Source organism: Choloepus didactylus, chromosome 6 (genome assembly GCF_015220235.1).
Source record: "Choloepus didactylus isolate mChoDid1 chromosome 6, mChoDid1.pri, whole genome shotgun sequence".
NCBI lineage: Eukaryota > Metazoa > Chordata > Mammalia > Pilosa > Megalonychidae > Choloepus > Choloepus didactylus.
This window is the reverse complement of record NC_051312.1, coordinates 121,260,224-121,773,184: the sequence shown is the minus strand read 5'-3', so window position 1 is coordinate 121,773,184 and position 512,961 is coordinate 121,260,224. Positions and strand designations below refer to the sequence as shown.

Sequence of the window (512,961 nt, the reverse complement as noted above, 5' to 3'; positions counted from 1 at the left end):
CTTTAATTATGTTAGAAATGTAAATCAAAGAAGAAACATATTATGCCTAAGCTAGGTCTGCATAGTCATAAAATACTCTCAAGTCAAGCTTAGCCACAGATCTGGCCCCTTACTGGATGTGGTGGGCAACTTCAGTGCCAGAGATCAGCAGCTGCTGTAAGAAGGACTGCAATATAGAAATTCATCTAGAAGCAATCTTGGATCTTTAGCTCAGACATCCCAAAAGGCTTTAAGATAGAAACTGGCACCCCCTGGAAAGTCTGGCATTGTGGTAGCTTGGAACTGTGTACCCCAGAAAAACTGTTCTTCAGCTTAATCCATTCCTATAGGCATGAACCCATTCTAAAAAGGGCCTTTCAATAAGGTGACTTTATGTAGGTTGTGGCCCAACTGAATCAGAAGGTCTTAATCCTATTACTGAAGGCCTTTTAGGGAAGACCACAGAGAGAGAAGCCAGAGGGAGCAGCCAGAAGCTGGAAGTCAATGTAACCCAGAAGAGAAGGGAAAATACAGGAGAGGCCACCATGTCCATTGCCATGAGACAGAAAAGCCAAGGACCAAAGATCATGAGCAGCTAGTCTCACAATACAGTCTTCTGGGAGAAAGCATTGCCTTGATCTTGGACTTCCAGCCTGAAAACCACAAGCCAATAATTTCTTCTTGCTTAAGCCAACCCATTACGTGGTATTTGTTTTAGCAGCCAGGAAATTAAAATGGGCAATGAAGAGGGGAGGTGGCTAGGAGTCCTGTTGACATTCCCCTACAGATTTTGAAACTGTCAAACAAGAGACACTAGAATTAAGAGACTCAAAGAAGTGTGTTGTTTGTTGAGGAGGATGGAGGAAACCAGCAACAGTTGCCCTAACCTCTGGGATCTCTCCTGGCACTTTGAATGAGGACAGGTCGGGGGATGGTTTGGGGTAAGACTCAAGTTTACACTAATCAAGCTTAAAGAAAGCTTGTCTAGAGTAAGAGGGTTATAAGGAAATTTAAAATATGAGGTTATTCCTTCAAGATTCTCTGGTGAAAAGAGAGGCTGCCCTTGACCCAGCAGGAGCAATGACAGTTGTGGGAGAAAGGCTGCTAATAGTAGTTACAGGAGTGACAAGACTGGTTATTAGCACACACAGGTAATAAAAAGGCCAGTCCTACCTCCAAGATAGATGTTGAAGCAACAAATTCCAAGTAAAGCTCTCAGAGGTAAAACATAACTATAGGTACTTTATGTACATTGTTTTATCTAACCATCATAATGCTAATCAAGTAGATATCATAATCTCCATTTTATGAATTAATGGATAAACTGAGGCTTAGATGGTTGTATTATACCTTGCCCAACGGCACCGATCTAGAAAGATGAGCTCAGAATAGAAATTAGAACTATTTTGGTGAAACCATACATTCTCTATGAAAACGTTTGATTAATCAAATTTTTAAATGGACTAGAACACTCTATTCCAAGAAACCATAGTTCTAAGTATCACAGTTTTGAAACTTTATTTGATAAATGTTTTCTATTACTAGAAGAAATACATATTTAGTTAGCCTTTGCTCAACATTATAAGGTTATTCTCCATGGGAATTATGATTGAAAAGCAAGCCCTTCCTTCATTATCTAGAATGCCTCAAAGTTCTGTGAGTGACTGAACTACAGTCTCGAAAATGCTGCAGATTGTCTCAACTGATTGTAATTTTAAAATATGCTTACCCTACAGAAATGCAAACGAATAGCCAATACAATTTTACTGCTTTTAAAAAAAGTCTCCTTTGCTTTTTTATTACTTATAGACAGCACAATTGATTTTTATTTCCTCTTCAAATTACCTTAGTCAAGAAACAATGAGCCATAGAGTTCCCGTAAGGCTTTGTGATTTGTTCAAATGATTGGAAAATCATTTTGATAATTTGAAAAGGGTAGGGATGCTTTCTAATCATATTGGACTGAAATGCAAAATCCATCTGGATGGGAAAATGCTAGCAATTGCTTAAAATACTATTATTAAAATAGCATAATAGGATAATTTCTAGGTTTAATAAAAGACATTCCACCTAAATTGAAGGCCACTTCAATGGCTGCAAAGGGAATACAATAGCCTAAGTTCAGATATCTTCAGTTTGTAATTGAAAAGAATGATCATAAGGTAAGGAAAACATATATACATGGGAACACACAAATCAGTATCAGACACAGACATTTTTCAAGAAGCAATAATAATGATATCTTACCTCCACAACATATTTACAGTTTGCAAAGTACTTTCACATATTTTATCTCATTTGAACACCACAGTAAGCACATGAAGTATATAGGCAAGGATCAGTGTCCTCATTGAAGAGAGGTGGATAAAGAACTTCTTGAACCACAGGATTATTAGGTGGCAGAAATGGAACAAAAGTGTTATTTTGGTTATCTATTACTGTGTAACAAACCACACCAAAATTTGGTGGTTTAGAACCACCATTGCATCCCAACTCCCCCCATTTTGTGGATCAGGAATTCTGGAAGGGTTTGACTAGGTGGTGTTTCTGATCCACAAAGCCTCAGCTGAGGCAGATGGTAAGAATCCAGCTTCCAAGATGGTTTCTTCCTTCACAAGCCTACCACCTCAATGCTTCCTGGCTGCTTCTCCACATTGTGTTTTCTCCTCCAGGACCTAGCCATGCCATGTGGGCTTCTCAGAGTATTAGTTTCAGGACGGTCACCCTTCTATTATAGTGGCTGCCTTCTAGGAGGCAGAAGTGGAAACCAAGAAGCCAGTTAAGGGCTATGGCTGGAACTAGCTTATCATCACTTCTTCTGGCTTTTATTACTTATTTTTTTTCAAAGTACTCACTCAGATTCAAGGAGAATAAATCAACTCTCTTAATGGGGAGCTGCAAGGTTACATTGCAGAAGGGGGTAGGGGATGAGAGATATCATTGTGGCTATCTTTGGGAAACATGTATTTTAGTTTCTTCGCTGCTAAAACGAATATCATACAATGGATTGGCTTGAAAACAGGAATTTATTGAAGCATCAGAGGCTAGAAGGCTTGCTTCATCCCAGGGTCACCGTCTTCTGGCTGGCCAGCAATCTTTGGGGTTCCTTGGCTTTTCTGTTACATGGTGGTGTCTTCTCCTTTCTCTTCCAGGTTCTGTTAATTTCCAGTTTCTGGCTGCTTCCTTTGACTTTGTCTTCCATGTTCAATTTCCTCTGCTTATTAAGAGGCCAGCCATACTGGATTAAGGCCCACCCTCATTCAGTTTGAGCACCTAACTAATAACATCTTCAAAGGTCCTATTTACAAATGGGTACACACCCACAGGACCGGGGGTTGGGACCTAAACAAGCCTTTTGTAGGAGACATAATTCAATCTCCAACAATAAGCTTCCACACATTCAGATCTTTTAAAGTCTACATCCAGTGCCAGTGATATTACTACTATACCACACTGCTCCACAGGAACAAGAACAACAACAAATCAATCAGCACACATGATTTTAAATTTCCATATGACCAGCTAGCATATATGTATCTGATTACATTTCTAATTCAACCATAGATTGTAGAATAGCTTGTACTGCTTTTCCTAAGCAAGTTGATTTAACTATGGTTAGAGAAATGGCCAAAACCCATTTTTTACACAGCCTCTGCTATAAATCCTTGTGCTCCTATGATCCTGACATCTATTTGCCTAACCAGTTCCAGTTTACCACCCACCAGATCTCCAACTCTGCCTTCTCTTCCCTCACTGTTTCTCACTTAAACCCCTCCTCCTGTAATGCCCTTGAGTCCTTTTACTTGGCAGGTGGCCTCCACTGTCCCATTCATTTATAAGCACTCTTCTCACCAACTTCCAAGGTTTGTCGAAAAATACTATAACCCTCCTGCCTGCCAAGGAGATAGGAACTCAGCCATTCATTAGAATGTAGCCCAACCTGAAACATGTAGACCCCTACCTTTTTTCTCCACCCTTTCTCTCCCAAGCAAACAGTAAGATGATGTAAGAATCCCCACATGACTGAAAAAAACAAGTAAAAGTTCTAAACAGCTAAGTTGCTAAGTTGGTGGTAAGAAAGCAAAATGGAAATTATCATGGAAAGACCCAGAAGTTGTAAATGAGCTGGGGTATGGGAAAGAATAATAGGAAGCAGGAACAGAGGTTCTTGAAGAAGAGAATCTTGGCAGCAGTGAGCAGGATGGCTCAGGGCACGGCAAGAAAGAAGGCAGATTATTTAAGGGGTCATTTCTTTCTACAGGCAAAAGATAATGAAAACCTGCTAGGGCCCAGAAGAGATGGAACAGAAAGAATTTTTTTAAAACATTGAAGAAGAAAAATCAAAACGACTGATTAGATTTGGGTGTGAGGAAGAAATACAATCAGTTTTATCAGAATACTGACCATGGCCCTTACTTTTTGTTAGCTGTGAGAAACTCCCTACGGATTAGTTTATGTTTAACAAACGACCTTAGGTGTCCTCACTTCCCAGCAACAGTAGTGCCTCAGGCTTTTGAAAAGTGCCCTGAAATAAGTTATTACTTTAGTCAGTGACGCTGCAAAGCCATTTTGTTCTCTTCATAAAGCAAAACTCTTGCTTGGCTTTCTTTATGACATATTTTAAAATAAAGTCCAAAGTTCACACATACAAATGGAAAGAAGTATAACCAAATGGCCAACATAGAAAATGCCAAGTGATGCCTTCTTAATAATTGTCCTCAGTATTAAGCTGTTGTCATTTTGGCAATTACTACAAAGCCATGTTTGGGTTCCTGCACTGGTGCATAACTTCCTCTTCTTTTCTCTAAATGATGAAGTTGTGTCTCTCAGTACTTTTTTTTTATTTTTTTATTATTGTTGTTATGAGTCCTAAGATATCACTGTTGTCCTAATGATTTTCATTTGGTATTATAGTTTTCAGGAAGGAAAGAAAATAAAGCAAATAATTTTGACTTAAATGACAGGTATATAAAGAGGATAAAAATGTTTTCATTCAAAGATCTATTTATTGTGAAATAATAATTGGCAAGCTCATACATGGTAAGCTGTTAAGTCTTTAAAAATGCTTTCAGAACTGAGTGGAAGCAGAACATGGACAAGCAATAGCTCGTAGGGATGTGGAGTTGGCAGGAAACAATTAGAAGATTTCCAAAATAAATTCAGGACTTACATATGTTTAAGTCAATGATATAGGTCAATGATGCGTAAAGCCCATGAAAGCAGGGATTTTTATCTGTTTAGTTCACGTAATAGGCCCTTGATAAATTTTTGGTGAAAGAATAAATTGGCCATCAAAATACATAAACAACACATCAAAGTAATCTTCTACTACATTAATAGAAATATAGCTCTAGAATAAGGAAAATGATGTTTTGATTATTCCACCCTGGGAAATCCCATTTAGAATACTGCATTCATACCTAGAATACTGCATCTCACATTTTAAAAGAGAGAGAACACTAGACTACCAGAAGCATTCTAAAGAGCAAAGGTGTGAATGGGCTTGAAATCCTGTTATTAGAATTAATCAAAGGAATTGGGGAAATTTAGCTAGAAAATTCTTAGGTGGTTCAGGGGAGATGACATGTAATAGCTGTCATCTCAGAGCCTGAGGGCTAATTATTTGAAAGAAAGATTAGGTTGGTTGTCTGAAGCTTCAAGAGCGTGGGGCTTGCATGAAATCAAGTAACTTGAGGAAGAACTTTTTATAGGCATGGCAGTGACCGTACATCAAGGTCACTAGTAAGTTGTGGGGCAGAATCAGGAACCCAGCTTAGCTAAGTCACCTAACTAGGACCGGCTACATAATTAGTGGGAAGAAAGCATTGCCTTGATGACTCCTTGATTTGGACATTTTTCTCAGCCTCAAAATTATAAGCTTAGAAGGTAATAAATTCCCATTGGTAAAGCCAACATATTTCATAGTATCTGCTTTGAGCAGCCTAGGAAACGAAAAAACATCTTTGCCTATCACACAAGTAGGGTACCTAGGAATATTTCCTATTGCCAGGAAAACCACCAATATTGGTGGCAGAAATGAGCTCCTGACATCCTAAACTGGAAATGGAAGTTAATTTTTAACAATTGAAACAATTTTATGAAGGGGATTGGAAATTGTGGAAGCCATACTATTATTTTTACAGCATAGGTTCAGTTTGTATTACATATATTTTCCTAGTCAACCCAGAATCTTAACTACCATTTAGCACATTGCTTCCATAGAATAAGTACATCTTGACTTCTGAACAACCACCTCTCAAATAAACCAATGAAATATCAGTCATTTCTAAAGTAGACTGTACCCATTTATTATTTTAGAAAAATGACCCATTAGGTCATTGCTGCCTATTTACATATTACCTTGAATTTAGTGTTTCAGTCATCTAGTAGAATCTCAGAAACTAAAATAAAGAATATGGTTTGATATATTATGTCGCCTTATGAGCCATGCACAGTGGAAGGAACTATATTTTCAATGGTGAAAGTGAGCATGGCCTCCATCCTCCCTGGGTTTACAGACTAGCGGAAATAATTAGGAAGAATAGAACCGTACATCAACATCACTAGTAAGTTATGGGGCAGGAAGGGCCTTGATGAGTTACGGTAATGAGAATCTTCTTGCAGCAAGGGGAGGATGCAGAAAGAAAAAGGAAAACAAAGGGACAAGAATCAACTACTGCCTGCTTTAATGATTTTGTCTAGGGCCAGCACAGTAGTCTGGCAGGCATGTGCCCTCAAGCTCTATTACTTAAAAAGAAAAAGTTTTCCATTTCAGTATGGCAGGCTCCCCTATCTTCAAAAACTCAGAGAAAATGGTTTGAAATAGCATGAAATGATAAAACAGGCATGCCTTAAACTCCATGTTTCAATTTGCCAGACTGCAAATAGGAAGAATACTTATTTGAACAGAAATGAGAATTTCTATTCCCCTTATAGCGTCTCTGTGGACTCTGTGGATTTCTTATTAAATAATGGAGAGTGAAACAAATTACTTTCATCTTTTGAAGGGCTTCTTTCTTTTTAAAATAGCCTTGAACTTTTCCTCCCCTTTTTGAGAATTCGTATAAAGGAGAATATTTTTTAAAACTGACCAGAGTGAAATCGTAGACATGCTTGGTAAAACAACTGATTGTCACTATGGCAACATTAGTTGTGTTTTACATTTAGTCTATCCGTTATTCTCTGTTGCTATAGTAATGAAACCTTGGATTCTGACACCATTTCCAAATTCTATTAAAATAAAGCCCTTCTCACCCCCCAAAAAGGAGGGAGGGCCAGTATTCTTAATGCGCAAGATGTATTAGAATATTTTCTAGCACTAGGACACAAATGACATGAGACACACTTTGCTGCACTTCAACTGAATGGAAAAACATGCCCCAAAACGTAGAAAAAGCAGGAGGAAAATATTCAGAGAGGAGAACGAAAGGAAGATTTTTTTTTTTGGTTACAAAAGAAGTCAGCCTTCTATTTTAAAGATAATATGTATACGATATTATCCAATATTATTCAATATCAAACATTAATCAATTAAGAAGATAATCTTTTTAATTTCTATTTAGGGCAAAAAAAAATAGTAGACTAAAGGCATTATGGGCCACAGAAATGAGTAAAAAAATTATTTGGGGTTTTGAGGAGTTGTTACCATTTATTTGAGAAAATATTACATGATCCAGTCATCCACTTTTAAATTTATGATCAGGAACTAGAATATTATTACATTACTATTACATTATTATATGCAATACAGAAATGTACTTTAGCTACATATTTTGATTAATGGAGAAAAAATGAAGAGAGATTAGAAAGTAAAGTGGGGAGAGTAGTTAGAACGTCATACAGAAATAAAGAAGAGATACAAGAAAGGAAAGTTAATGATAATGCAACAGAGATGGGGTAATATAACAAAAAAGAACCAAAAAAATATGAAAAAGTAGGCAAAGGGATCTGAAAGGAGACAGTCAAAATTTCTGAGACTGATGTTTCCTATAACTTTTAGCTCATGCAGTCACATTTGGGCTATCAACACTACATAAATTGCCACTGACTTCTGAAAATGCATCTCTCTATTAATTTGGAATAATTGTCTAGTGCTCAAAGAAAAAGTACTCATAATGGTTAAGTGAAGCATAAAGGCTAGAATCAAAGAGACCTATCTTAGTTCCACCACTTCTATGCTGTGCGATCTTACGTAAGCCCCATAACTTCTCTGAGCCTCAGCTTCTTTTTTCATAAAATGGTGATTTGTCCTTCTCCACACCTCAGTTTGCCTAACTCTAAACCCCTTAAAAGAAAAATAATGTGCAAAGTACTTATCATAGTGTCTACTATTTAGTAAGCTTCTAAAGGTATTGTATTTTCTAGCTAGGAACTATGGGAACGGGAAGACTTAGGAAAAGACAAAACAAGGAATATCTTATCTTATGAAATAGTTTGTTTCTGAAGTCATGAAATTATCCAGAAAACACAAAATCTGAAATAGAACAACACCCTGTTTGTAGCGGCAGAACATGACTCTGAAGTAGAACATGATGTAGTGGAGGGAACACGTGGTATAAGCTAAGCAGACGCATGATCCGATCTCTGGTTGGCCGCTAATCAGTGACCTCAGATAAGCCCAAATTTCTCTGGACCTGCTTTTTCTTTTGTAAAATGGAGATAATAACATATTCGGAGAACAGAAATTAAAGGATATAGTTTATAAATAAAAGTGTGATCATTAATAATCTACTGATTAATTTTTTCATGAAGTTAGAAATAATTTTGAAAAATGATTAGTCACCAGGATCCCCTATATCCAACTTCTGTTAACTATGGCTTAAATACTGATTTTCATTTATTCAACTTGCATATATAAATGGCATAAAGTGTTAGATGGCACAATGGTGTGATGATAGTGTTTGTGTGTTTAGGCATGGGGAGGATAGGTAAAATTTCAGGTAACTTCCATTCATTTCCAGATCTTGTAAAATGCTTTTCTCCTCACTCCTGAATCCCCTCTGCCTTTTCTCTTCAGAACATCATTTATACATATTGCTTCTATATTTGAACAACTCAAAGAGCTTGGGCTGGAATCATAGCTCCAGCCTTTATAAAATTTAAAAATGAGTTTAGTAACAAAGGCAAGTTTTCTAGACAAACTCAGGATTCCATTTACATTTGTGTTATTATTATTGTATATTGTTCACAGCCTGTTTTATTCCTCACAGAAAAAATTCCTAATCTGGATAGGAAAAAAATTAAAACAAACCTTGTTTATAGAGAATACAGGCTGTGGTGTTTAAGGTAAGGTATTTCATGGAAATTGGTAAAGAAATGAAATAAAAGCAATGGACACGAGGGATTAAAAAGAAAGCTGTCAGTCAGCTACTAACCAATGATGGATTTACTGACTAAGGCTACCATTCAAAGGAATATACATGACTGGCAGGAAAGAGAATTATGTGACTACTGTCCTTTCCACATTCTGAAATCTAAATGTTTGCTAATGAACCACAAAGGTCAAGGTCTGTGTAGGTGCTGAGGATAAAAGAAAGACAAGCGACACAATCCCAGTCTTCGAGGAGCTTATAATTCAGACCAACAAATGTTAGGGAAAAGATGGCGGGTTGTGGAGGGAGTTTTGTTGTCCCCCTACTCCACTAAAACCTTTTCAAACCTTTTGGCAATCTCCTTGCAGGTAGAGATCACATCCATTTTGAGTGAGGTCCAGTGTGCAGTTTAAGTGCACAGAGTATCTGGGTTTAAATGTTGGCTCTGCCACTTACCAACTGTGCAACCTTGGAAAATCTACTTAACTCTTTGCCTCAGTTTCCTCATCTAAAATATGTGACTTCCTGCATAGGGTCATTGTAATGATTGTAATAGATTAATGTATATTAAAACCCTTAGAACAGTTCTGGGCACATAAGTATTCAAAATATTTGTTAAATGAGTTGAGGAAAAAGAGAACTGGCCAATGAATCAAAATCTTCCAACTCCAAAAATGTGTGAAATGCTTACAAAAGGAAATCAAGAATGCAATGTAACCAAGAAGTTATAAAAAGTCACAGTAATTTCTCAAACCAAGAAAATAGTATGTTTAATCTTTACAATTAAAATGAAATTCATGCATCTGGTTTTTTTTGTTGATACATCATACAAAAACAGCCAGATCAATTTTCACTAAAATGTAGTGTATTTGAAATAGGTTGATTTAAAATATAGGCTATTTTGCATTAATAAAATTCATTCTGTGAGGGAGTCAAAGAAAACAGTGGTCATCCTACAGAACTGCTGAAACTGTTGTTCACTAAGAGGCCTTTTAGAGGCCTACCAGAAGAGATATATCAATGTACAGATACCAAAAGTGATTTTTAAAAATGAGCTCCAAATAGAAAGTTACCAATTACCAAATACCTAGTATAGATTTGCAATTGATCTGTTTCCTCCATTGGCAACTAACTCCATATAGATACATTAGAATGAAGATCAGCAAGATTTTTTTAAAGGGTTAATGGTTCTCCTAGTCACCAACGACCCATCTTATTGCATCGACTGTTTGACTAGAAACAAAAGTTTGGCTGACCTCTCACCATAATCAAAATGGCAACCTAACCACAGATTATGATGTTTGTACTGTCAGTACACATTTGACTTCTCAAGAGGAAACAGCATGCAAAAAAGGCAAAAATGGAGCTTGAAGACAGAATGATACAGAAATATGGTTATTGTTGTATAACATGTGTACAACGGGTTCACTGGGTTATTTTTTACCTAATTAAACTATGTTTGGAGGCAAGAGGAGAAAATTATTTTTCCCTTTCCCTTTTGCTAAATAATAAGTGATGACACAAATATTTTAGTTAACTATTATATTCCCATTCTGAGATTTTTAATAAGCTGTGGCCACATACATTCTAGAACAGCTTTGTCTAATAAAAATATATTGAAGCCACATAAGTAATTTAAAATTTTATTTTAGCCACAAGTTAAAAAATAAAAACAGGTCAAATTAATTTTCTTAATACATTTTCTTTAACCCAATTATGAAAAATATAATTTTGACATGTAATCAATCTAAAACTGAAGATATAGTACATTTTTTCACACTAAATCTTCAAAATCCTGTAAATATCTTACTTCCTTAATAGAACATCTCAATTCTGATGTTAAATGTTTATCAGACATACTTGATCTGTATTTAGATTTCATAAAATTTACAGTTGAAAAAGTAGACTCACATGACCTAATTTTTCTAAACATTCTTAGAAGTTATTCAGTAACTAAATTGAACATCAGTTTTCAAATTAGAATTAATTAAACTTAAATACAATTAATTTCAGTTATTCAAGGGCACATTTCAAGGGCCCAATAGCCTCATTTGCCTGGTGGCCACCATAATGGACAACACAGTTCTAGAAAAGGCATGCAAGTACTCTGGGGTCAAATCTCTAGCCTGAAATCGATATTAACAAAATCAAATCAGTGAATAGAATATCAGGTTGGCAGTAGGTACTAATATTGGGCATTTTGGGTTACCTTCAATCTCTCCCTTGATCCAAATCCACTCAGGCAAGATATAGCAGAGAAGTAATAGTGAGGGTATCTGGAAAGATCCTGTAACCAGTAAGGAGACTGAGGTTAATTGAGGGAAGCTTAAAGAGTTCATGATAGAAAAGCAGAAGGTTCTTAATACTTAATAATCATTTTTCCCTGATCCCTGTTATTGAAGTATATAAACAGGCTTGACTGCTTGATAATCTCTGGAAGGGGACATAAAGTGTTTGGTCAAAATAGGGAGGAGTAGTTCAATTTTCCCTTCTCACATCACTTATCCAAAAAAACATCCACCACAAACAAAACCCAAAAATATAAAGTTATCATATTTTCCCCAAAAATGTTTACTTTTTTTTTGCTAATTCAAAAATCTATACTTCTTTTAAAAAGTCATAAGCAAAACCTGTGAATCTATCATTACATTTCAAAGAGCTTATTTTATAAATACTTCCCATTTTATGGAAGAGAATTCCTTCAGGAATATCAGGCAAGGATTCACCATTCATCCAGAATAGTCAATTATTTATATACCAGATCTTTCTTTTTTTTTTTTTTTTTTTTTTTTTTGAGTGTCTATTATGTTCTAGACACTGTGCTAGGCAAAGATATTTCAACAATGAATGAGAAAGACTCACCCACATGGAACATGTGATAAGTGCTGTCAAGTACAGGCTGTGATGAATACACATTGGAGTAGGGTTGCCAGATTTAGCAAATAGCAATAACAAGAGGTCAAATATTGCATGCGACATATTTATACTAAAAACTGTTTGGTGTTTATCTGAAATTCAAATTTAATTGTCTTTTATCTAACAAGCCGACAACTTGGAAAACTTGGAAATTGGGGTAGGGGTCAATGGAGAGCAGGGAAGGCTTCTTTCAAAAAGCGAATTCTAAAATGAATCCTGGGCATAGCAGGGAAGAGGCAGGGAGAAATGTTTCCAGGTAGGAAAAAACAGCCATGCAAACAAACTCCCAAGAGCGCTTTCAAATCTAGGAACGGAAAGAAGTTAAAGAATTGGGGTAAGAGAAAGAGAAGAGAGGGATATTGGTAAGAGATGAAGCTTGAAGGAAAAGCAAGGGCCCAACTTGTCTTTCAGAATTTTGTTCAACATTGTAAGGAGTTTGCACTTAATCATGTGATTCCACTAAACAACTTTAAGCAGCTGATCTTGGCTACAGTGTGAAGTATGAGCAGACAGGACACGATGGGAGATTAGTTAAGACTTTTGATGTAATTCGGATGACAGTCAAGAGTCCTGAATCGAGGCAATGGGAAGACAGATCCATTTACACCTGAACTTGAGATGGCAGAGAAAGAAAAAATTGGAAAGGAAGATGGAAGAGAGGACTGAGAGGGAGATTGAACACCAGGAGGGCAACATAAGAATGGTTAACAAATCAAATGTTTTTTGAGGCCGTGGGTAAATTAAGGGGACCAAGAAGTTATTCCTTGTTTTAGCCAAAAGGAAGTCACTGGTGACCTTTGGCAAGGGCGGTCTCAGTGGAGTGGTGTGAGGCCAAACTTGTCGCAGTTGGTTGAGTGGAAGGTGACGTTAGGCTAGGGACCCGGCTGGGGCAAAATAAGTTTCCCAATTCCTCCTTGCCATTTTCACAAGTCACTGGTGAGGGTCAAGGACAGCACTAGACTTCAGACATGGAGCGGCCACTACTCCAATCAGGCAAAACAGTGCAGCAAGCCGCTCGCTAGGGGCCAATCCTTTCCCAGAGCCCACTTGACAGACAGAGCAGCGCGCCAAAGACTGAGCGCAGAGCGGGAGACCACGAATCACCAGAGGGCGGAATTCCAGGGCACTAACCCGGAACCGGTTTGGGACTCGATTCCCATTGTGAGCCCAGGCCTGGGGCGGGCTCTCAGCCAGAATGGCAATACTCTCCGGGCCAATGGAGCAGCCGCGTCAGCCGAACAGCAGCAGCGCCAGCCAGTGGGTGGCGGGAGGGGGGCGGGCGAAATTGGTGGGAGGGGAATCAATGGAGCACCGTTCCCCGCAAACCCCCCAGGGGTGATCGGACAGAGTTGCAGCCCGGGTCGCAGGTGAGTGAGTCCCTCCGGGAAGAAGCAGCGAGTGAGGCCGAGGCAGAGGTGCCGGCTTCGTGGACTGTGGGTACCTTCGCAGCGGAGAGGGTCCTGGCGGGGTCAGCGGCAGGTGACAGTCCGGCCGCCACCGGCTTTGGCTCGAGCTCTGCAGCGTAGGCTACCGCGATGCGCGAAGCACCATGCGCGGCTGCCGCCTGCCTGGGGAGGGAAGGAGAGTCCAAGCCGCTTAAATAAGGCTGTGAAAGTTTCTGAGTGCTCAGACGCGACTCCAATTTCCTATCTCGAGAGGGCAGTTTCCTTCCAGGTTGCCCCGACTACCCAGGTGCAGCCGCATCGCTGTGACAGAGTGAGGGGCGCGCCTCTTGGTCCTGTGTGGCCTCCCTGGGAATCCAGTCTCATGCGATTCTTCCCAGTGGCTGGTGCTGGTCGGTCCTCAGGAGGCGGCGGGGAAAGGGGTGAGAGTACGTTGTTCTTTATTAACCTTTATTTACGGGCGACCCGTGAGTAAACTTTAGTTATTTACCTACCCCAAGTTTCAGGGAAGAGTATCTGCATCGTATTCGGCAGGGAAATGAATTGCCTATAAAAATATAAAGGGGAAAATCACAAATTAAAGGGGATTACGCGGGGTGTGGAGATTTGTAGGTTTGTGATGCTTTTTTTCCCGAACGGCTTAATTAATTTATCTAATTTGGGTTTTTTTTTTTTTTGCCCCAGAATTTACTGCTTATTTTTTCTCAGCACTCATAATTCTGTCTTATCACACAGTATCTAGGAACTTCATTCACAAATGTTAGTCCTTGAAAAAAGTTGCTCATTCATAACATGACATTCATTGGTGGCACATCGTCTTCGCAAGGATTCCGTAAGTGAACTACGTTATCATTCCTATTTCCAGCCATAAAGAATGTATGTGAGATGAGATTTCAGGAAAATGGCTGTTCTCTCTGATGTGCTTGGAAGGTCTATGCATTTTTAGAGGTCGCAGTTACTGAATTCCCTTTGTAAAGATAGGGAGACTACCAACATAGAGAGTATTTGGCATTTAAAATAGCATCTTTTTACATTTTGTAAGGTGCCATATCCCCAGAACCAAAGATATTTGTTGAATGACGTACTGGGAAATGCATGGAAGAAAACACAAGCTTTTGTTACATGGATATCAAGACACGAAGGAGAGAACAGAAAGAAAAACATTCATGGAAAGGTAGATTCTATCCATGCAAGCTTAGCTACCTGATTTCAACTACTCTTAAGATAAATTGATGCTGGCACTTTCTTGAACTTAATCAGAAGATGCCCAGATTTCAGTGGAAAGTTTTCATTCAGTTAATTCATGACTGACTGGGAATCTAAGATGCATCCCAATTTCAATTTATGAAAGGTTATGAATACATGTTTTTTTGAAAAAAAAAGTGCATTTTGTCAGTGAAATTGTACTTCAGTTTACCATAGGGACAAAGGGATACCACTTGTAAACTAGAGTTACTATAGCCAATCCTAACTGGTTTTTCATACCCTCCTCCTACCACCAGCACTTTCTGAAGCAGCTCCCTCCCCTACTAAGTTGTAAAAGTTTCCATTTCTCTTCTGTAATCTCGGAAACCCCCACCTATATACCTCATAGATAAATTCTTGTTTTTAACAGCTCCAGCTAGACTACCCTTAACTGGATTTAACTGCCAAGTATGCACAATTAAAAAGAAAGTTAACCTAAAAGAAAACTTTGCCTAATTATAACAGAAATCACACTGAACTGTAACCCAGATGCTTTGTTTTGCTGATGCTGTGCTTTGAAACTGCACCCTGTAATCAAAACAACTCCTGACTGACCTCCCTTGTATCCCCTTGTTTTGCAACACTTGAAGTCCTGTGCCCTTGCACATAGCCGCTGAAGTTGGATGCCCTTGTACTTAGCCCCTTATTGATTAATATAAATCAGCGCAGAATTAAACACCCCAAATTCCTATGCTATCTTGCCTGAAGTTCACTATGGTATGTAATCACTCTATGCATACTCAGCAATTAGACTATCTCCGACTTTATCTAAAACAGCTTTGCTTATATCCTAAGGCTGCCTACCTTTGTTTGAATGCTATAAAATACTGCAAGTTTCTCCTGTTTGGGGAGACAGATTTGAGGAAATTGACCTCCTGCCTTCACGAGGCTAGCTTTTGCCAAATAAACTTTTTCTCTTCCTAAAATCCCGGTGTCTACTGATTGATTCTACACATCCGGGGAGGATTCATTTTTGAGCTCTGCCAGTATCTTGGAAATTGTTAGAAAAAGGAATAGGCCATGCAAATAGCAACAACGACTGGGAAAAATTTTTAAATGTATCAACTCACTACTTTATGAGGGACTGCTATTTCTGCCATGTACCCATAAATACAGCAACCCAATCAGGAAATCAGTCTCTAAGAGCAGCAAAATCTGATGGTGGATACCTGGATAATTTAGAATTCTCTTGACAACTGCGGTCATTTATTTTGTTACATACTTATATTTTGTTATGTATAGTATATGTATTAGTATAATAATATTTCCATATGAAAGATAATCTACTTTCAAAAATATTTGCACTTTCACAGATAAATTTGTTTCTTTCAATTTTTTTTACCAAGTGTAGGATCTTATTAAGCCAACATTAAATATTTATTGATGCTTTGCCCCAAAATAGTTTGCTAGTTTTAATTCCTGGTACTTCTTCCCTTTATTTTTGCCCCTCATTAGTCTTAATCTAACAGATCCAAATAAATGCTAATTCCAACTCAGAACCTTCGATGGTCCCACCAAGGATTGCCCCTTCTTCTGAGCACCAAGGGTGTTTTGTTAGTACTTTTATTGCACTTTTCATATATTAACATTATTTGTCCAGTCAAGAAATATTTGCTTACTGTGCCCAGACATTGTCCTAGGAAATGAATAATAGCTGACAGTTTGTTGAGGGCTACTTATATCTCCAACATTGTTGTAAGTATCTTGATTGGCTTATCTCATTTAATCCTCAGAAACCCCACCCAGAGCATTACTTCATTATTAATCCCATTTATAGATGAAGAAACATATTTTAAAGGTTAAGTAATTTGCTTGAGATCACAGTGCTAGTAACTGGTGGAATTGGCACCAAGTCTAAGCAGTCTGCATTCACTAACCTTCAGTTCACAGTCTTCATAATTTTTAGTACATATATATTTTATAGGTTTTACTAGATTGTAAATTATTTGATAGTAGGGGTAATATATTCATCTTTGGTTCTTTATTGTAAGTGATTATAATTTACAGCACAGTCAGTACAATGCTAGTGGAAATGTGTAGCAAAGCATCAAACTTAGATGAATGGGAACAGTGAAGGATTCCTGGAAGAAGAGATTCTTAAGCTTAGTGCTGAAGGATAAATAAGCATTGGCCAGGCAAAAGGGGGAAATACGGGAGTTGGGGAGATGGGCCAGAGGAATACTTATGTGATGGCCCTAAGGGAGGGACCATAGCAGCTAGACTTGTGCTGTCCAGTGCAGTAGGCTATAGCCATATATTGCTATTGAGCACTTGGAATGTGGCTAGTTTGAATTAAGATGTGTTGTAAATGTAAAATTCTCACCTGATTTCAAAAACTTAGTTCAAAAAAAAATGTAAAATATCTCAATTTTTATATTAGTTACATATTGAAGTGATACTATTTTGGATATATTGGATTAAATAAAGTATGTTGTTATAATTAATTTTGCCTATTTCTCATTTTTCTAATGTGGCTCCTAGAAATTTTTAAATTATACATGTAGCTCTTATGTGCATGTATGTGTTGGAGAGGGTGGGTTGGGAAATGCAGGTAGGGGATAGGGATTGGGAGGTGACGGATAAGACTGTAAAAGGTAGGTAGAAAGGTATATATGTAGATGGAGCTCAAACAGGATTTATGAATAAGGAGAGAGGAAGAGTAAAGTACAATGAAAAAGACTTTGAAAGGTTTTAAGCACTCAATACTGTTTGCTGAATGAAAGAATGTGTCTTAATTACTCAATCTAATAATGGGTGTTCCTAATTTATACTTCTCATTCATTCCTGTCTAAAGACATTCTTCTACTTACAAGCGAGTTTGGTTCTCAAGGTAGTCCATTTCTTAAGTCTACATTGACTCAGTTTGTATTCTTTTGATGTGTTTCCAACAAATAGGATCATGTGTTGGTCCTTAAAACTTGGCATATTTATCCTGTCTCCTACAGCCTTCTACTGGATATATTTTTCCAAAAATAGACCAGCTTTGTCTATATTTTAAGTCTTTTATGACAGATGAGGACTCTGAAACAGATTTTGATTTTTGTAGTTGAGTGCTAAAGTTATTCTTGTAAATAAACCTCTAAATTGATAAGTTTATTACAAACCAAGTCATATAACTATGCAGATAAACTATGTAACCAACCAACAAAATCCTGCTGCTATATTGTCTAGCCAACCTAACATAGTAAATAATGTATTTTTTTAATTGAGTGGTATTTATAGTAAAGTATTCTTATCCCTTGCCTGAATGTAATAGTTTTGAAAAACCTATCATTTTAATAATAAAACTCTTGACATTTATTATAGACTTTTTATGAGCCAGGCATTTTGCTAGATTTTGTGGGGTTTTCTATAGTTTTGAAATCAAAGTTACATGTGCACATAATTTAAAGAGTTGAATAGATGTGCAAGTTCATGTTTTGTTTTCCTAAATGAAAAATACCACTACTTTGACCACTCTCGCCATGTTATTTCACTTCATATATTCAACGTATTATTTTAATATGTAATCATTATTAAAATTATTAATAAAGGATTTACCATTCAGTTTTTTTCCACTGAGTCTTTGAAATCCAGTGTGTATTTTACATTTACAGCACATCTCAATTTCTACTAGCCACATTTCAAGTACTCATAGCACATGTAGCTAGTGGCTACCATTTTGGACAGTGCAGGGCTACAGCACATAAAATCACCTAGGGAGCTTTTTAAAAATACCTATAGCCAGGCCCCATCTTGGCCTATTACAATAATCCTTGGAATAGGGTCAGGCACTGAGAGTTTAAAAAGCCCCCTGGTTATTCTAATTTGCAGCCAGCCTTGAGAACCACCTTGCTAGAGAATCAATGTTAAAGACTACTTAATCAGATATGTATGGAGAGACAAGGTGAATTACACATGCTGTAGCTACTAAAGAATTACTTTTTGGAGGTTTTCATGTCATTTTGTACCTTCATTTAGATTTTCTAAGCACATGTGTTTTGGTTTGGTGTTTTTTTTTGTTGTTATTTTTAAGCCAGAGGTTTGTAGGTAGGGGATTATGGAACTTTTAAAAAATATATTTTCTGTAATTAAAACCCCTCATAAGTAGATTTTTAAAAAGTGTTTGTTACCTCAAAGTAAAATAAACCATGTGTGGTGGGCTCACAAATAGCCACATGGTTGAGACAGAAATGACTGCACATGATCCCTAGATATAGTGATTGTGGATGGACAGAACTAATGAACCTGTTAATAGAGCATAGCATTTTCATGTCTATAAATGTGCCTAATTTGAAAGTTCATAGAGAAGGAACTTTTGTGTATATGTACACACATATAGTCATACACATTCCCCTAACCAGGTTTGATGGCCTGAATTAGCTAGAAACCACACAGGCCCCAAGTTGTATTAAGCCATATTCATAGTTTAATATGGCACTTATGGCATCTCAGACTCTGACTTCTTTGCTTCTGTTACAAATTGTATTATACATTTATTTACTGTGTATAATGTATATAATTTATTTAGATATAAGAATTATTTATAATATTTTTGATATTTATAGAAGCAAACAGTTACATTTACAGGTCTGTCCATTATAGGGTCACTCACTAAAGATAACATACTCTATATTGGGTTGGAGCTGAAGTTGTAATTTTGGAAACTGTTAAATGTGATTTTGCCTCTGTCTTCACAGACTGCCTTTATAAAAAAGAATTACCCCCTTAATTTATAAATTGCATGATAACTTCCGTTTTGCAGCCATCTGCACTTACATAATTTTTTTTGCCTGTGACATCTTGAGAACTGACCTCTGTTCTCTAACCAGCCAGTGTTTTGCAAGGACATTAGTTGTTGGTAGGTTGGTTGAATTTTCATGATCTCTGAGTGACTCTGGTTTTACCGATTTATTTTAAAACTTTTTATTATGGAGTTTTTCAAATATACATAAATAGTACAGAAAATAGTACATTAATCTCCCATGAGTCTATCACATACCTTAAAAGACAGTCAACATTTTATTGGTCTTTACCTTCCTTCCTCCCTCCCCACTTCCTCTTCTGTTTTATTAGATAGCAAATTAAATCATTTAACCTCAGTCATATGGAAATGATATATAACTTAGTATGCATCTAACAGATAAGTACCTTTAAAAAACCATAACCATAATACCATTATCACACCTGTTGGGGACTGAACCATGTCTCCCATAAAAGGCATGTTCAGAACCTAACCCCTGGTCCTGTGGGTGTGAACCCATTTGTAAATTGGGCCTTTGAAAACCTTTTTTTAGTTAAGGTGTGCCCAAACTGAATGAGGGTGGGCCTTAATCCAATATGGCTGAAGTCCTAAGCAAAGGAAACTGGACGTGGAGGAAGAAACTACAGAGAGCAACCAGATGATGGAAGTCAGTTGAACCTGGAAGAGAAAGGAGTAGATGGCACCATGTGCACTGCCATGGAACAGAAAAGCCAAGGAACCCAAAGATTGCCAGCCAGCCGGAAGATAAAGACTCTGGGCTGAAGAAAGTCTTCTAGCCTCCGAAACTGAGCCAATAAATTCCTGTTTTTAAGCCTACTCATTGTATAGTATTTGTTTTAGCAGCTAGCAAACTAAACACAAAAATAAATCCTCCATATTATCTAATAAACCAATTCATAATCATATTTTCCCAACTCTCTCAAGATGCTTTTTTACAGTTGATTTGTTCAAATTAGAATCTAAACAAAGTCTGTTTCTTGCATTTGGTTGCTATGTCTGTTAAGCTTCTTTAAATCTATTAATATGTCATCACACTCGCTCTATTCCCTCCCCCCAACATGTATACACATTTTTAAAATGTCATTTAATGGAGAAACTGGATCATTTGTCCTATAAAATTTTCCTCATAATGTTTTTGGCACTTTTTGTTTTGATGGTGTCACATATCTTTCTCCTCTTCCCCACCGTTTCCTGTGAATTGATAGTTAGATCTATAGGTTTGCTTAGATTTGAATTCAGTTTTCTTTTTTTTTTTTTTTTTACATATGATTACTTCATAGGGGATGCCATGTATTTCTATCCTATTGGGACACCTATAAAAAAATTTTTAACTGATGTTAAGATTGATCAGTAGGTTCAGATACAGATAACTTTTGATCAATTCATTATAAAGTTCCATTTGATGATGGAACCTTTTTTTTTTTCCTGATAGTTTTGAAAACCATTGATATTTGTTGCTGGATCCATCATTTCACTAGAGTACCAGTTTTCTGTCATTCCTTCTAGATATAATTTCTCTATAAAGAAATTCTCCTCATATGCTCTTTGGTCACCCTGAATATAGTTCATATAGACAAAGCAGGACAAATTCTAGATTGTTTCCTTTTAGTTTCCAATTTTTGGAATACCAGTTGGTGCAGCAACCTCTAAGAATGATGAAAGAGGCTTTTTTTTTTTTAATTTTAAGGTTTATTATGAGTTACTGGATTATTATCTATTTGTGTTTCATTCCATTACAATCTTTTTTTTTTTTTTTTGACACTCAAATTGTACAGCGTGGGCCAGTTGAAGTTCCTTCAAGTTGAGTCCTAAGTTCTTTCGATGTAACCCCTTTAATCTGATAGCTTCCTTGTTTTCTGACACAACTATATGGTTTAGGCTTATATTATATATATCCTTCTCCAGACATGGAATTTGCCATTTTTCAAGGAGCTCAGTTCCTTTTAGGGGGGGCATGATCTTTATAGTTTAGGCTCTAGGGTGCTTGGGTTATCATTACTATCAGGTTATCATTTCTTCCAGGCCTTTTCAGAAGAGAGTTAGGAAATACAAATGTTTAAACAAAAAGAAAGTGAACTGTGTTCATACCAATGTTTACAATTCAAATTTAAAATTAAAGTACAAAGTGGTTTGAAAAATCTATTTCTTTCCTCTTAACACCTAAAATCTTGTTTCCTGATGATATTTGCATAATTACTTATTTACCTTATCCTGCAATGTTTTTATATGTTTGTTTGAGAATAGCTACTAATAGACTACTTAATAGAGTTTACGATTTCTCTGCAGTTCTTTTTGTTCTTAGGGTAGATCCTACTAAGGATAGGATAGTCAAAATACTGGCTGTTTTAAAGTCACTTCAATACTTCCCATAGAGGTTACGCTACTAACTTGATATAGCTAGATTCATTTACTTTAGTTTGTTGATTTGGGGGGATTATTTTCTTTCTTTATATTGACTTTAAATTATGTAAACATTTTACATGGCTCCGAACACAAATTTTAATACAGGGTACATTCACAGAAGTCTTTTCTTCTATCCTAATGCCCTCCACTCTGTCGTTTCCCTCCCCCATCAGTAATCCGTTTTGATTACTTTTGGTTTATCGCCCCCTACTTCACAAAAGTGTAGTGGAAACATTCTGTATCTTGCCTTTTTTTTTTTTTAACTTAACAATATATATTGAGATTATTCCATAGCAGTACGTTGAGCTCTTCCCCAATCCTTACAGCTTTATTTATCCCATTACCCATTCCCCTATTGGTGAATTTTTTTTGTCAAGCTTTTATTTTAAAAAGATGATGATCCTTTAAAATTGTAAACTTTCTAGAAAGTTCACTAGACTGACTTGGGATTAGATGTTAAAACATTCCATTTCCTTAATTTATTACATAATATTTAATATCTGCAAAAATAATGTACCCAAAAGTATGCTGATAAACCAGTTTCCTGTCCCCTCCAAAAAAAATCCTTAATTGTAGTACCTGTTGATTTCCATGGTGTAAATACTGCCATCTTGACTGATCTCTAGTTCCCTCCATGATGTCGTTGAATGCAAAGCTGTGAAGAGATGTGCACTGTTAACTCTTGTGAGCTTGTACAAGCAGGCTACAGCATGCCCCTGAATGTAGTACATATGTTATAAAGCATAATAGTAAAGACCCATGGACCTACCACTTAACAACTAGAGCAATGTTGATACTATTTTGACCTGTTTCCTTTTGCGAAAATTATTTAAAAATTTTGTCTTTTGATGCAAAATCAAAATTCTATGAAATCCTTTAATCCTTATAGCTTCTATGTGCAATAATGTTATTATCTTCATTTTACAAATGAAAATCCTCATAGAGAGGTTACGTAAATTGCCTAAGGCCACACAACTAGGAAGTGGCAGAGCCAGGATTGCAACCCTGCTCATCTGCTTCCAGAATCTGTGGTCATAGCCACTACATTACAAAGTCTCTTGATACCTTAATTTATATATAATTTTGCTTATATTCTAATGACAAGAGACTGACCTTTACCTGTAAAGGCAATATATGACTAGAAAAAAAGACCCAAATTGCTGCAGCTGATTACATATTCTGATCTAGTGAATTTCAATTTTGTCATTAAATGTCTTGAGAAATTTTGAAGGTCAATGTTAGAAATAGTTTGCTTGCAATCTTTTTTGTTTTTTGCATACTTCGCACTTTTTCTGTGTGGATGTGTGAAATTGAGAACAGTTTCTTGAGAGTTCATATGCTGCTGTTTTGAATTTTCAGTTCTCTTTGACCTTCACTTCAATAGCTGGTCACAGTTCCGGAAACGGTTATTCCACATGAGTGATTAGAAACAAAAGGATGTGGTAATGGGAATATTTTTAGTGATGTTATTAGCTATATACAAAGTTGAACAAAGATTACTGAGAACTTGCTCTGTGTTATTGCTTCAGTAGACAATACTATTTGTGCTGTGAATTACTAGAAAATATTTTTTCTTACTAATAGCAATTTTAAATTGTCAAAGAGAAACATATTTAAGAAAGAAGAAACCATGGCTGAGTGAGATGAACTGGTTGAAACTTTGGGGAGTATTTCTGTCTATATACAGAGGTTTATCTAAACCTTCCATATGACAGTCTGCCCCTTTTGAAAATCTAAAACCTACCTTAGCAACATTTTTGAGATTTAGCTATCACAGGCTGCTAAGAGAGTGAAGAAAGCACGTGACATAAGGGAACCTGGGTTTAACTCCTGTTATTTAACTAGCTAGGTAATGTTGGGCAAATTATATAGCCTCTTATTTAACTAGCTAGGTAATATTAGGCAAATTATTTAACCTCTCTGAATCTTATTTGTAAACAGAAATATTGGTGCCTCCCATTGGTGGAGATTACCTGACAGGGCCTAGAACTTTATTTCTAAAAAATGGAAATGTTCATGGTCATACAGTGATAGAGCTGGAAGGAACTGTAGCAAGCTCATCCCACCCTCTTACTTTGTAGGGGAAGAAAAGTCAGCTCTATAACAACAATCAGTGAGTGAATTTGGAGTTAGAAAACATGGTTTGTGTATGTTTTCCTTACTCTTTCTGAGAGCCTTAGTTTTCCATTACATTCTTATAAAATCTTTTTTTCCAAGGAAAAGAAATTTTCCAACCTCTGTCCCACTCTTCTCCTTCATTGAACCAACATTTATAAAGCACCCTGTGCTACACTATGCTGGGCACTATGACCTTTTCACTAGATGACCTTCTCTCTGCCTCTGGGAGATGTTGGCTCACTCCACATCTATTCCAACCTTCTAGTGTACCTTCCCATAATGCAAACGCAAGATACATTTCCCATCTCTGTCATAGCAAAGATTTTTGATGCTTTAGATTCCACCGCTCAGGTACACGAGTGTAAGACTAGAATTCAAGGTAGGAAGTGAGGTGTCTGAAGCATCTGTTTTACTGGTATGGGTCTAGCCCAATGGTTCTTAAACTTTACTGCCCATTGTATAATAGGATTTGTTGAATCACAGATTGCTGGGCACCACCCCCAAGTTCCTAATTAAGTTGGTCTGGGGTAGGACATGAAAAGTTTGCCTTTTCTAAGAAGTTCCAGGTTTCTTTGATGATTTAATAGCATGGGAGTCTACTTTCTCACATCTAAAGGGAATGCTTACAAGATTTTTCCCGTTCAGAAATTTACATTAAAATTTTGCCACAGGAGTATTTTAAAATTCATTTCGGGGAAACTCCAAGGATGGTTACTTGCCTATATCATGATCTCTAATTCTACAATTAAAATGACTCACAATATTATCAAGTACTGCTGAGAAATTCTCAAAAGAAAGGCAGCTAATTAAAAGTATTAATTAGAAATAAATACACCATCTAATGTTTTGTTTTGTGTTTGGGCTTTTGTTTACTTGGTTTATTTGAGGGAGGGAGAGGTTATGGTGAGCATTGAGGGACAGAATTACAAAAGCAAACCAGGAAATGTACACTAATCCCCAAAAGTTTTGGAATCTCTTATTTTTTTTTGTCTGTTTTTTTCTGTTTTAAATGGTGTTCTTAACCAATTAGGTGGCCTGGCTGAGAAAAATCCTTTAATTTTGTCATATCTTTACAGTATTTTCACTATTTGATGAAATTTCATTCCAAACTTAGAGTTTCTATGTAGGTTTAACCTAAAACTGAGTTTTAATTTGTGAAGTAGTAAAACATAGGTGGTTACCATTTCTTTGATCAGATTACATTGTCTCATTTGCTTCTGAATTTTATGGATTTTGCTGCCTAGTTTTTCAGTTTTGCTGTAAAATTAGGCTTCAGAGTACAGAGTTAATTTTTTTTTCCTTTTTGCTATCTCAAATTAATGGTTGATTTGGAAAATTGATGTATTCAGTTCATTCAACAAATATTTATGGTGCGCCTGCCATGTGCCAGCAACTCTGCTAGGGGAGATGATGGTGAGCAGAAACGTTCCTGCCCTCATAAAACTGGTAGTGAGGTGGGGAAGAGACAGACTCTTAGCCATATGTTGTTAGCATAGTATAAGATTTAGACTAGGAAAAGTATTGCAGACCTTCCAGTAAAGTAATGTGATTTATCGGGAATGGCTTTATAAAGAAAGAGATGCTTAAGTTTCAAGCTGAAGAAGAGGAAGAATTAAGATGGTCAAGAAGGGAGCCATCCACTTTCTAGGCAGAGGGAACGGACTGTACAAAGGCTTTGAATAGGGGGAGCCTTGACAAGAGTGGTGACCGCAGGAAGGAGTAGGGAGGGTGAATTGGAGAGGATAGTGGGAGAAGAAGCTAGAGAGTATGGATGGACCAGACTATGCCAGGCCTTCTAGGGCCAAATTAAGGAGCTCTGTCTTTATCTTAAGAGGAAAGTTTTAAGTCAGAGTGGAAAGGGAAAGAGACAGGTGCCAGCATATATTCTTTTCAAGCAAAATGGAGAAAAGGTTAGAGTGAGTCAGGAATGAACACTGGCTACCAGATAGGAGCCAGTCCAGTCACCCGGGTTAGAGAAGATGATCACTTGATTATTGTGGTGCTGGCAGAGGTGGAGAATAGAAAGGTTTGAGCCATATTTAGAGGGTTTTTTTTTTTTTTAATTTTAATTTTGTTCATAGCTTACTGGGTTGAACAATGTAACAGAAGTCACAGGTTGATTGACTGATTTTATTTTCCCCCCCTTTAGGAATTTTCCAGCTTGCCTGTGCTACTAGATGAACAGAAAACAGTGAATTAAAGTGCCAACAAGGATTGTCTTTGGGTTTTTTATACTTTGTAGCATTCATCACATTCCTTTCACATCTTCTCTTACTTTAAAAACCACATTTAAGTTGGAAAAATGAAGCAGTTGAAAAGGAAAAGGAAAAGCAATTTTAGTGTTCAAGAAACTCAGACTCTTTTGAAAGAAATTACAAAAAGGAAAGAAGTCATTTTTTCCAAGCAGCTCAATACAACAATTAATGTGATGAAGCGAATGGCTTGGGAGGAGATTGCACAGTGTGTGAATGCTGTAGGAGAAGGAGAGCAGAGGACAGGGACCGAAGTGAAAAGAAGATACCTGGACTGGCGAGCACTCATGAAGAGAAAGAGGATGAAGGCGAACATTAAGCTAGTTGGTTCGGGGTTTCCCCTTCCCACGTCCGATTTAGATGATTCTCTCACTGAAGAGATAGATGAAAAGATTGGATTCCGAAATGATGCAAATTTTGATTGGCAAAATGTGGCAGATTTCAGGGATGCAGGTGGATCCTTAACAGAGGTCAAAGTGGAAGAGGAAGAAAGGGATCCCCAGAGTCCTGAAGTAAGTATTAGTCTGTGAACCCTCTTTTTTATTTTTCAACTCTCCCGTGGGAATTTTAGTCCAGGAACAGTAGACATTCCCAGATTTCCAAGTAACTTAAAGATAGTACAGAGCAAGGGAATTCCAGTTTTCTTTTTCTTTACATCATGAATCTCTTTCCCCTCACCTAAATATACTTATCTCGATTGTGTGCATTAGTGACCTCAGAAAGAATTATTTCCTAAAATTCAGGTAAATGGTTTGTGTGCTCAAACAATCCACAAAGGTTTTAAGAAACATTTAGAAACATTGACAACCATGAAGTAGAAAATCACTTTTTTCTTTTTCTTTTAGTTTGAGATTGAGGAGGAAGAAGAAATGTTGTCATCAGTCATACCAGATACCAGGAGGGAAAATGAACTTCCTGATTTCCCCCACATTGATGAGTTTTTTACGCTTAACTCAACACCATCTAGATCTGCATATGACGAGTCTCATTTGCTTGTAAACATAGAGAAACAGAAGCTGGAGTTGGAAAAACGACGACTGGATATTGAGGCTGAGAGACTGCAGGTAGAAAAGGAGCGGCTGCAGATTGAGAAAGAGAGGCTGCGGCACTTAGACATGGAGCATGAGCGTCTGCAGCTGGAGAAGGAGCGGCTGCAGATTGAAAGAGAAAAATTGAGGTTACAGATAGTCAATGCAGAGAAACCATGTCTGGAGAATGAACTTGGTCAAGGAGAAAAGTCCATACTTCAACCACAGGACATAGAAACAGAGAAGTTAAAACTTGAGAGGGAACGCTTGCAACTGGAAAAAGATAGGCTACAGTTTTTAAAGTTTGAATCGGAGAAGCTGCAGATTGAAAAGGAACGCTTACAAGTAGAGAAAGAGAGACTGAGAATTCAGAAGGAAGGACACCTCCAGTAAATTTTCTAGGTCTCCATTTAGCGAATGTTTGTAAATCATAAGGTTTTCTCTATATCAGGTAATATCAAAATGGTTGCAGGATTAGCTGTGTGTGTGTGTGTGTTTCCCCCTGTGTAATGTCAGTGTTTTCAATAGAAAAAGATGATTGTGGGTAACTGTATGCCTAAGTAGTTTATAGAGAAACTTTATGTGCCCTGGCATAAATAGTATAGCAGAAACTATTGTGCTGTACTCTTTCACTTAGTAATATTATTTAGAGTCTTGTATAATGTGTGTTGAAAGTTTATAGTTATGTCTACATAAAATTCTAGCACAGTGGTTCTCAACCAGAGATGTGCCCACCCCCACCCCGAGACATTTGACAGTGTCTGGAGGCATTTTTGGGTGTCATGACTCAGTGGCTGCCACTGGCATCTAGTGGGGTAGAGGCCAGGGATGCTGTTAAACATCCTACAATGTACAGGATATCCCCCCACAATAAAGAATTGCCTAGCCCTAAATGTCAGCAGGGTCAAGGTTGAGAAACCCTTTCCTACCCTAACCATGTACCTCTATGGCTTTGTTTTATAGTTCCAGAATATTAAAACCTCAGATATTTATGTGGGTAGATACTTAAATGGCCAAAAACTTTTAACTATGAAACATTACTGTGTAGTATATAGAATATAGGAAGTGATTATAGATATTTTATTCCCATGTTTCCATCTATAAATAGCCTGAGATTCAGAAAACAATATAGGGAACATTAATTGCCCTAAAATGAGTCACTTTGTAAAGCAATTTATTTATCTAATCTTGATGGTTTAGAAGCAAAACAGTTTTGAAGCCTTAGTTCTTTCGTCTTTGAATCCATTGACTTAGCCTGATGCAAAAATGGCCATTTCAACCATGTACTAAAATCTTGTGTAAGTGAATGGTTAAAGATAGTAAAAAAAAAAAAAAAAAAAAAAGATACCAGTATTCCATAAAGTTAAACCCAACGACTGATTGATTTTTAAAATGAATTATAGCAGCAAATTGGGAGTGGATCAAGGGAAGACTATCCCCTGTATCAAATAATAATGGTGGTGATGAAATAATGTTAGTATCTATGTTTTATGGATTAAAGAGAGCACTTATCCCACATTATCTGACCTAATCAGTAGAACAATTCTTGAGAGTAGTACGTTATTATTCCTGAATCTGAGGCTCAGAGAAGTCACAGAGTAAATGGCTGTTTTAAATCATATGGTAGTATATTTTGTCTTTGTTTTTTTGGAAGAACAAAGTTTGTACCATCTGTCTTTTGGTATTTATTTTGAGAGACCAATGGCTTCCTTAGCCTTGTGAATCCACAAACATTGTGATTTAGTGGTCTGGACATGGTGGATTAGCTGCCCTAGAAGTAACACATTCTCATCCTAAATCTGCGAGTGAAGTCCTCCATTTATTTCTTGAACTTTTGTGACCACTAAATTCACTTTTAAAAATTGGGGGGTGGGGGAAGGGAGAAAGAATAGAGGTTAGAAACATTCCTATTACGTAGTTGGTTTTCAAAGTGTGGTTCCGGACCAGCAGCGTTAGCTTTACCTGGACACTTGGTAAAAATGCAAATTCTCAGGTCCTTCCCCAGACCTACTGAAACAAACCTGGGTGATTCTGATGTGCCCTAAGTTTGAGAATTATTGCACTAGATCACTCTGGGTTTTCTGATTTCTAGGGCTGATAAGTAGCTTTAATGCATCTCATATTGACAGATGCTTCCTTGATTCTGCATTTGTTCCTTGTTAATTTAAGAATGGCTTGAAACTATGTGTGATATTTGGTATGGGTATACAAGGAAAACTGTACTTCTGCTTAGTTACCCTAACTTTGAAATAGTGTTATTTTTCTATAACTGAACTATTGTAGAAATAAATTTGTCTACACTAACTAGCTGCAAATTTGTCATTTCAAGTAATTCTCAGTGCAATAAGGGTGGAGGTGATCAAGGCTGGGAAAGAGAGCTTTCTCCTAGTGAGTAGGGACAGGGGGCCTAACATTTTACCAGGCATTGCATTCCATGTTTTACATGCATTATTAGAGTTGTTCCTCAAAACAACCCTTGAGTTGTCATGTTTTCTCTACTTAAATAAAAAAAAAAAACAAAACTGCTTCATAGATTTAATTATTAACTAAATACCTGGAAGGTTATATACCAGTACTGACCCAAGATTTTAGCGTAAGTGCTATAAAGGAAAGGAATGCAAGTCTGTAGGTGTAGTTCTAAGTATTGTAGCTTTGTCACTTACGACTAGTGAAAGTCATTTAACTTGCCCTGCCTTGATTTCCTCATTTGTAAATCGGTTTAATGATACTTGTCCTGCCTGTGCTCCATAGTTTTCATTTGTTGTTTATTTTTGTTTTTCTTTTTTGTAAAATGGTATATGTAAAATATTTAAACTGCAAAATGCTACTTAAATGCAAGATTATATTAGTGTTAGATTTAAGATCATAGATATTACTTTCCTAGGAGTAAGCTTGAAGATAATTATTTTTGGATGGAGCCCTGTTAAGTTCCCAGAAGAAAGGAACTAAAAAAAGAAGCCTAATATCTTCCAGAGTTGGGGCTGAAGAGCCTTGGGTTTCAGCACTCAAGTTGAGTCTATCTGTTAGCTATTGCCATGTAATAAACTATTCCAAAACTTGGTGGCTCAAAATCACAGGCATTTAATTTTGTGCACAATTTTGGAGGAAATTAGGCTGGGATCATTGCATGGTTCTGATCTTGGCTGTTGATCAGGTCAGTTGCAAGTTGACTAGGTGGTTCAGCTTCCAAGGGTTAGCCGTATATTAGTTGGGCTGCCTCAGCTCTTCTCGTGGTCTTTGATCCTCTAGCAGACTACCTCAGGCGTGTTCTAATGAGGGTGGCAGGGATCCAAGAAAGAAAGCAGAAGTGCTCAAGATGTCTTGAGGCCTAGGTTCACAGCTAGCACACCATTGTGTCTACTGCATCCTATTGGCCAAAACAAATCACAAGCCAAGACCAGAGTCAAGGGGTGGGGAATAGAGTCCACCTCTTGATGGGGGGAGCTATGAATTGTTTTGTAAAGGATGGGTGTATAGGGAGGTGGAGGAATTGTAGCCGTGTTTGCAATCTACCACACCTACATTTGGGTTTGCCTGGGATACTCCTGATTATACAAGTGATTTTGATATCCTGTTTATCGTTTGTCTTAGACAAAAGTGCCCTGAGAATGGACATTACATTATATGGTCACCCTGGTCTTTGGGAACACTTCCTCTTCTCTTTTGTATAGGTGCTAAATTAGAAGAAGGAAGGGGCCATAAATTTGCAGAAAAAGAAATAAAGCATTGTCTCAGTTTTTTTTTTTTTTTAATTAAACACAGTTTAGTTTTTGCAATTGAAGAGAATTCTTCACTTTCATTTTCTACTTGATCTGTCCATTTTATATACCGTTGCTTCTTCTCTTCTCTCTCCTTTTTTTTCTACCTCTTCATGATTTGCCACCTCAATCCAAATATAATATCAGATCACAGTGCTTCCAGATATTTTAAATTAAAAGCCATTTTTTCTTAACCTCTTTGTTTTAAACTTTTGTTGTTTTGAACTCAAAATTATTTTCTTTGTATTGTTCTACATTTGCTTTAACATTATATTTCCCCAAAAGTAAATTTAATTTTTTTTAATATTTAATTTTTAATTTGTCAGGTACTTTCTAGTCACTGTCACCAGACCTGTCATTTTAACTTCTAAAGCTCCAAAGGTAATAAAAGCTTACTGCCTTTTTTGATCTCTAATTTCTTTTTGACACATGCTGAACCTTTCCATATATACCAGGCAGTATTTTCAGTGTCTTAGTTGAAATACACATGAGGAGCATATCAAATCAAATGTATCACTTTCAGAGTTTCCCTTGTTGCATCATCAGAAGCCTATGTATAGCTGAAAGATATGGAGAAGAAAATTAGCTCCTTGAAAAACAAATAACAGACAAGACAGATGATGCTAATTACTTCTCAGAAGATTATTTCACCACTGTATAGGTGCTGAGCCCATGCTGTCTGAATTGAGATTAGGAAGAAACATGATATGACAATGATTATACTTTTCAGTTTAGATAACTATATTTTGAGAAGCTTAGGATTTCAGTGAATTTCATCAGGGATTACTCTTCATGATTTACCTTTTATTTCTCTGATGTAACCTATTCATCTTTAAAACATTAATAGTTGAAATATAAAGTCTATCCTAATATCAGTTCCTTCCAAATCTAGAGCTGCAGTTCCAATATTTTAACTGAAATATAAACATGTATTTCCAATTGTTTTAAGGCATCTCACCCCGTATATTTTGCTATTTCTTTAAAGACACAGTGCATACCAGAACGAAATGCATTAGCTCTCTTCTCTCACCTGTACATTATCTTCTCTATACAGTGGCACCATTTGTACCAAGTCGTTTGGTTGGAAACTTCAGAGTTATCTTTGAATGCTTTGTCTTCATTGCTGTCCAAGTTGATGATCAAGTCCTGGCTTTTCTGTTGATGCCTCAGATCAACCTTGTCTAATCTCATGGGTAGTCCTTAGCTTGGTGGCATTTGCAGCCTGCATGCCCACAGCCTTCTATCACTTAGTCTGATTAGACTTCCCAAAGCTTTCGTTATGTCCTGAGAATTAACAGGACAGAAGTGGTAGAGGAGCAGTGCTCTGGATGTCAGGAGACCATAAATCCACTCCCAGCTCCACTTAACACCTGGGGGATTTGGGGCAGTGGATCTCTCTGAACCTCACTTTTTTTGTCTGTATTACCTCTAATATGTGTGTCCTGCCTGATTCAACATATGAGAAAGCAGTTTAAAACTAGAAAGCAGCTTAAAGGTATTGCAAATCTGTCTTCCCTGTAATGAGTCTCCCGTTCCTTCTGTATCAAGTACACAGTCCTTAAATGTTCTTTGCCTACCCTATTTAAGATTTCCCATACCAACACAATGAAATATGTTTGTCAAGTTGCTCTCCAAATACCCCATGCATTACTCTTTCACTTTTGATCATGTTGCCTTCTTGACCTATGTTTTTTATCCTAGAGTGACAATACATAGAGCAAAACCTTTGCAGATCTAGGAATTTTGTCATTCCTACCACTCTCTACCATGATGTGAAAGCATCAAAATAAATTTCATTGAGTCAAATTGGAACAATTTGTCATTTAATAGTGGTGTCATTATGTCTTCCAAAATCTCCCTAGGGACTTTCTGAATAAAAATGTTAAATAAAATGAACACCAGACTGCAGGGTATATGACTCATTCCCCACTTCTCTGAGAACTGCTCCTAAACCACAGGAGTGGGCCCTGGCAGCCATGTGCTGCTCCTTTGTACCTAATTGGACCAGGAGTGGACATAGGACTCAAGTCAGGTCCATCTGAGTCTTTCCCCAAGGAAATGGGCCCAAGAGACAGTTGACAGATGGAAATGAAATTGTGGGATCAGTCTACTTACATCTCCTATTGGGGGGTGGGGGTGGCTCAATTAATATGTGGATGAAGTAGCAAAAAAAAAAAAAAAAAAAAACTGGTTTACAAAACCGAGAAGCATAGAGCTAGCATGCAGAAAGAAGTTGAGAGATGGAATGGATAGAGAATGGTTCCTGAGTTTCTGGGGCCCTCCATTTAGTGGTTCCAGTCCTTTCCTGCACTTTGGCCAAAAGCCTGGCCCCCCGTTCCCTGAGATAACTCTATAATTGAGGATTCCTCTCCCCATTAAAGATGATCTGCATCCTGACCCAGATGTAATGTTGCTTTTGTTGATTCTGCAAATAAACAGGATAACAAAGATTGTATTGATTAAGTGCTCACTGGGCACTCTGGTGCCCTCTTATGAGACTCTGGGTCACTTGTTGGATTTAGAGTCCTCTTTGCTCCCCATGCTGCTGCTGGATCATTGCTCCTCCATTCTTTTATTTATAAAAAACCTGCTTTTGAAGCTGATACAGCATGGTTAAACCACCCTCTTGGTCTCTTCGTTGCTCTTCTTGGTCACTCATTCACTGACAACTTTGCTACTTGACTCATAATCTTCCTCTGTATCATTAGTCAGACTACGAACTTACCAGGTATCCATATGGAGAATCCATGAAAGCTTTGGCTACTTAGTTTTGTATCTTCCTCACTAGTTCTTTTTTTTTTTTTTTTTTTTTTATTTTATTTTTTTATCATCATTTTATTGAGATATATTCACATACCACGCAGTCATACAAAACAAATCGTACTTTCGATTGTTCACAGTACCATTACATAGTTGTACATTCATCACCTAAATCAATCCCTGACACCTTCATTAGCACACACACAAAAATAACAAGAATAATAATTAGAGTGAAAAAGAGCAATTGAAGTAAAAAAGAACACTGGTACCTTTGTATGTTTGTTTGTTTGTTTCCTTCCCCTATTTTTCTACTCATCCATCCATAAACTAGACAAAGTGGAGTGTGGTCCTTATGGCTTTCCCAATCCCATTGTCACCCCTCATAAGCTACATTTTTATTCAATTGTCTTCGAGATTCATGGGTTCTGGGTTGTAGTTTGATAGTTTCAGGTATCCACCACCAGCTACCCCAATTCTTTAGAACCTAAAAAGGGTTGTCTAAAGTGTGCATAAGAGTGCCCACCAGAGTGACCTCTCGGCTCCTTTTGCATTCTCTCTGCCACTGAAGCTTATTTCATTTCCTTTCACATCCCCCTTTTGGTCAAGAAGATGTTCTCCGTCCCACGATGCCGGGTCTACATTCCTCCCCGGGAGTCATATTCCACGTTGCCAGGGAGATTCACTCCCCTGGGTGTCTGATCCCACGTAGGGGGGAGGGCAGTGATTTCACCTTTCAAGTTGGCTTAGCCAGAGAGAGAGGGCCACATCTGAGCAACAAAGAGGCATTCAGGAGGAGACTCTTAGGCACAAATATAGGGAGGCCTAGCCTCTCCTTTGCAGCAACCGTCTTCCCAAGTCCTCACCAGTTCTTATACTCCACCTCAGTCACCTGCTCGTACCACAGTGTTCTGGGCCAGGTCATCACTACTCAGAAATCATGAATTCAAACACCAACTAGGTGACTACAATCTCCAGTCCTCCCAGCTTGCTGCATGTGTTTTCTTTATCCTCAGGACTTTCAGTCCAAGACCACCTCCATTTTCTCCCATCACAACTAGCTTCCCAGCTCAGATTCCATGACCACCATTTTCCTCACACATCCTGGCAGACTGGTGCTACTCTAAATTTGTAGCCCCACTCAGGCTCTCAACACTGCCTACCAATCTTACTCTGGTTCTTTGGCCCATCACTTCTTCCACTTTTCAAAACCATGATTTCAAAGTTTTTCCACTTGAAAGCTCTGATAGTCCTTTGCCTCTCCCGCTATGTCCGGATGATAACCTTGCCTTTGAGAAAGTAGAAGCCATCAGACAATAACTTCCTCAATTTACTGACACTATACTTACAAATTTATATCCATCCTCTCTTGAGAAAAAAGGCGCTATAGTAATATATATAAAAATGGTTATGGGTGCAGGTTCTGTGCTCAGATGTTTTATTTCATATCTGGACTCATCAACTGCCAACTGTGTAATTTTGGGTAAAATATCTAATGTTTCAATGACTCATTTTCCTCATCTGTAGAATGAATAATACTTTCTCAGATTGTTGCAAGGACTAAACATTATAAGTAAAGGAATTACCTGTCATATAGAAAGTGGCCAGTAAAGGCCAGTTATTACATTATTTTCATTAGGTTGAACCTATGAAATTGTCATAGGTGAAAAGTAAAGAACACTTAAATATCAACAATTTCAATAGTTCAATGTTATTATTATTAATAATGTAGTCTGGGGGTAGTCCTTACCCTTATTCAAAAACAACCACTTCATGTATTCTCTCTGACTCACTTCTGCCTTTTCAGACTCATTATCAATTATCTCCTTTCTCTCCTGTATATTTGTCTTAAGCATTTATATCTGATTTTTTTTTGCATCATCAATTAAATGTGCTCTACTCTTCCAGTTAAAAATAAATTAATACATAAAAATGAATGAATAAATGAATAATTCTTAGATATCTATCTCCAAGACCTTTCCTAGCCAAAACTCTCTGACTTCTTCCTCCAATTCTGCCCAATTCTATCTCACGTGAGCTTTCAGTGTTATCCAAATCAGATGACTACTCTTCTTCTTAAAACAAATTCTCTCCATTTGGCTTCTTTCATCACACTCTTGATTTACTGTTTATATTTGACCATTCCTTCTCAATTTCCTTTGCCAGCTCCTACTAGTTCCTCCTGTACTTTAAGTGTCAGATTTCCTTATGGCTCAGTCCTCTGGTGTTATTTCATTCAACATTACTAGTTCTCAAAGTGTGGTCCTCGGACCAGCAGCATCAGCATTACCTGGGAAGTTGCTAGAAATGCAAGTTCTCAGGCTCTGCCTCATACTTACTGAACCAAAAACTCTAGGGTGGAGTCCAGTAGCTAGCTATGTTTTAACCAGCCCTCCAGGTGATTCCCATACATGCTAAAGTTTGAGAACTACAGCTCTATACTTTCTACCTAGATGCTCAGCCACTCCAATGACTTCAATTATTATGTATATACTGACTCTCAAAATTACATCTCTAGCCCAGATTTCTCCTCTGTTCTATTTGGATGTTTTCACAGACACCTCAAACTCAAAGCATGTAACATTGAACTCATGATCTGCTGCAAACCTGGTCCCACTACTCATCATGGAAAAGAAGCCTAAGTCACTACTGGAGGAGTCATTATCCATGGTCTTGCCATGATGTATATCGGGTGGGCAGTGGGGAAAGGAAAGATGGCTCCATGAGGCATAACTCCCAGCTGCAGCAGCAAAGAATTTCTGTCCTTATGTATGTAAATCACATTCTTTCATCCCCTGGTGGTACATGTTCCCTTTTAATGGCATGCGAGTCAGCTTCAGGGCGACTGCTCAAATAAAACATGCACTTTCTGCAATATAGTGCATCATCAGTATTTTTAAAAACTTTTAAAAGTCTGATTGGATTCAACTCCATTCACATTTTGGCAAGACCCTTCAACATTACATTTGTCAATGAAAGAAAAGGAAGTTCTGTTATATCCTTTAAATATAATTTTAGCTGTTTTAAATTTTTGAATGGTTGTAAAACAGTTTAAACCATTTTATTGAGAGGTGTAAGGAACAGAAGTCCTAGCAGCAGTGTCTCTCGTTTGGTGTCCTTGCTGATGTCCAACTGGTCACTGTACTTGGCCTGTGGACAGATCAGTGACATAATTTAGGCATAGTAATCGGGTATTGTTTTTGGCTGCTTTGCCTTTAGGCCTGCTTCTCTGGCTTTCCTAGAGATTCTGTAAACTAATATCCATTAATCAATTTTTTTTTTTTAACAGGGTTAGAATGGGTTCTGTTGATTGTAAGAACTCTGTCTGAAACAGGAGCACTCCAATTAGAGGGAGTGCTTCTGTTTGCAAAACTTAGAAGGCAAAGAACATGAAGCATCTTGAGAATTGGAGCTGTTGAGTATTTGAGTGTTACTGGACTGGAAGGCAGGTGAGATCAGATACAGGAGATGGTAGCAGGGCTTATAAAATGGGCATTGAGTCATTTTAATCAGGAAGGCAACAAGATCATATTTGCACTCTGGCAGCCATATAGGGATATAAGCGAGACAAGAAGCAAAGAGAACTATTAGGAGACACTTGGAGTAATAACAGTGAGAAATGATGAGTCCCTGAAAAAGTCAGTGATGGTAAGGATAAAGAGGATGGGACAGAGTAAGGAGATATTTAGGAGATAGAAGAAATTAAAATGTTGATGGATTGAATGTAAGCTAAATGCCAAAGTCCTTAATGAATGTAGGGCAATGACAGGGAAGTCAGAAGACAAATGGACAAGTAGACAGTCCAGTTAGACAGCGTGTTTAGGTGGTATATAGTGCAAAGAGGAGGGATTTTTTTTTTTTAATGTTTGGAGGCAGAGGTATAATTATGAAGATTGCCATTCCTTTTTCTTTCAGGGTTTGCAGTACATGAAGTGATATTATCAGGAAGTAGGCCAATCCTCTGGGAAAAAGTTGAGGTGTTAGAAGTTTCCTTACTTTGGATTGAGAGCACTAGGGAGAATGATGGCTTGGTCAGGGGAGAGGAAAGTCATGGAAAGATGAATGGGGAGGGAGATTACAAGTGCAGAAGAATATTAGGAGGAGAATGTGGAGCAAGACGGAAGAGAGGTTATTGGATGATATGATGTGAGCTTATAAGCAAGGATGACATGGATATAGCCCTAGTGGGCTAAGCCTCAGGGTTTCAAGTGAAACTCAGGTTAAAGCATCACCAGTTGCTGTGCAGGTCTGAGGCCCAATGAACCTGAGGCTGCGTGATCTAACAGTACTCTCAGCAGCTTAATGACACTGGCAGACTTTGCCTGTGCTTATATTTCCAAACAAATATTGGTGGGAAGTATGGCTCTGAGAAAATCTTAGGCAGAGAGATTAATCAATTCCCATGCCTTAGAAGTTTGAAACAGCACAAGTTACAGGTGACCAAAGAATTTAGTAAATCTCTGGATGGAGCCAGCTGTAGCCTAAAGTGTTCCAAATCCCTCCTTCATTTAAAAATGTTGAAAGCATTCAAATTTATGTTGGGAAATTAACTCTGAAAGCTGGCAGAAGTTTCTATATGTGCAATGATCCCTAATTTCTTTGGAGAGTCTTCATTCATTGATTCCTTTTTCATTTAGTTAGTTCATTCAAACATATACTGAAACATTGATTGCCAATTAGCAAAGGCCTGAACCCCAACTTCACAAATAACTTTTTTTTTTAATCATCATTTTATTGAGATATATTCACATACCACGCAGTCATACAAAACAAATTGTACTTTCGATTGTTTACAGTACCATTACATAGTTGTACATTCATCACCTAAATCAATCCCTGACACCTTCATTAGCACACACACAAAAATAACAAGAATAATAATTAAAGTGAAAAAGAGCAATTGAAGTAAAAAAGAACACTGGGTACCTTTGTCTGTTTGTTTCCTTCCCCTATTTTTCTACTCATCCATCCATAAACTAGACAAAGTGGAGTTTGGTCCTTATGGCATTCCCAATCCCACTGTCACCCCTCATAAGCTACATTTTTATACAACTGTCTTCGAGATTCATGGGTTCTGGGTTGTAGTTTAATAGTTTCAGGTATCCACCACCAGCTACCCCAATTCTTTAGAACCTAAAAAAGGTTGTCTAAAGTGTGCGTAAGAGTGCCCACCAGAGTGATCTCTCGGCTCCTTTTGGAATCTCTCTGCCACTGAAGCTTATTTCATTTCCTTTCACATCCCCCTTTTGGTCAAGAAGATGTTCTCCATCCCACGATGCCGGGTCTACATTCCTCCCCGGGAGTCATATTCCACGTTGCCAGGGAGATTCATTTCCCTGGGTGTCTGATCCCATGTAGGGGGGAGGGCAGTGATTTCACCTTTCAAGTTGGCTTAGCCAGAGAGAGAGGGCCACATCTGAGCAACAAAGAGGCATTCAGGAGGAGACTCTTAGGCACAAATACAGGGAGGCCTAGCCTCTCCTTTGCAGCAACCGTCTTCCCAAGGGTAAAACTTATGGTAGAGGGCTCAACCCATCAAACCACCAGTCCCCTATGTCTGTGGTCATGTTAGCAACCATGGAGGTGGGGTAGGCGAATACCCCTGCATTCTCCACAGGCTCCTCAAGGGGGCACTACATCTTTTTTTTTTTTTTCCTTGTTTGTCTTTTATCTTTTTTTTTTTTTAACTTTCCCTTCTTTTTTAAATCAACTGTATGAAAAAAAAAGTTAAAAAGAAAACAAACATACAATAAAAGAACATTTCAAAGAGACCATAACAAGGGAGTAAGAAAAAGACAACTAACCTAAGATAACTGCTTAACTTCCAACATGTTCCTACTTTACCCCAAGAAAGTTACATAATATAGCAACATTTCAGTGAACTTGTTCCTACTACATCCATCATAAATTAACAGACCATAGTCATTTCTGGGCATCCCCAGAACGTTAAATAGCTTATCTGTTCTTCTTGGATTATTGTACCCCCTTCCTTAATTGCTCTCTACTGCTAGTTCCCCTACATTCTACATTATAAACCATTTGTTTTACATTTTTCAAAGTTCACATTAGTGGTAGCATATAATATTTCTCTTTTTGTCCCTGGCTTATTTCGCTCAGCATTATGTCTTCAAGGTTCATCCATGTTGTCATATGTTTCACCAGATCGTTCCTTCTTACTGCCGCGTAGTATTCCATCGTATGTATATACCACATTTTATTTATCCACTCATCTGTTGAAGGACATTTGGGTTGTTTCCATCTCTTGGCAATTGTGAATAATGCTGCTATGAACATTGGCGTGCAGATATCTGTTCGTGTCACTGCTTTCCGATCTTCCGGGTATATACCGAGAAGTGCAATCGCTGGATCGAATGGTAGCTCTATATCTAGTTTTCTAAGGAACTGCCAGACTGACTTCCAGAGTGGCTGAACCATTATACAGTCCCACCAACAATGAATAAGAGTTCCAATTTCTCCACATCCCCTCCAGCATTTGTAGTTTCTTGTTTGTTTAATGGCAGCCATTCTAACCGGTGTTAGATGGTATCTCATTGTGGTCTTAATTTGCATCTCTCTAATAGCTAGTGAAGCTGAACATTTTTTCATGTGTTTCTTGGCCATTTGTATTTCCTCTTCAGAGAACTGTCTTTTCATATCTTTTGCCCATTTTATAATTGGGCTGTCTGTACTATTGTCATTGAGTTGTAGGATTTCTTTGTATATGCAAGATATCAGTCTTTTGTCAGATACATGGTTTCCAAAAATTTTTTCCCATTGAGTTGGCTGCCTCTTTACCTTTTTGAGAAATTCCTTTGAGGTGCAGAAACTTCTAAGCTTGAGGAGTTCCCATTTATCTATTTTCTCTTTTGTTGCTTGTGCTTTGGGTGTAAAGTCTAGGAAGTGGCCTCCTAATACAAGGTCTTGAAGATGTTTTCCTACATTATCTTCTAGGAGTTTTATGGTACTTTCTTTTATATTGAGATCTTTGGTCCATTTTGAGTTAATTTTTGTGTAGGGGGTGAGGTAGGGGTCCTCTTTCATTCTTTTGGATATGGATATCCAACTCTCCCAGCCCCATTTGTTGAAAAGACCATTATGGCTCAGTTCGGTGACTTTGGGGGCCTTATCAAAGATCAGTCGGCCATAGATCTGAGGGTCTATCTCTGAATTCTCAATTCGATTCCATTGATATATATGTCTATCTTTGTGCCAGTACCATGCTGTTTTGGCAACTGTGGCTTTATAATAAGCTTCAAAGTCAGGGAGTGTAAGTCCTCCCACTTCGTTTTTCTTTTTTAGAGTGTCTTTAGCAATTCGAGGCATCTTCCCTTTCCAAATAAATTTGATAACTAGCTTTTCCAAGTCTGCAAAGTAGGTTGTTGGAATTTTGATTGGGATTGCATTGAATCTGTAGATGAGTTTGGGTAGAATTGACATCTTAATGACATTTACCCTTCCTATCCATGAACATGGAATATTTTTCCATCTTTTAAGGTCCCCTTCTATTTCTTTTAGTAGAGTTATGTAGTTTTCTTTGTATAGGTCTTTTACATCTTTGGTTAAGTTTATTCCTAGGTACTTGATTTTTTTAGTTGCTATTGAAAATGGTATCTTTTTCTTGAGTGTCTCTTCAGTTTGTTCATTTCTAGCATATAGAAACATTACTGACTTATGTGCATTAATCTTGTATCCCGCTACTTTGCTAAATTTGTTTATTAGCTCTAGTAGGTGTATCGTTGATTTCTCAGGGTTTTCTAGATATAAGATCATATCATCTGCAAGCAATGACAGTTTTACTTCTTCTTTTCCAATTTGGATGCCTTTTATTTCTTTGTCTTGCCAGATTGCCCTGGCTAGCACTTCCAGCACAATGTTGAATAACAGTGGTGACAGCGGGCATCCTTGTCTTGTTCCTGATCTTAGAGGGAAGGCTTTCAGTCTCTCACCATTGAGTACTATGCTGGCTGTGGGTTTTTCATATATGCTCTTTATCATGTTGAGGAAGTTTCCTTCAATTCCTACCTTTTGAAGTGTTTTTATCAAAAAGGGATGTTGGATTTTGTCAAATGCTTTTTCAGCATCTATTGAGATGATCAATTGATTTTTCCCTTTCGAGTTTTTAATGTGTTGTAATACATTGATTGTTTTTCTTATGTTGAACCATCCTTGCATGCCTGGAATGAACCCCACTTGGTCATGGTGTATGATTTTTTTAATGTGTCTTTGGATTCGATTTGCAAGTATTTTGTTGAGGATTTTTGCATCTATATTCATTAGGGAGATTGGCCGGTAGTTTTCCTTTTTTGTAGCATCTTTGCCTGGTTTTGGTATTAGATTGATGTTAGCTTCATAAAATGAGTTAGGTAGTGTTCCATTTTTTTCAATGTTTTGAAAGAGTTTGAGTAAGATTGGTGTCAGTTCTTTCTGGAAAGTTTGGTAGAATTCCCCTGTGAAGCCCTGGGCATTTATTTGTGGGAAGATTTTTGATGACTGATTGGATCTCTTTGCTTGTGATGGGTTAGTTGAGGTCTTCTGTTTCTTCTCTGGTCAGTCTAGGTTGTTCATATGTTTCCAGGAAATTGTCCATTTCTTCTACATTATCCAGTTTGTTGCCATACAGTTGTTCATAATATCCTCTTATAATTTTTTTAATTTCTTCAGGATCTGCAGTTATGTCACCTTTTTCATTCATTATTTTGTTTATATGGGTCTTGTCTCTTTTTGATTTTGTCAGTCTAGCTAGGGGCTTGTCAATCTTGTTGATATTCTCAAAGAACCAACTTTTGGTGATATTTATCCTCTCTATTGTTTTTTTGTTCTCTATGTCATTTATTTCTGCTTTAATCCTTGTTATTTCTTTTCTTCTACTTGGTTTAGGATTGGTTTGCTGTTCGTTTTCTAGCTTCTTCAGTTGATCCATTAGTTCTTTGATTTTGGCTCTTTCTTCCTTTTTAATATATGCGTTTAGTGCTATAAATTTCCCCCTTAGCACTGCTTTTGCTGCATCCCATAGGTATTGGTATGTTGTGTTCTCATTTTCATTCGTCTCTATATATTTAGCAATTTCTCTTGCTATTTCTTTGTTAACCCACTGATTGTTTAGGAGTGTGTTGTTTAACCTCCAGGTATTTGTGAATTTTCTAAGTCTGATGGTTATTGACTTCTAATTGTATTCCATTGTGGTCAGAGAATGGGCTTTGAATAATTTCAATCTTTTTAAATTTATTGAGGCTTGTTTTATGTCCCAGCATATGATCTATTCTGGAGAAAGTTCCGTGAGCACTAGAAAAGTATGTGTATCCTGGTGATTTGGGATGTAATGTCCTGTAGATGTCTGTTAAATCTAATTCATTTATCAGATTGTTTAGGTTTTCAATTTCCTTATTGGTCTTCTGTCTGGTTGATCTATCTATAGGAGAGAGTGATGTGTTGAAGTCTCCCACAATTATTGTGGAAACATCAATTGCTTCCTTTAGTTTTGCCAGTGTTTCTCTCATGTATTTTGTGGCACCTTGATTGGGTGCATAGACATTTACGATTGTTATTTCTTCTTGCTGAATTGACCCTTTTATTAGTATGTAGTGGCCTTCTTTGTCTCTCAAAACATCCCTGCATTTGAAGTCTATTTTATCTGAGATTAATATTGCTACACCTGCTTTCTTTTGGCTGTAGCTTGCATGAAATATTTTTTTCCATCCTTTCACTTTCAGTTTCTTTGTGTCCCTGTGTCTAAGATGAGTCTCTTGTATGCAACATATTGATGGTTCATTTTTTTTGATCCATTCTGCGAATCTATATCTTTTAATTGGGGAGTTTAATCCATTTACATTCAACGTTAAAACCGTGGAGGCATTTCTTGAATCGGCCATCTTATCCTTTGGTTTATGTTTGCCATATTTTTCCCTCTCTCTATTAATATCCTTTATTGTACCCATACCGAATCTCTTTAGTACTGAACCTTTCTCCAAGTCTTTCTGTCCTGTCTTTGTTTCTCTGTCTGTAGGGCTCCCTTTAGTATCTCCAGTAGGGCAGGTCTCTTGTTAGCAAATTCTCTCAGCATTTGTTTGTCTGTGAAAAATTTAAGCTCTCCCTCAAATTTGAAGGAGAGCTTTGTTGGATAAAGTATTCTTGGCTGGAAATTCCTCTCACTCAGAATTTTAAATATATCGTGCCACTGCCTTCTCGTCTCCATGGTGGCTGCTGAGTAGTCACTACTTAGTCTTATGCTGTTTCCTTTGTATGTGGTGAATTGCTTTTCTCTTGCTGCTTTCAGAACTTGCTCCTTCTCTTCTATGTTTGACAGTGTGATCAGTATATGTCTCGGAGTGGGTTTTTTTGGATTTATTCTATTTGGAGTTCGCTGAGCATTTATGATTTGTGTATTTATGTTGTTTAGAAGATTTGGGAAGTTTTCCCCAACAATTTCTTTGAATACTCTTCCTAGACCTTTACCCTTTTCTTCCCCTTCTGGGACACCAATGAGTCTTATATTTGGACGTTTCATATTATCTATCATATCCCTGAGGTCCATTTCGAGTTTTTCAATTTTTTTCCCCATTCTTTCTTTTATGCTTTCATTTTCCATTCTGTCATCTTCCAGGTCACTGATTCGTTGTTCAACTTCCTCTAGTCTTGTACTATGAGTGTCCAGAATCTTTTTAATTTGGTCAACAGTTTCTTTAATTTCCATAAGATCATCCATTTTTTTATTTAGTCTTGCTATGTCTTCTTTATGCTCTTCTAGGGTCTTCTTGATTTCCTTCATATCCCGTACTATGGTCTCATTGTTCATCTTTAGTTCTTTGAGTAACTGCTCTAGGTGCTGTGTCTCTTCTGGTATTTTGATTTGGGTGCTTGGGCTTGGGTTATCCATATCGTCTGGTTTTTTCATATGCTTTATAATTTTCTGTTGTTTTTGGCCTCGTGGCATTTGCTGAACTTGATAGGGTTCTTTTAGGGTTTGTAGACCTATTGAAGTCCTTATCTCTAATTTATCAAATCTACAGCTTCGTGGAGTACACTTTCTCTAACTAACCAGCAGGTGGCATCCACGAGCCACCTGTTCTCCACAAGCCAGTTCTCCCCTGCTTAGCCTTTTTGGTGAGTGGGGGAGTGAGTCTTGTGGGGCCCAATTGGTGTACCAAGCTTGCGTGTGTAGTTGGTGTTGCCTGCCCTGTATGTGGGGCGTGTTTCTGGGCAGTCGGGGAGGGGGGGTGGCCCTAACAATCAAATCTCCCTGATGATCCTAGAGTTTTAAAGCTGCTGCAATAGTCTAATCCTTCAGTTCAGTCCTGCCACAGTTTGTCTCTGCCACTGACCCACAAGTCTTTGGTATTGGCGTATGGCTCCTGAGACTTGCAAGTGGGCCCCTCTTCCAGGCTGTGCACCCCGGGTCCTCTGTTGAGGGATGACTGTGCTATGTCACAGGTGAGTGCCGTCCCCCCAGGGCAGTTCTGGGCTGCTGGGCTGTGTAGGGAGGCTCCCAGTCTGCTCAAATGATGGCTGAATGGGGCTTTGTTAATTCACACTGCTCCACCTTCCCAGCTCTGGGACATTCAGCTGAGGTTGCAGGGAAGGCTAATGTCCACGCCCATTTTTGTGGTGTGTGCCTGTTATTTGAAGCACTTCCGTCACACTGGGTTGTCTGGGGCAGCTCTGGGCTATGGGGCTGGCGATGGGCAGGAGTGTTTCCTGTCCACCAGGATGGTGGCTGTGAGCGGACACCCCCCTTTTCTTGGGAAGTTGTGTTGTTTAGTGAATTTTCTCATCCACTGGATTATTGCCTTTTGTCTCAGAGCTCTCTTAGTTCTGCTCTTGACTTGACGTGCCCAAATTGCAATTCTTTGAAGCTTTCTGTATTGGGCTTCTTAGAGTAATTGTTTTAGAAAAAGAAAAAAGGATTAAAAAAAAAAAAAAAAAAAAAACGGCCCTCCTCAGAGATCTAATGGGTTATTGAAATGCTAATAGACAAAGCAACCAGGGCCATTAAGGAAAGGTCCACAGGGCAGAGAGATCAGCTTTGCTTCGGGATTTGCATATGCGCCTCAAGGCCTGAGCTCCGCCCTTCCCCTTTCTGTGTTCACCAGAACTCCAAAAATCCTCTGCTTTTATTTTGGAGTTTTTCGTATTGTTTTTTTTCTATGCCTGTCTCCTCTCTGCTGGGCTGGCTGCTCTCAGAGTCTCTGGTGTCTGGTCTCAGTCTATCTATGGTTGGAGTTTGAATCAGTAGAATGAGTTTCCGATAAGAGCAGCCACTGCAGTTCTCCCTTCTCCTTCCCGGAGCTGACAGCCCCTCCTCCCCCGGGACTGAGACTGGCAGGGAGGGGCGCGGGTCCCCTGGCCGCAAAAACTTACAGATTTCGCTGATCTCAGCAGTTCCACGTTTTCATGAGTGTTGTATGAAGTATGCCCAAAGACAGATTGCTCTGTGGTGTCCAGTCCACGCAGTTCCTGGCTTTTTACCTACTTTCCTGGAGGAGTAACTAAAACTTACAGCTCACCAGTCTGCCATCTTGCCCGGCCTCCCAACTTTTTTTTTAAATCTTCATTTTATTGAGATATATTCACATACCACACACACCACAAAACAAATTGTACATTCGATTGTTCACAGTACCATTACATAGTTGTACATTCATTACCTAAATCAATCCCTGACACCTTCATTAGCACACACACAAAAATAACAAGAATAATAATTAAAGTGAAAAAGAGCAATTAAAGTAAAAAAGAACACTGGGTACCTTTGTCTGTTTGTTTGTTTGTTTCCTTCCCCTATTTTTCTACTCATCCATCCATAAACTAGACAAAGGGGAGTGTGGTCCCTATGGCTTTCCCAATCCCATTGTCACCCCTCATAAGCTACATTTTTATACAATTGTCTTCGAGATTCATGGGTTCTGGGTTGTAGTTTGATAGTTTCAGGTATCTACCACCAGCTACCCCAATTCTTTAGAACCTAAAAAGGGTTGTCTAAACTGTGTGTAAGAGTGCCCACCAGAGTGACCTCTCGGCTCCTTTTGGAATCTCTCTGCCACTGAAGCTTATTTCATTTCCTTTCACATCCCCCTTTTGGTCAAGAAGATGTTCTCCATCCCACGATGCCGGGTCTACATTCCTCCCCGGGAGTCATATTCCACGTTGCTAGGGAGATTCACTCCCCTGGGTGTCTGATCCCACGTAGTGGGGAGGGCAGTGATTTCACCTGCCAAATTGGCTTAGCTAGAGAGAGAGGGCCACATCTGAGCAACAAAGAGGCATTCGGGAGGAGGCTCTTAGGCACAATTATAGGGAGGCCTAGCCTCTCCTTTGCAGCAACAGTCTTCCCAAGGGTAAATCCTGTGGTAGAGGGCTCAACCCATCAAACCACCAGTCCCCTATGTCTGTGGTCATGTTAGCAACCATTGAGGTGGGGTAGGCCAATACCCCTGCATTCTCCACAGGCTCCTCAAGGGGGCTCTACATATTTTTTTTCTTGTTTTTTTTTTTTAACTTTTTTTTTTTTAAATCAACTGTATGAAAAATAAAAAAATAAAAAAAAAATTAAGAAAAACAAACATACCATAAAAGAACATTTCAAAGAGACCATAACAAGGGAGTAAGAAAAAGACAACCTAACCTAAGGTAACTACTTTACTTCCAACATGTTCCTACTCTACCTCAAGAAAGTTACCTAATATAGCAGCATTTCTGTGAACTTGTTCCTACTATATCCATCAGAAATTAACAGACCATAGTCATTCCTGGGCATTCCCAGAACGTTAAATTTACCCATGACAGCTTATCTGTTCTTCTTGGATTATTGTTCCCCCTTCCTTAATTGCTCTCTATTGCTAGTTCCCCTACATTCTACATTACAAACCATTTGTTTTACATTTTTCAAAGTTCACATTAGTGGTAGCATATAATATTTCTCTTTTTGTGCCTGGCTTACTTCGCTCAGCATTATGTCTTCAAGGTTCATCCATGTTGTCATATGTTTCACGAGATTGTTCTTCTTACTGCCGTGTAGTATTCCATCGTGTGTATATACCACATTTTATTTATCCACTCATCTGTTGAAGGACATTTGGGTTGTTTCCATCTCTTGGCAATTGTGAATAATGCTGCTATGAACATTGGCGTGCAGATATCTGTTCGTGTCACTGCTTTCCGATCTTCCGGGTATATACCGAGAAGTGCAATGGCCGGATCGAAGGGTAACTCTATATCTAGTTTTCTAAGGAACTGCCAGACTGACTTCCAGAGTGGCTGAACCATTATACAGTCCCACCAACAATGAATAAGAGTTCCAATTTCCCCACATTCCCTCCAGCATTTGTAGTTTCCTGTTTGTTTAATGGCAGCCATTCTAACCGGTGTTAGATGGTATCTCATTGTGGTCTTAATTTGCATCTCTCTAATAGCTAGTGAAGCTGAACATTTTTTCATATGTTTCTTGGCCATTTGTATTTCCTCTTCAGAGAACTGTCTTTTCATATCTTTTGCCCATTTTATAATTGGGCTGCCTGTACTATTGTCATTGAGTTGTAGGATTTCTTTTTTTTTTTTTTTTTTTTAAACCAGAATGTTTTAATTTTTATAAAGCAGCCTTAAAACTTTGAAATACTAGGTGATCTAAAACATTAAAAAACATATAATAACCTTAAACTATACAGTTTATTCAATTTAAACAATGCCTATTTTCAAATTTTACAGAAATTAGAAAAACAAACTTTGTGTAGTAATTCAAGACATATACAATTGCAAATAAGTGAAAAATTTCAAGTTTTATTCCAATTCTTCAGCATCTCAGATGACATCTTGCCTGCTATGTACAAACACATGAATAAATAATATGGTACAAATGTTTTCAAAGTTCACATGATTTGGGCTACAAAGAAAAAATAGGGAATTTAACTCTCAGCCCATTTTATATTTCTCTTCTGTATTTTTTTCTTAAGTTTCATCTCTTCTTAAGTAGACATACTGATTCTATTCACTGTTTTTCTCAGGAAGAATATGTGTAATCCAGTAATTAAAGAAAGTTGAGATTACTCTGGCCTGGTCAGGAGGCATCATGCAATGTTCTGGGAACATTTCCAGAGCACTTTTCAATCTTTCAATATCTTGCAAGAGTAACAGTGTTTTCATGTGATCCAGAATGAACACATCTGAGGGAGACATGCTGTGAGATTCAAGATGTTTAAATAGCTCTTCGGTAGTTTCCACAAAGGCAGTTGAATCGGAATCTTTGGAGACACCATCATAAAAGTAAATTTCTTGTGTTGACTTCAGGAAGTTTAGGATAGCATCTGCCTTTTCATTAGCACTGCCACCGTCTTCCTCGTTGGTGTCTTTAACATCTTCTCCATCAGTGTCCCTTACGTCTTCCTGTTCACTGTTGCTCTCCTCAGGCTGGTACATGAAATTGATGCCAGAGGCTTTTGTTAGTAAGCCAGCTGCTTTCTTCTTTTTAATTTGCTGTTTCTTTTTCAGTTTCCTTTTTTTATTTTTGCTTATTGTGGTGCCATCTGTGTGCTGCGGCTGTAATTTTTCTTGTAAAAGACTCTTCTGTTTTTCTAACTCTGATTGTTCTGCATGGACATTACTGTGATTTTTAAAATTTTTCTTTGATTTATGCTTTCTAGTTCTTTTTCTTTTTGGTTGTTCATGAAGATCCAGATCTTCTGTGTCATCATCACTGGAGGACTTTTCAGATTCTGTGCAACTGTTCAACTCTGGCAAACATGGAATGTATCCCTCAGGAGGCAGACTTACTGTGTACAGCCGTCTTTCAGACTGCATCTCAGTGTCACCACCTGTAGAAGGTTGAATGCTCTCGGATTTTGCTTTCTTAGGCGTCACTTTCTCGGGTGGTTTCTCCGAGGTGAGAGTCACTGGTGCTTTCTTTTCTTGGCCATTTGGAACATTAGGAAAAAGCTTCTTCAGCACTTTTTCCACAAACACTTGCTTCCTGATGTTGGACATCGCTCTCAACCCAGGGCGACGCAGTGGGGAGCCCCAGCCAGGTCCCAGACACACCATCCCGGGAACAACCAGGATTTCTTTATATAAGCAAGATATCAGTCTTTTGTCAGATACATGGTTTCCAAAAATTTTTTCCCATTGAGTTGGCTGCCTCTTTACCTTTCTGAGAAATTCCTTTGAGGTGCAGAAACTTCTAAGCTTGAGGAGTTCCCATTTATCTATTTTTTCTTTTGTTGCTTGTGCTTTGGGTTTAAAGTCTAGAAAGTGGCCGCCTAATACAAGGTCTTGAAGATGTTTTCCTACATTATCTTCTAGGAGTTTTATGGTACTTTCTTTTACATTGAGATCTTTGGTCATTTTGAGTTAATTTTTGTGTAGGGTGTGAGGTAGGGGTCCTCTTTCATTCTTTTGGATATGGATATCCAACTCTCCCAGCCCCATTTGTTGAAAAGACCAACAAATAACTTTTTACATACCCAGTTTTAAGCTATTACTAAATGTTCAGGAACTTTAGAAATGTTTGTCAAAAGTACAAACTTTGAGGAGGAAATAATAATAACCTGCTAACTAAGCAGGTTCTCATTGTACTTAGGATTATAGATTACAAAATGTCTAAATAACCCCTTCATTCAAGCCATGAACAAGATATTATAACTTAATAGAATATTTCTTAATGATATTATAGTTCTCTCTATATTACACTTATTTTGCTGTTTGTGACACTCTCTCGTCAGCACAAGTGGTTAAAAAACAGTGATCATGATCTTCCAGCTCGACCTTCCAGCTTCTTCAGAACTAGAAAAAACGGAATTAACCTTTGTTTTTTGCCATATGGAAAAATTAATCTGAACCTGGATTTCTGCACATTTCTCTGGGAGGGAGACATATGATTAGGGTTATTTTCTGGGCTGGCATCAACGGAAACATGGGAGTTAGAATTTTCTCCTTTATTGCCTCCTTCAATACAACCATGAATTCCATGTAGGAAAACTTAAGGTATGTATGTAGGCCTTGGAAAGGGAAATATATCAAACATTACACATCTAACAACATAAAAATGATATGTCAAACATTCCTATTCTTCTCAGTCCTTTTGGCCACCCAAAGGAAACTTATTAGCCTTTCACCCAGTATTCAACTTTGTTATTGGCTTCCTACCCCATAGTTTTTATTTTTCCTCACTGCTCTGCCCATCTTGTTGCACAAAGAAAATAAACCCAAAGCAAGACAAACAAGGATTTCTTATTTCCTGGGAAGCAATTTAGCCCTCTGTTTTTTGAGATGCAGTTACCAAGTCTCATCACTTGCCCTTCATAACTTATTAAAATATATTCTTATAGAAGTACAGTTCTCTTTTGAAAATGACTACTAGTACTAGCTATTTAGAAAATACATAAATATATCACCTATCATATTTGCATTTGGTTTTACAAATGCCAAATATTCTAGCCTACTGAAATTAAAATTCTTTTATGAATGCACAAGAAAAGGCACGCTTTTCATGAAACATTGTATTAATAAATACAGAGCAAATGAATCTGCATAATTTCAGTTTATCTTTTCATAAACTCTACCTGTCACTTTTCATTCAGTTGTTATTCCTCATTAGTGTTGCAAATTGTGATATCTGTACACTGGAAAAATTATCTGACTGTTTTTCCCTGATATAGATTTAATATAGAAAGTTGTGGGTTTTTTTTTTTTTTTTTTTTTTTTTGATTCAAGAAATACATATTGAACACTGAATGTGTTCATTTGTAGTTGACAGTCTGCCTGGGAAGACCAGAGAGCACATAGCACATAGCTAACAATGATGCAGCAGCCTGAAGCAGGTGCAGTAAAGGTGAGACTGGCATTTTCAATTAGTAATTATTGAATTGAATGTAGCGAAGTGGTTCTCCTGAGGGTTCTTTATGTCTTTCAAATGTGGTCATTGTATAAGTTTTAACCAGCCAATGGAACCTCAAAGTTGGCTTTGTTTGATATGTTCAGGGAATTCTGTACTAGATAGTAATCTTGTTTGTTTGGCAACTGCAGTTCTTCACTTCTTGGAAACATGAAAGAGACTTAAATGTTTTCAAAGCACATTTCCTAGTTTTATAGTATGTTTTCAAACTGGAATCCAAAGAGATATCCCTTTTTACTGGTGTCATCTTAAAAATTTTTGTTTAGCAAAATTATTCTTTACCATAAAAAATATAACTTCCAAACTTTGCATCACTAATCCACCCTGAGGTTTAAATGAAAGACAACTTTGGAAATATGGCTAAAAAACAACAACAAAAACTTGTTCTGGGTTATTTAGTTAAAATGACAATTTTTCCAGCTAAAAAAACATTCATTCCACAGCTTGGTACAATTACATGGAATACCTTTTCATTTGATAAGAAAATTCATCTGATCATCTTTTTTTTTCTCTTTAACCACCCTTTCCAGTGAGGTGGATGCCATGAAATCATACCAACTTTAGTCTTCATTTTGACTCACTGTATACTTAACACACACTCGATGGACTGTTAAGAGGAAAGATGTCTTAGTGCTTCCACTTAATTAAAGTAATTCCATTCCATTCATTCATTCATTCAACAAATATTTATTAAGCACCTAAATATGCCAGGCACTGTGCTGGGTGCTGGGGACACAACTGTGAACAAGATAGACACAGTCCCTGCCCTCAAGGAGCTTACAGTCTAATAGTTATACAGACAAGTACACAGGCAATTACAATGCAGTATGCTAAGTGCCATGATGGGAGAAGACATTAAGAAGGGCACCCTACTTAGTCTCATACGTAGGGGGTGGTAGATAGTCATGAGAATCATCCCACAGCAAGTAAAATTTGATTTGTGTACTGAAGGATAAGTACAAGTTAGGTAAAAAGGAAACAAGAAAGAGTGTTATAGACTGAGGAAATAGTTTATGCAGTGTCCCATGAGCTGCAGTTGAGTTTCATTTGTGGGCAGGATAATTTGGGGAGGAGGAGAGATAAGCAAGGGCCAGGTCATGGACTCCTGTGCTCTGTTAAAGAGCTTGGAATTTTTCCTGAGGAAACAATGTGTCTGTGTGTGTGTCTGTGTGTGTGTGACTTACGAGATTTGCACTTTTTAAGATTATTCTTACTGCAGCACAGAGACTGGATGGAGGGGATAGATTTCAAGCATTGAGGCAGAGAGATCAATTGTTCACTTTTTCCAAATATATCTCCCATGGTATCACACCCTGGGCTCTCACTAGCCCATCCAGTTGAATGGATTCATTAAACAAGCCATGGACAAGCACGGCTTTGGGCTACTGCTCACCCAGAAGACTCTTAGCACCTTCATTTATTGAAACTCAACCCATCTTTTCAAGGCCAGACTTCTAAAATTTTCGAACTTGTGCTTTCTGCCAAGATCCCTAAGTACTGTGACTTTTTCCCTACTATGATGCTTATTTATTATGTCAAAGGAACCAAACCTTCTCTTGAACTGTGTTAATTTAGTCCATACATAATATAAAGTATTTTAAATAAATAAACATGGGTATAATTTTCTTACATTTTCCATCGAGGACTAATTCTTTATTTGTTGTCTACTATTATTAGTGCCTTCAAATGATTTAAAAAGAGCAATGGAGATGGGGGTGAAGTCCAAGAGACACATAATTTTATGCAGCAAAATACAGTCAAGCAAAATTTCAATACACAATAACAGGATATGTTGCTATTATGACAATGATTTGTTCCCCAACTCAAAAACTCCATCTTTGACAATTTAACTTACTAACAAGTCAAAGATCTGTAAAAGAAGGGTAACTTAGGATGCAAAAATAATAAAGACTAGCTACATTTTCCATTATGGCCCATCACTTGACTTCAACAATCCTTCCTATAGTCTTGTAATTTCTCAAATAACTATTATAATGTTAAGAAAACAAATTGAAGCTCTGTCGATATTGTAAGAACTTCTCATTTTATTCTTTTTTGGTGGGTACAAAAACCACAATTTTGTACACAGAACAAGTTTATAAATAATATCGATAACATGAGTGACCCGTAGTCTTTTTTGAATCTACATTGCAGACTGATGATTTTACGGTAACATTTTCTTCTTTTTGTTTTTGTTCCTGGTAGTGAGACAAATGCAATCTGTGGACACCGACTCATGTAACAAAGTGAAGGTTATAGCAAACAAGAAGATGACCAACAACTCTTATAAAAAAAGTCTCTAAAGTTTATTACAGTGATGGTATTTATATCAATTATTGCAATGTATTGTTCCCTAAGATGGTTAGAAAAAAGAATCGTGTTTTCCTCTACTGAATTTACGCAGTTAAAAAGCAAGCATGTTTCAGTATTTGTTTTCTCCAAAGTAAGTACAAATACTTTCTTTAAATTTTTTCACAGGATTTACATGTTTGTTTATTATTTTCTTCTCACAGTTTAGTGATTTGTTTTCTCAGCTGGATACTCTTCCATTGAATACATGGGTGTTCTGGAGACACTGGTTAGCAGGTTGACTTCTATAACTATTTTATCCCTTGTGGTGAAGACAACAGCTTTCTGAGCAAGAACGTCACAGTTTAATGCGCTAACTCGCAAGTCTGATTAGTCTTTAAGTCCATTCGAGTGAAATTTGTTGCTGTTAATACACCCATCCCAACTCCCCCCACCCACTCCCCGAAAAATCTAAATTGTGAGTTTTCCTGATATAAAATCTGAGTTTGGGTTTCCGAGCTGAGCTCATGCACACGTTGCAGCTGCTGATGCCCGGCGCGTTCGGACGTACCTCCCTCTCTCAGCGGAACGGTTGGTTTAGCAAAGACGCGCGCGCGGCGTGTCCCTCAGGGCTGCGTCTCCATCAGTCACCGACACAGTTTTATTAAGGCACTCAATTATTTTTTTGGTTTTTATGGTAGGTCCGATGCAATGACAGCCAATCCTGAACTTTGTCTAATTGCAGTTCCAGCGTGTACAGCCTTTGGGCAGTCCGGCGTCAAGACGCGGCCGTTTTCTCCGACACTCCCAGTGATGGATAATCTGGCTTTGTTTCTTATGGCTTCAGAAAAGGTCAACTGGGTTGCGTGGAAAGGAAACAGAGAGAATGTCGAGTGTTACAATATTTGTTTCTTCAACAACATTGGACACAACAAACACCAAAATATCAATATTTAGACATCTGCATTTTTTCATATTCTTTTGTTCATATGAAAACTGCTTGTAAAGAGAAAGAAAAGCCCAGATGCACCTTCGAAAGAATCAGTCTAGAGTTTGTGGTCCTACCTGTTTGATAACTAATTCTAAAAAAGCAAAAAACAAAAACACAAAGTTAGGTTTTGTTTAGCAAATCTGGGCCAGGTCACATCTATTAATCTGCTGCATTGTACACCCTAGTACTTCTAGTCCACTTTAAGAGCTCCTTTATGTTTGGCCAGCATTCTTCAAATATTCTTTTCTTATTAAAAAATGTCTTTACAAAGTGAGGATTATATTCTTAAAAATGTCATGAATTGTCTAAACAAACTATATAGACTATTTATGACAGATCTTCCTGTTTTCATAACACAGACCTATCCACAGACACTTTCATTCATTCACACCAGTTAGTTATAGACATGACCCAAAACAGCACAATTAGTTACATATAGTTCCCTCTATGCCTACTATGGAAGCCACAGGTCATATTTTAAGAAATGTGCTTAAAGGGGAGTGTACTGAAAATGGGCATCTTTCAGTGCCTCCTGAAAAGTCATCACTGGGGAACTTCCTAGTAAAATTATGGGTTCTGTTGTCTAAAATCCTCATTAAATTCCAATTCTCTGCCATAGTAAGTAGCAGATAATATTACAGAGAGGAGAAACATGAAGCAATATTATGTAAATCTAATTATTATTCATTGGTTACCTTTAATTCTTTCCAGTAGCTGAATTCTAATAACTCAATAGAAAAATAAGGTAAATGAGATATTTCCAGTTTGTTATGGCTCAGGTGATAACTTGACCATATCTCAATTTCCTATTGTGAATTTAAGTGTATCCCATTCTTTAGGAAATTCCATCCCTGTATTTTTTTCTGTCTTGAAACTTAAACATTAGAATCATTACGTATTATGTAGTTAAATTAATAATTGAATAAAAGAATGTTAGAATGAAAAGGTGTAGAGATCAGCTACCCTGATAACTTCAGAAAGTTAGAGTCAGATTACTAGTTAATTACATATCTATGATAGAAACCAAGGTCAATCTCATACTTCTGCCTTATTAAATGGTCTCAAAAATTAATACATCTTCATAATCAGAAGTTAGGATACAGTCTCTATAGAAATATGACTGCTTTTATATTTGGCAATAGTAGTAAATATAATGATAATTTTAGGGAAAAATTATATTCCTATTTGGTTATCTTCTAGTCCCTTGATATCAAGGTTCTTCTGCCATTTTTTTGACACATAATAGGCACTCTAAATATTTGTTGAATGGATAAATGTCTATATATGGAAAGTTTCATTTTCTTACTTGTAAATGGAACTGATGGGATAAAATTCTAAATGAAGTATTTGTCAAAACTTGCAGAGCTGTATACTTAAAAGGGTGAATTTCACTGCATGTAAGGTTTATCTTAAAAAATTTCTAAATGAATACAAATTGAACTGAAGCACAATTTCAGTAAATCAATATGTGATTTAGAAATGCAACAATTCGATGTGATTAAGTTTAGCAAACATTTGAAAGGATCCCTTATTTAAAGACCTCACTTATACGGCAGAATCTCACCATGAAACAGTGGACATGGCTCCTTAAAGTGACTCTTGGGAGGTTATGTTACTAGAAAAATGAGTATATTCTGCTTAATATTAGACTGGATATGTTTTTGAGTGTGTGTATAAAAAGAATCATTAGCTAAGCAGCAAATTTATGTCAAGAAAATCTAGCAATAAAATGTTATATTTAAGAAACATAGATCAGAACTCGGTATCAAAGTTGCTGGATAATTTTCTAGTATAATCCCATTTTTCAATGTTATATGTTATGGATGGGCGTGTTTTGGATCAGAACCCTTTAATGGACACCCAGTTGCTTGGAACATACCAGTTGTAGCATTGGCATTTCACCTGAGCTTCTAGAGAAAACAATCTCTGGGCCATTTAGCTTAGATTCATTACATTTGTCAGTCACATGTTGAGAAAAAACGTGAAAAATGAATATCCATGAGTCTAACCCAACCAATGTATTAGCCGTCTTGAACATTGTACTTTGGGAAGCTTCAGATAACCAAGATTACTCAGGAGCAGCAGACTTAAGTAAGGTAGTTCCAGAAAATCCACAGTTACCTACTCACCACAAAATTAAAACAAAATCAAGACCACAGAGTGCTTCTTCAGATTCCCTTTCAACATTTATATTAAGTAAAATAGATAATTAATTTTTTAAAATATACTAATTTAGCTTTTTAAAAATTTTTGAAGAGGCAATACAATTAGTAAAAACACTGTAATTTTTTCAGAGAATTTTTTCAGAAGGCTTTTGCCATAAAAATCTATTTTTGTGTTTTCTTTTTTCTTGAAATCTATTGTGAGGAAAGGAAAACTCCCCAAATGTGAAAAATTCCATGTCTCTCTCAAATAACATTTTCTTCCTTATAGATTAATACAACAGAGTGTCATGTAAGTTCATGAATTTTTTGATACCCCCTATTTTCTCTTTCAGTCTGTGTTTAGCATTCTTATTCTCTGTCCTTCCATCTCTTGATTCTTCCACAAAATGCCATTTCTATTCATCTTGATGTGAACCTATGGAGGCTGATCAAATGAGGAAACTTTCTTATAAGTTTACATATGGTGTGGGTTTGGTTGGATTTTTAAGGCTAATGGCTGTGATAATTGTATGTGTTCCTTTGAGGGGTGATCACTTTTAAGTTCATAGTCTGCCATATATTGAAGGTTTCAAGTTTTGATTTTTAGATTCTGGGTAAAATATTATCTAAATTATCAGTTATTTGCCTAATTATGGCCAATAGCATTTTTGAAAGGGAACACCCATTGAATGTGGGAATATGGTAAAAAATGCTTCTGTTCAGTTCTTCTCCACAGATGCAGATCATTTTGTTTACCCTGAAAGCCATGAAGCCTTTTAAAAAGTCATGTGGACATGAATGTTTTATTTTTATTTGAAATGTTTGTCTTAAAAGTTGAACCATAGTTCTAAAGGCAGTTAGAGTTGCTATTAGTTGCATGTGATGATCTGGAATGTCAGATTCTGATGCCCCCCTCCCCCACCCCATCCCCCAAAATTATTCGCACCTTAATGATATGTACCTAACCTGGGAATGTATATCCCTTTTTAACAACTTCCCATAACTTTGTAATAAACTGGCATCCCTAAGTATTTCTTTCTAAAACTCTCTAATATTCCTTTTCTTTGCTTTACTTCCCCACCCTGGGACTTTACTGATGGCTGGGATGCCTTTGCTATGCCAAAGAAAAGTCAATTTTAATAAACTTTTAGAAAACCTTTTTTGGGACATCTTATAAAACTCATCTCAGAATGATGTCAGAATTAGCTCCAAAATCTGGTATTGTTTTTTCTCTTGGGAAAATCTCTCCTTGACTTTGTAAATATTAAGATGAAACAATTCCCATAATAGAGAAAACACCTTGACATTGCCGCAGCTTGTTGTTTTGCTATTAGAAGGCATTACCAAAATGTTTTTATCTGAGTGAATGGAGGGTTTAGTTCTTAATTCTTCTTCATGAAATTGAGGAAGTGCCTATCTAGGATTATCTATGTGCAGTTGTACTCAGTTATTGATTTCTAGACTGTGGATAACAGCAATTATATCTTGGTAAAAAGAGATGGCTTTTGGTTTTGTTTTTAAAAAAAACTAATAAGCATTTCAATAGCTTTTTTTGGCTTTTATAAAAGGGGTTTATTAAGTTACAAATTTTCTCAATAGCTTTTATATGAATAAATATCAAAGGTCAATGCAGGTCTACCTGGCACAACCTCAGATGCATATATTATTCTTATTAACAATTATATTGTGTTTCTGACTTTTTGGGTTTTGATCTAACCCTGAATGTCTCTTGTGGGTTCAAAGGCTTGTTTTTATATCTGTAATCAGAATGAGCAGCACATTCAGTTAGCTATTATATATAATTTTAAAAAATGGGTTTTAGAGACCTGATTTCAGGAAGAACAATAACGAATGCTTTTATATCTTATTTTAAAAGCACTATCATTACGAAAAAAATCAGTGGACACTTAGAGTCTTAAAAAATGATCTCTAGCTCCTATATTTTTACTGAATTTTTACAGTTTTTTTATAGTGACATGACAAGAAGATGTGAGTGAGGAGGGCTGAACTTGCCTTGCTTAAAAGCAATTGAAATGGGCCATAAAAACTCACTGCAATTTTTATCTTTTACTGCATCCCTCCTGTAGAACACATTTATGGGTAACATTTTTGAATGGAGAATATATTGCCTAAAATACCTATTCACCTTAGTGATACTTTGAATATTAGAGTGGAATTTCATTCTAATAATTGTGAAGTGTAGTCAGTATTCTAACATCACTCCTGCCTAATATCTGGCTGAAGGACTACTGTCCACTTGATAAACAGCAGGGTTTCACTCGTTAAAAATATAGAATAATGGCTAATGTAAAACAAATTATAGTAGGAGCTAAAATCCATTGAGCACTTATTATGTGCCTGACACTTCTTTGGAATTTTTACATATATTGTTCCTCAGAAAACAATATGACATTTATCAAAAATAGGCAATATGTCTAGATTTTGATCATTTTTCTTAAAATTGGATTGTTACAGAGAAGATTAGCCTAGCTTATGTGCAAGGAAATCCAGGTCTAATTTCCAATTTCTCCCAAATTTCAGACTATTACAGTTAAAATCATTTCACAATGCAATTCTGAGATTTGTGTTTGTCATTCGGACCCCTGCAATGCAGATATCTATAGGCAACATAGAGTTTCAAACAGTACATCTGCAGCCAAAGAAAACCGAACCATTTTGCACTGAAGTTTTCAAAATATAAAGCTCTAACTAGAAGCAAGCAATACCACCACTGGACAGACAGGTCACAACACTGCATTTACAAGATGCATCACCCACTCACTGTAGTAGGCCCTAAGTCCTACCCCTAAATTTTAATACTTTCGGTTCCATATACGTTGTAACCTTCTCTATAGGTTGCTAAATTCTGGGTATTCTGCGAGGAAGTTGGGTTAAAAGTCTGTGCACTCTTTGCCACCTTCATTCTCTTCGCCTCTGCCCTGGACTTGTAACAGAACTCTATCAAAGCCACCAGCATTGCCAAGCCCAAGCCGCCAACCAGAATGTAGAAGACGCCTGCTACGTTGCTCAGGCTCAAGGCACTCGTCTTGTCCTGTGGGGGGGATAAAGACACTTTTGTTAACTGTGGAAATGCCACTTCTAAAAGGTAAAAGTACACATGAAACCCAAACAGCCATTCAAGTAAATGCGTAATTTAACTTTAAATTATTTACAAGTATAAGTCACCGTTGTCGGTTTAGGAATTTAAACATAAAGCTTATAGGTCTTGGGAGAAGCGGAATTATGATGACTACCCATAAATAGCATGTGATTGCATTCAATAAAATCTGGAACATTTTATCATTAGTAACTATGCAATGAAAAGCACTATGCTTAGCCATATATAGACATTTAAAATATAGGGCAGTAGAAGAGGACTTATTATTGTTAAGTTTGAAAATGTTTAAAATCCATTTACATGGGATGGGGACCTCATTTGGCTTTTTTTTCCATTAAAACATTCTTTTTAATTTGTGGAATTTCTTTTGAATGAATCTAATTTCACATTTATTACTTAAGGAACTAGTGGACTTTAAGTTAGATATTTCACATTTTCTTCATCATACTTTATAAAATATATGCATATAATCTGTTAGGGTACACACTGGTTTTTCAGTTCCATCAGCATGGGAAAGCTAATGAAAAAATGTCCTTTTACATGTTATATATTATATAATATAATCCTATTTAGAAATTATATATCACATATGCTATTTAGAAATAATTATATATATAGCACACAGATACCTTTTTGAAAGATAACCAGAAAATACACAAATTACCATGGACAATTGAGAAATAAATTATTTATGTATGGCCAAAATTATAGCTGTTTTTATTGATTTAAAAATAGAATTCCAATTCCACTTAAAAATGCTTAATCAATTAATATTTTAGACATTTTATTCTTCAGAGCTTTAGCACACATTTTATATCATAATTGGTTCAGAAATAGCCAAGCATATGATTGGGAGATATTAAAATTATAACAAGAATTTGGAACCTTTTTCACAAATTGTAAACATGTTTATTATATAACATTATTTAAAAAAAAAAAGTATTTTGGGTAAAATACCTGAAGGATGCCCTGTGGCCATTATCTTCTCAGCCATATGTTTTGTGGAAAAGGTGATTCAGACACTTAAGTCGTTTTATTGGAGAGTGTTTAATTTATAAATGCACTATATATTCTGTTCACTTAGCTATGACATCACTGTCTGGGCCAAAAACTCAGGGCAGCATCATCTAAAAAAAGAGTCAATAAGTATATGTGCTTCTTCTACTTTAAGCATTTGAGATGACTATTTCATTATCTGGGCCAGGTTCATTTCATTCCATTCTAGAATGAGTGGTTCAATGGAAGACAGAAATGATTAAAATATAGGGATAAACCCTGAAAAAGGTTGATTAACCTGTCTCTTCTTAAACTAATTGAAACTTTCCTATTTAAAACAGTCACATATTGGTCTTAAATAACCAATAATTATTTTTTCTTCCTTCCAAAAGATACAGATAAAATAAGAGAGGATACCAAGAATCCTCAGTTATGGTTTTCAGGCATTGTTATTATTGCCTAATGTGTGCGAATATTTAGATTCACTGATAATCTTGTTATATACATATTTTTCTTTAGAATAAAAATATAACTGATTTCAACACTACTTTCATTGTACTTAACAGACTCAGGCCTGTAGGTTCTTCAAATGTTCTGAAAAGAATTCATCAATCAGAGATTTTAGAACTTGAGGATATTATTCATAAACATTGATTTATTAAATAATTTTGATAGGGAGAAAGTTTTACTCTGTTTATCTGCTAGCACAGAAATATAATAGGGCCTCTTTAATTTGGAAATATGGTGACAAAAAACTGAACCTTTGCATGAACGTTTATTTAATATTTAAAATCTTTTTTCTAATTGGCTACTGATCAATTTCCCATTTCCTGTTTCCTGAATATTTCAGTTCTTTGAAATAACAGATTTCATGGTCTCTACCCCCAAACGAACAAAACCCAACCAAAAAACACAAAACTTTAATTAGTGGTACGTAAGTTTGAGAATCATATGAGGAATTTTAGTTTTCCTTTTTTTTTTTTTTTTCCATTTAAGTTTATTTAAAAGCATTACTACTGGTTGAGCAGGTGGTTGCAATTTCCTGAAAAGATAGTCCCTTTGGCTGAAATGTATGACATTAGCTTTTAATTTAGGCAGTGGCTGAGTGTATAGGGAAATTTCAGTTTTTACTGTTTCCATATACTTTTGACAATTGCTCCCGTTTACTGCTTTGTGAACACAAGAGGAGGCCCGAACTGCAGAGACTGACCTTGCTTCCAGAGTCCTTGGGTCCACATTCACCTTTATCGTACCACCATTTGTTTTTCAGCTTGTCTAAGACGCCTGCCTCACTGAGTTTCAAAACGGCAAGGTTTACAGGAGTTCTTCACGTGGAAAATAACATAAATAACATTATATATGTTATTTTATGTTATTCAAGTAAAACTACATTAGAATCGCATGGCAAAGTGACAGAGCAGAGGCCACAGTAGGTGCTATGTCTTGTACTGTAGGCCCAGGTTTAGAAACAGACATAAAACTGGGGCCTGCTCCATCGCTTTAGGTAACAGGCACATACTGCTAGGGAGGATTTTTAAATAAAATGTATGCAATTACTGTGAATCCAAAACTATTGGCCTGGGTTGGGTTTCTCTAACATTTACAGTTTTCCAACATAAATCGAGTCATTCAAAATCCAGGAGTTCTTTCTCCTTTCAAAATTAACGGAAGTGGCTGCAAGTGGACAGACAGACATACAGAGGCTGGATAGGACTGATTTCATTTCTTGCATGCATCACTGTCAGCTAGTGGAATTTTACTTTATGCTTCAAAAATATGCCTACTGTATCCATTATTAAATCGACTCCTTAACCACTCTCATCACAGTCCTGAATGAAAGGGGAGGATGATACAGGTGTTGTAGATGAAGGGACTCCTCATGCAAAGGAAGATCACTATAAGACAAATATGTAAATTCTTATTTTAAAATATAAGCCCATGATGCTATTTTTCTTCTGGGTGGCAGTATTTAACAGAAATAATATCACCCTCTGCAGATTTTCACGGCTGCCACAATCATTTTGTCTTGGCCATATCTCCTAATGCCTCATTTCCCCTAGGAAATGTTAAGTGCATTTGAAGGAACACAGCATGCATTTATTTATTACCCAAGGGATTAATTCTATAAACCTATTCCATAAACATATCTATACAACTAGGTAATGCATTAATACGATGATGATGATAGCTAACACTGAGCACTTACTATGTGCCAGGCACTGTTATAATTACTATTTTTTTTTTTTCGTTTAATTACTGTTATCATCCACATTTTATAGAAAAGGAAAACAAGGCAAAGAGAACATAGTTAGCTTATCTAGAGTCACAGCCAGGAAGTAGCGAGTCAGGATTTATAATAATCTGACTTCATAGCTCATGCTGTTTAAAACATAAACAACAGAAACTCAGGAAATGGGGTTTTTGACTGAGTTTTCTAGTTAACAGTTAAACCAAAATCCATTTTTCTTCTTGTACCCATGGTTCTGAAAAAAATTCTAATGTATGTTTTCCTTTTTGTCTTTCTGGTTTCTGAAAACAATTTAATTTATTCATCCATGTCATAAAATCTTACTACAGCTTAGCTTCATTGTTCCATTTAAAAGATGGTATGTGTTTGCATGATTCTAGAGTATTTTGTTTAAATTGCTTTTTGAATTACAATTTGACCAAAAAAAAGGCTGAATTCAGGGGTGGAGGGGGATGAGGATTCTGGTTAATTAAGGTACTTGGTTAATTTTGCTCCAATTAATCTAGGTTCTACTATACTATCTATCTACTATACTATCTATACAGCAATCCCATCCCATCCTGTCCCATCCCCAAACATTTATCAATGGATTGTTACAAAATCATACCTGCGGATTGGTTGTAAACTATGAGCTCCCTGGGAGCAGGAGCCACATCTTTATAAAGCAGTTATTTACCAGAGTATCTGACTTGAAGTAGGTATTCTCTAAAATTTCTAAATTTAAATGATTTTGAATGCAGAACAAGATTTTTCATTTAACTGATATAGAAAAGGTTTAGGTCTCCAGGCTAGCTCACCAAGGCCTTTTGAACACATTCTGGTAAGTTAGGTAGCCAATACTGTACTTCTTGAATGGGATTTGGGTGATAGAAGGAGGACTTGGTGCTGAAAAGAGGAGGACAATGAAAGAGGAGAGTTAGGTTCCTTCCAAAAGGCAAAACTGTGGAATAGATGAAGACTGCCTTTGGTTTATCTCCCTTCCTTTTTAAGGTACACCATTCCTCTTCGCCCCACCTTCCCCTTGCTTCTTTGTACCTTCTGCTAGTAACTCCTGTAGCCTGGTTTGGGGGTTAAGATTAGACAGGCTTTTTACGTATAAGATATAGATTATTAACCAAACTAAACGTTCAACTGGTGGAGCAGGGAACTCATTACTGTGAGAGTCCTTCTACGAGGGTCAGATTCCCTTAGTGGTTTCTGTTAACCACATTTTTTGTCCTCATTTTTTCCTACATATGAAGGCACATTCTGTATAATAATTCCAGGCTTTATTCTTGCATTGGTTTTCATGGCTGTGGTGAAGGGGAGTAGGACACTTGTAAGTATAACATATTTTAAAATCATGAATGGACTGTATTCTTCAAAGTGCCAAATTAAAAACCATGAATTGTGTGATCAACATAATTCCTAGAAAACACATCATTTGATAAACACACAAAATGATTAAATATCCACATCCATGAGTGTACATACTTCTACATACATAGGAAGAGAATGATGTATAAAATAAACAGAAAAAAATCAATGATTTTTTAGATATTATTAGCATAATGGTGTTACAGGTATTGCCCAAAATTTCCAGCTAGAGTCAGGATTAAATTCATTTAAAAATTGGTATAAAATTCTGGGTATGCTTTGCGCTCAAACTAAACAGTATTAATCAAAGGGGAAAACATTGCAGACAATATTTTTAAACTGGTTCCTTGCTAATTAGTAAGTTTCTGCTATTTTATTGTTCACAATGAGTATGAATTTCTTATGACTTAAAAAAAGATCACCTCTCCATAGTATTAAACCCATGGAAGGTGCAAATTTTCAAATAAAGATGAATTTGTACACTCAAATCATGCCTTTCCAGTTTCATTTACTTCATTTAAGATGCAGGACACTTTTTCTTTTATCTTTGGTTAAATGTTGATGTCTCACTGTAAGTGTCTTGGCTGCGGGCTGCTATATTCAGGAGAACTTCCTAGCACTGAGAGTCAACGGCCCTCAGGTGGTGAGACGGGAATGCTAATTATCGCACAGCCGAGGGGCCTGATTGGGCAGCTGCCAGCTATGCTGAAGAGGTCGATAGATTAAATCATAGGCTCCTTGAAGGAAAGGGCAGTGGATAGTTGTGCCGTCGTCCCTGTCCGCGCTCCACCCCTCCCCCCCGCACAGGTATACTGGCACATTGCCCAGTTAAAGCATTAGTTTAATAATTTGCTGAATGAAGGGCTGGGGGTGTCCTCCCCTGGTTACAATACTGCAAATGATGGGGAAATTGTCTTGTAACAAGCCGTTTCATGTATAGGACAGGTTTCCTTCTTTTTTTTCCCCCTTTCCTTCATCAACTGAATCACTACCAGGACAGTTAGTTTTCTCCTACCAAAATTCAGTATTTGAAAATCAGATAACACAGGATTTCAGCTTGCTTGTGCTGAGATCTCTAAATGTACTTAAAAAAAAAATCTCTCTACTGAAGTTGCAGCATTTTATTTGTCTCTTCTGCTCTTGGCTTTCTACTCAGCCTTAGAGCAAGAGGAATTCTTCAAGTTGGTACTTTTTCTCCTTATTTTACCTCTTTTGAGGACGATCAGGCCAAATGGGAGGGGAGAGGTAAATTTAAAAAGAAAATCAGTTACCTGTACAGTTGAGAACAATGTTGTTAGGAGGTGCAAAACAAAACAATGAAAAAGCAGCAGCAGCCTCCTGGTAATTTACTTTGTTAGGTCAGGCCATTTAAAATATCAGCTTTTATTACAAATTCAAAGTAGGACACTTATTAACATTTAGATTGTATAGTAACAATCTATTCTTTTGGTGATAAACATTACATCAATATAAAACCTACTAGGAATTTTTTTAGCATGAAACTAAAATTCCTGAGGGAAAATAGAACATATTGTAATTTCATTTGAAGGGGAACGTTCAATGTTAATTTTGATAACATCTTAGAAATTACTTTTCAAGATTTGAAATAGCATTTTAGAATATCATTTTGTAGTTCATGTTTTGTGAAAGTAATGTATCTTTTGCCTGTAAGAATAAGAAGTTTCATTTTTTGAAAATCACAAGGTTACACTGACCTTTTCTTTTGGGCAACAGATAATTACTGAGTGTCCATGATATATCAATTGCTATGTTGGATGGATGTAAGAAGGTTAAAATCTGAGATGGCCAGTCCTTCATTTAAATAAATTAAAATGATTTTTGAGTTACAAAGATTTTTCCAATATGTGCACCTTTTTTTCTTATGTTTGCTTTAATGTATTAATGCATTAATGAGTCATTAATGTAAACTAAAATAGGACTTAATTATTAGTTTTTATGGAAAATTTTATCTAGAACGTAGTGTTATACTTCTTTTATAGTTATGAAAATAATATTTTACAACCCCAAATTTTCTAATGGAATAGAATATCTTTGTTTTCATTTTCCCAGGTGCTGTTACAGCATAATTTCTTACATTTTTAACTTGCATGGAGGAAATGCTAGATTATTAGTGTAAACTTGAATAATTTTCTTTGCATTACTACACATTTATTTATATTTTTATGGAAATGATCAGAAAATTTTAGGAAAGCTGGGGCTTCAAAATATGAAAAGAGTTAATATTCCTTAAGAAAACATATGGATGGTGCCCAGAATGGAGGTGCCTAAGGGGTCAACTGAGGGGGCAAGGCAGGAGGAACCCACAGGTTCTTCTCTCTAGGCTCGCTGTGCCCTTTCTCTCAGGACTCAGGTTCTTTTCAGGATATGGCGATGGATGGTCAGGATGGAGGAAACAAAGGATTGTGTCTCACCCTCTCTCATGCCTCTCTTTGTGGGCATAAAAATTCACTTGGCAATGTTTGTTCTTCCTCCTGGAGCAGGGCTGGGTAGCGGATGGGAGTACACAGGTGAGCTGAGTTTGAAAGGCTTTAGTTACAAAGGTGGGATGGGCGAGGTTAGATGTCATCCTCAGGGCACTCCCTAAAAAAAGAGCATTGCTCTGTGTGTGGGTTGGAATGCCTAGTGAGAGAATTTATAGCCCAACCCAGAATCTGAAGATAAGCAGGATTTCTTGTTTGGGGCAATTCTCTAGATTTAAAAACAAAAACAGGAGTGTACAATTTTGAATTTTCATTATCGTTATATATCAATCGAAAGTGATTAGTCAGAAGATTTCCATCAGTGGATTGTTTTCTTTGAGTCTGTAAACACTGGTATGTAGTAAAGAAGGGTTCCTGGGACTTTGTTTAATATTTTTTGATAGTTATGAACTTACTTTTCATTCTTATTTAGCCACTGCTTAGAAATTAAAAAAAAACTATTATTTTATGAACCTGGAAATAAGACACGGATGAAACAAAGACAAAGCTGTTTTTGTAACCTGGTTCATTTAAGGATAGCAAAAAATGTTTAGTTCATGTGACTGTCTCTGATTTGTTATTTAACTATAATGGAAGCCTGGCATCTTACATGGAAACATGACCTTCTGGTAGGTACTCTAGACAGGTCTAGGTGGGGTAAGGTTATTGCTGTATATAACATTTGGGGGAAGCTCTGGCCCCACAATGGCAAAGAAAAGAAAATAGACTTACCCCCTCTCTTTTCCCTTCTCTTTTCACTAAATTGCTGTTTCAAAATTTGTGTCCTCTCTGTTTTCCAAGACCAAGACTCACAAGACTATATAATGTCTGCTCCACAGCCTCTTCAAAGCCAGGGATTTTCAATGAACATTTCAATTAGGTTTGTCAGGATGTCCCCCAATTTATAACAGTTGCAAATATTTTTGCTTTGACAGTAATTGCATACTTAAGTTTGTGAAGGAATTGACTAGCAATTCTGGTGATATTACAAGGTGCAAACCAGAAGTCTCCCAGCAGATGCACCTATTACTTTACATACTGTTTACCCGCTTTTGGTGACATTGAGGCTAACCTTGGAGTCACCTCCCCCGCTGCCACATTCTCCTTTGTCGTACCACCATTTGTTTTTCAATTTGTCCAAGAGGCCTTGTTCATTCAGTTTTAAAACTGCGAGGTTAACAGCATTTCTTGAAACGATAAAACATATTTTGTAAGAAACTGCACAGCTGTTAAGATGTTAGAAGGAATGAGGACTTAAGCTCTTTTATAAGCTTCTCCCAGACGCTAAATAAACCTCTCATTTTGCCATCCTACAGCCCCTTCCACCACAGTCCAAACCAAAGGCAACTGCAACTAATTTCAAATGTATTAAACATGCAATAGTTGGTGCCATTCACTTTCACAGTTCGTTTATTGTCTAATAACTAATCCCATCAACCAATTACATGGACTTTTTTTTTTTTAAACACTTGAATTTACTAGAAATTGAGAAAGAATCGTCTGAAATTCCTTTGCCTCTAAGAATGTCAACAATTCAAAAAGGCTGGCATGAAAATTTATTTGCAGAAAAAATAAAAATGACATGCACAAACCAACAAACCAGCCACTAATTTTTGTGTCCTGATTTCCTGACAACAAAGAGTATGGCTAATTATTATATTTATGCAGGTTTACTTTGCTGCTTATTTGTTTTCTGAATCTAGGATTTTTAGGTTTGGCACAGTTTCACGGGGTGGAACTCATGGGATACTCAAGAGACAAGCAGCAACATCTCTTAGGGATAAAGTTTTTTATATATGAATTTTGTGTTGCTTCTTCAAGGCATTCTATGTTATTTAGAAACGAGGATCACTTTATAAATTAAGTAATGAAACCCCAGGAAATCATGCTGCATGTGAATAGAGACTTTGCAGACAAACACTCTAGATTATTAGATTTTCTCCACGTTTATCTCTGTTGGGTGTTGGGAGTAGCATGTTCTAGGTATTCTCTAAGAGGATTAAAAAAAAAAAAAGGGTCATGGGCTTTTATTTCCCATACATTTGGTTTCTTTCCTGCTTTCAAGTTACAGTTTTTGAGTGAGTTATTATTTCAAGTGGTTTTTCCAGTATTTAATAAAATTTCTGTTAATTCTAGGGAGTAGCTTTTTATACTGAGAGAACTTGGGCACAGTTTGTGCTCTGATATTTGATAAATACTGAATTTGTGATTACTTACTGTCAAGTATAGTCTAGATAAAATAAAACAAAACAGCCATGTTAATTAATAGCATTTGAACTTGGGTTTGCAAGTGAAATGTTATTTGACTAACTAATAAAAGGAGGTGTATGTTTTACCACTAATCAGCCTATTCAAGTATTCTCTTAAAATGTGTTGGACTATTTCAGGTAAGAGATGTGTATTTCCCAGTGTTTTGATAGTCTGCTCTATCTGAAGAGTAAACACATCCCATGAATAAACAAAACACTTTGAGAGTATTAACTCTTTTTAAGAGTTAGACTGCTATTTACTAAATGCTAATTAAATAATTAGCTGTTCTTACATTGACAAGCAAGTGCTGCATTAGTGACGTGAAAAAATTTATACACTCACTAAAGCCAACATCACCATGTTGTCAGTTTAATCACCAAAAGGACCAGATGAAACATAGGAATAAATGTAAACCTAGTGGAGAGATATCTACTGAAAAATTCTTTGGGGAGGAAAGGAATTACTTTACCACGTGTACCCAAGAAACACGGTAAATTTGTCTTTCAATGAATTAAAAATAGCTATGAAAATTTTATATTTGGAGAAATTACTTTTAAAATTCACTTTATTTTAGCCTTGAACATACGTATCAGGCTTTAAAAATGAAGTGGTATCCCAATTATTTTATATATTGGTTTAGAACATTCCTTTCATTAAAAAACTGAAGTCATTCCATGAGAGGGTTATTTAACAGGGTTATTAGCCATCTCCAAAGACAGTTTCACAGCACAATAGAAAACAAAAAAAGCAAAATAAAGGAATGGATAAGGAAAAAAAAAAGCTTTATGTTGAGAAAATTGCTTGGAATAAAGCTTTCTAAAAACCATTCTAAGACACTGTCTTTCTAATACCATCTAATAGGCCATGTAAAACCAGTTTAGTTTCACACTGCTATACGTATATGCATATATATTTGGTTAACATTATTCACTAGGTCAACAAATAAGTCACTGCCCAATATGCAATTAATCCACACAAAGCCCTTCCAGAAATATATGGTCCTTCAATAAAGTCCACTTAATACTGTCATATATGAAATTTACATTTCTTTAATGATGAATAATGGAAGGCACTTTGTAGTATTTGTAAATAGTCTGCAGTATTTCAGGATTTCTTTGCATGTTAAAATGTCTGCTACTTTCTACAATGGTCTGACTAAAGGTGGAATTTCCTTATAGAATAAGTGTAGGTCTAAAGATCTTCTTGGATTGCTATTTAAACTGTGACATAACCACAGTATGCAATGTCCAATAGGGCATCTGTTATATTTATATGGAATGCATTAGTTTTACATGTTGTTAAGGATAAGAATTAATCAAATGGTTTTGAATATATATAATTATTTTACTCAGTTTGCTAGAATAGGTTAAAAAGTACGTTTTCTCCAGGCAAAAGAAAAAGGAATCATGAAGGGGTAATTTGTAAACAAGACATAGGAAACCAAAGTAGTCGGTAAAGGAGGGACAGAAAAAGCGGGCCCACCCTGCGGCACTCTCGACTGTTGCTTGGAATCCCCTTCATGTATTTCAGACATAGATTTTGAGATCAATGTCAGAAATTTGTATTGATATATTTTTTAAAATTCTTGCCCAGATTAAGTACGAGAGAAACTATAATAGTGATCCACCAAAAAGAAAAGAGATTAAAAAAAAAAGAATAATATTTTGGGCTATTTCTTACATAAATTATTTGTTTTATTGTATTAAATGCAGCTTTCTCAGAATAAATGCAATTGAAATGGATTGTTTTTCATTTAAAAATGGAAGGAGAGGAAGGAACAACAATAAGTGACCACATTCTCTCTGGATATGCAAACCACATTTGAGAATGCAGGTGTGTTGACAAAGACCTTGTATAACTTGAAATAGGATATATACAATTTACTTACTTGTCTTTGCCTTTAGGCCTTAGGGGGAGTCTAGGTAAGAAAAACCCTTCTCCAAATAACTTTTTTTCATAGTGTTGAGATGGTAGGGAACTTGACTCAGGGATGAAAAGAAAATTCTCACCTGGTTGAATTCTAGGATCCCTGGAAAACTTCCAAGGGTTTTTATCCCTGGAATTTCCCTCCCTGGAATTTGAGATTATGAAAATTTATACCTCATTGCCCTAGAACTTGGGACCCACTTTTGTTAATGAGATTCTTGTTAGAATGTCATATAAAACAGCTATTAAAAGGGAACAAAAAGACCTGAACTTCTTCTGTTCATTAATTTTGGGTAAATTAATCTAATGCAAAGTAAGATTTCTTATAAAAAGGAGGCTTAATTCAGGGTAATACATTTACCTCTTATCCTCTATCATTCCCTAAATAACATCATTAAATTCTATAGATTTGGACATGCTTTTATGCTCACTCCATGCCTTACTGACTATATTTACTTCTGAACCATATTTCTTATAGTGTAATTTCTGCCAGTGAGGTATTTAAGTTTACATCTGATAAAAGGCCTACCTAGGTAAATAGGGCATACTTAAATGGTTGAATTTAGTACAGTATTTTAATAATTCCCTGGATTTGTGAATATTATTATAAAGAACTGATGATACAAACCCACAGATTTAGCTAATGTCTTCTACACATAGGACATTCAGGGTACATATAGTTTGTAGAATAAATAATTTGTAATTTTATATTTAGTCTGGTTAAAACAAATTCAATTTCTGTTCACTTAATAGGATGAACATTTTATTGTTGGCTATGATGTCTACAGTGTATGAGCCTAATGCAGTTTGTCTATCTAAACTGGGATTCTATGTGTGATGGTGCTAATGGTTTATATCCTTATAAGAAAAGATTCATTAGTTGGACACACATGAGAAAAGTCTGTTTTAGGCCTGACCTCCCTTCACTAGAATTCTCTCCTCATTAAACCATAATATGCTCCTTAAAAAAATTTAAATACCAGATGTTAAAATGTCCAGAATATTTATCTAAATGATGCTAGGGATTTTCTTCATAGTCCCCAATAAAATTTAATATATATTTAAAACTTTAAAATTGTATGAGTCAACAAGTAATTTTGTAAAGAAATTTAAAAATCCCCTTTAAGATGGGCAAAGCACACAGCCTGGTAGTTTATGCAAGAAATATAAATCTATAAATCATATAAAATCATATAGTATATTCAATCTTACTTGGAATTAAACTAATGTGAATTAAAGTAATATAAATTCACATTTCACTGTTCATATTGGCAAAGTTAAAGATAATGCTCAATATAATCAAGGATTTAGTAAGATAAGCATCCTCATACATTGTTGGAAAAGTTTAAACATTGTAAAGAAAATAATTTAGCTTTGTACAGTACAAATTTTAAAGCAATTTTTATACCTTGATCCAATGATTCTACTTTAAAAAAATCAATCCTAAGGAATTAATCAAAGATGTTGGCAAAATAACTTATGTAAATTTCATAGCATATTCATATAGCAAAATATTGAAAGCAATATATATGTCCAAAAGAAGAGGGGAGACTTAGATTTTGGTCTACACCAGTGGTTCTCAAGCCTGATTGTATATCACAACCTGTATTACAAATCAGAGGCTCAGGCCTAATCCTGCTGTGTAAGGTTCTTCTGGATTGGAGGCATCATATCTGCATATTTTTCAATTCTCCAGAGATGAAAGTATTGATAAGCACCCATAATCCATATAACTGAATGGTTTAAAACTATTAAATGTTTTTAATGATAAGAAAAAATAGTTATAGTATAATGGCAAATTAAAAAAAGGAATTCATATATTATTGTGATTTCAGTTAAACTATAAACTATATTACACAGTCAATATTAATGGGAAAATAGTGGAAGAGAATACAATATGGGTGGATGGATCATGACTGATTTGGATTGCATTTTGTTTTTTATGCTTCCCCATCTACTCAAAGTTTTCCACAAGTAGCAACAGTACTTTAAAAATGAGTTTAAAAAACCTCTGAATTATTTCAGATTATCATGCCTGACAGAATTGGTTTATGCAAACCAAAATATATATTCTATTTTGGATCAAATCAAAGCTGGGAAAGAGGTATAATCTAGGAGTCATTCTTGAGGATTGCAGAAAAAACATCCACTGTTCCTGATTATGTGGTTTGCTTTGGTTCCCTTGGTTTTCTGCCTCTGGTCACAGACTGGAGGAATTGTGTGATACTTGACTTCTACAAAGGTTCTAACTTACTGGAGGGGAACAGGTCAGGCAGAAAAGTATGAATAATGCTTCAATTAGCAGCCCTACCCCAACAGCTAGGATCTGCAGGAGATTAACAGAACTTCTCCTGGTCTAGGAAGAAGATGACTTGCTGTTTCACACATATTTACATACACAGGAGGTGAGTCTTCTCCCTCAGGCTGAATTAAATGAAAGAGACTGTGAATAGGCTTGAATCCTGTTAAGTGGGCCATTAAAAAAATAATATTTATATACCTCTGTTTTTAGAAAAAGAATATCATGGCAATATCCTAAGTATTAGAGATCCTAGGAAAAAAAGAGTCTTTCATTTTTTTACAGGAATTAAAAAAAAAGAAATTTGTTTTTTCTTCCATCATCCACATACATGCTGTGTATATATATATTATACATTAGTTTGTCCTGAACAAGTATAATAAGAAAATAGTAATTTCCTGAAAAATGAATAATAACCAACTCTGAATAGACTGTTCATTCTAAGTTATTTAAATGATGGCTGTATTGTCAGTATTGTCACAGGTTGCAAATTATTCATATGACATATACAAAAGCCTATTCCTCATAACAAGGGTGACACAGGTAGGAAGGAGCAAATATCACACAGGATTTTACTTTTGTGTTCTTATTAATGTCCTCCAAATAAGAGTGGGTAAAGAAAGTTAGTAGAAGAACTGAGAATTAATAACAAACCCCATAACTTCATATAAAGTCATTTAACTCACCGAAGAAAATAGCTATTAAATCAATCAGGAAAATATGAAAAGTAAATAAAAATCAATAGGCTGTCAAATGATAAAGAGTTTAGAGCCAAATGTGTCTGATCTTAAGGAAAGTCACTTGAGTTCACAGTTCTCCTTATCAGCGATTAAGGCCTGGAAAAGTAACCAGTGCTCAGCATTATCAATGCTCCACTAAGTTTCCAATTTAACTTGTAGCTGTTCTATTACTTTTCTTCCTAAATTACTCCGAAATTACAAGGCTCTTTTTGCTTCAGTGGATTTGTGCACTCATTTCCAAAGACAGAATTTGGTCTAAATTGTTCTCTACATATATATGTGATAGTTTTTAGAAAATATTAATTGCTTCTACTCTATTTGCTTATGCAATAACAAGTAAAATATGCATAAAATGGCACTATTGATCATAAGGTAACATCAAAATTAGGAGGGAAAAATTTTGAGTGGAAAGACAATTCAGACTTGCATGAGCAATTGAACACCACTTTAATAAGTATTTATTGTCTTTGTTTTAGACTTTGGATGAGACATATGCAATTAAGTTACTGTGGCGATTTTTGTATTTCATACTCCAAGTAAGTCTAGAAGAACTGAACAAGTTAAATGGATACTAGACTAGATTCCAGGAATTGTCTCTGAATTGTATATGCTTTGGTATTTGTGTGGCTAATTCCTATGTGAGAACTCTGTCTGAGGGAAGTGACTCCTTATGGGAGCGCTGTGAATTTTGTGAGGATTTGTGCCAGTAATTTAGTCAGGAGCATTAGCTAGGTACTGTAATTAATGCAAAATTTATACTTTTAGTTTTGAGTGCTTTCATAGTAATCAAGTATTTTATGAGTTTAGTTTCATGACTTTTGTCAATTTTAGGTCTCAGAGCAGACTTCTCTAACCTTTTTTGGATTATGGACCCCCTTATAGAATCTGATGAAAGCTATGGATAGTTTCTCCAGAAAACTGCCAAAACATACAAACTACAGGCTGGCATATAACTTTAGGACACACAGCCCTTGGAAGGGTGATCATGAACAGACTTAAAATGTCTGTTCTATATTCTAACACTTATTTAAAAATTAATTAATGACTACTTTTGGGGGTATCTATTAAAGATCAGAGAACTAAAAGCATTTCTGTGATTAAGATGGCTCCAGGATTTTGATATAGAAAGAGGATTTAAGGCTGTTGTTTGGCTGGCAGGGATTTCCAAAGAACTAGTCTCATTCTGTGCTCACTCCTGAAGCACATAGTGTGTGGTGTTTTTTTTTGTTTTGTCTTTTTTTATAGAGACTGATTATTAAATAAATAAAAAACAAACAAAAAAAACTGTTTAAAGATACTTTTAGTTATTCTTACATAATATTGAGAAAATATCAGTTATTCATATTAAATATTATAATTTTTATTTTGTTTGGGGTGGCCTGTTTGAGATTATACAGAGATAATGCCTTCCCAAGCTATTCCCTATGTTGTTATTACCATCTGTGATCAAATCATACAAAAAGGAGCTTTGTTTCAAGTTTAGGCTGTAGCTATCTAGAGTGTGAAGTGCTTCAACTATCTCTGAATATCATTCACTTTTTTAAAGTTGTGATCATTATTATTTGAATGTAAATTTCCAAAAATACAAGAACTGATCACTGTCATATTCACCATAAGTGAGCTGTTCAGCAGGACTGTGTCTTTCACACAGATGTCTTATTTCTCGCTGTCCTTGTCCCTGACATTGGGTTCCATTATCTCCTAGACATCTTCTGTTCTTCTTATATGATTTCCAGAATTCTAAACCATACCACAACCATGGATCCTATTACCTCTTCCAGCCTTTGTTGACTTCTAAAAATTGTCATCAGTTGCTTTAAAGACCTAGAATCCTAGAATGTTAAAGCGAAATTTAGTTCAGTGGTTATCTCCAACCTTCTCAGTTTACAGATGTGGTCACTGGGGCCTGATCAAAGTTAGGTGACTTGCCCACCGAAGCCCAGCTGGGAAGCAGGTCTGCCTTCTGGTCCAGTGCTCTTTCCCACAATAGAATATACCCTTTGCTTCCTGTCAGTGTCTCTTCATGTGCAGTTAACTTTCCTATAGCAGTTCCTCTAAAGGGAACTTTTCTGAAGAAGTTTGTTACGCTTAGTAGGGGCTAACCCTGATTAAGCTTTGGAGGTTTTTAATGCATATAGATTCATAAATATTCCTTGCACTAGTAAATTAGCAACTTCTGCTCTTTGTGGCCAAGTACTCCTTGAGTCAAGATATAACTTTAAAGACAGGCAGTCTTGTCAACCAAATTATTTCCTAAATACCCAAGAAGGGCAGTAGGTAATTTTCTTTGAAAAGCAACACCAAAAACTTGTATGATGATTTGATTTGACTAGATGGTAACATTTTTTTTCCTCCCAAGTTTAAAATAAGGTACGTCTATGTTCGTATATACAAGGCTTTTAGTTACTTAAGTATAATGTCATCTTTTGGGACACATAATCTTAGATCCCCAAGAACAGCATTATAAGGAAGTTCTAATAATGGATTAAAAAATATTACACAGAAGAAATTGAACTGTAAAAGCAAATTAAAAAAAATGGTCCAACCACAAAAACTCAATCTTGTCTTTGAATTTTCATTTTCCCTCCTTTCCTATACAAAATTATCTACTAAGAATTATTTTTCTTGAAAGTATCTCTCAAATTCATCTTTTCATTTTCACTGGCATCACCTTAGTTGAAGGCTTTATCACCTGATACGTGATCCGTTGGCTTCCTAATCCATTCTCGTGACCCAGTGTCAGAATAACCTGCCTTCTCTGCTTTTTATAGTGCTATGTCCTTTGAAAACCTTCAGTGAATCATATACACTATTGAGTATACTATTTTCTTTGTGACATTCAAGGATTCTCAATAACTCAGTTTACACATACCTTTAAAGTTTACTTTCAGACTCTGGCTATAGCCAGGCTAGTTTCCTTATAATCCCCAAAAAGCTTTATTAAGAATTCACTCATGATGGGCTGTTACCAAGAATTCCTTTCTTTTTCTCTTAGCCTTCACAAATTCCTTATCATTTTCCAAGGATAATCAGTCACTCCCTTATTTATCCAACTAATACTTGTATATTAACAAGTATATTTGAACCCTCTTTGTAAGGTTCTTTCCAGGATAGTCTGCATTTTATTCATCGCCTTTAAATTATAACACCTATTATCTGGACCATCTACATTTGCTTTGAGGCATACGTTATTTTGTAATGCTATCTGTGTACATCTTTTCTCCCTCTTAGAGGGCAACAAATGCGTCTTATGGTATTTTTATAACATTTTTAGTGCCAAAAGCAAGGCAAGAAGTAAAATAGGAATGCAATAACTACATGTAAAATTGCTATCTGAGTGAATTAACCTGAGGTGCTATGTTGCAAGTAACCCATCAAAAATGAAAGAATAATTTACTGTACAATAAAAAGAAATACTTTGATCATAGAACCTAATGGATTTTGGAATGACGTGCCTGGTGTGAAGAGTGCTTCAAAACAGAACAAAACAAAAGAAAAGTCTTCAAAACTGTCTATTAAATGCTGGCAACAGAGAGATGCAAATATTATTGGCATTAGCTATCTTTATCAATAATGCCAAAAAATTTGTCCAACTTATAAACAAAATAAGTTAGGAAGATATTTCTCTGAGATTATAGATAGTTAAAGGGGTCACTAATTCACTTTGTGTAGATGGAAAAAAGAAGAACAAATACAAGTTTGTTGTGACTATCAAGAGGAATCTGATATTCCTATCTAAATTCCAAGATGAAAATCCCAAATAGTGGTATTTTTATAGCTCAGGTCTAATCTAGTTTAGCAAATAAAACACATCACCTTTGGAGAATTTCTTCTGTTACTAAATTTACTACTTAACGTGTACAATTCAACAACTTTTCAGAAATTAAGTTTATTATGAATAGATGGTAAAAGCCAGCTAGCTGTATGTTTGGTTTATCTCTATTAAGATTTATTTTACTATATGTTAAATATGACTTTACTAAATATGGTTAGTTAACTTTCATATACAAATGCTTTAAGCTTCCCATCATGTTCTTGAGAGTAAAAATCACACTGTCAATTTTTCTCTGCCATTTAAAGTTTCTGTTTCCTTAGCACTAGGCAAGTATTTGATTACTACTCTCAATAACTTAAAATGTGCAATATTGTTTCACCTACCCCAACTTTTCACTTGGATTTTAGTTCAGCTGGGAAAATATCACAAATATAAGAAGGAAGTTGGGATATGAAAATAAGGCTTCTTATAGAAATAGGGATTATATACATCTGAGTTAATAGGATCTTGAGAGGAAGCTATTTCAACTAGCTATTCAAGGTTCAGGACAATATAGGAAACTCAAACCTAGGACAGCATGTGGGTTTTATGCTACTTTCAAAATGGCTTGAGCTTATGAATTCTAAGTTGATGGGTCCTTAAAGATTTTAAGTTTATGCCCTTCTAAGTGAAGACACTAAACTGCCTTTTTTTTTTTTTTGAGAGCAATAGGATTTGTAATCATATTTCAAAACTGAAATATATTCTAATGCTCAGTTATTTTTATTAAAAAATTCAAATAGAATAAAATTCCAAAAACTTTAAATTCTCATAGAGTCTCACATTTGCTTATATTTGTGTTCATGCTAGAACACATTACAGTCTTTCAATTATTTGCTCTTTGTCAGAAAGAGAGTACTTCATAAGCTTCCATTTTGGGGGCTTCCAACAAATCTTTTAAAATATACCTAGTAAATTGAATGCAATTAATATAAGATCAGTAGTTTTCATTCTGAGCAACAAAACCAAAAATGGTGGTTTCATTCCAATTTTAGTTTAAGGTTACACCAATGAACCAAGTCCCTGCAAAGCCATCAGCAACTCATTCCCTGAATACTACTATGAACTATTTAACAGGAATTCAAACTATATACCAAGTCTGCTTGAAAAAATTAATGTCTATAGACACCAAAATCTAACACAGACAGAGCTCACATACACATAAAATCTTGTGACAATATCTGGCATATTAAAAATAAGGAATGAATAAGGTGACTCAACTTCATCCTGTATTTTCCACTAAAGGAGTCAGTGAGTAAGAAAATCAAAATTAGATTCTCCCCGACTAACACAGTAACAAAATGCACGGTCTGCCAAAAATTCCATGCTTAGGTTCTGGATTTGGTGACCACTGCAATACAATTATCTACCTAAATAGCATGCGTTGTTTTAAAATCAAATTCCTCTTCTGTTACATGTCCCTAATTACATGACTATGGCTCCTACTCACAGCACAGTAGCTCCTAACAGAACTATATCCTGCTGAAATTATTTTGCCTTTTTAATTAAACCCCCCAAGAGTCAACCTATAAGGTTACTTTGAACAACACATCTGTAACAACATGGTAGAACTCAGCCAACTATATTTCTGAAACATGATGACTTTACTTCCTGGCACCAAGTTGCCTGAATTCTCATTCTTCCTGTACATTTATTCTCCTTTTCTAAAATTTCCATCTTGTTGAACCCTGTGTGTCTCAGTTACCTGATCCTAATTCTTTCTTAAAACCCGGCTGGGTCACTCAGAATCTAGCTTCCACGGAGGGCAAGGAAAACAAAGAAATATTGTTGGATAGGATCAGGAAGCTCAGCCCTTCACACTCTACATGGCACATCTCTCTTCTAATACCTCAAAGTCTGGGTGATTTTTAAATCTTTTCATCCTTTTCTCCCCTTGGGCTTCTGCCCTATGGAAGAACCAATTTGAAACAGAGTTCCAAGGGCAGGGATACTGAAGACTTCCATGGACAACAACATAAAAGGTGAGAGCTTACAGTAGGAAACCATAAAATACAATATAAGAGGTCTGAGAAGAGTCTATAAGCTTGGAGAAATAATGCCCATGACAATATTTCCTCTCTTCTTATTTACTAACTGTAGTTTGCATATAGTACCTTAATCTCATTAAGTCTATACTACTTCATACCAAAAGTCCATCCTAACCTTATTTAAAAATACAAATTATTAAAATTAAATCAAATGCTTCTTTTAATAAGCTTAAAAAAAAATCTTAGTAATGATTCATTTCATATAGTAATACTTCAGATTTCAGTATTAATATTTTTGCAAACTCTTACTCATTATGGTTTGACAGAAACTATCCATATACTGTGTACATAGAAACTGACAGATGGTAACAATTTTCCAAGGCTATTTAAGAGTCTAATTCTTAATGGAAGGCTGGTACTAATATTTAATGGTGATGGAAACATAAATGCATCAGCATATGACTAATCTGAGTTGTGGGAAGGTTTTTTTCCCCCTGCTATAAGATTTGTAAGTGGATGGTCAAATAACTATTCTGTACAGGTGGCAAGCTGGTTTCCTAATGCTGGTGGGTTAAAAAATATAAAAGTATAAATCAAAAGGGAATAAAATAGGTGGGGGAGGGGTTTCCTTCAAATGGATGGAACCCATTCTTTTGAAAGAAAACTCCCCTCTTACCTTGGTCCTGGAGCTGGTTAGATCTCCTCTGTCCTCCTCCTAGGGGAGAAATACCCAAAGTTAAACAATAATAGAACATGGTCTTGTATTAAAGTCAAGTTCAGTTCTGGCCAACCCCTTTCTCAGGTCTCACAAGACACTACCAACTGTCTGATATACTGGGGCTTTCACTGAATTTAAAGTTCATTTCAAGGCTTAAGCCAAAGGGCAATGAACATTAGCTACATAAGGGAAAGAAAAATTCAGTCTGCTCTTCAGTCTATTTCGTCAGAGAGCTTTAATAAGTTGAAGACTGGCTTAGAATAGGGGAATTTGTGGAAGGGTATTGTTTGGGTAATTTTAGTCAGCTGAAGTGAATAATGGAGGGTGATCTGGGAAGAACCTAGAATTCCTTAGGGAAAAGGAGGCATACCGTGATGTTCTAAGCCCATTTCATGTCTTTTGAGAGTATAATGGTAGTACTACAAGCAACACCATGTTTGGAAGCAGTGCTGAGTCTGATATAACATTAATATTGTAAAAATGAAATTATCTTAGGTCATTAGCTGGGTGAATTATGGAAAACTCTGGGAGATAGATAGCAGAAACTATGTGCTTGTTTTATTTTTTCCAAACAGGGAATCACAGGTCGGATAAAGGAGATTTTTTTTCTTAATGTGTCTGTCTAATGAGGAATCCCAGTGTCTTTGGAGAAAAACAAGGCAGCACAGTGAAGGGGCATGGGTTTGGGAATTAGACAGGAATGGGCTCAATTCCAGCTCTCTCACTTATCAGATATTTGAACTTTAGCTTCAGCAGCATCATTTGTCCAGATAAAGATATCACCGACCTCAAGGAGCTGCAGGGGTCATGTCAGAAAATATATTCACATACATGTGCTTGACACATACTAGGTAGTTATTAAATTTTTATTTCCTTTTTATTTATAACATCTCTGATGTGGCTTTTTCTGTGAATTGCTTTGTCCCTTTTGAGGCTACTCTCTAAATAACTGAGCATAGCATCAGTTTCTAGTTACCCTTTGGCATAATTTTAGGATTATGATTGGCTCCCATAAAAATATCAAATACCAGACAATTGATTGAATTCTGTGAGACATGAAGGAGAGTGGAGACCAAGAATGAGCCTGAACCCATACAAGATCATGTGCTATTGTTATTTAACTTTGGGTAACTTATTAAAATTCTTTATCAAGGAAAATGACATCAGATGAGAAAATGGATGTACTTTGGAATCTCAGGTTGTCACATGGTATTCCAGAAACATCAAAATGAGAGATGCTGTAATCATTACTGTGATGGTCATAATGAAAATGTGCAGGGAAAAAACACTAAATGGCAGATTCTATAATACACAATTCAATCTTGTCTTTATCTCTGACTGTCACCATTTGTTTAGCATTAGATTCATCCTATTAATCCCAATCACCTTAAAGTTACATGATATAAATATGGTACAGTAAAACTCCTCCAGCTAAAGACATCCATATTTTCCCTAGTGTTCTTTCTTGGGAACTTTAACTTCATTTATTTTCTTTAATGAGTATTCTAAAAATGACTATTTTGAAAAACCAGCATTTTATTCACTAAACATTATAAATTCCAAATAATATATGCAGAAATAGAGCACTTGCTTTATACTGAAACAAATTCATTCTGAAATTGTAAAGCTGGGCTTAAAATGGGAAAAGAATAAATTGTATTTTATGAAACACATAATCCATCCATGGAAGTCATTTATATGACTGAATTTTGAAGGAAATATCTATATTTGGAAGTGATCTGGGCATCTATGAATAAGAACAATTGTGGTTATGCTGCCTGGACTGGATGAAATTGCAGTGGCTGTGTGCAGTCTTCATGCTTCAGGGCGTAAAGTGATTGCTATTTGTGATGAAGGGAAAAATGAAAAAGAAATTAAGTAGTACTGAAGTTGTCAGGGTTATTACAGTGCCCTTAAAAATCACCTTCTCAAGTATTTCATATTGAAACACCACAGGTTGCCACATTACATGGATTGATTGTTATCATATCTGGATATGAAGTATACATTTTGTTCTAAAAAATTCAAAGCAAGTCCTTCTATATGCATGTCCTTCACTTTTGCTGTTTTATTTCCCCTGATATAATCCAATGGATTTTATCATATTTGTACCTTGTCAAAAGTTTCATGTCAACACACAATGTTAAATGTCTGTATACATGGGCATACAAGACCTGTGTCTAGCTCTATGTCTGTTAGTTTGTGTAGAGGAATGCTTTCCTTAAATACCTTTCCATTTTACAATGTACACAGACTACGATAAAAGCAGCTCTTTACTTAAAAAGTGACTTATTTAATTCCCAAACCAGACAAGCATCTATCGAGGTTTTGGGAATGAATGGATTTCTCTGCAATTGCATTAAGTGTCTGCAACTTCAAAGAGGTATAAAAGAATTCTTTGGTTGTTTTGCTGAAGATAGTTTAGGGTATGACTCAGAATCTCAGACTCTCAAAGTGGGAATGGGATTTAGAGGTCACCCATCACATTCTCTTCTTTAAGAGATGTGAGAATACCTTCTACTTCTACTTGAACAACTCTGATGCTGGGCTTCAAAGGGCAGTTTTCCCCCAATTTTTGACCAGTTTTAATTGTTGGAAAAATCCTTCTCTGTGCTGACCCGAAATCTATCTCTGTGATTTCTTCAACCTGACAAGAGTTTATCTAGTTTTAAGTATAAATTAACATTATAGTTTCTTGAGCTCTACCTGGGTATTTTTAAAATGCCTTAAAATTATCAACATTGCCCAAACTACAGCATGGAAGAATCACAGAAACTGTTTAGTGAGTTTTCAGGGGTAAATGCATTTATACTAAAAAAAATCCTTTTCTGTTCTTTTTTTATAAGAGCACTGGAGAGAGTCAGAAGATAATTCTAATGTCAGCCATGTGACTGTGGGCAAGTCACTTAACATCGCTAATATAGTTTGTTCCTCTATAATAAAATTGTAAGGTTGATTGTTAAAAGCATCAAGTGAAAAAAATACATATGGAAATGGCTTGAAAACTATGATGCTATGGCATACCATTATAATTGTTTTGCCCAGGAAATACACAACTCAGTAACTTAACTTTTAGTTTTCTACATTACGCCATATTTTAAAATCTTCTTTTAAAAGTGAATAAATAAAAAAAAACTTAAATGAAATGATATATTAAGACTCCAGATAGCTGAGTTTCATTTTAAGTTTTCTCTTTTCCATGTTTTTTTTGGGGTGGGGGGGGTGGGGGGAGAGATTCCCCTTTTCATGATAAAGATTCTGGCAGCATAGGCTTTTCTTGCTGATTGATACTTTTCTCATTTTTTTTTGTGGTTCTAGTTGCAGATGTCTGAAGAGAGGAGAGAATAGGTGTTGGGAAGTTAATGGTGACTTCTCTTAGTTAATAATAGAATTCTGGACTGTCACCACTGCAAAAAAGGGATATTCCGAAGTTGCTTATCTGTTAGCCCCAAATAGGAAACAACTAGAATTATGCACCAGCAGATGCCCTATAGGTAGCTCTTGACAGCTTTTATTCAATCTTCAGGTAGTGAAGCAACAGGGGAAGTGGGTCCACCCAGTGAATATTTTCTTGGAAAGTGAGAAGCTGTTTGTGTCAGATCTGTTTGACTGATTCCAATTTAACTCTTATTTTTACTTACTCTCAAATATTTAGCATTTAGAATGAACAGATTGAATTTTAAAAATTTCTGTAAAGATTTATCTGAGTACCTCAGAATAAACAAAAAAGGAGAGCTAAATAAACTCTAGTTTATTTTGACATGATGTGATGTGACTTTGTGTGGTCAGTGGTATTAAAATGATATGCTCAATAGATTTTTCCCACATATCAGTGCTGGACACTTCAAAAAGCAGAATTGATGCTGGGAATATGTTTGTGCCTTTAATTTTTCTATACTGTTGAGTTGTGTGATAATTAAAGGGGCATATTGAAATGAATTCACCAACTTTTGAAAGGGTATTTGATTCTGTGGTTGACTCCTAACAATGATTTTTAGATTGTCAGCAAGTGTGGAACCTGTACATTTAAGGTAAACTATTTTTAATCATGAAAAAAGACTTTCCTGTTATTAAGGAGGTTACACAACATGTTCACAGTATTTCTAACTCTTGTTAATATAATAATTATTTACAAAATATTCTCTATCATACAGTGTTTGTTTCTGAGAAGGCTCAGGGCTAGAGCTTAAGGGTTTTGCAGAGCAGAATGGTGATTTTCCATTTGGGTGTTGCCAGGAACACATAATACATATGATTGTGGCAAAGTGATTTCAAATGTATATTGTCTCATTCTGGAAACAGGAGTTATGGAAATGATTTTTTTTTTTTTTTGGAAGGGAATAAAATGTTTATAATAAATGAGATACAAATTATTATTCTTAGCTAAATTAGAATAGAATATAATGCTAAACCAGGGTGTTTACTATTTTCAAGTTCATTTCAAAGGACTGCCAAACTACTGCTTCTTCATTTTCTTAAACATGAATCATAAACCAACCCCCACCTTGGTTATATTACCTTTAGAGACAAAAGGAAGCTAAAAATATCTGAAGTTGTGGTTGAGTGGTTTTCCATATGCTAACTGAAACAAATGGGCATATTTTCATTTTTATGGAAAACTATTATTTACTATGATGTACCAACTGGATGTTCCTCATTAGTATAAAACTACATTAAAACAGTATCATATAAAATTCTATATTTAGGAGTAGATTACATCATCCACAATAAAGTAAGCTTTACAGAATATAATTACAGGCATTTTGGAATTTTATGGTTAACCTGATTACCATCATTTCCTCCAAATTACTCTCTAAGTGTGAATATCTATAATACCCTTTACATGTCTTAATTACTCCAAGTTTAAGAAGCCCAACATTCTTGCCTTCTGCGCCTCTATCTACCCATACCTCCATACTCTTAGCTAAAGAGGGCCTGCGACACTAAAGGGTAGAAATATAGTACAGCATTGTTATATGTCTCTTCTTGCACCTACAGAACTATTTGGTATGTAATAGTTATGACCTCCCCAAGAACTTTTAATGGTTCCTCTCTTCCACAGCCTATTTAAGGCAGCCCAGGTTGTAATCTTCCCAGTATTTTCTCCTTCAGGAAGGTATGTTTGGAGAATCAAACTCAATACCAAAGATGTACAAAATACAAATGAACTGTCACTTGGCCTTTGCTGCTTATTCTGAAGATAAATTAACAGCCACTCCTAAACTGAATACATGTAACTTTATAATTGTAAACTTCAAGGGCATTTACTATCTATAGAAATCAAGGTTCTATAACTTCAGGTCCTACAGGAAAGAGAATTATGTCACAGATTTTTTAATAATTGAGTATAGATAGGACCAAAGGACAGCTCTGTAGCTATGGCCAGAAGTTGCTATGTATGGCAGGAACAAAAACCTCTTTTCTGTGGAAGAATCATCAATGCCATTTAACATTCATCTAGAGAAAGCTAAAAAGGAAGAGTATGAGGAAATAGAGGCAATTTCAATAGAAAGAGAGTAATAGTGATGTTTGATAACGGTCAAATCTACTTTGGTAACTTTTAAGGGCAAGCAAGCACTGTCCCCTACACACCAACTTCATACGTACATGAATCTTGGCTTTTGATCTGGACACACCGGCATGGTGACATTATGGAATAGCCTTAGTGCCCCTTTCTGTGATGGAGTGCAGGCCTCATACCTGCATACTCTCCACTCATGACTGCCACTCAGTGTGGGGCATATTAAAAGCCTCACATGGATAATTTCCCTGGTACAGTGTGTTTGTCCTGCTGCTGGGACTTTAAGTGTAGCCAACACACTCATACATCAGGCCACAACCAACATACCTGGTTCAAAATAAAAGAAGAAATGGCAGCTCCAGACATGCGGACACCTGATGCTCTTGTATGTTCCTAGCTGTAAGTTTCCTGGCTCCATAAATTTCCTACTACCACCCACGTGCACATCCTGCCTTGGAGAGCCTTTCAGATGCTTACTTTGAATACCTGGACTTCATCGTCTCACCAAGGTATCTTAGTTGTGCCTCTTGTTAGATCTGAATATTGCCAGGCCCCTCAGGAGGAGAGCCTTCCCTCTAGTCCTGGAGCTTTAGAGCTTCGGTTCCAGAGCACCCACACCTGGGCTACCACCCTTCTGCATGGAGATGGGGATCCAGACAAACAGAAACCTTCACGCACTTGTCTCTTGTTCCTATGCCCCTTCTTAACGTGAGCAATAGAGCTGCAATTGCTTCTGGAGACCATTCCTTACAGTGAGATGATCTGTAAAGATGACTAACATAACACGGAACTCGTATGGCAGCCAGACATCTACCAGGAGGAAAAACTTAAATTCATTACTAATGCACGGGTAAACATATCTACAGATTTTCAGCACATTTATTAAATATCAGATTATGAGCTTTGATCTTAGAAACAACTTTGTTTTCAAAATGCACTTCTGAAAAGCCATATATAGGTCAAGGCTGCCTGACATGGTAGCTATAGGTTCTCCTCTCACATTAGTTGTGTGTTGCCACTGAATTAATTTGAATTGTATGGAATAGAGACATTTTCTTTGGAGATTCTTTATTTTTATAGGATTTATCTATGAGGCAATTTTGAGGGACTAAACAGTAGTTTGGAATTTTGGCTTCTCTTAGTTCTGTCAGAATTGAGATTTGTCTTAGATCTGTTATCACATCAGGTTATGAGGCCGTAAATTAACTGTTAAACTTCTTTTGTAGCAGTTTTATCTTGCTAAATTTAATCCTCTTTGAAGTGGTAGAAACTAAAATGGTCACAAATTACCCTCTTTTTTTTCCAAGCAAATTACTAAATTATGACTTCAAGTGTAATGGTGAGGAGAATAAAGGGCTAAACACTGAATTTAGAAACTTTTGAAGACTGTGTTACCTACTACACCCTGAAAGCATCTCCAGAATGAACAACTTGAAAACTACAAGGTAAATTCTCAACAACCATTGCGAATGGGGGAAATTAGGGTAAATCATTTTAGTGTTCTGTTTTTGTTTGGTTTTGTTAGTGGGAAGAATGGCAAAAATGTGTAATGTCTTATGAGTCTTAGAAAAATGGAGAAAAAAGTAACATTATTTTCCTCTCCATGAGAAGCTATGATTTTTAGTACTTTTTTAGTTGTAGGAGAGGCTGAAGTGAAAAATCTAGAATTTTGAATGGCAGTGGAAAGTTGTATGCTTTTTATAGTATTCAACATGCAGAAAGGGAAGGAGGGAATATAAGGACTCTAAAGTGCAATTATTTTTTCACTGGGACACATGTAGCATTGATACCTTTATCACAGGATATCTCAGTTGTGAATGCAAAATGCTTGGTAACAGCAATAAACATCAGCATCTCTAATAGCAAACTGGGTATTTTTAGGCATTTCATGACAAGGGAAATTTATGTGTGTTTGTCTGTATATATGTTGACAGGTGCAATAGATTTGTGTGTGTGTGTTTTTCGAATCCCTAATCTGACAGAATAGATTCTGAAAGACAGTCATATCACAAAAAATAAGCTATTTGTAGCATCTTTTAATATGGCAGCAAGAAAACTTAATATTCATAACCAACAATATGTCTCTTTCCATAATGGTTAGAAAGTACACCCATATTTATATACCAATAGACTGCAACTCATTCCCAGAAGACAAGTTAAAAGTTTATTCGAGGCCAAGTGCTGTTCAGTAATATTATGTACTCAGCCTAAAATTTCTATACTTTTAAGTTGTAGCCTTTACATTATGCATTAACAGTTGACTTGTTACTAATGCCAAAAATAGACTGCAACATTGTTCTCATGCACGATGTCCAGAACACTCCTTTCTAAACTTTCCAAGTTCTCCTGAACTGATGACTAAATATGTCTCACAAATTTCAAATGGGAAAGTAGTTCCTTAGGATAAAACATTGTTTCACATATGAATTTAAATACTAAGTTCAATATATCTGCTCTAATAAAGCCTCCAAACTGGAAGAAACATAATTTGGCTTATAGGAGAACTCTGTCCACCTTGATACAGATCTAGAACTGGACAGAGAGTTCTATGAGGTCAGTGTTCTTGTTAAATACTGAAAGAAAAAGTTCAGTGAAAGAGGCAGTAGGCTAATTCCCATTCTTAGCACTTCCTCCCCCTGCCACGCTATTGCAGTGAGGCTCTGACTCGCCTGTTGTAAACTGAGCTTGCTGTGCCTGGTTTCCAAGGATCAGTTCCCGTTGCCGTGGGTTCCTGGACCGGGCATCAGCAAGTCCAACTGGGCCTCATTTTTCCCAGGTCTCACCCACTGATTCAAGTTCTTTGGTATCTGCTTTCTTCTGAAACATCTTTTTCTTTTTCATAACAGAACATTTGTCTTGTTTCAGATAAAACAAACTAAACATCTTTAGAGAAGGCAGAGTTGAATGAAAATTGTCACTGTTGAATAATAAAAGTAGAGGAGATGATAGTTTTTTTTTAACCTGACCTTAAACATTAGATAGCGTCAAGTATGTGACTCCTTATTAGGATCAGGAGAAGTCCTCAGATATGCTGTGTTCCTTTGAGGCATTTACAGATGTCAGCTACTATGAATTTCTTTAAAAGGTATACTCTCATCTAATAACCACTCACTGGTGAATAAATATGTATTAACCAAAATTAGTTTTACTGTAACCAATCCTTAAAAGTTTTATTTAAGAATAGTAAAGTTGATAGTATAGTAAATAGTAAAGTATAGTTGCTAAAACAAGATTGATAGTATTGCTGATAGTATAATATAAAACTTTACTATAAACACTATACTATGCTGTACTATACTATATTGTACTGTATTGTACTCTATCTATAACAGAGTAAGGTTGTTTAGTAAAGTTGATAATATTGATTGTAAAGTCAAAATAAATACAGGTACTTTCTCTTTCATCTAAGTGTATATTTAAAACAACCTTTAAAAATTTCTCATCTAGAGAAAGGCATTAACAATTGTTTTGGATTGCCAGGGCTAATGGAGAATGGGTGAGAGGTAAGGCCATGGCATGGACAGTAGCATAAGTAGCATTGCACATGCGTAGAGAAAGTTTCAGGAGAAATATCAAGGTATTGAGATATTCGAGAGAGAATATGAAAGAAGAGATTTTACCCTTCCGTCTCACAATAAGACATGAATGTTTTCTGAATATTTTCCTTAGAGGGTAACTTTGAAAGAACAATGCCAGTAAGATTTAAGTTCTTTCACTCACTGATAGTTCAGATTTGGGGTACATGTACCTGATTATTATTTCCCTTTTTTTACATTAGAATCTGTGGATAGTAAATTTAACAGCATCAATACACCTGCCATCATTCTGTTACCTAAATATTGGAGAATCTATATTAAAACTGTAGACCAGTAATTTCTGGGCATTGCTACTGACTTTCTGTAATGGAGAACTGTTATTAGTGATAGCTCGATAGTTTTAGTATTTTAATTTGTATGCCTAGTTAAAACTAGTCAGAAATAAAGTCTCTTTGAACAGTAAACAACTCTGTTTACCATAAAGATGGGTGCTGGTCATCACTGCTATATTATTTTTAAGTCTAGGCACCGATACACTCTCCCTGATGATCCTGATTACATTTGTTTTAAATGCTACATTAAAGACCCAAGTTCTGAATTTCCATCCTGGTTATATATCACATTCTTACCCTTTTCTATGACATTTATTTTGAGGCATTTTGATCGAACAACAAGACCTGGAGATTTAAAACTCTCTTGACCAAAAGAAGATTGCTAGTCATCTCCCTGCATTTTCTGGGTGAGCTAACATAGGACAAATCACTGTTTTTTTTTGTTTGTTTTGTTTTGTTTTGTTTTTAAGAATCTCATTTTGCCTAATAAATCAAAGCAGCAGAGTTTGTGAGAAAGCCCTAGTTAAGGCCTAGACAATGACAATACAACACACAAATCTTACTATATCCAGAGCTATTAACCTAAAGATTGGATTTAAAAAGATAGATTCTATAGGAAAACAGACTTAGTCTCTACTGAACAAACAAGGCAGGGAGGTTTTAAAGATACTTTTGTTGCAGGAATGGCCTCTGGATCTTGCTCTGATGAAGGCAGTTATTTTGAATTTACTTCTACAAGCTAGATCATTTATACAGAAAATGGCTATTAGTTCATCTCTATCTTAGTTTGCTTTCTTTGACACATAAGAATCTTAGTAGGATAAGAATGAGAATTTAAGCCTAATGAGGCTCCAGCTTCTGATTGATGGGGGGTAGGGGAGTGAGGGGGTGGAGGTAAGGTGGATACTCGTTAGCCTGCAGTGCCCTCCCAGTGTTCTGAAAGACAGGACAAAATGACTGTGCTTTTGGCATGCAGAGGCCAGCTTGCTCAGGAAATTGTGGCATGTATAAAACAAAGCATTTAAACAAAAATCTCTAACCAGGAAGCTGAGTTTAACAACTGCCTCATTTACAAGATCTAGGGAGGGACAGGAAAAGAGGGGGAAGCCAATAGCTGATTATTATACAGCTCTAGACAGATGAAGCCCTTCAGCTTCTCCCCAAACAAGCCCTGTAGTGTGGATTTGACAAAGTGGCACAGTTAAGAGGGAACTCTCTTGCTATCAATGGGAGTCAGACGCACCAGTATCTGAGGCCAAATTCAGTCCCTGGAGCTTGACTTTTTCAGAAGACACAAGACAGAGGACAAGGCAGCTATATCCATAAAGAATTAATTAGAGCAAAAGCAACAGTCAGTGAATTTAATCAATAGTCTGAGAACTGATCTACATGTCAACCACCATTGCTCTCTCCCCTCCTATTTCTTCTAAATTGATTACACTAAGATGCTCTTACAACTACTCCCTCGATAAGATTTATTTGGTACTTGGCCTCATTAAAATGACATATTTCTCATATTAGATCATACAAAATATACCCTCAAAGACCAAAAACCTTGATGGCAGTTTAAGTTTCTGAATTGTTCAGATATTTTCAGGTAGAATTTTATCATGGATAATTTATTAGTTTGGCTTTCTCTAGTTTCTTATGTTTTAGATGTTAAAATAAACCTGATTTCAGAATTGCCAGTCCACACCCAAATCTGTTCTTACTAAATTGTTTTTGTCTTCCTCCTCCTAAAATTTCCCTTTTTTATCATGTCATAAAACCCATAGCTAATTATTACAGTGTTGCTTGCAAACACAAAATATTAGCTTAATATAACTCTTTCAGGTACTGGTATTTGTTTCTTTTATTTTTCCCAACTCCTCCCCTGCTCAACACACACCCCTAAGGCACATTGCAGTTTCCTTTTTGAAACCAATGAAAACAATCATATAATTTTTATATTGCTTTTCATTTGTGCTGGGCAATAGAACAGTTTTCATTACCTTCATTTTTCAGTGGCTTACCAGAGACATCATTTTTCAAGACCAGGTTCTTGGTCAAGTCCTTTGGCAAAAATTCTGATTTCCTCTCGAATCTGTGCTTTGTATAGCTCTTTCCTAAGCAGCACTGAGACCAGAGTGATTTGTCAGTCTTCACTTTTGTCTCAGCTTTGCTCTAGCCCCTGCAATTCAAGAGTAGCTTTTATTGCTTAAGGAGAATAGGAAATTCTGCCTCCTGGACATAAACATGTGAATTTTCTATGTCCAGGACCAAAAGGGTGAAAAAGGGCAGATTTTGCCAACATTTCCTTAAGAATGAAAGTCACATGAGTTCTTAACTACATGCATAATGCTATGCTCATGAATCATATTTCAGGAGTCTACCTTAGTTTTTGGATTGCCATTGGCTCTAATTTTACAGATCTTACTTACACCATACTCCCTTAAAAGTAGTCGGAAGTGTGACTTGAGTAAGCACCATAAAACCAGAGCCCATTTTTCCCTCTAATAATCACTGCTTTCATAAATGGATGTGATTTCAAAGTTAGCACCAATACAACTTCAGGATAGTCTAAAATAGAAAGATGCCATAATAAATGAAACATTGAAATGGGAAAAAAAGTGGTTTGCTAGGAAGAGTCTTCTCAGAAACTAGCAGGCAGGCATAACTCTAAAAAATAATGATAAAATGTAGAATTACTATTGACACAATGATAGTGTAGATTTTTCGTGGCTAAAAAAAAGTTGATGAGATACAGAAGCATATACTACCCATATTTAGGCCCACTGGAAACAGCTAGTGTTCAACCAGTTTGGTTTTTATATGGCCTTAAAAGATACATGTCAACTAGTCATTCTAAGACAAAAAATAAAAATTACCTGATTGGTGACCAAAAATTATGAAATGTAGAAAAAGAAAACAAACAAACAAACAAACATACCATGTTCAAACACAAAACAAAATAATTGTCTCAGGGACATCAGGGAAGGTGGAATACTATAACAACACATGTTATATTGTTATACTATTCCACCCACCTTAATGAAGAACCCTTGGGTGTTGCTACTCCATAGCCTTTTGAATCCAGATTTCCTCCCACTTTCATCGTATCACAGGGCTTTCGCTGCTCAATGTATTCATTCATAGTGGACTCCAGCAGGAAGGCAAATTTGCCCTTGGATTTGCGGACACGAGCTACTCCCTCAGCTGTAGTCCTTGTGAACACCGATGGCTCCGCTGATCGCATGTAGGTCCACATCTTTTCATACACTGCTATTTTTGATCTCTGGAGGAAATTAAAATAAAATTAAATACAGGGAAGAAGAGAACAACATGTTAACAACAGAATCAAGAAAAGGAAAAATCCTCTAACTTGAATTTGCCACAAAATAACATGACTATTTTCGAATGAGAAAAGTGCCCTTTAAAACGAAGGAAATCACTGAAAGGCTAGACATTTAAAAGTGGTATTTGAAGAAGACCTTATTCATAGCTAGTACCTCTTGCCATATTAATCACCATACTCGACTTTTTAAAATAGCAACTTATTTTTTTCTAATGCGGAATGTTACGAATAGAGTTGAACATTTAAAATTGTGTTTATAGCACATTCATAGTAAACTTGAAAAAGACCATAAACAATTCGATTTGAGCTTTGTGAAACTCCTTTCAGTACTATAATTGAGTTACAACAAAAAGGAGAGTCTTTTTACTATATCTTTTTATGCCTCAAAGTTTTAGTGAAATCAATTCTAATAAGATGAATACAAAAGTACAGCCCGTTTTAAGCCAGTAATTGAGCACTAAAGGAAGACAAATACGAACAAACCAAATATCTGTAACATTTGTACCATAAAAAAATCTATAATTTTTATCCAATTTGGTTTACAAACTAAATATCCATAACACAAGAATCAAACTCTAGGTCAACCAAAACATTAAGACTTTTCTGACTGACAAGATCTCCAAAGAGAAGATTTATTGAACTTTCAGAAGAAATGATGCCTGTTTTTCCGTATTTTTATTGTAGGAGAAGTGAGCATTTTAATCCCCTGGTTCTAGCCAAGAAACTTATTTATTTTGTTAAATTACTCCTGTCTGCTTAGATTGTATCTACATTACTTCCCCTAATTAATTTACTCACGTCCTGTTGCTGGCACCTGCTTCCACGTTGTCTTTTTTCATTCATACGTACATTTTTGTTGTGGAAATACAGCCAAAGGAACTCAAATGTCCCCCAAAGGACATATTTAATAAGATAGAAAGGCTGAATTGTTTGACTTTTGACAATACTATGGTACACACAGACTTTAATCTGGTGTGACTGCATTTGTTCAATAATAAGGTGCTGAAATTTTGGATCTGGATCCAAATAGAAAGTAATGGAGATGACTTCCTTCAGATTGTAATCTATGTGTGAGGCTAAATCCTGAGTATCATGCACATTGTTTACACTGATTTTCCTTTGCTGATTGAAATACAGAATCCAACAAGAAGCAGTTCTTTAATAATTAACAAATATCCTGAATAACAAACTTTGCAAAAGCAAACTATTCAGGTGCTCAAAGAAAGAAAACACTGAAAACTTAAGCCTTCATAAGAAGGGAAATTAGTAAGCAATAAACCTAAATAATAAAGCATGCAACAAATGATATGCATACTTGAACACTAAAGAAAAAGATAATTCCTGTTCATGTATATGCAAATGTTGATAAATATCAAAATGGGAAATAGACATTCTGTAGTGTTCTATGAAGTGTTTTTTTATCATTAACACAAAGAAATGCCTCATGGTATAGAGATTGCGATGTTTGTGCATGTGCATGTATGTGACTATGTCTTTAGGTAATGACAGGTCACTTCTGGCTACAGAAATCCTCATACTAGGAAATTCCATGCCAACACTACTATTCCACTGCCAAGACCCTATGTGCTTCCAGGACAGGGGAGTACCTGTATCCAGACCCTTCAGCCATGGGGTCTACTAGGGAGGCCACATTGCCTGACCTCATCCATTCCAGCTTTAAAAAGCGTTCTCTTCCAGAGATGTAATCCTTTTGTTTTACTAGTTCCAATCTCTGAAAAACACAAACTCTCTGGATCACTTGATATGGTGTCCCTAAACATCTATTCTGATAGTTTCAAATTTAGGGAAGTATTGGTAAACAATATCTTATATATAATCACCTTTCCATATATTTATACCTTGACTTGACGTTTCACCCATGAAAGGTATAGATTTCCACATATATCGTATACTCCACTATGCATATTACATTTAAAATGGAAGAAATAAATTCTATCCAAATCATATTTTAATTTTAACACTGTTTGAGATTTTTTAAGAATGTGAGAATCTAGATATAGATCTAGTCTAGTTACTTAGAAATATTCCAGTTACTATTCAGTAACTTATTAAAGGGATAGGGAATATCTAAACAAAACTAACAGCAGAATGGATAAAGAGTACCTTTAGGGTTTGGCAATTATTAAGATCATTTAAATGTGGAATACAACATAATATTAAAGAAAATGATTCATTTTTTAAAGGAATAAAGGAACTTTAGGACCTTGATAATTTTTATAAGCCAATTCCTAAAATATTAATGTGAAAAAAATTGCTGCTGCATTTGTTTAAATATATTGAATTACGTTTATCTTAAGTGCAAAAGATTGCTAAAGAAATTGAATTAATTCCTATAAAATCCAGAAGAAAGTGGAGTACTTATTGTAGATATGCTAAACTTAGCAGTACTTAGGTGAATTGTAAGCTACTGTAGCTACAGGCTCCCAGTGGGAAACAGAGGTAAGATGAAAGCAACTTTTTTATGGGGAAAAGTATGAACACAGTTTGTCACCAAGTTAATGCTTAGAATTTATGATTCTGACTTAAAGCGACCTGATTTAGGTAAGATCACACACACGATGGAGGGGAAAATAAATAAGAGAAGCACTGGAAATGATATCCCTGTGCCTTATCTGGGACTGCAAGAGGGTGTTTGCTAAGGAGTGTGAGCAAGCCAATATTTAAAATTTGATGAGACAGACTAAAATGAAGAAATATCTGCAGACTCAGCAAGTTCATAAGTACAGTGACAATGGAATTTTTAAGTCCCTGAAAACCTCAGCTGTGATTTCTCCTTAAAAGTCAGGTATGGGGAGTAAATATGCCAAGGTAATAAGCAAAGATAACATAAAAATCATTATTGTTTTTGAAATTAGAAAACAACTCTCAGATTTATTTATTTCATCTCTGTGAAAATCAATGCATGGGAAACTATCTGATTTAAAGTACTGTTTTATTACTTAAAACAATTCTTTTAAGAGTATAAAAAAATCTGCTGGCCTTTTAATTTCTCAAAAATTATGTATGTTGCCATTTCTGCTTTCAATAGAAAATATGTATAAATGTTATGCATTATAGTTAATATTTACATTTTCTATCAGGTGAATTATTATTTCCCTCTTCAGTAGGTTGTGCAGCAAGACAGATGTTCTGAGAGCTCATAAACGCATTATTTGATATTATAAACCCCAAGATAGTAATCCACCTCATTTATGCATTCATGATTTCACTGATGACTGAAGGAGGTAAAGGATATATTCTGCACTGAAATGTAAATCAGTGTGTTCAAATGAATTGTGCACATTATATTATTAAAATATATATTATTACAATAATGTAAGAGTACCTAAACAGTTAGAGTGTAATTAAATGACAAATACAAACTTACTTTAATGCTTCTATTTTTTTTGCTTAACAAGGTGCACAGAACATGGAACATATCAAGTTTCATAATGCGGCAACACCAAGGCAACAGCTGAATTCAGACGGAATTTTCCCCCATGGTCTAATTCTTTTTCCAGTTGGTTATAACAGTGACATTTTTTGAAGCATTGAGTATATGTCACTGCCTGGGGCAGCTCAGTGGAGCTGATAGATGCACTGTTACTGTGTTCCTATGAGAAAACATTTTTGACAAGTACAAAATACCCTTCGTGTTCCATTTCCTCAACTCGTCAGCTAAATAGTTTATTTAAACCAGGTCGTCATCTATGGGAGAGGGGAGAGAACAAAGGGCAGGAAATGAATGGAATTTTTACCAGAGAATCTGAAATTATGCATTCCTGAAAGTGTGTTACCAGGGAAAATTATTTTCTTGTACCATTAGGGTTCAGATAGCGGTTTCAAAATAAATATCTATACTTACAAAAATCTTCCAATTTAAAAACTGAAGTTGGGCTGGACAGAAAGGAAACAGGGCCCGGGGATCGAACAAGCTTGCGTGGGAGGGTTTTATAAATCTAGGAAACAATTTTCCCCATTCCTGTATTTCTTATCAATATATTTTATATTCTACACCAGTTTTTAGAATTTGAGCAGGGATTTTTTTTTTCTTTAACTCTATGAAGATTATAAATAAATATTTTCAGTGTGCTTGATGCTAACGAGCTTTACAGTGAGTTATTTTTGGAATTTTCCAGGGAATCAATGTGAAATTACTTTTTCTTTTTATCACTCCAGGAAGAATGAACTGCCAGCAAATATTTTCTTTATTTAAATGAAAATCAGTCATCATCTTCAGTGAAATACAAGCAATAGCACAAATATATTTTATTTTGATGCATATGCAGAATGGCTTCTAGGCAAAAATTAATAAATTTTACCTACTTACTCTTGGATGGAAGTAGTTTACAAAGTTAATAGATTTCCACATGTTACTAAAATCATGCTAAAATGCATTAGTGTCATGTGTTTCTGTTATTAAGTTTAAGAGGCTGGGATGTGCTCAGTAAGTTAAAAAAAAGTCTGGTTGTTAAATTTAGTCATAGTATATTGTTAATAAAATCTTTTGTCATGACCGTTACTGACAGTTTCGGAAAAATCTACAAATACTTTTTAATTAATTTACAAATTTTAAGTTACATCTGCTAATATCACTCCAAATTGTTGACAAATACTTGGTCCATTGTCTTCTTTTTAAAACAATGCCTAGGGATGGGATTGACTGAGTTTTTCAATGATTTTTTTCTTGATTTAGCATTATGTAAATATTTGTAGTATATTAGGATACCGTAATCAAACTTTTTGAAAAGACAGATATCATACTGAATTTCAGGTACATCAAAGTTAAGACTGGCTTAAGGTTAGCATATTTTGTTGTTTATAATTTCCAAGCTGAGCAAGAAAATTATAAGTATAAACATTTAAAATTAAAATTTCATTTCTCAAGTATTAGTTATAGGCATGAACTTACTTTAAAGTACCATTACTTCAACATAAAAGCTTAAGAAATAGTGAAATATATCCTGTCTTCTAAAATATTATATATTCCAAACTTTAAACAATTAAAATTAGATATAAAATGTCTACATTATTACCTAAATATTTGTGAAAATGTCACTCTGACCATTTGTTTATTACTTGGTTCTGAAGTCACAAAATGAACCTTTATCTCTGATCGGACATTACTAAGTATTTATCCCTGGATTTAAGTAGAACCACAGGAGAAAGAGTATTTACTTGTCAAGAAATTCATTCTCTTAATGGAACAAATAACTGAGCAAAAAGTACTGCCATTCTGATGGCAAATCAAAGGGATTATATCCATACATGAAATGCATTTATATCAACTTGAATGATTTTACCTGCAAAAGCAGAGAAAGCGCTAACTAAAAACTATAAATGTCTTACAGAGGCACCCAGAATGTAATAGCTCTTGCTGCCATTATCTTGTGAGAAGGAGAGTACGTTGCTTTAAAATCCATAGTTATGGAATAGATTATAGAATAGTATAGCTCACATAGGTAATATAATCTGCAATTAAAGTTTTGGGTTTCAAATTCTGCCAGCTAAATATCTATCTATCTATCTATCTATCTGTCTGTCTGTCTGTCTGTCTATATTTTTTTAAATAAAGCCTTGCTTTCATTTGTATGCTCTTATCTCCAAAGCATATATAAATACACTCTTACCAGTACCAGTGTCAACCAGCATTACCAACATTGGAATAGTTTGGCTAAATTATGTTATAAAGTTGTTCCATTTACCTTTTCCTTGTTACCATTCCTTTGGGTGGGTTCCTTTTGCAATGTGAATAAGTCAATTAACTTTTGCAGATTAAGGTGATTACAAAATCCAAGTAAAAGTATATGCATTAAACATAACAGTTAACATTTTGTTTGCAAAACCTACAATAGCCAAAGCCCATAATACACCTTGTAAAATTGCCTGAATTTCAAAATTATGAACATTTCATTTTTAGTTAATCCCTTAACTTACTCTGAAGAATTCTTTTGTTGACCCTGAATCCAACGTTCCATAGGCAATTTCTGTTTGTTTAGCCAGGTCTTCTGCACTTTCTATGGGCGAGACCATTCTCTCCACCGTCAGGAAAGCAGCGAGGTTAGCAGTATAAGATGATATAATGATGAGTGTAAAGAACCACCAAACACCGCCAACAATTCGACCTGAGAGGGATCTAAACATGGATAAGATAATGCGCATTTTCCTGTCTCTAACCAACATAGAGAAAGAAAAGGAAAACCGTCAATTCTCCATGTATATTTAAAAATAACAGTTCTAAGTGTCATTGTATTTCCATACAATCTGATGTATTTTCTGCTATGTTTAATATATAGATACCACTGAAAATAAGGACATTTTCCTTTTTATTGTTTAATCGATAGAAATGTGGAAATTTAAGACCTTTCCATCAGGTACGGTAGAGGAATACTTAAATTCACTATGACACCTTCCCTTCTCATATATCAGCATTTCTAAAATTAGGATGCAGCCTCCGGTTGATGAGATAGGAAAACCCGGTATCATGATTTAATTAGCAGTATTGTCTCTTTCTTAGTGGTACATAAAATAAAAGTGCATTTTAACAAAGGGTGGGGTCTTAGATTGGCTACAAGTTGGTGGATGCCTTTCTGAGACTAAGGAGAGAACTTGTTTTTACTTCCAGGTAGAGCCTTGCCAGCATAGACGAGCATATGCCAAGCTGAGAGTCAAACAGAAGAGGTCTAGGATTGGTCTCAAAGTGACCCTAGTTCAGGACTTGTTGTATGATATCCCATTTATGATCTGAGTAGAGGATGAGCTATATCACAAAGCATTGTTACATACTGGTATACAATTTTACTCTTTTCACCATTTCTCTATCAAGGATGTGTGTGGGAGTATGAGTTCAGGGGAAAAGTTAAAATGGACTGAATAGAAAATCCAGGGCATTTTCATAACTGATCTCCCTCACTGGAACCATCAAACTACTTAAAATTCCTTGTTATATTATTTTTAAACATTATTTTGAAATTTGAAGAATCATTTCACAAAGTCCATGGCATTGCCAACTTTACAAAGCTCCCTTCTTAACTTTAATTATATGATACAAGTGGCACTTATTGGTTTTAACTTAATATTTGCTTAATCTTGGCTTTTAAAAACCATTATTTGATTTGCTTTGATTTTCTCATTTTGTTGATTAGAAGTTATTGATTTATGTTCCTAAGTTATTGGAATTTAAGCACATTTATAGTTTCACTGGGTCTTAAACACAAACTTCATTGTAGCCTAAATATCTCTTTTTGAGAAGCACAACTTTCTCAAAAACAAATCCATATATTTGTGACATTAAAGATAGTATCACTAATTAAATTCAATATTTTCCTTCTATGTTCAGCCACTTTGTCTACAGGGGAAATTTGGTATTTTTTCTTGTAACAGGGGATTGGCTGCCTTTTTAATAATGTAACTGAGTAATGTCTTGGTTACATTCAAATGGAGGGAGCCATGACTCCATGAATATTGAAAAATACATCTAAAATTAATAGTATTTACATTGTTGATCCCTTACCATTGCTTAGCTTGTTCATGGGTTGTTATATAAAAGGAAGTTTATCTAGTAGCTACTAAAGTGATTCAGGTTTTAGGTAACTCCATGGCAGAAATCTTATGAAAATCAAGTTCAACATTAGTTTCTGAAAATGAACAACAGTAACAATAAGAATGTTTGTTTCTGAAAAGGAGGTGAAATGCAAATTAATTCTTGTTCTTAAAATTTAGATTTTAATTTCCATCTGTCAGACCGCTGGATGAAATATTAATACTAAATGATTTTGAGAGTTCTGATGGTTTGCATAAATTACTTATCTTTCGGGAAAGTTAATCTTTATAGCGTATTCATGTTTGGGCTAACTTGGAAGAAACTGGCTATGCATATTTTTAGGTTAACTTTGGAGTTGCAATTTTCTCTTTGTTTCAAATAATGCTGTTAAGAAAAAGAATACACAGGGATACGTTCTGGACAATGCTTAGAATCACAGGGGAACTGTGTGAAAAACTTAAGAGTTTTGAAACTAACCTGGGTGAAATGTCACATCCTTGCTGCATAAAAGCACCCAGGGAAAACCAGAGGCTGTTAAAGATGCCAAACTCATTGGGTGGCTGGTCGCTCGGTCCTTCCTTTCCGTCCTCTGGCTCTTCTGTGTGCCATTCATAGGGACTAAACCTACTAACTAGGAACAAGACCACGCTGACACCAATGTAGGCAAACACTATGCACATCCAGATCTCATAGGCCAGAGGATCCAAGAAGGAAAACACTCCTGGTTTAGATTTCTGAGGCTTTTTGATCATGATAGATATGCCCAAACTCATGAAGGGCTTAGAAAAGTCAATGACCTCCTCTCGAACCAAAGTGATTGTCAGAGGAGCAATAGCAATCTCTGCTTTCTATAAGAGAAAAGACACATGAAAGCACATAGGTTAATGGATTTCATGAAGCAATTTGCACTTTTTTTATCCATTCAGAACTAGCCAGCTATGCATTTATTCTGTTTTTTTTTTTTTGAGTGCCAACAATGAACAAGGCCTGTGATAAATACAAAGATAAACAGATTTGTTTTCATGATAAAATGTACCATTTATATTGTATGAAACATTTTTATTGGTGCTAGTCGTTAGATAAGAGGAAGAGAAACAAAGAAAGACTAGACATAACCAAAAATAACTTGAATGAGAATAACTGTGTGAGTCTTTAAGGATCTGGGAGAATTCAGAGGAGGAGACAACAATCTTTCCATATTGCTAAATTTGTGAATTTCTTGGCCAGGAATGCTGCTGGGTTGCAGCCTTTTCTGTTTCATTTGGAATTTTGCCACTAATTCATTACTTGGTCATCCCTTAACATTATGAATTGCAAATTTCAAACAGTTCTCTCTTTTTTTTTCCCTTTCCAATGATGAGAAAACCCATCATAATGCCTGTGCTTGTATGATAAAAGAAAACCCGTTGTTGGACAACATTTTCCAATTCAGTGCACACACAAAAATCTGGAAATTGGCATTTATTTCTGGCTATTCACACACTGTGATTTTTCTACTTGCAGTTTAAAAAATATTTTGGAAAATAAGATTCAATTCTCAGATATTGTGATCATAAGCCACCAGCTTCCATTTTCTTATTTCTGGGATTTATGAGTTGTTGTGTAAAATGAAGCTTATCTGATACCTACTAAATTGACTTGGGTTTTAGGTAACTCCATGGCAGAAATCTCTACAAGACTACAAGTTATGAAAATCAAGTTCAAAATTAGTTTCTGAAAATGAACAACAGTAACAATAAGAAGAACGTTTCAATAAGGGGCAATTTTTCTGAGCCTGTTTTCATGTCTCTATAATGATTTTCTTTCCTGTTTATCTCAGGGTGTTACTGTGATTATCTACAAAAACATTAATAAAATAATAGTGAGGCTTTATTTAGAGATTATGAGCCTGATGTGGATCTAGATATTTTAAATTGCCTGTCGCTTAAGCCACATGACAATCTTATGTTATCATTGTTTATAGATGATGAAACTGAGGTTCAGAGAGGAGAGTTTTACACACTATGGGAGCTCTGAGATTTAAGCCTGTGCTTTTTCCATTAAATCATGCCACTTCTAAAATCAAATGTAATAAAGTTGGGTGAAACAGCTCTGTAGACTGTCACATGATCTACAAATCAAGTGGTTTTAAAATTATTTATTTAAAAAGCAAACTGTTTGGCATCAAAGTGGAATTGGAAACATATTCAGACATACATGTTCTCACATAGCGGCCAAGCACTCACATTCACTCCTATAAATCCTTAGGTTCCTGGTTTGATACAATGACCAACAACTTGATACAATGGCAGTGGAGGGTTTTGATGGGGAGGGTATTCTGATTGTCATGCTATATCCATTGGGAGAGTAAGAATTGGCCGTGTGTGACATCAGGTGGGAGTAAACTTCGTTCACCTCAAAAATGCCCATGCATTACAAGCCGGAATCATTGTAGGGAGAATGTTATTTTCCCCATACTTATTATTTGTAAAATTGTTATCACACAAGTGATATATGAAGTACCTAGAGAAAAATTAGTACCAGCCAGAATGGAAAAATTATCCATATTCCCACAACCTAGAGTAAGTACTCTTGTGTTTTCTTTCTACATGCCATTCTAGAATTTTGTTCTATGAATACTACTTTTTCTTTTTTTTTAAATGAGTAATTTCTATAATTCTCCTTATTTTCTTAAAAGAATCTGATCAAAATTTTTCCATTTCAACAAATACTTATTAAAAATTATTTTTAATGGTTGAAAATATTTCATTAGGTAAAAATGCCAACATTTACTCAACTGATTTCTTATTTTGGGGGATGTTTAGATTGTTTCCAGTTTTACACAATTTAAAACAATGTTACTAAAAATATCTTTGAAGATAAATTCTTGTGTGCATCTTAATTATTTAAGATAAATTTCTAGAAATGGTGTTGCTGCATTAAAAAGTAACAACTCTTTAAATGCTCAAATATGTTTCACCTAACTTTTCTCCAGAAAGAAGACTCCACTTTCTACTCTCTCAAGTACTATGTGAAAGTACCTGCAGCTGTGAACTCTGTACATACCATGTTAGTTTTTATTCTTCTTTATCTTCAGCAATTTACTAAATGGAAAATTGGATCTTGTATTAATTTGAGTTATGTTTTATAAATAACTTTTTTATTTTAGTAGTCATTTTTGTTTCTTTTATATACTACCTACCATAATCTGCCCCCATTTTTTCCAGTCAGGATATAATTCTTTTACTTCCTAATTTGTAAGTATTTTAAGACATATTAAACATATTAACTTTCCTCCCATATATGTTACAAATATATTCACTATTCATCAACTGTTTTGTTTTTATAATTTAGTTCACAGTATTTTATTGCAATATGTAAGTTTTAAATTTTTATGTAATCATATAAAATTATCTTTCTGAGTTTCAGCCTTTGATTTCATGCTTAGAAAAATCCTACTCAAATCAAGATTATATATTTGATTCTAGTGCTTCTAATCCATCTATAATTTTTTTGGTATATTGTGTAGTACAGTATTTAAAAGTTATTACTTTTCCAAGTAGTTGTCCAGCTGTCCCAAACAGGAGTCAGTGAATAAGGCATCCTTTCACTGATTTGAGATGCCATTTTGCACATATTAAATTGTTCTGTCTCCTGTAAAATTTCATTTATGCAAATTACCACTAAGGAGGAAAAAAGTCTTAAAAGGAAAGAAAAATGAAGAGAAATGAAGACGTCCCCAGCACATAAAAACTAGCTGCTGAAGAAGGCAAGCACTGGATGATGAGAGTCACAACAGTGCCATGAGGGGCAGTTTTGAATTCTGAGACTGTGAGAGCTTTGAAAGAAAGAGACCAGGGCACAGAAATGATGCCTGTGTACACTCTACGCTAAAACCAGAGATGCTGTGTGTGCCTTATTCAATTGAGGATATGTTGTATCTGCCTTATTCAATCGAGTCTCAAAATTTAGTGTGTAAAATATCTCCTGTGGGAGCTTGAAAAGATTTGGATTCTTGAGCACCACTGAAGTGAGGTCTGGGAATGAGCATTTTAACATGCACCACAGGTAACTCTGGTGCTGATGGTATATTGTTCATGCTTTGAGAAATATTCCCCTGGATTAAAAAAATAAAAGCTATAGCAGGGCCCAAGAGAAGCCCTGGAGCACCCCATCACAGCCATCAGAGAACAGACTTGTTGCTGAAGTATGACATGCCAAAAAAGACGGGAGAGGATGCAAGAGGGGTTCTGAGCTTCTGAGTCACCACATGGTTACAAAAAGTACAAAAATAAAAAAAAAAAGTTTATACAAAGTAAAATAAAAAAATAATGGAGTCAGAATTATTGTCCATAGTAGACTTTCTTGAGGAGAATAGAAAGGATGAAGTTTTACCTAGGATTTTAGGAACTGAACATTAATGCATGTGTTATCAGTAAAAATGAAAAAAAAAAAAAGTTGATGAGCAAGTACAGATTTTATAGATACCGGAATGGAAAGTACTAAATCTGTGGAAAGTTTAAGAGACATGGGATAAGATTCCCCTGGGGCAAAGGTGGATAACTCAAGTGGCAGAGATTGGGTTTTGAAACCCTCACTGGCTGGCTGAAGACCAAGCATTAACCACTGGGTTATCTTCTTTCTCTCTGAGAACTGTGGGACATTGGAACTTTCTGTTATTGTGACATGTGTATTACTGCTTTGATTTATTGTTAATTATGCTTCTCTTTCCAAATCTTTTTATTTTATGTAAACAGTTTCTCCCAATAAAACGTTGGCAGAATGCTTGCAAAGGGGTGAGCATGGGCACCCAGTGGGTAGGGAATCTAGAGGAGAGATGCTTAACCCTAAAAGGTTACTCAGATTAGTTATTTTTTCCATAACTAATTAGTAATCCAAATGTTATTTTTTAAGATGAAATATTCAGTAGTGTTTTATGAAGGTAATGGATAACTGTAACTCCAACAACTTGAAGGTTGTTCATCTCTAAAAATTTGCTTACTAAATCAAAAGTTTAAAATATCACCAAGGAACAAATGCTTAGGAATCATTTCTCTTGGAAATCATTTCTCTTAGACAGCAATGTGCAATATGAAACTGTCCATGAACCCTGTGGTAAAATACTTTTTGCTTTTTAAAAACTGCATTTTTCTTTTCATATTGGGTCCTAACCAGTCAGCAATCCTTTCCCAAGGATATAAAACTACCAATTGCTTTATAAGGGCAAACAATTTCCTCTTTCTGCTGAGGTTTTAGCTACTGTTATACACTGTGCAGAGAATGTTTGTTGCATCCTGTTGAAAAGCAGGATGCAGAATCACAGAACTATTGAATTTCAGTTCTGGCTCAGAAAGTGAGTCCCTCTGTGGACTTCAGTTATGTTTTAAATCTTTCTACCTATATTCTTTTCTGACAAAGGAAGACTTTCCATTTAATTCTTCATTTCAAAGGGGGTGTTGTGAGGCTTAATTAGACAGCATATGCTTCAAAGGTGAAGTTTGTGAAATATGAATTCAACATGCTTGGCTTATAGGAAATTTCAGAATACATTTCAAGTTCATGTTACTTTCATTGGTTAATCAATGAATAGAGCTAACTGTGAACCGTCCATCTGGTTTCTGGACTTTAAAAATACCACACAGGATGTGATATTTACCTGCTTACCATCACTAAACATTTGACAACTGCCAGCTTGGTTTTGACACTTCGTGTTGGTAGCTGAAGAGACTGACCTTGTTCTGATTCAGGTGAGTGCCTATGTTCTATAGTATTTGTCCTCTTCTATGAACATGTACACTCAATATCTAGTGCACTCAAGAAAAGGGCATTTCATGTGAGGCCTGCTCTGAAATAAACTGTAAGTTTTAAGTTTTGTTCTCATGTAGGATAAAAGGATGGCATTGTATAGAGTTTAAATTTACTGCATTCTGAAGGACTGTAAGAACCTCACATTACAGATGACTTGTTTTATAGATGCTAAAGTATTCTCTGTGTAGTGATTGCTTCATCAATGACTTACAAGATATTTATAAGAAATTACAGATAATGAGACTATAAATTAGCTAAAATAATGTCTACCTTTAAACTTTAGAAGGAAATCTGTGTCTACAATGATCAAACAACAGCTTCCTAAGAAATTTGTTTTATAGTTCTGGAAATAACATATCTATGACATAATAGCATCAAGCTAAAGAGAACAGTCACCATGGAGATTCTGAAGTTAGTGAACTCTTAATTTTTATCTCTTTACTGATTTTGAAGTTATCAAGTGTCAGTTTCTCTCATTACTTGAGGATTGTAATACTAATAAAACAGAGAAACATTGGGACACTTTATATGTCTTTTTGAACTTAGCTGCCAATTAAAAAACACATAATAGTTCAAAACAATAATTTTTAGTATTGATATGTGCCCAAGTGATAAGAAGTTTCAGGTTTATGTAAGTAAATTCTTCAATAAATTGATTTGCTTACCCCATAAACAAGTTCTCCTACCATCCCATTCCAGATTTTTGTGTCTGCATCCCTTGCTCCATATTTTCCATCAGGGACAATGGCAATTTTATACTTGATACCAATATGTTTTGCAATTTCAGATGCCAAATCTACACAGTATCCTTCATACTTGTCATTTCCTTCAAACATTTCATGATTTTTCTTGTACATAACATATGGGGATTCCTATAATGAGAGAAGTAGAACTGTAAAGGAGAAATTATAAAACATACAATATGAAAACCTTTATGTAACTTTTTAGTTTCAGCATTTGACAAAAAATATATATTTAGTATTAATATACATACTGATCTGGGATAGCTAGAAATCAATAATAAAACACATGAATGCATAAATATGATTAGAAGTATATTAAATTGTTTTATCTTGGATACTAAAAGTGAAATCATTACAATAAATTTCTATTACATTATTATATATGTAAATATGAATATGATAGGAAAAATATCCACTAATAGTAGTCTAGAGAAGTATAAGTTATCTCTGGCAGTAAAATTCTTATTTTTAAAATACCTCAGGAAGTAAAAGACTATTAGTTTCAACTTCACGGTCTACATATTTTGCATCTTGTTTAGCCACATTAGGTGGTGACCTCTTTTAGGAAAAGGACTAGCTCATTTTCTTTGATCACTAGTGTTTTTCAAGCTGCCTTTCTCAGAGCAGGCACTTGCTACCCAATTGTTCAGAGAAGAAATGAATTAATACTTTAAAAATCTTATATAGTTATAATTTGCTTTCCTAATGTTGTCTGATATTTTGGCTTAAATAGGGGTTGTAGTCCATGAATTTTAATTCTCTTATAAAATACATCCCTAATGGAAGTAATAATATTCCCCTTGTTGTGTTGAGCACATACTTTTAGTGATGTTCCCATTTAGTTTTCTAAGTAATGGAGACAGAAAATATGTTGAATTCTTGTGAAAGTCCTTAGAAAATGAATGTTTACTGGTGGCTAATAATAACTGAATGTTTTTCAGTTAATGCGCACACACACACACACACAAAACAAAAAACTCAAACCACTTATAGAGACAAGTTAGCAAAAAAACACTTGCTTTGACAAATGGCACTGACAGCCACCAATCATAAGACAGGCCTGGTGAATATGCAATACAAAGAGAACTCCTGGTCATGCCTCAGTTTTTCTAGGCATTTGTAGATCAAGAGTGACTACCATTAGCCACAGTGACATTGAAATCAATGTCATTTATTTATATTTTATGTTATTGTACTGTAACACATTTAGCAGGATCTCAGAAGCATTTTTTTTTCTTTTTCTGAAGCAAATTTCTAATTGGGGAAGTTGAACTTGTTCTCAGAACTCTAGATTACAAGATAACTTACTTTGCATTACATGATAGTCTACACTAAATCTGACTTTGTTTTGAAGTACTTTGTAAATGCAGAAACATCTTCTAAAAACTTGATAAGCACAGTAAATTACATTACATATAATTTTCTCCTAGAAATGTCCTAACTAAATAATTATACAGTGGACAATTGTCTAGGATTGGTCTCTATGTTATTTTCTTAAATCCTGCCTTAGATTGAAATGGCCAATTGATGAAGAAGTCTCCTACCTCTTTGAATTTGATGATTATTTGCTTCATCAAAAGCTTAATTTTTATTATTTTATCAACCAACATTTATTAAGCATCCACTGTGTGCCAGTAAAGTAAGTCTCTCAACCTATAAAATTAAGGCAACTAATTGTCTCTTCTTTAGAAAGATAAAATTCATTTATTAGCTTATTTAACACATTCTGCAAATATGAAAGGTCTTACAAATCATAAGTTTTGCTCATAAAAATTCATGGTTTGTTGCAAAGCATTGTTAATTTCTAAAATATGGTATAAAATATTAGTAGCTATTATGAACTAGTCGTTTCATTTTCTCTCCTTTTTTTACAGTAGCCTAATTAAAATTTGGAAGAATATGTAGAAAAAAGCAAGTCATGTACTTGTAAAATGTTTAATGTTCACATTGAAATGGCTGTATAGTATCATCTATAATTGTTACTATTACTATAACAAGATTAAATTTTTTTTCAAAAGGGGTATATATAAGGCTCCCATTTGGTACTAAGGTTGAAGGTCAATTCTAAAGTGTCTGAAATATTTGAACATGTGAACTTTAGCCCTGTATTTGGTATTGCATAAGCTTGTGTGCAGAATTTTATCTAGCTGCTAATGCCATCTAATTTGCTAAATTCTCTCTACATTATATAGTGAACAATTTGCTTCATCAAAAGCTTAATTTTTATTATTTAATCAACAAACATTTATTAAGCATCCACTGTATGCCAGGCACTTTGCTAGGAGCTGATGATACAAAAATAAATAAAATACATCCCTTGTCCTTTTGTGAGTAAAATTACTGAAATTCTTTTTAATAAGGGAAAAGAGGGGAGGGGAAAATAATAAAATATAATAGTGAAAAGTAAGAATAGCTCATATTTAGTGCTTACTCTTTGCCAGGTACAATGTTAAGTTTTTTACTTGTATCCTTTCATTTACTTCTAATGATGACATCTGGAGGTAAGGATTTCCCATTTTGCAGAAAGAAAAAAATTAAGGCTAAGAGAGATTAAAAAAATTGTTCAGTTTTACAGGGCTAGCAAGTGACAGTGCTGGGATTTGAACTTATATTTTGAAATATCTGGAAGTTTTTAAAAATACATCTTTCAAAACGTGCAACCATTTGAGTTTTCATATGATTTGAAAAAACAGGGACACGATTAAAGAAATGTATTTCTGTATTTTTAGTGACTGAAATTCTTTATATGAAGCCTTGAGTGAACAATATAGATAAAAACTTTCCATTTTTCTTCATAGTATCTGAAACAGAGAAGGAATTCAGTAATACAAAGATTTCCTTGTCTATCAGTTCTTCAAAAAGAAAGTAAATATAAAGTGTTGGATCATCTGCTCTGAACCAGACATATGTATATGTGAGTAAAAATTTTATTTAGGGTCTCCTCATTTTTTTCAATTTCCTTTTTGACCAGCAGGGACCCATCAGATTTTTGTTTTCCTGTCGCCTCCCCCCAACCCCTTCAGTTCCATCCAGGCTCCCCCCAAAAAGGTTAGAAAAACCTTGAGATTGAAGGTATTGATTAGAAATTTGGCTAGAATTTTTGCACAACTAGAAGTATAAACAATTTTTAAGATTCAGGATGAGCGGTGCATGGAGTATAAGAGAAACAAGATGATCACATCCGGGGCAGGGGTAGCAAGAATGAAGGGAGAGAAAGGCAAGGCTTTCCTTGAACAGGAGCTCTCATGGTTGCTCATTTCTACCCAATTTCTTTGAGTATCATTTTGCTTTTCTTTCATGTCAAATCCAAATCAGTAGCAAAATCCTCACCACTCTCCCAATCTCACTCCTTGCCCCACCTCCGATCTGACGATTTGTCCACAAGTAGCTCTTCAAACACTGTCAACTTGGTGAGATTTAATACAAAGTTTTGGAGCTTCTATGGGTAAAGAAACTATAAATTTTACTTCAATATAATAAAAAATGAATTCTAGCCAATCAGCAAGGGAGATTTGTGGAGCATCTTTGCAAAGCCTTATGGGAATTCTGTGTTCAATTGACAGTATAAACTGAAGGCTCAGAGGAGTGAAATATAATAACCTCTTATTACTGTGTTAAGAGTATGACTTTCCACCTTTAGTATCAATCGTTGTGTTCTCTGGGACAATAATTCCTTAGAAGTTATTTTGAAATGCATTACTTCTTAGTACTTATGATTTTATTTATTGAGACAATTTCCGTAATGGGAAAGTCTCCATCTGGTCTTCTATTTTAGGAAAGAAAACACACTCTCTAAAGCTGCTATATTTGGATTTCTTATAAAAATGTTTGTGTAAATGAATTAAGATGATTTCAATTGATAAGGTATAAATATCCTACCAAGGAATAATTTGAGATTATTTGTATTTAGCAAAAGTAAAATTGTTGAAACAAGATCAGTGTTAGAAAGGTTTCAAAATTTTGTAAACATCACTAATATAATCGTTACAATTGCTATTGAAAACAGTTAAAATAATAAAATCAGTAGTATCCACCAAAGTTATTTGATATGCAGATATTTGCCTTTCTCCAAAGAGTCCCAATCAATGTGGAAAGAATTATCCCATAATTCTTAAAACTGGAATTAAAGTGTTATTAGCCAATTTAAAAAATGAGGAAATTTAATGGCTGCACAATTTTAAGTTTCTTCAAAATAATTTATTTAAAAACTGAGTTATAAGCCCCTGGGATAGGGTATGAATATGTATATACACATGTGTGAATTCATATTTAGTACAAGGAAGAAAATAATTCCATATGTATTTTTTCATATATATGTATGTATATAAAACACACACATTCACATTTATACATAGATGTGCATACAAATATATGTGTATATATATATATGAACATATATATAAATAGTAAATCTACAAAATTCTATATGGAGAAGATAAAACATCAAAACATCTCATCAAAAGCACAAAGAGTAACTTCTGGAAATGTCAAGTGTAAAAAGTAAAATTACTTTTAGATTTGTGACAATTCTGAGGTTGTAGTGAATAAATTTGATTTTATGTACATTTTTCTAAAAGATTCTTATATTCATAAGATGGGAAGAAATGTTTTCTTAGTGAATAATATAAGCATCATTTAACTTCAATAATAAAGGTTTTGGGAGAGAAAGGGCTTAGCTAAAATATCATTGCATTATCTCTGCTTTTGTAGAGAGTCCAGCAGTCACCCAAGGAAAGTGGTAAGATTATAGAGGAAAACAATTCCCTCTCTGTACACAAGGTCTTCTGTGAACTGCCTTTTCCTAAAATGCTACATTCATCCAAACCACATGGCCCAAATGTGGCTTTCTTTGGTTGTTTACAGAAATTATCATTTTGAATGCAATAAGTCAAACCAATATGGTCAGTGTCTTGTGAATTTTACAGACTTCACAAAGTTTTTAGCCACTAAGACTTAAACATAAAAAAATGATGAGCATGTGAATACAAAACTTTAGATCTTTCACCTTTGTAATTATGATTCTCATGTGATGACACTGTTGATTTTATTTTTTTATTTAGGTTTAGGTAAGTCTTGTTCAGTATGATTATATTCAGGTAGAATAAATTCATACTTAAAATGAAGACCACATAATAGATAAACATTACATTATAAAAAATAATAAATATGCAACAGCATAAAAGGCTAAAGCCATATTTTAAGAATGATAGTTAATATACTTATTTATTATGGACTTTGCTTTCTCTTAATAGCTATAAAGTTCCATTGAGTGCAGGGATTTTTGTTTCTTTTGCTCACTAATATATCCCCAGGGCTTACAATTGTCCCTAGCACATAGCAGACGCTCAATAAATATTTATGAATGAATAAATGAATTTCTCAATCAATTTTATTTAATAATAGCATATATCATTACAGTGTATCAACATATAAATAACAATACCACGAAGGAAAGACAAACAGAAGAACAGCAACACCATATTAATTTTGACCAAAATGAATGCTTTCCAGTGCTGGAACACTCTCAGCCTTCTTCTGTGTCTACATATCTGTCTTGCACATATTACAATGTCTAACCAACTCTACATGTGTTGGGAGCTTTTTAGTTGATTTCAGGGGATTATGGCAAACAGGTACCAATATCTCATTCATATACAAGGAATCATATTTCTTTCAGAATGAATGAGGTGGTGGAGATGTCACAGATCCTTGGCTTTTCAACAAAACCGAGTGGAAGGGACACTTTTAGGGAAAAGGTGCTGATATGTTTTTGAATGAATGATTATGCAGTTGCAAATCCAGAGGTATTATTTATATGACGATTACATTTCTATATAAAAAGACAGATAGTAGTATTGCACTATTTCTATAGCAGATGCAATCACTGTTAAACAGCAGATTCTTTACAGAATACTCTACATATACAAGAAACAGTTGGAGTTTTTCAATCATTTTTACTTGTTTTTAGATAGCATGCTTCCTGAAAACTAGTCATGCTTGCAAAATTAATTCAGTATTTTGGATTTAAGAATTTTATTTCCAGTCCCTTTTATAACAGGGATGGAAATGAGATTCTCTACATTACACCTATAATGCATATTAAAACACTTCATTTCACATAGAACAGGCAGAATTGCAAAAAAAATCTTTAGAGAAAACAACTGTATATGTTCAGAAAATAAGCACACAGATTAATAGATAAACACTTAGAAAAAAAAACTACTCCTGGAATTAGGAGTGATTTAATTCCATCATTTATGCACAAAGACCTATTTCAAAATATGGGAATAATTGATATCAGAATCACTAAGTGATTCTTTCTCAACATCTATTTATTTTCTTGAGAAAGATGAGGATTAATTCTTCTTTTGTTTTAGTATCTCAGAAAAGTCACAGAACTTTCTTAAAAATATGTATTTTTTTCTGGTAGTCCAGAGTTGGTCATCCAAGCAGAATTCCACATGAAAAACAAGCTTAAATTTACTACATTTGGAGAACAAAAGTTGAGCCTTAGTTAGGAATGGTCGAACAGCGTGGAACTCTTTTCTTTCTTGATCAATTTCTTAAAATAGGATTCTTCATCAGAGGCTGAAAAGAGGAGGACTGTACTGAAGTATGGCTTTCCATTACTGTCTTTTTTTAGGAAAAGAAATATATATATATATTGCTTTTCAAGTCCCATGCAAATATTACACAAATAAGTTAGAAGTTATACATTTTGCACTCTTACACATTAACTGCTGTTGGTGGGTTTGCATCCTAAAATCATAATCTTCCAATCAAAAGTTTTGACAGATTACATTAATTGCTAACTGGTAATGAAACACAGATAAACTAGTTGCAACATATAAACGCTTCTCTCTGGCATTTCCATATTTTGATCTCAATGTTGTTTTGGAAATAACTAGACATTACTGAAAACCGAAAACTAAAATTAATTAAGCTAAAAACAAAATTACATAAAGTACTTCCATTTCATTTGGAGTAAGTGCTTCCATAAATAATTAAAAATATATTCTGTCTAACGAGACAGTGAGCTGAGGATATATACCTTTAAATTAAATAGAAAAGGTCACCGATTGTTGATCTCCTTTAACTAGCACTGACTCTAAAGGGCATGTTTGACTTTAAAAAGAAAAATATATAAAATATTCTATTATTTAAAAGGTAATTTCATGAGAATCGCTTTGAAAAAGCAACCTTAATATTTAATAAATTTTATAGCTTATATGATGTGCTGAATGAAGCAATTATATTTTTCTTAATTCCCAGGAGAATTCTAATAAATTAGATTGTGTATTTGTCATTTGTTAATGAGAAAAATAATCGGTGCAAAAGCCCTTTTCATATTAAAAATAAATATAAACAAAATTAATTTTGAAAGCATTCAGTTATATAAAACATGCCCATTAAAATCTTCACATTCATATTTCCACTGGAATAAACAGACAATACAAATCATTATCCAATGATTAAACTACCTGAAAATTATAATTTTAAGCACTACTATTATTACACTGATGTTTTAATAAACATAACAGTAATAATATGGTGTTTGTTACTGAATATTTTTATGTGATTGGTTGTTGATCTTTTTCATTTTTATGCTTTCTTTTTTTTTTGGTCTTAGCATTTCATACATTTCCAATTAGAGTTTAACAGTCTCAGTTTTTAACATCTGTGCAATTTTCCAAGAACAACAAAGCAACAAGAGATAATGCAAATAAAAGTACTGTATGTATTCAAAGTTCAGGACAAAGCTATTCAGAGCCTCAAAAGACTTGTGAATCAGAATCCCCAAGGCACAGATACTAAGATGCAGGTTTACCCTTCCTGTTTTCCATAGCTGGGGAGTTAAAATTGCCTGTGGACAAAATGGAAGAGCATAAAGCAGAGACAAAAACTTACCATAATTGTGGTTACAACCACTGTTCTATTCTCAATAGCTGCCGTGTCATTGCCAAGAGTGGGTACATCTTGAATCAAGACTAATTTATCCATATCATTCCAGTAGCCAACCTGAAACATAGAGAAAAATACTTGAAAACGTATGTTTGAAGAGTTTTCTCTAGTTCCTTCTTGGAACAATGAGGGGTATAAGTCAGTAAGCATAAAAAGTAAAATTAAAAAGCAAATGAAAAAAAGTGTTTGGAAGTTTACTTGATGATAAATCAAATTTCCTGGTTTTAATGATACTGCCTCATTAAAATTTACAATCATGGAATAGCCAAGTCATTGAATGGGTGGTTCAAAAAGAAATATGGATACAGTTGGAACATTAGTTTATACTGATTCTCTCTTCTAGTAAGATGATCTCTCAGCCCCTACACATTAATTTGCATGATTTTATCAATAAAGTTATTGGCTGTATGATAAGGGGAATAGCCAGATTAACAAAGGGAACATGTAGGGGATATTTGCAAGAAGACAAAAATGATCTGTGAGTTTTTAAAAGCAATTGAGAAACGGTTCTTGGTTTGATATGATCTAGCCACTAGGTAACTTAATTTTAGGCATTTCTGAAATGCTGAATGCATCAGAGATGCATATTAAAGAGATTTTCACTTAGAGATTACATTTCAATTAGTATTTTTTCATTTTTAAATCCTTATATTATTTTCTCATTTAGAAGTGAAACAAACACCTATCCATAGAATATGTTAACTAATTAGGTAAATACTTTAAAAAGTAGTAAATTCAAATAGGGTCTTAATGGAAATTTAGGGTTCTTTGTATCATGCAGACTATTAAGTAATAGTAACAGCCATCATTTATTGAGTGCTTGCTCTGTGACAGACACAGTACTTAAAGCTTTTTAAAATATGAATCTTAATGCTATATACACACCAAACCTACAGGCAGGCACTATTATTATCCCCACTTTAGAGATGAAGGCCCATTTTAGAAAATTAAATACATTGCATGAGATAACCCTATAGTGGGGCCATAATTCAAAGCTCAGGACTGTATGACACCAAGTCCACATAATTTGACATTATGCTATACAGTTTCCAAAAATGGTTGTTTGGAATTTCTTGATGCAGTTGATTAAACCTCACTTCTCCAAAAAAATATATGTATTTGATCACTGATTTGGTTTCATTATTTGTTCTAATGTATTTTGGAAGACTCTCTTTCCTCCTTTAAGTTTTTTAGCTGTCATGTTAGTATAAAGCAGGCATTAACCTGTCAGAAACAGTTACCATTTTATTCATAAATGTCGTCTATATAATACAATAGCAGAATAGATGGGACAAAAGAATTTCTCTCAATATGACTTGTTGCTTCTTGGCTTGATCTAAGGTGATGAGTATATGTGGATTCAGTAATGGGTTGATTTTCATTTGTCCATGTGAATCCACTCCTAACATATTTATTTAATTAGTATGTGAAAATTTTAATTTAAAAAGAAGTATGCCTTAAGACCCATCCTTTCCTCAATTCCTACTTGTACTTAAAACATGTCAGTTGCTTCTCAATTCTTCTTTCCACATGACAATATGACATGAAAATCAGTTTCACTGTTCAGCACTCTATTAACATGAAGCCACCCTGCAGATCCCAGCAGCCCTTTCTCCAGGAAAGACAATTTTTATTTATTAATGAGTTCCCCCGACAGAAAAATCATAGTTCTGTACACATTCTGGAAAGTCCCCAGATGCTGGCAAGACCTAGACATTTTGCATTTAAAAACTGACCTGTGGGTTCATGACTTTCCCCACAAGAGATAAATGACTCAGATAGGCTGACAAATTAAAATGATAAGCAAAATTTTACCTAACTGTATCTACTTGCTATAAATATGCATATATTTTGGTGATATGGGACCAATTAATGTTAGATTTCATGCAGACCTCAGACTTAATGGGAATTAAGACCACACAGCAGTCACTCCCTAAAGAAAGTATGGTTACCCTAAAACTTGGATCTAGAACCCCACATGAGATGGAGGTTCTCTCCCTAGTTCTTTACAATGTTTTACAATTTACTAAGAGCTTTTCCCATCCTGACCTCACTGAATCACACAAAGAACTGGGCATTTTTATCTCAAATCCTAGAGAAAGAAATTGGGTGAAAAGTGATTTTGTAAATTTGGAGCAAAAATATGGAAACATTTAAATCATAAACTGACAAGGGATGTCAGGAAAAAATCAATCTCCTGAAGAAATTGGGTGAAAAGTGATTTTGTAAATCTGGAGCAAAAATATGGAAACATTTAAATCATAAACTGACAAGGGATGTCAGGAAAAAATCAATCTCCTTTAATCCCCTAAAGGTGAACTGTGTGCAAATATATCCATAATATACATATGAGTAAATGTATCTGTATTTACTGTGGACTTGGCCTACAACATAGGGAATGGATAAGGAGTGAGCAGCTGTGACAAGTCCCTGTTCTAGTAAAAACTCATCGCTTTGAGAACTGCTTTGAACAGACCAGTCCTTAAAAATCTAGCTTGATCCCCATGCCACTCGTGAATGGAAACCCTATGGGCCCTGGGAGCAATAGTACTTAGAAGTCAAGAGAATGAGCTCTGGAGCTATATGGATTTTGGCTTCCATCCCAAGTCCACCTCTTTCCATCTGAACATTCCTGGCAAGTTACTTGATTTTTTTGAGCCTCATTTTTCTCTTCTATAAAATGAGAAAAAAATATATCTTAATTACAGGTTGTGTGAGGGTTAAATACAAATATGCATGTCATTTTCTATTACAGTGTCTGCATGAAACCTGCTCCCAATAATTATAATTTTTACTAAAAAAATTCTTGGAAACCAAGGAATTCTGGACCTAGAACACTTCTCCTGGAGCCTTGGGGGTCACCAGTATGATAAGCAGATTCTATCGTACTTAGGTGCTAGGACTTCAGAAAGAGCTTTTTGACTTCTGCTTAATGAGACTCCCAATCAGTTTTCCTGTTACGCAAGTCAGACAAACTGATGGGTTGACTCTTTCATCTATTTTCAGAGATAGCTTCCTAGCTGGCAAGCTTTCAATTTACAAGAACGATTGCTCACTTTTCAGACATATGGCTTAGTCTCACCAGCATAGCGTTTCTCATGGTAGCTCATTTTTAAGTTTAATATTCCTGACAGAATGCCCATGTTGATCGTTGCCAGGGAAAAATGAAGAGAGATGAGTCTACACCATTTCACACTTCATATTTCTTTTAAGAGTCTGAGATGAATATTAGCTGACTGTGAAGATGTCTTGTTCATCAGTCTCCCAACTTGCTCTTTAACATTCTCCTCAAAAAAATGTTAATTTTTGTTATAATCATGGTTCAATATGCCATAAAGAGATTCAGTGCTATAAATAGTCCATTTGCTATCACTGCTAGCTACCACCAGCCTCCTTTTCCATTATTCTTTCTTTTTATAGAAAGTCATTTTACTTTCTGTACTGTGTTATACAATATGGAATTGTCTTTTGCATTTTAAAAAGCTTTTGGTTAGAGAGCTAGTTTTGCAAGTCCTGTGTGCCCAGAAGGTGGGCCTGTTTTATCTCTGCCCACTAGTTAGCCAACGTGTTTAGGGGCTGCCTAGTATTCTGTGTCCTCCACAGTTAACAGAAGGGACTTTGCTTAAAATGGGCCCCTTTCTTTCTTGTTGCTGGTTCTCTGTGTATTGACGGAGTGTGTAACGGCAGTTTACATGGAACCCCCTGAATTTCTTCCTTAAAGCCAGCCCTTGGGAGCATGTCCTTTTCTCTTGATGAGGGCATCCTCTTTAGGGGAGCTTAACATGGAGGTGCACTTAGCTTCTCCGATGTCATCCATCTTCCTCCAACTCAACCTGGATCCGGCAGACTCCAGCCTACTGAGTATTAATTGTCAGCCTGCACTCAAGGAGATGCTAAAATAGCTGGAGATAGTTTTCATGGCAGCTCCAAATCTCTCCCTCTTACACATACATGGAAGCACACCCCCACAAAAGTCCAGAGCAAAACACAACTTTGGAAAGTCTTTGCCATTTTCCACGAATGTCCTTAACTGTCTCCACTGCCTTTCTTCAGGTTATTGCCTCTTCTATTTCTACATATCCAAACTCTAACTTCATGGCTAACTGCATCCCGCTTCCTCGATGCCGCCTTCCTTGATTTATTTTCCTCTGGCTGGAAGTGACCTCTTCCCCTTTAGAATTTCCACATGACTTCTCTTTAACTGTCACATGCAACTTACATTCTTTCCCATTACATTCTTTCCCACTAGAAAACAAACTCCTAGAGCTGGGTATATTCAGGCAGCAAAATGACGTGTAAAGGTTATGGAGTCAGAAATAACATATTTCTTTGTTTTTACTTCCCAAATGTAATGCCTTAGTCAAGTAGCCATAACCTATATCTGAATTAAAATCTTTGTTTTCTCATTTCCCAAATGTATGGCCTTAGTCAAGTAACCATAACCTATTGGGCCTTAATTTTCTTATTTGTAAAAGGGAGATGACAGAACTCAGAGTATAGGTTTTATAATTATTCAAAGGATTAGATTATACAAAACAACAAGTACAGTGCCTGGGATATAGTAGGCATTTCATAAATTGTACCTATCATTATTACAGTAAAGCAGGAAAGTATATTTTGGAAAGGTTTTTTTTTTAACAGCCAAGTGTTGAAACAGTGTTTTCAGATAAAGTAACAAACATGCCTTTCCCTGAGCATCCTGGCTAATAGAGAAAAGGAATTTAAAAAACTGTATGTGTTAGCTATAAAACTTTCATAGGTAATTACTGTGGCAGGAATATGATATCTTCCATTATATAAAGTATTTTCTGAGTGTTGGGAAGACGGCCGACGTGCCTAGTCACATCACAGGGTCATCAGAGTCACCTTCCCACATCCAAGAATCTGGCACCAACAGCTTCTTGAACACGACTCCTTAGTTATCTTGTCTTCCACCTGCTCTCTCCATTGCTCAGTTGAATTTGTCTACTTGTCTACTTCAAGAACATCCAGCCTTTTCTAAATACTCCTTCTATTAGAAGTAGTTTAACTTTGTACTCGTTCTAATGATTTCCTAAATGCCTACATGGACACGAGATGCTTATGTTTCTTTACCTCCATTGTGTGCTCCCTGCAGAGTAAATTTTGCTTTGTGGAATTTTTTTTTAGCTAAGACTTATTTTCAAAATGTTGCTTCCATTTTGGGTAGAGGATATAAACAGTGAATAAATTAAGTTTGTTTCAGCTTTAGAACATCATTAAATATAATTTATATGACACAGGAATTTATTTCAGTACAGATTATCGGGAAAGTACTCTCTGTAAGTATTCATTCACAAATTAAAAGAAGAATTAGAACTTTCAGCTGTCTGTCATCTGCAAGCCTTTACACGTCAAAGGCAAGCTAAGAAAAGCTCATCACCGGCTCACCTTTCTAGGCCCTGTGCTCTTCAGTTCGAACACATCCATTGTGTAATTGACTCTACGTCCATAGTGGTCAAACTGAACATTCCCTGTCAGCCCTTGAATGCGGACCTATGAGTGAAAAAGAAAACCCACACATGTATTCATCTGCCATTTCACTTATAAACATCCTGACTTTGTCTGCTGGCTTATTATTCCAAGTGTGGAAAACTACAAACTAGCACCGTATCACTACAATGCCCATGGCATATTTGAGCTATTGGGAAAGAATCTGAAATAATAATGTTAAATGAATATACAGACAATTCTGTGATATACCTGGAAGATTAATGTTTTATTTTTTATATTATAGAGATTCCATTTTAATGAACAGAATTTTTCCTCAATATTGAAATACTGTTCATAGGCATGGAACAATGCTTTGTTTATAGTTACTTTTCAGTTTTATCCATATATCCATGTAATGGATTGAATAGCCCTGATACCCACACCAGATCATAATTTCTCCCTTGCTAATATCAAAATTAATATTTGAGGAGTTCAAAATATATAAATACATTTTTAAAAATATTCAAGAACATTTTATTCCAAATCTTTTTTATTCACTTTTACTTAACTTATATTCTTTATCTATGGCATTTCAGAACATTTAAAGTGAAATATTAAAAATAATATACATAAAATTATATATATATGCATGCACATATACAACTCATTAATCATTTGAAAAACAGTGTTTGTACAACTATAAGAGATTAAAATAATTAAATCATTTATCCAAGTCATAAGGCAATTCAAGGTCTACTGAAGTTGTCATTAGTAGTATTTTCAAATGTCTCTGGTTCTTCTGGGCTCAAGGTAGGATTGTACTTCTTGGACTCCTTGTAGTTAGCTAGGGCTATGTGACTCTTTCTGATAAATGAGTTTTAAACAGATGTGACGTGTGTCACTAGTGGGACACACCATGTAACCACCAATTTGAGACCTCCCATCGCCCTCTGGTTCCCTTCACAGCATTCACCGTGGTGGCCTCTCTGCGGGCCCTCAGCCTGGGTCCCTGAGTGACAGCAATGAGCAACGTGCTCCTGTTAGTCTGGTGTGAGAATGAGAAATACTCTTTGTGACGTAAGCTACTGAGATTTGGGCTTGCTTATTATTGCAACATAACCTTGGTTATCCTGACTATGCACCTACATAGTATTCTATTTAGAAAATATCTCAAAAATAAAAAATCCCTTGATATATCAAATTGGCAATTGATAATAAACCTAAGCTCAGATAAATTGTTCTGTTTTCTTGAACATTCTACTTCAACAAGACCATCAAGTAAACTGAATTTCAATAAAATTGTGAGTTACCTGCTTGAGTGTCCTCTCCATGTCAATTCCCTGGCCCCATGGAGCAGCAGGATTTGCCAGACAATCCCCAGCATTTCCTCTCCTGGAGATATCAATTTTCTGCCTTCTCAGATTTCGGAAAGTTTCAGCCATCACAAGGACTCCATCATAAGTTAGAGCAGAGGTGTACTAACCAAATAAAAGTGATTACAACAGTAAATGTTCAAATCTAATCACGCACCAGGCATAGTCTTGGAGCAATGTGGGTTTATAACATAAAGCCTGTCTGAAGGGCAGTTAAATTACTGATAGTTAACTGACTCTGGTTTCAGAAATTTCTATTATCACTTAATTACAGACTGAATACTAAACCTTACCATTCCTATTTAAAAAGAAGAAACTCTGAAAAATAGAAATTCTAATAAACATTTTTCCATCACTTAGGATTTCAAGGAGCAGCACAACCCATAAGCCTATTTTTATACATGGAAATGCATGCAGTATAACAGAAGAGAGACTTCTAGATGGGGTCTTTCTATTGTGGTCAAGTATAAACAGCTAAAGAAAAATATGAATGAGTGATTCACAACCTTATTCATTTTATCCAAATAATTTCCTCCCTTATTTGAAATTTTGTACTCATGTAAGAAAAAGAACTCATTAATTAAATAAGAATTTAACTTCATATGAATAAAATCTAAAGTAGAATTGGGCAGCTAGGTCACTTGTAGTACCTTAAACATGTGCAGAATTTTTGCGATCTGAGTTGAATTCTGTCCCTGTGTATGAGCCCCAGGAGGGCTGGGATGTCTTTCTCTTTTCCTCCTCCAAAAAGACTAGCGGGGTTCCCTGAGGTTTAATGTATGCTTGTTAACATGAGGTATATATCTTTGGTCAATCCACCAGAAGAATGATTGAGACTGTTTATTGTCATTCAGAAATAGAAAGTCAAATTCAGAAATAACAATGACTTATTCAACAAATATGTATGTGCCTGTCACTAAAGTAAATAGGAAGGAGCATTGTTAAACCATTGGTTGTGTTCAGGAAGGTTAAGTTCTGTCCCTAAGTTTCCATGATAACTTAGGAAAATAGAGAAATAAAATATAGAGTATCTGCTTTCTGTTGATCACCTGCATGCTTTTCTCTGAGAAAAGACCAAGCCCTTTTCTTCCTCGGGTGAAAGTTATTAAGGACAGGAGAAGACGCAAGGACAGACTGAGAGGGAAAATGTAATTTGTTTAAGCTGAAAATAAAAATAACAGAGAAGAACTTTTGGTAAAATTTGATTAGAGACATTCTAAACACATGGAAAATATGGTACAATTTTCTTGAAGCATGGCAGAGTATCAACTACTAATCACGACAGCCTATCTTATCTCTTTAAAGAGTTCCCTATTGTCAATTCCCTATGCCTCATATTTTCTAAGTCTGTGCTAGAAGAGAGTGGAGAGTGGAGGATGCTATGTTCTCCTTGATTTGCTGCTTGCAAATCAAGAAAGAAAAGGCATTTTAAATTTCAACTATAGAAAGCAAACTAAGGCAACATAACTATTAGGCATAGCAGCCAGTATTTCAGGGAAGAGAAAGACTAAAATAAGGATAAAATAAAGAATATAAGATCTAATAAAGAACCTCTCAATGGCAGAGAACCTAATTTAAAAATTTTTATTAGAAAGATTTGTGAGGCATGAGCTTCGTTGTATAATCCTCAAGGGCTTGATCCAGCAGGCTTTAGGATAGGCAAGCCCCCCTCACAACTGGGATAGGGTGGCTGAAGGAAACTTGGTGGTCAAGCTAGCTGCTAAATCCACAATGAATATGCCTCCTTCCCTGCCTGAACGGACACATCTTTGAGTCTAGAGAGCTATCAAAGTGTCTTCTTGTAGGGCAAGAAAATAAAAGCAAGAAATAAAATGAAACTTGTTAAAGACATAGGGGGAAAGAGAAAATTGCCTTGCCAGTATGTTGGGATCAAGAAAGCAACCAAAACAATATTGTTGGCTTCTCAAAAAGGAGAAAAAACACAGAAAGAGATGGCACCAAAAAGCAAATTCACCTGCTGTGTTTTACACCATCCATTTTTATGAAACAACTGAACTAGAAAAAAAGAACAGGTTTCACAAAGAGTGGAGGAGAGCAAAGCAGACATTAATTCACAGTGGTAAAGGCCTGGAATTTGAAAGGTCATAGCGCTGATAGATGGAAAGAAATAGTTGGTTAAACTAGTTTTACCTTTTCAAAGCATTTAATTTTTTCCCACGTTATTTTATTTTATTTTATTATTTTATTTTATTTTATTATGAAAAAAATTCACAGTTATAGGAACAGTTGCAAAAACAATACTAACTCCATACAAAGAATTCCATCATACCCTGAGCCCCCTCCCCCGATAGCTCAATCCACCAACCTTAACATACTGTCATCCCACATGTTTTGTATGTCCAGGAAACCATATTCACGGGCATACAACTTCTGGATGGTATCTAGAAAATTCTTATTAAATAAGCTTTTCATTTTAGGCAGAGTAAAACTAGATCTTGTCCTAGAGTTTGACCATGGTGGAATGAGTTCTATCTGCTAAGGTTTGTAGGTAAGACAGAGTTGGGGCAGAACCTTAGCAATAGGAAGCACCTTCCTAAGCTATGTAACACAAGATAGAACAAAGTCAAAAAACAAGATAATAATGATTGTCTCCTATGGTTGTTCAGAGGGTGAAATTTCATGTCATATCTGAGAACTCTCTGAAAAATGTACTAGACATTGGCTAGAAATCATGAAGACTACAAAGTTAAGTGATGGAGACTGTCCCAAAGGAGTTCACAGGTGTGAAACAGTAAGTACACACTTAATTATGTTAAGTCCTTGAGTTAAAAAATAAAATATTATGGCGATTACCAAGGAGAAAGCGATCATATTTACATGGAGGAATTAAAAAAAATCTTCAAAAATAAAGTGGAATTTGAGATAAAGTTTTGGAAGATGGTTGTATGTGGGCAGGTGGAAATGAACGTGTGGGGCAGCTGAGGTGCAGGCAGAAGCACAGGGACTCATAGAGTGGGAAAGTTCAGGGCAGTTGAAATTGGCTGGAGCATCAGAAACAGAGTAGAGGGACACACAAGTGGAAGCACTTTTTTGGCCTATACTGGGGAAGACCTTTGTCTTTGTTTTCTGGGGCTGCTGCAACAAAGTACCACAAACTAGATGAATTAAAATAGTGGTAATGTATCATCTCAGGGTTTCGGAGGCTAGAAGTCAAAAACCAAGGTATGGGCAGGCCCGCGCTCTCTTTGAAACCTGCGGGGGAGAGTCCTTTCTTGCATCTTCCTAGCCTCGGTGGTTTTCTGGCAATCTTTGGTGTTCTTGGGCTTATAGTGCCTCCATTTCTGCCTCAGTTATCACACGGCCTTTTCCCCATGACTGTCTTCTTCTTACAGGGGCACCAGTGATATAGGATGAGGGGCCCACCCTACTCCGGTATGATCCCATTTGAGTGCAACTAATTCATCTGGAAATGACCCTCTTTCCAAATAAGGTCACTTTATGAGGTACTAAGGATTAGGACTTCAACATATCTCTTTTGAGAGACACAATTCAACCCATAACAATCTTTATTCCAGAATTTCTTTTTAAAGTAGGGAAATGACAAGATCAGAAGTTGTTCTTTTAATCTTTCCTGGAGTACTAAACAATCCAAGTAGAATTTAATTAAGCATATATTTATTAAAGGACAACTGAATGCCTAGTGTCATGCTGAGAGTTATGAAAGGTATGGGAGAATTATACATACTGATGTAGTTTTTCATTCAGGATATTTACTTTTGCTTGAGAGATGACATTTACATACACAATTCAATGGAAGAATATTAGAGACAGTATAATGAAGTGCCTAAAGCTGTGGCATAGACTAGTCTAGTTGGAGGTAAACAGAAGACACTGGGATGGGCGAAAAGCAAGATAGGGGAGGGAAGAATTGAGCACATGGGTGTGTCTGGATGGAGGACAACCGTGGAACATGCTCTGACCACATGCTAACATTATCACTAAAATGAAAAAAATGACCGTATGGAGCTATGAAGCACAGCTAAGAAGGTTGAAGCCCATTCTAGATTCTAAAGCCAAAAGATTAACAAGATGTTAAAGAGATGGTTCCTGGAAGAAATACTAAGCTAAAAACTGATACGATAAACAGAGTTGTGGTGAAAGAAGAGATACGGTTTTCTATTGTGGGAGAGAGAAAGGGGAAGGGAGTCTCTGCCTACCCTGATGACAGCATGAAGGGAGCATGCCACATAGCAGACTGTCCAGATTAGAAATGGGTTCAAAAGGGGGACTTATGATCTTCTCTTTGAGTACTAACACTTGGGAGAATTCCGCTTTGGGGATGATTTATCTTTGGACCTGCTTGAAGGCAAAAGGCAGACTGAAAGACTTTTCAAGGTTCTTTTATTCCTAAGGATGATTTGCATTTTGAAAAGTTTTTGGCTTTTTAGTCTGCTTTCATCTATATTGCCTAGGGATGTGCTGTAATATAGGGGATAGTGCAATTGTCTAACACTCAGGGAGGTCAAGGTTCTCTTCTGGACATTCCATGACCCTGGTCCCTGACTTAGGGCTAATTAATATACCCATTCAACATCTTTCATTTATTAATATATAAAATCAGAGTGTTGGATTACAGTGCTCAGTATAGTGGACACTCAATAAATGTTCTGTTCTGAAATTCCATGATTCTATAGTGTAGTGAAGATGGTATGGCCAGTCAAATTCCTGTATTACAGAGGAGAAATTGCCATATAGAGAAAACAGAAGAGCTCAGACTCTCCAACTCTAGGTATTAGTTTTTTTAGGCTTGTATTTCCAAATTATCCTTTGAAAACTGTTTGCTGTAATACACTGCCACTGAGAGATTAGCAAAAGTATGTTAATGATGATGATTCCTTATTATGTAGGATATCAAAATCACTAAGCTGGGGTTTAAGAAACACTATGACATTATTTACATGATGTCTAGGAAAGTATCTGCTTTTTCAGGTGAGAAAAATATAGGATTATTATAAGGAATTTACCAGCTTTCTTTGTAGCTATTAATAGCATACTTCTGCAGTATCTGTCCAAACAATTAAATATTCTGACCTTGTATTGTTAACTTGAAAGATAAATTTTGCAGAAGCTTGTATGTTTTACCTTTCTACCAATTTCCTAATTTATTTACTTGTTTGATAAATTGTTTTGCAAGTACAGTTATTTTCTGGATAGAGAAGTTACTGATGGTCATTCACATTTGAAAAATTTAGTTAACAAAACTAAAAATACATGCAATTTTCTCAAGGAAAGTCATGCATAAATTAATAATATTAAATTATTTGAGCTAATTCCAACAACTCTACTCTTAAATATAGAAGTTTAAAAATTATTAAGTGCTTGTGCTGTCATCAATAATGACAAAATTATTGTTTCTCATGCCATACTATTGTCTGACAAAATGTTACTGGAAGAATTGCATAATGCACTTTCTACCTTAAATAGAAAAAAATGCTAACCATACATATGATAAAAACAAACAAATACCTTTGGAGGGGTCTCAGATCCTGGATACTCTCTCTGATCAAGTTTCTTCCAGCGATCCATTAGTTTGGTTACCATAGGTGTATTAAAATCTACCAATTGGAATCCTGTAACATTGGCTCCACCATGTATAAACCTCTCAAGAGAAATGTCCTTAAATCCCTATAAAAATCAATATGACAGTTTGTTAAATTTAGTTCATTATTATACACTTCAGCTCTTCAATGGTAACAGAAATTAATAACCAATATGGTCATCCAAATAGATTTCCAATAAAACAATTATTAGAAAGATGTGGAAAATCCAATTATGTGAACTTAGCTGTTAAATTCTGTCATTCAAAATTCAATACATGAGAAAAGTACGTTTTCAGTTCAGTTCAATTAAACTTAACAAGTATTTCCTAAATGCCTTTTATGAAGTACAGATGAATATGATGGCACCAGAAGTCTCTTGTTGAGGACATAATTGCTCTCTGACATAGATATGTAGAAAATATATTATATGAAAGTAATATCAGGGTATTATTGTACTCTGAGTATATGATGGGTAAGACCATGTAGGGGAGTTCATTTTAACTACAAAGTGGTCTAAAGGTAGACAGAGCTGGTAATTTGAGTCAAAGAGGGTAAAAGCTTTCATTTTATGTCAGCTACCACAACCCTCATAAGTCCTGGGAAATGGTAGTGGAAGAGAAGAGGGCAAGATCAGCCACTCACAGACTCCTGAGTGGTAGGAAAGAGGATGGAGAAGGGTATCATCTATTTTGGCCTCGAGATAGTTATCTGGGTTTCAAAAATTCTGGAAACATACATATTTTCTTCCAGCCTCCCTCTTGCCTTCCCTCCTCTCCACTCTTCTCTCTTGTTCTCCTTCCCTCTCTCTCTTTCATCTATCTATCTATCTATCTATCTATCTATCATCTATCTATCATCTATCTATCCAGCTATCTATCTGTGTTTTATACCTGGCCTATTATTTCCCCAATAAATATTTAAGATGCCTTACAAAAATACACACTCAATGAAAAATATGAAATAAACAGTTGCAAGAAGAGGGCAAAAAACATATTAAGAAAATGAACCAATATGTCTCAAGGTATTAGCCTTAAGAAAAATAAACCACACACACACACACACACACACACACACACACACACACATGAGTCAGTACCATCTGTAATTGCTTTCTTTTTTTTTCTCTTAGTTTTTAGACATAAAGTTTCTTCTGAAAATTTAAATATGCTTCAGTTGTGCACTGAAAGTGTTTTGACCACTTTTTGTGGAAGTAAAATGTGCAGAAATCAGTGAAGAAATCAGAGAGAAGAGGGAGAGTTGGGGCTGCCATCTGAATGAATCCATCTCTGCCATGATTTTGGAGCCTTCAGTGTTTTGTTATAATAAAGGAGATTGTCTTCTTACACATATTGCTGTACTAGAAGACACAGACCAATCTATTGGCAATTACACAAAATTGCTGTCAAGAGCCCCAGGAGGACAGAATAATAGCTATTATTGATGCTAGGCTTATTATGTGCCAGTCACTGTGCTAAGCACATTATATAGATTATTTACCTAGTTTAGTCCTCACAGCAATGTTATGAGATAGATCCTATTATAAGCCTTATCTTACATAATGCTGTTATAGAACGTTCTATAAGGAAACTGAGGCTCAGTGAGGTGAAGCAAAACTATTCAAAGTTACCTAGTAAATACACAGTAGAACCAAGATTCCAACTAGACAAACTGACTCTTGAGTTCAACCTTTTTACCCCAATGCACCTATGGATTCCTTCATAAAGGTCTTTTAAATTTTGTTAATTACGATAGTCTCCCTGGGAGAGGCAAAGTGATACCATAAAAAAGAGCCCTGGCTTTGAATTCCTCTTCTGTACCTTTCTAGACCCAGGTTGCTCACATGCAAAATCAGAATGATAATCCTAAAGTTTCTAGCACATCTGGTTTGAATTCAGTAAATGACAGTTATTATTAACTAATGCACTCAAATATTTATTTCATACTTCTTATGTGCCAGCTAATTTGACAGCTCATCAGTAACGTTGTCATTTCCTAGGAAAAAACTAGATACCAGAAAGCAAATCTGTGTTTTGAAATGGGAAAAATACTGTCCATCAATCTCTACCTAGCAAAATGTCAGTTGGACATTTGCTTGCTTCTACCAGAGCACAGGCACACTCATAGGCAGGCTAACAATTTCAACATTTTCTAAAAGCCACAGTGATCCAACTATTGCATTAGTTGCTAATTGATGACAATACTCTTTCCTTTCATCAGTAGTTGGAATAGAGGGTCTGCCAGACCATCTTTCACAGTGTTATCCCATAGCTGCAGGATGCACGGGCAAAGGTTGCAGCCTTCCAAACAACTATCTCATGTGAATTCTGGTAAATTACAGTCCATATTTCTCTGACTCCATCCTGTCGCTATGCTGAAGGGAAAAGGAACAAATGATCACATCTGATTAAAACATCTTTTCAGTTATAGTTTGAATGAATGGCAGGTGGCATAGTTAATTTCAGCTAGATTTGTTTGAATACAGACAATGTTTTTCCGTTCATGCATCTTCTTATAATTTTATATAGAAAGTTGATAGGCTCTGGACTGTGAAGCACTTTCCTTGGGAACAGTTGCTTCCATGGTCAATTTCGGTTTTTACCAGAGAATATTGTGGAACTTGGAGACCATGTTGCTTGCATTGTACAACAGTTAATGATCTCCTAAGTAAGATGAACTTCCAACTTGGTTCTCCTTTCAATTTTCATTTGCAGTTCATACATCCTCTAAGGGAAAAGGAAATGTTTAAATAAAGTGTGGTGACTCGGATATTGTGATGACTTTAGGTAAACCTATAGACCCATCACATCACAGTTTTTTAATAAGTGTTTGTTCATCCTTTAAGTATTTTCTAATTCAGATAACATTTCTGTTGTGTTTTGCATTTCAGTTCACAAGCCAACTAAATCATACTGAGACAAGTCTGATGCAGTTAACAGAAGGCACATCAAGTAGAATAGGGCAAATTCACACTTAACATTTTAAAAAAATGAGGTTGTTAAGAAATTACAGTGTGCGCTTTTGATGTGCAAGTAGATAGGTGGTGGAGTCAGATATGCCCCATGTAGAAAAGTTAAAAAACATAGGAAGCACAAAGTAAAAAATAAAACAGTGTTGCCAAGTTGGTGGAATCTTACATGAGATGGAGTCATTGTACTTTTGTAATAATGTATGAGTGCCAATTTTGAGAACTAGGTTCTAGTTTCCATTCTGTCACTAACCAGGTGCCTAAATGTAGGCAAGTCACTTTACTCTCTATCTTAATTTCCTTACCTTCTAGATGGGGTGTGGATGAGTGTGTGTATGTGTGTGTGTGTGGATGAGGTGGTGGTGGCAGGGGACAGGGAATAGATTCTGTTAATGTTCACTGATGCACCTCGAACATTTTATAATTTTATACTTCTTTATGGCAGAACTAGATATTTTCCTAGCTGTAAAATAAATATATCTTTTAGGGAAAGAAAAAACAAAAAACCAAAAAACCAACCCTCAGAAAGGTCAAGGCCCCATCCTCCTGTTGTCGGTGATTTGTTTGTCTTTCTGATAGGTTGAATATTGTGTAATAAACTTGATGATGCTGTAATACACACAAACACGCACATACACACACACATCTTTTAAAAATTAAAAATCTTAATGAGAGCTAGAGTTCTACGTATTTGTTTGGCAGATGAGGAATGCTTAATTGAATGGTCACTTTGTATGGTATTAGTCCCTATATAATCTATTAAGTTATTTTTGAATTTATTATTTTTTTTGTAATGACACAGGCCAGAGTTTTAAATTTGCTTTGACACTTAGGATCTGTGTGATCTTGGATACATTACACTGAACCTCATTTTTCAATCTATAAAACAAACATATCTATTTTAAGGATTAATTAAAACAGTTATAATGACATTTAGGCTGGATGTTAGAGGGAAGGCAGAGTTCACCAACAGAGAAAAAGATAAGGTAAAAAAGAAACATGGTCCCTGTCCATTATCAGCCTGCTGTGTATTAATGCATAACTTGCAGCTGTGCTACAGGATTTCGGACAGTACCTGGCACAGATGAGGTATAAAATAATCATTTGATGAATGAAAGAATGAATGGATTCTGTTCTATCAGTACTCAGAGTTATTTGTGAACCCAGAAGAGGGACTATCTGATAGGGTAATTAAGGGCATCTTTAAGTGACCATTAGTAACTATTGGGTGGGGTAAGTATCTCCTGGTGGAGACAATAGCATCAGCTAAAGCTGTGAGGAGTAAAACAGCATTAGGTGTCTGGCAATTTCAGGTAGGGACATATGTAGGGACATGTGGAGTGGGAAAGAGGCTATGGGGTTAGTTTAAACTTTATTCTAAAGGATTTAAGTAAGGCACTGCTTATATTTAGTATGAGTACCCTTGTAGAATATGCTAATAATTTGTGCAACGACTCAGAGTTGGCCTAGTATGCCACGTTGAAGGAACAACAAGTTCTGCGGAGGAGAGACCACAGGTATCAGTTGGCAGGTGGGACTGGAAGAACCAGGGGGGATCAGGTCAAGAAGGGTCTCATGTCTTCTACTGTACTTGCAACCAAGAGTCAACGAAAAAATTTTAGTAGTGAAATTATATGCTCAGGCCTGTCTTTATTTAATAACTAGTAGCAGAGTGAAAGAAGAATCAGAAAGGAGAATGTTTAGAGGCAAAGTAGGAAGGCAATTTTCTAACTTAAATTTCTGAAAAGCAGACTACAATGAATCAATGTACAGCTAAGGTTTCTCCTGCCTCTAGGTTTCTTGGAAATTTCTAGAATGGAGGTAAATCTGTTGAGATACTAGATACTTTCACCAGTACCTCCAGATGATGGTTTCCTTATCAGATATATGATTTGTAAATATTTTATCCCATTCTATGGGTTGTCATTTCACCTTTTTGACAGTATCCTTTAAAGCAGAAAAAAAATTAATTTGGATGGAGTCCAATTTATCTATTTTTTTCTTTGGTTGCTTGTAGTTGCTTTTGGTGTCATATCTAAGAAATCATTGCCTAGTCCAATGTCACAAATATTTACATGTATGTTTTCTTCAAGAGTTTTATTGTTTTAGTTCTTACATTTAGGGCTTTGATCCATTTTAAGTTAACTTTTGCGTATACTATGAGATGGGGATTCCAACTTTATTCGTTTACATGTGGATATCCAGTTGTACCATCACCACTTGTTGAAAAGATTTCTCTTCTCCCGTTAAATTCCCCTGGCATCTTAATGAAAATCAAATGTATGGCTTTATATCAGGACTCTCAATTCTATTCCATTGATCTATATGCCTATCCTTATGCCAGTACTATAAAGTCTTGATAACTGCAGATTTGAAATAAATTTTGAAATCAGGAAAATGTGAGCCCCCAAATTTGTTCTTTAGTTTCAAGATTATTTTGGCTACTTTGGGTCCCTTGAATTTCCATATAATTTTAGGATCACCTTGTCAGTTTCTACAATTAAGGCAGCTGGGATTTTGACAGGGATTTTTTTGAATCAGTAGATAAATTTAGGGAGTATTGATATCTTAATATTATTGTCTTCTAATCTATGAACACAGGGCATCTTTCTACTGAATTAAATGTTCTTTAATTACTTTCAATAGTGTTTTGTAATTTTCAGTATAAATGTATTTAGTATCATACTTCTTTTACTAAGTTTATATCTGAATATTTCATTCTTTTTGATGCTATTGTAAATGGAAAATTTAAAAAAATTCATTTTTAGAATGTTGACAGTAAATACAAATATAGTACATTTTTGTATATTGATCTTAAATCCTGTAACTCTGCTGAACTCATTTATTAGTTCTAATAGGTTTGTTTGGGACTCATTTGAATTTTCTATATACAAGAGCTTGTCATCTATAATTAGAGATAGTTTTACTTCTTCCTTCTCAATCTGGGTGGCTTTTATTAATTTTTCTTGCCTAATTGCCCTTGCTAGAAACTTCATTACAAAGTTCAGTAGAAGTGGTGAGAGATACATCTTTGCCTTGTTCCTGACCTTAGGGGAAAATCTTTCAGTCTTTTGCCTTAGTATAATTTTTTTTTTTTTTTTTTTTTTTTTTTTTTTTTGTGATTTTGGACTAACTTCACATTTGGGAATCCTAAGCTCAAAGCTCTCAAGAATTAGTTGGTGATTGGCTCAATAAAACAGAATCCACTTTGATTTTGGAAGTCACAGTTCTTTAGGGATCAATGAATAAGTCAATAGAATCTTATATTAATACACTATATTATAATGTAGATATGCACAAGTCACTGCCTAACCATGTGTTACAGAGATATTAATTATGTATGGTGAAATCTTTCTTATTTCTAGTGAGAATGCTGGTTATTTTCCCTAACACAAGCTAAAAAGTTTCTCTACTTCAAATATTGGTACTTAGCCATTATAAATACTTAGGTAACTTAAATAGCATATTTAAGTTACAGCATCCTAATAATAGGATGCTATAACTATTAATTCTTTCAGTTTTGTACTGATTTGTTTATTTTGGTTGTCAATGTCAGCAATTCATATCTGGCATGACAGTGTACAGCATATTGACTTTTCCCCCTGAATTCTATTGTTTGGAAAGAATAGACATCAAAACTTTCTAACTGCTATAAAAGCAATTAATTAGAATGTCATACAATATCATTGTGAATACAGACATCCCATAGACATAAGGTCTTTTCTTTTTTAGTGATTAAAACCAGAATATGTTAACTTTGTGTTTTATATTTTATAAAATATATTACAACACTTAGACTATAGGTCTACTAAAAACATCAGAAAAGACAAGTCAAATTTTCCCAGCATTTTCACAGTAATTCATTAAGTAACAAAATTACACTTTATTCAAGAAAAACAATAAATACAACAACATTTCAAAATCTATCGCTGCATTTTAATATCTCAGCTCCACAGTGAAACCCAATTCACTAAAGACTGAGAGTTCCTGATTTAAAGCCTATTGGTCCTCTTACCATATGAAAAGAGTATGCATAGATCTGAATTTCTTTTGCATCCTATATCTCTTTAGCTGCTTCAAGTGCAAGATATTTACCAAAGAAATGTTTAGTGGGAAAAGATAGAAAAAGGAGAAAACATTCTTAACTCCTCTCAGATAAAACATTTTAGAGATCAAGCCCTTGGGGAAGAAGGTTATCTAATAAAGCAAGAAAGGGATAACCCTTTCCATTGCCAGCTTTTCCCTTGATGCAAGGTTAACAAGAAATATTTAGTGAGCCTTGCCAAGAAAGCTATAAGGGCTTGCCTCAGGCCTGGAAGGATGTCATAATAATGCATATATCTTGTTCAGTCAATGTCTGTATATAATCTATGAAAAGTTGACATATTTAAACAAATTTTTGGATTACTGCTATTCAAAAGACTTGTTTAAATAGCCACGTCAATCTTGTTTTTGTTAAAATTGAAGAACATGGGATATCAGTTTAGATTATTCTTGTAATATCCATAAGTATTGGCAATCTTTAGTCATAGAGTAGTAGTATTATTTTGACAGAGAAAGAAGCCACTGTTTAATTTGATGAGTGACACCATAGTAAAGTAAATGTTATAATTGGTTTTAAATATCACTTTGGCAAATATCAAGCTGATCTGCATATCAAAATGTCGAATTCTACATTAGAAATACAATGATCATTGGAAATAAAAATACTATTATCCGATGTGTTATGTAAAGCTTAGTAAATAATATATTCTAATCATGTATGAGGGCATTATTTTTAAAGCACAGTTAAAATAATCTTGAGTGTTTTAGCAATTCTTATGAAAAGTGGAAAATAAAGAATTCTTACCAAGTTTGCAATGATATAATGGTAACCTTTCACATGCTTTCCAACACTCACAATCTGTGAAGATATAAGGAAATAAGAGAAAATTAATTTAACTTTACTGTATTATTATTTCTCAAGAAATAGAATATTATGTATTCTAGCATAATACCATGTGGAACAATAAAGAGAAAGTGACATAGTTTTCTTTATAAAAGGAATTTATTCTAATTAGAATTTTATGAGCCCCATTAAAAGTAAGTGGTAAAAGTAAAAAATATCACTTTTTATTTTAATCACACTGTCGAATGACTAATCATTTCACTATACTTTGTTCAGAAAATCAGTGTGTTATAACCCCCTTGAAGAGAATGACAATGCTATGAAACAAAGCAAGAGTTTCTATATATTTTTTAAAAGAATAAATTAATGTAAGAATCAGAGTTATTTTTGTCCAAAGAATTTAGATAACCTAATAAAAATGCAAGGTAGACTGTTAGGTATCTTCAATTGATAAGAATTATTGTCAATGAGTAGATTGGATTGTTTTCTTATGTAGCAAGCAAGATTTTTTTTAAATTCAATTTTATTGAGATATATTCACATATTATACAATTATCCATGGTGTACAATCAATTGTTCATAGTATCATTATATAGTTGTGCATTCATCACTACAATCAATTTTTGAATATTTTCATTACCACACACACACAAAGAATAAGAATAAAAGTTAAAGCAAAAAAGAATACCAAAAAATCCCATATCCCCCATCCCTCCCTATTATTCATTTACTTTTTGTCCCCATTTTTCTATTCATCTTGCATACCACTGTATAAAGGGAGTGGTAGCCACAAAGTTTTCACAATCACATGTTCACACAGTGTAAGCTATATAGTTATACAATCTTCTTCAAGAATCAAGGCTACTGGGTTGCAGTTCAACAATTTCAGGTATTTCCTTCTAGCTGTTCCAATATACTAAAAACTAAAAAGGGATATTTATATAATCCATAATAATAACCTCCAGAATGACCTCTTGACTCTATTTGAGATCTCTCAGCCATTAAAACTTTATTTTGTTTCAGTTCTCTTCCCCCTTTTGGTCCAAGAAGGCTTTCTCAATCCCACAATGCCAGGGCCAAGCTCATCCCTGCAAGTCATGTCCCACATTGCCAGGGAGATTTACACCCCTGGGAATCATGTCCCAAGTAGTGGGGAAGGCAATGAGTTTACATGCAGAGATGGCTTAGAGAGAGAGGCCACATCTGAGCAACAAAAGAGGTTCTCTGGGGTGACTCTTAGGCACAATTATAAGTAGACTTAGCTTCTCCTTTGCAGTAACAAACTTCATGAGTGCAAGCCCGAAGATCAAGGGCTTGGCCTTCCAAATTGGTAGCCCCCAATGCTTGTGAGAATATCAGTAATTCCCCAGGTGGGGAAATTTAATGTAAGCAAGATTTTTTTTAAGTTGACATCTCTATTCCTAGACACTTCTGATACCAGAGAACATTGTTTTTCTCATCTGCATATGGATAAAACAGTATTTTATTATTATAACAAGAGAAAGGATGAAACATCATCAAGAGGCTTTTTCTCTTGTCTAGATTAATTTTTTTCTGAGAATGTTTTTAGAAAAGATTAAGAAATCAGAAACTCAAAAATTTTAAGAGAAGGAAATAATACAGATTTTAAAAAATTACAACTTTATTTCTGCATTAGAGATTAAAACTCTTATTCTCTGTAAATCTGAAAATTCCTCCAATGAGAGAAAATATAACTGTAATTACTAATGAACTTTGTAACCTCATTGGTCTCTGTTCAAAGGTAATAATGCAATACAAGATTTTTCATGTGCTTTCACCATTAAAGAAAAATTAAGTTGTTTCTAGTATTTTAATAATCTCTGAAAAAAATTCTTTGAAAACTACTGACTTGTGCATGAAATATAGGAAAACTCTTTTAAATCAGAATGTATGAATCATGCTGGAAATCAGTTTCATATACATGGCCACTGGTAGTATGAAATCTCTGCTCATCTCATCTTTTATTTTTGATTACTTCTAAGATCTTCTCTTTGTCTTTAATGCTTTGCAATTTCACTAAAATGCCTCTAAATTTTACTTACTATTTTTAATTTGTGTAGCTCAGGATTTGTCATGTTTCCTGACCATAAGGATTTCTATTTTGTAGCAATTCTGGAAAATTCTCAGTCAATAACCCCTCAAAAATTCCTTCAAAGATGTTTGGTGTTTACTTTTAACAGATACAGAAATGTTGGTGTCTGTTGGAGATTGGATCATGTGCCCCTAAAAAGGCATGATCCAGTCCCAATCTCAGGTCCTATGGATGTGAACTCATTTGTAAACCTTTGAAGATGTTATTGCTTAAGGTGCGCCTTCACTGAATGAGGGTGGGCCTTAATCCACTATGGCTGAAGTCCTTACAAGCAAAGGAAAGTGGACACAGAAGAAGCAGCCATAGGGAGCAGCCAGAAAGCTGGAAGTTCAGATGGAACCTGGAAGAAAAAGGTGAAGACATGGCTGCCATGTGCATTGCCATGTGCATTGCCATGAGACAGAAAAATTGAGGAACCCAAAAGATAGCAGGGCAGCCATAAGATATTGACCCCAGGAGGAAGCAAGACTTCTAGCCGCTGAAACTATGAGCCAATACATTCCTGTTGTTAAGCCAACTCATTGTATGGTAGTTGTTTTAGTAGCTGGAAACTAACATAGTATCACTGACCTGGGGCCACTTTTGTGTTTATTTTTCAGTGTCAGGATTCCTAGACTAGTATATGATGCAAATCCAAACACAATTTTCAATTTGCATAAAGAACAAGGCTGTGATGACAAATTTTCAGGGGAGAACTTTCCTTCACAGCAAAGACCTGTAATAAATTAATGCTTATGCAATACATTTTCAAAGGGCAAGAACTTCTAAAAACCATAAAGAACTGAAAGTGATGGAAATCCTGGCAGAAAAGGTCTTGCAGAACTCAGTACACCTCAACTTTCTGGGGACTGATGGCCTCAGAGAGAAGGGATTTATTTACCCGTGATGGATTTGTTAGAGAGAGCATTAGCCGAGCCAGATCCTGGTGGGGCGGTAAGGGTCTAGGGTGGGTGAGGGTGGGTATCCAACAACTGTGCTGCAGAAAGCACTGTGAAGGCCTTCTTGCCTCTGAACAGTAGAGAATTCACGAATTCACCAACCATCCAATTTTGTGTTGCTGTGGTTTAACTCAGATCTTGATCCCCTGGCTACGTATCCAACACTAGATGGAAATTTGAGGAAAAAAGTCCAATTGACATTCTATAGTTACGTGCCCTGTAAAACAGAATTTTGTTTGATGGTTTATGTTTCTTTTAACGATTCTATAAAACTGACAATGCCATGGTTGTGGCTTTATATGGCTTTCATCATCTGAACCATAGTGAAGAGTATCTCATATGGAAAAAAAAAAATGAATGACTTGACTTTGGATGCAAAACAAGCCTTGTGTGTCTGTATATTTGATGTTATTCTTTTGTAAAGAGGTAAAAGAAACAGCTTGAGATGAAAGAAATGTATTAAAAACAGCACTGCCTTCCCACAAGTGTGGTTGTCCTAGTTGTCAAGGGAAAACCATGCTTGGGTGAGGATTTGGTTGCAAAAGTTAATTATGACTTTCCATAATTAAAACTGATGGAAAAATCTAGGAGTAGAAAATTTGCATCTCATTCTTTTATCTTCTTAAAAGAAACAGCGGATGCAACTAGACAAAGAATAATGATCTAGTGTTTATTCGGAATAGAGGTCAGTAGAACAGGTTAGGAAGGACACACATGTTACAATGATCACACACTTACAAAGCAGCCTGTCTTTAAAAGAATAAAACACTTAAGAGAAGTGACTAGTTGACTGCTTTAATTACTTTTCCTGGTTTTCTTTTTTAGGAAGCAAATACTTGTTTAGAAATATCCATGGTGCTGTTTAAATAATTCCATTCTAAAACCAGGGCTATGTGTATCGATAAACTAAACACCAGATGCTAATGCTACAATTATTTTATCAACAAAGTATATGATGTAATCAATCTTTATGAACATGACTTCTAAATCTTTATTTACTAACATTGGGGAAAAATGAATCTAGGACACATTCCTTTCCCATCTTGACCCTACCTATCTTTCAATACAAGTTAGTTCAACTAATGTCAATGGATTGTCTTCATGACATAGTTTAGTACTAGGAGATTCAAGAGTTATAAAGACAAGTGAGTCAGTGTTGCTGTTATAAGGGCACTTATTATCTCATAAGGGAATAAGACTCAAACAGAAATGACTGAAAATACTGAGCAGAGTAAAGGGAGTGCTATGGATTTCAAGGAGAAGTGATATTTGGTTGGGAGAACAAGATAAATTTTAAGAGAAAATAGATGCTTATTAAATATTGATTGAATTGAATAAAGAAGGTAATGAGGATATAAATTTCACAAACATTAGTATATTAAGGTCAATTTGAGACTCGCAAATGAATGAGTTTAGCCTTCAATCCACAAACAGATTCTATGTTAATCCTTTATTTAAATGGTTTATAAAGCACTCTGGACCCAGGGGTCCTTCTAGATAACAGCTAGTGTATATTATCTCACACTATTATTACTAACCTGTGATTGTTATACTGAGCACTGTCTTCTAGCTGATGCATGTGATGGTCCACTTGGGAATGAATGATTTCGGTTTCCCATTTAATTTGATATTATAATTCAGTTGGAAATTCTTCTCTCAGTTGTTAATCATGTTCTAGAGAATTCAGTGACATGGAAAAAATGGCTCAACACATTTGGTGGCCTCAGGGACAGGATTAACAACTGAAGCCTGGCAAATGCTGGAAACTTATTGTCATGAGGGCAGTCACTGTCACTAAGCCTTTTTTCCAAAGAAATTCCAAACTCCCAAATATCCCCCTGTCCTAGTTTGCTAATGCTGCAGAATGCAAAACACCAGAGATGGATAGGCTTTTCTAAAACGGGGGTTTATTTCACTACACAATTACAGTCTTAAGGCCACAAAGCATCCAAGGTAACACATCAGCAATCGGGTACCCTCACCGGAGGATGGCCAATGGCCTCCAGAAAACCTCTGTTATCTAGGAAGGCAGCTGGCATCTGCTCCAAAGCTCCGGCCTCAAAACGGCTTTCTCCCAGGACGTTCCTCTCTAGCAAGCTTGCTCCTCTTCAAAACATCACTCCCAGCTGCACTCCCTTTCCTCTCTTTGAGTCAGCTCATTTATATAGCTCCACCGATCAAGGCCCACCCCGAATGGGCCGGGCCATGCCTCCATGGGAACATCTCATCAAAGTTATCTCCCACAGCTGGGTGGGGCACACTCCAAGCAAATCTAACCAACACCAAAACTTCTGCCCCACACAAGACTACAAAGATAATGGCATTTGGGGGACACAATACACTCAAACTGGCACACCCCCAAATGTTGACTTTCAAAATGTTTCAAAGCATTCTAAAACAAAAACTCCAGCTTTGCTTTATTCCATTAAAAGAAAAACATAAGGCAAAGTGCTTTTGCAAACAAGCCATAAGGTAACAGCAGGACTTTTGGTTTCAGAGGCATGATGTAGGGATGGGGAGAGAAAAATGAAGCTCCCCAGACCAAAAGTTTACTGTTTACTGTGAGAAGAGATTTATGAATCAACTGATCACACTCATATCTTTGTCTTAGAAAGTCTGTTTCTGGCAGAACCCAAACTAAGACAGTTCAAAATCTTAAGAGAGAGGTATATGAACACATTTGTGTGAGGGTATTTTTCAAAAATACTCTTCCATACTTGGAGATGTTAGAAATTCCAAGTATTTCTAATTAGAAAGAACTTCCTTTGGGCAGGAGAGAAGGGAAAGAGAGTTGCCTAAAAATGGAATAACTACTTCTCAAAGTAGGGATAGCTCTCTCACTGGAAGTTCCTAGCCGTGTGACAACCTCCAGTCAGAGATGTTGGAACAAGAGCCCTTATTTGAGCTCTAGAATCTTGTACATAGTTAAAGTTCTATGTCTCCATGGTCAGTTATTGTAGTAGACACCGTTGATTCCCCACCTATGCTTCTGCCCTTATCATTTCAGTACATACTGGCTCAACTTCCAACTGTCAGCATCTGAGCTGCTTTGCCTGAGGGCCTTCTCTGGTTCTGAGAGTCCATTTTGTCCTTGGAGGGGAGAAGGGGGCAGGAGAGAAATGCCAGAGAATAGTGTTCTCCTCCCCAGGGACCCTCAAATATAAGTATTTCAACTCCTTTGACCCAGGGTGCGATGATTGTGAGGTATGTGCTCTGTACTAGCTTCCAGGGTTTCCAAATGGAATTAAGTCACTGTCACCTACATGGTAATTTGCTGATAAATGTACCATTTATTGGTTGCACTTCTCCACTCCCCTTCCCACGTTCACCTCCCAAAGAAACTGACCACCTCATATCCTTGCCTTAGAGTCTGTTTCTGGTGGAACACAAACTAAGACAATGATCAAATAAAAATTTACCAATGTGATAGTTGAATCGATAATATAAAAATCACCTACTTTTGTTGGCTAACTACCCCAAGCTTTCAGTCTGTGTAGTGTAATGCGTCTATGCATCTATGTTACAAATGAGTCTCTAATCTCTATGTATAATCAAGGACTCAAGTTGCACCATACTTTAATTTGGATAACTAAAATTGTTGAAAAAGGTTTATTTTCTTATAAGGAAAAATAGGAATGGATCAGTGTCTTTAATTAATAAATTCCTTATATTCCTAGCACATGATTTTGCCCCTCATACTTGCTTATATGGTTTAAGAGCACTTGCCCTTAGTAGTTTGTCATTGTTTTTTTCACTTTATTTGAAATGTTTTTTCAAAAATCCTTCAGTTTCATTCTTTCAGGTCACAGATTTTAGATGATATTATATATACCTCTACCCCAATTTTATCAATTAACAAATTGAGGACACCAACTCCTAGTTCTACTCTTGTGTTCTTCATGTGACTCAATTCATCCTATCATGGTTACTGCCTGTGGCTATGCAAAAACTCACTGTAGAGTATATGCTTCTCTCCACCTATGATGATGGTTCTAAAATTCTATATCCACAAAGCTTGAATAATATTATGATTCTTATCATGTTAACAATGAACATCCTTTAGCAGAGATCCACTGTGATTTAATAGCATTTTAATTTAGTGATTTAAAATATTTGCAAAGAGGAGAAAAAGATTCTATGGAATATAAGATTATAAATTAGAAACATATAGAATAGTTTGAAGGAACCAGTTATTGGCATGTTCTTATTTAATTAAAAGACATTTTGCAAGAAATAATATCAAAATAAATTTAATGCAGTGTAGGTGGATGGGGATAGTCCTTTGCTTTTATAAACAAGCACATTAAATACGCATTGTCATTAAGTGATGAAGCTGGGACTCCAGCCTGGGTCTTTTGACTACAATATCCATATTTTTTTCCAGTACACTCTGTTCCCTTAATTCAGCCACAGCATTCTGAAGAATGATTTATTTTTGGCCAATTTTAATATATCTTTCATAAGAGGAAAATGAACAAAACAGAGACTTGTGAGACTGACAACCTCCATCACATTAGATATTTGATGAAGACCAAATGTGTTTACGAGAAAAAACAGCTTTCTCATAATGAAACAGACACAGCTCCATTTCTTGCATATAAACTCCTGTCTGAACACATTGCTTATTTGAATAACAGCACCTCTGATGCACATAAGCAAGGCATTCCTAATTCCATTTTGCACCAGACAGGGGTAGGGGCACACAGATGAAGAACTATCAGGTAAAATTTAACCCCTCAAAGTCAGGCTTTTCAAATTCTTCATGTATCCATAATAAAGCAGAAAAACTTAAATAACTTGGTTTAGTTTTGTATAGTTTGTACTTTACCTTGTGCTTTACTTTGTACTTTACCATGAACTGTAAATAGGCGGCTACAAAAAAAGAAAAGGGGGAAAAAAAAGAAAATAAAAGAAGAGGAAAGAAGAAAGTAAGAAAGAAAAAGTGTTCAGTGGCCAGTTTTGCAAGGAACACTAGGTTAAATAAGGTTTAAGGATCTTTTTTTTTGGCTGTAGGAATTTTTAGAGACTTTAATATGCTAATGTACACTGAAATTTCAAGAGCCAGATACAGTATGCAGTTCTGTAGAACACAGTTTTAAAAGGTTGTTTAAGGACATCCTTCATATAGCATCTCCCTTCATTCATCATTTTCTTTAACTTTCACATAATTTCAGGCTTCAGCTGTTTTACCAGCATTTTCTTTTTCCCTTCAGTATTGATCATCTTTACCCACAATAATTCAACTAAACGATGTGAAGCATTTAAGATAAGTTTGGCCTACAATTTTTTTTTGATAACACTTCAGCTAATAACTTTTTGGTCACTCGTTTTTATATTTGCATGTTTCTAATTATATTCAATAAATGAGACTTCCATTAATATAAAAAATATGACCCCAGAGCTATTCCCTTTACTTTTCTGCAGAAGATTTTCCTTACATTTGAGCTTATTTGGGCTTTGTTAAGCTATATACTCCAAACAATTAGGTACTAGGGATCTAGGTTCCTATGACTGGATTCATAGAGAGGACATAAATGTAAGCAGATATCCTGTCTTATTAAAAAAGTAAAAACTTTTCTGAGTAAACTCATAACATTTGTTCCAATGATTAACTCCAGTAATATCCCTAAAAACAAATGAAAAGTTAGAACTATTGAAAGAAAAAGCTGGAAAAAATGCCTGTGCTTAGTAAAATAGATCTTCCTATTACGTGTCTTTATGTAATATTTACACAGTAAGCTCACTGGTAAGTATTTTGTCCATGTTTTGTACAGGGCAGTAGAAATTTAGAAGGCTATTCATCCATAACAACTGATTATGCTGTTAAAAATTGCCAAAATAAATTTCTTTTTTTAAAATTTCAGTCAGATCAGTTAAATTTATCAAAATCTTAACAAAAATAATGGAAATTATAAATCCCTTAAGTAAGTATATATCCTGGTATATCATAGTGCTTGGCAAAGCAGACATCTAATAAATGAACAATAAGGCATCAGTACTTGGCATTATATATTCACTTTTTTTATTGTGTGCCACCCCCACTCCCCATCCCGATTCCCGGCCACTAAAATATAAACTCTATTAGGCAGGGACTTTTCCTGAACCTAGGATATTGCTTGGCCCATAGTAGGCACTCAATAAATATTTGTTAAGTAGATATCGAATGAATGAATTTATACACTGGTATACAAGTAGGAGCATGAAGCAAACACCACTGCTCATTTGGTACACTACTTAATCACCTGGCTGTCCACCTTCCAGTCCCTTCTCTATGTTATCATCAGAATTATTATTCTAAAACACAAAGTCCATCATTTTTAAGACACCCAATAACTTTTTAGTGTTTATATGATGAATTTAAAACTACTTAGTAAAGCCTATGTGGCCCTTTGTAATCTGTCCTTAATGTGCCTTGACAGTCTCCTCACTTCCCCTTTACTCATTGTTCCAACCACATCATATGCTTTCCTTGGACACGCGGCTCCTCCCCACTGCTTTGCTCTCGCACGTGCTGCCGGCCTTGAATGCCCTTTCCCCAGCTTTTCTCCTTGGGAAACTCCTACCCATCTCACAACATTTTTCTCTCATCTTTTTATTACAACTTTCCATAATGTGCTGTATATTTGCTTGTGTTCCTCTCTCTTCCTTTACATTTGGAACTCCTTCCAAGGATGAATTGCATTTGATGTACCTTTATACACAGTGCTTGGAAATTAGGTATTGGAAAAGTGTTTGTCAAAGAAATGACCAAATGGATAGCTGTGTATGTGCATAGATAGGGGAACAATGGAGTGGTGTGGGAAGAGTCAAGAAAAATATGTTTTGTTGAGCTGCCTGCAAGTTGTTTATATTATTATATCATTATATTCCATTAGAATATTTGACTTTTAAGTTTACATTATACTAACAATCCGTAAAAAAGACTAATTTTAAAAATAGAATTTTATATATATATATATATATATATTCTATTTCCAATATGGGTTTCATGGTTTTAAAGGGAAAGACATTAGATAAGTATAGAGGCAATTTAAGGTCTGGATTTTGGAAGAATATGACAATTGTTTGGTGTATGTGGCCTTGACAAAAGCATCAAAGAGAAATAGGAAGTAAATTGCCTATTTCCAATCATGATCTTTCTTCCATTTCCAAGTGATCAGGTTATGTGAGTCTTACTCTTTCTGTGGTAAAAACCACACCACTTTAATTTTCTTCCACGATCTGACCTTACATTTATACCAGTTGTATGTGAGTTTAGAGAAAACCTAGAAAGTGGTATCTGATTATGTAGTTAATTTTAAAGGAAGAATTAGGAGTGAATTTGTTCCAGTTCCTTTTTTTTTTTCCAGTTCCTTTTTGACTCAATCAAAGTGGTTAAAAAGATGCATCACTTAATTTTCTGGCAGGTAGTACACTTTATTAATAAACTCTTTAATATAAATACTCTATGATTAATAAAAGTATAAATCACAAGGGATCTCTGCTAAGAGATGTGCTTCGTTAACATGATGGGAATCATAATATTATTAAAGCTTTGTTATATTTATGGTGTTTACAAGACTCAGAAAAGTGTCCTTAAAAGTACTGTTGAATGCTTTGCCTCCTCATTGTTAATCTCACGGCTTTTTAAACATTTGAAGAGTAAATGCAAAATCCTACAGAAGTAAATTAAGAAGTCATCCACTGTTTTATACTTCATGAGGAATGTTACTTACCTTTTCTGTTAACCATAGTAGGCAGCTGCTTTTGATTGAAGGCTAAGGCTAGAAAAACGAATTTATCTTACATGTCTAAAATTATCAAGCAGCTTTTCCTTTATCATGTTTAGAGAAGCTGACCTTTCGAATGTTTGTGTCAAAAAACAATGATTGAAATTATTCTAATAAGTGTGCTTGCAGCACCAATTACAACAATTTCAGGTGAACCCAACTAACTCTACAACTCACAATTATTCCAAGACATAAAAGCCAACTGCATGCTGACAATCATATGTTTCTTCATCCTTGATAAAACTTACATCCTTTGCTTTCTCTACTTTTCATTTTATTTTACGTTTCTTTTTTATTTTATAAGAAAATGAGGAATAGCTGCAATCATGGTAACAGTTGCTAAGAGACCATTAGATGCCCCTTTCATACCCCCACCAATTTCATTTGCACTAGTCTGTCTGAAATCTGAAGTGTTTCTGTTTTCTATGAAAACAACTAAGCTAGTGCATTATAATAGCACTTCCACATTCAAATCAATTCAACTAAAAAAAGATTAAAAAAGTAAAATTCACCTTCTTAGCGTATCCTCATAATAGTTGAGTTTCTTCTTACTTTGCTGTAGATCCTGACTGAGCAAAGCTTAATATGCTAAAGCAATTCATAATGAAGCAAAAAACAGTTTTATAATAGTGAAGCAGAAGCAGTGAGCTCTGCCAGTACTGCAGTGCAGGAAATTGCTGATATGATTTCTTTGCTCTAGTAATTTATTTTGATGCTTGATTTGTTCCTGTTGAATCTCATCGACTGTTACTTTAAGATATGGAAATAAAACTCTTGTGCTTTTATTAGCCTATACAACAAAATACTAGAAAATTTAGGTTTACCATCATTTTTTTGCAGAAACGATTTTTTGGATAAGAAAGCTTTCCAGGTAATTGATGGTTTACCTTCAGGAATTTCAAACGCAATTAGGGGTTCTCCCCTTAAACATATAGAATGCAAATGAAATCTGCCTGTGTCTCCAAAGGGAAACTCATTCAGACACATTCATTTATTCAACGATTATTTTTTTTTTTACTCCCTACCTTGACATTGGGGATATATTTGCAAATGACAAACACAGACCCTGCTGTGGTGGAGAAGAGATTTTGATAGGAAGCTAGATAACTAAACTGATGGATTACAAGGTCTACCACAATCCTGCCACCTCCAATCTTTATAGCTTTCATCTTTGACTGCTTTCCTATTCCAATCTCCTCCTTTGCCCTGTACTTACTCTTTATCAGATAGAACTAGTCTTCACCTCCCAAGTTTTTCAGATCACCTTGCCTTTGTACAGTTTTCTGTCTGGAATATCCTTACCCCTTTTCTGTGCCTTGCAAAATATAGTGTATCTTTTATTTAAGTGTCTTTTTTCTCCATGAAGTATTTCTGACTTTCCTGATTGTAGCTAATCACCTCATCTTCTGTTTCTGAACCCATCAAATTGTCTTGTGATTATATATTCAAGCTTTTGAGTTCCCAGCTTGGCTGTATGCAGCCCTAGTGTAGGGACCATGTTTTGCTCATCTTGGTACAACTCTGCAGTGCTGGGACAATGTCTGGCACACAGATATTGAATGGATGTATGAGGAGTGAGGTGCAGAATTGTTCAGTCTTTTGATGCTGGTTCATCCCTACTGTCAGGGTGTATGTTGCTCACTCCCTCCGTAGATAAAGCTATTATCTCCAATTTTCTAATCTCTCCTGTAATGATCTTCCTCTTCATAACCTCTTCTTTTTGTGCTTCTTTTGTCTCTTCGATTTCTTATGTATTTGTTTCTGAGATTTTTTTGTCTTTAGAGTGAAAACATTGACCTTCTGGACATTGGCCAGTAACTACAAAGTTTCCTTCTGTCTCAGGAATGAATGATTCAATCAGTTACAGCATACAGAAGAAAGTTCTTAAAACCCTTGGCTCTTTTTGATGCCTCATTTTTTGGGGGTGGGGGTGGGACTGGGGGTGGGTAGAAGTCCAGATTTAGTAGTATTCCTGATGCTTGAGAGCTATAAAAATACGGAAATGCAGACTTGAGAAAAACAGGCTTTACCTGTTAATCTGTGTTGCCACATATTTATCAAGTAGCCCCAAATCCTGTCTGGGACCTGACATTTCACTTAAGGGTTCATAGATATGATAGGCACCATAGTCAAGCACTGGGCTTAGAATTTAAGTTAACTGGGAACATGTTCATATATATCACCACATATTTATGTGTGAATGGTCACATTTATATTTGTGAGGAATATTCCTCTCTTTCTAATTGACTTTGCCCAGGGGAAGGATTATTGGTTTACTCTGGTGAGGCAATAAGCCCCTGAGAGATTAATCATGGCTTTTAGGCTTTTTGATTAATTTGCAAACAGTATTGGAAGGTCACTGGTTTTGCCAATTATCTGAAATTCTCATTGTGTCTGATGGGATGCTGAATTTCCCTTTTATGTAGTGAAAGGGAATATTGTGGAAAGGGGTGCCAATTAAATTTAAGGTGTGTGATAAAACAGTTTGAGATACCTGTGAGGCAATTGTAGGGCCATTTTTCACCTTCCTTTTCTTAAACAGCAATTTCAGACTGGAATGTCACTCCTAACATCTCTCCCAATGAAGTTGGTAGACTACTTAAACAGATCCATGGTGTACCCGAGGGTCAGCATAGTTCCAGTTCTCTATTTAATGCCTTTGACATCATCATGTATTTAGTAAGAAATGGGCTTCATGGCAAAAGCCTCGAGGCAACATGAGATTCTTGATCACTTTCTCTGTGTTGTATGTCTAAAGGAAAGAATATATTTTCAAATATTTTAGCAAAAGTTTCTGGTTAATGTTTGGGTAACTGGATAAGAGTTACTAACTAGAAAAAATGGACCTGTGTTTGCTCATTACTACATCTTCAGCAGAGCATAGTGCCTGATACAAAGTGGGAATTCAACAAACGTCCGTGGAATGAATGACTAGCCAGAATGGGCCACCTGACTGAGGCTTTACTCTATGTTTCTTTTCAAGGTATATCCCACATGTAAAACTATATATTGCTTCAGGGTCAAACACAACATAAGAAAAGCTTCATTGGAAATAGTCCTATTGACTTTTACCTCGAACAGGGGCTTTCAAGATCATCTCATTCAACCCTCCTTATTTAAAGTGAGGAGGAGAAGAACCATAAGTTTTAGGTGATTCTGTTTACTTTTTTAAAATAAGGAATTAAGATTTCCCTTCCATTCCTCAGCAAGTGAAAACACTTCTCTCTTTTTGGGCCTGTCAGAGTTTTGGGGATTTAAGTCAAATGACCAAAGGAGATAGAAGAGTTTGCAAGCCATCCCATTGTCCATTGTGAAAACTCTATTCTCGGGGATCAGAGTTGGGTGTCTGTGAGAGGTGGGTTTCAATGACAAGAGGAACATATAAATCTAGCTGTTGGATCCTTGAGTTTTTATTCATGGTATGATAAAATGTGTGAGTAGCCACTGGCCTTAAATGCTATTTTGATAAAATAATTTTAGATGCCAAAAAGATAGTTAGAATTAAATTTGTTGTTGCTCTTTTGCTACTAGGTTAAAACACATGAATGAAAGTCTGGTACTTCAGTGCAGACTGACAATGTATTAGGTAGAGTCTCTAAGGCCTTTTTGCAAGTAATTGAGTTCAAGATTTAAAATTACTGGCTATGTAAGAAAATAAGATAATACATATAAAGACTCCCACTATAAACCACTTATTCTTAAATGAAAACAGTTAATTTGATTCCAGCTATAATAAGAGCAAGGTATTCCACAAAATAATTGATGTACTGTCCCAGAAAGAAAATTAGTTAGATGCTAGTGTCCAAAATGGCATTTATAATATCTTTCCATTAAATTCATAACAATTAAAAATTGATATATCAATATCATATTTCAATTTCACATATCAAAAACTGATATATGAAGTATCAAGTAAAAATTGAGATTTCAATGATCAATAATTGATCACAAGTTCAACAAATACTTAAAGAACACTTTCATCTTTAAATTTCTTATCAAAGTCTTTTTCTCCAGATGAGTGGACCAAACTGCTTGGTTTTAGAGAGCCAAAAATAAAAACAAACAGACAAAAAACACTCCGAAAGATTAGTTTTATTGGATCCTGATACAAATAAAATGAAAATAAGCTAACTTTGAGATTTTGTTAGATTCTATTGCCTTAAAAAATGTAGTGGGTAATGTTTATATAAATTGCTTCATTTTTTTTCTAATTCAGGGTGGAAAAGGCAAGAAATCTTAAACCATATTTTCAAATACTTCTTTTGAAGCACACATTTTTAGATGCTTGGATGAGTACATAGCTAACTGCTCTTTTAAATAGCAATACATTTGTAAGAACTAATTTGTTCACGGCACAAAAATAATTGGGAAAACATGGACAAAAGATGGAATGCTTTGCTATCCATAGTTGTTCATTTGCATATTTTGAGAGAAAATTGTTGAGCTATTTCCCATTCTGTTTTCACAAATTGATACAAATTAAAATGTCAACGAAGTAATTATTGACAGCATACCACCATAATATGAAGTGTACCCATCTTTGCAGGAATTTACTAACTCATCCCCTTATCTGCACTATATTAATTTCACCATCTTATGAGAGAAGGCTATTTTTCAAAGGCATTTTCTGATCATGCTTATTTAGCTTTTTTTTTTTTACTTTTAAAAACACACTCTGGTTGATTCTCTGAAATTATATTCTATTATCTGAATTTATGAAAGAGGTTGTTGAAACAAAGGGAAATCAAGGTACATATACTAGTTCCTGACAAAATTTGGTTTAGTTCCTGGATTTGGATGAATCAAGAGTAAAACCAAGAAACACTAAAATGATTTTGCTTTGAGCTACAGGTAATTAAAATATAGTGAAAAAAAAATCATGTTCAAAATCAGGAATATGGCAGGTGGGAGAGGATCTTATACGACAATTATGAATACATTATTTTTTCACATTATACTAGACTGTTACAATCTATGATTCATACCTGAGAGGCATTTTAAAGTGACAAAGGTCTATTACTACTCTCATTACTACTATGCAGTCATGATAAAAGATAAACCTTTTAGAATTCAACACGAGTAGAAAAGGTAGACAATCAAGTTTCCTAATTTCTTTGAAATTCACCTCCCATCCCCCAAAGGATGTCCAGTCCCCTAGCAAGAGATTATTTAAGGCTTAGTAAAAGGGTTTATCTAAAGCTCCTGGGTACACCAATTTTCTTCGTAGAAACCAGCTAAGCCTCTGAAATGGGTCATGGCGCTTTAGGCGCTCAGTTGCCTTCTCCAAAGTCAGCTTTTGAAGCACAGGTGCTAAATGGCGGGTCCCTCTGAGCCTTACTCAAGCTCTGACAAGAACTTGGCAATCTAGGCAGCTCTTAAAATTGGCTGCTCTGTGGGATTCTTCGGGAGTTATTTACAAAGCTTCAGTTGTTCAGGTCAAACAACTCAAACTCTCAACACAGGGGTGGTGGGGGAGGCAAGGAGAGGAGAATGGGAGTTAGAACTAAAGCCACTGTCTTGTTTAATATAGTAAAATAAGTTTTTTTATTGGAATCCATAAATCCAATATTTTGTATAGCTACAACCTAAATGACTTTTGAACTCCATCAAGAATAATCCTGAGTGGTTTATAGGCTTACAGTTAATATTTCCAAATAGAATATATATATATATTTCTTCAGTCATTTCTTTTTTTCTCATCTTCGATAGGGAAAACAGGAAATGAATATGTCATTTCTTCTTACATTATAGTCTGGTTTCACTAGACTTTCAAAAGAAACACGTGCTTTTTTATTTTTAACTTTTATAAATGCTAATATAATTGAGAAAGGAAACCTAAGACATCTAGTTCAGGCCCTTAGATATTAAGGACGAATCTCTGCAACAGATTTTGGTTTTGGTTTTTATAGCTGAGTATTAAAGTTACTCTTATAAGTAGACATCTAAATTGATGTTTACAATTACAAATCAAACCATATAACTATGCAGATAAACTGTAACAAACTAACCAACGAAAATCATGCTACTGTATTGTCTAGCCAGCCTAACATGTTGGAGGTAAAGATGAGCAAGCATTACTAGAACCACTAGGTGGCATTCATTCACTGCAATCTGGCCCGATACAGACTCCTCAAGATAAGCAGGGTTAGGGGGAAGGCAAATGTTATCTACTATTTGATATTTTCCTATCATTTAATACAACGATAAAGCTCAGTTTTATCTTTTCTTGCCTGCTTAATCAAATCAAAACAACCAATATTTACAGAAGGCTTTATTCAAGGTTCTTCATTTATGATGAGAGTTGAAAATCTTCATTATGTAGTAATATATTTACTTACAACATCTAACAGACAATATGTTATATACAATATTCCACTTAACTTTTCACTTTATTTCATTGCTTTACTTATCCATGTTGCTATTTCTCAGATAGCTACGTCTCTGAAAGTTAAAAAAAGGCATACACACAAAATTTAAACATTTTAAAATACCATTTTAGATGACATTAATTTTCAAAATTAGTGTTTTTGAAAACAAGAGGCCAAGGGACTTTCAATGATTCACTAAGGAACTTCTATTGTACATGTTCTTAAAAATGTGTAAGAAATAGTGCTTCTAACTACATTGAGACCTTAGAATCAAATGGCCTTTGGTGATAAATGATCATGATTTGGTCCTGGAGTTGAATCATAGAATAAAAACTCTGAACCCTAACTCCAAACTGAAAGGTTGGGAAAAGAAATTTAAAGGGCAAGTAAATCAAATGCTAATTTTTCTGCAGAAGGTCTAGATTAATAATGATATAAAATCTAGGACTTACCTGTTCTAATATGTTTTGAAGTCTCTCTATCTCACAGTCTATTACAAATTTCTTCTCTTGTCTTCTGTCAAGTTCTTCTAGGAGTTGCCTATAGCTGACATCATTAAAGTTTTCCACACATATAGCACTGACATGCCAACCATTTTGGCCTGCTTTTTCCATAATAGCTTGAAGTATCGAATATCCTATCGAAGGAAAAAAGACAAAACAAAATGATTATTAAAAGCAGGCATTTACATCCTTTAATCACTTATTTGGGCACTGAGTCTGTATCAACTTTTTATGCTCTAATGTTTGTACAGAATGTTTAGAAAGTTAAAAATCCACATGGTTGTTTCTGAAGCATTTGTTCTTGCTTTTTTTCACTCAGAACAACAAAATCCCTTAAAATATTGATTGCATGTAGCAGCAAACCACATCTTGTGTAAACTCAAAATGTCTGTAATGGAGAATATTGCATTGCTCTCGACACATTTTTGATGGAATAAACCAAAAACCAAATCCAGCACCACCTGTGGTCAATAACAATTTCATAAACCCCTTTTGTTATTTTACTCACTAGACAGAATTCATTTTGAGCAACTGTTTGACTCTCCCCTTAAGCAAGGTAGCAACAAGAACTATGAGTCCAACTATGAAAGGGAAGACATAAAAGAAACAGTAAAACAATAATACAGTATTTATTGAGGCCCTGTTATTGTCAGAGTCTCATTTGGTGATGTGGACAGATTATAAGGAAAAGACATTATTTAATTCTTCTTCTCTTAGGAGGGTAAAGTGGGAGGCAGTTGAATGACCACTAGGTTCAGGAATTGTGTTTTAACATTTGCTTCCCTAGATAGCACAGGCACTGAGATCTGGAGGGCACGAAACATCCAAATCTAGAAAGTAAAACTGAGATTCAAACACTGGAAGCATTTCAGGTAGGACATGGAGGTATAAACATGAATACAACATGGTTTCCTCAAGGAATCTGTTATCACAACATGTGTGAAAGCAACTTCTGAACATTTATGAAGCATAATACAATAGCAGTTTGCAATTTTAAAATTTATGTTTACAACCTTGTTAAAAAGAAAAGCATGAAATTTCTAGGGCAAATACCATCTAATTTCAGAGCTCTTTCAATATTAGGAATAGGTGAAATACATTGTCTTGTAACTTCAAATTTAATTTAAATTATTATTCTCTTGTGTTTATTGTTAAAGATGAGAAAGATAGTCATAGATCTAAAGGATATCAATCCAATCTCTAATAAACATTATGAATATATTTCTGAATGGGAATCTTATAATAATAAACATAATAGTATACGATTAAAATATTAATTAATTAAAAATTGTTTGCTGGGCTGGTATTGGTTTAGATGATGGGGACAAAATGCTGGATAAGGGGAGACTTTTGCCCTCTCACAAGTTAGAAGCAGGATGGAACAAAAAGACAAGTGCTATGACAGAGGCAATCACAGATGCTATGGAAACACATATGGGGAGAATGTTAGGGAATATTCTGTGCTGGTTTGGATGAATTATGGCCCCCCAAAAGCCATTATCTTTGATGCAATCTTGTGGAGGCAGATGTATTAGTGTTGATTAAGTTGGATCCTTTGGATTAGGCTGCTTCCACAGAAATGCGACCCACCCAACTGTAGGAGATAACTCTGATTAGATAATTTCAATGCAGGCGTGGCCCTGCCCATTCAGCATGGGCCTTGATTAGTTCATTGGAGCCCTATAAAATCTCAGACAGGGAGCTCAGGGCTAGCTGCAGCTGAGAGACACATTTTGAAGACGGCTGTTGGAAGCTGATGCTGACATTTTGGAGAATACCATTTTGAAACACAACCTGGGAGCAAGCAGATGCCAGCCGTGTGCCTTCTGAGCTAACAGAGATTTTCCAGATGCCAATGGCCATCTTTCAGTAAAGGTTCCCTATTGTTGATGCCTTACCTTGAACACTTTATGGCCTAAAGACTGTAACTTTGTAACCAAATAAACCCCCTTTATAAAAGCACCCCATTTCTGGTATTTTGCACCCCAGCAGCATTAGCAAACTGGAGCACATTCCTCGGAAAAAGTTACATCTGAACTGAACCTTCAAGAGAAGCCTGGATTGGCTTGTGAAGGAAGTATAAAAGCACATTTAAAACAGAGAGTTAGACATGCCTGAAAGCAGAGAAGTGGGAGCATGATTCTCCGAATCCTTCTCTTGCACCAAAAGAACCTAGAATCAAGGGAGGTGAACAGACATTTGCTCTGAGGTTCCTTCCTTGGCTACCCACAGGATCTTTGCACCCTTTAATTAACACCTTGCATTAATGTGGTACCCTTTTTACAATTCATGAAAGAACATTTTTATAACTGTACCATTTAACTATAGTCTATCATTTACAATAGGGTTCACTGTGTTGTACAATCCTATGTTGTTTTTTAAAAATTTTTATGCTATTAACACATATACTACCTAAAATGTCCCCTTTAACCACATTCAAATACCCACATGGGTCTTTAACTCATCTCTTTCTCCTATTGGCTCCCAGTCTAAGCCCCCCACCCCTACTCTGGGATCAGGGATCAGGGATCAGGGATCAGGGCAATCCCTGGGTGAACACTTCTCAGATTCAGCCAATTTATAGATAAAAAAGCTATTAAAGTTGTCAAGTGCAAGGTAAGGCACTAAAGCCTCAATCTTATAATCTGGTAGAGAAGAAAGGATTTCAAATCAATAAATGCAATTTAGGTTTTAAAAGTGTACTAAGTAACTAAGTAACTAAGTAACTAAGGTTAAATCTGTTTGGATGAGTCAAGAAAAAATACCACAAAGGTGAAACAACTGATTTGTGTCTTAAAGGGTCAGAAGGAGTGTGCAAGATTGCTGAAGGAGGAGGGGGTGCTTATTAGCAGGAGAGAGCCTTCGATTATAGGATGGTGTGTTCCCCACCTATCCTTGGTCCAGATCTCTTTGCATGTGGAAGGGAAGTCAGGTAAGTGCTTGGACTAAGGAAGGAGGAGAAAACTCTTACTTCCAGCATTTGGAATATGTTTTCTAGCCAATACTATCTTGAAATCTCCTTGCTTTCTCCAGTTCTCAGTTTTTAATTGGATTGTAAGAAACAAGGGGATAAAGATTCTTTGCATCTATAAATAGCCTTAAGACAGGGATCAGTTAGGATCAGAGCCAATTACCTAGTTATTTTTTCACCTTGTGGCTTATCATAAACAAAATATTCTAGTCCTTTTTAAAGGTTCATTCCATAGCAGCTATGTATACCTCCTCCTCCCTTGGTCGTTGGATTTAGGGTGGGGAGTTGGGTGGATTAGAAGTGAAGACTTTAAAATTAAAACAAATACACAGTCGTTAAAGATAAGATTCCATTTATTCAGTTTTTTTTTTTTTTTTAAGTGGTTTGTGAGTCTCTCAAATTCAGGGATTTTGACTTTTAGGTATGTCTTCTACATGTCTGGGTTTCAAAAATAGTGATGCTCAGTTAATATCAACAGCGGGAACTGATGATGAGATCATGTTTGAAATATAAATTACTTGGTATACTGCCAAATGAAATACTGTGGCAGTAAGGATTCATTTTTATCTAAACCAAAATGGAAAAAGAAAAGAAAAATTCTTCAAAGTGGAAGAAAGAGCATGTTAATTACTATATAATTATTCTGGTATACCTAGTGCTCCATTTAGTCTTTCCTTTTGTAATGCATGCCTGTAATTATCTTTTCAAATCTTACCTAGATTTTCTTCCCCCCAGACCTGGAACCCTTTCCCTTGTTTCCTATTCAAAGCACACACAATATGACGGTATGAGACCTATCTCAACATCCATGTTCATACCCCATAGATTCTTTTACTGGGACTTGCTCTCTGGATAGTAACTGAGGCAAGGTTCCTTTCATTCATTTTTTGACACTTGCAAATATTTTCTTTGATTTGAAATGAATGTTTTAAAAAATATGAATTGACATTTGACTTTTCCTATTTCTTTCTTTTTTTGTTTTTAATTTATAGTCATACCAAAACAATTTAAAGGCTTTTTGTTTGGTAGAGCATTGTAAAAATGATAAATATTGGCCACACACATTGAAGTCTTCCTGCTCCCCAAGATCATTTCACATCTCCGCATAGTTCTTTAGAAATTACTTTTTTTTTTCTTTCTTTCTCCAGGAGCATGTGGTCATAAGGCCTCAGGTCAGCATTAGGCGTTGATGTTGCTCTTTTCCTGCTGGTAAGACTTTCACAGAATGCAGGGCCACAAACCTGATGAAATTTATATATGTTCCCAACTGTATTGCAGACATTGGAAGATTCACACTAATGAAACAAAATTATAATTCTAATCCCACAGTTCATTATCTGATTTTTCAGATTTACAAATGACAACAGAATTGAAATAGGATGAAACCCTAGGACACAATCATTGTTAAATGGCAAACAAAGTTGACTGCTTAAAAAGACCACAAATTGTAGTCAGAAATAAAGATATCTTTTCAAAGCAGTGCAAAGGACATGCAGTTACAGTTTCAGAATTTGGCTGAAAACTTGAATTCTTTTATAAACTGCTAGATTATAATATGCTCTCTTATTATTCAAGGCTACTCAGATGTGTGTGACTTATTTACTTGCCAAGATACTAAGGAATATATTGTAACAAGGAAAGCATAATCCTTTTGAAGCTATGATTACATAACCTAGCTGTTATATAAACTAGAGAACCCCATGTCAAGTCATACTATTTCTATATCAGGCTGTGATTTGTATCTTATAGTTATTAGAATATCTGTAATACAATGTTGACCAAAAAGTTAATGCAGTTTTAGGTGAATCTCACATGACTAATAGGAAATTCACTGCTTTAAAGGCTCTTTTAAGTTTTGCTTCTACCAAAATTGTAGTTTGATTAAAATCATCTGCCACTGTGAGCACAGTATTTATTTATGCCATAGTTCATAGGTTGTGGTGAAAATAGCAAAAGTTTTCCAACTCATTCTAAAAAGCTAACATTTAAATTAATATAATTTATTGAAAGCCTACTACATCAAGATTCTTCAAAGTATATACTTATATGTTTTGTCATTAGTAGGAATTTACTATCCAGCAAAAATGATAGCTACATACAAATCATACAAACAACTTCAAAGGAATCAAAATAATTTTTAGAATAGTAGTGAGAGCATACAGTGAACACAATCACATTACTGAATTACATTAAGTAATTAGTGACTTTTTATAATTATTAAAGAATAATCAATTACACAAAATACTTTTTAAAATGTTATATCATATAATATATTATTAACTATGCTAAATAGAGTCATGTGAGGTAAGACATCTTGAAATAATGCATTTTTATTCATCAACTTTTTTTACATCATTCGTGGAAAATGACCTATTTTGGATAAGAAAGACTGCAGAGATGTGGCTGCTAACAACATAAGCTGGGCTTATTTGTTTGGTGGTGGTCTCTTTTGCAAGAGTTATTTGATTCAACTATCTGTACACAGAGGGAGAGGAAGAGAAGCAGGAGAAATTTTATTCTAGCTAGAGATAATTTCATTAAGGAAGGAGTTATAAATATGCCAAAAAATTTTACCTGGCTGAGGACTGAAATATTTCACCGTACTTTTCAATTAGAAGGTCATTGGTATAGTCAATACAAGCAGGGGCAATGGAATGCTAGATGTAGAAACCATATTTCAGAGGAGGGGGTATGAGAAATTGAGAAGAAAATGGGAAGAGGTGAGAATGCAGAAATTATCAGGGAATATAATGAGGGCAAAGAAGTATTGGGATGCAAGGCATGCCATTTTGGTGAACATGGGCTAGAGAAACATCTAGGACCTGAGAAATGGTTTTGGGAGGAGAGGACTGGGTGGGTTGCATTGAGTAAGCGGGCGAGGTTTTGGAGCCTATGAAGGAGAAGTGACAAAGGGGAGCAGAAGTATCTTACATTTACTCAAATTAAAGCCTTCTTCATTAGGTTTGTAAATTGCTATGCAGGTACCAGCTTCTACACTACCAATTTCTACACCACCAATTTGGATACAGTTGCCAGTATCCAAAACAAGCAGATATGAAGAGAATGGTATGAGTGCCTGGAAATCTATTTCATACTGCATATTAACCTCAGTGGAGATTCTGTAATCCTCACTGCATTTAATGCCACCATGCTAGAACTGTATTGCAGATTTAGTAACCATTTAGTTTGGACTCTTTCCAAAGGAGTTTAGTTACTGAAATAATGTGTTCAAAAGCCACAGTCTGTACCCCAATTTTTCAGCACACAGAAGGAGTAACCAAGATGGTAGCATGGTTAAAATTATCTGCAGCTGTGACTATAGCATTCCTATATGCCAAGGTTTAAGGAGGGCATGACAAAAACAAGCAAAGATTTTCCAGCTTACCACAGCTTGATATGCATGTGATTGTACATGTGATTGTTAATCTGTGATAAGATGGAAAGTCTTGAGTTGACCCTTTTCTACTAACATTCAAGAGTCAAGAAAAGAAAATCCTTCTAGCATGGGTCCTGGATTTCCCTACTTTCAACAATCACATTTATTGTATCCTGACCCCTACATTCCATTGTTCATAATTAATTCAGATAACACCTTGCAAGGAAATTTGATCCTTAAATCTTATAAAGTTAAGACACTGTAGCAGAGTCTGTAAGTTATTCTCTATTATCAAGTCTTTCCTTCATCCAAATCAATAGAATTTTTATTTGGGAATATGGACAAGCAAAGTAAATACATTTTCTTGCTTCTTTTTCAGTGAGATGTGGTCCTGTGAATAAGTTCTGGCCACTAGGTAGTAAGTGGAAAGGTTGAATAGAGGCTTCAGTCACCCTTCCTCGAAAGACATAGTTTGCTTTTTGCCTTGCCTGCTCTGTCCCTCATCTTGATACCTAAATGTGAATGCCAGCCCTTGGACATAACGTCAAGGCTATGCATGACTAAATGCCATACCACTCCTGGATCCCCAACCCGATTTTTTGTTTGTATGTGACAGAGAAATGAATCTATTATCTTGTTTAAACCATCAGTTGCAGTCAAGTGTAATCCTGATTAATATGGGCATATGAAAAGTATTCCCAATTATTTGTCACAGGTTCAAGGCACCAAACACCTTCTTTCAGCCATGCCATAACACTGTTTTCTCTTATTTCTCTTGGATTTTTTTCTAAAGTATTAGAAAATTTTATTTCAGTTATAGGAATATTGGGTCCTTTAATACGTATATTTGCATGTCTACATAGCAACTAGATTGATCTTTGTAAATAGAAAATAATTGATTTACTTCCTTGCATAAAGCCTTCAATGATTTCCTGTTCTTTTTATGAAGCATACCAGATCTGATGATACTTGTCCCCTGCCTCTCTCTCCAGCCTATTTTGTGGCAGCATCCTCCTTGTGATCTGCGCTCCAGCCACACGGGCCTTCAAAGATTTTCTGGAATGCACCATGCCCCACTCCCCTCCCAGTGCCTTTGCACAAGCCACTGCTCCCTCTAAAAGATGCTTTCCTCATCTGCTTTCTATTTGTCCTTATTATCTCTGCTCAAACATCACTTTCTCAAAAAAACCATGCCTTACCTTCTGACTAGATCACTTCCCCATGAAATAAGCTCCCATAGCTTTCTGTTCATTTTTTTCAAGGCTTTTTATTACAGCTTCAAAGTATGTATTTGAATGGTGTTCTGATTAGTGTCTTTCTCCTCCACTATTCTGTAGCCTTCATGAAGGTATGAACAAGTTCTGTGCACAGTGCCTAGACTAGTACTTGAATCTTAGAAGAGACTTAGTAAATACTTGTTTTGAGCACTTGAATGAATTAATGAGCAATTTAAAGAGAGGAATCAGTATTTACAAAGTCTCAGAGGTAAGAAGAAGCATGGCAGATCATTTCAAAGACTTCCGTTTATTGTGTGTTTGGAAGGACAAGGTGGTGGGTATGGAGAATTGGGCTGGCTTGTGGAAAAAGCTCCTGAGGTTGGAGTGGAGTGGTAAGCAGGCAAGGGGCTATGGCAAGACCATCTCTGCCTATCAAGGAGTTTGGTCTTTACTCCTTGGGAGTTTTAGAAGAGAGTGACAAGAACGGATGTGGAAAGAGGATGGGAATGCATAACAGCCAATTGGGTGGTTGGGACAACTGTTCTACTTCTGTTTTCAGATGAAATTCGTAGATCTTTTTTGGTCTCCGGAAGATGCATATACTTCTCTATTGGTATTCCGGGTGTCAAATGACATCTGATGTAAAGAGCCCTTCCAGCCATCTCCTGTGACACACAAAGCAGTATGCTAAATTCTGAAAGGTCTGAGAAACCTTTGTTCCCTCTTGTTATAGACATCAATTTTCCTAGAGACCATATCTGTAGATTCAGAATATTCCCAAAGAGCTCACTGGATCCTCTTTCAAGTTTCTCTCCAGCATTTATCTCTTCAGCACATCCTTCTATAATATAAGGCAATTCTTTTGATGGAAGTGAGGCATTCTTGAAAGAATTTGCATAATTTAAAACTCAAATAAGTAAAGACTAATTTCCTAACCAGAATAAATGTCTAGCACAATTCCTATACATTTATTATTTTGCTCATAAAGTGAGATTTTTATCTGTTTTTATAGCACACTGTATAAAATTCACAATTCAGATTTTATCTATTTTTATATCACGCTATAAAATTCACAATTCAAGCTTGCATAAAATGCAACTATTGTATCCTCTTAAGGTGGTGCCAATATACATTTGTGAATTAACAGATACCTAAAGAATGTCTTTGTCTTATTTCAAGCATTTTAGATACTCAAGACTTAAATTTTGCATGTTAACTGTATCCAATAGGCTAACATTTTGGAGAAGAAAAGAGTCGAGCTAAGAGGAGGGATGGATCCCTTCAGGGAGGTGACCTGGACTGTAGAGTGGGCCTTAGAGGATGGGAAGGATTTGATTAGTGGAGATGGTGAGAAGGAAGGAGCTACTCCAGCCAGAGGCAAAGGCACAGAGGCAGGAAGCTTAAGGGACAGTTAATAGAGTATTAATAGTTAATAGACTGGTTTGCTAGAGTAGAGGCTTCATAAAATACATTATGCTTTATTAGCATTTTACAGTATAATTGAGCCTCACAATCGGCCTGTGAAGTAGGTATTATTATCCCTACTTTACAGGGGAGAAACAGAGATTAAGACAGTTTATGTAATTTATATCAAATCATAATCCCAACAAGGAGCAGAGTTACTGTTTAAACTCTGGTCTTCCACTCTCAAGTCAGAACTTTTCTACTACATTTTAGCATACAGGGAGATTAGGAGACGGAATTGGAGAAGAAGATTGAGGCAGTGCTGTAAAAGGCCTTTAAATAAGTCATCATCAACTTCTCTCTCTCACAAACACATCTCATCTTTAGCAAATCTTGCCAGCACTACCTTCAAAAGATATCAAGAATCAGATCATTTTTCACTATCTCCACTGTTACCAGGTCTGTCAAAACCACTACCATCTCTCGTCTGGATTATTGCAGTAGGCATCCTCCAGGTTTCCTTGCTCTATCTTTCCCCACTTCAGATTATTCATGACTCAATGGCAAGAGTGACACTCTTCAAGCAAGCCACATCATTTTACTCATAGCTCAAAACCCTCCAATGGCTTCTTTACACTGGTGTGCAAGGCCCCACACCTCTGACCTCATCTATTGCTCTGTCACTCTCCAACCATCTCCAGTGAACTGTCCTCTTGGCTGTTGCGCAGCCTGCCAGGTGTGCTCTGCCCCAGGCTTGTGCACCAGAGAACACTCTCCCAGGTGTTCTGTGTGGTTCACTCCTTCACTTCTTTTAGCTCTTTCTCAAATGTTACTCTTCAGTGAGGCCAGCCTTGGCTGTTTTATCTAAAATATCAACTCCCCCATCCTGAGGCATCCTATTCCTCCTCTCTGATATGTTTTATCCTTAACACTACCATGTAATGTACTGTATATTTTACTCATTTATCTTGTGTATTGTCTATTTCCCTTACTAGAATATAAGCTCATGAAGGCAAGGACTTTGTTTTGTTCACATGCCTTGAAGGATGCCTGGCACCCAAAAGGCACTAAATAAATACTTTAAATACTAAAGAATTAAGGTTTGATTCCATTGGTAATAGGAAACCACTGGAGGGCATAAGCAAGAAAGAGACAGATTTATAAAACTGCTATACTAATATTAGCTTGATACAGAGAAATAAAGCATTAGAGTGGAAACAGAAAGGAGAATGGGAATCCAGAGGGGAGGCTACTAAAAGTAATACAAGCAAAAGCAATATCTTCTCTAAACTGGATGAATTCTTAAAAAAAAGAAAGAAAAAAGAAAAAGGAAGGAGAATGCCAATTGTTTGCTTTTCTCTGAGTTTTTTTTTTTTACCAGTTTCCTCATTCCATACTTATCTGTATCAAAGCCAGGAGATTTTTCATTATATCAGGTGAAATTCTCATTTCTCATTCATTATAGCATATGAAATTCTCTTTTCTATTGGTCAAAAAATAACCAATTGTCAGCAGTGTCTTATGGCTCAACCTGGAGGTAGCTTCTGAATTAAAGATAAATAATATTCAATTGTATTAGAGGGACTGAAAATGTTGATGTACGTGCTGCTCGAAGCTACTTAATTCATAACTGATGCATTTAAGCACTAGAAGGATGTGGATGGTAAGTGTAAAAACTCCCAGACCAGGGCAAAAGGAGGTCAAAAGTTGTAGGAGCCAAGAGTCCTGCCTGTCCCAGCAAGTCCCTAATGTTTCCCTGGATATTACTGTCCAATTTTCATTATCAACATTCATAGTGACCATCCTGAGTCATTAAAAAAGTCTAAAATAAGCTTCAAAAACCAAGAATTAAGGGAAGTGTGAAATCCATTTTAGAAAAAAATTCCATTCCAAATGATAAAATCAGAAAGACTTTATGTTCATAAAATCACAAACCCTCAGCTAACGCTGAGAGGCTGGCTCACTTGCTGAAGATGAAAGATAACCAAGACTTAACATAGAATTTTGGTTCTTAAAAGCCCAATTAATTTATTCTGCCCTATGTTGAAGTTGGAGTCCAGTAGATCTCATTAATTAATCATGAAAGCAATCACTAGCAACAAAACACAGAGAAGTGTTACACAACATATTAAATATCAGTTTGTTATATTCACATGCCAAACTGTGTACTGTAAATAATGTTAATTTGTATCTCGCTTTTATATACAGAGCCAAAACCATTCATTTTACTTGATTTGAAAGTGATATTTTAAAATGTTACTTTTGTCTTTTCTTTACAAAAGGAGTAGCAGTACATAATTTTCTTGTGATGATTCTGGTGAAAGGATTTGCATACAATTACCAAGACAATTTTTGTTCCTAGCAGGAACAAACACAGGGTGAAGTAAGTCTTCACCATACGAGTAGTCTAATTTCTATATCCCACTGGGGCTAGCTCAATTCCAAGAAGTAATTGTAAACTCATGTCAGTAACTGTGGAGAGAATACATTTGATTACTCATTATTAAAATTTATTTAGTGGGAAAATGACACTGAGGTGATCATCTAAATAAAGAATGAGTTCTTGAACAGCATGTCAGGTGACAAATGATGGGCCAAATGGTACTTAGTTACTTTCAACTGCAGAAGTTGTGCTTCTCATCTCAACTATACAATTCTGAGGAAGGTTATTTGAATTCCCTAATCGTCTACTTTTGATTTTTATGTAATTAAGATGATTAATGTAGGATTTCATTAGTCATAATAATTTGTTCTATAACAGTTACTAAACATCAGCTTCATTTCCCATGATCCAGCAAACTTAAAATTCTTTCTGTTGTCCATTTGAAGAAAGTCCTTCATGGATTCTTGAAAAGTGAGAGTTTACTCTTACAACTCTACTAGAATCATAAAAGTGTAACTCAATATTCTAAAACCCCCTAATAAACAAATAGGGAATCCTGACTATTCTTGAATTCTGTATTTGGGTATTAGACATTTACAGTGATAATTTTTCCTAAATATTCCACTAAGGATCCTTCATGAGTGAACTCCTACATATTCATTCTTTCATGTTTCATTCAATGAATATACTTTAGTGTCTATATGCCAGACCACTGCTCTAGAAGCTGCAGATACAGAAATAAACAGAACAGTAAAATGTGCCTGCCTTCATGAAACTTACACTCCAGAGGCTGAGGCAGACAATAAACAAATACACAAATACGTTTATAATATGATGACAAGAGATGGTGCAGGCTCTGAAGAAGAATAAAGAAACAGAAAGAAAAGATCAGAGGTGATGGTGGGAGGGGGCTTATCTATACAAACCAATGTCTCTTTTGTCTCTAAAGGCACACATCACTAAAGTCATGCTAAATGACTGATAGTTCTCTGAATTATAATGTTCCATTCTTTTTCTAAGCTTAGCTTCAGCTTCACACCATTTTAGAATCCTCTGACGTTCTCATTTAAAAAAATATTTTTCTTTATATTTCCCTAGCAAATGGTTTGCACAATAATTACATCTCAGATCATCCTGTTAATTAATTTATTGTCAAGTAAGCATTGTATGGCACTTTTGAAAGTACAAATATACAATGAGCCACAATTCTAGATCTCAAGGATGTCACTTTATAATAATTGTGATTGTTAGTTTGTCTAGTTTTCTTTAATATGAAACTAGTCCTTATTCATTTCTTTCCCCTAGTTCCCACCCCCCCCCCCCGCCTCCCTGCCCACCCTCACACACAGGGGAAAGAATAAGCTTAATAAAGGTTAGATTGAATTGAATGACACGGGTAAAAATCTTGCCCTATTTATATATTCCTCCCCAGTTTGATCAAGCCTAATAATAATAATAAAGATAGTAATAAAAATAGCTAACAAGTATTAAAGGCATGTATAATCCATAGTAGGTATTGTATTAAGTGCTTTATGGGCATTGTGTTAGTTTTATTATCTTCATTTTATTAAAAAGAAACTGATGATAGAAAAATTAAGTACTTGGCTAAGATTACCTGGCTGTTAATTAGTAGAGTCTCATTCAGTCTGAATTAGAGTCTGTTTTTTATTCTCCTCTATGATATGGTGTATAATACAACGGAAACTTAATTCCATACTGTTTGGATTAATTTTATTCCCCTATTATGGATTCATTTTGACCCAGAAATATCTCTGACTGAGACACACTCCTGGATACTTGGTTATTACTGACTGTTATGGCTTCTGCCATTCATGATGAGGCTATGCTTGCTGCTTTCACTCCAAGTTCACAGGGAAGAGAAGCTGCCTCCCCTCATCCCTCCTGCTCCCACAGTCTCTGGCAGATCTGGAATGTCGCAAGCATTGCAAAGGTTGTAATAATGAGCAAAGTTTCTTTCTACAGAGTAGCCTGTGAAGGCTGCCCTGTGGTCAAGTATGGTTAATGACACCACCCCAGCATTGCCCAGGACTTATCATCAGCTGCCATCTTTCTGTAAAGGCATCAAAGATTAAAAAGCAGATTTAGGTCAACTTTGGTCAAAAGCTTTTGAATTACCATTTAGATCTATCTCTGTGCTTGCCCAAGTTTTTTCCTCTAGGAAGAGTCACAAAAAACCCATAGGACTCTTTCATAAATTAAACTCAAATCACAGGATGGATTTTTGCTGATCCAGAAGTTAATGCAGAAGAGTTTTCTGAATAGGTATTAACATATTAAATCCTCAAAGTCCTTGTATTTTTAGTTAGAAAATTTTGCCTGAAACTAATAATGAAAATTTTGTCTGAAAATTATAAGATATATGCGAAACCTGTATTTTATGCACGATTGTTCTGTAAAACCCACAATTTCTCTAAGAAAAACACATTATAATGAATATAGAAACCTCTGACTATAATTTTCTAATTGAAAGAAATTTGAGCCAATTGTGTATTGTAGAGATAATAAAGTGAGAGCAAGCTATTTCTTTTTCTTTTCTTTTCTTTTCTTTTCCTTTTCTTTTCTCTTTCCCTTTCTTTCTTTCTTTTCTTTCTTTTAACCAAATATTCACAATTTGTTAATGTTAATGTCTATTTGCTTTCTGAATCAACAATATATACCAGCTATGTACCTTTGACACTTTGGGTTAAAATTCAATAAAGTTATCAAGTTTCATTTAATGAAACCCTTAAGTTACTACCAAACTAATTGTGGTAATGAATTTAATTATTATTCTCTTAGTTATTATCTTATAAAACATTCAATATATTATTTCATAAAGTTACTGCAAATTGCTTCCTCCTGTGATTTTTAAAATGCAAAGTTTGAATTATGTTCTCTATTTTAATCCCCAAATACTTCCTTAAGGTTTATAATGCTATTAATGTCATAATACTTGAATTCAGCTATTTTTGTCTTTGTTCTAAAAAGCTTTAAGTGCTAGGTGTTTGTGAAAACGTCATAGTTCATTTATGAAAATATGTCCATTTGCAGGCAGACACTTAGAGTGATAAGTATTCACTTGTGATGCTTCCTAAAACACTGCTGTCTTCCAATGATTCATCAGTCATTTTTTTCCAATTCCTCTTTCATGTTTGATAATTCTAGCAAGTTCTGTAGATCATCTCTCTTTAAGAGCTATTTCAGTGCAATTTAAAAAGAAAAAAAGTTTTTGTAAAATTGAAGAATTCTAGAATTCAAAAGGATTTAAATCTTTTCCTGGGATTCACCTCATTGCAGATGTGGGATGGCTTTATATCCAGATGAGGATATAAATTGTGTTCCTGAGTTTTTGTAACAGAATATTAGCTTTGCCAATTGTACATCTTTTTCTTAAAGCAATTAGATTCTCTCTTTCCAATTGGGATTGTGGGGCTTATGCATTCCTACAACCCTAGCAAATATAACAGCTCATTTGTTGGTAACTCAAAGAGATTTTTAGGGATAATCTAGGCCAGACTCTTCAAATTTGAGGAAATGAATCCCTAGGACAAAATGATTTACCCAAAATGTAAGTGCTAGGTAAGGTAGAGACTCAAAAAGAAGTTTCCTGATTCCTAAATCAGTTTTTTTTCCCTGCGTATCACGTCTCTGGTTTCTGTCAAAATTCCAGCTCAATAACTGTTATTTAAAGAAGGTGGTCTAAGGAACATACTTTTCACCAAGTATCTAATTTTCAGATAGAAATATCTAACTTGTTTTCATTTATTTAATTCAAGCTCAGAAGCAGATATTTTACAAATTAATAATATATTTTTAATGTCCCTTGTAAAAGAAAGAAACTCATACTAAATTCCTTTTATAATATTAGCAGAATGAGGAAAAAGTTTGCTCTTCTAATTAATTGATGTGGATCCTTTTGTCGGACAGTATGAATTCAAATCTAGCTAATTATGCTTCCTTTTTTGCTTTGGATCCAAGAAAGATAAGAGCTAGGGCTAACGTCATCGTATGAAAGAATTATTTAATGTTATACTACCAAATGTAAGTTGCTTATCACTTAAAGAATAGGAAGGTATATTTTTAAATGTACCAGCTTTTTTGGAAAATAATTTAAAATTATGGAATGTGACTGAGTGCTTACTGATGTGGTTGAGTCTCAATATTCATATTTAACAATCCTAATATTTTAAAGTTAGAAGAACCAGACTCTCATTTTACAGATAAGGGAATTCAATCTTAGGGAGAGGAAGTGATGGGCACTTCTAAAGAAGTTGGTGGCAGTATCTGAAGAATAGAACCTATTAAAAAAACCCCATAAAATATGAAGACCCAGAAGTAACATGCTCCTTCACTCATCCTTGCCTCCTCCTGTTCTCTCTCAAATTCCCTTTTTCTTATCCATCATATGGCTATACTAAGATTATTAACATATATTTTCTTTTGCAAAATGAGATTTAATATACACATAGGGATGATACTAAAAATATTTATCAGCAGGTGTGGCATTCGCCAATCAAAATGAACACCACTACAGCAGGGTCCTGGGGGGTCCTTAGTTACTGTGGAGATCCCGGATGGGAAGAGAGTCCCACAGAAGAGGCCTCGGCAGCTGGAGTGTTAAGAGCATCTTTAGAAGATTCAAATCAAAGGCTATTTACCAATTTGAGAACCGAAGTATTTGAATGATCAGCAACCAGCAAGACCACATGGATACGTACGTCCAGGCTGAATATCACTCCTATGCACATGCTTTTTTGTAAACCCATTTTCATTTAATAATAGATCATGTATATCTTTTCTGGTCAAGAAACACAGAACTACGTCATCATTGTTAATGGAAACAGAATGTGCCATTACATGGGATACCATAATTTAGTTTATTTCCATTTTTTTCCTTACAACACCATAACTTTTTCATTTTAAAATATCATTAAATTAAAACTCATGTTCTTTTGTAACTTGAGGAGAAATCAAAGAAACCAGGTTTAAATGTTATAAACCTCCTTGTTTTAAATGGATAACATTTATCATTACTAAATTGCAATATAAAACTTCAGTTTTTATAAGTAGAAACCAAATAGTATTGGAATGTTCTCTTTGCAGTAAGATTCCTTTCAAAAACATTTAAAATTGTTCTTAAAATGGAACTTCTTTCTCCTTTCTTTACTTTTTTTTCCCCCTTTTTCTTTTACTTAGGTCTTCAAATTCAAGCATTAGTCTAAAAATTTTAATGGCTCTATGATGGTTAAGTTTATGTGCCAACTTGGTTAGGTTATGGTGTCCAATTGTTTGGTCAAGCAAGCACTGGCCTGATTATTACTGTGAAAGTATTTCATGGATTTAATTCATTAGTCAGTTGATTAAACTTATGGCTGATTACATCTACAATCAACAAGGAACATCGCCTTTAGAAGTAAGAGAAGTCTCTTCATTCAATCAGTTGAAGGCTTTAAAGGGAGAACTGATATTTCAGGAGTAAGAAAGAAGAATTTCTATCTCAACTTCAGCCAGTCAGTTTCTCCTGGGGAATTCACTGAAACCTTCAGCAGACTTCCTGACTTGTGGCCTGTCCTACAGAATTCAGACTTGACAATCTCTATGGTTCATGAGCAAAATCCTATAATAAATCTATTAATATTTGTGTGTGTATATATATATACACACACACACATACACTGTTGGTTTTGTTTCTCTGATGAACCCTGACTAATATAGATTTTGGTACTAAGAATGGTTCTTGAGAAAAATAATTTTAAGGATGAGATTGTAGAGTTGGTTCTGGACATTTTGGAATTTGTTTTCTTATATGATTAGATCTAAAGGCACTAATGACTCTATTTCCAATGATGGAGATGGCATTGATTGTCCATGACATTAATTGGCAATAGAGAGATGCAAACTGTCATTGGATACTGCTACCCAAATGCTTATGAGAGGTGACAGTGTATTTGATACCTTAACAGAATTAGTTTCATCTTAAATATACTGGATACAGTTGCTAAAGAAAGGAATGAGTTCAAGGCTTCAAATTCGCAGCTCAAGCACTGCATGAAGGACATGAAAGTTTCTATGTGTGCCTTGAAAGAAACTCTTATTTCTTGTAGCCGCAGACTTGAGATTTCTGAAAATTAGATCCAGAGTCTCATTGTACAAGTGGCTGAATTTCAACATAAATTGAATTCCCAACCTTGCAGGGTATCTGCTATTATAGTGAGGGCATTGATGGGGAAGGAATGGGACCCAGAAAATTAGAAAGGAGACAAATGGGCTGTTAATGATGGTGGTGAGGACACTGAAGCCCTAGATTATGCTGAATATTCTTTGCCAGACAAATGCTAATGGTGTGTCATGAAGAACAGCCACCTGACTTTCAGTCTGCCCTGAGGAATCAGCCGTCTGGCTTCATCTGAAGTGATTAACTCTATTATGCCTGATAAACGTGTAACTGACTCCCCTGAGGAAATAGACCTCACGCCTCTGTCTGAAGAAATTAACCCTGTGTCGTCAGATGAAACTATAATGGAATGCCCTTAGGTGGGTGATTTGCAAGTACTGGTAATTCCTCCCATTGTCCACACTCCTACCCCTTTCTACTTCCAGACCTATAACTATCCTGAAGTCCCAGCAGGCCCTAAAAGGTAAGGTACAAAATGTAACTGATGAGGAGGTATGTGATTCTCCAAAAGAACTGCATGATTTTTCCAATTTGCACAGTCATAAATAAGGGGAATATGTGTGGGAATGGGTATTAATGGTGTAAGATATGGGTGGAAGGAACATAAAGTTGTATCAGGCTGAAATTATTGACATGGGCCCACTAAGCAGAGATTCTGAATTCAATGTTTTAGGTTGAGGGGGTTAGAAAGGGCTCTAACAGTTGGTTTGGGTAGTTGGCTGAGGCATTACCTGAAGTTGAAATGCAAGTACTGCCCTGGAATAATGTCCATGAGGGGATCCAAAGACTTAGAAAAACTGGATGTTAGAGTGAATTTATCATGTAAGACCTGCTCACCCACCCCAGGAATGTTCTTTCACCAGGATTGTGAGGAATACACTTGTGAAAGCAGCCCTGTCATTCTTGAAGTGCTTTATGGTTGTTCTTCTCAGATAATACCGTAGGAACTGTTGCCACTGAATATGGATACTTAAATACAATGGGAATAACTAGATCCCAGGTTGGCAGGAGCCAAGTGGCAGCACTTAATCACCAAAGACAATGTGGGCATGGCTACCATAACAGGCAGCAGAGGCAAAGCAATAATCAGAATGGTATGACTTGCGGAGACCTACGGTGTTGCTAGTTGATAAAGGGTACCTAGAAATGAAATACCTACTACTAAATTCTTGCATTTTCTGCATAAGTAGAACAAAAGTCTAACTTGAATCACAAAACTAGAGTCATGTCCCCTCAATTAATTCCCAGACTTGAGACAGTTTACAGACCCAAAATGCCTTGAATGAATGAAGGCCAGATCCTGTTGGGGAAGGATCCTGCTACCCTGCCAAAAATTTATACCATTAATCTTCCTCCCAGCATCCCCCAAAGGGACCTTAGAGCTTTTTAGCAGGGTGACTGTGCATTAGGGAAAAAGGAAATGATCAGACATTTTGGGGATTGTTAGACACTGGTTTGCAAGTGACATTAATTCCAGGAGACTCAAAACATTACTGTGGTCCTCAGCAATGAGAGAAGTCTCCTCATCCAATCAGTTGAAGGCCCTTAAAGGGAGAACTGATTATTTCAGCAATCAGAAGGAAGTATTTCCGTCTCTCTTTCAACCAGCCAGCTTCTCTTGGGAAATTCATTAGAGCCTTTGGTGTTCCCAACTTGTGGCCTTCCCTATAGAATTTGGACTTGCCAATCCCCACAGCTGGTCAGCTAATCCCTATAATAATAGATATTTACATGTCTGACTAATAAAAGCCCCTAAGTAACGTACTAGCCACATCTAAATGAAGAAAGAATATCTAAAACTTAAAGATCAAACCAAATGTGCCACATAAAATAAATGTACTTGTTTCCTATTCATCTTCCTTGTGCCTCAAAAGACTCTAACTTTGGTTTTAATGTGCAATTAGAGGTGCGAGCAGGTAACATCTGAGAAGGGATTGCTTCTCTGCCACCACAGCGCTTTCTTGCACATGAGCCCTGAGGGCATGATCAAAACATCCCCTCAGTTCACTCAATAATGTCTCAGAGTTCAAGTCAGCATATTTCCAAAAAGACTTTGCTCAAATAAGTACACTTTTCAGTTTACTCACTTCTGTATGCCCCGTGTCAACCCATTCATATCTGTAATGCCGAGATCCAGAAGTAAAGAGGAGTTTTATAACTTATAAGCACCCTTCTGACACCAAATAATCTTTTAAAGGTTTCTGTTGATTTTTAAAAGTTGTAAACATTTATTTAACATTTTTCCTATTTTTAAAAGATATTCATTCATATTATATATAAACATATATACATAAAGTAGAAAAATAAAAAATCAGCTATCTACCATCAAAAGATATCTATTATCCATTGTTTCCTTCCAGCTATTTTTCACCAATATGAATGCAATATTATATGCACACTTTTCTTTCATAAAATAATTATCTATGCTATTAAAAACTTCATAAGCACCCTTTTTAGGCCTGTTTGATATTATTATAATGCTTTTCCATCGCTTGCTTGTTTCTTATTTAGATGGTTTCATTTTTTGCTCTTGTAAATAATGTTGTAATGAATATTTGAGAAAACTTCCCCATTTCAACTTTCTTGAGACAGGGAATATAGAAAGCATTCTGTATTGTATGTCAATAGATATTCATAAGGTAAAATCAGTTGTGTCTGTCAAATATTTGGAAAAACATTGGTATAATTGCTCGAAAACGGACAAGTTTCATAAGGCAGTATGACATACAGAACAACAGAAAAAATATCAAGTTATTTTTTTGGTTCAAATCATTTTAGAAACTTTATTAAAAATATTGAGAACAATAAATTCCCATAGGAAATCCTAGGGTTGGTTAACAGGGCTAATGATGAATGTGATGTGTTATATATTGATTTGATGCCTACAGTGTATCTTTGGTAGTAAAGGTTGCAAAAAGGATAGATCCCAATTGCTGTATGAAGCCCTGTTTATTCTTGCTTAACCGTCCTAGGCCAGTTGCCTCCAAATTTATATAGCTGGGCACTCTCCTTATCTGTGGCTTGTTTATTGGCCCTCCTCATCTGATCCATCACCTCACACGGAAAACTACTTTGGCTATGCTGCTTACGATAGTCTATTTAAACAGCTATTCCACCATCACTGCCAAATTAACTCCTCCAATTAATTCCCTGATTAGCTATCATTTTACAAGAGGCAAATTTGTGCATATTCAAAACTACAGACATTATTTTGCTGTTTATCTCCACTCAGAATTTATGCTAGGTTTCTTCTTAGCAACTGTGATGGATATTTTTCATCTAGTCTTCATTTTTTTCCATGCTGCCCTGCACTGATAGTAGATGAGGCTGACTAGGATGATCTGCACTGTGCTCCTTGGCGTCTAGTTGAGTTGGTTAAGGGAAAGCATGGGCAACATATCAAAGGGCAGGAGAAGAGTGAGGTCAGGATATTTCTTTCCATGGTCTTGCCAGGTCATTGCAGGCATGTGACCCCTCAACCAGAGGCTATAGTTCCCATGAGCCAGTATTTTCCACACAGCTACTCTCTCTGGATTCTAGTAACCACACTCACTCATTGCTCATGCAGAGTTTTTTTGGTAAAGGCTTCCTGCTGTTAGCCCTGGCTATACCACCCCTTTCCCTTGTTGGTGTCCCAACACCTTTTAAACAATTCAGTTATTAAATACCACTCAATTCCCCAGTTTGAATGTCCATTTGTTTCCAACCAGGATTCTAATACAGATATTGACTGAAGTAGCTTTGAGTCCAAAGAGTACACTTTTGGTAGAAGACACTTAGGTTTGAGTATAATTATTCTATTGATTCTATTATGTATCTCATTTTAATGTAAATTCCAAGAATTGCATGAGACAGTTTGTAACTTTTACTGATCTATCACTTTTTTCTGTAGATAAAAAAGCCTATGTTCTAATCCTATATCCTCAAATATCACTACTTCTAATATAAACCAAATTTTAATATTTCTGAAAAAATTAGGAAAGATCTGATGCAATAGTTTAAAATTTCTAGGAAAATATAAAAAAAAGAGCAGGAATTCTAGCCCTCCTTATGTTGGGGTTGTACACTAATGATCTTGTATTACTTTTATATTTTAGACAAATGCCTTTCTATAAGAAATAATAAGCAAATATTCTCCATTATGCTAATGATATATCATTTTTATGAACCAGAAGTGGTCTGAAACAACAAAGGCTTTTATCATCCAACTTTTGCCACAAAAATGGCTTACTTGACACGAAAACATGTCAAATTAAAATTATTCTTTTTAGTAGATATTATCTAGTATTACATTGGTCCATTCTATAAAAGTGCCTCAGCAAGTCAACTAATTAAATTATGTGGGAGCACACTTACCAGATCACCCATGCTGGCAGGCACTCTGCCCATACCAAATATTCTCTATAGAGTCATTTAAAAGTAATTTTCAAAGGCTCAAATGGGTCAGTAATACCTGTTATTAAAGTTTTCCAGATCTAAATATTTCCCCCATATGATATAGGATTTGGGAGTCACAGCCAACTAATCAAAGAAGTGTTTGATCTAACAATTCAAAGCAACTGTGTGGAAAAATTTCCAGCTCTATCTACTACCTTTTCCATGAGTTATCTTTCTGTAAGCTTGGCAGCATTCAAAATGAAATATCTTACTCTGCCTTTTGATCAACTGGTTCTCAAAACATATAGATGCTGACTCAGTGCACAATAAAAAAAAAAATCAGTGTTTTAGGCCCTCGTTAAATATAGTCTTGAATTATCTGCTTTCCTTCCTTAGTCAAAAAGCTGATGGAGAAAAAGAGATTAGTCCATGGAATATATTTCCTTTCAGTTGCTTACATGTTTTACACTATAACCTGTGCCAAAATGGGATACTCGATGACTCCAGCTCAGCCTCTCCTGTAGAAGTGGCTTCACAAGCTGCAAGCAATATTACACTGTCAACTTTTATTGAGGATCTTTTCAATAAGTGACAATATTTAAATAGTTTCTGTATTTGTTGTAAATCTCTTTAAACAAAACACTTTTACTCAGTGTCTTCCAAAAAAGATCTCACATTTAACTTTTCTTCACAACTTCATCACAATGATGATCCGTCTTAGAGAAATGTTATACTAAAAAACTTTTTGGTAATGGCAATTTAATAATTTTACCAAGGAGTTCAGACTGATGTTCAATCATTATGATTGCTAGCCCTTGTTTTGCATATTTTTCCTTCTTTTTCATTGCTTTGACTTGTATTTCTTTAAAAAATACATGTGCAATATGCATATACATGAGTAATACATATATACATATATTATACCTGTCCATACATATGTATCTGTGGTATATAGGTGTAATTATATGCATATACATGTGTGTACAATATATACATGTATATATAATATATATGTATTACATGATACATTATATATATGAAATCATTGCTTTATAAAGCCATCTCAGATCCATTTTGCAAAGAGTCAATATATGAATATGTAAGTAAATATTTTCAAGATGTAACTTTATTCAGTATCTTGTTTTATCCCTCTTCTTCCAAATTAACTACAGGTATTAACAGAACAATTTTCATGCAATGGAAATTGATATAATCAGTCATTTTAAAATGGACTTTGTTTTCCAAATTCCAAATACAAGGTTTTGAATTTTTAGAATTACAAAGAAATATTATATATAACAAACAAATAGTTTATGTTGATTTCCCAAATATTCAAATATTGTCAGGTGAGGAACATAATCACGCCATTCATTTTATAGATAAAGACACTATGAATAGTTAATTATCAATTATTTTTCATCTTTGTTTTGACAAATGAAACAATTGCGATCCTTAAGAAAGAACTTGATGAACCATAATTATCATTTACTGAGTGCTTATAGTACACAGTAAGTGCTAAGTGCTTCACATGGATTTTTCTCATTTAATCCTCAAAAAAGCCTCTATGAGATAAAAACTTTTATCCACATTTTTCAGATGAAGGAACAGGATTGATTAACTCAGTGGTAGATTGTGTTTTCCAAGATAACTGCAATGAGATCTACCTTTCCCATGTTCTTTTTACAATGTGACATTGGTGTGCCTTCCATTGAACGGTGGTGGTCAAACTCCCTCCTCTTGTATCTAAATGGGCCAGTGACTACTGATAAAGTGATGCCTCATGTCTTCCAAGGTTAGATCAAAAAAGCCAATAGAGTATCACCTCATTCTCTTGAGATGCTTGCTTTGGGAACCCAGTTACCACACTGGGAGGAAGCCCAAGCCACCAGTGCAGAGACTACATGTAGGTGTTCCAGCTGACCACCCCGGGTGAAGTTCCAACTGACAGTGACCATCAACCACCAGGCATGAGAGTGAGAGTCTTTGTGCTTAATCTACTCCCAGCCACCATCTAGCTGCAATTGCATGAGGGACCCCTGAGTGAGAATTGCATAGGTAAGCCCAGTCATTCTCCAGAACCATATGTGGTAATAATAAAATGATTTTTTTTTGTTCAAAGCCACTAAATTTGGGGGTGAATTTTTAACAGCAATAGATAACCAAAACACTGACCAATGTCACACTAGTAGCATATAGACATGCAATCCTGGACATGGAATCCAAATTTATCACCTATCCTCTAAACCACCAAACCATATATGGCCTATTTACTGCCTTCTCTAAACTGTAGAGATATGCATATTCATCTAAATATAGGTGTATGGAATATGGAATAATGTCTGTGTGTGTGTGCGCACATAGTAGCAATAGTAGTATGAGTTGTGGTGGTAATAGCAGCTGCAGCAGTGGTAGACTCTGGGTAGCACCAATAGTAATAAGAGAAGTAGATTCTGGTTAGTACCAGAGGGTATATTCTTTTCAAATGGAAAGTATTTCATGAAATAGTTTAACTTCTAGGTTCTTTGGAGAAACATCTATATTCTTAACATATATTCCCACTAAAATGAGCCTTAAAAGACTACATTATGCTGTGGATGGATAGTTACCTTATTCAAAGCTGCTACTGAATAGTTTGTTCTTAATGCAAAAGGTCCTGCTTTACAATTGTTCTGCAATTCATTAATTTTCATTTTATTCCCTGCAAGGGCATTTAGGGTCTGGGATATACAGTTGTAAAACATAGCTCTCACTGCAATTCATAATTTACTAGGTCTTAATATTCCATTTGAAGAGGCTCTTGGAACATGATGAGGTCAGAGGAGAAGAATAAAAAAGAAAGCCATTTGGCACATTTAATAATAGACTATTTGTTCACAGAATAATATGAAATCTTTTCAAGCATGGCTGAAGGTGACCTATATTTCATTCAGACAGGATTGGTCATTTTATAAGAATTGGAAAGGGAGATTTTATACATTTTATTAAATTTCAAGCTCAATAATATTTTACAATGTTTATTAAAAGTTAGGTGACTGTGCAATTTATCATTCAAACTAAGACACTTTCAAGAGTAAAAGGGGACATGGTTAATAATCACACTAAGATAGGTATAAACCAGGACTGAGCCAGGAAAACCAAGATGAATATACATGTTACCAGGCTAGTTCCTGGGGGAGAACAGAGATGAGTAAGGCACATTGCCTGCCCTCAATCAGCTTACAAACTTCAGGTTCTTTCTATGCTGTAACTGAGAGCTGGCAAAAAAAACATTGACCAAAAAAATGACCCAATGGAAGGGGTAAAGTGGAAGTCCAGAGGTATGCTAGGACTGTTTGTGAAGAGGTCTTTCATATTCAGGCAGCTGCTAAGTCTGCTACCATTTTGTTTTTTATCTGGCCTAAAGTCAATATCAATATCTGTTAGGAGTTGTATCTGATCCTTCCATTTTGCACTTGATTTTTTATCTCAGAAACTTATGCTATTATTAGAAATTTTGTGAGGTGTCTAGAGTTGGGGTCCAGGCATTGGGATCTAAAATCTGCAATCAGAGAATGCAGGAGCCCCACCATTTGCAGAATGTTGAGACCAAGGTTATTGGAATTGCACTGGAATTCCAATGGGAAGCAATTCAGGCTTTCTTGATTTGGGAAAACACCGAAAAGGGTAATGCATTTAGATTAATGGATAGATTTAGTGGATTCTATTCCTGAAAACCCAAATTAGTTTTTGGATATATGAGAGTACTCAAACATAGGGTCTAATACATTATGTATTGAATGTTTATTGCATATTATATTTAAAAATTTTCAAACCAATTTAAAATTGTTGATAAATAAACATATCAATAAACCTATGGACATAACAATAGCTTTTACAAAACAACATGAAGATCAAGTTAGACAAGCAAGCCCACTTCCAATTCTTAATCCATGTCAATCAAAGCATTTCATAGCAAAGCAAGGAGGAATAATAGTGACAATTCAAATAAACTCCTGATGTAGACACAAAGGCTGAGCCAGAGTGCTTTCATGACCTGCCCATGTCAGAGAACCAGTTATGGGCAGAGCTAGCTGGTGGTAGAGCAGGATCTAAATAATCCCTTCTCATGGCTCTTAGGACATTGTCCTCATTCTTGGGGGAACAGCTCCAGAAATTTGGACAGGACAAAGCCTGAGATGAAGTGAACAGTTTTCATTAGGATTCAAACTCCCATTAGCTCTGGGCAGAGTAAAGCAAAGGGAGAAAAGGAGCAAAATAAGAATATGCTTATTGAGTTCCCATTAAAATATATCCTCTAAAATGGCACTTAAGGATTATCCAGAAGTTCAGTTCTCTTTTCCTTTAGCATCATTTTCTGCCTAGAAACAGATTTGCATTAAGAATTCTTAAATCCTACAATGATTGCCTGGTACTAGCCTCAGCAGATGTGAAAATCCACTTTCCTTTTCTGCTTTGGGGAAGGAGTCATCTTTACTGAGTATCTTGTTGCTTTCACTTTTTGATTTCCCCATTAAAATAAGTGGCTGTGCATCTTTGAAAGAGATCAAGAGGGTGTGGGCTAAGCACCATGTGATTGTCTTATGACTTGCTTAAGCAAACTAACAGGTAAGGTATCAGCTGGGAGAAAGAAATGGAAAATGGTCAGTCATCCATATCTGTCAGGAAAATAACATCTAAATCTTACCAATAAGTGCTCTTTGTTCTACCTTCAAAATATATCTGAAAACTACACAACACTTCTACTGCTACCACCCTAGTCTAAGCCTCAATTATACCAACAGCTTCCAAACAGCTCTTCCTGTTTTGCCTCTGAACCCCTTTCAGTCTATCCTCAATTCAGTGGCCAGACTGATTCTGTTAAATTGGGCATAATATGCTGCACCTCTGCTCAAAATTCTCCAACAATTTCTCTTGACACTCAGAGGAGAAAAAAAAGCCCTTACAATGCCTAGAGGACACAGTTTCCACCCGTTACCTCATGGACCTCACCTCCTCCTCATTCACTCTGTTGAAGTCAAACTGGCTTCATTGCTATTCCTCAGTCACAGAAGGTACAGAATGTTTGAGTGCATTTCCCCAGAAAGCCATATGGCCTCTCACCTCTTTCAAATTTCACTCAAATGATACCTTCTCAAAAAGACCTCTGAAAACCCTATTTTTAAAAAGGAGTTAAAACCATCTCCCCAGTGATTTATCCAGTGCTTATTAGTGCATAAGAGACACTCAATGAATAGCAACTGAATGAATGAATGACAGCAGCTGGTGCTCCCACTGGCTAAGGCATTTGCAATGCTCAGCACTACCTATCGGCTTTAACATGTCTCTAGCTTCTCACGGCAAGAATGAGATAATGTGTTTAGATCTGTGGTCTGCAAATCCAGAATTGGAGTGGGAGCTTCTGTGACTTCAGTCTCAGGAACTCTATAACCTTTGGAACAACAACAAAATTGAAGGAACCCACTTGGATTTGCCTACTTTTTACTTTATCAATAAGAATGATAGAAAAAAAATACACAAACATTCTTACAATGACCTTCTCCAGCAGCATAATTTTATAAAATAAAATATTTCAATTCCAAAAGAGTAGGCAAGGTAAGATTTTAGAACAAAGAACATTTCTTTAAGTAGATTAAAATTAGCTTCTCAGAAAACTCTCTACACAGTCTGGATTTTGCCCCCTGCCAACTCTAGAAGATGAGGCCATAAGAAACCTGGGAGTTGAACTCTAGACAGGCAGTACAGCTGTGAATTAGTCCTAACCATCCACAGGCAAAGCAGGTTCCCCCTGCTTACAAGTCTCTAGACAGAAAGAATAGTGCACGTGTCTTAATTTTGCCTTTGAAGGACAAAACTAAGGGCTTAGGTAAAAGGTGCCTGGGTAAAGATATAAGGTGTGGAAGCAACAGAAAAGATAGTTTTAAAAGGTGAATGGATTTTTGTTAGGAATATCATTCTGAACCTCCTCTTCAATTCAAGAGTTGTGAATGTTGACTTATTTAACTTTATCAGTAAGAAATCATTTTGTAGAGCAATGGGGGTAAAGAAAAACCTCTAAAATATAAATGTTAATAATCTGAATTTCATCAAGGAGCAAATTGGAAGCTTATGGAAGTTTGAAATGATATTCAAATTGTGGGACTGCTTAATAAATATGCACAAATTTCCAAACAAATTAAATCCTTTGCCTCTATTTTAGAGCTCTCCATAGGTCATGAAAGCCAGCACCGTATTTTGTGGCTTTTGCATGGCTGATGACGGTAAGGTCTAGAAAGGTAAGGAACGGTCAAAAACTCTTGGTTAAAAATAGATGAAAAGGAACAATTTATGAGACCACAGGGACACTAAAATGGAGGGGCAGTTGAGATTCCAGTTTCTTTGTAACACTGTAGCTTTCCAACAAAGGCACAATTCTTCACCATGTTTTCAGTTGGTGAGTTATTTGTACTGTTTGGTGTCAAAAGTTAAACTGAAAGAAGGAATCTTGAAATTGTTTGAGGGCCACTTTGAAGCAATTTTGGGGAATCTGAAAATATAATAAAGAAACTACATTGGTGAAATCTTCTAGGTATATGGGCATATGGCACTTTTTACATTGATATTTTACAGCACAACAAGCTGTTCTATGTAATATTCACAGGGTATTCTAAAATGCCGCACACGAGTGCTGCAGGTATATTTGGAGATTCCTGTCAAAACAAATCATTTCATGCTCCTCTATCATATTATACTTATTAAGTTCCTATGAGTTATGCTGTCAATTTTGAGGGACAGCCTTGGAATTTTAAAGAAACACAATGTACTTTTTTTTTTTTTGTTAGTGGTACATGCAGTGTGGAAGAATAAATATATTTTTATTTTGTTGCCAATAATATGACCCATTTTGTCATGGGTAATAGATTGGTTATTGGAGATTTTAAGTAGCATCAATGAGAGAAGGCTATGTCCATGACTTTATAAAGGCAGAAAACTTTAGTTCAATTTAAAGAAAGAAAAATTTGTTGCCTGAAAAATGATTAAAAGCTTTTGAGGCAATGGGGGAAGAGGGTACTTCTAGGGAAGATGGTGGAGTAGGGAGCTCCGGTACTCATTCCTTCCACCAAAACGATAAATAAATAGGCAGCAACTGTCTGAAGCAACTATTTTGAAACTCTGGAGGCCAGAAGAACACTGCATATCATGAAGGAAAGAGTGGGAGGAAGAAACTAATAAACTACAGTAAAGAATGGTAAATTGCTCTCTTTGCAGAGTATCTACCAGTATCCATCCCCCACTCTCATGGCAGGCTACCTCGGGGTCCAATACCTGAATAGCTTGCTGGTGACAGCAAGGGAAATAAAAATCCTCTTCTCTAAGAGCAGGAGTGGGTGCAGATAATCACTGATCAGCACTTCTGATTAGCAAAGTCAGATTGCTAGGGGCCTGGCTCTGAGTGCAGCCATTTTATCAACCCTCCCTGGACAGAGGTGGAGGTGGTAGAGAATTAAGGATGCAGAGCTTCCTTAGGGCTGGGGTTGGGTGGTAGTTAGCTGAAGGGCTGCATTTACTGGGCAGCCAGGAAAGCTCAAGCTTTGGGGAGCCACGGGAGAAAATGTATGACCCTCCTATCCCTTCCTGAGGGTTTGTGACACTTTGGAGGTAGTCTGTGTCCCCTTCCTGGGTCCTCGGCCCTGTTTTGGCCCTGAAAGATTGACTTGGGTAAGTCCTCTCTAGGGTGACCCTTCTCCCAGAATTTGCCCTCCAGGCAAAAGCAGCATGAGACAGTGAAAAGAGTGTAAAAAACTGTAGAATCAGACAGTTTGGGAAAAAGGCCTGTTGATATTAAATACCTGGAAGAAGTATTTAAGAAATAGTGAGGACAACCAAACTCCTGTAAACAGGGGAACTCCAAAACAACTAACAAGCAAAAGCTCAGGACAAGACAGAGACCTAGAAAGACAAGGGAAACCCTATACATTGCACTTGCCTTAGGTAGACCTTCATGATAGCAGGCTTAAGGCTCAAGAAAATCTGTCTTATCACCAGCTGGTTACAAAACCAAGAAACAGACATCCCAGGGAATAAATCCCAGAGATAATATTTTAAAATATTAAGATGTACAGTATGCAACAAAAGAGTACAAGAAAAACAAAGAAACAGGAAATGATGGTCCATCCAAAGGAAGAGGATAAAATTACAGAAAACACCAATGAAGAAGAAGAGAATGTGGACATACTGAACAAAGCATTAAAAAAAATTCTCTTAAAAGAGCTCAAGGAGACGAAGGAAAATACAGAAACAGAACTACAGGATATCAGAAAAACAATGAATGAATAGTATGAGAGTATAAATAAAGAGACAGAAATTTTTAAAAAGGAACCACACAGAACTACAGGAGCTGAAGACCACAATAACTGAAATGGGAAATGCCCAGGAGAATTTTAAGAGCAGATTGGAGCCGGCAGAAGAAAGAATCAGTGAACTTGAAGACAAGACACTTAAATTGAGTCAGGCTGAGGACAAAAAGAAAAAAGAAACATTTAAAGTGAAAATAGCCTAAGACAGTTATGGGATACTATCCAGCACACCAATATATGCATTATTGGAGACCCAGAAGGAGAAGAGAGAAAGGAGCAGAAAGAAAAGTTAAAGAAATAATGACTTAGCAAAAGATGTGACTATGCACATCAAAGAAGCTCAGAGAACACCAAACACGATAAATATGAAGAAAAGTACATCCCATCATATATTGATTGCACTATCAAATGCAAAGCCAAGGAGAGAGTTCTGAAAGCCACAAGAAAAAAGCAATGTGTTACATACAAGAGAGTCCCAATTAGATTGAGTATTGATTTCTCATTAGAAACCATGGACGCAAGAAGGTGGTGGGTTGAAATACTTAAAAGTGCTGAAGGAAAACATCTGCCAACCAAGAATTCTGTATACAGTGAGCCTTGCTTTCAAAAATGAGGGAGAGATTAAGACATTCTCAGATAAACAAAAGCTGAGGGAATTCATCACTACTAGAGCAGCCCTACAAGCAATGCTAAAAGGAGTTCTTCAGACTAAAAGGAAAGGACACTAGACAGTGGTTCAAAGCAGCATAAAGAAATAAAGACCTGTGATAAAGTAACCATTTGTGTAATTATAAATACCAGTATTATTGCAGTGTATTGTTTGGTATGTCACTCTAGTTCTCACTTCCTACAAGTGCTAAAATGCAAATACATAAAAGTATTGATAAATCTATGTTTTTGGACATACAATGTACAAAGATGTAAGTGGTAACAAGTCCAAAAAAATGGTGGGAGGACAGATAGGTATAGGAGAAATATATGTGCATGCTATGGAAGTTCAGTTGGTATCAAACCAAATATGATTGTTATATATTTAGGATGATAAATGTTAACACCATGATAACAACAAGAAAATAGATGAAACATAGAAGTGAGAAGTTCCTCAATATGGCACAACACAAAAAAGGAAATAAATATAAAAGTAGGCATTAATGGAAGAATTTAGGGATGAAAAGGTTAAGCATAAGACTTACAAAGGTGAAATAGCAAAATGGCAGAAGAAAGTCCTGTATTATCAGTAGTGACTTTAAGTGTAAATGGATTAAATTCTCCAGTCAAAAGGCAGAGATTGGGAAAATGGATAAAAAAGCATGACCCAAATATATGCCATGTGCATAAAGTCACCTTACAGTCAAAGATATAAGAAGGTTGAGGGTGAATGATGGAAAAAAAATATATCATGCAAGTAGGAACAAAAAGAGAGCTGGGTTAGCTATACTTATTTTGGATAAGATAGATTTTAACTCAAAAACAGTTATAAGGTCCAAAGATGGTCATTATATATTGACAAAGAGGACAATACAACAGGAAGATGTAACAATTATAAATATATATGCACCTATGAATAGAGCCCCGATACATATGAAGCAAATACTGCCAGATTTGAAGGGAGAAATTGATGATTCTACATTAATAGTAGGAGACTTTAATACATGACAATCAATAATGGGTAGAACATCTAGTCAGAACATCAATAAGGAAGTGCAGGACTTGAATGATGCACTAAACCAACTAGACCTAACAAATATATTTAGAACACTGTACCCCCCCAAAACCAGAGTGCCCATTCTTCTTGAAAACACATGGATCATTCTCTCAGATAGGCCATATATTGGGTTATCTAACAAGTCTCAATAAATTAAAATACATCGAAAACATACAATATATATTCTCTGACTACAATGGAATGAAATTAGAAATCAATAAGAGAGAGAGAAATGGCAAATTCACCAATATATGGAAATTAAAACAATATATTTTTAAACAGCCAATGAGTTAATGAGGAAATCAGAAGTGAAATTAGGGAATATTTTGAGGCAAATGAAAATACAACACATCAAAAATTATGGGATGTAGTGAAGCCAGCACTAAGAGCAAAATTTGTAGCTCTAAATATTTACAGTAAAAAAAAAAGAAGGTCTTCAAAACAGAGACTAACCTCAAAACTGGAAGAATAGAAGAAAGAAGAGCAAAACTAAACACAAAGAAAGTAGAAGGAAAGAAATAGCAAAGACTAGAGTGGTGATAAATGAGATGGAAAACAAATAAACAAAAATAGAGAGAATCATCAAAACCAAAAGTTGGTTCTTTGAAAAGAACAATAAAATGGACAAATCTTTAACCAGACAAAACCTCCCAACAAATAAAATGCCCAGGAGCAGATGGCTTCACAGGGGAATACTACCAAGCATTCCAAGAAGAATGAATACCAGTCCTGCTCAAAATCTTCCAAAAAAATTTAAGAGGAGGGCACAATCCCTAACTCATTCTATGAGGCCAACAACACCCTCATACCAAAGCCAGATAAAGATGCAACAAGAAAAGTACAGACCAATATCTGTTATGACTACAGATACAACCCCCTCCCCCCCAAATACTAGGAAACTGAATCCAACAGCATATTAAAAGAATTATACACCATAATCAAGTGGGATTTATCCCTGGTATGCAAGGTTGGCTCAACATAAGAAAATCAATTAATGTAATACACCACATTAACAGAATGAAGGAAAAAACACACGATCATCTCAACCAATGCAGAAAACATATTTGACAAAATACAGCACCCTTTCTTGATAAAAACACTTAGAACACTAGGGGTAGAAAGAAACTTCCTTCAACATGATAAAGAGCATACATAAAAAGCCTACAGCTGACATCCTACTTGATGGTGAAAGACTGAAAACTTTCCCTTTAGTATCAGGAACAAGACAAGGATGCCCATTGTCACCACTGTTATTCACCATTCTACTGGAAGTTCTTGGCAGAGCAATTAGGCAAGAAGAAGAAATAAAAGGAATCCAAATTGGAAAGAAAGAAGTAAAATTTCCCCTATTTGAGATGATATGATCCTATGAACAAAATCCACATCAAAGCTACTGGAACTACTAATAAATTCAGCAAAGTGGTGGTGTACAAGATCGAAATGCAAAAATCAGTAGTGTTATTATACACTAGTAATGTACAATCTGAAGAAGAAATCAAGAAAAAAATCCATTTACAATAGCAACTAAAAGAATAAAATATCTAGGAAGAAATCTAACCAAGGATATAAAGGACTTGTAGAGAAAACTGCAAAATGTTGCTAAAAAAAATTAAAAGTGTTGGAGAGGATGCTGAGAAATAGGAACACTCATTCATTACTGGTAAATAAATGGAAGACTTTCAGGTTCAAGGATTTTAGAAGACTTAGTGTTAGAAAGATGTCAATACTACCCAAAACAATTTATATAGTTACTGCAATCTCAACCAAAATCCCACAACCTTCTTTGCCAACATGGAAAAGCCAGTCATCAAATTTATACAGAATTGTAAGGGGCCCTAAATAACTAAAGCCATCTTGAAAAAGAAGAATGACATTGCAGGACTCACATTTCCCAATCTTAAAACTTAATACAAAGCCACAGTAATGAAAACAGCATGGTACTGGCACAAGGACAGACACAGACCATTGGAAGAGAACTGAGAGCTCAGAAATGAACCCTCACATTTATGGCCAACTGTTTTGTGACAAGGGGGCAATGTCCGCTCAATTGGGAAAGAATAGTCTAAAAAAATGTTGCTGGGAAAGCTGGGTTTCCATTTGCATAAAAAAGGAGGACCCCTAAGTCACACCATATACAAAAATCAACTGAAAATGGATCAAAGATCTCATTATAAGAGCTGGAACTATCAAACTCCTAAAAGAAAATGTAGGGAAGCATCTTCAAGACCTCATGTTAGGAAATGGTCTCTTAGACATTTATACTCAAAACACAAGCAACAATTCAGAAAGAAGATGTCAGCATAGAGAGGAGAGGAAGTTAGTTAGTCCCCCAGAGCAACTAAAAAAAAAAAAAAAATGAAGAACAGGTACAACTAGTAAAAGATCTGGAATAACTGCTGGGAGATAGTGGCTACTGTCGATGTATCGTGCAACACTCTGAATTGGGAGAAATGCCTGAGATCACAGCATAAAATCTGCAAATAAAGGCTGTGGACCTGAGCCGAGAGCCCCTTCCCTCACAACAGCCTGAACTGTAAAACCCCGCGGCACTACACAGCAGCACTCTCTGAATGAGTGAATATACCTCAGCCCAGCTCCAACTGGGGTTTTAATGTTAACCACTCAGTAAAGTCCCCAACAAGCAGATGGAGGCTTTTGGTTATGACTGACCTTGGAGAGCCAGGGGACATATCTGTCTCAGGACGGGGAGCCCAAGGGATCGGGTGCTATCTCTGGCCGATGGGTGAATTTGGGGGCCATGGATGGGTGCTTTCTGTCCCTTTCTCTCTCTCTCAACCTGGGCAGCTCAGTGGAGAAAGCCTCAGCTGTTTTCAGCTTGCAGTGCTCTGCAGTAGAGAAAGCCTCAGCCATTTTAAACTTGCAGCACTCTGACCCAGACAAGGGTGGAGGTAGTAGAGTCAGAGAAACAAAGAATCTATTTATATGCAAATAACCTCTCTCTAGGGTGCATATCTTACCAAAGGGAAAGAAGAGGGGCCCAGCTCTACTACTGCCTTCCATTCAGAACCAGACCCCAGAGCCTGGGGGAAAACAGCCACAAGCCACACCTCCTTACACCAGCCTGGAGTGACAGGCTGACAGACACCACCTGCTGGGCAGAAAAGCACAGGGTGCGTCAATTCTCTAAGACACACCACCAGGGAAACTGGATATTGAATATTTCTTCCCTCTGGGATCTGAGCCTGTTCTCATCTGGGAAAACCTGATTGAGGTGACCAAGGAGGTCAGATGCCTAGACAACAGAAAACTATAACCTACACTAAGAAAAACAAAGTTATGGCCCAGTCAAAGGAACAAACTTACACTTCAACTGAGTTACAGGAATTTAAACAACTAATGCTAAATCAATTCAAAAAGTTTAGAGAAGATATGGCAAAAGAGATAAAGGCTATAAAGAAAATACTGGGCATACATAAGGCAGAAATCAAAAGTTCTAAAAAACAACTGGCAGAATCTATGGAAATGAAAGGCACAACACAAGATACAAAGACACAATAGAAACATACAACAGCAGATCTCAAGAGGCAGAGAAAACACTTAGGAACTGGAGAACAAAACACCTGAAAGCCTACACACAAAAGAATAGATACAGAAAAGAATGGAAAACTATGAGCAATATCTCCAGGAACTTGAGGACAAAACGAAATACAAGAATGTACATATTATTGGTGTCCCAGAAGGAGAAGAGAAGGGAAAAGGGGCAGAAGCAATAACAGAGGAAATAATCAATGAAAATTTCCCATCTCTTATGAAAGACATAAAATTACAGATTCAAGAAGTGCAGCGTACTCCAAAAAGAATAGATCTGAACAGGCCTACACCAAGACACTTAATAATCAGATTATCAAATATCAAAGACAAAGAGAGAATCCTGAAAGCAGCAAGAGAAAAGTAACCCATCACATACAAAGGAAGCTTAATAAGACTATGTGTGGATCTCTCAGCAGAAACCATGGAGGCAAGAAGGAAGTGGGGTGATAAATTTAAGATACTGAAAGAGAAAAATCACCAACCAAGAATCCTATATCTGGCAAAACTGTCCTTCAAATATGAGGGAAGTTTAAAATATTCTCTGACAGACAGACAATGACAGAGTTTGTGAACAAGATACCTGCTCTACAGGAAATACTAAAGGGAGCACTACAGGCTGATAGGAAAAGACAGGAGTGAGAGGTTTGGAACAATTTTGGGTGATGGTAGCACAGCAATGTAAGTACACTGAACAAAGATGACTGTGACTATGGTTGAAAGAGGAAGGTTAGGAGCATGTGGGACACCAGAAGAAAAGAGGAAAGATAAAGACTGGGACTCAGTGAAACCTAGACTGTTCAACAATTGTGATAAAATGTACAAATATGTTTTTCATGAGGGAGAACAACTGAATGTCAACCTTGCAAGGTGTTAAAAGTAGGGAGGTATTGGCGGAAAAATACAATCAATGTAAACTAGAGACTATAACTAACAGAATCATTGTATTATATTCTTCCTTTAATGACAAAGGCAATAAGGGGGGAATACGGGAGGGGTGTGAGACTCTTGGCATTGGCGGTGTTTGACTCTTTATTCTACTTTGATCTAAGGTTATCTTTCCTTTTGCTGCTTCCTAGCTGTCATGTTGTTTGTTGTGTTTTGTTTTGTTTTTTTTCCTTTTTTGTTTTTCTTTTTCTTCTGCCTCTCTACCTTCTTTGACTCTTCCTCCTGCTTTGTGGAATAACTGTAGATGTCCTTATATAGATAGTGGTAAGGGATGTGAACACATAAATATGTGACTATACAGGGAACCATCGATTGCATACTTAGGATGGAATGCATGGTGAGTGAACAAAACCATCTTAAAAAAAAAATGGGTTGAAGATGAAACCTTGAGGGCAATATACTGAGTGGAAATAAGCCAGACACATAAGGACGAATATTGCAGGGTCTCACGGATAGGAATTAATTATAACATGTAAACTCATAGACATGAAATATAAGTTACCAGGATATAGAACAAGGCTAAAGAATGGGGAGCAGTCACTTAGCATGAGCAGAATGTTCAACTAGGTTGAACTTAAAGTTTTGGAAATGAACAGAGGTGACAGTAGCACATTGTGAGAGTAATAGTTTTGAATGGTACGTGAATGTGGTGGAAAGGGGAAGCTCAGAGTCATGTTTTGTCACCAGAAGGAAAGTTGGAGGTTAAAAGATGGGAATGTATGAAACAGTGAATCTTGTGGTGGACAATGTCCATGATTAACTGTACAAATATTAGAAATCTCTTCCATGAACCAGAACAAATGTATGACACTACAATTAGAAGTTAATAATGGAGGGGCATATAGCAAAAAATGTATACCTATTACAAACTATATACACAGTTAGTAGTATTTCAACATTCTTTCATAAACAGTAACAAATGTACTGTATCAATACTACATGTCAACAATGGAGGGGGGTGTGGTTAGGGATGTGGGAGGATTTGAGTTTCCTTTTTTTTTTTTCTGTCTTGGTTTCTTTTCTGGAGTAATGAAAATGTTCTAAAAATTGAACAAAAATTAATTGTGGTGATGGATACACAGCTATATGATGGTGCCGGGGGTAACTGAATGTACACTTTGGATTCTTGGATAATTGCATGTTGTATGGTATGTGAACAATCACAATAAAAAACAAACAAAAAAACTCAAGCAACGAAAGAAAAAGTAGAAAAATAGGACTGCATCAGAATTAAAAACTTTTGTTCCTCAAAGGACTGTATCATGAAAGTAAAATGACAACCAACACAATGGGAGAAAATATTTGGAAACCACATATCTGATAAAGGATTAATATTCAGAATGTATAAAGAAATCTTTCAACTTAACAAAAACCCAATTAGCAAATTGGCAAAAGATTTGAATAGACAAGTCTCCAAAGAAGATATACAAATGGTCAAAGCGCACATGAAAGATGTTAAACATCATTAGCGACCAGGGAAATGCAAATCAAAATGAGATACCATTTCATACCCACTAGAATGGCTTCTACTGAAAAGCAACAACAAAAAAAACAAACACAGAAAATACAAGTATTGGAGAGGATGCCAAGAATTAGGAACACTCACTTGTTGCTGGTGGCAATGTAAAATGGTGCAGCTGCCTTGGAAGACATTTTGGCAGTTCCTCAGGAAGCTAAGTCCAGAATTGCCATATGACCTGGCACTCCCACTATGAGGTGTATACTCAAAGGAAGTGCAAGCAGTAACTCAAACAGATATTTGCACACTGATGTTCACAGAGGCATTATTCACAATTGCCAAAAGGTGAACGCAACCCAAGTGTCCATCAACTGATGAATGGATACACAAAATGTGGTGTATATGTACAACGGAATATTATTCAGCCATAAAGAGGAATAAAGTCCAGGCGACAACAGGGATGAACTTGGAAGACATCATGTTAAATGAAATAAGCCACAGACACAAGGAGAAATATTATATGATCTCATTGGTTTGAAACAATTAGAATAAGAAAACTCATAGAGTCAGAATCTAGAATATAGGTTACCAGGGGATGGGGTGGGGATAAAGAATGAGAAGTTAAGGTTTAAAATGTACAGGGTTCCGATTTGGAATGATGGAAATGTTTTGGTAATGGATGCTTGTAATTGTAGCATAACATTGTGAATGCAATTAACAGCACTGAAATATATATCTGAACAAGATTAAAAATGGAAATGTTAGATTGTATATATGGTAACAGAATAAAAATTAAAAATAAAATATCCATGGAAGTACACTATACAAACAGTGGACCCTAAGTTAATTCATGGGCTTCAATTAAAGTTTACCTTCACCTAACTATAAACAGAAGTTTATAAGACAATAATATTAAGAAAATAACAGTGAAATTTGATTCTGGTTAAATACACTTGGGAAAAATTTCTTTATAAGATAATGATTTTTCTAATTATAAATAATTGTAATGTGTATTATAGAAGGCCCCTAAGGAATTCTATTTGCTCACAAATTTTGGTCAACAGTATGTTACTGAATATACTTGATTCACACAAAATGTTATTTTCTGTTAAACCATTCAATAATTCTGAATTATGCCTATTTCATATGGGTGAAGTTGGTATGAATCAGAAAGACTTCCAATACTTACTATTTTTAAAATAGTCTTTTAAAAAGAATAACATATTTCCTTATACCCAACTATTTATCCTTATGACATCTCTGAATATAGGGGGCCATGGGAGGTGTGATTATTCTCATTTCACAAGTAGAGGAGCTGAATATAGAAATTAAGTATCAATCATTGTTAGTGAACCAGAAATGGGACTAATTGTATAATTAATTTCAATCTTCATTCCATTAATTCTTGAAATTATTGGTTGTGCTTGTATAAGATTTCAAAATAGTCTCCCGCATAAACATGTGATATGTTTTCAATGAAGAATAACATTTTTCCATTTTACGACCAAATAAAATGAGACAGAGGTTAAATTACCTAAAAAACAAACAAACAAAAAAGGTACAAAGGAAGTCATTATCAGAACAGGAATGAGAGTTGAGAGAATCTTGTTTCTCTCATGCTCATTCTTTCAATAAATATTTATTGAGCACATTTATATCAGTGACTGAGACATGCAAAGAGGAATAAAACTGGTCTTAGCCCATGAACAGTTCACATTGTAGGAGAGGCTGGAATCCTAACAAAGATGGCATGTATATAATTAACTTCCATGCAAGTTTGAAAGTAGTAAATGTTACTCAAGAGTTCCAGAAACACTATTGTGCAAATTCAATAACAATATCTGCTCTCATTTTCTAAAAGTAGGAGAAATGGCTGTAAAATGTATACTTAACATCGGAAAGGAACGTAGCCACGGCAGCAGGAGGCAGGCTAGAGCAGATCTGTACATGGATGGGGACAGGGAGAGGGCACCCAAGATACCAGGGAAGTAGAGGAAATAGAGCTGGGTGGCAAAAGCCAGGGCATTCCTTAAGAAGATAGATGTGCTAGAAGTTTGAACGTCAGTTTCCTGGAATGGCCCAGCTTCAGGGCATGTGCCACTAGTTATCACCCAGTCCTCAGGAGAGAGGCAACATCTTCTGTCTGGTAGTTCTATGACTTGGCTTGAGAGAGTGCTCTTGCCTCAGGTAGATTAGAGGCTCCTTCAGAAGTCAGGTGGATGTCAGCTCTTCTGCATCTTTTTTAGCTAATATTCCCTAGATCATTCTTCAGAGCCATACCCAGAGCTCCACAGTCAAGCATTTTCCTGGGATCCTGAAGAATGTAAGGTATGTGACTATAAAGTAGGGGGCTCATTGTGTAAGCCCCACAGCTGAATACATCCCATTACTTCAAACAGCATGAAATAGGTCCCTGGTCCTATCAGGGCACATGTGCTGCATCATTATGTAGAAAAAGGCTGATGTTATTGCTTAATTTGTAGAAATGGAACCTATTCAAAACTCTAAGTTTTAATTTAAAACTTATAGCATTCTAACTCATAAGGAGAGAACCAATTATTTGATTAAGTGATTTTATCTTTATTAGAAAATAATGCAAGTGTTAAATACTCTTTTTTTTAAACTTTTATCTTTTTTACTGGGCTTCATAATCAGCTTTTTATCAAAGTTTAATTTATTTTAATGATCAAAACCTTAGTATGGATTTGAAAATTGCTTGAAATAGGTCAATAATTTTGAAATCAATCTAAATAAAGTGTCTTCAGATGAGAGGAGTAGAGTGGACTTTATCTCTAGTCTCATTTGGAGTGTACTGGGAAGATAAGCGATTGCAATAGAAACAAAATTAATCAGTCATTGTTTTTTCATGAAGCACCGCAAGCTGCAATGATAGTTCTTGCTTTGGAAATCATAATATGCCAATGCTGAAATATGCAGTATTTTTGACTTAATTAAAATATAAGAACAGTAAATATATTACACATTTAAAAATAATGCAAAATTCAGGAATTCATGATTTTAAAAAAAGTTCTTCACACCCTCCAGACAAATTTATTTCTTGGGTATAGGGAATGCTCTCACTGATTCCTGATTGAATTCCACAGGACATTTCTCGTTTCCTTTTTAATTTCCAAATTTTTCCCTCAGTGCTGTACTAGTCTTGCCTTCAGCAGTTGGCCTCATTCCTCCTCATGAAGAAGAAGATGAGGACATCTGGGAAGACCTAGCTTCTTTACCTTTACCCACTACCACACTTGAACACACACTCCCTCATCCTTTTTTCAAGAATGAAAGGACTGGGTGTCCTTCCTTGGTTCCAAAGTCAATGACTCCAGCTGTGGTCTTGGATCTAGCACATGAAGATCCAATGTGGTCTTAAAGTGTTTGTGGGAAAATCCTCACCAATGGAATACACTAATTTTAAATATGTCATCCACATCACCCCGCTGCTAGTTTAAGAGTACTAAGGAAATGTTGTTTGTAGTAGGGATTATTGTATATGTGGAAAATAAAATTAAAATTTTCGTATTAGAAGAAATACACATAAGTATATAATAAATTCACCCTTGTAAACCATTACTATTTCTCCAAGTGTGGTTTTCAGATCATCCATATCAAGAATACCTAGACGTTGCTTAAAAAAAAGATCTCTGGACTCTACATCAGATCTACAGAGTCAGAACCTCTGGGTGTGGGACTCAGAAGCACCCTGTTGTGATTATAATGTAGAATAATATGTCTTAATATGGTGTCTTAATATGTCTTAATATTGTCTTATATTAACATTGTCTTAATATGATGGCAGAAATAGTATCAGCTATGACTGTTCTGAAGCTGAAACCTAAGGTATGGAATAGAATCTGTAATACAAAGGAAAACCATCTGTCAAGGCAGGAAACCCAGGGTAATGGTCTGCTGGGGAGGATAGGACCCCACCTATCAGCTGTTGTTTGCTTCTCGTGTCACTGTATCATCTGTTGATTATTTCTAGTTGAATGGCTAAAAGCTTTAATGAAATATAAATAATGGGAAACCTTAATCTTCCCCCAATCTTACACAATCTTATACACGTATTGATCAGAAATTGTTGAATCAAATACACTAAACTAATGAGGTATCTTTACTAGGGTGATGTTACAATTTATTGAAGTCTATCTGCAGCAGGCTGACATTTAAACAGTCAACCTGGATAGGTTTTCCCTTTATTAGTACATCAACTTGCTGCAGGCATGCTCGAGGCCAGGCTGGCTGCTCGAACCCACAGGGAATGGAATTTATGATCTCATGCCACACAGCATGGCAGCAAAAAAGGTCTTGATGTAACAGGACAGTAATACTTACATCTGAAAACTTCTTTAAATAACTTTATGTTTTGCTGCATATTTCTAGGTGAAAGCCATATTTTCTGTAACTTCTTTGGCTCACTTAAGACCTTTTTTGTCCTGTTATAGTCCTTAAAATGCCCATGTGCTTTCCACAAAGAATCCTAGCATTACTCTCCCCAGACACCCTTCATTAGTGGAATCAAGGAGTGGCAGTATGCCACCACGTCACTTTCTATCTAATGACGCTGAATTGAATTGAAGAATTGAAGACTCACAGAACATCTGTGCTGACTTCAACATGAAATGCTGAGAGTTTTTAACATATGGGGCCAGATGTATGGGCAGCAAATCCAGGATGATTCTGGCTCCAAGTCCTCATCTGCCCTTAAATATTTTCCACCGATCTTCCATTTTATTTACACAGATTAATTCATCAGGTTAAATAATTATTACCTTGCATAATTTTGATATTATAAGGAGAGGGAAGAGTTGAAATGTGTAGTGTTATGGAGTGAGGATACAATTTTTTTTAGGGTGGAGGCCTAATAATAGCAACTTCTGAAACACTGTCGACTCCTTGTCCATCCTCTCATTTTAGCTAATTACCACTTATTCTTAATATTCCTACTGGCATACCATATGCACTGTATTTCCAAAGCCATCAAAATTAACACACTTGGTTATAATATTCTTTACATTGACTGTCTTGACACATCCCATTAATGAATATATGAATTAAAATAAAGTACTATGTGATGGAAAAGCATAGAAAAATAATTGGTATTGAAAGATTCTACTTAAATAAACAATTCAAGATATAGCAGCCAGGAATTTGGCTATAGAAAAGAAATATACATGTAATAAATGTTGATGATGTAAGAATAATAATATAACAAAATTGGGAGATGGTTAGGGGTAGGTAGAAGAAAGCATAAGGGCACTAAATTCCTCATCTTTCATAGTATAGAACTTCTCAACACTGCTTAAAATAGAAACAAATTGTTAAGACAAAAACTAACTACCGGTCTTCACTCTGTTAATATTGTTGACAGTCTTTTTCTTAATACTAAAACTCTGGAAAGTTATATTTTTTTGTCATAAAGAAATTTATCTAAAATTCATCAGTTGCTTAAGCTTTTTTCCAGTTTCCTTGTCTTCCAAAGAATTCAGATAAAAATTAACTTTTATATGAAGGGCATTATAATTTGAACTCAAGTTTGTAAAATTATTTCCATCCTACCTTCTATTTGAATGTGTACATAGAGATACAGCTGATACAATGTTTGCCAAATATTAACACTAGTTATTTCTGGGTAATTCCCTGTTGTAGCCCATGAATCTAACAAAGTGCCTGACTCCTGATAAACATGCAATAAATATTTGTTGCATGAGTGTTGAGAAAGGAGAACTCTGTTTAGGGAGATATAGAGGGAAGATGTGCAAGCCCTCAGGGTGAAGTTCTGATAAAGAGATGCTGACAGAGGGGACTGATGAAAGATGTGGATGTGAAGGAAACAGCATTGTTAAACTATTCAGAATATGTGTAATACTTATATAAATCTGGAAGATGAAAAATAATAAAAGATGTTTCTATCAATAAAAAAGCATGTTTGATTTCTTAGTTGTAAGCTTTGTTCAATAGCATTATTAAAGGCAGAGATAGCCAATTAGCTTTCTTCAATGTGTGGGAAAAGGTAACATATTCTCTGAAATTCATACTGTAGAGAGAGAGGAAGTGTAATTCACAACAATAAAAATGTGAAAGGAGGGGATTCAGCCATGTAGACACGTGAAGTCACACCTCCTGCCATGTCTTCCCCACCAGGACTGATAACTGTAACACAGGAGACTCCCAGTTTAGATAACCCAGGTATCTGCTTGGTCTAATGAAAAGCAAGGACTTGATCCTTAATGTAATCGAATGGCTCAGTGGAAATGGCATTGAATTAGGAGTCAGAGGACATAGTTCCACTTTGGAATAATCACTTCTCTTGGCTTCAGTTTGCTCATCTGTAAAATGAAGATACCTGCCCTGCATACTTCAGAAGGTTGCAGTAGAGAACAAATTAGATAAAGTGAGTGAACATGCTCTGTAAACTGGAAAGTACTACACAAGGCAAACTTATTATTATTTAAGGTCATCCTTGAAGCTCTGCAGGCAGGGAAAAAGAAAGAAGCAGCAGTTTTACTTTGAATTAACATCTTGTCTATGGGAGAACCTCAGAGCGCTTGTGTAAAGAAAGTGATGGAAAGTTAATTGCTCCTGTTTTAAGCAGAGATCTTTATGTTTGTTTTAAGGAAACGGCTTTTAGTGATCTGTCTCATTTTAGCAGATATATGTCATGCTGCTGCAGCTTTGTGACTGCCCTTTCTCAGAATGCTTCACCTTTCTGTTTCATACATTCAAGAGTTATTGTTTTAGGCTCTTCCTCTTCTTCACAAACCTGTTTTCCTTGGATGACCCCAACCATTCCCCTGTCTTACTTATCTCCAAATTAACTTTTCTACTGTCCATCACACACCTAGACCTGGATGTTGTGTAGGTACCTCAAACTCAACATGTCCCAAGATGGAATTCACTGTCTTTCCCACTAAACTTACTGCTTTTCCTGGGTTTCCTATCTCAGTTAGTGACACCACTATCTACCAAGTCTTCCACTTAAGAAACCACAAAACAAGGTTTGTGGTGGATGGTTTTATACTACACAACTCTAACAGGTACTGTTCATGGAGTAGTCTCTATAAATGGAGCATAGCAGCCCTCCCAACAGCTCTGCCACTTGCCCCATTACCTCAAGGATCACCAATTCCTTGATTTTCTATAATACAGAGGGGTCTGCATGCAATCCTTAATTTATCAGAGTCCCTCACTTTAACACTCATGGCACTTTATAATGGCTCTATCTTTAGTTGAGAAGTACAGTAGCAATATTCTGAGTATGCACTAAGTGTGAAAATTATAAAGCAGGAGGAGTTCTTTGTATTCACTTGAACACATTTTAACAGTGTGCACAAATGAGTGTGTGTGCACATGTAGAAGATAGTCTCCAAAACTGGTTTCCCCAAATCCCCTCCCCCCATGTGCCCTTGCTGCTCCCATCAAGAGGTGAAGGTTATTTTCCCTCCTTTTGAATCTGGGCTGGCTTTGTGACTCTCTTCGGTCAACTGGATGCTACCAAGAGAGATGTAATTAAAAGCTCCAAAGTGCTTGCACAATGGGGCTTCTCCTTTTCAAATACACCTTCTTAGACTCCAGCTGCCATGCTTTCAGGAGGCCACATGGGAGAGAACCAAGGCACCTTGATTGATGGACCCAGCTGAGGTCCCAGAGCCAGCTAGCACTAACTTGTCAGCCAGTGAATGAGCCATCTTGGACTTGCTAGACCAATCAAGCTCCCAAATGATTATAGCCCCAGACATCATCACAAAGAGAAGAACTGCCCGCCTGAGCCCAGTTATCAACAAAATCATTAGAAATCATAAATCCTTTTTTTTAAGCTATCAGATTTGGGGTGGTTTGTTACCCAATGATAGATCAGTAAAACTGTGTGTGTGTGTGTGTGTGTTTTACATAATTCATGTCTTTTAGGAGCATACAATAAAGGCAAAGAAGATCATTAGCTAAAAGTGATATGTATAATTTTGGTTGAAATACTTTGCAAAATAATTATCTGCAATGTTATGTAAACCCCTTGGGTAAGGCAGATGGATAAACAATAGAAAAGAGGAGTAGAAGTCCCCATGGATGAGGAGAATAGGGCCTATACCCTGGGAAGAGAATGTGGAAAATGAGTCTCAGTATCCAGGTTTCTGGCCATCCCTTTATATATCATAACTATGCCCAAGTGAGTAGATAAAACTTCAAACAAGTGAATAAAACCCAAGATTGAGAAGCTTCAAACATTTCTTCCATCTTGAAATTCCATGAGTCAAGTGCCTAATATCTGCTTACCTGTCTATAAGACCAGATAACCTGTTTAGACCTAGTTTGCAATCTGTAAGGACTAGTACCATCACCAACTCCAAGAGAGCTAAGACCCAGCCAGCAGAGAGGAGCTTGACTTTCTCCTCTCAAATCCTAATCCTATTTGGATCCTCCAAATTTTATGTAAATAGCCTTGAGACAAAACATCCTGAATCTGAGAAAACTTAAAGAAATCTTAGAATTTTGAATTCTAAGTAGAATACAATTCCCATTCCCAATTTCACTATTTTAGTTTTTGTCCCCATAATCTTTGGGACTCAACCACTACAAAAATTTCCTTAATAGTCATTCTGTCTATAATTTCTATTTCCTCCAATCAATATTCCATTCTGCTGTCAGTCATATTTCTAAAAAGCAAAACTATCACCTCATTGCTCAGCTAGAAAACTTGCTACTGAATTTCTCAACAAAATGGTGTGATTGTTAAGAGCAGTGGAAGATTTTATGTATCAGGTTAAGGAATTTGAGTTTAATGTAGAAGAAAACAGGCAGCCAATGATGATTTTTGAGGGGGGGAATGAACTAACTAAAGCAGTAGTTTGAAAAAGCCCTTTCTATCCTTTCAATATCAGGTGCAATAACTGCTTTTGATTTTAACCAGTTCTCCTAGTCTGTTAGTTTTAGGTTATAGCAACTAAAAGAATTTTCTGCAGACGTTTGGTAATTCTTTTCAACTCTCATCTGCACATCTTCTCATGCTCTAATTCACACTCAGTTATCTCCCAAATTGTGCTCCCTGTGCCCTTCTCTCCTTAAGTCCATATCTTTGAACTTATCTTCACATATGAATAAAGGGTTTTTCGGCTTCGCTCCCTTCAACTTTTACCATCTAAAGAAAGTAGAACCAGTCTCAGTGGATCAATGGATTGGAAAATGTTTCTCTTTCCTTCACATATCTCCCCCAAAGGATATCAGCACTTTTTTGGTATATTTTGACATGGTGTGAGAAATATGACTTAATATAGAAGGGCCATATAAAGTGGATCAGAGATGGATTGTCTGTGGATAGTCCATCATGTTTCAATTTAAATTGCTTGGCACAGTCACTTCACTTTCCACATATAAAAATGCAGAGGCTGTTACTGGAAGCCAGCAGAACTTGCTACTTTTGTCACTGGCAGATAAAGCTGGTAATTAAAATAATTCCATAGCCATCCACTGAAGTCTCTATTTGTGGCAGATTGACTGAGTAAGAAGATTAAACATTAGGAGACATTTCTTTCCTTGACTCCATGTAACTCCTGCTAAAGAGCTAGTCATTGTTCTTGCATTGTAAGAAGTTGGGGTACTAGTTTAGAAGGGGCTCAATGTTTCAGTTCTTCATTTTTAGACATGTCCTTTGTTCAAGTCTCTCTGTATTATGCCGATTAAATGGTCTTGGGTAAGTTACTAAGCTTTAGTGACTTGCAGTATTCTCATTTATAAAAGGTTTATAATAATATCTACTGTGTCAGGTTGTGTGAGAATTAGAGTATCTGTGTGTGTGTGTGTGTGTGTGTGTGTCAACATCACTTGGCACAGGACACAATAAATAGCAGCTATTATTATTAGGTGATTCTATGACTCTTTCACCTGTTGGAGGTCTTTCTGGGAAGGAACTCCAGTCCTCCTCCCCATTCTCAAGTCCCCTATTTGTAATATCAGCAAGCTCTTTTCTATTGTAAGTCTGAAAAATGTCTCTGAACATTTGGAATGCATTAAGTAACAGACTATAAGAAACTCCATGTCAAAAAGCACATCATGTGACAACTCATTGATCAAGAGGCAGTCCCCAAAGACAGGATGCTATAATGCATTCAGTTAAACCATCCCTTGACAATTGTGTCATTGGCCTTTGAAAATATTGTTACACCATGTATGAAAAATCAGATAATGGGACACACAAAAATTGAAAGTCTGAAAGTCATACTTTTTAAAATGAAAACTCTGGGATTTGTTTCACCAGTCTTTCATCTTTTAGAAAGTCTGCTGACTGGCAAAATGTCATGTTTAAATCTGTCTTCATTTTGAATTGTGACTGGGAAGTGCAAGCATTCCTAAATTTGATTTTCATCCATTTTGGTAGCCTCCCATAATATCCTGTATTAGCCATCTCAAGTAGGAACTGCCGACAGTGTTTAGATAGCATTTCCAACATATGGATCCATTCGGGTGCATGCCACATACAGGGTCAGTGGTAGCTACTGTGCCAACTGCAGTTTCTCATGCATAAGAAATGTATGCTTGACTATGCCATTTGTCCACCTTTAAAAATCCTTCTGTGTTTGGAATGAATACAGTGGCTCTTCTGTAGAATAAAACAGCTTGGGAGATTTTATTTTTCCTTTCCAAATGTCCAGAGTCAGTAGTTCAGTTAGGAAACAAATCGAATTTTGTGGAGGAGAAACAGTAATATGTTTGAAATATCCAGAGTTGTTCCCCTCACTTGTATTTAAAATGGCTAAATTGAATGAATTCACACTTGTGATGTCAATTATCAGGTCAGAATAAGATCTTGTGGCCCTATCTTTCATGGCTAAAAATAGTTTTGCAATAAAAATTTTAACTGAAAAAGCTTTTTGGCTCCCCTGGATGGTATCTTATAAGGCAAGGCATACGAAAAGCATTTAACACATAGTCTTTTATAATTGCACAAAAAATTTTTCCTTATATCAGAAATATACCAAATTGTTTTATAGAATATGTGATCCATTATTTAATCACTACAGATATAGGAAAGCAAATTTAATTCATGCTCTATAGATTTAACTAGAAATTATTGATTTAAAAATACTGATACAGTATAATTAAAAATGTAAGGAGTTTTAATAAATGTACTATATAGCTTATTTTCCCTTTTGGTATCCTCAATAATTTATTGTCCTTTTGATGATGAAAATCATAAAATAATCAGCAGTAATATCTTACAGCTCTAGCTCTTCCCTCGCTCTGTAGCACTGGTATATGGGAGAAAATTTCAACTTTTTTAATTTTAATTTTTATTTTTCCAGCTCTCATTATCTTTTATTTTTATGAAAGACAGTGGTATCAGAACAGCCACACCATTCTCTTGTCTAAAATCTTTTGACTGTAAAAATCAATTTATAGAACATTTTAGTAAACCTGTGAAATGAGGACAGTTTGTTTTAGGATGAGTTTCTTTAACATGAGAAGATTTTCTGAAATAGAAACTCAACTTCAAGTGATTTCTCTAGTTTACATTTTGTTTCTAAATATTTTCTATTTTGCTTAACTGTGATTAATCAGCAAGGTAATTTAACAGTTACCACAAAAACAATGTCACTGAAATAGGTATCCTGTTTTATATAACAAAATAGTATTTACTGTGACAATATTTCATGAATTCTTTTAAGTGAATTTTTTGGAATCTGTTTAGATTTCAAGTAGATATTTTCAAATTATCAAACTTAAAACACCATATTTACTTCATGTTTTAAAGGGAGAGTCTAGATATTCTGCTAGACTATTTAAAAACAGTAGGTGAGGTTAAAAACTCCATATTTGACATCTCTGAAGCTTTAAAAACAATAATGTGAAATTAATATGTCAAGCTCCCATTTCACCAATGGTAAGTAGGGCTCCCTATGCTATTTTCCTTCTTTGTGTCACCATAGGCCCTTCCTTTCTTTAAAATCCTATCATTATTCTTGTTGAACATGATGGATTGAACACTGCTCTCTCCTGAAATCCAAATACAATGACACTGTAAAGGAATAAAACTAAGATAAAAATCTACAAAAACAAAGAGAACTCAAAAAAATATGAGAATACACTAGAGATGTCAACAAAATTTTGAAGCTGGAAAGCAGATCAACAAGTGGTGATGTACTTGACAGGGAGAGAAAGCAGAAAGCTATGTGTCTGCAATGGAGAGAGCAAGAATCAAGACAATTAATGCCGCAAAACACCAAAATGTCTCAGGTATAGGAGGCATCAGGTGCTTCTGAAGACTGGGGAATTGGTAGAACTAAATAACAGAAACAAAGTAGAAAGTTAGATCTCTAGATTCCTTCTTCCACCCTGGCAGGAGACAGGTAGTTTACTATCTGGAGAGGACACCAGGTATAGGGGTGCTGCACTAAATAGAGAGGATAGAGTGAAAACCTGTATTTTAAGAGGTAATATATCTCAGCCCCTTTCTTCAGCTCACTCCAAACATCTTGGCAGACAGGGTTACATATAACAAGCAAGAAACTGATGTTTCCTCTCTGAGTAAATTGACTAGTCCAAGAGGAAAGACCTACTGAGCTGAAACAACCAGGTCTCTAGAGTAGCTGGCACCACTTGACAAGCTCCAGCTACTCCTACAGAGCCTCTAGTCAGCTCTTTGATACCTCAATCTTAAATCCGACTAACTAGCCAAGGGTCATAATAAATTTCAGGAAGTCTTTAACATGAAAGAGATCAAAACAAACAAACAAACAAACAAACAAACATAAAAGGAACTTACAGAATACATAGCAATTTGAAGAGCAGAAGAAAACTTAGAAAACAAAAATCTATTATGATTGGTATGCTCACAGAACTAAAAGAAAATACTGCATGGATAAAACAAAGAGAGTAAACTAAATAAGAATCTTTCAGAAAATTTTTACAAAGGGGTTTTGGAAATTTTAAAAAATGATATAAGAAATTAAAAAATTAATGCATGAGTTGGAAGAGAAAGTTAAGGTAATTTCCCAGAAAGTAGAAGAAAAGGAAAAGAGGAGAAAAAGAAAGAAAATACAAGAAAATTAGAAAATCTTATAGTTGAATAATAGGAGTTTCAAAAAGGGAAAACAGAGAAATAGAGAAGAGTTTACCAAAGAAACAATATGAAAGCATCCCAGAAATGAAGGACAGGAATTTTCACATCGAAACAATTTACTCAGAACAGTTAATGCATGGACAAATATTTATCTCACATGACTGTTGGGAGACAGTTCTTCATGGGCCTCTCACATTTCTGCATGTCTTGTGAGAACTGACTGCCTTTGTTACAGACTATCTTTTCAATGATATTTGTATAGCAGAAAGCCTTGGAAAATAGATAGTGTCTTTCCCCAGAACATTGGCAGGCATTCTTAATGCCAATAATAAAAGATTCAGTTTCCCCAAGCTCAGGGTTCCTCTCCTTTGATGCAATCCACTGTGCATGCAGATGTTACCTGGCCCGTTTGTGTTGTCCTCTTGAAATTGGGGCTTGGGAAATTGACACAAAAATGATGAAAGTCTAGATACTGCTATTGTTGTGAGTAATAAACTGTCCTTCATTTTTGACCCAGGAATCTTATGCCTTCTTCCAACATCTATAAAACTGGCAGGAAAACTGGTTAGGCTGTAAAATCTCAGACCCATCACAGTTCTTGACAGTTTTGGCAAAGAGGATGGGATGCTGATGGATATAGCTCTCTGGAGGAGCAAGAAAAAGGGCTTCACTGGCTGATTTAATGGGATTTGAAGGAAATCCTTGGGAATCAGTAGTAAACATGTTGACTAAATTGTATGGTCAACCAGGCAGTTAATAAATCATCCTACACTATATTGCTTGTTAATGAGAAGTAATTGGGTGGTGGTTGCTGCCTGAGTGACAGTAACAGGAAGTAGGTTCAAAGATAACTGCCCAAATAGTGCCCCAGTTGTTGTTAACTCTATTCCAGGCATTCTTTGAGAAAGACAAACTCCAGTGGGACACCACAGATGAGGCATTGACTAGTACTCAGGCTCTTACTGCCCCAGATTGGGTTTACAATGTAGACGTAGGTAACTCAACGGAGAATGTCAAACAGATCCAATGAAGACTAGATAAATTCTTGCAATTAAGCCACAATATGGCTTGGCACTGAAAATGAAAGGAAAGCCTTGCTTGGTGACATGTAGCTGCTTTCTCCTTCCATGCTTTCGATACAGGCCTCCCCCAGCCCTCCCTCCCACCCTACTCTATTTCAGTTGCTATAAGGGATAAGTGTATTTAGGATTAGGGCTTAGGTCTTCCTGTCTTCAAGGAGGACTGAAGGCTATATACATCTGTTTGTGCAGGCCTAGGAGGGAAGGGACTCAAACTTTCATTGCTTTGTTGGACATAGGTGTCCAAATCATTATCCTACCCTGTACTTTGGGGGACAAGGAGTGCCCAAATTCAACAGATGGGGTATGAGCAGCGTTCACAGTGGAGGAGGGAAGCTATAACCTTGGGCATCAGGCCCCTTAGGCCAATTCAATTCTTCCACTGCAGAATATATAATTGGCATTTCATACTTGTACTGTGAATACTCATTAATGCCAGAGGAGATTTTCCCATTAAGGAAGAGCCACATGTAGAGAAATGAGAGGACCTTGGGGTCCTACAACCCTAATAACCCTTTGTAGTAAATGTCACTGTAACTGATGATTTTGCCTAGCTCCTAGAAGAACTCTTGGGATTTGGGACTTTGCTTCCTTGACACAGTTATCAAGTACAGGCTAGCAGGTAAAAGAGCTATTAGCTTGCTACTGGGATCTTGTTGAAAGTGAGTATCTGAGCCATGGAAATCTTGTGACTCTCTGTCTTGATATTCCCATTTTGGGCCAAGTCAATTTGGACTCAATGGTTAACAAGGTGGAAAGGCCCACAAGCCTCACTTGTCAGATGAAAATGGTATATTCAAGAATGTAACTGACCCAGACCCAGCAGCATCTCAGCTTTATGTGAAAAAGTAGCACTCCACTGCCTGAACCAAATCCCTAGCTCAGTGAGGTCCATAAAAGCATGGGTCTGTTTCACTGCAGAGACTCAATGCGGTCCCCTGGACTGCTGCAGCTATACAAACTCAGTACAATTTATGCAGAATAGAAAATGGATGTGGACATTTTTCTCATTGGACAGAACTCAAGGCCATTCCCACAGCTTTGGCTTATCCCCTTGATAGAACTTGCTATAATTTTGCTGGCTCTTGGGCACTTGCCAATGGCCTAGCTATTTGGTCTGCCATGTGGAAAACTACAGGTTGGCAGATTAAAGATGTCCCTCTTTGAAACTGTGAATTATAGAGACAAAGTGTGGCTGCTGATTGAACCATGTGGGTCATTCATTGGCCTTAACAACTAATATTGAGTAAGGACCCATTCTCTGATGTGAGGGACTGGAATCAAGCTGCTTGATTATACACCACAGATATAACTGTGGTATCATACATGGCTCAACTATAAATAGTTAAATAGGCATAATAATGGAATCACCAAATATTGATTTAGCCAACAATTTTATTGTGAAAATGGAGTGTTCCAGTTTGCTGATGCTGCTGGATGCTGCAACACCAGAAATGGATTGGCTTTTACGAAGGGGGTTTGTTTGGTTACACGTTTACAGTCCTAAGGCCATAAAAAGTGTTCAAACCAAGGCTTCAACAAGAGGATACCTTCACTGAAGAATGGCCTATGATGTCCAGGACACCTCTGTCAGCTGGGAAGGCATGTGGCTGGAGTCTGCTGGTCCCATGTTGTGTTTCAGCTCCATTCTCTCAGTTCCTGTGTGTTCTTGCTTCTTTCTCCCAGGGCTTTTCTCTCTAAGCATCTGAAGGTCCTCTCTTAGCTTCTCCAGGGCAAACTCTGGGCTTCATCTCTCAGCTTAGCATCTCCAAACGTCCTTCTGTCTGCATCTCCAAGCATCTCCAAGCATCAGCAAGCATCTCTCCAAAAGTCTTTCTCAGCTGCTCTGAGCTACTTCTTTCTGTGAGCCCTTTTATAGGACTCCAGTGATTTAATTAAGAGCCACCCTGAATGGGTGGGGTCCACATCTCCATGGAAATAATTTAATCAACTGGTTCCATCCAAATCAACAGACTAATCAGACTGCCCCCACAAGATTGCATTAAAGAATATGGCTTTCTGTGGGACATAGTATATCCAAACCAGCATATTTCACACCCTAGACCCCAAAAGATATGTTCTTTCCAAATGCAAAAATACATTCACCCCATCGCAATATAGATAAATACAAAGTCTTAACATTCTCCTCTGGCTGTGGACCTGTGAAACTCAGAACAAGTTATCTGCTTCCAATATACAAAGGAGGGATAGTCATAGGATAAACATTCCCATTACCATAGGGAGAAATTGAAAGGAAAACAGGGTTCAGATTGGGACCAAAACAATTCCGAAAACTTGCAAGGCAAACTTCATTAGATTTCAAAGTCTGAGAGTCAGAGGGTGGGCGTAAGTGGTCTCCCCAATGCATGGATATGTAAGAACACTCACCCCAGTGTTTGGAAAGAAAAGGGCTGCTCGGAAGGCCTTTGGAAAGGGTGGGACTACCGCTCTTTCAAGTCCCAAGGATAAAACTTCATTCTATAAATAACTCTCAGACTTTGAAATCTAATGAAGTTTGCCCCGTGGGTTTTTGGAACTGTTTTGGTCCCTTGAACCCTGTTTTCCTTTCAGTTGTCCCTATGGCAGTAGAAATGTTTATCCTGTGACAGTCCCTGCTTTGTATTTTGGAAGCAGGTAACTTGTTCTGAGTTTCACAGGTCCATAGCCAAAGGAGAATATTAGGATTTGTATTTATCTATATTGTGATGGAATGAATGCATTTTTTCATTTGGAAAAAACATGTCTTTTTGGGGTCCAGGGGTGGAATGAGCCGGTTTGTATATATTGCATCCCCCAGAAAAGCCACATTATTTAAAGTAATCTTGTGGGGCCAGACATATGAGTCTTGATTAGGATGTGATCTTTTGATTGAATGCTTCCATGGAAATGTGACTCAATCAACTGTGGGTGAGAACTCTGATTAAATTATTTCCATGGAGGTGTGGACCCCATCCATTCAGAGTGGGTCTTGATTAGTTTACTGGAGTACTTAAGAGAGCTAAGAGCTGACACAGCCCAAGATACTTGCTGATGCTTAGAGATGCTTGGAGATGCAGACAGTAGGATGTTTGGAGATACTAAGCTAAGAGAAATCCAGGGACATTCTGCAGAACGCCATTTTGAAATGCAACCTAGGAGGAAAGGACCAGCAGATGTCAGCCACGTGCCTTCCCAGCTGACAGAGGTGTTCCAGATGCCATCAACCATTGTTCAGTGAAGGTATCCTCTTGTTGATGCCTTAGTTTGGACACTTTTATGGCCTTGGAGCTGTAAAGTTTTAACCTAATAAATCCCCTTTATAAAAGCCAATCCATTTCTGGCATTTTTCATAACAGCAGCATTAGCAAAAACGGAACATAGAGGAAGTAAAATGTGGATGTGGATATATTTTTGTGGTAATAGCAGAAGTTGTTGAGGTGTTGTAAAACTAAATCCCCATCTTCCACAGTAGGAAGTCATTAGATATTATCTAATGAAAAATTTAAGATATGGTATGAAATGTTATTTCAAAATAAGTTAGATTATTCCAGAAGAAACAACTAAAAGCGCTGAAAGTGATTGCTTTGGGGAGTGGGAATTGGAGTGAACAGGTTTGGAGTAGGAGACTGTGTGGTATTTTTAAGCCTAGTTAAATTATTTGACTTTTAAATCTATTGCATGCATTATTTTAATTAAAATAATACACAACTCTACCTCAAAAAACCTCCGGATTTCATTACCTTAAAAAACTATCAATTTAAAAAACAAATAAACAAGGGAAGTCACGTAGGTTTAGACAGTTAGCTGGAGCTTCAAACTCCATTATCATCTCCAATGGAAATATGCATAGATATTTTTACACTTTGTACAATATGCCAGGACTTGGTAAAGTGACATTCAATTTTAAATTCATTTATCAAGTTTCAAACAAGAAAACAGAAACTATAATATCTTGGGAGAATGCCACACCCACTATTTTCATCAGTTGTTTCCACTCAATCTTGCAAAACATGCTTTTCTTGAATTCTCACCAGCAGCTCTACCAACGTGTTACCCATGTTGGGTTTTTTTGCCCCCCCTCTTTTTTTTTTGGACCTCTTCTCTTTTTTGGCTTAGCAGCTTATTTTGTTTCTAAACAACCTGACCCTAGAATTCTTGCAGAAGAAATTGGGTTGTTATGACAAGACAAGAAAAAAGAAATCCAACTATGTAGTCTGTAGCGGGTTAATTTTGTAATTCAAAACAAGCTCTGCTTAAATCTGTTGGGGGAAACAGGTGAATCTGCCAAAAAATATACTGTGATACAAAATGAAGTTTTATAAGCAATGATAAGACTCTGCCTTTATCACAATGCATTTGGGAAGAAGATCTTGACAGAAATCCTGGATAAGATTAATGGGGAAATATGAAATGAGATTGAACTGAGATAGAGGTAATAGATTGCCTCATATCACTGTCATTCTAAAATAACAGAACACATTGGGAATAGCCTATAAACAGTGAAAAGAACTGAGTCCTTAGAAAACTATGTAAATGTTCAGAAACATCAATTGCATTTAAATATAGCTGAAAGGGATTGATCAACCAAACTATATTCATTCAGCATTTATATTGTGTCCAGCTCTTGCAAATAAGTTCCAAATATTGTACACTCAAAAAAACTCATTTTGGTGAAATATTTTGTGATAATATAAACTCACCTCCTGTTTCCAGTTTATTTCACTCTCTTTTCTGGCATTATGATATTATGATGTTAAGAAGACATTTAATTAAGACAAATCACAAGGCTAATTCAATTTCAGTTCATCGCCCTTTATTTTAGTTAATTAATTACTCAATTACCAAAACACAACAAAATTTAAGTGAGCTTACAAGAACATATAATAGAAGAACATGGGAAAATATAATAAAAGGGAAATCAGAGTAGAGAAATAATCAATGCATTTCTTGAACACCCTCCCATATGCCAGACATTGTGGTAAATGTTTTAGACATCCAACGTTGATTAAAACATGCCTCTTTCCCCAAGTGTTTAAAATCTAATTATACATTGACTTGCATAAATATTAGCAGTTATAGTGAGTACCTAACTTCACCTCACTTGCAAATATTTCAAACCAAAGGACCAAGCCAAAACAGAAATGCCAATGAACTTCAGACTCATTTTCTCCGCGCCCATTCTGCTTTCCTTTTAGGACAGGCCTTGGGCAGTGCACCTAGCAGTGTCCTTTGACTAACATTTACACTTTATCTTGGTTATTACTGCATACCGGTGGTGAAATTATATTTATATTTTTGTCAAGTGTCTTATTACTCTGAAGAATGAAAGGTGCTACAGGTGCTAAAATAACGTCTACAAAGGGATGGCTTGGCTTGAAGTTAAGCATTTCAGTTCCAGTTAAGCTTTAGGTGTTACTGTCTCTTTGTAATGCAAATTGCTCTGCAGCATGAGGATTTTCCCCATTCTGGGAACATTTGCAGAGAGCAAAACTGAGACTAGTTCGTCTGCAATATGCAACGGTTCTGTTACATTATCTGGATACCTCAGAGCATCAATGAAATCAGCCTGATTCCACTCAATAGGATGTCATAATTCATACCAGCCACTGGCTCAACCTAAGGTTGTGTGTGTGTGTTTGTATGTTTGTGTGTGAAGACATTTTTTTAGCAAGAATTTATAGAAGCATTATAAGAAACTCACAGAATTCAAGTGAAGACCCTTCCACAATTCTTTTAGCAGAAGAGAGATTGCCAAAATTGCTTCAACACAATTTAAATGAAATCATTCATATTTTGACCTTTTCCTGTTTTTCTAGCATATCATTTTCTAAAAACATTTTCTGAAACACAACTTTTGAGCCTAAGTTTTAGTTCTACCATTTTATTGAGACCAAGTGAGCTCTGAGTTTTGAGTCTTCTAAAGATTCAGTGAAATTTCAAAGTTAACAGATGGTATGAGGTTGCGGAAGCAGAGTCAACATGAGGTAAATGGAGAGCCAATTAAAAACAACAACAACAAAACTCCCGAAAGCTCAGACCTCTCATGTGGAAGTCTTCCTTCCTTCCGCAGCAGCCTAGTCATCATTTTTTGCGTGGGATATTAGGATGGAGATCACAGATGGCATATACAAATCAGCACAAATTACATTTCAGAATTATGGAGTCTAAATAAAATTTCCAGTGCCTTAGTCTATTGTTTCTTAAAGGACTGTTATATTAATGACCCTTCCTTTAAGGAACTTAAAATTCAGGGCAGTTCACAGACTATTATGGACTACTAATCACCCACAAAACAACTGAATGAAATTAGAGCTAAATGGGATAAAGAATGACATGATGTGGAGACAAACAGGAAAAAGGAAGGGACTCTGACTGGTAGATGAAAAACCATAGATTTGGGGCATTTGAGCTGGTTTTTGAAGGATAGTGATTTTTGGGACAGGAAAATGGGTGAAAACTGAGTTCAGGTTGAAAGAACACTGCATGTGGAAATTGCTTAGTGTGCAGCCTAACATGGTAGAACCAGCCAATAAATACATTTTCCCCAATGACCAAAACAAAGTGTCTGTGCTTGGCATGTTTCAGAAAGAGTTAGCTGAAGAGCATGGCTGGAATGGAGGGTATGTGATGAGATGCTACAAACAGACGAGGTGCCACAATGGAAGGAGTTGGGTTTTGAATCCAATGCACTTGTTTTTCTTTACATACTAGTTGTATGATGTTGGATAAATCTCTGACTCTTTAGGGCTGGAATTTACTTATTTGTAAAATAAACATAGTAATAACTACTTATTTCACTGTGTTGTTGAGAGGTTTAAGTATGATAGTATATATGTGTTATGAAATACAAATTGTCACCCAATTTCATCTAGCCTTATGATTTATATCCAAAAGGAATTCTTGTTCCCACTGCATCTCTAACCTATACAAGCTCTTAGAAAGGAGAGACTCTCCAACAAATGTTATTTTTGAGATACAATGTTCCTAAATTTGTGGAATATCATCAGTGATACCTAATACAGTATTTGTCTGGAATGGAATACGATTTTCTTGTTACTTGTAATGTGCAACTAATGAGAACTTAGATTAATTTAATGCATGCTATGTCCTGAGCACTGCTCTAAGTAATTTATGAAAATACACTGTCATTCCAAGTAGGTACACAATCATTCTCATTTTAACAGATGGGGAAATATTGATACAAAGATGTTGATTGTTGTGCACAAGTTCACGTAAATAGTAAGCGGGAGAGCTGGGATTCAAAATCAGATAGCACCACTTTAGATCACAGATTCTCAACTGCTAACTCATGTAGCTCTCAACCCGAGGCTACAGATGAATAAGTAAAGAGTTATTTGCAGTTTTTTACCCTGTTGCCCTAGTTTTTCCTGAAACCATGAAATGTTTTATCATGCCTCAAGGAACAAATTCTATACTAAAATAAACTGACATTGCTCAAACTAGAATGGCTGCTTTTTACAACCTTGATTCGCATGCCTTGGAAAGATGCAGGGAAAAATTTCTCCTGCTGTCCTGATCTTGACTAAACATGTGGTCATAAAATTTAACTTAATTCAGATAATTTGATTCTGCTATACATTAATAAAAAAGTAGATTAAAAACAAGGAAGAGTTTAGATTTAAAACATAGGAAACTATTACTCCCCAAATCGTATATCAAACTTGTAGCAACTTTAAGAGACCTACATTAAAAGCATGACAGCATCATAGAGTAAAGGTCACGAATGCTTGGCTATTTGCTCACGTCCTTCTGTGCCTCCCTTTTCCATCCTACTTCTTGCCCTTTGGCCACTGGTCCCATTATCCCCTTTCCAGTGCACACGAAAGGAAGATGTCAGCATGCGAAAGTGACATTTGTCATGTAATTGTTCTAAGCAGGCATTTTGACTGAAGCGTTAATCAGAGGAAGTTTGTGAATATTCTGAGAAAGTTATCTATCTAAAGTATCTCTGTCACTATTATTATGTGTCATCAAATATTAACTGAATATTTGGAGAAAAATAAGACAGCCATCAAGCAAGAAGGAGAATAATTCTCTACCTTGATAGGTATCAAATTAGGAAGATGAAATTATCACTAGCCAGATATGTGTGTTTTTGCTGTGCAAAAAAAAAGTTAGGCAACTTTCTGAATGTGAAAAAAATGTAACCATGCATTCACTTCTTTTCTGAGTAACAGGCATGTACTTCCAGCTCTCTGTGGGACATCTCCATCTGAGGGTGGCAAGGCATTTCTGACTCAGTAGGCGCCAAACCAAACATCGCTTTCTAATTTTAAATTTGGTGTATCTCTTGGGCCTGTCTTTCATAACTACAATTTTCTGGCTATTTTAAAAATCTTTAGCTCTTTCCATTTTATTTTGCTCACTTTTTATGACCCTTATTGTGTGTTTTTTGGGTATTTTTAAAAAATTCAACTTTATTGAGATGTATTCACAAAACATACACTCATCCACAGTATACAATCAGTTGTTCACAGTACCATTATATAGTTGTGCATTCATTACCATAATCAATTTTTTTTCCATACAATGGAATATTATTTGCCCATAAAAAATAAGTACTGATACATGCAATAACATGGATGAACCTAGAAAACATTATACTAAGTGAAAGAAGTCAGTCAAAAGACCACATACTATATGATTCCCTTTATATGAAAGTTCAGAAAAAAGAAATCTATAGAGACGGGAAGTCAGTACTGTTGCTTAGGGTTGGGGAAGAAGGGATAGAGACATGTAAGGATAAGGTAGAGGGTTTCTTTTTGTGGCGATGAAAATGTTCTACAATTGTGATGGTTGCTCATGTGTGAATATACTAAAAACTATTGAATTGTACTCTTTAAATGGGTGAATGTATGGTATGTGAGTTATATCTCAGTAAAGCTGTTTAAAATAGATATATTTTCATTGTTTGGGGTTGAATCATGTCTCCCACAAAAGACTTGTTCAGATCTTAATGTGTGTTCCTATAGGTATGAACCCATTTGTTAACAGGACCCTTTGAAGATGTTACTATTTGTTTAATTGTGATCAAATTAAATCAGGAAGGTCTTAATCTGTATGCCTAGAGGCCTTATAAAGAGATGAAATTTGGACAGTTGGTCATGGAAAGCCACAGGTATTCCCAGAAACCAGTAGAAGATGAATCCAAGGAGGAGAGACATCTCCATATGATGGAGGATTGAAATCACCAGAACACTACACAGACCATGGGAGAAAACAAGCCCTGCCAATGCCTTGATTTTGGACCTCTAGCTTCCCAAACCAAGAGCAAATAAATGCTTATTTTTAGGCCACCAGCATATGGTATTTGTCATAGCAGCTCTGACAAACTAAGACAATTATTATTCATATTACTATTGCTTTTTTGCTTTTTAGGTGGTTCCCTTTTAATTTCATTAGTAATTTATAAAGATGGTTAGCTCTCAAAATACTACTAGTACTTTGTGCCTTAATTTTGTGCCAGACACTTTACTAGATGCTTTATAAACATTAACATTTTCAATCCTCATAAACATCAATATAGGCATGATTATTTCCATTTTACAGATGAGGAAACTGAAACAGAGAAGTAGTTTGCCCAAGGCCACAAAGCTAGGAAGTGACAGAGGCTAGGAAACAAACCTAAGCAATCTGGTCTTAGAGCCTAAGTGCTTAAACACTTCTTTTTTTTTTTTTTTTTTTTATCTTCATTTTATTGAGATATATTCACATACCATGCAGTCATACAAAACAAATCGTACTTTCGATTGTTCACAGTACCATTATATAGTTGTACATTCATCACCTAAATCAATCCCTGACACCTTCATTAGCACACATACAAAAATAACAAGAATAATAATCAGAGTGAAAAGGAGCAATTGAAGTAAAAAAGAACACTGGGTACCTTTGTCTGTTTGTTTCCTTCCCCTATTTTTCTACTCATCCATCCATAAACTAGACAAAGGGGAGTGTGCTCCTTATGGCTTTCCCAATCCCATTGTCACCCCTCATAAGCTACATTTTTATACAACTGTCTTTGAGATTCATGGGTTCTGGGTTGTAGTTTGATAGTTTCAGGTATCCACCACCAGCTACCCCAATTCTTTAGAACCTAAAAAGGGTTGTCTAAAGTGTGTGTAAGAGTGCCCACCAGAGTGACCTCTCGGCTCCTTTTGGAATCTCTCTGCTACTGAAGCTTATTTCATTTCCTTTCACATTCCCGTTTTGGTCAAGAAGATGTTCTCTGTCCCACGATGCCAGGTCTACATTCCTCCCCGGGAGTCATATTCCATGTTGCCAGGGAGATTCACTCCCCTGGGTGTCTGATCCCACGTAGTGGGGAGGGCAGTGATTTCACCTTTCAAGTTGGCTTAGCCAGAGAGAGAGGGCCACATCTGAGCAACAAAGAGGCATTTGGGAGGAGGCTCTTAGGCACAACCATAGGGAGGCCTAGCCTCTCCTTTGCAGCAACCATCTTCCCAAGGGTAGATGGTAGAGAGCTCAACCCATCAAACCACCAGTCCCCTATGTCTGTGGTCATGTTAGCAACCATCGAGGTGGGGTAGGCGAATACCCCTGCATTCTCCACAGGCTCCTCAAGGGGGCACTACATCTTTTTTTCCTTGTTTTTCTTTTTTTTTTTTAACTTTCCCTTCTTTTTTAAATCAACTGTATGAAAAAAAAGTTAAAAAGAAAACAAACATACAATAAAAGAACATTTCAAAGAGAACATAACAAGGGAGTAAGAAAAAGACAACTAACCTAAGATAACTGCTTAACTTCCAACATGTTCCTACTTTACCCCAAGAAAGTTACCTAATATAGCAACATTTCTGTGAACTTGTTCCTACTATATCCATCAGAAATTAACAGACCATAGTCATTCCTGGGCATCCCCAGAACGTTAAATAGCTTATCTGTTCTTCTTGGATTATTGTTCCCCCTTCCTTAATTGCTCTCTATTGCTAGTTCCCTTACATTCTACATTATAAACCATTTGTTTTACATTTTTCAAAGTTCACATTAGTGGTAGCATATAATATTTCTCTTTTTGTGCTTGGCTTATTTCGCTCAGCATTATGTCTTCAAGGTTCATCCATGTTGTCATATGTTTCACGAGATTGTTCCTTCTTACTGCTGCGTAGTATTCCATCGTGTGTATATACCACATTTTATTTATCCACTCATCTGTTGAAGGACATTTGGGTTGTTTCCATCTCTTGGCAATTGTGAATAATGCTGCTATGAACATTGGCGTGCAGATATCTGTTTGTGTCACTGCTTTCCGATCTTCCAGATATATACCGAGAAGTGCAATCGCTGGATCGAATGGTAACTCTATATCTAGTTTTCTAAGGAACTGCCAGACTGACTTCCAGAGTGGCTGAACCATTATACAGTCCCACCAACAATGAATAAGAGTTCCAATTTCTCCACATCCCCTCCAGCATTTGTAGTTTCCTGTTTGTTTAATGGCAGCCATTCTAATCAGTGTTAGATGGTCTCTCATTGTGGTCTTAATTTGCATCTCTCTAACAGCTAGTGAAGCTGAACATTTTTTCATGTGTTTCTTGGCCATTTGTATTTCCTCTTCAGAGAACTGTCTTTTCAGATCTTTTGCCCATTTTATAATTGGGCTGTCTGTACTATTGTCATTGAGTTGTAGGATTTCTTTATATATGCAAGATATCAGTCTTTTGTCAGATACATGGTTTCCAAAAATTTTTTCCCATTGAGTTGGCTGCCTCTTTACCTTTCTGAGAAATTCCTTTGAGGTGCAGAAACTTCTAAGCTTGAGGAGTTCCCATTTATCTATTTTCTCTTTTGTTGCTTGTGCTTTCGGTGTAAAGTCTAGAAAGTGGCCGCCTAATACAAGGTCTTGAAGATGTTTTCCTACATTATCTTCTAGGAGTTTTATGGTACTTTCTTTTATATTGAGATCTTTGGTCCATTTTGAGTTAATTTTTGTGTAGGGGGTGAGGTAGGGGTCCTCTTTCATTCTTTTGGATATGGATATCCAACTCTCCCAGCCCCATTTGTTGAAAAGACCATTATGGCTCAGTTCAGTGACTTTGGGGGCCTTATCAAAGATCAGTCGGCCATAGATCTGAGGGTCTATCTCTGAATTCTCAATTCGATTCCATTGATCTATATGTCTATCTTTGTGCCAGTACCATGCTGTTTTGGCAACTGTGGCTTTATAATAAGCTTCAAAGTCAGGGAGTGTAAGTCCTCCCACTTCGTTTTTCTTTTTTAGAGTGTCTTTAGCAATTCGAGGCATCTTCCCTTTCCAAATAAATCTGATAACTAGCTTTTCCAAGTCTGCAAAGTAGGTTGTTAGAATTTTGATTGGGATTGCATTGAATCTGTAGATGAGTTTGGGTAGAATTGACATCTTAATGACATTTAGTCTTCCTATCCATGAACATGGAATATTTTTCCATCTTTTAAGGTCCCCTTCTATTTCTTTTAGTAGAGTTATGTAGTTTTCTTTGTATAGGCCTTTTACATCTTTGGTTAAGTTTATTCCTAGGTAGTTGATTTTTTTAGTTGCTAGTGAAAATGGCATCTTTTTCTTGAGTGTCTCTTCAGTTCGTTCATTTCTAGCATATAGAAACATTACTGACTTATGTGCATTAATCTTGTATCCCGCTACTTTGCTGAATTTGTTTATTAGCTCTAGTAGCTGTATCGTCGATTTCTCAGGGTTTTCTAGATATAAGATCATATAATCTGCAAACAATGACAGTTTTACCTCTTCTTTTCCAATTTGGATGCCTTTTATTTCTTTGTCTTGCCAGATTGCCCTGGCTAGCACTTCCAGCACAATGTTGAATAACAGTGGTGACAGCGGGCATCCTTGTCTTGTTCCTGATCTTAGAGGGAAGGCTTTCAGTCTCTCACCATTGAGTACTATGCTGGCTGTGGGTTTTTCATATATGCTCTTTATCATGTTGAGGAAGTTTCCTTCAATTCCTACCTTTTGAAGTGTTTTTATCAAAAAGGGATGTTGGATTTTGTCAAATACTTTTTCAGCATCTATTGAGATGATCAATTGATTTTTCCCTTTTGACTTGTTAATGTGTTGCAATACATTGATTGATTTTCTTATGTTGAACCATCCTTGCATGCCTGGAATGAACCCCACTTGGTCATGGTGGATGATTTTTTTAATGTGTCTTTGGATTCGATTTGCAAGTATTTTGTTGAGGATTTTTGCATCTATATTCATTAGGGAGATTGGCCGGTAGTTTTCCTTTTTTGTAGCATCTTTGCCTGGTTTTGGTATTAGATTGATGTTAGCTTCATAAAATGAGTTAGGTAGTGTTCCATTTTCTTCAATGTTTTGAAAGAGTTTGAGTAAGATTGGTGTCAGTTCTTTCTGGAAAGTTTGGTAGAATTCCCCTGTGAAGCCATCTGGCCCTGGGCATTTATTTGTGGGAAGATTTTTGATGACTGATTGGATCTCTTTGCTTGTGATGGGTTGGTTGAGGTCTTCTATTTCTTCTCTGGTCAGTACTAGGTTGTTCATATGTTTCCAGGAAATTGTCCATTTCTTCTACATTATCCAGTTTGTTGCCATACAGTTGTTCATAATATCCTCTTATAATTTTTTTAATTTCTTCAGGATCTGCAGTTATGTCACCTTTTTCATTCATTATTTTGTTTATATGGGTCTTCTCTCTTTTTGATTTTGTCAGTCTAGCTAGGGGCTTGTCAATCTTGTTGATCTTTTCAAAGAACCAACTTTTGGTGATATTTATCCTCTCTATTGTTTTTTTGTTCTCTATGTCATTTATTTCTGCTTTAATCCTTGTTATTTCTTTTCTTCTACTTGGTTTAGGATTGGTTTGCTGTTCGTTTTCTAGCTTCTGCAGTTGATCCATTAGTTCTTTGATTTTGGCTCTTTCTTCCTTCTTAATATATGCGTTTAGTGCTATAAATTTCCCCCTCAGCACTGCTTCTGCTGCATCCCATAGGTTTTGATATGTTGTGTTCTCATTTTCATTCATCTCTATATATTTAGCAATTTCTCTTGCTATTTCTTCGTTAACCCACTGATTGTTTAGGAGTGTGTTGTTTAACCTCCAGGTATTTGTGAATTTTCTAAGTCTCTGATGGTTATTGACTTCTAATTGTATTCCATTGTGGTCAGAGAATGTGCTTTGAATAATTTCAATCTTTTTAAATTTATTGAGGCTTGTTTTATGTCCCAGTATATGATGTATTCTGGAGAAAGTTCCGTGAGCACTAGAAAAGTATGTGTATCCTGGTGATTTGGGATGTAATGTCCTGTATATGTCTGTTGCATCTAATTCATTTATCAGATTGTTTAGGTTTTCAATTTCCTTATTGGTCTTCTGTCTGGTTGATCTATCTATAGGAGATAGTGATATGTTGAAGTCTCCCACAATTATTGTGGAAACATCAATTGCTTCCTTTAGTTTTGCCAGTTTTCTCTCATGTATTTTGTGGCACCTTGATTGGGTGCATAGACATTTACGATCGTTATTTCTTCTTGTTGAATTGCCCCTTTTATTAGTATGTAGTGGCCTTCTTTGTCTCTCAAAACATCCCTGCATTTAAAGTCTATTTTATCTGAGATTAATATTGCTACACCTGCTTCTTTTGGCTGTAGCTTGCATGAAATATTTTTTTCCATCCTTTCACTTTCAGTTTCTTTGTGTCCCTTTGTCTAAGTTGAGTCTCTTGTATGCAACATATTGATGGTTCATTTTTTTTTGATCCATTCTGTGAATCTATATCTTTTAATTGGGGAGTTTAATCCATTTACATTCAACATTATAACCGTGAAGGCATTTCTTGAATCAGCCATCTTATCCTTTGGTTTATGTTTGTCATATTTTTCCCCTCTCTCTATTAAAATCCTTTATTGTACCCATACCGAATCTCTTTAGTACTGAACCTTTCTCCAAGTCTCTCTGTCCTTTCTCTATTTCTCTGTCTGTACGGCTCTCTTTAGTATCTCCCGTAGGGCAGGTCTCTTGTTAGCAAATTCTCTCAGCATTTGTTTGTCTATGAAAAATTTAAGCTCTCCCTCAAATTTGAAGGAGAGCTTTGCTGGATAAAGTATTCTTGGCTGGAAATTTTTCTCACTCAGAATTTTAAATATATTGTGCCACTGCCTTCTCGCCTCCATGGTGGCTGCTGAGTAGTCACTACTTAGTCTTATGCTGTTTCCTTTGTATGTGGTGAATTGCTTTTCTCTTGCTGCTTTCAGAACTTGCTCCTTCTCTTCTGTGTTTGACAGTGTGATCAGAATATGTCTTGGAGTGGGTTTATTTGGATTTATTCTCTTTGGAGTTTGCTGAGCATTTATGATTTGTGTATTTATGTTGTTTAGAAGATTTGGGACGTTTTCCCCAACAATTTCTTTGAATACTCTTCCTAGACCTTTACCCTTTTCTTCCCCTTCTGGAACACCAATGAGTCTTATATTTGGACGTTTCATATTATCTATCATATCCCTGATGTCCATTTCGATTTTTTCAATTTTTTTCCCCATTCTTTCTTTTATGCTTTCATTTTCCATTCTGTCATCTTCCAGGTCACTGATTCGTTGTTCAACTTCCTCTAGTCTTGTACTATGAGTGTCCAGAATCTTTTTAATTTGTTCAACATTTTCTTTAATTTCCATAAGATCATCCATTTTTTTATTTAGTCTTGCAATGTCTTCTTTATGCTCTTCTAGGGTCTTCTTGATCTCCTTTGTATCCCGTACTATGGTCTCATTGTTCATCTTTAGTTCTTTGAGTAGCTGCTCTAGATGCTGTGTCTCTTCTGATCTTTTGATTTGGGTGCTTGGGCTTGGGTTATCCATATCGTCTGGTTTTTTCATATGCTTTATAATTTTCTGTTGTTTTTGGCCTCTTGGCATTTGCTGAACTTGATAGGGTTCTTTTAGGATTTGTAGACCAATTGAAGTCCTTATCTCTAATTTATGAGATCTACAGCTTCGTGGAGTACATTTTCTCTAACTAACCAGTAGGTGGCATCCACGAGCCACCTGTTCTCCACAAGCCAGTTCTCCCCTGCTTTGCCTTTGTGGTGAGTGGGGGAGTGAGTCTTGTGGGGTCCAACTGGTGTACCAAGCTTGCGTGTGTAGTTGGTGTTGCCCGCCCTGTATATGGGGTGTGTTTCTGGGCAGTCAGGGAGGGGGGTGGCTCTAACAATCAAATCTCCCTGGTGATCCTGGAGTTTTAAAGCTGCTGCAATAGTCTAATCCTTCAGTTCAGTCCTGCCACAGTTTGTCTCTGCCACTGACCCACAAGTCCTTGGTATTGGCGTATGGCTCCTGAGACTTGCAAGTGGGCCCCTCTTCCAGGCTGTGCACCCCGGGTCCTCTGTTGAGGGATGACTGTGCTATGTCACAGGTGAGTGCCGTCCCCACAGGGCAATTCTGGGCTGCTGGGCTGTGTAGGGAGGCTCCCAGTCTGCTGAAATGATGACTGAATGGGGCTTTGTTAATTCACACTGCTCCACCTTCCCAACTCTGGGACAATCAGCTGAGGTTGCAGGGAAGGCTAATGTCCATGCCCAGTTTTGTGGTGTATGCCTGTTATTTGAAGCGCTTCCGTCACACTGGGTTGTCTGGGGCAGCTCTGGGCTATGGGGCTAGCGATGGGCAGGAGTGTTTCCTGTCCACCAGGATGATGGCTGTGAGCAGACACCCCCCTTTTCTTGGGAAGTTGTGGTGTTTAGTGAATTTTCTCAGCCACTGGATTATTGCCTTTTGTCTCAGAGCTCTCTTAGTTCTGCTCTTGTCTCGACCTGCCCAAATTGCAAGTCTTTGAAGCTTTCTGTATTGGGCTTCTTAGAGTAATTGTTTTAGAAAAAGAAAAAAGGCTTATAAAAAAGGGCCCTCCTCAGAGATCTAATGGGCTATTGAAATGCTAAGAGACAAAGCAATTAGGGCCATTAAGGAAAGGTCCACAGGGCAGAGAGATCAGCTTTTCTTCGGGATTTGCATATGAGCCTCAGGGCCTGAGCTCTGCCCTTCCCCTTTCTATGTTCACCAGAAGTGCAAAAATCCTCCGCTTTTATTTTGGAGTTTTTCGTGTTGTTTTTTTCTATGCCTGTCTCCTCTTTGCTGGGCTGGCTGCTCTCAGATTCTCTGGTGTCTGGTCTCAGTCTATCTATGATTGGAGTTTGGATCAGTAGAATGAGTTTCTGATAAGGGCTGCCACTGCAGTTCTCCCTTCTCCTTCCCGGAGCTGACAGCCCCTCCTCCCACGGGACTGAGCCTGGCAGGGAGGGATGCGGGTCCCCTGGCCACAAAAACTTACAGATTTCACTGATCTCAGCAGTTCCACATTTTCATGAGTGTTGTATGAAGTATGCCCAAAGTCAGATTGCTCTGTGGTGTCCAGTCCACGCAGTTCCTGGCTTTCTACCTACTTTCCTGGAAGAGTAACTAAAACATACAGCTCACCAGTCCGCCATCTTGCCCCGTCTCCCTCCCATAATCAATTTTTGTACATTTTCAATACCACAAAATAGAGTAAGAATAAAAATTAAAGTAAAAAAGATCAGCCAGAACATCCCATCCCCCCATCCCCCCCTCCCTCCCTATTATTCATTTACTTTTTGTCCTCATTTTTCTACTCATCTGCCCACACACTGTATAAAGGGAGTGGGACTCAGGAAGTTTTTGCAATCACACGGTCAGATAGTGTAAGCTATACAGTTATACAATTGTCTTCAAGAATCAAGGCTACTGGGTTGTAGTTCAACAGTTTCAGGTATTTCCTTCTAGCTACTCCAATAAACTAAAAACTAAAAAGGGATATCGATATAATGCATAAGAATGACCTCCAGAATGATCTCTTGACTCTATATGAAATCTCTCAGCCACTGGAAGTTTATTTTGTTTCATTTCTCTTCCCCGTTTTGGACCAAGAAGGCTTTCTCAACCCTACCATGCCAGGGCCAAGCTCATCCCTGTGAGTCATGTCCCAGATGGCCAGGGAGATTTACACCCCTGGGAGTCATGCCGCACGTAGTGGGGAGGGCAGTGAGTTTACCTGCAGAGTGGGCTTACAGAGAGAGGCCACAACTGAGCAACAAAAGAGGTTCTCTGGGGGTGACCCTTAGGCACAATTATAAGTAGGCTTAGCCTGTCCTTTGCAGTAACAAGCTTCATAAGGGGAAGCCCCAAGATCAAGGGCTTGGCATTCTAAATTGGTAGTTTCCAATGCTTGTGAGAATATCAGTAATTCCCCAGGTGGGGAAGTTTCACATTTCCACATTTTCCCCGGTCCCTCAAGGGGGCTTTGCAAATACATTTTTATTCTCCGCCCAAATTACTCTGGGATGTATCAGGGCTTCACACTAACCTGTAGAAACTAACCAGATTTCACTCCCTAAACAAAGTTCCATGTAATTATGATGTTTGAATAAACTGGCCATACAAGGTAAATTATTATAGTGTGCTACAAAAGGTATAGATTTTGTACCAAATAAACATCTCTTCCTTTTGTCTTACACAGAAGTTGAAGTTTTAAAACACTGTCAATATTATCCTTTATACTTTAGTCTGATTTACCCTAGTCCTAACCAAGTCCATTTCATTCATATCTGTAATTGAGGTCTGTTCTCTTTTCTGAGACTCCTTAACATTTGCTGTATTGGGTAATGCTGACTGACATTCATAGCTGTCAGACTCGGGCTCTGAGTCTCAGGGGCAGATACCCAAAGTTCCAGGGACCGACCAGGTTACACACAAAGAGCTCAGCATCTCAGAATTTAGAAATAGTCATTACAATGCAGAAATAGTTGTGACTGCTGTAAGTATAAGCACTTACAATCTAGGAACCTTTGCAATAAGCTTTCCCCTGATAACCTATGCTCTCAGATTCAATTCTCAGAGTTTACACATTTTAGTTTGTCCATATTAGTGAAGCATTATAATGTTTGTGTCTTCATTTCTGATTTATTTCACTCAGCATACTGTCCTCAATGTCCATTCACCTCACAACTTCACTCCTTCTTGTAGCAGCTTAATATTCCTTGTATGTTTACACCACAGTTTGCCATTCCATTCATCAGTTGGTGTACCCTTAGGCCACCTCCATCCACTTGCAAATCATGAATACAGACACTATAAACCCCACTGTGCAAATGTCCATTCGTGTCCCTCTTTTTAGTTCTTCCAAGTATACACCCAATAACAGGGCTGCAGCAATCCTATGCCTAGCCTGCTGTGGAACCACCACACTGTCGTCCAGATGGGCTACACCGTTCTACTTCCCCACCATCGGTGACCAGGCACATCCCTCTCTCCACACTCCCTCCAACACCCACATCCCTCTGTTCATTTTTCAGATGGTTTTATTCACACACCATACATTTCCTCCCAAGCAATCAATGATTCCTTTACAATCACATAGTTATGCATTCACCACCACTATCTATGAGGACCTTTCCATTTCTTCCACAAAGAAAAAGGAAGAGGCAAAAAAAGAAAAAAGAAAAAAGAAAGAAAAAAAAATGACAACTGGTATTTCTTCTCTTTCAATTTGGAATCTGCAGGGTCCTTCTCCAGTCTATAACCTCCTCCAGAGTTTCAAACAATTCAGAATTGTCCTTTTTTTCATTGACTCTCTGGAGAGGAGTTTTCAGTAGCTGTTTATGTTGACATGTTGATGATGCCACTCCCCTTATTGTGTTTTTACCAATGTCAATTCTTTCTTTTCCTTCTAATTCTGTAATTTTTTTTCTTTACTTTACTTTCCCAAGCACTATCCTGAGCATCTGTCTATCTGCTCTGTGCTCTTGCTTCATATAAAAGCTTGCATCACTAAATTAAAATGCTTGCAATAATTTTCAATGGATTCAATTTGTTGGTATATAGTTCTTTAGTTGCTGTCTGTTTTCATTATTCCTTTCCATTTTTCTCTTTGCTGTATTCTTTTTGAGTATTAAATTTTAAGGAAGGTCAGTTTTTTTCTGGGAGTAGCTATTCGTAGGCAGTATGTATTAGAGAGATGTAGGTGAAGCTTTTTCTAGGGAAATAAAAATTTTCCTTAATAGCTAAGTTTTTTGCCTATGGATTTGTTTAGCTTTTACTTCTCCTTATCCAGTGGAGAAAGATACATGCTAGACCATTGGCAATGCAGAACTGTCTTCTCTATCAGAGTCTTTCTCTGCCAGCTATGAGGATCTGTCTCCAGGCAAATACAGACTGTGTAAAACTTTATTTAGTGATGTCTCTTTTACTTTTTGGAATAAAACTGAGTCCAGAGAAGCTACTACCACTATGATCTGTGCCCTGTTTTTCCAGTGTTGCAAACATGGAATTTAGGTTTTATATCTCAGATTGTGCCTCTTATTTTGATACGTATACATTTACAGTTTGTCTGAGAACTGCTGTCTTGGTGTCTTTTCTACATTTCCTCCACCATGACATTAATCCATTTGTACTGCCATGAAAAAATTTATCATATATATATATATATACACACACACACACACACACACACACACACACATTCATAAATATATACACGCATATGTATACATACATATGTACACATATGTTGTTGTTTTTAAGTTCTGTTGTTTCCTAGTTACATCAGTGATGGACATTATGACTCTGTTTTTGATCTCCTTGTTGTTTTTTATTGTGGAAAATTTCCAAGAAGAGAAGTGGCTAACTTTATAGCACCATATTTAAGCATTATATGAAATCTGATAAATGCTTTAAAAAAATCTATCGCTATTTCACAAGATCATGATCATCCAAGCATCATAGATGTCTTGTTCTTATTGAACATGCTTTTTAAAATTGAGATATAATTCACAAAGCATAAAATTCATCCAATTTAATGGTTTTTAATACACACACAAAGTTGTATAAACATAGCCATTATCTAATTCCAGAAAGTTTTTATCACTCCAAAAAAGAAACTCCATATCCATTAGCAAACATTCCTTATTTCTTCCTCTCCCCACCCTCTGGAAACTACTAATCCATTTTTTTTTTTTGTCTCTATTGATTTGCTTCTTCTGCACATTTCATTTAAATACAATCATATAATATGTGACCTATGTGTCTGGTTTCTTTCACTTTGCATAGTGTTTTCAAGGTTTATTCATTTTGTAGCATGTATAAGCACTTCATTCCATACATGAATATACCATATCTATATATCCATTTTATTCACATCTTGTTTATCCATTCACGACTTGAGGGACTTTGGGGTTGTTTCCATTTTTTTGAGTATTACGAATAATGATGCTACAAATATTTGGGTACAAGTTTTTGTGTATATACATCTATTTACTTTTGTGTCTATACATATATTACATATATTTTCACTTCTATTAGATACATAACTAGGAGTGGAGTTGCTGAGTCATATGGTAACTTTATTTTTAACTTTTTGAGGAACTTCCAAAGCAGCTATACCATTTTACAGGCCCACCAACAATGTGAGTGTTCCAACTTCTCCACATCCTCACCAACATTATTACATGTCTTTTGATTATAGCCATCTTAGAAGATGTGAAATGATATCTCATTGCAGTTTTGATTTACATTATCTTAATGATTAACAATGTTGAGCATATTTTCATGTGCTTTTTAGCCATTTGTATAACTTCTTTGGAGAAATTGCATTCTTAAAATTGGGCTATGTGTTCTATTATTGTTAAGTTGCAGGAGTTCTTTACATAATCTGAATGCTATGGCTGGCATGCTTTCTTTAAGATGTGTTGTAAAAACAGACCAAGAAAATTTTAGCATAGTATATTCCCATTTAGTTTGGCTACTAATGAATTGAGAGTATATGCTCTTAAATTCTCCAATAAAATTTGTTATTTTAAAATTAGATATCTAAAAATATGCTTTGATTCTTCTGACCAAAGGACATGAATGTACTCCACTTATGAGGAATGGATATCCTGACTGGAGATCGTGAGGGCTTCAGGTATACATGTTGCTTAAAAGGAGCAGTGCAGTGGCTGAAATCCTATTTGCCATATCTTCCATACTATCTCTCTAGATGAACCTAATATAAATAATACAGTACATATTTAATATGGTATACATGAGTATAATAATGTCTTATAATAACTATGGAGACTGTTTTCCACTTTTGTGAAATGTTGAGTGTCGTGATGTAAGAGATAATACCTTGCTGCTGAGAGTAATAAGTGACATTTCTTCAAGCTCAGTAGGTGCCAGGCACTGTCAATTATGCAGGCATCAACGTCCAAACCTTATCACAATGCTATTAGGTAGGTACTATTTTATCCTTATTTTAAAGATGCTGGATTTGACTCACAAAATGGTGAGATAACATGCCATAGTCTTATGTGTTAGAAAGTGCCAAAGCTTGATTCCAGGCCAGGCAGTCTGGCTCCAAAACCAGGGCTCTTCAACCCTGGAATCTTACATAAATTGCACTTTTAGTCTTTTCAAAAAAGGTCTGTCAATTGGCCAAAGTTACCAGAACTTTTGTACTTTTTTCCTTAGTAGATTACTATTATAAAGGGTAATTAAAAAGGAAGAACAATTCATCCAAGCCTGTGACTTTTGTAAATATATTATCAACATCTGAATGCGATTATCTAGAGTCCTCTATTGGAATAGAGAGAGAGAGTAAATGTTTACTTACGAGATTACAGCTAAGATTTGCAGTCTTATTTCCTTTGGTCAACTTGATCAGGTGTGGTACTAAGTGACATGAGAAATCCAAGAAATAGAAGACATTACCTTTACTCTAAATGACACTGTAAACAGTTTGTGCATAGTTTTATATCCTGAGGCAAATGAACTAGAAAAAGCAGATTAAAATATAAAAACTATCATTTTAAAAACTAGGAATGTTTTTTAAAGCATCTCAAATTTAATTTTGAATTTGAGACAGAATTATTCTGGAATGACTCCTATATTTTCTAAATAAAAAAATAAAGCAAACAAAAAACTTCCTATGAGATAAATGTTGCAGTTTAAGTCTGATATGTGAATTCACCTTTCAGTCAAGAAGTATTTATTGAGTGCTAACTTTATGCCAGACTTCTTCTCATAGAACCTACAGATTTCCATGTTGTATAAATATGGTTCTTCATTTACACTGTCAATGCTACAAGAAATCTTTTTTTTTTTTTTTTTGGTAAAACTGTAAGATTAATTAGAATCTACAGGTGAATAAGAAACATCATAAATACAACCTAATCATTTGTTTCTGCAGCATATTAAAAATGTAATTTTCAAAAAATCTACTGATTTATAGACAATGTTGGTAATAGTTTGAAAATGGGCTTTATTCTACTATTTGTAAAAATCAACATGAGAATTTTTTAAAATTTAAAATTTCCTCTTAACATGGCAGTGTTTGGAAATGGATGATATCTCTGTGGTACTTGACACATCTTGCTCATATTTGTAAAAGGCTGAATTTAAAAAAAAGGAATATATGGAAAATGATTACTTCTCCTTAATATAGATGTAACACTGATGTAGAGCTGCCAAAATTAGGGTTCAAATATATGATTATGATACATACAAATGTTTAATCAGTGGTACATGAATGCAAATATATAAATACCATGAGAGCAGAAGGTTTTCTTTGTTTTCTTCACTGCTGTATGACTAGCACCTAGAACTGTTTGTGGGGGCATAGTAGATGCTCAAAACTTCTTACTTTTCCTCCTAGACTATCCTGTGATTAGAATATTGCTTTGTCATAATTTACTATTATTTCACTGTGTAACTTTGAGGTATATAGTGACTTACCAATATTTAATTTAATCTCACAAAAATACTGAGGTATTTACAATTACTATTCCCCCACTGCAGATGAGGAAACTGCAGCTGTAGCTTTGAGACAATAAGTAACTTGCTTAAGGTAAAAAAGCTGGTAACTGGAGGAGCTGGGATTTAAACTGAGACAGTTAGACTAGTGCCTGAGCTTTTAACCATGACGCTCTGCTGCCGATGGAACTAATCCATTTTGTGATGTTGATTTTGATTCTTAGTACAGAAGGAACAGAAGACTAGAACATACCATGCAATGTGTTGGCTTAAACAATGAGAATTTACTGGCTCATGATTTAAGGCTAGGAGAATGTCACTAGAATCAAAGTGTCATCAAGGCAATGCTTTCCACCAAAAGAATGTGGTATTCTGGGGCTGGCTGCTGGTGATCCTTGGTCCTTTCTGTTTCTGTCCACAGCAATGCACATGGCAGCTTTTCCTGGCTTCTTGGTTCAATTGACTTCTAGCTTCCAGTTGCAGCCTGTGGTTTTCTGTCTCTCTGTGGCCTTAACTCTAAGGCCTTCAGTAATAGGATTGAGGAGTTCATATCCGTAGGAATGGATTAAGTTTAAGAACGTTTTTCTGGGATATATAGCTCCAAGCCACCACAGTCTGCCCTCTGGATCCCAAAAAGACATGTTCTTCCCACATACAAAATATGTTAATTCCATCACAACATCCCCAAAGCCTTAAGTCATTCAGTAACAATGCTAAGTACAAAGTCTTATTTAATCATTTATGGGTATGGGATAATGGTGGAAGGAAAATAAAATTGGATCAGGCTGAATTTGATATGGGCCCAGTAAGCAGAGATTCTGGATTAAATATTGTAACTTGAGGGATTAGAAAGAGTTCTAACAGTTTGTTTGGGTGGTTAGCTGAAGAATGGACCAAAAGGCCTAGGCTCTCTGAGGTTGTGATGCGAGAACAGCCCTGATACAATCTAGATGATTATACCAGATTATAGCCTTTCCAAAGCCTTAGAAAGATTGGAATGTGAGAGTGGATTTATCATGTGAGAACTGTTCACACACCCCAGGAATGTCCAGAGGACACACCTTTCACTAGGGCAGTGAGAAATAAATTTACAAGACTAACTTCATCATCCTTGAAGAGCTGTATGGTCACTCTCTTCGGAAGACCTTCTTTGAAGGTCAGATATTTCTGTGGAAACTGCTACTACTGAAGTTCGATCCTTAAATACAATGGGGAAAATCAGATCCCAGGTCGGTAGAAGCCAAGTGGCAGCACTTAATCACCAAAGACAAGGTGGGTGTGGCTACCATAATGGACATCAGAGTCAAAGTAGTAATCAGAATCGTCTGACTTGCAGAGGCCTATCATGTTGACTAGTTGATAATGGGTACCTAGAAATACAATAAATGGCAGTCTACTAAATTCTTACTTGATCTGTATAAGCATAGGAGTTCTAGACCAAGTGAACAAAAGTCTAACTTGAATGACAGACACAGAGAGTCATGGCCCCTCAATCAATTCCCAGACTTGAGATAGTTTATAAACCCTGAATCCCTTGAATGAATGAAAGCTGGATCTTGTTGGGGAAGGACACTGCTACACTCCCAAGTTGACAAGGGGTGGACTGTGATGACTAAGTGTGGTAGTTTGGAGCTGTTACATACTTCAGTAAAGGCCATGTTCTTTTAATCCATTCCTGTGGGTGCAGGCCTATTTTGGGTGGGACATTTTGTTTAGGTTATTTCAATTGGGATGTGACTTGGTCCATTCACGGTGGGTCTTAATCCTTTTACTGGAGTCCTTTATGAGAGGATAAAAGACAGAGAAACACCCAGAGAAGTGTGGAGAGAAAAAGCCCCTAGAGGAGCTGAGAAAGGAAGACACTGAAGCCAGAAACTGAAAGCAATGAAACTTCGAAGAAAAAGACTAGCAGGTGCCAGCCATTTGCCTTCCCATGTAACAGAGGTGTCCCAGATACCAGTAGCCTTTCTTTAGAGAAGGTATTGTCCTCTTAATGCCTTAATTTGGACATTTTCATGGGCTTAGGACTGTAAATTCATAAGCTAATAAATCCCCATTGTAAAAACTGACCTGTTTCTGGTATATTGTATACTGGAAGCTTTATCCAACAAAAACAGTAAGTTCGTGTATCAACTTGGCTAAGTCATGGTGTCCAGCTGTTTGGTCAAGCAAGCACTGGTCTGGTTCTTACTGTGAGGTCTTTTAATGGATAAATCATTAGTACGCTGATTACATCTATGGCTGATTATATCTACAATCAACTAAGGAGGATGCCTTCAGCAATGAGAGAAGTGTCATCCAATCAGTGCTTAAAGGGAGCACTGATGATTTCAGTAGTCAGAAGGAAGAATTTCTATCTCTACTTCAGTCAGCTAGCTTCTCCTGAATGAATTCATTGAAAACCTCAAAGGAGTTCCCAGCTTGCGGCTTGCCATAGAGAATTAGACTTGCCCATCCCTACACTCGGTTTCGCTGGAGAACTCTGACACCTTATGCTCTTTCTAAATGTAAACAACCTTGCATGGTAGGAATTATTTTTCTGATGAGGAAACCATAGCTCAGAGAAATGGAGTGCTTGTCCCATGTCGTAGACCTATGCCGAATGAGTCAGGATCCCTTGGAATCCAAAGTCCATGCATTCTCCATTATACTACACCGCCCCTTGCTACATCATGCTGTTTCACACACACCCAGAGTGTGTGCTTGGTCAAAAGCATGGCTTGCATGGTAGGGGGCTACTGTGCCATAGAGAGGCATTTTAATTCATTCCCCAAAATGTGGAGTCTTAGTGACTGGAAAAACAGATAAGTACCTTGACATACAATTGAACCAACCAACTTTAAACTGACTGAGAGATTTCATAAGAAGGTATGACCTTCTTAAAATGATATGCTCCCCAATGCCATCAGCCTTCCTAAATTATTTATTGAGAATTTAGTATAGCAGGAATTATTCCCAAATACTACAAACTCTGTAATGCTTTAGAAGTGAGAAAGAAGAAATCCTCTTAGGGCTCATCTGCACAGGTTTTTTGTTTTTTTGTTTTTGACATTTTTCATTCATATAAATCCTTTAAACATATCCGACAGTGCATCTAAAAGTTTGCTACTCAGCTCCCAGCAGTAACAGCTGCAACAGCACTGACAGCAGATGGGCCAGGCAGCAGGAAGGACCCAGGGAACTCTCGGAATCAGGGTGGGCTGGCATGTGAGCAGAGCTCAGGGGTCAGGTGAGAGGACAGATGAAGAGTGAGAAGAATGGCAGGGCTTGGGGAAGGGAAGCACATTTTCATCTACCTTTCAATGAGAACGAAGGAATCTTAATAGTGACACTCTTTATGGTGCATGATACTTGTGCCAGTTTGAAGGTATTATGTCCCCCAGAAAAAGCCATGTACTTTGATGCAATCTTGTGGGGCAGATGTTTTAGTGCTGATTAGATTGGAATCCTTTGAGTATTTCCATGGAGATGTGACCCATCCAACTGTAGGTGATAACTCTGATGAAATAATTTCCATGGAGGCGTGGCCCCACCCATTCAGGGTGGGTCTTGATTACTGGAGCAGTATATAAGCTCAGACAGAAGGAGCAAGCTTGCTACAGCCAAGAGGGACTCTTTAAAGAATGCACAGGAGCTGCAGATGAGAGACAGTCTGAGGATGGCTGTTGAAAGCAGACTTTTGCTCCATAGAAGCTAAGAGAGGAAAAACACTCCAAGAGCAACTAAGAGTGACATTTTTGAGGAACTGCAGCCTAGAGAGGAACGTCCTGGGAGAAAGCCATTTTGAAACCAGAACTTTGGAGCAGATGCCAGCCACGTGCCGTCCCAGCTAACAGAAGTTTCCCGGACACCATTGGCCATGGACACTTTACGGTCTTAAGACTGTTAACTGTGTAACCAAATAAACCTGCTTTTATAAAAGCCAATCCATCTCTGGTGTTTTGCATTCTGGCAGCATTAGCAAACTAGAGCAATACTATTTCTAGGTTCCTTTTTTTTTTTTCCAAATTGAGTAAACGATTTGTTTTCTGACACAGAAAATTTCTGCCAAAGTGGATGAATGTATTTCCAGAACTGACCTCAAATTGCACTGGTCTATTAGACAGGAATCTTACTGGTTTAAGCAAAAGGGGGATTTATTGACTCATGTAACTGAAATGTCCAAGGGAAAGACTGGTGTTAGGTATTGTTTAATTTAGAGCCTTAAACAATGTCATGAGGACTCTGTCTCTCTATTTCTAAATAAGCTAAAAGGACTATTGGTAGTTCCAGACTCACAGCTTATCAGTTTAGTCATTCCAGCAGAAAGGGACAACCTTTTGTTACTGCTATGACAAAAAAGTCCCTGGGTAGACTGTGATTGGGCAAGCATGGGTTACATGCCCATCCCTGAACCAATCACGGTGTCTGGGGGAAGGGTTTGTAGTTTGTCCAAGCTGAGGTCATTTGCCCACCTTGGTGATTAATGGGAAACATGGTCTACACTTCCTTGGTAGGGATTCTCCATGAACTAACTGGTAAAATTTCCTCACTACATAAGGAGTAAGAGGAAGAGCTGGACAGGAATATAAGAAAATACATGTTCACACTAATTGCTATGTATTGATTTCTGTATATATTTTATGCATTCTTAAGTGTCTGAGGCTAAAAAATGCATCCAATTATGTTTTTCCCTTTGTGCATATACTTAAAATGATAATAATCAGTAGCGTTTGTTATTTGCCTACCATCTGCCACTCTATTAGGCATTTTATATGTCTTCTCATTTAAATCCCACAATAGCCTTTCTATTATTACCATTTTATAAACCCAGAGACTGGAGTTCAGAGAGGTTAACTTGCTGAAGGCTACACAATAAACAACTTTTGCTGCAAAAAGAATTTTTATCCCATTTGCTGGTGGTGACAATATCATTTTAATTTCTGCAAATGGTCATACATATGACACTTTCACTATTATTCTGGGTGTATGTCAATAGTAATATTGATAAAAATGATTAGCAGAGCTATCATTAAATAAATAATGTTAACATAGTTACTGTTGTTTATTGGCCACTTACCATGTACCAGATGCTAAGATCCATTTTCTTTATAGTAACCACAATGATTTTTTAAAACTATAAGTCAGATCAGGCCATCCCCTATTTAAAACTTCTCATTGACTTGCTTTGTACTTAAAATGAAATCCAAGCTTCTTCCCTGGTCTAAACAGCCTGGCTTCTCTTGCTAGCCTCCATTCATACCCCTCCCTGCATTGTTCATTTTGCAAAACCTCAAATTCTTTTTAAGTTCAGCACATTTGCACTTACTGTTTCACTCTCTGGAAACTTTTTGCCCTTTTTTCTTATTGTTCCCTGCAGGGCTGATTCCCTCTTATCCTTCAGGTCTCAACTGAAATATTACTTGAAAGAGAGGCTTTCCAGGACCACCTCTCTAAAGCAGCTCCCTGTTCAACCCTCAGTTACTCCTCTTACGTCCTCTTATTTATTTCCTTCGTGATGCTTAGAGTCCATAACCATCTATCATCAACGTTACTCATGTTTCCTCAGCAGTTATCACAGGACCTGGCACATATTAGGCTCTCAGCATTTCTTGAGAGAAGGATTGTTTACAGTGTCCTTTGAACTGGGTACTATTAGAATCCTCGAGTATATCAGTGAGGAAATAAGAGGTGAGAGGGGGCTTGGATAACATGCCCAAATACTGCATAGCTGGTAAGTAGCAGAACCCACATTCAAAGCCTGACTCCAGAGCTTGTGCACTTACCATTCTTAGTGGTTTGATGCTTTCCTAGATCCTAGTTAGAGGTGGGACTAAGTAACAGAGTCCCAGTGCCATTTCCCCCCAGTGGAAAAATATTGATTGCTTATCCATTTAGAGTCACTTATAAAGTATAAGGCAAGAATGTTTTTGCATTCCACTCCTTCTAGAAATTTTCTTTTTTTTCATAACTATTCTTGGTGCTTTAATGACTCAGTATCAACAACATGAACTATATTACAACTGTTCAATTCCTGAAAATGTTTCAAGCTCTATATAGCATTGCTAAATATGAAATAAATTATACAACCCAAGAAATACTCCTTACTGAGGACCCCAATTAATCCTTTATCTGAATATGAATAGACCAGATGTGGTTTTATAATTCTCTCTCTCCCGCCTTTCCCCCTAATCTTAAAAAAAAAAAAAAAAAAAAAGAGGCAAGTTTCACTCCCCAGGCTAATTAGATGAAGAGACTAGCTAGTCATTCCTAGTTTCTTTGAATTTAGGTCTGATTGAGTCCAAAGCCCCTGCACAGTCCTTTTTACCACACATCTGAGTTGTCTCATTCTCAGTAATCTGAAGAATGAGATGTCTGAAAAAGAGTTTTAAAGGTCCCCTTGAATAACTTAACTCATTCTTCATTTCTGATTACTTACAACATATCCAGAGAGTCTGGTTTATGCTATAAATGCTTATCAAATAAATTTCAATGAATTTGAGTACCACATGGGGAAGGACTAGAAGCATAGGTTGAAACTGAAAGGTGATTCCACCAGAAGGTGGGCAAACAATGTAGAGAAAGCAAAGGAATGGTGGCTCATAATTAGAGACTCAAAAAGCATTTGTGAATGAATTAATTCTAGCATAACAGAGCTGGTCCTTGGTCTAATAGGGAAGTATTCAAAGTTGCTTTGGAAGTTTCACTTTCTTGTGCTCCACCAACCTTCTCCCTGGCCATTCTGGAAGAGGGATAGAGCATCTTGCTTAAAAATCACAGTCCACAGTTCCCTTCTGGCAGTCTGAAATCTCAGGAGGGGCAGGTAAAGCAAATGTGGTGGGCAGAATTGGACAAATGGGCACTGCAAAAATGCTGGTCTTCGCAAATTCTATCTTGGCCAAGTATATCTGAATGTAAATTCCAGATGTCATTTACTTTCTTTGTCATGCATGGCTCAGCTTTTGAATTGATCTGAGTCTAGGGTTGCTGGATTTAGCAAGTAAAAATATATGATGACCAGCTGAATTTCAAATAAATAGCATATTAGCTTTCAGTACAAGTATGTCCCATGCAATATCTGGAACACACCTCCAAAATATGCATTCATTTTTTAACTGAAATTCAATTTTAACTCAGTGTTCCATATTTTGTCTGGTCATCTGATTTGAGTCTCAGATTTTAAAAACAATAATGAACCCCAGATAATATTATCACTCTCTTATTCATAGGTGGGTATTAAGATCTTCCCCAGACTGAACAATTCTAGTCAGCCCTTTGCTGCCAGGCCGGGGCTTGGAAGCTGCTGCCACCAAGAGCTGCCTCTGGGGATGTGACACTTGGGACTTGAAGCACCAAAGGAACAATGGGAGGTGGGGTGAGAAAAAAGGAAACAAGGAGAAGGATTAAAGATCTCTCTCTGCCTCTAAAGACTCTGCCTCCCAGAGGCTGCCGTAAGAATTTTCATTTCTCTTTCATAGTCTTAAAACATGTGGAGGAAATCTGAAAGTCACAACGTGCTTTTAATATATTTCCCTCACCCTCCACTCTCTCAGATGCACAGCTTACGTTCCCTGCAGCATTGTCAACCTCTGGCTTCATTCTCTTCTTCTTATCACCTAAGAATCCCTGCATGGATAATCTTTTTGTGGGGAAGAGGGTGAATGAGGTGGAGGGTTCTCTCAAGTCCTCTTGCAATTGCAGTCCAGTAAAAAATGCAACTCATCACTTTCAAATCACTCAAGCCCTCTCCCACTCCTTCCCAAAGCACTACAAAAATCTAGTCTTGCACAAAATTTGCTGAAAGTTGCAGCACTGCAGTCAATCTTGCAGTAGATACTAGATAGCTTCAGAAATTGTAGACATAAAAAAGTAAGTAGTAATCAGCTATAGTTAAAAATTCTTAAGCACAATTGCAGATATTGTATTCTCATGAAAAATAATTTTGAAGAAGGCAACCTGCAAACATTTGCATTTTTCATTATGGTGGCTTATGTAGAAAAATTTGCTGTTCCAGTTTGCTAATGCTGCTGTTGTGCAAAATAACAGAAATGCATTGGTTTTTATAAAGGGGGTTTATTTGGTTACAAAGTTACAGTCCTGAGGCCATAAAAGTGTCCAAACTAATGCCTCAACAAGAGGATACTTTCACTGAAGAAGGGCCGATGGAGTCTGTAACACCTCTGTCAGTTGGGAAGGCACGTGGTTGGCATCTGCTGTTCCTTTGCTCCTGGGTTGCATTTCAAAATGTGGTTCTCCTAAATGTCTCTGGGCTTGTCTCTCTTAAGTTTCTCTGGAGCAAACTCTGGGCTAGCATCTCAAAGCCTCAACAAGCATCTGGTCTCCCTAGCATATCCCAGGGCATTTTTGTCTCTCTGCTCTCTGTGTGAGCTCCCTTTAAAGGACTCCAGTAAACTAATCAAGTCCTACCCTGAATGGGAAGGGTCAAATCTCCACGGAAACATTCATTCAAGAGGTCATACCCTAATCAGAAAGATTAATAGCTCTGCCCCCACAAGATTGTTTTAAACAATATGGCTTTTTGGGTGACATAATATATGCAAACTGGCACATCTGCTTATGTCTGTGTCAGGTGAAATAGCACCTTAAGGTAACAATTCTAAAAGGCGATGGGGTGCAGAGGGCAGGAGGTATCCAAATATCCACACAGGCTGTAAAGTTTACATATAACCTCACCTCCAAGGTTTTAGGTATGTCTGAGGAAGGACATGGGGAGAAATACATTTTGAAAAAGCTGCTCAGGAAGTTCTTTTCCTCATTCCCATCCGAACCATTTTCAAGAAATACATTTTATGTTAACATTTACTGGGGTGTTTCCCTCTATAGTCCCCCTGAGGACTGATGCCTCCAGGACCCAATGGGAAGACTTTGTAAAGATGAGCTTTCACTATGACAGGTTTGCTGAACAGATTTGCTACGGCGGCAGGTGTCATTGCCTGGTGTCCTTCAAATAATCTCAAACAGGTAGCCAGATGGCTAGTGAGAGCATCATTGACCTTAGCTTCTCCCACTCTCTTTCTTCCTCTCAGAGGAAAGAAAGAGGGTAACATTTAGCAAGCTGTCTTCTAGAGCTAAGATGAAAGCAAATGACTGCAACTGCCACCTCACAACATGGCTATTATGACTATATCTCAAAATACCATGTAACTATTTTATTTTAGGAATTTATCTTCTTCTTACAATAGTCATGGTTATTATTATAGCTGTTATTGCAGGCAGAAAATAAAACAAGTGAATGTTATTTGCTTGGTTTTAAAGAAGATGAAGTATTTTACCATGGAAGCCTCAAAACTAACTCCATGCTGGACATGTGAATGAGGTAAAGCAAACTGAAAACCATCCCTATCCTATCGGCCAAAGGTGATGGAATAATGGGACAGATTGAGAAAAAGTGGAAATCAATGATTTGCATTTTCTTGTAACAGATAGCAAGCTTTATCCTTTGTTTCTTCACAAACTATTGGAAATGATGACAAATTGATCTAATACCACCTTTATTTGTTCATTATCTGAATTACAAATTTTAAAATGTGGTTTTATTTCATTCATTTGCTAAGCTATTTGCTTTTCCTTGGAATTCGTTAAATTCTGCTTGAGAATTCTATTGTGAATTTAACTGCAGTTTTTTTTGTGTGTTCTTCATTTGTTGTTAATATTTTATTTTTATTAGTTAGTAGACTTAAATTTTGTAGTTATTTTAAATTTTAGATTTACAGAATAAATCTGAATTTTACTTCTTGGGACATAGGTCAGATATCTGCATTTATTAACTTTGTTTAAATTTGTTTGTCCTTTGAACTGCTAACTACTCTGGTTTTATAACTTCTCTGGGAAATAAAGTGAATTATAAGTATCAACAAAGTTCTCACCATTCTTATTTTTTTTAATCATAATTAAAATATTTTAGATCAAGCACTCACAATGGAAAAGGATAGGTCATACTACAAATCCTGAGTTTATTACCATAAATTTTTCAGTGGAAATGAATCTCCACTTGCATTTTATCCTAGCTAGCCTTATAACCTTGATTTCAGGGAGAAGGGATCCTGAGCTCGGTCACACAGGAAAAAATAATTAAAAGTTAACTCCTTTATTATTTATCTTTTCCCCTGCTTTGGTCCCAGATATGGGTAGGATTTTCTGTTTCAACCAAAACTCTGAGGGTGGGTTTTAAAGTAGCCCTTTAAGGTTGCAAAGATGAACAAATTGGACTCATAGATCGATAAATAGAAAACAATAATATTGGATCCATGGAAAAGAACTTTTGTACACACACAAAAAGATGTGCAACACAGTAAAAAATTAGATGAAGCTCTAGCTCCTTAATTAGATTTAAGATTTCAAAGAAATCAATTTTAGCAATCAGCTATTTTTTATTAAAAGTAATGACCAGATTAAAAAAAGGGTCTGAGATATGAAATATGAAATAGACCAAATAAAATTAACATGAAAAAACACTAAAAAGTAATAGACAGCAATGATTATCATCGTCTGAAGCTAAACAGAAGATAATTGTGAGAAATCTCCTGAACATGAAGGAAGTAAAGAATCCAGAAAAATATGGGCAAATATGATCATAGAGGGTGATAGAATGTGGGTTTAATGTCTTATAGACAACCAGACTCATCATATAATAATGAACAGAGTTCAATTCAATAATCAATGAGAAAATAGGGCAAAATAACACAAAACAAAATAAAAATAGCTTTTTTGGAACTAGAAAAAGATGCTAAATTGGGTGCGGATAGGTCTTGCTATATTCTATAAAAAAACAAATAACAGAAATTGACACAAAATCCATGCCAGTAATTAAAAGAAATTTATTTTCATCAAAATTATGCACATATTCAGTTTAACAAGACAACTAGTTCTACAAGGCATAGAGAGCTCCCCTCCAACTTCAATTTTCATGCCTTAGAGGTAAGCACTTGAAATTCTTCGCTGTTCCTGATGTTATTTTTACTTAACTCTAAATATGTAAATATTTAAGTTCTAGGCTTCATACTTACATTATTTGACTCTTTTTAGCTGTAAAAGATGAAGATTGAGGTATCTTATTCCTCTGAATACATACTCACTTACTTTCTCTCCATTCTCATTCTTCTAATAAAATTATTTGGAGTTAGGTCAATGTACAGTGTTACATTCTACACCATTCTTGTACCCAGTTCTTCATATTGGGCCATTTTACTACACTCTTCAGAAGTAGTTAAGATCTGCTTTTCATTCCCAGTGTTCTTAAATTGTATGATGACGTGAGTTAGGGTGGGCTTTCTTCTATTCATTGTGCTGAGCCATCTGTGGACATTTTCAATTTGGATATTCTCATCCTTCAGATCTATGCAACTTCTAAATTTTCTCCTATCTCTTTTGGGAGTTCCTATTATTTGGATACTGGGTATGGTGGACTGATTCTAAATTTTCTTGTTTTTCACTCTTATTTTTCCTTTCTTGGTCCTTTTGTTCCACATTCTGAGAGATTTTGCCAATGCTCTACTTTAATCCTTCATGTATTTCTTTTTGTTAAAACATTTTTAATTTTCAAGAGCTCTTCTTTTGTTGTTCTTGGAATATTCCTTATTTAGAGTCTCTTGTTCTTGTTTCATGAATGCAATAGCATTCTCTTTTGTCTCACGGAGCAAAAGTGTTTTTGACATTTTCTTTGTCTCTCTGCACTGTTCTTTTACTCCAAATTATTTTTTCTGTTTCGGTTTATTTGGGTGAATAATTTTCTTGTTGGAGGCTTTTCTCAAATATCTGGTGGGATGTCAGCTAATCATTACAAGCAAGACAATAAAAAATGGACTGGAAAGTGAACAACATTCAGTATGCAGAATTTCATTTAACAGCCCTGTTTTCACTATGGCACCTCTCTCCTATGATCTGCTTAATGTCCCTAAGTCTAGAATATCTTTGCTTTATTCCCTCTTGAAAGTAAGAATCCAGATTTGTACTGGGTGGGAGGTGGGCAAATGCCAGTTACCTGAGCTGGGAAAGGAATAAGGATTTGGAATCTTCCTTTGCAGACTTTCAACCAATATACCTGTTTCCAGCCTCAGATGCATTCTTTTCTCAAAGAAACTAGTACCTCCATTCTTAAATCTTTCTGGGGCTTTGTGATTCAAATAGTCTGTTCTTTGATCTGGTACCCTCTTCCAACCAACCTGTCAGCTTCCTCTGATCTGCTAAGTGAATACTTGGCATCTCTGTGCTTATGGCTCTACCAATTTTATTACTTACCCATTCCCCTTGTTCATGTGGGTTTATGACCACACTTCTACCCCTATTATTTGTTCATCTTTTTAGCTGTCATTGTAGTAGGGTTTTGGAGGAAATATTGGCAGGGACATGTATTCAGTTTTCTTATTTAATGGTAAGTTTAAGTGATTAAACTCAAAAAAAAAAAAAAAAAAAAGGCCTACAATTATTGGTTTAAGCAGGGCAAAGAAAAAAGAAAATCAGATTATTTTTATTGGATTAACAAATCAGTCTAGCTTTGGATTTCTCTTCTGCAATTACAAATTGCTTTAGTTCTGTGCCGTTTTAAGGCCTCTCTAATCCTTTTCTTTTCACCTTCACTTCTTAGACAATGTCAATTTTCCCCTAAATTTCTAGATTAAATGGAACTCCTAGGTCAGGCCCTTGGTTTTCAGTTAGGCCACATTTATGGGTTACTAATGAAGGCTCAATGCCACAAAATTAACTTTAACAGAATCTGACATCCTGTCATTTAATAATGGAATATGCAGTTCGTGTCTAGAAAGCTTTTAAATTTTCACAAATCCTTATTAAAATGTAAATGCCTATGGATGGGATAACCTCTTAAGCTATTAGCAATTACTGTGGTCAAGAAAGCCCACAGCCAGAGGTAAGTGCAGCTGATCACATATACTGGACCTTTAACACACTAGCATTTTAATTTTAGGCTTTTATGTTGTATTACTTTAATTTCACCATTTGCTTTATGACAATACTTTGACTTTGGCTATTGATTTTCCTTCTATTATTACAAAATGTGGCTTCTGATTGAGGTGGTTCTTTTTTTGCAACTATTTCCCTTTGCATTTGTTGTTTCTTCCTTTCCACTTGAACTTTACACTATATGGGCATTTAGGAGGCTATAACTGATTTGAAAGCCATTTGAGACTTAATTGTTTATGTTTTCCCTCTTAAACAGCAGTCACTGGTGAGTGAGCTATCTTATGTAATGGATGATCTCTTCACTTTTTCTATTTTCTGTTCCCTGATCAGTCTTTTTCATGGATGTCATACTAATTAGTTAATGCAGATTGTTTATAAAATAGTATTCTGATTCCTTGTTAGCACCTTTACTCATTCCTAAGTAAATATCATATTCCAAGATCAGTATTACAGAAATTGGATGAGAAAAGGCCAACTTAAAATAATCAGTTAAAAAGTATTGAAGTATTATTAGCAACAAAATTCTCAATCCATTATAAAGATTCTGGGGCTGACCTCTCGGTTCCTGACGTTAGTTGCCTTAGCTTATGAGGATACAGATAGCCTCGAATGTGTATTTTTCTATTATATACTCATACTTATCAAGCATTTTTTTTGGCAGAGTCATTTGTATATTGCCCACAGAAGAAGGCAAACTTTTCCTGTGTTATAGAAATTTAATTATAATAATGTGTTATAGTCATTTAATTGGAAAGACTTGCAATGATCTTCACATCTAATACATTTTTCCATTGATTTTCATATAGGAATAGTTTTCAACTCAAGCATACTTTTCAATCATTCAAAAAAGAGGAGAGAATTTAAAAAAATAGTCCGTTAGCTTACCACTAACTACTGCTATGCTCTCAGAACTTTAAGACTGTGCAATCATCCATGCAAAATTTAATCATTTTTATAATAGCTTCCCCCTTTACTTTCAATCAAATATGGTTAGCTACGACTTATTTACCTTCTCAACATTTTTAACAATGTATACATATCAAGGTCATTTCACATGTCTCCTGTCATTTTCTGTGTAAGAGTACACAACTTAACTAGAATTCATTTTTTATTTCTTTCAATTCGATTCAGTTTAAGAATTCTGTTAAAGAGGGAATTCTGCATTTTTTCTCTGTAAATTGAAAATATGTGTGATTTTCTGGGGATGGCTAATGGTGTGTGTTTTATTAAATGGAAGCAAAACAATTTGACATTCCAAGATGTGTTTATATTTTAGAGAAAATTAAAGACAGCTTTAAATTATGATATGCCTCTAACAATCAGGTTTATATTCTTCAAAGACTAACTAAAATTATTGAGAGGTTACAAAATGAGAACTTATTAATTGTGATGTTTAACATTTCTTATGTGTGTAAACTTGGAAGGTCACTAGATTGCCAATCTCCATCATAAATTTAATATTAAGAGTAGGTAGGTAAGAAGGCATTTTCCGTAGAATGTCAGTCACATATAGCAAATTAATGGGTTTTTAAACTAGCTATGCCCATATTCCTCATTGTCCTCACCTTCACGTTTAGCATTTTCTTTTTTTAATCTGGGATAATTCAAAGAAACAAGAGAGAGTTATGCTCGCTTGTAACTTTCAAAATATTAGTGGCCATGGCACTTTGCTTCTGTTGCTATATCAACACTTAGAAACACCTCTATATACTGCTTATCAACAGTGCTGTAAGCTTACCTTGAGGCTGGAGTCACAGCTTTTACATTTTTGAAGCCTCAAGAAAAGCTCATTTAGGGCTCATAAAGTATACTTTATCTGGATTATGTACAATGTGTATAATTAAACTAATCAAAAATTGTAATGGAAATAACACTTTAATTTATTTAGCCGTTCATGAACATTGATCTAAAATATTGCTTGGAAGTGTCTATGGTTTTAATTACCTCAATTATGCCTTAAGGCATCTAAAACAAATAATTTTTCAGGGTAATTCTATTTTCACACTAACATCTACAATGAATAACTTTTGTTCCATTTCATGAATCATAATAAAATCATCCATAAGACTTTCAGATATGTAAAATATTATAAGTATACAGCTACATGTATGTGTATACTGAATATGATTGTTTATACAGAAGGACATAAATGTGTCAGTAGCAAGAGACTATCTAGACTCTACAGAGGCAAATCACCTAAAGTCTCAGACCCTCAGTTTCCCTCTCTGTAACATGCAACTAATGATACCTCCCTCGCCTCCTGCAGTTTTTCGTTAATCTTAAACAGAGGTGGCATATATATCAACAGTCTAAGAGATGAGAAAATAAAAAGTTCTATTAAAAAGTGCCAATAAGGATTCCAGTAGACCAACATAGTGCATAAGATGTTCCAGGGTGCCATTCCTCCACAGAACCTTTGAACAACTAGCAAAAACTGAGACAGCCACCTTCCTCAGAGCTCTGGTAAACAGTTAAAGGGTTACAGTAACTGAGTGAGTGCCGAATCAGGAACATGCAACTTTAAAAAATGATAGGAGAAGCTCTTGGTGTACTTACTGGTTCCCACCGCATCCCCTCCCCAGTGTGGTGTGGAGCCAGCTGTGCTCCTATTGTGGGTCCTTGGCCCCATCCTAAAGGGGCAGAGCAACCCCTACATTCTTACCCTGGCGCCTGTATGTCGGTGCCTCTCTATCGGGTGGCAGCTTGAAAGACTGAACTAGGAAACTCATCTGGGCTTGCCCTCCCAGAAGTTTTCCTGCAATCAGAAGGAGCTTGTGGATGGCTAAAGTAGTGTAAAGCACAATTAAATCAAAGTTGTCTGGGGCAAAGGATTACCTGCTGAAACACAAAATAGAGCACCCTGCAGAGGGAGAAAGACTATTTCACAGGAAGTAGAGGGGACATATGAATTCATGTAAATGGGGGAATTGCTAATACCATTAGAAAGCATAAGACCAGGACAAGACACAGGCCCAGAAATGTTGAATTTTACTTTTGCCTCAGGCTGATTTTCTTGATAAGAGTGCTAAACTCTAAAGGAGAGCCCAGCCCAAACAGAGCAAATTTTCAAAGAGTGTGAAAGGTGTTTTTTTTGCATTCACTTGTTTGTTTTTGTTAGCTCTAGGCACAAAGAAAATCTCTGTCATATCACTATTTGGATACAAGCTTAAGGAACAGACAGCTGGGGACTGAATCACAGAGTTAAAACTTTAAAATATTAAAATGTACAGTGTGTCAACAAAGATTACAAGACAAACAAAGAAATGGGACATGATGGCCCATTCTAAGGAACAGGAGAAAAATCCAGAAACCATCTAAAAAGATGACCAGACTTTGGACGTACCAGACAAAGACTAAAAGAGAAGGAAAACACAAAGAAAGAACTAGGGTTAACAGGAAAATGATGAATGAATAATACAAGAACCTCAAGAAAAAGATAGAAATTTTTAAATGTAACCAAACAGATATACTGGACTTGAAGACAACAATAATTGAAACAAAAAATTCTTTAAGGGTTTCAACAGCAGATTGGAGATGGCAGAAGAAAGAATCAGTGAACTCAAAGAAAAGACAATTGAAATGAATCAGGCTGAGGAGCAGGAAAAAAGAAAAAAACAAATTATAAAAATAAACAGAGCCTAAGGGATCAGTGGGACACCATCAAGCATACTTATTTACACATTATGAGAGTCCTAGAAGGAGAAGAAAGAAAGGGGCAGAAGGAATATTTAAAGAAATAATAGCAGAAAACTTTCCAAATTTAATGGAAAACATGAATATACACACTCAATAAGCCTACTGTGCTGGCTTGTATATATTATGTCCCCCCCAAAAAAAAAAGCCATGTTCTTTGACACAATCTATTGGTGTTGACTGTATTGGAATTCTTTGAGTGTGAGTGTTTCCATGGAGATGTGATTCAATCAACTGTGAGTAAAATGTTTGATTGGATAATTTCCATGGAGGTGTTACCCCGCCCATTCAGGGTGGGTGTTAATTGGATCACTGGAGTCATATAAAGGAGTTAATAGACAAGAACCTGAGAACAACTGACAGTGACATTTTGAAGTGCAGCTGCAGCTAAGAGAGGACAAAATGTCCCAAGAGCAACATTTTGGAGAACACCATTTTGAAACACAACCTGGGAGCAAGCAGAATACCAGAAATGGATTGACTTTTATAAAGGGAATTTTATTTGGTTACACAGTTAAAGTCTTAGGGCCATAAAGTGTCCAAGGTAAGGCATCAACGATCAGGTACCTTCACTGAAGGATGGCCAATGGTGTCCAGAAAACCTCTGTTAGTTGAGAAGGCACATGGCTGGCATCTGCTCTGGAGTTCTGGTTTCAAAATGGTTTTCTCCAAAATGTCAGTGTCAGCTTCCAATGGCCGTCTTCAAAATGTTTCTCTCAGCTGCAGCTCCTCTAAAATGTCACTCTTAGCTGTTCTTCATCTGGGCCTGTGTGGCTCTTTTTAAAGTACTCCAATGATCCAATGAAGACCTACCCTGAATGCGTGGGACAACACTTCCATGGAAATAATCCAATGAAAGGACTCACCCACAGTTGATTGAGTCAAATCTACATGGAAACACTGAACCAATAGGTTCCAACCCAATCAACAATATGTCTGCCCCCACAAGATTGCATTAAAGAATATGGCTTTTTCTGGGAGACATAATACATACAAACCAGCACACGCTCCAATAAAGATAAACACATGAGCAATTATAAATGCCAAGAAAACACTTGTAGTTTTCTGTTTTTCTTTTTAATAGTGGCTATTCTAGTAGGTGTGGAATGGTATCTCATTGTGGTTTTGATTTGCATTTCCCTAATATTTAGTGATGTTGAGCATCTTTTCAAATGCATCCTTTCATTTGTACTTCCTCTTTGGATAAATGTCTATTCAAGTTGTTTGACCATTTTTAAATTGATTTTCATCCTTTTATTGTTGAGTTGTAGGATTTCTTTTTATATTCTGGATATTAAACCCTTATCAGATATGTGTTTTCCAAATATTTTCTCCCATTGCGTATGTTGTCTTTTTACTTTCTTGAGAAAGTGCATTAAAGCACAAACGTTTTTAATTTTGAGGAGGTTCTGTTTATCTTTTTTTTTCTGTCACTGCTCGTGCTTTGGGTGTAAAGTCTAAGAAACCTTTGCCTATCACAAGATCTTGAAGAGGCTTCCCTACATTTTTCTCTGGGAGTTTTATGATCCTAGCTTTTATATTTGGGTCTTTGATCCATTTTGATTTGATTATTGTATAAGGGGTATTTGATTACTGTATAACAGGATATCCAGTTCTCCCAGCTGCATCTGTTGAAGAGACTATCATGTTCCAGTTAAGAGGACTTGACACCCTTGTCAAATATCAACTGGTCATATATGTGAGGGTCTATTTCTGAACTCTCAATTTGATTCTGTTGGTCAATATATCTATCTTTATGCCAGTACCATGCTGTTTCATTGTACCTTTGTAATATGCCTTCAACTTATGAAGTGTGAGTTCTCCAACTGTGTTCTTTTTCATGTTTTTGGCTATTCGAGGCCCCTTACCCTTCCGAATAAATCTGACAATTGGCCGTTCCATTTCTACAAAGTATGCTGTTGGAATTTTGCTTGGGATTTTGTTGCATCTGTAAATCACTTTAGGTAGAGTTGACATCTGAACTATATTTAGTCCTCCAATTCATGAACACAGAATGTTTTAACATTTATTTAGGTTTTCTTTGATTTCTTTTAGCAATTTTTAGTTTTCAGGGTACAAGTCCTTTACCTCCTTCGTTAAATTTATTCCTAGATATTTGTTTCTTTTAGTTGCTATTTTAAACAGATTTTTTCCTTGATTTCCTCCTCATATTGCTCATCACTGACATACGGAAACATTACTGATTTTTTGCATGTTGATCTTGTATCCCACCACTTTGTTGAACTCTTTTATTAGCTCTATGAACTTTGTTGTAGATTTTTGGGACTTTCTCTATGTAGGATCATGCCATCTGAAAACAGTGAAAGCTTTACTTCTTCCTTTCCAATTTGGATGCCTTTTAATTCTTTTTCTTGCCTAACTGCTCTAGCTAGAACTTACAGCACAATGTTGAATAACAGTGGTGACAGTGTACATGCTTGACCTGTTCTAGACCTTAGAGGAAAAGCTTTCAGTCTTCCACCAATCAGTGTGCTGTTAGCTGTGGGTTTTTCACATAAGCCCTTTATCATGTTGAGGAAGTTTCCTTCTATTCCTATATTTTGTTTTTATCAGGAAAGGATGCTGGATTTTGTCAAATGCCTTTTCTGCATCAATTGAGATGATCATGTGTTTTTTTCCCCTTAGATTTTTTAATGTGGTATATTATATTGATTTTCTTGTGTTGAACCATTCCCTGCATATCTGGGATAAAACCCACTTGATCATGGTATATAAGTCTTTTAATGTGCTGCTGGAAATAATAAAAAAAATTATAAGAGGATATTATGAACAATTGTATGCCATAAGTTAGAAACACACAAGCTACCTACACTGACTCAAGAAGAAATAAAAGATATCAACAGACCAACAAGTAAAAAGATTGAAATGGTAAAGAAAAACCTTGAACAACAAAAGCACAGGACCATTGGTGAATTGTACCTAACATTCCAAGAATTAAATGTAATCCTGTTCAAACTCTTCCAAAAATGGAAGAGGAGAGAACACTACCTAATTTATTCTATGAAGCCAACATCTCCCTAATACCAAAGCGAGATAAAGATACCAAAAGAAAAGAAAATTACAGACCAATATCCTTTATGAATATAGATGTACAAATCCTCCACAAAATACTTGCAAACTGAATCCAAGAGCACATTAAAAGACTTAAAAACCATGATCAAGTGGAATTTATACAAGGTATGCAAGGTTTGTTCAACATAAGAAAGTCAATTAATGTAATATATCATGTTAATAGAATGGAGGTAAAAAATCACATAATCATTTCATTTGACACAGAAGCAGCATTTGACAAAATACAGCACCCCTTTTTGATAAAAGCACTGAAAAAACTAGGAAAAGAAGGAAACTTCCTCAAAATGAGAAAGGGCATAAATGAAAAAGAAACAGCTAACATCATACTCTATGGTGAAAGATTGAAAGCTTTCCCTCTAAAAAATGAAACAAAACAAATATGCCTACTGTCAACACTGTTGTTCCACCTTGCTGGAAGTTCTAGCCAGAGCAATTAGAAATAAAAGGTATCCAAATTGGAGAAGAAGAAGTAAAACTTTCCCTATTTGCAGATGACATGATCCTATATATTGAAAATCCTGAAAAACCCACAATCAAGCTCTTATAACTAATAACAGAATTCAGCAATAAGGCAAGGTACAAGATAAAAACACAAAAATCAATAATGTTTCTATGCACTAATAATTAACAATCTGAAGAGGAAATCAAGAAAAAATTCCATTTAAAATAGCAACTAAAAGAATAAAATATCTAGGAATAAATTTAACCAAGGTTGTAAAATACATACACATGGAAAACTACAAAACATTACTACAAGAAAAAAAAGAAGAACTAAATAAATGGAAGGACATTCCATGTTCAGAGATTGGAAGACTAAATATTTTTAAGATGTCAATTCAACCCACAGTGATTTACTGATTCAATGCAATCCCATTCAAAATATCAACACTTGGCAGAAATTGAAAAGGCTATCATCAAATTTATATGGCAGAGTAAGGGGCCCGAAGCAGCCAAAAGTAATCTTGAAGAACACAGTTGGGAGACTCACACTCCCCAATCTTAAGACTTATAACAAAGGTATATAAAAAAAACGAGCATACTTCTGACAGACACAAGGCCAGACATATAGACCAATGGAATTGAATTGAGAGTTCAGAAATCAACCACATGTTTGTGGCCAACTGATTTTTGACAAGGGTGCTAAGTCCCTTCAATTGAAAAAGAGTAATCACTTTAACAAATGGTGCTGGCAAAACTGGATATTGATATGCAAAAGAATGAACATGGACCCCTACCTCACACCATATACAAAAATCAACTCAAAATGGATAAAAGATCTAAATGCAAGGACCATAACTATAAAACTCCTAGAAGAAAACATAGGGAAGTATTTTCAGGATTTTGTGTTAAGCAATGGTTTCTTAGACTTTACACCCAAAGCACAAACAACAAAAGAAAAATAGGTAAATAGGACATCATCAGAATTAAAAATTTTTGTGCATCAAAGGACTTCACCATGAAAGTAAAAAAGAGAGAATGGGAGAAAATATTTGGAAACCACATATATGACAAAGGTTTAATACCCAGAATATATAAAGAAATCCTACAATTCAACAACAAAAAGGCAAACAACTCAATTAAAAAATGGGCAGAAAACTTGAATAGACAGATCTCTAAAGAAGATATACAGATGGTCAAAAAGTACATGAAAAGCTGCTCAGCATCATTAGTCAGTAGGAAAATGGAAACCACAATGAGGTACCATTTTACACCCAGTAGAATACCTACTATTAGAAAAAAAAAAAAAGAAACAGAAAATAAGAAGTTTGGGAGAAGTTGTGGAGAAATAGGAACATTTGTTCATTGTTGGCGGGAATGTAAAATGGTGCAACTGCTGTGGAAAAGTCTGGTAGTTCCTTAGAAAGTCAGGTATAAAATTACCATATGATCCCGCAATCCCACTTCTAGGCATATCCCAAAATAACTGAAGGCAGGGACTCAAACAGATATTTGTAGACCAATGTTCATAGCAGCATTACTCACAATTGCCAAGACAGAAGCAACCCAAGTGCTCATCAACAGATGAATGGGTAAAAAAATGTGATATATAAATACAATGGAATTTTATTCAGTCAAAAAGAATGAAGTTGTGATACATGCGACAACGTATATGAACCTTGAAGACATCATTTTGACTGAAATAAGCCATACACAAGAGGATAAATATTGTATGAGCTTATTGATATGAAATAATTAGAATAAGCAAATTCATAGAGCCAGAAACTAGAATACAGGTTACCAGGTACCAGGATGGGATTAGGGAATGGGAAATTAATGCTTAATTCATTCAGAATTTCTGTTCTGGGTGATGGGGAAGTTTTGGTAATGGATGGTGGTGACAGTAGAAAAGCATTGTGAAGATAAGTAAAGCACTGAATTATATTTTGAATGTGGTTAAAACGGGAAATTTTAGGCTGTATATTTTACTAAAATAAAAAATTAAATACATACCCATAGGGCTGTACTACACAGACAGTGAACCCTAATGTAAACTATGGTCTATTGCTAATAATATAAATATATCAATATTGTTTTATCATTTGTAACAAAGTGCCATACTAATGAAAATTGTTAATAATAGGGAAAACTGTTTGTGGGGTGTATGTGTATGGGAACACAGTATTTTCTATACAGTTTTTCCATAAACATATAACTTCTCTAATAAAATATTTTTTAAATGCACAAAAGTTCTATTAAATATATATAAAAGTTTAGTTTTATGTAAGTTATTTTCTGTGCTAAATAATACATCCAAGCATACAAATATTAATGTAACTGGTTTATTTGACTAGGTAGATGGCTTTTATTTTTAGCTTCAGGGTTCTCACTGAAAATTTCATTCAAATGTAAATTATCATAATGTAAGCTCAGAGATAGATTCAAAATATACCTAATTAAATACTATAGTGAATAATATTATTACAAGATTCTATGACAGGTGTGTGTGACTGTGGTTTGTGTATATGTGTGCATGGTGTATATATAGTCATAATATATCCATAATATTTATATTTTTAATATAAAGTTGTCATAAACTTACTATAAATTAATAACTATAAAACAATCTACTTTGAAAACAGCAAATAAAAAAGTATTTTCTTTTTAATGACATATCTCAAAATTAAGTAAGTTTTAGGATGTATTTTATTAGGAAAAGTTTAATTTGACATGTTGGTAAAGAAAAAAAACTTGGTAAAAATTTTTAAACTACTAAATATTTTTTATTTATTGCTTATTCACTTTATAAGCAATATCTAGAAATCCTTTCAATGAATTCACTAATTTCTTGATTAGAAGAGAGAAAACATCCTACCTATTGAAATAGACTGAGAAATACTAATATTTAGAAACTATCTTTATTGATGGGTTTAGTTTTTTCTCAAACTATTTTGTGTCCAAGTTTCAATTAGCTAGTACTTCCTACGTTTTCAGAGGTTGGTTCACTGAAAAGGTTAACCAATTGCTTGGATTCTATTTGTTATTAATGTATATTTACTCATCTTCATTTAAATGAAGTTACCTGGTTACCTCAGACGTTTATAATTCTAAACATTGACTCTGCTCTTAATCAGGAATGCAACTGAGAAGCTCTTTCAATATATCCTGTTCTGCTTTGTCAATCTGGCTCTGATTTTGTTGTTCTATCAGGGGGTGGATTCAAGTTCTTGAACCCTAGCCTTCGTTTGGTTGGTTTCTGTTCTTGTATACCATTCTCCCACTGCCATCCTCTGGAAATCAAATGTCCTGAGTCTGTAATCCTGTTTGTTTTGCTTCATTGCTCAAATTGATGAATCTCCGTGATGTGGATGCATCGAGACCCAGGAAGTCTGCCTGCCCATCTAGGCTTTTGAAGCTCATCCCCTTTCTTGGATTTCTACTAATTGCCTGACTTGTCCTAGTGAAATTGGCATGCCAGATGCTGACCTTTTCTTCTACCTTGACTTATGCTCCTTTACTTCTGCATATCTTTTCCTTGTTGACTTATCTCCAGGCATCACATCATAAAATCTTGGCTTGAGCAACCTCCAATATGAAGAAGCACAATACCTACCAAGGAACTCAATTACATTTCATTACAACACTTATTTTAAGGAAGTTCTTTCTTATTTTGAGTTAAAATTGGTTCCTTATAGTTTTGTTTTTTTGTTTGTTTGTTTTCCATTCAGGCCTTAGCAACTACAAGCATAGCACTTATATATATATTGTGGACCATACATACTAGCAGTTTCAATTGACAGTTTCATTTTCTTCTCAATGATAATAATCTAGTGGAAATTAAAAATTCATTGTATATTCAACTTTACTGAAACTCATTTATGCTCTAAAGTTAGAGATCCCTGAATCACTTTTGTTCTTTAATATTTATTTGGTGTTTTTTCATTTAATAAGTAATAAACATCCATTACAGTAAACATATTACTTTCTAAATTTCACTACTAAAATGTTCATTCTCTCTGTTCTCTAATATTTTTTTAATTGTAGCCCAAATGCATATAATCCTATTTTCCTACAAGTTAATTTTAACATTTGTTGTCCTGAAATTTATGGAGACTTGACATTCAAAATTATAATCTTTTCTGTATTACTCACCCCTTCCTAAATTCTATTCACTATTTTAAATATTAAATATTTAAATATTTCAACAGACTTATACATTTAAATAAAGTTGGTTTACGAAATGTATAAGATTTTTATATTTTTTCAAATCCTTATTTTATTCCTAACTTCATTCTCCAAGATTCCTATTCTTATCTTTTTTCTTGCCTAATATGCTGATTTTTATTAGGATTTGATATTTCATTGTGAATAAATTACTGAAAAAATCAGATTTTTGTTACTGTCTTTATCATACCATAGTTAGTTAATTAATTAATACTTGATGTTAAGTGACTTAGGCTCTGAACTGACTTCTTGTTCTATGTCTATCTACTAACAGGTGTCAGCTATATATTTTAACATATATCTTTTATGGTTCTAGACTAAAATTAAGAAGCTCATTCATCAAAGCAAAATTTATTATTTATTATTTTATTCACCTATATTTTAGAATGCATTTAAAGTGTTTTTAAAAATTAAGAAACTTTAATTTAGCAGAAATAGTTAATGTCTTAGATGAGGCTTGTGTGGCAGAAAATATAAAGGAGATTGGATAGATTTTCTGCTCTGGAAATAATAGAGAGTAATATTTAGGAATTAATGTTTGATTTCTTATTCATTCAGTATGCATTAATTGTTCTCATTCATTAGCCGTGTTTAAACAAATATGCTGAAAGGATTAATGTTTAGATTACATTAATTTCTATACACACGTTTTTTAAAAAAAGTCATAGTCTATAATTTGAATTTAAAATACTCTGAAATACTTTGAAACATCTAGACATGGTATTTCAGACTGCTCCTATAGCTGAATGTGGCTGTAGAAAAACCCATGGTCGTGCCAACTCCTCTCTACCTGCACATCTAGCTCTACATGCAAATATTCTCTTTCCTGTTACTATGATTTAACAGTCTTACTCCAAGAAGGTCAAGCCCTGTATGAGAACCTAGATTTTATCTCCTCTTGCATACTCAAGGTCATATGCAGCAATTCTCCCCTCTGTCTCCAGCATCACCTCCTCCACCCCACCCACATCTCTAATGATCATTTAAATCACCTATACACATACTGGTATTTCAACCACATATTTATTGCATGTCTGTCCTTTCCTTCACAGCAAAACTCCTTGAAAGAGTCTTTGATTCTTGCTGTCTTCAATAACCATTCTCTTTAGGTTTTAACCCCTTGCGATGAATCTGCTCTTACCAAAGTCACCAATAACAACCATGTTGTTAAATGCTACAGGCATTTCTCAGTCCTCATCTTGATTTATAAATAGTTTTTGATTCAGTTGGTCACTCTTTCCTCGACACACTTTTTAATGCATTTTTTATTGTGAACTTTAACATATACATAACAGTGATAAGTTGCAAAGTACTATTTAATAAGTAATTAGCAAATTTCAAAGAATGCTATGGGTTATAGTTTCACAATTTCAGTTATTTCCATATTTGTAAAATATAAAATATATACAGAAAGGTGTTAACTTTCAATGCACACTTCAACAACTAGTTATATAGGTAACTTCAAAAATTGTTTTGGGTTTCAGTTCCACAGTTTCAGTTCTTTCCTGATTACGAAATATAGGCACTAGAAGACATACATACATGGAGCTGACATTCTTGCTGGAGAGGAGATGAAACCAACTGTCAAGAGCAGAAGTTATCATATAATTAATTGCTAACTATGTGTTACTGATTATAAGTCCTATGAAGGAGATAGGAATGAGATATAGAGGAATCCATTACAGTTTCAGAAAGATGCTGTAGTTAAGTCAATTTAAGTGATGGGTGAAATTAAGCCAGATTATGGGAGCTAAACATGCATTAGATTGAAAGGGAGTTGAAGACCTGACTGATTAGAATGAACTGGAGGTTGGAATTGGGGAATAAATTTTAATATGTCAAGTGGTATTCCAAGAAAAATACAGAAGAGTGGAAACTTGATGCAGGGATAAATTGAGAGTCACAGTGTAATCATAAACCCAAAAGATTATTGCATTATCAGGGATTTTGATTATTCATATCTGTAGAACCAAAATACTTTCTAATTACTTATAGATCATAATTTTTTTCTAAAGGGTATACACTACTTATTGAGCCTTTATCTATAGCCTGCATTGTTAGTGAACTTCATTTGCTTGTGTCCTGTCTTCTCATCTAAACACAAATTCTTTAGTACTTATTATATGTCAAAGCTTTTAATGCTTTTAATAGACCCTGGATTTATTTTGGGCTTCTTTCTTCTCATTACCAAATAAGACATTAAAGTTTATATTTTAGGGAAAGAAAGGCTAATGACAGAAGAAACTTCTAGGTGCTCTTTATAAGACAAAAGTATTAGTAGATATGGAAGTATTAGTCTGTTGCTCAGTATAAATTCGGTACAACTATTTAAAAATGTTCAGAAGATATAGCTTTTACTTGATTTTCTTAAGGGGTTACTTTTTTTTATAATAAGAAGATAACTTTTCTTCCTTTTTTTTGTTATTTTCTTAATTTCCCTTATGTTTAGACTTTAGATAATTACCTACTACCTACTTCTCTTCTCTTGTACCTTACAGGATGATGGAGGAACTGGAATAATGATGGAAATAGCCTCACAGAAAAGGGGACTGAAAAAGAAGGTAAGGAGTAATGATACAATGTTCATCAAATTTTGGAGATGTATGACTTCAATAAGCACTGAAATTCATGAGGCCAGTTACAGTGGAAACCTAGATGCTCCAACAAGCCAGTTCACATGGTTTCCAGAGAGTATTCTCTGCTGCCAACATTTATAATAAATGTCAACATTTAAAATAAATATAAAAATATCATTGGGTTTGGAAACAGTGAGACAGCAGGCTCAAGATTTGATCAATAGGAAGTACCTAAATAAATGCACACATGTTAAAAAGAGCAAAACTTTGGACAACCTTGCAGAATGTATCCCATTTGATTTTACAGTAATGGATAAGTTAGATGGAATCAATGAAAATATTGAGTTGCTTTCTGGGGAACAAACAGGACAAAAAAGGGGATTTTGTTGAAGATAAAATTAAAACAGGAGCAACTGATACAAATATTCTTTAAAATGTTATAGCTTATCATGAAGTCACATTCACGTTGGATGCTTAGGATAATGGTTAGAAATAGATCCTGCATCAGGTAGTTGTGGCTGGCAGTCTTTTCAGCAGGGATTATCAGCTAAAATATCATTTGTCATTTGCTAAAGCAATTTCCTTACTTTTTCTAGCTTATTTTCAATGACTTAAGCCACTACAAGGAATGTAAATGGATTGTATTGTTAGGCAATATTAATATACCAGATTGTATGTCAGGAAACATATGAAATTTATTATAATAATAACAATCACAATAGTAATAAAGTTCGGTATGAAAACATTATAAGCATTGGTGTTCTACTACCATGTTGTTCTTTCTTTATTTGCATATTTTTCTAACAATAATGTGAGTTGCACACAATCTTCCCAAATTATTGCAACCCATACCTATTGCTCTCCCTGGCTTAATGCTTGTCTCTCCCCAAATCAGTTTTCTCCGAAGAGATCTTTATCCTCAGTGTTTAAAAAAATCATCAGTATTTTCCCACCTTCCTTAGAATAAAGCGGAAACTCTTTGGGCCTTATCTTACTTGGGCCAAGCTTATATCTTCAAGCTTCACCTACAGTCAACCCTATACCCTTCGAATTCACATCCTAGTTTCTTTCATAACAAACTTCCTTAGGTTCCTTGTACATGTTATACTTCTTTACAAATTTTTCAGGGGGAGCTGTGACTTCTTTAGAAATCCTTACATGATTACCCAGATGTACACTACCCATATGCAGTGATAGAATCCTATTCTTCACATATAAGTGCATTTATGATATAATTGAATATTAATTACTTGTTTAATTAATTTATTTTCTTCCACTAAAGCTGGAGTTCTTAACAATTTCTGGTGCCATGAACCCCTTTGGTATTTTTATGAAGTCTGTAGTTTTCCTTCTCAAAATAATGCTTTTAAAGGCATAAGAGAAATTATTTAGGATTATGAAAGAAACATTATATTGATAAATAATTATCAAATTATTTAAAACAAATTTATGATACAAATACATACTTACTTCTTTATTAATGCATAAAATAGAACACAGTGGTATGTCTAATGACAATTAAAAAATAATGATCATAAGTGATAGTTTCATATATCTTCAACACTGCATGTGATATGAAATCTGTAATTTTTAATGGTGACAAAGTCACAGAACTTCTAATGCCTCTTACAATTTAATTTCAGTTGGAGGTTAGGAAATATAAGGTAATTGTTTTCCATATAAGTCTACAATCCACATTCCCCATCCTAGGTTAAGACCTCTACACTAGAGAGCATCATCTTCGTGAGGGCTGGGGCCAGATCTGTCTGTCTTGTTTATCACTGAAGCCACATATTACTATACACAGGTGCTGTAGATGGAGCTATGATTAATAAGGCAAAGGCCCGGTCATGGAGCTTTCCCATAGCATAGGGGAGGAATGCAGTGCCTAGCACATCATGGACACCCATATTATTTGTGGAATTGCATGTTCTTTCACTTTGTCTTCTTCTGGGATCAATAAATGACTATAAACATCTACTATAACAGTTTATAAGCAGGTATTAAACTTTTGGAATTAATTTGCTGACAAAAAAGAAATAAATTTTAAAAAATTTAGAGTCATTTTTATTACCCTTTAAAATATACATTTTCATAACTGCCTGCTGACATTTAGAGCTCTTTGATATACAGAAGCATAATTCCCACAGCTCTGTGTCCTTGCTCATGTAATTCTCCGTTCCTAGAGTGTCTATTTCTTCTGCTTACTTTGCAAGATTGAGACATGACATTCTGGGAAGATTTCTCTCAATTTCTTCCCATACTGCTTCACCATTCTGGTTAGGAATCCTTCTTTGGAGTTGGCCATATATAGTCTATATAGTCCAAAATAGATTTTTGGTCGATTGACAGAAAAGAGTGAAATGATCTACCTATGTAATTATATCCCACTTTCCGTTCTTTAAGCTTTGTGATCATCTGCATCTGCTAGAGCTACAAGGCCCTCAGCAAATCAGAGACGGTTCCACCCACCAAAGCTTTGCTTCCAAATTCCCTGAGGGGTGGAAAATCTCATAGGAGTCTTTCAAAATCTGGGAACATCCAATCTTGCTTTATTAAGAATGTTTAAATGTCAAAATGAGGGCAGGTAGCAGTGTCTACATTTTAGAGCTCTCAAAACCCTGGAAAGCAACATTATATGCATGCACTCTTTGAGCTTTCTACTGTTGGATTGCACAGGACTAGCTCCCTGATTGAGCAGAAGACAAACTCAGCAGGGATCATGTCTGGGTGTGTGATCCTAATTCTTGCCTATGTAATCACTCTTCCTCTACTGACTTAGAGGGAAATTGTAGAAGAGTGTCTGGGTGGTTCCTTGGTTACTGTCTATATCTTTAAAAGTGAGAGATAAGGCATAGGCGTCAGGTAAACCCTCAAGGGACTTGCTGGACTTCCTGCAGTCTGCTTTATCTAACCAGGATCCCCTAGGGAGTAGGGGCCTGGATTTATTTGACTCTCTAGGAGTTAGCATAGTGCTCTGCATCTGGTTGTTCTCTTTAATGTTTCTTGAACTAAACCAAAGTACTTCTAATGAAATTACAAGATTTACTACTTGCTGGTAATAGACTCTTTCTATTAGCAATATTCATCTTTTCTTAAATAAGAAAATGAAGGTAAATTTTGAGAATCTCATAGGACTTTAGCTGTATGGTTTAAAGTCTCATATGCTCAGTTTCTAAGTAAACAATAGGGATTACTGGCAACCAGTTTTTGTATGTTGGACAAAATGGTTGGTAAATTGGCGTAAACCAGACCAAGTGCCTGGGTAGGACTTTAAATATCTCCTTAATGTCTGTTTCCTGCTCTCGACTGTAAACCACTTGAAGGCAATGTTTTGGTCAATTATGTCATATTTGTTGAATTGAACAGTTTTGATAAGGATTTTAATTAAAATTGAAAAATAAGTCCATATATCCAAGAATAATGATGTGTATAGCCATTAAATGCCACTCATCTTATAGATAATTATCAGAAGAAGTAAGGAATTATCTACATTTTAGTTAAAAATATGAATTTTTAATTCAAGAAATTCACACCTCCAATATAGAGATGACGCATGCAATTTTTTTGGGGGGGAGATTGAACATGAACCAAAGTTATGACTATGATTTGTGTTATTTTTCCAGATGAAAAGAAACTAATGTATTCTTGGCCAGAAATCTCCAGAAGGAATGAACCTTATAATATTAAAATCCCAAAGTGTTAATTGTAAGGTAAGAAGATTTTTGCTTTCACTATTGACATTAAAAAAAAATTTCTTTCACAGGAACTCTCTTGCTTGCTCAGGCAAAATAAACTGTACATTCGTCTATGTGTACTCCCTTTGCTAATTACTTTTTATATTTGAATATATTTATATTGAATTATATTTGAATATATTTATATGAAACTATTTTAAATTCTAGATTTAGATGGTTTTTTCTTTTATGCTCACTTTTTTATATTCCACAGCCTGTAGATGACTTTTATCCTAGAAACTTAACAGACATATGAAGCTCAGTATTATTTTATTTCTGCTTTTGACATTAAAAGAACCAAGTATAGTTTTACTCTTTGGCATTCCTAAATTTTTATCCTAATGTCTTTAACACATGGCATTTACAAGTAATATTTTAAAAAATTCAGCCATCTAAGGGGAAGTTCTGGTGCTGCTTTTGTCTATTTTCATTTCAGCCCACATTAGATTAACTCTATATGAATCAACTTTCTTATATTACATCCAATAAAAATTTCTTTCTTCAGCCTTTTATATCTCCTCTTATTGTTCATTCTGGGATAACTCCTTTAATAAAGCTTCAACTTTTTAGAATTTTGATGACATTGCCCAAGTAGAATTCATTTAGGCATTAAATTTTTAATGTTCATTTCAAGTGGATATTCAACTGAATAGCAAAACTCATATTGATACACTCTCTTGGGACATCTAGATACATTTTTTCTCATGCACTCTCTATGAATATAGATTCTTTATAAGGTGCACTAGGTTATTCCTTTTGAACAATTGAGAGTACCAAAGAATGACTAATATTGCCTGGAACAGGTTTGTTTGTGCAAATCCATGTTCCAGATAGTTGAGAAAACTGAAAAGGGTAGTGCTTGGCACTTGGTGGCACATTTATTAGTTAGCAAAGAGAAACAACCACTGAGAATTGAGGAATGAAATGGAGACACATGCCTTTAACAATGGAGATGGAAGCCCAAGTGTATATTCAGTCTCTAATATTTTTATCCTCTCAGAAAATGAACTTGAAAAATAATTCCAATGTCTTCAATAGAAGAACAATGCATATTAAATACACAATTACTGCTTATTGAGAACAAGCAGCACAATGGATGACACTTGGACCTGTTAGCATATATAACATATCACAATTTTTCCTCTTTATCACTGTGGAAAAAAGCTTTAGTTTGGTGATTTTCTTTGGTCTTTAAAGTAGCACCATAATTAATAATTCAACTTTTTTGTTGTTGCTGGCTCAGACCAAACCGCCTCTGATATATCCTGTATTAAATGAGCCAACTTAGGGGAAAACAAAACAAAACAAAACAACCCTAAGACAGGATCAGCAAGAAGGCCATCTGGGCTGAAAGCTCCCTCAGCACTTTCAGGGGTGGAACAGTCAAGCTCATCATCCACCCAGTGGGAGGGCAACACTCTGAGAGGCCACTAGATCTGCTGACACAGATTCTGCATGATGATAAATAGAGTGGAGTGTTGACGATATGAAGAGAATTTTGTAGTGGATAGCCAAGGTTGTCCTGGGCAGAAGAGCAAAGCAAATGATCAAGCCACAATATAAAAAGTAAATGGAAGTATATAAGGCTCCACATGCAATGATGCATTATTTTAATTTGCATTTTCATGTCTTAGTTCTTCTCACCATCTGCTTTGGATCTCCAAAAAACCTTTCTTGATACACCAAAATATTAAAGTGCCAGTAGTAACATGATACTTCTCCTGCATCTTGCAAAACCTATACTCAGGTCTCATGGACTGCCACGTTTTTCAATTTATTGTGTTGTTCTAATTCTTTTAGCTCCCTGGATCAAGACAGTAGGAGGAAAAAGTAATGGAAGAAAGGTGCACAAGGACATTAAGGTTATCTTAGGGGTGCTTCATATTTTGCTATTAATTCTCTTCACAGGGTAGTTTAAAAACTGGCAAGGGAGCTGTAGAGGTAGCATGTCATTTTAGCAGCATGGGAGAAGATAACTAAAACTCATAGATCAAATGCCTGAAGTTGACAGGTGGGCAACACGTGTGCCATCAGTGATTGACAGAACTAAAGAGAGTTTCACAGGAAACTTAGTAAAAAGATGTGCACCAGAATGTTGCCACTGAATAACCAGTGTGTGACACACACCAATGTGTGCTGGCTTCTATAAAGGTAACAGATGTCTCTCTGACAGGTTAGCTAGGAAGAACAGTCTGTATAGTAAAAGGATGTAAAAAGAGGCCAGAAGAAGGAAATCTGGAGAAGTTCCCACCCAGACTCTGTTTCTTACCAATGCAGGTGGAAGGAAAGAATGGATTATCTTCTCTTGGATTCTGGTAGACAGTTTTGCATTTTGAATAGCTAATGGCATTTCATAGCTGTGTAAGAGTGATAGAAAAAATTCCACATTTCCCTCCTCATTTGCGGAAACAGAAAGTCCTCTTGTGTGACTCAGACTGCCTTGATCATCCATCAATGTTGCCGTCCACTCTGTTTTAAATAGGAGTGCTTCAGAAGAAGAGGCCTATTCTTCAAATTGACATTTAGGACTGTTAAGAATACTACAATGACTTCACTTGGTGAGTTTTTGTGTGCTGCTTCTTTTGGTCAGTAAAGGCACCCTGAGCAACCAAGAAATAAACAACATTCATCTAGAGATTCTGCTCATATAAGCTTACATTTCACTTCAACAGGTCAGAATATTAGCTTCTGTGTTTTTCTTTTGAAATAATGTCAAAAGAAACAAGACACTGGAATTTGGATTGTTGGAGTTGTAATGAGCTGGGGATGTGACTGATTCTAATAATTTTCCAGCTGACAAGACCAAGGCCCAAACAGGTAGAGCCGCTCATGGTCACAGGGAAAGGAGTGAGTGGCTCTTCGAGTCCTGCACTGCGGCAGATTAGGTTCCAAGGACAAAGCGGGAGCAACGCACCACCCGTGCTCTGAATCTGAAAACTGTGAAAATTTGTATGAATATGCATTTTACTTGGCATGCATAAGTGCTATGATTGGGATTAAATTCTTCATGTTCTAGATGTGTTCAGAGAAGATAAAAATCAATGGAGGCTTCAATAGTCATGGAAAGCCTACTCAGCAGTCTGAGATCTAATGTAAACCATGAACAATGAGCAAGACTCTACCCTCTGTAGACTGTTACAGTCGCAATTCACCAGACTAGAAGCATATTACTATTTTGTAGCTTTATATTTCACCCTATTAATATCTTAATTTGTCTTGTATCCTATCGTGCCTTTTTTTTTTTTTTTTTGCCTCAGTTCATCTTCTCTGTCCTAAAAATTGCTTGTTTACCTTTTGGTCAGATTTCATCTTCAGAATGAGGGTAGCATCTATTAAATGCCTCCCTCAGATGTGAGGTTAGAAATGTGTAACTCCCACCTTTGGCTGTAGACATTTTAATCCTAATTCCCCCTGACATGAGAATTTCAGCATTCATTATTTGACTTTCTTAATATGGTCTTTATGTCACTGTTTAGTCTTTTTTTTTATGCAACTTTATTTAGATATAATCACATAACATACAATCATTCAAAGTGCACAATCAGTGGTTCACAGTACCATCATATAGTTGTGCTATCATCACCACAATCAAACTTCAAACATTCTCATTACTCCAAAAAATAAAATAAAAATTAAAATAAAAAACATCCCAAACATTGCATTCCCTTCCTTCCCCCATGTTCATTTACTTTTTTTAATATAGTTTAATTGAGATACGTTCACACACCCTACAGTCATCCACAGTGTACAGTTATTCACAGCACCATCATACAGTTGTGCATTCATCACCAGAACCAATTTTTGAACCTTTCCCTTACTCCAAAATGAAAATAAAAGCAAAAAAGAACACCTAACTCTTTCCATGCCCTCCACCCCACTCTATTCTTCATCTAATTTTTGTTCCCATCTTCCCACTCATGTGTCCATATGCTAGATCAAGGGAGTAGGAACCATAGGTTTTCACAGTCACACGGTCACACAATGCAATCTCCATAGTTAAACAATCACCTTAAAGAGTCAAGGTCACTGGGTTGCAGTTTGACAGCTTCAGATATTTCCCTCTAGCCATTCCAACACACTAAAGACTAAAAGGTGATATCTACATAGCACATAGGAATGCCCTCCAGAGTGACCTCTCGACTCCGTTTGAAATCTCTCAGCCACTGGAGCCTCATTTTGTTTCATGTCTCTTCCCCCTTTTTGTGGGATCCTCTCAATCCCACAATTTTTTTAATTAAATTTTTTTGTTTACAGTCTCGTCTTTATATGAACATATTTTATCAGGAGTATAAGATTTTTAAGAACTTTAAAAGACTTTTTTCAGCACCTGATTTCCATTTTTTCATCCAACCAGTACTGGAGATATTGACTATTGGTAGAAAGCCTTTCTTTTCCTACCATTTATCTGCATGGATATTTGGGGCTGTTCATCAAAGTCCACAATGATATTAATGCATATTGTCTTAATTCTCTTGATTTATATAATAATTTCTTATTAATTATTTGACTATGAGCTTATTATAAAGTAAAATGCCTTTAGACTCTTTTATACATAGAAAAGTTGATTATAAACAGTTATGGAATTGAACTAAGATTAGTATTCAATGCTTTATTTTCAGCTGGAATCACCAGGTTAGGAGTCTCTGTTCCTTTCACCAGAATGGCAGGAATGGAAACCACTGTAAAATTTAAAATATGCATTAAGGAGAAGAATGCTCTTTCTTGGAAGAAGTTTGGTGGTTCAGAAAACAATGCCTCTGTCTCCATGGGGGTGGGTGTTGGCTCTGATCACTTTCCATTTACCTCCTCACTAAAGATTTCTCTCTTTGCCTGTGGGAGTCCATTTCTCTTTTTTCCAAAGTCCAAGATGCACCATAACAGCATGTTTACAGTCTAATTCACGGTGGAATTGCTAGTGGTTCAATTAAAACTGCTGTTCTGTAGATTAAAGAGTCTAACAGAGCTTCTCCTGCAGAGTAATAGCAACATTACTTTTAAGCTTTCTTTACAAAAAAAGTAAAAGAATCACATTTAATGCAAGACCTTGCTTGGGGCAAGATTTTTCCCTCTGCTGAATTAGAAGAGGAAGACTAGTGTATGTATTATAATTTATTTCTCTTTAATCCCCAGAATCTAGTATAATGCAAGATACAGCATCAGCTCAAGATAGTTTTTGGTTAAATGAATGAACTAATGAATTATTATACACCAGTCTTGGATCCTGTGTGTTATTGTTTACCTGAAAAATTCACTTAAGGAGAAATTCAAACATCATAAGGCTAAATGTTTCACAAATCAATCTATTCAAGAGTCAAGTCTACATTCCATAAATGATTTTATTTTGAAATTTGTTTTAATGAATGAATCCTAAAAAGAAACAATTACTTTATTACTGTCTTGCTTCAATTATCACTTGAGATAATCCACTGCAATATAAGACTCAACTTAATAATTTGATCTTAAGATTCATAATACAGGCATAGTTATTTCATAAAACAATGGCATAAATTGCTAGTCAATAACCGGTATTTCATTCTAGGCATGCATACTTTTAATGAGTTTATACTATTGAATATTTATATAGACTAAATCAAGAGTTCTCCACCACTTCATTTTGTTTTGATTATTCGATTTTAGCTGTGAGGGTAAAAAGTAGGTAATAGCAACTAAGAGAAGATAGCTAGCAGATGTAAAATATAAAGCAGGTAAGTTTTGTTCTCATATAAACTTAAAGATATGAGCATGATTTGATTTCTATAGTAAATTCCCCAAGAGAAGAATCATGAATTGACAAATAATAAAAGTGCAAAGTTTACCAACACGTGCCTAGTTCATGCTTTAGGAACATCTGATGGTGATATCTGTCATGACTTCCCAAGAAACAATTTAAGAGCCTTTGGTACTTGGCAGCAGTCAATTAAATCACTCCTAATTAATGTTCTGTTTATTTAGTATTTTTTCATTCTGTTCTTTCTGTCATGCTTTGCTTTCTACCCATTTGATATTTGAAAAAAATGTTGCTTTCAAACTGATGTAACTGATCAATCAAAAAGCAATAATTAATTTATGTATACTGCAGGTATGTGTGCAAAAGACTTTCAATAAATATTGGTGAAACTGACTCCTTTTTATCACCCCCAAATGAATACATTTTGAATTTTACAAATGAGGAAATTAAGGTTTGGAGTAACTAGTTGATTTTCCCAATGATTTGAGCCCCAGTGTCTTTAATATGCATCAGCAAGAACATGGGCTCTGGAGGCAGACAGCCTGGATTTGAATTCTGGCACATGGGTTGTTGGGGGATTAAATTATTTAGTTAATATAAAGCAAATAAATAGTAGCTAGCACATTGCAAGTGCCCAACACATGTTAGCTTTTATTATTACTACTTCATTGTCTTCTGATGCATGGTATCCAGAATCATCTGACCTGCTTGGGACTGCAATTTCCTGGGCCCCATTCCATAGCCACTGAATCAGAATCTCTAATTTAAGAATCACTGTTGTACTCCTTCCAAAGACCTTCCAATAACCTTTCTTCAACAGTTTTTCCTTGCAAAAGAGGTGTTTTCTTTTAAAAGATCCTTTTCTTACAAGACAGATCTTATTTATGTCAACAAAGTGCTGAATTAAGGAGATTGGTATGGTAAGACTTTGAAGGTAAGAAATACTTGTAAAATTAAAACTTCACATAATCTACCTGTGTAAAGATGATTTGTACAAAGAAGTATAAGAAGTTTCAAAGAAGCCTAAGCCCATTTCCACATTCCCACTACTTACTAAATAGCTCTTACTCGTCAATGTGTATTAACCGAGGTCTATGTGTAGTCAGCGCTGTGGCAGCCCTAGGCTTACGAAGACGAGTAAGACAGGCCAGACTCCTGCTCTCACTTTCAAGAATGGACATTTGATTAAATATTTGATTAACAGGAGTGAGTCTGGATTAGCTATTGATCAAGCCTGTATGAATAAATCATAGAAATTTTGAGACGCCTACAGGAGATGCTTTTAAAAGTCCTTCAAATTAATTCTGATTGTAGGGCCACCACATTGTATTGCAATTAATTTTTTCAGCAATATGCTAATACATTTATCCCAAGGACTGGCTAATAATAGTAATAATAAACAACAGCAACAACTACAATTATAGTCTACATAGCTGTTATGATGTCCCAGGCACTGTTCTAGTCACTTTACACAGATGGATTCAACCCTCCAAAACAACCATATGAGAAAGGTAGCATTATTGTCTCTATTTGACACATGAGGCTGACATATGGAAAGTTTAAGCAATTTAAGTTCACTCAGGTGAAAGAGGCAAAGTCAGAATGTAAATCTAGGCAGGTTTGCACTGGAGTCCACTCTGCTCTAATAATATTGTTACATTTAAACCAACATTTAAATGAACAATCTATTGTAGTGCAGCTTCACACTGTTGAATAATATGAAGCCAGACGTGGGTGCATTTTCTCAAATTAATTCTTTTCTCTCCAACCTCTAGCTTCAATTATATAATAGACTGGTAAGGCTTTTATATATATATATATAACCAAAGGCTGTTTTATCTCTTCTTAATTTCAAGGTCTGACATTTTTTGAATAGCACAATTCAGAAAACGTTTTACTGATTAAAATATACAATATAATTTGAAATTTCAACTATGTCAGTAAGAAACATATGGATGATAAAGGAAGCTTTACAGCATTTCTGATGAGCAGCTGTTCTAGTTGGGTGAATCCTTCCTTAGGATGACCGTTATTGAGTCTTTATACTTCCGTACTGGCATAATGCTTCCTCTGAAAGGAATTCAGAAATACCCGAATGAATGGAAAGAGATCTATCTGTGTGCAATTGGATAATTCCCAGTGTAACAGCTGTGCAGTTTTACTACTAAACGTGCTTCTGGGAGCAAGGGGTGTCTGTGACTTTGCTTTCCCTTCATTTTGGATTTAAACTTTCCCAAATGTTTGGGAACTGCCTACATTAAATTGATACTATTAGATGAGTTCAAAATGCCTTTCAGTCTACTGCAATGGTAAAGCTAATACATGTATTTTCTTTTCTTCACTGACATATATTTTGGAAAAGAAGTGAGACATAACAAGAAGCATTATCTCTCTGAATTAGTTGATTCCTGAATTTTTTTTTACCAGGCAGCTCAACTACAAGGTAATAGTAAAAACATAGAATGTAGTATCAGAAGTTCTTGATTTTAATCTCTTCTTAGGTAAAGAAAGCATAATTTTGATTAAGCAGCTACTGTGAGCCAGGTATTAAGTTGAATATTGATATAACTTTACATTCATTATTTTCACTCAATGCTCAGCTGTACCTGGAGTTTAGAAAGCTGAGTAACCAGCCTGCAGGTGCTGAAGTCAGAACTCAAACCTGAGCCAGGTCTGTTTGAACCCAAAGCCCTTGACTTTCCATGAAACTCACAGCGCTGCTCCTGTTTGTGAATAATCAAGCTGACCTTAAGTAGAGGAGGACTGGGCAGCTCCTTGATGTGATCTTGGGAGGACACAAAAATCCATCTACAATACTACCTAAACCTACACCCTCTCTTCTCTCTTAGAGTTGGTCTTTAGGCTTAAGTAGTGTTTCTTAAATTTATGAAATCACAGACCCCCAAAGATTGTCTTTAGACCTCCAGGAATCCGTGGATCCTAAAGTGAGAAATGCCACCTTAGAAACCGAACACTGTAACTTTGCTTTATGGTTTGATGTCAGTGTAATTGGGAATAAAAATTTACACATTGACAAAGACACTGAAATAATGTACTTCTTGATTGTAATGGTATCCCTAATAAGCTTTCACTAAATTTCTATTATTCTTATTGAAATGCAAGCATGAATTTAAAAATTCTCAAAGAAATTTGATAATTTATTAGTATGAAAACTTTGGGATATGGAATTCTGTTTCTAAGAAACTGTTAACAGGCAAACACAGATTTTGGCAGTTTACACATTTACTCAGAATCACCCATTAAAAAGTCAGCAGTGATGGATTTCTGTGATTAATTAGTTAACACCTAGAAAGATCCTGAGGGAATGAAGTAAGGCGCAATAAGGTTCTCTGTGGAAAAGAGATACGAACTGCAGATCAAGGGATGCTGACAAGGGTACAGAGAGAACTCAGGCCTAGGCAAAAGACACCACTCGTAACCTGATCATAATGGGTCTTAAATTCAGCAAGGGGGCAGGTTGCAAGCTTTTATCTATGCTTGGAAAAAACAATGAGTTTTCCCAGGCTTTAGGTTTTTTATTTTATAATTAAAGGGATGCTAACTCTTCTGAATCCTTAATCAAAAATTCCTGGAAATTTTTTTGTTGTTAGCTGTAAAATAAACAGATCTGCAGTGAAGAAAAAATGCCTCCTTTTTGGGAGAAGTCTGTTTTTAATCATTCTTTCTAGGCCACCTGGGGTATGATTTACTCTTGAGTGCACTAGAACTTTAAAAGTTAAGCAGACATTTTACTGTGTATTGTTGCTTATCTGATTTCTATGGGGGTTGTAAGGGATTTTTAAAAAGCACTTTCAGTTGAATTATACCTAGGTATAATTGAGAGAATACCAAAAAGATAACTTTTTGTTTGGTTAGAAGCTAAGACTAATTCTATATAAAGCCATTAATTTTTGTTTCATGTGCAGCAAAATATCACCAATATAAAATGACATGTACCCCAAAAGGGAAAAGTAAAAAGGAAACAGATATGAAATTTATTTTTCCAGAAGCTTCATCTATGATAAAAACAAAAATTAAACTTTTAATTGTAGAATAAAAAAGGAAGAAGACCATGCATGGGTGAATAAAGGTAGGAGAAGAACTAGGATATTCATAGTTAAGATGTGTCTCTTAGAATCCTTGTACATAATATTGGGTTCCAAGAGGTCTGGTAGAAACTCCAGGGAAACAGTGTAATGACAGAAGTGGATCATGGGGGGAAATAATGTGTCTCACATCTGGCTAATGTTAACATTCCGAAAGGGTTATGTAGCAAATGTTAAATTTAGGAAAAATAAACACAAATTTTCATAGTCCTATAATTAAATCAGTACAAATAAGTATCAGCATTACATGGCAATTTGAATTTAGGATTAATTTTGAAACATTTAAGAATAGAATTATTTTTTGTTCTCTACTTTTAAAATTTTAGTCAAACCTTAATGGCTAATGATAAGATGAATTAAATAATGTTGACATGGGCTAGAGGCTGAACTTCAATTATAATATGTGAATGTGAAAAAGAAAGTTACGACAAAGCAGCATTTGCTATTTTTCTCTGTCACTTTAAACTGTTCAAATCTGTATGAATATCATGGTTAAGAAATTTCTGGAAGGGAGGCAAGGGATGTTAGTACTGTGCCAAGCCACTTGCAGACCAAGGTGCGTAAATTTTCATTATTGAATTATGGTTATGCTTATTTTCCTTTATTTCATCTTGCAAAACCTTTAATACAAATTCACACATCAATTTAGAAACAATAAGGAAGAGATGTTACTTCTGGTGAAGTTTTCAAATTTCAAAAATAACAATTTTTTGCTTCAGTTTATATCTACATTTTAAAAGTTTTTTCATCTTGGAAAGTTTATATAGTTTTAGTCTTCTTTGTATTCTTAAGAATGAAATAAGATTCAAATATCTTTCTGGACCACATCTGACATGGAATTTGAATTGTGACCTAAATTTCTTTTACAGTACAGTGGAGAAGCAGTCAATTTATCTGCATGTCTGCAAATCTTATTGACAGAAATAGGTACTATACTTTGTGATATGGAATAATATTTCCATATGACAAAACAGAGATTATAATTAATGTAACTTATCAGATATGCTTGATGGCTATAATATTTTATGTTTCTTATCATTCAAGTCTGTTACTTTTCTGTCTTCTTCAAACAACAGAGCCTATGTCACAATTGCATTCATATTCTATAAATTTGATCTTTTTCCCGTTCCTGGCAGGTAGCAGAATGCATACTCTCCATAATAAATACAACATAAACAAAACTAGAAGGTAATATAAACTAGAAGTCTCTGGAAAGCAATGGTGGAGATTACACATGAGGAGGCAATTGTAGCAGGCAGCTAAGATACCTTGAGGCTCAGTGTGTTGCAGCTCGTCTCTGAGAACTACACACTGCTTTGTAATTCCATTATTCTAATATGCAGGGTTCCTTTTATCTTTTTAAGAAATTCCTTGCTTAAGTGTGATATGCTCCACTGAAGAACCTATCTATGACTTTCAAATAACTACTATTGAATTGAAATGACTGATTTTTCATAATCCAAAATGAGAATACATTTTATACTTCTATAGATAACTTAGTATGATCATGTAAATGTTCTACGAATGGATGCCTAACACTGATGGAATTTTTAACAATGTCTTTCTATGCTTGATTGGTACTCTTATATATCTTCCCTTTTCCTTAGTGTTCTTAATGTTATTTATATTCACTTAATAAAACTGGAAAGGCAATTGTAAAAGGTATGTTTAAGGGGTTAATGCACAGCACCCAATGATTCCCTTTCCCAACCATTCCATCCATAAGACTGAATTCCTGAATTGATGCTCCAGCTCAGTTATCAGAACAAGGAGAATTCCCTACCAAATCTGGGCCAACTGAAGTCTTTTTTCTGGCAATTTGAATTGAAACTGAGAGGATCTAACCTAGTTCAATCTGGTTTTCTCTCATAAATCACTGTCTGTGGAATCTCTGACCCAATACTGAAATACAGGGAAAGCTGGTCTGTAAGCAAATAAGACTGAGGCAGATGAACAAGAGGGTCCTACTGTCCAGTCCTGGTGCTTTTCAGTTCTTTGTCCCTTCCCCTTTCTGAGGCCTCTCTGTAGTCCTGATCTTGGGGGTTTATGAAGCACCCCTGTAGGCTATTATAGTTGGTTTCCCCTAATTTCAGTTGAAGATCTCTATTATGGATTGAATGACATCACCCACAAAGACATGTTGAAGTTCTAATGCCAGGTCCTGTGGATGGGAACTCATTGTAAATCTTCAAAGATCCTATTAAGATGAAGCTAAACTCAATCAGGGTGGGCCTTAATACAATATGGCTGGAGTCTTATCAGCAGAGGAAATTTGGACACAGAGGAGGAGGAGTGGGAGACAGATGGAGACAGACAGACCACCATGTGACAGAGGGAGACCAAGCTATGGTTCACCAGGAAGTCACCACTAGAATGCTGCAGACTTCAGAGGAAACGTGATCCTGCCAACACCTTGGTCTTGGACTTCTATTCTAACCTCCCAAACTGTGAGATAATAAATTCCTGTTCTTTAAGCCAACTAGTCTGTGGTATTTATTATAGCAGCCCTGGAAAACTAAGACAAATTTTAACATGGAACGTTTTTTGTGTGTGGTTGTTACTGTACCATCCATCATTCATATGATTAAAATGATTGAGACAAACGGCTGTCACTTCAAATGTGGAGTGAGCTGGAGAAGCTGAACTTTTCCAGGCTCTCTCCCATATTTTCATGAACCTTATCTTCATCCTGATGGTATTTGGAACCATTAAAGAATAAGAAAAATGATATATTATATTTTATGTATTAATATTCTGTATTAAAAAAGATGTATTATTTGGGGCATCATTGAAACAACTTTAAAGTTCTTCCTGAACAGTCATTTACTACAATGAATAGTGACACTTTAATCAGATGAATATATGAGAAGGTAAAGCAAGTTACAAGAATATTAAATGTTTCATCTCTACAGGGAGTGATATACTCTAATATTGTCATTTGTCTTCCATTATCAGATTATTTCATGAATTGTTCCATGTACATAAATATTTCTAGGCAATTGAAGTACATAATTAAATGACAATTGCATATCATGTAATCTGAAGGAATATTTTCTTAAATGTATTATGTAACATCTTTCCTTCTTTAAACACATTTTTTGTCTGATTATAAAATTAATACTTGCTCATTGAAGAACAATTATAAAAAAAGAGAAGCCTAAAGAAAAAAAATTAAAATCACCTATAATCTCAATTCCCGAAATAATAACTAATATTTGGTGCATGGTTTTCACATATAAGATGCTGAGTGTGGTGTGTGTATGTGTGTGTATGTCCTTATAGGCTAAGTGTTGGCTGGAACTAAAACCTCCAAGCAGAAATACTGTCTGCCTTGGGTGTGTCTGGGTACCATGTGGATACAGGGACAAGAGAACCCGTTGTTGATGTTGGGATCATACAAACTTTTGAGAATAGGTATATTTAAGATATGATTAGAAATTAAAGATATTTTTACAGGGAAAGTGGGGTTGTAATTGTTGTTTTAAACTTGTGGTACCTGATGTTACCTTGCTGTACAACCCCAAGCATTTCAGTGAAGTCCACTTAAAGAAGTTTTGTGAGGGTTGAGTTTCACATCTGAACTTTTGCCATATGGGGCAGCGATGGCATGTTGATTTCAAGGGCCACGAAAACCATAGGCTACTGGGGTTTTTCAGAAATCTTTGCGACATCCCAAACCATGGGAATGGCAGTTCAAGAAAGTCTTATCTAGCTTCCAGGGACCAGGAAGACCCTAGCTGCAAGCTGAGATGTATATGTTTGTCGAGCTTTTACCATGTGCCTGGCAAGTTGCTAAGCAGTTTACTTATCTCACTTAATTTCATAATAATTTCCATAATAAAGTTCTAATGGTCATGGTAAGCCTAGAATCGAAATGTAGGCCATCTGGTATATGAATCACCAAGAATATACTTGGTTTGCCACTTAATTCTTTCACTTGTTAATGTTGGGATCTGTTTAATGTATTATTAAATTTTTTTGAAATCATGATTATTCATCTCTTCGTGTTATATGAATATAATGATTTTTTAATATGTGTTTAAGTAGTTAATGGTTTTTTGCTATAAACAATGCTAATGAGTATCTTAACATCGAGATTAAGTGAGCAGATTTTATTGTCAGAAACTATGTAGGTCTTGGATCACTGTTTCACTCTTAAGTAGTCATAGGATTTGGGGAAACTTCCTTTGCTTCTAAGAGCCTCAGTTTCATCTTTAAAGCATGAAAAATAATAATTCTTAAATTATGTGAAAAATAATAATTAAAATAATTCTATTTTAAAGACAGAATTGTTAGATAATATTCATAAGATGCTCAGCACATGTTTGTTGTAGTATACCCATTTTTCTTATTAAATAATTATATATTATTTATATTGCCTTTATGGTACTAGTCATTCAAATTTCAGATTATTTTCTTACAAAAATTTTGAAAATAGGAAGTTCTAAGTATAGGCTTTTCATCTGAATAAAATTTATACAAATTAATACTACAATGGATAGTACTTGAAAGGCTTATTTCCTAAACCTTTATTAAATCTTTATTAAATCTGGGTATCATTATTAGAAAAGGTCTTTGCTGATTAGATAAGCATGTGATATTTCATTTCAATTGATGACTATGAGGTTGACAAATATTTCACATATAAGTTGATTGTATGTTTCGAATTTTTTTGAAATTACTGTTCATGTCCATTGTCTTTTTATAATTTGACTTATTTATTACATATGATTTCTAGCCATTATTTATATTAATCCCCAGTTGTATATGGTGAAAATAGTTGTTCCAGATTGTCATTTGCCTGTTGATTATTTTCATATAGATATGAGATCTATTAATATTTTTCCTTTATATTTTTCATTTGTATTTATGTTTAGAACCCTATCTACTCAGTAATATATATGCTACTTATATACATATACACACATACATGTACACATGCAATACATATAGTTTCTCATACTTTCAGATATTATCTTTAAATATCTAATGTATTGTGAGGTAGGTTGAATAGTGGCCCCCAAAGATACCCGGGTCCTAAGTCCTTGTATAGAGAAAGGGTTTTTGCAGATGTGATTAAATTAAGGATCCTTAAGTGGGGAGATTATCCTGGATTATTTGGGTTGTCCCTAAAAGTAATTACAAGTATGCTTGTAAGAGAGATATTGCACACACATGGAGAAGAGAAGGAGTCATGAAGATGTAGCCTAGAGAGATTTGAAGACATTACATAACTGGCCTTGAAGATGTAGGAAGGGACCATGAGACAAGGAATATAAGGATTGCCACTCATGGAGCTGGGAAAAGCAAGAGAAGCTTCAGAAAGATGCCATGATTTTGGCCAAGCAAAACTGGTTTTTTATTTCTGATCTCCAGAAGTGTAAGAGAATAAATGTGAGTTGTTTTAAGCCACACAGTTTGTGATAATTTGTTACAGCAGCCACTGGAAGCTAATACGGATTGATAATTTATTTTTTAGTACATATGATGAAGTGATCTCATTTTCTTTCTTTCTAAATAACCAATCGACCAAATGCCATTTACTGTATAATCTACAAGTTTCTACTGACTTGAAATGCAATCCCACTTCTTCAGTTTCTCCTTTAATCTTCAATTCTTTTGTTTTTATTGCATATATATTAGATTAAAAATGTAGATTTTATTTTTATTTTTACTGTCTAATAAAGTATTTAAGGCTATGAATTGATATCTCAATATCGGTATGGTTCATCATTTAAGATTTTATAATTTTTGATCTCTTTTCATTATTTTAAAATAGTTTGGCATTGAATTTTTTATTTCTACTTTGTCCCAAGCTCTTTTTACGTATCTTTATCTTTTAAATTTACATGAACTTTCATTTCTGCTCTTAACCTTTCTGTACAGCAAATATGGTTTCTATAAATTGTACTTATTTCTATTAAGTTAATCTATTAGTTTTATTTGAGTTTTAAAATATATAAGAAACATTTATAAAAGAAAATGAAAGAACATGCATTTTCTCTTTGTACACTGATTAATTCTGTATCTTAAACAAAATGCATTAATTATGGTATTCAAATTCACTATATCCTTACTATTTTATTTAATTAGCTCTGTTAAGACCAAAGGTAATATTTTAAACTCCTCTATATTTTTCATAGCTTTATGATAATGTTAATTTGATGCTGTATTATTTCCTTGATAAACATCATGGTGCTTGATATTAATTACAAATTATTATATATGATTTTATATACATATAATTTTGACATGGATTGTTTGATTTGTATGAAATCAATATATGCCTTTTTTCTTTTTGTTGTTGTATTGTTGCTGTTGCTGCTGTTTGTTTTACTAAATCTTTCCTCAACCCTTTTCTTTTTTGGATCAATGCTATTTTTCATATATATTTCTTAAAAATTCCCATTAAAAAAATTAAAACCTTTCCTCTACTTTTGCCTTGAGAATATTTAAATTGTCTCTCACGTCACTGCATTTCTTCAATCTCTGTATTAGGTAATGCCTCTTCATTATGTAAATTTTTAGCATCTTGAAAGAAGATGCAATTTCAATAGATAAACATGGGGAAAAGCACATTCAAAGTACAAAGACAAGCTTTTAAAAAAAGGAGGAGGAGAAAAAGGAGGAGAAGGGGGTGGAGGAGGCAATAGGGTCATATTTAGGAACAAGTGTGAGGATGAAAATTCTATGGGGCTTTATAAATCATATATATTAATTTCTACCCTTGTCTGCATTATTTAGTTCCTACTTGCATGTTTAGATTTCTGATGTTTCTCTTTTCTTTCTTCTACTTAGTTGAATGCTTAGTTTTTTGTATTTGTTACTTGTTTTTCTTGTTTCATGATTGTCTTCAAAGCTACAAATTTCCCTCTCAGTATAGCTTTAGTTACATTCCATGAATTAAAAAAAGAAAAAACAACTTACTTGGATATAAATTTTTTTTTTAATCTTCATTTTATTGAGATATATTCACATACCACGCAGTCATACAAAACAAATCGTACTTTCGATTGTTTACAGTACCATTACATAGTTGTACATTCATCACCTAAATCAATCCCTGACACCTTCATTAGCACACACACAAAAATAACAAGAATAATAATTAGAGTGAAAAAGAGCAATTGAAGTAAAAAAGAACACTGGGTACCTTTGTCTGTTTGTTTCCTTCCCCTATTTTTCTACTCATCCACTTGGATATAAATTTAACTTATAGAAATTGTTAAGAAAAAAATTACAAGAAATACAAGAAAGACCCATATATCCTTTATGCAAATCTGCTGATTATTAACATGTAACACACACATAACAATACATACACACACACACACACACAAACATAAACACACTATATATACTTAGGCATACCTCAGAGATATTGCAACTTTGGTTCCAAATCACTGCAATAAAGTATCACAATAAAGGGAGTCGCACTAATTTTTTGGTTTCCCAGAGCATATAAAATTTATGTAGGGTGCAACAGGATTATGTCTAAAAAAATAATGTACATACCTTAATTAAAATGTGATACAGAAACACAAAGTAAGCACATGCTGTTGGAAAAATGGCACCAACAGACTTGCTCAACACAGGATTGCCACAAGTCTTTAATTAGTAAAAAATGCAATATCTGCAAAGTGCAATAAAGCAAAGACAATAAAACACACCATGTCTGTATATATGTCATAGTTCATTGATTATATGCTTTTTCTGAAGTAAAGTGGTACATCATGACTCCCTTTACTCCTAATTATTTCATTGTGTATTTCCTAAGCATGATTTAACACATATAAGCTGTGTACAATAATATATCATTTACTATAGAAATTTTAAAATGCTATAACTCCCTAGAGGAACTTGCTTGAAAAAACAGACTGAAGATCCAGCATGAACCCATAGAAATAAGGATTTGGGAATCATCCAGATCAATTTTATAGTTAGAACAATGGCAACGCTAGAATTGGCCCCACAGAGAATGCTGAAAGAGCAGAGTTGAGTATAAAAGTCTCAATGTGGAGAATGCTTATGATTAGAACAGTAATATAAGGCAGAGAATGTATAGTATTTAAAGCAATCATGAGGCACAATGTTTAAAAATAGTGCAAAATACCGCAAGATAAAGAATTTAAGAGGATGAAGAGTAAGAAGGGTTTAAGAGTAAGAGTATGAGAATTGGATTTGAAGAGTAGAAGGTTAATTTTTGAAGAGGGCAAATTCTGTATCATGGGGGGGGGTGTAGAACCTAAATTTCAAGGGATTAAGGAGTGAAAATGTTGAGGGAGCTTTTTAAACTATGATTTAAATGAATGTGGTGATGGGGGACTTAGCTCATAGCACAAGATAGTACAGGTTATAGAAAGGTGTGTGTTTAATTGTTTATAGGTTGGGGAAATTTTAGTCATGTGTACAGACAGAAGAGGGGGAAAAAACGGAGGTCAAAGAAGGAGTGTGGAAAATTGAAAATAAACATCTTTGTGTACAAGAGAAAACATGGGATCATTTGGAGGGTCAGCCTTGGATGAAGGGAAAGAATATTTCTTGTATGTAGAAAGAACATCAGAGACACTTGATTAGTATTCAGAGAGCTTTGATGATGATAGAATGTTGAGAGGGTCATATTGAATGGTGTCAGTAAATGTAGGCTGATCTGTAGAGAATTAGGGAAGGAGAAAAAAGTCCAGTTTGATGTTTGCAATTATTGGAATATTATTTGTAATAGAGACTTTGGAGAAAGTAAAAGAATTACATTAACTAGAGATAAGCAGAATTGCTCAGCAAAAGTGAGGGCCTAGGTCAGTTTGTAGTAAATTAAACCAACCATATTTTACGATTTTTGCCAGGATTACTTGGCACTCTGAAAACCGGAAGAAAGTGGATAATTGGGTTTGTTTAAAAACTAATGTTAAATTAGAGGATATTCTTAAACCATGTATTGAATGCTTAAAATAAATAATTTATTTTCTTTGGGGGTTGGAGTGAAGAGGACTGAGAAAATTTGATCATGACACAAAACTTACCTAACTTATACAAATATACTTAACAAACCAACACAGGAAAAATATAAAATTTGACAAAAATGTACATTACTAAATGGAAAATGGTATTGGCAACACAATTTGTATATTCAGTAAAAACTTCCAAGAAAGGATTTTTTTTCATCATAAAATTGCAAAATTCTACAAAACTAAACAATCAAACCAGAAGAATCTACCCACAACCAAATTCTGTCTTTAAATAAGGGACATTAGGATGCAACCAAGCTATCATGACAGATTAAACTCTCCTTATACCAGGAAATTAGATGCCCTATAAAGCTGTAGTAAAATGGAACAAGTTATCATTCATATTCTATATATATATATCATGCAAATATACCAGAGCAATATAAAATGTATGGTATAAAGACAATTTATGTATTGACATTTTTTATTAGCATCTTTAGTACATATTGTAATACATGGTACATGTAGAAATTCCTGAGTTAAAGGAACCAGTAGTCTATATCTTCTTGTTTTTGTTTACTTTTAAGTTAAAATAAAGGAAAAAATTTATAAAACAAGATCCGGCTTTAAAAAGATAAACTTTGATTATAACTGGTCTACTCTGATTATTCATGTATTTGACACTGTGGGTATTTATGTATATAGGTTTTACTATGCTAATTTTCACTTATGTGTCACATTGTGATTCTCCTGGTTGCATTTTCATGCCTCCAGAATCTCCCCACCTCCGTTAACCCTCCAGACGGCTTTAGTGTTACATTCCTGAAGAACACATTTTTATCAAGTCACTACTCTACTTTAATAAAACTGCTGACATATGCTTACCTAGTGCAGAGAATCCAAATTCTTGGGTAGGGCATACACAGTATGACATCATTTGTTGTCATCTGTCCCAAACAACCTCATCAGCTTCATCTGCTTGCCATTTATTCCCCACTCCCACCCACTCTCTTCTTGAGCCATATTGAGTTACTTACCATTTGCTTAACATATCACACTCTTGTACAAACTTCCCTCTAAGAAAAACCCTTCTCCCTATACTTTATCAGGAAATCACTTAGTCAGTCTTCAAAATCCACTCTACTCAGATGTTACTGTTTCTGAAGCCTTACCTGACTCTCTAGGCAAAATGACCTGCCTTCTCTCTGTCTCTGCACAGTTGTACGTGCCTCTATTACAGTGTGGTTTTACGTTGTTTTGTGGTTATCTACATATAAACCTGCCATTTCATTTCACTTAACAGACCAAACACCTATTATATGCTGGGATTCAGAAGAAGACCTAGTCCTTAAACCTTGGTCCTCAGTTCCCTTGCTAGATTTTAAGCCACTCAACTTGCTACGTTTTTTTTTTTTTTTAATTTTGCAATCCTTTATCGCTAGGATGATGTTTGAAATATATTGAGAGCCTAATAGCTGTTACTTACAATAATGAATTACTGAAAGAACCTGACAATAACTAGTAGCATTTAGGTCTCATACTCTGCATGTTCTATTACAATAGAACACGTTCATGCTAAAAGCTATAAATCTATATATTTTTACATATAACTGATACTATCAATTCGTGTACCTGGTTTCCTTCTCTCTTACAACTGAGTCGTCATAAAGCACTTACTTAACAGAGAATACAGAGAAAATTTGCCTGTGTAGATTGCAATTTTTTTTTTATATTGATAACGTATGAAATGGTGGTAAATATACCATGGAATGTTTCCAGGCTTCACATCTTTACTACCTGAGTGTTCTCAATTTCTAATTGACCCAGTAAGGCTGGTTAGTAAAACTATTCAGGCACAAACTTACTATTTCATCTCCACCTTTTCCCAAGCATGTTGGTGTATTTAGAAGATCCCCTATAGATACTGATTACTTCTCTTCCCTTTCATATCTTTTTGTAATAGTTTTACAACAATCCCACCTCTAAAGCTATTTCTCAGTTCTAAAGACCTGATGATGCTTTCGCGGGGGTTGGGGGGGGCAGCAACCTCTTTAATCGACACCCTCAAGCTTGGTTAGTCCACTCTAAACACTGATGCCACATCCTTCTTCCTCTTGCATCCATATTTATACGTGCACCATAGAAATAATCTTGCATTTAGAATCATTATTACCGTGACAATATTTAAGACTGAAAAAAAGTGGCTTAGGAAGATACTTTTTCTACTGTAGTTTCTATCAACACTGAATGGTATTTTCCATGTTTAATATCTTAATAAAAATCAGACATTAGATTTAAAAATTTTCCAAGCTTATTTATAGTGGCTCGACCTTAGAAAGTGTAAATTGGAAAGCCAAGGTAAAGTAGGCTAATTTTATCAATTTACTTTTCTATCATTAGGTTGTTTAATATACATATCATTCTAAATTATTATCCAATCACTCCTTCAGCTTTAATTCACACGACATTAATGGCTTATGCTCCTGAAAATGTGGACAGCTCACCATTCATGTTGACCCTTACCTTCCCACTCTTTCCGCTTTACTCATTCACTTTCCCCTTCCTGGGATACCTTCCGTCTCCTCTTAACTGAAAGCTTACAGTAACTTCTCAGACATCAGTTTAAATTCTACCACCTACGTGGAGTCCCTCTTAATCCGGTCTCTTCTTCCTTTGAATCCCAACAATATTATCTTTTACTTCTTTTCTGTTACTTACACTACAATACTTTCTATTACACTGAATTGTGTTCAGTTTTCTCTTTGATATCTAAATCTAATTTCATGCACAGAATTCCTTAATATAGTACACATAGCGGATCACCCCCATACATTTGTTTAATTCAATTGAATGACTCAACTCATAATAGGAAGAAGGCTCTAGCCCCTTTGCATCAAAGCCTCACGTAACGTAGTCATCAAAGCATCTGTTCCTATAAGTTATCAGGTATGTGTTTTTCTTAAAAAGGCCTTGAGTACAATTTATCTTTTCTTTCTTCTTTTTTGAAATACTTTTTAAAATAGGAAAACGTAACTAACACTTTGAATTCCTATAATTGAAACATGTAGATCTTGATTGTTTTTACTTGGTTTTCAAGTGATCATTCCTCAATGTAACAGTTTGATTCCATCACTCTATCATCTACAGTTTATAAATCAAATTTTAATTTTTAAGCCAGTATTATTTATACCAATATCATTATCTATCCATCCACTGAGGATTTTTTGGAAGACAATTTTGTTTTTCTTCAATAAAAATTCATTTAGAAGAAAACTGGCACATGCATATGTTTTACTTTCAATATTAAACTTGGCGTTACCTCCTTGGCTTGGCAGTCCCTACTGTGTTTGCCTGTCATCTGTCATTATGTGCTCTAGTGGTACAGCCAACACCTGTGACCACACAAAAGACCATCCACAGCAGCTGCAGGACTCGGATTCCAAGCTAAAATAAATTTCTAAAGCTGAAATATTTGAATCTATAGCTGGGTCTCTCTTTTGATTCTTTCAGGAAATGAAGGGAATGTCCCACTGTTGCATGGTGTCATACATTAACTGTCCAGGATCTGATTGATCCAGTATCTTCTTTGTCTATTTCTAATTCAAATTAAAGGCAGACATTCTCATTGGCAGCATACATAGTGGTTAATGGTAAAGATTCTGGGTCCAGACTACCTGGATTTGAAGCATGGTTCTGCCACTACTTGCTGAGTAATCTTGAACAAGTTACTTAACCTCTATAAAATGGAAGTAATAATATCCCCTACCTCATTGGAATGCTGTGATGATTAAATGAGTTCATATTTGTAAAGCTATTAGAACCATGCTTATACATGATAAACACTATATAAGAGCTAACCATTATTAATAGATTATAAATTCCTGAATAACCATAGACACTCCTTGAAAGCAACTTTTTCTATTAGCTATGATCAGCCATGCTTCCTTGTTCAACATTTTCTGTCTTTTTTTCTTTTTCCATTTGCAGTTTTGTGGCATATGCTCCTGGGTTATCCAAAAAAAAGGCATAAAGTTTATCAAAACACATTGGGCTTACTATTTTTAAAAACCCAAGAAAATAACAAGTGCTGGAGAGGATGCAGAGAAATAGGAACACTCATTCATTGCTTGTGGGAACATAAAAAGGTGAAGCAACTGTGGTAGACAGTTTGGAGGTTCCTCGGAAAGTTAAGTATACAATTACCATATGACTCAGCAATTCCACTTCTAGGTACATACCCAAAATATTTGAAAGCAGGGACTTATTAAGAGATATTTGCACACCAATATTCATAGCAGCATTATTCAAAATTGTTAAAAGATTGAAGCAACCCAAATGTCCATCAACCAATGAGTGGATAAGTAAAATGTGGTATATAAATACAAAAGAATGAAAAAGGAATGGAATTCTGATACATGAGACAACATGTTTGAATCTTGAAGACAGCATATCAAGTGAAATAAGCCAAACACAAAAGGAAAAATATTGCATGACCTCAGTGACATGAAGTAATTAGAAGACGCAAACTAATAGAGACAGAATTAAGAATACTGTAGATGAGGTAGAAGTAGGGAATAAGGAGTAAATGCTTAAATTGTACAGAGTTTCTGTTTGGGTTGATCAAAAAGTTTTAGAAATGGGTGGTGGTGATGGTAGTACAACATTGTGCATGTAATTAACAGCACTGAATTATATATGTTAATGTGCTTAGAAGGGGAAATTTTAGGTTGTATATGTGTTACTGGAATAATAAATAATAATAAAATTATAGGACTGTACAGCACAAACAGTGAACCCTGTTGTAAACAATGGACTATAGTTAATAGTACAATTATAAATGTATTCTTTCATGAATTAACAAATGCACTACACTAATGCAAGGTGTTAATAATAGGTGGTATATGGGAATTCTGAATTTTATGCACATTTTTTTTCCGTAAACCTCTGATTTCTCTAATTAAAAAACAAAAACAAAAACAAAAACATTGGGCTTATGCCTAACTCTGATGAATTTAGAGCAAAACATGTTAAGAGTTCTTTCCTCCCTCTTGGAATCTTTTAAGAACAAAATACACTACTTTCTTATTTATTCAGTCCCCAACTATTAAGTGCTAAAATAAAAGGAAAATTTCCTTGCTCAAGTATAGATAACTTAGTAAGTGACAAGAATGTCAGATACTCCATGAGTTCCATGCATGTCCTGGGAGTCAAGAACTCCTAGTCATTCATTCCTCAGTCTCAGGATCTCCAGATTGCCCTCCTCAGTGATGCTACATGCGTTTATCACTTTCATCATTATGTATTGCCTATTTATTTATTTATTTATCTATTTTATTTATCAAATTTCACTTGGAAAATCTATATTGTTCACCTTCCGTGTCAGGTACTACTGGGAATACACCAGTGAACACATAAAACAAAATGCCCTGATGTAATGGAGCTTATGCTAATAAGTAAAATGTATACAATATATGGTGGTGATATACACCATGGGAAAAAAAAATAAAACAGGCCAGGGGAGGGAGAATATGAGGTTGGAGAATGCAATTTTAATTAGGGTGTTGGAAGAGAATCTCACTGAGAAGATGACATTAGGCAAGACTTAAGGAGGAGAGGGAATGTGGCCTTCTTGTATCTGTGGAAAGAGTATTACACAGGAAGAGCAACATGTGTTGGAACGTGCCTGATATGTTCGAAGAGAGCAGGGAGGTACATCTGGCTGCAGCAGAGTGAGTGAGGGAAAGTTGTAGCAGATGATGTTAGGCAGGTAAAGGGAAGGACCAACCATGAGGCCTGGCATGCGATTGCAATGATTTCAGCTTTATACTGAGTGAGCTAGGACAGCTGTGAGCAAAGGAGTGATGTGATCTGTTGTAGCAGGTTCACTCTGACTGCTGTGTTGAGAAGACACAGTCTGGAGTAAGTGCGGAAGCAGGGAGATAAATTAGGAGCTATGGTAACAACCCACTTAGAGATGATGGTGCCCTAGCTCACGCCTAATTCTCATTTGAGAGTTAGTAAGTGTGTATGTCATCAAACAAAGCTAATCAGGATCAGTAGTAACAGTTCAAATTCATACTAAAAATAAAAGTCACTCCATTGCAATGTCAACTGCATTGTCAATTTCTGACACTCATATTGACATTTATTTAACATAAAATATAAGGCGGTACAAAACGATTTTTAAAATCTAAATATGCCTTGAGATAAGTAAAAACATTATTTTATGTTATGTTCCACTTCAATGACCATGGATAAAAAATATTAAAGATTCTAAATGTCTGGAATGTCTTTGAGAAAATATGTTTGTTTTTTCATAGACATATCTCCTGTATAAGGGCAAGAAAACAATTAGCATTTGACATAATTCCTAGTTCAACAGTTTACACTGGAGATTTTAATTAGGTCTACAATTCTCGGTTATCTTTAAGAGCAGGAAATTTCATTTCTCAAACAAAGAAGCTTGACATCTAGTTATCCAGTTATTTAAAGGAATATTTCATCATTACGGTGAAAGATATATAAACCAAGACCTAGTTATGTTGAGAATGTAATATGTCAGGTGCAAATAACTATTGTTATAGGATGGGTTTACTGTTTCCATGGCATCCATATTCACATTCTTTCATAGATTCTGAAATGAATGCCACAACTATTTATTGAGTTTCTTTTATGAGTAATTTTAAAAATGTCTTTTGTATTATGCAAATGTTTCCTTCGCAATGTAAGCATACATAGAATAAACATAAAATTAAGTGTCTTTTATGCGTAAGATAATTCTAATAAAGTAATATGGTTTTAAAGAAGGTTCTAGGTCATGGATTGGCAAATGTTTTCTGTGTAGGCCCAGATAGTGTATATTTTAAGCTAGCCATGCAAGGGGGCTATGCCGTCTCTATTGCAATACTCAACCCTGCTGTAGCAGTATTAAAAACAGCCATGCACAATGAATGAGTGTGGCTTATGTTCCAAAAAACTTTATTTACAGAAAAAGATAATTGGTCATATTTGACCTGCAAACCATAGTTTGGGTGCCTAGGATCATGTCTCAGATTTGGCCTTACCTATGCTCTTCAGCATCATACTTTCCACATTTGTTTCCACTAAGCTGCTCATTTTCTCATCAGGTATATCTTTAGCAATACGCTGGCCTTAGGGCTTCTTCAAACTCTGCATTTGTCTGGTGAACATGAATCTTCAGTACCTCAACTCTTGCTGTTGTTGTTGATGCAATTCTACTGCTGATATTTTTTAAAATATTAATCAATGACTTTTTAATTTAAATACCTGTGTACAGCATTATACTTCTGAAAAGAAGACACACCTTGACGATTCCATTATGTGATGCACCTTGTATCCTGTACTAATCTGTAGTAAATAAAGTTGCATAATGGCTTTTGCTCACTTGGGCTGCTCTTTGAATACCCTTTTCAAGGATACAATGCTTCGGTGGTTGTTTCCTTCTGTCTTAGGCCCTGCAAGGCCATGGGGCTGATGGCATCTCTGGTCATATATTTCTAGAATTGCTGGGCTCTTTGGCTATGGTAACATCTGGTCCATGGATTGTTTTGGCTTCTTCTGACAACCGTGTATCTTTAATTTGGCTCTTGGATCTAGTAAGGGTGAACCTAATAGTTCCCATGATTTAGACAGGAGGCAAAAATTTCTATTCAAGGTGCTACTATGAAAGCAGTTTCTTAGGAAAATAAAAATTCCCTTTTTTTTTAGTTTTTATTTTCTCCGCATTCTTTTAGAAAGTATCTCTCTTTTCCTGACTACAGTAATGGGGGGCAACATATGTTTAATATGGAAAAAGACAACTCACTCAGAAACTTTTATCATTCTAGTCGAACAGCCATTTTAGCCATTTAAAACCCTCTAACTCCTTATTACAATATATATGGTTCATATGTATACCAATGCAGATTTTCAGAGGGGATGGGGCACTCTTGTAACATAAATTTATTTTGCAAAAGTATTTTTTAGACTTACTGACATGTTGATTCTTGAATCCATATACTATTTAGTTCCTAAAATTGAATAGAATCTTAGATAATGCATTGTAAATAATGAAAAGTCACAAAATGAGGTAACTGAAATGTTTCAAATAACATATATTTCAGGTAAAAATTTACATGGAATTAGCATAATTTATCAAGTTTAATATGAAACAATGGGAAATTAATCTCTTTAGGATATATCCAAGATAAAATGTTAATATCAGACTCTACTTACTGTCTATTTCTCAATTGGCCTTTTAAGATTGTCTGCGTTGGGATATTCTAAGATACTTGTAAATAGAAGAGATTTTAAAATCTGAGTTATAATTCAAATCTTCCCTAAGTCAGAATTGATAGAAATGTATCTCCTACATATTCTTTTCTAAAATTCATTTGAAAAAAGGTAAATGGCCCCCAACGAAGTATGAAAGAGTAATACACACTCACATAAAATACTCCATGACATGGAAACCCTGGTGGCAGGGCATGGGAAGGCAAATATTTAAAAGGCCCAGAGAACCATATCCTTCACTAAATGCTTTCGTCTATCTTCCAAATTAAGGTGACATATTTTAGTAAGATGAGTTTTTATGCTGTTTCTACTAGAGGATGCTTGTTTGTTATAATCTGGCATCCATCAGAATAGAATAAAATCCTTAAAATAAATTTTGGAAAATAGTGTATATTTTTATATATATAGTGTCATGGGGGCAACACAACCCTAGAGAAATCTTAATGAAGCACTGTCATCACAACTATCTTGCCAGCCTCAATTTCCACCTCTGCACAACCCCCATGTGCTAAAGATTTTAATCGCCCCAGACTTCTCAACATTTCTGTAAAACTCCATGAACTTTTCACTTCCACGCCTGGCTTGTGCTGTCTGCTCTTCCTGGGGGAAGTGGGGGTCTCTTCTCTCTCTTCCATCTAGTCTAGTGGAAATACTATTACTCATTTAAGTCCTGTTTCTTGAGCCCCTTTCAGGACTCCCCTTAAAGGGTATTAGAATCTTCCATTACTTCGAACCTGATATTTACCAATCTCCTCTTTTTATTTGTATTCCCTACTCAATTTAGCATGGCATCATGCATATATCAAGCACTGAAACACAGTTTTCAAATTGCATTGAATAGTTTCTTCTTTGGCATTGATCCCACATACTTCCTTTATGCCATTTTGTATGCTATTCTATAATCTGTCTGAAAGTAGCATAGAGGTAAGTTACAATGTTAAAAAAAAAAAAGGCTCAAAGCAAACAAAAATTGATTGGTGGTATGTACTTCTAAAACAAACAGGTAGAACATAGGATAGAGATTTGGCTAATGTGATGGATCAGAAGGCTATTCTAATCATTGGGCTATTAGAGAGTAAAACATCCAAAAAATAATTGGTAAAAAAGTTATTACCCTGACTAAACAAAATTTTGTCAGAGAAAACCTTGTTCTTGTCCTGTAGAGTTTAAACGTTAAGACTTCCAAAATGAGTATGAATAGCAGATATCTTGGGAAGCTGTGTGCTCACATATGTGCTGTAACATCCCGTTTATCCATATAATTGGGGAATTGCTTCTAACACACTAGTAGATTTCCCATTCAACACAGGCTAACCTTATTTAATAACAAAACAATGTTTAAAAACTGTGGCTTTTTTAATTGAAATCTATAAACAATACTACAAACTATGGCCCATGGGTCTATTTCTTGTTTTCGTACAGACAATAAGCTATGAATGACTTTTACATTTTTAAGTGTTTGGAAAAAAATAAAGAATGTTTTGTGATCCATGAAAATTACATGAAAACCAAATTTAAGTGTCTATAAATAAAGTTTTATTGGAACACAGTAATGCTCTTTCATTTATGTGTTGCCAATGGCTGCTTTTGCACTATAATGACATGATTGAGTAGTTGTGACACAGACTGTATGGCCACAAAGCCTAAAATGTCTACTATTTACCCATTACAGAAAGAGTTTGCCAATCCCTGGCACAGATCATCCTCCTTCATTAAGTAAGCCATAGTAAACATAACGTAAAGTTTTCTTGGTATGTAGTATGGCATGGTGGTTAAAGGTCAGAGCTTTGTCAACTGACAGAAGCAGTGCAGTTCTAGATCTGTCCTGACTGCTGGTGACTTGAGGAAAATTACGTAAGCTTTCACAGGAATAAAACTGGACAATAATTATACTTAATTTAGGGTTTAGGGAAAATTAAATATGTAACACATGCAGCAAAGTATCTAGTAATTGTGGTTCCAGAAAGATAAGCCTAAAACATAAGGATACAGGAACATTTAAAATCAAAAGATGGAAAAGTGATACACTGGAAAAATATGAACCAAAAGAAAATCAAAAGATGGAGAAATGATAGCTGGAAAAATATGAACCAAAAGAAAGCTATGTTAGTATCAGAAAAAAAAAAAAAATAGACCTCATGACAAAAAGTATTATTAAGGAGAGAGTGGTTCATTACACAGTATGAAAAGGTTCAATTATGGAGTATTTTGTATTAAAATATATCACATATAAAGCAAAACATTTATGGAACTCTAATAAGAAATTAATAAATCCATGATCAAAGTGGGAGATTTCAATATACCTCTCCCAATTAAGATAAGCAAACACAAATTTAATGAAGATGTAGAAGACTTGAACAAAACACATAATGATTATATAGAACACTGAAGCCAAAGAACAGAAAATAAATACTCTTTTTAAGCTCCCTGAAATATGAAGAAAGCTCCCACAAGTTTCAAAGAATTAGTAACACAAAGAATATAAATTGAAGCAGTTAAAAAAGTCCTGCAAAATTCATGACCAAATGTTTTAACCACATTCTGACAAATTCCTGAGTAAAGGATAATTTAAACATTATACAAACTCATCCAGAAAACGGAAAATTTTGTAATATTCCATAGCACATTCTTGGAGGCCAGTACAATCTTGGAACAAAACATTAATTAGAGTATGATACGTGAAAATTTTAGGTCACTAAGGAACAAAGTTCTAAGAACTTTTAATTCAGTCATAAATATATATTATGACCAAATTGTTTTTATTCCAGCAAAGTAAGCTTGATATAACCTCAGAAAAATCTATATAACTCACCACCTTAAACTGCTGAAGGAAAAAACCATGTAATTATCTTAGTTTATAGTGAAAAAATATTTGATAAATTTGTGATAAAACAGCAAAGTAGAAATTAGTAGAATATATCTACAAAAAATAAGAAAATATTATACTTTATAGTTAAACATTACATGTTTTCCCTTTGGCACTATCACTGCTTCTATTCATAAATAGTGAACATTCTTAGTGAACATAGTAAGACAAGGAAAAGAAATAATTCGTTTAAAGATTATAAGGAAAGAGATAAAACTATCATTTTTTTGCATTATTTTTCCTATGAAAACCTGAAAAATTTATAAACAACTTATTAGAAGAAACTCAAGAGCTTATAAAGGCACCAACTGTAAGTTGTATATGCAAACCAATTGCATTTCTATGCACAAAAAATTTAAAGTTGCTTTTTACTCAAGCAAGAAAAAAATTAGAATAGGAATTAACCTAACAAATGGTGGACAATTCTTGCATGGGGAAATTATAAAAATTTATTGAAATCTATTGAAGATAACCTAAATAAACAGAAAGAGATTTCATGCAAATGGATTGGATGATTCATTATTGCAAAGATGTCAATTAACCCCCAATTTTAACACAGATGCAATAAAATTTGAATCAAAATCCAAGAGGCTTTCTTGGAATTATAGAACATAATTTAAAATTTTTAATGGAGTAATTAAATATCAGGAATATAAAAAACTCCTTGAAGCAGGGTAAATTACAGGGATTTATCTGCTAGATATTCAGGCCTAATATAAAATTTTAAAAGTGGAAGTTACAAAAAGAAGGAAAAATTGAAAATACGGACTTGAGCAAATGGTTTGCCATATATTATTAAAGTAGACTCATCAAGGGCTTTTTGTTTTTCATAATTTGTGTGACTATTTTTAAGCTATAGAGTGGGTTTGGAGTCACAGTCTTTGAAGAAAATGTGTTTTAATTTTAAAATAGAAACTTTTATCATGGAAGACATACCAAAAGGTGGTTAGTCAGCTGTCTATCTGACTGTACATTGCCACTTTCCATTCTTTCATCTTACTCATTTTTGCATGCATTCATTCAATTTTTATTACAATGTTACTCTGTGGCAAGTCCTGTGTATGGTACGTTCTAAGTGATGACAGACCCACAATTATAATGAAATAAGTTAAGTAGCTGCATTTTACATATGAAGAAACTGAAGTCCAGAGAAGTTAAAGCAACTTGCCTAAGGTACTCAAATTAGTAAACTGCAGGAGCTGAGTCTGAGTGCTGACAGGCTCAGTGTGCTCTTAACCATTCCATTATACCACCTCACAGTAATGATAGAGGCATTTATGTGAGATCATTAAGTACAGGAATCAAATACAGTAAAGGAAAGAAGGGAGTCAGCAAAGCATTTGAAGAGTGTTTAGGGATTAATCAGGGTGAAGAAACAGGCAAGAGCATGATAAAAGTCCATTAAGACAAGGTCCAAAATGTTTTATTTAGATGCACCGCAAGGATTTGGTTTATGTGGTTTATGTGGACTGTGAATTGAATTGTATTTAATCCTATATGTGACAACAAACTTGTGACAGTGTAACTAAACCACCTTGGCCTGTTCTCACAAGCAACCTGTTTTTGCCTTGTGTTAGCCACAGAGTAGGGTTTGCCTTCAACAAATCCATTCTCAAAAAACTTTATGAGCAAAATAAACTTCACTGAATATTTCACAGGACAGACAGTGAATAGAAATAACTTCTCATGGACACAACAAACCATCTGAAATACTTTATCATAGCTGTCCCCCCCACCCCCACCCCACCATTGTCTTCTGTGTCCACCAACAGCTTTCCTCATTCTCTGTCCTGTTTCATGTGATACTGTTCTCTGTGCTATGGAGAAATTTAGCCATGATGCCAGTTTCCAAATACTGTTCAGTAAAATGAAAGCCCTCCAGGGAACTGTGCCCCTCTATTGTATTTGGGGAATTATAGCCAGATGCATGGACCCTGAAATAAAACTCCATTTCCCACTTTCAACTGTGGATAGGTGTGGACACATGGCTAAGTTCTGACCAATGGGAAATGTCATGTGAGGCTTGTAACATGTGTTCTAAACATGTGGTTCTATTCTCCTTAACCTCCTTCTTATAGACTGTAATATGAATATGATTGGAGCATGAGCAGCCATCATGGACCTAAAAGAGAAGCCACATATTGAGGATGTTGTAGTACCAGTAATAGAAGTCTGCTTCTCAGAGGATTCTCAGAGGATGAGAGAGCTTCCATAGCAGCAGCTCATTTCCATACTGTTATGTATTTGTAAGCCACCATTAGGATTTGCCATTACTTGCAGCCTAAATCATTCCCAACCAATTCACCACCAACATGGAAAACAGTGTGCAATCATCTTCTGCTCCACCAATTGTGGCATTTTCCTTTGTAATATTCTAACACAAGTGTCTTATCAAATTATTATTGTTTCCAAACACATAGCAGAGTCTTCTTGAGAGGTATCTGTTAAGTACAATTTCTGTATCTTATCAAAGTTTTTAATGCACAAAAGAAACATATTTGTAGTTTGTGGTGCAGACAGTTCACCCTGGTCAAGTGCATGGAAGAAGGATTTGAAGAGGTCAGTACTGGAGCCAGAGAAAAATATTGGTTGATGCAGGAGAATGAAGAGGAGAATGAAAAAACATTTGAGGTTGTGGGAATGATATTTGCAGAGCTCTCAAGGCAAGAGAAAGAACCAAGTGTGCTCAAAGAACTTTAGAAAAGCCAGTTTGGGCTAGGGCTTAGTGTTTCAGGTTCTGTAATGACACTGGAGAAGCAATCAGAAGAGAGACGGTAGAGTGTCTTCTAAGGAATTTGGATTTTATATCAAGGGTAATAAAAAATGATGAAATCATTCTAATCAGGAAAGTGACAATACAGCTGTGTATTTTAGAAGATTCCCAAGGCAAAGTGGCTGAAGACAGACCCCAGGGGAATGCCAGTTTTTTAGAAGCAGTCAGAGGAAGGGAAGTCTATGAAGGGAACAGAATAATCACGAATTTATGCTTCAGTTGATTTCTTCATCAATTTAACATTTATACTCAGACATGTCCATGTATTATAAAGTTTTGTGTCTAATAAATGAAAATTATTACCCAAACACATTTGATTAAGATTAAGAATATTAAAGTTATAAATATTTATTGGAGTTTCAGCATAAATTATGATGTCTTTAATATACTAATGATGATAATAATAATGATAATAAAAATAACAATGGTAACAGAATAATAGCTAAAACTTATACAGTATTTACTCCATTCCAGGAACTTTTATAAGCACTTTACATATATTAACTAACAGTGACCTACTACATTTGATTATTAATCCTATCTTTCTGATGAAAAAGCTTAGGCCTAGCAATTTTAAGGAACTGACCCAAGGTCAGGTATGAAATAAATGGTAGACCTGGGATTTGAGTCTAGGCACCTAGGAGTGTGCTTTTAAGACTGTTCTCCACTGACAACATCCTGGCTATGCAAATGAAGGAATGCTAGAACTATCTGTATTTGAAGATGCAAAAGATAGGCAGGGTTGTCATAGCTTCAATTAAAAGGAAAGTGCATCTGAAAATTCTTTCCATTGCCTCAAATGTTACTACTTCCCATAGTCTTGATATCATATGTGTTGTAACCTAGAGACAGTATTATAAAGCACAACAGTTAACATTATCTCTGAGATGTTTCACACTGTAAGGATTTCAACCTTAATTGTGTATTGTCGTTACATACACATTTGCTTTATTTTAATAGAAGGAAAATTCATTGAGGCAATATAAATTATCTTGAAGTAATGTATTCAATCAGAGCTCTAAAAGGAAGATCTTTTTCCTCTCCAGATTTTAAGATAAGCAATATTTCTTAATGAATTGTCAGGAAATTATAAATTGTTTGCATATTTATTGCTTTAGAAAGTTGTGGGCCATTGAAATATGGAAGTGGTGAGAAAGCCTAGGCAGCTTTTGTCTTTTTTCAGATGGGAAAATAGCTAAAGAATTATATCCATATTCCATCAATTTAAAGATTCTCAAGGAACATGTTCTCTCTTGTTGGCCCTCTGTTTTGGTTGAATTGATGGGCTTAGCATATGCTGAGGGCCCTATTAAAGTAAAATTTTTAAAATAAAAATTTAATATTTCAAAGAAAGCATCAAAATAGTCATCATGGGAAAATTCAGAACTTTAACTCTCATATTGCTTAAGTATTTTGTAGTTTTTTTTGTTTGAATTTTGGGTTTACGTGGGGTGAGACACAATCACCTTTCCAGTTTTTAGGGCCTCCAAAAGTATTATCCAGTTCTGCCCTTACTTCATATTCAGAGACTGAAAACTGGCATTGGGAAGAAAATGGGTAAGGAAGAATTGCTCTCAGTCAATAATATGTGTCTGGTACCTGTTAAATGAGGACTACTAAACTGATCCAGCATGAATGTTCATGGAGGGTTGTATATTTTCCCTGCCATTGCACTCGGGCCTCTACAACCCTTCAAATGAACTTTTAGAAGGCTGCTGTCCAACAAAAACAACTGTAGGCTTCTGTACTTTGTCTCCAGAAGTTCTCCAATTGCTTATTTTGCTGCTCCTTGCTCTGTTCTCTTCTTTCTTTGCCTACCCTTGCTTTAGTTTCATACCATTATTCTTTGCTCAATCCCCCTGTTTGTCAGAAGTGTTCTGATTTATTCACCTTGTTAGATTTCAGCACTCCTCCAGAATATGACTTCCAGCATCTGCTCTCAAATTCCTCACTCTTTAACCAGGGTTCGTGGGAGGTGACAGATAGGCATGCACCTCCCTTTGCCTCTCTCATCCGGGAAAGGGGGATCACACACATAAACTTCTTTGTAACAACCCTGATGTTCCTTTATCCCATTCAGTCATCCTTCAGTCCTTGGCTCTTCTAAATGAATTGTGAGAAATCAGACAGCTGGTAACAGCCTGTGGTATCTGGGTTAATGAGGGCAGGGAATAAACATTGCACTAACTCCAAAGGAGCGATCACAAAGGGAGCTGGAGTTGCTTTGACTGTTTCTGATTACTATTTCTCCCTCAATTACATGTGAAAATCTCTGTAGGAAACCCTATTGTTATTTTTATACCTGTATCTGTCTTTGCTCTCCCACTGGTCTGTTTCCAGCAGGGAAGTGGGGATACCTACTTGAAGGATATGGTTAAGTGTTGTCCTTCTCCTGGTGGAATGGGTTGTCCTTATACACAGCAATTGGCATCAAGCAAATATTTGCCTTGTCAGCGTGGCCATAAATGCAATAAAGGCTAACAGGCAAATAGTCTAAATCCTGATGTGTTCACTAAAAACACAGATAATTGCCTGAGAGTCTTCACGGGAGATTCACAAAAAGGTCTATATCTTAGTGAGGGTTCTCGACTTGAAGATTTTTTTTTTTCTGGGTTAGGAAATAAACTGAAAATAGGGTTAGATACTACCAAGTATTAAAGATAAATTATCAATCCTTCTTGGATAGTGGATGTTTAGAATCTGAAAGATTCTTACTTCTCCTCAATTTATATGTCAATTAGCTCTGTTTTGCTATTGTGCTCCTAATTTTGTTTCTAATAGGAAAAATGGGCCAGAGGCATTTTAAGTGGTGCAATCAATTTTAGAAGTGTGTCAGCAGAGTATGAGCATGTCTGCTAATTAGGAATTGAAGATAGGAAGAATCAGGAAAAGAATGGTCTCTGCAATCCGCACAGTAGACCCTGACAGCATCTCTTGGGTGACTCCAAGCCAATTTATACGTTTACAGGTACTCCTTATCATCCCCTTTCCACCCTTATCAAAAAGAAATTTCAAAGAAACCACTATTATCCGTAATTTTATTTTGATGTGAATTGAAATCAATAGGCTATATTCCTGAATTATCTGTTTGGTCACCTTCCTATATTATTTATGGATTAGATTTTAAGGGTATTTTAGGAATCCATAACTAGCAAAGGATGAGAGGAAGGATGAGGGTTCTCAATGCTCCTGAAATCTTTTGTGTATCAATCCATTACTCTAGACTCTGAGCAAAGAAGGAGAAAGAGCAAAAGAATGGGGCAGTAAGGTAAGAAAAACAAGGAAAATAGAATTGGAGTTGAGAAACCAAGAGGAAGATAGGAAGGTTACCTAAAGTTATTCATACAGGCTTTTTGATTGAGGAGTAGAAGACACGTGATACAAAGGTGTTGCATGCCCCTGGCTGTTCATTTATTCCTTTTTCTGTTACTTAGATCTCAACTTTTTTTGTAAAGGGATTAAGGCAGTTTAAAAATAAAAAACATCTATACAGCAAAACCCAAAAGATAGAAAGAAAATAACAAGACCTCTCCCCATCCCCATGCAAACATGCTCTCCTCTTTCCATCCCCTTATGATTTCATGTACTAGCTACAGGGTGGGATACAATATATACACATTATGCCACCCAGAACATAGTTTCCTAGGTTTCTGAAAATGTGTTATGCAATGTGTAGGATATATTTTTGTAAAAAAAAAAAAATCAAAACTCTATATTGCAAAGAAACAAAACAGACCAGAAGAAACAAGCCAAAGGAAATTTTTCTGCTCTATGCTTTGCCAAAGATACTTCTCCCAGGAACTGTTAATATGTTGTTATATATTTATTTAGATATTGGATAATATAAGATACTTAGCAACCTCTGAAACCACACCACTAGCCTGGAAAGATTAAGTAAAATGAGATCAGTTTTGAAAAATATTGACACTGGTCATTAGAATTCTAAAAATTTCAGATTTACGTCTCTCTTCATCTCCTCCTCAATCATAAATTTAGCACATAACCAGTTGTGTGACACATCATAAACACTTAAATTTCTGGGCAGTAGATATAGGCAAAAAACAAATTCTTCTGAAGAGCTTTATTTCAAGGGGGAAATAATCTCTTCTTATGTTATACATGCTTAAATTAATGTCACTTTTCACTCAAGGAAAATGACATCATATTAATTAGATCTGAAAAACTTTCAGAGTTTCATGTAACTGGATAAATCGATTTTTAAAAAACTTTCTAAATATTTCATTTAATTGGGTCTAAGTCAAGAATGTTATCTTTCAGCCTGCTTGACATTTTTCATGATGTGAAAATTGCATTTAATTCAAGTAGCATCCCTCCTGGTGAGTTTTTCATTTTGGCTATTCTATTAACTATTTAATCCATTAAATATGGCACCATTAATCAAAATTGAATTATATGATTAGATATTAGAGTTGTAAATTTTTTGATACATTTTGTCAAGGACTTCACTTGAGTAATTCATGAATTCATTTCATATTTATAGCATGCCTATCAGAAGTTACTATGGCAGACACAAAAGGTCTAAATGTAATAAGATATAATAATTATCAGAGAAGCACTTGTAGTCTCCTCCAGAATAAAAGACATGTAAATGTATACATAAGGCAATGTGAAAGTTACTATAAGAGGATTTTATACAGGGTGTTCAGTGAGTGCTTTTCTTACAAAGTTAAATATGAGTCAAGAAGAATTTTGGGAATTTCACTCAAAGTGAAATATATTGTTTCATATGAGTTCAATGGTTAGATATGCTGCTGTGTTGTCCAATAGATGGCCACTAGCCCTATGTGGTTAATTAAATTTAAATTAACTAAAATTAAAACTAAAGAGTCATTTCTCAGTTGTACAAGCCACATTTCAAGTGTTGCTACATATGGCTGATGGCTACCATATTTGACAACTCAGATTCCAGAACATTTCTATTATGGTAAATTCTCTTGGACAGTGCTGGTATAATAAGACTACTTTATTTATCAACTCAAAATATTATTAAAGTTTGTATTTAAATGATGTTTTATAATTGTTTATCTTAGAAAAGGCAGTGACTTTTTTGGAAAATAGTTGTGGTGCAAATCAAAATTTTAAAACATCAAGCTATCTGTTTTAGTTTCCTGGCTGCTAAAGTAAATACTATGCAATGGGTTAGCTTAAACAATGGGAATTTATTGGTTCTTGGCTTTGAGGCTAAAAGAAGTGCAAAATCATCATCAAGGTGATGCTTTCTTCCAGAAGACTGTAGCATTTTGGGGCTGGATGCTGGCAATCCTTGGTCCTTGGCTTTTCTGTCACATGGCAAGGCACATCCTGGCTTCTTTTGGTTTATCAGTTCCATTGACTTCCAGCTTCTGGCTGGTCCCCTGTAGCTTTCTCACCCTCTGTGACCTTTCCTATAAAACCTGCAGTAATAGGATTAAGACCCATCCTGATTCAGTTGGGCCACACCTTAACTGAAGTAACCTCATCAAAAGGTCCTCTTTACAATGGGTTCACACACAGGAATGGATTAAGTCTAAGAACACATTTTTCTGGGGTACCTAGCTCCAAGCCACCCACATTACCAAAGGCAAGCTTCTGTTGTCAAGTAAAGTGTTCTACATTATTTTCTACTGAATTTATAGCAAGAGAGTACTTTTATTTTCTGAAGTATCTAGTTCATCATTGCATCTTTCATATCTCTCAAAGTGTCTGATACAGACAATCTGAACAATAAATATTTACAGAAGGTTAAATAGATAACTTGAATGAATAAATTCAGTCTGAAGCAATTACTGAAGACATTGAAGGTAAAAATTGTGTCAATTGGTTATAGGCAGGGCAGTTTAATTGTAGAATGACTACAAGGATAAACTAGTTTCTGTCTAACAAGCCAATAAGTAGGTTAAACCTTACAAGTTGCCATGTTAGAAGAAATAGTGCTTTTACTATGATGAGTTTAAGTCTTTGCAAGCAGAAAGTTAACCCAGAGAAAGATTCTGTGAATAACCAAGTATGGCCGCTTATAGTAAAGAGAATCCATGGTGAGAGGTAATAGGGATTGGCTCAAGGCGGGAGCCTCTGACTTTCTGTGAAATAGTGAGGACACTGGAAAGTATAAACTGGCACAAAAGCAAAGTGCCACTTTTAGTCCAGGCTTTTGGAATGTTTGCATGAATGGCAATCTCTCTATGTAGTAGGCATTGGTTCAGCAGGAGGAAGAGTGAGACACAGGTCCAACTGGTGTTTCTGCGAGACCAAGATATCATAAAATAAGCATCTTTCTTCTACCCAAAGTGGAAAACTGAGCTATGTCATAATGAACCATAGGCAGAAATAGCTCATCCATACCCCAGTATATGTTTCTTGAGATTATGATTCAATTTTTGGTGACTTCTTGCTCAAGGATTTTTCCAACAGTTAGAAATGGACAGGAAGACAATTTCTCTAATATATAGTTCATTCTCTTGAATGCTTTCGATTGTTAGTTATTGGAAAATGCTCAAGTGGTAGGTTCTCATTATTTCAAAATGAGAATTAGAGTGTGGTACAACCATATAGAAAATATGCTGATGATCTTAAATTTGTTGAGCTTGTTTCTGAAAGGATAATTTAGTAAGAATGCCAATATAAATGATGTTCTAAGACCACCATTAGTGTGATATCTTATATGGCAAACTGTTTCCATCTAATTAAATATGTGAATTTTAATGAGAAAGATGAATTTATTCAATGGATTTTCATCTCAGAAAATCAGGAAATCACACTTTGGGCTTTTGAAGGTAGATATATCTTCAAAAGATTTATTTTGCTTGTTTATATTTTTTTATGAGGGAGAAGAGAATATTTGTTATTCTTACTCATTTCATAGATTGAATTGTAGTCAAAGATGTTAAGATGTTGCCTTCCTGTCTTCCCATAACTGTTAACACTTGAAGAAAAAAGAACTGAAGACAAAATCCATATGCTCCCCCTAATGCTTATTTTGAAATAGATGTTGCTATGATTCTAGTCACTGAATAAAAACAGAATTGAAAAGAAAAATACATGGGAACTCCTTAAGCTATGTCTCGAACTGAAAAATCGAACTATTTGAAACAGTGTATAAAAATGTGTAGATTGTGGATGGTTAATAATAATTAATAATGTGTTAGTCATTCACCTTGCTTCTATGACACATAGGCTGTATGGGATCACTTATTAATCTTTAGAACCAAACAAAGACAAAGTGAAAGGTAGCCAGAAAGCAGAAGCCTTACCTTCAAACCTCTACTGTCATTGTCATGACCCTTTAGTTAGTAATTAAAATTTTGTATTACAAACTCACTGCTATGCCTCAACCTACTATTATTTTAAGATATTCCAAAACATTAAATCATTTGTATTTGAGGGTAAGGACATATTTATTTTGTGATTGCACCTGAAACATCATCACTGATCTTAAAAAATATATATCCTTATTTCAATGAAAGTGCAGAGTATGGTTTACTCAAGATTATGCTTGTTTAGCCCAAAGTCCAGATAAAAATATTGATTAACATATATCAACCATTTTCTGTTTTTAGCCGTATTAGGGATCAAAATACTTTGCTAAATCACAACCATTCAGTTTGAAAATTAGAGTCTTCTAAGAAAGGTGTGGAATTGGGACTTACCCCTGTCTGTGTCATACAGGAAGACAAAACAGTTCCATTCGTAGTGATCCAGCAGACTCAAGAGTGCTCCTCGTAAGGAAGGCCTCAGCTGCAGCACAAACTGGCTCTCCCCCTCCGTGGGGAAACTTGGTGTGATGAGGGAGATGTGTAAGGCGCTGCAGAATGAGGTCAAGGTGTGTACTGACCTCTTATCATAGAGTCCAAAAATGGCAAAAACTCCTCTGGAATACTGGGAACAGACTGAAAAAAAGGAAAAAAAAAAACACTGTTAACACATTCTGAAGTGGTTGATTTCAAGCAAAGCATGAAATTTTAAAAAAATCATGGAATCATTGATATGTCAGGAATATAAGCAAAGAGTAAAAGTGGGAAGTGTGAGGTAAAGCGATGTTAGGTATAATTTTAGTTGGCCTCTTCCTTTGCTTAGTTCTCAGCTTTTCCCCTCAGCTTATTGAAAGTTTCACTTTGTGCTCAATCGCATGAACAGAGTATACAGTCATTTGATGAACTACTGAGCATCTACTAAAGCCTGGAATTTAATGAGACAACAAGAGGCTATTTGTGGCCATACTCAAGGACACGGTTTGAATAAAAGGGAAAATTGACTAAAAGGGAAATTTGACTAAAACAAAATAGTATAAGCATGCCATGATAATGTCGCAAATTCTATGCTAGACTTTAAGTGTGATGGATATGCAAATTTTTCTCAGTATTTTTTCTTGCATGTAACAACAGAAGATTTTACTTTTGAAATTTCTGAATACTAAATGAGAGGAGAATATTTAAATTAGTGTCTTCCTTCTAGGTAATATGCATACTTTTTCTATTCTTAAATTGGACTGGATTTGTTACTCAGCCTACATTGTTATCTAATTACTTACTTATTTACTTTGCAGTCAGTTTCACTTTTTACATTTTTTTTGTTTATAGAGAAGTTATAGGTTTATTGAACAATCATGCATAAAATACAGCATTCCCATATACCACCCTATTATTAAAACTTTGCATTGGTGTGGTATATTTCTTATAATTGATGAAAGCACTTAATTATAATTGTACTATTAGCTATTATCCATGGTTTAACTTAGGGTTTGTTCAGAGTGCAGTTTCATGGATTTAAAAAAATATATTCTATTACCATATCTACAACCTAATATCCCCTTTTAAACACATTCAGATGTATATTTCAGTGCTAATTATGTTCACAATGTTGTACTACCATCACCACCAACCATTACTAAAACATTTCCATTGTTCCAAATAGGAACCCTGTGCATTTTTACTCCCTACCTCCATCCCCACAACATCCTCCAGTAAACTATATTCTAGATTCTGACTTGATGAGTTTGCTTATTCTCAATATTTCATAGCACTGAGATCATACAATATTTGTCCTTTTGCATCTGGCTTATTTCACTCAACATGATGTCTTCAAGGTTCATCCATGTTGTCACGTAATCAGAACTTCATTTCTTTTTAATGCTGAATAATATTCCATTGTATGTATATATTACATTTTGTTTCTCCATTCATCATTTGATGGACACTTGAGTTGCTTCCATTTTTTGGCAATTGTGAATAATGCTGCTATGAATGTAAGATTTCCCTTGTAATTTCTTCTTTAACCCATTGGTTGTTTAAGAGTACATTGCTTAATTTTCACATATCTGTAAAAATCTGTTACTGATTTATAACTTCATGCTGTTGTGGTTGGAGAACATACATTGTATAATTTCAGTATTTAAAAAAAAATTTATTGAGATGTGTTTTGTGACCTAAGCTATGTTCTACTCTGGAGAATGATCCACGTGCACTGAGAATGTATATTCTGTTGTTGGGTAAAGGGTTCTGTATATGTTTGTTAGAGTATGATTCAGGTCTTGTATTTCTTATTGCTCTTTTGTCTATATGTTCTATCCATTATTGAAAGCAGTGTATTAAACTCTCTTATTAATATAAAACTGTCAATTTCTCCCTTCAGATTTGTCAGTATTTGCTTCATATATTTTGGAGCTCCTCAATTAAATGTATATATATATTTATAAATATTATATCTTCCTGTTAAATTGATCCCTTTATTGATATATAATTACTGTCTTTTTCCCTCAAACTGTTTTTGACTTAAAGTCTATTTTATCTGATATTAATATAGATGCCCCAGCTCTCTTTTGGTTACAACCTGCATTGTCTACTTTTTTTTCCATCCTTTTACTTTCAGCCTACCTGTGTCTTTGAATTTAAGAAGAGTTTCTTGTAAAAAAGTATATAGTTGGGTCATGCTTTTTTTATCCATTCTACCAATCTCAGTGTTTTGACTGGAGAATTTAATCCATTTACGTTTAAAGTCACTACTGGATAATGCAGGACATTTTTCTGCTATCTTGCTATTTAATCTTTCTAAATCATATACCATTTTTGTCCCTCAATTCTTCTATTAATGATTTTATATTTATTTGATTTATTTGTACCATAGTCAGTGCTTTCTCATTTCTATCTGGATGTATTTTTCATATATTTTCCTGTGGTCATCATGCAGTTAAAATTCAACATCCTAAATATACAGCAATCATTTAGTTTGATACCAACTTAACTTCAATAACATGCATATATACTTTTCCTATACCCCACTATTCCCCATTTTTTGGTACCTGTTACCAGTTGTATCTTTGCACATTGTATATCCAAAACCATAAATTTGTCATTATGTTTTATGCATTTGCATTTTAGCACCTGTAGGAGTTAAGAAGTGGAATTACATACTGAAAAATATAATACAAATTACTGTCATTTATAATTACCCAAATTTACTAAAAAGAGGTTACTGGAAGTTTTTATTTCTTTATGTCTGGTGTCCTTTTCTTTCAGTCTGAAGACCTCCCTTTAACATTGCTTGTATGGCAGGCCTCATGTTGATGAACTCCCTCAGTTTTTGTTTATCTGTCTTATTCTCTCCTTCATTTCTTTAAGAAAGTCTCATTGGATATAAAATTCTTGGTTAGTAGTTGTTTTCTTTCAGCACTTTAAGACTTTCAACCCACTGCTTTCTTGCCTCCATGGTTTCTGATGAGACGTCAGCACTCAGTCTAATGGTGCTCCTTTGTATATAACACGTTGCTTTTCTCTTGCAGCTTTCAGAGCTCTCTCCTTGTCTGTTGCGTTCAACAGTGTGATCAATATATGATGGGGTGCATTTTTCTTCATATTTATCCTGTTTCTCTGGGCTTCTTGGATATGAATATTTGTCACTTTTGCTAAGTTTGGGAAGTTCTCTTATTGTTTCTTTGAATATTCCTTCCACCCCTTTCTTTCTTCTCCATCTGGGACTCCCATAACACATATATTGGTATACTTGATGGTGTCCCAGAGGTCTCTTAGGCTATTTTTGCTTTTTATAAATCCTTTTCCTTTGTGCTCCTCACCCGACTCTTTCAATTGTACTGTCTTCAAGGTTTGCTGATTCTTTCTTCTGCCAGTTCCAACCTACTGTCAAAACCTCCTGGGAATTTTTCATTTCAGTTATTGTGGTCTTCAATTCCAGTAGTTCTGTTTGGATCCTTTTTAAGATATCTGTCTCTTTACTAAGATTCTCATAGTGCTCATTCTTTTTTTTTTTTTACTTTTTGTTCTTTCTCTGTATTATCCTTCGTCTCTTTGAAGATTTTTAATATTATTTTTTAAAAAGTTTTTGCTTAGTATATTCATAATCTGGTCTTCTTCATTGACGTTTTCTGGATTTTTGTCCTCTTCCTTTTGATGGGTCATTACTCCCTGTTTCTTTGCTTTCATTTGTTTGTCTTGTACTCTTGTTGCACACTGTACATTTTAATATTTTGAAATGTTAATTCTGGGTTTTAATCCCTGAGATGTCTGTTTCTTGGTTTTGTAATCAGCTGGTGATATGAAAGATTTTCCTGGAGTGTCAGTCCTCCTATCAGTGAAGTCTTCCCAAGGCAATCACAAAGTGCAGGGTTCTCCCTGTCTTTTCTGGGTCCAAGTCTTGTCCTGGGCTTGGGCTTGTGGCTTTAGAGTTCCCCTATTTAAAGGAGTTTGAATGCTTCCTCTATTTCCCAAGAGACAGAACTTCTTACTTTTCCCAGTGTTTAAAGCAGATAATTCTTTGCCCCAGGCTGTTTCAATAGTTCCTTATACTGCTTTCATTGTCTTCTCAAGCTGCTTTTGCCTAGAGAGCAAATTCAGGGTTGGATGGGTGGGCACACTGGAGAGGACTTTTCCAAGTCAGTCTTTCCCCACAGGACAAGGCCAGAGATCCATGAAGGGGGTCCAGACCTGAAACTTCCTTGGCGTGGGCATCATTAAGGGCACCAGGAGCTTCTTCCATGGCTCCCCCAAAACTCACTTTCTTGACCTGCCCAGCAAATGCAGCCCTTGAACTGTCCCCCACAGTTCTGAGGAAGCATAGTGTCTTTAAATCTCCTCAGCTGCCTTTGTCCAGGGTGGGTTGGAACAATGTTGCCCTTAGAGCCAGGTGCCCAGCAATTAAAAATCGTTAATCTAAAGTCGAGATCAGCAATTGGTGATGCCCACCCCTGATCCTGGAGAAGAGGATTTTCATGTCCCTTTCTGCTACCAGTAAGCCAGCCAGGGGAGTACCCCATGGTGGCCTGCCCCTTGAGTGGGGGATGGGTCCTGGCAAACACCTTGTGGAGAGATCAATTAACTAGTCTTTACTACAGTTTACTAGGCTTTCCCTCCATTCTTTCCTGGATGCCGTGCAAATTTCTATTGGACTCTGGAGTTTCAAAATAGTTGTGTCAAACAGTTCCTGCCTGTTCAATAGTCATTCTGGTAGAGAGATTTAATCCTGGAGCTTTCTACTCTGCCATCTTCCCACAATCCTCTCCTCAAACTGCAGCTTCACTTTTTATCGCAGGTTTACAGTCTCCTTGGGTCACGCAGTCTGGAAAGTCATTGTTGGGATATCAGGGCTGCTTAGTGGAACTGCAGCTAGCTGAGTGGCTTCTGGTAGCCATAAAGCTAAGGCAAAGAGCAATTCCAAACCTGTCAGAACCTAGTCCCCGTGAAGTAGGAGGGCCCCTGCTGTTCTTTCTCCACACTCCCAGTTGTTCCAAGGACAATCAGGCAAATTCATAAAGAGGACAAAATTCCTCTCAATATCCTTGTTCAGTTATATTTTGATCACTCTTCTGACATGGCTGATTTTTGGTCCAAACTTGGGTGAGTTTTTCTAATTTACACTTAAAAGGATAAAAACCTGCAACGGTGGTTACTCTCGTATTGTTTCTAGAGTAAAGCAAGACTGAATTCCAAATTATTATAGTGTATCATGCAGGGCTAAAAGTCTAATTCCTCGCTGGTTTATACTGGTTAGTTTAAGGAATCTTTAGACTCATAAAGTGTTTATGTTTTCTGATTTTAGTTACTAATTTTAATTGCTGAGTTCATTAAGAAGCCCACAGTATGTGATAATCGTCAAGGTTTTTATCTTAGGAATAGTTTATTGTGAAACAAAGAAATTAGATTTTATGCCATTAAAAGCAGTAACTGGCTTTTGAAAAAAAATTATTATCTTAATAACATTTATCTCTGCAGTCCAGAATATCTGAATTTTAGGAAATTATGAAACATAATTCAATAGGAAAATTTAATAAAACCTGAATGTGTTTTTTTGTTCTTGTTTAGTATACTGCTTGAAATTAGGTGTAAAGTCTAAACAATGTAATTATTTATTACATAAGAGGGTAAAAGTGACCAGAAAATGAGTGATCTTGGTGTTCTTATGTGACATGCTCTAAAAGATGCATATGTTTTGGAATAAATAAAGCCCAACTAATGGGACAAGAGTCTACCACATTTAAATGGACTAGAATAGGATAGAATTGACATTAAGCTATAGTGAAAAAACTACAAACTTTGCAAACAAGATCAAATCCTAGTATTTTTGTTATTAGCTAGGTCATCTAATATTAATTTCCATGATATTAAGTATGAATATAAATTATGGCAATGATTAATTGAGACAACGTATGCAAACCACTATCCCATGAGGACATATGAGACAATCAATTAATGGCCGATTTTATTATTAACACAAATTTTCTATGTGCATTTATATGGTTTAAATAATTCTATTGTTTAAAAAGGGAGTAGGAGGATTAGAGGTTAACATGCCACAGTTGATTCAAAACCAAAAAAGGAGATATTCAGATTTTAGATAACAAGTTCCAATTATTTTCATTGATACTGTAATAAGGTTTAAAAGAAATTCAACTGAGGAAGAATACCCAATTCAAATTCTATGTTTACCTTGGAACTTGAATTTGATCACTTGAGAGGATGAACCAAACTGGAAGGCTTTTTCTGACCATATGACTGTAGTTTGCTTGTTAGATTTAAGGAACATAATAATTTAACATTTGGGGATCATACATTTTAACTCAATTTAGTTCCCATAGCTTAACTGATTCAATAAATCAAGTTGCTGGATCAGACCTTAACCTCATGAATATTCCACCAAGGCTTTTAGATGTATTTATGTAAGTGTTATACATTTATTGTATAAGCTGGAAGGTCTAGGCTCTTTCTTGTTTTCATATTTTCTTGTTCTCATTTTCATGCCACTTGAGGGCTCAGTCTCAATTTTTACATAGTGAATAATCTGGTTCAATTAATTTTTATTTTACTCTACTGAAAAATAAAGTTGGAGAAGTTTAGAGCTCATATCTAAGATCTTGGCTTTCAGTTTTGATGCTGAGTCTATCAAATTCTAACACTTGTTAAGAAAATATAAACAAACAGAATTTACAAGTTACGTTCTTTAAGCTACTCATGAATCTAATACAAATTTAAATATTCTTTTCTCTTATGATCCTTAAAACGATACCATTTTCAACCTTTAGTTTCCAAACTGTGTTTTTCTAGGAACTTCAAGAGTTTCTTAGGAGGACTTGTGTAGCTTTGAATGAGAATCTTTGGTGGGACAGCACTGAGTGGGCAAAGCTGGGCCCCTTGTCCCCATATCCTTTTTTCTCACCCCCAAAAAGAAAACAAAACCAAGAGCACTTCTGCTTTCATCTATTTCAGATATTGCGCTTCTGCTTATGCAAAATTTTATGTGTAAAAACTATTATAATACTATAAAGAGTTCAAAAATAATTAATGTACTATTCACAAAGTCCCTCTACTGATTTTGCCTCCTGTACGTGTTTTCATTTTAATCATTATGACTTCCCACTATTCTGGTGCTTACTAAACTATTGTATTATTTTAATTTATTATACTGGGTCGTCAAGAACTTAAGGTATTTTTTTCTTTAATCATCTTATCATCTTTTATCTGCTTTCATTCATTCGGATCATCATAAATATCTTTCTTCTCTCTTACTTTTTAATAGCCATACGTTACTATGCTTCTATTCTTTCATACTTATTTTGAAGCCATAGTAAGTCTCAGACTGATAATTTTGCTTATAGATATATCCTGTCACCTATATTTTACTTTCTCTTTGCATATTTCCAGTTTTATTATTATTCTTTTGAACATTTTTTTTTTGCCCATGTAATCTAGATCATAGACTGGTGGGTGAGGATCATTGGGTTTCCTGAACATGAGAATAGTCCGTAAAACATTCAGTGTTACTACCTTATTGTGATACCCTGGACAGTATTTTATTTGGTAGAGTAGATTCAAAACTTAAAATATAATTTTTCCATATTTAGTATTATAATCTAGCTCTGCAAACACTCTTAAATCAAATTTTGCTTGGCTATAATTTATGACATTTACTGTTGCTTACAATGTAAACAGTTATTCAAATGACATAACTTCTTAAACTATGTAATGTATGCATAAATTAACTAGAGTGAATGCCAATTTATTAAGCACGCATAATAGGGAAACAAACTAAATGTTAATGTTCTCATATAAAATGACTAAAGTAAAAAGAATTAATGCTTAGTCACTAAATAGATCCAATGATAGTATTTATCTATTTGGGATAAAAACACTAATCAGGGTAAAATTTTCAGTGAAATAATCCAATCATACTTAGGTCTATATTCTATATTCTGCTTCACTAATGATATCACTTAGATCATCAGTATGAAAATAAACAATATAAATGTATGGTAATAATCCACTCATCTTTTACCTGATGGTGTCAATTAATTAAATATCTTCTGATCAAGTGGTCACTAAGTTTTATTCCAAATGCCATATTCCTGATACCAAGCCAAGTCGTATTGCTATAAAGTTTATGAAAATGTGTAGCCCTATATTCCATACAAATCAAATGACATGGTTTTAGCTCATTGTTTCTCAAGTTGAGGGCCATAAATCTCAGAGAGGTGCTGATTTTTATGCTATCACTGCAAGATGGATAGAAAGAACACCTGCCATTGCTCTGTTGCCTTCCTTTTTCTCTTGTATTGTCAACTGTCCTCTGATTTAAGGGCTTCTTCTAACTGCTTTTAAACAAGCTCAACTCTTTATCATTTTATAAAGAAAGAACTTCCTTGCCCCCATATTTCCTATCTCTTCCTACGCTTTCACCTTCACCTTTATGGAAGGAGATTTCATATTTTCAAGTCATCTGACTCTGTCACCTGGTTCCAGCCTCCAAAATAACTCTAGTCAATTTTTCTTCTGACAAACTACATTCTAAATCTTACATTTTGGCTCATATCATACAGGAATCCTCTGCAGTGCTTGACATTTTGGGGCATCTCTCAAAATACTCCCTTGTCTTAATTTCCTAATATCACACTCTTCTCTTCCTCTCATCTCTCCAGGTGTTTCTTAGTGTCTTTGAAGAAGTCTTTTCTTCTGCTCCTTTAAAATTGATATACCTCACAATTTCCTCTCCCCATTTGCCTTTTCACTCTAAATACATTTCCTAGGTGAAACCATCCAATTCTGTGGCTTTAATTATATGGATCTATGTAATCATGATCCCATCAACTATACCATCTGTTTCAAATAATTTTCTTGAATTCCAGATCTATGTATCTAATTGCCTTTCACCACTTCTGTGGCACGGTGTATTTTCCAAAAATGGTTGCAATGGTATTTCCTTCTCATATTATATCCCAGAAGGTTGCTACTCCCCTATTAAGAAGTGAAGCCTGTGTTCTCTCAAACTTGCACTTGGGCTGAACTTTGTGACTACTACAACTATTAAAGTTTGGCAGAAGTGATTTATATGTGACTTCTGAGATTATGGCTTTCCCTTGGGACACATGCCCATTTCACCTAGCCACCATGATGTGAGGAGGTCAATGTGACATGAATAGTCCTAAGTGGAAGGAACAAAGACTCCTGGCCCCAAGCCCTAGCTAAGTTCCAAGCAGGCAGCCAGAAGCAGCTGTGTCATCTGAGAAGAGGATATTCTGATCCTCATTTTAGCTGCTACAGTTGATTCTATATGGAATACAGACTGAGCCTTGTCCCAATTGTAAAATCATGAATAAAATAAATGATTAATGTTAGTTTAAGCCACTAAGTTTGGGATAATTTGTTATGCAGCAATAACTAACTAGAGCAATCTCTGTACCTAGTACCTACAACTGTTCCTACACACAGTATGCTTTCAGTAAATGTTTTGTAAGTGAATTAGTTCTTTCATGACAACCTTTTGGTGTATTTCTGGTTAATCGCTAGGACAAATTACTAGAAATGAAATTATGAAGTAAAAGTGTACATATCTTTCTAAAAGCTTTTGGTAAATACTACCACATTGCTCTCCAGAAGACTGTTTTAATTTCTACCTCTCCCCATAGTACACCATCTATTGGGCTGGTGAAGTTATCTTAATTCTCTTTTTAACCCCTCTACTTGTTTGGAAGTTATATAATTGATACTTATTCTTATAGTAGTTACATTTAAATATTTTCATAATTGATGTAAAACTATAAATTTAAAAAAATCTCCACACCACAATCCATCTGAATAATACAAAGACAATCATTTTAATCTTAGACATGGTCCTTCTGTGCATTTGTTGTCCAGTATTATAATTATACATGTGTTTAATGGCTACTACTACTATTCTTCTTCTTCTTCTTCTTCTTCTTCTTCTTCTTCTTCTTCTTCATATTATTTTCAGTTTTCTATTTCTGTCTTTTGGATATTTTCTTTAATTTCTTGTAAACTCACCATGTATTTAAAAAGTCTTTAAAAAACTAATATATCTGATACTTCTAATTGTTTTTGATAAGTGTGTTTATGTTATAAAGTCAATATTAACACTGGAACTGCAGTCTTTGCATTTCTAAAATGCTGTGGTCTAAGGTAGGAATTTCATCCACCTTTATGTTTGGCATAGCCCTAAAATATTTTGGCTTTTCTATGAATTACCAATCCTAATTACGCAGAAATTTTCTTTTCCAGCAAATTTTCCCTGACACACTCCCTTAGACTGATTTAGTGATCCCTCCTTTTTTATGCTATAATACTGTACATTTCTAAAAAATTGCATTTTCTTGACTGCATGTGTTACTACTTTTCATGTTGTCCATCCCTAGCAATAATCATAAATTTCTTGAGAATATTATTTATCTTTACATTTACAAGGAATATATTTGCTGAAAGAACATGTGACTAAATAAACCACAATAATATTTTAAAGAATATCGATTTATATAATCTCATACATCATGATTTCAAAAATTTTATTACTTGATATTATGCAATAAATTGTGTCATCCAAAAGGAAATGTTTAAATCATAGCCAGTACCTCAGAATGTGACCTTATTTGGAGATAGGGATGTTGCTGAAGGAATTCATTTGTATGAGGTCATACTGGAATGGGGGAGGGTTCTTAATCCAATATGATTGGTGTCTTTATAAGAAAAGGAGAAGAGATACAGAAGCAGTAACCCACGGGGAGAGGAAAGAGGCAGAGACTGGAATTATATGGTCACAAGCCAAGGAATACCTTGGGCAAAAAAGGACTCCTCCCCAGAGCCTTTGGAGAAATATGGGAGGAGGGAAATGTATTAATTTTAGTTACCAGAAATAGAATGTGTTGAGTCAGTAAATTCAGGGGAAGAAGAATAGTCAGCAAAATATAGAGGAGAAACAGGCAAGCTAAGAAAAAAGGAAGCTGCAGAATGTTTACATTCCTGTGACCACAACAGCGAGGTAAGCTAAGAATAAATGGGAAGTGGCCAAGTTGGATGAAAGTCTCGAAGTAGATTTATCTGCACAGGCCCCTTTCCCAGTTGCATCATATTAATGGAATTTTATAATGAAAACAATTTAGATGGTAATTTTCACAGTATATAAACTAGCTACTCCATTTTGCAGGTTCTACTAGGGAGGAGTTTGAGAGGAGTTTGTGCAAAGGCAGAAGTAAGCTTGAAAATTTGGTAAAATGAAAGATATTGCACTGGGTGTGTCTGCTTGGTACTGAGGAGCAGTTGCTTCTCCCCTTTTCTGGGTAAGTCAGTGTAAACATAGCAGATGTTTTATTATTGCCCATGTTCTACCTTGTGGCCATTGCTATATGGGTGGAAAGCCAAGGACTAAGCACATTTATCTGCTATGATGGTTTTGGCAAATTGGCTCAAGTTCTTAGTGGTTGTAAACGTCTACTGCCTTCAATGCTTTTCTTAGCCTTTACTGCCACGAAGAAGTTTAGGATAGGTAGGTAGATGATTAAAAACAAAACAAAACAATAACAACAAATTCCTTTGTATAGACCTTTATATTTTACAAAGAATGTTTACATATATTAATTCGTTACCATTATTATTGTATTTCTTACCATTTAATTGTTATTATTACTATTATCATCATTTCCATTTTGTAGAGAGGCCAATAATCAGGATCCAGAAGAGAATGGCCCCAGAAAGACCCAACTGGGTTAAAACAGAACCATTATTTTTTTCCTCCAGAATCTGTTCTTTTCTGTTTTCACTCATCTCAACAAAAGGCACCATGATCTACCAAAATGTTCTTGATTCTCATCTTCCTTTCCTTCTACATCCAAGTGATCAATAAATCCTGAAGGTATGACCTCCAAAATACCTTAAATATATCTGAATCCATTCACCCTATGCTGCCATTGTCTTGCCCACTCTGCTGCAAAATTCTCCAAAGTATACTTCCTACTTCAGTTTTCCTTCTCCCGAATCACTCTCCACTCAGTAGAGAATATAAGATAGCATCCCATCCCTACTTAAAATTTCAATGGCTTTTCATCATATTTAGGATCTTATCTATGTGGCCAAAAAAGCCCTAGTGTTTTGCCTCTACCAAACTCATCTACCATTGTCCCCCTCACTCACTAAACTCAGCCAAACTCTCTTTTTTATCCCACTTTAGGGCCTTTGCAGTAGTCTTCTGTCTTTCTAGTCTGGCTACTTTTCACCCTTAATGTCTCAGCTCAAATGTCACCTGCTCAGAGAGGCTCTCCCTAATTTCTCCAGGTAAAGAGACTCCAAAAGCTCCATTCACTCTCTACCACATTATCTTGTTTTATTTTCTTCATATACCTTACCACTAGTTGAAATTATCTTATTTTATTGCTTGCTTATTATCTCTTTTCTACAGGAGATTATAAATTCCACAAGAGGAGGTAGTTTGACTGTCTGTTCAGTGATGTATCCCCAGGCCACAGAATTGGGGCACAGAAGGGGCTCCATTAATATTCGTTGAATGAATTAAATTAAGAGTTCTGCTGCAAGAAATAAGCAAGGAAGAGAAACTAGGGAGTATAGAATGACTGGCTGAAAGCCACAAAAGTCTGTTTCAAATCACTGAGTTGACTCTGGCAGTTAAAAGTTTCCATTTCACAGTGAGTCTAGGGCTCTATGTGCTTTCTCCACTTCTTTTGACAGTGCATCAACTCACCAGTAGTTTTTAATTAAAGCTCAGTTCCTGAAAACTGCCAGCTACTATGACATAGCAATGTAATGATTCCTTATGAGGAAACCAGCTATAATCATAACTATATGCTAAAAGTTTAACAATTTAAACTTAGGTAGTAAAATAATTTCCACAATTGACAAAAACATGCCTCAAAGTTTCATGTGTTTTTATCACAGTGACATTATATTATCATTTTCATACATTTAATTTTCTCCAGCTACCATACAATGAGGCTACCATTTCATTCAACTGCATAGGGTCTGGAGCTGCATGCAAAATGCAATTGATTCTAGGTCCGGTAGACTCTCCCTCCCACCCCCCTACCTGCAACCCTCTCCTCCAGCCCCTGCACAGCCCTTAGGCCTGGTTTGTCCTGATTATTGTTTTCTACTACGTATCTACCTAATTTTTACCTGTTAATTATCAGAATCTTGCCATTTATCTTTATTTTAAAAGAAATCTTATTACCCATCTGGATTTTTAAAGTAATTTGCCTTAAAACACCAAGAGTTTATTTTTTTAACTTTATGAATTGTCAGCATTACTTAAGCATCTTCTTTCTTTCTCTGATTATTTGATGTTAAAATGATAAGATCCTCATGTTCAGATTTGAAAAGGCTCAATCAGATGGTGGATATAGCATGCTGGGCCAGAATTCATTAACTCATGCCCTTCAGGCATTATCATAGGTTATTAATACGTAAAAGCTAATTTTCTTATAATTCTAAACGATGGTTAGCTACAGTACCTGAAGTTACTAAAGCAAATCGCCACAAATGACATGTTGAAATGCAAATTACACAAAAATATTTCACTTTAATTATATTACAATTAAGCACTTTAACTTCCTCAGTTGTCTCCTCTGATGCTGCTTCTGGACAACACCATCAAGATCACAATGAGATGTAATCATCAGCTGTGTCTGCACAGCTCTGCACATGCTTCCCTTTGGTTTTATGATATCTCAGCTAGAAAGCACATTTCAATTCTAAATTAAACTAATTGAGAGCTCAGTAAAAATATACAGGCTTGTTTGCACATTTCTATCCCCAGTCAGGCCATCATAATGGAAACACATGGTTCATTTTGCTTCCAAGGCCTGTAAAGGAATAAGCAGAAGGCTATTTGCAATGCTCAGCACGAGGAGCAAGATTCCATTCAGTGTAAAGATGGCTTCCTTGGCAGTAATCTGGGTGCTGGAAATATCATATCATTCTTTTATATTACTAATATGCAACAATTACTGCAACAAATGGATCCTTGGAAGGAAGGAAGGTGAGATGAGAAAAAAATAATTTCTAAAAAGCACCTAAATCATGACAGATGTGTTTGGTTCTTTACATATTAAATTACAATCATGAAGAAATAAAATGTAAATAAAATGTTGCCAGTGATTTACTGTTTAGCAGTCAAGGATTTGGCATATATTTGTACCTTTAAGTGGCTCCTTCATGAAAACATTGATTTGTCATCTATATTTTATGCTGTATTACTGAGTTGCTTAATTGCAGTAGGATTTTTTTATGCTAGAGAAAGTTTCTCAAGGGTCTAAATAATATGTTGAAAGCTTTTCTTCATCAGGGGAGATGCAGCTGTCTTTCTGAAAAAGATTTAAATACATTAGAGAAGTTGATTACCTAAATTAAAAATGGAATGGAATAATTTTGGGGCAGATATTTGAATGGGTTTTAGAAACAACTGTTCTCATGAATATTAGCCTTCCTTAATAACTGGGGTTTCATCACTTATTTTGGATGCAGAATTTGTGGCATTTGTTTAATGTCTATCTGCTTCAATAGACATAACTATTTGGCATCAAGGACTCTGCCTGCTTTTGCAATCACTTTTTCTCCAATATCCTCAAAATGCCTGGCATTTAGTTGGTAGTCAATAAATATTGCTGAATGGATGGAGGCAAAGAAGAGGTCATGTGTGAAGAGGAAGCAAATCTTACTCATTAATTAATATCTCAATGCATTTAAGATGATACTAGTTACTGAAGTTAATTTACATGCAACTTGTTTGGAATTCACAGCTTATACACTGTCTTAGTTTCTTAGCACTGCCATAACAAAGCACCACCATCTGGGTGGCTTAACACAACAGAAAATTGTTAGCTCACAGTTATAGAGGCAGGGCCATGCTTCCTCTGAAGTCTGTAGGGTTCTGGCGGTGGCTTGCCAGCTATCCATAGCTCATTCTTTGTCTTTTGGCATAACTCAATCTCTGCCTCTGTCACACAGCCATCTTCTCTCTTGCTCTGTCTGTCTCCAATTTCTTTCTCCAATTTCCTCTCCTTGTAAGGACACCAGTCTTGTTGGATTAGAACCTACCTTAATTCAGTTTGGCATCATCTTATCTAATAACATCTTCAAAGATCCTATTCCCAGATAGGATCACATTCACAAGACCAAGGATTAGGACTTAAATATATCTTTTTTTGAAGACTCAATTCAATCTATACCATATGCTTTTTTTCTATATTAGAGAAGTTGTGGCTTTACAGAACAATCATGCATAAAATACAGGATTGCCATATACCTCCCTATAATTAACATCTTGCAAAGATGTGGAGCTTTTGCTATAACTGATGATAGCACATTTTTATAATTGTACTATTAATTATAGTCCATGATTTAACTTAGGGTTCAGTTTTTGTGTAGCATAGTTCAACAGGTTTTTAAAAAAAATTTTAAAAATTCTGTTACCAAATATATACAATCTAACATTTCCCCCTTTAATCATGCTCAGATATATATTTCAGATATACCATACACTTTTTGCCTGCTTTGTGCTTTAAAAGGCCAAGAATATATATCCAAATGCGCTAATGCTATGTCCTGAGCATGAGAGGGTGTCATCCAGGGAGCCAGTTGGCAAAGAAAAAAAGTTACCATTTATTATGTATGTACTGTGTGTCAGGCTCTGTAATGGTCATTTTATATTCCTTATCTCATTAAAACTTTATGACAGCCCTACAATATTATTGTCCTCATTTTTCTTTTTTTAAATAATGATGGGATTTGGTAAGGTTAAGTAATTTGCTTTTTATACATCTAAGTGGTGAAACATTGACTTTTATCCAGGTATGATTCCAAAGTTCATGCTCAGTCCAAATACCACTTGAAAAGAAAATCGCTTCCTCCATCCTTCCCTGCTGAAGGGATTTTGGCCATTACACCTTTATTGCTACTGGAAGAGACACTAGCAGAATACTTATACTTCGTGGAAACAGAAGTAGGTCTTAAGGGATTATGGGAAAATGGTTTTTTGTTAAAAAGTGACTTCTTAAAGCAAACCAGGCTTAGCTATCACTTTGAAAAGAACAAACATATATATAACTCAGACAAATAAGATTGCAGCATCCAATATTTCAAGGCTTTATTTTATTTTATAATTATGCCCTTAGAAAACATACTGCACAAAATCCTGAAAGAGAACTTAAAACTAATCATAGCTGGATGGAAATACTAAACATTTGCATGTTTTAGTTCCTTCATATATAAAAATAGATACCAAAAGATTTCTGACCCTTTAGAAAATATTAGAAAGAGTAGTCAAATGTTGGGAAAGGTCATAAAATGGCTGATTTATTTGTATGTTTTGATATATTGTTTTACCTATATTTATATTCAGGAACAATTGTCAAACATATGGGGCTGTATACTAAGAAGGAAAATGCAAAACAAGAATAGTCTCTCTAGTTACTTTGTCATTCAGAGTATTACTTTTAAAAGCAATAACTTTCTGAATTCTTAGAAACATTTCCAGTTTTAAACTTGTTTAAATTTTAATTTTTAAAGTTCATTATTGCTTCTATCTAAATTCTTAGGATATTAGAGAGCAGAATGATGTTTTATAAAAATACTACTTCCTTCTCTGTGATAAGTAAACCATGATTTATAATTCAAAGAATATTATTAATACTTTTTGCTCTGTCTGCCTTTGTGTGTGTTCTGAGTGTGTCTGTATGTGATGAAAACAGAAAACATGTTTGGGGTTTGGGGACTGAGAATATTCTCTATTGTAAGATCAATATAATCATATTCTTAAAAGCATTAAAATATCATGATATATTTTCTGGCTTTTGTACTAAATAGCACTTTTTCTAATAACTTTTCTATTGATTACAACAAATTAGAACACGACCAAAAAAGTCAGACCTTGTATTAGAACACAACTTTCATAAAAAAAAATAAGGAATTTATACATCTATTTCTTAGCTAATAATGTGAAGAGCAGTTAGCCCATTGTATGTAAATTAAAAGGAATTATGCAGTAAAAAACTATTGTATATATAAAGTAATTTCTGTCAGGTGTTCAAGAGATCAACAGACATATGTATTATATCATATACTATACAAGGAGGAGTCTAAACTTTTTCCTAAACAACTTGAATATTTATCATGCTGTGCAAGAAAAGAATACTTTTAGAAACTGTGTAACAACAATAAGATCCCCAGTTTCCTGAACAAATAATTATGAACATTTCAAATATATCAATTTGGGAACATATCAAGTCATACTTTTGTAGTGGTGCAGAACTGAATGACTATTCTTTCAACATGAGCCTTCAACCACCCAACGTTAACTTCCTGTAAATGAATAGCAAAATCAAACAGCTACCGAGGCAAGGCAGGTAATGTAGATGGGTGAAGCAGGCCAATTGAAGGGTGATGAGGTCTGTAATGAGTACTCGCTCACCGAAAGGTGATTGTTACCAAGAGGTTTTACTGTCCCAGGGAGGTGGAGAACTCTGAATTTTCAACAGGATCTTTAAATCTGAATTATTGTGAGCATTCCATTAATTTTTAAATGTTAGTCACCAGTGAAAAAATTATTTTTGAGTGGGCCAAGACAAACTTGGCAGCATATTGCCGAGAATTGATTTTTCTGGGACTATTTCTCCCCACTTTTCATTTAGGTTTGACAATGCACTGGCAAGCCAAATTTTCTGATGCCCACAGTGTTCATTTTAATTTGGTGCTCCTAAACTTGAGCTGATTATTCTCAGTATTAAAACATCAATTTGAGTATTCAATTGTGCATCCTTTTAGTGCCAAGTAGAAAATATCTTTCCTGGATTATGTAATTTTGTAACTGGAATTGACCTTGGAGAGTATCTAGATGGATTATCTCGTTTTAGAGGAGAGTAAAGCCTACGATGTGAAGTCATTGCACACAGCTTTAGACACTGACAACCTAAAGTAGGCATTATTAGCTTAGACAAAAAAGTAGAGATTAAGAGTCCATTCAAATGAGAAGAACAATGCAACAAGATCCTACCTACAAATTAACAGATATTTGAAATTTAGGGAGTATATTGTTACTGGGAGTAGATCTGTGAGCAGTGAGAGTGCATGCTGTCCTATGTCCTCTTATTATTTCAGCTATATTTTATGAAATTGTTTGAGCTCAGAGTATGACAAATAATTCTGTAGATTTTCATGATGGGGCTGAGCATATTACAATTATTCAAATATTTAATCAGGGTGCTTCTTACTATATAAATCGTTCTCCTTTTCCTTCTTATAAAGACAAATGAGTTGCTTATTCCTCCTATTCTCTTACAGGTAAACAGACAAGCCATGATCTATTATAATGAGTCATTAGGCAGATATTTGTTTTTTAAAATTAATTCTTTTCTGATTTAATGCTCACAGACCTCACAGGAGTAAAGTTTCTAAATTTAATCTAAAAATCTAATTATTTTGAATAATATTTGGTGTGTCTGGGGAAACTATATATTAATTCAGCAGATATTTACTGATTTGCCTATTATGTTTCAAGCATTAGGTTAAGGACTGAGAATATAAAAATGAGTAAAATATATCCCAAAGTCTTGAGAATATGTAAAATTAGAACTTTATGTGATAGTATTGAATTCTATCCAGATTAGAATAACTATTCATTCAGTGATATTTATCGAGCATTTACACAGAGTTAAGCACTGTCTTAGGTGCTGGGGTTCACTCCAGGAAAGAATTCACATATGATTCCCCACTCTTAGACTGAAAAGTAAAGACAAGTGAAATAAGTGCTCATAAACGGGGAGAGGAGTAAAGGGTGCTGTAAGGATGCATGCTTAATTTAAGTGATAACCAGGAGTATATCAATTGCAAAGTGGGGGAAACACTTTTTCTGATATACATGAAAAATGCAAAGAGCTATAAAGAAACTAAACAATGACCATTTTGTTTGGCCTCTAGAGAGGGAGAGCAAATGCTGAGTGGTAAGGCTGAAGAGGAAGAAAGAAGTCAGGTTTTGGAAAACAATGCAAGGAATAGTGTAGATTTTGGACTTCATCCTAAAGACAGTGGGAAGCCACTGGCCTATTCTGAAGCAGGAGAGTGGAATAATTTGATGTGTGTTTTTAGAATGCTAGTTACTGCATGGGGAATTAATTAAACAGGGCTGATAATGAATCCTGGAAAACTCTATAGCCACTATTGCAGTACTCCTGGTAAGAGTTGATAGTTTAGAATCCAAAGTTGGAAGGTGGAGAGAATACATGAACTCAGGGCATACTCAGCAAATGGAATAACAGGCTGTGGTGATAATTACACGTAGGGATTAGGAAAATGCATGCCACAGTTCTGGCTAAAGCAAATGGCCGAATGCTGGTGCATTAACCATTCATGGAGGTGGGGTTGGCTGTGGGAGGTTTAGTGAGTCCAGTTCTGCACATACTGAGTTTGAGATGTTTGATGAAATCCAAGGGGAAATGCCAATTAGGTTCTTAGGTAAATCTATGTAAAGTTGGAGATAGAGATTTTGGAAATATACAAAATAAATGGCCACTGAATTTATGGTGCAGAAGCAAACATTTAGAAAAATGTGCAGAGTGAAAAGTGAACTATGATAAAACTCTGAAGCATAGCAGCATTTAAAAACCTGATGGAGGGGCTAGCAAAACAACCTTAGCAGGAAAGACATGAAGAAGGAAGAAGAAAGCCTGCTCAATGTGAGATCATGGAATCCAATAGAACACAGTGTTTCAAAACAGAAAGGGGGTCATCAGAATCAGATGCTGCTGGGGCTGGGGTGGGGGCTGGAGTCAAGCAGGGCAAGAATAGAAATTATTGGAAACTAAAGAAAAAACAAGGAATGAAAGCAACAAATCCTTAGTGATACAAAGGATACACCAATTCCATTTTATGTGGAAACCTATTAATGTCCACTGGTAAATAAATGAGTTTCATATATCCTTCTCCCTTCTACCTACCTGTATACATATATTAATAGAGCATCTTTCCTAAAGGGTTGTTTCATCAAATAATGTGATAGAGAAGATATCACTAGTTATAATTATTTTCTTAAATGGTAATTTTGTGGTTATGAGGTAGAAATTTATGCTTTATTAACTCTTTCAGATTAATACCGATTCCTTAAGGTACATGATATATTTGTCAAACATTCTTTGCATATGAACTTAATTTTCTCATAGACTTTGATATTGGCACAGGAAAAGAATATGATATGAAAACACTGCATATAAAAAAGGATGTTTAAGTATGGAGCCACACAATTTGGGTATTTAGGCATATCAAATGAGGTAATTAATCTAAACTATAAAGTGCTATGCAATTAATAATAAGAGTGCAATGCATTCTTTTCAGCTGCCTAGCATCTGTAATGTCTACCTCAGTTTGGGAAATTATTCCCCACATGTGTCTTGGAGCCTGAAAATACCAGATAATGTTCTTCCAGAATCCAACTAAACTGTGGACTCATGTGCCAGTGATCAATTTATTGCCTTTCAGCTCCAAATCCACTATTCTTTGTCCTGCCTTTCAATGTTGGAGATGGACCCTGTAAATATTCCTTTGCCAGATGGTGGAGTGTTAGGCTTTGTCAGTAGAGGGTACTGGAGTGACCCTACAAGGTGACAGCAGCAGGAAGACACTTACAAATTTGAGGTTATTATTATCATTATTATATTATTATTATTGCACATTATTATTATTCAGTGCGGAAGCCCAGCAACTCACTCTGAAGAGCTACAGCAATATTCTCAGTCTATACTCTCACCACAAGTGGCTGCTTCTAAGCACCTCCAGCCCACCAGAACCCTCCAACAACAAGGGCTGCTTCTATAAACCAGCTCACCCTCCCCACAATAGTAGATTCTTAAGCTTCTACAAATTTGCTCCTGCTGGCTCACACCTTCCACTCAACAGTGGGTCTCTGGTACAGATCTACTCTGGCCTATCTACACCCTCCAACAATGGCAGGCCACTTCTAGAAACCAGCAGTGGCCTGTACTTCTTGGTAAGTTGCTTTGCAACCAGCAGCCTGCAATTTCCTATTGTAGCCACACTCTCTTTTAAAAAGTCTGAATGTCAGCCTTGGCAGGGAGCCGTCTCCAGCTCTTTAGTTCCTTTATAGTCCACTCTTCCTCAGCCTAGAGATAGTAGCTGTCCTTTTGCACATAGAGACCTCCTGTATTCCTTTTAGTCCTTAAAGTCCTTCTACAAGTAAATGATTCTTCATATTAATTTTGCCCATGCAAATAAATTTTGTGGTTTCTGACTCATGACTAGACCCTAACTAATCGAGCTCATGACCTGGATTTGATTCTGCCAAGCGAGTTAACGATGTATAGAAGGAGCCATCACAGGGTACCCTCTGTGGCTGCACAGGGTTTTAGCCCTAACGGGTTCCTTGTGCAAGAGGCTGTATGCCATGTTCAGTGATGCCAGGCAATGGCACGAGTATCCTCACTGAATTGTTTTGTGGTCAGATGGTCAGATCTTGTGGCCCTAGACCTAGTTACCCAGTCTTCCTGGTAATTCTGGGAGCTGCTTAGTAATTTTTAATAAATTATTTTTTGGCTTCAGTGGGTCAGAATGTATTTTTGTTACTTGTTACTACGGACATTGACTGTTAGACATTGCTAATATTCATGGAGCTGTTCTCATTATTCCATATACATTACAATACTTAATACTCATATAAATCACATAAAGTATCGATTATCTACATTTTACAAATGAGGAAACTAAAGTTCAGAGAAAATAAGATTTAAGTTCACAGAAGTTAGCAGTAGAGATGGGATTCAAATACAGGTATTTGTTTGTAAATATGGTGCTCTTAATGGCACATACAGGCACTTTAAAATTATTTTTTGACAACAATGTGGTCAACACAGGGCTTTATTTTACCCCAGTAACACTGGAATTATATTAAACTATCAAGGAGGAGGAAAAAAAATCTACTTTTCAGCATTTGTGTTCAGACCCAGAGTTCAACTTTTACTGGGCTTTGGAGCCAAACTGAATCAGCAGTTTCACTGAATATCTTGTGCTTCCATTTTCTACCTATTTCTAATAGTCTCATAGAACATTGACATATTGGAAAGTCAGAATGTCACAATTATTAATTACCTGTCCAATGAATGGTCTAGATCAGAGAAGAAGGAGTTGGGGATATGGTTAATTCTTATTAAAATTATGGAAAATAAAGTTGAGAGGGTAAGAATCCTATATCCTGTCTTCCTCATAATTTGAAAATTTCTTCCTAGACTTTATAAAGCCCAACTCCCTAATATGTCCTTTGGAAAGTCAACTTGTCAACTTAATATATATGCTGGCTAATCATTATTTTTTTCATTAGATATGTCAGTATCTTTTATTCTGAACAAAATATAAAATTTATATTTTTATTTTAAAAGTGTAATGATCTAATTCAGTAAGTCATTCTTTAAGGATATTGGCTCAAAAGACAGCTTAAGGCACATAAATGCTCAAATTTTGACCATTTTAGAAAAAGGAATGGCTTAAATCCTTTAAAGAGTCCATTACACTCAGCCACATTTAAAAAATTGCATAATTTGATTAAATTGACATTTAAATGTCAAGTACTTTTCCAGCATTTCCTTTCTCATGATTGCTCACTGCTGAGATATTTGTGTATAATTAGAAGGGTTTTCTCCCTGTCTTTCTTTTTTAAGCAGTCTATCTCTTCAACCTTATTCATTGGTGGGTTCCAGGGTCCAGTTATGTCCTCCGTGGAATGGAATTGTGGTATCGCTAAAGCTGAGATGTCCTATAATTAAAGTTTTTAATACTTAATTAAGTAAATTATCTAAAAGAAGAAGTGATTTATGCAAATAACAAATTCTAAGTATGTGATTTTAATTTTAGTTTAGCTTTATGATTTCATCATAGAAATGCCTTGAGCATGTAAATTTGGGGAAAAGTTTAAAATTTTAAATATTTACCCAAGTTTTTACTTATTTCATGTGTGTGATCCCATGGAAATAGAATATGATTATGATAGCTTAATAAAATATATATACTGTATGCAGTTATAGTTAAACTGAAATTTAATTACAGGAAAAGTAAATTAAGTGATAGGCTTTTAACTTATGAAACTGGAGAAATAATAGTCATTATTGGTAAAAGAATGGTCATCTGGGAACTTTTATTCACTGCTGAAAGAAAACATGGATTGGTGTAATCTATAATGAAAACAATTTAATACATATGATGAGTCATAATTTTTCATATTTAGTAACTTCTGAGAAGTGATCCTAAAATACACATCAAGACCAATATACAAAGATGCTCCCATCTCAATAATGCAACAGTAGAGGGAAATTAGAAACAATCTAATTATCCAATATTGAAAGGATTAAAAGTTGCATAGACAATAGGACTTCCAATTAGGGAAGAGAGTATAAGAAAATGTGCCAAGATATCAAGAAAAGTTTTTTCTGGGAGATGAGTATATGTGATTTTAATATATTCCTTCATACTTTACAGCTTGTATAAATTACTATAACTAATATTTACTGCCTATGTAGTTAGGAAAAAAAATAAGCCTATTTTGAGTGCAGGAAGGTAATGACTGGTTATACCACAGAGGCTTAAAAATCTTTGGGCTCTACTGAAAAAACATCCTTCTGAACTTCTAACTCCCATCTAACTCAGTGGATTTTGCCCCACCCAAACTACAGTCAACAGCAGGACCCCTAGGACATGCCTAGGTTTAGCAGCTGTGCAGAGGCAGTGCAGAGGAGAGAAAGAGAGTTCTGATGGTTCTAAGAACCTTGTGATGCAGAATTGCCAACATATACTCAAAAAGAGAGAATCCCAATCTGCGTGCAGTTCTCAGCAAGTGAATATTACAAGAATAAATGGATGAATAGAATAAAAAGATCATAGCTGCATACTAAGGAAACATGGAAAGATTAGAAGGTCCTGAAGTGGCTTAAGTGCTCAAAGAACACAGAAATATCCAACAATATTCCTTTCCTGAGGAAAATTCTGCTGTGAAGATAATTCTAATTGTATCCCATAGTAAAATGTTTCTTGAGGACTGAAAATGACTTTTTCTTTTCATTAACTTTTAAAATTTGCAACAATATATGTTTACTAAATTAGAAAAATTTATAATCTCACCCCCAGATGAGATTATAAACATTTTGTCTTCACTTATAAACATTCAGTTATAAACATGTTTGTCTTCACTTTTTTAGACTTTTAAAAAATTCTTTCAATAAATGCATACTCATGTTTAAAACAAAAACAGAATCATACAGTCACATTGTCGCAGCCTTTTTCACTAAATATATCATAAGCATCATTCATTATAATAAATATAGCACTAAATCACACATACACAACTTTAAAATGGATTTTATATCAATGGAAACATAAATTTACATTATATTGGGTTTTATATGCCTGAGCATTGCATGATTTTGATTCATTAAATGTCATTTATAAATGGTAAAAAAAAAAAAAAAATCTTTGGGCTCAACACCAAAGTTCTCCCCAACAGCTCCACTGCAGCATATTACAGACCACGTGACCTCTTCAAGCCCTATATTGATGACTGGGAGGATGAGAGTTATCCTGCTGCAGGAATAGCTGAGGCAAGAAGTTATAGGCAGAGTGGAGGAAAATGCAAATGCCTGGAATTAAGATATTGTGCAACTATTTTGTAATTAAGTTTATCTCTACTCCCCCCAGGGTAGGATCTTCTGCAGGACTTTGTGGCCCTCTGCACAGTGCCTTGCACTTTAATAAATATTTGTAGAATCAATGAAACAAATCCAATTTTAGAATATTCCTTAATGTATCTGAGTCCAAATTCCAAGATTATTTTTATAAACAATGAAACACTTGCTCCTTGATGTTATACTGAGAATAAAAAAATAAAATTTAGGAATCCTTGAATCTGGTTATTTTCTCAGCCAATTTGTGAGAATGGAGGAGAGAGGTAAAAGGAAGGAGGAGAAAACAGAAGGGCAAAAGGGGCATTCTTGGTTGTGGAAATGCTCAGATATAATTTAAACCATCAACAAAAGAACAGGAGTTTTCTTTCTCCCTAGAATCACTCCACCTCCAGTAGAGTTATTTTTGTAATGAATCTCAAGGGTTCTTTAATTAGTAAATGCGATTGCCTAGTTGCAAAAAGCCCCCAAACACAGGGCTGAAATCTCAGCATGATCAGCTACATGATAAATGTGGTGCAGGCTGCAATCCCAGGGAGAAGACCTCATACCACACAGAATTGTCCATGGACATGTGTCCTGTAGGTCAGGCTACCCCATTCTCACTTGACTTCCGGGAACCAGCCTATGTTTCTATTTAAAACTTTTGTTAAAGCCTGGGGCCATCATGCACTGAAGGCCTTATAGCCAGGTAATCTCAAAACATACTTTATTCCTGATATTCCTAAAGAGACTGGACGATATTCAATAGGAGGAGCCAACTGAACTACAGTCAAAATCTGTGATACTGAAACACCCTGCAGAATATCTGTGATATGGCAGGTTGAAGATTTGTCTATGCACCTCTTTGGCGCAATTATCAGAAATTTGAATGCCTATTTGGCCATGAACGAAGCAAGACGTTTGTAAATGCATTCATCCAAATTATAAGTGCCTAAGGAGCTGCTACTCTTCTACAAACAATGATTACTATGCAGAAATTTGGGATAGTGGTATTGGGTCTTAAAATGTTTCAGGAAAGGCCAGAAACTTGGAATTTTATGAGCAAACTCACAATTTAAAAATATTGGCCTCTAATTACAATAAAACATACTGTAGACTTAAAAAGCTGGTCTGGAGTTCAAATCTGGCATATTAACACAATTTTGCAGCTTTGCTGTAGAAAATCAGAAGAGGTTCTCTAATGAGATGGCTGGTGAATACATTTTGAAACACATTAAAAATTAAAGTACATCAAGTAGTGCTGCTTCTAAGGAATCACTGGATGAAATAACAGGCTGTGAGTGAGAGACTAATTGGAAGGTTTTTACACTAATGTGAGCAAATGTAATTTTAAAGGGTGTTAGCCACAGTGAAAAATAGTCTATTACAGGAAGCCCTCCACGTTTGGAATTTCAATAGTCATTATTTGTAAATTAGCCTTTCAAATTCAGCTTCTTTTTGTCCAGTAATGAGTTCTCACCTCCCACCTTCAAAACCTACCCAAGTGTCTGGTAAAGAGAAAACAGAGCACCACCTTTATGGTGTGGACTTATATCCCTTTATTAAGGGATCTGTGAAGAAAAGCCCAAAAGCCCCATGAATGATGTGGGCTTCATCCCTAGATTTCAGAATAAACTGGTCATATGTATTTATTTTAAAAATAAGGCCTGCTTTAAGTGCCTATTATGTGTCAGCTGTCCCCTGTGCCATGTACTGAGGACTACGTAAACTTGGTTCCTGCTCTTAAGTGGCTCATAATTACAAATACATTTTGCCTGCTCAGAATTCTCTGACGACCCGCTTGTAATACTGATAAAACTTAAAAGCACACATATACACAAAGACTGATTTCTGATTCAATGAAAGGTATGTCCACCACAGGTCAAGAACCCACCTCGCCCCCACCCCCCACCTCCAGAATATACTGGCTCTGGGGCAACTGTTTAATTACATAATCACTCTGATAGCTCCTAAAGCCAGACACAATTCTGCCTAGCAAACACCGAGTGACAGGAAAAATGTAGAACCCTACCCAGTTATTCCTGCCCTCTGAGTGAAAACTATAACTCTTTGCAGTATCTTGCCAAACTCACAATTTATGAATTGAGTGACAAGACTGGGTACCAATGCCTAAAAAAGTTTTGTCTCGTTTAGAATAACATGCCATACAGGAAAACTGTCATCAGTCAACTTCCTTTCAAATTGAAAAATGACTCAAAAAGTCAATTATCCAGAACAACAACAACAAAAAAAGACATCAGCTTTTTAAGGATGGGACTGCAACAGTGTTGATACCTCAAATCTGGAGCTCAAAGATGTAGTACCTATGCTGTAAACTCATTTCATGCATAACTCCCCACCTTGCATCCCCTTGCAGGTTCAAAACTCCTGAGTAGGCAGCTGATTGAAATTGACAAGAATTCTGTTCAAGGAGCTTGGCAAGAACAAATCTTTTCCATTTCAATACCCTAGTAGCTCAAAGGAATGAGCTGCCGCCAGAGCAATGGAATGGAAAGGCACGTAGGCATTCCCTCCCCTTCCATCAGCACCCACCTTAGCAGTAAATACAGACCTTCACATTAGCTCCCTTGAGAGGGATTGGTTAACTAGGTCAACAAACAACCACTACCATCAGGAACAAAAATGTGACCTCATTAAACATTGACTGTGCATCTGGTCCTGTAAGAGAATAATCAATTCTATTTTAGATGGATGGTTTTAACCTTTCTGCTACCAAGATTCTTTTAATAAATTGTTGTCTTTTTGCATTAAAGAGCATGAAACATTTTTTCAAAAAAGTATTCACCTATAAATGTTTAAACTGGCAATCCCTCAAAGAGACAGATATGTTTTCTCTGAAGATTTTAATCTCTATATAGGTCATATTTGTATAATGGTCTCTGTCACATCACACCCTTGGTAACATCTTCCACACTTTCTTAAAAGAATGACAATACTGATTGTTAATATTTGCATTGCATCATATGCCTTTAAAGTACATTTGCATGTACTAGGTAATGTTCCATGTGTAGTGGGCTGAAAACAGTTTTCTCATTCTTTTCTACCTATGTAATCGTGGGTCAGCAATAGTTTTCCATTATTTCTATTGGTTTCAAGATCTTGGAAATCTTTTCCACCCACCCCAAACATCCATCTACCTACCTACCCATTCATACATCCAACTGACAAACTTCTTGGAGTATGCTTTATGCAAAGCACCATAACAAGTCAGAGAGAGATGTGCCCATGCTGCTCTATTGTTGCTACTGCTGACCACAGTCTCATATTGCACTGGATTCAGTCATCTGTGAATTAAACTATGAATCCAATCCTGTCCCCTTAAAATAATTACACTAGAGAAATTTAGCTTGGCCAAATGTAATTGATTTGTCCCTCAGTCAATGCTACAAATGTATTCTATGTGCTTTCTGTGTGATGACAGTGTATTTGGTACACTGGTTTCACAGATACCTCTGACCTTAAATATTTCAAGACTCTACAGTCACTCTGTCTATATACTGGGCATATGTTTGGGGTGAGTCATAGCATATAAATTCAGTTTTGTGTAATTTTAGTACACAGTTAACCAATGATCCATTTATTTTTAAGGAGAACAAAGCCTACACTTTAAAATCTTAGTCAGTTTGATTCCATTTTACCTCTCCTCTTTGTTGTAGGTCTTCACAAGATGGCTTGCTGGTAGGGAAAGTACTTTAACCTTGGGATTTTTATTTCTTTCCCCTAGGATGACTATTCCTCTCTTCCAAGAAATGAAACTAATTTGAAATGATGGCTTTTTAGGAATTTAGAAACATATGTCATTGGATTAATTAAAAAGACAGTCTCAGGCAGAATCTTGCTTTAGGAGAGACAGTGAGGTTTGGCCTCATTTCACATTCTCTAAAGCCTTATAATTAAGAATTCTCTAAGAAGGTATCTGCTGTAGTGGCTCATGTAAGAGCAGAATTCCCATTCAGATTTTTTTTTTAACCATTCATTAGATAAATATGCTCCATTTATAGTCACATAGAAAAGCTACTTGTCTTGGAGCTTGCCACACTCTGACATGGAAAAATGAATTTAAAAAGATGTAATGATGAAGAGTTCAGCGGTCTCTGGGAGAAACTGTCCACCAATCTCTTCAACCAGTCACCGAAAACAGGGAATCCTATTACTGCATAGTTATTTTAGACTTTCAGTGACTTATAAATTTTAATTTAAGAAACTAAAGTCGCCATTCTGACTTGACCACTGTATTATCATTTAAAACTTTTGAAGTTAGGGAAGTTGAGAATCTAGATACAAGTAACACCACTGGAAGTCACTGGAAATGTATACATTACCAACCGAAATATAGAAATAAGTAAATTATTTTTCTTTGTTCTATAAATAAGAGTTTCTCCTACTCTTTCTTTCATGCTTTCACTAAAATATAAATTTAATCATAGCTAAAATGTGTTCTGCAGTATAGAATGTTGTGCTGTCAGTCTGGGATCCTGCAATAGATTCTGAAACCTCCAAGTAGATAACTAAAATTCTTGCATGTGTGGGCAAAGGGATGGTTGCAATAGATGACAAATTTACAGAGAAATTATAGTCATTGTCTAATAGAAAAATTATGCTTTTTTAGTATGCCCAAGACTATTTGAATTTTATTATTAATTTTTAATATATGTGGCAATGTACACTGAAATGTATCCTCCTCTTCTTCCTGGCACTCAGTTCCAGTACATCTACTTATCAGCTTCTTTTTTTAAAAAAAGAAGAATTGTATTGAAATCACCTGTGAATGCTCTATTTGAAAGTTTGGCCTTGATGACAGGAAGTTCTGAGTTATTGACTGAAGGTAAATCCCTTACACCAGAGGCCAGAAGCAGATGGTTTGAATGCCATCTTTTTCTGTACAGTCTAGACTCTTTACTAACATAAAGCTCTCAGAGGTATCTGCAGAAACAGCCAGAATACACTTACACATACACACATACACATACACAACACACACACATAGACACCCACACAGATTTCTGGGTCTGTCCCAACATAAGGACTAAAATTTGGTTAAAATGAAAGTGTTATTCTGTACAGTATAATTATATTACATTTCTAAAGCGGGTGTTATTATCACAGTTCAAGAGATATATGAATTGGCATGTCTCGTTTAAGCAATATAGGTGAATCTGAATACAATAATTGTTTGGCAATATATCCCCAAAGATGGATTTACTAGCTGTGAACCAATTTGTAAGATCACTGATGTTGTTTTATAATAGATTATACTAAATTCTTATACCTGATAATATTTAGGTAGCAGGATCAACTATTGATTGAGGTCACTGCTACTTTGTGTCAAGGAGAGCATATCATTATTTTAAGAAGGGGACTTTCCCACTGATTTGTTATAGGGAAGTAGTAAACCAGATTATATTAAAGTGGTATTGGATTATTAAAATATTAAAAAACTGAATACAGTCTCATTTTAGGGTGCTTATCTTCTCTAGGACAGTTTCTTTTATATCAAAATTGCAGCAATATCTTTGAGTCTCAATCATATGTTAACGTGATTTCTTTTGTTTTTTGAAATTTAAAATATTTCCTAGTGAATTCTTGTAGAAAATTTCTTCATCTACAAAGTATTAAAATAATCTTGAATGTATCAGTAATACTTTTAATTATATACATAAATATATATATAGTCCTTAAATAATGTTTCCATAAATATAAATTTGGAAGTTGAGACATAATTTCTACAATGATCACACACAAGAAACTACCCACCCCCACCCCCCAAGTTGTAAAACCTAAATCTTGTAAACTTTGCCTCAAGGTCTCTCTATGTTTAGTGGTTTCTATAACATTGTGGCAACAAACAAAATTAGTATAGCACAGCTGTGCTTACTGAAGTACCACACAAGGTCCAAAGCCTGCCGGCACACATGCAATTGTTTCCTTGCAGCTGTAACTGCTACCAGTCCTCTGAGTCTGTTGCTAATAATTTTTAAATTGTTCTTTTGTTACATAAATGGCCTCGAGCTACCTTTAATTTCCATTCTGGTTCTGTTCATGCATCTTTAAAATATTTTATGCTCTTAATTAGCATATATTAATTAATAATCCCTGAGCTGTTTTCCCTCAGTAATTTAACAGCAACCCCAAATTAAAAAGCTTCATATACAAAGTAGAACAGGTAGTTTAAAACTGATTGAAAAACTTATATCCCCTACAGATCATGCAGGAAAGAACAAAAATTTTGAGATAAAATTACAAGTTAGAATACATGATGGTGATTTTTTAATTAAACATTGATTTTATTTGTAATAGCATTAAAAGAAAAATTGGAAAAAGATTCCATAATTTCATGTTAACAAATAATTATATTTTGTAAATTTCCTTGGAGAGTGTATCTATATGCAGAGAATTAAAACAAATGTGTTTAGAATACATTTTTCATATTATATTGAAATATCAACCTACTGTTACTTAGTAAACAATTTAGTTTTGTTGCAAGTTATAAAGGTAAAAACAGATTTTTATAATTATACCATGAAATTCAACATCTAATCATATAAATAAAATACTGAGTAAAATTTAACCTTTCTAAAAGATATTTAAAATAAATATGTTTTATTTTCATTAAATCATTTTCCAGGGCCCTTTTTAAGAAACTTTTTCTTCCTTTTTTTTCCTACATAGTGCTCACATTTTTTGAGCATCTACTAATTATGAGAAATGGATGGCCTGAGGCCAAATGTACTTTTAAATCTTGACTTCAATGATTTATTCATAGTTAATTCATTCAAATCTTCTTGAGTGTTAAAAACAAAAACAAAAACACACCTGTATGGAAAGGTTTCACTATGTGTGGTAAAGGGAACAAGGAAAATGACTTTTAAATTATGCACAAAAGCAAGGTTATGGTAAAATATAATCTTTTTATTGTGAAGTAAACATGAATGTGGGGAAAATGAAAATAAATAAGAAATAATCACAGGAAATATATTGTTTTGTTCTTATCCTTAGAATTGGTTTGTTTCTGCATAATTTTACCCCTTTCCATTTCTATGGAATTTTCTCATTTCAAGTAAGAAAAAAATAGTAAATTAAAAGGCAGACAAAGAACTTAAGTCTCCCCTAAAAAACATAAATAAGAATAATATAGGTGTAGATTGTTTCACTTTTTAGTTTTCCTTTTCTCTTTGACTAAGATATCAACAGCTTTTCCTATTTATACTCAGAAATTCCACTTTCAACAGTTTAACTTGAACTAGCTAGACCAGTTCTTTACTGGGAAAAAGATTCTGCTTTTAAATGTCTTATTACAAGTTTTTAGCCATGAAGGTAGGTATAACAGAATATATTTTCATTGGATAAGTTCGGTTTTCCTCAGATAAATAAGAATAAATTGAATGTACAGTTCTATTTATTCATAAGAATTACTTAAGTCTATGCAATAATTTATAGTCTTTCATGTGTATGGATTGTATAATTTAATTTTCCCAAAAGAACCTGCAAAAAGAGAAAAGAAAAGAAAAACTAACATTTATTCCCTGCATATTACTTTACATCTAATCCTCACAACTTTGTGAAGTAAGTGTTGTGGTATCCCCACTTTCAGAGGGTGAAATGGAGGTTCAGAGAGGTTTTAGTAACTTGCCCAAGATACAAGACTGGCAAATTGCTGAGCCAGAAAGTAATGGTGCCTCGAGGTCTCTCTGATTCCAAAGCCTTAAGGAGAGGGGTGCCATCTGAAAAATGGAGCAGCAACATTACCTACAATGCCTGGGACATGGAACATGCTCAGTCCATGTTTATTTAACTGAAGTGACTTTCCTCCACTTCCCTGTATCACCAACCATGTGATTTCCTGTTAAAGCCACTCTCAGAGAGAGCTGGCTTCAAGGTCTACTTTCTCCCCTCCGGATCCCTTAGGGCAGTGGAGGTGGGTGATATTCATATTTGCATAAAATAAAAAGTAAACCGACTAAATCAAGCTGACATCAAGAGTTTAGGTTTAATTATCTTGTATGATATTATAATTAAATGTAAACTTGGCTCAATAAGATGCAGATGGATCTCTTCATTATTTAGCTCATTGTTTCTTGGGCCCATGTATTAAAGAATCAGATGTTAGCAACAGCATTGTAAGGGAAACAAAACTATTATTTCTCCTTTATCTTCTGCAGTTGTATGTCTTTACCATGGCTGTGTTTTCTTCTTATTATAAAAAGCAAAAGGAATAGAAACTATGGTTAAAAAAGAGGGATTTCCCATCACACACTTTCTGACAAACAGTTCAATCATTCATGACTTCAATCAAAATTTCAAAATGTTTTTCTCAGATTTTTATTTTGTACTACTTCTAAAAGTATTTTTTGTTATTTCAATTATATTTTAGTACAAACTACCTACCATTGAACTTCTGTAGAAACTTATAGTCAAACTTTATATATTGCAATGTCAGAAAGGGTGGAGTAATTTGGGCAGCAATCTGGTGCTGGCATTGTTTTAAATATTGAATTGTGTTGATAGTCAATGTTGTTGTATACAAATTTATTCTATAACTTTATTATTTTTCTCCAATAGATCAATGTCAAGGTTGGGGGTGGGTATTGATGAAAAGGAAAATAAAAACAGATACCTCCAGAAACAATATTACAGTTTAAAAATTATTTAACATATTGGTTTAAAATATATTCAAGGCTATTTAAGAATAACTTTCCAAGGCTAGTTACTCTTGCTTATATAATAAATAGTATACTACCCTTGTAAGCTTAGGAAAAGCATTCACATTAATATTTTCTTTGTTGTTTCTTTACCTCTCTGCTAAATTGCACAGAAATCTAAAACCTCAGCATAAGGATCTGGTCTTATCACAGTATGTATTAAATCATTAGGTAGCATCAATTTATTCACAGATTTACTTATTGTACCTTTCATGTTCAACATAACATTAATCCTTTTGAGAAATTTATAAAAGAGATAGAAATGATTCATATGAATGACCTTTCAAATCGGAAGAAATCTGAAAGATACTAAGGCTTACTAGAAATCAAGGTAAAACATGGAGAAGGAAAGTTGGGATTTGTCATCATCGAAATACATTAGACCTGCTGATAGGATTCTTTGAGTCAAGAGGGTATTGATCATTTTAAAGCATAAATAAACATGTCAGGATCAGCATTTGGGGATACATATACCTGGATTTGTATGAATGAATGCAATTATGTACATAAGTTTATAATTTGTTATTTCAATACAAATTCTGGGGTACATTGTAAAGAAAATTAGGATACTTTGTGGATATGTGTAGATAAATGTGGCTTTAATTTATAGGAATTATGCATATATCTATAGGAATTGAGTATATATTTATAGGAATTAAGTGCACATATATATACATGTGTGATATATAAATCAACTAAAACTTCAAGTGTGTAACTATGGTCCTTCGTATGTGGCTAAAAGGTCTTTTTTTTGAAAGAAATATCAAATATTAGGAAGAAAACAGGACAAAAAAAAAGAAAGTTCAGAATTAAAATATCACAAACAGTAGCGGTCAGCGTATGTTAATTACTGAGGAAATGACAGATTTTGTATTTTTAAGTATATACTAATATTGAATGGATTTCGTAAATTCCAAACAGGAAACCACTAAATTAAAATCTAATTATTTTACACCTAAAATAGTCGAATATTTTCTTTGATGTTTAAATGTAATACAAAGGAGAAAACTGATAGCAGTTCTGTCCAGAATTTTCAAATAGAAAACTTTCTGAGGTAGCGGTTATGGACGCTAGGAATCTTTCTGACATTATTCAGTGAGATTACAACTTGTATTAGAAGTCTCTTCCATTAATGACTGAGGCCACCTACTGCTTCCTACAGATCCATAAATCTACAAAGAGCGATCCAATGAAGCTAAGAGAGTGCCTACTTTGTTTTTATGTATGTGTTTACTTATTTTACTTTTCTTTGTAGTAACGTACATGCAGCTCAAATTTTCCCTTTTAAACATGTTCAGGTGTACAATTCAGAGATATTAATTAAATTTACATTGAGTGTGCTTCTTTTTTATCCAAAGAATAAACCAGGGTGAACTGGCCTTTCTCCCCTGGCTCTACATCTCATGAAGGCAGGTGTTTCAAGGTGGGCTGGCCTGCCAATGTGAATTTTGTCAGTCCAAATGTAGTTTCCCTGTGGACACAATCTACTCAATAATAAAAGATGTCAGTAGGATAAGCTACATACCTGGGATGACAATAGTAATGAATTGACAGTCTTTCCAAGTTAGAGGATTGTTCCCACTAAAACTTGGTATCTCCAATGTACCCTATAGTTATAATCGGCAAGATCATCCACCTGTTGTGCAGCTCACACACCTGGGTCTCTTTTTTTAAAGATCCTTTTCTCTCAGGAACTCACCCCTTCACATCCCATATTGATCATCAAGCTTTTTTATTTACTGTTTCCCTACACTTTAACCCCTTCACTTCTTTCTATCTCTACTGCCACCATCCAAACTACCACCAATATCCACCCCTCCTCCCTCCCAACCTCCCTCCCACATTTCCTTCCTTCCTTCCTTCCTCTCTCCCTCCCTCCTTCCTTCCTTCCTTTTTCTTTCCTTCTTTCTTTCCTTATCTCTTTCTTTTTCTGGATTTTTTTTTTCTAATTTGGGTCTGTCTGATATTTTCTCATGTGGCAGAAATACATAGAAGTGATGCTGTACTCTTCCTAGTGGCATGATATATGGAGGTATAGTATTAATGTCTTATTATTGGTGATATAAACATCAATCACTTAGTTAAGGTGGTGTTCGCCAGGTTTATACACTTAAAGATTCTATTTTTCTTTTAGTCATTAATAAGTACCTTGTGGATAAGTACTTTGAAACGATGTAAATATCCTGTTTTTCATTGTACCTTCACCTGCAGGTATGATTTTTTTCCTGCAACAATTATTATGGTGTTTGCCTAATGGTGATTTTCTCTTTCTAACATTCCTTCTACATTTTTCATTGGAATTTTACTGCAAAGATGCACTCTCTCTTCTTTCTTCATTCATTCATTTAATTACTTATATCCATTTGGATTCATGGTTATATCTTTTATCCTGTGGGTTATTATTTATTATTATTATCAATTAATTAATTTATTTTTGTGATCAAATTAGGCTCCTTCAGGTTGGCTCCTGAGTTCTTTTCATATGCCTCCCCCATCATTTCATGAGCACTTTCTTATTTTGTGGCATCACAATATTCCTGGCTCATCTTATATTTTCCTGCCCCAGGCCTACTTTTTTTTCTCTGTGGGGCTTCTGCATGTCTTATTCTACAAGCTTGGGAATTCCTTCAGCTAAGTATTGTGTACTTAACCATTCCCCCTCACCTAGTGAACTCTTGGCCATCTTTCAGGGACTCAGCTCAAAGTCACTATGTCAAGTCTCTCCTATTCTCTAAGGTGGGTGCCCCTTTTGCAAACTCCCCTAGAACCCACACTTCATAGTAGTTTCCACAATTAGAATAAATGATTATTTTGCAAATTGATTAATAAAAGCTTCATAGGGAAAGGGCCATTTGTTTTGTGACTGCCACAGAATTTTGTACCCAGTAGACCCTCACTGAGTGAAGAGAGCAAACTCATCTCTTTAAATAAGTATATTTTAAGCTCTATTGAATAAGCATCAATTATATTTATAGAACTAGAGGAATAGTATGCCTAGACATCTGTAAGCTTTTTAAACGAATAAAAAATAAATATATTTTTATATGCTAAAAAACCTATGAATTTTTAAATCTCCCTAATTATTTACATGTACTCTTCCAAAATCAGTTAAAAACTTGAAAGCATATTTTTTTGATACAGAAAAGCACTGCCAGAATTTTATTATGCTATTGCTAAAAGGTTAGATAAAGTGGATTAATCCTATAAAAATTCAAAAGAATCTGCCCATTCTCTATCACATTAGGCTTCGAAATCTGCAGAAAGGGCACAAAATAATAGGTTTTATAGTTTGGCAAATTAAAATAAAAGCATATATTTAGCTTTCTTTTCTGTTTATAAGTGTAGCAAAAGTGTATTTATTTTTAAATAAAATTTAAAATGTTAAAAAGGAAACTTTTACAAAATAACCTATAATTTTACCTTCATTATGGAATGACTATTTTCTTCCTGTTTATTTACAATATTTATTTGTTCATATACATAACTTTAACATTATTGCAATAAGAGGATAGTAAAAATCATATATAATTCATTCTCTTAATGTGACATCATGGATACTTTTCAGTGTTTCTTCATATTTTTGGGATTTCATTATATCAATAACTTCAAACTATTTAATTATTATTGAATTGTTTAAGGTGCATTGTTCTTCAGGATTTACTGCAAATCCCTCCCCTTTGCTATACTCACCTCATCCACATACATTGTTATAATGTCTCTGATAAAACTTTTAAATTTTTAAATTTTTAAATATTTATTTGGAATAAATTATCAAGAATGGCATTATGAATCATAGTATAGATAATATCCTTTTATTATCAAATTATTCTCCAAGAGACTGAAAACAAAACATTGTAACTAGTTACTTATTCACAAGTTTTCTTATTCTCTTTCTCACCTTAATATAGTTTGCTTTTCCTTATTTTAAGTACATGCTTAGATTAGGATAAATCTAGACTGTGTTATTTTCTAGGTGGGCAGCATTGAGCAAGTCATTTATTCTCTTTGCTCTTCAGTTTCCTCTCCCTTAAATGGGGACAATAATATCACATATTTTACAGGATTAATGAGGTAATGTATGAAAACTGCTTAGAACAGTGTCTAGCATTTTAAGTACAACACAAATGTGACTTATTTGTTATTATTTGTGATTTGTAAATGCTTATTTTTTATAGTTATCATGTGAATTTCTTTCTATTTCCTTTCCCATCTGGGTACTATTAGTTGTATACATTTCCCATTCTTTGGTTTTTCTATTAACTTTATTATTCTTATTATCATTATTATCATTACTGCTTTCTCTATGTATGTTCAAAATTTTCACCCAATTATATTTATTAAATTTCCTCTATATTTTATTCTATTGCTCCTGTATCACTCTATGTCTTGAATATTCAATTCTATTTTAAGCATATTTTTAGTTGTCTTATTTTATCTTTTATTAACTGGAACTTCTTGTGGTTTGTCATTGAAAGTATAGATACTTCAACAACCAGAATTATTGGAATATGAATGCAAGTGGCTAGAGACAAAATTAGAATTACTAAGATAAAATATTTACTCTTCATTAAAAAAATCAATAAAAACTTAACAATTTTAAATAACACACTTAACCTTAACAGAAGTCATTTAAAATTTTCATCGTATCAGGTCTGCATCTATATTATGCTTCTTAATTTATTCTTCTTCATTTTCTGGGGCTGTGATTCTCCTGTCACACATCCACCAATTAGCACTTTTCACATGGGAGAGGCTAAGTGAAGGTGCAATCTTAATCAATGATTTCCCCATTAAATTGCATTTAAGGGAGGTTAAAATGATGTTTGTCTCACACCTGCTGAAAGTAACAGCCAAAACCTTAAATAAACCTTGTTCATATTCATATGAGCACAAACACACACACATACTCTCCTACAACGGAGTCAAATTCTTGAGCAACATGAATGGATATACTCTCTTTGAAGTACAGAAAAACTTTAAAATATTCTAAAGCTCTTTGATTGTCTTGAAGGACATGCAAACTTCCGAAGGTGATTTCTTAGTGCATGTAATATGGGCATTTAAACTATACCATCTCCATCCTTGTAAACAGACTTGTATTTCAGTCAAAGACTTAACAAACAACAGATGAACATTTACTGTGTGCCACACACTGTGTTAGGCACAGAAGATACACTTGTAGTCTAGTGAGAAAGGAGGAAAGTAAAACATTCCAATACTGTTTGATAAATCACTGTGTGATAAATCACAGGTGACAAATGGACACAGATGAAAAATGCTTAATTCAGTGTTGGGGAGCAAGAAATATTTTCAGGATGTGACAATCTTCAAACTGAAACCAAAAGGGGGAATTAAACCTCATCAAAATGGGAGAGAAGTTTTACCAAGTACAGGGAATAGCATGTACAAAAGTCCAGAGTCAAGAAAGAGCGTAATGTCCTTGGGAATTCCCCAGATAACTGGGAAGTAGAGGCGAGGCTGGACAATGAGGCATGAGCCTGTCCTTTCCATGCTACGCTGAAGAATTTGAACTTATTCTGAGGAAAAACACAAGCCAGCATAGATTTGCATTTTTGCAAGATCAGTTTGTCTTCTTTAAGAAGAACATATTGAAGAGGAGCAAGACTAGAGATAGGAAAACCAATGATGAACTAATAATGCTTTACTGTACATAGAGGTGAGAGTGACTTGAATTAATCTGAGCGCAGTGGGAACTAAAAGAAGAAGGCAGATCAATACAGAGTTGACTTAGCTTAAGTGAATGAATGGATTTGGACAGTAAATCAGAGAAAGAAGTTAATGATAACCCAACTTCTGGCTTGGGCATCTGGGTGAATGCAAACTGTCATCTGTGTTTAGACATCAGCTGACACACAAGGGAAAAGGGGGAGAAAATAAATGTGGGATTAGACAGATTCATTGAAAGTTTGCCAGCATCTGTTTAACTAATTGTCATATGGGGTTTGGACACTCTTGTTGGCAGTGAGGCTTAAATATAGAAGAAAGTATTTGGACCACATGGGATTGGAACTACTAACAGGAATTATCTAGTTTGGTTTAGCAAGATGTGCCTGGCATCAGCTTGCAATTACCAAAACAATTGTCTCACTAAATAAAGAAAAGAAAGGTGATATGGTAGAATCCTGGAAATATGTTCACCCATTTAAGATTCAAGTATTATACCAGAAATGAGCTAATTCATTCCTCTCTTTCCACAGTTATACATTAACGCATCACAGCATGCCAGTGGTTGTCAATAATGTTCCTGTTACATGCGGTCTGTATCACCATCCCAGAGAAACACTTATGGGAGCATCTACATGTTCTTGTCACATTTTACCAGTGTCATTTAATAAAACACACCTCTCTATGCTCTGTTAGACAGAATATGATATGCATGCACTTAAAGCAGATATTTACTCACACATTCATTCATTTAACAAATATTTATTGAGTGTCCCACCAGATTCGAGGGACTGTTCCAAGCATGGGGAATAATAAAGTGAATAACAGGACAACATTCCTACCTTTATGGAATTTACATTTTAGTGGGTGAAGACAGACAATGAACAAGTAAGCGTGACAGGTGGTGACTGATTATATGAAGAATAATAAGGCGGGATAAGGATAATGGGAAGTGATGGGGTGGAGTTGTGTGATTATTAATTTCAGTAGGGTGGTGATGGTAAGTGTCTCTGAGAAGTTGACATTCCAGCTGAGTGGAGTAAGTGAGCCATGTGGATACACGGGGCACATGTGCTTCAGGCAAGTCAGAGGCTCCGTGAGCGCCAAAGTAGGAGCATATTGCTGTGGTCATGGAATAGCAAGAAGTTTTATTGAGCTCCTACTATAAATGTACCAAGCCCTGTGCAAGGTGTAGCTGGGACAACAAAGATAAATAAACATAGCCCTTGCCCACAAGGAACTTACACCTATCCAGGATATAAAAAGGTAAAAGGCAGAAGATGTGAATATAAAGAAAAAGTTATGGGATTTCTTCTGGCAGAATGGTTTGGGAAACAAAATACTCATTAAGAGCAAGAGTGACAAATGGCATTAATATGTTCATCTTCAAATGACACAAGAGATTGACAGTACATGAAGTCAATGTCATGTTCAAATTTTAATATGGCCACATGATATAATTTGTCTTGAGAAGACAAATAGTTTCCTGAATAAATTTATCAACCACCTTCAGAGGTTATTTTTAAAATCAAATAACAAACTTGGAGAGTACAACAACAGGGTTGAAGAAATGTCTTTGTCTTTTTCCTAATCTATCCTCAGAATGTAGCACAGGGACAGGGACATAGTAGGCCCTCAATAAATATTTTCCAAATGAATGAATAAATGAATGAAGAGAAAACAAGTGTTCAGCATTTAAATGATTCTTGGCAACTCGACTCCTGACTGTTACAGCATTGGTAAAGAGTCCAGAGGACAGGAGTATTTTGGGGGAAGCTCTGTACATACTCTGAAATGATATGATAATACGATGTAGTTGTAAGAAGTTAGGATAACTCAGCACAGGCAGACTGGACTGATGCAGCATATTCAGGAATTGGGTGGCTCTGTTTTGCAAAAATTTGGGACTGACTTCAAATCTAAATGGCTACCACTTAAAGAGCAGCACATTCTGCAAATAGCAGTTGCAGCTGCAAAACCAAAGAATCATCATGGCATGTGCAGAGTGAAAAGGCCTGCTGTTCCTAAATAGTTCTTTCTGGCACACCTGCATGTGGATCATAAGTAGTGTCTAATGTCATCACCAAACATGACTGACAGCAATATAATATGCTTATAGCACTATGTCTTATTTTTCATGCACATTCTCTCAGGTTTCTAACAGATTATATACAAAAAGTTTCCCTGGTTTTATTACAGTGTACTTAAGGCAACAATTTCTTCTACATTGATTTGATCAAAGTCTCCCCTTGTGTCTCATTATGAAGAGGTTCCATGTTACTAGGGAAACAGATCCAAGTCTGAGTCCCAATGAATGGCACCGAGAATTAAAATTATCTTTAATTCTGCCTGCTCTAGACTGAAGTCACAAGGCTGCTGTCTTAATTTGAGACTTTTCTGTGTACAGACATCTTTTCAGGGGACTCAAGAGATGTTACAGTTTTTATCAAATTTCAACTAAAGGATTAGTCCTATTTTGGGCAGTATTAGGATGCTCAAAGCCATAGTCTACCACTATTACTACATGAATTATGTGTGGCATTAATAATTGTCCATTATAGTCATTTAATAATCATGTGATTTAATTATAATTCATGGTTCTAGAGGCTTTGGGAACTTCATTTATTTGTACATAATGTCAATAATGACAAGTGCAAAATGGTTACTGAGTATAAAATCAAATGGGGTCCTTTTCCTTATTTCTAGCATCACATTCTAGCATATGTGAGAACACAAGAATTGCCTAGTTAAAAATAATAATTATTGTTCTACAATTGATATCCCCCCTCACTCCTCCATTTCCCAGCACAGTACGTGGCATACATAGGAATCAAAAAAATATTTCTTAATTGACTGGAGGAAAGAATGAGCATAATAGTTTTGATTCCTAACAATTCAAATCATCCTACCAGAGAACACTGGAGTAAGGGAGTATTTCATGGAAGGTGGTTAAGCACATGCTTTGTGCCTATTTTTAATACCGTTGCCCTTATAACTCTGTCCCTGCTCTAGGCTTTGTTCATGTCCTTTTCAGGCTGGTGTTAGTCTAGGGTTTCCTAATCTATTTTTCTTGAATGGAACATGAAAGCCTTGAAAATGATGTCTGTAGGCAAAATTGTTTGAGCGTATGTGAATTTGGGCATTTTTCTGAAGAGAAAGCTTGTCTATAGCTTTTATCAGCTTTCAAAGGGACACTGTGTCCGAATATCTTTAAGTGTCTTCTCTGACATCACCAAAAAATATCATTTGTTGTGTTTTTTTTAAGTGCTTATTTCCATTTTTTTCTAGAAAATATAAAAGTATCGGATAGGACTAGAAAATATGAATAATTATTTTAGAATAAGAAATATGTTAGCAGGAAAATGCTATTCTTATATCTCTTCGACTGCGTTTGTGCAGAACAAATGATCTCAAAAATCTTATCAGGTGCAAACCATGCAATTAAACTTTGATAAGAGGTGCTATCTAGCAAACTATAGAGTCTTCATTATTATTGAATTTTAAACAGCTTTTAATAGGGAAAATTCAGTTTATAACATATTGAATGCATTTAGGAAGTCCACAAGTATGATATAATGACTATAACAACTTTATTTTATTTACAGATTTATTTGCAGAGATATGCAATGGTAATACAGACTGGGAAGTGTCAACTCTAAGATCATTGCCAAGGCAATGTGTGAGCCAAAGTCAAGTGCCTAAGATGTCCTCAGTGCTTAGGGGAAGCTTCAAAGGGAGGAAGTAGCATGTGATTTGATTTGGAAGGAAGGAACAGGGTGGGTAAACCAGACCCGAAAGGGGATGGGTTGTGAGGAGCAAGTGGGTGACTAATAAACCAGGCAGTGGGAGCATCCAAAACAAAGGCCTGGAAATGTCAAGGAGGCTGACACTTTCAAGGACCTGCAGATTTTCTTTAGGAAAAATGAATTGCTAAAAGGTTTTGGCTTTTTAGCAATTTTTGAAAGAGACTGTTTGCCCCTTATCTGGAGGGCAATGGGGATCTATTAAATACTTTGAAACAGGGAATTCAAATTGGATCCAAAAGAGACAAGAATGCAATGTTATACATATTTTAAATGTTTACAAGTTAATAGCCAAGGGAAATTAGTTTGAATACTTCAGGCATCTGAAACTTGGCTTTTGTAATCTTTGGGTATTAGGAATGTCTCCAGCCAAGAAGTAAGTTAAAAACAAAAACAAAAACAAAATCTAAACTCCCATTTCCTGTCAAAGACACAGTCGTTGAGCAAATAAAAACAAGTAAATACGATTATAAAAAATGAATGACTTAAAGACTGTGGTCCAAATACGACCCCAGATTGGTGCTCTGCAGGTTAGAAAAGAAACACTGATTGACTGGCATTGTATAAGAAAGGCCACACTTTAAAAATCATGGTAAGAAAATGGGAGAAGCAAGAAGATAGGAAGACAACCTCGGCCTCCCTTTCTCCCCCTCCCTTCCCCAGATATAAAACATAAAAAGCTCAGCAAGAAGGAAGAAGGCAATGCCTACGAGCAGTGGGCATGGTACCATCTGATGACAGAGGACCCATAGGGCTGTGACTAGCAGGCACTGTCATGGCAGAGCTGGATCACTTGGGAAAAAATGGCAGATACAAAAGCAAAAGTATGGCTTTTCAAAAATGAAAAACAAAACCAAAAATCTGGAGACACCAAAAGACAGTGCTCTGAAAGGGCACAAGTGGTACATGTGTATCTTTCCTTTTTTCCCTTAGTTTTTCTTTTTAGATTAACCAAACAAATAGACAGTGATTTGGCTTGTAGAAAATTAACTAGAGGTTGCAGAGTGTGGTTTTTGGAGCAAAGATTTGAATTAAGGCAAGATCTTGGGTTCCATTCTGCTACTTAAGAGCTATGCATCCTTGAGCAAGTTACTTTGTTAATTTTAGTGCTCAGATTCCACATCTGTTTAGATTTTTGGGCCACATCTTAAGTAGTAAGTCAATGCTACCATTGTTATTATTACTAATGTTGTTAATAAAATTAATAAAATCCTATATTGTCTAAAATGGATCTGCCTGATATTGTAAATACTAGCTATTGAGAATGTGAAATGTGGCTAGTGTAATAAAGAACTGCAGCTTTCATTTTAGTTAATTTTAATTAATTAAAATTTAATTAAAAACACATTTAATTCAGTTAAGAAATTACCCAAGTTAAGTAATTTACCCAAGGTTACACAAATATATATACACAAATACACAAAATAACTCATTTCTAAGACTACAATATTCAAATAAGGCCATGATTCATACAATTCCTCAGTTAATATTCAGTTGAAGGAAAATAAAGATAAAAGCAGTTTCCAGGGTAAATGGGTGCTAAAACTTAAAAATGCTTAATAATTTAAAAAAAATGCTCTAATGTGAACTCAGAATCAAACACCAGCAACAATACAAATAAGAGTTTGCTGAAATGTTTACTCCTTTGAGCCACCTACTAAAACATGAACTTCGGGAAGCAGAGATTTCTGTCTTGTTCGGTACTGTATCCCCAGAACCTCTAAGAATGCCTGCTGCATAGTAGGCCCTCAATAAACACTTTTTTGAGTAAACTTATTTTCCAGAAACACTTAAAGTTTTGAGAAAACTTATTTTCCAGAGACACTTAAATTTTTGTTAGAGACTTATATGTAGGACATTACATCAGATGTCAGACTAATAGAGGTGGAGGTAGTCTGTCCTACACAGGGACAGGGGATGAGTAAAAGGTTGTGGATACCCAATACAGGGTACTCTGTGGCAGTTAAAAAGACAACAGATTAGAGGTCTGGACTAGGTAGACTGTAAAAACATGCTTTTGGAAGGGAAAGGGGGACGGGGAAAGCAGGAAATACAAAATGCTATACAATGTGTTAGGGTTTGCAAAGAACAAGCAGGTGAGCCAGCAATTGCAAACCCAGGAGTGTGATAGCATGCTAAAAAGAACGCCTGCACCGTGTGGGCACACAGGAAGAAACACCAAATTCTTACTTTGGCCATCAGGGAAAGCATCTCTTCAGAAATATTTACATCTCTCCTCTTTTAAGTTCTATAGTTTAAAAAAGTATAGACTTTTCTATAATCCAACATTTTGAAATGTACTGTGTTTTAGAAATTAAGATGACAAATTGAAATTTTTTAAAAAAATTAGTTGTTCTTATAAATTCTGAATGCCAAACAGTGTTTTTCTTTTACCATGGCAAGATCTGATCTTATCTTCCAGTTTGCTGATAAACTGCATATTATATAGAGGAAAGAATGGAGTCAGATAAAAATTATTTTCATAACATATACAGAAGTTGAGTTTGCAAGAAAGTAAATAGAAACATTTATTAGTAGTTAGGTTTTTACTCTAGTTTTTGTAGTGGTAGTTGTTTTCTATGATGACTTGATTTGACCCTGGTCCTTTATTTCATTTGATTATGGATTTTAATCATTGTCCTTTTGAAACTATAAAAGCAAGAACAACATAAAAGGGTAAGAGAGAACTGAAGGTTTCAATACCATGTCCTCAGTGAGGTCTAAAGCAGATATTCATCAAGTCTAATAGTGAGTCATAGCAAAAGATTATGAATCCAGAGTCTAATATTCTTTTTTCAAGAAGTGAAATTTACACCGACAGTGCTCTAATTTTCTTTTGCATGCCTCATGTCCATTTCTATTTCAATAATGCTCAAAATCTGCATCACTTAACTGAAATAAAGAATATCATAAGTTAGTTTAGTACTTTATATTAAATTCTTTGCATTACTTCATATAAGAAAAATTACCCAACTTATATGCTACAGATGAGATCACTGTAGTTTTGGAGACTGTAATTAATGCACTGATTTATGCAATGTCTCAGGCTCAGAATACCATGTTTCTTAGAGCTAAAATTTAAATCAGAAGTGAGTTATGAAAAAGTAATGTAAAATCATAGTTGGACAAATGCTATTTTGAGCTAAGCAGCTAAATGTGCATGATATTCTATCCTTTTGATTTATGTGTCAAAGAGAACATGTTAAGATGGATTTTTTCCAGGTTGATCTTCTGTCTTTTTACTTTCAGAAACAGTACTATTCTCCAGTTACAGGCATGGTGACAGAAGTTTGGAGCAATAGTAAATGTTCATTGACATTTATCTTGGCCCAGTTTATATTTTATCTCTCCAAACACTGGAGGCCTTGAGGGCAGACAGGCTCCATTGCCGTTTAAGTGTTCCCAATATTAATTCTTATTGCAGTGCATTAGATGAGGAAATCACTCAATCACTGCCACCTGTAGTCCTATCTAGGGGAGGTACTCAAATGGTGGCTATTTTTATGTCTATCATCATCATCATTATCAATAACACCATCAACACTAACAAATTTATCTCCATGACTTCTGTTACAAACTGGGATCATGTATCTTTCAAACAGGTCTAGCCAATAGGGTTATATTGTAACTTGGTTTGCTTTTATTGGTTTTAGATGTTCTCTTTAATATGCAGTTTTATAATCTAGCAATATTTATTTATCTATTTAGTATTTACCACTATGTGCTGGCATTTTTAGTATGCTTTAATAAAAATAGCAACTCATTTAATCATTAAAATAATCCTATGAAATACTATTATTATCCTCATTTTATAGATGAAGAAACTGAGACAAGATTGTTTAAAGCTAACTTTTAATTAAGTCAAGCAAACTGTTTATAAACAGTCGCCTTTAAATAATTCACTTACAATATTTGATTTTCTTAAGAACATTTGATTACTCTTTCTCGCTAAAGTGTGTAAAAAATAGTCTATCTTTCTGAGAAATTTATTTGATATTGTTTTTATTTCTCCAGTTTTATTTTCTATATTCAAATTCTACTGTTGGGTAACAATTATTTTCTTTTGTGTGTGTGTGTGTGTGTTCAACCTTATCATTCTCAGCAGACATTCATCAGCCAATCTAACTGGCCTGTTGTACCTTATTATTTGGATCTGTACCACAGAATAGTACCTGCCTGCACTTCCAGTGACCTCATTTAAAAGTAAAGAATTAACTAACTAATGAGCCAGCCAACCAACCAACCAGCTAAGAAAAAACAAAAACTTGGGAAGCGGTGATTTTCCTTAGTCTTTGTCTTAATGCATCCATTGCTTACTCCCTAGTCAGCACAAAATACCCAGGAAGCGCCTGATTTTGTTCATTACTCTACAAGTTCTACAACCTTCCTTCTTGATCTCACTCTCTTTCTACCCACAGCTGTTGAGTGGAGTACAAAATACAGTGAAGGCTTGCTCCACCCAGGAAAAGTGTCCATCTGTTTATTTTTAAACCTTTATGTTGAAAATTCTTTTTTTTAAAGAAAACTGATACAGCCAGTCAGTTTTATGTAAAACAATGGTAACATTCCTATACACACTGTTAGAAAAAGTTGGTGCTCACTAATTCCCATATAAGAAAATGCTCACATGTGGCATCTCGATGAAAAGTACAGCCTTCTCATTTTAAAGATGAGAAAATGAAAACTGGGCTTAAAAGACATGTTCCCACAGAAGAAATAAAAGACTATTTGGCAAATTAATTAACCTACATAGTTTAAATATTTATTCACTAAGATGATTATGATTCTTTAATAATGTTTGCCTTTATTAAAACTACTGATATCTGGAATGTGATTTTTAAAAAAAATTGGAAAAGGTCACCTAGATCAATTTCCTGCCTTGACTCACAGTGGATGGTTGAATATTCTCTTCTCAAAGTTCTGAGATATCCTTTTCTCTGTTATTTCAACTTGATTACAGGTGTCATGAAAGAAATATGAAGTAGGATTTATATTCAACCTCAATCCCTTCATTTTGAACTCCTGTTCCAGGAAAATTCTTTGTATGTCAACTGCCCCAGTCAGACCCTCATTCCCTGCCTAATCATATTAGAGATGATTAATTTCCCCTGGGATACAAATGACTGATTAATACTTAAAACTTTAAACCCACACAGAGAAAATTTAACCACATACGTATTGCGTACTCCTTAAATATTAAATTTGTCTAAAACTGTTAGCTCCTTTAAAAAAGAGAGTAACTCTCTCAGCAAGTGACCATGAGCTGGGTTAAGAAAAAATGTAAACTCTATTAAATATAAGAGAAAGTTAAGAGTCAATTTGCTAAAGGCAAGAGCAGTGGGGATTGCCATGAAATTAAGGAATATTCCCTACTCAATAGGGCAGCAAGGTCATGGGATGAAGATGGATGGATTCATTGCATTTCTTCTCTCTCAATCTTTCTCTCTCTATTACTTTGAAGAAATATAGATGTAATGATAAGCACTAGGGGAAAATGCAAGTAAAATCATTCTAAGGTCCTGCCAGGGATAGCAGAAGGCCAGAGTAGATAAGGGGGTTTGCTAAGGTGTCAGGATGAGCACTAATTAAATACTTATAGCCCAGAAGTGGCCTGCAAGAACTTGATGGCCTTTCAGTGTAGATGGACCAAGCTTCAAAGTAAGAAATAATCATGTCTCCCAGTATTTAAGTCACAACCTCCTGAGGTCCTACTCTGCAAAAGCCAGCTGCTAGAGAGGCTAGACTTTGAACCACAAAGTTCTGGGTTGACTGCGTTAGAAGGATTGTATCATGAGTTGCTGACACTAAAGAAAAGGAGAGAGAATAAAGTTGTAATAAATGTGTATTGAGACCATCCATTTTAATTAGAAAATAAATGTTCTGGTCAATATTATTGAAAAACTTTGCTCTTAAAGGTGGTCCTATTTTGGTATCTATTATGATTTACATCTGTAAATTATACAGTAATATCTTGCCAATAATTTTTTAATTTGCTTAAGAAAATGATGATGACCTTGAGAATCTTAAAGATTCATTAAAAAGTAGACAAACTGCTGGATTTAATTTATTTCAAATTCAGTTCAATTCAAAAACATGTGGTTATACAGTAGAACTGGGATATGATTTTGGTCATGAAAAGAGTCAGAAAAGGTGTACACAACTTATCACACTTTCCTGGGGCATTTGCTTCTCAGTAGGACATAAAACCTTACATTTTGGCATCAGGGAGTAGGTAAGAGAAGGTTTGGAGAAAGGCCAATTGAGTCTTGTCATACTTTCTTTAATGACACCAAAAGTGTTGTCCCCTCCTCTATGTTCTTTCTTTTTCCCCAATTACAATTCCTCCAGTTTAACTAAATGCCACCTCTTCTTGCACCACCCACCCTCCCTCCAATAACCAAGGTCATGAAAAACTACTGAACCTCTTACATCTTCATCATACAATACATTTATAGACTTAAAATAGCAAATGATTTTATATTTTGTTTAATGTTATTTATAAGGGAAAACCTAAACATATATCATCTAACCATCTTACCTATCTAATCCACTAATTCAATTTTGACATTTGCTGGTCGTATTCTTCCTAATATTCTACAGGATAAGGTTAAGTTTTTCTTCAGGTTTCAGTTTATATGCCCCCTAATTGGAAATGCCTTCCATGATACCCTAGGCTGGGTTAGATACCTTATATATATAGCACTTGACACTTTTCCTTCCTAGTACCACCATCTTTACTAATGATAAATTATATGTCTATTAAGTGTTTACTATCTACCTGTTGGCTAACAGAACCTTTTTCCCATAACTCTGTGTCAAAGGAATGATGAATAAATTATAAGCACATTGAGAATGGTGACTCTATTTCATTAATGATTTTGTCCCCAGCACATAATGCAATCCTGATGCATATTAGTGGCTAAATGTATGTTGTTGAAAATAAGGATTTGCTTCCTATACCACTTCATTGCCATCCTATTTTTCTCATTCCTCACTTCTGGAGACTCTAAATGCCCCATTTGCCGATATATGAGAAAAAGACAGAGAGAAAGAGACATTTGAAGTAAACCAAGGGGACTTCCTAGTTTCTTCCGATCGCCACAGTTTCTTGTTCTCTCCTTAAGAGAAGGATATAAAATCATTCCTGAATGGTGATTAAAAACTTCATTTCTTTGAAAATACACCCATCTATTGGTGCTGGGGTTGCAAATGAAGAGAAAGTGAAGAAGACTAAAAAACTGATCAAGGTAAGTTTATGGGCATATATAGAACCATGAAGAGGCAGTTATACTCTATTGCATTTTAAGGGGGAAATTTCATAGTACAGTGATATTTAAGTGACTGGGGTTTTGTATTTCAAGTATCTTCTGCCTACCTCTGAGCTCTCTCAATTTGCTCAGTCCTGCACTTGCATTAGCAGCTCCCATCTTCAACATGGCCATGACTGAAGTCATCATTCTCTCTGAGAAGCACTTCACTCTCCAAAACATCACTTCCATAGACAGCACTGTATTTGCTCAGATATGGAAACTTAGTTATCATCAATTCCTCTTCCTCAATTGCCAACTTGCCTGTATCTAATTAACTGCAGTCATCCTGATACGTCCAAGGTCTACACATATTTGATGACCCAAATCAAAAATCATCTTCTTCACAAAGTCCTTCTAGCCTCCTCTCCAGGAGAAGTTTCCCTAGCACTTTATGTGTCTCTGAAGTAATACATCACTTCATGTCTTCCATATGTAGTACACTGGGAATAGTGTCTAGCAGTCTGACCCCTAAGAGTGCCAAGAAATGCATTAATACTAATACTAGTACTACTAATAATGATAATAGACTTACATTTGTTACCCTCTTTTACTACATTCTAAGATTCTTGAGGACTAAATCCAGATCTTTTTAGAGTATATATTTCATAACACTTAACAGTGTCATGCCTACAAGAAGAGAGCAACAAATGAATTAATTCTTATAGACTGATTCCTGCAATACTTCTCAGGTTCCTCTTTTAAAATTTTTTTATTCTGTTGATCACTATCCTCGTTCTGGTCTTTGTTACATTTCTCTCCAATAGCTTCAATTTCATTTCTCAGCTTTGAGGGTCCTCTCCTACTCTTTTCTGCCCAATCACACCATCTCCAAATTCATTTTTCCCCCTAAGTTCAGGACTGCTTATGTGGCTTTTCTGACATAAAAATAGTTATTTTTCCCTATTGTATAGTGGATTTGAATGTTTCCTCCTTAAATTCTAATGATTTTCACAATCTGGCCATTGTTGACTTTTAGATTCTTTCCTCTCCCTGTTCTTTCACATGAAACCCATACCAGGCTGCTACTTTTACTCCTATAACCTTCCTAATACAATCTGCACTTTTATACTGTTGTGTATTTGTTAATACTTCTCTCTTCTCTTAAAATGTCCTACTTCCTACTTCCATTCTCAATTCAATCTAATGCACCATCAAATATCTGTGACCATATATGTCATAATTTCTCACCTTGTCTTCTTTCCCTTATATAATAATGAATTATTAGCAGGCAGACATATATTATTCATCTTTGTATATCCTACAGTTGCTAGCACTCTGCTATTAGGTTGAATTATATGCAAGTGCTGATATTTGACAAATCTGACACTTAAAATGGATAAACATAATATTTTGGTGCTGGCATAGAGCCAGCTTGGCAGCAATTTCAAGCCAGGAGCTAAGAGTGGTAAGGTTGGATGCAAATTTATTTTAAGTTTACATTTTATTTTTAAAAGTAGAGCTTTGGCCGAGAACCTCACTTTGATGAAGTGTCATCCCATTTCTGAAGAGAGCGGACTACCGCCCATGGGCATATTTCAGCCTTCTGGGTGCATATTAAGAAGGGGAGCTTTAAAAAAATTTTTGTTCTTGTTGCCAGGATCCTTGTAATAGAACCAAGGACCCAAAGGGACCCAAACGGACTCAAGTGGCAGATAATCATCAAATAGATGCGATCCTAATCATAAATATTGCCACACACGCACACACAGGTAATACTGCCACCCACACACACCAGTAATATCTTCCATTCTTAGCCAGGAGAACAGACATATTTTTTTTCACTCATGGGAGAACCAATGAAAACACTTATTGACAATTACAAATCTTTATATGACTTACGGGAAACAATACATGCAACAAAGAGTTAGGCTGTTTTTTATCATGCAAGACAATGATTTTTCTTTTTATGAGAACATCATTCAATGCACGGTTTTCTAGGGAAAAAAATTACTGACACACCAATTTAAACAATATCATCAATTCTAAAAGAGTTACTGGTTTTTCCAAAGATCCCACCTTTAGAATAGACAGATTTTATTTAAGCCAAATTCTTTTCCTTTTCCACTGAAATAGACTGAAGAAGACTGTTCTTTTTCTGAGTTATGTTATTTACTCTATTTTTACTTGAAAAAGAAAGCTACCTGTTCATATATACACACACACACACACACACACATATATATATATATATTCCTTTAATGCAGCCACCCTGAGCCAACATAATCTTCTCAAAATTTGATTTTATCAATTAAAATGAAACCAAGTTTATTCATCCAAACAGCTGAAACACTGAATTTTAGGATTATACAGTTCTTACTGACACATTGTATAACAACAAATTATGCTACCTCTCTGTTTCCCATCTGTTTAATACTTTTGATAAAAAATGTAAGCTAAGAACAACTTGAAGACACAAAACTTATCATACTTCTGACACTAAAGTTTTCCTGAAACATCCTATTTGGCATATCCCAACTCCAATATTATGTATTTTATTCCCATTTCTTCTATTTTTCCTGCTTTCCTCATCTTCTCTCTTTCCATTAAGAGTACTTTAATACTTCTTTTCGTTTTTCTGTGCCCTGCTTTTGTCTTAAAAATTATTAAATAGGACAACAATGTATCAACCAAAATTATGCTCAAATAGTCATTTAAAGAAATGTACCCCATATTACTGATGAAAATGATGGTAACCATGAAAGGAATTTTTAAAATTGTCATTCTGCCCCAGAGAATTAATAAGAAATAGTAGAAAATACTCCTGTGAATAACAAATGAAATGAAATGTTTTATATATAATAGGAATTGATGGAAATAGTTCATAAGTCATAAATCAAAACCTAAAGAATACTCTGGAAAGTGGGCTAAATATTATTTAATATTTTAAAAAAACATTCCTTTTGGCCTTCAAAAGCTTTATTTTAAGCTCAATTACAACTAGAAGTAAAGTTTCCCTGTTATTACACATTTTCCACTCATAATATAGATTTTTAAAATCCTAAAAATAGTTATTTTCTGCCTCAGATTAATTCTAAGGCTGAGGATAGGAAAATATTAAATATACCTCATTAATTTTAGGGAGCATCAAATTCAAAAATTCATCTGAAAATTATGAAAAATATCAAGTGCCATAAAAATTTAAAGTATAGTTGTTAATACATATCACTGAATAAAATGTCTGAAAAACAAAGACACATTCTAATATACACAGAGGAAACATGGATTTTCTTATTCCTTATACCTACACTCCATCTTAAATGGTTTAAACTTATCTCAATAATTTAATTCCTTGGAGTGCTAACACTAGAAAAATCTAAGACTTACCATTATTAACAATAGGTAATGGATTTCAAAGGTATTATCAGAGAATATGTATTTCTGGTATGTCAAATATTTTGTAAATAAAATTAATTTTAAAATATATGGTTTATTTGACATATCAGAAATAACAGATGAGTGTTTGTAAATAAAATTAATTTTAAAACAGATGGTTTATGGGATATTTTTATACAATGGGAGAAGGTTTTGTCATTCCTCAGACCAGAAGTATGCATCATTACTTCAAACATACAATTTTTGCTAAAGACAACTATATCTGGTCCAAATCATTCATAATTATGAAGGCAACTGTCATTTCTTAGAGATTTGTGTTGGGGTACCAAGCTCTGCTCCTGTCCAAATTGTAGAATTGCTTAATTAATCATCTGAGATAATTACAGCACTGGGTTAAAATCAGAGTGTGAAACAGCAAAAATCTGAGCATGATTACTCTTCATGGACACAACTGGCTACTGCCCACAGCCAGAATTGTAGGCAGAAGCAGGACTGATCAGACCCTCCATCCAAGAAGTGACATGGATGCTATCTACTTCACTACTTTTTGAACAATTGAGAAGGAACACAGATTGATCATACTTTTGAGAACTAGTCTTATATAAGTTCTGGCTCATATCTTCATAGTTTCTTCAGGCTAAAATATACTACAATGACCTGTAAGGAAGATATTTATTCAATAATTACTTCTGGAAATGTTTATTGAGTGTAAACCATATGCTAGACCAGCATCAGCACTATCCAACAGAAATATAATATGACCAAAATGTGTAATTGTAAGTAGCTACAATAAAAAAAGGAAAAAAAGAAACAGGTGAAATTATATTTAAAAATATGTTTATTTAACTCAATATATCCAAATATTATCAAGTGTAACATGTAATCAATATACAATTATTAATTAGATATATTACATAATTGTTTTCATACTAAGCATTTAAAATTCAGTGTGCATTTTACTTTCAAGTGATTAATAGCTACATGTAGCTTTTGTCTATCATACTGGATTAGACAGTGAATAATGAACCAGAAATGTCCTTGATCTCATTGACCTTATGTCCACGAGATATAGATACAGTGTGATACAAACATTTAAATTTTACAGGAGCTTCTAACCAAGGACAAATTTTGTCTTGACTTCTCTTAAGTGCTGCTACCCAATATATATTTTTTAAAGAAAATAACACTAACGGCATAAAATAATAAACAGATTGGACAGTTCTATCCCCATCTCTCTCCAGGTCTGCCATCACATACCTCAGTTGCCAAAACACAGGGCATTTCTAATTTAACAACAAGTGCATACAGAATTGCCATTTTACTCCTTGAAATTTCTACTAGCTTTAATACAAAATGGTATTTTAAATTACTTACTGTTGAGCAAAATGTACCCTTCAAGTATAATATGCTTTATATGATTCAAATAGCACAATTCTCCAAACTTGAGTGTAAAACATATGGCTCTAGCAGTGTCAGTATTGTGAGAGCAGAGTTCGGGTCCCAGGACTTTACAAACTCCTTTAGTGAGGGCTTCCCCATCCACAAGAAATACACTGAGAACACAGTGGTTGGAGTGACCTATGTGGAGAACTTTGGAGTGAAATAGCAGGGCTGACCAGGGATGCCTCAGAGAAGACATCTGCTTGTAAGGGGCTGGGCTATTCATAATCGTGACTTGTGTGTTGGTTTGGATCCATTAGGTTCCCCAGAAAAGCCATATTATTTAATGCAATCTTGTGGGGGCAGACTTATTAATCTGTTAATTAGGGTGAAACCTCTGATTGAATTATTTCCATGGAGGTGTGGACCCCACCCATTCAGGTTGGGTTTTAATTAGATCACTGAAGTCCTTTAGAAGGAGCTCACCCAGAAAGCACAGGGGACAAAATGCCCCAAGAGAAGCTGAGAGAGACATTTTGGAGATGGCCATTGAAATCTGATACTTGGAGATGCTTGGAGATGCAAGACAGAAGAATGTTTGGAGATGCTAAGCTAAGAGATAAAGCCAAGCGTTTGCCCCAGAGAATCTAAGAGAGGACCCCCAAATGCTTAGAGAGAAACACCGTGGGAAAGAGAGAAGCAAGGACAAACAGGAGCTTAGAGAGAGGAGCTGAGAGACATTTTGGAGGAAGGCATTTTGAAACACAACCCAGGAGCAAAGGATCAGCAAATGTCAGCCACGTGCCTTCCCAGCTGACAAAGGTGTTCTGGATGCCACTGGCCTTCCTTCAGTGAAGGTATCCTCTTGTTGAGGCCTTAATTTGGACACTCTTATGGCCTCAGGACTGTAAATTTGTAGCCAAATAACCCCCTCTTTAAAAAAGCCAATCCATTTCTTGTATTTTGCATAATGGCAGCATTAGCAAACCAGAACAACTTGTTAACCACTCTGAGATGGCAACTTGTGAAAATAAGACAGTTCAATAGAAATGAATACTCAGAAATTCATGGGGAAATACTATTTCCTGCTACAAGGTCAATTGGGGAAGGTAACTGGGTAGGGGAGGAGAATAAATATAGAACATAATTTGAGCCATTCCTTAACCAATACTTTGGTGGTCTTTTTAAAAATACAGAGTTCTAGGACCCCAATATGGATGTACTAAATAAAAATCTCCTCAGGGGACCTCCAAAATTGTTTCTTTATATTCGCCAAGGCATTCAGATAATTCAGTGACAAAAACTCCTCAGGTGTGAAAATTAGCTACACCCTTCCCTTATTCATGATCCCTCCATCCTGAAAATCCTCAGATTTTACTCTCCAAGATTAAATATTAGCTTCATATTATTTATTTCTGTAAATAATATGCTTTTAACCTACAGATATTTGTGGGAAATATCCTGGAATGACTCACTCAGAGTCTCATCTAGGCATAATATCTATGTTTTTCACTGACATGAGTTTGAATGGCAATTGCAATGACAGGCTTTCATGAAAAAAGCATCTGTGAATTAATTTGAAGAACTGAAATTCAGAGGTAAATTTTGAAGGTTACACATAGAGCCTATTCCTCCAGCGACAGGTTCTGCAAGTTGCTTAAATAAATGTAGAGCAAAAGTCAGTGCTGCTTACATTAAGTATCAAAACCATATTGTATTCATGAGGCAACAATTATGAATGGAAAACTGAAATAGAAAAGCATTAGCATCTCCAATTAAATACAGAATTAGAGTGAATAAAACAAGTGAGAACAATTTTCGGCTATTACCACTCTCTTTAATCTTTTGAAATACTTGCTTACCAACAATCAAGGTAATAGATAACTCATGAGAGTTCCAAGTGAGAAGTAAATCATCATCATCCGTGCTGAAATAGGTTTATTTTTAAGCATGGGCATATTTGAGCCTCCATGTGAATTTTACATAGATTCAGACATGAGTTTCTTGGTATTGTTAGTATCCTAAAGTCTAGCTTAAATAAAGCTTGCTTCCGTTCATGAAGTACATCTATTACAATATATTTTAAAGTGCATTTTTGAATAGGAATTTATACAGGAAGTGCCAAATTAAATCAAACAGATTGTTCTTCTATCATTTTACTGAGGTATTCATGCCAGGTATTGTGCGAAGCCTCAGTGATATACTGGTGGGTGAGATGGACATGGTCTCTGCCCTTGTGTGCCACATGGATAGGCTAATGGATATGCAGACAAATATACAGGTGATTACATTGTAGCAAATGCAGATTCTATATCATGTTCAAGTCCTTACACAGTTTATCTGCCTTTGTGACCTAATCGCTTGGGAATATCCCGGTGGTTCACTGACACCAGCCACTTTTGGCTTTGTGACTGCTTCTTCCCGGACCTAGAATTCTCTTTCATAGCTTTACTTGGCTTGTTCTTTCCTTTCAATCAAGTCTCAATTCAAATGTTATTGTCTTTGTAAGACTGGAATTCTTGCATGGCTGTGCTATTTTTTAAGTTCAAAGGTGATATTGGGTATGAAAGAGAAGGAGGAATCAGAGAGATGGTGAATTTAATTATATAAAGAAGATGGTTGCAATTTCCAGTATTTTCTCAGGTCCCAAATTGAAGTTTTGTTTTGTTTTGTTTTTCAGGAGGGAATAGGTGGATAAACTACTGCTTTGTTGAATTTGTAAATTCTTTTTGAAAAAAAATACTAGATTATCAGTTCTATTGCATTTGTTATATCTTGTTTTGGCACCTACTTAATTTGTACATATTTTATTAACTAGTCATTCAGTTCATTAAAAATGTTTTCTGATGTATGAAAATTAGGAGAATTTTATCTCAATTTATTTTTGCCTGATTGACCCTTTCCTCAGTTAGTGATACAAGTAGAGTGCACTGCTTGACTGTGCTTAGCAGTTTGACCTTCTCTTCAAGTCATCAAAAGGCACACGAGAGATTGACAATGATTGTTTCAAAGGTACCTTGTCCTTAAGTTTTTTACAGCTTAATCTTTATCTCTGCTACTGTATCAAAGATAAATAAAAATTAGAAAGTGCTTGAATCATTTGGTTGATCCTCATTTGGATATAATGAGAACAATAATCTTATTTTAACTCAATATTTTTACATATATATTTATTTGACAATAACATTGCATAGCTACTTTTGTAAATTCTTTTTATACTACTTTTATAAATTCTGTACTTAGTATAAATAGATTATGAAAGATGACTGCATATTTTTCTTATTAATAAACATGTGACCTATACAACTGATTTATATTAAAATGTAAATAACCAAATATTCAACAGCCACTATGCAAAGAGAAACATTCACCTCCTTCTTCTTCTGCTCCCCAAGACTTCCTTTCTCTAACAATGCTGAAGTATTAGAACATTTCTGTGACTTTTTAAAACATCTTCCCTTAAGCTGGAACATTCAGCTCATCCTCCAGGACCCAGAGAAAGCCTCTTTCAAAACTCACTTATCACCTCTCCCTTTTTGGGCTTTTTCCTTCCTGGCCATTTACATTTAACCATTTCCCTTTATGGTCAATGTCCTCTGTACATATGTCTATCTCCACACCTACAGAATGTTAGTGCACTTCTTGGTCAACAGGTATGTCTCTCCCTACTTGAAATGAAGCTCTTGAAGACGCAATTGTGTCTGACTCATTTGGTATCCACAGGAGCTAGTACAAAGCTCAGCAGGCACAACACATAACATGGTGAAGAACGTCAGCCGCCAGAACTTCAGGGAGGGCTTCCATTCATGAGAAAAGCAGCAGACTTGCAGATGGGATACTTGAGCCCGAACATCACATGGTAGTGGGAGGATCATGTGTGACATCCACAAGCCATTGGTAAGAGAGGGATGTCTGGGACCCGTGGCATCTGGAAGGAGGATGCCAAAGAGGAAGCACCACGGTGCAGGGAGGGGACTGTGTAGAGAGAGGGGGCTAGATTTTTAGCAGCTGTCCTGATTGTGGAATTTTAGGATAAACAATATTTAAGGGAAGTGCAGGAAGTTTTGCTGTACAAAAAACTTCAAGCCCTCTGTTATATCTCCAGGAGAACTTGCAGCTATAAACTGGCAAAATATACTTTTGAAGGTAACACATACAGGGTTATGTATGGACTTGAAAGTTTGCTGAACTCAGTAATATGAAATATTTCCCTTCCGCTCCTAGTGTTACTCAAAGTAAGTTACTTCCTATTCTTCATTTATGTTAAACCTGTACATGCTCCTATAATTAAATTCATTGCACTGCATTTTTCTTTTACTATTAATTTATAATTGCACAAGTATTACATTCTCACAAGAGATAATGCTAAAGTCCACTTCTACCATCACACACACCCAGTTTTCTCCCCATAAATAACTACTATTTTCAGTTCTATGCATAAATTTCCTGACTTCCTATGCTTTTACAGACAAGCACATACACATACACCCATACACATGTAGATATCTTGATTTATTATAGCTTCTGTACATATAAGTAAAGAATAAATCTTTATCCTGTTCACTCAAATTGTTACATAGCATACCAATGTATGGTGGAAGGACATTTGGTTTATTTCTCTATTTTCTCTAATACATACAATTTTGCTGGAAAATGCTTATGATAACTCCCTGTGTACTTATGCAGGTATTTTTCTAGAATAGATAACAAGAACTGGTTCCTGGGGAATATTTATGCTTTTTAACTATGTCATTTACTGCCAAATTGTCCTGGAGGGGCTTTAACAATTTATACATTGATAAGCAGCTTAAGCACTCACTCACTTTCTATTATTCTTTCCAATATAGAATATTTCATACAATACACTGTTTTTAAAAGAACTGTCACCATTTCATTCATTAATGAATTCCCTAGGCCTAAAATATTTTTCTTGGTTCATAGGTTTTCCCTAAACAGTTTTTGACTAAATTAATAGATTTATAAATGTGGGAAGACTAATGTGAGAAGACTAAACTAACTATACTGTCATTATATATATATACTCTAATTCTGTCCATGAAGTCACTATAGTCAGCCTAAGAACACATGAAATGACTCAAAATATCTGAAATGTGTCTACCTCTTTTTTTAAAATTGGATAATTGAAGCAATATAAATATTGGGTGTATTAATCAGGGTTCTCTAGGGAAACAGAACCAACAGTAGATAACTCTGAATATTACATAATTTTCTAAAAATTGTCTCACATGACTGTGGAGATGCACAAGTCCAAATTCCATAGGGCAGGCTGCAAGTTGGGAACTCCAATGAAGGTTTTTGATAAATTCCCTAGGAGAAGCTGTTGGGCTGAAGTAGGGACGGAAATTCTCTCTTCCGACTGCTGAAATCGTCACTTCTTTTAAAAGCCTGAAAGTGATTGGATGCCTCATTGTTGAAGGCAATCTCCTCAGTTCATTGTAGATGTAATCAGACACAGATGCAATCAACTTACTGATTATCTAAGTCCGTGAAATGTCCTCAGTATCAATCAGGCCAGTGCTTGCTTGACCAAACAACTGGACACCATCACCTGTCCAAGTTGACACATGAACCTAACCATCACATTAGGAGATGTAATTTAAGAGATACTGATATTTGGATTATGAAAGAAAAAAAGACAGCACATGGCAAGCCATTCCTAACAACTATTATAGGCAACTGAGCATTACAGAGACGTAATTACAGGAAACACTGGAATTAACTGGATAATGACTCTTATGTTTGATAATCCTTATAGATCTTCTTAAGAATTAACACGTTAAAGACACAACATTGAATTCGAATGGAAAAGAATATGGAAACTGAAATAGAATTTTTAAGTGTCAAGTTTTGCCTCCTCAAATTTATCTAGTAAAAACAAAGCACCAGAAGGACTCTAAAAGTTGGCATTTAGCTTATTAAATCTACTGGTAAATAAACTGTGCTTTAAATCCTACATATTAGGCGGGGCGGGGCAAGATGGCGGACTGGTGAGCTGTATGTTTTAGTTACTCCTCCAGGAAAGTAGGTAGAAAGCCAGGAACTGCATGGACTGGACACCACAGAGCAATCTGACTTTGGGCATACTTCATACAACACTCATGAAAACGTCGAACTGCTGAGATCAGCGAAATCTGTAAGTTTTTGCGGCCAGGGGACCTGCGTCCCTCCCTGCCAGGCTCAGTCCCGTGGGAGGAGGGGCTGTCAGCTCCGGGAAGGAGAAGGGAGAACTGCAGTGGCAGCCCTTATCTGAAACTCATTCTACTGATCCAAACTCCAACCATAGATAGACTGAGACCAGACACCAGAGAATCTGAGAGCAGCCAGCCCAGCAGAGAGGAGACAGACATAGAAAAAAACAGCACGAAAAACTCCAAAATAAAAGCGGAGGATTTTTGGAGATCTGGTGAACATAGAAAGGGGAAGGGCAGAGCTCAGGCCCTCAGGTTCATATGCAAATCCCAAAGAAAAGCTGATCTCTCTGCCCTGTGGACCTTTCCTTAATGGCCCTAATTGCTTTGTGTCTTAGCATTTCAATAACCCATTAGACCTGTGAGGAGGGCCCTTTTTTTTTTTTTTTTTTTTAAATCCTTTTTTCTTTTTGTAAAACAATTACTCTAAGAAGCCCAATACAGAAAGCTTCAAAGACTTGCAATTTGGGCAGGTCAAGACAAGAGCAGAACTAAGAGAGCTCTGAGACAAAAGGCAATAATCCAGTGGCTGAGAAATTTCACTAAACACCACAACTTCCCAAGAAAAGGGGGGTGTCCGCTCACAGCCATCATCCTGGTGGACAGGAAACACTCCTGCCCATTGCCAGCCCCATAGCCCAGAGCTGCCCCACACAACCCAGTGTGATGGAAGTGCTTCAAATAACAGGCACACTCCACAAAACTGGGCGTGGACATTAGCCTTCCCTGCAACCTCAGCTGATTGTCCCAGAGTTGGGAAGGTGGAGCAGTGTGAATTAACAAAGCCCCATTCAGCCATCATTTCAGCAGACTGGGAGCCTCCCTACACAGCCCAGCAGCCCAGAACCGCCCTGGGGGGACGGCACTCACCTGTGACATAGCACAGTCATCCCTCAACAGAGGACCAGGGGGTGCACGGCCTGGAAGAGGGACCCACTTACAAGTCTCAGGAGCCATACGCCAATACCAAGGACTTGTGGGTCAGTGGCAGAGACAAACTGTGGCAGGACTGAACTAAAGGATTAGACTATTGCAGCAGCTTTAAAACTCCAGGATCACCAGGGAGATTTGATTGTTAGAGCCACCCCCCCTCCCTGACTGCCCAGAAACACGCCCCATATACAGGGCAGGCAACACCAAATACACACGCAAGTTTGGTACACCAATTGGACCCCACAAGACTCCCTCCCCCACTCACCACAAAGGCAAAGCAGGGGAGAACTGGCTTGTGGAGAACAGGTGGCTCGTGGACGCCACCTGCTGGTTAGTTAGAGAAAGTGTACTCCACGAAGCTGTAGATCTGATAAATTAGAGATAAGGCCTTCAATTGGTCTACACATCCTAAAAGAAACCTATCAAGTTCAGCAAATGCCAAGAGGCCAAAAACAACAAAAATTATAAAGCATATGAAAAAACCAGACGATAAGGATAACCCAAGCCCAAGCACCCAATTCAAAAGCTCAGAAGAGACACAGCACCTGGAGCAGCTACTCAAAGAACTAAAGATGAACAATGAGACCATAGTACAGAATACAAAGGATATCTAGAAGACCTTATTAGAGCATAAAGAAGACATTGCAAGACTAAATAAAAAAAATAGTTGATCTTATGGAAATTAAAGAAACTGTTGATGAAATTAAAAAGATTCTGGACACTCATAGTACAAGACTAGAGAAAGTTGAACAATGAATCAGTGACCTGGAAGATGACAGAATGGAAAATGAAAGCATAAAAGAAAGAATGGGGAAAAAAATTGAAAAAATCGAAAGGGACCTCAGGGATATGATAGATAATATGAAACGTCCAAATATAAGACTCATTGGTGTTCCGGAAGGGGAAGAAAAGGATAAAGGTCTAGGAAGAGTATTCAAAGAAATTGTTGGGGAAAACTTCCCAAATCTTCTAAACAACATAAATACACAAATCATAAATGCTCAGCGAACTCCAAATAGAATAAATCCAAATAAACCCACTCCGAGACACATTCTGATCACACTGTCAAACACGGAAGAGAAGGAGCAAGTTCTGAAAGCAGCAAGAGAAAAGCAATTCACCACATACAAAGGAAACAGCATAAGACTAAGTAGTGACTACTCAGCAGCCACTATGGAGGCAAGAAGGCAGTGGCATGATATATTTAAAATTCTGAGTGAGAAAAATTTCCAACCAAGAATACTTTATCCAGCAAAGCTCTCCTTCAAATTTGAGCGAGAGCTTAAATTTTTCACAGACAAACAAATGCTGAGAGAATTTGCTAACAAGAGACCTGCCCTACTGGAGATACTAAACGGAGCCCTACAGACAGAGAAACAAAGAAAGGACAGAGAGACCTGGAGAAAGGTTCAGTACTAAAGAGATTTGGTATGGGTATAATAAAGGATATTAATAGACAGAGGGGAAAAATATATATGACAAACATAAACCAAAGGATAAGATGGCTGATTCAAGAAATGCCTTTACGGTTATAACATTGAATGTAAATGGATTAAACTCCCCAATTAAAAGATATAGATTCGCAGAGTGGATCAAAAAAAATGAACCATCAATATGTTGCATACAAGAGACTCATCTTAGACACAGGGACACAAAGAAATTGAAAGTGAAAGGATGGAAAAATATATTTCATGCAAGCTACAGCCAAAAGAAAGCAGGCGTAGCAATATTAATCTCAGATAAAATAGACTTTAAATGCAGGGATGTTTTGAGAGACAAAGAAGGCCACTACATACTAATAAAAGGGGCAATTCAACAAGAAGAAATAACAATCATAAATGTCTATGCACCCAATCCAGGTGCCACAAAATACATGAGAGAAACACTGGCAAAACTAAAGGAAGCAATTGATGTTTCCACAATAATTGTGGGAGACTTCAACACATCACTCTCTCCTATAGATAGATCAACCAGACAGAGGACCAATAAGGAAATTGAAAACCTAAACAATCTGATAAATGAATTAGATTTAACAAACATATACAGAACATTACATTCCAAATCACCAGGATACACATACTTTTCTAGTGCTCACGGAACTTTCTCCAGAATAGATCATATGCTGGGACATAAAACAAGCCTCAATAAATTTAAAAAGATTGAAATTATTCAAAGCACATTCTCTGACCACAATGGAATACAATTAGAAGTCAATAACCATCAGAGACTTAAAAAATTCACAAAAACCTGGAGGTTAAACAACACACTCCTAAACAATCAGTGGGTTAAAGAAGAAATAGCAAGAGAAATTGCTAAATATATAGAGACCAATGAAAATGAGAACACAACATACTAAAACCTATGGGATGCAGCAAAAGCAGTGCTGAGGGGGAAATTTATAGCACTAAACGCATATATTAAAAAGGAAGAAAGAGCCAAAATCAAAGAACTAATGGATCAACTGAAGAAGCTAGAAAATGAACAGCAAACCAATCCTAAACCAAGTAGAAGAGAAGAAATAACAAGGATTAAAGCAGAAATAAATGACATAGAGAACAAAAAAACAATAGAGAGGATAAATATCACCAAAAGTTGGTTCTTTGAGAAGATCAACAAGATTGACAAGCCCCTAGCTAGACTGACAAAATCAAAAAGAGAGAAGACCCATATAAACAAAATAATGAATGAAAAAGGTGACATAACTGCAGATCCTGAAGAAATTAAAAAAATTATAAGAGGATACTATGAACAACTGTATGGCAACAAATTGGATAATGCAGAGGAAATGGACAATTTTCTGGAAACATATGAACAACCTAGACTGACCATAGAAGAAATAGAAGACCTCAACCAACCCATCACAAGCAAAGAGATCCAATCAGTCATCAAAAATCTTCCCACAAATAAATGCCCAGGGCCAGATGGCTTCACAGGGGAATTCTACCAAACTTTCCAGAAAGAACTGACACCAGTCTTACTCAAACTCTTTCAAAACATTGAAGAAAATGGAACACTACCTAACTCATTTTATGAAGCTAACATCAATCTAATACCAAAACCAGGCAAAGATGCTACAGAAAAGGAAAACTACCGGCCAATCTCCTTAATGAATATAGATGTAAAAATCCTCAACAAAATACTTGCAAATCGAATCCAAAGACACATTAAAAAAATCATATACCATGACCAAGTGGGGTTCATTCCAGGCATGCAAGGATGGTTCAACATAAGAAAATCAATCAACATATTATAACACATTAAAAATTCAAAAGGGAAAAATCAAATGATCATCTCAATAGATGCTGAAAAAGCATTTGACAAAATCCAACATCCCTTTTTGATAAAAACAGTTCAAAAGGTAGGAACTGAAGGAAACTTCCTCAATATGATAAAGAGCATATATGAAAAACCCACAGCCAGCATAGTACTCAATGGTGAGAGACTGAAAGCCTTCCCTCTAAGATCAGGAACAAGACAAGGATGCCCGCTGTCACCACTGTTATTCAACATTGTGCTGGAAGAGCTAGCCAGGGCAATCCGGCAAGACAAAGAAATAAAAGGCATCCAAATTGGAAAAGAAGAAGTAAAACTGTCATTGTTTGCAGATGATATGATCTTATATCTGGAAAACCCTGAGAAATCGACGATACAGCTACTAGAGCTAATAAACAAATTTAGCAAAGTAGCGGGATACAAGATTAATGCACATAAGTCAGTAATGTTTCTATATGCTAGAAATGAACAAACTGAAGAGACGCTCAAGAAAAAGATACCATTTTCAATAGCAACTAAAAAAATCAAGTACCTAGGAATAAACTTAACCAAAGATGTAAAAGACCTATACAAAGAAAACTACATAACTCTATTAAAAGAAATAGAAGGGGACCTTAAAAGATGGAAAAATATTCCATGTTCATGGATAGTAAGGCTAAATTTCACTAAGATGTCGATTCTACCCAAACTCATCTACAGATTCAATGCAATCCCAATCAAAATTCCAACAACCTACTTTGCAGACTTGGAAAAGCTAGTTATAAAATTTATTTGGAAAGGGAAGATGCCTCGAATTGCTAAAGACACTCTAAAAAAGAAAAACGAAGTGGGAGGACTTATACTCCCTGACTTTGAAGCTTATCATAAAGCCACAGTTGTCAAAACAACATGGTACTGACACAAAGACAGACATATAGATCAATGGAATCGAATTGAGAATTCAGAGATAGACCCTCAGATCTATGGCCAACTGATCTTTGATAAGGCCCCCAAAGTCACTGAACTGAGTCATAATGGTCTATTCAACAAATGGGGCTGGGAGAGTTGGCTATCCATATCCAAAAGAATGAAAGTGGACCCCTACCTCACACCCTACACAAAAATTAACTCAGAATGGATGAAAGAGCTCAATATAAAAGAAAGTACCATAAAACTCCTAGAAGATAATGTAGGAAAACATCTTCAAGATCTTGTACTAGGCGGCCACTTCCTAGACTTTACACCCAAAGCACAAGCAACAAAAGAAAAAATAGATAAATGGGAACTCCTGAAGCTTAGAAGTTTCTGCACCTCAAAGGAATTTCTCAAAAAGGTAAAGAGGCAGCCAACTCAATGGGAAAAAATTTTTTTGGAAACCATGTATCTGACAAAAGACTGATATCTTGCATATATAAAGAAATCCTACAACTCAATGACGATAGTACAGACAGCCCAATTATAAAATGGGCAAAAGATATGAAAAGACAGTTCTCTGAAGAGGAAATACAAATGGCCAAGAAACACATGAAAAAATGTTCAGCTTCACTACCTATTAGAGAGATGCAAATTAAGACCACAATGAGATATCATCTAACACCGATTAGAGTGGCTGCCATTAAACAAACAGGAAACTACAAATGCTAGAGGGGATGTGGAGAAACTGGAACTCTTATTCATTGTTGGTGGGACTGTATAATGGTTCAGCCACTCTGGAAGTCAGTCTGGCAGTTCCTTAGAAAACTAGATATAGAGTTACCATTCGATCCAGCGATTGCACTTCTCGGTATATACCCGGAAGATCGGAAAGCAGTGACACGAACAGATATCTGCACGCCAATGTTCACAGCAGCATTATTCACAATTGCTAAGAGATGTAAACAACCCACATGTCCTTCAACAGATGAGTGGATAAATAAAATGTGGTATATACACACGATGGAATACTACACGGAAGTAAGAAGGAACGACCTTGTGAAACATATGACAACATGGATGAACCTTGAAGACATAATGCTGAGCGAAATAAGCCAGGCACAGAAAGAGAAATATTACATGCTACCACTAATGTGAACTTTGAAAAATGTAAAACGAATGGTTTATAATGTAGAATGTAGGGGAACTAGCAATAGAGAGCAATTAAGGAAGGGGGAACAGTAATCCAAGAAGAACAGATATGCTATTTAACGTTCTGGGGATGCCCAGGAGTGACTATGGTCTGTTAATTTCTGATGGATATAGTAGGAGCAAGTTCACAGAAATGTTGCTATATTATGTAACTTCCTTGGGGTAAAGTAGGAACAGGTTGGAAGTAAAGCAGTTATCTTAGGTTAGTTGTCTTTTTCTTACTCCCTTGTTACGGTCTCTTTGAAATGTTCTTTTATTGTATGTTTTTGTTTTTTGTTTTTTGTTTTTTGTTTTAAATTTTTTTTCCATACAGTTGATTTAAAAAGGAAGAACAGGTTAAAACAAAAAACAACAAAAAAAAAAAAACCAGGAAAAAAATATGTAGTGCCCCCTTGAGGAGCCTGTGGAGAATGCAGGGGTATTCGCCTACCCCATCTCGATGGTTGCTAACATGACCACAGACGTAGGGAACTGGTGGTTTGATGGGTTGAGCCCTCTACCGTAGGTTTTACCCTTGGGAAGACGGTTGCTGCAAAGGAGAGGCTAGGCCTCCCTATGGTTGTGCCTAAGAGCCTCCTCCTGAATGCCTCTTTCTTGCTCAGATGTGGCCCTCTCTCTCTGGCTAAGCCAACTTGAAAGGTGAAATCACTGCCCTCCCCCCTACGTGGGATCAGACACCCAGGGGAGTGAATCTCCCTGGCAATGTGGAATATGACTCCCAGGGAGGAATGTAGACCTGGCATCGTGGGACGGAGAACATCTTCTTGACCAAAAGGGGGATGTGAAAGGAAATGAAATAAGCTTCAGTGGCAGAGAGATTCCAAAAGGAGCCGAGAGGTCACTCTGGTGGGCACTCTTATGCACACTTTAGACAACCCTTTTTAGGTTCTAAAGAATTGGGGTAGCTGGTGGTGGATACCTGAAACTATCAAACTACAACCCAGAACCCATGAATCTTGAAGACAGTTGTATAAAACTGTAGCTTATGAGGGGTGACAATGGGATTGGGAAAGCCATAAGGACCACACTCCACTTTGTCTAGTTTATGGATGGATAAGTAGAAAAATAGGGGAAGGAAACAAACAAACAAACAAACAGACAAAGGTACCCAGTGTTCTTTTTTACTTTAATTGCTCTTTTTCACTTTAATTATTATTCTTATTATTTTTGTGTGTGTGCTAATGAAGGTGTCAGGGATTAATTTAGGTGATGAATGTACAACTATGTAATGGTGCTGTGAACAATCAAATGTACGATTTGTTTTGTATGACTACGTGGTATGTGAATATATCTCAATAAAATGAAGATTAAAAAAAAAATCCTACATACTCAAAACTAGTATACTTTGACCATGTCATCAGACAAATTACTCAAATATATACATTTTTATTGAATTCTAAATGTGCAGCAGATTTAAGTTAAGAATTAAACTGGGTCACAAATATCATACATTTTCTATTTTATTATTTTTAACTAAAAAAGAATACATTTCTTGTATTCATGAAATACAAGAAATGAATGTTTAAAGTACTCCCTATCCATTTCCATGTATATTTACACATTCTCCACATTTTATATCTTTCATATAAATAAAAGATTGCATTTTATTAAATAGAAAAAAATTTTTACTTTAAAAAAAATTTTTAAAAGATTATAGATGCAGATGGTTGTTAGATGGCTTTTTATAAAGGCAGTACAAAGGGAAACCAATTATTCGGGGGAAATTTGTTCTATGTTGCAGCAAATTCATACCTAATAACTTGAAAGTAGAAATCAACTCAAAGCATGTGCCATTAATTGACTAGCTTTCCTGAGTTTCAGCTATAACGAAAATCTTGAAAAGAACATGAACCCTCTCTCTGTCAGCTACTTTAAGGACATATTCCCCAAGGATCTCTTTTAGTACTTTAAAAATGGTCTCCATGAAGACACTTCCTTTTTTACATAGGTACTTATATCTTCAATTCTTTACAGGCCTCTGAGGATTAAGACGAGAAGGTTAATACTTTCATCTGTAAGTTGATGGCCTAGTGCTACTGAGGTTTTGATTTTACAACTGAGCTTCTTTCTTGAATCAGCATTTGCTTTATTTCTCATGGAGTAAAAGATGTGCTTTATATTGTCAGATAGTGATATTAAAGTAACTTTCCACTGTCTTCTTGCGATGATCCTTTAAAACTTGGAATGTTTATTTTCATTTTGATATACACTTTTAATTTGCAATAGTAATAACTGTGATAATAAATATGTATAGGCATAATTAATAGCATATGACTTTTAAGAGAAAGGCCAGAATACTTGGACTCACTGCTTATGGAGACAATTTAACATCTGCAGGAAATTGAAGTCATGATGGTCCAACTACACAGCAATTCACATTTTTTGTCCATGCCTAAATTATATATTACAGTCCATATTAGGCTACAGTATTACTGATATTTTCAGAGGTTGTCTGCTCTATTCTTTTTCTCTCAACTAAATTAACACACAAGTAATCCTAGGCAAATGGTTTCTAAGTCATTTAATAACTCACGTTATAGAAACTTGAACTCTGACTACTTTGAATAAATTTAAAAATCACCACACACATACACAAACATCATTAATATCTATTTTGCTACCTTTATCCTTAACCCAAAATTGCTAAAATTAATTGTAAAATAGATTTACTTTCACAGCAAAATAGTAATACACTATAGAATATGAGCTATCAAAATAAAATATATACATATTTTTATAAACATGATTGTAATAAATTGTAGAAAGTTTAAACATGAAATACAAGAAATGAATGTTTACTCTCTATCCATTTCCATGTATATTTATACATTCTCCATATTTTATAAATCTTTCATGTAAATAATAAACTCTTCTTCAAATATACAATGTAACTTCAAATTGTATATGAAGATGGGTTTTCAGAATTCCTGTCTTAGAACTCAGTACATTAAAAAATCCAGGAGCACATTAAAATCCACTTGCATTTTAAAAATATTACATATGATTCACCTATTGAAAATATATGCTTTTAAACTATAATTGCCATATAGCTATCTTTAAGAAATAGTGAAAAATATCCTGAATATAATATTTCATGCACATTGCATTTTTAATATTTTGTTATTTTAAATTAATTAAAGATTAATTAAATGCCAAAAGTTTATTTTAAAGTAAAATTGAAGACCTCAAAATAAACAAAATAGAGTTTTTCACATGCAATGACTGTGGATAAAAATGAGTAGTAAATTAAGATTGGCCATCTCGTCATGGTTCATAAATTCCTACAAGTGGAGAAAAGCTCTTTCCAAGTCCTATAGGAAACAGGACTAAAGGGTAAAACTGTTTTTTTGTTTTGTTTTATTTTTTTATGTGGAAGAAACCAGGGGTTCCTCTGGTTTTATATTTTACCAACTTCAATGCAAATGTCAAATAACTGATCAGGATTTTTACACTCTTTTACATATTCATAGTACTCTGTTTTTGTCCCTGTTTAATCTGTATTTATGCGTTATTTTCCCCATTGTATTGTGAGCTACTTGGAGCCAGGTACCTACTCTTATTCAACTGTATAGTTTCAGAACCTCAGACAGCACTTCTAGTTAATTTATTCATGAGCTGTACTGTCACTTGTGATCTAAAACTTATGGCTTAGAGACAATACAGTGTGATAAATACAGTAATAAATGGCATTGAGGCCATGGGAACATTTAGGAGGGACCCCTAATGTGGACATCATGTGTCAGCAAGGACTTCCCTAAGGAAACACATTTGAGACCTAAAGACAAATAGCAAGTATCCAGACAAGAGGAGGAGAAAGAGTGGAGTGTTCCTGGCATGGGAAAAGTATGCACATAGGTTCACATAAGGGACAGACCATAATAAAGCTTCCAGCAGCTGGAATACAGCAACTAGTACTTAGATGGGTGGAGGGAAGTGGTATGCAGTGAGGGCTGGGGAGGTGAGTAGGCAATAGAGGGTACAGGCCTTTTCCACCACGTTCAGGAGTAGAGTTTATCCTAAGAGCTAAAGGATAGGTTAGAATGGTTTAAGCAGGGAAGTGAAGTGAACTACCCAATCTAAATCTCAAATAAGAGCATTCTCTTTGGCTATAAGAAAATATGTCACAGATGCTAGAAATAAATTGTTGCATGAATGCTGGTATTTAATAAATAGAATATCTCCAATTTATATAGAGAGAGTTTGGAAATATGGTTGAGTATAATGTACAAGTGGAAAACACTAATTTCAGATTTAAAAATTGGTAAAGGAATCTATTTCATTTCATAAATAATTAATCCCTAAATTAATTTATATAATTGTTTCTTATAGTACTTGCAAGTGAACTAACTGATGGAGTAGGTTGCATATCTGTGTTCCTGCAGGATTACAAAATTATACCCAATTGTTATTTAGCTTTGAGAATGCCATTATTAATTGACAATACAGATCAATACTGAGCTCTGCATCTGAAAGTTGTTCTCAATTTTATGTTAAAAAGTCTATCTATTTCTGCTAAATAAAACCACCAGATTTATCTGCCTAGGAAGGTTCTAGAGTTGGGCTTTACCATTAGAAAATGTGCTTCAATTTGTATAATATTTATAGTAAACTAAATACAGTTAATATTAAACAAATACTTTCCTTAGTAATTCATGAGCTATGTTAATTTCATTTTCCCATTAACATAAGGAAAAATTTTCTCCTTAGTTTTGAAGCAAAAAGGGATAAGATCCGATGTGCTTAACGGTATGACTCTGGAGAATACCCATTTGATCCTCCCATAGCACTTGGCCCAGTTTTATGTGTACAGTGGACAATCAATAACTGTCTTTTGAATAAAAGGTAAGTCTGAATGATTATTCAGCTTGCTTTAATTGTACACATCCCTGAAATTAAAAAGAATTGTTGTAACAGATTTTTTAAAAAATGTATTTTACATAAGCCCCAACCATTATATTTACACTCAAACTTTGTTCTGTGCTATCTCTATACCAAATGTCATCTTTAAATAATAAATGTTCTCCAGAGTCAGAGGTTCAAATACCAGTGAGTGTGATAAAGCTGTTCTATTTCCAGTGGTAAAGAGGTAATCACTACAGCAGTGTTTCTTGAAATGTGGCAGTAAATGGACACGGACATCAGAATCACCCAGTGTGCTTGTTCAAAAGCAGAATTCTAAGCCCATCCCAGGCCTCCTGGGTCATCATCTGTGATGGGTGGAGTCTGAGAATACACATTTTTAGATGACTCCCCAACTATCAGTTGTAAGAATGGAATGGAACTGCAATAATATTAACAGATATTTCTTCAAGAATGAAGGCTATCACAAAGATCATCTTGCCCAAGTTTTATTTCCTTTAGATAATATTAATTATACAATTCATTCCAAGCTATCTGAATTCTTATTTTGAACTTCTTTTTATTCTACAATCAAGTCAAAAATTAAACTTCCATCGATTACCTCCTCTGTAAGATGCTTTTAATTCTTTCTCATCCTTTTCCCAACTATATCCCCATTTATTTTGGTAAGAATGTGTGGTAGGCAGAATAATGGTCCCATAAAGATTTCCACATTCTAATCCCTGAAACCTGTGAATGTGTTACTTTACGTGGCAAAAGGGGTTTTTGCAGTGGTAAAGGTTAAAGACATTGAGATGGGGGAGATTATCCTAGATTATTCAGGTGGGTGCTTAAAAGGGAGAACTTTTTCCAGGCTGTGGTTAGAGAGGGAGACAGGCATATGAAAGAAAGCACAGAGAGATGGAAATGTTGCTGACTTTGAAGATGGTAGAAGGGTCTGTGAGCCAATGGATACAGATGGCTTCTGGAAATAGGAAAAGGCAAGGAAACAGCTTCTTCCCTAATCACCAGAAAAGAACACAGCCTTGTCGATTCATTGATTTTTTAGCCCAGTGAACTCCCTCTTGGACTTCTGACCTACAGAACTATAAATAATAAATCTGTGTTATTAAGCCACTAAGTGTGTAGTAATTCATTATGGAAGTGATGGAAAACTAATACAGAAGGTATTGGCTTTGATCCCACCTGTCATTTATTTTGAATACAAGAATTTATATAATTGCAATTATTATGAGAAAAAGATATCCCAGTTATTAGCAATTCAGGTTTTCAAACTTTAGCTAAGGCATTAGAAATTTACAATAAATACACATGCATATCACACAAAGGTATTTAGAACTAAAGATTTATCATTAATATTATGTTTGCTGCATATTTTTAACTGCTGAGAGACTGAGTTTAATAGAAATAGGACTGAACTTAATGTAGATCTAAATCATCTGCAACTTCTTAGCTCTGTTGTCCTTGTACGAAACACTTTCCCTTTAAGTACACATCATTCTTCCTCCGTAAAACGGGTATAATAGTACTGCTGATTAAAATGAGGTGATACATGCAAAAGTATTTGATGAACTTTAAAATGTCTTTAAAATGTGAGATATATTAACATAGTGCAGTAAGGTATCCATGGAAATTACATTACTGTAAAATAAATCAACCTAAGAAGGAAAAAACAGAAGGATTTTATGTATGTGTTCTACTTGAATATATAAGCACAATATATCTTAAGGTTTTTGGTCATTATCCCAGATTCTAGACAAAAATTTACCCAATAAGTGGGATATTCTGATGACTCATTTTTTTCTGGAGGTTTTCTTAAATTTTTACTGCTTCTCACATTTATTATATTTATCAAATCTAAAGAGAAAAACAGAAGATGGCTTGGGATTCAAGATTTTAGGTGTATATCCTCTGTTCTTTGAGCCAATATGGTGTTCCTGAACAATTCTATTGGATTCAGAAACACTGACAGCTATTTAAAATACAGACATAATTGTACCCATCCAGGATCAGCTGACTGCAGAAGGAATTTTGCAAAAAGCATATCTTTGGTTCCACTTGAAGTAGTTTTCTAAAAAAAAAATGACTAAAGGCTGGCAAAATAGAATTGAATCATGTGGTATATAAAACACCTTGATACATAATGCTTATTCATTCACAAACATACCTACTTGAGCAGGCAGTCTGCTGGGTACCTGAGATACAGAATATATACACATATGTAAAGTCTCTGGTCTCCAAGTAGGGTAGGGGAATCTAGTTGGGGAAACCAACCAGTAAACCACAAAAGATGGTTAGTGTTGTGTTAGGGGATCAACCCAGCTCTGTGAGAACAGAAACGACAGCATCATAAATTCAGGGTAGAAAAGTGAGGTAAGCATTAGCCCTCTGACCTGGTCTTCTGAAGGAGAGTCGGAGTTTTGGGTTGTTTTTTTTTTTTTTTTTTTTTTCTGTTTATTTGTTTAAAAGGTTGGTTAAGGAATTCCCAGTCCAGAAGGAACACCATGGATAAAAGCAGAGATGTGTGATTACACGTTGTGAGTGGTTGAATTTGAAGCTAATAAGGAAAGCATTTTGGAAGTTCTGCTACGGCAAATTTTTTATTTTAAATAGATAGGTAACATCAGACACTTCAGAGAGATTTTAACTGTGGTGTAGAGAACAGACTGAAGTCCAAAAAGACAAATGTAAAGCTAGCACAATATAAAATGGGCATTGCAATAGACCAGGGAAAACATAATGTTCTAAATTAGGACATGCTCCATGAGTGGGAAAAGAGGAGTCAGAATAAAAGAGAAACTCTAGAGGTATTGTGGTAGAATTAATCAGGATTTGGTGACCATTTAAATGTAGCAAGTGTGAGACATTTGCGTGAGCAACTGAAAGGTAAACAATCTAAGAAAAGTAGCAAAATGGTGTAATGGGAATATTTTCTTAGGACATTTAAGTGGGGATGTCCAGTAGAGAGTTAGAAACAGATGAATGATGCTAAGGAAAGATTCATTTGGAATCCACACCTTATTCCATGATTCTCTTTTTTAACCACATTGGCTATAAAAAAAAAAAAAAAAGGATGAATGAGGTGGCATAAATTGCTGATTAATATACATTTTTATGAAAGCTAATTTACGGAGGTTGTTTTTCAACCCTTATTTACGTAAAAGTTAAAACAAACATAATTAGAATGGGGTAGAGCTCAAAGGAGACTTTAAGCTTTTCTTTAATATTATCACAGGTAATTTCTTATGTAATTAAGAATACTAAAAAGAAACAAAAGGCATTCTTTAAATTTATATTTTTCTGAGCCGTTTTCAAGACACTCTTTTCAAATGACATGGATCAGGCCAATTCTTGACATGTGTTCTTCAGCTGCATTACAAACGACTTTGACCTCAAGGCATTCAGAGGTAGGATGATGAACTGGCTTTTTTAGTTCTCTAGCTCTATCAACACAGTAGTTTATATCTTCTAATAAACATTAAATCCAGTAAAAATAAATATAGGGTATTTTCATAAATGGTACTTTGCCATCAAATTTGTCTTCTTTGTGGATTGTTCTACTTTGCTAATGCTGCCAGAATGCAAAACACCAGAGATGGACTGGCTTTTATGAAAGGGGTTTTATTAGGTTACACAGTCTTAAGGCCATAAAATGTACAAGATAACATGTCAGCAATTGGGTACCTTCACTGGAGGATGGCCAATGGTGTCTGGAAAAACTCTTTTGGCTGGGAAGGCACGTGGCTGGCATCTGCTCCAAAGTTCTGGTTTCAAAATGGCTTTCTCCCAGGATATTCCTCTCTAGGCTGCAGTTCCTTAAAAATGTCACTCTTAGTTGCTCTTGAGGTGTTTGTCCTCTCTTAGCTTCTCTGGAGCAAGAGTCTGCTTTCAACAGCCATCTTGAAACTGTCTCTCATCTGCAGCTACTCTCTCAGCTTCTGCACATTCTTCAAAGTGTCCCTTTTGACTGTAGCTCCTCTTCAAAATGTCACTCACAACTGCACTGAGTTCCTTCCGTTTGTCAGCTCATTTATATGGCTCCAGTGATTTAATTTAGACCTACTCTGAATGGGTGGAGTAACACCTCCATGGAAATTATCCAATCAGAGTCATCACCCATAGTTGGGTGGGGCACATCTCCATGGAAACAACCTAATCCAAACCTTTGAACTTAATCCCCACTCATACGTCTGCCCCCACAAGATTGTATGAAAGAACATGGCTTTTTGTGGGGGACATAATATATACAAACTGGGACATGGAAGCAAATAAAATCCTGCACACTGTATATATTTGCTTGAACTTTTCTTAATAAATGAAATTACATATTTGAATTACCTGTCTGTGGTATGTACACTCTAAGTGGTTCTAATTATATGTGGTTATTTTGTGACTTTGAAAGTATTTGCACATATAGTTAGCCCATTGTAGGAACTACTTCAGGCCTTTCTTTTCTTGCTTCTACATGAATAAAAAGATTAAATGACCTTGGGAGCATGCAAAGAAAGTGTGTTTCAATACTCAGTGGAGATAACAGATAGCCAATTTGACAGAACTTGATGGTTTAAGTATGACTTAAAAAAGAAAAGGAAGTATGATTTAAAAAAGAAAAGTCAAAAGAGAAGTGCAGAAGCAAAAACAAACAAAGGGAGGAAAGGCAAGAAATGTTTCCTGTATGGTCAAAGGATTATCAATTCAAGAAGGAAGAAAAAAAAGCTTTGAAGTTAGTATCATTTGGGTAAGATAACTGCAACATTTACTTTGCTATTCTTTTATAAATAACTAATTAAAATAAGATTAAAATATCATTCACTTAGGTATTAAGGAATTGTCTTAGAATATAAATATACAATTTAAATACCAGCAACAACAAAAGACAGCAAACATTAGCTAAAAGATTACGCCAAACACTGCTTAAAATTGATATATACATTATCTCATATTTACAAAAAAAAAAAAAAAAAAGATTAGGTTTTCCCGAATATCTTGTCTAAAACCAGGCAGTTCAGAAATTGTGAAGGAATATTCTCAGTGTATCTTCTTGATTAAAACTCTGATAAAATGTAGTTTATTGATTCTTAATTTTTTTCCGGTTTTCTAAAAATAGTTAAAAGACACAAACACTTATAGAAATATATTTTAGCACTAACACAGTAACTGGCACATAATATATATTCAAAATAGTGTTTGAATGAATTAGTTGAATGATAAGGTTCAATTAATAGGTATTAATAAATTGTTCTTTTAATTTTATATTCACCCAAAATGGCTTTTATTTTCTTCCCTTGGCAGAGAGAAAAAAATGGACACTAATACATTTCCATTAATATCTACATTTTGAAACCACTTAGGTCATGATTCAGAGTTCTTTCAGCATACAGCCTCATCTATTTGCAGCTAGCATTATAACTCTATAGGGAGACATTAAAATAATACTAATTCAAAAATAAGATGGAAAGGTGCTTGATTTTGATGACTAACTGAACTTCTCTTGACTGATCACTAGTTGTTATTCCCTTCCAGGTACAAGATATGAATAGGATCTTTCTTGGCCAAAAACACTCATCCACCACATACATGCGCACAGTAGGCATAGCTATTCCTTGATAAAAGGCTTGGAGACCAAGCTCGATGTACTTGCTATGAAAATGTCTTATCAGCACTATGTTCATTGGAGGAAATGTTTCACAAATAGAAGGAATGTATCAATAGCTCCTTAATTTTGTCTGCATGTTCATGGGGTTATTTTGACATAAATTTCTCCCCAAAGGGACGTTTTTGAATTTCAGTGATAATTGAGAGATTATGAGTACTTTATACATTTCATTTAGGCTCTGTTCAAAACAGGAATTAATTAAGTTTGGATATTAAACTTGGCTGAATCACTTTACACTTGTGATTCCTACTTTCTGGGCTCCTGCTCACAGCTCCCAGTGCTGCATCCTATGCCCTGGGTCTTTGCATAGTTCTACCTGGTCTTGCATCAGGCCCATTCTCTTTGGCCTGTGCTACCCCTGGTTTGGGGTCAAGGTTAAACACTTGGATTTAGAATCAGACTGGCCGGATCCATATCTTGGCTGTGCCACTTAGTATGTATGCAAGTTGGATATGTTACTTAAATTCTCAGAAGCACAGTTTCTTTATATAGAATTGGAATAAAAATATCCACTTTATAAGGTATCAATAAGCTAAGTATATTTAAAGAACTTAAAACTGGTACACAATAAGGACCACATAACTATTAGCTATTATTATTATCCCATGACCATATCTTTTATTTCTTTCATGCCACTGAGCAACTAAGGGGAAAATATTTATATAAGTAATTCAAACTAAGGTATTTTAGCAATTCAGATATAGAAAAGAGAATATTCAATGATGCATTACTTAAGCTAAAGGAATACATTTCCAGTAGTAAAAGTTCATAAGTCATGGGAGGCCCAGAGGCCTTTCTAAGTACCTTCAAATTACAATGCAGAGGTCTAGAGGTTATCACCTGCTCCCTCTCCTGGTGGGCCCCTGCTACTGGTATTTGATGCTGTATTTAACAGTGAAATAAGATTACTATAGCAAAGCATCCCTTTGCAATATTAACACATTAGAAAGGAACAAATGAAAGAAAATATTAAAGTAGTCTGAGAAGTCATAGCCCTGTAATAAAGCTAAGACAGTACTTTTTTTTTTATTAAATTCAGTTTTATTGAAATACATTCACACACCATACAATCATCCATGATATACAATCCACTGTCCACAGTATGATAACATAGTTATGCGTTCATCACCACAATCTATCTCTGAACATTTTCCTTACATCAGAAAGAACCAGAACAAGAATAAAAAATAAAAGTGAAAAAAGAACACCCAAATCATCCCCCCATCCCGCCTCATTTGTCCTTCAGTTTTTATCCCCATTCCTCTACTCATCCATACACTAGCTAAAGGGGGTGTGATCCACAAGGTAAGACAGTACTTTTTGATAGAGGATTGGGAAGCAAACAAATTGTTTTATATTATAATTCAATACTTATAAGAATCAATTTTATACTTTAATTCTAACCAATAAAAAAGATGACAAGAAAATCTCATAAATTTTTCTTCATGAAAGTCAGAGTATATTTTCTGTTTTAGGATGTGCTAGATAAAGTTAAAAATATTTGGTAAATCAAACTATGGGCAGGTCCTTAGTCATTACCTCAAATTAATTCCTTTTCAATTATCCCCCAAACATTGTCAAATTATCTCCCAAATATTGCCAGTTTAAATTTGAATAAATTAATTGAATGTGCTTCTTCTAATTGCTTATCCTTCTTGAAAGAGAATCAAATGTTCGGATCCTTGGGGCATCATTAAACAGAATGAAAATCACCCAATTGATTCTATTATGGGATGCATTTTAGAAGAAGGCAAAAACAAAAAGATGAAAAATAAGCTTATTGCTCAACTCACAAAAATAATTGTATCTGAGATTCTGTGACATCTTATCAGAATAAATCACTTGATCTTACAATGGTTTCTCTTTGGAAGTTTGGCCAACATAGTGCTCTTTTACAGAGGGATAATCAAATCTCATTAATTTAATAAAATAAGATTATTAATTGGTTGTTTTAGGAAGTTGTTTTAAAATAGGAAAAAAACACCGATTCTGCCACAGAAGAGAGTTTCAGATAACGTTAGTGGCAATGTCTGTTAAAGCTACAGCATAAATATACTACAGTAAAAGTTATCTTTTCAATTTGTACATCAGACCATGTCACTTTCATGCTTTATCCCAACTTGGGATAGGACCCAATACATTACTCTGATTGACAAAGTCCTGATACGCCCATAACTCTCAGACCTTACCTTGTGCTTTTTTTCCCATTTGCTTGCTACCCTATTCTCTCGCAGGCCACACTGGTTTTCTTTCTGTTTTGAAAACTCAACAAGCTCATTTTGAACACAGTCCCTTTCATTTGGACTCTTCTTTCTCCTGATTTTCACTTGGGTGGCTTGCAGTCACTCACAGTTGACCTTAAAAGGTGACTTCAAGAGACCTTTCCCAACTACCTGCATTACTAGTATCTGGGCTTCATGAAATCAGCAGCTTGGCTACATTGTTTGCCACATACTCCCCAAATCCTGACACTCAATACATTATTTTTGAGCACAGGAATGAGCACTTACTACGTGATAACTCTCTGCCAGTCTTCCTAACAACACTGCAAGGTAAATATTAACATCATAGTTTTATAGCTAGTAAGGGTCCAGATTCATATCCTGGTGTGTCTGGATCAAAATTCTTATTTTCTTTCACTAAGATACCATGGAGGGTTACCAAAGATAAAGAAACACTTGAGCATTATAAGTCCATTTCCCTCTTTCTAAACTCTAAAAGGTCTGCTCTATATATTGGAAAGATTTTATCATGACATAAATGCTTATTACCTTCAGTCTCACATGCTGATATGGACCCTGATTCCCAGCCATATGGAACTTTGGAAGTTTCCTTTATTCATGATTATTCATTTATTTATTTCCCATTTCTCTAAACCCTTGCAAATATTGCTCCATAAACCTCTTCTCCTTGGTGTCTATCCACATCCCTAATGATGGCTTCTCCAAGAGTCATCTCAATTGTTAGACTTCTGTTGTGAAGTCTTTTACTAACCTCTTGGTAAAACTTGTCCTGTCCTCATCTCTGCCCAAATATCATACTGCAGCCCTCATCATGTTAAAATATATTCACATGTTGATTTTCCTCATGAGACTATGAGTTCTTTGTGAATAATGACAGTGCCTTATTTATCTGTTATAGCCCAAAGCATGGAAAATGTTATATTTGCAAAACATTCATTGAATAAATAGATGAATTTAGATAATCCAAACTATTAATAACTAAACTGAGATTAAAAATGAACTACTTAGTTATTGGATTGATGTTGTAGGGAACTTTAAGATATAAAGAATGTTTCTAATCAAGAAACTTTTAAATTGGAAAAAACTGGAATATAAACTTGTGTAATAAAAATTGCTTGAGTAAATTGGTAGACTTGGTATGAAGAATTTTGTATATTTAGGCAGAAACACTTTTTTTAATATTTTAATTTTGTTTCTTTTTCTTTCCTTTTCATTTATTTTTTTTTGTTTGTTTGTTTTGGCAGTAATACTTTTAAAAATAATTCACTCCCAGGGACATGAGTTTATAATAATTACTGGTATTCAACAATGTTTCTCTATAAAAGAATAATGTTAGTTTGGTATATCTGGAAAACTGCTTTCATTCACTAGTTTTTAGATACTATTACCTTACATATTTTACTTTGTGTCAGAGCTGTAAGGCAGCAGACAATGCTGTATGAGACACATGAGTGCAGCTCCAGTGCTGTCCACACCGGGGTCTAAGGAATGCAGAGGGCCCTTTTGTCATTATTTTCAGGGGTCTGATAAAAACTCAGGCTCAGCCTAGGAAGTTCTTTTTTCTGCTTTTAACCATTTTCTTTAAATGTCCACATCATATACTTTTATTGATGTATCTTTCTACAATGGATCCCTCTCTTGTTATGAATATTTGTTGTCCTTCTCAAATTTCTTCTTCAATAAATCATACCACCAGAATGATTAAAGAAAAACTTTTTTTTTAAATCCAAAAATTCAATACTTTTACATTTCTATGGCCTTGTACCTTATGACTTCTTCCTATTGTTCTGACAAATTCCCCTTTATTCCCTAACTTGCACTCACAGCTCTTCTGCCCTCTGGCATTCTCACTTCCCACCCTATCCCACAGCATTTCTTCCTCTTTATCTATAGCCATGGAATGCAATTCTCCCTTCCTTATTTCTTATCTTAATTTTTTTTTAATCAGAGAAAATGCATGGTGTTTATAGATAAGCACACCTGGGTTTGACTTCCAGTTTTGTCACTTAGAAATATATGACCTTGGGCAAGTTACTCAACTTATCTTTCCCTTAGTTTTCTCATATGTAAAATGGATAGTTTTTAAGAGTTAAATGAGATGAAACATCTGATCGCCAAATTTCTAATAGGATACAAGGTAGTCAATAAGTACATGTACCATCACCAGTTTACATCTTAAATAAAATCATATTTGCTTTGTCAATTCTTGCCTGACTTGCCACAGATATTCATTTATCTTTGTCAACTTCTATTGTATCTGTGTTCTTTAGCTTTATTTGGCACATACACACTCTTTTCATAGTTTAAAATCTTATTGCCTACCCCAATACATCCCAGAGTATTTTGGGCAGAAAATAAAAAAATATTTGCAAAGTCCCCTTGAGGGACTAGGAAAAAAGTGGAAATTGTAAACTTCCATGCCTGGGGAATCCTGATATTCTCACAAGCATTAGGGACTCCCAATTTAATAAGTTAAGCCCTTGATCTTGGGGCTTGCCCTTATGAAACTTATTCCTGCAAAGGAAAGGCTAAACCTTCTTATAATTATGCCTAATTATACCTCTTTTGTTTCTCAGATGTGGCCTCTCTCTCTCAGCCAACTCTGCAAACTCACTATCCTCCCCCCTACATGGGACATGACTCCCAGGGGTGTATCTTCCTGGCTATGTGGGACATGGCTCCAAGGAATGAGCCTGGCCCTGGCATTGTGGGATTGAGAAAGCCTTCTTGACTGAAAGGGGGAAAAGAAATGAAACAAAATAAAGTTTCAGTGGCTAAGATATTTTAAATAGAGTGAAGAGGTGATTCTGAAGGTTATTCTTATGTATTATAAAGATATTTCTTTTTAGTTTCTAGTGTATTAGAATAGCTAGAAGGAAATACCTGAATCTTTGGAACTGTAATCCAGAAGATTTGATTCTTGGTTATGATTGTAAAACTATATAGCTTTTATTGTGACTGACACTCCCTTTATCCATTGTATGGGCAGATGACTAATAAAGACAAAATATACATATAAATAATGGGGGTATAAGGAGCATCGGATGGTTTGAGTGTTCTTTTTTACTTTTATTTTTATTTTCTTCTTTATTTTGGAATAATGAAAATGTTCTAAAATTGTGGCAATGAATGCACAACTATGTGATAGTACTGTGAGCCACTGATTGTATACTTTGGATTGATTATATGGTGTGTAAATATATCTCAATAAAATTGCATTTAAAAAAATCTTATTACCCCAACTTTACAGGCTCTTGATGGTTGTGATGGAACAATGAATTCATTTAATTTTTTTCATAGTAATAGATGAACATAGTTTTAAAAATCAAATAGTATAAAAGTCCTATAATGACAAGAAAAATTAAACTTGTCTTATCTTTCCCTAACCTCACTCCTGCATCCTAGGGGCAACTACTTTAAACAAAATATGTTACTGTATTTCCCATATCCATCACCCAAATTTAATAGTTATCAAGATTTTATCATACTTTTCTAACTATCCCCACCCCTTCCTTCCCTCCCCTTTCTCCCTCTCCCTTCCTTTCTCAGCTGAATAGTATAAAGCAAAGTCAAGACATAATGTTATTTCATCCCTTTATACATCAGCATGAATTTCTTAAAATGTACAAGCATTTTCTGACATAAAACAATTCCCTTATCTCACCTAATAGAATTGACAATTCCTTCATTTCACCTAATAACTAGTTCATACTCACATTTTCTTGTTTATCTCAAAATGAACATAAATCAGAATCCAAAGGTCCAAAGATTACAGAAGCCAGGGAGATACACCCCTTGGAGTCACGTCTTCAGGCTCTTAATCTAGAGTAGTTCCCAGGGTCAACCACTTTAAATTATTAAACATAACCATTTAAAACACATCTTCTAGATTATGCCCATATCTCTATGTAATAATACTAGTTTGCTATCTGAAATTCAATATTATTGATGAGAATTCTGTTGCTATTCTCAATCTCTTTCTTTGTAGATAATAATTTTTTTTCTTTCTGAAGCTTTTAGTATCTGCACTTTATCCTTCAATTTCTGATTCATGTTCTAATTTTACTGTCACTGTAGTGAACACTTGATAGGTACTTAAATCAGGAAATTCATATCCTTAAGATCTGGTAAATTCCATTCAATTATCTGTCAAATTAATTATTTCCTTTTCATTTTTTCTTCCCTAAAAATATTATTAGTCAGATATTAGAATTTCTTATTGGTTGTTCCTTCATTCCTCTTTTCCTATGGTTTCTCTTTCTATTTGCCATTTGTAGAAGGTTTCCTTGACTTTGTATTTTAACATGCTTATTAATTTTATTTCATCATTAATGTTTTAAATTTCCATACACTTCTTCTTCACTGTTCCATTTCTACATTATCCTGTTCTTGTTGTACATTATTTTGAATCTTTCTGAGGGGTACTAATTAGAAGTTTTAGTTTTAAGTTCTGTTAAGTTTAATTTTATGTTCTGTTCACTGAATTATCTTTTTCCTGTGATGCATTTTTTCCGATATTCTGTAAAGATATAATGTTACAGCTTTCATTTATAATCTGGTGACCCTTAATTATTTACATTTTAGAATTAGGCAATTACAAATTGATTGGAACTCAGTGGACATGGTAGGAGCTTGACAATTAACAGGCTCTATTTTAGGATGCTTGTCAGTTAGGAGGTTTTGGACCCAAGTAAAAGAACAACCAAATAAAATGATTTAAACAGTGGGGAACATTTCTAGATACAGGGTAGGGTGTGTTGTTCCAGGGTTAATTAAGAGATTAATGATGCTATTTAGGACACAGGCTCACTATTTTTCCCCTCTTCTTTGCCATTTTTGAAATAGTGGTTTGAGCCTTAGACTTCTGCCCTAGACACAAATGGCTATGGAAATTCTAGGCTTCCTAGGTAGACACAAAAAATACAGTGAAGGAAAGGGGTGTTTTCCACTAGGAATCATTTTCATTTGTTAGGAAAACCTTCCCCAGATGTCTCCTCAAGTTCAGCTGTTCAGGACTGAGTCAAATTTTCATCTCCATGATGTAAGGAAGACTTCAAAAGTATTTGGTATTTTTAGCCTTATGGCAACAGTCCTGCTCTTCGAATTAGGAAAAGCTTGTGATATGACTTAGATAACATTTGGATAAACCTCCCATAGCAGCTGCCACATGGTGTTTGGGTGTGAAGCCAACCAATATGCTAGAACCCACCAGCATTTCTGAATAACTAGGATCCTTGGAGTTCAGCCAAATTCATTGTCTCCCTCTTGGCTTTGAGTCTAGGATATAATGATGACCTTTCTCCAATTTTCTTCATTACTGTGGGTCTATGTCTTTTTATTTCTTGAATATCATTTCTTGGTAATTCAGGAAGATCAAAAAATTAATAGGGAATTCATTCTATCATCTTGTCCTGACCTGAATTCAATTTCAACAGCAGTTTTAATTGCCTACCTACCTATCTTTTCTTCTCAATTCATGTTTAATGAGGAAATTATGAGTTCATTACATTCTGCTACTTTCCTGGAAATAACATCTCTTAGAACTTCCTCAAAACACTCAACAAAGAACTAATGAAGTCTTTATTCATTTCCCACCAGCGTCCTATAACCCTATAATTTATTTTCCTGTACAGATGTCAAATGTCACTGCCAAAATAATTTCTTTCACCTGCTGTTTTGTTTATAAGTAATTTTCCATTCTTATTATCTTTTCTTTCTGCCTGAAATTACTTATATTTGGATTAATAGATCTCCACCAGTTGGTACTCACAGAAGTCCTCTCCCTCAACCCCATGGCTATTTCTCCTTATCACGAATGGTGACTTTTTCTCTTCTTTTTCTAGACATACTCCAGTTTTCCTTTGTAATATAATATAGATAATTTTACAAATTCTAGGGCATTTTCAATACCCTGTTTAAAGATCAGTTACATGTATGGTAAACCTCATTTTTACAGTGCATACTAGCAGTTTAACAAGAAGAAACCTATTCAGAATGAAAAGATGGAAAATTCATGTCTTTCACCTTCTTTATCCTATAAACTCTTCAAGAAGCAAACTCATCTAAAGGTATAGTTCATCCCTGTAACTTAAACCTAACGAAAATGTACTTAAATATTCATTCATCTCCAATAGTTGTAATTTATTAAAACACCTTATTGCACTAACAGTACTGTGTGAAAAATCATGATGCTCTTTTATAACAAAACCTAGTCAAACTCAGTTTTGCCTGTCTACATAAATGTCTCAGGTTTCTAGACATATAAAGAGCAGATAGTATAATTTTTTAAACATTTCAAGACTGATAACTTATCATTATAAATAATATAGTCAACAGATTTTTATAAAAAAATTTAGAAGATGCATTTTGTACTCAAGAACACTAGGATTACTGATTTGGGTAATCAGTAATGGGTATTCTCATTATTGGAAATATTTCTCTCTGTGATAATGCTAATTTGATAATTTTATCAATTAGTATATAAATTTAATCATTCCTGGGTCATGATAATAATGTCTGCCTTATAATTTGAATGCTGGTAATATATATATCAATATCAATTTCTATACCTATTTCATTAATACTACTGATCATTTAGAAATTAGGAAAGACCAGATAATTAAACATTTTATAAGTTGAGACAATATGACACTCAAATGACTATTCCTTAACCTTTTTTCATTCTAATATAATATGAAAGTAAAATGTATTATATTTCATATAATATGAATATGAAACATTATGATTAGGATTTTCACTAAGATAATATTTTAAAATTAAAATTTCTTCAATTATAAAAAAATGTAAATGCAGATAATTAGCTTACAAAAACTATAGTATCTAAAATTAATTTTATGGCAAAGAAATAGCTTTCCATCTGAAATTTCTGTAAATATCTGAATTTTTTTCTCCTTTTCATATTTAAGTTCCTTTAATTCCATATATACCTCAAGGCATATTCCTTTCAGATAGGCTACCCTGATTTAGACTCATAAATAAATTGTACCATGTAGTAGTTACTAAATAAAATGGAACATTCACACCAAGCCCCAGTCAACAGTTTAATATGCAATTGCACATGTTGTATGCATTTTCACCTACCATATAGTATGCAAGCCAACATTTCATCATTTATTACATTACTGTTGTTTTAAGTTATAATCTTTGAATGTAAATTTCCCCATAGAGGAGAGAGAGTTTTAGAAACAGCAAACAATAAATAGATTCCAATATTGCTAAGAATAAAGTCCATACTTTATATCCTGTAATGCACTGCTCCTTGCTTATCAGTATGATTATAATATATGCACTTTTTAAAAATTTACCATAACATCTAAGCATAGGTTTTACAAAAGAGAATGACTATGAAGTAATTCTGTGAGATAAAACATCAGAATTTACAAATCATAAAGGAACCACTTTGCTCTCCAAATACAGATATAAACCCAGGAGGAACTTGTTGAGTGTTGAAAGGACAAAAAACATTCAAAGGGACCATTTTTTTCTTTTCTAAAGAAAAGCGCTCCATCTTGTCTGTATCGAATGTTGAGATACATTTTCCCTAATCCTAGTTTTTCAATTCATATAGTCACTGAGCTATTTGGGTGACAAAGCTCCATTGTTCTGATGAAAGGCAAAAATATTGTTGAATGGAACTGATGGATTGATTTTCTGAATATATGGATTACTATTTTGTGAAAAGTCTCAAGAATATATCAAAGTTGTAACAAATAGATCCTTATGAAGACGAACAACACTTGAAAAGTAGAAGGGAATAATGGAATGCAATTCTACTCACTCTGTAGTATCATCATAGTCATGCAAACAAATTGCAAAGGTCACAATTTGAAGACAGTTGACTCCAGTTAAGAGTTCACAAGAAATCACGTGAAACTGACAATATCAATAAGGCCACAGTGAAAATGTACTAGGGATCTCCTACATAAATAAGATTTACTTTTAAAATTGTGTTCTTATGGATATTGGAATCTATTTGTTTTCTGTTTGAACAGCACTCTTTTATTCTTTTTGGGGAATTATAATGACCTTTAACTTCAAAGTGCTGCATAAAAAAAGTTCATACACTTGATTTGATTTCAGATTGCTGTGTCTACTTGGCAAATTTCCAAGCAGTATATGATCATGAGACTGTCTTAGAGAGGCACCATGATACTTGCATGTACTACTTAGGTCAGACGAAAATTAGAAACATTGCTGTATGCCATTCAGTGGGTAGATGATCATGAATCTAAAAGGTGTTGTAGCAATCAGAGTACTCTGGGACACCTCTGAGCTGATTTTTCCAAGGGCTTTAAAAGGCAGAGGAAAGGCAGAGACTAACAGAACACTCAGCAATGATTTTCACTGGTAGTATTATAAGGTAAAACTAGTTGAGCACAAAATCATCCCCTATGTCTGTTTTCCAGGTTTCATGTTCATTTCTAACATTAAGGTTACACTTCTCAACCAATCACACTAAGGACAAATCAATGGAAGATCAACAATGCATCTATCTGAAAATCACTCCATATCCTTTGATGAATAAGGAAAAATAAAAATTTAGCCAAATATTTGTAGAATATATTTGAATTATACATTGAGTAACTTTTGAAAAGCTTGATGGTTATGGAGAATAATGGTAAGAAAAGCTTACTTCAACATCAAATAATATTTATTTCTTTGGCATAGACTTGTTAATTACGGAGTTAGTTACTGGAACTGAGCATTATCACATCCACCAAGGCCATGGCCTTTATTCTCTATACTTTTCTAAGACTTTTATTAGCCTCTAGGGTTTAAAGCCTGCACTACATTAATTAAACTATTTTTGCTTCCTCTGGAGAAAATTCCAACTTTTTAAAGTCACAGGTAAAATAATAGTTTATACTCAGGACTCTAAACCTTTTCATTCAATTAACAGAGAACACTTAGTAAATACTCTTTTTTTTCTGGCTCATTACTGAGTTAACGTATACATATTTTTTGATGTTGAGTCAGCCACCTGCCAATTCTTTCCAGGGGATCATTTTTTCCTTTGCAAATTAGAGTTGCTCCCTCTTAGGATAATTATGGACATAAAACATATACAGATACTATTCTTTTAAGAAAACATCATTGCAAAACAATAAACATACACCTTTTTTCTGAAAAACTAATTGCCATGAGGAATCACAATGACTACTACATTAATTAGAAATATTATGACCTTGAGGGAAACAACACACAAAAAATCTGAATTTATACAAGGAAATGTCCCTTTCTTTACAAAAAGGATAGATGTAACTCCCAAAAGTCTCAGAAATTCAGAAGTGATTCCTTTATCACAATATCATTTACAGTTATTTCCCTTAAATGATATCTAATGAAACGAGAAAGAAACCTGTTGTATTAGAATCACAATAATAGCTATGTGTAGTAAAATAGAGAAATTTTCTTGTAAATTACAATTTTATTATTGAAAAAATTGCGTGGAGAGAGAACAGAGCGAATTGGTAATGTTGTGACTGAATACCCAGGGAATCATGTTATGTGGATATTACCCTGGTTGGCAATTAGGAGAAGAGTCTCCACCCAGGCCCCTCTCCTGGTTGCCTTGCTCGTGGACCCTTCTCTGTGTTAATGACATTAGAATAAGTAGTGCCTGATGCACATTAAGTAAATAGAAATTAAGGCAGATCTACTTATGGTCTTGGTAGCTGCACGTTGGGTGAGGACAGAGGGGACCTTTAAAAGGGGTTTGTGAGTGGACAAAGGATGAGGACAAGGGGTGGCGGTCTTGAGGTTGTTCCTCAGGGTCTATGCCCTCAGCCTGGTGGCACAGAGACTCACTAGGTGCTCAGACTGTCACTCCCCCTGCAGACTTCCTCAGTCATTGTAAGAAATGGATGCACGTTATTTCACCTGGCTTATTGGGTGGTCACTCCGTCATGGAAGAAAACCCTGGGAGGAGGACATAGGAGGACTCATTCTCCTCATGTTGTGGCTATGTTGTGAGCTGGGTGACCAGCAGTGTTGGCAGCTTCACACAGTAATTGTTTTCCCTTCTCCTCCTGGCAGCAAGGGGTGTTAAACTCACCCAGAAGGTTAAGATAGGAAGACAGGGAAGTCAACATTATGAACATTATATGCATGTGTGTATGTATTGTATTAAACTATTTATATTATTATATTATATTATATTATATTATATTATATTATATTATATTATATTATATATGTAACACTATTGTTCTTACTTTTCTTACTGTTCTTCAGGTCATCATTTCTTTTCCATAAACTTGCATTTTGGAACAACAACAATAAACAAAGCCCAACTCAAAACATTTCCCTCACAACATCTTTCTCAACCCACCTCTCTTTTGCTCATTCTAAAAGACTCAAATCAACATTAACTCTGAGTCGCTTTTCCTGGCCATATGTTTCCTTACTTTTCTCCCTCATGTGGAACATTTTCTCGTCCTGGGAACCTTTCTATCATAACACTGACCCTACTATGTTCACCCAGGGAGGTGGTTTTTCTGGAAAACACTCATACAGAGACATCCAACTGAATAGGACCTAGTTTGTTAGCCAGTATAGCAGGATACTAGAGGGCTCAGCACCCTGGATCCAGGAATGAATGATTGTGACACAATACTGTCATGAAAAGGAATTTGGTGAAGATGTGGTGAGATTCTCCCAGTTGTCTCTCTCTGGACATTGTGTGTCCCCTGCCTTGTGCTTTCTAATTTTCTATTGCTATTGTTCTCCTTTCTTCTACTCTCTTCTCTACTTCAATTTAGAATATTTGGAGCTGGATCATATTTTATATCCTCATTATTTGTTGAGAAAAAAATACTTGAGACTTGTTCTTAATAAAATAAGAAAACTGAATATTTCTCTTAAAGTATCACTAAATTCCTCATTTATGAACATAAGATTTTTATTAGTGACTCTTTAAAAAAAAGTAGTTTTTCAGCCTAAGAGTATTAAGTAGAAACCATTAAGAAAGTTAACTCTTCCTTTGAGCAACAAGCAACTCTGGAATAAATATTATATAAATTTCTAAATTAAGTTAAAGTTCTGCAAAACAGCACACTTTATGTGCGAGATTTGGACCTGTTTCATCAGGAATACTTAATTACTATGTTGGGCATGAAGTGACAGAGTCTCATTAATTAGCTGTTGGACTGCATTAGTCATTCTTTTGGTGCTAAGGCAGTTCTCATTACAGGGAGGCTGATATGGGAATGATAAATGACAACAGTTTACTACAGTTGTTACTATATGATGATCTAAATCATGTATCCAGAAACCCAAGTGTGCAGAGGAAAAAATTTCAGTGACATGGAGACAATGTAGAGTGTTACCAAAGTGTCAGAAAAATTTGGGTGTATTTGAGAAACTCTTTCCAGAAGCTAATGAAGCCAAAAGACAGGACTCCAGTAGGGAAGGACTTGAATAATCCATGTAAATCCCAGTCAGTTACATCCAGAATAGTGGTCTTCAAGAATCATCAAAATTACCTGGAAAGGTTTTCTAAAAAAATGTGATCTTGTGTCCTTTACCCTCCTGCCTTTCATTTCCTCATCAAAATTTTGGAGTCAACATATCTATGTATTTTATAAATATCCCAAGTGATTGTGATGCAGGTTTGAGAACTACAGATTTAGAACACAAGTGCACAAATGCTTCAGTTCACCTAATACATTTTTTTTCAGCAAAGATGATGTGCATCAAGTCAAAATGTGGCATTTTTTTGAAAATCTGAAAAAAAGTATTAATAACTGCTTAACATTTCAGAATAATATTTTCAAGAACTTTGCAAATCAGGCCTGAAATTCATCTTTTGTGAATGTCTATGTTTGCCTAGATTATGGGGAATTATTTTTAACACTTGTATTTAATTGGTTGTTCAGTAATCATTAAGAAAAATGATGATGAAATACTGAAATTATGAAAGCCATACAATTTGGATTTCCTATAAATTACTCATTTCACTTTAACTGCAAAATGCTTGACTGCTCCACTTACTTTAACAGAATTCTATCCCATAGACTGATATGATTTTGCTATAAGAGGAGCAAGTTCAAGGTAATTTGTATAGTTGTCCAGTTTTAGTGAAAACATTTATATACGATCTTCTTTATCTGGGATTTCCATAGGAAAAACCAGTTTCTCATCTGAAATTCTAAATTTAATGTGGTTCATGGGCCGGCTGCATAAATCACCTGGGGATGTTCACAAAAATGTGTCGTTTCTGTGCTCTACTCCAGACCAAGTGAATCAGACTTTCTAAGATGGAAGTGTAGGAATTCCTATTTTTAAGAAGTACCTCTGCACACTCACCAGTGATTTTTAGGTATACTAAAAGTTTATACCCTCTAGTCTGAGTCTACAGTTTTTCTCTGTCTTGCCATTTATGAGTTGCATGTTGTTTCCAAGTCTTTTTCAATAATTGAAACATTCTTTTAGACTATTTGGAAGTTACATAATAAAATATTTAAATCTTGCACATTGTCATAACTAGTGTCCTATTTTTTATTTCCAGGAAGCAGCTCCAAGTACAAGAAAGCCTAAAGGGCAGAGTAGACGCTGGAAATTGCTATTGCATATGAACAGGACAAGCTGATTTATTTTATCTGACAGTCCCTCTCTTCTGGGAACATACTCTCTCTGAGATTTATCATCTCCAAGGTCCTTAGCACTAAGAGGTGAGTCAAGCAAAATGAAGTAAAAGAGAGTATTTCCCCACATAACAAATTACAATTTTGGAATATTTGTAAAATGCAGATTAATAAAAACTTCTGTCTTAATTTGCCGAACTGCTCTGACAAATTCTACACAATGGGTTGGCTAAAAGACAGGAATTTGTTGGCTTATGGTTTTGAGGCTAGGAAAAGTAAAAAACTGAAGTGTCAATGGGCTAATGCTTTCTCTTCAAAATATGTAACATTGTGGTGCTGCCTGCCAGCAATTCTTGAGTTTCCTTGGCTTGTGTCACATGGCCATGTCCTCTCCTTTCTCTTCCTAGTTCCCTTGCCTTCCTGCTTCTGGCTCCTCCCTGTGGCTTTCTCTGACTAGGTCTGAACTACTTCTGCTTATAAAGGAACCATGATTAAGGCCCACCCTTATTCTGTTGGTCTATACCTTAATTTAAAATAGCATCTTCAAAAGGTCTTATTTGTAGTGGGTCACACCCACAGGGACTTGGATTAATACTAAGAACGTCTAAATATATCAGTCTGCCCTTTGGACCCAAAAATACATGTTCTTCCCACATGCAAAATACATTCACTTAACCTCAATATCTCAAAAGCCTTAAGTCATTTCAGTAACTCTAAATACAATGTTTCATCAAAACCACTTATACAATGGAGTTTGCCGTGCTGGGTTTCAGACTTGCTTGGGACTTGTGACCCATTTTCCTTTCAGATTCTCCCTTCTGGAAAGGGAATGCCCATTGTATGCCTGCCCCACATTGTATTTTGTAAGAAGATAACTTGTTTTCTAGGTTTCACAGATCTATCAGACAGAGAGGAATTTTCCCCCAGGACAGACCACATCCACTCCAAGTGCTTGCCTACCAGCCATGCTTTTCCTCCTCCTCTCCGACACCACAATGGTAGTCTAACTCTCCTCCTCTAATCTGCCTGTCCTCTTCTAGTGCAGAGGCAGACCCACCCTTCCCACACTTGTGGCTGGGTCCTCTCTCTGGTTCGAGGAGGTCTGCTACGTCCAGACCTTTACTTCCATGGTCTTGCCTTCGAAGTCATTTTCCCTTCAATTCATCCTGTCTCTCCTTTTCAGTCTAGGCATATAATGCTTCTGTTCATACATAATTCCCCAAAATCATGCTGGCTTTGCATGTATTTCTAGGGATTCCAGACCATCAGACAAAAGGATGTTGCACAGACCGTTCCTTAATAACTGTATTTCCAATCCTGACTTCCTCTGAGATGTCTGACTAGATCCATATTCATGCATACCACCTGAGCAAAGAGTTTTTTAGCCATACCCTCATAAGGAGACTTGTTCTCTGGAAATTCACCTCTTGGGAGCTCAGGCAAGGCCCTGATTGAGCCACTTCTGACCCTAATCTCAGCGCATGCAATCTGGATAAGGTAAGAATTTCCCAAATCATCCACTTTGTGCTTAACAGCTCAATTCTCACATTATCTCTTTCCTCTCTCATTTCACTATTAGCATCAAGGAGAAAGTAGACCTTACCTTCCACACTTAGCTTGGAAATCTCCTCAGCTAAATATCCAGATTCATTGCTAGAAGTTCTGCCTTTCATCCAACATCAGAACATACTATTGCCACATTCTGTGCCACTTTATAACAAGAATCACCTTTCCTCCAGTTTCTAATTACACTTTTATCATTTCCTTTTAAGGGCTCAATGGAAGTAATGTCCATATTTCTACCAATAGTCTCTTCAAAGCCATACAGGCTTTTACTACCAAGCACCTCCAAATTCTTCCAGCCTCTACCCATTACCCAATTAAAAGGCCTGTTGTACATTTTTAGTTATTTTTAATAGCAGCACACCACTTTCTGGTACCAATAGCAGTATTAGTTACTCCAGAGAAACAGAATTGACAGGATGTGTGTGTGTGTGTGTGTGTGTGTGTGTGTGTGTGTGTGTGTGTGTAAGAAATGGATCATTTGACCATGGGGGTTGCCAAGTCTGAATTCTGTACAGCAAGTGGCAACCTCATAACTTTGGAAAAGGTGATTCTAAAATCTGGCATGTCTTGAACTATCTAGGGAAGGTTAAAAGTTGGAAATTCTGATGAAGATGAAGTTGTATTATTCCCCAGTAAAGGCTTGTTGGCTGAAGAAGATGCAGAAATTCTTTCTAATTTCTGAAATCCTCAATTCTTGTTTTAAAACCTCCAGTTGATTGGATGAAAAGACACCCCTCATTGCTGATGGCAATCTCTTTTGTTGAATGTAGATGTAAACTGCTGTAGATGCAACCAACTGATGTAAATTTATGTACAAAATACTCTCAAAATAATAATCAAGCCTGTGCTTGCTTAATCAAACAACTGGATACCATAACCTGGACAAGTTGACCATGAAATTAACTACCATAATATCATTTATTTATTCTTTCACCATTCAGAAAGACTAACAATGAATATTTGGTATTATTTTTCTAAATATCTTTTCTTCATTTAATTGGTTATGTGGTTGAAGTCATATTATATACACATTGTTTTGCTCTGATTTTTCACTTTAATATATTCTTATAATCATTTCCTTAGATAATTAAATATTTTTAGCATCCTTTAAATGTCTTCAATTTAGTCAATTGTGTGAGTGATTTATTACTTTCATATACATTCCCCTATTTTTGGACATTTAGGTTGCATTCAATTTTCAATATTTTAAATAATGTTGTAATCTACATCTCTTGCTGAAATATTCATTAATTTATAGGTGAAAGGTTATGAAAATTTTAGTTTTTGATAAATACAATAAAATTACTTCTTGGAAAGATTTAACCAATTTATGCTCTATAAGCAGTGTATAATAATGCCCATATATGACACCTCAGAAGGCTTAACTTTTATCCTTCTTTTAAAATTTTGCTAATTTATTATGGAATAGACACGTCATATCTACATGGGTTATTTTAGTTTTATAACCATGAAGGACAGATACCATGCATGGGCCAGTGCTACTACAAGACAAAGAGGAACCAGAAGTGTTTGATTTCTATCTTAAAACTTGTCTATCAAGTAGAATCATCATAAAAATGGAATGATTATCAACATTATTAAGGTATAATGGAAAGCCAAGAATTTTAATACCACAATTAACTTCCACGCTAATTCAAATGCTATATCAAAGTATTGAAAGAGGTTATACATGAAAATGCTGAAACATTCCCAGAGATATTTAGTTGAGGTAAAGTGAAGTTTTAAATATATTTTTAAATACAATGCACCTTTATCTCTTGTTAGGGCCTTCATCTGTTATGGTCTGTTATTACTAATACATTGCTATTGATTTCTCCCTAACACATTTAATAGCTTTGTTTTACATATGTCCATAATATATTATTTGGTACCTAATGATTTATAAGAACTTCATTATGACTTTTAATTTATACACTTGTAAGTAGAATGTGACCTTTCCAGGAAATGTTGGGTGAGATTCAATGCATTAGTAAATTTCACCATAATATTTACCAGGGTGCAAGTGCCCCAGCTTGTTTCATGAACAGTGGATCTCCATCAAGATTGACAGATGACTTATTTTAATGAAGTGTGTATTCTCAGCTTGTTTGCTGACCACCCCACTTTTCCTATATGTGGATTCCTGGAGAGAACACAGAAAAAGAGTTGTAAAGGGCCATTTTGTATTTTGTAAGAAATGGACTACAAGGAACATGGTTTTGTGGCCTAGTAACACAAAAAGGACTGGAAAACATTTTCCATATTACAAGGAGAGAATGGAGAGTTGGCTGACTTCATAAAGATGGGAAGTGGAACTGGTGAAAGATACACCATAGGGCCCTTGGGATTCACATGGTCAAAATCAGGAGTGACACAGAATGAATCACATGTTTGTAAAATATGCTTTATCTTGTTACATTCAAGGATTCTTCAGAGGTAAAAAAAAAAAAATGCCCCAAACTGGAGATGTCCTACTTGCCAGATCTGTTGCCATTTAAACACTCTATTTTAGTTGCAGTAGCTAAGTCATTAATTAGTAAAATTCTTCTCAATTTTCTGCTCAAGTAACTGCAATTTAGAAACACCAGTGATCAAACTGGGCTGGAAGCCATATTAGAAGAGAGGATAAAGGCTATGGTAGGTAGAGAAAAAAGGCAACTATAATCGAAATTTTAGGTCTAAATGCTAAGACTCCTAAATTAACAGTTCATATTGTTGCTAATTTTAGAATGTTACTAAGCATATGGAGATAATATTTTTTATATTAGCTACTTATTAAGCACTCATAAAACTCTAGATTTAGATGATGATTGAAAGTTCTACTTTATTTTACTTTTATTTTCTTCATTAAAACCATGGCCTATTGGACAAATGAATACTATCATATATGTTTGTATAAGTGCTCATTAAGAAACTTATAGAGCAATGCTTCATTTATTTAAATATAGTTATTAATCATAAAAATAATGATTAGACTAAGAATGATGTGACTTGTGAAACAAGTTCTGGTGATGTTTCAAAACATCAAATTATTCTCATTTATTTTTACATGTTAAATTAATGGAAAAGGAAAAATTAAATAAACATAAGAAACAGAATTTTAAGAAACACATTAGAAAGAAGCAAAACAAAATAAAAATACCTATATATGACTATTCATATATTTAGCTGAAAAAATGAATTAAAGTTCATACTCAAGATTAGTAAGAATATGATGAAAAGGTCATTATTATGCACTGCTGATGGACATGTATGTCCAACTGGAAAGCAATGTCATAGTATACATCAAAAGCTTTTAAAACATGCATCCTCCTTCATCCAGTAATTCCCCTTTCAGAAACCCATCCAATGGAAATAAGTAGAAATATTGTTGAGTTGTTACTTATAATTGTCAAACACTGGAAAAATAAAAACAACAAAAATAGTTAAACAAATTATTATACATTCATAAGCTAAATTTTTACTTGGTCATAAAAATAGTATTTTGAATAATATTCAATGGAAAATCCCCAGGATAAAATGTTAATACAAATAGGAGTGTAAATATTACAAATAAATATTAAAATAGTAAAGCTAGAATGCATATTTTTATTATTTGGTATATAATTATTGGTGATTTTTATTTTTTTCTTAGTTATACTATACTTTTAAATTGCCTACCACAGGCACATTAATTTTACAATTACAAATATTTTATTATAAAATACCAATTTAAAAAGTGTTGCTAAGGAATTCCAATAATATAAGGAAAAAGTATGAGGGCTTTTTTTTTCTCTTTTGTGAGTTTGAAACAGTTATGGAATATCCAGTTTCTTCAGTAAGACAATGTTTTCTCTATTCCTTCCTTTTCTGAATGTTAGGGAAACATTTGGATCAGACCTTTGGTATAAAATAAACCATGAGATTGTATTTCCAAAACACAAATGTTGTTATTCATTAATAATACTATTAATTCTCTCATCATCATAAAAATTATTATATACCTATAGTCAGTCACCATTGTTGCAGTTTGCTGGAGCTGCCATGCTGCCATTATGCAAAATGCCAGAAATGGATTGGCTTTTATAAAGGGAATTTAACAGGTTACAAGTTTAGTTCTTAAGGCCATAAAAGTGTCCAAACTAAGGCATCAACAAGAAGATACTTTCACTGAAGAAAGGCTGATGGTGTCTGGAACACCTCTGTCAGCTGGGAAGGCATGTGGCTGGTGTCTGCTGGTCCTTTGCTCCCAGGTTCTGGTATCAAAATGGCTTTCTCCAAAATGTCTCTGGGCTTCTGTCTCTCTTAGCTTCCCTCAGCTCTCTGCTTGGTTCTCCTCGGGCATTTCTCTCTAAGCATCTGGGAGTCCTCCCTTAGCTTCCCTGGGGCAAACTCTGGGCTTCATCTCTTAGCTTAGCATCTCCAAACGTCCTTCTGTCTGCATCTTCCAGAATCTCCAAGCATCTGGGTCTGTGTTGGCTCTTACCTTCTCCCAGGGGCAAACTCTGGATTACATACCTTCGCCTCTCTCCAAAATGTCTCTCTCACTCTGAGCTCCTTTCCATAAGCACTCTTAAAGAACTCTAGTGATCTAATCACATCTCCATGGAAATAATTTAATCAAAAGTCTCACCCACAGTTAGGTGGGTCACATCTCCATGGATACATTAAATCTAAAGGATTAAAAGGTCATGGCTCTTCTTAGGTCCATAACAGTTTCAAACCAGCACAACTAGTAACCACTTATTGCAGTAATTCTATTGATTCTTTAATCTTCATGAATTTTTAAATATTAGTCAAATATTTATCAAATGATGACAAATACACAAGATGTAAGCATTTATGAGAACATAAACTTGTATTGATTTCCTTTTTCATATAGCAGTGAAAATTAAGATTTAAACTGTGAGATGAAGAATTTGCAGAGCATAATCTTTATTGCACTCTTCAAATTCTATGGCTCATTGCTGTATTTATATTAGTAAGTTTAACATGGAACAGTGGAAGGACCTTGAACTCAAACTAAAGAGACATCGATTAATATAGTTCCAGCTGAGTAAAAAAGAAGTCATGTGACTTTAGGAAAGTCATTTAATTTTCCCGGTAAAGAAAAACACCTTATTTCATAGGTCATTTCCAGTTTAACAGTCTAGGTTATCAGGGCATTGCCATTGTAAATTAAAAATATATGCTTTATAAGTTTGAAGTAAAATATTACATGGAATGTTCAGATGCCCTCAACTTTCCTAAGATGAAATTCTTTGCAATTTTTATACAATATAATTTCATCTACTTTCATAAATATGGTGCAACATAAGGAAATGGTTGTCTGTGTCCATAAGCAAGACTTATCGTGTGAAGCTGAGATCTTCACAGGGTGTGGGGCCTCAGGTCCCTTTTATAGCTATTATTCAAAAATTCCCATAAATGTACTACATCAAGAAAATTAATTACATCTGCTTAAATAGAATTTTAAAAATATATTTTGTGTTCATTTAGGTATTTATCCTTCTAGTAAACTTTTTTACTTTTCTTCAAATCTAATCAGTGGAGTTAATGCAGAAATGATCACTTCAGAGTTGGAAAGTGAATGAATACTAAATTCAATCTGATATAGCATAAATATTCCCCCCTCCCAATTCCAAGTAAGTGTTTCGGTTTGGTAAAGCTGATGAAATGCAATATACCAGAAACAGACTGGCTTCTAACAATAGGAATTATTAGCTTACAATTCTAAGGCTAAAATATCCCTATTAAAGCATTAACAGGATGATACTTTGCTGGTTTGGATGTATTATGCCCCCCCAAACACCATATTCTTTGAAGCAGTCTTTTGGGGGCAGACATATTAGTGTTGATTAGGTTGGAATCCTTTGATTGTTTCCATGGAGATGTGACTCAATCAACCGTGAGTGAAACATTTGATTGGATTATTTCCATGGAGATATTGAACCCACCCATACAGAGTGGTTCTTGATTACTTCACTGGAGTCCTACGAAAGAGCTCAGACAGAAGGAGCTTATTGGAGCAGCAGCTGAGAGACACATTTTGAAGAGAGTCACTGGAAGCTGACACTGACATTTTGGAGAAAGCCGTTTTGAAACCAGAACTCCAAAGCAGACACCAGCCAAGTGCCTTCCCAGCTAACAGAGGTTTTCCAGCCATCATTGGCCATCCTTCAGTGAAGAATGACAGCATTACCAGACCGGAACAGATACCTTCTCTGAAGAAAAGCTGCTGGCAATCTGGACTCCTGTCACATGTCCAGGCACATGGTGATGCCTGCTCATCCTTCTCCCTGGATTTTGTTGCTTCCAGCTTCTGGCTTCAGTGGCTTCCTCTCTCAGCTTCTCTGGGTGCTTCTCTTAATTTCATCTCTTAGTCTCTGTATGTGTTTTTATCCTCTTATAAAGGACTCCAGTCAGAGGATTAAGACCCACTTTGAATGAGATGAGTTGCATCTCAATTGAAATAACCTAATAAAAGATCCCACCTACAATAGGTCTACACCCACAGGAATGGATTAAAAGAACTTGGACTTTTCTGGGATACATACAACCTCTAAACTACCACAGTAAGAGAGAGATATGATGTGTTTTCTGCTTTGTTTATGTTTATTTGTTTGGTTAGCTCATTGTTTTAAGAGAAATGAAGGTATATTACTGAAGTATTGAATAGTTAAGTAAATGTGTACTCATCTAAATTACCTTACTCTGATATGAAAGGTGAGATTACATAATAGAAAATGGATATAGGGGCAACTTGATTAATAGAAAAATAAATATTGATAGGGAAGGGATGGGAAGAATAAATGTTATCCTGGGAAAGTTAGAGCGAGTTCTGATAATTCAAGGAAAGATGGACAAAAAAGACAGCAATTTTCTCAAATGTAGAGAGAGTAAAAGTGTGGCATGAACTCGAGGTATCTAATGGAGCCGAAAGCATGAGAAACATGAACCAGTGAAGAGACTTTGAAATATTAGGGTAAATGAAGAACAGTGATTTTTAATGAGAGGAACTTTCTTTAAAAGGAGGAACAAATAATATACATATAATAAAGGATGGAGAAAAACACCCTCTAAGATGCAAATTTCTTATGAGAAAAACTTTTTTTCATAACATCACTACTTGTACTTAGGCTTGGTTAAAAATAACTGTATTATTTAGGGAATAAAATAATACAACTGAAAGCAACAGGTGTTTGACAGATTTGAGAGGGTTGTCTATATCTTCTTCTTCCTGGATATTGTTAGTGAAAGCCCCAGGCCTTGTCAGTCTCCAGGTTGCCACAGTGTTTCCGATCCACCTCTTTCACTATATCTCTCATTGTTCACATCAGCACGATCTACCTACTGCTCAGATTTCACATCAGTCACTGTAAATATTGCATGGCTTCCACTGGTGTTCCAATGCAAAACTTCAATATTTCCTTGGAGAAAGTTTTTCATAATTGCACTCATATAGTTCTCAGTGTAAGAACTACTCTAATTCTTTCAGAAAAAGCTACTTATGCCATCTCTTAGGTGATATACATGAAATTAGTCCAAATTTACATGATGTAATGGTAAGTGAAACATACTATTGCAAGAATTGAGAATCTCAGATATCATATTAACATGGAACCTGTGATTCTTTGGTAATGGATGATCTTTCCTGGCAAATCATGTATTTCTCATATGGGTTAGCTTTCAAGAATCTTCATGTTCAAACTGCACATCTTTTAGCTAACTTCTGGAATAACAGAATGTTACAATGACTCTAAAATATGAATTATTAAAGGTATGACTGAGTTTAAGACGCAATGTCATATTCTCCTGACTTGGAAATTTCTCTGTCCTTGGAACAACGCAGAACACACTGTAGCATTTACCACTGTCTAATTTATATGATAGTTATTTATATACATGCCATAGTTCTCTTACTAGACTTTGATGTCATGATGACAGCGCATTTATCTGTCTTGTCTTTGAATCCCTTATAGTGTCTAGCATGGTACCACGCATAGGGAAGGCTGCCAGTAAATATTTATAAACAATTGAGTTAACACGTGCAAACGCTTTTTCTGAGATGATTCTCATTATACAATATACACTAAATCCAGAGGTACTATTCCCCAGAGAAATTTAGTACAAGTATTACTTTTAAAATATTAATAATATTAAAATAAAGTGCATATAATGCTGTTGTAAGCAAAAAGTATTATTTAAAGATGACAGGCACAGAGTTCTATTGTTAACATTATGAAATTAAATGATATGCAATAAAATTAATTATGTATTTCGTCTGTAGTGTTAAGGTAACAAAGCAAATTCATAACTCATACCATCAAGATTATCTAGCTGCATGGAAAATATTTTCAAATAGCTGATTATTATTTTCAATGATAATGTGGAGCACAAAAATATCAAATTTAAACAGCATTTCTGTGGAGTTTTAATACCATAAGTGTCCTAAATTCTTCTATGTCTCTATACTAAAGGTTTTAAATGGAAATTATTACAATCATTGTTTTGTATTGCTGCATGCTGAAGTAATTGCTGTATTAAAACCAACTAAAATTCAAGAAACTGAATTATCTTGGGAGGTAAAATTAAAAAAACATCAGAGGAGAGCTGGATTATTACATGGTAGCCATAGACCCTGTACTGACTGAATTCCAGCCAAGTGCACTTGGAACTAGCCATCTTTAACTCCACGGTTTATATGAAATTATTCACTACTGAAGGACCCTGTTATCCCATGTCATCATTTTAGGATTTCTTTTTCCAAAGAGCTCATGGATTAAATAAGCGTCCTTTTTCCAAAACATATGTTTACAATGACATTGACACAACTTTGAGGAAGCATCGCCATATGGTGTGAACTAAATAAAGCTCGACTTTAGACAATGGGCTTCCAAGACCTGGTAACACTCAGGGAAATGAGGGGGTATCTTTTCCCTTTTTAGTTCCGTTACTGCAGAGGTAATTTATATGATTATATCTATGGGGAAAGCAAAAGCCTGAAAATATAGAATGCTATGATTTGGTGTGTGTCAGGTGAGGTAAGGAAAGTAAATGGGAGTCTGAATAATGAGTTACTTTGAACTCTGAAAAGGGCTGGCCTTGAAAAAAATGAAAATGGCAAAGTACTTTTAAGGGACAAAAAGAAAGGAGCAGGAAATTATAAAAGAAATACAGAAAATTATACTTTCAACTCTTTTGAAATTTTTGGTCATCACTGTCTTAAAATGCATATTTTATGAACAATACCTTCCTCTAATAAACATGGAAATTTTATGCTATTAGACATCCCATTTTGGAGATAATTTAATGAAAACTGAACTGATGAAAAACAAGAAGGCATTTTTCTTTGTTTCTTTTTGTACTGGAAGCTGTACCGTTTGTATTCCAAAGCCATCTGCTTTACATTAATGGATTATAAATACACTCGATAATTAAAAGCCAGCGTTTGGAGTTCTTCCTGCACAAATGCACGGTAACAGAGGTGTGAGGCGAGACTATCTCTGGGTTCATGAGAAATCCTCAGCTCTCTGGGCCTTCTGTGTCAGTGCCGCAGAGATCACCTTCTAAAAACTCCCTGTTCTCTAAATTGCCTTGAGTACTCATTTTTTTTTTTCCCCTAAGGATTTAAATTTTAAAGGAAAACAAGTTGAAATCAATAAGGGTTGGGTTTACTGTGATATTTACATTTTAAATAAAAGTGGGAGAATTTGTTCCTATTAGCCCACACTCAAGCCCAAAGTCTGCCCTTGGCCATTGCATGAAGGTCAAGTGCAGTGACGGTGAGGTCGCTGGTGGGGGCCTTTAGCCAGGGAGCTCAGCACTGGAGGCTCTGCCAGGCAGGCAGGGAAGGAATTGCCTTTTCTCAAGCCCCCAATCATTTGTGAAATAGCATGAATATGGGACAAGAGTCACCCCTGTGAGTCCTATGGAAGAAATGCCCTTCATTGCATTTCTGTTTGTCAAAAATACTATTTCCATGATTCCTATTTCATTTTTACTCAGCTACTTTTCCTAAAATAAAACCAATGAAATACATTACATATTCTTATCCTTGACACTTACTGTGGAGCTAATCATTTATCAGCACTCAGACAGATCTTTATATTGTTATTCCCCTTCAAAGATTTGCTTTTTCTTCCAAGTTACAAATTATATATTGAAATTTAAGTTTCTTAGTATGATTTTAATTCAAATACCGATATTTTATTTTACCTTTAGGCATTTAATTTCCTATAGAGATTGCTTCCCCAAGTTCTATTTTGTATTCCAAAGAAAATTGAAAATAATTTATTTTTAACATCTCTCATATCATTATTTCAATGACGACTTAACTATTAGTTTACTGTATTCAATAGCAGATATTTTATTTTATTTATTTTTTTTAATTTTATTTATTTATTTATTTTTTTATCTTCATTTTATTGAGATATATTCACATACCACGCAGTCATACAAAACAAATCGTACTTTCAATTGTTTACAGTACCATTACATAGTGGTACATTCATCACCCAAATCAATCCCTGGCACCTTCATTAGCACACACACAAAAATAACAAGAATAATAATTAGAGTGAAAAAGAGCAATTGAAGTAAAAAAGAACACTGGGTACCTTTGTCTGTTTGTTTCCTTCCCCTATTTTTCTACTCATCCATCCATAAACTAGACAAAGTGGAGTGTGGTCCTTATGGCTTTCCCAATCCCATTGTCACCCCTCATAAGCTACAGTTTTATACAACTGTCTTCGAGATTCATGGGTTCTGGGTTGTAGTTTGATAGTTTCAGGTATCCACCACCAGCTACCCCAATTCTTTAGAACCTAAAAAGTGTTGTCTAAAGTGTGCATAAGAGTGCCCACCAGAGTGACCTCTCGGCTCCTTTTGGAATCTCTCTGCCACTGAAGCTTATTTCATTTCCCTTCACATCCCCCTTTTGGTCAAGAAGATGTTCTCCGTCCCACGATGCCAGGTCTACATTTCTCCCCGAGAGTCATATTCCACGTTGCCAGGGAGACTCACTCCCCTGGGTGTCTGATCCCACATAGAGGGGAGGGCAGTGATTTCACCTTTCAAGTTGGCTTAGCCAGAGAGAGAGGGCCACATCTGAGCAACAAAGAGGCATTCGGGAGGAGGCTCTTAGGCACAACCATAGGGAGGCCTAGCCTCTCCTTTGCAGCAACCGTAATAGCAGATATTTTAAAAAGGAAAAGAGATGCAAGTCCTAGTTTTAACTGTCAATACACTTATCAGAAACCCTGTATGTCCCCTAATTTAATGCCTCATTTTTGAAACACTGGGAAGTACTTACTCGTGGGAGCTATTATTAGCATAACTATATAGACAAAGGCATCTACATTCTTCAAGTCCCATCCCAAAATTACACACCCTGAAATCACTTAATGAAATATTTTTGTAAGTGCTAAAGAGAGCTTGCTTTCTATAAGAGATTTTCTACAATTTTCATTCACTTATACCTAGAATATAACTGACAATGTTTTATTTTCACAATGATGTGGCACATCAAGAAAATACGTTTCCATATTTTACACAGTAAGTGCATCCAGGCAAATGAGAGACTGTCAGAATCTGAGTTATTAAAAAGTAGACACTCTTCTTCCTTCACAAAGTACTAAATTCCTTCACTTCAGCTCACAAAGGCCTTCCATCCCTCCTGCTCAGAACACTAACCTCCCTCACTTGTCCTCTGGTAGTTCTGATCTCCCTCCCTCCTTTACCAAGGGCCTTCCCCCTTTCACCTGAACTCAATATCAAACAAACAAACAAATAAACAAACAAAAAAATGCAGCCACTCTTAAGCAAGTGAAGTTGTTTGCAAAGTAAGGAAAACAGCATGGAATTTGGAGCCAGGGAACTTGGGATGGTGTCTACTTTCTGGCCAAGGGACCACAGGTAAGTGGTAGTAGTAATAGTTGGAAATGACCCATGCAGCAGACGCCATGCTAAGCACTTTATCGGCAAAATTTCTAGCAAGGCTAACAACAGCCTGGTAAGTTGCTACAATTTTTTTTCCTGTTTTGCAGATCAGGAGAAGAAACTCAGAGAGGCTGAATGACTTGCCTAAGATCATGGCTTTCTAGGAAGTGGTAAATATTGTTTTTTGTTTTTGTTTTTTAACCTATGAGCACTAAAACAATAGATTAGTGGTAGGAGTGTCTGGTCTGACACATGTAGTTACCTCACAGGGTTGTTTGAGAATCAAATGACATAGGCCATGTGAAAGGGTTTTGTAAACTGGTTGTCATTTATGTAATTTCGAAAAATCTTCCAGAGCTGTGATTTTGATTTTGTCACTGAACTATGGATTACAGCTCACTTGATTTAGCCCTCTTGAATCTGGATTTCCGTTGGAGCTCGAGATTTCCAAACTTGGATTCAATTATTCTAATGACTTACATCTAGAGACTCCTTGAAAGAAAGAATGGAAATGGCAGATAAATTTGCTTTTCTTTAACAGTCTCTCAACTTCAGTGCAATTACACTTGATTGGTGGATTCATAGCTTGAATAATAATGTAAACACACATGCGGAAATATTTACTGAAGGTTTACTATGATTTACACACTACTATATACCATACTCAGGGGATATAACAGAAAAATAGATGCAGTCTCTGCCCTCTAGATGCTTACAGGCTAACGATCTGATATGTACCATCTGCATAATTTGTAAACATACAAATCAGTTTGTTTTGAATTTAACAGCCAAAAATATATATACTTTAGATGGAAATATGTAATAAAAAAACTTGCAACAAATGCCAATATTGTCATTTGTGAAAAGCGTATCATAAAAAAAGGAATCTCTTCAGTTTAAGGTCATTTTTAAAAATCCATATAAATGGAAAAGTTAAGTTCATCTATTCAAGTGCCACTCATTCATTAAGGATCATTCCGATATTACTGAGCACCTACAGAACTTGCATTTCTCATAAAACAGAAGATACCAAAAAAACTAAAAAAAAACAAAAAAACAAAAAACATACTATCTTGTAAATTTCCTCAGAGAGCTCCTATAATTAAACTCTGATTTATCTTTTAATACCAAAAGGTGTTGGGGAGATTGCCTGAGCACATGACCTTTAAGCTAGAATATCTACCAAAGTCACTTTAGTTCTTATTTCTCTCCTCTATCTGAGGCACATGAAAGTATTGTGTATTCTTTGGTGACTATGGAGAAACTCCTCTCTGTTTATTCCCTTTCTCAAGGATCACCAAGTTAAATGGCTACAAGGTCAAAAATGAAAATAAAAATATGTGACATGATCCTCTGGTTTCTAAGGCCCAAGTAGAAAACATAATTTATCTAACTGAGGTCCACTCAAAAGCTCCAGCCAATTGTTGCCATTTGGAAATTCCAGCTCATAGTATTAGGAATTTTTTTTTAAATTTTTCCAGATAAGTAATAAGTATAAATTTTTATGTAACATCTACTGATTTTTCAGTGTTGAAAACAAGTTGATTTTTTTAAAGTCCTGTAGACCAAACTAGACACAGTTTGAATATTCCTTTTTAAGATGTTGATCTTCCCCAGATATCCCTATTTTGCTCTTCCCTATGCTAACTCAGAATATTCTGGCAGTCTCCTTCTTGTTCATGGTTTTAATTGTCACCTACATGCTGATAACTGAAATCCACACCTTCACCCCAGGCCTTTCAACAGTTACTTAAATATTCAACGCTGTATGGAACCCCCACCTGCACCGCATTTCTAACTCACTCAGATCCAAAACGAACTTATAACATGGCACCTACAACTTTGATTCTACCCATTTTTCCTGTACTGGTTAATAGGACCATCATCACTTGTCTTCAAAGTCATAATCCTGTAGATGACTTTGCCCTCACCTCCATCTTCCATTAAAGTCTGTGCAATTTATTTTCTAAACATGTGGCTGAGTGAAGGATACATATTATTGCATTATTACTGTGGTCTCACTAATCCTAAAAAGTCAATGACTAAACATTATATATGAGGTATTTTAATGCACATTGCTTTACATGTTTCTAATCAAAAGCAAGGTAATGCTCTATCCCTTAATTTATATTTGAGTCTCCTGAAAGTTAGAGGTTGAATAACTTGAGAAAAATTCACATAGTCAGTGAGTGTCAAAGCTGGAAACTGAATGCAGCTCTTGCTCCAGAGCTATCCTCTCTCTACTACAGAAGTGTTTGGTGGGTGATTCTTATGGGGAGATGAAATGGAGAAGAAGTCTGTTAAAATAAGACAGCAAAGAACCTTAAATAATGAGGAGGGACAAAACACAAGTGAGACTTTTATTCTGTTCGTTTTGCTTTCTTCTGCCTAGCCTCTGTTTTTTTTTTTTTTTTTTCTGTATGTTGATCCTGCACACATATGACAGAAAAAGAGTTCTTAAATACAACTTTTCAAAATACCAATCCCCTGTATAACCTTTCAGATGTTCCATTTTTTATAGAATTTTACTGAGATATATTCACATACCATATAATCATCCAAAGTATACAATCAGTTGTTCACAGTTATCATCATATAGTTGTGCATTCATCACCATAATCAATTTTTGAACATTTTCATTACTCCAAAAACAAAATAAAAATAAAAATAAGAGTAAAAAAGAATACCCAAAACATCCCATAACCTCCATCCCCCCTATTATTTATTTGAACTTTGTGTCCCCCTTTTTCTATTCATCTGTCCATACATTGGATAAAGACAGTGTGACCCACAAGAGTTTTACAGTCACACTGTATAAGCTTTATAGTTATACAGTCATCTTCAAGGATCAAGGCTACTGGATTGCATTTCAACAGTTTCAGTTATTTCCTTCTAGCTATTCTAATACACTAAAACCTAAAAATGGATATCTATATAGTGCATGAGAATGCCCTCCAGAGTGACCTCTCAACCCATGTGAAATCTCTGAGCCACTGAAACTTTATTTTGTTTCATTTCACTTCCCCTTTTTGGTCAAGAAGACTTTCTCAATCCCACAATGCCAGGTCTAGGCTCATCCCCAGAGTCGTGTCCCATGTTGCCAGGGAGATTTACACCCCTGGGAGTCTTGTTTCACAGAGGGAGGAGGGCAGAGAGTCCACTTGCCAAGTCAGCTTACAGAAACAGGCCACATCTGAGCAACAAAAGTGGTTCTCTGGGGGTGATTTTAGGCAAAATTATAAGTAGTCTTAGCCTCTGCAGTAACAAGTTTCATAATGGCAAGCCCCAAGATCAAGGGCTCGGCCTTCTAAATTGGTAGTCCCCAATGCTTTTAAGAACATCAGGAATTCCCCATGTGGGGAAGTTTAATATTTCCACATTTTTCCCCAGTACCTCGAGGGGGTTTTGCAAATACTTTATTATTCTCTGCCCAAATCACTCTGAGATCTATCAGGGCTTCACACTCATCAGTACAAACCAACCAGATCTCACTCCCTATTCAAGGTTCCATGTTATGGTGTTTGAATAAACTGACCATGAATGTTAAATTATATAGTGTGCTACAGAAAATATAGATTTTGCACCAAATAAACATCTCTTCCTTTGGTTTTACTCAGAAATTGAAGCTTTAAAACACAGTCAATATCATCCTTTACCTTTCAGTCTGAGTTACCTTAGTCCTAACCAAGTCCATTTTGTTCATATCTCTAACTGAAGTCTGATCTCTTTTTCAGCTTCTTTAACAGTTGCTGTATGGGATAATGCTGATATTCATAGCTGCCAAACTCTGCCTCTAAGTCTCAGGTGTCACACAGATACCCGAAGTTACAGGGGCCGACCAGGTTATACATAAAGGGCTCATCATCAGCTATTCCATTCTATCAAGTTAAAATTTAAAAATAATTGGCCTGGCTTCTGAAATTCTGAATTTATAATTGGGCTTCCCTCTATCTGTTTCCCTTCACTCCAACTCTATTCAAATCCAATGAGACACCCGTCTTGTCCATGTTCTATGTTAGGGTGTTTGCTTACTCTGTTTATTTGTCTCATATGCCTCCCTCTTTCCTCCACACTCATTTCATGACAAGTGTAAATTCCACTTTATTAAGCTTTTTGTTTCTGAAGTCTAGCTCTGATTATCCTTCTTCTACCATTAATATACAATATATACCACTTTCCAGTTTAGCACCTTCTTATCCCCTAACATCATGTTAAGTTAGCTCTGTCTTTCCAGCAGATTACAGTGGTACCTCAGTACTCATTGTTAACTGGTTTCAGGAGGCATGATGTGTACCAAAAATGATGAGTACCAAACAAATTTTTATCATAAGTTACAATGTAAATAAATTTAATCCATTCCCAAACCAAAGACAATGACATTTTTAAGGCAATATGTAAAAAGATATGGTTGTATATCATTACTTTACATGAGAAATAAACCTAAAAACTAATAAATACTTAGATTAAATAAAATAAAAACTTCACTTTACCTGTACTGAGAAGAGTCTGTGGCCTAAAGTGCTGGTGGGAGGAGAGTGGTGGGGAGGAGAGGTTACATGGAGAGCTGCTTGGAGAGAGAGTCCCCCTCCAATAGAACACTGGGCACCTGCACTTCAGGTCTTCTTTCTCTTTTCTGCTGTTTTTTCAACTTGCACCACAGGTTCTGAATATTCTTTGTCACCTTCACTAAAAAGTTATCCAATGAGGACTGCTTCTGTCTTCTTTTCAGAATTCCTCTAAAATGTGAAATTTCTGCTTGTCAGAGCTTTGTCTGGAGCTTGTCAGAGCTTTGTACTTCTCCACAAAGTTTTGAGCTTCTGCCCATTTTGTACACATTTCTCTTATCAAGGAACTGGGAACATCCTTTTCCATCTCCTCCTCACCTGAAGAAATCTCTTCAGCCACTTCTTGTTGCTGCTCCTTCTGTGGTTCCTGCAGCTCCTCAGTGCTGAGCTCTTCATGATGTTCCTCCACTAACTTCTCAACATCAGCCTTTTTTTACCACTTCTTTATTCTTAATGATGGTGGAGACTTGTTCTAGGCATACTGTATTCCCTAGCAAAATCAGTAATGCAAATACCACTCTCATATTTGCCTATTGTTTCCTTTTTTTGTTCAGCGGTGGTGTGAAGCAATTTTCTTTTCTGCTCAGCGCTATCACTGCTCATTTTCTTAGGACCCATGATGAGAAAAGAAAGTGCAAAATACACAAAATGACCATGGAAGCTAAGATAAGACTGCAAGGGGATGCAGAGGGCAAGAGCTACTGCATGACTAACGTGTGACCCTTTGTTTCGGCTGGAAGGGTAGCAGGTCACGAGGCAACAGACGCTTGTGCTTAGAGTACCAAACAAATGACGAGTACCGGGACAAAACTTTCACATCAAAATGCATCGAGGACGAAATTCGACGAGATTCAAACCAGTCGAGTACTGAGGTACCACCGTATAAGCTTTATAAGGTCCAATACTATGTCTAACATTTATTTTCAATACAATGCCTGGCACAATGAAGGAAACAGAGAGTTAGCAAATATTTAATTAATTAAAGTGACAATAGAACACCTACAAAGTTGAATATTATTAACAGGGCAGATTAACATAGTAGCAAACAGACACAGATATTTAAGAGTGATAAGGAATTAAGTGTGTCTGACATACTATCTATCCCTTTGGGTGGGTGGTCCACAGCCATAGGTGTTGAGTCTAATCCAGGGTGACCAAAGGATTTGGTTTTATGTGCATTGCTCATTTCTGAAATCTAAGTAAATCTTACTTCAGTAATAAAATTAATCTGGGCAATAGAATCTTTTTCTTCAGTCCATTATATTGGCCCTATAAAGATAGTCAAGCAGTCCTTCTGGCTTATGAGGAGAGGAAAAAAAAAAAAGGAACAGATTTTGAGGTATTTCATATATATATATATATATATCTGCCTCCTTCCTAGTGATACCATAGCTCTTGTCACATTACATTGAGACTTTCTATCCCCTTCACTAGATCACGTGCTGTTTGAGATATAAAGAAACCTGTGACCCTAGGCTGCACCAAAGTTGTGTTTGAGGGTGGGCATAAGTGAAAAGTTTCTAGTAGGTCTAGGTACTTTGTAATGAACAAAGCCACTGTAGGAGTGATCATGAACCCTGTATGCTGGGATCATAATTTTACATGGAGAGCTCTGATGTACCCGCCCAAGGCCAGGCATCCTGGCAATTTCAATAATCCAGGTGACAGAGTCTTTACAAAACATGTGAACTCAAGGGAGAATGGAGGGCAACTTGTATGAATTTTCCTTCTCATCTGGAGACTCTCACTGTAGGAATCTTAACTTTTAAATCCTGAAAGAATGTATTTTAATGAATAAGGATCTTTCCGATCCTTCACCAGTTACCCACTCATATGGAGAAGTCCATGAAGCACTATTTTTCATTTGTCTTATAGCCCTTAGAGTCATTAACATAGAATCTGTGAAAACGCCTTAAGTAGGTGCTCAAAATACTGAATTAATGCCTAACTATGGGTTCCCAAATCCCTCCATTCTTGTATCCATTCACTTAGCAGTTAATTTAGAGCTACTATATGCTAGGCACTGTGCCATGAGCCAAATTCTAAGAAATCATTCACAAATACAATGGCATCCTAGTCATCCAGGAGACCAGAGAGAGGAAAGGTACAACTAAAAGATAATATAATGTTGCAAGGTAAGCAGAGAGTGCCATGGGCTCAGAGAAAAGTGGAGCCTAAAACAGCTGGGATAGTCAGAAATGACTACATAGGGTAAGTGACCAGATGACTAAGGGCCACTGGCTTATTCATTCAGCTATTGTCCTTTCTACAGATTGAACATAATATAAGCAATCAGACTTGGCAAGTCATATATTTCAACTGATGATGATAAATGTTTGCAATCACAATTTGTTCCCTTGGTACTCTTAAATGAGCTATAGTAAGCAAATAGAATGACTTAATTTAACAATTTTCATTAATTAAAGCTAATATGTTTATTTTAAAATAATTAAAATGTTTAGCCAAAGAGTTCAAACATGGCAACTGCTAAGTGAACAAGCTATTCTGAAAATGAGTCCTGATATTGGCCAAAATGTCTAACAATCTCCCTATTTTATCTGCTCCATTTGGACAGAGCAAGACAAACCTACACTTAGTGGCAAGATTACTACCTTTTCTTTTATTTAGAAGTTTTTAATCAGAAAAAGTATAAAATGTAGGAGAGGTGAAAACATTGCTATTTTGATAATAAAATACTACTTCAGCAAGAATTGCCTCATTAAAAATATTCACACTTGGTTATAATCTGTGTTTTTTTTCAGTTCTGTAAAAGGAGGCTGTTCTAGTTTGCTAATGCTGCTGGAATGCAAAACACCAGAAAAGGATTGGCTTTTATAAAAGGGGGTTTATTTGGTTACACAGTTACAGTCTTACGGCCATAAAGTGACCAAGGTAACACACCAGCAATTGGATACCTTCACTGGAGGATGGCCAATGCTGTCTAGAAAACCTCTGTTAGCTGGGAAGGCACGTGGCTGGTGTCTGCTCCAAAGTTCTAGTTTCAGAATGGCTTTCTCCCAGGACATTCCTCTCTAGGCTGTAGTTCCTCAAAAATGTCACTCTTGGTTGCACTTGGGATATTTGTCCTCTCTCAACTTCTCTGGAGCAAGAGTCTGCTTGGCCGTCTTCAAGCTGTCTCTCATCTGCAGCTCCTGTGCTTTCTTCAAAGTGTCCCTCTTGGCTGTAGCTCCTCTTCAAAAGGTCACTCTCAGCTGCACTGAGTTCCTTCTGTTTGTCAGCTCATTTATACGGCTCCATTGATCAAGGCCCACCCTGAATGGGTGGAGCCACACCTCCATGGAAATATCTAATCAATCATCATCCACAGTTGGGTGGGGCACATCTCCATGGAAACACTCAAAGAATTACAATCTAATTAACACTGATAGGTCTGCCCACACAAGATTACACAAAGATAATGGTATTTGGGGGGACATAATACATTCAAACCAGCACAGAGGCTAATTTTCACAGTCACATATTTTCATCATATATAATCATTACCAAATTTTTTAAAAGCAAGAAGAATTAAATGCTAAAAGCATATATGTATTACAAATGTACATATAGCAACTTCTGTAATATATGTAACAGAATATATAGTTAGTTATAAAGTAATAAGGTTATTCTGAAAAATGTATAAATCAGTTTGCTGTATTTTTAACTTAAAAATAAATAAATTTGTAAGCAATGTTGGGCAAAAGTATAACACATGAATGTTCATAGTTCATTATTTTGGAGGCAAGACTAACTACATATTGCAAATTATATTTGCTCTTCCCACTGTATTTTTTTTCTTTGCTAGGTTATTTGCAATTTATGTGGTGGCAATTGTAATTATTGTTGTAGTCTTAAAATTGTTCAACTCTTTTTGCCCAACCAGTTCTTATTACTCTACAGTGTGTACTTGAGTAGCAGGTCACAATTATAACACAGAGTCTTATTTATGCCAACTACATTAAGTAATTAATTTATATCAGAACAATAACTAAAATATGGGGGGGACAGCCTGAAGCCAGGAATGGAAGATGGGACATTTCATTAATATCTATACTAATACATAAGGAGATTTAATTGCCTTTGTATTTTTTGTCCATGATGCTTGTTTGTTTCCTCCCAATGAAACTAGCTTTTTCCAAACTATTATCATAAAAGACCTGGTTTGAACTTCTAAAGATACTTGGCTGAGACTATAAACTGAATATCTGCGGATGGAAGAGACAGTGAGGGAAGAAAATAGTGAGCAGAATTACAAACTAATGAGTTCTACAAACAGCAACTGAAGTAGCAAAATAGGATTTCCTGCCTAGGAAATTGTTTCTTAGTGTATCTGGTATGAGAAAGGAACCACATTTTCCTATATACATGAATAATGAACACCGGTGCCAGAATTCTTTCTAAACATGAATGTAATCATGTTATAAACTGCTTAAAGCATCCTTGCTGTCTTCCACCCCAGAATAAAGAACGAAATCCTAATCCTAGCCTACAGGGCAGTTTAAAAGCCCTTCCCTTCCTCTGTAGTGGCATCTTCCCCATCCCACCTGGCACTCTAGTCTCCAGACATATCCTCCAATTCCCCAATTCATACAGCTTCACGCTTTTTCCTATGATGTACTTTTACCCTCCTGGGACGTCTTTATCTCTTTCTTCACAGCCTAGCAAGATCACATGCATCTTTTCAAGGCCCAAGTGGACTGACTGTCACAAAATTTGTCAATCTTCCCCCAACACTTTATGTGCTTGGACAGATGGGGGCCAGAAAAGGACATGGTGAAGAGATTGGGACAAAATCAACAACAGTAATTTCACAAATCATTCATTGACTAGAATTTTCAAATATCTGCAGAGCCTTGAGGTATACTATCTCCAAGAGAAACAGTGCACCAGTCTTAACCTGGACATCACCTACATGGAAGATCTATGCTCCTCTAAACAACTGGTGTTTTTCATAAAGCATTTGACTACCTCTATCAACTCCATAAATCATTATTACATGTTGAGGACATTCTTTTTTGCTTCTGACTAGAATACCTTTTTCTTCCATGACAGTTGCCCTTTTGTAAGAAAACAAAACAAAACAAAATAATATAAGGGAAGAAAAAATATAAAAAGAATTTCATAAACATAGAAACAGATTCTTGAACTCAGAATTGCTGGAACCATTCAGATGGAGAACTCACACTGCTGACAGTCTTCCTTAAATAGTTGGGCTGGCTGAAACTTGATTAATTTAACCATTGCTTAACTAAACATTGCTGAATTAATTGCTTTAATGAACATTTTCATGTCCAGAGTTTTTCTACACAGACAGGGTCAAATGATCTACAATTTTTAACACCTTTTGATTATGAAAAATTGATATTCATAAGCTCTGTATCCATTTTAAATGTTCCAGGCATCTTGAATGATTTAAAATTTTCTTCATCTTTACCACCAAAATTTGTTAATTTTATGTGTAAAGCTATATATCTCATATTAATTTCGTTTTCTCTGAGTATTAAAAAAGTTAAAAATGTTTATAGTTTGTTTATAAGATCAATTTATTTATTCCAATGTAAATTAGGTATATATCTCTTTTGTCTATTCTTTCCAATCTGGATGAAGGGTGTGTGTGTGTGTGTGTGTGCGTGATTATCCTTCATCTAATATATTTGCATTAGATATTTTCCCAAGATCTGATCACCTTTTCATTAGTCTTAAGGTTAAGAAAAAAGTGCAGGTGCAGTGAAATTGGCAATCTTTATGGACAATATGGAGAAATTTGATCAAATAAATTATTTTAGGAGAATTTACATTTAAGCAACCTAAAGAATATTGATCCTTGCCTTGGTATCATCCTATATCTGCCCTTTATCCAAGCCTTTTCTGAATCTTAATTGGCAATATGGATAAACACACAGTAAAGGATCACATAGAATTTAAAATAAGTCAACAGCTGAGTTAAGATTTGAGATGGTCCTGGTGTTTCCAAACAAGTTGCGATTTAAGACTGGACATATAACATATTTCATTTTGAATTTAAAATCAATGCCCTATGGGGAGGCTGATTTGTAGCAATTCATGTGGAAAAGAGGAGAATGTGAGGTTTTTTACGTAACTGACTAATTAAAAACCCAAATAATCTTGGGCTACACTTTAGATACATAATGTCTAAATAACTGGAATTAATATTCTCATCAGAACAGATCATGTCAGATCAGGATCATGAAAGTCCCAGAAGAGCAGATCTTGGATGTTAAAGGTTTTAGAATCTTTGTTATATGATGCAAGATTATTGGGAAAGTACTGAGAGGATCTATGATATTTATTTACAAAAATGTGAAGGGTGTTAGTCTGACAGAAAAGAAACTAGATGTGTTTGTGCTATTCAGTTCTGGCTAAGAATTAGTTGTTACAGATACTCACAACAGAAATGGGTTCCTCCTTCCCTTTGTAAACAGCAAAGTTTACTGAGAATGGGAACTTATGTTCCAGGTGCTATAACAGGCCCTCAGAATAGAGGTACAAATGAGGTACCAACTTTGTCCTCAAGTAACCTACAGTCTAATGGAGGTGACAAATCTCTCTCTCTCTATATATATATATTCATATATTCTAAGGCATGAATAAGGTACAGAGACTATTAATCAGGAAATGTGAATTATTCGAGCAAAAACCAACATTGTGTTGAATAGGATATAATACAGACATTTTTATTTATAGCCACAGGGCCTATTTCTAAAAATGATGTGTATAGCCTTATAAAGTTTAAATCTATCTATATAAATTATGTATAATATTATACATAATTATTTAGTAATACATATTATTTATTTATTATATATTAATAACTCATTCAGTATATTTAATTTTAGAAAATTAGGAGTATGAAAACAAAGAAAAATATTTTAAATGAGGAGTAATGTTGTTCCTGAAGAGTAAATCTGAGATTGGGCTTACTGATTGTCAGAGCAAAAAAAGAAACATTTTGACTTACAAGTTTTCCATTTAGAAAGGAGAAACACATGCCAATTTTTCAAGAGAAAAGCATTCCCTTTCCCTTGATTTTAAATCTTTGGAACAGGGAAGAGGTTAAATGTGTTTCAAATGGTGCCTAAGTAGGACTGAATGAGTGATTAAAATTAAGTAATTGACCAAAGACAAGCTAATTTAGAAGAGAGAAGGATAAAGGTTATAGAGACTAACAAATGTATTTTTGGGATTTACTACAGAGGACGCAATGTAGATATTCAAGCACCAACAGGAATAACATTACACATTTGACTCCAACCACTCTTTTTCACAGGTTTCAATGTATCCAGACAGGTTAGTTACACAAACAGTAAGAAGTGCTGAGGAAACAGCCAATGTCTGAACAGATAGGAGTCTCCTGAGTGTGCTTACTAGTTCACCTGGACTTCCCAAAAGGGCTTTCTCCTACATTAAAAGTGGAGTTTGTATCAGCATTTTCAAGTTCTTTTGTCAGCAGACACCAAATATTGTAGGCACTTAGAAGTTCTCTTCTACCAGATTTAAATTTATCAAAGTGTATCTCACCAGAACAAAGTATGCCAGTTTGTATTTATAGCCCCACTTTTTTCTGTCTAAGCCTTACTTTCCTCCTTACTTAACCTAGCCCATAAATCTAATAGAAACAAAGGAGAAAAAAAAGTGCTTAAGACAAATGAAATATGTAATATTTCTTTGGATCTACTACTTCATTGTCTTCACATCCTCTGCTTGGTTTTGTCTATCACATGAAAATTCTTGGCTATCTTAAGAATGGCCTGAAGATGAGTGGAAAGGAAAAGCATCACATATTGCTCAGTAATTTATTCAAGGATATTTATTGATTCCTACTTTGTACTGGGCACTGTGTGAGGTTATGAGGATATAAGGTTTAAAAAGGCACCCATCCACAGCCCTTGGTTCCTGGAATTTATATTGTAGTGGGGAAGATAGATGATGAATAAGTAAACAAATGGATGAAAATAATAATTATAGATTGTAATAGACACAGTGATGATTATAAGCTTGGTAAGGCAACATAGAGTACATGGAGTTTTGGAGTGAAAGGGCTTACTCTAGACAGCGTTGCCCGGAAGGATTCTCTGAGATGGTGCCATTTGATGTGAATCCTGAAGGTTCACAAAAAGCTCATCAAGCAGATAACTAGACTGGAGGATTCCAAGAAAAGGGAAAGGCAAGTACAAAGGCATAGAAAAAGAAATAAGTAAGCTTGATTAGGGAACAGAAAGGAGACCAGAGTGGGTTCAAACATGGTGAACAAGACAAAAAGGTGGGCAAAGTTAGATCATGCAAGACCATAGTAAAGAGTTAGAGTTTTATTCTAAGAGAATGGAAATCTATTAGAAAGTTTTGAGTAAGGAAAAGACATGCTCTGACTTATAACTTCAGAAGGTATTCTGATCTCAGTATGTAAAGTGGATAGAGAGGGGTAAAGAGAAGAAACGGGAGATTAATTGTGATATTATTAGAATAGTAGAGTTGAATTGAACTAGAATGGTGGGATATAGATTAGAAGGGCAGACGTGTTTTGGAGGCAAAAACAAGAGGTATTGGTCAGATGGTGAGTCACAATTAGGGAAAAAAACAACAAAACTGTGCCCGTTTGAATGTATTATGTCCCCCAGAAAAAGCCATATTCTTTGATGCAATCTTGTGGGGCAGACATAATAGTGGGGATTAAGTTGGAACGTTTGGATTAGGTTGTTTGCATGGAGATGCACCCCACCCAACTGTAGATGATAACTGATGGGATATTTCCATGGAGGCGTGGCCCCACGCATTCAGGGTGGGCCTTGATCAGTGGAGCCATATAAATGAGCTGACTCAAAGAGAAGGAACTCAGTGCAGCTGTGAGTGACGTTTTGAAGAGGAGCAAGCTTGCTAGAGAGGAACATCTTGGGAGAAAGCCATTTTGAAACCAGAACTTTGGAGCAGACTCCAGCCACATGCCTTCCCAGCTAACAGAGGTTTTCCGGACGCCATTGGCCATCCTCCAGTGAAGGTACCCGATTACTGATGTGTTACCTTGGACACTTTATGGCCTTAAGACTGTAACTGTGTAGCCAAATAAACCCCCTTTTTATAAAAGCCAATCCATCTCTGGTGTTTTGCATTCTGCAGCATTAGCAAACTAGAACAAAAACATCAAAAACAAAACTCTAGGACGTAGCAGAAGGAGCAAGGAAGCAGATAATAAAAATATTGATACTAGCAGTGTGACCACGAGCGACTGTCAGGAAAAGGCAGGTGGAGAAGAGCAGCAAACAGGAGAACGTGGGAAGAGAGAAAATGCTGAACTCCCACCCAAGCTCATATTCAGTCAAGAGATAAAGGACAAAAATTTAGCACAAAAGTAGCACTTTAAAGCACTTGTACGAGTATGGCTTATTCCAATAAAAAGTGCAAAAAAAAGATAGAATCCTAACACAAGTAAGATAATACATGATAGAACAGTAAAATTTGTAATTTTAAAGTTTAAAACCATGAAAGTACTAGGAAAAATGTAGGCTATTTTTATTCTTTTAAGGATGGGAACACTTTTATAAACGTAAAACAAAACCCAGAAGTCATAAAGAAAATGACTCAGATTTGACTACATAAAAATTTAAAATGTCTGTATATCAAAATTCATCATAAAGGAGGCTGAAAGCCAAAGGCAAAGTGGAAAAATGATTTATAATATATATAACCAAGGGTTAATTTCTAAAACATATAAAACACTCCCACACACAACAAATAAAACATTGGTAATGGAAAGGAACAGACGGTTCACAGAAATAGAAATACACAGGGCTTTAAGGCACTTGTACAAGTACGGCTTACAAGAAAATATTCTTAGCCTCTCTATTAATAAAAAATATGCAAATTAAAACAGCAATTAGATATCACTTTCACTCATCAAGACAAGTGAAGATTCAAAAGACTGATAATGGCTAGTGTTGGCAGGTCATAGAAAAACAATTATTCTCACATACTGATGGTTGTAAATTTAAATAATTTTTTTTGGAGGAGAAGAAACTAGCAATACCTACTAAAATCAAAAGTGTACATCATTTGATATAGTAACTTAACCTCCAGAAACTGATCCTTCAAGAATTCATGCAAATGCATAGGGGGTTTTACTGCTGCTTTGTTTGTAATGAATGAAATTGTGCAAGCAACTTAAATGTTGATAGAGAGGGCAACAGGTAAATAAATTATAGCAAATTCACACAATGGAAAACAGAAAATTAGTTAGCTCTTGTATAACGAGAGAAAATTATTTATGACAAATTAAATTAACCATTAATAGAATGTAAGTACAGTTTGATATCATATTTATTAAATAGATTTATTTCTAGATAATAGAAAAAAAGAAGTCTGGAAAGAGCTGCAGAAAACCGTTTACTGTAGTTACATCTCTGGTAAGTTTAACAGAATATTAAAATTCTGTGTTATTTGAAATTTTCAGTAGTATACATTTTTTAAAAAAGTAAAATATAGAAATGGAAAGAACACTGTATAATATATTTAAAGTTACTGATGAAAAATTTCTGATTTTGGAACAAGCATTTGAGCAATAAAAATAAGCAATTAAATAATAGTTGCAACTTATGGTGTTCTCAATTTCTGCGGTATCTGGACAAATATCGTGGCTTATTCAAATAAGGTTTTAAATCTCAAATATTTTAACCCTCTATTTCTAGGATAACAGTGGACTTTTTAACTGACAATTTGAATAGTTTTAAGTCAGAAGCAAGTGACGGAACTAGAAAGTGGAAGAGATTTTGACTTAGGGTGATGTTCTTTTGAGACACTCATAACTATGTTTATTTGGAATCAAAAAGCATGACAAAGAAACCTGAAAAAAAAAAAAAGCCTGCTGGCTAAGCAAATCTTAAAGTAGAACAATCAGGAAAATGTTTCAAATAGCTGTAGTTATGTTGAAATCTAACATTCCTACAGAAACTATGTATGCTGGCCAACTAATGACGCATCCAACGCTGTTTATATAACAGTTAGAAGAGACATTTAGTCATTTCTACACATGGTGGTATTTATGACATGAATTTGGCAATGAAAATTAACATAGTTGTCAACATCTAGAATTCTGAAATTTCTGCGATGTATTACAAATCATATGGAATAATCGATGTCCAATGTAAAATGTTATATACATTTGCTGGGGTAAATGAAAGTTGTTAAAATAGAGTAATTTTGAGAAAAACATCTTGATATTTAAATTATGAGTCATCTAAATACAGTCATTCCTAATGGTGGGTATCTCATAGGTACTGCTGTGGCCAAGATACTGTAGTGTCATGAATGGCAGGCAAAATAGTGAGCTGGGTAGCAGAAAGGACTTTAGGATCTGACGTCCTGGATACTTTGCGGTCTTTGCCAGATTTTCTCAGTTTTGCAAATCTTCAGTTTATCTACCTATAAAATGGTAATAATAATGCCTGCTTCTTAAAATTGCATAGAATTGAGATAACACAATGACCTGGCACATAGTTCTCCATTGTAGTAGCTTTTATTATTATAATTATAACTATCATAGGAGGAGGAAAAATGAGTTTCAAGGACCAGCAAGTTGTCAGCAATTCAAATTCTTCAAATTATTCAGATACAGTGAGGACTAAAGAACAACAATTGGATTTACTAATCTGTAAGTCACTGATGACCTTCAAGAACACAGTGTTCTGGGAATGGTGATATGAAGGGAAAAGGTAAATAGTGATAAAAATAGAGGGAGCTGATGTAGAATATTTAGCACTTTTGATAATGAGAGAAGGAATACAAATAATTAGATGACAATTTGAGAGGCAGGGAACCAAGCCAAGGATTTTTCAAGCCAGGGCACACTGATTATCCTCTACATCCAGGAAGAAGCTAGTAGAGATGGATTTCTTAAAAAAAAATTCTGGTTGGCTTTCAGGATAAAATCCTCCCCTGTTTCTAAACTGAGGAATCTAGGGAATGAAGTACTCTTCATTTACCTAACTTATGTATGGTTCTTGGCCTTTTTTGTGACTGGAACTCATTGAGAAGCTGTGTAAAATTTAGACTGTCTCTCTGTAAACACACACACACACACACTTATACACAGAAGTTCACATAGAACTTATCAAACTCTTTCAATCCACTCATTCACCAATCTCCTCTCCAAATGGTCCTTAGATCCCAGATAAAGTTACCTTCTCTTAGGACTTAGAAATAATTTTGACAAATACAGATTTCAACTTGTGTATGTAAATTAAAATTAACAATGTAGTAAGAAGTCAAAAAGGTTCCTATGAATTATCAATAGAAATATATTTTTTCAAAACAGACAAATTGCCTTTTCAAAATATAAATAACTCTTGAAATGTTAAGATTGTCTCAGAAATAAATATTCCATATGATATAAAAAACACAGTACAGCTAAAATTGAGTTCTAACTACACGTTGAATGTTTTCCAAATATTTTTCTAATATTCAAAAAATTCATGTGTTAAGTGTTACTTCCCTGTGTTAACAGATGAAGAGACCAAGGCTCAAAAGAGTTAACTAACTTATCCACTATTAGGTGGCAAATTCTAGCCCATATGGCTCAACGACCAGTGAAAATTCTCTCTCCCTACCTCCAAAGAAAATAGTCCAGGCCAATATATGAAAAATATTACATGCTAATAGACTCTATGTGGGGTTAATAAAGACTGCTTTTCCCCAGGTCAAAATACAAAAGAACATTCTAAAAAAGAGGAGAGACCTATGTTAAAAATGTTAATATTATCCTTGCAATTCCTTATTTAAACTTTGTAGCTTGAAAAGGTTGGTCCCTATTTACTTGAAATTCTCCCCACCTTTTGGCTCCTGTGAAATTACCCTTGCCTCATTTTCCTCTGAACTCTCCGACCCATTTTCCTTTAGTCTCCTTTGTTTTTCCCTTTCTCCTTTCCCTTCCCCTTAAGTAATGGTATTTACTGGAATTTTGTCCTTAGTAATTTTTTCACTCTTATGCTCTTTCTGGATGATAGCATCCAATTCTGTGGCTCCAACCAACACCAAACATCTGTCTTCAGCTCAGACTAAGCCCATGAACTCCAATACACATGTCCGACTATCATACCATTATTTGGATGTCTCATAAACACCTCCAAACCAGTATGTCCATGCTAAACTCTCATCTACCCCACTCAACTCTGCTTTCTCCTGTGTCCCTTCTTTAGTTGATACCTAATCATTTGTCCAAGCCAAAACTGGGGAAATCATCTTTACTTCTTACCACACTTCCTTCTCATTCTCCGACACAGACAATTTAATCAATCACTAAATTCTGTCAAAATTGTCTGCTTAATATTCTTGAATCTATGTGCTTTTCTCTCCAGTGTGCTTCTTCTTTCATTCAAGCATTCATCATCCTATATCTTATTACTGCAAGATGCAACTAACTGGACTTTTTCTTCCAGTTTTGCCCCCTTCCAATTCATCCCCCCCCCCCCGCCTTTGCAACCAGCCTTTCTTTGTAAAATACAAATCTTATCATGTCATATTGTGTTTGGATTCTTTATGGGGTGCCCTTACAATGGCTAGAAGATTCTCTGTGGTTATATGAAGTATCCTAGCACACTCCTTCCTCTCACACTCAATACTTCAACCAGATTAAACCATATTCCTTGCTCGAACACACCTGTCTTTTCTACCCCTTGGTGCCTTCTCATGTGCTGCTCCTTCTACCAGGCATGGCGTCCCTCTCTCTTCCCTCTTTTACTAAACTAGATGCTTAACACTCAGTCAGACAACATTTCCCCTGGAAAGCCATGCTAGGATATCCTTCCTGAATTTATCTCTGTCATAGCACTCTGTTCCTCTTTCATAGCAATTTATCTTACTATTCCGTAATAACTGACTTGCCTATCTTTCCCATTGCCTAACAGCTACTTGAGGGCAGCAACTACTCCTGTAAGTTTTTGTATACTCAGTTTCTAGCAGTGTCTTGAATATAGTTACGCCTGATAAATACCTTTAATTTGGTATTTATGAATAAACACACTCATTACCTAAATACACTCATTACCTAATCTAATGAATGGATGGATGGATTCATTATGTAATATGACTTTCGTCTTTGCTACATCACTCACCGCCATATGATTAATGAACAAGTTGCCCAGAAATGTCTTGCCACATTTTCTCCAAAATGTTGCAATTAAATAGAGAAAAAGAGATAAATGACCATTCTTTTTTCTTTCTTAATTTAAGTAGTCTCATTACAGATGTTGTGTTTCTCACACTCTAAGTAAAACTGATAAAAATCTAGAATAGTTAGAAGACCTGTGTTCAAGCCCTGGCTCAGCAGTTTCTCAGCTACATACTGTTTGGCAAATCAAACAACTTTTTTGAGCTAAAGCTGGCTTAACTACAAAATGACTGTCTTCCCAGACTGTATCACAGGAATATTGGTTTCAAGTAAAATAAAATCATGATTATGAAAGCAGTTTGAAAACTATATATTGTCATATACATATATATATATACACACACACACACACACACACATATATATAATGTAAGGTGTATTATAGTTATTCTTCATTTTAAAATCTTGCACAATAATAATATTATTTTGTAAATAATGTGTATTTCTTATTTCCTAATATATTTCCCAATTCTGGGAAGTGGAATTTTTTCTCCTAGGGGAATAACAGATAAATTTTTTAAAAAAGGAATTTTTTGACAATGTTTTGAAAGCTTAATCCTGTGACAATTCTGAAATTCATCAATTCAAATTGTATCATCCTATCATCTGAGGAAGGGACAAACTATAGGAATATGAGTCATATCTGTGTCTTTAATCTCATAATGGAAAATTAAGAGAGATGGAGAAGGGATATTAGAAAACTAAAGAATTATTTCAAATCAGCAGTCTTGCTGTCAATTCAAAACAAGGAATACTGCTGACAGTCCCATTTTCCTAAAAATAAATAAAAGTCATAAAGTATTTAATTCTAACATATCTCGACTGACATCTTTGCAGGTCAACCCATCAGAGTTTTATGTTTAGCAAGTTCAAGATTATTATAGCAGGCCTATGTACCCTCTTAAAAAATGTTTTTTTAGGGCTTCATTTGTCCAGAAGGAAATACATACAACTGTATTTAAGAACTATTTAATAATGCCAAAATATTATATTATTTAGTACACTTAAATGAGATTGTATTAAGTATCTACTATAAAAGTGCAAAAGCCTATCTATCCTACTAGATACAGTGTCACATTTTTATTGTACTTAGATCAACTGAACAGCTATATTTAACATCCCAAGCTACCATGGGAAGAGGTACTCCTCTTGTATACATAACATTGACATCTAAACTGGCAACTATCAAAACTAATATACAATATAAAAAATAGCTTTTTCATTATTACTAAGGCATAATATCCATTCTATTGGTGATTGTTTCAGCTTTTCCATTTATCATCTTTTAACTATTTAATGGAAAGATTTTAGACAGAAAAGGAGAACAAGATTAACATATCACTGAAAAAAAGAAAAGTATTAACCAATCAATTCTCCCTCAAAGTTAATAAAGTTGGAAATATTTCATAACATTCTTTGATTATTTCTCCAAGGTGACAGTACATGAGTACTTGATCTGTTTTGTTATTTATTTCCAGTTGCCCAACTGAAATTTAAAAGGGCCATTTCAGAAATTGAATATTTGTGAATTACATTGCATAAGGACTCCCTTATTAAAGGATTGATCATTTACAGGATTTCTAATGTAGCTGGATTTAACTAGTAATAGCAATGTCTCAAATATTTTGATCTTTTACAAAACTTGGTGGCAGAGTAATTTTGTATTTTGATTACTACTCCTGGTCAGATTTAACATACATCATCCTCCAAACCAAAATACTTCCATTCATTAACTATTGGAAAAATAAAACAGTATTTCTTGAAGTTGTTTCAAATGTTTTGCATAGGACATATACAGTTTTGCGAAGATAGCAATTTAGGTATCTATCTGAAATTCGAAGGTATGATATTTTAATAAAATATTTTAACAAATACTTTAAAAAAAGAAAATTGCGCATACTGAATTAAATTTAATCAAGTTTTAAATCCTCCATGATTTGATGGACCACACAAATAAATATATATCTTTAATCACATTGATATTTGAATAAAAGAGCTAATGACTGCACTCTACATATGCTGTTACTGAAATAGGCCATGATTTTATATCATCTGTATGTTTATAATTTTGGTTTTATATTGAACAAAGTGTAATCTTTCAACAATGTTAATAGTTAAGAAAAGAAGACAATAATTTAAGCTACACAAATATTACTGAAAATAAAACACAAAGATCAGCCAACATTATTTTCTCCCTCAGGAATTTGGGATTTTTGCCAAAAGTGATTAAGTTTGAGTTAATCAGGTTTAGGCATATGTAGTATGTAAATTTTATACACAGAACAGCTTAGATAGCCTAAAGTATTCTTAGAACGCTAAATTAATTTTGAGGCAGAAAACCAGCATTAAATTATATCTATCCACGAGAAGACCAAACTCTTTATTCTTTAATCTGTCTTTTTAAAAAAACCTTTGAACATACCTTCCTTAAAATAAATAAACTTACCCTGTTCAATGGCCCTCATACACAGACAGACTGGACCCTACAGTTTTTCAAGGAACCACAGCAGGGAAATGACAATTAAAATAAATCTAACCAGTCACATATTGTAACTTTATATTTAATCCAACATGAAAAATTTTAAAATCCAGTCTGTTTCACTGAGAACAATCACAGGTCCATGTTAATTCTTCAGAACACTAAGTTTCAAGATCTATTTTTACCCTTTTATACCCAGAGGCATAGAGCTTGATATATGAGGTTGCCTTATACTTACTGCTTACATTTCACCTTTAATTAGACTGGAAAATTAAGCTGAATATGCTCTCAGTCAGTCCATTCAATAAACACCAATCACCTGACCCACTCTCTCTGACAATTGATTTTTCCAGAATTCTGCTTAGATTTGCCTTAAGGACATTCAACATACTCATTTGTCAAAAAATTTCCCTTTTCTTCCCTAGAAAATGTTTTTTCCTTATTTGCAATTTGTATTTTTGAAAAAAAATTGTAAACACCTACAAAAAATCATTTCTCTGTGATTTGAAAAGTAGTAGATTCCTAACATTGTATTACATTTGCATTCAAAATAAACACTTAAAGTTTACTTAGTTTCAATTTTTAAATCCTAATATATTAAAGAATAGCATACTGTCTATGTTTTATGCTTCATTTTTCTACTTCAAAATTCTTTATGCAATTTCCTATCAATTTCTCAGTTTACAGGTACTTTTAGTCCATATTTATTAGCTATATTTGTTTGCCATATTTGCCATATTTATTTGTAAAAATTAAGTTACAGGTAAGACTTAATTTTATTTAATTTCCTTACATAAAGAAAATAATGCTGGTTAAAATGCTTCCAAATGGGGTTAACAAATGATATGGAGGAAGAAAGGATCAGCACTTTTTAGTTTATATGTACAGAGAAGTCATAATACAAACTTTAGGATATTTAAGAGCTTAAATAAATAAAAAAAAAAAACTAGCATATCTGCCACTTTTAAGCAAATCTTTCCAAATTTATTGTGAAAAATAATATTTAAAAAGTAATTTACTGTTGACAACGAAGCTCTGCATATAGTTGGACCATAGATTACATTTAAAGTTAGTAAAGTTTGTGTTGAACAAAATCTTATGAAACGCATGAGAAAAATATTCAGATACACAAATAATATTTATATATTAGTGACAGTGGTTTATAACTAGAACTATTTCAAATATAGACATCCCTTTCAAAATTTTGAATGCCAAACTATTAAATTATAAAATTTGCAAAAATGCCTATCCACAAACCTAGCTCTCATTTATATGCATTTCCATTTAAAAATAATTCCCCCTGCTATGAAGTAATATTGATTTTATCACAAAATACAACAAATAAATTATTAATTTAGTGGTGCTCATAGAAACTATATAGTATTCCTGCAAAATAACACAATTTTGTGCCAGTTTACAAAAAGTGAAATGCTTCAAACTCCTTATGAAACCAGGTTCTAAAATGAAGTAATACACACCAAAGATTAAGGAAAAGTGATCACATTATCAGTTAGATGAACCAATAACAAATAAATATAGACTAAAATAACTAAATTAATTAAATATATATCCTCCAAACATTGAAAGACTCTTTTAAAAATAAATTCTCTTGTTTCTTTGTTCAGTTCACTTTCTTTGAGTAGGAATTCTTAAAATTAAAATATACCAAACTTGATACAATAAAATGTTCTATTCAGATTGAACATTTTATTACTGCTTAAAAAACATGCAAAATTTCATATAGAAACTATTACCATATGTTTTACATAATCTATAACCATTATCTCAATATATAATTAATGAAAGGATGAAGTAACAGAAAAACAGGAGCTATTTAAAATGTACTTTTACTTTAAGAATGGAAATGTAATGCAAATATTGTATTGACTAATCATGTTTTACAGTGTTTAAGTTAATGCATAGTTGGTTGTATCTTTTACGTTAGGTTATACAGTATCTGGGTGAGAGGGCACTCTAAAACTGTTTCATTGTAGCATTAGATGAGATCACCTGTTTAGTTTCATTGTGTGGGATAACAAATCCAGCTGGGTTGGTTTGTGAATTCAGGTGGCTCAGAGACTAACATGATTTGGCATCAGGGTAAGGATTCATGTTGTTATATACAGAGGATATATGCATTATGTGATGGTAAAAGACATTTACAACCTAGATATAAGAGCAGGGCAGCCTCAAGTGACATCACCAGATCATCTGCAGCGTCAACCAACCGACTCAGATATGTATCGTCCACACCAACGCTCCCTGCTCTTTCTATTAGCAAACCACCCATCGTCTTCACCAGTGTAAAAGAGCATGTGCCTTCTTTAAAAGTAGGCTTACGCTTACGCAAATGAAAAGCAAATAAGAGAAACCAAAAGGACAAATAAAAAACTAGATTGGGTACAATTTCCACTAAATTGACATTTAGATTATAGGAATAATACTGAAATGTTAAATAAGTTAAATTGAATTATCCAGACAAGAAATTAAGAAAGAGAGAAGTAAGGAAAGAAGAGAGGGAGGGAGGAAGGAAGGAGGGAAGGAAGGAAGGAAGGAAACAACAGCTGATTATCCCTGCGACTAAACCTTGTTTTGAACTCTTGAATTTTCTCTGGAACCAGCATCTGTGGGAATCATGAATTTCTTTCTTTAAATACTATAAAACAATAATAATAATAATAACAGTAATAATGATGATGAGGGAACTTTACTGCTTCATCTTAATTCTCCTCTAATTTATCCATAACTTCTATTTTACTTACAGGCATTTGTTACAGCAAAACTGTTGGCTGTCTCAATGTTGTCCACATGAGGTACCAAATTAAAAGGAGCTTCTGACGCATTGGGGCTGGTGTTATGAAGGAAAATTGCTAATCGAAAAGCAGTGTATTCCTGATCTGTGTTTCGGATGAAGAGACCACCTATTAAAAACAGCAGGAAAAGCACATTCAGGTTTTTCTCTTTAAATGTTATACCCACCCCCAAACACTATCAAATCTACTGCTGTTCTCTAGCATGTACAATCAGGAGCTATTCCTGCCACATCTTGGGTCTGCCCTTTGTCCCTAAGGTGTATGTTTGGTATTTTAGTCTTCAGGACAGCTCAGCTTTTTCCTGTTCCAATCTGTCTTGATCACAATGACCTCTGAGACCGTTTAGTTATGTTTTCCTTTCTCTCTCTTGCCCTCCCCATGATTCCCAGCACACTGCTACATCAGCCAGCTCAGGGCATCTCTCTAAGAGGCATGCAGATGAACGACGATGAACGCAAAAAAGGATTTGCATTAAAATAAAGAAATGAAGAGAAGTGGTGAAACACAGGGAAGCAGGGGAATCAGAAAGGATAAATGAACTTTGTTTTCCTGCAGCTCCTGGACTCAGCCTAATTAGCTCCGTTTTGCACAGTCCATGAGAAATGATGCAGTGTAGAGGTTGGGCATAGCTGGAAGAAATTCAATAGCTGCATCCCATTAAAAGACAGAAGAGGAGAAGAGCAAGAAAAGCTAAGGATAGAAATAGAGTTGAGATGGGGGAATACAAGCAAAAGCCTCGCAAGGGAAACAATATAAAACAAGAGAAGGTTCCAGGAAAGGAATCTAACTTTGGAATGAGTTAACCAGCAGCAAGAAAAGCCAAGGGGGTGCGGATAGAAATGCTTTTATTTTGCCTGAACACTGTCTTTCTACAATAGTAAGAAAGCTGCAGCGTCCAGTATGGGAATAAGTGCATTTTGTTTGTTTGTTTGCTTGCTTGTTTTATTTATTTTTAATTCGACATCACTTCACGCTCCAGAGAAAGGGGTGAAAAGAAATATCACGCAATTAAACCTAGAAAGGTTTTTTCCAACTTATTCCAAACCTACTTAAGTGACTTGAGCCAGAGGTGAAAATGGGGACGTGGACTGAGGAGGGAAAGGTGGGCAGTCCTATGTATGTTTCAACTGAACCTGCACCAAAGAGGCAGTCTTTTTGTAAGAGGGAGAAGGAAGACTAGCGAAACAGAGAAGGGAGCAGAAGGTTTCCCTGAATTGCTTAACAGCAACTCATTTAACTCACTTTTGGAAATCTGCTACAACCAGCCACATGCAAGTCCCACCATCCCACCCGAGCAGAGCTTACCTATTTGCACGCTGCTCGGAAAGGCTCCCATGGCGAGTCCCCAAAATCCAGAAAATAACAAGACAATCTGTCTGCAAATAATCCTCATCTTCTTTTCTCCTCTCCCTGGCGCGCGCTCTCTCTCTTTCTCTCGCACTCTTCCTAAAGGCTGCTCAGAGAGGCATTGAAGACGATGGCGCTAAAATTAAAACAACCCCCAAAAAGAAGGGGGAGGGGGAGGAGAGGTTTGGGTGGTTTATGAGTATAACTATTTCCCCTTAGCAATCCATCTTGAGCTGCCAGATTTTTCCCGCAGTCTCCATAGCCCTGGGAGAGGTTTTTCTGTCCGGCTGCAAAGGTTGCACATGCAAAAGATGGTGGTGGAGCGTCTAGTGGCTGCTCACAGGGATGAGACATGCGCTCTATCTTTGCCTCACTCGCACTCGCGCTCGCGCCTCGCTTTCTCACACACACACAAACACTGGCGCCGCGGCCGCCACGCGCGCTCCCTCCCTCACACCCGCTGACATCCCCCGCCCCCCAGGTCTGCACCAGCCGCGAGTCTCGCTGCCCTCCTCGCGTCTCCTCCCTGAGAGCGCACCGCCGCCTCACGCCCCGCGCCCACCACTCCTCGGGCTACGCGCTTTGGGTGCTCACCGGAGCGCCCCAGTCTTTCCGACGCTCCTGAGCCAGTCTGGTGACAGGATTTTCCTTCTCCTTCCCACTCACTGACTCCTTCTCTTCTTCCACCGTTCGCTGAGGTACCGACTCTGAGGATGGGCACCTCCAACGCCCCTCTCTTTGCTTTCCTGGCTCTTCTGCTTCTCGGATGCACTTGACAGGAAACTGACCGGCGGGCCGGGTCTGGCAGCCCGGATTAGGGCTGCGGGGGTTAGTACCTCCTCATTCCCATGCCCCCTGCCGCATCCTCGCAGGCACGCGGGGAGGACCGGCTGCCTCTCCCCTGCAGCCCTCGCGTTCCCTCTCAGCCTAGCCCTCCTCTGCCACGGGGCTGCGCGCGGGGGACTCCGGTCCTCGCTGCAGCAAAGATTTCTCTTCAGCAAAACAGCCCGGGAATCTGGAGAGCCTGAGACTGGAAAGGATGAGGTGATGGGGCTCAGGGAGGAAACGGAGGAAAAAAAAAAAGGGCAGTGGATAGCCCAGGCGGGTTTAAGAGGCTGGAGCCAAGGACAAAAGAATTGAGGGAGGTAAGGCTGGGGAGGAAACCCAAAGAAGTTGAAAGATGCTAAGGGCAGGAGGGAAGAAAAAGTTAATTTAAATATAGGGTGAAGTTTAAGGTGTTGAGTAAGACGGGGAAGGGGTTGGGGGATAGGAAATGAACGCGGCCTCTAGTATGTTCTCTGAGAGTCTTAAGGCAGAACTAGGATTGAGAACTGTATGAAATGTAACATAGGAAAAGTAATTAAAGACTCCTTTCTTTAAAGTAGTTAAAAGATTCTTTCCTCTCTGCTGTGGCCCACTTCAAGAGCAGAAAGGAGATGATTTAGAGGCAGGTGAAGGAGGATGGGAGCAGGGTTTGAGGCATTGGGTATAGATGTCTGACAGAAAAATAGGGTGTTTTTCGTATACTCTCTTCTTGTCTCCAGAATATTCTACCCCATGTCACCTCCAAGAACACTTAAGCACTTTGTCATTGATGTTAATAGTTGTTTTGACTGGGTAGAAGAAAAATTATCGTAGAAAGTTTTAGGGCTATGGTCTCACTTCCTCTCCAGGATCTCCTTTAAGACTCTCATTTCACCTGGAGGTTGAGGATAGAGCCTATGCCAGAGGCAGCAATTGGGTGGAAATGAATTACACTATGGGTTTCTGATTTTCTTTTTATGGTTTGCAGTCTCCTAACCTATACAGTATATACACCTAATGCTATTAAACTGAGAGAGAGAAATCTCCAAGTGTTTTGAATATTTGCAGTTCTTTTGGGTGCTCTTTGAGTTGGACCATAGGATTTAGAGTCTAAAGGTGGGCTATACCAGTTAGAGCCAAGCTTCTAAGGAGTCTTGAGAGAGAAGGAAGGAAAGAGAGGGGGCTGGGGGAAGAGGTATTTTCCTTCAGTGTTAAGGAACCTAGAATAGTGTCCCCCATTAAATATTATGAAAGAATGTACCAAGTGCCTATGTTTATGTGACATAATGTTTGAGAAAAGAGAAGAATCAGTTGGTTAATATGACATTTTTGCCAGAACCCTACCTAGTAAAGACTATTTTTTAAAAACAGGCATTACCTTTATTCCTTCAAGTCTCCTTATATAAGGCATCACCAATTGCCTGTATTTGTAATTTGTACATAACATTTTAAAATCCCTGTTAAAACTGCAGCATTCCAGACTGCTTTACTGTTTTCCAAGTTCTGAATTTTGCTTTTCGAATCAGAGCCTTTTTTTTTTTTTTTTTTTTTGGTTATTCATCTACTTTCCTGTTACATTTCACCACAGATTGTTATGACAAAAACAACCTAATTGTGAATAATTGGATTACCCAAATCATATATTTGTCATTTTGGTTCATAAGGTTTTAGTCTTGCAAGTCAAGTTGGATTTGAAATGTTTCCCTTTTTGTCTTTTCTCTGAGTGTAAAAACCAAGGTTGTAAATAATAGATCCTTGTTTTCTTCTTAAGAAGATAACAAAATAGGCCACATAAAATTCAAACTGCATTTAAGTTAAATTAAAATTTCAAAATCCTCTAAATCTTTAAACTCATCACCCATTTGGGAACTAGTAAAGCTCTGCCTGATGCACAGAGGCAATTATTAACTTTTATTCTTTTCAAAATTTAAGATTTGGGCTTTCATATAATATGACATCACCATTGACATAGATGCAGGATAGGGTTTGCTTTAATCCGACTACCAAGATGATACCTGAGTTAATATGACCGGATGGCACAACTGTACTTTTTCAAAATAGTAATGTGTTTTTTTATTCCTATTTTCCAGTTAAGACCTTAATTTATTTTATGAATCTACAGTTATTCTCTCTGTATGCATATATGAAAGTGTATATATATATATATGTGTGTGTGTGAATATGTCGTTCCTTATGCTCCCCACCCCTATAATAATCTTTTCTCTTATTTAGTCATAACTGTCTTTAAGATGCACCAAAGTGGAAAGGGCTTTGGAGATGGTTTGGAAGTAAAGCAAATGGAGGTGCTAGTGCAGATTGCATACATTCATAAAAAACAAAATTAACTATCAACAATGCTGAAGAAAAAGGATGAGGAATAAACACATGGCAGGTAATGGTAGAGCCAACACTTACATTTTTAATCCTGAGTGTGTATTTCTCTGAACAACTTTATAAATATGACTTGTGATATGCTTTCTGTTACACCTAGTGAGTTTATATACAGAAAAACTTATTGAACCTTTCTTTGGAGCATCTGTAAATGTAAACTTTAAATATCCTGCTACATCAGCATAAAAAATTTCAAAGGTATGAGAAAACCAAAGACATATGTGTTTGATTTTATTGCCTTTATGATATTCTAAGTAAATATCTTCACAGTTTTCTGAACTTCAATTTACTAATATTGAAAGTGAAGGTGTTTACCAGAAGATTTCTAAGGTTCCTTAAAATCTGCCAGATGTCTGATCCTATGAGGTCAACTCAGCCAGCATTTGGACATTTCTGCTGTGGAAAAGTGCCTTGGGGGATCCAAAGATAAGTCACAAACTTGTACTGGAAAAACTTACATGGCATGGCAGAATATAATCACCCAAAGTGAAAGAATTTCTGTCAAGGAGCAGAGGAAGGACAGCAACTTCTCATCAAGAATATTGAAGAAAGGCTTTTTAGAACAAAGGACACTCAAACCCAGATCTTTCAATGAGAATACATGTATATCTAGTGCTTTCTAGGTAGAACAATGGTATGTAAGGGCCTGAAGGTATAAAGCATGTGTTGCTGAGCTGTTTGTGGGGTACAAATTAGCGATGTAGAGTGTGGTTAACAACAGACAGTCATGTTGTACCTTTTGTGGAGCAACTTGAATTAAATGTTTGGGATAATAGGCCTTATTCTATGGGAAGCAGTCTGAGATTTTTTTTAAAGACTATGTCACATTTAGAAAGGGAACACTGGTGGTAGTAGGGGGAGGGAAGGTTGGTGAGGAAGGCCAGGAAAAGCAGGAGCCAGTTGAAATTTGAGCACTAGGAATTTAGGAGGAAGAGCAGTTTCCTGGGTAATAGGCTTTCCATCAAATTATTCATTCACAGTTAGATATTCAGCACCAAACGTGTTTATACAGTTGAAGTACTTGAGATATAAAGATGAACAAAACAAAATCCCAGCTATTACTGGAAGTCTCCTAATATTTATGAACGCTTCCTCTTGTGCCAGGTATCATGCTAAGGCTTTACATACATCACTTGATCTATGAAAATCTTTAGGTATCATTAAATTGATTAGGAAACTTATCTAAAGGTAAAGAACCTTATTTATGATTATGTTCTTAGTAAGCTAGGTGGATTGAACTATGTACCACAATTTATACATGTTCTTGGTCTTGCATTCCTGTTGGTGTGAACCCATTATAAATGGGATCTCTTGAAGATGTTATTTTAGTTAAGGCGCAGCCCAACTGAATGAGGTTGGGCCTTAATCTGTATTGCTAGAATCATTTATAAGCAGAAGGTATTCTGACAGAGAGAGAGAGCCACAGGGAGGAGCCAAAAGCTGTAAGTCAGCAGAACCCAGAAGAGAAAGGAAAGGACATCCCCTATATGATGCGAATGCCAAGGATTACTGACCAGTCATAACGCTACCCACCCCTGGAGGAGGCAAGCCTTCTAGGCTCTGAGTCTGTAAGCCAATACATTCCTGTTGTTTAAATCAAAACCAGTTTGTGGTGTTTGTAGATTGCAGCCTAGCTAAACTAAGATAGCAAAATACAGCCAAGATCTGGGGGGCAACTCAGGTCTGTCTGATTTCAGAGACCATGCTGTCTTCATTAAAACCTGCTGAGTTAATGAGCTAAAGGTGTAATGAGGGGCCTGAAAGCTGAAAAGTAAACTGGAAGTTTCTACACCTTTCAGAAGGGTAGTGTGGTCTACTTAAGAGATTAATAAAACTTTAGAATAATAACTGGGTTCAAATTACAGGCTCCCAAATTCCTGGCTGCATTACCTTGAATACTTTGCTTAACCTTTCCGTTCTGATAGAATGTATGTAAACTTTCAGAAGGAAATTCTTATTTATAAAGAGTTGCCAAAAATGTCATCAAGCCTGCAATGGAAGGATGTACAGAGTGCCAAGTAAGCAAAACAAAGTGTTTAAGTGACTTTGAGGGAATTCAGGAAGAACTCACAGAAAAAGAGAATTTGAACTAAGCTTTTATGGATGTATAGTTTATCAGGTGGAGAAAAATTATGTGCAAGAACATGAGAGAGCATATGCTCCTCTGGGAATTGCTTACGGTTTGGTATAACTAGACATAGGTATAGGCAGAAATGCTGGAAGTGAGGCTGGAGAGCAAAGCAGGAGATAATTTATGAACTGTCTCAACAGTTTTGTCATCATCTCATAAAGATACAGAAACAATGAAGGATTATAAGCAAAGCAGTAAAATGATCAGATTCACATACTCGATCCAAAATCTTAGTTAATGCTCTACAATAAGGCTGGAGTCAGCGAAGAGAAATTTGGAAACCGAAGAAATAGTATAGGAGAGAAATGTGGACAAAACTAATAACAGTAAAATTTACCATTTGATCCTGCAATCATTCTTATAGGATTCTATCTCAAATACAAATATATTAACAGAATTACAAAAGTTGCATGCACAAAGCTATTTACTAGAACATTATTTGTCATAGCAAAAAAACAAAATAACCCAAATGTACTTTGATAGGAGGCTGTCCTGTTAAGCTATGGTATGTCTATACAATGAAGTGCAATATAGTTATACAAAGAAAAAAGAGTATCTCTGTATACCTTGAGAAGTGATCTCAAGGTTATATTGCTAAATGAGAAAAAGCAAGGTGTGTAAGCACCCTAGCATATATCTAAAAAGAGGATTATATCTACGTATCAACATCTAGATCTACACCTATATAATATATGCATTTCCTCTAGAGACAGAGTGAACAGGGTGGAGAGGAAAAAGCAAATAAACCTTCCGTAGCTATTCAGAGTTGAATTATTTCACATTATTTTAAAATAGAGAATCTTGGCTTATTTTCTCCAGGGGGACATCTTATAAAGACAAAAATAACTTCAAAACACTTAAGCTGCTCTTGCTAATAATATTATTGATTTCAATGTTGATATTGCCATTCTGAAACTGTTGTATATATACTGTTAGATAAAGCAAATGAATTATTATACTCGTGTTGGTAAAAACATTGGACAAAGATGGCACAAATTTAAGATCCAAGAGGTTAAATATGATAGTCTTGACTTTGAATCAGAAGTTTTGCTATGAACAAATGATTTATTTGATCTTTTTAAATAAAAATGTATTTTCTAGCTCCTTGCACCAAAAAGGCTTAGAAATAATGACCAACTTGGTAGCAGTTAGCACCTTTGGTATGTAGTGTATGGTATCTAATGCCGTTTCCCACTAAAGGGAGTCAGAGCTCCTTGTCGAAATGCCTGATTCCAAGTCTAGGGAAGAAAGCGTACAGATGCACCTGGAATATTTTGTCATATCAAAAAAGCAAGGAAGCTATTAAAACTACTGAGATCATGTCAAAAGTTTTCTGGAGCCAACTGGAAAATGCTCTCATTGTCTGAAGATGGGAAAATGTAGACATCAAATGGTATGATAGTTGTTAAATCCATGAAATCATAAAGAAAGATAAATGCCTCATTGGTCTCCTTTGTATTTGGTGCTAGGAAACCAAATCATTATTTTTTTTTAAATAAACTTTTCATTTTGTATTTTTTTTTTGATTTTCAAAAGAATTACAAAGGTAGAATGGAGAATTTCCCTATTCTTTTCCCAGATTGTTTTCCTTAATGTTATCATCGTATATTATTATCATCTTATTTGTCAAACCTAAGAAACCAATACTGGTCTGTTATTATTAACTAAACTCCAGAATTTATTCACATTTTACAAGTTTTGCCATTAATTTATATTTTCAAGTTTCTAATTTGGGGTACTTCCTTGTTTTTAGTTGTCATATCTGTTTCGACTGTTTAGTTGCAGTTTCCTTGTTTTTCTTTATTTTTTCATGACTGACAGTTTTGAGGAGTACAGGTTAGGTGTTTTATAGAATGTCCTTCAATTTGGATGTCCGATGCTGTTCTCATTACTAGATTCGAAATATGGGTTTTTGAAAAGGATGTCAGTCATAGAGGTGAAGTACCCTTTCTCATCACATCACGTCAGGTGATCCGTGATATTCCCACCACACCACTGGCGATATTAATTTTCATCTGCATTTATTATTTAGAATTCTGCTGTATGGAAAATTCACCTCTTTTCCTCCAACTTCATTTAATTATTTATGTATATCACTATGGATTCATGCTTGTTTATTTTATACTTTAGATTGTAACTCATTAATACGTTTTGATTTGTTTTATTTTATTTTTGCTGCTCAAAATCATCCAGGTTGTATATTGGGAGCTATTTCAACTGGCTCCTGTGTCCCTTTGACATGCCTCATCCTTTTCTTCCTTGTACTATTCCATGTGTATTGTCACCACAAGATGCTATAGAATCGTCTTTCATTTTCCTTGTCCTAGCCTTAGATTGAGCCATTTCAATGGCCTGCATTGCTTTACCTTTTTTATCTGTCAACCTTGCTTGAAATCAGCACAGTAATTTGCCCTGTAGCAGTTGCTTGATTAATCTTTTGTCACCTGTCTACCTCACATGTCTCCATGAAATTGATTGACATTGTGCATTCTCCTTTTATTGGAGAATGATATTTAGAAATTAATATCTGAGCAATAGGTTTGTTCATTGATACTGAGTTGTCATTGCTTCCAATTTCTCACATAGGACAGAGCTAGGTGCCATATATATATATACACACACACACATACATATAATAAATAATATATAATATATTAACCCATGTGTGTAGACATATAACTGTTTCTATATCTATCCATCTGTATATGTATTAAGCTATACTTGAGTCCATACTAATGTTCCCAATTCAAACCCAGTACTACAGCATTCATTCTAGTCTCCTATCTTCCTTATCTGTAACTTAACTCCAACAGTGAGAAATTTGGCCCCCACAATCACATTACATTTACTTATGCTGTAAAACCTGAACTTAAGTTCTCCAAAAACAATTGAATTTTTGTATTCAGCCATTGATGATTACTTGAAATCATTGAAATCTTGTCAGTTATTGTTAATAATCTGCATAACTGGAAAACATTGAATGCCATAGACATTACTATAATAATATGGCATTGTTTATGGAATTCTGTCCTATGAGCGTCAGTGCATAATTAATTAGCTGTATAATTTCTTGGCAGTGTCTAGTTTTTTCAGTGTATATGTATTTTTCCCTAATTGGGTTGATACCTTTTTGAGTTTCGTATTTTTTGCTGCTGTCATTTTCCAGAAATAGGAACAACATCCTTTACCTTTTTTATCTGTCAACCTTGCTTGAAATCAGCACACTAATTTTGCCCTGTAGCAGTTGCTTGATTAATCTTTTGTCATCTATCTACCTCACATGGTGTCTCCATGAAATTGATTGACATTGTGCATGAATTTAATGCTGATAAATTATGTCTCTTCCAGGACCACAGAATCCTCATTACATCAAAAAGATTACTTTCCTTGTTTTATGTCCCTCATCACTCTCTGAGTCATTGTAATTGAAAGAGATCACTGAGCGGGACTTGGCAGTCTTCCCCTCATTCACTCGTTCATTCACCACGTATTCCAGAACTTCCAGTATGGATCATGGTATCATGAGGGAATGGGAATGGGGTCTATCAGTCATGGAATTTGTTCCTATCAATTAGGGGATTCCAAACACAGACACATGTGCATAAGGACACATATGCAAGAAAGTACATGGAAGTATGCTCTAAAACCTACATTTTTGGTGGAAACCTTATGTGATCCCCATGAAGTGCTAGCCCATCATCTCAATAACTATTCCAGGATAGGAATGGTCAAGTAAAGCATCATGAGAAAGTAAATATTTGAGCTTTATTATAAAGAATGGAAAAGTTTTAATTAGTTAAAGATAGAATAGAGAACATTCAGCAGAGGGAGGAGATACGTACGTGTTAGGAGAACAATGAATAGTCCACAGATAGATATCTTGATGGGGATTAGTCACCAATAAGGCTTAGAAGTTTGAGTAAAGCCTTATCCTGAAAAGCCTGGCATATATAGACATTAAATAAATATTTGGTAAATAAATTCTCAAGGGAAACAAAATAGAGCTTTAAGTTACACATTTTCCCTCTACTTTGTTAATTGTATTTCTCCTAATGATAAACTACAGGCCATTTTGCTTAACAAAAATTGATATGATTAGTTGGGTAATCAAACTCTTCCAAAGTGATATTTCAGATAAAAAAGAGTGGATGTTAGAATCAGTTTTCCAGTTTAAACATCTACATTGGACAAATTTACATATTCAATATTTTTAACTTAATTTGATTTTGGATATATAATAATACCAATTATAAGTGTCTTTCATAAGTAACTACTATGACATAAGAAGGTAGTATTTTGTTCTTAAAATAATCTTTTAATTTAGGCAGCATTAGCCTTGTTTTACATACGAGAAAATTAAAGTTTTGGGGTCTCAGTAACCAGCACAATGTCACATAACTATTAAATGTGCAGCAGAATTCAAACAACATCTTTCTGGCCTAAAGCCTGTGCTCTTCTGACTCTACCATTTCTCATATGTATTTTTGAGAAAAGCCAAGCATTTGGTTTGCACTGATTTTTTTTTTGCCTCAGTTCCGAATTAAACATAAGCTTATATGACATAAAGGATAGAAAAATTATAAGTATTTATTTTTTTTTAGAAATACCAACTGAGGTAATTAACAGAAATATGACAACATAATTAGATCAACAGTATTTATTTCTTTCAATATTAACAAATAGAAATATTTTTTCTATATTAGAAGAAGAAATTCTAAAGAAGGGAAATAAGGATAGACACTCTAGTTATATAACCATCCTGATACTTAAAACAAATAATTGGTTTATAGTACAGTTATCCCTCCTTCCCCATTACTAATTACACATACCCTGGTTTGCTGGGTTTAAGCCCTATACTGAAAATTCCCCCTCCCATATTCTAATTCCTTTTTTTCCCCTCTTATTCTTTTTAGCATCTCAGAGGATTGAGTTGTGTGTATTTAGTCACACCCTATCCAACTGCCTTCCCTTGAAAATATCCTTGGCTGTGACCAAATCTATTTTGCATAGTACTTTTAACAAAAATAACATGGAAATAAAATAACTTAAATTTCAAGATGACTCTGCTCGCAAACATCCCTACTTCCCTGATGCTCAGCCCAATCTTGTGCAATGTGCATTTGCCAAGCACATCTTGGAGTCCAGTGTACATAATTACAGATAAGCCTTTCATGAAAGTGCTTAATAACATCTAGCTCCAGATATATCATTGCAGCCTGTTATTTCATATTTTAAATTATTGAAGAATACAAATGTAAAATTTTAGTGAGAAAGCCTATTGTAAAGTATGAACTATGACATAATTCTGCATAAAAAATGAGAAGTATTGCAAAGAAAATATTATTAATAGGTAAGGTGGGGTCATGGCTGATGTTTTCATTTTCTTTTGTATACTTTTTGTACTTTCAAACTTTTCTAAAATTGGCTAGTATTGGCTTGTATTTATATAAAAATAAAAATATTATTTTCTCCATATCTGAATGTTTCCCAAATAGCATCATATAAATTAAAGTGTTTTGTTGTTGTTTTTGTGGTGGTGGTTATATGGCCTTTAAAATCAATACATTAATTAATAGATATAGATTTCTTTAAAAAAAACTAATAAATTTTAATTTGTTACATGTAAATACTGTATAAATTTAGTCACATTTTAAATGTATTGTTATTAGAGAATAGATTAATAATATCTACTAATACGTTACTTTCTGCAATAGTGTTTAGGAGTGAAGCTACAAATTAAATTGATAACTAGATTCCTTACAGGGATTTACAGGTAGGGATATATACACTACACAAATGAATATACAGAGGTAAAACATTACTTGATAGATCTTTCCATAAAGCCACAAATAAGTGAAGAGAAAATATACACTAAGAATATAAAAACTATGTATGTAATAAAGAAGATTACTTTCACACCAAATATAAAGTTTCATGAATTGATGGAGAAAATTAGGTGGAGCTTGCTTTGTAATTGGAGGAAACAAAATGCATAATAAGAAAGAAACCAGAAAGGTTCTAGAACAAGCATACAATTATGCAGATTTTCTTAGTCGGAGGGAGAGCCTGTATCAAATAAGTGAAATCACTGGTGAGATGGTCAGAGAAGGAAGATCAAATTGGTAGAGAAATTTGAGGATCAAGAAGGCCATAAAAATGCATTATATGTAAAAAAGTGGTTATTTTTTCCATCGGTAGAGTTTTCATCAATTCTTAGATTGTTTATTCTATATCCACATCTAGGATAGATCCAATCTATCAGGTGAGATAGATTGTAGGCAAGGAAGCTGCAAGGCATTCTGTATACATCTTTACCTTACAAATGACATTTGTCATTGCATAAAGATGATAGTGGTCTCCATTTTATTCCTTCCCTCCTGGCATAAGTAAAGTAGAAGTGAACATAGATTCCATTATCTATTTAGTAGTGTTTGTAAATGATATACCTTTATTATCAGTCTAACATTCTCAGACATCAAATCATACAAATATGAAAATTTTAAAAATAGGAAATGAATAATGATTTAAATACATTTTATTTTACTAACAGTAAAACTTTTGATTTTCCCTAAAGTGTTTTATAGTCTGTTAATATGACCTAATAACATTGCATGCTATTATATTAAACTGTGTATTTTTATTTCTTAATAGTTTAGTGATGGCTAGGTGATTTCATATGCTTCATAACTTTTGAAAATTTTGCTTTACCATTTTATGATACAAATATTTGAATATCTGTAAAAACACAGTTCAGTTTATTTTGGTACTGGTTTAATTGCTATCAAAGCTGAAAAATACACCAATAAAGACATAAAGATGCAAATGGACAAGTTCACTGTGTTTATTCAATCTCCATATTTATTTGTCAATCCTCTTCATTAATATTCAAAGTTTATATGTTGAAAACTTTTTTCAATATTCTTGTACTCTAATCAGAAACTTTTGCTTCCATAATAGGTTCAAAACAAATGGAAACTGTGCATTTGGATATTATATTTCTAAGTTTTTCAAGTAAGTGGCTTTGCTTCATAGCATACCCATGTAAATTTTCCTCAGCATCAAAAACACACAATGATGCGAACACTCTCAAACATCCATTTTCAAAGTGCTTTTTCTATGTGAGTTGTTTTTCCAAAAAGCAGTTATCTTACTAAGTACTAAAGTGTAATTTATATTTTAAAGGGATAGATTGTGTTTTGACACCATTACAAAAATATATATTTAAAAAATCTGCTAAATAGCATATTATTCACAACTACTTACCTAACATGCCAGCACGTTTGGAACACTTGTATTTTTTTTAATTATTTTTTATTTCTTTTAAGTTTGACAGTTCTTTTAAGTAATTTGCCTTAAGGTAATCAGCAGACTTCTCTGTGATACAAAATATTTTTATAGTCATTTCTCTCCCCATTTCAAATATTTATAAACACTCTAGTATTTAAAGAAATTGTTTTTATGAAGTTTACCATACTAAATGCATCTTATGCCATTAAGATACTCAGAAATGTGGAGAGAAAATTGATGGTCAAGGCATCATTATTTACCCTTCAAGAATATATAGATCTCAGTATTTTATATTTAAAAACTCATGTAGGATCAATGGACATATCACCGGTTGACATATGAACTGGGTTCTCAACTCCAAGGCTAAATACATGTATTAAGGCTTAAAAGCTATATTTTTCTCATTTTTAGATAAAGAAGTGATAAAGAAGAATAGATAGGTTTCAGAGCTGTTATAGAAATAACATCAATAGAATTGCAGGGCAGGCTGTGCTGGGGAGATTAGGATTTAGATATCAAAGGAAGGAAAGATGGCTGTTAAATTTCTAGCTAGTGTGAAAGGCTTGATGCTAATGTGATGCAATATAGGCATTATAAAGTGAAAAGATTTGGGGTAGGGGATGAGTTCAGTTTGAGACTTGTTGATTACCTTGGGAAGATGTGTGATGGAGATGTCCAGTCAGTGGTAGAATATTTGGATCCAAGGCTTAGCTGAGAGATCTGGGCCAGGTATGCAAATCTAGGAGAGGTCAACCCAACTAGAGAAAGAGCAGAGGGTTTAAGACTTACCCTGGAGAAACAGAGCAGGCAAAGAAAAGAAGTCTATGAAGGCAAAAGATAAATCAGAGTAAGAGAAAGCCAGGAGAAAATGGTGCCATGGATTTTAAGTGAAAAGAGAGAATCTGGAAGATAAAATAATAACCATGGCAAATGTTGCAGAGGTTAAACAAAATACAGTATGAAAATTTGCCATTAATTATGAACAGCCATTGATGAGGTTCCAAAAGCAGCATCAGTTATCAGTGAGTGGCAGAAACCAATTTCAGTGGGTTGAGAGGGAACAGATGAGGGCATGAAAATCATTGAAAATGGACAAAATTAATGTCCTGCTCCTATGTTTTTGAGCATATAATTGTCTGAAACAGGTTTTTTTTTTTTTTTGATCTCTTTTTGTAGCTCTCTTTCCCCCCTCATTCATTTCCCCTCATCTTCACTTTTATGAATCTAAATCCTACCCATCCTTCCAGGTCTCACTTTACCTCCCTCATACTAATTTCCTTGATTCTCCAGTTAAATGCCATCCCTCAATTTTCTCCATCTCTATAACACGTAGGTACTACTAGCTTTATGCTTTACTGCAGATATTTCAGTTTACCTTCACCAAACTTATGGAAAGCAGAGCTCCTTCAAAGCTGGTGATGCATCTGTGATTGATTGTGTCACTGAAGCAGGGCCTCCAACCTTTCCCAAATGACAGCACAATGAGTTTAAATAAAGCAGATTTGTAGGAATCTGTACTGGACTTTGTGGAAAGACTAGTCAACTGTTCAATATTTTAAATAATAATAATAGGAATAAACTACAAAGTAGTAAGAAAAATACTAAATGATGAATTTAAATCAAACTTCAAAATAAAATGTTTCTGACTTTAAAAGAGAAACAAGCTTACTGTGGAGAGAAGTGTTTTTGTTGTTTGTTTTTGTTTTTGTTTTTTCCCTTAAATCAGCTTTATGCTTTAAATGGCTAAGTGGAATTTTTCATGATTTTAAAATTATTGTCTCTTTATATGTTTGAGATCGCTCATCTATGAAAAATTTTGTTCACAGAAGTAGGTGATAAAAATGTTAACCATTTATTTAATAACCATTCACTACTTTTCCAAAGTTGAAATTATAATTTAAATCTTTAATTGACAACTTTATATTGAATTGTCTTGTAACAGTGGATATGAATTTTGGATATAATCAAGTGTTTAATGTTAAGTATTTCAAGATAATGATCTTTGACTTACAGAACTCACTCTCATTTTTGGAGTTGTCACTCCACAGCAATGTGATGCCAGTGAAATGCACATTGCTGCAAAGGAACAGAAATATTCAGTGTATTTAAGGCAAAATTTGTCAGGAGCCCAACCAACCTTCCTGCTCCCCAGCCCTCAGTTGGTAGCAACTTGAGCTGAGGGACAAACTCCATGGGCATCTGGAAGAGGAATTCCTCCAGCAATTCCACAGGCCTATTCCATAATGGACTGTGATGTCCTCTGTAGCTGGCTGCTGAGGTAAACATCCATGTGGTAAAGCTCTTTCGTGGTGGTTCTCAGTAACTTGTGGCTAAGCAGTGAGTGCTCAGCCAAGGACTGAGACAATTTCTTGTGTTCTACCTGTAAGCCTTCCACAGCATGCCAGTGAGCTCTGCAGTACAGCACATAGCAAAATGTTAGTGTCATAGACGAAGGAGAGAATAAAAGAATAGGAGAGAAGAAGGAAGGGGAAGGAGGGGGAGGGAAAAAAAGGAGAATTAAGGAAAGGAAAAAACTCAGGAGCCTGTTTCTAGAGACCAGGGTCAAAAGGAGAAGGCATGGTAATGAGTATCAAACATAACTGAGAGGTCCAGAAGTTTGTATCATTATTGAACATTATAATGTCAAGATGCTGTGTTTTAGCAGAAGATATCAAAATGCATAGAAGCTTTGCTTATATACGTACATACCATAAAGAGCCGTAGTATAAGACAGAGTGCAGTGAACAGTAATGAGGGTAAAAATGCAATGCTGTAAGAATGCAGTTAAAACTGATTAGCCAATATCAAACCACAGGAATTAAATTATCTAATACATAAAAATATAATAAATACATAACATGAAATAAAGAATTCACACTTGAATTTTTCTGCATATTTTATACAGCAACATCAAAGTAATTTGCAATTTTTCAAAAAGCCAACAGTTTTGTTTATGAAAGATAAATGAAAAAGAGTAAAGCAATACCTTAAAATAAAAATATAATATGCTTTTCATTTCTGATTCAGAAAATAATCTTTTGATCATATTCATTAATTTCATTACACTCCAGATGTAATAATGTGCATCTGATCTAAGAAACAATTCTTAATTCTTGTACCAAAATATTCTAGGAAGACATATTGTATTAGATGATAACATATGGCCTAATTTTACTAAATGCTAATTAAATTATTTTCACAGAAGGATAAGACTAAATTTTGCTCTCTGCATGAAGGAGTGAGAAAGTTCTTCATATATATTAAAATGAGGTAAATGTTAAGCAACATATTCCCTTGCACCTAGCTCTAAGGACTTGTTACAATGACATTATCATTTGTCTGTAGAAGACCACTGACTTTTGTCATGGAGTATTTATATTCACATTGTATAAAATATTTTATTGACTGATTTCTTAATGACTCGCAACAAACAATAATGTGCAATGCTAGGTGGCCTTTTATGCAGAATTTTTTGTTGTTGTTTAATGCATTTTAATAGTTAACATTAAATCTTCCATAATTCTTCATAGTAGCATTTGAGACTCATGAAACTGCCTGTTGCTTTTTATGAAAATTGATGTTAATCTTTAAAACTGTCTGTTAAATCAAACACCCAAAGATCATTAAGAAACATAATAGACACCTAAAACATTTTTTCATATTTTTCATTTCATTGATAGTTATTTCATAAACTGTATTGAAATATATTTCAAAATATTATTTAACACTTGATTTAATCAAAATTATCTACTTTGCTAGTTAAAGGATACATGCTATTATAGAAAAATAACTTTTTATATCTTGCATCTTAATTGCATTGCTTCCTAAATACCTAACAAATTTAAATCAACTTAATGCACTGTGTATTTTCTTTAGAAATTTTAAATCCAGTGTTATTTTTCCATGAGTATTGTATTTAAACATGAATATCAAAAATTCTAAACACAGTGTTAAAATTCTCATTCATAATTTTTAATATATTTTATATTTTATAATGGTTTTAGATTTACAGAAAAATTGTGAAGATAGTACAGACAGTTCCCATATACGCTACATTCAATTTCCCCTATGATAAATATCTTACATTAGTGTGGTACATTGTGGTCTATCTTGGAAAATGTTCCATGTGAGCCTGAAAAGAACGCTGTGGTTGGATAAAGAATACTATAGATATCAATTAGATCTGAATTTTTGCTTATGTGATCTATCAATCCCTGGCAGAGGGGTTTTGAACTCTCCAAATATAGTAGTGGATTTGTCCATTTCTCTTTGCAGTTCTATAAATTTTTGCCTCATGTATTTTGATACTCTCCTGAAGTACATAAATGTTTAGGATTATTATGTCTTCATGGAGAACTGACCCCTTTATCATTATATGATGACCCTCTTTATCTCTGATAATCTTCCTTCTTCTGAAATTTGCTTGTCCGATATGTTGATTTCCGCTTTCTTTTGATTAGTGTTAGCATAGTATATCTTTCTCCATTCTTTTATTTTTAACAGATCTAGATACTTATATTTAAAGTGGGTTTTTTTGTATTCAATGTATATTTGAGTCTTGGTTTTTTAACCACCCTACCAATGTCTTTTAATTGGTGTATTTAGATCATTTGTATTTAAAGTGATTCTTGATGTAGTTGGATTAATATGTTTCATGTTTCTAACTATTTTCTATTCAATTTGACCCCCTTTTCTGCCTTCTGCAGTTTTAATTAAGCATTTTTTATGATTTCATTTTATCTCCTCTCTTAACTCACCATTTATACTTTTCTTTGTAATATATATTTGTTTGCTTTCATATTTTTAACTGAGGTAAGTATATAATTATTTGCATTGTATTTACCAGAATTTGGTAGAACCTTATTGAAGGAAATTAAAAAATAGGATGAATTGAAAGATATAACTATATAACTCATGCCTGAGTAGGAAGGCTTAATGAAATGAAAATGTTAATTATCCAAAATTAATATAAAATTTAATAAACTATGGTTAATATTCCAATGGGTTGTTTTTGGAAATGAACCAAATTATCTTGATGCTCATATTATAACATAAATGTTTGATGATAGACAATATAATTATGAAAGAGAAAAATTATGAGGGGATTTTTCTTACCAGATACTAAAATATACTTTAAGGCTACTTTAAAATAAGCATAATATTGTTGTGACTAATAATAGACAAAGGAACAGGCACAACAGCCTAGTAACTGCAACTATAGATGTTAGTATCTATGAAAATTTAATATATGGCAAAATATATATTTTAATTCAGTGCAATAAAATATAGCTAATTTAATAAATGATGGTACAGATGCTTATCCATTCTAATTTTTTAAAAAGTACATAGATAGAGAGACAGATGGAAAGTTAGATAACTTCCAGGTGGTTTAAAAACTTAACTAGAAAAATAAAATGACAATCATAATAAAATTCATAACAATCTAATTTACAACCTCAGAATCTATGGTTTAGAAAGAATTTTCAACTGAGACAGATGATCTGAAAGCTAAAAAAAAAAAAAAGGACATTGGTATATTTACATATCAAATGTTTTTTTGTTTTTTTTTTTGGTACCAAATTAGTTTCTTTGAAGGAATAGTACAAATGAAAAAACTTGGTGGATACTGATACAATTTATGGAAAAGTAAAGGTAAACCCAACATGCATGCACTGCCTTGGTGACCATGGAAGTCACCCCGTGGATCTGGGGAAGGCGGCATAAGGCTTAGCTCTCTTCATCACTGTTTCCCAGAGTGTGCTTGTCAAAGAGATACTCTGCCAAGCTAGAGTCTGGGGCCCCCATCCTGCACAAGTTGTTCTCGTAGTCACCCAATTCTTTGATGGATTTCACCTGCTCATTCAGGTAAGTGGGTCTCAATGAAGTCACACAAGTGGGGGTCATTTTTGTCAGTGACTAGTTTGTGCAGTTCCAGTAGTGACTGATTCACCCTTTTTTCCAAGTATACATACTCCATTGCATTCAGCCGGCTCTCCCAGTCGTCTTGCTCTGGTTTCTTGATATCCTGAATATTCGGCCACTCATTGGTTTTGCAGCTTCATAAGTTTACCAGCTTGTTCACTCTCCTTATGAGACTGGTGAAGAAAATATTTGGCAAAGTTCTTCAAAGCCACATAACCACGGTCAAAGTAGTAGGACATTGACAGGTAGATGTAAGAGGCGTAGAGCTCCAAATTGATCTCGCGGTTGATGGCGGCCTCTGAGTCCTGGTTGTATTTCTGGCGCACCTGCAGCGGGGGACGTAGTCGTCTTGGCGAGCGGTTGAGGAGAGGAGGAGGCTGAGGCTGCGCGGCGCTGGATCGGTGGCACAGGGCTGCTCCGAGTGGTGGGCCGACGGGGCGAGCGCCGGCTTCCAGTGCAGCACTGTTGAAGCAGGAAACCACGGCGACTCTCCGCAAAGACAGCTCTCAAATGTTTTTAACAGGAAAACATAGTCTTAGTTTCACAGCTGCCATGAGAACTATTACACAATGGGCTAGCTTAAAGAATGGGACTATATTGACTCTCAGTTTCAGAGTCTAGAAGGCTTGCTTCTACCCGGAGTTGCTAGTGTTCTGGCTAGCAATCCTTCGTTTCTCAGCTTTCCTGTCACATTCTGACATCCTCTCCTTTCTCTTCTGGGTTCCCACTGACTTCCGGTTTCCAGCTCCTCCCTATAGTTTTCAACCCGGAAGAGAAAGGAAAGGATATTTCCATGTGACGAGAGAGCCAGGAAACTTCTAGGATTTTAAGCAGCCCTCCAAAAGGCTTAGGGATCCTGAAAGAAAACATTCTTGCCAAAATGCCTTGATTTGGACTTCCTGAAGCTTCAAAACCGTGAGTCAATCAATTCCCGCTGTTGAGCCCATAGCAATTTGTGGTATTGTGATAGCCTTGAAAAACTGATGCATACTATAAATGAAGTCAATAAATAAAAGTTTGAGAAAAATAATTGCAATATATTTGCTAATTAAAGTTAATATCGCTATAATATTAAACAGTTCTTATAATTGATAATCATTAATATAATAATCAGAACATGTTACGAATAGGAATTCAGAAATGAGTAAACAACATGGATCCACAATGTTTAATGAGGTGCTCAACAACCCAGGGGTTGGAGAACATGAGTTAATATAACTATGAAATATGACTTTATAATGTAAAGTTTACTCTTAGTATCTTGACAAAATTTAAGCACTCTTAACACCTTACACTGACAGAGATGTGGCTCTCTTATAAATTACCTGTGAAAATAAATAATGCTACAACAATTTCCTAGAGCAATCTGGCCACATCTATCCATTAGTAAAATAGAAAGTTCATATATAATTTCACACTGCAATCCAAGTCCTAGGAAAGAATTGCATAGGGAAAAATGCATCACTACATCAGATTATATGTAGAAAGATATTATTACAGCATTTTTAATCTAACACAAAAGAGAGAAGGAGAAAGAAAAATGGAAGGGGGGAAGGGAAGGAGGGAGAGCGGGAGGGAGGGAGGAAAACTGTTTAAGAAAAGAAATGGTTGTATAAATTGTGGTACATCCAAATCATGGCATAACATGCAGTCACTAGAAAGAAAGATATGCAGGGGTTTCAGGTCTGTTGTGTAAAGTGAGAAAAGCCAGATGTAGAGATATTTATATTATCTGTATTATATTCATAATGCAAATTATGAAAAAGGCCTACTTGCATTGAATACATATTTGAAAGAGGTGTGAAAGGATACACATTATAACATATTAACATTTGTTAACCTGGGGTAGGAAGTTGGTAATGTAGAACATAAAACATGGGGAGGTAGAGAGGAGAGTGAAAAGAAACAGGTAAGCAAAATACAAGCATCCATGATAAAAAGAGCATATATAATAATATCTTTATTCAAACATTATGAGTGTGTGTATAATCCATAAAGAGATTTATATAAGGATGGTCACCAAGGTGTTTCAGAGCCTAGAAGTTGTTATCGTTTTAGAATTTTACACTAGTTTTCTTTTTTAGGCTTTTTTCTTTTATTTTTCTATTTAGACTTCTTTCTTATATATTTATATACTGTATAAATTCCTTACAAAAAGTATATCGTGTTTAAAATTTTTTAAATGCATTTTTACTTGTAAAAATAATAAATGAATAAAGATATGAGATATATTTTAATCCACTTGCAATTAATTTAATGCCATTAAATTTTGGATTTTACCTTGATTTCTCTGATAATCATGAATTTCTTTACACTTTTAGATAATATGACCAATATTTTATTTTTGTTATTTACTTATTCTATAGTAATTGGATGTTTTGAGAGAAAACATTTTTTAAAAATAAAAGCTTTGTTTTCCTCGATTTGGGTTTCTCTGTCCATTCATTTACATTGTAGCATTGTGGTAAAACTTTTCTGGCTTTAAATAAGTGGTTTTCAATTTTTTATTATGTAGCAGAAAATCTCCATCATGTAGGCTTCTTATTAATCTTTGTCTTAATAATTTTACATATTAAAGGATTAAGAAGAAAACTTAACCACGTTATTTATTTTCCTGAAAGCTAAAATCTTTTCTATATAGCTTAAGTGCACTACCCATTAGCTAATCAAATTTATATTCTATGATATGTCTCAATTTTACAACTTTTGTTATTTCAGAGAGAAAATCAGCTAAACAAGTATTTTAAATTACTGATATTTCTGAAGAGGGCACAGGCTGTATATCTTCGGTAATACAAATGCACATGGAACATGGAAGTATGACTGGTTATTTTCCTGTCTTGTTCTAGTTCTCTTCTTGTGCACGTTATAGTCTTTAGCCTTATCATACAAATCCTGTCAGTAGAATTATGATTTAGATACTAACATTCCGTTTTATCTGTTTCTGTTAAAATTTTGCTCCACTGTCATCCCATTGGTAATGATACCTCTCAAAATTACTGGATGTATTTTACTTGTATATTGTTATTAAAGGGATGAAGTAATGTTTTCCTTATTTTGGGAGGTAGAGAGAACAATTACTATGACACCAGATCAGGTCTACATTAGGTTTTAATGCCTATTTTATCCCAATGAATATTAGAGAACAAAACACTGTAATGTAAAATCAAATTAGACAAAGTGAAAGGGGGCCACAGTCTGTACCATTCCATCTTAAAATTACACCTTTACATGAACATGGTGATATTTCCTGAGCTGTTTCAGTCCTACAATGACCAAAGCTCAACCACTGTGGAGATGCATGTTTTTCAAATATTCAAGGATTTAGTGGAGATCTCATGGAGCAGAAAGCAATTAAGTAACAGATAAACTCAAGGCATGGAATAAAGGAGACTAGGCATCAAGGATGAAAATGGCAAGGATGTTAGTAAATGCCAGGCGTTAGAAACCTCTCCATTTTATCCCTGCTTGGTTATCTGTTCTCTCTTAAAATGAGACCTTCTAATTCCTACTTACAGACTTTGAAGTTATCAACCACTGCAGATAAGTGTTCGTTACTTACTGATTCCTTGATCCTCCAGATGTTGTCTAAACTAAATTTTCTAAATCAGTGAAACCTCTTTATCAAGTAATAATGGACTAGCATAGTTATTTTATTTATGTATACTGAAACTGTGATGTAATAATATTTTAATCTTGACATGGAAAGGAGTCATTCATGTCTCACTGTCCTTACAGAGAAATGCTTCTCCCTCTTGCATATTATGTACAATATATTTATGTAACTGCAATCATTGTAACCATTAATATATTTAAATATTCTCCTGTCATTATTTTGAATTTCCATTGAGTTCTGTTTTGTTGGCATTTGTTACACACACTGAACATGCTAAAAAGAATGGAATCCAGAAGAGAGGAACTTATGGTGGTGGAATAGCAGCCAGAAAAGAAAGCAGGGAAAGCCAGCTATCCGACCACAGCTCCATGCTGAAATCTGTTCTTAGAACTCTTGTTTTAATGCGTGAGACCATTTTCTGGCTGCACTTTCCTATGAAGCAGCAAAATGTTGATATGGGATCAATGTTTACTTATCCATCCCCAGTACCTTCTCTTCAATGTGCATTTTTTTTACTTTTAATCAATACTAAAAAGAAAAAAAATCAGTAAGATGATTAAGTGAAATTAAAGAGAAACAATGCAATAAACATTCAGTAAGATGTAGAAATATAGATTTTTAAGTGCTAAATTTTAGATAACTCTACCTCTGGATTCAGCTTATATAGGTAATGAAAGAACACGTGTGCATGAATTATGTGTGTCTCTGTGTTCATACTATGTTTACCCATTACTTTCCAAATGCAAATCCAGTGTGTACTATTAGATTACTGCTTCTTGTTCTATCTAGATCAAGAATGACTTCTGATTATAATATAGAAAATTGACCATGTCAGTATCAATAACTGCAGTTGTCATGACCAAGTAATTGCCTTTGATGTAGCCTTCAGATTATATGTGAATGCTTTCTTTGAGCACTATTTTTTATTTTTATTTTCTTCTCTTATTTTTCTTCATTTTTTTCATACAACAAGCATATCATTCTTATTCTAATATTTATTCATGCCTTTGAGTTTTCTATTGTGGGTTTAATTGGCCTTGCTTAATGTTGCCTGACATGACATTACACAGACTGTATAAATCCACTAGGGATCTAATTTTCAAGAAAGGTTTTCTTGAATAAAATATAATCATAAAACTCATGTATTAAAACCAAGGAAAAATCATTGTGCTAACACTTGATCTTGAATTTAAAAGTTTTATTCTCCTTTTTACTTTCAAAATAAATCCAGTCCCTTCACTTGTCATTTCCCCCTTTTAGTATGCTTTTAAAATGCCATATTATCAAAATTTATTGCATTTTCTTTAGTTGTCAAGAGTAACAAAAATTATAAATACTCTATTTCAGGATTATATTTTTATAAACTAATTGAGGAATATAGTTGTAGAAAGAGAATTTTTATTAACACATCATTTTCTCTACCAAATACAATAATACATTTGTATCTTGTATGTCTTTTCAACGTGGTGACTAGAAATCGATTTACCCTGGGCCTTACAGAGTTATTGCAAGGAGGCAAACACTTTATCATCTGTCTTCCCCAAAGCGTCTTTAGATGATTACTTCATAAAGGTAGAAGAAGAGGTGAAATATGAAGTTTAAATTATAGCACTATAGAATAAGCAATAGAAAAAGAGGAAAGTGATAGTTAAATAAATTTGTTTTATAGAATGTCAGATTTATTTCCTTCAAGTTCCTTGTCAGCTTTCAGAGCCTTAATATTTTTGAAGTCTACACTATTATTTTAAATACTCAATATTTTATATTTGTGAAACATAACCAGGACATTTTTATTGAGCTAAGCAAAAAATATTAAATGTAGAACACTCATTTTGTTTACTCTAAGGGAATAAAAAATGATTTGAGTTGATGGTTTAAACTATCAATCCTGAGAGGTTGGAATTTTTTAGACAATCTAGTGTGTATAACTCATTTGCAGAATTATTAACAAATTATCCGTGAATTAGAGAACTTTTTTATTTGTGGTATATACGTTATGTAGCTGAATGTTCTGATATCTGCTTATGTGAAATGTTTTTGCAATACCAGTAAATGTATGATGTTTGTATAAGTGAAAAAAAAACCAGTCAAGCAGAGGGAGCAGCAAGTGCAAAGGGCAGGAATTGGGAGGAACTGGGGTAATATTGTGGAACTTAAGTAAGGCCATTTAGCTAAAGCTATTAAAAAAAAAAGAGATGAATGACTTAGGCTTCAGTGTTGGGAGGGGTCCATATCATATAAGACTTCATATACCTTATTGAAGTGTTATCCTGAGTGTAATGAAGAATCTCTGAAAGTTATTAAGCAAAGGCATAATATCATCACATTTGCATTTTAAAAAATCTCTCTGGCTACAGCATAGAAAACTTTAAATTGGGGTGAGCATAAGTTTGAAGAGACCAATTGCAAGTCTATTGCATTTTTTCTTATCAGAAAGATATGTTTTTGGCAAGAGCACTACCTCTGATCAATATTGAGAAGGTAACGATCACTGAGCAGGGTGGTGGATTAGATTATGGAAACTGAATGGGAAGTGTCATAGGTACCTCCTGTGCCAGCGTTGTCAAACAGGATGAATGCTTGTTGCCAAACCTTGAGATAGGAAATACTTGAGCTTCAGGATTAGATACTCTATTTTCAATTGTTTACTTATTTGGATTACTCCAGCATTAAAGGCAAATTGTGGCCCCACTCCAACAAATACATAAGAATTGATGGGATGCATTTTGTGTACTGATCTCATTTCTGGCTCCATCTGTTTTTCCAAGTTTCCTTTTGCTTCATGTTCCTTATTTTAAATGTACATAATAATCTCTCTTAATTGTTTGTATTCTTATAAATCATCTTAATTATTTTTGAAATAATGTGGCATAAAATAAATACAAATTAAATTTTAAATAGTTAATAATTTATTGATTTTCCAATATGTTAGCAATTAGAATATTTAGCTAAACCTGAAGATAAAAGAGCTAAATCAAAAATACTTATCAAACAATGGGCACTGACACCACTACCAACACTGTATATGCATTATTAATGCATACTGACTTTTCCAATTAGACTGCTATTGCAGCATCATAAAAGAAGTCCAACATATGTTTTCGTTTAAGAAACACTTAATGAACACCTATTATATGCCATGGACTTTCTGGGTACTGGAAATTTAAGGGTGAACAAATTATGATTTTATTTAGAGAAAAGAGAAACTTTGAAAGAACATTCTACAAATATTGATAGTAAGCACCATCAGCCCCATTGTTATCATCTTCCAACCATGACATACAGTGATAAAATGCTATAAAATTGGATAAAAGTAAGAGTTACTAAGGCCTGTAGACAATAAGTAGTCTCTTGAAAGTTATCATTGACAAGTTGGTTAATCAATTGATGCCTAGATGATGGGAGGTTTTTATTGGTATGCCAGAAAGCTCTGTTCTTAAGTCTATTAAACTTTCTTACCAATAACTTGGAAACAAAGGAAGCCTGTGGATAACATGAAGCCAGAGGAGATAGCAAATTGCGGCATGTTGGATCTGTATTCAAAAAGCTGTCCATATAAAATAAATTCATATCAAATCAGAATAGAGCAGATACAACTAACTTAATTGTAATATGTTTGAAACAGGTTTAGAGGTTTTGTGTGATAGCTAATGTAATAGAAATAACTATATGATGTGATTACTGAAAATTCAGTGTATGCTTAGGCTATCTTAGGTGAGGTAAGACATACAATATCCTGACTAAGGGATGTGGTGGTCTGTGTGGTTACATTACATGCACTAATGCTTCCAGTTTTCGACCTCATGTATTAAGAAGTTTGTAGACAACCAAGATGTGTTCAGAAGAAAGCAATTGAGATGGTGATTTGCCTAGAAACAGTAAAAAAAAAAAAAAAAAAATGTGAAAGAGATGCCGAATAAATGTAGTTTGGTTAATAAAATAAGTAACCATTGAAGAGGGAAAGCAAATGATTTGGAGGGATAGTCACAAGGAGGAGAAATTATAATGAATGAGTCCACCATATTCTGGAAAAAAAGATCAGTGGGCTAAACAAAGATATTTTCTGAGTATAGAAATTTTTTGAGCCATAGAAAGAAAAAATGTCCTGGTTTGAAAACTATTGGCTTTTCTATAATTTGAGATATTTGAATACAGGATGGATAATTATTTTGTAAGAATGATTTAGTAGGATTTAAACATTGGAAGAAAGTTTACATAGTGTGAGGTTTTGTTTCTGAATTCCAGTTTTATTTAACATTATTAATACCTTTAAAATTTTCAGTCTGAGCTATCTTCTCTAATTAATTTTTAAACTTTTTTGAGGTTAATAATTATATCCACTATTAAATTTTTATAACTACATAGAATGAATCATAGTATCAAACATATGTATATATGCATCTTATATCTTTCAAAATTATACATTTGCAAATTCATTGAGTTGAATTTTTAAATGATAAATTAAACCAAATAAAACAAAGTAGGACTGAGAATTTGATCAATGTGGAAGTCTCATTTATGTTAAGATCTCTCAATTAATATTCAAAAGGAGATTTTTCTCCAAAATTCTTTAAAGAATGACTAGGAACAGATTCTGCATGAATTATGGAGTTCTTCCTTCTAATTCACTTACTCACAAAGTTGATACTGGCAACCTTTTTGATTAGCATTTAATTCTTCAGATATTTTGAAACAAAGCAATTCAAAGAATAAACATTTTTATAATTTGATATGGAAATAGGTTAAACGTTAGAATATATATTTTGTCTAGTTTATGTTTGCGTCCTTTCCAGGGCATTTCACATGAGGCAGATGATGATGAAGGTTTAGATATTTAAGGGTCTAACATTTGAGATTTACTGAATGAAACATAAGAGGTGATCTCACTTATAGGGGCCAAAGAAGGCACTGAAACAGTCTTAAAATAGTAATTATAAATGTTCTTGTATAAATGTTTATTCTATGTGATCTATTTTATTTAAGTAACTATTTACATATAAGATTGGGGGAGCATAGTCTATATTCTTTCTATGCATATGTTATATGTGCTAAAAATGGTCACCCAGTAATAATAAACCAAAATGTGTTTACGTTCTTTTCTAGCATCCTGCTCCTATTATTCAGGTGTTACTTCTTAGGTGTTAGTCTAATTCAACTTATTGGGAAAAGTAATCAATAAACATATTTTATGGTTTTAGTAGGAATATACGCTATAGTGATTCTGGCACTTTTGTCATAGCATTTATGTAAGGCAGATGATTTTATTAAAATGAAAAGAGAATCATTTGGATGTTTCAATAGTTTCAATAAGTCAATCAAATTTTTTATTTGAAGTTTATTATAATCAGTTCTTAGAATACTATAATCCATTTCCTGATAGTGCTGTTTCAATTTGGAAATGTGCAGGAAAAAATCACTGCATGAATTATAGTAGATTAACATCTTTCATATCATCAGTATACTATAGAAGAGACCTATTAATCATATACAAATCAACCCTCTTTCTAAGCAGTATGTTTGGGGTAAATATTTATAAACTATAATGCAAATATATAGGACACCTATATAAGTAATAAAAACACATTGTCTTGGGGGTGGGGCAAGATGGTGGAGTGATGAAGTGTAGGTTTTAGTTACTCCTCCAGGGGAGTAAGTAGAAAGCCAGGAACTGCATGGACCGGACACCAGAAAGCAATTTGACTTTGGGCATACTTCATACAACATTCACAAATGTGTGGAAAAGCTGAGATCAGCGAAATCTGTAAGTTCTCACGGCCAGGGGACACGTGCCCCTCCCTTCCAGGCTCAGTCCTGTGGGAGGAGGGGCCATCAGTGCTGGGAATGAGGAGGGAGAACTGCAGTTGCGGCTCTTATTGAAACCTCAGATGGCTTATCCAAACTCCAAACATAGATAGACTGAGACCAGACACTGGAGAATCTGGGAGCAGTCAGCCCGGCAGAGAGGAGATAAGGCTAGCAAAAACAGCAAAAAAAAAACCTAAAAATAAAAACAGAGACTTTTTGGAACTCTGGTAAACATAGAATGGAGAAGGGCAGGGCTCAAACAGAGTCAGGCTCTTATGCAAATCCAGAGGGTGAGTTTCCTTGTCTGAAGAGCTGGTTTCTCTGCTTTCTTGATTGTTCCTTAATGGCCCTAATTTCCTTGTCTCTCAGCATTTCAATAGCCCATTAGATCTGCAAGGAGGGCCCTTCTTTTTTTTTTTTTATCTTTTTATCTTTTTATCTTTTTCTAAAACAATTACTCTAAGAAGCCCATTACAGAAAGCCTCAAAGACTTGCAGTTTGGGCCCAGACAAGAGCAGAGCTAAGAGAGCTCTGAGACACAGAGCAGTAAGTCCAGTGGCTGAGAAAATTCACTAAACACCACAACTTCCCAAGAAAAGGGGGGTGTCCCCTTACAGCCATCTTCCCGGTGGGCTGGGAACGCTCCTGCCCAGCACCAACGCCACAGCTCATAGCTGCCCCAAACAACCCAGTGTGATGGAAAGTGTTTCCAACAGCACACACACACACCACAATATCAGGTGTGGACAGTAGCCTTCCCTGCACCCTCAGCTAATTGTCCTGGAGCTGGGAAGGTGGAGCTATGTGAAAAAAAGGAAATAAACACACCCCATTCAGCCATCCTTTTAGCAGACTGGGAACACCTCTACACAGCCCTGCAGCACAGAACCTCCCTTGGGGGAGGGCAATCACCTGTGACATAGCACAGTTGTCCCTCAGCAGAGGACCTGGGAGTGCATGGATGGGAAGAGGGACCCACTCGTAAGTCCCAGGGACCATATGCCAATACCAAGGACTTGTGGGTCAGCGGCAGAGACAAACAGTGGCAAGACTGAACTGAAGGATTAGACTATTGCAACAGCTTTAAATCTCCAGGAACACCTGGGAGATTTGATTACTAAAGCCGCCTCCCCCAACTGCTCAGACACACGCCCGATATGCACGGTGGGCAACACCAACTACACATGCAAACTTGGTGCACCAATTGGACCCCACAAAACTCACACCCCCACTCACCACAAAGACAAAGTGGGGGAGAACTGGCTTGAGGGGAATAGGTGGCTCGCAGATGCCACCTGCTGGTTAGTTAAAGTGTATTCCACGAAGATGTACATCTGACAAATTAGAGATAAGGGTTTGAACCAGTCTACATATCCTAAAAGAACCCTATCAAGTTAAGCAAATGCCAAGAGGCCAAAAACAAGATTTTAAAGCATATGAAAAAACCAGACAATATGGATAACCCAAGCCCAAACACCCAAAACAAAAGATCAGAGGAGACAAAGTACTTGGAGCAATTAATCAAAGAACTAAAGATAAACAATGAGAGCATGGCACAGGATATAAAGGACATGAAGAAGAGCATGGCATAGGATATACAGGACATTAAGAAGGCCCTAGAAGAGCATAAAGAAGAAATTGCAGGGGTAAATTAAAAAAAATAGATGATCTTATGGAAATAAAAGAAACTGTTAACCAAATTACAAAGATTCTGGATACTCATAGTACAAGACTAGAGGAAGCTGAACAGTGAATCAGTGACCTAGAGGATGACAGAATGGAAAATGAAAGAACAAAAGAAAGAATGGGGAAAAAAATTGAAAAAATCAAAATGGACTTTAGGGATATGATATATAATATAAAAGTCTAAATATAAGACTCTTTGGTGTTCCAGAAGGGGAAGAGAAGGGTAAAAATCTAGGTAGAGTATTCAAAGAAATTGTTGGGGAAAACTTCCCAAATCTTCTAAACACAATAAATACACAAATCATAAATGTCCAGTGAACTCTAAATAGAATAAATCCAAATAAACCCACTCCGAGACATACTCTGATCAGACTGTCAAATACTGAAGAGAAGGAACAAGTTCTGGAAGCAGCAAGAGAAAAGCAAATCACCACATACAAAGAAAACAGCATAAGACTAAGTAGTGACTACTCAGCAGCTACCATGAAGGTGAGAAGGCAGTGGCATGACATTTTTAAAATTCTGAGAGAGAAAAATTACCAACCAATAATTCTTTATCCAGCAAAGTTTCCCTTAAAATTTGAGGGAGAGCTTAAATTTTTCACAGCCAAACAAATGCTGAGAGAATTTGCTAACAAGAGACCTACCCTACTTGAAATATTAAAGGGAGCCCTACTGACAGAGAATCAAAGAAAGGAGAGAGAGAGATGGAGAAAGGTTCAGTACTAAAGAGATTCAGTATGGGTATGTTAAGGGACATAAAGAGAGAGAGGGAAAAAATATATCTGGCAAACATAAACCAAGGATAAGATGGCCTATTCAAGAAATGCCTTCACAGTAATAATGTTGAATGTAAATGGATTAAACTTCCCAATCAAAAGATATAGATTGGCAGAATGGATTAAAAAAAAAGGAACCATCAATATGTTGCATACAAGAGACTCATCTTAGACACAGGGACAGAAAGAAATTGAAAGCGAAAGGATGGAAAAAATATTTCATGCCAGCCACAGCCAAAAGAAAGCAGGAGTAGCAATACTGATTTTAGATAAAATAGACTTTAAACACAAGGATGTTATGAGAGACAAAGAAGGCCACTACATACTAATAAAAGGGACAATTCAGCAGGAAGAAATAGCAATCATAAATGTTTATGCACCTAATCAAGATGCCACAAAATACATGAGACAAACACTGGCAAAACTAAAGGAAGTAATGGATGTTTCCACAGTAATTGTGGGAGACTTCAACACATCACTCTCTCCTATAGATAGATCAACCAGACAGAAGACCAATAAGGAAATTGAAAACCTAAACAATCTGATAAATGAATTGGATTTCACAGACATATATAGAATATTACATCCAAATCACCAGGTACACATTCCTCTCTAGTGCTCATGGAACTTTCTCCAGAATAGATCATATGCTGGGACATAAAACAAGCCTCAATAAATTTTTAAAAATTGAAATTATTCAAAACACATTCTCTGATCACAATGGAATACAATTAGAAGTCAATAACCATCAAAGACTTAGAAAATTCACAAATACCTGGAGGTTAAACAGCACACTCCTAAACAATCAGTGGGTTAAAGAAGAAATAGCAAGAGAAATTGCTAAATATGTAGAAACTTATGAAAATGAGAACACAACATACCAAACCTATGGGATACAGCAAAAGCGGTACTGAGGGGGAAATTTATAGCACTAAACGCATACATTGAAAAGGAAGAAAGAGCTAAAATCAAAGAACTAATGGATCAACTGAAGGAACTAGAAAATGAACAGGAAACCAATCCTAAACCAAGTAGAAACAAAGAAATAACAAGGTTTAAAGCAGAAGCAAAGGACATAGAGAACAAAAAAAAAATAGAGAGAATAAATATCACCAAAGGTTGGTTCTTTGAGAAGATCAATAAGATTGACAAGCCCCTAGCTAGACTGACAAAATCAAAAAGAGAGAAGATCCATATAATCAAAATAATGAATGAGAAAGGTGACATTACTGCGGTTCCCAAAGAAATTAAAAAAATTATAAGAGGATACTATGAACAACTGTATGGCAACAAACTGGATAATGTAGAGGAAATGGACAATTTCCTGGAAACATATGAACAACTAGACTGACTAGAGAAGAAATAGAAGGTCTCAACCAACCAATCACAAGCAAAGAGATCCAATCAGTCATCAAAAAACTTCCCACAAATAAATGCCCAGGGCCAGATGGCTTCACAGGGGAATTCTACCAAACTTTCCAAAAAGAACTGACACCAATCTTACTTAACTCTTCCAAAACATGGAAGAAAATGGAACACTACCTAACTCATTTTATGAAGCTAACATCAATTTAATACCAAAACTAGGCAAAGATGGTACAAAAAAGGAAAACTACAGGCCTATTTCCGTAATGAATATAGATGCAAAAATTCTCAATGAAATACTTGCAAATCAAATCCAAAGATACATTAAAAAATCATACACCATGACCAAGTGGGGTTCATTCCAGGCATGCAAGGATGGTTCAATGTAAGAAAGTCAATCAATATATTACCACACATTAACAAATGAACAAAGAAAAATCTAATGATCATCTCAATAGATGCTGAAAAAGCATTCAACAAAATCCAACATCCCTTTTTGATAAAAACACTTCAAAAGGTAGGAATTGAAGGAAACTTCCTTAATATGATAAAGAGCATATATGAAAAACCCACAGCCAGCATAGTACTCAATGGTGAGAGTCAAAAGCCTCCCCTCTAAGATCAGGAACAAGACAAGGATGCCCGCTGTCACCACTGTTATTCAATATTGTGCTGGAAGTGCTAGCCAGGGCAGTCTGGCAAGACAAAGAAATAAAAGGCATCCAAATTGGAAAGGAAGAAGTAATACTGTCATTGTTTGCAGATGATATGCTCTTATATCTGGAAAACCCTGAGAAATTGATGATACAGCTACTAGAACTAGTAAACAAATTTAGCAAAGTAGCGGGATACAAGATTAATGCATATAAGTCAGTAATGTTTCTATGTGCTAGGAATGAACAAATTGAAGAGTCACTCAAGAAAAAGATACCATTTTCAATAGCAACTAAAAAAATCAAATATCTAGGAATAAACTTAACCAAAGATGTAAAAGACCTATAAAAAGAAAACTACATAACTCTACTAAAAGAAATAGAAAGGGACCTTAAAAGATGGAAAAATATTCCATGTTCATGGATAGGAAGGCTAAATGTCATTAAGATGTCAATTCTACCCAAACTCATCTACAGATTCAATGCAATCCCTATCAAAATTCCAACAACCTACTTTGCAGACTTGGAAAAGCTAGTTATCAAATTTATTTGGAAAGGGAAGATGCCTCGAATTGCTAAAAACACTCTAAAAATGAAAAACTAAGTGGGAGGAGTTAAACTCCCTGACTTTGAAGCTTATTATAAAGCCACAATTGTCAAAACAGCATGGTACTGGCACAAAGATAGATATATTGATCAATGGAATCGAATTGAGAATTTGGAGATAGACCCCCAGATCTACAGCCAACTGATCTTTGATAAGGCCCCAAAGCCACTGAACTGGGACATAACAGTCTTTTCAACAAATGGGGCTGGGAGAGTTGGATATCCATACCCAAAAGAGTGAAAGAGGACTCCTACCTCACACCCTACACAAAAATTAACTCAAAGTGGATCAAAGATCTCAATATAAAAGAAAGTACCATAAAACTCCTAGAAGATAGTGTAGGGAAACATCTTTAAGACCTTGCAGTAGGCGGCCACTTCCTAGACTTTACCTCCAAAGCACAAGCAACAAAAGAAAAAATAGATAAATTAGGACTCCTCAAGCTTAGAAGTTTCTGTACCTCAAAGGAATTTGTCAAAAAAGTGAAGAGGCAGCCAACTCAATGGGAAAAAATTTTTGGAAACCATGTATCTGAGAAAAGACTGATATCTTGCATATATAAAGAAATCCTACAACTCAATGACAATAGTACAGATAGCCCAATTATAATATGGGCGAAAGATATGAAAAGACAGTTCTCTGAAGAGGAAATACAAATGGCCAAGAAAGAGATGAAAAAATGTTCAGCTTCACTAGCTATTAGAGAGATGCAAATTAAGACCACAATGAGATATCATCTCACACCAATTAGAATGGCTGCCATTAAACAAATAGGAAACTACAAATGCTGGAGGGGATGTGGAGAAATTGGAACTCTTAGTCATTGTTGGTGGGACTGTATAATGGTACAGCCACTCTGGAGGTCAGTCTGGCATTTCCTTAGAAAACTAGATATAGAGTTACCCTTTGATCCAGCGATTATACTTCTTGGTATATACCCGAAAGATCTGAAAACAGTGACACAAACAGATATTTGCATGCCAATGTTCACAGCAGCATTATTCACTATTGCCAAGAGATGGAAATAACCCAAATGTCCTTCAACAGATGAGTGGATAAATAAAATGTGGTATATACACACAATGGAATACTATGCAGCTGTAAGAAGGAATGATATCATGAAACATGTGACAACATGGATGAACCTTGAAGATATAATGCTGAGCGAAATAAGCCAGGCACACAAAGAGAAATATAATATGCTACCACTAAGATGAACATTAAAAAATGTAAAACAAATGTTTCATAATGTAGAATGTAGGGGAACTAGCGATAGAGAGCAATTAAGGAAGGCAGAATGATAACCCAATAAGAACAGATAAGCTATCGTGGGTAAATTTAATGTTCTGGGAATGCCCAGGATGACTATGGTCTGTTAATCTCTGATTGGTATGGTGAGAACAAGTTCACAGAATTGTTGCTATATTAGGTTATTTTCTTGGGGTAGAGTAGGAACATATTGGAAGTAAAGTAGTTAGGTTAGTTGTCTTTTTCTTCTCCTTTATTATGTTTTGTATGAAATGTTTTTTCTTATTGTATATTTAAAAAACTTTTTTTATATAGTTGATTTAAAAATAAAGTTAATTAAAAAAAAAAAAAAACAATAAAAAAATGCCCCCTTGAGGAGCTGGTGAAGAATGCAGGGGTATTGGGCTGCCCACCTCAATGGTTGCTGATATGCTCACAGACATAGGGGACTGGTATTCTGATGGGCTGAGCCCTCTACCACAGGACTTGCCCTTAGGAAAACTGTTGCTGCAAAGGAGAGACTAGGCCTCCCTATAATTGTGCCTAAGAGCCTCCTCCCGAATGCCTCTTTGTTGCTCAGATGTGGCCCTCTCTCTCTAGTTAAGCCGACTTGGCAGGTGAAATCACTGCCCTCCCCACTGAGTGGGATCTGACACCCCGGGTAGTGAATCTCCCTGGCAACGTGGAATATGACTCCCGGGAGGAATGTAGACCTGGTATTGTGGGATGGAGAACATCTTCTTGACCAGAAGGGGGATGTGAAAGGAAATGAAATAGGCTTCAGTGGCAGAAAGATTCCAGAGGGAGCCAAGAGGTCACTCCAGTGGCACTCTTATGCACAATATAGACAACCTTTTTAGGTTCTAATGAATTGGAATGGCTGGTAGTGAATGCCTGGAGCTATCAAACTACAACCCAGAACCCATGAATCTTGAAGATGATTGTATAAGAATGTAGCTTATGAGGGGTGAAAATGTGATTGGGAAAGCCAAATGGACTGTTCTCCCCTTTGTCTAGTTTGTGGACGGATGAGTAGAAAAATGGGGGAAGGAAAAAAAAGTCACCCAGTGTTCTTTTTTACTTTAATTGTTGTTTTTCACTTTAATTTTTATTCTTATTATTTTTGTATGTGTAGTAATGAAAATGTCAAGGGTTAATTTTGGTGATGGATGCAAGGCTATATGGTGGTGCTGTAGATGATTGAATATACGCTTTGTTTTGTAGGACTGCACAGTGTTTGAATATATCTCAATAAAAATGAATTAAAAAACACATCTCAATAGCACATATACATAATTAAATCAGGAATATATATACAAATTCATACATATAGGACAGGGAATTAATTAGGCCTTCATTTTAAGGGATACCAAAACAGAACATTTAAACCTTTTATGCATTTGCCTCTAATTTCTGGACCCAGTGGGAAAATTATGGACAGTTGATGTTATTGTTATCTGTCGTTTCTGTTTGATCTCCTTTTCAGTAGAGATATCTTTCATTTCTAATGTTACTCCTGTCAAAGGAGCCCTCTTTTTCTTTCCAATTAGATCACATTATTGAATAATGGAATTCCAGTATAAGCACAGACGCGAAGGCCTACTTCTCAAGGGAGTCATATCTCCAATTATGAATTAATATATTGGCATTCTGTCTGTCCCCTATGAATTTATTTAAGCAGCATCTGAGTATTTGTGAGTGCTTGACCAGTATTATTCAGAGTTGAAGGTATTGTGACTTTGGACAACTAGAGTCTGATTATCTCAGGAAGAACTGACAGTGGAGATCCTGGAACTTGGCAGCCCTCTCTGTCTTACATTTGTTCTCTTCACAGTCTGTATACAAGGCACTGGGACACAGGCATCACAGAGGCAAAAGACCAAAAGTGTATTTGATGTACTCAGATCATTTGTGATCTACATGTAGAGGTAGGGCATCTATGTAGGAAAGGGCAAAAAGTTGATACATAACTGACAAATGAGTGGATATATTCATTTCCTATTGTGGCTGTAACAATTTATCACAAATTTATTGCTTTAAACAATGCAAATTTGTTCTTTTATAATTCTGTAGATTAGATGTCTGACGGGGTCTTGCTGAGATAAAATCAATGTGTCCATAGATTGCGATATTTTCTGGAGGCTGTTGGGGAAAATTTCCTTGCCTTCTCCAGTTTCTAGAGGCCACCCATTCCTTGGCCCATGATCCTTTCTCCATCTTCAACACTAGGGACATTGCCTCTCTCTGTCCATGCCATTCTTGTCCATATTCACATCTTCCTTTCTCATCACAGCCAGGAAATGTTCTTCCCTATGGGGACCCATGCAATTAGATTGGACCCACATGGGTAAATCAGGTTACTCTCCTCAACTCAAGATCCTTAATTTAATTACATGTCAAAGTCCCTTTGGCAACATGTGGTAATGTGTTCACAGGTTACAGAGATTAGTATGTGAATCTGCATACTACAGTGAATAAATGATAGATGTTTTATTTCAGAGAATCATCAGTATCTATTTGATTTGTACTGTGAGTTTCATTGGGTATTTTCTGTATGTCTTTCTTAACAAATCATGAATTCCTTCCTTCATTCATATATTGTATATTTATGTATGTTAAGCATCACATAAACATTGATGAGAAAGGCACTGTACTTTTCCTTGAGATAGAGAGAGGATACAGATGTTCAAAGATAGAAAATACAATAAAGGATGATGAGTCCAACATTGGAAGTATGATACTAGAGAGGAGGAGGAGATTATATTTGTTGGTGGGACAGGGCTGGGAGCAGTTTTCCTGGAGAGGTGACTTTTCAGTTGGAATTAAAAAGAAAATTGTAAATCTTTCAGATTGAAGGTTTTCTCTGGGTGACAAGGCAGGAGATGTGACGTGCATTCTTTGCGAACAAAGCTGATATTTATCAGCACATTTAATATACAGTTTAGACCTTTCAAATCTGAAAGAGAATCCTCATAGACATAAGTCAGTCTATAAAAATTCCTACCACATGTAAATGGAGATGAAAAATATCAGGTTATGCAAGGATGCCTTGGTAGGTAGCTGCTAATCTTAAGGAATGGGTAGAGATACAGATCAAAGAAAAACTCAAAAGATTTAGTTCTCTGTCTCTGAGAGTGACAGTAACGTTTTCTTCATTTACTTTATTAGACACTTGGAGAATATCAGGGAGCATGTGAGATTATGATGTTCTAGTCAAGGATATTCTATTTAACTTAAAACAGAAAGAATAGGATTTTATCAGAAGAATTATTATTTTACGTTTTTAAATTAATAATATCCAGACATAAAATTGGGTCCTTTTTAAGGAGATTCTAAAACAGCTTATCTTAGTTTTTTTAGGGGCCTAAAAACAACAAAAATGTATTGTCTCTAAATTATGGAGACTAGAAATCTGAAATCATAAGGGGAGAATCCTTCCTTCCCTCTTCCTAGTTTCTGGTGTTTGGCAGCAATCTTTGGGCTTCCATCTCTGCCTCAGTCATCATGTAGCATTCTCACCTTCTCCGTGTGTCTGTGTCCAAGTCTCCTCTTCTTATGTGGACACCAATCATATTGGATTAGGGGACAGCTTAATTCAGCATGGCTTCATTTTAATTAATAACATTTTCAAAGACCCTGTTTCCAAATAAGGTCACATTCACAGGACTGGGGGTTAGAGCTTGAATATGTCTTTTTGGGGATGCAATTCAACCCAAAGCACAGTCCTAGGTTTTATTCAGAGTTGTCCTTTTTTAAAAATAAATATGTAACCCTAATCAGGGTCCCTCTAGTGTTTATAGTAACATTTCTTTGGATTATTCAACAGTGAAAATTTTAGTAATCCCTTCCATATTTCAGTTTGCCAACATCATGTTATATTTCTGTTTCATAATTTGAATACCATGTATTTATAGAAATGTTCAAATTTTTTATATAATATTTGCATAACAATTCCAAATACAGGCACAAAATTACTTGTCTGAATATACTTAAAATATTTTCAAAATTTTATACTGACTTCTGAATTGTTTGTCTGTTTTTTTCCTCATGCTTCTTCCTGTTTAAAAGATCACAAAAATAAGAGAAGCAGGAAACCAAATGTCACATTACACCAGAATTGATAGCAGGCTATAATTTACCAAACCTGCTAGAATATGCACTAATCGAACCACAGATAGCATCCTTAATCAACATGGTGGTCCTAAAAAGGAGAATGATAAGACTGTAGTTTTGACAGTAGATGTAAATATCCTGTTTCCTCGGACAAAGTGGTAGTGATGCAGGAGCAGGATGAAGTCTAGGGGATGAATATATATTAGGAGGTCCAAGGAAACAATATTTGATCCTATAAGGATATTCTAAATTTGAAATCCCATCTCAGAATTTTAGGCCAGAGGCTAAAAATCATTTAAAGAAAAACGTGGAGCTTCTGGGACTGGAGCAAATTGGAGGAACAGGGTGGATGAAACGGCCAAATCTAATGAGTAGATAGAACAAAGAGCCAATGGAGAATTTGATGCAATTCTCAAGGCAAGATTCTGCTGTCTGCCAAGAATATAAGGGAATTTCTAAGTCTAGAAAGATTTGACATTCCCTATTTCTCACCTCAATTGCTATCCCATTCCTTTGTTTCTTTTCCCTGTGAAGTCTAATTGAAATTCTTGAGATTTCATGACTTCTTCAAAAGGACTGAGTCAATTCTACTGGATGAATGGTAACCCAAAGAAGGTTGTTCATGGTTTTTCATCTTCTCCCTCGACTTCTCCTCCACTCAACATTAATTCAGTCAGTAAAATTTGTTACAGACTCAGCAAAGAAACACAGCTATGTAAAGCATAAGTCCTTACTCTGGAAGTGCTTAGTAGAATTTAAAATATAATTTATATCTTTAAAATAACCAAATCAACACACAGGAAACAATGAAAAAATGATGAAAACCAGAAAATGAGTGAAGCAGAAAAGAATAATTATAGGTAAATATTTATGGCAACTTAGGATAAGAAAATAACATAGCATTGTTAACAAAAAATTAGTGGATATAATCAGTGGAAAGCATTCTATGATTTGAGAACATGCAAATATAATGCTGAATGAAATTAATAGAAAAATTATGAAAAAATGAATTTCAATGAGTTAGGACCTTAATACATAAAGGAATATAAAAGTTACCCCCCCATGCCAATTCTCTTGTTAAAAGCAAAAGGGACAAAAGACAAAGGATTGTACAAATATTTTCTAATAGGAGAAATAAAGAGATAAACAAGATAAAAATGTCAACATTACTAGTAATCAAAGAAATAAAAATTAAATCAGTGAAATAACATTGTTTAACTATCTTATTAGAAAAAAAGATGTAAACTAAGAACACAGTAGTAAACCACAGAAGTAAATGGAGGCATAAACTTCCTGGAAAGCAATTTGGAAATAGCTGTTGAGTGTCTAAATCATGTTATTACTCTTTGATGCAGAAACACACCTTTCAGAACATGTCCTGAATAAATGATTCCAAGTTAGATAAAAGCCTATGTACTAGAATCATAATTATTCTCTTAATAAAAATGAGAAAATTAGAAAGCATTCTCCTGTCTGATATTTTTAAATTGAAATTAATTATAATACAAAAGCCCAAATCAGTATTATACTGTTATTCAAAACGTGTTTTCAAAGACATGTAATGTCATGAGAAAATGCTTATAATACAGGTTAAGTGCAAAAGTAAGAGGCCAAAACAGTATATTCAAGACCCAAATTTGATAAAAATAGATGTTCTTATTTATAAATAGAAAGATAGGAAAAAAACACAGGGAAGCATTAATGGTAGTTATCTCAGAGTAGTGAGATAATAGATGATGTTTTTGCTATATTTTTCACACACTTCGAATTTTCTAAAAAAAAGTGTGTTTATTTATTTATGGACACAATTTAATAAACTTTATTTTTTGAAATATGTTTGGGTTTATTGTAAAATGAGAAGATAGTGCAGAGAGTTTCCACAATACCCCACACCAAGTTTCCTATATTATTAACATTGTATGTAAGTTTTGTGCATTTGTCACAATTAATGAACCGATATTGATACATTTCTGTTAACTAAAATCCACAATTTGTTCAGATGTCCTTGGTTTTTCCCTAATGTCCTTTTCCTGTTCCAGAACCCCTTCTGGGATACCATATTAGTACCACATGTCTCCTTAAGCTCTTGTTAGCTGTGACAGTGCTCAGACTTCCCATGTTTTTGATGACCTTGTCAGCTAGTTAGGAGGTATAATAGTCAGTTATTTTGTAGAATTTGTCTATTTTTCTCATGGTTATAGGGGCGTTACGGATTTTAGAAGAAGACCACAAAGATAGAGTGCCATTTCATCACATCATATCAAAGATACAGACTATCAATATGACATCACTGTTTATGCTATCTCGATCACCTGGCTGAGGTTCTGTTTGTCAGGTTTCTCTACTGTGAAGTTACTCATTTTCTCCCTTTCCAGACTGTACTCTTTGGAAGGAAGTCACAATGCACAGCTCACACGTAAGGGGTAGGGAGTTATTCACCTCCTTGAGGGCAGAGTATCTACATAAACCGTTTGGATTTCTTATACAGGGGAGATCTTTCTCTTTGAGTGTTATTTTTTAAATACAAAACAAAATATGCTATTAAGTCAATATTGAAAATAATATTACTTTAAAATTGGTGAGAGAAATGGATTTTATTATGTTAATCACTTGTGTTAAGTACAATCTCAAGTACAAATATATATTTGCTAGAATTTCCTTTTGTTCCTGGACAAAAGTAAAAAAATATAATAAATTTTTGAGTACTGAGTAAAGCATGCTTAAAGAAAAAATTTTCCCATTTTAATTAGCTTAGAATTTGACTTAAAAGTATGCTGTCAACATCTCAGAAACAAAATAAACGCTGGGTTTCAAAAAGGACTTGTAAACAAAAATTGAAGAAAACTTAGATATAATTTTGATTGTTCTATGATAGATTTCCCAGAAATGACAATTTGTTGTATATCATATTTTCAAACAAAGAAAATGTCCAGTGACTTAATGACATGTGGCCAAGTAGAAATGAAATTATGCTATTAAAGAATATATTAACCCCAGGTTACATAAAATGAAAATTTTAAACATGATTATATTTTACTATATATTGTGATGAAAATAATTATTTTAAAAATAAGGAAAACTAAAAAAGAAAATTACTCCCACCTCACTAACCCCATCCCCAGGTGGTGACAATTTCACTTTTATAGTGTCTTTAGCTCATAGTTATTCAAATAAGAATCCATATTTAAGGAAATTTAATATACAGCTCAAATCTATATTTTTTTGGTGGATTTCTGAAAAAAAGTGCCAATCTAGTTGTCGGAGGACATATTCTTACCATGAACTTACCCACTGATAATGTTAATATTTATTATGCTTTTCATTGACATCTCTCTTATAGAGCTCATCTTTCGGAACCAGACTGGTTGAAATCCCAGCTTCACCCCTTACTGTGTAATCATGGGCAAATTACTTAACCTCTCTGGGTTTCATTTCTCATTTACAATATGAATATATTAATGGTATTTTTGTCAAAGACTTGTGGAGATTAATGAAAATATGATTAAGGGAATAAAACAGTGCCTGTAATAGAGCAAGCCATCAATAAATTTTAGGATTAAGATTATTCCTGTTATTATGCAATAACCCACAGCCTAAAATCAGTAGATGGCAGAATGAAGAAAAGACTTCTTCAGAAAATTACTACAGTTACATACCTCTGTGTGTATAATTTTATTGCAATTGTGCAGTTTTATAAATATACATAAATACCTATGCACACAAAATATATAGACATAAATATATAAATATATATATACTGTTTCTGAAATATCATGTTCTAATGTTTAGAAAATTGAAATTCAACCAAGTATTTTGTATCAGTGATTCCAGAGACCTCATTGTGGAAATATTTGGCATAGCATGAGTTGCATTCTGTCATAAATATGATGTTTAAAAGACAGTATAAACTTTGAATCCTAAAATATTTCATATCCATATATATTTAATATACTCATATAGATATTTATTGTAACCAGTGGTATTCAGGAAAACAAATAGTAGCCCTTAAATTGATTTATGATAGTTATTTTTTATAATCCAGACTTAATCAAAGAGCTATTTTAATCAATGTTTATTATAATATATTTTCCAAACTAACTTCTCTCATGTTTTATTCATTTATAAAATTTCTTTTAGTCTTGTGGAAGTTTTGCCTTTTCACATTTCCTTTGGTTAAATAGGAAAAAGTTGGTTGCTACCCATGAATCATTTCAAACCACTGGAATCTCAAGGGCTTCTCTTTATTTTAGAATGTCAGAAGACCCGACATTCTAGGTGAGAAAGACAGACAAAGAGCAAACTCCATTTGTATTTCTACTGTCTATCTATCTATCTATCTATCTGTCTATCTACTTACCAATTATATAATGTCAGATAAAAATAAATACAAGAAAAGAGAGTGATGGGGGTACTAAAAAATACCTTTTGCTTAAACCACTTGTTTCAAACCTGATGTCATTTACTTTCATCCATATATTCCTTTAGAAATACCTTTGAACATTTATTGTATTCCAGGCACTGCACAGTACAATTTGTATACTATGGTGAACAAGACTGAGAAGATCCCTATACCCAATTGTCTTAAAGTCTAGTGAAAATATATCAGTTAAATATATTGTAGCATGGCTATCATGTTGTGAACTGTATATGTATGTATAAGTTGTAATAATGAAAGATTATACAGTCTTAGAAGATGGTTTAAAAGGATTAGATTAAAATATTTGGTCTGATAAAATGAAATGTTTCCATAAATTGTAAAAAAAGAGTTTCTAGGGTCAGAAGGCCGAAAGCATAACACTTTTCTAAACTTGACTTGGGGAGCTATGAATTAAAAGTTACTTCCCTATTTACTGCACTCTATATGCATATCACTTGGAGAAGCGTTTCATGTAGTCATTCAGGGGATTTCTAATAGACTGATTAAAATGACAATCTAAACTCTTGAAAATCCTTGTCAGTAGATACTTCTGTTAGCTTCTAGCATTAATTCAAATCTAAGATATATTGAAAGATCTTTAAATTTTATTTTCAACTTACCTATCCTGTTTTCCTCTATTACTTTTTTGCTATTTCTGGTTTTCTACAGAATAATCAGGTTTTTTTCAATTTTATTTTTATTTTATTTTTATGAGTAGAGATTTTTCAATATTTGTAAGACAATTATCACAAGTATAGTAAAATGTAACTAATTTCAAATGCTTGCGTATTGGTCCTATTAAATCAGGAAAAAATATAATTATATTTATCCTAGAATATACAGATACTTGAATTGCATATATTCTCTTTCCACAAACAATCCTAAGAAAATCCAAATGGGAGATCCTGTTTATGCTGCACCTACCCTGAAGAAAGCTGACATTGTTCTTCATTTTAGGATTTTATTGTGCAGATGTAGATTCCTGAACTCAGGAAAGTCTTTGTATTTCCAAAATGCTCAGCCTCCATATCTTCTATTTTCAATAATATCTCTAGATGATGCTCAGACAGTGCTTTCTTACAGAAATGGTGAATAAATAGTCTGGTGTATTTTGAAGTATGACTGTGAGAGAGCAAATATATTAAATTAAATATTGTATTTGAAGAAACTGGCATGTATTTGTCCTTTAACATTTTACTCTATTTTTCCTTCTGCCCTCATTTTAGTATCATTTGGGGACCTAATCATCACTTATCACTTTATTTTATTAGAAAATACTTTTATATTTTATATTCCAAACCTTTGGTTTATCAAAATATATAAAATACAATGTTTTAGTGCATTCGAGATTGCCTATAGTAGAACACTACCCTCCAAAACATATACACACCCCATAGTCACAGTTAGACTATAGTGAAAGATTTGTATGTGCACACATATATGCACACATTACTGATGAGCATTCCATGATGAGTGAATTTTCAATTTGTTTTGTATGTCATTTACTTGTAATGCTGTTGCCAGCAGAGATCAAAGCCGTTTGGGAAAGTTTTCTGTGACATTCTAAAATTCATACATCCAAACACTGTTCATGAAATGGGGGCAAGAAGGGAGAACAAACTTAACTTCTCCATATGGGTATTATCCTCTTCAAGATACTAACTTCATATGTTGTGACTGTACTAGCCTTTTGCCCATTTGTTTTTGCCTGCTTTTAATTGTTTTACTATTTGTTTGTTTTTTCTTATTGTGTTGTAAGAGATCATTATATATTCTGAATACAAAGGTTTTAACAGATATTAATAAAAATATTACCACTGTGGCTTGCTTTTTATTTTCTTAATGATTTCTTTAAAAGAGTAGAAGTTTTCAATTTGCGGAAAGTTCTAGGCTAAACTGTACATGATTATGATGAATTGGTCTTTTTATATATTTCTAAATTCAATTTGTAGATATTTGTGTTTATATTTATAAGGGATATTTGCAATTTTCTTTTCTTATAATGTCTGTTAGATTTTGGTTTTAGGGTTATGCTGGCCTCAGGAAAGAGTTGGGAATTGTTTATTCCTCCTCTATTTTCTGGAAGTATTTATGTAAAATTGGTATTTCTTCTTTTAGTGTTTGAGAAAATTCACCTGTGAAACTATATTAGTCAGGTCTTTTCTTTGTGGGAACTAAATGAATTGTGAATTCAATTTCATAAATATATAAGACTATTTAGATATTTATTTCCTCTTGTATTATTTTTAATAAGTTGTGTTTAAGAAATTTCTCTATTTAACCCAGGAGGATGAATTTATTAGTAAAAAGGTGATCATAATATTCTTATAGTATCTTTTCAATGCCTTCAGTATCTTTATCTTTTTCATTTCTGATATTGATAATTTCTGTTTTCTCTCATTTTTTCAATTGGACTTCTTAGTTACCAATTTGTCAATCTTTTCAAAGAATCAACTTTTAGATTTCCTAATTGTCAATGAAATCAATTGTTCAGTAGTATCCAGATCTTCTATATCCTTACTGATTTTTTTCTATTTGATCTATCAATTATTGAGAGTATGTTCTTAAAGTCTCTGACAATAATTGTAGATTTGTGTAATTCTTGCTATCTTTCTGTCACTTTACAGCATGTATTTTGAAGTGCTGTTATGGCATATTCATTTAGGATTGATATGTATTTCTATTAAATTGATCTTTTCATTACCAATGTTCCTCTCTACATTTATTTTTTCTGGTGTCACTATAGCTACTTATGGTAAGGTGTACAGAGTATATATTTTTCCATCTTTCACATCCAACTTGTTATATATTTAAAGTTTATATCTTTTAGTCAGCATATTGTTGCTCTTGTTTATTTTCCTGACAACCCATACCTTTTAAGTAGAATGTTTAGCTACTTACATTTAATATAATTTTTTCTGTTAGATTTAAATCTTCCATCTTGTCCATCATATTTTCTTTTTCCCACTGCCCATCCCTCTCTCCCCTGGCACCCATAAACTCTTTCTCTTTTTCTAAATTAAATGCTTTAATCATTCTATTTTATTTCCTCGATTTGCTTTTTCTTGATTATTTTATCTTTCCTTTTCACTTTGAGATGTAATTTACATACCATAATATCCACCATTGTAAGTATAAAATTCAGTGATTTTTTTGTAAATTTATGGAGTATAATTACAGAATAGTCCCATCATCTCAAAAAGTTCTCTCTTACTCATTTGCAGTTGTACCTTTATCCCAGCCAGAGCCCTAGACAACCACTGATCAGCTTCCTATCTCTATAGATTTTCCTTTTCTGGAAATTTCATTTAAATGGAATCATACAAAACACCATATTTTGTGTTTATTTTGCCTGGGTTGTCTGCATAATATTTTTGTGGTGCATCCATTGAGGTAATATATATGGGCATAGAAGATTTTGTTTATTTATTTACCAGTTGGTGGACATCCATATTGTTTCCAATTTTTGTTGAGCGGATACCTAGGATGGGAATTGCTGGATCATGCAAGGTTTATCTTTAAGTTTTTTAAGAAACTGCCAGTTTTCCTAAGAGACTATGCCATTCTCTATTCCCCAAATCAGGAGAAGAGTGCTCGAGTTTCTCTATACCCTTGCTAACACTTTGTATTATAAGGCTTTTTTGACCACTGTATAGGAATTTTAGTGGATATGTAAGTAAGTCATTGAAGTTTTAATTTGTATTGCCTATGTGACTAATGATGTTGAGCATCTTTTCATGTGCTTGTTGTTATGTGTATGTTTTTGATAAAAAATCCAAATCTTTTGCCCATTTTAAAATTGGGTTGCTGTCTTCTTATTACTGAGTTATATTTTTTTTCTATTTTTTTTCGATCACCTGGCTGATAAGGTTTCTAAATCCTTATCATTATTTGCGTTGAAACTCTAAAAAATACTGGACTTCATAATATGTGACTTGAAACATAAAAGAACAATTATAGGTTTATTTCATTCTGGATTCTCTGTTTACTTATGAGTAAATAAAACCCAAAGGCTCAACGTGCACAATGTACATAGTTAATGATAGAGGATATGGATCCTTATTTCACACAAATATGACAAGATCTTGCAAATCCTTCAGTGTATATACCATGCCTTCCTAGGGTATAACTCACAATTTTCTGTCTGGACTATACTGGGTCTTATTTTCACTAAGGGTGAATCCTGAAGAGAACATCTTCTTGTGAGGAAAATTCCCCAGGTGAATTCATTTCCATGTTTTAATATTAGGAAGGTTTAATTCCCTTAGGGTAGGAAGGGGTTGCTTCTGCTGGGAGATTTATGGGGTTCAAATATTTAACCTCATCTGTGTCTGCACAAATGTCCTATCTGAAGCCTCAAGTCCCCACTCAAGCCAACAGTATTATTAACTTAGCATACAACACGTGGCAGGATGGTGTATTCAACTCGCATTGAAACCCCCAAATTTTGAAATGAGACACAGACTTTTCTTCAGCTATATCTGCCCAAAGAATTGATGGTCATAGAAAGTCTCAAAGAATCCATTTGAATGGCCAGCATAATTTTCTTGCACAATTTGAGTGATATTTGACACAACTATCCTTATTGCCAGAAAACATTATTGAATGTAATTCCTGCCACTGTATGTAAAACTTTGGGTTTTGGAGCATGTTGGTGTTATTTTTTCTACAATTATAATAATATTGTAATTTTAATTATTATAATATAATTATTATGATGATATCTTTAAAATTAAAGGGTGGAATTGTTCAATGAGGTACATATCATTATTCTATTTTTATGGTGAGGAAAATTTGGCTGAAGAATATTATACTCTTATCCAAGGTCACATAGCTGAAAAGCCAGCCTCTGATTCCAAAACTTCGCTGTATCACATTATTTCATAGTTGCTTAATTGTTTTTAAACCAGGATCAGATAAGATTTTCATACAGTGAGAAATAGATTTATGTGTGTCCCTGGAAGTGCTGCTTCAATGCCAAATAAATTGCTGCAGATAAGGTAAGAGTATGTTCTTGTGATTATGTAAGTGACTGGTATAGAAATTATGCATTTTGTTTCCGTAGCATTACATAGTGTTCCAAAACAGATTATGCAAGACATCAGTGACTCAGTTTTTTCTCTTGATTTATATGCTTTTTGTAGGTCACACACTTTTAACAGAGGCATATGCATTTTTATATTTTATGTATCTTTGATTTTTGTGTCTTAAATAGCATTTCATTTTGTGATCTAAGCATTCCAAAATTGATTTGCCATAGGGCAGAGAAATAGGTAATCACTATTTGATTTTAGGTGTTAATTGTTCAAATGAATATATCATAGGTACTTTTTCTAAAAAGCTTTTTACACCTAATATCTGATATTTTAATGCAATTCAAATTTTTATCAATAAAAAGTATTAAAACCTCATTTTTATAGTTATTTTGTTCATACACTATCTTACACAACAATTTTCTTTAGATTCAGAGGAAGCCTTTTGGTACAGCATTAGTCATTATATTTAAGTATGAAAATTAGCCTACCTAATTTTGTTAGCAGATTTGCCTCTCAGGAAATCATTTATTTATTTGGCTAGCAGTTTTGTAAACATAACACTTAAAAAGATTGATTAATACATAATTTCAAAAACACACATAGGTGTTTTTGAAAACTAATTATACTATATTTATACCCTAGCAGAATACAAACTAGGTTATTTTAGTAATTATTTTGCCTTTCTGAATGCATGCCACCTCACAAATTCTCCCCTAGGTTCAGGGAAAGTGATGCTGTACCCATGAGAGCAGTGAGGAAAATAGGAGATAGAAGTGTACTCAGAGACATTTCCTCTACTGAGAGTTCTTTGATCCGCACTGATACATCCTACAATCCCTTAGTTGTAGAAGATAAGAGTTTTGTGAAAATTTGTCCTGATCACTCAAGTAATCCCTCAAGAGTTGGGGGCCCAGAAGCTAGACATAGGAAACAATGTGTTCTGCTTCTAGTGCTTCTCCAGAACATCCTGCCTGTATAACTTGAGATTCTTACAGCAATTTAAAGCATCACTAAAATCAACCTCTTTACCTGGGTGCTCTAAATCTGTCCTTTGTACCCCATGAAGTGCAACGACCTGAGCAGTTGTTCAAGATTCATTACTTGCTTTGAAAAATGGATTAATGAACTCTATGGTTTGGTTTTCAAAAGCTCAGGTTTTTTTGCTCTTGAAGAATTCAAATAAAGTGTGAATAATTCTTATATTTAGGTACAGGAAGGTGAAGATTTTTTAATTTTCCCATTGGAAAATTTAAAATGGGACTGTAGATAGGCAGATCATGGAAGTTTGTCTTTGGGGTAAAACATTGTGTTATGTCACCATATATATATATATTTGCATTCAAAGTTTATTCTGTTTAGGAAAGTGTGTCACTTATAAAAGAAACAGATGCTCTTTGAATTAAAGCAAATGCTGCTATTTGTGGGCCGATTCCCTTCTGGCAGCCTAATACTAGGCCACTGTGCTATGCCTTTATAGCTGGCCTTGTTTTTAACCTCTTCTACGGTAAGTTCCTTGATAGTTATATTTCTTTAGTACAGTGTCCACTATTTCTGATTGCTGTACTTAAATGAATTTCACCATTTGCAGGAAAAGAACTGTTACATCAAATTTCTCTCCCACTTACACAGTTGACACAACATCACTGACATTTTTGAGGTCATCCTACATATTTGAGTTCCAAATTTAACTTCAGCAAATTAGAAATAGGAAATACTCTATCACAGCCTCCAGCTCAGCTTCCCCCCCCCATGTTGCACTAGTTTTATTCATGTCCGTATTCCTGCGTTCATTTTAAATAAAAAATAGTTCAGTTTTAATCACCAACACAACTTAGATTAGATAGTTTAATATCAATTAATTACCACAGCTGTGGATGTTAAGAAGTTCCCTAAGGATAAAGAAAGTGCACCATTTCAGAGTAAAGGAAAACTGCAGTCCTATATTGTTACATATTTTGGCATAAAATATCATAATAGTGATTAATGGCTGACTTTCAGCATTAATGGTTAACTTGGACCTTTTTCTTTCAAAATGTTTATCATCAGGATATAATTTTTATAAAAAGTTCCAATTTGAAAATATTGACATTCTGAAATGAAAATAACTTTTTAAAGTTTAAAAATATTGTTACAAAATGTCCTTGCCACCAATTATTTTATTTTGGATACACTCATTATTAAATATGATCAGAAAGTATAGACACGGTACAGTTATTTGATTTATTCCAAATAGATTATATTTTGTGTTAAGTTTTAAATTGCTGTAGAAACCTTTGGCCCTTTACAAAGCACAATTTCACATAAACAAGAACACATAAGCTAGAAAGAAAAACTGTTTGTGGCTGCATCTGTCTAGTTTTAGATTTTTGCTCATGGAAGCAGAATCAGCAGATAAGAGAGGATGATGGGGGAGAGGCACTGGCACAAGAAGCCAGCAGACGTCACCGTTTCCTCAATTGCCAACATTTCCTGGGTTCCTGAAAGCCAAGTCAAGAGAAGAGCAGGACCACGATGCTGTATTGGAAGGGGTTTGCCAGTAGATCAAGCAGTCTTAAAAACTGCCAAAAATGACTTTCTTTGGTGACATAACAGAAAGAAATGTGCTCTTTCTCTGATTAGGTATGAAATATAATCAACCACAATTGTTCCATGGCAGATTCTAGAACCTGCAGGGTTGACTTAAGTGGTTCCCTGCTGAGATGCATAGACTTCTAGAATACAGCAAATATGAAGGATTTTAAATCCCTGCAGTAACTAGAGCAGTAGTTCCCAGAGTATAATCCACAAAGACCCAGTTCTGAGTGTTATTAATATGTTTTGTAGAAGGTGTTCATGTCTACATCAAATTAGGAAATTTTGTTTAAATTAAACAGTTTTCCCAGCTAGGGAAATTTTTTCTAATTTTCAGTATCCTAATGTGTACAGATTCTTTCAAATTGCTTTTGACTATGGACTGTATCTCTCCTACATCCCCTCTATTTACATGAAGCATCTCTTACTATTAGTGATCTGGGGAGCACATTCTTGGAAACACTTATTTAGAGAGACATTTTCTTACCATATCATTGCTCCACATTGTAACCACCCAGAGCAGCAACCTCATATTGAAGATATCAAGTATGATCCAGGCTTTTCCTAATTCACCTGAATCCACTGTCCCCTTCTTCCAGAGTAAGAGAACAATCGCAGGCTCCTTTACAGCTAGGTATGGCCATGTAACAAAATTTATGACAATGGGATGAGAATGAAACAATATACACCTTTCCAGTTATAAGTCTAACAGCATTGGACAGCACTTTATGCACTTTTCTTCTAGCCAGCTGGAGCATGGCTGTGTCTGGGCCATTTTGACCTTGCAGACAAAAGCAAGGCCCTAAGGAGTGGCAAAGTAACATAAAGAAAATCTGGATCCCTGAATGTACTGACTAGCATGGACTGTTCACCTTGAAAAAGATGTATGAAATAGATTACCTTTTATGTTCTTTACATTATTGGGGTTCTTTGTTTCAGCAGCTTTGTATTTATCCTAATGAGTCCTCTGAATGATAGTAACTATTATATAGTATTTATTGATCATTTACTCCATGCAAGGCAAAACAGTCATATTGCCCATTTGTATTCTGAGTTAAACTACATGTATTAGAGTATTTAACTTTCTTAACAATGTTTTGAGATACCATTATTATAATCTCCTTTTTGCAGGTTAAGAAATCTAGGCACAGAGAGGTTAAGTAACTTACTCAAGGTCCTGCAACAGGGAAGTGGTAGAGGTGGGATTTAAAACATCAGAGTCTGGCTCCAAATCTAAACCTTTTCATCTCTATACTGTACTGCTATTTACTTGCAATATTGAAACAGAAGGATAATTAGCTCATGCTTGAGAGAGTATGTACGTATCAACAACTCATTTCAATTGCATGTATATAATTCAAGACATATAATTGTAATTTTAAGAATTTATCAAATTCAGATACGTATATTCATTACCTAACATTTCTTTAAGGATTTTAATAGCATGTTCGTTAAGTTTCCAGATTGCTCAAATATGAGAGGTATAACTAATATATTCATAGAATTAGCAGTAGAAAGGAAACTAATGATAATTGATTTTTGACTATGAAGAAAAATTAAAATACATCTTGTGAAGTAAAATGTTGCCCAAATAAACAGGACCAATCAAATGACCCTTAACAGGCCTATATATATGCTATAGCATGTGATCCTAAAAGGTAAACTTGCCCAACATAGAATTTGAGGGGGAAAAATTGCATCTGGTAGCAATTCAGATGAAAGCTCAAGTGGCTTAAGATGACTCCAGAGTCTGACATAATGGATTGGCTGCTTAAAATCAAATAAATTTTACTCTGAATGTTATGAGGACAGCATCCCAAATAAGAAGGATAATACTTACAGTATAATGGTTAGACCTTTAAGGGGTCTAAGGTAAGATGTCAGGACTACAGTTACAAAAATAAACTCATTGCACTTTAACATACACAGAAAAAAGTGACAAGTAATGAGTATAGATGAATAAATTTTTACAATATGAGCACACCCAAGTGGGCAGCAGCCACCGGTCTATATACCTTCCCCTTGCTTTCTTGTGCTCTGGTCCTCTAGTGGCTCAACTGAGGCTGGAACTCCTAAGATGTCACTACTCAGATGTCTGGCAGTTGGTGTTGTCAGGTGTACTTCTCTCTTCATGTGGTCTCTAACCCTCAGTGAGGCTAGTTTGGGCTTTTGGCATGGTAGCCTCAGGGTTCCAAGAGAGCAGAGAGGAAACTGCAAGGCTCAGAACTCCCCAGCATGACTTCTACTGCATTTTATTGGTCTATGCCAATGACAGTCCAGTTAGGTTCAAGGAGATGGAGAAATAGACACCTCTTGATAGGAGAAAGGCAAAGTGACATTTCAATGAGGTTGTGAGTACAGGGATGGGAAGTTTTGTGAGCATGATTTTTTTAAATCTTTCAGAGTGATCCTATATTTTATCAACCAAATCAGGACACTTCTGACAATGAAAAGGGTCTCTAACTGGAAGTAATACCAGTAGGCCTAGTGCAGGGCTGATCCAGGAAAACTGGCATGTATGGATTCCCTATTCACTGGCCATTTGATATTTTCTTCTGTAAGGTATATAGTGTTTTGTCCATCTTTTCTACTGTGTGTGTGTGTGTGTGTGTGTGTTTAATGGATTTGAATGAGTTTTTTAATTATTATTATTATTTTTTTAATTTTATTGAGATTGTTCACATACTATCCAATCATCCAAAGATCCAAAGTACACAATCAGTTGGCCACGGTACCATCATACAACTGTGCATCCATCACCACAATTAATTTTTTTTTTCAATTTTAGAATGTTTTCATTACTCCAGAAAAGAAATAAAGATAAAAAAAGAAAACTCAAACCCTCCCATACCCCTAACCACACCCCCTCCATTATTGACTCATAGTATTGGTATAGTACATTTGTTACTGTTGATGAAAGAATGTCAAAATACTACTAACTGTAGTACATACTTTGCAATAGGTATATTTTTTCCCTATATGCTCCTCTGTTATTAACTTCTAATTATAGTGTCATACATTTGTTCTAGTTCATGAAAGAGATTTCTAATATTTGTAAAGTTAATCATAGATATTGTCCACCACAGATTCACTGTATTAAACATTCCCATCTTTTAACCTTGAACTTTCCTTCTGGTGACATACGTGACTCTAAGCTTCCCCTTTCCACAACATTCACACACCATTCAGCACTGTTCATTATTCTCACAATAACGCACTACCATCACCTGTGTCCATTTCCAAACACTTAAGTTTAACCTAGTTGAACATTCTGCTCATAGTAAGCAACTGCTCCCCATTCTTTAGCCTCATGAGATACCCTGGTAACTTATATTTCATGTCTATGAGTTTACATATTATAATTAGTTCATATCAGTGAGACCATACAATATTTGTCCTTATGTGTCTGACTTATTTCACTCAATATGGTGCCCTCAAAGTTTTTTCATCAACCCATTTTTTAAAACAATTTTGTTCTCCCACTATACATTCCATTATAAGTAAACAATTGATGGTTCCCTGTATAATCATGTATTATGCATTCACCACCATCACCACTATCTATATAAGGATATCTCCATTTCTTCCACAAAGAAGGAGGGAGAGTTAAAGAAGGTAGAGAGACAAAAGAAAAAGAAAGAAAAAAATGACAGCTAAAAAACAACAAAATGAAAGATCAAATTAACCTGAAGTAGAATAAAAGAGTCAGACAACATCACCAGTGCCAAGAGTCCCATACCCCTCCCTTATGTCCCCCTTATAGGCATTTAGCTTTGGTATATTGCCTTTGTTACATTAAAGGAAGCATAATACAATGTTTCTGTTAACTGTAGTCTCTAGTTTGCATTGATTGTATTTTTTCCTCAATGCTACCCTATTTTTAACATCTTGCAAGGTTGACATTCATCTGTTCTCCCTCATGTAAAAACATATTTGTACATTTTATCACAATTGTTGAGCACGCTAGATTTCACTGAGTTATACAGTCCCAGTCTTTATATTTCTTCTTTTCTTCTGGTGTCCCACATGCTCCTAACCTTCCTCTTTCAACCATAGTCACAGTCATCTTTATTCAGTGTACTTACATTGTTGTGCTACCATCACCCAAAATTGTGTTCCGAACCTCTCACTCCTGTCTTTTCCTATCTGTCTATAGTGCTCCCCTTATTTCCTGTAGCACAGTTATCTTGTTCACAAACTCCGTCATTGTCTGTTTGTTAGAGAATGTTTTAAACTCTCCCTCATATTTGAAGGACAGTTTTGCCGGATATAGGATTCTTGGTTGGTGGGTTTTCTCTTTCAGTATCTTAGATATATCATGCCACTTCCTTCTTGCCTCCATGGTTTCTACTGAGAAATTTTATTGAGACATATTCACATACCATACAGTCATCTAAATTGTACAAACAGTTGTTCACAGTATCATTATATAGTTTTGCATTCATCACCACAATTAATTTTTGAACATTTTCATTGCCACAAAAAATAAGAATGTAGAGGTGGCTGTGGTAGAAACTTAAGGATACTGTGCCTGCTCAGGGCTTCAGGGTACAGTTAGTTGAAAGGCTGCATGTACTGGGCAGGCCAAGAAAGTTCAGCTTTGGGAAGCCATGGAAGAAGCTCTTGGTGTCCTTTGTAACATCCTTCTCAGGAAACTGTGGAGACAATCAGCACCCATTTGTGGGCCCCTGGCCCTGTTATGGCTGGGAAAGACTGATGTAGGAGAGCCCTCTTTGGTGCGCTCCTCCTGCTAAAATTATCCCTCCAGGCAAAAGCAGCTTGAGAAAATGAAAGAAGTGTAAGAAACTGTAGAGGCAGAAAGTTTGGTGCAAAGGCTTACAAGCTTCAAACACCCAGGAGAGGGAGGTCTGTTTCCTGAGAAACAGAGGCAACAGCCAAACTCCTGTAAACAGGGGAACTCCAAAACAACTAAAAAGCAAAAGCCCAGGACAAGACAGTAGCCCAGAAACTCAGGGAAAGCCCTGCACACTGCATTCACATTAGGCAGACATCCTGATAAGAAGGCTGAAGCTCAAAGAAATCTCTGTCTTATCAACCAGCTGGTTACAAAATCAAGAATCAGACATCTCAGGGAAGTTAGCATTTAAAAATATTAAAATAGTATGAGACAAATAAAGAAACAGGAAATGATCGTGAATCCACAGGAAAAGGTTAAAAATCCAGAAAACATAATGAAGACTAGAATGTGGACATTCTGAATAAAACCTTTAAAAAAAAAAAGATCTTAAAAATTCCAAAGAACTAAAGGATATCAGAAGAACAATGAATGAGCAATATGAAAATCTTAGTAAAGAGATATAAATTTAAAAAAGAAACCAACAGAAGAGTACAGTTGAAGTCCACAATGAGTCAGGCTAAGGAACAGAAAGAACAAAGAATGATAAAAAGCAAAAATAGCCTAAGACACCTATGGGACAACATCAAGTTTACCAATATATGCATTATAAGAATCCCAGAAGGAGAAGAAAGAGAGAAGGGGGCAGAAGGAATATTAAAAGAAATAATGACAGAGAACTTCCCAAACTTAGCAAAAGATGTGCATATGCACATCCAAGAAGCCCAGAGAACACCAAACAGGATGAACATGAAGAAAAATATACCCTGCTATATATTGATCACACTATTGAGTGCAAAGGACAAGGAGAGAGTTCTGAAAGCAGCAAGAGAAAAGCAATGTGTTATGTACAAAGGAAGTCCCAGTTATGTTGAGTGTTGATTCCTCCACTCCAACACTGGAGGCAGGAAAGCAGTGGGTTGAAATAACTTAAATTGCTGAAAGACAGTAACTGCCAACCAATAATTTTATATCTAGTGAGACTTTCTTTCAAAAATGAGGGAAAGACTAAGACATTCCTTGATAAACAAAAGCTAAGGGAATTCATCACCACTACACCCACCCTACAAGAAATGCAAAAGGGAGTTCTTCAGACTGAAATGAAAGAAAAGTAGACAGTGGTTCAAAGCAACATAAAGAAATGAGGACCTGCAGAAAAGGTAACCATTTGGTAATTATATATGCCAGTATTACAGTAGTGTATTGTTTGGTATGCAACTCTACTTCTTACATCCTGTAGGTGCTAAAATTCACATGTTTGAAAAGTAATGATAAATCTATGGTTTTGCACGTAGAACATACAAAGATGTAAGTGGTAACAAGTACAAAAAAAAAGGTGATGGTATGGAGAGACATAGGAAAAGTATATGTGTACACTCTCATAACAAACTGACATGTTTGTTATATATTTAGAATGGTAAATTTTAATCCCATTGTAACCGCAAGAAAATTAAGTGAAAAATATATCCAGATAGAAAAGAGAAGACACTCAATATGGTGCAACACAAAAAATCAAATTAAAAAAAGTAGGCATTAGCAGAAGAATCAAGGGACAAAAAGAGTTTAAGACATTCGAGGCTAAAAAACAAAGTGGCAGAAGAAAGAAGAAAGTCATGCAGTATCGGTAGTAACTTCAAAAGTAAATGGATTAAACTCTGCAGTCAAAAGGCAGAGATTGGCAGAATGTATAAGAAAGCATGACGCAACAGTATGCTTTCTACAAGAGATTCACCTTAAATTCAAAGATAAAAGTAGGTCAAAAGTGAAAGAATGGAAAAAATAAACCATACAAGTAGTAACCAAGAGACAGCTTGGGTAGCTATACTAATATCAGGTAAAATAGACTTCAAGTCAACAACAATCACAGGGAACAAAGACAGTCATAATATACTTATAAAGGGGACAATCCAACAAGAAGATATAACAATTGTAAATATATATGCACCTAACAGCAGAGCCCCAAAATATATGAAGCAAGTACTGACAGATTTGAAGGGAGAAGTTGATGGTTCTATATTAATAATAGGAATCTTTAGTGCCTTACTCCCAATAATGGATAGAACATCTAGGCAGAATGTCAGTAAGGAAATACAAGACTTGAAATTTGCTCTAAATCAACTAGACCTTACAGACATTTATAAAACACTTCACCAACAAAAGAGACTGTACATTCTTCTTGAGTGCATATGGACCATTCTCCAGGATAGACTATATGCTGGGTCACAAAACAGGTCTCAATAAATTCAAAATATTGAAATCATATAATCTGTATTCTCTAAGCACAATGGAATGAAGCTAGAAATCAATGACGGAGAAATGGGAAATTCACAAATATGTGGAAATTAAACACTACACTCTTAAACAATCAATGGGTTCAAGAGGAAATCAAAAGCTAAATTAGGAAATATCTTGAGGTGAATTAAAATGAAAATACCATGTACCAAATGTATGAGATGCAGTGGAGGCAGTGCTCAGAGTGAAATTTATACTTCTAAATGCTTATATTGAAAAGAAGAAAGACTTCAAATCAGAGACCTAACCTCAAAACTGTAAGAACTAGAAAAAGAAGAGCAAACTAAACCCAAAGTGAGCAGAAGGAAGGAAATAACAGAGATTAGAGTGGAGATAAATGAAATAAAAACAAACAAACATAGAATCAAGAAAACCAAAAGTTGGTCAATTTAATTGATAAACCTTTAGCTAAACTGACAAAGAAAAAAAGAGAGAGAATACAGATAATGAAACTCAGAAATCAAAAGGGGGTCGTTACTGCCACCCTACTGTAATAAAAAGGACTATAAGAGGATACTATGAACAACTGTACACCAATAAATTAGATAACCTATATTTAATTGGACAAATTATAGAAACACACAAAGTACCTATATTGACCTAAGAAGAAATAGTAGATCTTAACAAACCATTTACTAGTAAAGACATTGAATCAGTAATCAATAACCTCCCAACAAAGAAAGGCAAAGACCCAGGAGCAGATGGCTTCACAGGTGAGTTCTACCAATCATTCCAAGAAGACTTAACCCCAATTCTGCTTAAACTCTTCCAAAAAATTCCGTAATTCATTCTCTGAGGCCAACATCACCCTCATACCAAAGGCAGATAAAGATACCATAAGAAAAGAAAATTGCAGACCAATATCTCTTACGAATATATATTCAGAAATCCTCAGCAAACTATTAGCAAACCCAATCCAACAACATATTAAAAGAATTATACATCATGAGCAAGTGTGATTTACCTTGGTATGCAAAGTTGGAGCAACATAAGCAAATGAATTAATGCAATACACGACATTAACGGAATGAAGGAAAATTACATGATCATATCAATTCATGCAGAAAAGGCATTCGACAAAATCCAGCACCCCTTCTTGATAAAAAACACTTAGAACACCAGGAATACCAGGTAACTTACTCAACATGAAAAAGGGCGTACATGAAAAGACCCAGCTAACATCCCACTTAATGGTGAGAGACTGAAAGCATTCCCCTTAAGATCAGGAACAAGACAAAGTGCCCATTGTCACAACAGTTATTCAACATTGTATTGGAAGTTCTTGCCAGAGCAATTAGACAAGAGAAGGAAATAAAAGGTACCCAAATTGGAAAGGAAGAAGTAAAACTTTCCCTGTATGCACATGATATCCTATGCATAGAAAATCCTGAAAAATCCACCACAAAGCTCCTAGAGCTAATAAATGAATTCAGCAAAGTGGCGTGATACAAACCAATACCCGCAAATCTTTCTATACATAAGCAATGAACAATCACAACAAGAAATCAAGAAAAAAATTCCATTCATAATAGCAAATAAAAGAATCAAAATTCTGGGAATAAATATAATGTAAGATGTAAAGGGCTTGTAAACAGAAAACTACAGAACACTGATAAAAGAAATCAAAGAAGACATAAATAAATGGAAGGGCATTTTGTGTTCATGGGCTTAATGATGTTTAGACATCATTAAGTTGTCAGTCCTATCCAAAGCAATTTACAGATAGTGCAATCTCAATAAAAATTCCAACAACCTTTTTTGCAAATACGGAAAAGCCAGTCATCAGATTTAAATGAAAAGGTAAGGGGCCTTGAATAACTAAAGTCATCTTGAAAAAGAAGAATGTAGTTGGAAGACTCACACTTAAATCTTAAAACTTAAATCTTATTACAAAGGAACAGTAATCAAAATTGCCTGGTACTGGCACAAGTATAGACATATAGACCAATGGAATTGAATTGAGAACTCTTAAATCAACCCTCACATCTATGGCCCAGTCTACTCAGTTGGGAAAGAATAGCCCCTTCACCAAATGGTTCTGGGAAAACTGGATCTCCATTTGCAAAAAAAAAAAGGAGGACTGCCACCTGATACCAAAGTCAATTCAAAATGTATCAAAAACTTAAATATAAGAGCCAGAATTATCAAATTCCTAGAAGAAAATGTAGAGAAGCATTTTCAGGACTTTTTGCTAGGCAATGGTTTCTTACACTTTAACACCCAAAGCACACTCAGTAGAAAAAAAAATAGATAAATGGGACATCATCAAAATTTAAAACTTTTGTGCTTAAAGGAGTTTATCATGAAAGTAAAAATGACAATCAACACAATAGGAGAAAATATTTGGGAACTGCATATACAGTAAAGGTTTAATAGCAAGAATATATAAAGAAACACTTCAATTTGACAACAAAAAAACAAACAACACAATTTTTAAAATAGGCAAAAGACTTGAATAGACATCTCTCCAAAGAATATATACAAGTGGCCAGAAAGCACATGAAAAGATGCTCAACATCATTAACTATAAGGGAAATGCAAATCAAAACCATGAGATAGTATTTCATTTCACACCCCTTAGAATGGATGCTATTTAAAAAACAGAAAATAGCAAGTGTTGGAGAGGATACAGAAAAATAGGAACACATAGTCATTGCTGGTTGCAATGTAAAATGCTGGAGCTACTGTGGAAGATGGTTTGGTGTTTCCTCAGAAAACTAAGTATAGAATTACCGTATGACCCAGCAATGCCACTACTAGGTATGTACCCAAGAGAATTGAAATCAGGACTGAAACAGATATTTGTAAACCAATACTCATAAGGGCATTATTCACAATTGCCAAAAGATGAAAGCAACCCAAGTGTCTATTAAGGTGAATGAATAAATAAAATGTGGTACATACATACAATGGAATATTAATTAGCAGTCTGAAGGAATTAAGTTCTGATACATATGACAACATGGATGAACCTTGAAGACATCATGTTGTATGAAATAAGCCAGACACAAAAGGACAAATATTTTATGATCTCACTAATTTGAATCAATTAGAAAAAGCAAACTCATGGAGTCAGAATCCAGAATAAACTTTACCAGGGGTTTGAGTGGAGATATGGAATGTGAAGTGTTCCTATTTGGAGTGATGGAAATGTTCTGGTAATGGATGGTAGTGATGGTAGCACCACATTGTGAATGTTATTAACACCACTTAAATATATATCTGAAGGTGATTAAAAAGGGGAAATGTTACATTGTATATATGGTAACAGAATAAAAATTTTCAAAAATATCCATAGAAGTACACTACACAAACATTGAACCCTAAGTTAAACCATGGACTGCAGTTAATAGTACAATTATAAAAATGTGCTATCATCAGTTGTAACAAATATTCCACACCATTGCAAGGTGTTAATGATAGGGTGATATATGAGAATCCTGTATTTGTTGCATTATTGTTCTGTAAATCCACAGCTTCTCTAATAATAAGAAAAAAGACTGTTCTTGACCCCCTGTGACTCCACTAGCTTAAACTGACCCTTTGTTCACACATTGGAAGTTGATAGACAAGGGAAGAAGGGTTTGTCAGGGGAAGGTTTGTAGACAGTAAGGGCTGCTTTATTGCTAAATTTATTGCTAACACGTAAGTAATCAATAAATATCAGTTATTTTTAATTTTAAAAAGGAATGGCATTCTGATACATGCTACATCTTGGGAAATAAAATGTGCAGATATTGTATGATTCCACTTATATGAAATACCTAGAATATGCAAATTCATAGAGACAGAAAATATTTTCAGGTTACCAGGGGCAATGTAAAATTTCAGAGTTTCTATTTGGGGCAATGAAAAATGTTTTGATGATGGTGATGGTAACATAACATTCTGAATATAATTACTACTTGTGAACTGTACACTTGATGGTAGTTAAAATGGGAAATTTTCTGTTGTATATAAATTACCACAATAAAAAATTAAAAAGAAAAGAATGTTAGCAAGTTAGTTCATCAATAGTGTCATTTGTCACTTAGAAAAGATGACAGCAATTCCATTGGCAGATGAATTTATGTTTTGGAAATTCTTTAAGATATTTATTTTAAAATCACACACAAAGAAAAAAGTTCTGATTATCACAGCCATAATTTATATATCTATGGCTATAATTGTTTCTACATATCAATCTTGTATCTGTAATAATCACCTGTGGTAATTTTAGGAGCTAATTCCAATATATCTTTCCCAGCCAGTCTTCCTCCTCTATTGTTTCCTGATACTGAGTTTCCTAGAGAAGATGAAGATTCTTAGGTCCTTAAAGCTAAGCACAGAATGGTTTGGGAAACCCCCTGGTTGAAAAAGAAAGGCAACACAGTTATCTATCAGAAAACCCACCCTTCCATTCACCACCCCCCACATCCTTACTATATGGGAAACACTTGGATTGGATCCATTTATTATCTCTTTTCTCATTACTAATATAGGCTTTTTATTCTCATCCAGATTTCCTTATATTTTAAGGAAGATAGACAGCAAACAGGCAAAAAAAATTGATCTTGTTAAGTCTCATGATAAACATCTAGTCTTTACATTAAAATGAGGCAGTAAATGGGTTCCTACTTCACTAGTGGACATCAAAGATTGTCTCTTAGTCTTCCTGGTTTCTTTAGAATTCAGCACCAATTTTGGTGGTGGGAATGGTCTCAGGTTCCTCAAAAATAATGAGCATCCCTTCTGGGGCACTCTGTAAAATGGTACATTTGCTTGTGGATTTGGTTTTACTTCATGACTTGGATGGGATCTGTTTATCAGAAAACAATGTAGATTTTCACCACATGCATGGCTAGTCAAGTGAGGACCTTCATATTGGAAGCTTCAGTGTGTGCTTTTCTTCCCTTGCCATGATGTGGGAGGTACTGGTGAGAGGTAGTGGTGGTGGTGTGGTGGTGGGGTTGTTTGGGAGTCTCACTTGTAGAGGTTAAAGATAGTTAATGAGTGTAGCTGAGACTGAAAAGGTTTAAACATTGGCCACTAGATATTCTGAGGGGTAATATGGTCACCACGTCTGAACAGCCTGCCTAAGAAACCGTGTACCATCACATGATGACTGATAATTGCCATTAAATCTGACTATTGTCTGTGTGAGGATTAGCTGATCATCTTGATTTTCAGACTCTTGGTGAGGAAGAAGCAACAATGCAGGCACTGAGAGCTTGATTAGGTTACTAAAGTAAGATCACACCATGAGCATTTTGTGGCAAAGGATGGTCCTTCATCATAATCAATGACAAAAACTTAAGGATTGTTGCAGTGTATAAGGAACTATTGTAGATGTTCCTCCTTCTGAAATCCCTGAGCACTATCAGCACTGTCACACCCACAAAGGCCCAAAGAGGAATCAGCTTGGAACGAAGAAGTAAGAACTGGAAATAAAATCCACACAGAGAAATAGAAATATTCTAAATTCAGGCATAAAATATGCATGTATAAGTTTAAAAATATATGTTTTATTCTAAGCTGACCTCAAAATCAATTGAAAGGTTAACAGAGAAGAATTTAAAGCCTGTTACTATTTATTACATCCATAATGAATCCATTATATAAACTAGAACACTTTCCCTCATATCTCCTTGTCTGGATAATTATAATAGCTACAATTTATTGAAAAATTACTATCTGACAGTTACTATTCTAGGTGTTTTTCATATATAATTCCATTTAAGCTTGAAACAACTCTATAAGGTAGATACTTAAATTATCCCCAGTTTACATGTAGGAAAGCTGAGACTCAGGTGGGTTAAGATTCTCATCTAAGTAACATAGCCCGCTAAGATGCATAGCTAGGATTCTCATCCATGTTGCACTCCAAAGCCATGCACTTAACTTGTTTGTTATCCTACTAAAGTAGTTTAAGGAAATAATAATGTTAAAATCAAGTTAGCATGAACAGATATTTGGACACCGATGTTCATAGAAGCATTGTTCACAATTGCCAAGAGATAGAAACAATCCAAATGTTCTTCAAAAGATGAGTGGGTAAACAAAATGTGGTATATACATTTGATGGAATACCATGCAGCAGTAAGAAGAAACGAGGTTGTGAAACATGTAACAATATGGATGAACCTTGAAAGACACAGTGCTGAGTGAATTAAGCCAGACACAAAAGGAGAGATATTGTATGTTACCACTAATGTGAACTCTGAAAAGTGTAAAATAAGTGTCTTATTGTGTAGAATATAGGGGATCTAGAGATAGACAGAAGCTAGTGAAGAGGGAATTATAATCTAATATGTACAGATATGATAATGAGGGTGAACTTAATGGCATGGGAATGGTCAGGTGTGACCATGGTTTATTAATTGGATTATAAGTATCAGTGACACACTGAAGGTGAATGTGTTTGTAAATGGTTGTTTAAAGGCATGTAACCTGTAGAGTAGCACCACAAACCTAAATAAGTGTTAGCATGGTATACTAGTGTTAGTATGACACTGGTGCAGAGGGTTAACAACAGAGTGGTAGATGAAAAAACTACTCATTATGTATTAAAGACTATATTTAATAGGAATATCTTACCAACTCTACACTAATACTAGGGATGGATAATATCAGCTGGTAAAAGCTCTGGTTTGTTTTATGTTATGATAACTGTTTAAAGTTGAGAGTGATGATTGTACAATTAAGTGAAGATAATGTAAGAAACTGATTGTTTATTTTGGGATAGAATATTTTTTAAGTGAAATTAGGAACTCAGTACTTAATAAGTCAGGCCCTCGCCTTGAGGCTTGCTCTTGTGAAACCTAGGGCTGTAAATGGGAGGCTGAGCCTTCCTGTAATTCTGCCTAAGAGGCCCCTCCAGGGAACCTCTTTTGTTGCTCAAATGTGGCCTTTATCTCTCTAAGTCCAATTCAGCAAATGAATTCATTAACCTCCCCAACACATGGGATATGGATCCCAGGGGAATGACCCTCTCTGGTGACATGGGACATGATGCCCAGGAATGAGCTGGGCCCTGGCCGTGAGAGATTGAAAATGACTACTTGACTGAAAGGGAGAAAAAGAAAGGTAACAAGCTGAGGTTACAGTGGCCAAGAGATCCCAAAAGAGTTGAGAGGCTCTCCTGGAGGTTTCTCTTATGCAAGCTCTAGCTAGACATTCCAGATGGCCACAGTATGCCATGCCCTTAACAAAAGTAGTCCCCAGATACCTAGGTCCCTACATGAGATTCTGTAAAAGAGTCACTCATTAAGTTTTATCTCTCACAAACTTAAATCCACCAGTTTTCCTTTGCCAGACAAGTCCTAAAACCCAGAGGAACAGCCTCTTTAAGAACAACAATCAGATGAAGCCTCCTTCCCCGTACTGTTGACAACCCTTTTCAATATGAACAAGTTATGATGCTACTGTCTAGACACCCCTGAAGCTGGAGAAAGAGATTATGTGAGAGGAAGGGATAGCAACAAACAAGATAAGATTTAACAAAGATATGAAACTTTGTATAAATATATATATAGACATATATTTATTTTTTAGATGCTGGGGTATTGGAATAGCTGGAAGGAGGTAAATGACATGGTGGAACTGTAACCTGTAACATTCTTTGAAATTTGCTCTATAGCTACTCATTGAATTGTGCTTTGAAACTCTTTACCTTTCTGTATATACCCTATATTGCATAATAAAGAAAGAACTGAAAGTGTGGATTTGTAACCTATTCCAGTTTGCTAATGCTGCCAGAATGCGAAATACCAGAGGTGGATTGGCTTTTTTAAAGGGGGTTTATTTGGTTGCAAAGTTACAGTCTTAAGGTCATAAGGTATCCAAGGTAAGGGGGTACCTTCACTGAAGGATGGCCAATGGCGTCTGGAAAACTTCTGTTAGCTGGGAAGCCATGAGGCTGGCATCTGCTCCAGAGTTCTGGTTTCAAAATGGCTTTCTCCTAGGATGTTCCTCTCCAGGCTCCAGCTTCTCTCCAAAATGTCACTCTCATTTGCTCTTGGGGCATTTGTCCTTGTGCCGGTTTGAATGTATTGTGTCCCCCAAATGCCATTATCTTTGTGGTCTTGTTGGACAGACGTTTTTGGTGCTGGTTAGATTTGCTTGGAATGTGCCCCACTCAGCTGTGGGTAATAATTTTGATGAGCTGTTCCCATGGAGGCGTGGCCCTGCCCATTCGGGGTGGGCCTTGATCGGTGGAGCCATATAAATGAACTGACTGAGAGAGAGAGAACTCAGTGAGTGCAGCTGGGAGTGATGTTTTCAAGAGGAGCAAGCTTGCTAGAGAGGAACGTCCTGGGAGAAAGCCGTTTCGAGGCTGCAGCTTTGGAGCAGATGCCGGCTGCCTTCCTAGCTAGCAGAGGTTTTCCGGACACCACTGGCCGTCCTCCGGTGAAAGTACCCGATTGCTGGTGTGTTACCTTGGACGCTTTGTGGCCTTAAGACTGTAACTGTGTAGCAAAATAACCCCCCATTTTATAAAAGCCTATCCATCTCTGGTGTTTTGCATTCTGCAGCATTAGCAAACTAGGACAGTCCTCTCTTAGCTTCTCCTGAGCAAAAGTCTTCTTTCAAAGGCCGTCTCCAAAATGTCTCTAAGCTTCAGTTCCTCTCTCAGCTTCTGTGCATTCTTCAAAGTTTCCCTCTTGGCTTAGCAAGCTCGCTCCTTCTATCTGAGCTTATATAGTGTTCTAGCAAACTAATCAAGGCCCATGCTGAATGGGTGGGGCCACACCTCCATGGAAACTATCCAGTCAGAGTCATCACCCACAGTTGTGTGGGTTGCATCTCCATGGAAATACTCAAAGAATTACAATCTAATCACTACTGATACATCTGCCCACACAAGATTACATCAAAGATAATGGCGTGTTGGGGGACATAATATATTCAAACCTGCACATAACCCGTAACAATTTTTGAAATTACCTATATAACTGCTTGTTGAGCTGTATAAATCGAAAGTTAACACCTTTCTGTATGTGTGTTATATTTTACAATAATGCAAATAGCTGTAGCTGTGGAACTGTGACCCATGACATTCTTTGAAATTGGCTCTCTAGCTACTTGTTAAATCATACTGTGAAAATTATCACTGCTATGTATATTTGTTAAAGTTCACAATAAAAAAGTGCATTAAAAAAAGCAAATATTTGCTAACTATACAATAAAAAAATGGGAGATAAAAAAATCAAGTTAGGTTTGTTTCTCTCAAACATATGCACTATTTTCCCCCTCAACTCTCATACAATTTCTTTAATAAGCTCCTAAATATCTACATTTCATGGAATTCAGTTTCAAATGTGATGCAGTGGTCATATTACTTGACAGCAATCTTGCAAATTAAACAGCAGGCCTAATTGGAAGAATTTTGTGCTGTGCATACTCATTTGCTGATTCTCAGTGAACTTGCAGCTGTGGCATAGACATCATTAGAATCCAGAAAAACCACCATTTCCAAATGAACATCAACATAATGCAAAACATGATATGTCAGGAAGTAAAGAAATCTGAATAAAAGTTAATGACTGCAAAAGCAGACCATAATAAAGTGGAATCCAGCCTGAGATTCAGAGTCAAAGTTGCTCATGAAACAGAGGAAATAGAATATTAATGGAAATGGTCAGAAATTTTGTTTTTTTTTTTTCATTTATATGACAGAAGTTACAAATATTATACCTGTTTTTCTCGGGGCTCTTGTTTTAGTTTAGGATTATGTTTATTCTAGTATTCAGATATTAGAATGCTCACTCTTAAGTTTCATAGCTCTTTCCAACTTCTTTTGAATAATATATCACTTGACGCGCACTGTGCCAAAAATTTTATTTTTCATCAAAGGAATACTGCCATAGTTCTTTCCTGGATGGCAAGCTTCCTGGTTTGTTAACTGAGGTGAGTAGAAAAGAAAATATATGTTGAACATTTTTTTGTTTTTAATTTAGTGCCCATTTAAATCTTGAATGCCTTTCTTTTTCCTTTTCATTTCTTGATTTTTGCTGTGGATATGATATAGGCACTAAATGAGTTTTAATAAAGTTAATGTTAATTTTCTGTATGTCTAATAGATTCTTTTTGTTGACATTTATTCTAGCAATGAAAACATGCTGCATCCCTCTCTTCTTCTCTATTCCTTTTCTGAGTCCCTCCCCTACTGTGATTTGTCTAAATAAATGCTGTCAGGGTTCCCTGTGATCGGTGGTAAAGTTTTAATGTTCTCTCCACCACTTCACTTAATATAAGTAATAAATATATCCATTCTTTTTTTTTAAACTCTAAGCAATAACAGCCTCCTCCAGAGAGACCTGTTTTTGGTCTACTCCTCTGTCTTTATCTACTGGCTCTCTTTCCACCTTTAACATAGTGTCGCCCCTAATGACCTTGCTTTCACTCTTTTCAATCGTCCAAGTTTTAAACAACATTGGGAACTCACTGTCTCCATTTCCTCGGTTTCCATTTATTCCTCAAACTCCTGCAGTCTAGTTTCCTTCCCAACCATCCAGATGAAGTTGTTCTTGTACAGCTCAGAAGTGGCCTCCATCTAATGGACACTTTTCAATATTTATAATTTCAGGTTTCTCTGATGCATTAGACTCTGTGTCACGCTTGGTTATTGACATTTTATATTTACTTGCCTTCAATATTCCTTTCTCTTCTGCTGGTTCTGTACTTCTGACAACTTGTTCTCTGTCTCCTTGGTGGGCTGTTCCTCCTCCACTTACTTTTTAATTGTGATTGTTACTCATGTTTCTATTCTTAGACTTTTCTTTCTACATAATCCCCTTGCACAATCTCATCCATTCCCATGATTTAAGTACTGAGTATGCTTAAAAAAAATATGTATTGAGGACATACTACCCACTGTGTCATCATTACCATCAACTGCAACACACCTAATGAGCTCTTATGATGTGCAGGGTATGTGCCAATGCATCTCATAATTTTGACTGCTTTCTTTACTATTTCCCTCCAAGAAATGGTTCATTATACCCAGTGTGATAAATAAGGAAACCCAATATCAAAGAATGTAAGTAAAATTTTCCATATAATACTGTTGGTTATTGCAAAGACAACTGGGAATGAGGCTTTTCAAACTCCAAAATGCTCTTTTACAATTTTACCTTCCTTGTCCTTATGTTCAAAGGGCTTTCATTCTTGCTGAACATATGTGCATATAAAAGCTGGCCATTCAAAATTATTTCTGGGGCATAAACCACCTCTTCACTGACCCCTGCAAAATCGTGTTCTTCCAACCTTCAAACGTCTCTGTGTAATTGCCTTGGAAGTACTGAATTTATCAAATCTTAAGTCACTTACGTCCATCTCTATCATGACACATTCTCTGACTCTTCTACCAGTATTGAGTACTCACCCCCCAACTCTAATCTCTTGTAATTGTTTTCTTCCAGCCCCTTTATTCTTCTAGAATACCCCATTTTGGTGTTTCATCATTTCCTGTGTTTTAGTGGGTAGACTTCTCAATAAAATTTTAAACTTGTGGTGGTTAAAGATTTTGGCTTTGTTGAAGTACCTAGAAAAGTGCTACTAGTAGATAAAGAACTACTGTTCAATAAATATATTCTTAATTATATTGAATTTAAAATTGAACTCAATTGCTCTGTGACCTCCTTTAATTCTGAAAAACGGTGGAAAAGCTTAGTAATGTAAAACTAATGCTGATGTGCAAGGAAAACTAACAAATGATTGATTATGCAAGTCTGTAAACGGAAGTGTTTTTGCAGCTATTTCTAGCTCAGTAAATCAAAAATAGCTTGCCAGATGTGACTCCCAATTTTATATAAAATTCATCATTTTTTTATATACCGCTAAAAAGTAAAGAAATAATTTTATAGATAGCAACTCTCAAAGAAAATTAGGCCTTTCTCCCCTTCTCCCTCCCTCCCTTCCTTCTTTCCTCTATTTCTTTTTTGCTAGCTTTATATTTGAGTATGGCCATTGAGCTGAGTTGTGGAAGTTTTCAATTGCTGTGTAAAAAATCTTTTATATAACAAGGATGTGTAATGCTGATTCAATAACAATAAGTGGTTGAACTTGATAACTTTTGAAATTCCTTCCAGTACCACAATTCTCCAGTTCTATTAATGTAAAAATTTCATAACGACACACTGAATATTCAACAAAACCTATATTTCAGCTTAAACTTGATGGCTCTCAAAAAGTAGAAAGCTGTACTTCAAAACTCATTTCCTCTTTTCATTATCCCTGTACTAATTAACATTTATTCAATCCCACGTGGAATAACTGCTCCCAGATTCCATACACCACTCCTTGCCCTTATAAATCTCTACCTGACTTCTATATATGTAGCTCCAAAATTTATTTTTATGTTAGCATCATCCATAAAATTGTTCTATTTCTTTATATTAGATTAGAAACATGACCATGTGCATCATGGTTTAAAACACAATTTGTTTGCTTATGTTTGTATGAATTGTTCTCAGGTATGTTTTCTTAAATGAATCTCAAATTTTATTGCTTGTAAGACTTATCTGGGGTATTCCTAAAACATTCCTCATCTGCCCCATTTATTCTTTTTTAATTTTTTAATATTAATTTTTTTTATTACAGAAGTAGATTTATAGAAAGATCATGAAAAAAATAGAGTTCCTATATACATGCCCCCATTCTTAACATTTTGCATTAGTGTGGTACCTTTGTACAAGTGATGAAAGAATATTACTATAATTGAACTGTTAACTATAGTTCATAGATTACATACATTAGGGTTCACTGGGTTGTACAGTTCTATGGTTTTTTTTTAATTTTTATTCTGAGAACATACATACTACCTAAAATTTCCCCTTGTAAAACACATTCAGGTAAATAATTCAGTGATCTTAACTACATTCACAATGCTGTGTTAGTGTCAACATTATGCATTACCAAAATTTTTCTGTCACCTCAAAGAGAAACACTGCACCAATTAAGAATTAACTCCCCATTCCCAACCCCTACCCCAGCCCATGGTAACCTGTATTCTAGTTTCTGACTTATGAATTCACTTATTCTAATTATTTCATAACAGTGAGAGCACACGTTTGCCTTTTTGTGTCTGACCTACTTTACTCAACATGATATCCTCAAGGTTTATTCATGTTGTGGTATGTATCAGAACTTTGTTCCTTTTCACAGCTGAATAATATTCCATTGCACGTATATACTGCATTTGTTTATCCATTCACCTGCTAATGGACACTTAGGTTGCTTCCATCTTTTCCCAATTGTGAACCATGCCATTATGAACATTCATGTGCAAATATTTGTTTGCATCCCTGCTTTAAATTCTTTGGAGTATATACCTAGAAATGGGAGTGCTGAGTCATATGGCATGTCCTGGTTTGGATCTGTTATTTACCCTAGAAAAGACTATGTTCTTTTAATCCAGGCTCGTGGGGGCAGACCTATTGTGTGTGGGACTTTTTGATTAGGTTCTTTCCATGGACGTGTTACCCCACATGTTCAAGGTGGGTCTTAGTTCCCTTGCTGGAGCCCTCTATGAGAGGATAAAAGGCAGAGGCATTTTGAAGAGAGTTCCGAGAAGCTAAGTTATTTAATACAGAGTTTGCCCCTGGGAGAAACTAAGAGAGAAAGTAAGATAGAAGCCCAGAGACCTTTTTGAGAAAGCCATGGAAACCAGAAGCTAAACTCAGGAGAGTAGCAGTAGATTCTGTCAGTATGCCTTCCCATGTGACAGAGGAACCACAGATGCCATCAGAGAAGGTATTGTCCTGTTGATGCCTTAGTTAGGACATTTTCATGGCATTAGCATTGTAAATTTGTGAATTAATAAACCCCTGTTGTTAAAGCCAATCCATTTCTGGTATGTGCATTCCAGCAGCTTCAGCAAACTGGAACATGGTAATTCTATAGTAAGCTTTCTGAGGAACTGCCAAACTGTTTTTTCACAGCAGCTGCATCATTTTACATCCCCATCAACAATGAAAGAGTGTTCCTATTTCTCCACATCCTCTTGAACACTTGCTACTTTTCATTTTTTATAACTGTAGGCATTCCAGTGAGTGGGAAATGGTATCTCATTGTGGTTTTGATTTCCTTTTCCCTAATGGCTAAAGATGTTGAGCATCTTTTCAAGTGCTTTTTGGGCATTTGTATATTTCCTTTGGAGAAATTTCTATTCCAGGCTTTTGCCCATTTTTAAATGTTTTTTTTTTATTTGTATAATTTCTTTATAAATTATGGATATTAAACTGCTATCAGATATGTGCTTTTCAGATATTTTCTTCTGTTCTATAGGTTGTCCATTTGTGTTCATGTTGAAGTCCTTTGATGCAGACACATCTTTAATTTTGATGAAGTCCCGTTGATCTATTTTTTCTTTTGTTACTCATGCTTTTGGGGTAGAGTCTAAGAAACCATTGTCTTACACAAGGTCTCTATATTTTCTTCTAGGAGTTCTATAGTACGGTTCATATATTTAGATCTCTGTTCCGTTTTGAGTTAATTTCTATATATGGTGTGAGGTGGGGATGTACCTTTAGGGTTTTGTATATGAATATCCACATTCCCAGCACCATTTGCTGAGGAGGCTATACTTCTCAATAGAGTGGATGTGACATCCTTGTCAAAAATCAGTTGGCTGTAGGTGTAAGGGTCTATTTCTGAAGTCTCAATTCAGTTCAATTGAACTATAAGTCTGTCTTTGTGCCAGAACCATGCTGTTTTGACTGCTGTAGCTTTGTAGTAAGTTTTCAATTCAGGGAGTATGAGTCTTAAAATTTCATTTTTTTTAAGACATTTTTGGCTGTTCAGGGACTCTTCCATATAAACTTGATGATTGTTTTTTCTGTTTCTGCAAAGAATACTGTTGGGGTTTTGATTGGGATTGTGTTGAATCTGTAAATCACTTTGGGTAGAATTGACATCTTGACAATATTTAATCTTCTAATCCATGAGCACGGTATGCCGTTCCATTTATTTAGGTTTTCTTGGATTTCTTTTAGTAATGTTTTTGGCTTTCCATGTATAAGTCTTTAAATTCTTGGTTAGCCTTATTCCTAGATATTTGATTTTTTAAATTGCTATTTTAAGTGGATTTTTTTTTCTTAAATTCCTCTTCAGGTTACTCATTACTAGTGTGTAGTAACTCAGTGATCTTTATGAGTTGATCTTGTATTTTGCCACCGTACTGAATTTGATTATTAACTCCCTCAGCTTTTGTTTATCTGGGAATGTCTTTATCTCTCCCTAATATTTGAAAGGCAGTCTTGCCCAATATAAAATTGTTGGTTAGAATTTGCTTCTAACCAACCAAATTGTTGGTTGTTTTCATTCAGCACTTGAAATATTTTGTCCTATGGACTTCTTGCCTCCGTGATTTCTGATGAGAAATTGGCATTTAATACTACTGGAACTCTCTCATACATAACATATTGCTTTTCTCTTGTAGGTTTCAGAACACTCCCCTTGTGCTTTGCATCTGATAGTTTGACTACTGTGTGTCTGAGCATGTTTGTCTTCAAGTTTATCCTGTTTGGTGGTCATTGGGCTTCTTGGATGTGCATATCCATGTCAACAAGGGCACCAGGAGCTTCTCCTATGGCTTTTTAAGCTGCATTTTCTTGATTCAGCACTTGCCCAGTTTTTGCAGCCCTTTAACTGTTTTTTGTAGTTTTGAGGAAGCGTACTGTCTTTAAAATGCCTCTGCCGCTTTTACCCAAGGCAGTTTGGATCAATGGCTGCCCTGAGATACTGGCCCCCAGTGATCTGAAGTAGCTGTTCAAAATCAATGAGCAGTTATCAAACTGCACACCCCAGATCCTCGGGAACTAGAGCTTTATATCCCACTTTGGCACCAGCAAGCTGCACCAAGCACTGTGGTTGAGGACCCCAGTGCTGCTCTGATGGGAGGCCAGGGGATGGGGGATGGTGGTTGCTGCATTGAGAGTGAAATTCGCTGGTATTTACTGCAATTTACCAGCTTCTTTCTCCCATTCTTCCTTGGATTCTGCAAAGTGTTCTACTTGACTCTGACATTTCAAAATAATTTGATTCAGGCAGTTTCTGACAACAGTTCAATAGTTCTTCTAGTGGAGGGAGTTATTCCTGGAGCTTTCTACTTCACCATCTTCCTATAATACTCTGAGACTTTTTAAAATATATATTCTTATCTGAAATTCTTGGGAAGAACTGAGGTATCTACATTTTTTTAAGCACCACAGATAATTCTTATTTTGGTGATATGGTGTTTTCTGGTTTGAACTTTGAGAAACTCTTGTCCTTAACATTTACTGTTATAACTCTGCATACTATACAGTGAAGAATTTAGTTTTAAAGTCCACAGAGTATCAAATATCGTGGTAATAGTTATGGCTTTAGCAGATTTTCCTATGTGTGGTGACATGATAATATTATGAATGTAAAGAATTCCAATTTCAGCACAAAATTGTGTTTTGAAAATTGCATTGAGAGATCACATTGGAATGCTCATAAAATTGTTTAGGTTAAATACCACACTTTTCAATGTTAATGATGTAAATGATATGCTATTTGTAATTGTGGTAATACATAATAATTATTGTGCTCGTTAGCAGTGGCTCTTTCTGGGACTCTGATATCAACAGAGATGAGAATTCATGCTGAAATACCACCTTACAAGGAAGAGTACCTTAAAACAAGATCCTTTTGATAATTCAGGACCTAAACACTATTGGCTGGAATCCAAAATAGATCTGTCTTATACCAAATTCTGGCCTATAGCAAATAGTCACAGTACATTTCTGGTTTACTTTAAGGGTAAGATAAAATGCACTTAACCTGAATATCCCAATACATCAAAGGATAAAAATTCAGGAACTATAAAGCTGAAAGTAGGGAGGAAAAAATGATAAAAGGGACAAAAATAGCTCCCTTCATGAAAGATTAGATGAATACAATCTTCAAATTAGATAAACTGTCAAGTTTCATCTATGCTACAAAGTAGGAATGTCCTCTTTTTAATCATCCATTTTCTGAAAGTGGCCAGGGGCCGGTAGGGATCCACTTTTTGAGGTAATCTCATGATCTAGTGAATAGCAATGATTATTAGAATTGTTTCCCTTTATTTAACCAAAATCAATATCCTTATGATTTCTGAGCTTGACTTTATATAAAATAACTCTGCTTCCTATTTCACATGAAAACAGGGGAAAAGAGAGGTTGGGAAGGTAGGCTGAACTAACATTTTTATTTTTGTCTCCTGTACTATTATGAATATTTCTCCTTATTTAATGTATTCTGAATATTTCTCCTCATTTAATCCCTATGAGGAATATATTATTTTCTCCTCCCCATATTTAATGATTACAGAGGCTTAAACTTTGGGAAGTTAAGCAATTTGTCCAAGGCCACAGCTAGTAGGGGTGGAGTCATATTGAGCCTGGAACTTTAATCAAGTTCATCCTTTCTAAGTGTTCTAATGTATTGAAAGTTGTCACTCAACCTTTAATTGTTGCACATCTATTATGTGCCAGGTACTATGTTAAACAAAACAAAATAACATGGTCCCTGGCCTAAAAAATTTATACCCTAGTGTGGGAAACAGACATAAACTAAGTATAAAATATATGTTAACAAAAGTATATAAACGCAGAAAATGATAATGTATTAGTGAGGGTTCACCACAGAAAGAAAACTGACAGGAGATAGATAGATAGATAGATAGATAGATAGATAGATAGATATAGATATATAGTTATATAAATGTTAATAAGACATTTATTATGAGAATTGGTTCACATAACTATGGGGAATGGCAAGTCCAAACTTCATTTTGCAGGTTGCAAATTGGGAACACAATGATGTTGAATTCCTCAGGAGAAGCTGTAAATTGGGAACGTCAATGAAGGTGATGATGAATTCCCCAAGAGAAGCTGGCTGGATTAAGCACAGATAGTGATTCTTTCTGGCTATTGGAATCCTCAGTTCTAAGACCCCTGTTTTAGTTTCTTAGGCTGCTCAAAGCAAATACCATGAATTGGGTTGAGTTAAACAATAGTAATTTGTTTGCAGTTTTGAGACTGGGTAAATATCCAAATCAAGGCATCATGAAGGTGGTGCTGTCTTGCTGAAAACTGAGGCATTCTGGGGCTGGCTGCTCTGATCTTTGGTTTTTCTGTTACGTGGCCAGGTACATGGCAGTGTCTCCTGTTCTCTTCCTTCTCTTCTGGGTTCTGTTTCAGCTTCTTGCTTCCTGTGACTTTCTCTTTCTGTCTGAATTTTGCTCCACTTATAAGGACTCCAGTAATAAGATTAAGACCAATCCTAATTGAGGTGAGTCACACCTTAATTTAAGTAGCCTCTTCTAAAGGTCCTACTCACAATGGCTTCACACCCACAGGAATGGATTAGATTTAAAAACATGTTTTTTCTGGGGTACATACAGCTTCAGACCACCACAGTCCACCCTCTGGATGCCAAAAGGCATGTTCTTTCCACATGCAAAATACATTCATTCCTTCACACTCTCCCAAAAGCCTTTATTCATTTCAGAGACATTGCTTAGTACAAAGTCTCTTAAAAATCAGTGATGGGTGTGGTTTGTCCCAGGGAACAATTCCCTGCTGTCTGTGGACCTGTGAAACCTAGAGAATTAGTTATCTGCTTCCAATATGCAATGGAGGAACAGATATAGGATAAACATATACATTTCCATAAGTAGAAATTGAAAGGAAAATAGGAGTCACAGGTCCCAAATAATTCCAAAACTCAGCAGGACATATTCCATTGGATTTCAGAATCTGAGAGTCATCTTTAGAACAATGTTTTGTCCTCTGGGCCTGATGATGCATCAGCCCTACCTCTTCCAAGTGCTTGGTCAGTATCCATTCTCTCCTTAAACACTGGGGCAGAAGCTCTGCCCTCTCTGAGCACGTGGTTGTCAGCACTCTTCCAGAACAATTGGGTGGAAGGTATGCCCTCTCCAAGAGCCAGGGTAGACTCACCCCTTCCACACATTGGGTGGGCCCATTTTCTTGTCCAGAGAAGAAATCTTCATTCCAGACATCAGCTTCCATGGATCTTCCCTCGAAGTGATTTTTCCTTCAATCTGTCCCTTTTCTGTGCCTTTTAGTCCAAGCTGGCAGTGGGTTCCATTCTTATAGATCACACAATCTACTTGACAGTTTTGCATGTAGTTCACAGAGGTCCAAACCATCAGACAAAAGAACTTTTCACAGATTCTTCCTGGATAGCTGCATTTCCAGTCCTGACTTCCACAGAAATTGCTGACTGGTTCAATGTTGTGTTAAACCCTCACATGGAGCACTATTTTCTGGGGACTTGCTTTCTGGAAATTTAAAATTTTCCAAACCATCAATTACTCTTTTCCTTCTGCCCAGACATTCAGTTCTCAGATTATCTCTTTCCTCTTGCATTTTACTCATCTGCAAGGAGAATCCAGGCTGCACTTTCCATACTTAGCTTGGAAATCTCCTCAGTTAAATATCCAAGTTAACCACAAGTTCTGCCTTCCATCTGATATCAGAACTCAATTTCGCCAAGTCCTCTGCCACTTTAAGACAAGGATTGCCTTTCCTCCAGTTTTCAATAACACACTCATCGTTTTCATGTAAGGCCTCCTCAGAAAGGTCTGTAGCATCCCTATTTCTACCAACAGTCTCTTCAAAGCAATCTAGGCCTTTCCTATCAAGTGCTTCACAATTCTTCCAGCTTTCCACATTACCCAATTCCAAAGCCTTTTCTACATTTTTGGTATTTGCAATAGTGGCACCCCAGTCTCCTGGTACCAACATCTGTTTTCTTTTCTAGGCTACTCCAAACAAATCCATGAAATGGGTCAGGGTAAATAATGGGAATTTATTCATTCATGGTTTTGAGGCTGGGAATACATCCAAATCAAGGCATCATCAAGGTGCTGCTTTTACCCCAAAGACTGAAGACATTTGGGGGCTGGCTGCCAGTGATCCTTGGTTCCTCTGTCACATGGCAAGGCACATGACAGCATCTCCTGTTTTCCTTCTCTTCTGGGTCCTGTTTTAGCTTCATGCTTCCTGTGACTTTCTTTCTCTCCATCTTAATTCAGGTGGGTCACATCCTAACTGAAGTAACCTCATGAAAAGTCCTGCAAACAATGGGTTCATACCCACAGGAATGCATTACATTTAAGAACATGTTTTTCTGGGGTATGTAGAGCTTCAAACCACCACAGCCCCCAACTGGTTGGATGAGTCGATTCCTCTTTGTTGAGAGTAAACTCCATTATTGATTTTATATGTAATCAGCTATATATGCAATCAACTGACTAATGATTTAAAACCATGAAATATACTAACATTTACAATCAGACTTGTGTTTCCTTGACCAAACAACAGGGCAAAATAACCTAGCCAAGTTGACACAGGAAGTTAACCATCACAATAAATATTATGAACAAAGTAAAGAGAGAATAACTGGAAACAAAATTTAGATAGGGCTTTCAAGGAAGTTTCTTATAGAAAACGGCATCTGAGCTGAGACCTGAAAGTTGCATAGAAGTTTGCTGGAGAAAGGAGCAAGGACATTCCACAGGCAATTTCAGTGGCATGGAGTTGGTAAAAGCTTGGCATATGCAAGGAAATGAAAGATACCAGTGCGGCTGGGGCAATGTAATTAAGGGGGATAGTAGCTAGGGAGGACAGGGATGTCTCAGGTCAGCCTTCTATGTCATGCCAAGGAATTTTCTACCAACTATATGCTACCCTGGCTTTTTCTTGAATTTTACTGCAGTAGTAAAATTCACTTAGTAACACAATGGCTTGTGTTCTGGCAGGCACACTGCCTCCCTCTGCATCACTAATTAGTGTCATCGCTAATTCTCAGTGCCATCAATTTCAATTTTAATGAAGCTTTTCAATTTCAAAAATCAAAAAACTCAGACCAACTTCTGAATTTTTTTTCATGAAAATGTGGTAAATTGTAAGAATACACACGGGGCAATAAGAGAGAAAATTTTTATTGAAATTCCACAAAAGCAAGCGAAGTCAGGTGTCAAGTCAGCCTGAGACTGAGGCTGTTCTGGGACTTACAGGGTGCCAGAAACAATAGCAATGGGAGTTGATTAGTCTTTGCTCTAATATGATGTTATTGATTGGACTCAGGGAATTTTTCCTCTGCATTGAATTTCATTTTCCAAGACTAGGTAGAACTAACCCTTGAATCTAGGAAACCTGATTCCAGAGTCTCCTCTTCATCCCAGAGTTGTGGGTCTAATTTATAATTAATTTTGAAACTGCTTCAGGTGTGCTTGAGAAGAACATGTATTCCCTAACTTGTGCAAAGTTCTATATATGTCCATTTAAATTAAGCTGTCTAGCTGTTTTGTTCTAATCTCCTGCAGCTTCCTGAATTTTGTCCATTTTACTTATCGATATTTAAAAGAGTATATTGAAATCTCTCATTCTAATGGTATATTTGCCAATTTTCTGCTCTAATTTTCTTAATCTTTGCACTCTATTTTATTTGCATGGAATTTAAATTAATTTCCTAGTAAGATGAATCTGTTACTATAATTTAGTGAATTTATTTAACTCTAATAGAGATCTTTAAAGATTTTTTTTCTTATATTAATATTCCCAGACAACTTTACTTTTGGATTAGTCTTTATAATATTTTCCCATGATTTCCTTTTTACTTTTTTCATGTTCTTATGTTTTGTGTATTTATCCTGTGAACATTATTATCTAGAGTACAGTTTTTAATTCTAATTTTAAGACTATCACTTGCTTAACTTGTGAGTTTTCATTTATTGTCATTATTGACATGATGTATTTTGGTTAATATTCATTAATTTATCAGGACCAAAGTCTTCAACTAGGTTTTAAATCTTTAGTATAAGCACCATGGATTGGTGATGAGGAATAACGAAAGGTATATTGACTGCCTTTTGTTTTCTCAAGACCCCTTACATTTAAGCAGTTACTCAATTTACTCAAGCTATTTTTAAGTTCATCTTTGCCTACAATATAGTGCCTCTATTTTCAAACAATTGCTACTTCACTTAAATATTTTTAGTGTATTTTTTAGTCTATGCTATGGTAAAAACTGAACTATATTCTGGGGTAATACAGGGGGGAAAAGGGTATTTACTCTTGAGTAGAAGGAGAAGTTCATATTCTAATAATATTTACATTTTATATGCAGAAGACTTTTATAAATAAGTGGAAATTATTGTAAAAAGGTTTCTATAACTTGTAGTTTTTATTTACTCTTTAGTGAGTTTTAAGCTATAGCACCTTTTAGGTGACTATTTGATTTCATCATTTTAGAAGAAATGATGAAAGGATTTTAGTTGAATTTATTTTCAGGTATGCAAATATTTATAATAGCATAATGGCTATAACTTCAACAGTGGGCTGTGTGTTTGGCTCATGGAATGGAGCATGAGGTATGTGGGCAAAGATACAATCTAAAGAAGTATTCTTAGAATTACAGTGGAACTATGGGAACTCGTGGCCAAGGGAATTCACCTAATTTTGGAGTTTAGGGAACGCTTCCTGAAGCTGCATAGGCTCAGTCATGAGGATAATTAACTGAAAACCAGGGAAGAAAAGCATTCTAGGCAGAGAGAATAGGATGTCTGAAGAATGAAATGGTAGAGAATATTTGAGAAATAGACTCCAGTGTGGCTGAGGCAGATAGAATGAGGAGAAGATGGGAACAAATTGGATGGAATGGAAAGCAAGATGGAAATTGTGCCAGGCCAATGGAGAAACCATGAAGGGTTTTAAGTAGGAATTATTTATGCACTTATAAGAACCTGCTTATTTTCCAGAGTGGATGCAAATGTAGAGATGAAAAACTTTGTTAATGCAAACATATCCTTTCTGTGTCAACCAGAAACAGAAAAAGCATAAGGGAGGAGCTGGCCCACTGTAGCCATGCACAGTGGGCAATGGTTAATAAATTGTCTTCCTCATTGGAGAGACTGAGATCCCCATTTC

General features: G+C 35.4%; 3 protein-coding genes and 1 pseudogene across 12 annotated transcripts; 1 reads left to right on the top strand and 3 right to left on the bottom strand.

The window, feature by feature from the left end:
* Positions 1-13,500: 13,500 nt before the first annotated feature.
* MSANTD4 (Myb/SANT DNA binding domain containing 4 with coiled-coils) lies at positions 13,501-28,769 on the top strand. Of its 3 annotated transcripts, none has more exons than XM_037841269.1 (4): positions 13,501-13,573; positions 14,345-14,441; positions 26,269-26,883; positions 27,217-28,769. In XM_037841269.1, the coding sequence occupies exons 3-4, from the start codon at positions 26,422-26,424 to the stop codon at positions 27,790-27,792; spliced, it is 1,038 nt and encodes a 345-aa protein (XP_037697197.1). In that variant the 5' UTR covers positions 13,501-13,573; positions 14,345-14,441; positions 26,269-26,421; the 3' UTR covers positions 27,793-28,769. The 3 variants fall into 3 exon arrangements, with proteins under 3 accessions (XP_037697197.1, XP_037697198.1, XP_037697196.1); XM_037841268.1 differs by lacking the exon at positions 13,501-13,573 and adding an exon at positions 13,584-14,037; XM_037841270.1 differs by lacking the exon at positions 14,345-14,441 and having other exon boundaries at positions 13,502-13,573.
* A 19,727-nt stretch (positions 28,770-48,496) lies between these two features.
* On the bottom strand, positions 48,497-49,938 carry LOC119536440 (glutamate-rich protein 1-like). Its single transcript, XM_037839226.1, has one exon. The coding sequence runs from the start codon at positions 49,881-49,883 to the stop codon at positions 48,888-48,890; it is 996 nt and encodes a 331-aa protein (XP_037695154.1). The 5' UTR covers positions 49,884-49,938; the 3' UTR covers positions 48,497-48,887.
* A 2,563-nt stretch (positions 49,939-52,501) lies between these two features.
* On the bottom strand, positions 52,502-433,264 carry GRIA4 (glutamate ionotropic receptor AMPA type subunit 4). 8 transcript variants are annotated; one of them, XM_037841263.1, is made up of 17 exons: positions 433,029-433,264; positions 432,393-432,570; positions 431,037-431,195; positions 300,666-300,905; positions 153,783-153,967; positions 136,104-136,157; positions 128,216-128,374; positions 122,666-122,833; positions 121,314-121,418; positions 115,851-115,961; positions 107,865-108,071; positions 101,890-102,260; positions 99,807-100,005; positions 93,562-93,809; positions 62,538-62,652; positions 60,131-60,265; positions 52,502-54,935 (listed from the first exon to the last, which is right to left on the bottom strand). In XM_037841263.1, exons 2-17 carry the CDS (start codon positions 432,478-432,480, stop codon positions 54,771-54,773), a joined length of 2,709 nt encoding a protein of 902 aa, XP_037697191.1. In that variant the 5' UTR covers positions 432,481-432,570; positions 433,029-433,264; the 3' UTR covers positions 52,502-54,770. The 8 variants fall into 8 exon arrangements, with proteins under 8 accessions (XP_037697191.1, XP_037697187.1, XP_037697190.1 ...); XM_037841259.1 differs by lacking the exons at positions 62,538-62,652; positions 433,029-433,264 and adding an exon at positions 68,484-68,598 and having other exon boundaries at positions 432,393-432,794; XM_037841262.1 differs by lacking the exon at positions 433,029-433,264 and having other exon boundaries at positions 54,773-54,935; positions 60,058-60,265; positions 432,393-432,794.
* LOC119537286 lies at positions 433,097-451,670 on the bottom strand (annotated as a pseudogene).
* Between the last annotated feature and the right edge of the window lie 61,291 nt (positions 451,671-512,961).

Coding starts and splice junctions, on each gene's coding strand:
- GRIA4 (XM_037841263.1), bottom strand. CDS start 432,480: ATGAGGATTATTTGCAGACAGATTGTCTTGTTATTTTCTGGATTTTGG. Junction 300,906..431,036: donor TTTTGCTGTAACAAATGCCT/GTAAGTAAAATA, acceptor CCTTTTTTTCAG/TCTGTTCCCAGTATTCCAGA. Junction 100,006..101,889: donor GGATGTGACATTTCACCCAG/GTTAGTTTCAAA, acceptor ATCCATGTTTAG/ATCCCTCTCAGGTCGAATTG.
- MSANTD4 (XM_037841269.1), top strand. CDS start 26,422: ATGAAGCAGTTGAAAAGGAAAAGGAAAAGCAATTTTAGTGTTCAAGAA. Junction 26,884..27,216: donor GGGATCCCCAGAGTCCTGAA/GTAAGTATTAGT, acceptor TTTTTCTTTTAG/TTTGAGATTGAGGAGGAAGA.
- LOC119536440 (XM_037839226.1), bottom strand. CDS start 49,883: ATGTCCAACATCAGGAAGCAAGTGTTTGTGGAAAAAGTGCTGAAGAAG.